This window comes from Leuciscus leuciscus (assembly GCF_965113295.1).
Source record: "Leuciscus leuciscus genome assembly, chromosome: 10".
NCBI classification, from domain to species: domain Eukaryota; kingdom Metazoa; phylum Chordata; class Actinopteri; order Cypriniformes; family Leuciscidae; genus Leuciscus; species Leuciscus leuciscus.
Genome location: NC_138734.1, coordinates 34299377 through 34861951, shown reverse-complemented (window position 1 = coordinate 34861951; position 562575 = coordinate 34299377). Strand labels below are relative to the sequence as shown.

The 562575-nt window shown below is 38.6% G+C and overlaps 25 protein-coding genes and 7 long non-coding RNA genes across 48 annotated transcripts; 18 read left to right on the top strand and 14 right to left on the bottom strand.

Annotated features, from left to right (window-relative positions):
* Positions 1-37241: 37241 nt before the first annotated feature.
* skor1b (SKI family transcriptional corepressor 1b) lies at positions 37242-52634 on the top strand. 2 transcript variants are annotated; one of them, XM_082181474.1, is made up of 9 exons: positions 37242-38310; positions 47076-48822; positions 49430-49517; positions 49615-49725; positions 49806-49880; positions 50123-50197; positions 50757-50798; positions 51309-51383; positions 52004-52634. In XM_082181474.1, the coding sequence occupies exons 2-9, from the start codon at positions 47086-47088 to the stop codon at positions 52099-52101; spliced, it is 2301 nt and encodes a 766-aa protein (XP_082037600.1). In that variant the 5' UTR covers positions 37242-38310; positions 47076-47085; the 3' UTR covers positions 52102-52634. The 2 variants fall into 2 exon arrangements, with proteins under 2 accessions (XP_082037600.1, XP_082037601.1); XM_082181475.1 differs by lacking the exon at positions 37242-38310 and having other exon boundaries at positions 46711-48822.
* A 2670-nt stretch (positions 52635-55304) lies between these two features.
* Positions 55305-74727, top strand: pias1b (protein inhibitor of activated STAT, 1b). Of its 2 annotated transcripts, XM_082181583.1 has the most exons (15): positions 55426-55446; positions 63430-63473; positions 63568-64012; positions 66396-66480; positions 66804-66851; positions 67223-67313; positions 67737-67871; positions 67980-68085; positions 68692-68765; positions 69115-69275; positions 69998-70128; positions 70297-70477; positions 70705-70844; positions 72116-72156; positions 72334-74727. In XM_082181583.1, exons 3-15 carry the CDS (start codon positions 63571-63573, stop codon positions 72649-72651), a joined length of 1953 nt encoding a protein of 650 aa, XP_082037709.1. In that variant the 5' UTR covers positions 55426-55446; positions 63430-63473; positions 63568-63570; the 3' UTR covers positions 72652-74727. The 2 variants fall into 2 exon arrangements, with proteins under 2 accessions (XP_082037708.1, XP_082037709.1); XM_082181582.1 differs by lacking the exon at positions 63430-63473 and having other exon boundaries at positions 55305-55446.
* A 2421-nt stretch (positions 74728-77148) lies between these two features.
* Positions 77149-78686, top strand: LOC309507371. 2 transcript variants are annotated; one of them, XR_014209131.1, is made up of 6 exons: positions 77150-77402; positions 77489-77658; positions 77944-78132; positions 78204-78266; positions 78366-78513; positions 78595-78685. It is a non-coding gene; the product is annotated as an uncharacterized lncRNA (long non-coding RNA). The 2 variants fall into 2 exon arrangements; XR_014209130.1 differs by having other exon boundaries at positions 77149-77658; positions 78595-78686.
* A 24231-nt stretch (positions 78687-102917) lies between these two features.
* Positions 102918-107954, bottom strand: LOC309508270 (uncharacterized protein). The gene is made up of 2 exons (XM_082182803.1): positions 107329-107954; positions 102918-104625 (listed from the first exon to the last, which is right to left on the bottom strand). The coding sequence occupies exons 1-2, from the start codon at positions 107852-107854 to the stop codon at positions 103928-103930; spliced, it is 1224 nt and encodes a 407-aa protein (XP_082038929.1). The 5' UTR covers positions 107855-107954; the 3' UTR covers positions 102918-103927.
* Positions 107955-121811: 13857 nt separating this feature from the next.
* LOC309507344 (uncharacterized protein) lies at positions 121812-128877 on the bottom strand (the record flags this gene model as incomplete). The annotated part of the gene is made up of 3 exons (XM_082181508.1): positions 121812-122056; positions 126081-128621; positions 128859-128877. The coding sequence occupies 2 exons, from the start codon at positions 128875-128877 to the stop codon at positions 127489-127491; spliced, it is 1152 nt and encodes a 383-aa protein (XP_082037634.1). The 3' UTR covers positions 121812-122056; positions 126081-127488.
* A 1413-nt stretch (positions 128878-130290) lies between these two features.
* Positions 130291-138678, bottom strand: LOC309507891. The gene is made up of 4 exons (XR_014209287.1): positions 138501-138678; positions 138076-138267; positions 135149-135625; positions 130291-131008 (listed from the first exon to the last, which is right to left on the bottom strand). It is a non-coding gene; the product is annotated as an uncharacterized lncRNA (long non-coding RNA).
* A 4431-nt stretch (positions 138679-143109) lies between these two features.
* Positions 143110-144604, top strand: rxfp3.3a3 (relaxin family peptide receptor 3.3a3; the record flags this gene model as incomplete). Its single annotated transcript, XM_082181507.1, is given in 7 exon segments — positions 143110-143120; positions 143862-143896; positions 143899-144115; positions 144117-144195; positions 144198-144250; positions 144252-144431; positions 144433-144604. Coding segments are annotated over 7 exon segments (747 nt in total).
* A 2951-nt stretch (positions 144605-147555) lies between these two features.
* On the top strand, positions 147556-157080 carry morf4l1 (mortality factor 4 like 1). The gene is made up of 12 exons (XM_082181596.1): positions 147556-147714; positions 148543-148589; positions 149309-149376; positions 149535-149621; positions 149803-149883; positions 150002-150027; positions 150303-150391; positions 150515-150616; positions 155481-155569; positions 155665-155837; positions 156482-156566; positions 156646-157080. Exons 1-12 carry the CDS (start codon positions 147675-147677, stop codon positions 156728-156730), a joined length of 972 nt encoding a protein of 323 aa, XP_082037722.1. The 5' UTR covers positions 147556-147674; the 3' UTR covers positions 156731-157080.
* A 1559-nt stretch (positions 157081-158639) lies between these two features.
* Positions 158640-174979, top strand: uacaa (uveal autoantigen with coiled-coil domains and ankyrin repeats a). Its single transcript, XM_082181581.1, has 16 exons — positions 158640-158972; positions 160054-160181; positions 163040-163128; positions 164592-164656; positions 165406-165463; positions 166552-166622; positions 166755-166861; positions 167529-167710; positions 168292-168329; positions 168919-168981; positions 169123-169150; positions 169268-169308; positions 169888-171081; positions 171685-171813; positions 173402-173467; positions 173582-174979. Exons 1-16 carry the CDS (start codon positions 158937-158939, stop codon positions 173642-173644), a joined length of 2358 nt encoding a protein of 785 aa, XP_082037707.1. The 5' UTR covers positions 158640-158936; the 3' UTR covers positions 173645-174979.
* A 53639-nt stretch (positions 174980-228618) lies between these two features.
* On the top strand, positions 228619-233725 carry LOC309507583. Its single transcript, XR_014209194.1, has 3 exons — positions 228619-228861; positions 230190-230396; positions 230591-233725. It is a non-coding gene; the product is annotated as an uncharacterized lncRNA (long non-coding RNA).
* On the bottom strand, positions 230233-346659 carry LOC309507584. The gene is made up of 3 exons (XR_014209195.1): positions 345820-346659; positions 323402-323501; positions 230233-230331 (listed from the first exon to the last, which is right to left on the bottom strand). It is a non-coding gene; the product is annotated as an uncharacterized lncRNA (long non-coding RNA).
* On the top strand, positions 248143-272732 carry tle3a (TLE family member 3, transcriptional corepressor a). The gene is made up of 21 exons (XM_082181875.1): positions 248143-248525; positions 248985-249143; positions 249829-249929; positions 251004-251067; positions 252577-252621; positions 257896-257958; positions 258142-258246; positions 262661-262859; positions 263352-263359; positions 265641-265763; positions 265852-265902; positions 266072-266224; positions 266858-266987; positions 267306-267469; positions 268806-268879; positions 269139-269388; positions 269550-269797; positions 269903-270050; positions 270472-270622; positions 270871-270947; positions 271376-272732. Exons 2-21 carry the CDS (start codon positions 249120-249122, stop codon positions 271481-271483), a joined length of 2286 nt encoding a protein of 761 aa, XP_082038001.1. The 5' UTR covers positions 248143-248525; positions 248985-249119; the 3' UTR covers positions 271484-272732.
* Positions 346660-359259: 12600 nt separating the features above from the next.
* On the bottom strand, positions 359260-372357 carry kif23 (kinesin family member 23). Of its 7 annotated transcripts, none has more exons than XM_082181646.1 (24): positions 372246-372357; positions 371698-371764; positions 371490-371618; positions 370970-371075; positions 369304-369440; positions 369086-369198; positions 368831-368998; positions 368104-368148; positions 367059-367171; positions 366846-366967; positions 365983-366085; positions 365811-365890; positions 365609-365728; positions 365359-365518; positions 365042-365203; positions 364788-364954; positions 362706-362879; positions 362019-362201; positions 361497-361796; positions 360769-361002; positions 360601-360689; positions 360409-360508; positions 359865-359935; positions 359260-359764 (listed from the first exon to the last, which is right to left on the bottom strand). In XM_082181646.1, the coding sequence occupies exons 1-24, from the start codon at positions 372257-372259 to the stop codon at positions 359749-359751; spliced, it is 2973 nt and encodes a 990-aa protein (XP_082037772.1). In that variant the 5' UTR covers positions 372260-372357; the 3' UTR covers positions 359260-359748. The 7 variants fall into 7 exon arrangements, with proteins under 7 accessions (XP_082037772.1, XP_082037773.1, XP_082037774.1 ...); XM_082181647.1 differs by having other exon boundaries at positions 360409-360505; XM_082181648.1 differs by having other exon boundaries at positions 372252-372332.
* Positions 359949-360525, top strand: LOC309507460. The gene is made up of 2 exons (XR_014209151.1): positions 359949-360066; positions 360224-360525. It is a non-coding gene; the product is annotated as an uncharacterized lncRNA (long non-coding RNA).
* A 629-nt stretch (positions 372358-372986) lies between the features above and the next one.
* On the bottom strand, positions 372987-378373 carry paqr5a (progestin and adipoQ receptor family member Va). 3 transcript variants are annotated; one of them, XM_082182084.1, is made up of 11 exons: positions 378233-378325; positions 377392-377440; positions 377243-377317; positions 376821-377055; positions 376528-376655; positions 375080-375285; positions 374854-374980; positions 374653-374697; positions 374461-374557; positions 374163-374307; positions 372987-374030 (listed from the first exon to the last, which is right to left on the bottom strand). In XM_082182084.1, the coding sequence occupies exons 4-11, from the start codon at positions 376872-376874 to the stop codon at positions 373783-373785; spliced, it is 1050 nt and encodes a 349-aa protein (XP_082038210.1). In that variant the 5' UTR covers positions 376875-377055; positions 377243-377317; positions 377392-377440; positions 378233-378325; the 3' UTR covers positions 372987-373782. The 3 variants fall into 3 exon arrangements, with proteins under 3 accessions (XP_082038210.1, XP_082038209.1, XP_082038208.1); XM_082182083.1 differs by lacking the exon at positions 377243-377317; XM_082182082.1 differs by lacking the exons at positions 377243-377317; positions 377392-377440 and having other exon boundaries at positions 378233-378373.
* An 852-nt stretch (positions 378374-379225) lies between these two features.
* Positions 379226-384852, top strand: ddb2 (damage-specific DNA binding protein 2). Of its 2 annotated transcripts, none has more exons than XM_082181897.1 (11): positions 379226-379328; positions 379445-379603; positions 379771-379892; positions 380056-380247; positions 381884-382050; positions 382722-382821; positions 382910-383087; positions 383204-383349; positions 383451-383606; positions 384278-384323; positions 384413-384852. In XM_082181897.1, the coding sequence occupies exons 2-11, from the start codon at positions 379459-379461 to the stop codon at positions 384667-384669; spliced, it is 1509 nt and encodes a 502-aa protein (XP_082038023.1). In that variant the 5' UTR covers positions 379226-379328; positions 379445-379458; the 3' UTR covers positions 384670-384852. The 2 variants fall into 2 exon arrangements, with proteins under 2 accessions (XP_082038023.1, XP_082038024.1); XM_082181898.1 differs by lacking the exon at positions 381884-382050 and adding an exon at positions 381087-381232.
* A 135-nt stretch (positions 384853-384987) lies between these two features.
* On the bottom strand, positions 384988-387215 carry LOC309507609 (protein FAM180A). The gene is made up of 3 exons (XM_082181902.1): positions 386979-387215; positions 386501-386580; positions 384988-385399 (listed from the first exon to the last, which is right to left on the bottom strand). Exons 1-3 carry the CDS (start codon positions 387037-387039, stop codon positions 385070-385072), a joined length of 471 nt encoding a protein of 156 aa, XP_082038028.1. The 5' UTR covers positions 387040-387215; the 3' UTR covers positions 384988-385069.
* Positions 387216-387430: 215 nt separating this feature from the next.
* kbtbd4 (kelch repeat and BTB (POZ) domain containing 4) lies at positions 387431-392368 on the top strand. Its single transcript, XM_082181896.1, has 5 exons — positions 387431-387748; positions 387840-388516; positions 388611-388752; positions 388853-388959; positions 390619-392368. The coding sequence occupies exons 2-5, from the start codon at positions 388055-388057 to the stop codon at positions 391477-391479; spliced, it is 1572 nt and encodes a 523-aa protein (XP_082038022.1). The 5' UTR covers positions 387431-387748; positions 387840-388054; the 3' UTR covers positions 391480-392368.
* Positions 392369-392502: 134 nt separating this feature from the next.
* rapsn (receptor-associated protein of the synapse, 43kD) lies at positions 392503-401229 on the top strand. The gene is made up of 8 exons (XM_082181901.1): positions 392503-394559; positions 395392-395730; positions 397352-397510; positions 399785-399883; positions 400407-400529; positions 400648-400701; positions 400817-401016; positions 401096-401229. Exons 1-8 carry the CDS (start codon positions 394335-394337, stop codon positions 401166-401168), a joined length of 1272 nt encoding a protein of 423 aa, XP_082038027.1. The 5' UTR covers positions 392503-394334; the 3' UTR covers positions 401169-401229.
* Positions 401230-403188: 1959 nt separating this feature from the next.
* LOC309507607 (zinc-binding protein A33-like) lies at positions 403189-407114 on the top strand. Of its 2 annotated transcripts, XM_082181899.1 has the most exons (6): positions 403189-403602; positions 403984-404079; positions 404709-404939; positions 405292-405314; positions 405397-405515; positions 406203-407114. In XM_082181899.1, exons 1-6 carry the CDS (start codon positions 403201-403203, stop codon positions 406715-406717), a joined length of 1386 nt encoding a protein of 461 aa, XP_082038025.1. In that variant the 5' UTR covers positions 403189-403200; the 3' UTR covers positions 406718-407114. The 2 variants fall into 2 exon arrangements, with proteins under 2 accessions (XP_082038025.1, XP_082038026.1); XM_082181900.1 differs by lacking the exon at positions 403984-404079.
* Positions 407115-408346: 1232 nt separating this feature from the next.
* On the bottom strand, positions 408347-415055 carry ighmbp2 (immunoglobulin mu DNA binding protein 2). Its single transcript, XM_082181895.1, has 15 exons — positions 414786-415055; positions 414514-414683; positions 414215-414404; positions 413906-414003; positions 413628-413791; positions 413325-413525; positions 412532-412679; positions 412257-412431; positions 411675-411857; positions 411227-411345; positions 410834-410928; positions 410580-410703; positions 409582-410424; positions 409301-409500; positions 408347-408846 (listed from the first exon to the last, which is right to left on the bottom strand). The coding sequence occupies exons 1-15, from the start codon at positions 414860-414862 to the stop codon at positions 408649-408651; spliced, it is 2985 nt and encodes a 994-aa protein (XP_082038021.1). The 5' UTR covers positions 414863-415055; the 3' UTR covers positions 408347-408648.
* Positions 415056-415274: 219 nt separating this feature from the next.
* Positions 415275-419919, top strand: agk (acylglycerol kinase). Its single transcript, XM_082181617.1, has 15 exons — positions 415275-415521; positions 415629-415668; positions 415895-415974; positions 416056-416131; positions 416229-416321; positions 416428-416460; positions 416546-416640; positions 416719-416788; positions 416887-416966; positions 417063-417120; positions 417232-417379; positions 417905-418002; positions 418103-418173; positions 418524-418608; positions 418701-419919. Exons 1-15 carry the CDS (start codon positions 415412-415414, stop codon positions 418830-418832), a joined length of 1269 nt encoding a protein of 422 aa, XP_082037743.1. The 5' UTR covers positions 415275-415411; the 3' UTR covers positions 418833-419919.
* An 89-nt stretch (positions 419920-420008) lies between these two features.
* On the bottom strand, positions 420009-429149 carry dennd11 (DENN domain containing 11). Of its 4 annotated transcripts, XM_082181612.1 has the most exons (11): positions 428589-429149; positions 427659-427758; positions 426895-427053; positions 425566-425722; positions 424270-424408; positions 423372-423503; positions 423038-423188; positions 422871-422939; positions 421930-422121; positions 421775-421825; positions 420009-421558 (listed from the first exon to the last, which is right to left on the bottom strand). In XM_082181612.1, exons 1-10 carry the CDS (start codon positions 428971-428973, stop codon positions 421813-421815), a joined length of 1497 nt encoding a protein of 498 aa, XP_082037738.1. In that variant the 5' UTR covers positions 428974-429149; the 3' UTR covers positions 420009-421558; positions 421775-421812. The 4 variants fall into 4 exon arrangements, with proteins under 4 accessions (XP_082037738.1, XP_082037737.1, XP_082037735.1 ...); XM_082181611.1 differs by having other exon boundaries at positions 420009-421825; XM_082181609.1 differs by lacking the exon at positions 421775-421825.
* Positions 429150-429253: 104 nt separating this feature from the next.
* Positions 429254-434820, top strand: wee2 (WEE2 oocyte meiosis inhibiting kinase). Its single transcript, XM_082181608.1, has 12 exons — positions 429254-429759; positions 430172-430426; positions 430561-430760; positions 430835-430889; positions 431020-431189; positions 432098-432219; positions 432319-432465; positions 432567-432668; positions 433264-433349; positions 433528-433698; positions 434146-434294; positions 434416-434820. The coding sequence occupies exons 2-12, from the start codon at positions 430181-430183 to the stop codon at positions 434549-434551; spliced, it is 1584 nt and encodes a 527-aa protein (XP_082037734.1). The 5' UTR covers positions 429254-429759; positions 430172-430180; the 3' UTR covers positions 434552-434820.
* Positions 434821-435096: 276 nt separating this feature from the next.
* On the top strand, positions 435097-438449 carry bida (BH3 interacting domain death agonist). The gene is made up of 4 exons (XM_082181618.1): positions 435097-435543; positions 436824-437080; positions 437923-438056; positions 438174-438449. The coding sequence occupies exons 2-4, from the start codon at positions 436840-436842 to the stop codon at positions 438360-438362; spliced, it is 564 nt and encodes a 187-aa protein (XP_082037744.1). The 5' UTR covers positions 435097-435543; positions 436824-436839; the 3' UTR covers positions 438363-438449.
* A 517-nt stretch (positions 438450-438966) lies between these two features.
* bcl2l13 (BCL2 like 13) lies at positions 438967-456706 on the bottom strand. Its single transcript, XM_082181613.1, has 7 exons — positions 456564-456706; positions 455612-455794; positions 452320-452421; positions 452067-452223; positions 451687-451759; positions 451432-451560; positions 438967-442172 (listed from the first exon to the last, which is right to left on the bottom strand). Exons 2-7 carry the CDS (start codon positions 455733-455735, stop codon positions 441306-441308), a joined length of 1452 nt encoding a protein of 483 aa, XP_082037739.1. The 5' UTR covers positions 455736-455794; positions 456564-456706; the 3' UTR covers positions 438967-441305.
* Positions 442179-448727, top strand: LOC309507438. The gene is made up of 2 exons (XR_014209146.1): positions 442179-445513; positions 445588-448727. It is a non-coding gene; the product is annotated as an uncharacterized lncRNA (long non-coding RNA).
* Positions 456707-458172: 1466 nt separating the features above from the next.
* On the bottom strand, positions 458173-467495 carry wnt2 (wingless-type MMTV integration site family member 2). Its single transcript, XM_082181595.1, has 5 exons — positions 467127-467495; positions 466667-466887; positions 464135-464412; positions 463717-463981; positions 458173-460201 (listed from the first exon to the last, which is right to left on the bottom strand). Exons 1-5 carry the CDS (start codon positions 467207-467209, stop codon positions 459996-459998), a joined length of 1053 nt encoding a protein of 350 aa, XP_082037721.1. The 5' UTR covers positions 467210-467495; the 3' UTR covers positions 458173-459995.
* Positions 467496-469196: 1701 nt separating this feature from the next.
* Positions 469197-484203, bottom strand: asz1 (ankyrin repeat, SAM and basic leucine zipper domain containing 1). Its single transcript, XM_082182817.1, has 13 exons — positions 484080-484203; positions 483826-483928; positions 483617-483739; positions 480936-481050; positions 476365-476476; positions 475131-475265; positions 474524-474612; positions 474049-474121; positions 473728-473784; positions 473143-473255; positions 471101-471206; positions 470103-470216; positions 469197-469553 (listed from the first exon to the last, which is right to left on the bottom strand). The coding sequence occupies exons 1-13, from the start codon at positions 484170-484172 to the stop codon at positions 469392-469394; spliced, it is 1395 nt and encodes a 464-aa protein (XP_082038943.1). The 5' UTR covers positions 484173-484203; the 3' UTR covers positions 469197-469391.
* A 3445-nt stretch (positions 484204-487648) lies between these two features.
* Positions 487649-512146, top strand: cftr (CF transmembrane conductance regulator). Its single transcript, XM_082181313.1, has 27 exons — positions 487649-487990; positions 489005-489115; positions 490160-490271; positions 490671-490886; positions 490982-491071; positions 492211-492374; positions 492838-492963; positions 493948-494194; positions 494577-494669; positions 495099-495275; positions 495578-495769; positions 498223-498317; positions 498802-498888; positions 500436-501147; positions 501230-501367; positions 501971-502008; positions 502144-502424; positions 502518-502597; positions 503576-503726; positions 505256-505483; positions 505784-505884; positions 506256-506483; positions 507397-507552; positions 507644-507733; positions 509135-509307; positions 509424-509529; positions 510716-512146. The coding sequence occupies exons 1-27, from the start codon at positions 487938-487940 to the stop codon at positions 510926-510928; spliced, it is 4458 nt and encodes a 1485-aa protein (XP_082037439.1). The 5' UTR covers positions 487649-487937; the 3' UTR covers positions 510929-512146.
* On the bottom strand, positions 511546-561425 carry cttnbp2 (cortactin binding protein 2). Its single transcript, XM_082181312.1, has 23 exons — positions 561110-561425; positions 557869-557976; positions 533113-533337; positions 529989-531429; positions 527376-527582; positions 527137-527236; positions 526497-526647; positions 525782-526009; positions 525564-525681; positions 525179-525436; positions 522655-522750; positions 520931-521010; positions 520433-520519; positions 519376-519475; positions 518531-518686; positions 518252-518433; positions 517312-517490; positions 516787-516992; positions 515244-515426; positions 515064-515115; positions 514868-514979; positions 513849-513995; positions 511546-512803 (listed from the first exon to the last, which is right to left on the bottom strand). Exons 1-23 carry the CDS (start codon positions 561188-561190, stop codon positions 512561-512563), a joined length of 4740 nt encoding a protein of 1579 aa, XP_082037438.1. The 5' UTR covers positions 561191-561425; the 3' UTR covers positions 511546-512560.
* LOC309507208 lies at positions 539551-547505 on the bottom strand. Its single transcript, XR_014209085.1, has 3 exons — positions 547466-547505; positions 545805-547245; positions 539551-544569 (listed from the first exon to the last, which is right to left on the bottom strand). It is a non-coding gene; the product is annotated as an uncharacterized lncRNA (long non-coding RNA).
* Positions 561426-562575: the final 1150 nt, after the last annotated feature.

Sequence of the window (562575 nt, the reverse complement as noted above, 5' to 3'; positions counted from 1 at the left end):
AAGTGCGGATGGAATGCGTGATAAAAACGTGCTTTATGTTAATGGCTCATCATCTGACTGACACATCCGTTTTAATGTATCCCGTCTGAATTCGTGTTTTCTGTTTTGATATTTTCGAACATTTAGCTTAATGCATTGTTTTTGGTTCTCCTTCCAGCTGATTACAACTTCGCTTTTGCTTCTCCCTTGGAGCTTGGAAGATGCCTCGCTCATATTTACTGTTTACAGTGTTGACATTAAGAATAATGGATACTAATGGAGTCTCCATGAATTATTGTGAGAGTTAAATGAACTCTCCATTTTATTATATATTATGCAGTATTTAAAGTTTTGGGTCATTAAAAACCAGACGGCCCCCTCCCCCCCCCGCCCCAAGTTTGTCTTTTACCCCCTGCCAGTGTGCAGCGATGCCCTTGTTGCCACAGGCTACATCATATCTGTTCTTCAGAAAAGCATTATTACAATATTCTGAACTAATGCTTTGTTTTTGATTCTGCATTCAGATACTATTGTAGTTTTACTGGAGGAGTCTACGCTAGTCGAAGGAGCTTGAGGTGCTACGACTTGTAGTATGAATAATGTGAAGCTTGTTTCTGTGGTCCAGTCTAGCTTTCACTTTCTTGTATTGTTTTTGGTAACACTTTATTTTACAGTGTCCTTGTTACATAATGTACTTACCATAGTAATAACAGTAAATTATGCATAAGTACATGCAACTAACCCTCAACCAAATCCCAATCCTACCCTAACCCTATAGTAAATACATGTAGTTAATTAATATTACTCAGTACTTCAATATATAATTACACTGTAACAAATGTAACCTTGTTTTTTTTTTGTTTTTTTATGTAGGCTATGCTTATTTCATACTGATCCACCTCTTGAATGTGTATCGCCAAAGTTCTGCTGTTCCAAGGGCACAATCTCTCCCCCTGGAGGTCAACGGCATCTACCAAAGGTCAAGGTTCAGTTTTATTCAGTCAGTCAGTCATATTTATTTATAGAGCACATTTAAAACAGCTGTTGGCCAAAGTGCTGTACAAAGTGTAAACAGGTATCCTAATGAGTAACATAAAAACACACAAATAAACAATACACTACAATTTATACCACTAGGCCCACTTATGACCATAAGCAACAGTAAATAAGTGGGTTTTAAGGAAAGAGTTAAAATCAATGTATGCTGGTGCAGTCTTTATGTAAGATGGCAGATTGTTCCAAAGCTGTGGAGTGGCCACTGAAAAGGCACGATCTCCTTTCAATTTTAAAAGTGTCCTTGTAACAGTCAGCTGTAGACTACTGGTTGTCCTAAGTTTTCTAAACGCATTGTGGTGGGATGAAAGGAGATGCAATCACTTATAAGCAAACAATAGTGTTTTGAACTCAATACAATGTTTAACTGGAAGCCAATGGAGAGAACAATACTGGCAAAATATGTTCGCATTCCTCTTAGAAATGTGTATGTGTGTGTGTCTGCCTTCTATACATCCATATGCATGCATTCTTATAGTTACAGCATGAATTGTGAAATTCAGTGAAATAGCCATCCGCTTTAAATACACTTTTTCAGAGAGCAAGCAGCAAAAAGCAATCTTTTACAAAGGAAAAAAACGTGGAGGAAAGAAAGTGAAATAAATCATTCCTGTTATCCACTTTGATACTCGTTCTCTTTTTTTTCCCCCTCAGATGTGATGTTAGATCTCCAATCTTTCTGCAAATGAGCCCTGGCTCTCTGTAATGGCTTTCTGCTTCTCATGGGAAGTGCGAGTCGTACGTTCGACCCAAAAGCTGCTGATTGAAGAGGAAAATGTAATACAGGTGTAAAGCAGACTTGATGGGGGTCTTATGCAAGGGTTATGAATTTTAACCATTTTCATCTACACACTTGTATGTACATACATATCCAATTGGATATGAATGTGCTGGCTGGACTGTTTGCTGCTCCACAGAGACCGAAGGGTTTCTGCTGGGCTGTCGCTAATTCCAGATGAGAGGATTGCTATTATGCTAAATTAATAGGAATTAAGGAGGATTGAGTTGGTTAAGCAAGCACTTGATTAAGCTTTGCACAGTTCAGCAGCTTCATGAATGAAGTTGACACAGACTGTGACGATACAGGACAAAAGAGCTTGGACAAAGGTGATTGCTTACTTTTTTTTTTTTTTTTTTTTTTTGGCCAAATAGACATTATACAATATTGCTTGTTTGTTTGTTTAATTAGTGATTTTTAATTATTGTTGTTTTTTTTAGATTATAATAGTCATTATTATATCATTTATGCCTTGAAAAATTATTTTGTGATCTAAAAATAGGATTTTTTAAAACTTTGTTTTGGGCTATTTCTGATCAAATTTAAAATGCTATGTACTTCTCATTTGAGAATGATTGGCTAAAAAAAAGAAAAGAAAAAATACGTTTTGTTTCCAGCATTGTTTCCTTTTGAAATCTCAGGCATGTGATGGCATTTGTGGGCATTATTTTTCATAGATCCACCAAATGGAGCCATTTATTGATAATCCCAATATTAAAGACCTGAAAAACGAGTGGTATAGATTTAAATAAGTGTGCAAATGCCCGTTTGTGTATTATGCAGCATGTGTGCCCTCAGTTTCAATGGAAATGATGCATCTGGCTTCACACTGTGAAAGTTACAACCCCCCTGTACGTTTAAAGGGTTAGTTCGCCCAAAAATGAAAATTCTGTCATTAATTACTCACCCTCATGTCGTTCCAAACCTTTAAGACTTTCGTTCATCTTCTGAACACAAATGAAGATCTTTTTGATGAAATCTGAGAGCTTTATGTCCCTCCATTGGCAGCTACACAACTGACACCTTGACACATCAAAAAGTTCATAAAGAAATCGTAAAACTAATCATGTGAATTCATCTGTCTGTCTGATGAATGTTTATATGTGAATACAAGCCTAAATTCAAGCTTTTCGTGTCTCTTCAATCAAACGTGTCTCTTCAGAAAAGTTGGACCAAACCTCTTAATTCATGTGGATTAGTTTTTACAATCTCTTTATGAACTTTTTGATGCGTCAAAGTGTCAGTTGCGTAGCTGCCAACTGAGGGTCAGAAAGCTCTCAAATTTCATCAAAAATATCTTCATTTGTGTTCTTTGAAGATGAACAAAAGTCTTGCGGGTTTGGAACGACATGAGGGCGAGTAATTAATGAAAGAATTTTCATTTTTGGTGAACTATCCCTTTAAATCAATGGTGTGGCTCACTAGTGTACATGAGGACATTAACCAGGATGAAGGCTTGACCTGAAAAGCCAAGTGTTCCTCTATCATGGTCCCTCTTCACGGATAAATTGAGGGGTGCAGTCTCACGGCTGCTAATTTATTACCTATATGTAAATTTAATGATGTGATTGGAAGGGTGCAGACCTGAACCCTGAGGCAATGAGGTAGGCATTTATACAACATCCTTGTTTAGTTATTGTCCAACAAAGGGGGAATTCACTTAACACAACCTGCAGAGATTAGTGGGTAATTGTTGCCATAATCGATAAGTCACCAGAGCGTAAAATAAAAGGTGCACTTGTGTGAGGAAGGGGGTCTGAAATGGTGTGTTTTTGGTGTGTTATGGCAGATATAGATTGCATATATTCATTTCATATTATTGCTCTAGCCATGTGTCCCTTCATGCAAGCCTGCATTTTGAGTTGAAGCCTAAATTTGGCATATGTATAAGAAAGAGAGTCTATGTATATGGTTGTGCATTGTGTGGGTTCAAACAGTGGGGCTAGGTCTGCTTGGATGAGCCTCATTGTTCCTGTGCGGCCTAGTGACAACGCTGGCGGGCAGATAGGGATGAAACCTGAGCAGGGTGACAGTGATAAATAGCCCTTTTAATAACAGCTGCCCCACTTGGCCAGCCACTCACAGCCTGTGTCCTCTGTGTATTTATTTCTGTTTATTTATGCATCTATAGCAAGAAGGAAATCACAACCGTAGGGCTCCAATATGTCTTTTTTTGGGGGTGGGGGGGGGGATTGGAGGGGAGGGGATCTGGTGATTTCACAGATTTGGATTTTTAGAGGGTGTTGTTTTTCAACCCAACCAAATCGTTCTTCTCTTCTCAGGTCTCCAATGACTTTGTGTTTCTGCATCAAGGCCCTTTGCAGATCCATGTTCTTGCATATTCAGCGTGAATATTGCTTGTGCTTTGCTTTGTATTTCTACAGAATGACCAGTAAATTAGTGATGTTTTCTTCATTTTAGATCCAATGGTAGTTTAAGTAATTTATCATATTTTAATTTTTTATCTCCATCCATCCATCTGTTTATCTGTCTGTCTCTTGTTCTATCTATATTTCTGACTGTTGTTCTATGTATGTCTGTCTGTCATAATTGTTATATCTATCTGTCTGTCTGTCTCTTGCTATATTGCTCTATCTGTATCTATATCTATCTGTCATTCTGTCTATCTGTCGTCCATCCATCCATCTGCCCTTACGTCTGTCTATCGTTCTGATATCGATCTATTTTTCTGTCGTAATATTGCTCTATCTATCTGTCTGTCTATTTGTCATTCTATCTATCTATCTATCTATCTATCTATCTATCTATCTATCTATCTATCTATCTATCTATCTATCTATCTATCTATCTTTATATTCTGTCATTATATCTATCTATCTATCTATCTATCTATCTATTTTTCTGTCGTAATATTGCTCTATCTATCTGTCGTTCTATCTATCTATCTATCTATATATCTACCTATCTATCTATCTATTTTTCTGTCGTAATATCGCTCTATCTATCTTGACAACTTTTTAGTGAAAATGTCTCTCTGCTTTTACACCATTTATATCTCTAAAGCTCATAGTACATGCGTGTGGCCTGAAGAAGTTCTCTGTTGTATTTAAACACATGCTGCTTGCTTTTATGTTGATTTTAAACAAGCCATTAGACGGAGGGCAAGTTCTTTTGTCTGCCGAAATATGACCCGGGGCTTGAATGACTGACTAGCGAAAGTCACGGCAGTATATCAGAGATGTCAGAGCGGGTTCCTTTAGGGCACTGTCTCCCCTGCTCTCATTCAAACCAATTCTCCCACCTTAATTGGCTCAATTAGTTAAGTATCCATGTACATTAATATCTATGCATTTTTCATGATCCGTTTTAAAACCATGGCAGCATAGAACAGGGCAACTTTCGGCTATGATTTAGCATTTGGTGAAATGTCAATGTCAAAGCTGGTAACTGATTGGGATAATTAAGTAATTATAGGCAGATGTTGGAACAAATGCCAAAACAGGCTTTGCCCTGCAGAAACTTTTCTCTGCGCTGATTTTGACACCCCTGTTGTGTGGGGATATCCCAGAGGTACCTGTAAAATAGTTACAGTTTCACCCTTGTGATTATTCGGTTGGAGTCTTTGATATTGAACAAAAATGGTCTTTTATGTTATTGTTTGGAGAGGAAATGGGCTGTAAAGAGAGCGCGATCGGAATAGCAAATCACAGCACCTAATAGCCATGGCCAGCGAACCACAGCTCTGGCCTGGAGTTAACGCGGAAACACATAAACAGCTTTTTTCTTCACAAAATTTACGCCAGATGGATTTCTGATAAAGCTGATATGTTAGTAAACACTCTTAAAAAGAAAGGTTCCAAAAGGGCGTTTGCAGCGTTGCCGTAGAACAGGGGTGTCCAATCCTGCTCCTGGAGATCTACATTCCTGCAAAGTTCAGCTCCAACCCTGATCAAACACAACTGAACCAGCTAATGAAGATCTTCAGAAGCACTTGATAATTACAGACAGGTGTGTTGGATCAGGGTTGGATCTGGACTCTGCAGGTGGGTAGATCTCCAGGAACAGGATTGCCATTGAAGAATCTTTTTTGGTTCCCCAAAGAGCCTTTCAGAGAAGAACAGCGATCTTTTTCTAAGGGCATATGTTTACCCGACAATAATGTACTTAAAACCGAAACGTTTTTCCTTTGTGTCTTTCATGAACAGACGTCAACATTGTCAAAACGATCCCCGTTCGCATGGATCCGCGAAAACGACTTAAAACGCTGTATTATGCTGCCAGGCCAGTAGTTGGCGATGTCACTTTGTAAAGAAACACTACATGCCTAGACTGAACACGTAATATGCATGAGCATGACGTCACCGTTTTCACAAATTCGCATTTTTGTAGGTTTCATGGAGACGATAACGGTATCATTTTCAAAAACTTGCGCTTTGAAACCCGTTTTCAAAGGTTTGTGTTTTTCCAGCCCCCAAAACTTACATTTTTTGTTGAAAACGGTGTTGTGTAAACACTCCCTTAATATGAAGAACTTTTTAATAATCTAAAGAACCTTTGGTGCGTTAGAATGTTTCCATGGATGTTAAAGATTCTTCACAGAACTATTAATGCCAAAAAAACTAGTAGTATCACTTCAAAATAAACAGATCAGTAAACAGTGTGCTGTGACTTCACATCAGGTGTATGGAGAGCCCTTGAATGCTTTTGACAGCTGTCATAATTGGAGTGTGGCTGGCAGGCATTGCAAAGTGTAGATCGATAAGCAGCAAATTTTCCATTAAAGAAAGATTATGTGAACATTGCTGTAAATAGCCAGGGGCGGCTCCATCACTGATAGACTTAAATTGGTCAACATTTTGAACGCCGGAGTGACACGCTAGATACTAGTGTTGGGAGTAACAAATAAAAGTAGCAATGATTTTTCATAGCAGTACATGGCTGTTTTAATATCTGATTTAAAAGAATAATCAGACACGCCTAATCAGGTCCTCTTTCTCTCTCTTTGTAATGAAAGTTCAATTCATTCTACTTCGTGTTCCTACTACAAATATGAGTTCAGTTTAAGTCTCTTTTTTTGGTGTTAAATATTTTAATCAAGTTTTAATTAATTTAAAAAATATATAATTTAATGATGGCCCCCTTGTGGAGAACCATTTTAGATGATTCATGTAAATTAACTGATGGAAAAAAATTAGTCCCTGCATGTTCTACCATGATTGTGATTCTGTTGTAGTATACATTTACCTTCAAGTTTGTTATTTTCACCCTAATTGGGGAAAAAAAACATCTCTAAATTTATGAAATTATACATTTTATCCTTTTATTGGATGTATATAAAGCCCATTTAATAACTCCTATGTCATTAGCTTTATATTTCTAGCTTGCAGCATAGTTAAACTGTTTAAAATTATGATTAGCTTGTTCCTCACAAGCTACAACTTCAAAGTAACTTCCTCAACACTGCTAGATTGGGTAATACTGGTCCCTGCCCTATGTATTAGATCTGTGTAGCTATGTATAGTTGTGTGTATAGATTAATGTGCATTTATGTTTACCATGAACTACCTAGGGATAACCATAATGAGACCGTAGTTTCATCTGGCTAGCAGTCCAAAATGCCAGAGTGCTCATCATAAACACATCATTACACACAGATCTACAGGCCACCAAGGAGCACAAATCTACAGTTAATTGGTAGAGAACTGTGAGGGATGATTAAGAAATAAAGAACGCTGGGAGGAAAAAAAAAAAAGACACAAGAAGCAAAAATCAACACTGGCTGCAGGACAATCAATCAAATCTGTCAGCGCCTTTACCACACTGTGTAATTTATTGGAATTGTTCTTAGGAAATGGGAACACTCTGTAATGTGTAGCTAAGATCACTTTGTAACACCTCGCAGCAGTTGACATTGAAACCAATCTTGGGCTGTGTCCTTTGATCTGTGACTCTGCCCTTTGTTGTCGTTGCCTGTTTTAAGCTTTTTTTTAAATGAGTAGGTGAAATATCCCGGGTGGCGGTAAACGTTTTTTAGGTAGCGGTCTCTCCCCAGCCGGTAGAAATTATGCACAAATTATGTATTAGCAAGAAGTGACATGGTGTCATGAGATTTGCCGTTATGATTGAGGTCAAATGCATTATTGTTTTAGACAGAAAAAATTCTGTATTGTGATTTGGGGTCAAATGCAACTTTGGCAGCAGTTGATTAGGCTTGAGGGATACATTTCTGAATCTATCAATCCAGTCTTAGCTGACAGTGCGCTCACTAGATGATTATCATGATGGTGTGTTGCTTAAGTACAGGTCAGGTGTGTGTGAGTGTTGCTGCAGTGTTTAAATACGAGTCAGACCCGTGTGGTGTGTAAAACGGCCCGCTCTCACTCACTCTCTCTCTCTCTCTCACACACACACACACACAGGCTCTAGCAGACCTCTAAATCATGTTTCCTAATTCCCTGAGCCACATCTCAATCATTTTCCCTGCTAATTTGAGAGTCACCCTCATTTCTTTTTAAACGATTCATTTTCAGCACATTTGTACAGTAAATGGCCCCGATGTGTTCTACAATTTAGTCAATTACTGTTTCAGCCACTGGGGCTCCAGGGAGGCCGAGCACACATGGCCTGAAGGTACCATCTCAATAATTGTTTCAGGAAAGTTGGGAATGGATCGGTAACGCTGTGTTCTACTTATTGAAATGTCAATTGGAGCCAGGACTTCACACTTACCATTCTCTATTTATACATTTCTATGTTCCATTAAAATTTATAGATCTCTTTTCCTCTTATGTGTCTGACCTGAAGCAAGGAGAGTGCAACAGATGTTTGGTTTGTGTTTTTCACATTTGCTTTTCAGTTTAAACCTTTTTTTTTTTTTCATTCTGTACTCATATTGGAGGGAAAGGAATGTGCTTTTATATGTATCATAGGCTAAGTGATCATAATGAACATATTATGACAATGTCTTTCTGTTGTTGGATTTTTCATTCGTAGGAATTGCGGTGTGGTGCTACAGTTGAAGTGCTTCAGTGCAAACAGTACTTGACTCTTTGACGGCTCTTCACAAGGTAATTCTTGATGATTCTTGATTCGATTTGCTTACATTTAGTTAATGCATTTGGTATCATTAACCAATGAACAACAATCTTCCACCGCATTTATTAATCTAGATAAATCCTGATTTGTAAGTATACTATTGCTCATTTATGTTTCATTTATACAACTTGAAATGATTAAAATCGAATAGAATATGTAGAAATGAACACTAACCAAGATTAAATGCTGTAAAAGTATCGATTGTGCACGTTACATAGGTATATTATGATTTTTAAATAACGAACCTTATAGGTATTTGATGTTTTTTTTTCTGCTCTGCTCTGTTTCTATTTCGCATTTTCCATCGGTGCACAATTTTTCATTCATATTATAACTCAGGGACTACATGTAATTTTTCAAAGGGCCATAAAATTTGCAGAACTTCTCCTGAGGTCCTCTTTAATTACAAATTAATTAATCCAGAATCAATTAAAAAAATTAGATCCCCTTAAATGAGGTCTTAATGGGTGTTAATGAGGGGGAGAATGTGTAACTGGACCAAACAATGTGACCTGCAGACCCCAATTAACAAGCTAATTTTTTACCATTTATCTTCTGTTTAGACAAATGTCATTAAATTTAGATTTCATAATGGCAGCTTGCATCGCATGTTCCATTGGCGATCAACCTACTCTTGGCTATAAGGTTTGGTAACACTTTATTTTAAGGTGACAGTTACACGTTGCACTTACTATAGTAATAACAGTACATTTTGCATAATTACAAGTAACCAACCCTAACCCAACCGTAACTCTACATGTAGTTAATTAATATTACTCAGTACATATTTGAGTAAGTACAATGTAAAATAAAGTGTAACCTATAAGGTCTTATTGAAATTGATCAAGCTAGTATGCGATACTCCGATCTAATCACAGAATATGCGTATTGAAGAAGCGCCTATATCAAATTACCCTTTTGTTTTCACCTTTTGCACTTTCAGGATGGTGACCTTAATCTAAAATGCATCGTCTTTTGTTCATTCTCTCTTAATGCTGGCCTATTAAACAAGCCTGTTTATTAGATGCTAAGGCTGGTGTGGCATTAAGCAGTCAGTCTATCAGTATGTATTAAGTTGTCACTATGAGGTGATGGAGGGGGACGCAGTGAGCCTGAGCCGGGCCAGTCTGCTGAGATGGACCCAGGCCTATTAACTCCTATTGACAGTGACACACATGTGGCCTCCTCAATGAGTGGTTCCTTATTGATTTTTCTCTCTAGCGCTTTTCACTTCCCCTTTCATGCTGCTGAGGGGAGATCTTTATCTTGACTGATTGGCGATGTGAATTGTCTCGCACATGGCTGATACGTCCCGGAGTTTTCGCACATAGGTCTGTTTATATATTATTACTGTTTTAACTAATACAGTTAGGCCCGATAGACAGTTTTATGTTGTCGCTGAAGCCACGCATCAAGTAAATCACGGAAAACATCAGATAAGGCTCGTCATTGCTTTCCCAAGCCACAATCTTTCCTGCCTCTGTTGCCAAAATGAACTCTGACAGCAGATATCGACTTAATATCAGGCCAGGCCACTGGGAGAAAAAAAATGATTATCCTCTGGTAAAATCAGCTATCGATGGGCAAGCAAATAGCTTCCACCTCACACCTTGAAGAGATTTATTGATATAGGTTATTTGAGACGTCTGACACACAGGGGAGGGAACGGCAGTAGGAACGGGAACACGGTGGCGTATTGGGTTTGTTATTGGCTGTCTGTGGTCATGTAATATGTCACACTCTCTTATTTTTCACTTAGCTGTGTCACTTGCATTTGACTCTGTTGTTCTGTCTGGATATGTGGTTTGCAAGAGCTAGATAAAATTGCTTTTTGGTTTTTTTTTTAATACTTTTTGGTAACTCCAAAAAGGCTGAAACCTTAATTGGCAATCTAAACGGTAAACTAAGTAAAAATGCTTAAAATTACAGTATACATTTCCTTTCTTAAAGTGACCATTGATCATCAGGAGCAAATAAGGAAGTGGACATTTATTTCATTTATTTTTGTTCAACGCTAGATGATTTTTGAATATGCAGAAAAAAAATTATGTAAAGGGATACAGCTTTACTCCTCTGTCATCCTTTAAGTTGTTCCAAACCTGTATGAATTTATTTCTTCTGCTGAACACAAAAGAGTAGTTTTTGGACCCCATTGACTTCCATATAAAACCTTTGGCAAAATTTTTTTGTAACTTCAACTGTTTGGTTACCCATATTCTTTAAAATATCTTATTTTGTGTTCAGCAGAAGAAAGAAATTCATACAGGTTTGGAACAACTTGAGGGAGAGTAAATGATGACAGAATTTTTTTTTTTGGTTGAACTATCCTTTTAATGCAGTAAATTACAGTCCTCCAATGACTGCTATGTTTTTCTTATACTGTATATCTATAGTCATTATATACAGTATATTTATAGTCATGCATGTACATACATTCAGTGATAATGTATGAACCAAAATACCTTTGCATCTGCTCGAATAAAATTGTCACAGCAATGCATAGAGAAGATTGGGGCTTAGATAAGTTCACCACTTTTTATGCAAGAAAAAACAATCACTTAAATGATGTGCTTTGTTATTGTGAATCATTTTTATTTAAATGTATGTGGGTTGTTTTTTTGTTTTTTTTTCCGTATCTTTTACACAGTATTTGCAGATTTGCAAATTTATCCAAGAGAAGCTAGACGCGGCCTGTAAGTGAAATGCTTATCAAATTCTCTCTCTGGTTTCCAAGCATCAGAACAATTCTTATATTGATTTTGAGTTTGAGGGATGAGCACATTTCCTGACATGCACAGATTTAGTTTGGTCAGATCATCCTTCTCTATTATCAACAATGTCCACACCCTAATAACTTTATATGTCATGTCTGGCCCTGCCATCTGAATCTCGGCAATCTCAAACACTTTATTTCGATTAAAATTATTGATTACCCTCCTTACTATGAACAATATAAGAGCAATCTTAAGACGTGAAAGACCAGACCTCTATTAATGAAAAATTAACCTTGAGGGATTTCAGCTTGCTGCTTAATGTCATAGACCTGCAAGTTGCAACCATAGCTCACTATTGCACTGTGGTGTTTTTATGACAGCATAATTGGAGATGAGCAGAAGCACCTGACTAGCCTGCATTCAGGGAAAGTCAATACTGCAAGCCAAACAACTTCTCACTCAATTGAACTCTACAGAAAATCCATACAGCACAGCACTGTCCCTTTATGGCAGTGAGAAATAGCCCTGTTTCATTTAAAGCTGCAATGCCTTGCTTTCCAAGCAGTGATTCACGTGATTTTATTATTGTTTTTTGAAAATAATGGTGGTGACAAGTATTAAAGGAATATTCTGGATTTATTTAATCTTAAATGACAGCATTTGTGGCATAATATACAAAAAAAAAGAAAAGAAATTTGACTCAAACCTTGTTTTCTTTATATAAAAAATACATGGTCTTTTTTGGAAGATTTAAAAGAAGAAATGTTCCTGTTAAACCTGTAATGTTTAATTGTTTTAGTTCTTGTAGGCATTGCTTTGTCATGGCAGCAAATTTTAAAATGGGATATAACTTTACACAGAAAAGGTTAGCAAGCAGTTTTTCATTATAAAGTCATATAATGTGAACATGCATATTGTTCACATGTTGTAGCTGTACTATAGAAACTGAGTATTTTGGCACCATTCACTTCCATTGTAAACCAGATTTTTGCTTTTATGAAAATTGGGACAAATTGAAATTAATTTGTGTGCTTTTAGTTGAGATTAACTTGCAGTGAACCTGGAATATTCCTTATTGTTATACATGTAGTATAATCATTTTAAAGGGATAGTCCACCCAAAAACATTTTTTTTAACTCTCATGTCATTCTAACCCTCTATGACTTTCTTTCTTCTGTGGAACATTACAGAAGATATTTTGAAGAAAGTTATTAACCAAACAGTTTTGGTTTCCATTGACTTTAATTATATGAACAAAAAAATACAATGGAAACTGTTGGATTGCCAACATTCTTCATATCATATCATATCATTCTTTCACGCAGAAGACAGAAATGCATAGTGGTTTGGAATGACTATCCCTTTAATATTACTATAACTGTATATTAATTATATTTTAATGTTATCATATGTGTGTTATAATTCTGTAAGATCATAACCGTTTTCTGTGACTGTGTGAGTTTTCTGTATTTATTCGATCCTCCAGAGAGTGGCATACCTGAGTAGGTCAGACCTTGACATGGAGCTAGATGTACTGTATTTTCTATGACGCTGGCTGAGCTCACCCCTGTTGCCATTTGACTGGGCTATAATTTGTTTTTGTACCCCAGTGCTTGTTGCCTGTGATGTAAAACACAAAGCACTCTGATGGTGCTTGCATGCAGTTATTTGTATCAGAATAGGGCATCTGGGATATGGCCCTATATTGCCTTTTTGGAATATAATTCAACCCACTGGTCTATGGGGCTTTAAACCTGCATTTTTCCCAGCCCGTGTCATTACAAGGCCATAACAAGTGGGGTTTTTTTTCTTCCTTTACTTTGACAAGCACATACACTCACTACTATCTACTAAAAACTACTTTTTGCGCACCACCTGCTCGAGACGAAGATATTTTGAAACCTGACACTTCCATTGTTGGTGATATGGCTGTTTAATCACTTTCTAACTCTGTAATTAAAGCCCAAGAGAAGCTTTGAAAAGGTAAAAGGAAAGAAGCATTTAGACGTAGCCAACGTTATGGCCTTGCTGTAATTGAAACTGTGGATGTTCCTCCGTGCCTATTGTCTTTGGAGTGCTCCTGAAAACTACCTCACACTGAATACTTTATATATAACTGTAGATTCAGAGCCGTGCTGTGACCTGAGCGTGGTGGCCGATTTGATACCCGAGGCCAAATGGTATCATACCCTGATGGTGAGCTGATCTGCCTCTCTCACTCTTTCTCTGAGCCATTCAGAGTGCAGTAAAGGGTCTTTTAGAGTGGACAATGAATAGTGCATGGCCAAGCTTTCATTACAGGCCAGACTAGATTGTAAATAAGATACAGGAAGACCAGGATAGTGGAGCGCCGTCGCAGGGGTCAGACGAGTCTGGGTAGGTAGGAGCTGTCAGTCAAATCTTCCATTCATTCCCCAAGGTTACCAGGTATACACAGCGGCATGGGTCATTTTCTTCGGATTTAATAAGAAGATGGGTCTATTTAACCAGAAAGGTGGGATGAAAGACTTCTTTTTTTTTTAAATTGCATCCGTGTCCTTTGACTCCTAGTTATTATACATTGCTTTGAATAACTCTGTCGATACAGAAAGTAAAGTGCTCACACGTGCCATATGATGGTGGAAAGAAATTGAGAAAATCCATATCCGGCAACAAGATTGCAATACTAACTGCGAAAAAGTGTCAGAAGGCCGTCGTAGAGATGCGGAAGCGTTTAACGGCGCAGTTGCTCAAAGGCTGTATCGGTTTTGCTCAGGAAAAACATCTTGTGCTGACAGAAGTCTAATTACCTTTGTGCTTGCATACATGGAAGAGGGTAATCACTATAAACTGTCAGACACCATAAGGCTCCTTACGCTTCAAAATTAATATCTCTCTCTTCATTTAATTAAGAAATGAAAGTGTTGCTTAACAGGTATTGATTGTGGCTCATAGGAAATGTAACCCATCAGTGCTAAAAGGCCCTTGACTAGAAGTTCAAGAGATAATGCAGAGAGCCCTGTGAGAGGTGGAGGTAAACCTAACCTCACACTGACAGCTTTCATCACTGATGCTCTCCCTGCCTTCTGCTCAATAGAATCAGGTGAATAGATCTGATAGGGGTCTCATACATGACCACTTTAAAGTGATAGTTCACCCAAAAATGAAACTTATGTTATTATTTACTTACCCTCATGCTGTTACCCCGTAGGAATTTTTGTAGAGTATGGCCACTCTTTTCTGTATAATGAAAGTGAATGATGACTGGGGCTGTCAATCTCCAAAATGTGTCATAAAGGAACATAAAGTTGTCCATATGACTTGAAGTTCTCTACAGCTAAATGATAGTTGTGTGAGAAATACACAGAAATGTAAGTTATACATTACCAGTCAAAAGTGGACATTCTTGTTTATAACACCGTTATTAACTAACTTTTTAAACAGTCTTTAAATGTATGCCAGGTATTTATTGAATCTTTTTTCTTCTTCTTTATTCAGTCCTTATACTCACCATTTAAAAAAGAATTAATTTTAGTTTTGTAAAGAATGTATTAATTAATGTATTTATTTATTCATGGTGTTATAGTTCTGTGTGAAAAACAGACTAAAAATGTAAGTTGACATGAACGAGCTCTCCTAGGTGCGTTCAAGTTTATAAAAGAAGTATAAACGTTTTGTGAAAATTATTTTAAATCTGATATTTTCAATGACCCAGTTTACAAAACCAGTCAGAATGATTCATTCACAAATTTGACTGATCTGGTTCTCGAGTTCAACTCACAAGCTCACTGCAACAGCTCACTGGAGGGGATGCTTTTCACTGAATAACCATTTATATTTCATTCTGTTCCTCATACAAACATATCATGTGGTTTCAGGAGACTTTAATGCACACACTGTGAACCCTAATGCTCAAAATAATTAATTAATTAGAGTCAGGTAAACTTAAATGAAACAAAGTAGTTCAATTAAATTAATTTGTATGAGTATGTAGAACTTTTTTTCTTTTTCTTTTTTTTTTTGTTCACAAAACTGACACATTTGATGTAATCTGAATTGTTTCATTGTTTTGAGTTTTATGAACTTGTTTCGTTTAATTCAGACAAACTTAAATTTAACTGAAACTGGGCTGGGATTTCTATTTCCCAGCATACTTTGCCATGACACTCGCAAGGGAGAGTAATGCTAAAATAAGTGTTATAATGTTTTTTTGTGCAAGATTAATGTTAAGTGTGAGATTTAGTAGTGTTTAATGTTTTGCTATGACAAAGAGTTTCTGTCATGTGGGGTTTTTGGGGGTTACCATCATGGTGACGAGTGGAGTATGAGCTTGGTTTCAGAACAGATTTTTAAGTATGCTATATTGCCATATTCATTCAGCAATTGCTTTGCTACGCTAATGCTATCAAAGCATTGTGTTACCAATTAGCAAGTTAGCATTTACTGAATCAGTTAGTGAAAGTTAGCTAAGTTTCCACTACAAAAATATTTGTTGAGATTACATGATCATTTTAAGTTTATTTATATATATATATATATATATATATATATATATATATATATATATATACATGAATTAGCCTACTCAAATATTTCAAGTTGAGTAATTCAAATTTATGAGTATAAAATACAAATCTGCCAGTTCTGCCTACTTAAACTTTGAATTTCTTAACTTAAAAAATGTTGATGTAACTTGTAATTACCTAAAAAAAACAAATAGTTTTGCCACATTATTTGGGTTTACAGTGCAAGTCATGTGCACCATTTTCATGTCATGGTTCTAATTCACTTTTCATTTTACAGAAAAGTAGCCAGTGTAATTTGAATGACGATGCAAATGATGACAGAATTGTCAGTGTTTGAGCTATTCTTTTAATCACAGTTGTCTGAAGAAATGCCATCTTTGAATGCAGGGAGAGTTGGGACTTTACTGATGTGTCAATAATAACGTTTTTTTAAGAGCAATATAGTTTCAGTGAGACATGATGTCCTGTCTGGTGTATTCCTCTCCCCAATGCTTGTTAAATGTTAAATGATCATCATGGATTCTGTAAATGTCTGTGTAGTGTTTCTCCCTCTCTCTCTCCCCCTCTGTGTGTCACTCTTTGTACTCTATCAGATATCTGATCTCAGAGTCTGAATGAGCCAGCATTATAATTTAATCATCAACCCCTCTATTTTAATCGGCGTGTAACCTGATGCACTCTGGGATCTTGTAAGAGTACACTGAGTGAGGCCCGTGTGCTGACAAACTGATGGGCCCATGTTGCCCTCTGAATAGATCAGCGAAGCTTGCCCATAGACCCAAGCTGGCCCACCTAACACCCGAACAGTGCTTATCTGAACATCTCTGAACCGTGAGGCTTACTTACTGCTGGAGCACCTTTATTTACTGCCTTATTTACTGCTTCTCACTCACATTCATTCTCTTAAGCTGTCTGGCTGGAATAAGTCTGCAATGTCATATACTACATTACCAGTAAAAAGCTTGGACACATCTATTCATTTTTGATGATTACTTTTTCAAAATGTTGCTAGAATAATAATAAAGTGATGAAATAAGAAATGAACCCAAACTTGTGTATTATGTAGTCAAATCATACACAAATATCTTATATTGTATTCAATTATTATTCAATTATTATTATTTTAATTTTAGTTTAAGTTTGAGTAATTTTTATATATGTGACAGATTTTTTTTTAATGATTTTTATTTATTTATTTATTTATTTATTTATTTATTTATTTATTTATTTATTTATTTATTTATTTATTTATTTATTTTTGGCTTTAATTTGTTTTTTATTTCCGTTTTAGTTTTTTTTGTTTTTTTGTCGCCGAGAGTTGAAGAATGTTCAACTTTGTGTAAAATGCAACGCTCATCACTGTTACTTTTTACCCAGCCGTCCAATCACAGTGTAGGAGGGGCGGGACAAATACAGCACCGACCAACCACCACATTCTGCTTGTACAAACAATGTCAACAGACGATAACAACAAGAATAATAACAGAACAAAATAATTAAAAACAAGAGCCAAGGCAAATACTTTAACTTGTATCGACATTTTTATATAGAAAACAAAACATAAACAAAATCTCTGGAATGAGATACTAGCAACACTTCCGTGGATATTCTATAGCCTAGGCCTATATAAAAATGTCGATAAAAACACGGAGCGCTCAGCGTGGTCATGTGGAAAGCATCAGTTGTACCGCATGAGAGCCGAGTCAGCTCTACGAGGTTGTAGTGGCCAGTGATGGTCATCGTGATTCGTGCCCCTGGTGACGTGTGGTCCACTGGGGGAGAGAGATACAGCAGAGGGTGGGTGATGAATGACCGTGTTCAGAGGGGGGATTGTAATTGTCCTTCTCTAATTGTTAGGTGAGCACAAAAGGCACATTTTGTAATTGAACTGTTTAACTGTTGGTATTGAGCTGAGAGAGCTATTTTGTCCCTAGAATGACCTCTGCACCTTACTGTCTTTCTCTCTTTCTCTGTCTCTGTCCAATTGTTTCTCCTACTCCTACTCTGCTTGTTGTGCTGTCCATGGTGCTGATATAGTTCACATTTACCTTTTCGGGCCAAGGACCCCTTAGTATACATAGACTGAGCTGGTATCCCTTGTTGTATATTGCATACAATTGAGTGTTGCAGTCTTTTCTATCATTTTTTTTATTATAATTTTTTTTATTTACCCTTTATTTTACCAGGTGATGTCCCATTGAGATATTTAAATCTCTTTTACAAGGGAGCCCTGGGGCTAACAATTACACAAGTTACACAGAATCACAGAAACGGACACAACAAACAAAACAGATTTACTGTACATGTAAAACAAAACAATTAAAAAAGACTTAAAGGAGTCATTGAAAACATGTGCATTGTTCAAATTTGGAACATTTAAGTAATTGTTTAAAATGTTCAAGTGGGATAAAAACAGAAAGCTTCAAAACTTTTTGGAGCAAATTCCAACACCAAGGAGCAGCATAACTAAAAGCAGTCTTACCAAATTCAGTTGTTATACGTGGGATATTTAGAGCCAGAATGTTATCGGAGCGGAGATTATAAATGGAATGATTCCAGGTCAACAGACTGTTAAGATAACTGGGTAAATTACCGTTAATAACTTTGTAAATAAAAATATGCCAGTGGAACCATAAACGCAGACCTAAAGAGCTAAAACCAGTCGCCTCATAAAGACGACAGTGATGAGTGCGTGACTTGGCATTAGTAATGAACCGTAATGCACCATGGTAAACTGTATCAAGTGTGTGCAGCGTGGTAGAGGCAGCATGCATATAAATAATATCCCCATAGTCCAAGACTGGTAAAAAAGTGGCACTGATCAATTTCCTCCTAGCTTGGAGAGTAAAACAGGATTTATTCCTAAAAAAAAAGCCAAGCTTTACTCTCAGCTTTCTCACTAATTTATCAATGTGAACTTTGAAGGTTAGCTTTTCATCAATCCACAGACCAAGATATTTATAAGATGAAACATTTTCAACACACTTCCCATCCAGTGTGGAAATGGCTAAGGCGGTTGATACGGGTACACTGCGAGACTTTGTGAACTGCATCACCTTAGTTTTACCAGCGTTTAATACCAGTCTAAGTTCAATGAAGGTGGCCTGTAATAAATTAAAAGACTGCTGTAGAGATTGATAAGCTTGAGCTATGGTGGGGGCGGAACAATATAGTACTGTGTCGTCTGCATAGAGATGTATTTTGCCATTATCTGCTACAGAGGCAATGGTGTTTATGTAAATGGTAAATAGGACCGGACCAAGGATAGACCCTTGAGGGACACCTCGCCGGACCCCCAGTGGGGCAGAACTATGCCCATCGACAACTACAGTTTGAGTTCTGTTGGCAAGATAGTTTCTGAACCAATCAACTGCCTTAGTGCCCAAGCCAATGTCCCGGAGCCTCTTAAGCAGGATACAGTGATCAACTGTGTCAAAGGCCTTTGACAAGTCGATGAACAGGGCAGCACAGCTCATCTTATTGTCAAGGTCACAGATGATGTCATCAAGCACCTTGACCGCTGCAGTAATGGTGCTATGCTTGGCCCTAAAGCCTGATTGTGCCGGGCTAAGTATGTTATGATTTTGCAAGAAGCCCTTAAGTTGGGTGTTTACTAAAGACTCTAGGACCTTTGCAAGTACAGACAATTTAGAGATTGGGCGGTAATTATCGAGAATGGAGGGGTCCCCCCCTTTCAACAGGGGCAGCACATGTGCTGATTTCCAAACATCTGGTAAGTCATTTGAAGACAGGGACAAATTAAAAATGTATGTAATAGGTTCCACTATGATATGTGCAGATAGTTTCAGTAAAGCAGGGTCTAGGCCATCAGGACCGGTTGATTTCCTAGTGTCAATTTCCTTAAGAGCCTTAAGCACTGCAGATGAGGGAATGAGTTTAAAGTCGAATCCCTCACTGACAAGAGAAACAGGTGAATTGTGTTGGAGAGGTGAGGAGACATATCTCTGTGAGAATGTACATACAGTATCATACTAATTTATTTATACACTTTATTATGCTTACTTTCCAAAACCATAAAAAAGTATATCAATAAGGATTATGGCTTTGTAATATACAATTCATCAAAGGTTGGGGGTCGGTAAGATGGTTTTGAAGAAGTCTCTTATACTCACCAAGGCTGCATCAAAAATACAGTAAAACAGTAATATTGTGAAATATAATTGCAATTCAAAATAACAATTTAAAAAATACTTTTTTTTATTTCTTTTTTTTATGCTGTTTCATGATGTTGGACCTCACCTGTTTAGTCTTAACTATACAATTCAACCCATCTCGTCCTGTCTACCTGTTGACTGGAATCCCACACGAACCGTCATGCGAGATTTGACCAATCAACAGGTAGACAGGACGTCTTCTCCTGTAGAGTGAACTCCAATGAGAGAAAGTTTGTCTCTTGTATCAAGTTCTATCTGGAGATGTCTGCATGAAATATAATATCAAGCCTAAGTATTTCACAAGGTCAGTCCTAAATATTTTTCTACTTTATGGTTATTAATTAAATAGTATTATCAAGCAAGGTACTTCCAAGCCATCTGACAGCTTTTGTGTGCATTTAACTTTTCTTTCTGCCTTTTTTAATCTCTTTTTCTTTGATTTTTGCCTTTAGTAAAAGGAGTTTCCTTTAGTGCAAGGATAAGGCCAGTCTAAATGTGAAACAGCTTAACAAATCCACAGGCATCCATCCATTCACACCTCTCGGTTTGAACATGTCTGTGTTAAGAGCTGTTAGATGTACAGTTGGTCAGTTTGTGTGTGTTAAAAGCTACATGGGCAGATGCAGTCTGCTTTTAATGAGTGGGGAACCAGGGGAATGGCAGTAGTTAACATCGAGAAATGCTGGGATCATTTAGTCCCCTGTGGCTCCTGACAGTGACTTAATAGTTGCACATTTTTGAGTGCAACCAAATTGCCTTTTTGCCTTACTAATGCATTGTGTGACTCTCCATCTATAAAGACTGCTTAAGACCTCTGACACCTCTCTCCTCTGTTCTTTTCTGAAGAATATGATGTTTGCATTATCTGAAGTGGTGTAAAACCAGTAACTGCTAATGGCTCTCACAGTCGTAGTAACAATGTTGACTTTGTATAGTGAACTATAATACTATTGGAAATTATAAATTGGATAGTTAAAGTCTAGTCCCCGCCCTGGCCTTTGATTGGTCAAAACAGCATTCCATCTGTGTTTTATTATTGTTAGTATTAGTAGTTGTAGTAATAGTAGTAGTAATCATAATTATTAATAATATTAAAAATATTATTGTCAATAATCATAATCTAGTATTGTCTAATTGATTAATTAAAAACTTTTAAGGTTTGAGTTATTATTTGGTAGGTTATGATTAGTTACGCCATGTTTAAAAGTAGTAGTAGTAGTAGTAGTAGTAGTAGTATTAATAATAATAATAATTAATAGTATAAAAATCTGAAGTGCTGTCAAATCGAATAATCGTGATTAATCACATCTAACATAAAAGTTTGTAAATGCATATGTTTGTGTACACACACACACACACACACACACACACACACACACACACACACACACACACACATACACACACACACACACACACACACACACACACACACACACACACACACACACATATATATATATTATGTTATATGTTTTATACTAATAATTATTACTACTACTATCATATATATATATATATATATATATATATAATGATATGTACTGTATATGTCTAAATATTTTTTTTGTTTATTTTTTTATATTAGTAACCATTTCATAAAATAAATTCTCAGTATTCATTGCTGAAGGGGTTGCACGCCAGGATTGTACTCATAATATAGTATCACTGTCACATTTAGTGTCACATTTTAGCCCACGATGAAGACGAAGGAGAGAACAGTAACAGTCTTTATTAAACTTTATTAAACTCAGAACAAACACTAATAATCTCAGAAACTAAAATGACACCATACATTAACGAGAACCGTCAAGGAGTAACAGAAACATAGGGATTAAATACACTGAGCAAACAAAGGGAGCTAAATGAAAATCAGGTGAAACTAATCAGTAACTATGGCAACAAACTAGGGCATAATCAGTCATCTAGGAAACTTAATGACTGGGAAAAGGAAAACAGGAACAAAACCAAACAAGAACTCAAAGAAACTAACAAACTCCTGACAATCGCCGCCTTACTGCTTAATTATAAGTGGAGCAAGGTTTGAGTTATTATTTGGTACGGTTAGGATTAGTAACGCCTTGTTCTTACAGCATTACTGCATATCCTCCCATTCTAGCTCACCGAGAGACCTTCCTCATTCTTTTCCCTGCCCTCTGTGGTCCCATCAGTCCTGCAGTCATTAAGACTCCACACTGCATCACCCTGCTTTCCCTCATGGCCACACACCCATTGTCTCTCAGCACAAAACTGCCCATGTTGTAATTACCATTAGCACAAACAAGAGAGCGGCTTCATTGATATGCTGTTGTTGGCTGGGCAAGTGGCGGGCTGGCACACAATAGCCTGGGCGTAGAGGGGGCTGTTTGCACCAGGGACACGGGGCAGAGCTGCCTTCTTTCTGAATGCACCAGTGCTGCCCGAGCCACACGTCATTCACTACACGCACCAACTTTAATTAATTTTCATTCGTCTATCTCCTGATGTTTCAGTGATGCAGACCCCCACATCTCAGTCTGAAAGGAACCATCTACCCATCTATGGCTGTCAAAAGGGCTGGTTCTGGTTCCCCGTTTTAAGAAACCACCCCCTGAGACTGCGTATTGTCTTTAGCGTCAGTGAATGTGTGTTTCAATGCAGGTACATGATCATCACTGCAGTCCATTTTTGAAATAACAGTCTCGTTTTACACTTCAAAATGGCAGCCGTGTTGAGCTGATTAAGACTATTGATTCTACATCTGTTCTACGGACTTCCTGTGGCCACCGCAAATGGCTTTGCATCCCTCCCGTTTCCGTTTATTGATAGTTTGGGACATAATCTTGATTTTATTGGTAATTGATAGAACCATTGAGTAAAAAATTCCACATGGCTTGATTTTGCACTGATTAAGCTGCGTTCCTCTTGGTCACATTTGTGCCTACTTTGATTCCTAGACATCTGTGGATAAGCCAGATCGTGAGACTCACAAAATTGCAGTGGTCTTGAACTTTGCCCGACTCAGATTAAGCCCCAGGAAGTGGAGAAGTGGATCCTCTTGGTGAGTAAGTCTTTTGTCCTTCATGCTGTTTGGGTGTTTGATAGACTGAAATGGCCTGCTGGGTCTTTGTAGGATGAAACAGGGCTTGAACTGTATGTTGTCTCTGAAGTGGTCCGTTGCTCATGTTAGCTTTAATATATGTAGTGCTTTACCAATGCTCATTGTAGTCACTGCGTTGAGTCACACCGCAGGAGGCCATAAAAAGGTGATTAACTAATGGTGGTGGTGCTTTAAGAAGAGAAATCCGGTCGTGGGAGCAGAGGTCTCTTCAAAGCCATTGGACGCCTATTAGAAGATTAAACCAGCTGTCCTTCTTCATGTCTCTGAGCCAGTCTGCCCAGCAGCAGGTAGCCTGACACCCAATAGACAATGGTCAACACCATCATACCTCCCAGTATGAGAAGCTGACGTGCAAGATCACAAAATCATCAGAGCTAAGAGTAAAGGCTGGAATACACTACATGACTTCAAATCGGAACAGATTTGAAAACACTAGGCATCATACACCTGCCGACTTTGTCAATGGTAACTGAAGGCTTTCAAATTTTTATTTATTTGTATATATATTTACACTGTCTGAATCATTCCCTATCCCCCTATATAGTGCACTATATGCCATTCACTAAGAAAATAGTAAATGTGTGAACAAGTGGCAGATTTTAGCCGCAGCTTCAGCGTCTTTTTATAATGGGGGTTAGATTCTAAAGAGCATTTGATTGGACAGAAAATCTGATGAGAAACTGAAGTGCAGAGTGATGTCATCAAAATCATTTATCCATATTGGCGGAAGTGAGAGACTACGTTTTTAATGCTTATATCTTCTAAATGCTAATTCCGTCATTGTTGTGGAGCACACTAGCTTATAGATAACAGTAACATATTCATACTAAAAGCCAAAAAACTTTTTTAATTTCATGGGGACTTTAAGTCCTTTACAAGAGCAGAGAAGGCATGATCTGTTCAATCCCGAAATCAGATATCACAATTAAGCATGCAAATATAACCAGGACGAGGTCTTCTGTGTCATTTCAAGTCACCATCTTGTTTTTTTGTTTTTTTTCAGTATTACAGTATTTATTATAATTGATTTATCCGTGCATCACGTGCAAATACATGGGATCTCGTAATCTTTAATCAAAATAACTTCCTCCCACTTGCAGCGATACTTATTCTCTTCACTGATGACGTGTTTTGATGGGATAACCTGTCACTCACATGAGATTCGCAGCAATACCGAACAACAAAAAATTCCTGCCCTACGTTTTTTGTTGTTTGAGGAGCCTTGAATATACGTGACAATAAGGTAAAAAAAGATTAGCGCAACTTCTGTATCATGTCGACTTTAATCTTTACCTTAAAAAACTCAGTGGGTAGCTTATTCAGAAGGTATTCTGTGGCAACTCAATGTTGCCACTGAATACCTTCCATCCTGAATGAATAAGTGATAGTTGTTGACTTGCCCACATTAACATCTTCTCCCCTGCGGCCCGTAGCCTGTGGCAGAGAGAAAGCACTGTGCCTGCCACAGGGAAAACAGATGAAGTGGCTCCACACTCTGTCACTCATAGTCATAGAGATGGCGTTGAGGCCTGTGCGACTGGCTATTCCCAGTCGCGGTGTGTCTGTGTGTATGTGTGTGTACGTGTGTGTACGTGTGTGTACGTGTGCGCTCTGCCCCCGGCATGTCTCGTTTCAGAGTGCTGTCACTCCCTGCTTCCCAGCATCTATTAACACCGCCATTATCATGCTAATCTACATTGTATGATTACATAAAGTAATTTATGCACACTTTTATTGCAAGGCTACACACAGAGATGCTTCTCTACTGCAGAAACATGTAGAAAAATGCCTCTTTTTGCTGTCCACATCTTTTTATCACTCGGTTTAATTGTGGACAGAGCTAACTTTAATTTTAAAGTGTGTCTTTTATTGTGCTGAGAAATCAGTGAAATCAATAACTCAGTGGTTTTCAAACTGGTGGGAAACAAATATATTTATTATATATTTATTAATTAAAGTGTAAATAACCATCTGTTATGTGCTATATTAAAGTGCACTTCACAAAAAATCTAAATTAAAAAAATCCTAATATTGTGTAAAAAAAAAAGGTACAAGTAATGATTCTAATTTGTTTTGGCTTAAGTATTATGAAAAGTAAAAGTCACAAATTTAATTTGCAACTTGTATTTATAATATCATGCATGTTAAAGTGGGATCATCATATTTAGGGGTCGTTGGCATTTAAAAGTTTACCAGTAAACAGAGTTCTAAACAACAAACAGAAGCATAACAAACTGTAGCTTGAGTGTAAGAAGCCAAAGATTCTCTCTATTTCTCATTTAGTCACAGACACTGATCTAATTAGAAATGCAGAAGGCTGTTAAATTAAAATTGTATCACACTTATTAACATTTTAACTAGCAACCCCACCTTCCTCCGGTGCCAAACAAGGACGCTCTCCCCACCAACACGTGGCAGTCGTACCCCCGTGATGAGAGGCCGTTTGTCAGTCGCCCGACGTCATGTTTTACACAGATTATGCTTTATATTGTTTACGCACTTTATGCAGGTCGCCCCACGCAAATGGCCTCCTCCTCTATCCGGGAGCATAAAGTGCAGCTTTTTCCCCCATTTCTTGGCTCTACGGAAACACTAGTTGTTAATGGAATCCTATTTGTGCTCCTATTGGATGGGCTAATGGTCTCCCTTTGAGGGGAACGCTCCAAATTAAATAGCACAGATTCACATCTGTCAGACAAAACCAGGAGGCTCTTTGTAATCAATGACCCAGACCGGGAGAGGCTCCATGGGGGACTTTTCCTCCATGATGGTATCAAACATGAGGACACACCAGGGACAATGGAATCTCCCTCAGCATGATCTGCCTGCGTTCAGGACTATCTACCGGAGGTAGAGGGGGGCAAATGGGGTTAATGTACATTTATAAAACAGGGGCGTAAAATACTTAAGCCAGGGTCTGATTTATAATACCACAATATGACCGAACTGTAAGAAGAAATCTCTCTCTTTCGGTTTTTTTTTTTCCATTTTTTTTTTTTCATTCTGTGCAAATATTGCCGCCGGTGTTGTGTTAAAGTGTTGAACCCCATTAATTTTATCACCCCCCTCCTTTCTCTCTCTCTCTCTCTCTCTCTCTCTCTCTCTCTCTCTCTCTCTCTCTCTCTCCCTCTCTCTCTCTACATCTTTGAAATTTGTTTGGAGGAGAGGTAGAGCAGAGAGCCAAAGCGTGAGAGAGGGTATAGAGGCCTCCTGCTGCTGTGGAGATTTTCTCCTCGTTGTTAATTTTCCTCGCTCCATATGGCGCCACAGACTCCTCACCTGCGGGCTGTGGCAGGCTGGCAGTGGGAAGCGGGTGGAGAGGACCGGAAAAGAGCGGAGAGGAGAAGACAGGCTGGAGCGGGAAACGCCAACAGACGTCCTCGGGCCCAGCCTGTCATTTATACATCTGTGTGTGTACCGACCGGCCTCCCCTGTGCGCAAACACACTCACACATGGCGAAAACGTACGTTTGAGTACGGCAGATTCTGAAATGTCAGGGGTCAGGAGAGGGGACGGTTTGAGCTATGTTGCCCCTGCACTCTGTTTGTCAGGTGACACAGGCATGTTGCACTGGAGCTGAGGCTCAGTGTGTGTTTGTGTGCCCTGTGGCAGAGGGACGGATACATAGGGAAGATGTGGGAAGCTTTTCTTTGTTACTGGAGAGTAGAGGAATGGATGGGAGGGTTTCATCCTGGCTTGTCATTGATTAGAGAAGGCTCTTTAATTCCCTCTCACCCCATGGTGTGATTCATTTGCATGCTCTGGCAGGAGGTAATGGAGTTTTGTTTTACGATTCGCTCTGAAAATCCTTGAAGACATGAGACATGATCTGATGCATATGCAGCCGCCAGCGAATTGCCTTCTGATTGATTGTTTCTTTCGCGTTCTCTCTTTGCCTTTTCCTCTTCTCCCTCATTTTTTTTTCTTTATGTTTGAAAGTATTTGTCATAGTATGATACAACTTTGAGAGCGATATGCGCGTGCTATCTGCATATACCAATATTGTTTTGATGTTGCATATATGATGTATAAATATGAAGATGTGTTTGGAAAGAGTGACACCTTTATATATGTTGCATGTAAATCATCTGGATGAGCTGAAAACAGGAAGTTCAACACTTGTCTGCAGTTATGTGTGTGTGCGTGCGTGCGTGTTTGTGTGTGTGCGTGCGTGTTTGTGTGTGTGTGTGTGTGTGTGTGTGTGCGTGCGTGCGTGTTTGTGTGTGTGCGTGCGTGTTTGTGTGTGTGTGTGTGTGTGTGTGTGTGCGTGCGTGCGTGCGTGTGTGTGTGTGTGTGTGTGTGTGTGTGTGTGTGTGTGTGTGTAATGTTCACGAAGGCTACAAGAAAACAGAAAATACAGGAATAAGAACCGTACTATTGTGAAATATTATTACAATTTAAAATAATATTTTTTTTAAATATATTTGACTACAGTCTTACTCCAGTCTTCAGTGTCATATGATCCTTCAGAAATCATTCTAACATGCTGATTTGGTGCTCAAGAAACATTTCTTATTATTATCTATGTTGAAAATGCTGTACTTTTTTCAGTATTCTTTGATGAATTTGAAAGGTCACCTGAACCGCATTTATTTGAAATAGAAATATTTTGTAACATTGTAAATGTCACTGATCTATATAATGCATCTTTGCTGATTAAAAGTTTTGAAATAATTTTAAATTAAAAGTATTTGTGTAACATCCTCCCCATGTGACAACTAGCCCCTTTCTCAGATGTACTTGTATTTTGTATTTTGTATTTGTATATTGTAGATATTTTTGTATAATGTTCACTAAAGTTTTAATTGATTGTCTCATGCAACCACTTTGCTATATAGCTTTGCTAGGTTCATTTCTCTCATATCACTCCAGTCTTTTTATTTTCACGGGTGGGGGACTTTCATTTAAAATTTCATATCCATATTTATCCCAATAAGGCCCTTAATTTTTTCATTGAATACAAGTTGCACTTAGTAGCGAGGCCTGATTCTCAGCTAAATGACATTAAAATATAAAAGAATCTACAAAGTACAAACACTCATGCTCTCAGGGACACTTCCATATTATCATCTTATCTGATGAGTTTATTTGTGTGTTTGACTAAAATGTTCATTTAAACTCATGTAATTGTTTTGCCCTGAAAGACGTGTGATATGAAAGACAGTAAATATGGTAATATATACATTAAGTTGTCTATCTTAAGAACTAGACAGCATTTGTTGATACCGGTGTGTGTGTGTGCGTGTGTTTGTGTCTTGGCATTTGACTGTGTGTGTGTGCCAGAAGCTGGGGTTTCGGGTAGGGTCCTCGGAAAGTGGGTGTGATAATAAATGTGTCCTCTGCTGAGAGAGGCCGTGTCTGAGGTCACAGCTAAACCCATGTGCCGCCGGCACCGGGCCGGCCTATAATTCCCATACAGATGAACTGAGTGCTAACCTCTGTCCAGACGGAGCTAACTCGCCTGGATTTCATTTCACCCACAGGACTGTCATTTTGATAACAATGAGGCAGAGTGAAGAGAGACATGGAGGGCTTTCCTCTCCCCCTCTCTCATCTTACATCCTCCTTTACTCTTATCTCCATGGAGACCAAAGCCAAATGCCCTTGCTCAGCACCCAACGTCCTCCTTCAGCTTATTCTCTTCTGAAGTGAATTAGGGGCTCAAAAGCAGCTGTTGATCACAGGTAGTCGCCCTTTTTTCAGAAATCACAAGGTCTGTCATTTAGATGGGTCTTGAGGTTGATTTTGTCTATTTTGGAGGGCTGTTTGTGGATTATTTGAAAGGGACCCAAGACAACATCTGTTGTTTCAACTTCGGGCCTGCCTGACACACATTGTAGAGTTGCTAAACGTAATGTATTTATAACTTTTTACATGCAGCTCACAAAATAATGCAAAGAATCATTTATTAGAACCAATGTGTCGAAATGGGCCAATACGGCTGATGAGAAATGGTGCGATGAGGAGGAAATATGCGCTTTTATGATTACTTTCAAACTCTACTCTGGAACCTTACCCATAAAGATAATAAATATGCAAATTAAACTGTACCATTCATTCCAGAAACATCTCATTTGAATTTTAACATGAAAAAAGCATTGTAATGTGATAAGTAATCAGTCTGCAAAATGTGCTAAATGCAAGTTTGAATTCCCTGTGAGATAAATAAGCGGGCGAAATGTGAGTTTTATTGCCGCTTTTAATGACAGTTCTTATTGACTTGGACAAATGCATAATACACCTAGCAAATGCGCATTAATATTATTTTCCAATTGCTCCGGCATGTGGTTGGCAATTAGAGTTATTTTAGCAATGCAGGATGAATTCATTATCCATGTCGACTGATACTTCATTTTCCAGCAGCAGAATGGATATTGTGTCAGGTAGGGGGTCTCTAGGTATTAACGCAGGGAGGGGGAGGGGGGGCTTATTTGATTTAGAGAATGAATCAATAAATGCATTGTGGATTTGTCAAAGAGGCTCTGTAAAATGAGCAAGTAATTTACTGTGTCCCGTCCCGGAAATAGGGCATTGAAGAGAGCCACAATCGGGGAGAGAGGGCACTCTGTGGTGTCTCAGGCTTGTCCTCTGATAGATTGAGTCAAGACACAAGAAAAGTTTCTAGATCCTACCCTTTATAACTCTGTTGAAAGTTGTTTTCTGTATTCTTACGTAATCGCGCAAAGTTGATTGCTCAGTATTCTTAGATTTCATTGGCGGTTGGTAAAAGGACGGCTCGTCTTCTGCTGGCTTGCTGATTTTCAGCTTTTATGTTTGTTTTATAAGGACAATTTGTTTTTTACTAAGGACAATTTATTAGGAAATGCGCTTATCGCTAATGTCTCCCATTAATGTTTTTAGCAGGAAATGCACCAGGTATTACTAATGTGTCTTCTGACTCCTGTCTGATGTGTAGTCTTTTGTGTGAGATTACAATTATTTTGATTTATTTATTTATTTTATTTTACTTTTATTTTAAGATTTTATTTTATTATTTATTATTTTATTTATATATATAATTTATTATTATTACCAAATTTTTTTTCAAGATTTTGACATGTCCTTAACTTTCTTTCATAGACTTTTTTTTCATACATAGTCCTAGCCTGTTCAAAGTAGAGGGCAGAGTGATTCAGCATGCGCAAACCTTGACTTCATAAAGGTAATATGTTGTTAATTTAACCATATCTATTCTTTGAGGAAAAAACAAATTGGATATAGTCATCTTCTCATTTTTTTGTGTCTTTTAACCCTGAGGAAACATGTCATTGTGTTATTGCTTTTGCACTCTTTCCTCTGTCTGTCTCATTTTGCCTTGATACTCCATTTGAGCATGATCATTGGACATGCAAATGTTGTGAATTTAAGTTGTTCAATCCTAAAAAATAAATAAAAAAACTGCCAGGACTTGTTACTTTTTGTTTGTGTTGAGAAAGAAATATGCGCTCTCATCAATCATTGCCATTCTGAAGTAAATGGATAGAGCTAAAAATCAATTTTTAAAGTAAAATATACAACATACACTTTGGCACGCTCCTAGATATGCTAATTCCCATTTATGGTTTCATGTCAACTTCAAATTAAATGAGCTTTTAATTGAAAATGAGAATTTTTGTGTGGGGCCTCTCTGGAAAAGTGTGGCATGGGAGCGACGCTGTTTTTTTTTGCCCGAGAAGAACGTTGTCGTAAGAGAGAAATCGGGAAAAACAACATTTGCGAATGGTTTGAGCCTATATGTGTGTTTCTTCAACCCTGCAATTCTCCAACAACCTAAGGGCTAGTGAAAGTGCAGTGTGAAATTAACGTTCTTTTCCGTATTCCCCCTCCAAATCAAGGCGCGGGCTATTAACATTTGTGTATTTTCATTATGGAAATGGTGTTAACACATGCCCACAGATTGCCACTAGCGATGCAATAATTTCCTCCCTGTGATCATAATGTGTCCGAATGAGTCGTTTTGATTATGACATGCTAATTACATATTGCCTCTCATCTTTTCTCAGTTTTTTTTCCAGCTCTTCAAATTCACTCCATCCAGGGATCTTTAATAGTGAGCTTTTATGAGTTTGAAGGAAAGGGGAAGAGAGAGAGAGAGAGAGAAAGAGAGAGAGAGAGAGGGGAAAAAAATATATCATCATGCCCCATGTTCCTGTCGGCAGTGCGAGACCCACGCTTCACTGGCTCCCTTTAAACTTCCCAAATTGCATTTCACAATGAAGAAATACCCAAGCCCTTAACTGCCTGTATTAGATTAGACACCATTAGACGTAATAGAACATTTCTACCCCTGTGATATTTTCATAAGAGTTTGATGCGTTTGATTAATCTGGGCACATTTTATTGCATTAATGATTTTTCCTCGCTGTTCCACTGTAAAGACATCATATGTAGGCTAATGCTGTTTTGTGCCCCCGCTCTCCCTCCCCTCTCTCTCTCTCTCTCCTTGTCTCTGTAGCCTGTTCAAGCCTGCGCGTTTATTGCAATGCATTGCTGATGAGGTGAGTCGCCGTCTTATGTGCTTTCACTCCTAAAGTCATTGGTAATGGAGTGGAAAGCTTATATTTTGTTTCCTAATGAAGCACGGTAGAGTTGCAGGCAGAGCGACTCCATCTCGCTCAGTAACACCAGACTCAACTGCCCCCAGCCATCCTGCTCTGAGCTTGAACCGGGCAGGCCAGGCAGAACCGCACAGCCGGCCTAAGGAGAAGGGGAGCTCGGCTGGCAGTACCCAGCATGTTACCCGGAGGCACTTTCAGACAAGACAGAACATGCAGATTGCAGACAAATAGGTAGAATCTTTCATTTGTGGCTTAACGTAAATATTTAACAGCTGATTTTATGAATTGGTCATTACATGCAGCGGTGGTTCTCAGCTGGTTTTGCTTTAGGACTAATATTGATCCTACAGTTTGCAAGTGTTTAATGTAAGCTGAGTCATTCTCTTTTATATTGTGTATTTTTTGCAGTTTTTCTCAAGGATGTCACGCTGCTTGTCCATATTGGCATCTACCTGATTTGGTTGGCTTTTTCCATGTGACGAAACTTTGACAACGAAGGATACGGGAAGTGTTTTCACCTTCCTTTTAAAAGTTAACTCTGTTTTATTACATGGTTAGTTGTATTTTATTATTGTTGTTTTTTCAATTCCAACAGACCTGCGACCCTCTTTCTTGGGTTGTGACCCCTCAGTTGGCTCAAAGCTTAGTTTACAGCTCATAAGTCATCTCCATGAAAAATTATTCTCAGTTATGAGCCAAAAAAAAGCTTTTACTCAGCGACATTTCATGCAGTGCAACACTTACAGAAAAGACAGTCCGTGGCCTGCCCTGAGACGATAATATTATTGCAATACACAATTTTGCTAGGTGAGAGAAAAAAGATACAGCATTTGAACATTATTACTCTCATATGCCCCGAGTGTCTAAGAGAAGAGTTATTCTGAGTTATTCTGAGCCCAGCTTCAAGAGCAAGGTCATTTTTAAAACACAATGTTTCTGACATTAACTAGGTCACCATTCACTCGTGTTTCTCTCTCTCTCTCTCTCTCTCTCTCTCTTACCGACTTTCTCCTAAACTAACTTCATGCCACAGCTGATAATTAAACACACTCAATTATCCCAAATTTAATGGGATTCCGGCACCAGTGTTGTATTTAAAAGGTAATGAATAATATTTTAATTGCATACAGTAACTGTGTGAGCCAAGTGTGGTTTTCCGTCACCACGTGTAATTATTAAGTTAAATCCATCTCTTCTCATGTAGCTCTTGTTGAACATGAAACATTTCTACATGGTGTTACTAAAATCTGCTGTTAGTTTCTGTGAATGCATATGAAAGAGTTGGAAAACAAGTAAACTTATGTGCACACTTTTGCATGCATTTACAGTATGCATTTGCATGCATTTACAATACTTCTATTTTGCATTTGTTTATATATATATATATATATATATATATATATATATATATATATATATATATGTGTGTGTGTGTTTGTGTGTGCGTGCATCTTGCTTCAATGGGAGCAATATCATCTGACCTGTACAAAGAGTCACATGATCAATTTCACTAATTTGCTTATTTGATAATTAGTGACCTAGAAATAGCGCAGAATTTAAATATATCATTGTATATCATAATGATTCCTCATTTGAAATGTTTCAAAACCCTATTAGGCTTTGAATCGCAGATTTTTATTGTGGTCTCATTTGGACCCCACTGCATGTGTGTTTGAGGTTACACGCTGGGGTATCTGGGGCCCCAGTGCAGGTTGTTGCTGCTGGCCCCCTGTTCCGGGGCCCCTAGAATCGTCACCAACCTTTCGCCCCGCAAGCGACGGCCCTGGTTACACGACACACACACAACATAGTGAAGTTGTCCTTTGCTTTATAGAAGTGTGTAATTAATAATTAAGTAGCTGCACTTGTAATGGGTTGACCTCTCTGACCTGTTCATTACTCAGACGGCAAAGGCATCATTCAAAATCAGTCGCTGCGCTGCCGCCCCTCTCTTTCCCCCTTGGCTAGAGAACACCTATTTCAGCATCTATATTCAGCTGACCAGCGGCCTAATATGGGTCTGGACTGAATTAAAACTCTCAGTTCCACTGAGAACGAAAAGCCTCTAAATCCCACTGAACAGCTTCCTGTCATAATCCTGTTCAGCTTTTACTCTCTGGTACGAAGACAGGGGGGAAAAAAGAGACAAAAGAGAAAAATGTAAGCCTGAATGTGTGAGGTGAGAGTCACGCAGAACAGTTACACTCAAAATGATTTCTGCAGCTTCTGTTTACTTAAATGTAAAACATTTTTGAATACGTTTGTTAAGTTCGTAAAAATACGCTTGTATAAAAGATGTAATCAAATTATTAGTGTTATTATATGGTAGCGAGATATTGTGCATCCCTAATACATTCTTATTGGGAATACATAAAAAAAAAAAAAATGTACGTTAAAGTATTACAGAAACTGTACAAGGGATTTTCATTTCTCAGCATATTTTGCATGGGACTGGATGAAGAGAGAAATTATTTTATGTATTTTTGAGAAAGATGTACTTACCCACAGGGGTTTTCCCGCATGTATAAATAGAATACCGTATATAATCATTCTTAAATCAAGATGCAATTACTTTAAAAGCTAAGCGACATAAGATATTAAGTATTGCTTTCCCTTTGAATTAAGTTTATTCTTACACTGTAAAAAAAATATAATAACTGCTGCCTTAAATTTTTAAGTACAATCAACTTAAAATATATTAAACTGACTTATGACTTGTGTGAAAAAATGAGTTGAATCTTGTGACTTCTAAAATAAGTTGCTTAAAAATTGCTTAACTTATTTTGATGAGTTAAAGCAATGTGAAAACATGTTGTCACAACTTATTGATCATATAATTTTCTATGGTGTACCTCATTGGCAGATATTTTAATACTTTTAATATTTTAATTAACAAAACTTAATATGTCAATTTGCTTCTAAAATGAATGCATCTTGATTTAAGAATGTTTAGATTATTGTACTGAAACAAATATTGATTGGTAACACTTAATTTTACATTGTCCTCACGTTACATGCAATTACTGTAGTGGAAACTAAAAATTATGCATAATAACTAACCCTAAATAAAACCCTAATCCTAATCCTATAAGTAGTTAATTATTATTACTCAGTCATTAAATGTATAATTACACTGTAACATGGCCACCTTAAAAATAAAGTGTACCAAATCATTTTTTGCAGTGCAGTATTCAAGCGGTTTAATGTAAATGTGAAGAAAAACAATGTGTAAAACGAATGTCCACAATCGAATTGTGTTCAGCCAAAAACTTTTTTAATATGTTGTAGGTCAGGCGTCGGTCCCTGCGTTTATCCACTCCTCCTTTTGTCTGTCATGACACAGACAACAAATAATGAGGAAACATTACAACTATCTTTCATTTAAACATCTTTACAGTAATTACTTCTTAGCCTCTTTGCTTTAAATCCAATTGAACCGCTGTAGTAATATGTATTTACTAGTCACATTCTGTGGGTGGGATAAGCTGTTATGTGTGTAGCATTTAGTAATGATGAGCATTAGTGTCCTCCAAAAGAGCTTTCATCCCGCTCTCGATTTCTCTCTGCTACATGAAAGGCTGCTGCCATTATGAATACATGCATGTCTGCTGGCCAGATTGCCTGGCTCAGTAGATGGAGCTCACGCAAGACTGCCTAGCCTGCGGTGCTGCAGTTACGAGGGGATGCAGGACTCTGGATAATGATACATTGCTCATCTGAGCAGCCACAGCTTTTCCACCCCCTCTCACCTTAAAAAAAAAAGAAAGAGGAGAAATGTTGCGAGTTAATTTAAATGGCCGAATGCATTATGGCAGGTTACTGGGGCTGAGGCAAAGCAGCCAAGAGGTGTTTGGTGAGCTTCAATTAGATTGCGCATGTGAGGGTTGATAGCTTGCACTTATTGCCCCTGTGTTTCGCATGTGTTGTTGTGATTGTTGCTTTGTTCACAGCATCTCCTGGATTGTTTTGGTATGTAACATGAATGAGATTGATGTCACGGGTGAATTCTCGCTGTATTCGCTACAGCAGAATTGAACGGCTCTCTCTGCCATGGTCGTAATTTGCTTTGAATTGGAAGGCGAGCCGTTTACTCTTGGCGACCTCAGATCAGATGTTTTCTTTTAATTACTAACAGTGTTGGGGAAAGTTACTTTTAAAAGTAACGAGTTACAATATCGCATTACTCCTAAAAAAGTAACTAATTTTAAAAGTTACTTTTTATGGAAAGTAATGTTATGTTACTTTTGTGTTACTTTTTCTCGCATGTGCTAGGCTTTTTTGTTTGTTTTTTAATAACAAAATAGTTATATTTTTGGCCAATGTAAAGGCCCTTTCAAACCAAATATGCAAATGCAAACGAAATGCAAATTCACGCCTGTACAGTAACTAAACGTTTCAGCTGTGCTGCCATTCTGAAGAATAGGACACATAAGAAGAAAGTTCAACACTCTTACTTAAGCAATAAAACAACAAAAAAGTAATGTTTCTAAAGTAATGTAGTGTTTTACTTATTAATATGCTTGAATTTGATCATCAAAGGTCAGCGGCAAAGACATTGCTTAATAAAGTGAGATTAAGTACATAAAGTATATTTTGTATTATTTAACATTTAATTATTGCAGGTTTGCGTAATATTCAGTGAGTTTGCATTTCACTGTTTTTATTCATTTTGAGGAATACTGAACCTGTTTTTGTGCAAGTGAGATGAGTAAATACATGCTCACAACTACAATAACCTCACTCCCAATTTCTCTCTACATTTGGACTGGAGAGCTGTCAGTCAATACATAGGAAAACAAAGTAATTTGCGTTTCTTATTTGAAAAAGTTACTCAGATATTTTGTTGTAAATTTAAAAGTAATGTGTTACTTTACTAATTACTTGAAAATGTAATATGATTACATAACTACTAATAAACAATTACCCCCAACACTGATTACTAAGAATCATGTTCATGGAAGCCTGAATGCATTGCTTCACATACACATGTTTTTGAAAATTGATATTTTGATGTTGATGTTGATATGACTTGCAAGGAACTGGATGTTAATTATTAAATTATTTTTCTATTACAGAAACAGCCTTGTCTAGAATCTTATCTGTTTGGTAACCGTGGTGATTTCAGTTCTTAACTTATATTCAAATTCTATCATTTTCTCACCCTCATGTCATTCTAAACCTGTATAAGTTTATTTATTTCTGCATGACATTGGACTCCTTTGATTTTTTACATTTGTATGGACTTTTTTAACATATCTCCTTTTTGTGTTCCACGGAAGAAACAAAGTCATGTTTGTAACAACATGACAGTTAGTAAATGATGTTCAATTTTGGATGAATATCCCTTTAGGACTTTAAGAACAGTACGTTATACAGTGCATATGCAAAGGTTGATCATGCTTTGGTTTTGAAATGGTTCTTCTTTGGCGGAGGAAATATAATTAAAATAGCGAATTTTTTATTTGATATTAGGTTCCGATGTTCACTAGAGCAGCACTCTTACTCATGTAGTACTGCTTACTTATTGAGGCCTCTTAAACACAGAATAGTCCTGATGGAATCAGTCTGGCTGTCTTCTGTTCTCTACAGTAGCACACTTTACATCCATTGTCTGCAAGTAACAAAGGGGGTTCAGGTGCTGGAAAAAAAAAACATTATGTAGACTGTGATTATAACCCAGAAGGGACATAATGGTTTCTGACTAACTCTAAGCTCTTAATCAAGGGCAAATCTAAATACTGCCATTATTGGTTTCTGTTACCCACCTGTTAAGAGATGAATTTTGCTCTAATGAATGTGGAATGAGAAGAGAGGACTGAAAGTATGGTTTAAAAAAAAGATTGGTGTAAATTTATTTATTACTAGAACTTAGACATCAGGGGAATGTGAGACACCAAAGAAGGTCATTGTGTGCATGTGAAACATCTGCTGTTTGTAGAGTGCTGGCCTTATTTACACAAACTGCTTGCCTTAAGCATGACATTGGCCTGATCATTAGAGGACCAATACCCATCTCTCCAGAGCTATTTATAGTGTAGCCCTCGCATGCATAATTAATCAAATGCTAACAGGATATACCCTAAAATCTCATCCTCTCTTCTTCATCATATCACATTACCCTTTTATCAGGGTCAGTGATAAAAAGATTCGAGATCCATACATGCTACAGTCAGCGTTTTGTGTTTCATGAATAATTAGTATGAACTGTTTGTGTGTTGATTACATAAAATACTGGCTCAGCACATATGGAACACTGTTAGAAAGAAAAATATAAAACATTGTCTGATGTTATGCTTTGGACTCTGCATAAATAGCTGAAACATTCTTTAAAATGTCTTATTTTGTGTTCCTCAGAAGAAAGACAGTCATACAAGTTTGGAATTACATGAAGGTGAGTAGATGAAGACTACTTCAAGTTAGAGAAACTTTGACTTTGAATTTGCCACTGAAATTTGCTTCTCACATTTCCGACCTGTTAGAGATGTCAAGCAGATGGTCACACCTAGATCGCTCAAGCTGTTTGCACTTGATACCTCTGAGAGTATTGAATTCAGCACTTCGGACATTGGCCCCAAAGAGCCCCAAATATACACACATCTTCAATCCCACCTTTCAGCAGGACTTTTACTATTCTAATAGCAGGAGTTAATTCACTGCTACTCCTACAGAGAAAGATGATGAGGATGGAGATCAGATCAAGGCTCTCGGTGAAGATAGCCGATGGCATCACCCCACACAGTTGCTCCTTTCTGCATACATATAACCCCCCTAGAGCCTTTCCATCTGTATGGAAATGTAGCCTCCACAGCTGGAATCCAGCAAAGCACTGTCCTTTTACTAATAGTTATTATCTCTGTGGACTATCCCTCTGATAGACCTTGCAAAACAAGCAAGTCGCATCTTTATGTTAATGCCCTGCTATAGTATACCAGCGCCTCAGGTGGCGTACGGGCCCAGGCGCCGGATTTCATTACTATAATTCCCATTATCACAGGCTGAGGCTCGTTCTGTGATTGGCACTATTGGCTAACACGCTGAGGTGATGGAACTGCCTTTTTGAGGTGATGCTCTTTTTTCGGATGTAATAAGCATTTTCTGCGGCCTGCAAAAATCGGTCGAAATGAGGTCAGGCGGTACTTTCTTTCCTCTTTAACTTCTACACTCCACTCCAGAAAAATAAAGGTTCTTTTTTTTGGCATCTATGGTTCCATGAAGAATCTTTAACATCCATGGAACCTTTCCATTGCATAAAAGGCTCTTCACATTATTAAATTGAAAAACATTTTTCTTTTAAAGTTGACATGAAATGGATCGTCTTTTATTCCCTAGTGTGACGTATTCGAGTGAAACTGCTTCTCAAACAAGAAGAAATGTAGGGCGGGACTTGATTTTGTCCATCATGAATTTATTGGATTGATGATTGCTGTGATGTCGTGTGAGTGACAGGTTGTCCCGCCCACACGCCAGTAAACGCATCATCAGAGAAGAGAAGACATGTTGCTGCAAGAGGGAGGGGAAGTTATTTTGATTAAAGATTAGGAGGGCACATTAATAAATAAATAACCACTGCCAAATTCAATATTCTCAAGAACTGTTCACTAAAAGGTTCTTTGGAGAACCCAAAATGGTTCTTCTATGGCATTGCTGTGAAACCCCTCTTATAAAACCTTTGTAGCTGTTGTGAAACGCTTCTTTTTGTCAGCTTTGTCAGTAAATCCGGGCTGGACTCTGGCAAGAGCGTGCTGTGCGCATGTTTATGATTTGAAGAATGATTGACAGCTGTGGTTGTGTGTGAAAGGGTTCCCCTTTCCTCAGGATGCCCTCACTGTCACACTGCCTTTTAGCACCTTTGTTCCCATCTTCTCTCCTGAGAACAGGTCTCCGCTGTGACAGATGAGGCCCGTTTGTGACAAAAGGGTTCTTGTGCTCTTGGCTGTCGTGAACAGACTCAGACACGCATACGCACGTCGCAGATAACCTCTATAATGCCTCCCACTTCTATACGGGCTATAAATTCAAAAATCAATTCATATTTGGCGAGATAAATGCATGCTACAAACGCGTTTTACAAAATGACACAAGTCTGTTTCAAACACTCAGCCCTCCCACAGCAAGATAAAGCGACGTGCTTTATAGCAAGCAGCAGATAACGTGTTATTGTGTGTATGTGCAGCAGGTGTGTGTGTGTGTGTGTTTGAGAGCTGCGCAAGGAAGGTTTTTATAGAAGATGAGCATCAGGCAAGGAGTGGAGTGATGTCTTGTTTACACATTAGCAGGTTGAAGAAACCGCTGCTTTTACTCTCAAAACTCTCTCTCTCTCTCTCTCCATCACACTCTAGAGATTTCCCTAACATCCCTGTCTGCTGCTGTTTCTTTCAAGCGTGACACTCATACACACATACACACACATGGCCGAAGCTTCACTGGTCTCCTGTATGACCTTGACAGACTGTATGGCTTTTGAAGGGCTGGTGTAAATCTACACTTGGAGAAGCTACTCCACAGCACAATTAGTTATAGAGACATTATTCCCAAAATAATCGAGCCAGTGCTGTGGAACTGAAATTGGCCATGGCCGGCAGTCTGGGAGCTCTGAGCTGCGTTTTACTTTCTTGGGAATAAAACTATTAGTATGTAAATCTGTAAAGTCCCCATTATTATACTGACCCTTTTAGCTACCACTCTCATTCTGCCAATCTACTCTCTCTTCTATTTCACCACTTAGCACCGCTTGTGCCTTTCATGGAGTGCATGTCATATCATAATTCACCCAGCCCCATAATGCATTATGCAATGCACATAAACAGCTGCATTGCTATTCTTCCGGTTTGTAATATATGAGTACGGACAGTCTTATGTAAATCTACGTGCCTTTCTCTTTCAGACACGCACACACAAACACACGCTTTTCTCTCCCAACACCATCTAATGAGGTGATGACCAACCACTTGTTATAATTGCTTCAGACTCCTTTTAATTTTCAAGCTTATTAATCATATGTAGAGTTATTTAAAAATGCATAAATTAATCTTGGATTAAAAAGCCGATCAAAGCCTCAAAACAATTAAAGAGTAAGGTGAGATTTCCCTAGGGCTGGCAGTTTTATTTTAATGGAGTGTTCAGGTGATTATCGCAGTTTGATGTGCAGGCTGTGATTAATGTAGGAACACTTAAATGAGTTTTTCTTTCCTTCAGTCTTGTAAAGGTAAGCATGATCCACATAATGACCCTCCTGATTCATCTCTTAATAACGTTCTCTTTTTCTTGCTGTCATTGTGTAATAATAGAGGCTGGCTTTTTTGAGCTAGTGTAGATTTTCCTTTAAAATGTTTGAAAAGTTTAGTTTTCTGTCCAAAAAGCTTTTAATTTAATAATTTAAGTTAAGTTAATTATTCAACACTAATGTGTTTGTTAATGTTAAGAACGAGACCACTCTATTCCTCATTTACTAATTTGTTTATTTCTGTTTTGATACTGATACTATTGACCAACCCAGTGAACCAAGTATATTACCCTTGCTGGGTTTTATTTTAGTTTTTTTATTTGTCTCTGCAATTTAAAATCTTCTAGTGGAGTCTAAGCACAGTGACCCTGTGTCAAGAGAACCAAGAGTGACAAGTTCATTTTAAAAGCCTTGTTTGTTTTGTACCTAATTTTCTGAGTTGACAAGTAAAATTACCGCAGCTGCCAGTCACAAATGGGCAGCCTCACTACATCATCAGGTGACCCTATCCTGACCCTTATAGACACAATGGATGATAGACACAAAGCAGCATACAATCTTATTTTTTTGTGCATTTATACATTCCATTAACTTTCTTAATTTTCTTTGTAGATTGTAAGAATTTTTCAGCCAGTGACATTCAAGAGGGTCAATCATTTTTTTTAGGCACAACTCAAGGTTTTTGTTATTATTTTGATATATATCTATATATTCACTATAAAACATATGATTGATAAGTTATGACAACATATGTTTTTACATTGCTTTAACTCATCAAAATAAGTTAAGCAATTTTCAACTTTTTTTCATAAGTTTTACAAGATTCAGCTCATTCAAGTCAAGTTAATGTAATTTAAGTTGAAATGACTTAAACATCCAAATTGATTGTAGCTAATTTTATGAATAATTTATTTATTTAGCTATATAGCTATTAGTCCTACATATATGTGCAAATAATGACAGCAGCCTACACTAATGTTTTGTCGATAGCCTTCCAATAGACGGCTATTAGCGTCTGTAGGCTAACCAATCAAAAAAGGCGACTTCAGTTCACGAGCGTATTTAGCAAATTCTGGCAAACCTGTAGGCCTAATATAATTTGTGGTAACTGAAATTATGTTGAAACACATATAGCATACATAGCATAATTGTAAAATGAACATCCACTTTTTAAAAAAATCCAATTTATAACTATATAAATAATTAACCCGAACTGAGTCTCTGACTGCTTGGCTATTCACAGGCACACACAGCCTTTTCATTCGCTCATTTGTAGTGCAGCTGTTGCGCGTTTTCTCGTTTGTATTGTGCGGTCTGTTCTGCACAAGCACAGCCTTCACTTTTCAGTCCACCTGGGTTGACACAGCGTCCTCGTGCACAACTATTAGGCTACCGTCCGTTTTTAACAATGTCCAGTAATTAAAATGTCACCATTTAATTTTCTGGCAACACCGATCCTTTTGGAGCAATCCGCTCTTAATAAAGGATCTAATCGAAATGCTATTTCGAAGTGAAACAAAAAGGCGTTGAAACGCAGCCCAAGTGTTCCGATCGATAAAGGAGAAGAGGATTGATTTGTCCCTAAAATTAAATTTAGTGGGGTCATGGTTTTATGCTGATACCTTGTAGAAATAGTGTTTACTCCCAAGCTCCCTTCTGAGGCGAATTTTATTTAATGGTTATTTTATATGTTTTGGTATGTAACTTTTAAAGAAAGTTTTATTTTGTCCACTTTTATTTCAAAGGCCATTAACTTGTCCAAACGAGCTGTCTAACAGGAATGAATAGGGGTCACTGGAAACTCCCTGCCGCTTTATACAGCAACACAACACGGTTGCTCCGTGTTCTTGTTCTAATCTGTCGATATGCCAGCACGTGCAATCCAATAGTAATTAAGCTTGAAATATTGCGTTTGGCTTTTTCGGGCTTTTTATCTTTTACTTATTTTTCTTATCTTTTTTTTTTTTCTTTTTTTTTTTGCACTAGCCTACTCCGATATTATTTTATTTTTTAATAATAATAAAAAAAAAATCATAAATGTGTAAATTTTCATTTTAAACGGCCTAAATATTTTTAGATTGATACTTAGCCTGAGGGTTATTAATTCTTTGACTTTTATGAATGTATGCGTTATTGATATTCTTGATGCCTATCGTCTTCGACTTTTAGTAATTTAGGCAAATCTTAGTTTAAATAGCTATTTTGGAAGGACACGAATTTGCGTGTTTAATGCTCTATTAATCTAACAATGCTCGCCTATATCTGTCGTTAAAACTGACTGCAACTTTTATAGGCCTATTGAAATGCTAAATAGAGAAACTGTAATATAGTATTTCCCTTCCATTAACCGATTCAATCTGGTTGATGACCTTCAATAACCTATAAGAACTTCTCAGTTATTTTCCATTTGAAATAATAATAAATAATAGGGTATTAATTTAATCATTATTATTAATATACTGTTGTTGATTTATTTAGTTTGATTACTATTAATTTAATTGCAATTAACGTTGTATTTTAAGCAGTTTTTTAAATATTTATCAGTAGGCCTATAACAAGATATAAGTCTGACATATGAAGTGTTCTTTGTCCTAGAATGGGGTCTCTAATTTCTTAAGGATTAACAAAAGGGCTAAATTAAATATCGTGTGAGGTGTCGGATTCCCGTAGCCTACCTGCCCTGAATTTAACCATGATGGGTGAGTAAAAGACATAATGGATGGATAACAATATGGCATTCAGCTTGGTCCCTGAATAATTTAAAAGAAGTGAATAATTACAGTCCAAAATGGTAATTATTGTTGGCGAGAAAGAAAGTCTCTTGCCTGTGAAAGTCAATAGCGCTGGGCTGGGTCGCATTACTCCAAACTCCCTCCCCAGGACCTCCCTCCGCTATCAATATTGCAGAAAGCTAGCGCTTTTTTCACATCACAAGAGTTCTGGAGAGACTATCATGAACAGTTCAACTTAGCGAGTTATATAAACTGGAAATATAGATAAAAGTCACTCTTCACTTTAATCATGGAATAGCTTTAATAGCATTAAAAATAAGATATGTTGGTTTCATTTGATTTATTGTATTGACAGTCATTTGTGCCAAGCATTTCTAAAGTAACTGAGGGACCCCGATTTTAATTTTGTAGTCGCAGTTTAAGAGTTTATTAGGGTTTATCTTATTGTGTTATATTTTTGTTAGTAGTAGGCTATCCTATTAATTATTGCTTCTGCATAAGATAGAATCCACTTGATTTTGCGTTATATCTGAAACATTTAATGCAGACACGGCTTTTAAACTGGCTTTAAAGCGTAACGTTGTAAATTGCGCTTTGTCTTCATAAGAATGATTGCTCCTAAAAGTTAAACTAACCCGTGGGAACTTAAACATATGCGGGCAACAGCACACCCCTAACCCACACCGATCCAAATAGCCCCCGGAGACAATCATTGCTTAACCTATAAGTCCCCCGGCACCATGCAGTTTCAATAACAGTAGTATAGTTTTTTTTTTTTAAAGACACAGAATAGATGAAAAGGCTCGAGGCAATCCCCTTTTTCGTTTTTGTTTATGCACTCTTTTTCATATAATTCCCATAACACGTTCCATTTCATAACAAAGTAGCCTAAATCGTGAATTATGCACAAAATAAATTGTTTCTTTTATCTAGAACTTCCTGCGTGCGTGCGTGCGTGTGTGTGTGTGTAGCCTCTTAAATCCATAATGTCCACATATATGACAATATACGAAATCCTTGTCCTTGTGGTGAATTTATTTATTTTTTGGTCCCCAAGAGGAATACAGCATATATAAATCATACTAAGAGACTTTTGAAAATGTAAAAATGCAAAATATAAAACATGAAAACACATCACGTGTGTGTGTGTGTGTGTGTGTGTGTGTGTGTGTGTGTGTGTGTGTGTGTGTGTGTGTGTGTGTGTGTGTGTGTGTGTGTGTGTGTGTGTGTGTGTGTGTGTGTGTGTGTGTGTGTGTGTGTGTGTGTGTGTGTGTGTGTGTCTGTCCGTCTACATAGTAAAAGACATTAAAACAAATCAGTGAATCCTTTCTGCCTTTTTGTTTTGTAAACAATATAATCCAAGAGACTTCGTCAGCTGACACTTGCTTCGATTTTTTAAATACTCTTTTCTTTCTTTTCTTTTCTTATTTTGTATTTTTATGTAGCCTATTAGGTTTTGTTGCGATTTAAAAATAATCATGCTACAGCAAAAATATCGACCGTTATGCAGATACATGTGAGAAAATATTTTATTTTATAAAAACTACTACTAAAAGACTAGGCTACTACAACAACACATACCCGTTTTCTCAGAACGCATCATAGTGGTATTTCACATTAAACAAACCTTTTCCTAGCCTACATATACAGCATTTAGACGACTACTAGGGTTGACTAATCTAAAGTCTTCCTAAATGCCACGCACGCCCCCGCGCACACTGGCAGACAAGCAATCACTTTCATGTGTTAAAAGATCACGTGGTGAACTTTAAACGTCTCCAGGCCTCAGTGACAGCACTGACTGTCGTCCCCATTGGTCCCGAAGGCAAATAGTTAATGTAAATATGCTGGCGCTAAGTGGGAGTGCCTCGCCATTAGTTTAGCTGTCACTTGAGCGCTGTCGAATGTCTTCAGTGGTTGTGTCGTTGTGGTCCGCACTAGCATGTGGTCACCCACCGCGCGCACCTCTACAGTAGTCGCGGGAGAGCCGAGTACGATGCAAGTCCACGCGCTCTAATAGGCCTGAAAGAAAACCGCTAAACAAGCGCTCGTGGACATTTTATATCAGCTCGGCGGGATTCCAAGGCGTCTGATTACCAGAACGCTCCATAGAGGACAGCGCATTTATCCAAAGGACTCCAAGACGCATTTTCGAATACGCATTTTCATCCACATATAAAAGGCACTTCGCGTTCTTCTGGGAAAAAAAGGTGAGATTTGTCCATGTTTGCAATGTAAATGGTTGTTTCTTTGATTGTTCAGAGGCGGAAATAACCGCGAAGAACTGCGCTGTATGTGTCTTTATCCAATTTTATCCAAAAGCGTAGGCTAGGCTACTTAATAATAGGCTACTGCTTTGTGTGTTGATTGAACACTACAAGTGAACTGCATGCGTAGGATAATAAAACAGGCTATATAAATATGTAAAATCTATTGAAATATATAGGCTAGCCTCTTTACAATATAGACATATATTATCAAATGTATTTGTCAATTTGTAAAATAAAAAAGCGCATTTTTAAATGTACTGAAATTGTAAATGGAAAAAGAGGTTAGAATGCAAACTAGGAGTCAGTCTTAATTATGCGCTAGTTCACTTGGTTTTAACAACAGATCCAAGACGTAAAGCTCATCTTTTAGTATAATTACAATAAAAGTGGCTTAAGCTTCTTACACCTTTGTTCAAAGCTCAATTTCCTTCTTCTGGTGTTGACAGTACAATTTTCAGTTTTCATTTTTCAGTGGATTTTCAAAACGGTCTATTGTATTGCACAGAAAAAGTAAACTTGTATCCTAAACAAACTTAAATAAATAAAAAAATGGCTAAATATGATGAACGTCCAGAATTTCGATGCAATAAAAGGACTTCAAATGTAATACTCTTAAAATGATAATCTCGGTAAGATTTTAAGACAGATAAATTATTTGCAAATGGATTAATTAAACCTGGCGGCCATAGAGGCATAAGTAGCAGTCTTTTGAATTTTCAGCATGAGACAATCTTATTCTTCTCTCCTTCTCATTATTATTATTATTATTATTATTACTATTTGCTTATATTTTTGATCGGTACCGAATTCTGTGAAATAAAGACAATAATAGGCCTACATCGTTGTTGTTGTTGTTTTAGTTTTACCCCCGTTTGTAATACAGTAGCTTTTAATAGTGTCCCTAAAATATTCTTTTTGTACCTCTACGCAGATTTCCAGGAATGGAATCTATCCCAAATCAGCTGCCGGCTGGAAGAGACTCCAGCTGTTCGCCGAACTCCAAACAAGACTTGCAGTCTTACTCTGGTCCAACACTCAAGCCGAACCAAGTCAGTGAGACCTCTCTATACGGAATACCGATCGTTTCACTAGTCATAGACGGTCAAGAGAGACTTTGCCTAGCCCAAATATCCAACACCCTTCTGAAGCACTACAGCTATAACGAAATCCACAACCGGCGCGTGGCCCTGGGCATCACATGTGTGCAGTGCACCCCGGTCCAGCTGGAGATTCTCAGGCGCGCGGGAGCAATGCCCATTTCCTCGAGACGCTGCGGGATGATTACAAAGAGAGAGGCCGAGAGGCTCTGCAAGTCGTTCCTGGGCGCACACAGCCCGCCGAAATTACCAGAAAATTTCGCTTTTGACGTATCGCACGAATGCGCGTGGGGCAGCAGGGGCAATTTCATCCCAGCCAGATACAATAGCTCGAGAGCGAAGTGCATTAAGTGTTCGTTCTGCAACATGTATTTCTCTCCAAACAAGTTCATATTTCACTCTCATCGCACGCCGGAGTCCAAATACACGCAACCCGACGCAGCAAACTTCAACTCGTGGAGAAGACACTTAAAACTGAGCGATAAAAACTCACCAGATGACGTGGCCCATGCCTGGGAAGATGTCAAAGCCATGTTTAACGGTGGCAGCCGCAAGAGGACGCTGCCAATCGGTGGCTCTGAAAGTTCGTCCTCGCTTAGTACACAACGAGCGGGAGGTCAGACCCAGGGGGAACCGTCTGAGGTGCCCCACAAAACTCTCCGGTGTGAGGATGACAGGGGAAACGTGGCCATGCCGAGCAGCATCCGCAGTTACCCTGTTATCCCGGTGCCCAGTAAGAGTTTTGGGATGTTACAGAAAATCCCACCACCGCTCTTTCCACATCCATACGGTTTCCCGGCTTTTGGATTGTGTCAAAAGAAGGATGACGGTGTGGTGATGGGAGAGCCAAACAAGACAAACCTGTCAGGTGTGTTCTGGCCGAGCGCTAAGGACAGTGCATATCCCTCCTTTCCGATGTTTTGGCCTACGACAGGCAGCTTGGCCATGCCAACATACCACCATGCCCAACCTAAACCTCCTTCTGACGTGTTATGCACCAGACATGGTGATCTAGACGCGTCAGAGCAAAGTGACCGAAGCACGAGCACCCCTAAAGACAGTTTACTTGATAATGAACGGTGTTCCAGCACTCAGTCTACCCGGAACGAGGAGGATAAATCTGGGGATGAGAGCAGGTCTATAGAAGGAATGCCAGCCGCCACCAGAAAAATAAGCTACATATCTGCATTCAGGCCGGTTGTTAAAGATGTTGAGAGCATCGCGAAACTTTACGGCAATAGGGGTCCGTATTCTGGTCCTCGATCCGGCTATATGTCACCAGATTTCTTGAGTGAAAGTTCTAGTTATAGGTCGGTGTCTCCGGACGTGGACAGCGTGGACGATCCGGATGTGGATGTGGAGTCACATAAGGCGCACGAGGAAGAGGAGTGTGTGCAGCTGTCTGTGGATGACCGGCGGAGTCCCCACAGTTCGGCCGTAGCGCAGAGTGACGGGGTTAAAGGTCAAGACCAAGAGACTAGCCAGATCCACACTATAAGTGATCTACACTCGACAAATTCAAGTGAAACGCGGCCGTCTGATTTGGAGAGCAACGGCGATAAACACACGACGCGCTTTGAAGTGAGTAGCCTAAATAGTGAACTAAATAGCCTACAGGACCGCGTATAATTCCTGCGGATTTTATTTTTTTATTTAAATTCTCTCATTAATTTAAAAAGCAAGGTGGCCTACTAAACAGGTTGTTTTTATGAATTTATTCATGATTATAGGCTATTCACATTTATAATTATTATTCCCTGTTGTTTTTAAGATAAAACATATAATAAGATAAAGGATCAAATTGGCATTTATAGTAAAAAGGTATTTAAAAAACACTAATCTAATTTTAATAGGCTATTTTTTCCTTTTCTCTTCAGTAAATCTTTTCGATTTATTTCTAATTTTATAAAGTGCATTTTCATTTTAATCTAATTTACATTATTCGGGTAATTGTTGTTAATGTAATAGAATTTGTGAACAAGGTGAATGCATGCAAATTGTCGCGATGCTTTTAAAACGTAATAATGAATTCTGGTAATTTGTTGAGTGGTATGGCTCTTCGTAATCTTAGTTCATTAAAAATGTGATTAGGCTACATCAAAATAGCAATGTTCCACTCGGATTGTACTAATCACATTCAGAAAGAAAATGTGAAAAATTGCCAATAATTATCTGTTCAATTTTACAGGTCTATGCGCGTGAAAGAGACGAGCACGTGCATCAAATGAGCACATCTTATTTTGGTTCAACGACCTCTTATCAACGCGAACAGAGTGGTAGGCCTAATTTCATTCATGTGGATTTTTTTTCTTCATTTTTAAAAAACAAAAGGATAACGTACGGCATTTGTTTTATAAATATATTTACTTATAGTTAAAGACGTGCACGAAGAAGAACCTTCATCTACAGTGGAGGAGACTGAACCCAAAACTCAACAGGATCAAACCAACATCAACGAGGAGCGCTTGAAGGAACCAAATGATGGTGCGTACCGCTTACTGGACCTCCTGATATTCAACACCAGTCTGTTGATTTTCTTCATGCTGTATTTGTCATGTGTTCAGATGAGGAAGCAATGCGCAATGACACTGGCAGCAGGGGCTCCTTGATTGAGAAAAACATAGAGAACATGGCCAAAGGTAACAAAACAAAACAATACATGACTGAACATTACCACTAGTCAACACGTTTAGCAGAACTGATGAGAAAAGCATGACATCATGTGGAAAATTATGGCACAAAATAGAACCTTAATTTGTTGTTTCTGGAAATTATTGTTTCCATGATAGAGCATGATTTTTTTTTTTTTATGGTTATTATTTTGTAATTCAAAGTCATTTTGAAACATTTAATAAGCTGCTTCTTTTATTTATTTTAACAGAGGAATTACAGAAACAACTTGTGGAACAAGTCGAGCTTAGAAAAAAGTTGGAACGGGAATTCCAGAATCTAAAAGGTAGGTTTTATGTTAATTTCCTTTCTTATGTAATCTTTCTTAAACATATACAAGGCTATCAAAAATAAGATCAGATCAAGTTGGTCAAATAAGCTACAATTAGCTACTATATAAGTAATAATAAATTGAAGGTAACACTTTACATTTGTTATCATTAGTTAACTGCATTACTTAACATGAACTAATAATTATTATAATCAAAAGTAGTATCTGTTTATATTATTTAATAGACCTGAGCTAATGAGAACTAACAATGAGCAGTTAATATTTTTATTAACTAATGTTTAACATTAATGAACTAATGATTAATAAACACTATAACAAATGTCTTGCTCATTGTTAGTTATTGCATTAACTAATCTTAACTTATGGAATCTTATTGTAGCCTATACAGTGCTATATAAGAACTGTAACTTTGTGACCAATAAAAATATACTATATATTTGAATATAATTAATTTTTAACCTTTAAAATGCTGATTAGTTGTCCATTTGAAATTAAATAGCTATAATTATATTAAAAAAACCTCACAGTTAACGAATCATTTTGTTATGTGTAGGGAGGCTATCAAGAGATGCATCAAAGAGTCCATCAAAGCTCAGTAAGAAGAGTTCTGCATTACACTGAAAATTCTGACAAAATTCATGACATTGAAAAGATTTTGTGGTCAGTTGGTTGAATGTAATGCTTGGGAATAATTCTTGCTGTTGGATGGCTTTCCATCAGCACAAACTGAGCATCTTTTAAAAATTGAGAATGAATGGTACAGAAAACACTGAAATATTGCAACAGAAACAAAATACTGAAGCTCATGATAAAGTTTAGAATGACAATGATTTAAACGCAGGGGAAAATGCTATTAAATCTTATTACCCCAAAAGATGTCATGACTACAGAATTTTAAAACATACTGCATAAAGTATATTTTTGTGTATTTTTTTAAAGAAATAAAATACATAAAACAGCTTCACATATAAGTATGTACACATATAAATCACAAATAAATCAAATGCAGGGTAAATCAGACAAAAGCACTGTATCATTTTTTTATTTTGTGTATACATAGCGAAATGTATTTTGATATTTAATTTTGGTCACTTTTTCTTCTTAGACAGTTTTCAAGACCAAATGAAAAGAGAGCTTTCCTACAGAGAGGAAATGGTGCAGCAACTCCAGATTGTTCGAGGTAAGCGTTCGACTTCACACGTTGTACTGTATTTAATGAAACAACAAAACACTAAAACTGTTTCAATCAGAACTGATCACTTTCTGTGGTCCTTTTTGGAGTTCACAAGAGTTTGTTCTGTCTTTTATAAGCTAAGCAGGATGTTTATGCAGTTTTTCCTTGCGTAAGGGAGTTGCATAGACAGGGAACTGGTGTTTTTTGTCAGCTTTGGATGCCAGAAAAGGCCATGCATAAAACTGAACCAGTTTAGATGAGAGGGGGAAAATCCACACCTGAGATATCCTTTGTGTCTCCTGCGCAGACACTTTGTGTAGCGAGTTGGACCATGAGAGAAAGACACGATATGCTATTCAGAAGTTAAAAGGTAACGATTCTGGCAAAGGCAAGCAAATATTAGCGTTCAGTAGACTCCTAGGAAGGCACAGTGTGACCATATTCAGAAGTGCGACCTTGATAACTCTTGTTCATTTGTAGACCATTTCTATATGATTTCAGGTTTGAGCCGTACTGAATTGTAGCAATTATTGTCCTAGAACACATGATTTCCTTTCTATACACACACACCAACACATAATGGTATACCGCTTTTATTTTAAACGATTCATTCACTTTTTTCCCAGAAGCTCACGACGCACTACACCATTTCTCGTGTAAGATGCTGACTCCCCGTCACTGCACTGGGACCTGCACCTTCAAGTCTCCTCTTCTACCACCTTGATGGACACCTATTCAAGACATACACGTTCTTTAGAAATACTGCTGTGTCAAATAAAACTTTACTTTTCTTCCTCTGCAAAACACTGTCAACCTTTAGACCTGGAATAAGCAAGTGTGTATTGTAGTATTTTAGCCTATACACTGTAATGAAGTCATTTTCATTTGCAAAGGAGTGTTTTCAGAGTCACTGTATGTACTGTATAATTTATATAAAGTTCTAGAAAATTGCATTATTAAAAAAAAAAGTCATCCCACTTAAACATTATTATCATCAGCTGTAGAAATCACTGGTAATAAGTGGCTATGTGCAATGCATATATTTGTTATGTATCCTGTGATACCTTTTTTTTTTTTTTGTTAGTGATCGGTTAGGACATTTTGTTAAATTAGATGCAACAATAATAATGTTTTTGTATATATTATTTATTCCAAGTCCATGTCGGTTGTTTATTCTCATCTGCATATTTGTATATTATTGATGTAAAGCACTTTAAATTGGCAGCCCTGAAATGTGGATTAAATGATCTTGTTTGAGTTTGTCTTTATTTCATCTATTTCCATAACAATGAGCGACATTTGCATATGTGTGAGTCACAAAGAACAACATGATGATATCAAAATCTTAGTTTGAATATTCCTTGATATTTATCATTATGACAGTTTTGATCATTGCAGAAATCCAAAAGGTTTAGAAACTATATTCTGAAATTCAGGGTTTTGAGGAAAGCAATACAACCACTAATGGCATTATGCTTTTCTTAATTTCTATAATTTACTACATATTTTTGTACATACTGTATTCATAGGGGTGGGGTATTTGGGTATTCATATTTTGTTCATACTGTATTCATTACGATGCTCTTCCTTTTATTCCCTTTCATTTTGGGAAATACTGCTGCAGTTAGTTTTCACAACTTAAATTACATTACAATAACTAATAATATCATTAAAAAAAAAAGTAAGTGTTCGTTTTGCCTTAGAATTTTAAGTTTAATTAACTTTTTTGTGGGTTTTTGAGTAATAGCAACAAAAATCACTACATTTTGAGTGTTGGTGATGTTTACATTTAACATTGCCTACGTTTAGGATATAAATATATGAATCAGTTCTTGCTATCTATCGAAACCATGACCTTGCTGTTGCAAGCTCCATGCTATTGAGCTACAGGAAGACTTTGAGTTACTTACAAAAATTATTATATAATCAATAGTTAATCAGCTTTTCCATTTCTTCATGCCTTTTGTTGGGTTTTATATTTGGTAGGTATCGAAGCAATTGCAATACTCATACATACACTTAAGCTGCGTCCGAAATCGAATACTTCCCTCCTATATAGTATGCAAAAAACAGTAGGCCTACGCGAGCAGAGTAGTATGTACGAATTCATAGTATTCGAAAAACAAAAGTACCCGGATGACCTGTATTTGATTTATTGATTTGTATACATTCACAATTATTAGCTACTTTTAGAGGAGAAGTAGTTTTTAGTTCTCATTATTTTATGCTTTTTGTTAAGCAGTGTTTGTGAGTGTGCATCACTGTGTCACTAAAGGCCAACTGGTGATGAAGGTCAATGAAGCACCACATGTACAGTATAGCTCTTTTAGTTTATGTTTTTTGGTTCAGCTGGTTTGTGAAGGGTCTGAAAACAACCTTGGAGATAAGATGCTGTTTGATTCTTTTCTCTTAGCCCATCAACTTCATAAAACATGTAGGCTAGCCTACTTCAAGATATGCGGCAGCCCCACATATTAGTAATGGTAATAATAAATGTTCTGCCTTCATAATTACTACTATTTTATAGTCAGTTGTAGGCTATTCAATATTAATGGTTTCTAGAACCTTACTATTTTTAACCCATCAGGATGTTGATAGGTCACATAAATTGATTTGAGCAGTTATGCCTATTATGCTAGTGTTCAAGTCAGTTCACATTTCTCAAGCCAACCTGTTTTGTAGACTTCTGCATCTGGAAGTCCATTGAACCCAGCTGTGTTCCCCCCAAAATAACCTATTTCCATCTTAAGTGGTTTATCAGTAATTGTTTTTTGCAATTATCCAGCACAGATGAGCAGAATTATTAGGTACCCATTTCATATGACCTTATTTAAAATAAATAAATACACAATAAAAACAAAGTAAAACAATTTAATAATGATAAAACTTACAAAAGAAACGACGTAAAATAATAAATGCCCTCCCAAATTTTCTGCAATTTACTACAAGAATGAAAGAAAGAAAAAATAAAGAAATCGTCCACTAAAAGAGACGGAGTTGCAAAAAAAGGTGCAGTCTGCCATCTAGTGGACATCTTTTTCATAGCCTATTTGTAATAAGTGCTTAGTTTTGTTCATGTTATACACTGAGACAAATATTGATAACACTTTATTTTACAGTGTACTTGTTTCATATGTTAGCCTACATGTACATGTAAATTATGCTTAATTACAAGCAGCTAACCCTCAACCAAACCCTAAACCTATGTTGTTCATTTTTTATTGCTGAGTATTTAAATATATAAACACTATAGCTGTAACAATTTTGGTGAGCAAATAGTTCCTTTGAGTCGTCGGATCTTTTCATCGAATAACTCAGTTGAGCCTGTTTATAAAAATCGCACAATTGACAATGAAAAGTAATGGGATGAAATGGGATAAGAAGTCAAATTAAATAGCCAATAGCAGAACCGTTACGAATAACGTTCTTGCCTATGTTAGGACTACGTATTGATTTACGACATACGATTTTTTTTATTAAACAAAAGGTGTAAAAGATTTAAGCATGTAAATTATAATTATATTTGGGCTCGGCATTGCAAGGTGAATCATGGCTGCAACAACTGCAACACGACATAGCTATGCAATTACACCACTAAATAAAAACGTGTACAGCATGTAATATAACACGGTGGTGGAATGCCAGAGTGCACGTAATTACAAATGTTAAAACGCGAACACATGAAACAATCTGAATTGTTTACTCTTGTTCATTGAAACAAATTGTTCAAAAGAACCGATTCTTGGGAATGACTCAACAGCTGACAGATTTTCTGGGAAATGTACTGATATATACCGTTTTGTTCCATCAATAAGCACATTTACGAATTGTATTGATTGATAAATCAATCAAGCGAGTGCGTTTCGTTCCAGGAGATCTTGTCGCTGATGTGTGATGCCATTGCCATGTATTCCATTCAAGCAGCGTGAAATCGCGTAATCCTCGCGCTAATTTTTAAACTACAGAGGGATTCCTCAGCATTTGAACAAACACACGTTCTGGTCACGTGCCAAGGCTCAGATCACGCTTGCGCCAGAGAAACAAGATGGCGGAGAGTGCGGAATTGAAGGTAAAGTGTAACCCACGAATTACTGTCAATTAAGCCTTTATAAAATACCTGTTCGGCGATGCTTTCCGTCTGACCTGTTCCTGTGATTGACTTTTGTACGAGGCGTCGTTCCGTATTTGATTTAAAAAGCGCTTTGTGAGCAGTTTTGAGCCCGGTTAAAGGAACAGTGTTATTGTTGTGATGGATCCAGCTAGCTGCCTGCTAACCCGCACAGCTGTCTGCCTGCTGGTGTGAAATTACCTCCCTTCCATCTGAATTGATATATTAATACGGTTAATTGTTCTTTTAACGTTTAAATGAGGTGTAAAATAATCCATGGGCCGTCAGAGGAGTCGGTCGTAAGTGTGAAGCAGCATGTGGGTGGTGCGTAGGCTGCTAACAGGCTGGAGATTCGGTACTTTGACAGTTAGGACTTCTGTTAACCCGCTGCATTTATAAGAACAGAATCACTGCTCAGTCTCTTAACTGTCAACCAAGACTGAATTTGGGGCATCATAGAAACGTTTGAACATTTGTGTTGAGTCTGTGACGTCCAGAAATGCTCTGTCTGTGTGTTTGCAGAACACCAGATTTTGAGACGCAACCATCGACCATGGCCTGTTACTTTTAGTTTCTGTATGTTTTAGTAGGAAGTTCGTGTATGTTTAGCTGGTGCTTACATGAGTGATGTCTTGGGTTTGAGATGTCCTGCATTGAGACAAGACATGAAGACGTTTTAATTGTGCTTTCTGTCATTGTTATTGTTGTTAATTTTGATGTTATTGTTTGCCCCACCTGTGTAGTCTTGTTTTAATCACGATATGGATGGCTAGTGACCTGACCCATAGCTGTTTGTTGTTTTACTGCAGTGTTACTTATGGAGTTCTTATCTGACTGTGACTTGGACAAAATACTGTCAAAAGTATGCTAGTTGTTGGTTATTTTTAAGGTTTTCCGAAACAGATAACATGGGCCCTTGTGTACTGTGTAGTAGAAGTTTCCCTCACAAAAGCTTTATTTGGCAATAGCACATTGTACCTTGATACTCTTGTTGGCAATAAATAAATAAAATGTTTAATTTTGCATGGAGCAAAACAGGAAGATAAGCATTATTGTTATGTTTTATGTTTATTAAAGTAGATTTAAGCTGTATATTTCAGGTGTGTGTCAGTAGAGGAGGCATTTCCTGGGGTTTTACCATTTATGACAAAAATGTATTTGGAGGAAATCTTTCTACATTAGAAAAAGGACAATTTGCTGCTAAAACGCAAATATAAAAGATTTAATGGTAACAGGCAGTATTAGCATTAAATTACTGAAAATAATTAGGCCTAGTTTTGAATTTGAATTCAGTTGATATGAATTATTCTTTATTTTTTTCTTCTTTTTAAAAATAAATAAATATCAATTTGCTATCCTGGACAGTCTTTTAAATTCTAGAATCCTATAACTCTGTTAGTCTTACCAATGTTGTACACATTTAAACCAGAAAGCTTAAAAATAAATAGTTGTCTTCATCGCTGATTGAAATCAAGAATGTTTTATTTGCTTTCAGTTTCAACATTCACAGTCTGAAATAACTCATCAAATGAAATCCAATTTTGAGTTGTTTAAGGATTTAATGATAAAACGTACACTTGTTGTAATACTTCTAATATAATACGTAACTGTGCAATTCTAGCTTTGACACTTGCATTGGAGACCTGCATCATAATGTTTAGGGTATCTGTCAAAACAAAAGGTTCACGATTTACACCACTTCCTGGTGGTTTTAAAACATAAATATAAAATCCTGTTTCTTCTATTGTTTGTGTAATTATTGGGGACGGGGTGGTAGTTTATTATCAAGAATTCTACCTAATTTTAATTTATCAATTATTATAATTAGATTTTTTAATGTTATTGAGCATCAATGCATTTGTGGGTTATGCAGATCGGAAGCTTGCTTTACCAAACGCAGTTACCAAAATGACATCCTTTCAGAGAAGTGCTTCCTTTAGATTATGTCTTTGTCATAAATGAGTCAAGGCTTATGATAATAACCACACTCATTGAAATGAAATAAACTAAATCAGGAACCTCATTGTTGATTCAAGCAGTTGTTTTATTAAATGCACCTTTTTCTGTGAAGAAGTATAGCCTACTATTCAGACTGTTCTCAGTTCTTTGCAAGGAGATCAGACCATAGAACAGAGCCTATAATTGTCTTGCTTTGATGTTTTTGGAAGTAGTGCTGGAATTATCTGACGGCCTAAAGAGATGATCTGTCGTAATTTACTCGCCCTCATGTTGTTCTAAACCTGTATGCAGTTTTTCTTTTTAAAAAGAGAAATTCTGAAGTCTGCAATGGTCGCTCATTTTCCACCCAGTCATAATAAATGTGTGCTGAAGCTTTCAAGCTTAAAGCGTAGGCTAACTCTCGCCAAAATGCAACCTAGGGTATTTCTGTTAATCTACCACAGGCAAACTTTCATTTAAAAGCATAATTAGAATGGAAATGCCAGTTTTAAGTTTGACCGTATTTTCGTTTTCGGTCAAATTGCCTTTTGAATGGGAGTGCTAGGGGCACGACTATGATAGCATCAAAATCGCTATTTTTAAAACACTAAGAAGGCTCGTCCCAACATAAAACTTTGCACGAAGTATCACCAGGGGCTCTATACATGAACTCGAGCATTGAGAACATTGTTTGTGTACACAGTTTACTAAAAAGAAAGATTTTGAACAACTCACTGTAGCTGCTGTTGTTTCCATCCGCCGGGATTTTGTCAGTCAAAAATAGTCGATCTCCGAATGCATAGTAACAGGGAGGAGAGTAAAGATGGAAAGCTCCTAAAGCTTAGTTCCATATACATTAACGGATAATTTGTTGTTTTGTCGTTAGTGAAAATCAATATTGACCTTGTATTTGAAAAAGGATCCTCATATAAGAAACAATACTAAAGTCAGTTCATTCGCATTCAGAGATCGACTATTTTTGACTGACAAAATGCCGGCGGACGGAAACAACAACAGCTACAGTGATTTGTTCAAAATCTTTCTTTTTAGTAAACTCTGTGTACACAAACTGTGATCTCAATGCTCAAGTTCATGTGTAGAGCCCCTGGTGATACTTAATGCTATCATAGTCGTGCCCCTAGCACTCCCAGGCAATTTGACCGAAAACGAAAATACGGTCAAACTTTAGAGTGGCGTTTCCATTCTAATTATGCTTTTAAACTAAAGTTTGCTTCGGGTAGATTATCAAAAAGACCCTAGGTTGCATTTTGGCGAGAGTTACGCTTTAAACAGCTGGAAAGCAACCTGCAGGGTTTCCTGACTCATGTCATGAAATAGCAGGAAACTTAAAAATTGTGATTTCTATTCTTGGAAATGCTAATAAAATCTTCAAAGGGTGATGACATGAGAAATCAAAATTTTGGACATATGAGGGTATTTTTTACCATTGAAACAACATTATTTAGGGTTGAAAGTTTATAAAAAAGCATTTATGTAACCAAGCTTCAAAAACGGTTTGTTTAGATGATGTGGGACCTGTGACGTCACACAGGCAAATGACACATTTGCATATGACTGCCACAAGAGCATGACATCAACAAACAAGGCCATTGGCGTTCAGTCTCTTAACGGGCCTTGTGTCAAAAGCAAATAGAATCCATTATAATCACTGAAGCTGTCTACAGTATACAAATGCCTGGCCTGTTCAATTTCTGATGTACCCCATTGTGCTTTGGTCTGCTGACAACAGGACAAATTGGAGAATAAAAGAACATTTGCTTTGACAAGTCTTGTTTAAACAGCTTGTTTTAGTCTCTGTACGGACTTCGGAAGGATGCCAGCATCATAAAGAAGTGGATGGTTTATTTTTAATGGCGTCCCAGATCGGGTCGGAGGATTAGATGTTTGTTCAGAGCGTTTGATTGCAGATTGTTTTGTAAATGAGGCACAGTGTACTTGAGAGTTTGCAAAGAAAATTTTGTTGAAAGTTTAAGCAGTCAACTTTATTGACAGCACCATCGCAAACCGTAAGTAACTATTTGTTAATGCTTTGCCTGTAAATTATGGTTTTAAAGGGTTAATATTTTCAAAACACTCAGGCTAGTCGCTTGCAACAGTGGGGGGTGGTGATCATTTCATTATTTTCTATGCAGTGACTTTAGTAATCATAACAGTGGTCATTTGCTGGCAAGCCTTAAAGGAGCCTCCCCTTAATAACCAATCATTTCAGAGAGAGGGTTAGAATGAGGGTTGAAAATAATAATTTTTCCACATATATTTGCTTTTTTTGTGTGAAAATAAACAAACACTAACATCATAAATGAACCTCAAGGAACAAAGTAAAATAATAGAAAAAAGCCATGTCATGTGAAGTCAAGTCACCTTTAAATGTGAACTTTATACAATAAAGATTGTACAGCTATACAGTAATAGGAGGGCTTTTTTCATTACCTGTAGTACTTGTCTTGCTGCTTGTTCATCTAGCTTGTGTAGATAACCTTTGTGCAGCATCCAGCGGTTTGCAGAGGTATATTTATTAAATGTGTGTGCGCTTACAGACACAAGAAGCCCATTTCCCATAGGGTATCAGTGTCATTGAGAGATTACTTTATGGGGTCAGTTTGAAAGAAATTAATCAATTTGACCAAAAGTAACAGTGAAGACATTTGTTACAAAATATTTTATTTTTATTTTTTCCAATTAAATACTGTTCTTTTGGACTTTCTATTTATCAAAAAATCCTGAAATAAGTAATTATATATATATATATATATATATATATATATATATATATATATATATATATATATATATATATATATATATATATATAAAATATACATCATACATCAGAAATTTTACAGGCCAGGCACTTGTATACTGTAGACAGCTTCAGTGATTATAATGGGTTCTATTTGCTTTTGACACGAGGCCCGTTAAGAGAATGAACGCCAATGGCCTTGTTTGTTGATGTCATGCTCTAGTGGCAGTCATATATATATATATATATATATAGATGTGTGTGTATATATATAGATATAGATATATAAAAACCTAAGTAGCACAGCTGTTTTCAATGTTATTTTTAATAATAAAAAATATTTCTTGAGCATATTAGAGTGATTCCTGAAGGATCATGTTACACTGGACTGAAGAGCTATTGACAGTTATTGTAAATTATAGCCTAATGTTTCACAGTATTACTGTTTTGACTATTTTTGATCAAATAAATGCAGCCTGGGTGAGGATAAGAGACTTCAAATTTTTTGCAGAGCGCTGCATGCAAACTGTCTATCAAGCCGTCACACAACGGCGATGCTAATCAGTAAATATTGCTTTTATTAAAACTCTGCCATTCTTAAAGTACCGGTACTAGAAAATTAAGAAAGTATGATAAACATCAGAATTTTCGTTAACATTGCTGCCGCTTCTCCAACTGGGTGCATGTACAGAGATAAACAAGCATCGTCTTCTGGTACACTTGGTTCCTGTAGCCGACTCCGCCATCTAGCAGTGTGGTTGTGTCCTTGTAGAACGAGACAGGCAACATTAGCTGATGTTGTCTCTCCGAATGTCTATTATTTAATGCTTTGTTTTCTTTGCAAAACAGATAATCCATATGTGTTGTTAGAACTAAGATTAATTGTGTTTTTTATTATTATTATTATTTAATTTTTTTACAGAGAACTGTTACACCCCTAGTTTTTACACAGCTCAAGATCCACTTAGGCTATTCCTTTGTCGTCACAGGGTTATAGGGCCCTCAGGAGGATGAGCTAATCCTAATAACAGTTTAAACTAGGAGTGTTTGCTCCCTTCACTCTGCTCTCTCTGCTGCCTGTTGACTGAGGATTTCAACTGTTGAACTTGACAAAGAGTATAGGGTTGCACGGTATACCGGTACTACGGTAATATTGCAATACTAAAGCTTCAAAATACTGTCGACACATTGTGTTTTTTAAACGGTAGTATCGTCAATACGATAGTACAGTATGGAATATTGTATGTGCGGCAGGTAGGCTACACTATTTGAAAGTTAATTTGAACACAAATGCCTGGAGAAACATTGACGACAGAGGTTGTTTTTTTTTTTTTTTTGAGTGCTGTTGGTAAATGTAGTGTAGAATTAGCGCCTTATTGAGTGTTTCCTGATGCTTCAGTTCATTTTGCAATGAGATAAAGTTGCACTTTGTTCGCGCTTCCGTTTATCAGGGGATGCTGAATGTCACTTCATGCAGCTTCTTTGCTTAGATTAGTTTTGTTTACACTGATTTCATTTGATTGGTAACAATAGCCAGTTATTCGTTCTCATTAATGAAGTATTCAATGGAAAATCTGGTCTGTTTTCATTTACATCTATGTATTTATGAAAGTTTGTTTCATTTTGTAGATTTGCATGGTAGCAAAATACTACTTTGTATTGTGATACTTGAGTTGGTATAGTATTGTAAGACATTTTTATGGAGTAATGATAACCCTACAAGAGTATACTTTTAGGGATGTTCATTTGATCTTAGAAGTATAAAAGGAAAAACACTTTCTGAAACCATGCTGACTAGCTATATGATTTACCAGAAAGTTCTGGCTCTTCCATGGGTTCTTTTTTTAATCACCAAACTTCTGATCGCTCTAGGTTTACATTGGGGGTCGTTCCTCACAACGATAGGACGAGCAAGAGTCTCATCATCTGGCTATACCGGCAGTGAAGCCGTTTATTTGTGTTGGGCGGTGGGGTGGGTGGAAATTAATAAAGAGTGTTTGTGTAAGTATTTGTGTGAACAGTCCAGTTGGCACTTGGCAGTAAACTGGGGAGGGGACTGTGGTCTCTCCGAGGTGAAGAAATATGAGCTTTCGCTGGTCTGTGGTTCTCTTGTTTTCCCTGGAGCTGTTCTACACTGCTTTTGTTATGAAAACTCACTGGCCCAGGCTTAGGCTTGATTTTTCCCTTCCCCCACTATCTCAGCCTCTTCACCACTCTGCCTGCCCATAGATTTTAATAGAATCCAAATGCCGGCACCACCAACACAGCCCTTTATAGTCTCAGAATATCCAAGAATGACAGGGGAGGTAAAGTCTGCTGTTCTGCACATGAGAAGTGGCTTTGATCCCACAGATGTAGGTGTTAACGTTTGCACATGTGCTCAAACTTCGTACATGGGTCATCACAATTACATGTCTGTATCAGAAACTAAACAACACAATACAAACGTTTCAGCCTAAAAATCTGATATGATCTGCGTTTGGCAAACCGAACTGATTGTATTCTCACTGACAGGCCTTTTGGCCAACATAACAATGTAGCCTATGACTTATGGCTTATAATGAATGCTCGTCCAAGACTGAGCCTGAAGCTAATTTAGTCCTAGCTGGCCTACATGTAAGTGTATGTGTAAGACATAGCCTATAAATCATACCTCTTACCATACAGACTGGATAACCATTTTAAACCACCCTCATTAAAAGTGAGGCACCTAAACACTAGTTAACCTGAGTTAGGTTGACTAATGTTTAAATAGAAAGTAAACAATGACTTGGAACTTCCTACTGTTTGTCAGTAATTGCAACATGAAGAAATGGGTTGGAAAATCTATTAAAAAATACACTAGTGATCAAAAGTTTGGTAAGCTTTTTTTAAAGAAATTAATACTTTTATTCTGCAAGGATGTATTAAATAGAAAAAATGTATAACATTATACACATCTTTTTATCAATTTCAAATATGTGCTGGTCTAAGAAATGTTTGACAGCTGAAAATTCAGCTTTGCCATCACAGGAATAAATTGCATTTTAAAATATATTAAAATAGAAAACTTACTTGTATTTGTAATAATATTTCACACTGTTTTTACTGTATTTTACTGAGACTTTTTTCAAAAACATAAAAAAAATTGTACCAAAGTTTGAATGGTAGTGTGTTTTAATGTATTATTACAATTTCAATTCTTAAGAGCATTGTTTGAATTTTAAAAGTTTAATAGTTTATTTCATTTATTTACTCAACCTTAGGCTGTACAAACGTGTATGCTGTCTTCATTGATCATCATTTTGGGGTGAACTATTCCTTTAACCTAGTTAATTGCTCTCTGAATTATTTGTTTTGGCAAGTGCATAATTTCTCTGCTGTTTCCTCCCTTTTAAAAACAGCAAATGGTGATGAGCCTCCGTGTCTCAGAGCTTCAGGTTCTTCTGGGATATGCAGGCCGCAACAAACATGGAAGGAAGCATGAACTCTTGACCAAAGCATTACATTTGTTGAAAGCCGGCTGCAGCCCTGCCGTGCAGATGAAGATCAAGGAGCTCTACCGCCGCCGCTTCCCCACAAAGATGGTGTCCCCGACAGACCTGTCCCTCCCTGGCATACACTCCACCTCTGGAGGAGCTCACGCAGGCCTGCCCACCAGCCTAACACAGCTGGGATTTGATGGGCACGGTTCACCGTCTCTACTACCTGTCGCACTGCTTGGGCCAAAGCACGAGCTGGGCCTGCCCCACCTGCCCTCCGCCCTTCACCCAGTCCATCCAGACGTCAAGCTACAGAGGCTGCCCTTCTACGATCTACTTGATGAGCTTATCAAACCCACCAGTTTAGGTGAGTATAAGGAATGATCTCTAACAGTCAACTAGTTGATTAAAGTTGAATTGTGCTTCTACAGTAATGAATTTAGAAATGGATCTTGTCAGAGAGTGTTATGCACATTTAAGCCCTTTCCAAGAAGTTTTCTCTAAATTCATCTCTTCTGAAACAATTATTTGTCCTGGTTGCACATAAACAGTTTTGTGCCATTTCTACTGCAGCCGTTTTAAGTTATTTAGCCCAGGGGTTTTAAACTTTCTGGATCCAAGAATAACCCACAAATATGGCGCACCCCTAAAATATAAAAAAGAAAAAAAAAGAAATATTTTTTATGGTTATGCTTTAAGGTTATTTATAGTGTAATTACACAAATAAGTACTGACTAATATTAATTAACTGCATTCTCTTATAGGGTTACTGTTAGACTTAGGGTTTGACTTAGGGTTAGTTACTTGTAATTATGCATAATTTATTGTTATTACTATAGTAAGTACATGTAACGTTACGTGTAACAACGTTACCTTAAATAAAGTGTTATCTTAATTATTATATTTTAAAAACAACAACATAGTTTTGATTTAAATAATTCACTTTATATTTATGTTTGCATCAATATATTGCTAAGAAAAGCATCTGTTCGGAGCTTGTAGACATGATGCTGCCTTAAGACTAACTAGACATTCGGACAACCCACTGACTATTCGATTTTGAAAATCTTTAGATTTGTACATCCCTTATGGGATGTATAGGCCTGTCTTGAAGACTTCTCCTCCCCCATTGATACAAACATAAAGGTGCTCTTCAAGTGATTTATGGCTTATCAGATTGGACAGAGGCCACCTGTGCTATATTTAGTCATCCAGCTTGTGCTAAGAATAAAAGGCCAATATGGAAAGAAAGTGTCATTAAGCCCGAAGGCTGTGTTACTGCCTTTGTCCTTTGATAGTTTAGGTGTTAGGCTATGTTTTTATCTGGTTTTAGTCTTTGAGATGTTTAGATAACTAGCCTTTGTGATCTCACTTCGGGGATCTTTCAAATACAAGCCTGTCATTGTATTCTTTCAATGGAAATTACTGCCAAAGTGGGTCCTCAAAATCAATCTATGGAGCCAGTCAGGCTAAACTCCATCAAAAATTGAATTGAGCAGGTGGCAGCTTGAAATATAGGTCCTTAACCAGTGCTTAACTGCTCAATTTGAAGTGCGGAAGCATGCTACCTTATTTCAAGTTTAATTTTCTTACAAGGACTCTTATAGAGTTCAGTTTGAGTGCAAATTGCTAAATAATAACTGATTTTTGCTATGCAATGCAAAGGACCCTGTAACATTAAATTGCTTCTCAAGCAACTTCCAGGAAACAAGATGGTCCTTCCATATTGAGTTGAAGCCCCTCGGACTGAAAATTTTTTCTTGTGATGAATTTTGAGTTGTTTGAGCTGACTGCAACCAGTGTTGATGGAGCTTTAACACAGCCGAGAACTGAGTACAGATTAATCTGCCAGCATCAGTTAAACTCTCTCCACTTCAATTGGAATAGATTTTCCTCTTTACATGACTGCTCAAGGAAAGCACACCTCTCATTTCAGTCTCTCTCATTGAGTTTAGCCACCTATGTGTGCCTGTAAAGGTGCTGATAGAGCTTCCTCTTATCTCTCTCACTCTCTCTTGCTTCTGAAACCCTTGCTTCATTTAAGGAGATTGGGTTATGTAACCCGGGTTATTTTTGGATCTGTTGTGTAGAGTTTGGCTTTGAACTAAACTGCACCAGTGTTTAAAAGTGGTTCCACTGGAAAGGACCAGCAACCTTGTGTCTGTCACTGAGATGCTGCTTTGCTATCGGTTTGAGATAATTCACTTCACTTACTGTTGGATTTTTCTTGATGCTGTTAACTAAAGTTAAATTTCGGATGCTGTCACGAAATATGCAAATATATATTATAAATAACCAAAAGTATGTGGACCAGCAAAAACCATTACAAGGAAGTTGGTCCTCCCTAACAGTTTCCTTTTGAGTAAACACCCCAGACTTAAGGAAGCATTTCTTTATGGACTGTACGATACAGAAAAGGCCCTCTCCAAACTTTTGCTAACTTGGAAGCACACAATTCTCTAAAATGTGTATTTGATCAAAATCAATGTTAAATGGATAAAATGGACTATTCTTTGTGTTGCCTGAACTGTGCTGTTTTGTAATAGAGAGTCATATTTGAATGGTAAACATGATTAAATTCCTTTATATATTTATTTTTGTTATAAAATAATTTAATTGTACAAATATCAATTTGTATCAATAGTATTATTTTGATTTTATTACTTTTGATATTAAGTGTCTTCTCTCTGTCTTTTTATCGATGGTGATGTGGTGGTTTCTCCATCGTCTCCTCTCTTATTGTTTTACAGCCTCAGACAGCAATCAGAGGTTTCAGGAAACATGTTTTGCGTTTGCACTAACGCCTCAGCAAGTTCAACAGATCAGCAGCTCAATGTAAGTGTGTGTGTGGAGGGGGATATCAAATTACATTGTCAGACAAGATAACATGGTTCAAGTGTTTGAAATGCCCCAACTAATTTTGTGCTTCTAATACATTTTAAATAGTTATTTCAGCCAGAACTGAAAACCAGTTGAATTTAAAACAGCGGTTGTGCCGTTCACCTGGTCTTGTTAGATATCTTCATCTTGTTAGTTACATAGCCGGCGATAGTGCTTATCAGACGTGCCAAGCGAGCGGTCCTGTAGAATGTTTGGTATGCTTTTCTCTCCTACGCTCTATCACACATTCCTTTACTCCCACCCTCTTGTCTCGACAGGGACATTTCTGGGACCAAATGTGACTTCACCGTGCAAGTACAGCTAAGGTATGATAAAACAAGTTTCCAACTAAAGATCTATAAAACTCAACTGGATCTTTTTGACAAACTGAAAACATGCTGCTAAATAATTACTTAGTGTCATTTTTCTTGCAGCTATTGTTTAATGTTTTGTGCTATCACTAAATCTTATGAAAATGTAAATTGTTGTATTTCACATTTAAAATAGCAAATTCTTTGCTGTTTAAAGTGCTGTGCAGTTGCAGATTGTGTATTTTAATGTGATGTCTACTTTTTGATTTTCTCTTTTGAGGCTAACATACCCCCCTCTTCAGAGCTTTCTTTTGTTTGGATTTCTGAGAGAGTCTTGGAAATCTTTCCCACACATTCCTAAAAGAATCTCAACACATATTTTTCAGGTTTTGCTTATCAGAGACAAGTTGTCCTCAGGAAGATCATTTCCCACCCAACCTTTGTGTAAAAGTGAATGGAAAACCCTGTAACCTCCCTGTGAGTCTGACTTTATTTTTGGTCACAAATCAGCAAGAATCGTTCAGAAACAATTGTTTGAAACAATGATTAACACATGTATATTAACAAGTAGATTTAAAGGGATAGTTCACCCAAAAATTCTGTCAGCATTTACTCACCCTCATGTTGTTCTAAACCCATAATATTTATATTAATCTTCAGAACACAAATACAGATATTTTAAATTAAATCTGAGAGATTTCTGTCCATCCATTGAATGTCTGTTAATTCAAAACTGATGCTTAAAAACATTCAAAAGGAGATCATAAAACCAACACAAATACAAAGATTACATATATTTTTTTAAAGATATATTTTTTTACTTCTTTAACAAATTAATGTTTCATATACAAACTTTTGTGCAGGCTGTTTAACTGAATGTCTTTTTGTGGTTGTCCTCAGGGATATCTTCCTCCAACCAAAAATGGAGTGGAGCCAAAGCGACCGAGCAGACCCATCAACATTACCTCCCTGGTTAGGTTGTCTACAACAGTTCCCAACACCATTGTTGTGTCATGGACGTCAGAAATCGGAAGGGTAATGAAAGTGAAATCTGTTTGAAATTGTTTCTTGATTGGTCTGAAATTGAAACACCACTGTCATATTGCTCAGAATGAGTTTCTAAAAGCTGTGTTGTCCATACAGAGCTACTCCATGGCAGTGTACTTGGTCCGACAGCAGTCCTCCTCAGTTTTGCTACAGAGACTACGATCAAAAGGCATTAGAAACCCAGACCACTCAAGAGCACTCAGTAAGTTTACTCTGAACCCAGATGGTTGAATTCGAGTTATGCGCAAAAAACGTACGTATTTTTAAAAACAGGTTGCATCGCTTCCAGTTCAGGTCTTTTGTATGTGCTTCATTAAATATAGAGATGTTTTCCTCAAGATGTCTTCAGAGGAGCTATCAAAGATGTCCATCGCATATGCAGATTGAAATCAAAAAATGTTTTTTCTCAAAATCAAATAAAACGGCAACAATAAAAATAACTAGTTAGGTTTGCTGATTACCTTAAAAGTCCATAGATGTAGTTGTCAGTTCATATTGGTTTAACACTTTTTCAGACAAGTGGATGCAATAATTTCTGTTTGTTCTTGTGACGTTCAAGATAAAGCTTATTAAACCTTTACATTCTGAATATTACACACAAATGCACATTTTTGCCATGTTTTCTTTGGATTGTCTGACATTCACCCACCAATGCTCCCATTTAACATGGGCAACTATTGTTTTAATAAAGTGATGACCAAAATAACGATGAAAATAATAAAAGTGTTATTTAAGCTGCCTGTTCACTGTAAGAGAATATTGCCTGTAAAAAGACTGATTGGTTTTGTGTCCTGTGCCCTCTCTTCAGTCAAAGAAAAGCTTACCGCCGACCCTGACAGTGAGATTGCCACCACCAGCCTGCGAGTCTCCTTACTCTGTCCGGTATGTAATGGACCCTCAACCCTCAATAAAGTTTTTATTCCTCTTAAGGGATTCTGGTGAACCTTGTGGCATTCCTTTGGACACAATTGCATTAACCATTTTGTCAGAATAAGGAAACTCTGCTTCTTTTCACCAAGACCACCAAGCCCTGCTTATGACTCTCTGACTTTCCACATAGTGTTCATTTTCATTTTAATAATTTTGAGTGTTGGAGAATAAACCACTAGCCAGCAGTTTAGGAACTAGATAGAACTGTATAATCATAATTCAATTATAAAGTTTGAAAGCAATATGTGGCCATTTAATGTATTCTAACATAATGTGTGTCCATCTGTGTGTAAATGAACAGCTCGGAAAGATGCGGTTGACGATTCCCTGTCGAGCACTCACCTGCTCGCACCTACAGTGCTTTGATGCTACGCTCTACATCCAAATGAATGAGAAGAAACCCACCTGGGTGTGTCCGGTCTGCGACAAGAAAGCTCCATACGAGCATCTTATTATTGACGGGTCAGTACTGGTCTCTCCTTTCACACCTGTGATTGTGGGCCATCTGAAATCTACAAAAACCCTTTGTGGTGCTGTAATGTACCAGTCATTGCCTAATGTGTATGAGCATCTATACACAACTGTTCAAAAGGCTGTTCAAAAACGGTTAAAGGTTGGTCATATTTTTGGTAATAGTTTTTGAAAGTCTCTGAGGCTTACCAAGGCTGCATTTATTTGGTCAAAAATACAGTAAAAAAAACTGCAATATTGTGAAATGTTATTCCAATTTAAAATAACTTTTCTATTTTTTATATATTTTAAAATGTAATTTATTCCTGCAATTCTTTTTTTCTAGCAGCCATTACTCTAGTCTTCAGTGTCACATGATCCTTCAGAAATCATTCTTATATGCTGATTTGCTGCTCAAGAAACATTTATAATTTATAAAAAAAAACATTTATAAAAGTTTAACTTCTTAATATTTTTTTTAACTAATTAATTTTTTCAGGATTGTTTTGATGAATAGAAAGAAACTCTTTCGCAACATTCTAAATATCTTTACTGCCACTTGATTAATGTGCCATTGCTTTATGAAAGTATTATTTTCTTCTTCAAAAAAAAAAAAATCTTACTTGCCCAAAGTTTTTGAACAGCAGTGTGTGCTGTCATTATTTAAGTCTCTGCAATGTTGTTGTTGTTTTTCTGTATTTTCCGTTTTTTTAAGTTTTTTTGTCGTTGTACAGGTTGTTCATGGAGATTCTGAGCAGTTGTGTGGACTGTGATGAGATTCAGTTTAAAGAAGATGGCAACTGGGCTCCTATGAGATCCAAGAGAGTGGTACAGGAAGTGTCAGCATCGTCAAACGGCATTGATGGTATTACCACAAAGACTGTTATATATTGAGTTTATGAGTTTTGGAGACAATAGACAGTTGTGTCTCAGTCCTGTAGTAAAATGTGTAGATATTTGCAGGGTACCATATTAAACATAACATTTTAGATAGTCTTGGCTTGCTTTTTAAAGATTACTTACCCTCTTGTAGACTCGTGTCGGTCGGTTGTATCGGACCACAGAAACAGTTCGTCCCATAGCAGTAAGAAGGTGGAGGTAATTGACTTGACGCTGGACAGCTCCTCAGATGATGATGAAGATGATAACGACGAGCCTCCACCTAAAAGACCCTGTCCATCTCTATCTCCCACCTCCCCAACTGCCAACAAAGGGTGAGAATTTATATTTCAGCATGTCTATTGATTTATCATTTAAAATCCAACAAATGTTTTCGTGAAATGGCTTAATTTTTTTGAAAAGTGTTATTTATTTCTTATAAATGGATTCATATTTTGTCATATAATGCAAAGATGTTCAGACATTTTGAAATGTGGTTTAAATGTCTGGATCATTTTAAAACCTCTGTATGTTACTTTTATTTATAAATTTTTTGCTGTAGAGTGTTAAATCTACATCATCAGACGTCTCCTCTGGCACGGGCTCCCAGCATGCCGGCAATGGAGACAAACTACATCCCTCCCCCTCCTCCTCTCATCCAGGATTATCGTCACTATTACCACACAGCCAATGACCTGTCAGGTACCACTTCATTCCACTGATATAATATTTTTCATTTTTAATACGAGTGTGCCTACTAGCTCAAACGGCACAGTTCGTCTTGACCTCCTCGTTTGTTCGTGCTCAGTTGAATTGGTTGTCATTTAGCTAGACCTCTGTTCAAAGTTTTGGGGTCGGTAAGATTTAAAAAGAATTGAAAAGTTCAAAAATACAGTAAAAACAGTAATATTGTGAAAGATGACAACTTAAAAACAATTATTTTCTATTTGAATATATTTTAAGATGTAATTTATTTCTGTGATGGCAGAAATCATTCTAATATGCTGATCTTGTGCTCAAGAAACATTTATTATTATCATAAAATTTGTGTGTAAACCGTGATCATTTTTTCAAGTTTATTTGATGAAAAGAAAGTTCAGAAGAGCAGCATGCATTTGAAATCAAAATTTTATTACATTTCAAATAGAGCTGCATGATTCTGGATAAATTGAGAATCAACATTTTTTTGTTTAAAACAGAGATCATGATTCTCCAATGATTCTGAGCAGACAACTAAACAAAATAACGTAATTTTCGAGAGGTTCTTAAAAAAGGTTAATTGCTGCTGTCTCTTAAAAATATTTAATTAATTTGAATTGGTTTTTTTAACTGTTTGAATGAATAATTCAATGACTTGATCTAAAAGACTTCACTTGTTTCATTATTGGATGAATCAGCATTTTTGAATGAATCTCTTGAATGAATGATTCAATGATATACATTTTTGGTGTAGTGATGTAATTGACACAATCTTTATTTGATGCTTCAAGTTATTTTCCAAGGATAATTTACTCTATTTAGATCATCACTACCGTAGTTTACATCCGAACTAAAAACTTTTATCCCAGTACTTCTGTGATAATTTGAATTATTGCAAGATACTGTGTAGTTGAAAAGACTGGTTGTGAAGCCTTTTCATACCTATACATGACAACTGCTCTCTCTAGATCAGCGGCAGCGCCAACGCAAATCTGAATGTTCACTGTGAACAAAGGTTTAATAGACACAGGTGAATCGTTGTCATTTAGGAATGAGATTGCATTGTTTCTGAATCAAGATTGTGATATTTTAATGATTAATCGCGCATCTCTAATTATAAATATAGTTTAGCTAAATTATCTGTATGTACATTAAATCTGGGATTTATTTTTATTTAATCCAGCAAACAAAGTTTTTTAAAATATGTTGTCTTAAAAATAAAAAAATATTTCTAGGTAAATTTATCCCAAGCAACTTTTTTTCTTATTCTACAGATCTGAATTTCTTCTCATTTTTACAAGGGGACAATCACCAGGTAGGTTCACTCTCTGAAACAGCAGCATATCACAGCTAGAGGGCGGCATTGTTTTTAAACAAATATCTGGTGCCAAATTACATGGATTGAGGACCCATAACTGACTGAGAGAGAATTAAAATACAAACTTTATTTATTATTAAACATCAACATAATCTAAAGTTTTTGTTGTTGCAGCATTATAACATGGTCATGGCCGCGGCAGCCGCCGCCTCAGCCTCTGCATCAGCATCAGAAGACCACGAGCTGCTGCTGAACCGCTTCATGCCCTATGGTTCGTCACAGCTCTTCCTGGAGCAGTCGGGGACGTCGGCGAACAGCTCGCTAGTGCCTGCCAACGGCAGCGGGGGGAGCAGCAGTGGAAGCAGCAGCAGTCTGGTGTCCTCCAGCAGTCTGAGAGACAGCCACACACACACCAGCGCCTCCCGCTCGCGCTCCGACGCCGCCGCCTCCGTAATATACGGCTCCATCCCCGATGTCATATCACTGGACTGACCACACTGGGGCGCCCTGCAAACGGACACGCTTTTATCACAAACAGCTGGAGGGCGGAGAAGGAGCTTTGTGCACTCGTGATAGGATTTAGACATGAATGGGATCGAAAGTTTGGAGGAAAAAAAAGAGAACAAAGACTTTTGTAAAGAGAAGAATAAAATTGCTGTGTACAGAGAAGAAAAATCTATTTTCAGTTTTACTTTTGTATATAAACAATAGGACGCTGCCTACCCAGTGAGTGACTTCAGTTGGTATTTTCTCCATGGATACTGAAGATGTTTTTCACTGCTCTGTGTGTTGTTACTTGATTATCTTATTCTGTACCTTTTATACTTTTTTGCTATTTTATTTCACTTCAGATAATTATTTTAGTCACAGTAATAGAATGGCAGTCATCTTCATCATTTTTATTTCTAAGACTCTTTCCCTCAGCCATTGTTTGATCAGTGAGGGAACATCACATTATTTAATGCCATTATCCTGTGCAGGTAATTTATTATTGCTTTAAGTTATGTAGGATGTATGCTGTACAGAAGCATTCCCTTATGCCAATACAGAATCTAGCCACGACATGCTTGAACAGTCGACAGAGGTCACATCTTATTCCAGTTGCACACTCTTTCTCTTTCATCACCACATTAATTATGTAAGAAGCGGAGTTTAAAGACATCAGTGCCCAGATTTGCTGGTTAGTAAACTCTTGTACTTTTATTCACAATCTTATATCCTTTGATTTTTTTCTGAACCAAACCTCAAAAGATGAGGTGAGGTTTGCAAAAACAGCGCTGAGGGTATCAGACACTTTAGTATACCTCATGTAGTGTGTTGCAAAGATGACTGAAAAATAACCAGAAGGATGTTGCAGTAGCCGTAGTGCAGACGAGTAATTATTTCCTTAAGACATGTAATTTCCCATACTAGCAAACCTATCAAATGGCAATTGACAGCTTTCTGTAAAAATGCCTAAACGCACTTGCCATTTCGAGTGACCCATTTTAAAGGTCGAGAACACCATGGATGAAATGTCATTTTCTCGAGATCTGTGTGGTTTGGGCTACTATTAAAATTGGAACCAACCGTTCCAATGCAACCATTATCTAATTCTAGCTTTATAGCTTTTGAAAGTGTGCTTGGAAGGTGACCGAATTGCAACATAATCTGTGCTGTCTATTTTCATCTGTGTAAAACTGAATTTATTTATTTTATCTATATATTATATTTTTACTATTTGTTTGATCATGCATTTATTTCGTAATTATTTCAAGAGCTCTTAACACTTGCTTTGCATCGTACAAGTAGCTAATTACGTGTCCTTGTCTCTTCTTCTCTCATATTTGTACTATGAGACTTCTGAGGCATTAATTCCACAATCGTACTTGCTGTGTCAGATTCAACTTTGGTTGAAATGAAACTGTTTAAAGGATAAAAGCCAGCTGTGTGCACACCCTCTGGCTTAGTTGTGAAGTGACAGTTGTTTTTGATTTGTCATTGATTGTCCTGCATTAAAAAAAAAAGGTTGTGGAACAGCTAATTTTGGACCTGGATGAACGTTAGCACATACTTTTAATCACTCGATGACAGCCGGTGCACAGTCCGCTAACCTTTCTGAATGAGTGATTTTTGTATTCAAAGTGTTGAAAATTAACAATTGGATTGATGAACCCATGCTTGTTTAATTTATATATTTTTACATTGCACTGAGTTACATAATAGCACACAAAATTGAGACGGCCATCATTCTACACAAATCTCCCATTTGACATTGCACTGAAATCATACATTTCATGTGCCCACTGAACCGCTACGTCCTTGAAGTAAACCACTAGACAGTCAGTCTGTTATAGCTGTACCAATAACTGGCAAGTATGAACTCTCTGCCTTAAGTTCTTCTCTTACTGTATGGTACGCTAGAAACCATTATGTACAGGAAACCAATACCAGTTTGTACAAAATATTATATGAATTATTTATTATTTGAATTGGGATACATTGTTTACTTAATGATTACTTGTTTATGTAGAGAGCGGTTTAGCTGTAATAAAACAAATACATTAAATCTTTTTTATTTCTGTCTTATCTGTATTTTGGTCTTTATTTGACCTCTGGGGCCTGTTTCAGAAAGGAGGTTAAGTGAAAACTCTGAGTATGTTAACCCTGAAATGAGGGAAACTCTGAGTTTTCTGTTTCAGAATGGGAGGTATGTTAAACCTGAGAAAGCAGAGTAAGTCAAGCCTGTTTCTGAAAGAGAGGTAACTTATACTCAGAGTCAGTTACCATGGTAACTTACTCTGTGAACCTAACCTGGTCGGGAGCAGGTTTTCTTCGGTAAACCCAGAGTTTCTATTGGTCTCCTCCCCCTTTTTAAAGAGGAAGTGGTGTTTAAACACCTCATTCATTCTTTCAGTACATTTTTATTAATATAAATAAAATATTGCTATTTTTACTGCTGTTTTTTTTTTTATATATAAGATGAAGTCTATATAACTCCTTAACTGGCAAATGAAAATACAGTAGTAGATTACAGTTACATAATGTAGTTCTAAACAAATTCTACAGAATTAAACTGGCATTTACTGAAAATCACTGAACTGTGTTCATCTGCGCACCAGAAGTGGGGGAGTGGGGGGGTATAAGAACACCCGTTTATACTTGGATATAAACTTATATTCTATAGGCTACTCCACATAAATATGTGAAAAAAATCTGAATGTGTAGATTGTGTGATGTGTAGACACATAATATTAACATTACCTCTGTAGGCCTCTCTGTGGCAGCATAAACTCTTTCTCCTCATTGTCATGTGAAGATGAGCATTTGGTTGAGTACACTTTATAACACTATTTATCATAATTTCTGGTGTATTGATAGGCTACTTACAACTGCCTGCAGGTTCTGTTGGGACAGGAGGCTCCAAAAGACAGATATTACCATCAGAATATGTTGGGACCAACAAAAAACACAACCCAAAGTAAAATAAATGGAAATATCAAAAATAGCCTATATAAAAAATGACACATGTAAACCTCTTACATTTTATGAAGGCCATTGGATCTTCGGGAGTGACTGGCTCTGAAGTCCCTCCAGGAATTCCCTCAGCCAAAAATGCTGCTGCACTGCTTGACACTGGATGCTATTTAGTTATTTATGTCAAATGTAAAGTCAGGTAGCCTACACCCATGATATGCTCAAGCCTTACTTGATTGAATTATGTTTTTATATTTCATTTTCAGCTGCTGCCATGTTCTTTTAATACCTGCAGGATTGCCCCTACATGAAAATTAAAATTAGGTTGAATAACATACTGTTCTTCCAGTTTCACCTCTGATATTATAACAGTTGGGTAAGTTACTTGTATTACTAACTACAAATGACATCTTCAACAGTGTAATTAGATTAATGTCTACTTATTACTAATTACTAAATCCCATATCAACCTCAACCACTTGAACAATACAAGGAGAGACAAGAAACTGCACTTTTAATGCTTTCAAATAAACAATATACAATTGCATGAATTATTCTTGAATTGACCAAAGTGTGTAGAGGGAGAAGATTACATAAAAAAATTAGAAATTAAAAAAAATGTATGTTAAATATACAGAATTGTTCTATAGTCTAATGCAATTACATCACATTTTACTTTAAATTACAGAAGAATTAAGAGTAATCCCTTTAATTAAATTGCAGTATTTAGATTACTTGGTAATTAATTACACCCAACACTGTATAACTAATTAAAATGTAAAGGTGAGAAACGTGCAGACCTATTTTTGTCTGGCGCTGTTGCCATGGTGACTCATAATATCTGCGCTCCATTGATAATGGCTTTTTATAGTTGTGGTGCACGCGCTTAACTCAGAGTAGGTCAACTCAGAGTTGATTGAACTAACTCATTTCAGCTGTTCTGTAACCGAAAACTCAGAGTTTCCCATCTCAGGGTAAGTCAACTCAGAGTTCAAGTTTTAACTCAGAGTTGGTTGAACCTCCTTTCTGAAACAGGCCCCTGGTTGCAGAATGCTAAATCCCTATATCACACTCATCAGGTGACTAGATATTGTTTTTTTTTTATTGTTTTTTTTTATTACAGAGCAACAACAACAACACAAAAAGACTTAAACATTTTTGTTTTATAATTTGTTTAACAAAGAGCAGGGGGGTATTCCAGAAAGCTTGGTTAACTTACCATTTGGTAAATCATAACCTCTGGGTTGATTTACCCCAAACCCGCATACCATGAGTATGTCGGTTCCAAAACACCTGAGAAGAGTTAGTTTAATCAACCTCCTACTGGTTACCCAGAGTTAATGCGCGCGCACGGTGAGTACATAAAGACATTTTCAATGGATCGCCGATTTCAGGAGTCACCATGGAAACCCAGGGAGAAAAAAAGCGAGCTACTTAGGTGAAACTGAGTTGGAGGTTTTAATGCTTGCTTATGAAGACTATAAGCCCATTATAAAAAAATAAAAAAATAAAAAGCTATACTGCTGCATCAGCAAAAGAAAGAGAGTTGGCTTGGCAAAAAATAACGGACAGAGTAAATGCACGAGTTTATAAAATTATAAATGGGCTATTTTCCTCTTTCATTGTGACGCAAAAAAATTATTTGGGGCATGTAGTAAAAATAGACAAGAATTTACTTGTTGGCCTCCATACATTTCTTAATATTACAGTAGTAATGCACATAATTGTCTAGTAATATGTTGGCCTCTTGTTTTATCAGGTGTAATCCTTCTGGAGCCAGAAGAAGTGTGAGCTAAGTCAAATTGAAACACAAAAACATTCTCCAACAATGTAATTTAGTATTTAATGTAGCCTAATTTAGTTTTCTATGTAGCCAATAGAAAGAAGGCTGAGGCCCGTAAAACAGGTGGGGGTCCACCTCCACCTTCCCTCACCCCAGCTGAGGAGCTGGCGCTGTCCCTTAATAAAGGGCGACCTGTGGTCGATGGGATTCCAGGGGCAGTTCGTCAGACTCAGCTACCAAGACAAGTGGCTTAGTAAAATGTAGGTGTATCATATTAATACTTATGATTTATTTATGTTTGTCACTGTTTTTGTCAGTGTTTTAATAAAGCACCATTTTAAAAAGGCATTTTGAATGCATTTTACAGTCATTGATTCACTTGTGCAGTATGCATGCTGCTTTGACTGCATATGCTGTGTACTGTAATCTTATTACTAGTACTCTTAGATGTTCCTAATGTCCTTCTTTATTAGTTGTATTTGTTTAAGAATATACATTGAGTATTGAATATGCATGATTATCTTATTGGTTTAATTATCTTGCAGTTGCTGATGGCCACATTGTATTATTGGATCCTCCTGCAACACCACACTCTGTCACAGTTGTAAGTGATTATTGTCTTTAGGTTTCTGTTTGCTAGACCAAGCATCCTTCCTTATTTTCACTGTAGGATGACAATGAAGAGACCACTTCTGCTGTGACAGAAACAGAAAATGTGGGGAGGCCCATTAGAGGTATGATGCATAGAATGAATTCCCCCTTTTTTGCATAAGAGAATAAATAAATTGTCATTGTCATTTTACAGAATATGGCAGGAGATTTTAATACAGATGAGGGTCCATCTACCTCCACACAGAATCTTAGCATTGTAAGAAATGTTCTGCAGTTCTCCTTCCTCATTTAAATATTTGGTCTGTGTTTGTATTACAGACTTTATCAGTCATGTTTAATTATTCTGTCTTTCTAGTTGCCTGCCAAAGAGCTGTATAAGGTCCACCTTCAAAAGCAAATCAGAAAAAGTGACATGGAGATGGACCTTATACAGCTTCAAATGGAGGAGAAAAGGCTTAACCTAAAAAAAGGCCAGACTTGACTTGCTGGAGCACCAGCTTAAGGTGGGAAACAGTGTGTGAACATTAATCTGTCATTTGTTGAATGAAATCTAAAGCAATAAATACAAATGTCTTTTGTTACAGGAAATAAAGAAACCATGAACAACACTTGACTGTTAACTGGTTTTAATTAAAGTGATTTTGGCAAATCATGTCTCGTACCACCCTGCCATCTCTTTGGTCTACTGGGTTCACTGGGGGTTCCTCTTGGCCATCTTCATCAAGAGAAGGGGGGGGGGGGGGGCCCTCTCACCTCTCAGTGTGGCAATGTTGTGAAGAACAACACAAGCAGCTGTGATGTCACATGACCTTTCTGGGTTGACCCTGAGTCCAAGCAGGCACTGAAACCTTGCCTTCAGGATGCCTATGGTCCATGTTCTGCTGTGGGCCAGGTTGAATTGTGCCTGTGGTCCAGGCTCAGGTTCAGGGTAGGGTGTCATCATATAGGGCAGACAGGGGTACCCTCTGTCCCCCAGCAAGTAACCATTGAAGTGTCATATAAAGGTAGTTAAAGTGTATAATTGCATAAAAAAAAACATAAAAAAATAAAATAAAATAAAACATTGTGTAAGGCAAAATTTGTGGCACAATGATGCCTCCCTAAACATTCTGGCATCATGTACAGACCCTGGCCATTTGGCTTCAACATTAGTGATGAGGTGGGTTGCATCACATATTACCTAGTTAGTGGGGACCAGTAATGAGGGTGATTTAATGGTTTAAACACCCAAACATTTAGCACCCAAAAAATCTATTGTCACCTGCACATTGATGCTATGGATTGACTTCCTATTAACATAGTCTCCTTCATTGACTGAAGGAGCTTTAATGGGAATGTGGGTTCCATCAATGCACCCAATTACATTTGGGAACCCTGAAATTGAAAGTTATATAATTAGAAACTTTTAAAATTATTGTGACTGTCACTGTATACAGTATGAATAGATTAAGTATAGTGCTATGTAACTAAAATGGTCTTTCATAGAATATCATAGAATGGACAAACCCGCCACTCTGTGGAATTCCTCTTTAATGACCCTCAGTGGTTTATGGCCAGGGAACTGCACAAAAGTGTGTAGGAACCGTTTGAGTGCAATGCATACTGTACGAACAGCCCTACACACAGTTGCCTTTCCCACATGCTCTGCATCGACTATTGTATAAACTCACCGTCGCAAAAAAAGTTAAATAAATGGAGTTAAATATTTAACTCCATTATCTTCGTTTAATAAATTAACGATTCTTTTGAAAAACGGTAACGCTCCCGCAAATATTCATTTGGATACGAAAACACATTGATACGTGGTTGTATCACCCTCTCACGGCGGAAAAGATTTCGTATCATCTGTGCTTCCACATCCACTGGATCGTCTTCAAAAGGGCACGCCATGCTCAGTAACCTTCTGAAACAAACTAACCCTGGAACATAACCTGCTACCGAGCAGGTTATCTTCAGAGAGTAAGTTCCTATGGTTACATACATACCCAGAAAGTTACCTCCGTTTTTGGAACCGAAAGTTGAGGTTATCCACTAACTTACCCTTAAACTTACCCGGGTATGTCACATAACCTGCTTTCTGGAATACCCCCCAGGTCTAATATAATAATTGATATAATTTATTTCAAGTATTTTTTATCACAAGTGAATGCACAAAATACTCATTAAAGGCAGGGTAGGTTATTTGTTGCAGAAACATTTTTTGTTATGTTGGTTGTAAGTCTCGTAACATCATTATAGGAATCAATAAGTTAAATGGTCTAAATGCATTTATATGAACGTAAACATCCCAGCCAGCACAGCCATGTAGGGCCCAAATGGGTTTGACCTGGGCTATTTAACTGGGACCCAGCCAGTTTTGTCCTCAGTTTCCATATAGTTTGCCCAGATGAAAAGAACACTGCTTAGTGTGCACACTACAGGCTGTTTAATGTAACACTTAATCAGTGTTGGAGGTAATGAGATAATTAAGTGATTGAATAATGATTGTGCATTATTGATGAACACCTGCTGTTAACAAGCATAATCACTGAAGGAAAGAGAAACACAAGAACTACTTCCCGCCACAGCCTTGGATGAAATCAACTGAGGATAAAATACATTAAATCTCTCAAGATCTGATTAAACAACTCCACAAACAGCATTACCAGCTTCACTTATTACTAACCAGACTGACTTTATTTCTGTCAGACATCTACAGAAGTTCTTAATAAGAATTAACAGAGGTTTAGATGTTGATTACTTATTTGAAAGTAATAGTTTGGTTTGATATCACCATTATGGCGATCAGTGTGTGATTTAGTCGGGCTCTTGACTTTTTAACATTAGTTTTTTTTCTGGCAGCTGTATCTGTTTGTTATGGTGAGAACAGCAAGAGAAAATGTAATCAGATGCTGTAAGCTGATTGATGATAAGAATATAATCATCATCATGTAGTAGTGGCTTAAAGGCAGGTTTTTTTCCAAATTTGTTTACACTTTCTTTATATACCGATACATAATTAAAATGTAAGTAGGCCTACTCTGAAAAAGAGTGTATAAAAATCAAGTGTCTGTAGTCCTCTCAGGGCGCAATAAACAGCTACTTATTTCCATTCGGAACGAATGAACAGATTGGCTGGGCTACTGTCACTCTCCCTCGTTACCATGGCTACCACCCCTGCTCAGTGTTGCCAGATTGGGCGGTTTTGAATTTGATTGTGCGGGTAAAAAAAGGGTTTGGGCGGGTGGACAAAATTTGGGCTGGTTTGGGGTCAGTTCGGCGGTTTTCAAACATCTACATTTTAAAGTCTAATTGGTTAAAAAACTAAACTAAAGTGTGCATGTAGTCCATAAAATCAGTCATCATGACATTACTGTAGCCTACGTGTGTACTGTACACACACACCCATCAGCTGGCATTGGTGTTGATGTCACCGACGAGCACGCACTTTTAGCCAATCAGCTATCAGCAGGCAGACGCGATTTAGCGCGATAAGTTGTAGCTGTATATTCAAAGTGATCGCTAATGTCAAAGTGACATAGCCTACTATACAGTAAGTTGTATCTACAGTAAAGAGTGAGATAGTGAGCAACTCTATAAACGTACATGTGGTGGGAGATATCGATAGTGACTATAACTCTGAGAGGAGAGAACAGTTGAATGACTTGAATTGAAATCAAATATGGGACGACTCCTATCCATGGTCATGTGCACACTAGCCTAACCTGACATCTGCAACTTTTAGTTGAAATTAGTTTTGATTGATTCGCTTCCGTCGCAACGATAATTTGTTATTAAAAAATCATTATTTTGTCACTTCGGGGTAGGTACGCAAAATTAATTTTCCGGCAACGCTTTATCTGTAGAGGGGTAAACGGATCCTCCATAGGGAGAGACTAGTTGGCACTTCAGCACTGCGTTATGAATGCTAGGTCAAAGAGATGTGTCTTTAATCTAGCTTTGAACTGACAGTGTGTGTCTGCTTCCCGGACAATGTTAGGAAGACTATTCCAAAGTTTTGGTGCTAAATAGGAAATGCTAATTGAAGAGGGCACTGCTTTTATAGGACTCTGCATCATTTCTACAGCACGGTCAACATCAGTGCTTTCCACAAAAAACAGTTCCACTGATGTATTCGTTTGTCTGAGGACTTCATACAGTTGCTGTGCATCTTGGATGTCATGGCCCTTAGCCACCAACCTATCTGCAGCTCTCTTTAATGCTCCTCCTACACCATCGGGGACCCCTTTTCAATGAAATCATTGATTAAATTAAGTGAATAACTCAACCCTGTCACAAAGTTTACAACCCCGAAACAATGACACATTGACATGACGGGGTTGAGTGTGATGAGTTTGAGTTTTTTTTGCTCAAAATGGCCACTGCTCTTAATGTGGTGTAGAAGAGTGGGCCACATGGCAGCCAATGAAATAAGTATATTTTAGATTTTTATGGATTAAAATATTTTTTTTACAAGTCATAATTTTCCCTCTTAATTGTATGTGATGGGGTTGAGTTGTTAAGCTTGACAGTACCCTCCCTGACTATAATACACCTAAAAAAATGTGTGAAAGTGTGATATCACTCACCTTCTTCTGCACCATGCTGTTGAAGAGAGCTGAATGATGCAACTTCCAGTGAATGATGTCACATATGGGTGGAGTCTAAATTATTATGGGCGGAGAATGGTTGGCGTGACGGGGTTGAGTTCAGACTGAGGGACTTTATGTAGTTTTTTATCAAATATCTTTTCTTTTTCTTTTTTTTTCTTTTTTTTTTTTTAAAAGCAAAGAACACAAATAAATACTTGCATTATTGCCGAAAATTATAGACACTGTGCACATTTTATTAATTATTTTCCAAGTACAAATTCAGCGAAGAACCTCAGGGACATGACAAAATGCTTGCTGTAAGACAGAAATACGATTTTTTTTAATGATAAAAATTATTTAAATGCAATAATTATTTGTATTCATTATAAAGGACATTATAAACAATCTCCAAAAAATGCATTAAGAAATAGAAAAAATATTATAAAAAATGAAATAAAATAAGCTTTATGGACAACAATAATTTTAGGGCTTCGGGTAATTTTGACCCGCAAGGGTAAGTTCCTTTAATGCAAATGGGAAAATATAAATAAAACTGTAATATGCACTTTTCATGATTAGGTAATCACAGCTGCTTTTAATCTTATTCACGAAGTCACCTTTATTTCTATAGCGCTTTTTACAATAGAGATTGTTTCAAAGCAGCTTTACAGCGATAAACAGGAAAATACCAATCAATGATGCAAACTTTTCAAATTCAAAATCTGCCATAAAGCAGCTCTAACAAAATATTATGTGTCATTATTCAGTTCATTCAATAACCGAATAAAGTTAAATTATGAAATGAATTCAGCTATAAGTGTTGTGGCAAATTCATAGTTCTTTTTGGTTCAGGTCTCAAAGAAGTTTCTCAGAGTCGAGGTTCCAGGTCAGAAGAATTAACTTTATTGACAAGCAACAAAGTGAGAAGCCGGCTGGCCATCCGGACATCTGATATTACAATGGTTTACACTTAGGTCTTATACCTTTTTTCTCATCCCTTGGTGTCCCATTACCTCACTTGGTGTCCAATTAGCGTTAACATAGTTATCTTTTTCTCTTTGCTCCTCCTCGTCACTTCACCACGATTAGAAACACTTGCATCAATGTCTAATTTCTAATGGTGGCCTTACTGGCGCATGCGCTTTCTTAAATATGATTTCATATATGGTTTTTTGGGTACTTTTCCACTCTTGTCCTTGTACAACCTTTCACCCAGTTTTTATCCTGTCCTCACACAACCCTTCCCAGTTTTTATCCTCACATACACTTTTGGCCTGTTCAGTGTTTCCCATCATTTTGTCCCCTTTTGACCTGTTTTCTCTGTTTCCCATAATTTTAGGCCTTCCATACTCCTAGGCCTAGTTTTCACTAAAATTACAGCATTTATTTGGGCCCATGTATGAGACAGATGACATTCTCCAATATAAGCAGCTCAACAGAAGACAATAGTGTCATTATTCATTTTGAGTCAGTTTAATGTTGATTAAATTTAGTTCAATGACAGTGTCGATGTCACAAAATTCGTCATTTATGAAACAAACTCTAATCAGCTATTTTGTCAAAAGACCAAGTCATCTCAAGTCGAAGGTTGTATATATGCTGCAGGTTGTAGTATATGCACAGTGTATTTGCTTGATAATTCATATAGTAATATGTAAAACATTATTGTTTAAAGGTATGACTGTATGACTTTCTTTCTTCTGCAGAACACAAAACAAGACATTTTGAAGAATGTTGGTAACCAAACAGTTTTGAGACTTTTTTTTTATTTTTTATAAATGATGGCAGAATTTTCAGTTTTGGGTGACTGATCCAAATATTATAAGTATTATTTCTATGGATATCCTTGTATGTACATTTTGGAGTGCCACCCAAGGCTATAATGTCAAACAGAAGAGTGAACGTGGAAAAATGGAGGCTTTGATATCTGAGCACCGTCCTTCGGATGAGACGTAAAACCGAGGTCCTGACTCTCTGTGGTCATTAAAAATCCCAGGATGTCTTTCGAAAGAGTAGGGGTGTAACCCCGGCATCCTGGCCAAATTTGCCCAGTGGCCTCTGTCCATCATGGCCTCCTAATCATCCTTATATACTGATTGGCTTCATCACTGTCTCCTCTCCACCAGTAAGCTGGTGTGTGGTGGGCGTTCTGGCGCAATATGGCTGCCGTCGCATCATCCAAGTGGATGCTCCACATTGGTGGTGGTTGAGGAGATCCCCCCCTTCTATGTAAAGCGCTTTGAGTGCAGAGAAAAGCGCTATATAAATGTAATGAATTATTATTATTATCTAATTATCTTGCAGCCACAGTTCCCCTGGAGACACACTGAATATGACATCACTGTGGAATGGGATTTACATGACAGATTCCATCAGTGTAAAACCATGCGGTATAAAATATGCTGAGAATGACCAATGAGAGTGTTTCCCAAAACCTGAATTTAGAAGTATTTCAACTGCACTCAGCAGACATCTCTTTAACCCTCATCCTTCCCTCGCACTTTGTAACATATCTTTCCCTTGCGGGTCAAAATTACCCGAAGCCCTAAAATGATTTTTGTCCATAAAGCTTATTTTATTTCATTTTTTATCATATTTTTTCTATTTCTTAATGTGTCACTATTATGTTAAGTTCATAGACTTTCAGTTGTTTTTCATTCATCACATGTGTTTCCCGCCACTAATCTGTCACCATGGACACTGATCACTTCCTCACAGCTGCCTGTCCTTTGTAATCACCACCATCACTGTGTATTTAAGTTCCTGCCTGTTTTCTGTTCAGTGTCTGGTATTGTTTGCCTGCCACTAATTGAATTTAAGCAAACAATTTAAATAAATTATATTTAAAAATGTATAAAATAACCATTATTGTTGTGAATTACTCTTACACAACATGAATGTAATGGATCCAAGTCCAAACTGATCAAATGACATACACTATACTTGATTTGTTGCCATAGAGCATCACAGTCCCGCCCACAGCCCGAGAGCCCGAGCATTTCTCCCATTGACGTTATGGAAAAATCCGTATCTAAAGAGTTTTAGAGCATGTCTGAGGATACCCAGCAAGCAATAGCCGTCATTTCACCGTCTTGGTTAAATATAGACCTGATATAGTCCGGCTATGTGTAACCTACTTCTAGCCAAAATAACATTGAATCTGGTTACATGTAATTTTTTTCCAAAATAACTTGCAAAATGTATGATATTCCATCATGTACGCAAAGTCAACTGTGATTACAAGGTGTTTGGTTTCATTTCTTTGACATGATCTAGGCTATGTGTAGCTGTGCGTAGACACGATCTAGCTCGTATAGTCAGCCCGGCTATTTGTAGCCCACTTATAGTCGAAACTGATTAATTGTCATTTTAATTAATTGTTGGGCAGGCAACGCATGAGATGGTTATATCCCATCATGTTTGCATTGGTAATAATATCTACAAAGGTGCCAGTGTCATTTCATGACATGGTCGATCTGTAGTCACGATTCAGCTCTGATTTGGACGGGCTATGCTGTGCTGGTCTACGTTTAACGGCTTGGCTATAGCCCTGATTTAGACCAGCGATTAGTATAGCCAAAATAGTCTTAAAATTGTTTACATGTTTTTCGCCCACGCAGCTTCATGTTTGCTGTCACACATTCATAAAAAAATCTACGATATTATTTGACTGTCTTTCATTTTAAATTAAATTAAAATGCAATTCAAATAATTTTATATTGTATTTTTAATATTTGATTTGGTCATTTTTATGTTTTGATCTTTTTGTAAGTTGTTAATGTTCTTTTTCTAAATAAAACCTTTATATTTAATTTGTTTGGATGGATTGTCATTTATGAGAACCTGTTTTATTTGAGTGAAAAGAATCCTTTAGCCATCATTTTGTTGTCTATTACATGTATATGTAGTCGTTTAATAGCCGTCTAATTGATGACTAGTCTATTCTTGGGCTATGGTTAGACGTCTATTAGATTTTCACTGACAGCCCAAATTCAGCCTTGTTTTAGCCTAGACCCATATGCACTGTCTATTAGACGTATGTATGTCGTTTAATAGCCGTCTAATTGATGACTAGTCTATTCTTGGGCTATGGTTAGACGTCTATTAGATTTTCACTGACATCCCAGATTTAGCCTTGTTTTAGCCTAGACGTCTGGGCTGTGTTTTGACGGCTATTAGATGTCTTTTAGACGCAAAACTGCTTGCTGGGTAACCAGCTACGGCTGAACTCATAAGCATACAACATATCATTTCGAGTGAAAAAACAAAGAGAAAATCCAGAAAAAGTCAAAGGTACAAGACTGTGTACATATTTTAATTTCCGAGCGAAGGAACTAGCAGTACTCATCCCATAAACCACCGCGCCTCACTGAAGTCGACTGAAGCCACAACCGCGAAAGAGCCTTTTGAGCGACTTCCAAATCTGACGACGGCCACGCGAACTTTTTCCTCCAGTGAATTTTATGCAGTGAAATATATATATATTTCTCACGGGTGCAGATCTGGCGGCCCACGGGCAGGTTGCTGACAAATGCCTCAACAATTTCCCACTTGTGGTCCATGCTCATTTTATTCATGAAGTTATAGTTCATCCTTAATTTTAATAACATTTAATGTATTTTCTTAATATCCACAACAAGTGAAAATTAAAAAGTGATGGTCAGCAAACCAGAAAGTGCACCACACCACCGGTCTGATGCATGGACCGGTGCATGGTCTGCTCTTGGACCACCATCATATTCAGTTTATTAACTTGCCATGAATTAATGTTCAGTAAATGCATGAAGAAATGTTCAGTAAATGCATGAAGAGGTATGCCTAGGCTAAATATTGTTTTGACAGTGGCATCATAAAATGCTTGATATGACTCGATAATGTTAACTAACGTTACCAACCTCCCTGCAAAACTCACCACAACATTGTAAGTCTTGTCCCTCATGCTGGCCCTTACAAAACCCACAAGCTGAACCTCGGACACGCTACACTCAACTACATGACCCGATTTGAAGTGGTTTTCACCCCTTTGAACACTTTTGTTTTCCTCCTTGAAAAAAGCCATCATGGCAGCCAAGGAGATCATGATTGCACTGATAAGTCTACCGTGCAAAAACGCAACACAGTTTTTATTTTTTATTTTTATTTTTAATTAATGATCTTCAGTCTTCACGGACCTTCGCGGGGTTTAACCAGACAGTTACACGACTTCCACCAATCAGATGCATCACTGTGGGATTGTTCAGGTTTGTGGGTAATGAATTACGAACACAATGTAAAGCGATCGGAATGTTGTGGTGTACATTTACATTTAGTCATTTAGCAGACGCTTTTGTCCAAAGCGACTTACAAATTGGGACTAAATTAAGCAAGTCATCGTGAAGAGGCAAAAAACAACGCAAGAAGTGCTCAAAATACGAAGTTCAGGCATTATTCAGAGTAGCATAAGCCCGATAAGCGAGAATTTACAGGAATATATACATATATATATACATTTTTTTTTTTTTTTTTTATGAGGTTAAGTGCTCACGGAAGAGAAGAGTTTTCAGCTCTTTTTTTAATGTTGTCATGGATTCTGCATTCTGGATGCCGGTGGGGAGATCATTCCACCAGCATGGAACTGTGAATGAGAATGTTCTGGAAAGTGATTTTTTGGCTCTCTGTGATGGGACCACGAGACGTCGCTCGTTGACCGATCGAAGGCTTCTGGTAGGGATGTAGACTTGTAGGAGTGAGTGAAAGTAGGACGGAGCTGAGCCTGTGACAGATCTGTAAGCAAGTGTCAGTGCCTTGAACTTGATGCGAGCAGAGAGAGGTAGCCAGTGCAGTGAGATGAACAAAGGAGTGACGTGGGCCCTCTTGGGCTCGTTGAAGACAAGACGAGCTGCAGCGTTCTGAATCATTTGTAGAGGTTTAGTTGCACATGATGAAAGTCCAGCCAGAAGAGCATTGCAGTAGTTAAGCCTAGTAATGACCAGGGCCTGGACGAGAAGTTGTGTTGCATGCTCAGTTAGGAAAGGCCTGATCTTCCTGATGTTGTGCAGTGCAAACCTGCATGATCGAGCTGTCTTTGAAATGTGATCTGTGAAGGTCAGCTGGTCATCAACTGTTACTCCAAGATTTCTGACCGACCTTGATGGGGTGATTGATGATGAGTCTAGCTGGATAGTGAAGTCGTGTTGCAGAGACGGATTGGCAGGGAGGACGAGAAGCTCAGTCTTTGCTAGGTTGAGCTGCAGGTGATGTTCCTTCATCCATGTCGAGATGTCCGCCAGACAGCTTCAGATCCGTGCAGCTACTGTGGGATCATCTGGTTGAAATGAGAGGAAGAGCTGTGTGTCATCAGCATAGCAGTGGTAGGAGAAACCATGCGCCTGTATGATGTGTCCCAGTGATGTGGTGTAGATGGAGAAGAGGAGGGGACCAAGAACTGAACCCTGAGGAACCCCTGTGGTCAGATGATGTGCTCTGGATGCCTCGCCTCTCCATGCGACCCTGAAGGACCTACCTGTGAGATAGGACTCAAACCAGTGGAGGGAGGTTCCTGTGATGCCCAGTGCTGAGAGGCTGGACATAAGGATCTGATAATTCACAGTGTCGAAGGCAGCAGACAGATCCAGAAGAATGAGAACTGAGGATTTGGAAGCAGCTTTTGCGATCCGTAGGGCTTCTGTGACCGACAGTAATGCAGTCTCAGTTGAGTGTCCTTTCTTGAAGCCGGATTGGTTGGCGTCCAGCTGGTTGTTCAGAGACAAGAATGATGTTACTTGGTTGAAAACAGCTCTTTCAAGTGTTTTTGCAATGAATGGTAGGAGAGAGATAGGTCTGTAATTGTCTACAAATGATGTGTTTAGTGTTGGTTTTTTAAGCAGTGGGGTTACCCGAGCCTGCTTGAATGCAGTAGGGAAAGTGCCAGTGTGGAGGGATGAGTTGATGATGTGTGTGAGTGCTGGTAGAAGTGTGGGAGAGATGGCTTGTAAAAGGTGTGAGGGGATGGGGTCTTGAGGGCAGGTGGTAGGATGACTGGACATGATAAGTTTAGATACTTCTTCCTTGGTTAGTGGAGAGAAGGAGGAGAGAATGTTATTGGCTGTGGGAGAGGTTGGTCTGGGTTCCTGTGTGTGTGGAGCTGGAGCTGAGTACTGACTGCTGATAGTTGTTGTTTTGTCGGTGAAGAAGTTAGCAAAATCGTCAGCAGGTTGGTGGTGGTGGGGGTGGACAGAGGAGAGAGTTAAATGTCTTGAAGAGTGATCGTGAGTTAGAGGCGCTTTTGATCTTGTTGTGGAAGTGGGAAAATTTAGCAGCATGAACATCAACAGAAAATGAAGAGAGGAGAGATTGATACATACCCAGGTCAGATGTGTCTTTTGATTTGCGCCATTTCCTCTCCGCTGCCCTGAGTTCGGTCCGATGCTCACGAAGAACCTCAGATAACCAGGGGTTAGAGGGAGTAGCGCGTGCAGGCCTGGAGGAGAGAGGGCAGATTTTGTCTAGAGAAGAGGTTAGAGTGGAGAATAAGGTATCCGTTGTGGTATTCACATCCAGAGATGAGAATTGTGAGGGTGAGGGAAGAGAAGATGACACGGCAGAGGAAAGATTGGCGGGAGAAAGTGAGCGCAGGTTTCGTCTGAAAGTGACTGGTGGGAGGATTGGTGGTGCAGGGGTAGAGAGTTGTAGACTGAAAGTTATGAGGAAATGATCTGAAACATGGAGAGGTGTCACCAAAATGTTGTCTGTGATACAGTTGCGTGTGTAAACCAGGTCCAGTTGGTTGCCTGATTTGTGAGTACCTGTGGTGATGAGCCGTTTGAGATCGAAAGAGGCTAGGAGAGAAATGAAGTCTGTTGCATGTGGCTTTTCAAGATGAATGTTGAAGTCACCAAAGACTACAAGTGGGGTGCCGTCCTCAGGAAAAGAGGACAGCAGCACATCCAGCTCCTCTACGAAGTTACCCAGCTGACCTGGGGGGCGATAAATGACTACAAAATCGATCTTAATGGGAGTTGTAAGTGTAATAGCATGATATTCAAATGAGTTGTTGTTGCATAGAGAAGAGAGCGCTGAGTATTTCCAGTTGTTAGAAATGAGAAACCCTGTACCCCCACCCCTCCCAGACTGGCGAGGGGAGTGAGAGAAAGAGAAATTGCTAGAGAGAGCAGCGGGGGTTGCTGAGTCTTCTGGACGAATCCAGGTCTCAGTCAAGCCCAAGATACTAAGAGTAGAATGAGATGCAAAGGCTGGAATAAAGTCAGCTTTATTGACTGCTGACTGACAATTCCATAGACCCATGGAAAGAGAGAGAGGTGTGTGAGAGGATGAGAGAATGGGACGCAGATTAGCAGTATTGCGCTGCCTTTTGTGAATGATGAAAGGGCGTTTCAGAACAGGTGTACTGTTTGCCTGTTCCTGAGTTTACACTATTAAAGAAAGTGTTACATTTTATCTTCATCTCCGTCTTCCTTGCTACGAGCCCTGACATAATGCATTTTTTGGAGATTGTTTATTTTATTTTTTATTTACCTTTAAATGACTAGATTTGATCAATAAATAATCATTTAAGCACATTCCTCACATTCTTTCAACTTAAATTCAAAATAACTCACAATTTCCTGAGCTAACATGAACTAACAATGATCAGTTGTATTTTTTTAAACTAATGTCAACAAAGAATAATGGTAACAAATGTAGCTTTTGCTCATTGTTAATGTTGGTTAATGCATTAACTGACTTTACCTTATTGTAAAGTGTTGCCTATTGTTCTTTATAATTCTTTATAACACTTGAATCACTTTACTTTATGCAGTTTTTGTGTGTATTGCTTTATTGGATTTAAATATAATTTAGAGTTCTTTTTGTTTTAAGAAAAAAAATATAAAACCTGTTATTGTTTGAAAACGCTTATTTCAATATCGTGATAATACCAAATATATAGGTCAAATTCCTGATTTTTTTTTTTTTTTATTGGGTCACGGCTTAATGTTCATGGGAAAATGTGGGTCCCATGGCCAAACCAGTTGAGAACTGCTGGTACAGTGTAAGGGACAATTTCAGATACAGCCGTAGTGTCTTAGTGACTGTTCAAAGTCTTGTTGAATATTTCCAGTTGTAAATATTGTAAAAAATAAAATAAAAAATCAGCTTGGTCATATGCTGTATATGTAATTTTATTTATATTGCCAATAATTCTAAATTGACAGATTTAACCAATAAAACCAGTAGCAGTTTTAACATTAAGTGACATGGCATCTGACGCACAGAAGCCAATGGCACATGTCACTATGCATTGGCACATCCGGTGGCACATCCGGTCTTCATTGGCATGTGCCAGTGGATAGTGGCATGTGTCACTGACATTATTGGCATGTGCCAGTGGTGGATAGCAGGCGCGTAGCCAGTAATGGGCCAGGGCGGCACTGGCCCGCCCGCATTACTCACTGGCCCGCCCAGGCAAGTTTGATCAAAATAGATTTTTATTTTTATTATTCAAATGTATTTAAGAAAATATATGAATATAAACCTGATTTATTGTTGACTGGTGTGTGTTTAATTTGTTTTCCGAATAAAATGGAACTGTTGAAGCAGGTTGTAGAAAGCCTCCCTCCGGAACGTAATTGGTTGCTATGGTTGCTAGAGGTAGGGATGGCTGACGCGAAACAGTCGTTCCGAAGCTTTGCGAGATCCCGAAGCGCAGATGTTTCGAAACACTGATCCGAAGCGTGATTCAAAACACCCATGTCACGTGACTATGGCCAAACAAAGCCTCAAAGTGTTTCACTAAGTGTTTCATCAGGTGTGGTCCGCCGAATCAGCGTTTGATTGACACGGTCGGCAACAGACCACACAATCGCGCATCTGTATAAAAGTGAAATCAACGCATATTGACCTCGTGGGTTTTTGTGAGAGGAGTTTGATTTTGAGATTTTTGGTGATATAGTGACATAGTGCGATTTGATTAGTTATTGGCTATAGGCTTACATTTAAATTTACACAACACATTGACTGATAGGCTAGAGACAGACCTACATATAGTGACACATTAATAGATACATAGATATAAATATAGACAGCTAGATTAATAGATAGATACATATATAGATTATAGATACATATATAAATACATAGATAGATTATAGATAGATACATATATATGAAGAGTTCAGATGCAAAAGCCTCTAAATGCCATTTGAAATTTTCTTATAGAATCATCATTTTTATCAAGCTTGTATATTTAAATTCAATAATTTCACTTAAATAGCAATGAAGATTACCTATTAATTGTCATTTAAGTGAAATTACTGAACTTAAATACACAAGCTTGATAAAAATTATCATTCTATAAGAAAATTTCAGATGGCATTTAGAGGCTTTTGCATCTGAACTCTTCATATATACATAGATAGATCATATCTAGATACATATCTCTAGACACATATCTAGACACATAGATAGATTCATATATATAGATACATAGATAGATTTGGATAGATAGATAAAATGGAGGCTCCAAGAGATGCCGTACATCTGTGGTGTGGAAGCATTTCCGTTTAGAAATCCTAAATAAAGTGAGATGTGTGTATTGTGATCGGCAGCTAGCCTACTGCAACAATACATCATCCATGATGCGCCATTTGAGGAGAATTTGAAATTTGCGTATTTGCCCAGAACTCATGATCCACTAACTTACTGGAAAGAGAGAGCAGTAATCTTTCCTCATTTGTATGTCCTAGCTAAAAATATCTTTGCATGCCAGCAACAAGTGTCCCTTGTGAGAGGATTTTTTCAAAGGCTGGAGAAATTATCTGTAAAAAAAGAATAGGCTAAGTCCTTCCACAGCAGAGAAATTAATATTTTTTTAATAAAAATCTCTAAAAAAGTGAGACATTGTGGCTTGATTTCTTTTAGTAATATTCATTTTTCAATATTCACAGGACCAAAATAACATTATGCACAGTGAGGAGCCTATAGGTTACAAGCTTCACATATTAGAAAAATACAATAATAAAAAAAACTTTTTTTTTTTAATGGCTCGTCAAGGTTGTTTCAGATCAACACCTGCAAGTGACCACTAGGTGTCACCGTTGAGACGGGTGTCGGATTGATTCGAAGCCTTCGAAACAATATGGCCCATTTGGTTCAACTGTTTCATTGCTTCACGAAGCCTCGATCTGCCCACCACTAGCTAGAGGTTCTGACAGGAAGACTCTCTGGGCGGCGGGCTCTGGTGGCCTTTAGCCAGCTAACTTTGCTAGCTGATTTTTAGCCAAAAAGTTATTTGAAAAAGAACTCTGTGACTCTTTGGACTATGATGAGATCATTTCTGTTTTCAACACTAAACCCAGGCACGTGTGTCTTGTTTTGTAGAATGAAAACAACAAAGGTAGGCCTGTTGTTTAACTAATTTCCTTAATTTTTGCCCGTGAAGTGATTTAAGGCGAGACACGGCAGGCAAAAACATCGGGGGTTTTTTCACTGGTCAATTTTGAGATTTTAGGCTATTTGTCTTCAATGCCTTCTTTCAGACTTATGGTGAAAAAAAGTCCAAAATACACATTTAGGTCTTTATTTTACTACATTTTGTCTATTTGCATCTGTAGATTTCTCCTAAATTCAACAAAAGGCGTTCTAAATCAATATACTGCTCCGCGATCGCTGTCTGCACCTGTCATCATCACAAAGCCCGTTGAAAATGCTGTCGGATCCTAATATGGTCATTTCCTTTAATCAGCAACCAATCGTGAAAGTACAATGGGGCATTTAACTCTAAAAGCGAAATCTCATTGGCTGATGTCAATTTCTGACAACGTGATTCGTTCAGATGCATCATGTGACGTGTTCTGTTCAGTTGAAGGCCATAAATGCTGTGTTATAAATGTTGATGTGTTTTAGGTGGTTTGTATTGTTGTTGCTGATGATTCGATAAGACATTGTGTCTGTAAATAGTTGTTTCTACTAAAAAAGTATGATTTTTTACATTACAAATCTTTAAATGCTGTTTTCTCAAAATGAGTTGTTTGTCATTCTACGGATCAACTGAGGAAGTTTTATGGTAATATCTATTCTTTTAAAATGTTACCTTATTCACCTGTAGTGTCTCGCCTAAAGTTAGTGGTGTGTTGTTGTAAATAAATAAAATAGACAGGTTATTGTCTATGCTGGTGGTTTGTCCAGCCTTTATTGAGCTCTGTTGGTTGAACATGATGATTAGACAGTGTTTTGTTATTGCCTTTGCCGAATATTGCAAAATAAAGGTGTAACTGTTTTTGCAGTTTGTCTATTCTTTTTTCTACTCTCTAAGGCTTAATTATTATTTAAGTCTTTTTTTTTTCTAGGAAACATGATTGATAAAAGGTACTATAAAACAAGAGAAAAGATAACCACATCAAATACATTTGTATATTAATTGCATCAAACTCAAATACATTTGTATATTAATTGCATCAAACTCAAACAATCGATCTTAAAATGTATACTGCGTTTACCGTTATTCAGCATTCCAACACGGCCGTCAGCCCATTGAAGGTACCGCAGCAATAAATGTTTGTCTGCCTCATTTCCCAGACAGAGAATAAAACCTCTTAAATAATCAGCCTAAAAGAAAATATAACAAAGATGAAATTGCGCCATCAAGGCGCAGTCACTAGGGAGGGCTGACGCAAAACAGTCGTTCCGAAGCTTTGCGAGATCCCGAAGCGCAGATGTTTCGAAACACTGATCCGATGCGTGATTCAAAACACCCATGTCACGTGACTATGGCCAAACGAAGCCTCGAAGTGTTTCACGTTTCATCAGGTGTGGTCCGCCGAATCACCGTTTGATTGACAGGGTCGGGAACAGACCACACAATCGCACATCTGTATAAAAGTGAAATCAACGCATATTGACCTCGTGGGTTTTTGTGAGAGGAGTTTGATTTTGAGATAGCGGATTTTTGGTGATATAGTGACATAGTGCGATTTGATTAGTTATAGGCTATTTAGGCTTACATTTAAATTTACACAACACATTGACTGATAGGCTAGAGACAGACAGAGTATGCATATAGTGACACATTAATAGATACATAGATATAAATATATATAGCAAGCTAGATTAATACATAGATACATATATAGATAGATTATAGATACATATATAAATACAGATTATAGATAGATACATATATAGATACATAGATAGATTATATCTAGATACATAGATTCATATAGATAGATATGGATAGATAGATAAAATGGAGGCTCCCCAGAAGAGATGCTGTACATCTGTGGTGTGGGAGCATTTCCGTTTAGAAACCCCAAATAAAGTTAGATGTGGGTACTACCTTGGGCCCGTGTAGGCAGTCTATATAGGACTGATTGTGTTTGCCCATGTCTGACACATATAGTTTTGCCAAGCGAGCCCCATATGTATTTCCCAATTCAGGGCCCATATAGAGATTACCTATGTGGGAACTACCTTGGGCCCATGTAGGCAGCCTATATAGGACTGATTGTGTTTGCCCATGTTTGACACATATGGTTTATCAAAGTGGGTCCCATATGTTTTTCCCATTCATAAACCATATAGAGATTACCTATGTGGGTACCACCTTGGGCCCATGTTGGCAGGCTATATAGGACTGATTGTGTTTGCCCATGTCTGACACATATGGTTTAGCCAAGCGGGCCCCATATGTTTTTCCCCATTCAGGGCCCATATAGAGATTACCTATGTGGGTACCACCTTGGGCCCATGTAGGCAACCTATATGGGCCTGATTGTGTTTGCCCATGTCTGACACATATGGTTTATCAAAGTGGGTCCCATATGTTTTTCCCATTCACAAACCATATAGAGATGACCTATGTGGTTACTACCTTGGGCCCATGTAGGCAGCCTATATGGGACTGATTGTGTTTGCCCATGTCTGACACATATAGTTTGGCCAAGCGCGCCCCATATGTATTTCCCCATTCAGGGCCCATTTAGAGATTACCTATGTGGGTACCACCTCGGGCCCATGTTGGCAGCCTATATAGGACTGATTGTGTTTGCCCATGTCTGACACATATGGTTTAGCCGAGCGGGCCCCATATGTATTTCCCCATCCATGGCCCATATAGAGATTACCTATGTGGGAACTACCTTGGGCCCATGTAGGCAGCCTATATAGGACTGATTGTGTTTGCCCATGTCTGACACATATAGTTTGGCCAAGCAGGCCCCATATGTATTTCCCAATTCAGGGCCCATTTAGAGATTGCCTATGTGGGTACTACCTTGGGCCCATGTAGGCAGCCTATATAGGACTGATTGTGTTTGCCCATGTCTGACACATATAGTTTTGCCAAGTGAGCCCCATATGTATTTCCCAATTCAGGTCCCATATAGAGATTACCTATGTGGGAACTACCTTGGGCCCACGTAGGCAGCCTATATAGGACTGATTGTGTTTGCCCATGTTTGACACATATGGTTTATCAAAGTGGGTCCCATATGTTTTTCCCATTCATAAACCATATAGAGATTACCTATGTGGGTACCACCTTGGGCCCATGTTGGCAGGCTATATAGGACTGATTGTGTTTGCCCATGTCTGACACATATGGTTTAGTCAAGCGGGCCCCATATGTTTTTCCCCATTCAGGGCCCATATAGAGATTACCTATGTGGGTACCACCTTGGGCCCATGTAGGCAGCCTATATGGGCCTGATTGTGTTTGCCCATGTCTGACACATATGGTTTATCAAAGTGGGTCCCATATGTTTTTCCCATTCACAAACCATATAGAGATGACCTATGTGGTTACTACCTTGGGCCCATGTAGGCAGCCTATATGGGACTGATTGTGTTTGCCCATGTCTGACACATATAGTTTGGCCAAGCGCGCCCCATATGTATTTCCCCATTCAAGGCCCATATAGAGATTACCTATGTGGGTACTACCTTGGGCCCATGTAGGCAGCCTATATAGGACTGATTGTGTTTGCCCATGTCTGACACATATAGTTTGGCCAAGCGAGCCCCATATGTATTTCCCAATTCAGGGCCCATATAGAGATTACCTATGTGGGAACTACCTTGGGCCCATGTAAGGCAGCCTAAATAGGACTGATTGTGTTTGCCCATGTTTGACACATATGGTTTAGCCAAGCGGGCCCCATATGTATTTCCCCATTCAGGGCCCATATAGAGATTACCTATGTGGGTACCACCTTGGACCCATGTAGGCAGCCTATATAGGACTGATTGTGTTTGCCCATGTCTGACACATATGGTTTATCAAAGTGGGTCCCATATGTTTTTCCCATTCATAAACCATATAGAGATTACCTATGTGGGTACCACCTTGGGCCCATGTAGGCAGCCTATATAGGATTGATTGTGTTTGCCCATGTTTGACACATATGGTTTATCACAGTGGGTCCCATATGTTTTTCCCATTCATAACCCATATAGAGATTACCTATGTGGGTACCACCTTGGGCCCATGTAGGCAGCCTATATAGGACTGATTGTGTTTGCCCATGTCTGACCCATATGGTTTATCAAAGTGGGCCCCATATATTTTCCCCATTCATAACCCATATAGAGATTACCTATGTGGGTACTACCTTGGGCCCATGTAGGCAGCCTATATAGGACTGATTGTGTTTGCCCATGTTTGACACATATGGTTTATCAAAGTGGGTCCCATATATTTTCCCCATTCATAACCCATATAGAGATTACCTATGTGGGTACTACCTTGGGCCCATGTAGGCAGCCTATATAGGACTGATTGTGTTTGCCCATGTTTGACACATATGGATTATCAAAGTGGGTCCCATATGTTTTTCCCATTCATAACCCATATAGATTTTACCTATGTGGGAACTACCTTGGGCCCATGTAGGCAGCCTATATAGGACTGATTGTGTTTGCCCATGTTTGACACATATGGTTTATCAAAGTGGGTCCCATATGTTTTTCCCATTCATAACCCATATAGATATTACCTATGTGGGTACCACCTCCGGCCCATGTAGGCAGCCTATATAGGACTGATTGTGTTTGCCCATGTCTGACCCATATGGTTTATCAAAGTGGGCCCCATATATTTTCCCCATTCATAACCCATATAGAGATGACCTATGTGGGTACCACCTTGGGCCCATGTAGGCAGCCTATATAGGACTGATTGTGTTTGCCCATGTCTGAAACATATGGTTTATCAAAGTGGGTCCCATATCTTTTCCCCATTCATAGCCCATATAGAGATGACCTATGTGGGTACCACCTTGGGCCCATGTAGGCAGCCTATATAGGACTGATTGTGTTTGCCCATGTCTGAAACATATGGTTTATCAAAGTGGGTCCCATATGTTTTTCCCATTCATAAACCATATAGAGATTACCTATGTGGGTTCCACCTTGGGCCCATGTAGGCAGCCTATATAGGACTGATTGTGTTTGCCCATGTCTGACCCATATGGTTTATCAAAGTGGGCCCCATATATTTTCCCCATTCATAACCCATATAGAGATTACCTATGTGGGTACTACCTTGGGCCCATGTAGGCAGCCTATATAGGACTGATTGTGTTTGCCCATGTTTGACACATATGGTTTATCAAAGTGGGTCCCATATGTTTTTCCCATTCATAACCCATATAGATATTACCTATGTGGGAACTACCTTGGGCCCATGTAGGCAGCCTATATAGGACTGATTGTGTTTGCCCATGTTTGACACATATGGTTTATCAAAGTGGGTCCCATATGTTTTTCCCATTCATAAACCATATAGAGATTACCTATGTGGGTACCACCTTGGGCCCATGTAGGCAGCCTATATAGGACTGATTGCGTTTGCCCATGTCTGACCCATATGGTTTATCAAAGTGGGCCCCATATCTTTTCCCCATTCATAACCCATATAGAGATGACCTATGTGGGTACCACCTTGGGCCCATGTAGGCAGCCTATATAGGACTGATTGTGTTTGCCCATGTCTGACCCATATGGTTTATCAAAGGGGGCCCCATATCTTTTCCCCATTCATAACCCATATAGAGATTACCTATATGGGTACTACCTTGGGCCCATGTAGGCAGCCTATATGGGACTGATTGTGTTTGCCAATGTCTAACCCATTTGATAAACCCAAATGGGTCCCATTTGTGTTGCCCATTTTGAGCCCATGCACTCATTTCCCATTAGTGACCCAACTAGGACCCACATGGGGAGCCCACCTGTTTTTGCCCATGTGGGACCTACTTAGCTGACCCAAGTGGGCCCCAGATAAGATGCCCATTTTGGGACCATACCCACTTGGTACCCACGTAGCCCAAGCATAAACCATGTGGGGCCCACATATACATGTTGGCTGGGAACGAGATGACAATAATCTATTCACCTTTCAACCATCGAACATTAAAAGGAAATTTAAAAGTGTAAAAGCAATAACGAGACATTTCAACAGATCATATAACCCCAAAAGCGCGAGTCTTTGGTTAGATATCACTGTAGTAATATATATATCTGTATTATGTAACTTATGTTGCCTTAATAAAAAAATGTCATTAATTTCAGCATTACGTGATACTATTTCAAAATGATTTCCGTCATTTTGACTAATAATAAATTGCATTTACCTGTGAAAACAAACCTGGAAAGAGACATGAGGATTTGAGGAGAATGACGAGAGATTAAAACAAACCTGGAAAGAGACGTGAGGATTTGAGGAGAATGACGAGAGCAGTGTTGGGCAGTAACGCGTTACTAGTAACGCGTTACTGTAACTCAGTTACTTTTGACAGTAACTAATACTGTAACGCATTACTTTTTAAATAAATTAACTCCGTTACCGCTACCATATGGTGCGTTGTCTGTTACTTTTTAAAATTAATTATGTGCGGCAGTCATGGCGAGTCAAGGCGAACAGCGAGGCGAACGCCGCGAGCGCGCTTGAAAGTGCGCGAGAGAGACCGTTGGAGAGCGCGCTCAAAAGTGCGCGGGAGAGAGAGACCGATGTGTTGGAGAGCGCGCTCGAAAGTGCGCGAGAGAGACCGATGTGTCCGAGAGCGCGCTCGAAAGTGCGCGAGAGAGACCGATGTGTCCGAGAGAGACCGGTGTGTTGGAGAGCGCGCTCGATAGTGCGCGAGAGAGACCGATGTGTCCAAGAGAGACCGGTGTGTTGGAGAGCGCGCTCGATAGTGCGCGAGAGAGACCGAATGTGTTCGAGCATAATATAGTTTGTTTATAAATAAATTACACACTTCAGCATTTGAATAATATCTGTAGCATATTGGTATCATCTGCAACGTTTTAATTAGTTTACATGGTTATGAAACAAAACTCCAAAATAACCTGCAGAGAACGTTCCCAGAACACATTTGACCGGTTGTGAACACGTGCGGCAAACACGACTAGAATTTGGCTTAAATAACCTCTGATGGTGACGTTCTCTAGGTTATAGAAATAAATCCCCCCAAAATTATATTTTATTATTATTGTTTATTTTGGTACATTGTTCAGTATTATATTGAGAGCACATTTTGTTAAACTGCTTACTTTCGTGAGGAAGAAAATACTTAAAGTAGGCTATACAGTATGTCTACCAGTTGTAACGGTGTGTGAGTTTTATCATTTTAATTTGCACTACAAAGAGTGTATGTGTATGTATATATTTTTTTTACTGTTTATTTATTTTTGGTACATTTCTTAAGAAGCATCATTTATTTTTAGACTTATTTCTTGGCCAGTTGTTGACTGTGCAATAAATATAAAAAGTTCTAAACCTTCTATTGTTTTGTTGTTCCTCTATAGTAAAGATAACATTTTAATATTTAAGGTAATAGGTGTCTCTCACAATGTCCCACACCAAATTAACATTAAAATAGTGTGAATTAGTGTACAATATTTTATAATAATAATTTATTCTATTTAGTGTCCATTTAATTCATTTAACTTTTTTTTTTTAAGTAACGCAATAGTTACTTTTCCTGGTAATTAGTTACTTTTGTAATGATGTAACTCAGTTACTAACTCAGTTACTTTTTGTGAGAAGTAACTAGTAACTATAACTAATTACATTTTTAAAGTAACTTGCCCAACACTGGACGAGAGATTCTTCTTGTATTCCAGTGAATTATTAATGGAATATATCGTAAATTAAATTCGGGAGAACAGACCACAAATGTGCAGGATGTGTCATTTTCATACTTTTACAGCGGATTGCAAAGGGAACAAAGAAAATAATCACAAGGAAAAGAAAGCAGCGACTGAAAAGAGCTCTTGCCATAGATATTCTTGTTAAAACGGCATGTTAAAGTACCAAGTATAACGTTATTCTCATGATGTCTGAAAATAAATCATGAAGGAAAATTGACAGCTCATCCAGTCAAACTGACAGATCAGCTTTATTTGTAGTAGGGTAACTTTATGATTTGAAATTATTCGTTTCAGCCATTTTGAATGGAAGTTCCCCAAACCGGAAGTGCCACCCATAATTCAAAACGCAGTAAGGTCAGGAATAAGGTGGATAACAGCTGACATGATTCTGAAACATTCTGAAACAAACTTTGTTGTATTATTTTAATTTAATACTGTGAAGCTGCTTTGATGCAATCTGTATTGTGAAAAGCGCTATACAAATAAACTTGACTTGACTTGACATGACAGGAACGTCCGTTTTTCTGAGGTGAAAGACTTTTTATTTCAGCGTACACATACATCACTGCCTGGTAGTTCCTATTGTGCTGAGTTTTCTAGTAGTTGTGATTCGCCTCTCATAATATAACATGCTCTAAATGCACGCAGAGTGGATTTTTTTTTTTTTTTTGTAATCGCAGCTTTGAACGATTACGTAATCGTGGTATCCATAATCGTAATCGCAATTAGAAATTCGATTAATTGTGCAGCCCTACAGCATTCTTTTAAATAGACTAGAAAACTATGTTGGCATTTGTGGAACTGCACTAGCATGCTTTAAATCATACTTATCTGACCGTTATCAGTTTGTAGCAGTAAATGAAGAGATGTCTCATCGATCACAAGTTCAGTGTGGCGTACCACAAGGCTCAGTACTAGGACTGTTGCTGTTCACTCTGTACATGCTACCCTTAGGAGATATCTGTCACGATATTAGTAGATATCTGTCACGAGTTTTAGGACACCATTAGGTCACTTGATGGAGTTTTTCGGTTCCTTGCCACTGTTGCCTTTGGCTTGCTCAGTTGGGGATATTTTGGGGATATTTAATTTAATTTTATCAATCAATAAATTCCTCTTGAAACAAACTTTGTTGTATTATTTTAATTTAATACTGTGAAGCTGCTTTGATACAATCTGTATTGTGAAAAGCGCTATACAAATAAACCAGAATACCATTTAAACGTAGACTTTATTTATACACGTGTGCAACCCCAAGAATCCCTGGAAGCAACTGAAGGTCAAACTCAAAAGGCAATGAACTTAGAGTCTCTTTGAATACTCGAACTCAGGAAATGTCTTTGAATACTCGAACTCAGGAAATGTCTTAGTCTCCGTAGATAACAGTCTCAGTCTCCGTAGATCCTTGAAACTTAGATGTAGTCACGTAGATGCACTGAACTTGAATGAAGACTCACAGATACATGGAACATAGATGCAGACTCGGTAGACACTAGATCACCGTAGACACTGGAATCATCTCGAGTGAGGAAACATGGAATCATCTCACCGATGACCTTTGGAACCAGTGACAGATAACCAAACTAGACCCAGAACATAACATCAAGTCACATTAATACCCGGCAGTGAGTGCATGTGAGGGAGCTGAATATAAAGGCTGGTGATGAGGTAATGATGAGGAGATGGGGTTCAGCTGCGGTGATGAGGGAAGTGAGTGCAGGTGTGGATCCAGGGGGATGCTGGGAAATGTAGTACGTGACAGGGCCAGGGAAAACGTGACAATATCATTAGGAAACATGGAATTAGCTTTCACTGTTATGCTGACGATACTCAGCTGTATATTTAAACCTTTCTTCAAAACCTAACCAAACTTACCAATTCACAAAATTAATGGAATGCATAGCTGATATAAACAACTGGATGACTAGTAATTTCCTACTTCTAAATTCTGAAAAAACAGAGATTCTAATTATTGGACAAAAAACTCCCACACGTAATAACCTAGAATACTGTCTAACACTTGATGGCTGCTCTGTCAAGTCTTCTTCGTCGTTAGGAACCTGGGTGTGCTCTTTGATACCAATCTTTCATTTGAAAGTCACGTGTCTAGTATCTGTAAAACCGCATTTTTCCATCTTAAAAATATATCTAAATTACACCATATGCTCTCATTGACAAATGCGGAACAATTAGTTAATGCGTTCATGACCTCAAGGCTAAATTATTGTAATGCTCTACTGGGTGGTTGCCCTGTACGCTTAATAAACAAATTACAACTGGTCCAAAACGCAGCAGCGGTGCCTGCTGGAGGTGCACATGAGCCGAGTCCCATACCCTCTCGCTCTGCTCGAACCAGTGGTTGACAGCTGCGTATTTTAGTGTCTTTGTTTATCCCAAGGTTTTCCCGAAGCCTGCCGGATCCAGGCCGTATCCAGATCTGGACCCGATAACAACGCAGTGCTGAAGTGCCAACTAGTCTCTCCTTATGGAGGATCCCTTTGTCATGCTTACAAATGGACAGAAGCAAAGAAACTGCTCTCGCTGTATCGTTGAGATTCCTTTCTTGATGGTCCATACGTTGAATGCTGGTGCTGACAAATGTCTCTAATGATGAAGGATTACTTGCTGCTTCCTTAGCTTGGTCAGATCGTTCTGTCATGCTTACAAATGGACAGAAGCAAAGATGCAAGTAAAACTCAGAATTTATTGAAAGTGATGGAAATAGTCCGATGGTGAGAAGCAACTGGTGACACAGGGACTGGATGGTCAGCGAAGATGTCCGTGAAGTGAAGTGGTGCAGAAGTGATGATCCAGGTGAAGACGTAATCCAAAGCGAACGAGAAACAGGAACGGGAACACGAACAGGAACAGGAACGCCAACAGGAACAGGATCACACACGAGAGACATAAACAAACGATCTGACAAAGAGAGAATGCGGTGAGGTTTTATAGGTGTGTTAATGAGCTGCAGCTGGTGATGATGAATGAGATCAGCTGGATCGCTGATCTGCCGGAATTAAGCGGTAACGCCCACTCACACACACCCACACACACAAAACAAGTTACACGAGACGATAAGGAAACAATGAATTTATGAACCGTGACAGTACCCCCCCTCCTAGGAACGCCTCCTGGCGTCCCTAGACTCCCTTACCTGTTGATTGTAATCATCAATAAGGGAGTGATCCAGAATGTCTCTGGCAGGCACCCAACTTCTCTCCTCCGGACCGTAACCTTCCCAGTCCACCAAGTACTGGACTCCGCGTCCCCTCCGCCTTGTGTCCAGAATACGATTTACCGAATATGATGGTTCCACTTCTACGAGTCGCGGCGGTGGGGGAACCGGGGCTGGCGGATTAATTCGAGAATAAAACACGGGCTTGATTTTGGATACATGAAACACGGGGTGAATTCTCCTGTACACTAGAGGGAGGTTGAGGCGGACTGCCACCGGACTAAAGATCTTGGTGACAGTGAACGGGCCGATAAATTTTGGAGCAAGTTTATTAGAAACGGAGCGGAGAGGAATGTTCTTGGTAGAAAGCCACACTTTTTGACCAGCGACGTATACGGGAGGCCTAGACCGGTGGCGATCGGCTTTGGCCTTGGTGCGCGCTCCCACTTGGAGTAGAGTCTCGCGGGCTCTAGTCCAAGTGCGATGACACCTCTGGACGAAGGCGTGAGCGGAGGAGACCGCGACTTCGGACTCCAGAGTAGGAAAGATTGGTGGCTAACCTACGCTACACTCAAACGGAGATAGGCCCGTAGATGACACTGGTAACGTATTGTGGGCGTACTCCACCATAGACAGTTGTTGGCTCCATGAGGAAGGATTCTTGGAGACCAGACATCGCAACGTTCTCTCCAAATCTTGGTTGGCTCTCTCAGTTTGACCATTGCTCTGGGGATGAAACCCTGAGGACAGACTGACAGTCGCCCCCAATAACTTACAAAACTCTTGCCAGAATTTGGACACAAATTGGGGTCCTCTGTCGGAAACCACGTCTGTCGGGAGGCCATGTAAGCGAAAGACGTGATTAACGACGGTCAACGCTGTCTCCTTGGCTGAGGGTAATTTGGGCAAGGGAATGAAATGGGCTGCCTTCGAGAACCGGTCCACCACGGTCAAAACTACCGTGTTACCCCGGGAGGGTGGGAGGGCAGTGACAAAATCTAGCGAAATGTGAGACCAGGGTCTCGAAGGGACCAGCAGCGGTTGAAGTAGCCCATCAGAGGGTCGATTGGAAGTCTTACCAGTGGCGCAAACTGAGCAAGCCAACACAAAATTGTGAACGTCATGAGCCATACGTGGCCACCAGAATCGCTGCTTAACCAGAAACTTGGTGCGACTAACTCCTGGATGACAAGCCACGTTGGAACAATGCCCCCACTGAATAACGTCAGACCTTAATCCCTCCGGTACAAATAAACGATTCGGTGGGCAACCGACCGGGGGCGTTACCCCTTCTAAGGCCGTCTTGACCTTCGATTCGACCTCCCATACGAGTGTGGAGACAAATAGATTCTTGGGTAAAATGCACTCGGGAGTAAAAATGCGCGATAAAGAATCGGGTTTGATGTTCTTGGAACCCGGGCGGTACGAGAGAGTAAAATCAAAACGTCCGAAAAAAAGTGCCCACCGAGCCTGCCTGGAGTTCAATCTTTTGGTGGTCTTAATGTATTCCAGATTCTTGTGGTCGGTCCAGACGATAAAAGGTACCCCCGACCCTTCTAACCAGTGGCGCCATTCCTCCAACGCTAACTTGACTGCCAACAACTCTCTGTTACCAATGTCATAATTGCGTTCGGCAGGGGACAAACGGTGGGACAAAAACGCGCACGGGTGCATTCTGTCGTCTGTGGGAGAACGCTGGGATATCACTGCACCTACCCCCACCTCTGACGCATCGACCTCCACCACGAACTGACGTGATGGATCAGGGGTAATCAGGATGGGAGCCGAAACAAAGCGGCTCTTGAGTTTGGCAAACGCAGCCTCAGCTGCGTCTGACCACCTGAACATAGTCTTGGGGGAGGTCAAGGCGGTCAGAGGTGAGGCTAGTTGGCTGAAATTACGAATAAACCGTCTGTAGAAATTGGCGAACCCCAGAAACCGCTGTAGGGTGACTTACGGAAATCTGGACTTGGCCATTCTACTACAGCCTTAACCTTCTCAGGATCCATACGTATTCCCTCAGACGACACAATGTAACCTAGGAAAGGAACAGACTGTGCATGAAAATCGCATTTCTCCGCCTTGACAAAAAGCCCATTCTCTAGCAACCTCTGAAGCACTCGCCGGACGTGCTGCACGTGTTCCTGGAGAGATGATGAAAAAATCAATATGTCATCCAGGTAGACATATATGAACTGGTCGACCATATCTCGCAGCACGTCGGTGACGAGTGCTTGGAAGACTGCTGGGGAGTTGGACAGACCGAAAGGCATGACCAAGTATTCAAAGTGCCCCCTGGGGGTGTTAAAAGCAGTCTTTCTCCATGGCCCCCCTCTCTGGAACAGAAAGCGAATATAACTTGCCTTTAGGAGGAGTAGTACCTGGCAGTAAATCTATTGCACAGTCATAGGGACGGTGCGGAGGAAGAGACGCAGCCCAAGACTTACTGAACACCTCCTTCAGGTCCTGGTACTCCGCGGGCACGTTAGATAAATCCACTGCCTCCACCTGAAACACAGAGACAGAAACAGACGAACAAGCAGAGACAAGACAGGACTCATGACATTTAGTGCTCCACTCCAGTACTGCTCGTTGTTGCCAGTCTATCTTGGGGTTATGGGTGATGAGCCGGGGGTGTCCTAGAACAATGGGTGCGAGGGGGGAGTCCAGTATGTAGAATGAAAGGGTCTCAGTGTGGTTGCCTGACGTGACGAGCGTGATGGGTCCGGTGGTGAGTGAGATGTTGGGTAAATCTTGACCGTTGAGTGCGTGAACTTCAATCTTGCGGGTGAGTGGAAGGAGGGGAACTTGAAACTTGTGTGCAAATGAATAATCCATGAAGTTACCCTCGGCCCCGGAATCCACCAGTGCTTGACAGTCGTGCTCGTGAGCTGACCATCTTAGTCTTAATGGGAGGAGCGTAGATGTTGATGAGGTCTTCTCGGCGGAGATCCCACCCGACAGTAGCCTCATACTTACTGCCGGGCTTGCCCCTTTTACTGGACAGATGAAGGCAAAATGTCCCGATGCTCCACAGTACAGGCAGAGCCCTTGGGACCTCCGCCTCTCCTTCTCCTCCTCGGGATCGTAGACGGGACAGCATCCGTTGCTCGACCCGAGATAGTCGTGCGTCTACTCGAAGAGCCAGTTCGATCAGTCCGTTGAGGGACGTGGGCAGATCCATGGCGTAGATCTCCCTCTGGATGCGGTCAGCCAGCCCATGCAGAAACATGTCCCACTGCGCCTCCTCGTTCCATTGACATTCTACCGCCATAGTCCGGAACTCAATCGAATAGTCTGAGACTGATCTCTTTCCCTGCTTGAGCTCCGCTAGTATGCGGGCCGCCTCTCTCCCGGTGCTGGCACGGTCGAAGACCCTTCTCATTTCGGCGGAGAGTGTCTGGAACGAGGTACAGCAGGGATCGCTCTGCAAAAACTAGGCTCACCTGCGTAGGACTCCGGTACTGGAAGGCGGGGCTCTGACTGGGAGGCGTTGTCCGGTGGTGGGGGGGGGACGGGCGGTGTGGGTGGCGCAGCGGGACCTCGCAGAAGTTGAAGTTGCTGGGTGAGCTCGGACACCTGCGTCACCAGCGCTTGGAACACGAACAGGAACGCCAACAGGAACAGGATCACACACGAGAGACATAAACAAACGATCTGACAAAGAGAGGAGAATGCGGTGAGGTTTTATAGGTGTGTTAATGAGCTGCAGCTGGTGATGATGAATGAGATCAGCTGGATCACTGATCTGCCGGAATTAAGCAGTAACGCCCACTCACACACACCCACACACACAAAACAACAGTTACACGAGACGAGAAGGAAACAATGAATTTATGAACCGTGACACCCTTTACCACTCTACAGATAAAACGTTGTCGGGAAAATGCCATCAGCGTTTATCACAGGTTCGCGTTTAAAGTCTGTGTAGAGAGAATGGTGTCGTCATAGCGACCCCTAATTTAATAACAAATGATCGTTGCGACTAAACTAAATGTAGCTGGAAAATAACTTTTTAAAGGGTAACTAAACCCTAAACCAACTTTTTTTAGTTAATGATCTATAAGAATGGGGCTTTATTAGTGCTGTTCATTGATTCGAGTAACTTTTTTGACATTTGGGTATAAAGTGTTTTAATTTTACAATATATGTGACCCTGGATCACAAAACCAGTCACAAGTAGCACGGGTATATTTGTGGCAAAAGCCAACAATACATTTTATGGGTCAAAATTATCGATTTTTCTTTTATGCCAAAAATTGTTAGGATATTAAGTAAAGATCATGTTCCATGAAAATATTGTGTCAATTTTCTACCGTAAATATATAAAACATTTAATTTTGTGAATGGATGCAGCACAATCGCGAACATAAATGGACAACTTTAAAGGCGATTTTCTCAATGTTTCAATATTTTTGCACCCTCAGATTCCAGATGTTCAAATAGTTGTATCTCGGCCAAATATTGTTATATCCTAACAAACCATACATCAATGGAAAGCTTATTTATTCAGCTTTAAGGAGATGCATAAAGCTCAATTTCCAAAAATGTACCCATGTGACTGGTTTTGTGGTCCAGGGTCACATATGGTGTAAAAACGTCTGAGTGCTGCCCTCTTCAGATTGAACGGTGGCTACTGCAGTTGAATTTTCCTATTGGATGTTTGCGGTGGCAGGTGATGTAAGCAGGTTCCAGCTCACCACGCCCCTGGTACGAGCTCACCACACCCTTGGTATGAGCTAGCGTAGATTTATCTGTATTTAGTACAGTGGGCAGGAGGGTACGTAGGTGTAGTGTTGGTAGTCCAACAGCACTGCTGGACTGCATAGCTTTCCAGCTGACTTGGAAATTAGGCGCCAGTGGTTGCATGCACTTGGCCTGGGAGTGTGAAACCTGCATTTTACGCGGGATTGCTTTTCCAACGCGCTTCTCCACACAGCTCACGCTGAAAAGCTACGCAGTGCCAAACGCTGCTACTCCTGTATGGAATCCTCCACCATCGCAGCGGCGTCTTGATTTGAGTGATCATATATATTTTAATCACAATTTATGGTTAGGCTAAAGTTAATCCTCTGCGGTCGACAAACGCGCCGTCGCATTTTGCTGGATTTTTTCACATAGCGGCAAAATATGAATATGCCTATAGAGAGCGCGCGCTATTGACATCAACTCGATAAAACTCATCAGATGCATGTACTTTACATCGTCTTGTGACCCTCTGAGTCACTCTCCATTTTAGAGAGTCTGACAGCAGGTCTCTCAGGTGCACGCCCCCCCGCTCACGGTTCGTCCCCTCTATCTCCGCTGGGGTCTGCCCACTTTTCCAGCATTTTTCAAATATTGCCAGTGGGTGGAGTCAGGCTCTGACCAGGGGTTTAGTTACCCTTTAAAGAACCACTATAAAGCCAAAACAATCTCTGTTACCTTAAATTATACGTTTATCTCTGTAAAGCTGCTTTGAAACAATCTACCTTGTTAAAAGCGCTATATAAATGAAGATGACGTGACTTGACTTCCAAAGCGGCTTTACATTGATAATAGGAAATTAAAGTAACAGAGATTGTTTTGGCTTTATAGCAGCTTTAGAATAAAGTTATTGTCCAGCTAAAGTTAGTTTGATTGATTCACTTGCTCTAATTTAGGGGCCGCTAACACGACACCGTTTTAACAGAAAACTCTTAAGTTCTTTCTGCGCAAACTTCAAAAATGCGAACTAGTGAGAACGCCGATGGCGTGCACATGCGTATTACGGGTTCAGTCTATAGGTATGCACATTTGAATATATGTGCGCAGGCGTGTAGTCCTTCCCTACAAATCAACCCTCAACAAACTACTTGTCTGGCCTTAAAATTTATAATACATAATTTTTATCGCTTCCGTGTAGCCACACGAACCGGAATTATTCCGACAACTCTTTATCTGTAGAGAGGTAAAGGGAGGGGAGGGTTGCCTTCACAGGGGAGATACTAGTAGATACTAGATACTATTTCAGGACTGCACTGTCGCCGCGTCCAGGCGCAGGTCCTTCATCAGATCTAGAAAGTTAGAAAGTAAGCAAATTCTTTGATAAAGTCTGTATGGTGCCCTGGTGGCCTGTATACAGTAGCCAGCACAAATCTCAAACGTGATTTATCATTTATTGCTATATTAATCACCAACACTTCAAAATAATTATATTTGAAACTAGACTTCTTAGTAATTCTAAAAATATGACTATAAATTACAGCAACTCCTCCCCCTTTGCCTTTCAGACGAGGTTCATGTTTATAACAGTAATCTTGCGGGATGGACTCATTTAAAGTTATGTAATCGTTTGGTTTTAGCCAGGTTTCTGTCAAACACAGCACATCTAGATTATAGTCTGTAATCATATCATTAACGATAAGTGCTTTTGAAGTAAGGGATGTAATATTCAGCAACCCAAGCTTTATCATTTGCTCATTTGTATTATATCTGTTTTTTATTTGTTGAACATAAATAAAATGTTTACCCTTAAATGGGTTTGAAAGTTTTTTGTATTTCCTAATTCGGGGAACAGACACAGTCTCTATATGAAGATATCTAGGTGAAAGAGGCTCTATGTGATGGGATTTATCTGACCTTGGTGACGTGAGACAGCTAGCAGATGGTCGGTTTAGCCAGTCTGTCTGCTTCCTGACCTGAGGCCAAATTCATGCTTGAGCTCTAAGACAATGTGTCATGTTACTAGAGAGAAGAGCAGCACCATCCTAGGAGGGATGAATACCATCTCTTTTCAACAGGTCAGGTCTGCCCCAAAAACGTTTCCAATATTCCTATATTATTTTGCGGACACCACTTAGACAACCAGCCATTGAGTGAGGACAATCTACTAAGTATCTCATCACTCCTGCGAACAGGAAGGGGGCCAGAGCAAATTACAGTGCCTGACATCGTACTTGCGAGTTCACACACCTCTTTAATATTAATTTTAGTGATCTCCGACTGGCGGAGTCGAACATCATTAGTGCCGACCAAATGTGCCGCACAAGCCCTGAAAAGTGAAGCCAAAACGTCTCGATCCCCCCCCGGTGACTGGTCCTAGTATAGGTTGTTGTAAAGTTTTTTCTTTCTTCAAAGCAGAGACCAGGAGACAGTTGGGATCGCGTTCAACAGAAGTTATTCTTTATTGAGAACTCCACTGTACACGGTTGCAGTACTTCCAACATTATCTAAAGTATGTAACGGTACATGGTATCTTATAGGCATTTTAGGAGGAGGGACATTTGGGGGTGGAGACCTTCTTTTTACAAAGTATGCAAATACAATATAGGCGTCAGCTCGTTACCAGAATTTCCGCAGCTCTGATCTCATCAGCATAACAGTGATCCAATCAGCCTGACTAGATCGCCCATACATTAACATTATCATAGAGACAAAAGCACAGCTGTACATTGAGCTTACTGGTCAGGAAATGCATAAGGACAAAGGGTGAGGGTGAGAGTCTCAGGAATTGACTCATTTAGAGAAACAAGACTGGCAGGAAATCTCTTGATATAATCATTATAACAGATGCTAAACTTTCTCAGTTTATATTGGAATCTAAATTAAAACCTCAAATGCTAAAATCAGTATTCTTCACCGTGATGTTATGTAAGGAAGCATATCTGAAATAGATTCTTAAATTTGTAACCCTTCAAGGTCATAAGCCCCGCCTCCCCGTGTTATTCAACGGGACGTGAGAACAACTAAACAATTAAATTACACTTCAAATATAATTTTTCCAAAGGTGGTTTCTTTCATTTGCTGTCGTTTTTATCACGCTGATGTAAGTTCAAGTGTCTGTTTCAAAAATAAGTTGGTTTTTAGTTAGTTACGTGATGCGGTGGTGTAATGTCATGATTGACAGCTGTGATTGACAGGTTCTCTGAGCGAAGTAGTCACTGAAGCACCAACGGACATTTTTTTCGGGATCTTCGGAGGACTGAGGAGATTGTATTTACTTTATTTTAACAAGCCTCTTGTCGTACTGCAATCAATTTTTTAAAAAGTGTGCAGAATCCACTCTCCCTGAGTGCATTCCGCGAGAGTGAGGGCAGAGCGTTGATTTTGCGGCTTTACTTCCTGCTCACTACTGCGCAGGTCTGGTCTCGAGATCGCTACTGTGCAGAATCAAGTTCCAATATGTCAGCGCCATATCGGCACACTGGCGGCTTCAGTTCTCATCAATGGAAGAGAGCGAAGGGGCGTCGTCTATCTTTTTTTACAGTCTATGGTGCCGACGTGAATAATAATCTTAGAAAATGTACGATTAGCATTAGCCAGCACTTTTAAATTAGCTTTGATGTCAGGCGCTCTGGCTCCCAGCAAACATGTGACTATGGTGGCTGGTGTCTCTATTTTCACGTTCCGTGTTAATAGAATCGCCAATAACTAGGGCACATTCAACAGGATTTTCAGTGGGTGTTTCACTGAGTGGGGAGAATCTGTTTGAAGTTGTAATCGAAATGGAAGATCTGTGTTTTGTCCCGCGACTACAGCGCCTCATCGTCACCCAATTGCCCTGCTGCACGGGCTCTATTACAGCTGGAACCGAACAATGTACAAGTTCACTAAGCTAGTCACATCCAAAGCAGTATCTAAAGCCCTTGCACTCTTACAATTAACCTTGATTAAAGCTTGGATGCGTGTTTCTAGTTCTGAAATCTTCCTCGTCAGCTTGACTATCTCCCTGCATTTATCACATGTAAATCCTATGCTGACAGAGAAGGATATGCTAAACATATTGCATGAGGTACAAGTAACAATAAGAGGAGAAGATGACATGACTTACCGTGTTTGTTGACTGATCCTACTCACCTAAGTTGTTTGATGGACTCGTAAAAGGCGCGAGCGCGCACGCGAGAAAAGTAATTAAATAAATAAATAAATAAATAAATAAAGAGCGCACAGATGGCTCGCTAACAGGCTAGCGAATTACTAGCGTGTTGTGCTAGCAATGACGATTTATTGAAGCAAGCGATGTCAGGTTAATGTGTGATGTTGAGTAAGTTATATTTAGCAGTATAAACAACAAGAAATGATAGTAAATAATGATTCAAAACAGAAAGATATACGAAGCTTACAGACGCAAACCAACGCAACAGCAGCAGAAGCAACGAGGCAGACAGGAGCAATCGATCTCAGCATGTACTGGTCTGTACAGACAACATTGCGACCATTGCACTATGCTTCCCTCACATGTCGCAACTCGCCCGCCGCCACCTCCAATGGAGTCAGAAGCTTCTGAGGTCGCTTCATCCACTTTAAGCCTCGTCGGCGGCACGATTTAGTAGACCGGAACTTAAAGTGGATGAAGCGACCTCAGAAACTTCTGACTCCATAGGAGGAGGTGGCGGGCGAGTTGCGACATGCGAGGGAAGCGTAGCACAACTGTCGCAATGTTGTCTGTACAGACCAGTACATGCTTGCTGAGCAGCGGCATTTTGCGGCGTCTCAAAATCAAGTCAAGTCAAGTCATCTTCATTTATATAGCGCTTTTAGTTTTGGTGCTAAATAGGAAAAGGATCTACCGCCAGCAGTCGATTTTGATATTCTAGGTATTATTAACTGGCCAGAATTTTGAGATCGCAATAGACAAGAAGGACTATAATGTGTTAAGAGCTCGCTCAAGTACTGCAGAGCTAAACCATTTAGTGCTTTGTAAGTAATCAGCAATATTTTGCAACAACAACTCATTTGAATATCATGCTATTACACTTACAACTCCCATTAAGATCCATATTGTAGTCATTTATCGCCCCCCAGGTCAGCTGGGTAACTTCGTAGAGGAGCTGGATGTGCTGCTGTCCTCTTTTCCTGAGGACGGCACCCCACTTGTAGTCTTTGGTGACTTCAACATTCATCTTGAAAAGCCACATGCAACAGACTTCATCTCTCTCCTAGCCTCTTTCGATCTCAAACGGCTCATCACCACAGGTACTCACAAATCAGGCAACCATCTGGACCTGGTTTACACACGCAACTGTATCACAGACAACATTTTGGTGACACCTCTCCATGTTTCAGATCATTTCCTCATAACTTTCAGTCTACAACTCTCTACCCCTGCACCACCAATCCTCCCACCAGTCACTTTCAGACGAAACCTGCGCTCACTTTCTCCCGCCAATCTTTCCTCTGCCGTGTCATCTTCTCTTCCCTCACCCTCACAATTCTCATCTCTGGATGTGAATACCGCAACGGATACCTTATTCTCCACTCTAACCTCTTCTCTAGACAAAATCTGCCCTCTCTCCTCCAGGCCTGCACGCGCTACTCCCTCTAACCCCTGGTTATCTGAGGTTCTTCGTGAACATCGGACCGAACTCAGGGCAGCAGAGAGGAAATGGCGCAAATCAAAAGACACATCTGACCTGGGTATGTATCAATCTCTCCTCTCTTCATTTTCTGTTGGTGTTCATGCTGCAAAATCTTCCTACTTCCACAACAAGATCAAAAGCGCCTCTAACTCACGATCACTCTTCAAGACATTCAACTCTCTCCTATGTCCACCTCCACCACCACCAACCTCCTCTTTAACTGCTGACGATTTTGCTAACTTCTTCACCAACAAAACAACAACTATCAGCAGTCAGTTCTCAGCTCCACACACACAGGAACCCAGACCAACCTCTCCCACAGCTAATAACCTTCTCTCCTCCTTCTCTCCGCTAACCAAGGAAGAGGTATCTAAACTTATTATGTCCAGTCATCCTACCACCTGCCCTCTAGACCCTATACCCTCACACCTTTTACAAGCCATCTCTCCCACACTTCTACCAGCACTCACACACATCATCAACTCATCCCTCCATACTGGCACTTTCCCTACTGCATTCAAGCAGGCTCGGGTAACCCCACTGCTTAAAAAACCAACACTAAACACATCATTTGTAGACAATTACAGACCTATCTCTCTCCTACCATTCATTGCAAAAACACTTGAAAGAGCTGTTTTCAACCAAGTAACATCATTCTTGTCTCTGAACAACCAGCTGGACGCCAACCAATCCGGCTTCAAGAAAGGACACTCAACTGAGACTGCATTACTGTCGGTCACAGAAGCCCTACGGATCGCAAAAGCTGCTTCCAAATCCTCAGTTCTCATTCTTTTGGATCTGTCTGCTGCCTTCGACACTGTGAATCATCAGATCCTTATGTCCAGCCTCTCAGCACTGGGCATCACAGGAACCTCCCTCCACTGGTTTGAGTCCTATCTCACAGGTAGGTCCTTCAGGGTCGCATGGAGAGGCGAGGCATCCAGAGCACATCATCTGACCACAGGGGTTCCTCAGGGTTCAGTTCTTGGTCCCCTCCTCTTCTCCATCTACACCACATCACTGGGACACATCATACAGGCACATGGTTTCTCCTACCACTGCTATGCTGATGACACACAGCTCTTCCTCTCATTTCAACCAGATGATCCCACAGTAGCTGCACGGATCTCAAGCTGGCTTATGCTACTCTGAATAATGCCTGAACTTCGTATTTTGAGCACTTCTTGCGTTGTTTTTGCCTCTTCTCGATGACTTGCTTAATTTAGTCCCAATTTGTAAGTCGCTTTGGACAAAAGCGTCTGCTAAATGACTAAATGTAAAATGTAAATTTAAAAATTTTAAAATGTATACAATGTTTAATAGGCAGCCAATGCAGTGTTGACAGAACCGGGCTAATATGGTCATACTTCCTGGTTCTGGTAAGAACTCGAGCTGCTGCGTTTTGAACTAGCTGTAGTTTGTTTATTAAGCGTGCAGGGCAACCACCCAGTAGAGCATTACAATAATCTAGTCTTGAGGTCATGAACGCATGAACTAATTGTTCCGCATTTGTCAATGAGAGCATATGGCGTAATTTAGATATATTTTTAAGATGGAAAAATGCGGTTTTACAGATACTAGACACGTGACTTTCAAATGAAAGATTGGTATCAAAGAGCACACCCAGGTTCCTAACCGACGACGAAGACTTAACAGAGCAGCCATCAAGTGTTAGACAGTATTCTAGATTATTATGTGAGGAAGTTTTTTGTCCAATGATTAGAATCTCTGTTTTTTCAGAATTTAGAAGTAGGAAATTACAAGTCATCCAATTTTTTATATCAGCTATGCATTCCGTTAATTTTGTGAATTGGTAAGTTTCGTTAGGTTTTGAAGAAATGTAGAGCTGAGTATCGTCGGCATAACAGTGAAAGCTAATTCCATGTTTCCTAATGATATCTTCTGAGGGTAGCATGTACAGAGTGAACAGGAACGGTCCTAGTACTGAGCCTTGTGGTACGCCATACTGAACTTGTGATCGATGAGACATCTCTTAATTTACTGCTACAAACTGATAACGGTCAGATAAGTATGATTTAAAGCAGTGTTTCTCAAACTTTTTCAGCCCAAGGACCACTTTATCTTCCAATTTTTTTCTGAGGACTACCTAACAGAATCCCACTCTAACACGCCCCCAAAAAACAACAGAATCGGAAGGATAAGCTAAATTTAAGTTTAATATGCAACTGTTTCAAGTCAAAAACTAATTTGTTCAAACACAAATGCAATGATATGATCAGAAATTATATGAATTTTATTTAATTTGAAAAAGTAAATGTGAAATGAGCTGCAGCTTAATATTAACAGATAAACTGCACATGTGAAAAAAAAAAAAACTGCAATTAAACATAATGTAACAGCCTAGGTCCCACTTAATGTCATTCCAAAGAGCCATTAGTTTAAAACTGAGGTGGTGGGTATAGGAAGTCTATGGTTGTAACTATGGTAACAATAAAATGCTGAAAAAAATACGTACCTAGACCAAAAAACTAGTTGAGGATAAATTTGTTAAAATTGGGCAATTCCAGCGTTATGGACGTGACATTTGCAGTCAAAACTTGAAAATATAAATTCTCAGAAAATGAATTTAATACCAATATATTGAGACGTCTGTTTATATATCCATAGGCTACTCCCTTAATAAAGGAGTCAAGACATTAGAAAAATATCAGTCTACACTTATATTTAATATGAGGGAAATACACATGTGACGTGACACAAAAAATCTTTAACTTTTAGGTGGCAAAATATTTTTTAGTAATTCTATGAATTACACTGCGTAAACCAAAAGTAATATACCCACCGGATGAAGAAGGGTCGGCCTCCACAGAACATAAAATCTTCTTTTTATTTTATTTTTCATGTTCGCATTTATGAGGAAAAAAACAATGTTACGGACGTGACAGTTCTCCATTACATGACCGCTCTGAAAGCGACTTTAAAACTTTCACAGAGACCAAACAGAAAGCACAAAGCCTTTCTTTAAAGTGAATTTCGTTTTTTATTAATTGTATCTTAATTTTAATCAATGTTTAATCAACCAATTTCCTGGATTTAATAAATAAGAAGTAAATATAGTAGAAAATAGATAATCATGACACGGAGGCGCCAGCGAGTGAACTGGACTCTCATCTCATAAATGAACCGAAACTCAGCGTAAGCTAGGCTACTTGCCTCACAGACCTGAGAAATATATAGAAAGCTTGAAATGTCTACTTTTAAACAGAACAATTCAAAACGAAAGAAAACAGACTGCTCTCTGCTTATGTAATCCGTATGAAATCTCTGGCGCGTTCACTACTGCGAAGATCGCGAGTCAGCATCGTTCTTCATCTTTGCAGTCGACACAGAAAACACTTGTTTATTAATAAACAATTAAAATGTCTCCTTGCTATAGGCCTATTTGACATATTCATATCATTACTTTTGTCGGTTCTTTGTGACAGCTTTTAGATGCTTTATTGGCAGCGCCACCCACATTTTGAATGCGTCACACCGCATCAGCACCGAAAACATGATTATTTATTAAAAAAATCTAAAATCGTGATACAAACCGAATCGTAGGTTTGGTCTATCTATCGTTACAGCCCTAGTAAGATGAGAAAGCAGGAGTTTATGGTTGTAAAAAAACAATGGCTATCTGAACATCTTTGCCAAGCGCAAACCAGAAGTAATCAATAAATTATCGGGGAGGGTCATGCCTTTTTTCACAATCATTTTGGAGGGTTATAGAAAAATGTATTGCTGGCGAAGGGAGAGTCATGTATTTTTTTACTACACATCTCAAAACTCCTCCGGTAGCCCCTTAAATAAAAAATTAACAGTCCCTTAAATAAGTGACGATTTTATAAACACTTGCCTAGTTTAGGTCATCTTTTCGCGGACCACTAGGGGGCGATGGCGGACCACTAGTGGTCGGCGGACCACACTTTAAGAATTACTGATTTAAAGCATGCTAGTGCAATTCCACTAATGCCAACATGGTTTTCTAGTCTATTTAAAAGAATGTTGTGGTCAATGGTGTCAAATGCAGCACTAAGATCAAGAAACACTAATAGAGAGATACAACCACGATCGGATGATAAGAGCAAATCATTTGTGACTCTAACGAGAGCTGTCTCTGTACTATGGTACGGTCTAAATCCGGACTGGAAATCCTCGCAGATATCATTTCTTTCAAGAAAGGAACACAGTTGTGAGGATACTGCTTTTTCTAATATCTTTGACAGAAAAGGTAGATTCGAGATCGGCCTGTACTAATTCTGTAGGATCAAGTTGCGTTTTTTTAACAAGCGGTTTAATCATAGCCAGCTTAACGTTTTTTGGTACGTATTCTAGAGACAAAGACGAATTAGTCAAGTCAAGTCAAGTATATTTGTATAGCGCTTTTCACAATACAGATTGTATCAAAGCAGCTTCACAGTATTAAATTAAAATAATACAACAAGGTTTGTTTCAAGTGGAATTTATTGATTGATAAAATTAAATTACATATCCCCAAAATATCCCCAACTGAGCAAGCCAAAGGCAACAGTGGCAAGGAACCGAAAAACTCCATCAAGTGACCTAATGGTGTCCTAAAACTCCATCAGGTGACCTAATGGAGAAAAGAAAACCTTGGGAGAACCCAGGCTCAGTCGGGGGCCAGTTCTCCTCTGGCATTTATGAGCTAGAGGCCGGATTGTAGTTTGAACTGTAAGATTAAAAATATTATATGAATGCCTGGCTGAAGAGATGCGACTTTAATCTAGTTTTAAACTGGGAGAGCGAGTCTGAGCAACGAACAGTATCAGGAAGACTATTCCAGAGTTTTGGAGCCAAATGTGAAAATGCTCTCCCTCCTTTGGTGGTTCTGGATATCCTAGGTATGACCAAAAGCCTTGAATTTAGTGATCTTAAAGAGCGCGATGGATTATAGGGCGATAGAAGATCCGTTAAATAGACTGGAGCTAAGCCGTTTAGGGCTTTATAAGTCAGTAGCAATACCTTGTAATTAATACGGAACTTTATAGGTAACCAATGCAGTGATGATAAAATCGGTGTTATATGATCATATTTTCTTGATCTAGTAAGAACTCTAGCGGCGGCATTTTGGATTAACTGTAGCTTGTTTATTGAGGATGCAGGACAACCAGCTAATAAAGCATTACAGTAATCTAGTCTCGAGGTCATGAATGCATGAACTAACTTTTCTGCATCAGAAACTGATAGCATATTACGTAGCTTAGCAATGTTTCTAAGGTGGAAAAAGGCTGTTTTTGTAACATATGAAATATGATTTTCAAAAGACAGGTTGCAATCGAGTATAACACCCAGGTCTTTTACTGTAGAGGATAAAGTAACAGGACATCCTATGATGTTAAAGTTGTATTGTGCGAGGTTTTGTGGGTGGTTTTTTGAACCGATAAGTATTACCTCTGTCTTGTCTGGATTTAATAAAAGAAAATTATGTTGCAGTATTAAGTTCTTCTAAGCATTCCGGGAGGCTGAGATGATGAAACGGATCAGGAAGATTATTGATAAAGCAATCTTTAGTGGCAGAAGTGATAGGTCTAACATATTTGAAACATGGAGTCGGCTTTGCAGCCTTGGCTAAATGTAATTTACATGAGACTAGATAATGATCTGAGATGTCATCGCTCTGCTGCAGAATTTCAACGGCATCAACATTTATTCCATGTGATAATATTAGATCTAGAGTATGATTACGACAATGAGTAGGTCCTGACACGTGTTGTCTAACTCCAATTGAGTTTACAATGTCTTTAAATGCCAAACCCAATGCATCTTTTTCATTATCGATGTGTATATTAAAATCACCAACAATTAGTACTTTATTTGCAGTCAATATTAATTCTGATAGAAAGTCCGCAAATTCTTTGATAAAATCTTTATGGTGCCCTGGTGGCCTGTATACAGTAGCCAGCACAAATCTCAAACATGATTTATCGTTTATACTATGTATTTTTCCATTAAGCACCAACACTTCAAAATAATTATATTTAAAACTTGATTTCTTAGTGGTTTTAAAAATATTACTATAAATTACAGCAACACCACCCCCTTTGTGTTTGAGGTAATCTTGCGGGGTGGACTCATTTAAAGTAATGCAATCGTTTGGTTTTAGCCAGGTTTTTGTCAAACACAGCACATCTAGATTATAGTCTGTAATCATATAATTAACAATGAGTGCTTTTGAAGTAAGGGATCGAATATTCAGCAACCCAAGCTTTAGCATTTTCTCATCTGTATTATAGCTGTTTTTTATTTGTTGAACATCAATTACATTTTTAACTTTAGATGGGTTTAAACGTTTTTTGGATTTCCAAATTCAGGGAACAGACACAGTCTCTATATGATGATAGCTAGGTGAAAGAGGCTCTATGTGATGGGATTTATCTGACCTTGGTGACGCGAGGCCGCTAGCAGACAGTCGGTTAAGCCAGTCTGTCTGCTTCCTGACCTGAGGCCTAGATTGTCATGTTTGAGCTCTAAGACTATGTGCCATATTACTAGACTTCAGTCTTTTGATTTCTGATCTGCTGCAAATCAGCTACAAGAAGTTTCTTTCCATGATGTCAGAGGATCAGAATTATAGCCTAGTAGAAAAGTAGAAAATAACAGATGGCAGAAATATCATGAAACAAAGGTAATAATGACTCACTGTCATCCAGATCACAACTGGAGGGATCTGGCACAGGCGGCAGCTCAGGATCGACAGGATCTGCATGCTGTGTTTTCTTAATCTTGGATGGACCTGGCACACACAGATCTTCACAGACCTGTCCTGGCAGGCACATCATCGTCTCATGATCCACAGGATTTGTGTCCGGCGTTTGCTCCATCTCGGAGGGACCTGGCATAAAAGAAGATGTGTTTTTATCTCAAAATATCTTAAAGAACAGTTTACAGTTGACAGCAAAGCTTGTCTCGTATTTATTGAAAATATCCAACAAGCAGGGACTGATCAATGCACGGGCATGCCGACCCCCACTTGGGGCTGCTAAAGATTTACAAGGGGTTTCCAAGCTCACTCTTGTTTGAGGGTGTTACCAGTTTAACATTTTAATCATCATTAAAAAATGTATTTGAATGCAAGGATTTGAAAAACTCACAGCAAATACTGTCCAGTATTAAGCAAAGTAAGCAACCTTTCTATGCATTGCCTTTCTAGCAATAAAAAAACTGGGCACACAATGTTAACGTTCAGCCTACTTAGCTTAAATTTGATGCGATAATAGAAGCCTACATTTGTTTCAGTTCTAAATTTGTACTGTAATTTCAGTTTTGGGATTATGAATTTGTTTAACTACAATGTTTCACTTGAGTTGATCTGTTACCAGTTCTCAATGAACCGTGTCAGATTACGCAATAGAGAGAATAAACTAAGACTTTTCAAAGTCTGTGATTGTAGCGCCTCTTAGCGGTAAAAGGTATTATTCTGGTTGAGTACCCTGGTTGAGAACTTACAATGAGAACCTTTGGCGTCATAAATGGGAATGTTATATCGTCATTATTAAATTATATTTTAATGGAAATAATTCCATTATTTATAAAAATCATAATTTTTAAATGTTGGGTTGTGATTCTCAATTTAATCCGCCAACATAATTTTATTACACTATTTAGACACGTTTGAATAAGTAACCCAACCCCACCCCTAAAACTACCCATTTGTGTATTATATAACATAAAACACAGGACTATAGCCTAACAGACCAGGGTTTTTCCTGGCTGAAAATGAGGCGGAGGTGGCAAAATCCGATAGCTCGGTACCTCTAGGGGGGTCCGGGGGCATGCCCCCCCGTAAGAAAATTTTGTACATTTTAAAGATAAATGCATTAATCTGGTGCATCTTTTTATGTATAATGACCACTAGAAGGTGAAAAAAAAAACACTTTTTACAAGCATGTATTTATTTATTTTAAGGTATTTTAATAATCAGATAATTTGATTTTATTTACAGTTCATAGGGGGCCATATTAACAACATTGTGGTTGAATAACAATCATTTGCTTTCATTTACACATTTTCACAACCAGAAAAATGTGTCTCTTTCAGGTTTTTCAAACATTGCATTATCGGCTTTTTTTGGGTTATCCTTCTTTTTATATTTTTAGACATTAATTAAAAAAATATGAGAAGCTGACGACGACGATAGAAAAACAAACATAGAAAGACATTTCATAACCTCATAACTTTCATAATCTTATAATTACACAGTGACATATGACTGACATGACAGTCTCATGCACGCACGCACACACACACACACAGAAGGTTTCCCATCAGCGCGACCCACGATTCACCTCATGTGCAAATAATGGAGAATATTAAGAGAAAAAATCGCAGATGGCCAACTTAAAACGCAGCGGGAAGAGTGATAGAAGAGAGGAGGACTGGGTTAAAACCTTAGGCTACACTGTGGATGCTATTCTTTTTCTCCACGATGCTCTGTAAAAGACTGCTCTAACTTTTCGTTTCATTGGACTTTATTTTCGTTTAACTGTTGGAAACTACGGATGCTTTTCGTTTGATTGGACTTTTATTTTCGTTTAACTGCTGGAAACTACTGGAAAAAAGAATGGCCATGTTCTGTCGTGCATTTTTGAGGTAAGATAACCTGCAAGTTTATTTAATTTAATTGGTTTAGATAGGCTATTGCTCCTTTCGTTTGCGAGCGCTGGTTCGAGCAGCCTGAGCCTGCCTCAGTATTTCAAAAAAAGTTGTTTTACTCACTGTGGTTTAATAAATAATCATTTGTTAAATTAACTGTCTGTGATATGCTTGAAGTGTTTTATAGCCTATCTATGGATTGTAGCCAAGTAAAGTAGCCTATTAGCATTGATTTGAGAGGCTAAATTGATCAAACATGTTGTAGGCTATACTCGCTGTCGGTTCGGCTGCTTGGTCGTCATTTAAAAAAAAAATGCTCCAAAACATTTGTCTAAATTAACATGATAAAGAAATGAAAAGAAACATAACTAACAAAACTGACCTATTTTAATGGCTGCAAATAGGGCAGGCTGCCGCTGTGTAATAATAATAATAAAAAAAACGGACTCGAGTCGGACTCGGGCTGATAATTCTGATGAGCTGTCGGACTTGTGCTTGAGCGTCTCGGGCCAGGGCCGGGCTCGTGCTTATTCTGATGCAGTCGAAATGCGCAGAACGATTTGAGAATGGAATGGAACCCGGCCGTGAACCCGCTGCGGAATCGTGTCGGTGGAAAAGAGGTATCTAATCATGTGATTCCGTCTTGAGTTTTTGTCGACAGACGGAGGCGGCCCGAAATTTGACGGAGGCGGCCGCCTCATAATTCTCTATGCAGGAAAAACCCTGCAGACATATACAACTACATGCACAATTTATTCAAAAATAACAAATATTCCAAGTGTTTAGAGTCCAATCGATTGATGTGTGTGAAGAACAGATTCAAAAGAGATCACAGTCTCCATCCACTGTACATCCAATGCACACTTTCAAAAATCGCCGCCCGACCCGGAGAAGTGTATCGTCAGCTTTGATTGTGAAATAGCATTGGCTGTCGTGTGTCTCGACAGCGATTGCGTCATGCTAAAGAGTCGGGTGGGTGTATCTTTGAATGAGATATGACTGTATATGTTCACGGAGCGGGATCATTCAGCGATTAAACCATTAAAATCCACTCTGTTCTTCACATTAAGATATCGTATGGCTTCAGAAGACTTGGAATGCAACATGAGTTGTTTGTAACAATTTTATAGTGTTTTTGGTCAGTTTTTGCAATAAATACCTGTGACTTTACTTTTATTTGCCTGTCGCGTGTTTTATATTGTTGAGAAGTGGGTTAGGTTTATAGGTTTAGGGTAGGAGTGGGGTTACTTGCTTCAAAATATATAAGTATAAATAATTTAATATGCAAATGCAGAGAATTAAATGCATCTTGATCTGATGCATAAGGCAAACAAATGAAATCAAATTTGCGTGGGTGAAAACTGCTGATGTTATCGGATTTTCAGGAGATATTCTCAATTCATTCAGTTAACGGACGCTCTGAGGTAAAGTGTTCAGACTGCAGACTTAGCAACGATTGTATTTAATTGTACAGTACAATCATAACATACAGACATTATCTTAATTCCATGATGTCCTTAAACATAACAATATTGCTGGCCATAAACTGAGAAAGTGCGCGTCCTGTGTGCGATACCTCGAGTTGTTCTAGACGCGACGCGCTGCACTTCGCGTCCGGTGTGCGACCCCCTTAACACTACGTTTTGAGTGGATGGCGAGCGCGAGACGCCGAAATTGATGCCAACAAGATTCTGAATGAAAAAGTTTACTTTTAAAAAGTTGCCAAATGGTTCCACTGACAAGACCAAAGTGATCTGTGTTTTGTCATTGTGAACTGAGCTATCATTGCAGTACGTCCAGTCTGAAACCACTTGACGCGAATGCGAATTCTCTGATGCGATTATTTGCTCCGAGTGTGAATGTTAGTGTGAAATTGAACACTACAGTGTATGCCAATGTTGTTTTCAATAAAAAAAACATTTGCACAAAGCAAGCCGATCCACTTTTCCATGTTGATAAGAGCATTAAAATTAGAAAAAAATAATGGGACAAAAAGAAAATCAAGGGAAATTTAGAATAGATAAAAATGTGCGGTTAACTGCGAGTTAACTATGACATTAATGTGATTAATTGTGATTAAATATTTTAATCGTTTGACAGCACTAAAATATATGGGTTTTTTTTTTTTAAATGGTGTTTAAAAAAAAAATGTTTACTGCATATTTGAGGAGCCAACAGGAGTAGAGAAGGAAAAATAAAGAATAACACCAGAAACATAAGGATGAAATGGCCATGAATCAGGGTGGTAATAACTGGAGACTCACCATCTGTCGGCTCGGACTCGAGCGCATCTGTGCCGGCTGGCGGCTCTGCGCTGGATGTGTCTGGACGAACCTGTGATTCCTGCTCAGCCACAAGGGGAAACACTGTGGTTCGGGATCACGCTTAGGGAGTCTGTCATCTTTGAGTACTGATAAAACGAGCCAATGCACACATTGGCGTGCAACCTTTGCATCCACGCTGCGCCCTGCAGCGCGGGTATAAATACGGAAATGAATGCAAGCACCACTTGTCTTTCTCTTCGGAGTAGATCGGTCTTCATGACGGTGTCTCTGAAGAGTGTTGATTAAATCAACGAGTGAGTGTGTCGGTGCTTCTTCTGGAAGTCTCTCCCGGTGCTGGTGGTTCTACAACGCGAGTGCAGCGGTGGTCGCAAGCCTTCTGAGCTCTCAACTGCCGTCAACAGCCTTCCTGTTTGTGTTTGGGGATCTCTTTTTCCGGTATGGAGATGGATTGGGTCCAACACATCTCCTAAGAAGAGCATGTTTTGGTCGGTGTCGTTAAGAAATGAGAAAGGGTCCCACTGAAACCTTTCAGAGGCTCCTGGGGCGTATGGCAGACGCAGCCGCAATAGAACGGCTTCCTCCATATGAAGACCGCTTCAGCACTGGCTTCATGGCCGAGTCCCAAGGTGGCCTTTATATAGAGCTGGTCCAGTGTTCCATGACCGGGACGAAAACCACACTGTTCCTCCTGAATCCGAGGTTCTACTATCGGCCGTATTCTCCTCTCCAGTACCCTGGCATAGACTTTCCCGGGGAGGCTGAGAAGTGTGATCCCCCTATAGTTGGAGCACACCCTCCGGTCCCCTTTCTTAAAAAGAGGGACCACCACCCCGGTCTGCCAGTCCAAAGGTACTGTCCCCGACCGCCACGCGATGCTGAAGAGGCGTGTCAGCCAAGACAGCCCCACAACATCCAGAGAATTGAGGTACTCGGGGCGGATCTCATCCACCCCCGATGCATTGCCACAGAGGATTTTCTTGACTACCTCAGTGACTTCAGCCCGGGTGATGGACGAGTCCACCTTCGAGCCCTCAGCGTCTGCTTCCTCAATGGAAGACGTGACGGTGGGATTGAGGAGATCCTCGTAGTATTCCTTCCACCGTCCGATGACATCCCCAGTCGAGGTCAACAGCTGCCCACCTCTACTGTAAACAGCGTTGGTAGGGCGCTGCTTCCCCCTCCTGAGGCGCCGGACGGTTTGCCAGAATATCTTCGAGGTCGACCGGTAGTCCTTCTCCATGGCCTCACCGAACTCCTCCCAAGCCCAATTTTTTGCCTCCACAACCACCCGGGCTGCAGTCCGCTTGGCCTGTCGGTACCCGTCAGCTGCCTCAGGAGTCCCACAAGCCAGCCAGGCCCGATAGGACTCCTTCTTCAGCTTTAGGGTTCAGGGATTGCCGCCTCGACAGGCACTGGAGACCTTACGGCCACAGCTCCGAGTGGCCGCGTTGACAATGGAGGTGGAGAACATGGTCCACTCGGACTCAATGTCTCCAGACTCCCTCGGGATCTGGTCGAAGCTCTGCCGGAGGTGGAAGTTGAAGATCTCTCTGACAGGGGATTCAGCCAAACGTTCCCAACAGACCCCCACAGTATGTTTGGTTCTGCCGAGTCTGTCCAGCTTCCTCCCCCGCCATCGGATCCAACTCACCACCAGGTGGTGATCCGTTGACAGCTCCGCCCCTCTCTTCACTCGAGTGTCCAAGACATACGGCCGGAGGTCAGATGAAACAACCACAAAGTCGATCATCGACCTCCGGCCTAGGGTGTCCTGGTGCCATATGCACTGATGGACACCCTTATGCTTGAACATGATGTTCGTTATGGACAAGCTGTAACTAGCACAGAAGTCCAATAACAGAACACCACTCGGGTTCAGATCAGGGGGGCCGTTCCTCCCAATCACGCCCCTCCAGGTGTCACTGTCGCTGCCCACGTGGGCGTTGAAGTCCCCCAGTAGAACGACGGAGTCCCCAGTCGGAGCACTTTCCAGCACCCCTCCCAGAGTCCCCGGGTTTGGCCCAAAGGCGCACACGACAGTGAGAGACCTATCCCCGACCCAAAGGCGCAGGGAAGCGACCCTCTCGTTCACCGGGGTGAACTCCAACACATGGCGGCTGAGCTGGGGGGCTATAAGCAAACCCAAACCAGCCCGCCGCCTCTCACCATGGGCAACTCCAGAGTGGTGAAGAGTCCATCCTCTCTCAGGGAGTGTGGTTCCAGAGCCCAAGCCGTGCGTGGAGGTGATCCCAACTATCTCTAGTCGGAATCTCTGAACCTCACGCACAATCTCAGGCTCCTTCCCCGCCAGAGAGGTGACGTTCCATGTCCCTAGAGCTAGATTCCGTATCCAGGGATCGGGTTGTCGAGGCCCCCGCCTTCGACTGCCGCCCAATCCACTAAGCACCGGCCCCTTACGGTCCCTCCTGCAGCTGGTGGGTCCACGGGAGGGTGGCCCCACGTCGCTCCTTCGGGCTGAGCCCGGCCAGACCCCATGGGGGGAGGCCCGACCACCAGGCGCTCACATACCGAGCCCCAACCCCGGGCCTGGTTCCAGGGTGGGGCCCCGGCTGCGCCATGCCGGGCGACGTCACGGTCGGAGATGGGGTCCGGCCGGGCTCAGCCCGAAGGAGCGACGTGGGGCCGCCCTCCCGTAGACCCACCACCTGCAGGAGGGACTAGCTCTAGGGACATGGAACGTCACCTCTCTGGTGGGGAAGGAGCCTGAGATTGTGCGTGAGGTTCAGAGATTCTGACTAGAGATAGTTGGGATCATCTCCACACACGGCTTGGGCTCTGGAACCACACTCCTTGAGAGAGGATGGACTCTTCACCACTCTGGAGTTGCCCATGGTGAGAGGCGGCGGGCTGGTTTGGGTTTGCTTATAGCCCCCCAGCTCAGCCGCCATGTGTTGGAGTTCACCCCGGTGAACGAGAGGGTCGCTTCCCTGCGCCTTTGGGTCAGGGATAGGTCTCTCACTGTCGTGTGCGCCTATGGGCCAAACGGCAGTGTAGAGTACCCGGCCTTCTTGGGGACTCTGGGAGGGGTGCTGGAAAGTGCTCCAACTGGGGACTCCGTCGTTCTACTGGGGGACTTCAACGCCCACGTGGGCAGCGACAGTGACACCTGGAGGGGCGTGATTGGGAGGAACGGCCCCCTGATCTGAACCCGAGTGGTGTTCCGTATTGGACTTCTGTGCTAGTTACAGCTTGTCCATAACGTCCAACGTCAGTGCACATGGCACCAGGACACCCTAGGCCGGAGGTCGATGATCGACTTTGTGGTTGTTTCATCTGACCTCCAGCCGTATGTCTTGGACACTCGGGTGAAGAGAGGGGCGGAGCTGTCAACTGATCACCACCTGGTGGTGAGTTGGATCCGATGGCGGGGGAGGAAGCTGGACAGACTCGGCAGACCCAAACGTACTGTGAGGGTCTGTTGGGAACGTTTGGCCGAATCCCCTGTCAGAGAGATCTTCAACTTCCACCTCCGGCAGAGCTTCGACCAGATCCCGAGGGAGTCTGGAGATATTGAGTCCGAGTGGACCATGTTCTCCACCTCCATTGCCAACGCGGCCACTCGGAGCTGTGGCTGTAAGGTCTCCAGTGCCTGTCGAGGCGGCAATCCCCGAACCCTAAAACTGAAGAAGGAGTCCTATCGGGCCTGGCTGGCTTGTGGGACTGGCTTGTGGGACAAGCGGACTGCAGCCCGGGTGGTTGTGGAGGCAAAAAATTGGGCTTGGGAGGAGTTCGGTCAGGCCATGGAGAAGGACTACCGGTCGACCTCAAAGAGATTCTGGCAAACCGTCCAGCGCCTCAGGAGGGGGAAGCAGTGCCCTACCAAAGCTGTTTACAGTAGAGGTGGGCAGCTGTTGACCTCGACTGGGGATGTCATCGGACGGTGGAAGGAATACTTCGAGGATCTCCTCAATCCCACCGTCAAGTCTTCCATTGAGGAAGCAGAGGCTGAGGGCTCGGATGTGGACTCGTCCATCACCCGGGCTGAAGTCACTGAGGTAGTCAAGAAACTCCTCTGTGGCAAGGCATCGGGGGTGGATGAGATCCGCCCCGAGTACCTCAATTCTCTGGATGTTGTGGGGCTGTCTTGGCTGACACGCCTCTTCAGCATGCGTGGCGGTCGGGGACAGTACCTTTGGACTGGCAGACCGGAGTGTTGGTCTCTCTTTTTAAGAAGGGGGACCGGAGGGTGTGCTCCAACTATAGGGGGATCACACTTCTCAGGCTCCCCGGGAAAGTCAATGCCAGGGTACTGGAGAGGAGAATACGGCCGATAGTAGAACCTCGGATTCAGGAGGAACAGTGTGGTTTTCGTCCCGGTCATGGAACACTGGACCAGCTCTATATAAAGGCCACCTTGGGACTCGGCCATGAAGCCAGTGCTGAAGCGGTCTTCATATGGAGGAAGCCGTTCTATTGCGGCTGCGTCTGCCATACGCCCCAGGAGCCTCTGAAAGGTTTCAGTGGGACCCTTTCTCATTTCTCATTAGTCTGGGCATCCCTGCTTAGACTGCTGCCCCCGCAACCCGGCCCCGGATAAGCGGAAGAAGATGGATGGATGGATGGATGGATGGATGGATGGATGGATGGATGGATGGTCTTCAGAGACACCGTCATGAAGACCGAACGGCTCCAAAGAGAAAGACAAGTGGTGCGTGCATCCACTTCCGTATTATAACCCGCGCTGCAGGGCGGAGCGTGGATGCAAAGCTCGCACTCCAATGATGACAGGCTCCCTAAGCGTGATCCCGATCAGTCGACTACGTCTCCATTCCCTCCTTCAGGGAACGAGGGTTACATACGTAACCAAGACGTTTTGAGGGTTTGGATGGACTGTTCCACAGCCTTCAATCCTCTCCTGAAGATGTTCCTCCCTTTTGCCTGTTTTTCTGCAAACAACAAATATTGATTAGAAACATCTGTTTTATTAGTACAGAATACAGCTCAATGATTCACTAGTTCATGTTCCAAGAACACTAGAGAAATGGGCTAGTTGCACATGGCCGCCATGTTGGATTTCCGATCTAGCGAGTTTGTGCAGAGAGCCGGAGAAACCAGAGAATGATCTTTAATAGTTGTTTAAAGAAAATGATACATCACTTAAAATAATACTAAGATCTATATTACTATTCCATGAGTAAATGACATTTAAATGCATGCATGTTTAAATCAGGTGAATGAAACACACTTTCATTAACCCTTCAAAGTCGACTGACACTCTAGAGCTGATGCCAATTACTTTCCAGTGTATAGAGTGGTGTGATGCCAATTACTTTCCAGTGTATAGAGTGGTGTGATGCCAATCACTTTCCAGTGTATAGAGTGGCGTGATGCCAATTACTTTACAGTGTACAGAGTGGCGTGATGCCAATTACTTTACAGTGTATAGAGTGGTGTCATGCTAATTACTTTCCAGTGTATACAGTAGCGTGAGGCCAATTACTTGATTGTAAATGTGTATCTTTCTTCTCTGTTATTATGTAATGTGTTTGTTTTATATGTTTGGCGATGCAGTGGCTGTATTCGTGAGCCCAAAACAAATGTCCCATTGGGACAATAAAGTATACCTAACCTAACCTAACCTAACCTAATATTCTGTGTTTTTCCCCAAAAAACGTATGGTGACTACAGTCACAGAAATGTAAATATTTATTTTGTTTCTTTATATTTTTTCACCCAATTTTTTACAGGAGTTCTAAACACTTTGAAGAATCAATATTTGATGTAAAATCCCTTATTCATTATGGTTTACTATTTTTATATAATAAAAAACTAAAATTTTAACTTCAGTTTTTTGTATTTCTTGGTGATATATCACATCAGAACCCATACAAGTGTCTCAAGAAGTGTATTGTCAATGCATCCACCTTATAGCTGAGAGTCTATAGAATCCAGAAATATGACTCTCTTCACTCTGCTCTGAAAATTGACCCTTCCAGAAGCCGAAATATTAACATAGTGCCTGGCGGACTTAAAACCCCTTAGACCTTGAAGGGTTAAATACACTCTGTCCATGACTCATGGTGCATGAACATAAGCATGTCTTTTTTCCCGACCAATTATGCCTACTGTAAATATACAAATATAACTAAAATTAAAAAATAATAATTTTAGCACAGAAATATATAAAATCAAAATAAATTTAAAGATTGATCCAAGCTCACTCTTGTTTGAGGATGTTACCAGTTTGACGATTAACCAGATGCAATTTGCGACGTTTAGTGTTACAGTTTAATATTTTCACCATCATTAAAACTGTATTTGAATGCAAGGATTTGAAAAACTCATTGCAAATACTGTCCAGTATTAAGCAAAGTAAGCAACAGTCTCACATAGCATGCAGCGTAGGTTTTGTTTTTTTTAAAAATTACCGTATTTTCCGGACTATAAGTCACACTTTTTTTCATAGTTTGGCTGGTCCTGCGACTTATAGTCAGGTGCGACTTATATCAAAATGAATTCATACTGACTGACATGAACCAAGAGAAAACATTACCATCTACAGCCGCGAGAGTACAGATGCTGCTCCTGTAGCTTACCCCTGAAAAAATTAACTGAAAACAACTGAAAAACTGTTAACTGAAACATTAACCTAAAGACAACTAAGAAATACTGAACACAAACAAAATGCCCCAAAAGAAAAAAGTCTCCATGTTTTCGGTGCTGATGCGGTGATGACGTAAGGGTGGTGCTGCCAATAAACACCTAAAAGCTGTCACAAAGAACCGGCAAAAGTAATGATTATGAATATGTCAAATATAGCAAGGAGACATTTTAATTGTTTACTAATAAACAAGTGTTTTCTGTGTCAGTGTTGGCTGCAAAGATGTTGAAGATGCTGACTCGCCATCTTCGCAGTGGTGAACGCACCAGTGAGAAATGCACACTTCATACGGATTACATAAGCAGAGAGCAGTCTGTTTTCTTTAATTTTTAAGTGTTCTGTTTAAAAGTAGACATTTCAAGCTTTCTATTTATGTCTCAGGTCTGTGAGGAAAGTAGGCTACCTTATACGCTGAGTTTCGGTTCATTTATGAGACAAGCTCCAGCTCACGCGCCGGCGCCTGCGTGTCGTGATTATCTAATTTCTACTATATTTACTTCTTATTTATTAAATTCAGGCAATTGGTTGATGAAACATTGATTAAAATTAAGATACAATTAATGCAAAACGAGATTAAATTTAAAGACAGGCTTTGTGCTTTCAGTTTGAGGTCTCTGTGAAAGTTTTAAAGCAGTCTTTTAGTGCTGCTTTCAGAGCGCTCACGTCCGTAACGGAGAACTGTCACGTCTGTAACACTGTTTTATGTGTGAAATAAATTTCTAAATAAATGCAACTTATAGTCCAGTGCAACTTATATATGTTTTTTTTTCCTCTTCATGATGCATTTTTTGACTGATGCAACTTATACTCCGGAGGGACTTATAGTCCGGAAAATACGGTATGCAAATGAGAGGTTTTACAACCATTACAACCGAGTGCTGAGGGAAATTCTATGAATGCTTCTCTGAAGGGAACTGACTGCCTTGAGAAACGTTTTGATGGCATTTTCTCTTCATCTTCCCTCCGCGTAACGTGTAGTGTTTATAAGCGCTTTGTTTACAGAGGTTGCCAGGAAAACAGATTTATTTCTGCAGTTGCATAAGCGCCACCTACTGACAGAGAGTGGATTTACATTTCCATTCTAATTGAGCTGATAATAATGGTTTAAAGGCTGGCATATTAGGTTGATCATTTTATAAAACATACTTTAATTGAACATTCGAGCTTAAAGGACAAATCCAGTGAAAAATGAACCTAGGGGTAATTAACACATGGTTACCGAGTCGATCGTTCCCTGAGATGCGTTTTCATGATAATCGAATATAAAGTGTTTTATCTCTAAAAACAGATTAGCTCATAACAATAGTATATGGGGCACAAAGTAAATCGCAAGTTAATACCACTAACAAGGCTCAAAATAGCCTCACACTAACACGGTAGCATAATGAGGGACCCTCATTATGCTACCGTGTTAGTGTGAGACTATTTTGAGCCTTGTTAGTGGTATTAACTAGCGATTTAATTTTACTTACTCTGTGCCCCATATACTATTGTTATGAGCTAATCTGTTTTTAAAGTAGGGGCGGCAGTGGCTCAGTGGTTCATGTAGATTGTCTACAAACCGGAAGGTTGGTGGTTCAATCCCCGGTTCCACCTGACCAAGTGTCGAGGTGTCCTTGAGCAAGACACCTAACCCCAGCTGCTCCCGACGAGCTGGATCGCCTTGCATGGCTGACACCGCCGTCGGTGTATGAATGGGTGAATGTGAGGCAATATTGTAAAGCGCTTTGGTGGCCATTGGGTCTGTGAAAGCGCTATATAAATGCAGTCCATTTACCATAATCTGTTTTTAAAGATAAAACACTTTATATTCGATTATCATGAAAACGCATCTCAGGGAACGATCGACTCGGTAACCATGTGTTAATTACCCCTAGGTTCATTTTTCACTGGATTTGTCCTTTAAGAATTTGTTCAGCTGATTGAAGACAACTTTTTCAATGATCTTGCCTATGAAAGGAAGATTTGAGATGTGCAGTCTCTCTACACTAGCAAAAAGAGTGCGTGTGCTGTTTAAATTGCTGTTTATAATATTTGAGAAGAAAGTCTGTCTTGCTTTGCCTTCAATGTTTCATTGAGGACTGTTGTGTCTTCTAGCCAGGTTTCATTTAGAAGCATAAAATCCAGGTTGTTTGTGGTTATTAAGTCGTTGACTAGAAGTGATTTATTTTTAAGTGAGCGGATGTTTAAAAGTGCTAACTCAACAGTCTTACTTATTGTCCCCACAGCAATCTTAGATTACTTGGGTTTGCTGTACGGCTATTGAAGGCCTAAGACTTTCTATCATGTAATAGAACAGCAATAGAGAAAGATACAGGCACACTGGGTTCCCGCTTGTTCTGTAAACATTTGAGAAAGTTGCTGTTATCATAGCGGGGACCCGACACATATCACTGAGAGCTGGTATCAGTTGTTTTTGGTTCACCTCAAGCAGATGGAGGAGGGTGTGGGCCCTGGCGTTGTGGCAGAGGCCGAAGAGCTCTACCAGGAGGAAGGGGAGGGCGAGCTTGGCGCGCAGGCTTTGGTGGTTGCAGTGCCTGCCGTTTTTTGGTTGATATCTGGCACGCAGGCTTTGGTGGTTGCGGTGCCTGCCGTTTTTTGGATGATATCTGGCACGCAGGCTTTAGTGGTTGCGGTGCCTGCCGTTTTTTGGTTGATATCTGACACGCAGGCTTTGGTGGTTGCGGTGCCTGCCGTTTTTTGGATGATATCTGGCACGCAGGCTTTAGTGGTTGCGGTGCCTGCCGTTTTTTGGTTGATATCTGACACGCAGGCTTTGGTGGTTGCGGTGCCTGCCGTTTTTTGGTTGATATCTGGGGGCTTGCAGCAGAAGAGATGGGTAGCTCGGTTCCAGCATACACCAGTTCTTCTATTTTCTGTGAGAAGCACCGAAGTGGAGATGCTGGAGAGAGGGATAAAGTGTCAAGAAATCATTAAGTAAAAAGGGAAAAACACTTGAAAAGCATTGATTTGTTTGATTTGATACAGACATAGGTTTTATATCATGTAGTGTGTCATGTCATATTGCGGCGAGCAGGACGAGGCCGAGGGCCGTGAGAGAGTGGCACGAGGCCGGTGGCGTGATTGCTGATGAGCGACACCTGCACGACACACCGGTCTCGAGTCTCTCACGGAGGAGCGGAAGCATAAAGGAGTAGCGACGACAGTGAAGAGCGAGACAGGAACAGGCCTGATTTTATGTTATGTTTTGTTTCTGTTTTGTGCGTGGCCAGCAGTCGTCCACGAAGGGCTGCTGGCTTATACTTTCATTTTTTGTATTTGTTTATTTATTTATTAAATATGTTTGAATGTCCGCCGGTTCCGCCTCATTCTTCCCATAACATCTGAACCTCGTTACACATATCATGTATCCTAATCATCCCCATGTACACTATATTGCCAAAAGTATTGGAACACTCCTCCAAATCATTGAATTCCAGTGTTCCAATCCCTTCCATGGCCACAGGTGTATAAATCAAGCACGTAGGCATGCAGACGCTTCAACAAACATTTGTGAGAGAATGGGTCGCTCTCAGGAGCTCAGTGAATTCAAGCGTGGTGCTGTGATAGGTTGACACCTGTGCAATAAGTCCATTCGTGAAATTTCCTTACTACTTAATATTCCACGATGAACTTTTATTGTATTATAACTAAATGGAAGCAACTGGGAACAACAAAAAACTCAGCCATGAAGTGGTAGGCCACGTAAAACCACAGAGTGGGGTAAGCGCATTCTGAGGGTCACATTGTGCAGATTTTGCCAACTTTCTGCAATCAATAGCTACAGACCTCCAAACTTCGTATGGCCTTCAGATTAGCTCAAGAACAGTGCGTAGAGCTTCATGGAATGGGTTTCCATGGCCGAGCCGCTGCATCCAAGCCTTACATCACCAAGTGCAATGTAAAGCGTGGGATGCAGTGGTGTAAAGCACACCACCACTGGACTCCAGAGCAGTGGAGATGTGTTCTCTGAAGAGACGAATCACACTTCTCTGTCTGGCAATCCGATGGACGTGTCTGGGTTTGGCGGTTGCCAGGAGAACTGTACTTGCCTGACTGCATTGTGCCAAGTGTAAAGTTTGGTGGAGAGGGGATTATGTAGGGCTGGGAAAAATATCAATTTGATTTAAAAATCGAGTTGGTAGGTCAAATCGATTCATATTTTCAAAAAATCAATTTTTTAGATTTTTTTTCTCCCCCTCTTCAGTATAGCGTACAATACATACATTTTGCATTCGCCAAATCTTCCTTCAGTGTTTCCGTAGCACGCTCCCTGCGGCGCAGCCCTTCACGACAAAAAGACTAGCATGTTTAATTTTTAACGGTCCTCCACAACGACGACGGCGCGCGAGTGAGTGAGAGTGTGTGTTCGCGAGTGAGTGTGTGTGACTGTGTGAGTGAGAGAGAGAGTGCGTGTATGTGAGTGAGTGAGTGAGTGAGTGTGTGTGTGTGTGTGTGTGTGTGTGTGTGTGTGTGTGTGTGTGTGTGTGTGTGTGTGTGTGTGTGTGTGTGTGTGTGTGTGTGTGTGTGTGTGTGTGTGTGTGTGTGTGTGTGTGTGTGTGTGTGTAAGCTATGTGAGTGAGCTGTGTGAGAGTGTGTGAGACGGCTCGCGATGACTGGTCGGAAAACAACGTGTAGTCTGACATGTTTCTTGTCCACGACATGACAAGATTTTTAGGAGTCAAAATCGTGTAATCTGACACAGTGACTATCGTAACAGACAAAAAAATCTTGTAATCTGAACCAGGCATAAGAGTTACCTGAGGATTTTTTGTTGTTTTATTAGCTCAATCCAAATACAGTATAAATAATTTGGATGTTTAACAATCTTTGTTGCACGCACAGTGAATTTTCAGTTAGAGAAAGGGTTTGCCTTTGCAATTTTGATTATGTTGATGCACTTTAAATACAATAAATATATATATATTTTAAATATATTTACAGTTTGCAGTTATTTTGTTTTAAGGGGGGGGGGGGGGGGGGGGGGGGGGGGTTAGTTTATAACGAGTTTATAAAAAACTAAAATCACAGATTTTTTTAGGGGGAAAAATCGCCCAGCTCTAGGATTATGGTGTGGGGTTGTGGAAGGGGGATTATGATGTGGGGTTGTTTGGTGGAGGGGGGATTATGGTGTGGGGTTGTGGAGGGGGGATTATGGTGTGGGGTCATGGACTGGGGGTTATGGTGTGGGGTTGTTTGGTGGAGGGGGGGTTAGGGGTTTCTGATCTGCTGCAAATCAGCTACAAGAAGTTTCTTTCCGTGATGTCAGAGGATCAGAATTATAGCCTAGTAGAAAAGTAGAAAATAACAGATGGCAGAAATATCATAAAAACAAAGGTAATAATGACTCACTGTCATCCAGATCACAATTGGAGGGATCTGGCACAGGCGGCAGCTCAGGATCGACAGGATCTGCATGCTGTGTTTTCTTAATCTTGGATGGACCTGGCACACACAGATCTTCACAGACCTGTCCTGGCAGGCACATCATCGTCTCATGAGCCACAGGATTTGTGTCCAGCGTTTGCTCCATCTCGAAGGGACCTGGCATAAAAGAAGATGTGTTTTTATCTCAAAATATCCTAAAGAACAGTTGAGTATTGCAATAAGGGAGATATAATCATCACTCATCTTAAAATGGTGTGATTTTCAGCAGTTTTGAAAGGATGACAACAAAGCTTGTCTCGTATTTATTGAAAATGTTCTTAGTTTTTTGTTATGTCACACCATAAGACACATTTACAGTAACTGTACAGTAACAATAACTGGAGACTCACGATCTGTCGGCTCGGACTCGAGCGCATCTGTGCCGGCTGGCGGCTCTACGCTGGATGTCTCTGGATGAACCTGTGATTCCTGCTCAGCCACAAAAGGATACACTTTGGTTTTGCGGGTTTGGATGTGACGTTTCACAGCCTTCAATCCTCTCTTGAAAATGTTCCTCCTTTTTGTCTGTTTTTCTGCAAACATAAAATATTGATTAGAAACATCTGTTTTATTAGCACAGATTACAGCTCAATTATTCACTAGTTCATGTTCAAGAACTCTAGAGAAATGGGCTAGTTGCACATGGCCCCATGTTGGATTTCCGATCTAAGGAGTTTGTGCAGATGCAAAAAATCTGTGAACTTGCCCTTTAAAAATGTTGAAGGACTATTTTGTCTATTTAACTGAACATGACTTTAAAGTCCTGACTTGTATTATCTTAGAGCTATTTCCATATGGACATTTCTTTGTTGTGTCACAATTTGAGTCAGTTATTTCTGGAAGATTAAAGGACATTTTGTGATTTGTTTGTGATACATGCATTTTCTGTAAAGCTGCTTTGAAACGATAGCCTATGTATTGTGAAAAACACTAGATCTATGGTTTTACTAAGGCCGAGGGCCGTGAGAGAGTGGCACGAGGCCGGTGGCGTGATTGCTGATGAGCGACACCTGCACGACACACCGGTCTCGAGGCTCTCACGGAGGAGCGGAAGCATAAAGGAGGAGCGACGACAGTGAAGAGCGAGACAGGAACAGGCCTGATTTTATGTTATGTTTTGTGCGTGGCCAGCAGTCGTCCACGAAGGGCTGCTGGCTTATACTTTCATTTTTTGTATTTGTTTATTTATTTATTAAATATGTTTGAATGTCCGCCGGTTCCCGCCTCATTCTTCCCATAACATCTGAACCTCGTTACACATATCATGTATCCTAATCATCACCATGTACACTATATTGCCAAAAGTATTGGAACACTCCTCCAAATCATTGAATTCCAGTGTTCCAATCCCTTCCATGGCCCCAGGTGTATAAATCAAGCACGTAGGCATGCAGACGCTTCAACAAACATTTGTGAGAGAATGGGTCGTTCTCAGGAGCTCAGTGAATTCAAGCGTGGTGCTGTGATAGGTTGACACCTGTGCAATAAGTCCATTCGTGAAATTTCCTTACTACTTAATATTCCACAATGAACTTTTATTGTATTATATTGTATTATAACAAAATGGAAGCAACTGGGAACAACAGAAACTCAGCCATGAAGTGGTAGGCCACGTAAAACCACAGAGCGGGGTAAGCGCATGCTGAGGGTCACATTGTGCAGATTTTGCCAACTTTCTGCAGTCAATAGCTACAGACCTCCAAACTTCGTATGGCCTTCAGATTAGCTCAAGAACAGTGCGTAGAGCTTCATGGAATGGGTTTCCATGGCCGAGCCGCTGCATCCAAGCCTTACATCACCAAGTGCAATGTAAAGCGTGGGATGCAGTGGTGTAAAGCACACCACCACTGGACTCCAGAGCAGTGGAGACGTGTTCTCTGGAGAGACGAATCACACTTCTCTGTCTGGCAATCCTTGATGGACGAGTCTGGGTTTGGCGGTTGCCAGGAGAACTGTACTTGCCTTACTGCATTGTGCCAAGTGTAAAGTTTGGTGGAGAGGGGATTATGGTGTGGGGTTGTGGAGGGGGGATTATGGTGTGGGGTTGTTTGGTGGAGGGGGGATTATGGTGTGGGGTTGTGGAGGGGGGATTATGGTGTGGGGTTGTTTGGTGGAGAGGGGATTATGGTGTGGGGTCATGGACTGGGGGTTATGGTGTGGGGTTGTTTGGTGGAGGGGGGATTATGGTGTGGGGTTGTTTGGTGGAGGGGGGATTATGGTGTGGGGTTGTTTGGTGGAGAGGGGATTATGGTGTGGGGTCATGGACTGGGGGTTATGGTGTGGGGTTGTTTGGTGGAGGGGGGGTTAGGGGTTTCTGATCTGCTGCAAATCAGCTACAAGAAGTTTCTTTCCGTGATGTCAGAGGCTCATCTTAAAATGGTGTGATTTTCAGCAGTTTTGAAAGGATGACAACAAAGCTTGTCTCATATTTATTGAAAATGTTCTTAGTTTTTTGTTATGTCACACCATAAGACACATTTACAGTAACTGTACAGTAACAATAACTGGAGACTCACGATCTGTCGGCTCGGACTCGAGCGCATCTGTGCCGGCTGGCGGCTCTACGCTGGATGTCTCTGGATGAACCTGTGATTCCTGCTCAGCCACAAAAGGATACACTTTGGTTTTGCGGGTTTGGATGTGACGTTTCACAGCCTTCAATCCTCTCTTGAAAATGTTCCTCCTTTTTGTCTGTTTTTCTGCACACATCAAATATTGATTAGAAACATCTGTTTTATTAGCACAGATTACAGCTCAATTATTCACTAGTTCATGTTCAAGAACTCTAGAGAAATGGGCTAGTTGCACATGGCCCCATGTTGGATTTCCGATCTAAGGAGTTTGTGCAGATGCAAAAATCTGTAAACTTGCCCTTTAAAAATGTTGAAGGACAGCATCATTTTGTCTATTTAACTGAACATGACTTTAAAGTCCTGACTTGTATTATCTTAGAGCTATTTCCATATGGACATTTCTTTGTTGTGTCACAATTTGAGTCAGTTATTTCTGGAAGATTAAAGGATATTTTGTGATTTGTTTGTGATACATGCATTTTCTGTAAAGCTGCTTTGAAACGATAGCCTATGTATTGTGAAAAACACTAGATCTATGGTTTTACTATGGTCAAATTGTATCCATGTTATTTTTGGTTCAAACCATGGTATTATAGTTTCAGTACCTATAGTAACCATAAGTTCTGAAACCATGGTTAAATTTGTAGTTACGGTTTTACTACAACAATCATAGATAAACCATTATTGTTGTAGTAAAACCGTGGTTCATTGTGTAAGTTACCATGGTTTTACTGCAAATACTGTGGTAAACAGATGGTTAAAAAGCGCGCTGGTCGTATGCAGCAGGGACAATATAACAATGATGTTTTCTAGGGCACCATCATCTCAATATTGTAAAAAAACATTCTTCATATAGCCAAGTTTCAAATATAAGTTTCTCCAAATGGTAAAGTCGCTGGATGAGTCGTAAGTAAACATGCACACGCGCGCATCGCCGAAGCTCACTGGCGCTATCTTGTGCACCGAGAGCACATTACAAGCACAGTGCTGTTGATATATGCTTTGCTACATACAAGTCCATTTATGTCGGATTAATTATGTGTCAGTTCTGGTGTGTATTAACTCAGTACCTGTTGTGTGGTCATCCCAAGCGACTCTCCGGTGAGTCGCCTCAGTTGTAACGTTACTGCTACTGCGTTTCGGCTTTATATTAGCGGACACAACAGCGCCTCTCAGCTGAGTGTCCTCGGACAAGCTATCCAGCTCCATTGGGAAGTTTGCAGACGTGTTTTTTAAACCTGTAGACCTGTATTTGTAACACTTTCGTCCGTAAGTCTGATAATCGCTGCTGACCTGAACAATAGCTTGTTTGCAGATGACGTCACTGCGTTACCATGGCACGAAAGTCATATCTGTCGTTTCGACTAGTCACAATTACGTTACAGATATCTTGAATGACAATTCCAACTATCCAAAATGTAATTACGACTAGTCAGAAAGACATTGTTGATATCTACAATGTTAATTCCGGATAGTCAAACTTAGCTTTTAAATGTTAAAAGGGCTTGCCATAAATGGAGAAGATGTTTGATCAGCGGTAACTCTCTCTGGAACCACAACCCAGTCTCTCACTGCGAATTCCACACAAGTTGACACAACACAACATTTTACATTCTAAACTTTCATTCTATATCCTTTTGATTATTGGTAACTTTTATTGTAACTATGCAATGAATATGTCCTTTACCAAAACACCTAATGTGCACTGACGCTTTTTTGATAACGGCATTTGGCAGAAACCAAGTAGCCTACAGTTTATGAAGCTGAAAAGAGAAGAAAAAAATGCTTAAAAAATATGGAAAAAGATAAATCACAATTTTCAATATTCGTATTGGATTTACGAATATTGTGATAAATATGTACAGGAGTAAAAGCTGCAGGATTGTTTACGAGTATACAAATATACGAGTAGCCTATTGTATGAATTTGACAACTTGTTAAATCTTGTGAATTATTAAGACTTTGAGACTATGTTCGTACTGATTGGGCTATGGGTTTGGGCTAAAGGGTTAAGAAACAACAAATGCTTGATAAAATGTTTGATTTAGGGTTAAAAAACAACAACACATACCATTGCGAATGTTTGCCTTTGATTGCAGCTGTCCGTCTCCTCCGTTTACTTGTCCTCAAACAATAATGGGCTGACGGAGTCCAAAAGGCCCTTTTGGTCTTGCAGCTGAAAAAAAAGAGAAAAGAAAATATCATTATATATAGGATTATTTAAAGGAAAAAGTACTGATTTACCTTATAAATATTGGATGTTGTGTTGTGGTTAATATGCATTACAAACATCACTTTAAAACTACCAATAGTGTGGTAAAAGCATGGTAAGATTTGTGATTACTGTCTTTTTACTACACTTATCACAGTAAAATCACAGTATCACATGTTACTGTGGTAAAAGCATGTTAAGTGTTGTTTTTACTGTGCTTCTACTACAAATACAACTTTGGAACTAATTGTACTACTTTAAATCTGATATGAATATGATTAACTGATTGAAGGTCTAGGCCTATAGCACGTCACGTGACAGACAGTGTTTAATCACCCTGTTTTGAATTAGAAAGCAATGAAAGCCTCCGTGGAGATGACAGATAATGCAGTGACTGAACGTGAGCTAATCTGATTAATATCGACAAAAAGAAAATACATCATATCAAACATTATTAGGACCAGGGGCCAATGTTTCGGAAAACACTGAAGCTTCCTCGGGGGCCGCCATTGATTAGCAGACCCCCACCTTCTGTTACATTTACATTTACATTTATTCATTTAGCTGACGCTTTTATACAAAGCGACTTACAATTGCTATATATATATGTCAGAGGTCGCACGCCTCTGGAGCAACTAGGGGTTAAGTGTCTTGCTCAGGGACACATTGGTGTCTCACAGTGGATTCGAACCCGGGTCTCTCACACCAAAGGCATGTGTCTTATCCATTGCGCTACCACCACCCCCTGTTAGCATTCCATTGACTCCCATTCATTTTGGCGTCACTTTGACAGCGAATAACTTTACATCTGAGGCATTTAAAGACTCCATTTGTCCATTATGTGTTTCTAAAGAAACACGAAAATGTATAAAAGGCTCCATTCCCTTACGTCATGGCCCCGTAGAAGCAGTTTTTGTAAAAAATAGGTTTTACACGGTGGATACCGCTCTGGATTTCAGCTGGCGTTTGGAGACGCCATGTGCAAGATCATACTATCCATCACTGTGATGAACATGTACGCCAGCGTCTTCTTCCTCACTGCTATGAGCATCTCTCGATACTACTCCGTTGCTTCAGCCACCAAGAACAGAGTCCGGCCACCAGCATCATGCTCTGTCAAATGGGTTTGCGCGTTTTTGTGGGTCGTTGCTACAGTCGCCACCATGCCAACATCCCCTTTTGGCTGGAGAGAAGCTCTTTTTACTAAAGTTTTCAGCCGGGCACTACTGGCTAGCATTTTATCATTTGCAAAAAAAAATATGATTGCTTTTATTCTTCCCATGCTGATAATTTCCGTGTCCTATTTGATGCTTCTGATTTGTGAGAAAACGAAATCTGAATAGCGCTCATTCAAAACGCAAGATTAATGTTACCAAATCTGTCACAGTTGTGGTTCTTTCATTCTTTCTTTGCTGGATGCCGAACCACGCAATTACATTTTGGGCTGTGCTGGTCAAGCTGAACGTGATTCACTGGGATGAGGCTTATTATATTGTGTCCATATGTATTCCTTGTTACTGTTTGCTTAGCTCATACTAATAGTTCCTTAAATCCTTTTATATATTGTCTTACGAGAAGGGCATTGAGAAAGAAACTGAAAAATTGTCTGTCAAATATTGCCCCTTGGTTATTAAAAAGGTCTCTTCAGAAATCTAGGAGGGCTGTGTGAACCGAGATGCGGCACAAATGCATGGACATTAAAATTGCATATTTTTACTAGTAATATTTTATGCTGAAGCAATGTTTAATTTTTTATGTTTAATTGACACAATTATAGTAAAATAATTATAATAAAACGATGCAATATTAACCTATAATAATATTATTATTATTATAATTATTATTATTAAGTTTAGTTGAGCATAATAATTATTGTTGCATGGGTGATATTTTTTAGAGACCCCACTGAATGTATTGCTATAAAAAACAATATCGATTAAGCTGAAATGTGAATATTGGTTTTAAAAAAAATTCAAATTGATGATTGATATCTGTAATTTAAACAATGTCACCCTTTGCTAAACTGATAAGTTAAAAAATGCATGCATGATTAAATATGACTAAAACAACAACAGTCTGTTTTTACAAATATGAAATTATATCAATTTTAAAACATAAGCAAAGCAACCGTGACCCTGTTGTGATTAAGGTTGGCATAATATGAATAAATTATTATTGATGTAAACAGAACACTTCTGACCACAATTTCCGTACTGATTACAAATTAGGCCTACATGATGAAAATTGTAGTAAGTAATCTAGATTAGGCTACTCATTTTAGGTGATGTATTTGGACTACTTTTTGATTACTTTTGATGTAACTCATATGACTTAGATCTGAATGAGATTATTGTGTACCATATAAATATATGGTACACAATAATCTCATTCAAACCATATATTTATATGGTACACAGATTATTGTGTACCACATAATATAATCTCAATCAATTATATATTCTCTAATCACTGGCATCCGGTAAAGGCTGTACTTGAGTCTAGTTCTGGCTTTATTAACCCTCTGGAGCCGTATGTATTACTGATGATGGATGGATGCAGGGTTTTTGGGCTTCAAAATCTATGGTACCATTCACTCTCATTATAAAGCTTGGAAGAGCCAGGATATTTTAATATAACTCCGAATGTGTTTGGCTGAAATAAGAAAGTAATTTACCTAGGATGGCTTTGTCACGGAACAGTGAACGAGAGACGAGGATACAAATGCAGAGGAGATTTATTAGACACTAACAGACAAAGTACAAAACTCAAGACACAGACAGCCAGTGGGAAGGAAACACCAGGAACAGGTAACTCGGACAAACGAACCAGCACAGGACTACAAACACAGGGAGGCTAAATAGGGGAACAAACAAGGAGGGTAACGAGACAGACAGGTGGGACAAATAAACCAATAATCAGATAACAAGATGGGAGGGGCTAGACAATAGACAGGAGCACATGGCCCAAAATAACAAAACACCCATGTGCAGCACAAGACAGGACAGGCATGTGACAGGCTTAATGGGGAGTAAATGATGGAATAATGTTTGGGCGAACTAATCCTTTAAGCATTACATTCTCAAAAAAAAAAACTGCAGGTGGATTGAGTTGATGAAAAGATGATGATGAATTAAATCATAAAAAATGTCAGAATAAAATGAATAAATTATTTGAAAATAAAAACAACCAACATAAACGACTGAACACAAAAAATAATATTTTATTTGTTCTCCTGCATGTCAATGTGACAATTATCCGACATCAGAGAACTGTGAATAGACGTGTCACGTGTGTTATTAACCCTTAATGCACACATAGAGGTCTCTAGTTGACAGCTATTCTAAAAGTATTTTCTTATATGCATGGGTTTTGATTGCATAGTTGCACATCAACCTATACAGTGGACAATGCATCATCCTATACATTGCCCATACAAGTTTATCTTTCAACAAACCAAGATAACGAGAGCCAGTCAGAAATGCCTCCGGAATATCCATTCATTCCTTTTATCCTAAGAGACTCTAGCAGGTCATTTTTACCTTGTACTGATTTTAGATTGGGATCGAATTCTGATTAATCATCTTTCTACTAAATTGGATATCATGCATCACCTGCTATATTTCAGCTACAATTCATACAAGTACTGTGACTGTTGTTCATGATAATATACTTCATCTGCAGTAACTTTTTTGGCTGTAAATAAATGTATTTGTGTTATTAGAATGTAATTTGCAGTTACATAAAAAAAAAGTAATGTGATTCATTTTATTCATTGGTTTGTTAAATACACACAATATTGTTGTTATTACTGTATTATGTTTAATACATCTCCTCAGTTAAAACCAAAAATGCACTGTCCACTCAAGTTGACATCTGAAAAATGTGTGTAAAAAAAACAAAAACAATAAAAGTTCAAATCTTGTTTTTCATAAAAACACATAAGAAGAAGAAAAATCCTTACTGAGGTTTTCATAATGTATGCACGAAAGGGTTAAATTATGGGAAAATGTACTAAAAATATCAGGGGTTTCCAAGTAAATATTTTAGGTAAAATGGGGTTGTCTGACAAAACGTTTGGGAATCCATGCATTACATGAACAAACAATAATAAAGATGAAAAAAATTTAATAAAACACATTCAGAGTTTTCCAGGTTAGAAATATTAATTTATATAGCTACTGTATATATATATATATATATATATATATATATATATATATATATATATATATATATATGTGTGTGTGTGTGTGTGTGTGTGTGTGTGTGTGTGTATGTATGTATGTTTAGTAACAAAATTATTAATCTCATAGTGTAATTGAGAGAGTAAAAACTCACTCATGGCCGTTTTTTACAGCACCATTTAAACAAAATTGCAATAAAATACCAATAATCTTCTTTATTACAACTGTAAGCCTTTATTTTTTGCATTGCAAATTTCAATATAAGTTATAGAAAATACATATTAACATCTAAAAACAAAACAAACAACAACAACAAAAAAACACATTTTAATTCTGTTTTAATACAGTGAACAAAATGTGATGCAAAAATGCGAGCTGCCAATAAAAAAGAAAAAGAAGAAGAAGAAGAAATTGTGATGCTCTAGTCACCTGACAGGGGCGCCAAAAAAGTGCGTCATAGAAACGCAGCGCGACGCCTTCACCCTGTGTGAATTAAATCGGAGCTGGCAATGCCTGGATTTGATTTTCCAGCTATTTTTATTGTTTAATCTGTGAATGGCGCCTAAACAGGACCCTAAACCTAAATTTCAAGAAGGTAAGATACCCTATAGGATAGCTTTGTATCCTCTAATGGAGTCATCAGTTGTTCGGTGTATCCTCTCATTCAGCCGTGCAAAGGAAGCGGGCGCTGCCACTGCACAATGGCGCGTGTGCACAGCGAGATGTGTATAGAAAAGCAGTTTTTTAGCTGAGCACTTCTAATTGCCTGTTTTAAAATGTGCAGAATTGTTTATAAGCAATCAAGTGCATACATAATTGCACGTTAATGCTTTCCGTTATATGTAACAGCCTCTATACATGCACGCGCCCCGCGTTTCTGTAACAAAACATTAGCAGTTGTCTATGTAACGTTAGCCCATTAGCTTCCAGCAGGCCTTGTTTACAGGAAGCTCCAGTTATAGCGTTGAAGTCCTCCTGGCGGGAATTATTATTTATCGTTATTCTTAACATAATGTTAGGAGTGTTGTTGAATTGTTTCGTTTCGACTTAATTTAATTAATTTAATTAAATGAATTAGGTTCTAAGTACCGGTACATTTTTTTTTAATGAGCTGATTCAGGCTGTAATACTCACTGCTCCGAGCATGGGTTACCATCACTGATCTGGTTACCATACTTGGCCTTCACGTCACGTCAATTATTAAACTGAAATAAAATAACAAAAATTTAAAAAAATGCAATGAACCCATATATACTTTTAAAATGTATCATGTGTGTTGTGACTTGTTCTGAATGCATTTATTAAAATATACATAATTAACATTTGCTCCTGTGCTCATACATGTTTTAATTAAATGCTTCTCCTTTATTTGTTAGCCTACCAGTGGACGCCATTACACGTTAATGTTTCTGATGTATTTCAGGTGAACGAGTGCTGTGCTTTCATGGGCCATTGCTATACGAAGCTAAGGTATCTGTTTGAATCATTCATGCCATAATGCATCCTTCAAAAGCCTGATTGATTTTATTTTTATTTTTTGGTAGCAGTAAGAGGAATGGAATTTCCTTTTTTAGTGTAAATGTTGTGTTTGATGTAGTGGTTTTGTAGATCAGGGTTATGCTTTTGATAGTTGTATACATTCAGTGGACACAGTAGCCATTTATCAATTATTTTAAAATGTCAGGGCTTAAAGCGATAGTTTCCTAAAAGTGAACATTTTGCCATCATTTACTCACCCTGAAGTCGTTCCAAACCTGTATGAGTTTCTTTGTTCTGATGAACACAAAAGATGGCATTTTGAAGGATGTTGGTAACCAGACAGTTGACAGCACCCATTTACTTTTTTCCTACTATGGAAGTCAATGTGTGCCGTCAACTATTTGATTACCAACATTCTTTAAAATATCTTCTTTTGTGTTCAACAGAAGAAACTCATGCAGGTTTGGAACAACTTGAGGGTGAGTAAGTAATGACAAAATATTCATTTTTGGGTGAACTATCCCTTTAAGATGTTTTGTTATCCTGGTGTGTTTTCTCATGAAGAGGCCTTTTTCCCTGGTTGTGTTGTTTGAATGTAATTTTAATGTTACAGATTATTTCAAATGTGTTAGTTATCAAATACCTTTTGAAATGTTTTCCTCTGAAAGATAATTTGGAAGTATAAACATATTTTATCTCTCTCTTCACAGTGTGTGAAAATCAATATCAAGGACAAACAAGTGAAATACTTTATTCATTACAGTGGATGGAATAAGAAGTAAGTTTGAGTATTAAAAAATTCAGTGCTTGTTTGGACATCTTTAACATCCCTATGTTTTTGTAATTTCCACCAATGATCATGTTTTTATTTATTTATTTATTTTTATTACGGTTTGGTCAGTTAATTGTAAAAATGTGTGTTTAATGTGTTTCTAGTTGGGACGAATGGGTTCCTGAAAGCCGTGTGCTCAAATATGTGGACAGTAACCTGCAAAAACAGAAAGAGCTTCAGAAGGCAAACCAGTGAGTAATAAAGTTTGGAAACAAGTGCCTGTTGACATAAACATATCTTTCAAAGAAATTACCTTTACCTAATAAATTAATTAAAGCCAATTTAATGCACATAACACTTCCATATCCGTTTTTTCGTCATTGTTTATACAATCTGCATGAAGGATTTATTGCAGAACATACTGTTTTCCAGAGACCATTATGTTGAGGGAAGGATGAGGGGTGTCGCACCGAGCAAGAAAATCGCTGCTGTGCAGCAAAAAAATGTAGATGTGTGAGTATTACTTTGCTTGAGGCAAAGTGCATTTATGGGCACTTCAACATTTATCTATCAGAACTGCAAACTTATGCTTACTGGTGCATATTTAACCATGGGCTTTCTATTTCACTAGAAAAACAAAGAAGAACAAGCAAAAGAGTAAGTTCCATTTCCCTATGCAAATGCTGATGTATTTTGACCTATCGAATCTGTTTGATTGTGTTAATGTAATTAAAAAGCCATTGAAAGAGTTTCACAGATGGTATACAAATCTGTCATGCTGTTCTCCCATTTGTATTTGTCAGAAGTTTAATAGTTACAGATACAATACTATTTAGGAAATTATTAAATGTGGCTTGGGGCCATTGATTATTTATTGTTACTGTTAAAAAAAAAAAAAAAGATAAAAAACCTCTACCTTGTTAACTTCTCAGCGCCAGGGTCTGGAGAGGGCACTAGCACTGGGGACATGCCTCACCCCCCACGCAAGAAGAGGGCACGTGTTGACCCAACTGTGGAGAGTGTATGTCAGTTCAAAGTCTGTTTAAAACAAATAGGCCAATGTTAAGATTCTCTTTGAACTGGTGTTTTTTACATAAGTAAAGAGTAAGGCTGTTTTTGACACCCAAACTGGTTTTGTGTGCAGGAGGAGACTTTCATTAACAGAGTAGAAGTAAAGGTAAAAATTCCTGAAGAGTTAAAACCGTGGCTGGTAGATGACTGGGACCTGATCACTAGACAGAAGCAGGTAACTTCAAATGTCATCCCATGCTCACCCTAATCCTCCTGCAGTGCTCTTCAATCATTCAGATACATTGCATAATGATTATAGGTGCAGTAAGCAATTTATGAGAAACACTGTTGAAATCAGGCCAAACAAACCCCTGCACGAACGGACACGCAATGCAAGAGTGGATGTTTCTTTATCATAGCTGAAATGAAAAAAAATGATGTGAAGATGGCGAATGAGCGACAAGGAAGAGCAAAAAATGAACATGCAGTACACAATAGGGGTTGAACGACTTCAGATTTTTTGTAAAATCGACATTTCTGAATAAAGTCGAGTCGACATCGACTAGTCGCTGATGACCTCATTAATGAACATATAAGCCTGAACCTCGAGCTGAGACTCGAACACGGGTTGCCTTGTGCACAGCTATGGCATATAACACAGCGCTTCCCACAAGGCTATTGCTCCTACATAACAGCTTAATTGTATCAGTTCTTTTGGGTTGTTATATTTCTCACAGATTTCTGCTCGTTCTAAATCAGATACAGATATAGTAGCACAGTAAAGATTACATTTATATGAACGCATTAGTGAGAGAGCGATTTAATTAATTAATTCTACCTGGCATAGTCTCTCGACTTATAGGGTGTACTCACACTAGCCAGTTTGAACCGTGCCCGAGTGCGTTTGACCACCAAAGCGCGGTTCGTTTGACTAGTGTGAGTGCTCCGAACCGTGCCCGGGCGCGGCTCGATTAGCCGGCCCTGGCCCGCTTGGAAGAGGTGGGCCAGAGCACGGTTCAGTTGGACTCGGGCGCGGTTCGCATGCAGTGTGAGCGCTAACCGTGCTGGACTCCATTGTGTTCAGTGAGAGCGCCGCTCTTCCTGTTTATCCCGAAACCGTCGCACCATAATGAAGTAAGCGTGCTCCGGCACGAATGCTGAAACCCTATGTGAGTGCAGGCCAGAGGGGGAGTGGGGAGGGGGGACAATCGTACTCGGGCCCGGTTCATGGCAACCGTGCCTAGTGTGAGTACACCCATAGTGAAGCTGTAGGTTTTAGTTACTAAGAAATATATGCTAGAACTTATTAGTTTCTAAACTATTTTATTGATGAATCATACCCCTTTTCCACCAAGGCAGAACTGGTGCTGGTTCGGAGCCAGAGCCTAGTTTCAAATCGGTTCTTTGTTTTTCCACCGCCAAAGCACCAGCTCCGAACCAGTAAAACTGGTTCTTAAGTAGCACCAAATCATTGCAGGGTCTAGAACGGAGCCAAGAAAGAACCGCTTGCATCAGAGGCTGGGGGCGGGGTTACCGTGGCCAACAAGACTGAAGAGAAACTTGTGACCGCCATTTTTAAATAGCAGCTAGTCGAGCTAATAGCAGCTCGATTATAATATCCGTCTATGTATAAGTTACGGCGAGCCGCACGAACGCGTTGGATTCGCCGTGTTTGGATGCCTATTTATTTTCGCAAACCCATGAGCATCCATAGTAACGCAACGTCTATTATTGTTGATGCCTTGTTCGAGATGCATCGGAGCAGCGTGGACCGATCAGAGCTGCGGGAGTGTTTGGAGATCATACGACTCCTTGTGCTTTTTGATCGCTTTCGCAGTGCTTTGATTTCATGTGCTGATCGTTCTGCGAGAAGCCGATGCATCTCGAACAAGTCTGGTGTGTTTGTGTTTGGCGCTGCCGCACGCGCGTTGCTGGGCAACATGATACGTATGCAGTGACGTAAGATATAGCTCTGTTGTGGCTCTCTGGCCGGTGGAAACGCAAACCGGTTCGTCAGTCGAACCAACTCCGAACTGGCAATAGCTCTAGCTCTGAACCAGCACCCGGTTCTTGTTGGTGGAAAAGGGGTATCACAGAACAGTGATGACTACATTTCTGTGCTACTGACTGTTTCTATGTGCGCGCGATCTGCACGTGATGTTTAAGCTTCTGTCTGTATAGCCGCGTTTCCACCGCAGGAACTTTCCCCAGGAACTAGGGACTTTGGGCTGGTACTCGATGTGTTTACACCGCAGGAACCAGCGTCTAAATGAAGTTCCGGGTAAATATTTCCCCCTCCGATAGTCCCTGCTCATGAGGTAGTACTTTTTCAAAGTTCAGGAACTTTCAGGGGTGGGACTTGTGCGCTGCACAAGCTGATTGGTTGTGTTCACGCCGCATTTTGGTTGGATGATTCCACGCAGCATTTTATTTATTTTTAACCTCCCTTTTTAAAAAATCTATTGCGGTTCGTGTCGTGGCTTCATGCAGTAAGAGTTGTCTGTCTGCAAATATGGAATTTAATAAAAAAAACTGGTGGACTGGCGACGAGTTTCAGGCTTTATTAAGGGTATTTGTGGAAGAGTAAACTTTCTGCGCGTTCGTCCCAGCCATCTCACGGTCAATGTCCGCAATAGCTGATAACATACAAATTTTATATCTAACGTTAGCATTACGAGCTTACTGAACACGCTTTATCAGTGCTCGTCTCTTTTCTGCCACAGCTTTTATTATTAAGTCATTATGTTTACACATTGTCATCTATTGCAAGGCACTCCAAACCATGTTACAAATTTACTATAACAGGATTGAAATAGCGCTTTTGAGGTTAGTAACAAACAACTATTTACAAGACTGTCACTATTTATGATTGATAGACGGGGTTCGGGCTTTTTTTAAGCGTATTTGCGAAAGAGGAATTTTTTTTGCGCGTTCGTCCCAGGCATCTCACATGATAACACTGATAACATACGTTGTCTAATTTTATACGCATACGAGCTTTCTGAACACGCTTTAGTATCAGTGCTCGTCTATTTTGTTTTGTTAATTACCTCGTTAGTAAACCAATACATAACTGCAGCACAGTTTGAATCTCCTCCATAGCCTACTTATTATAAATGTGGCGCTCAAAACTGATTACTGTCCGTCGCAGACTGGGAGGAGCAGTTACGCGCAGTTTACCTTCCCGGTACTTTAGACCGCGGTGTAAACGCATAAAGCAACCGGTCTGGGGCGAAAAAAGTTCCTGGGAAAAAAGTTCCTGGTACAAATTGTTCCGGGTAATTTCGGTGGAAACGCGGCTTATGTGTCTGCGTTTCAATGCAGCAGCGCATTAGTTTAGAACGGCGATTAACTTACGTGTACAATAAGCTGAATTTTGAGCATCCAGATGGTTTAATCAAGCTTGTGGAGCGCTCATGGACTATGCATTTATTTGTCATTTTTACTGTTGTAAACAAAGTGTAAAAGTGGACTTAAAAGATTTCTTATCTAGTTGCGCCCTCTATTGGCCATGATGAGTGACTAGTTGCCATCATGCTTAAAATGTTATCACAGAGTAGTGGTGCAACGGATCATCATTGATCCGTGATCCGTTCGGATCAATATCTTCGGTTCGGCACTCACGTAATCCGCGGATTGATTTATGAAAAAAAAGTTGTGCGCATGTTCAGTCCACACACAGCGTGGTCATGGCGAGCGTTATGAACCGTAGAGAGCGTGACGCCTCATTTGCACCGCAAAACCTCCAGACGTGCGTAAACGCGTCTTTACATTGACTTCACATTGAAATCACTCGCGCCAGACGCTCTATTCGCGTTTGGTGTGAACGCAGCATGGGTGACGGCGAGAGAGAGAGAGAGAGAAAGAGTGCCTGCGAGTGCGAGCGAACAAGGTAATACGTTGTCAAATATGTTTAAACTTAAATGAACTACATATACAAGTAGTTATGTCTCTTTGTATTAATTTGTCCTGTTATTGACATAGGCCTAATGCGCGTCATTGACAAAATGCGCAACCAGATGTTCGAATAATTCGAATATGTGTTTTTTAGAGGGAATATTCGAACGTCATTTTTTAGCAATTTTGACAGCCCTATATGACAGTGGAAACACATAAAGCATTGGTCCATGTTTAAAGGAAGGAGATGCCTTTTTATGTTGCACTTTAAGTTGTTTTTCATTAATTATGTTAAAAAGAAGATATTATGCCTTGTGCACTTTAAGTTGATTTTATATATTTTAATTTAATAATTTAAAAGTGTTAATAAAATGTTTTATTTTTTTTTGCTGATCCGAAATATGATCCGATCCGTGACTCTGATCCGAGAAACGATCCGAACCGTGAGTTTTTTGATCCGTTGCACCCCTATCACAGAGCATTAAAATCAACTAGTCTGTTCAACCCCTAGTACTCGAGAGTATACAAGCAAGAGTTAGTTGTTAGTCGCCAGCAGCACACCAGCTCCAAACAAACAATGACACTCAAAACTGTCCTGTTGCTATAGCTAACATTACAACAGCAGCATATCTTGGTTCTTTGAAATGTAGCAAAACATATATGGAGCAGAAACACAACCTCTGTGTCCATTTTCAGGCCTTCCCGCTTGGGTCTATATAGCGCTGGAAAGCTTTTCTAATATTAATGTGACTCCTAAAGCTCTTGCCTGATCATCATGACCCTTCTTTTTCCATTGATATTCCTCTGAACTTTTCTCTTTTGTAATGTACTGTATCTCAGCCATTTATTTTTCCACAGTCTTTCTTCAACTCTCTATCTTGCTCACTCTCTCTCCTCCCCCATCATGTGTTGACACGCCCCCTACTGCTGATTGGCTACAAGTGTGTTGTGGTGCTCGATCCGATCCACTTTCAACAGCGTTTCTCAGAAATCGCTTGCTGCACCTTTAAACTACAGAATGCTGTCTTGAGCAGCAACTAAACAAAGAGGAGGAAATATATAGTTAGGTATTTGAAGTTTTACCAACGGCACATTTGCTGGAGTTTGCCTTGATATCTGCTCAAATTGGTTTTAAAATTTTAGTTTTGAAAGATAATATGCACTGAAAATATTTGTGTTTTTTATTTATTTATTTTGTTTAGCTTTTTCACTTGCCTGCAAAAAAGAATGTGGATGCTGTCCTGGAGGACTATGCAAATTACAAGAAATCAAGAGGAAACTGTGATAACAAGTATAACAACTTATCCATTTTGTAGAAATTCATAAACAACAGGCTGTAGAGTTAGATTCTGAAGAGATACTCATACACACTTGATCTTTACTCAGGGAATTTGCCGTGAATGAGGTGGTTGCTGGAATCCGTGAGTACTTCAATGTCATGTTGGGCACTCAGCTCCTCTACAAGTTTGAGAGGCCGCAGTATGCAGAGATCCTAGCAAACCATCCAGATACGTCCATGTCTCAGATTTACGGGGCGCCGCACCTGCTGAGGCTTTTTGGTATGAACTTAGTCACCATGAAATCAAAATTGACAATTCTTATTTTTTTATGGAAAATTGCACTATTTTTTGTGCAAAGAGGGATGTGCCCTCTTAATCTTTAATAAAAAATAACTTCCTCTTGCAACAACATCTCTTCTCTGATGATGTCATGAGGGCGGGACAACCTGTCACTCACATGAGATCACAGCAATAGCGAACCACACCCATCCAATCAATGCCCAGTGGACAAAATCAAGTCCCACCCTACAAATTTTTTTTTCTTGGTCAGGAAGCCGTTTCACTTGGATATACTGTACGTCACAATAGGGATGAAAAGACTATTGCAACTTCCATTTCATGCCAACTTTTAATGCTAATTGTGTTTTGAAACCTAATTGTACCATTTAAAGGCAAATTAAACTGTTGAATATAAGCTTTGAATGCTACAGACTATTAATAATCCATGGCTTGGCCATGCTCAAATTCATCCTCAAAGCTTAATGTAGTCATGGAAATACAGCAAAGAACATGTAATAGAGTTCTGAAAGAGCCATATCACAGAAAATGTTTTAATTACATTATTAGTAATGGCATATTCTTCCCAGTATTTTGGGTTTTTGATATGGCTTTGTTGATTTGGCCTCTTTTGTGTCCTTTGACAGTGAGAATTGGAGCAATGCTGGCCTACACACCTCTGGATGAGAAGAGTCTAGCCCTGCTTCTCAGCTACCTGCAAGATTTTTTAAAGTAAGTATAAAGTGATTTTAATATTTTTACTTTTAGGTAGTAACTGACTGAAATGTAAAACATTTTGTGCTTGCTTTAGGTATTTGGTGAAGAATTCGTCATGTCTGTTCTGTGCAAGTGATTATGAGGTTGCACCTCCGGAATATCATCGCAAAGCTGTCTGAGGGCGAAGCCAGCGAGGATGTTTGGTGCTACGTTCTGATCATCATTTTATTTTTATTATTTAAAATCCATTCATAAGTCTTGTGGAAGATTTTAGTGCTCACAACATCAGTCGATATTGGTTCAGGACTCTAAGGATAATTAATGTCTGGTATTCCAGATAAGGAATTAAATAAAATTTCTTTAAAAAGCTGCTGGTAATGCTCTCATTTTATTGATCCATATTTTTGGTTTATGTAATATTGATAAACTGATCCTGGTCATGTATAGTTGAAATGCTGCATTATTTGTTTTCAATTTTTTTTTTTTTTTTTTTTTGAAAAACATGTCAGTCAATAAATTGTCCTTCACATCTGTGGCTCAGTCTCATTATTCAACTTCAGATAAACTCTTGCCATTCATTTTCATAGAGTTAAATAGCTTTAAAGTGGAATCATATCTTGATGTTAAGAACAGTAAAGATTATGTAGCAATAGCAATTCAATATGTGGCCACATGAAAGCAGATGCTGGGGTCTAATTTGAATATAGTTTGATTAAAATAGCAAAGTTCAAGTCTCTATTTTTACTTTGCTTGCTTCAAGATAATATAGATTTAGGGGATTTGAAGTTGTAACTTGGGTATGTGGTCTTAAATATACTGTGAAGTTTAAAGAGCATGTTCACTGTACAGATGGATTGTATTTGAGCAGACTGCAAAGGTTAAGAATCCACACACCACTGTCTAAAGTGTAGCTCAGCTTCATATAATATTGCAGCAATGACAGTTAAAACACTTGTATAACTGCTTTAAAAAAATATATATTTTGGCACACGGCCATGAATACTCTCTATTTGGGAGGCTGCTGTTACATATTTTAAAGGTGGAATGAATGAGGTCTTTCAAGAGGCTCATGTTTGAAACTGGTTTATCTACTGGATTTGGCGAGTTCCCAGATGTAAGCTAGAGGCATTCAAACGTCATAAAATGGCAGACTTTACCCCTCAAGAAAGAACAAACCTGTTTGATGCCCTTTTTATATATTAGAAGTAGCATCAGCATTATTATTGTTCAGTTTTTTTGTACTATAACAAAGAAATGAGTCTCATTTTGTTTATGTTTAGAGGGCTATTACATGATACCACAAAGAGGATGTGATTCACGACTCACAGGATGTGATTCATAAGACGCTTGATTGGCTCTTTAGTAAAGAAGCTGTAAAACGCTTAGGGTCATAATTAGGGGTCCAAACACCCAATTGTTTATCTTTTTTCTTCATTATTTTTCTGCCCTAAAACTCTTTAGGCTTCAGAGACCATAAATCAAAGACCAACTGCAAATCAAAAACGTACGTAGACACGCTTTCTTCAGACACTAGGTGGCGCTATAAAAGGATCATTTATATTTTCATTTATAACGCTTGAACTGGAAAAAGATTGCCCTTTAATTTGTGAGAGCAATGTCCAAACTTCAAAACTATGGTACAACAGCATTTTAAATAAAATATTGTTGAGAATAGCTAGGCTATTATTCAAAGGCCCTTTGAGCTGTGTTTACTATAAAATGTTGCTTTTTTTGTGTGTCATTTTCTGTTTTGCCAAACTTTGACCCAGATAATTGTCTGATAACATTGCACATATTATGATATGAATAATCTCATAAACATGTAAAATAACAAAATTTGCCAGCTAAATAGGCTATGAACATAAATTCAGTTTCTACAAAAGGTGCAATATCAGTTAATAATAAATAAATAAATAAATATATATATATATATATATATATATATTTTTTTTTTTTTTTTTTTTTTATAAAAAAAAAAAAATTAAATACGCATTCTAACCAACCACTGATGACGCAACTGTGTTTACAAGTTTGCAAACAGGACAAGCCTGCTGACAGTATTGCTCGAAGCTATATCCAAAACAAACACTCATTGTCGAGCTGCTTTTGAAGGCATCTACAGTGTGTGGAATCTGCAGCCCACCAAATCATGTGAATCAGCTTTTCCACGGGTGACTTTCATACGGAGACTCCCTGTCCACGCCGATTGGCTCATTGTTACACATTTTTCCTGACGATTGGTTCGTGGGAGTGCGTCAGGTCTCAATGGAGCCTGAACCTTGTAACCAAGGGGTGGAATAAAGTTTACAGGCAAACTTTGACAAGAGACGCACATTTGGACACCTGGACAAGTGCACTGGGCTTAGTTACTGTTATACTGGAACTATGAAAAGTTTTAAACAACGACTTAAGAAAAACGAGGTAAACATTATTGACTAGATACAAATTTTACTCTTTCGAATAGCTTGTCAAGACTTTGGACCAAGCCCATAACATGTCCTGAAACTGAGTGTGTGTGTGTGTGTGTGTGTGTGTGTGTGTGTGTGTGTGATAGAATGGGACTGTGGGTAGTCAGTCTGCGTGGTTGTAAGTTGCTGAATTGTTTTGCTGAATTGTTATGTTTATGGCTAAAGTGATAAGAACCATGAGTCTGACTCGCGATTGTATCTTTAGAAGATTTTATCGCTGGATTTCACCGGGGTTGACACTATAGGCTACGCCTACTTTGCAAAGGATTGAGACAAGCAACGATTATTTACTTTACTGTATTGTTGCTAATTTAAACTTACTGTAGAACATTTCACAGATATTCTTTGTAATTTCATCCTAGTTGCTTGACCAATTTCTTTATTTTTCTGGTTTCTTTGCTGTGATTGACTGTAAGGCTATTTGAAATAACTTGGGGAAATGCAATTGTAATGCGGTCAACAGACCTGGAACTACTTCATATTGCTGTTATTGAAAAATAATAGTTTAGAACGTCTGCGAGCCCATCATATCCATAATTCAGCATCACCTCGCCATAAATTACATTATAAAAAGGATGGTTCTAGTCCTGGATGCTGATTGGTTCATACACTTTACAGCCTGTTGTATTTAACAATATAGTGGACATGTTCACTATATCACTGTTCAATATAGCAGAGTCATTATTTAATTTTTTTGCATAGCAACTCGAACTCTGTTACTTCAGGAGGAAATATAATACATCGACTTAATGAATTTTGCTTAATAAAATAAGGAGTTAATGGCAATTGCTAGTGCTATACTGAACTATAGTGAAGGTTTCACATTGAAATATGATTTATTTCTCTTAGACATGGAAATAAAGAAAGTTTTAGGATTTTCAAAAAGAAAGTGTTCAGTAGCAGAGCCAAACCAGACAATGATAAAAGTGATGGCGGTTTCAGTGATGGCTCTGTAGAGCTGTAAGAGAGTACGTTGTGAAATTGATGGTATGAATATTGCGTTTTACGATGTCTTATATTTGCCTCTGTCTCAGAGTACAGAATGGGGAAAGTATGATGAGCGTCTCATGAAAGCGGCCGAGAATGGAGATATAGAGAAACTCACAGCAACACTCAAGAAAGGAACCAATCCCACCAAATTAGACTCAGAGGGCCATTCTGCGTAAGTGCCACTTTCAACATGATGCTTCTGTGATGCTAAAAAAAATTGTGTCCAAAATACAAATAGCAGTTTTTTTTATTGACTTGAATTTTACTGAGAATAATTCTCCACCCAAGTATAATCTATATTGTATTCTATGTTTATGCAAAAAACAACAACAACAACTGTCTGACTCGACATTTTTGCAAAGACAACTCATTTTACTGTCCTCTATGGTTCTGTGTGCACTACTGAGCTCATTCCCGCACTATGTTTTAAAGTGGAAGCTGAACCCCTCTATGAAAGGCTCTGGGATCAAGTGGTCTTGCGCTCTTTGATTGGACGTAAATCTCAAAAACAGTTCTCTATCCTCCCTGCTGGGACTCCTGTGTTTACTTCTGTGTGCATTTCATCACACTTGTCTCTTGCCACAAAATAGCTTTTTAATAAAAGTGCAAATGTCCAGCCAGGGGAGGAGGGAAGAAATTTTGACAGGCCAATTTTTTTGTGCCCTCATCTTTCTCTGCAGGGCACAATGCCTTGATTGTTGTTGAATTTATTTCCAGTAGCAGCTTCTGAATGAAAAGTAGAGAGTCTGTAGCACTCTCGCACATTTGTAGTGTTTTTTTGTCTTCTGCATTAGAATTGCCTGGATGATGACTGGCACATTCACACGAAGTTTTTACTGCTAAACAAATTTTGAGGCAATTTCACTCTTAATGCTATTTAAATCTTTCTTCAGCATTGGTTTACTCTGCTTATATTTTACCCTCAAGGATAAGCTACAATGCCCTGTTTGCTTTGTGGAGGGTTTTGTATTTTGTATTACTTCCATGGACCTGCAGCACACTTCTCATTATAAATACTGGTATGTGTAAACATGGAAAAACTAAGCACAAAAATAAATGATGAAACATGAACCTCCGAGATGATTAGTATACTTTCTGATTAAGCAGTTTAGAGGTACACTAGGTACACAAAAAACTCCTTTTTAAAGCTCTGAGTTTTCTCCTATAATGCCTGATGAGTTTGGAGAACACCTGACAAGAGATCAGAGACCATTCCTTTATACAGAATCTCTCCAGATCCTTCAGATTCCCAGATCCATGTTGGTGCTTCTCTTCAGTTCAGCCCACTCATTTTCTATAGGGTTCAGGTCAGGGGACTGTGCTCAGTGACACATTTTTGTGTTGATTCTGATGTTTGTTTTGGATCGTTGTCCTGATGGTAGATCCAACCAATTATAAGATTTCTAGCAGAGGCCGTCAGGTTTTGATTTTTTTTATCTGTTGGTATTTGCTAGAATCCATGATACCATGTATCTGAACAAGATGTCCAGGACCTCCAGCAAAAAAAAAAAATAGGCCCACAACATTAAAGATCCAGTGGTATATTTAACCGTGGACATGGGGTACTTTTTATCCCTGTTTGCACCAAACACATCTGGTGGGTTTGCTGCCAAAAAGCACTTTTTTAGTTTCATCTGACCATAGAACCAGGACCCTTTTGAAGTTCCAGTCGTGTCTGACAACTGAATTTGGCCTTTGTGTTTCCTTATATTTAAACTCCTGTGAAACAAGAAGTCATAGCTAGAAAATGTCATGTTCCTAGTCACCCTGGTGTGCTAAATATGTAAATATTAATGGGAATCTACTTCAGAGATATTTACTCATAAAAAATTCTAGAGGTGTCAATAATTATGGCCAACTTGTTTTGGAGAAAAATATTTATTTCATAATGTGAAATAACCCCCATTATTTAATACCCCCCATAATTTTTTTTTATGAAAGATCAAAAGGATGAACAATGCAGATTTATTTTCACAGCCATCTTTGATCATATTTACCAGGGGTGCCATTAATTCTGACCACGACTGTAAATAAGGCATGAAAGAAGTTCCGAAACAGGAACATGAGAAGCATAGAAGTTGTTCCAGAGAGTAAATGTCTTCATAAAGCTTTCTAACATCAAAGGTGTTTAACTAAATCATAAATGTGTGGCACAGCAGTGCTCTGGTGATAATATGTTTATGGGAGGGTATTAAATATGGTGTGCACTGTGTTATGTAGCCTATCATTTTCCTATGTTTCTTCTTTTATCTCTTCCGGTCAGCTGTTTTTAAAGGGAGTTGTATTAGGTGTGTCGGGCCTCATGACAGGATTTTAGTCATGTTCTGTTGATGTTAAATATTTCCTACTTTCCAATGTTTTTCTGGCAAATAGAATATGTATTTCCTTGCCTTAACCTTGTCAGTAAACATGATGGAATAAAGAGATGTGTCATTTTATATATATATATATATATTTAGCTCCTGTGCATTTAATTGTCATTCCTTTTTCAAATAGATTTTAAAAATATTTTTTTCTCCTCTTATTTTCTGCTACAAAACATGTTCATACCCACTCCTACATCTTTTTTATCTTTCTTTTGTCCTCTAAGCTCTAACTATTTCAACGTACAAGCTTCAACAGTTCTGGTGATCTAATTAACTCAAATGTATCATGTCTGCTTTGTGACTAGGCTCAAGGAGTGGTTGTGCCTATTTTCTGTTGAAACAGGCCTTGGCTGCTATGTTGTTGCATGTTTTTTAAATTTTTTTTTAATGTTTCTTGGCTCTTAATACATAATCAAAATCACTGGTGAATCACTGGTAAAGTCACATATGTTGTAAATGCACATTTTGATCTCCATGGAAGTATGATAGGCTATATATTAACCTGTGCAAATATCTGCATTAAATATACTTTATTCATGTTGTAAAATAAAATTATTGACATTGAAATGAATTAACAATATTATTGATGTTAACAATATAATGCTTATAATGCAATATAATGCTTATGTTTAATACATTTACTTGTATTAAAATTTTTTTTAAGGTTTCATGTTGCTGCTAGCAAAGGCCTCATAAACAGTCTAAATGTTTTCCTGGATAACGGTGTCAACTTGAAGGCTGTAGATGCTGCCGGTAAGACTTTCAGAAGTTATCACATTTCATAAACCATTTAAGTCATTATTCATTCCTCTATCTGAAGACCTGACCGTCCTGCTGTGGATAATCAACCAATACATTTTGTTTAAATGTTGTGCGCTTGTTCGTGAGTTAGCCTAAAGACAAGCTTAATTTAACTCGGAGCTCAAGCCGAGCCTCGGGTTCGAGCCTCCTCCAAGGACAGCAAGCCAAGTTAGTTTACTATTAACCTTTAAGGCTGAACGGGCAGGCGAACTTGTGACTAGTTAGCCTAGTATTCTGCTGTGGTATTGAAATTGGAATCGAGAATTGAGAAATTTCGCTGGTATCTAAATATTTGGCCGAGATACAACTATTTGAAAATCTGGAATCTGAGGGTGCAAAAAAATCGAAACATTGAGAAAATCGCCTTTAAAGTTGTCCATTCATGTTCGCGATTGTGCTGCATTCACTCACAAAAATAAATATTTTATATATGTATGGCAAGGCAAGGCAAGTTTATTTATATAGCACATTTCATACACAATGGCAATTCAAAGTGCTTTACATAGAAGAAATTAAAATAATTAAAAGAAATAAGAATAATTAAAACAGTTTAGAAAAATAAAATAAAATACAGTACTTAAAAAAAAAAAAAGAATATTATTATAGATCTTTCCTTCAAAGGATTCCCTTAAGACTTAAATCTTTCAACCTTCTTTTAACCTTCAATCTTCTTACGACTTCCATCTATCAACTTTCCTTTAACTTTCTTTTCTCCCTCATTTACTCACACGTTCTTTTCACTTTCTTTAGCACTGCGTTCACATTCTTTCTCAGACGAAAACTTTAATATCGTCATTTAAATACTGTTCTACTTTCAAACCCACATTAATACACGTCACTTTCACATTATCACTTTCTTCTACACCTTCTGAGTGGGCATTTACAGTTACGGGCTAAATGCCCTGCTGACATTGGAGAAATTAAAATAATTAAAAGAAATAAGAATAATTAAAACAGTTTAGAAAAATAAAATAAAATACAGTACAGTACAAACAGTCGGACGAACAGCGGCACAGTGCTCATTCAGTAAATGCACAGCTAAACAGAAGTGTTTTGAGTCTGGATTTGAATGTGACCACTGTAGGAGCACATCTGATCTCTTCTGGAAGCTGGTTCCAGCTGCGGCTGGCATAATAGCTAAAAGCAGACTCGCCATGTTTAGAGTGAACCCTTGGTATTTCTAGCTGATATGATCCTAATGATCTGAGTGATCTGTTGGGTTTATATTCAGTGAGCATATCTGCAATGTATTGAGGTCCTAGGCCATTGTCCTAGGCCATTACTTCGTACAGATGACCAGAATCATGATCAGAATCAGTTTGAACTCAAACGTATGGATTTCAAGCAGCTCAAGTGCTGCAAACAACGTTTCTGACTTTTAAACCTCACTGTATGGATGTTGTTCCTCTCTGCAGGGAAAACAGCTTTGCATCTGTCTGCAGCAGGCGGTCATCCCATGTGTGTGCAGAGGCTTCTGCAGGTACTGTCCAACAACAATCACAGGAAGAAAGACTAATGAGAAACCGCATTGGAATGTCACAGTGTTGACGTATAACCAACCCCTTTAGCGATTGCTCTGCCAAAGACCGCTCAATGCTTTCTTTTCTTTTCATACCCTGTTTTATGTTTAAAGCCCTTGCTTATAAAAAAAAAAAAAAAGTACTTTCTCTGGACTTCCTTTTGCTTTTGATCTCCACATGAAACTGTGTGCTTAAGGCAGGGCTGGAGCAATTTACTCCACTTTTTTGTATTATATAGCAACCATTCTTTTGCTCACAAACGCACCGTTAAGAATGCGAGGTGTGTTATCTGGTGTGGAAATGTGAATTTTCTTTCGTATAGCTTTGATGTGAATGCAGCTATAATTAAATGCAAGTGAAAACGGAGGAAATGAATGCAAATGAGTTTCAACTGGCAGTCAATTGCATTAATTAAAGTAGTGCAAAAGCAAAATAATTGAACCATGAACAATTTAAAGCATTAAAAAAATAAACTTTTGATTGAGCCAAGTTCTAAATATATATTTGCATTTATGATAAGCGTGTGTTGAGAGGCATTTGTGCAATTTACATTCTTTTCAATGTCTTTCATTCTTTTTCAGTTTTCTTAGCTTGTTGAGCAGAGGAATATTTAAATGAACTTTAGCTGTAAAATAAATCATTGAAGATTTGAAAACTCAGAATGTATGATATTGCCCATATGCATGTTAAATATTTTCTTTTCCAACAGTGTAAATGTCCTGTTGACAGCGCAGACCTGCAGGGCCGTACAGCTTTGCATGATGCAGGTGTGTGGATTTTTCTTTTTTAAAATTATATTTATATTTATTTTATTAATATTCCATTTAAAGTCTGCGCCGATAGTCTCGTGGGCAAGTGCGCCAACCACATTTAGCGCCATTGCGCTTCGTGCGACCTGAGTTCGAGTCCCGGCTCGTGGACCTTTCCCGATCCCGTCCCCCCTCTCTCTCTCTCCCACCTCACTTCCTGTCTAGCTACTGTCCTATCCAATAAAAGGCAAAAAAAAAAAAAAAATCCATTTAAAATGTTAGTAATTTTCCCCCCTCTAATTTATAATTCTACATTTGCTTTTGTTTCACTGACTAATCGACAACGTTTCATTTAAAGAATGTTGCTAACCAAACAGATCACAGCAGCCACTGACTTCCATAGTATTTTTTTTCCTACTATGGAAGTCAATGGCTACTGTCAACTGTCTGGTTACCAACATTCTTTAAAAAAAATCTTTTTTTGTGTTCAACAGAAGAAAGAAACTCGAGTAAATTATGATAGAATTTAAATTTTTGGGTGAACTATCCCTTTAAGAATGAAACGTTGCTGTCTGTTGCTGGGAGACCTTGCATTTCTGCTATGTTTGGAACTATATTTGTTGCAAAATAGAGCAAAAGCGGTCAAAATTTACAACGTTGTGTCTAAAAATCAGGTTATTGTTTATTGAACTGTTGTAGAAAATGAGTGTCATATGGCACTCTTGCTAGTGTAATATTGATTAACTATTATGTTATAAACACAAAATACAAGAACTCATGCAAGGCAATTCATATCTTGAATTTTGGGGGCATTATCCTTATTTTAGTGACATTTCCGACCTTGCACGACACTATTTTACATCAACACCAGACTAGCTTGCTTGTTGTTAAGTTTAATGGAGGACATACCACAATTTTGGGTGTTGCATGCTCAAATACATTTTGGGTGTGTGTGTCAGATTTATTATCATCATTCTTTTCAGGCAAATCTTTCATTATGAATTCTTCAACTGCTGCATGAGGATGCATCAAGGACCGATATAATGTCTAGCTGTCAGAGTTGATTGGAAAATTATAATGTCATGTGTCATGTTATTGTTTTTCAGCAAATGTAGGCTGTAAAGCCACCATCAAAATGCTCTTTGACAGCGGTGCATCTATTGATGCTACTGACGCAGTAAGTAAAATGGTTTTGAAAGAACAATTAATTTTGCACTCTTTGTACATATAAGAAGCGATGTGAGAAAGTGAGATGTTATATTGATTTTGACACTGTGTTGCAATACATGTAAATATGTACCTTTTTCAGGATGGTAGATCACCTTTGTTGCTTGCTGCTAAGATGAGCCAACCAAGAGCATGCCAGTTGCTTGTGCAATATGGAGCACGCACTGTTCTTCGAGACAAGCAAAGCAAGTAAGGCTTTTTCTTTTGTGCATTAATAATGATCCACAAAGAGTTTGCAAAAATCAAATATGCATGAGCAAAGTATCAGCCAGAAGAGGAAGATTACATTTTAAATTCAAATATATTTATATTCAGTTTCGTTTTGTTCACTAATGTGAATCAACTTTCAAGAAAATCCATCTTCTACAAGGAAGTCACCTTTTTTCTTTCCATGGAAGTGGCACACATTTGCATGTGTACACTGCAGAAAGCAGCAATAGGAACAATGCTGAAGTGCATAGCACACTTATGTTGCATTCATTCTCAGAACTAGTGAAGCTTCACTATATACCTTTATTTGATATTTGTCAGCATTCAATGATATAGAAAGTGCAGCAAACAATTTTAATCAATATTTAACATTTTTAGGGCTGCCAAAACCAATTCAATTAAATGTTGAAAAGCATTACAATTATTTAATAAATAATATAATTATATAGTTCAGTATAACTCATGAACTGCTTTTGATGAGTCTTAGAAAAAGCTCATTCAAGTAAAGATATCTTTTAAGCTTTGCGGAAATAATCATAACGTTTGTTTGACCTTGAGTTGTGCCTTACCAACTGATCAATAATTTTTTCTATCTTCTGTTTTTCTGACTTATTTTATGTTCTTTATATGTGTGTGTTCTGTCTAGGACTGCGCTAATATTAGCTTGTGAGAACTCCTGTAAAGAAGTGGTGGAGATTCTCCTGAAGACTAAGGCAGATGTTTCAGCAGCGGACATTTATGGCCATGATGCTTACCACTATGCCAGACTAAGTCAGAATCAAGACTTGATCACTCTTGTACAACATGCCTTAGAAACAACCACTAAAGGTAAAATAACACCATGTAATTTTGTGACCAGCAGTGCTTTTTTTTTCCAGCAAGGTAGTGCAAAGTGACAGTCTTGTTATGATTACATGTAGAAATTGCTGAACCTGCTCATGCAGGCAGCAGGTCAGTCGAGTTTTAAATTTAGATCCCATATCAACAATCACACTGTCATTACTGGGTAATGTCATGTAATTTAAGAGAAGTGTCTGAAAGATACAGATCCAGCTGTGCTCACATAGACTTCTCAGATTCTAACACTAAAAGCATCAATTTCTAGAGTTGACTGGTCTGTATTCCTTTTCCAAGAACTGTCTTATTTAAAGAGAGAGGCTTATTCCAAGCAAATCAGCCGCTTATTATTAGAAGATCACTTGGGTCCCTGAAAGATGCTTTTCATGTAATATCTGCCATATCACCAGATTAAAATTAAATGCAACAATTAAAATGCAACAATTAGTTAATAAAGTGATTGCCATGTAAATCAAGGCAGATTCATGGCATGTTAAATATTAATAATAATAATATCTTGTCTGAAATGTGCATTATGTGCTATAACGTGCTATAACATTTTTTGTTTTCAGCCAAAGAGACTGCCAATGTTTCACAGAAGATTCAACAGGTAACATTGACTTTTTGCTGACAATTTAACTCCTTGACGCATTTTCATTCGGATTCACAGTAAAGTTCAAGTATTTGTAATCCAAGACAGGAAAGGCAGTAACAGCAGACAAATAAGGTCATGAGTTTGCTGCACTGCACTCAAGTGAACTTCATCTATTTATTGATCTTACTGCCATCTAGAGTCTTAAATGCTAATCGCAGTGCACTTTAATTAGAGCCATCCTAATCTGCAGTCACTTGAGAATGATGATGGTGGGCTATGTCCATCTCTGCAATAATGGAAATCAGTCGGATGAAATTCAATGTTCTTCTGCAGCTGTCGATGGAGATGAATACTGATTCTCATGCTCATGTGAATATTTCAACCATACATGTGGAAATCTATAGTTTCTTACTTCTAACACATCTATTATAGATCCACCCTTTAGGATATGTTTCAATAATTTACTGTATGGAGATGCATTTATTATTAAAGAATTGTTAGAGAAGTTATTTTGGAAACATAGATTTATTTCTATCTAAAGACCATGTCATCAGAGATTTTTGATAAGAATAGAAAGTTTTTTTTCTTTTTTCTGAATGCACAGGCTAAACCCTGGACCAAAACAGGATCAGTAAAGACGGAGAAAGCTTTGTCAGAGCCACTAACAGTGAGTTTCTTTAGAGGATGGCATTTGATTTCATTTGATTGACATTTGAAGTCTGTGCTATCAGGCTGTCATTTTGCTCTCCTGTAGCTGATTGTGGTCAGTTGTGAATGTCATCAATAAAGGGTTGTGTCTGAATTACAGAAGGAACATGGCAGTCACTCCACTGAAGGTAACTTGGAATGTATTTATTTGTAATGGCAGAACATCATGATTGCAATCAGTCATATCACAAAAGCTTTCCAGGTCTGGGTTCTGATATTTTAAACATATTTTCTGTTCCCTAAAGGAAAAGCTGCCAAACAAGGTCATAATCTGGATTCTACACAGGTATCCTGCCTAACCTGACTAACCTGATCTGTGTCTGAAGAGTTTGCTTTATGACAGTGTCATTAAGTATTTTTAGATTTAGTTAACTCCTTATTTTTGAAGTATGTGACCTTGATATCTTGCTCTCAGTTTGTCATTTTATCCGTCATTTAAATTCAATTTTACATTAAGGTCTTCACCACAAAATCAGTCAATCAAACAATCAGTCATTCGATTGAACAGTCAGTCAATCAATCAATCAATCAATCAATCAATACATTTTTAGTGTTTTGGTAAAAGAAAATATGTATTTGACCTTGATATCTTGCTCATAGTCCTTTTATCAGGCAGTTAAATTAAACTTTCCATTAACTTTCCATTATTATATTATATATAATGCAGTCAACCAAGTAATATAATTTGTATAATATGAACACTTTTTTCTGACAGAATATAGAGATTAAAGGGTTATAACTTCACTTGATATCAGACTTAATTTACATCCCATTCTCATCAAACTGAAACATTAAAGCAGTTGATCTAAAATAGACAAACGAAAGAGTATTTCTTATTTCAACATTACCCTTGTCAATTATTCAGGTCAGGCCTGCACAGTCAGCTCCTGTGCCAGTGAGATCTACTCCGATGGAGTTATTGCCCGGTGAGGTGGAGGCTCTTAGGAGAGAACTACGAGATGCACGGAGGAGGCAAGAAGTAGCAGAGGCGGAGGTGCACAGGCTGGATGCGGCACTGGCTCTGCGTTGTCAGGAATACGAAGGTCTGAGGAGGAGCAGCGAACAAGCTCTGCATGCGTCCCATAACCGGTCATGGGAGCTGGAGGAGGCCTTGGGTGAGGTGCAGAGAAGGATGGCCGGCTCAGAATCCCGAGTGAGACAGATGCAAGCTCATCTAGTAGCCGTCAGGGAGCACTTGGTGGAAGAGCTGAGAGTCCAGCTTCAAGAAGTCAAAGGTCAGCGGGAGGCAGCCGTAGCCGAACTGGGGAGAATGCAGAAGGAGCTCAGCCAGAGCAGGAGGGAGGTAGAGCAGCAGAAGCAGAACCAGGGCTCCTTAATGCAGGAACTTAGCCGGCTTTCCCAGGAGCTGCTCAGCAGAGAAGAGCAAATAAACACACTGAAGACAAGGTTAGCAGGAATGGAGACACAGCAGGCTGAGACGTTGTGTAAAGAAGCTCAGACCCCATCAGAATGGTGCCCGACACATGCGAAGTGCACCATGACTGACCTCATCACGGAGACCAGCGAACCGACCGTAGATCTTGAGAACTACATCAGCAAGGATGAGCACACAGTCATAACTAGCTCACTGAACAATTCACTGCAACAGGCTGAAACCAAAGCTGACGAGGCTCTACAGAAGTACAAGTGCGCCCAGGAAGAGAACCAGAGCCTGCTGAGAGAACTTCAAGAGCAAAAGACAGAGCTGGACACAATCCAGGAGGCTCTGAAGTCCAAGTTTGCTCCTGTTGTCTTAGTGGAGGAAAAGGAGAAAGAGGTGGAACGACTCAAACTAGCCCTTGAAGAGATGGAGAAGAGACAAAACCAGGCCAGTGTGAGCATCTCAAACACAAAAGAGGAGGGTGTTCAGAGAGAAGAACACAGGCAGCCATGCGCAAGTGAAGTACAGCATAACCAAGTATCTTCTTCTACAGGGAGTGACAGAGCAGAATGTGAAGTCACTAGAATTGCAGCAGAAAACGTGCAGCCAAGTGAAATAGAAAGAAAAATTAGCACAGTTGAGGACCAGGGGAGGACATCACCAGATCAATTTGTCAAGGTTAATGTTTATTACTTGTATATTTATATATTCATGACAATTTTTTTATTTTTTTTCACAGATCATCAATGCGTTGAGATTGTCCCAAAATCCAGATATCAATGCAGTTTATATTAATAAACATTTAATGTATCATTTTGTCATTTACAAGCATATTATTTAAATGTTTTGGAATGCACCAATACTAAAATTCTAATGAATTCAAATGATTGATAAATGGCAGATATTCAAATTCTATACGTTTTTGTCTAACTAAATGAAGAAATAAAAACAAAAAACTAAAATGTGTCATTTTAAATGCTACAAGTACATTTAGGCATCACAACTTTATAATGTGCACAGTATAAAAAATTATATTCATTTTGAGATTTTGCATAGATAACATTTTATTTAAGTGTAATTCAATTTTGCCATAGATAATATTTTATTTAAGTGTAATTCAATTGTTAATATAAAAAAAAAAATCAACTTTAAGTGAGCATTAGATGGCAGCGAAGGTAATCAAAATATACAAATATGGGAAATGAGCATGAAATATCTCTAATATCAGCAAATAGCCTAAAGAAATTGTAAAAATGTAATTACATGTGTTCTCTATCTCAGTCATCAGTGAAGCATAAGGGACAGAGGTTGTCTCAGGTCAAAATATCAGAACCCGTCGGCTCCTGTGAACCATCACAATCAGACCGCTCCCTCCAGGCTCAGGTCTACAGCCTACAACAGCAGCTAGAGGTTAGTTACTCACAGGTCGCTCTATTCTTTAGGGCTGTTTTTGAGAGTCTGCTTTGTTTAAGCTTTGTTAGACTTGAGAGGTCAGTGCTTTTAGAGCAAATTGGATTTTGATAGGATTCTTTAGTATAGGCAGAGTTGTTGAAAAAGAGAGACACACTGGGATTTCGCCACCACAAAATTACACTGTCAACCTGTTGATTGGGTTTAAGCAGGACAGATAGCAGCAGCTTGTTTATTTGCAGCAATTTTGTAAATATTAACGCATAATATGCTCTGATTATTGTTGACTACATTTATATTAGCATTTTTTCTTAATGGAGAGCTGATGGAGAACCAGCATTAATCAGTTGTGTTTAAATTTGGAGGGAAGGTGGATTGTTTCCATAACTCCCATAATATAAGCTCCTATAATATAGAATACATTTACAGTATGAATGCATTAATATTTTTATCATGCTTTTATGGTCATATTTATATTTTTATATTAAGACACACACAAGCACACACAGCAAATAAATGTCAATAAATACCAACAACTGCTCAATTCAACCCAAGAAAGAAGTTTGGTTGTGGAAAATAAACAAGGCAACCAATTCACTTAACAACACATTTTATTACATAATACATAGAGGGAGAGGGTAGATAAGTGGTTCCTTCTGTCGGCACTCATTCTGGGTTTAATAGTTGGTTTAGTTTAAGTAGGAGAATTTTCCCAAACCATAAAGGAAACACTTAATCTTTCAGTTTATCATAAACGTTCATTTTATTAAATTACCACATTTGGAGATGCGTGGTTTCAGCCCAAAGTATACTTCGGCTGGTCGCGTTTTGCGACGGCCCGTGCACTGTCCACATGACGTAATTTTCGTCATCAGGAGGGTCCGCTAACATTTGTGTTCAGCTCAATTTTCGTGTCCATGCGGACGGTTTGTGTACAACTGCACGTGCGAGTGACTTGAGCACTTGAAAACAAAGTCCACTGGATAGTGTGCATACGCAGAACGCTTCTTTTTTTTGCTCACAACCAAAGTAGTATTCTTTGAAAGGCTTGTGCACTCAACTGTGAGATGGAGCAGAACACAGAAAATGAAGTGTACGTGGGCCTTAAAGCTGTCAAACAAGTGTAGTGGAGTAAAAAGTACAATATATGACTCTGAGATATGGACTAAAAGCATAAAGTTACAATAAAATGGAAATGCTTAAGAAAAGTACAGTTCTTGTGTAAATGTAATTTTGTAACGTTTTACCACTGGAAATAGACCATGTCATAGGCCCCAAAGGAGACTGGATCTTGAGTTGAGTCAAGCCTGTTACTGTTAGAGAGAACTGGTAGTTAATGAAAGATGAAACTGACTTGTCAGGGTACTTCACAGAAGCAATTTTTTCACTCCCACAGAGTAATCGCTCTCACGAGACATGTTAACTTTCATTAAAGTACTCGCCCACAATGCTTTTACTGTAATCCAGCACTTTGACATGTATTGTACATTTCTAAATTAAATTCAAGTTTAAGCATTAATAATTTTTCTTTTGTAACTGATGTGAAAACCAATGCATTATGAACTTGTTCTCTTACTTTTATTGCCAGAACTCGGAAAAGCATTACAGACATGTGCTTTCAATATACCGAACACGGTTGCTCAGTGCAGCACAGGTAACATTTTATTATTTTATGATGTATATTTTCTTATTATCTAATGTGATTTCAAAAGTAAACCCATGAAAATAGCAGTGTTTATGTTCTAGAAGCTGTGGTCTTTTTTTGCAGGGTTTCATGGATGAAGAGGCCAGAGTGGCTCTGCTTCAGATTGCCAAGATGAGAGAGTGCTGAGTGTGTGCTGAGCATTCATTGTGCATATGCATATATGTGTAGACACTACTGTTCAAATGTTTGGGGTTGGTAAGATTTTTGTAATGTTTTTGAAAGAAGTCTCATATGTTAACCATGGCTGCCTTTTTTGATAAATTTTGAAATGTTGTTACAATTTAAAAGAACTGCTTTCTATTTAAACATGTCAACATTTTTCTGTAATGGCACAGCTGAATTATCAGCATCATTAGTCCAGTCTTCAGTGTCATATGATCCTTCAGAAATCATTCTAATATGCTGATTTGAAGAAACATTTCTTATTGTCAATGTTGAAAACAGTTGTGCTGCTTAATGTTTTTGTGGAAACCGTGATACATGTTTTTCATGATTCTTTGATGAATAGAAATAACATTCTAAATGTCTTTACTGTCACTTTTGATCAATTTAAAGGCAGGGTAGGCGATTAGTTCCAGAATTTTTTTTATAATGCTGGTTGAAAGTCTTTTCACATCCTGATAGTGATCACTAAGTTAAGTGGTCTAAATGTATTTATATGTATATATATATTGTCTGTGGAAGGCATAGGACCATAAATGTTCATCCAATCATTGCATTCGGTTGGAATGTAAGGGTCCAATGTCTTATCTGTCTGTCAATGTATGTATTTCCATACCTCGGCGCACCTTGCTCGTACAGACATCACATGTCATCAGCGTGTTTCATGTCATGAGTTAGACAGACGTCAGTCACAGAGCACCGCAACAGAAACAGAAGTGTGACGCTTTACTCCCTGCTGTACGTGTTCATATTTTGGAGGAGGCGTGGCTTTGTAGAGTGCTCTTGAATGGAGGGTGGGATCTTATGCTTTCAAAGCGAGCTCGCTATTGCTAGCCTCTCTGAAAATTGCCTCCCCTACCTTTAATACATTGTTACTGAATAAAAGTGTTCATTTATTTCTGTAAAAAATACATTGCTGACCCTTAACTTTTGAAATGTAAGGGTCATTGCTGACCCTTAACTTTTGTAACTATGAAATATATACATTACACTGTGTCTACAATGGACATGACAAAGGATCCATTGTAAATCCATTGAGGTCCAGCTTTCTGGACCTAATCGGTGGAGCTAGAAGGTCCAAACACACCATAACCCTCACCTTAAACCTAGTATCCCTAAATTGATTGTGTCCGGTGTAGACATGGTGTTAATCACTAGATCTTTAACAGAAAACAAAGAATCAAATTTGGTGTAATTTAGGTTTATTTATGTCCCCCTTTCATTAATCAGTGTCTTGTGCAAATTAACTGTAGCTCTTTGTAACAAAATTAAACAAAATATTAAACATGTTGAAATATATCTACACTGTTTTTTGGGAGGTTTTTTTTAGGGCTTTTTGAGTTTTACTTGTGTAAATTTGTGTATATTTGGTTTTGGTGATTTATTAGGGGTGTAACAATACATAGATATAAATGGATTGATATATTGATCAAATGACTAATGATGCGATGCATCAATGCATCGTGTAAAAAAAAATCCTCTTTATTTCGACTCTCCACATTTTCTCACAATGTCCATCTATGCATTACTTCCACGCATGCATTCTCATTTAACTCACCTGTCAGGGCTCAAAAATAAGGATTATTGCAAAAGGACCTTACAAAATCTCAAATGTTTACAATCACATTTTTAGGGAGTTATCATGCTTTTCACTTTAGAATACTGTTCCAAATAATTAGTAATTAATTCTGAAAGATTTGATATGCTAATACTTGTGTCATTACAAGTGGGTTACCACAATCTTCACTTTAGAATGAATTATACATTATGCCTTGTTCACATTAATTATGAAGCTGTATAGTAGTTCTTAATAGTCCTCTGGGAGGTATGAAAAAATTAGTAGTTATTGTTTAGCTAATAGTGGACTACCACATTCAGCTGAGTGCCATTACTTACTTGTGCGTTAATCAGAGTTTCTTGTTAGTCAATAGTAGTTAGAATGTTAATATTGCGTATTTCATTAAAAGGGATAGTTCACCCAAAAATGAAAATTCTGTCATCACTTACTCACCCTCAAGTTGTTATGAACCTGTATGAGTTTCTTTCTTCTGTTGAACATAAAAGTAGATATTTTGAAGAATGTTGATGTCCAAACAGTTGCTGGCCCCCATTGACTTTCATAGTATTTTTTGTTTTTTTGTACTATGGACATCAATGGGGGCCAGCAACTGTTTGGATACCAACATTTTTCAGAACAAACTCAACAGAACCACGAAACTCATGCAGGTTTAGAACAACTTGAGGGTGAGTCAATTATGACAGAATTTTTATATTTGAGTGAACTATCCCTGTAATGATGGAACAGTCAGACCTTTTACAAAGCCACACCATGCTTAGACTGCCCTCTTGTGTTCTGAACACACGGTTGTCTTTTGATGAAAATGCTAGGGCATTTTGTGTTCTCTGGGGTAAATATTTTGCTGTGAGAATGAATGTAGAGTGGTGAGTAATATTGTTATTTCCGCCGTAAGGGTTGTTTCACTACATTAGTTAAGGCTGCAGGATTGCAAATGACTAAAGAAACGTTATCAGTATGATTGTGGAAAACTGTGCATTTCTTGTCTATTACCACCCACTGCTACTTATACCAACAACGGAAATAAGCGCTGTTAGAATAGCAAAAATATGTGGGAGAGTTGTGGAACTTAATTGAATCAAAGCTAGTTAGTGCATAATTTGTAACTGAAAAGATCTAATGACAAAATCTGATTATGGTTACACTTGAAATAATTCCACAATGTATGAGAATTTATCCCTTCCTTGACCAAGTGACTTTGAAACCAAAATGTGAGACATTCAAACTGATCAATCAGCAGATTACAGCTTCCCCTGCCATACTAAAGGTGTGACAGTTAGCAGACTACTGATGCACACACACCTGGCCCACAGGCCTTGATCACTATCAGCACCTCTTTGCTTTTATTTTAAATGGCCCTTGGAGGGGGTTGGGACAGGAGAGCAAAAGTCTTGTTTATTTTCATCCTTACACCACTACAGAATACAAAAGGTAATTGTGACTCTTTATCTCACAATTCAGATTTTTTACAATCGTAATTGCGAGTTTACATTTTGCAATTCTGACTTTTTTCCACAGAACTGTTATAAACTCGCAATAGGCCTGGTTTCACAGACAGGGCTTAGATTAAACCAGGATTAGGTCTTAGTTTAATTTGGATGTTTGAAGTAGATTTTATAAATGCACCCTAGGAAAAAAATCATTGGTTTGCATTTTGAGACAAAACAATGTAAGTGACATATTTTAAGATATGTCAGTGCAAGTTGCTTTTATTGTTAAACAGTTTAAACATGCATTTTAGTCTGGAACTAGGCTTAAACCTCATCTGTAAAACAGGGAGATTAAGTCAAATTCTGAGGGGGGAAAAAGTTGGCTCACAGTTCTTATATCTTCTGTGTGTGTGTGTGTGTGTGTGTGTGTGTGTGTGTGTGTGTGTGTGTGTGTGTGTGTGTGTGTGTGTGTGTGTGTGTGTGTGTGTGTGTGTGTGTGTGTGTGTGTGTGTGTGTGTGTGTGTGTGTGTGTGTGTGTGTGTGTGTGTAAAAATTCGGACTTTATTACTCACAATTGTGAGTTTATACCTTGCAGTTTGGAATTTATCCCCCAGTTACACTGACAAGGCTTAAGCCTATAGTTTCAGACTAAAATGCATGTTTGAGCTGTTTAACCTGAAAGCAACTTGCACTGCCATATCTTAAAATATGACACTGGCATTGTTTTGTCTCAAGATGCACACCAGTAATGTTATAGATACGTTTATAAAAGCAATTTAAATGCCGTAATCCTGGCTTAATCTAAGCCCTGTCTGTGAAACCGGGTCTATAACTTGTAATTGTGACTGCAAGATTATATCTCAATTCTTAAAAAGATGCAATTACCTTTTAAAAAAATTTATTCAGTGGAGGAAACAAGCTTCCATAGCCATCTCTGATGTCCTGAAAAATCATTTAACCAAGTGCTACTAACTGTTTTGTATTAATAAGGTGAAAGAATGGACATCTGTAAAATGGAAAGATTTTTGTACTTAATGAAATCTATCCCTTGGTCTTGGCGGGGAAAAAAAGATTTTCTCAGTTGTGCATTTTTTCCAAGAAGAGACCTTACAATAAACCCTAATATACAGACTCCACAAATACTCAACATATGGTTTTGATTTTAGCACTCAACAGAAAAAATGAGAGACTTGTTGTTAAACATTGACCTCAACGCAGTCATCCATCAAGACTTTTATTTGTGCTAATACGATTTATTGTCTACACTGAGGTTTGGCTGAGCCTCACGCTTGCACGACCTGCTTTTTTCTTCTATGAACTGACTGTGGTCATTGTGGTTTCATTCAGTTTCTTGGCTTGGCTGTTCATGTTGTAGCTACAGTTTATCAAAGCTCATGACATTGAGAAGAGCTTTTTGGCGCTGCATTAACGTTTTATTCCTCTGAAGATTTTGAACAGGAAAGGAACATAATACCCCATTAACTTTGAAGGAACCCTGCCCCGCCCCGCCACATAAAACCTAAACCCCCCTCCATCCACCTCAATTTGTTCACTTGAGACCTACTTCCCTTCCCAGCTATTATTGTGTCTCATATTTAATAGAGGAGTGAACCACAACATTGGTTTCATGTTTTGTCATTTGTGGTCTGATCTGCCTAAGCCGTTCTCGGTAATTACAGTGAATACTTCTCAATGTGCTTGGAAATTTTTCCTTTAATCAGATTTCCCAAAGTACTAACCAGAACCAGATGCCCACTCGGTTTGTCTCATATTACTGTGCTTAGAGATCACATCGTAGTGATCGCTTTTAACAATCTGCTAACAAATACTGACTGCTGACGGGCACACCTCTTCCCCTGAGGGACTCTGAGGGGGCCTGACCACTGTAAGTAATGCTGATTTTAATGCACTGGTCAGATCCTTTTGGAAAACAAGAAGTGTTCAGAATCCAACTGGTCATAACCAATTTTTTTTTTTTGTTTTTTTTTTTGTGCAATTTCACTATGTTCATCTTTTGGACATTAAAGCATTCTTGGTCTTGCTGTAGTGTACCCTTACATTTTTGTCTTTGTGTAGCTAACTCAACTAATATCCTTTTTCTTCTGGATGTTTGGCATTTCCCCTGCTCCACAGTGCTAAAAACTCATTATCATTGCTGTAAGGCAAAAAAAGTTATTTACATTATTTAAAATGTATATACATAATAGTAATAGTTGATGGTCCTTAAAATTCACAAGTTAATTTAAACAAATGAAATTTAAGCTAGCCTATGCAATGGAAATCATGTACTTATGGGAATCAACATTAAGAAAATTGGAAATGACAAAAAAAAAAGGCTAAAGTAAAACATCTGGACAGTTGACAGTATGGTAATTTGGGGGAATTATATAAATGATTAAAGTCCCCCTGTAGTCAATCATTTTAACCCTTAAAACTCACCTTTGATCACCAAAATTACATATTTAAACGTTTTTTCCGTGGAAAAAAAATCGTCGTGCCTTAAAATAGCTTGAATGTAACTCTACACCCTTGCCTCATTTAGTATACGCGATTCTATGAATATGCAGATTAGCCCCGCCTCCACTCACTCACACCAGCTCAGAGGTCCACTCAAGATGATCACACATTGACGTGATTGGTTACAAGGTAGTTTGTGACGTCAGAAACAGTGATTTCAAACCCCGTTTTCGAGACTGTTTTTGGTTCACTGCAGTTTTAAGGAGAAAAGTATAATGCTCTTACAAGCATAATAAAAACACCACATAGACATATAAACAACATTAAAAGCTTGATTTTCACCACATGGGGACTTTATTTTATATATATATATATATATATATATATATATACAGTATATATATATATATATATATATATACAATTAAGAACTTAGTTCAGCATTTTTAATTTAGGGATGGTTTTAAAACAACCCTTATCAAGTAATGTCCTGGAAAGCAGTATCAGAGAAAACCATTTGCCTCTTTAAACTGTCTGTATTGGGCATAGTGTTTCACAGTGGTATCAGATCTCTCGCTAAGATTCTTCAGTAATGGTGTCAGTATGTCTGTCTCTGATCATGCAAACCGTGTTAAAATTAGTCCTGCTGTGGCCATTCAAGTGCTTCTTAGAGCTTTGTGACATCTGAGTTGAGGGTTGCGTCACTGTTTTTCCCCCTCATTAAGCTACGGTTAACCACCAATGGATCAAGGCCCTGTTCTCATTCTCTCCGCTTCTGTCTCAGCCCAGCACGAATTACACATGCCTGGAGGAGAAGACATCCCACTTTCACACATCTCACAAGGCGCTGACATTCCCTATCTGTTACAGCACCACTGTAATGGGAGAAGAGAGCGCTCTTCACCCCATACCCCCACATTAGTGTGTGAAACACTGGAACGTCGCAACCACAGGGCGTATGGGATGTATTTATAGCATCACTGGGTAATATACTCTGCTGACAGAAATGTTGATGATATATTCCAGTCCTGATTGTGAGAGATGACTTTGTTTTCATCCCATCAGGGTGTTGTCAGGTTTGAGCCCGTACTGCAGGGTGTCTATCTGACTCTCCCCCACAAATCTCTCATTACATAAACCACATAATGATGCAAATCATCTGTCAAATCCTTAGAGATCTTGTTAGAAACTGTCAAGAGCAAGAGATAGTTTTTTTTAATATATATATATAATTTTGGAAAGAACATGTCTGCTAAATGTGGGGAAGTTGATTTAAAACGTACAGTCTTTCTCTTCCAGGAAACATTTAGTATGACATTATCTTGCACTTAAGGACATATTCAGATCTAGAATAAGCTCTTCCCCCTATACTGCCTAGTTTTGATTTTTAAAGCGGTGGTTGATTATGATTTCACTTTTCTAACTTTAGTTAGTATGTCATGTTGCTGTTTGAGCATAAACAACATCTGCAAAGTTACAATGCTCAGAGTTCGAAGTAAAGGGAGATATTTGCTTTTAAAGAAATTCCTTTTAAAGGACTACAACAAACGGCTGGTAGGGACTACACAACATTCCTCTCGGGTTAGTGACATCACCAACCCTAGAATTTACATAAACCCCGCCCCCGGAACAAAATTTATAGATTATCAAGACAGAATATGCTAATCAATGACTAGAAGATAACTACACATTAGCTACATAAATTCATCAACTAGCCATACAGAAATGTCCTGTTGCTTCTACATGTTCTTTAGTCTCTCCATCATTGTCTGACTCCGGTTTGAACATAAAAGGCTAAAAGTTTCTGAAATTTTCAGTGCATGTCTGTGTGATGTAAAAGGACACAAGCTCTTGAAGCTCCACCCTCTGTGCCGGGAGAAGCAGCTCATTTGCATTTAAAGGAACAGACACAAAACGGTGCGTTTTTGTTCACCCTCAAAAAGTGACAATTTTAACATGCTACATAAAATATCTGTGGGGTATTTTGAGCTAAAACACACTGTGGGGACATCAAAGAGTTATTTTACATCTAGTGAAAAGAGCATTATACCACCCCTTTAAGCATATCGTTTACACCACAAAACCCCTTTAGACCTTAAAACAGCTAAATCAATGTCTCTGCAGTTGAATCCCTCAAAAAGAATTACATGTTACAACAGGACATTTCTAGTGTTCTGGGTGAATTTACATAAACCCCGCCCCCTGAACACGATTTATAGATTATCAAGACAGAATATGCTAATCAATGACTAGAAGATAACTACACATAAGCTACATAAATTCATCAGCTAACCATACAGAAATGTCCTGTTGCTTCTTGTGAAAAGGACATTATACCACCCCTTTAAGTATGTTTTTTCAGCAGACACCAAGACATATCATGTAGAGTTAAATTACCATCCTGACTAAAATGAGAGCATCTTATATCCTTTCTATGATGTCAACTAACATGTAATTATTTAATGTAATTGTAATTCTGTCATCTAACATGTAATTATTTAATGTAATTGTAATTATGTCATCTAACATGTAATTCTTAATGAAGAAAATGAGAAAACAAGCAAACATCATGGTCACAGATTTTAAGACCACAGTTTGTATACGTACAGTAAATGAGTGTGTGTGTCAGGTTCATTAGTGTGTTTATGTGTGCTTGACTGATCATTTGTATTGGAAAATGCCTTGGCCGCAAAAAGGGGCTGTGGTCTCCGCCATCCATTACAACTCCAAAGATCAAACCGCTCTTCTCCGGAGGGAGGAATCCGCCAGATATAAACAGGCTGTTAAATGGAAAACTACATCTGTGTTCATTTGTTTCAGCCAGAGATGGCCACATTTGGTAATCCTTACTGAAAATTATTTTCAATCGCTTCAGAGAGTGAAAAAGTCTAGCCTGTCATCTGTTTCCTATGGTGTTGCAGTAGATGAGTGTTGAGATGTGGACAGCCAAAGATTCCCCATATACTCGCTAACTCCCATCTTGCATCAAATCCTCTTTCTTAAAGTATTGTAGACATGTTTTGAGAGGTGTCTGTGTGTTTAATAGAAGCCATGCTCTGTTTGGAAAGTTGGAAACGCTGTTTTTGAGATTGAAAGGGCTGCTGTGGGTCTTGCGGAACATCATTGTCTTCATTCATTGACTTGAACTGTTTTAAAATACTAAATTTGAGGACAGACTAGAAACTACCTGCCCCTTTAAGGGGGTTATGTGATTTGGCTGTCACTCAAGTAGCAATAGATCACGGAGCAATTACGAAATACATGTTAGTCTACGTCTGAGACTCTTTAATGAGATGTCAGAGTTGTTGAGCAGTTATCCTCTATGCTGTGCTTTGGAGATTCATAGGTTGCGTATCTAACACTTCAAGCAAAACCTAACCGAACACTTTTTAGCGCATGCTGGTGTGTAACGTTGAAAGGATGACATTGATAATGGCATAAAAGAACTGGCTGTATGAAGCATCATCAGGATGTTTTAATGAAGACTGAGACTATAAATAAGCCAGCTCACCTCTTTAGGAGAATGAAGAATTGGGCTTTTTGAAGTTCAAAGGGGTGTGTAAAAGCTCTGTATGGGCGGTTCTGAGTGTTTGAAGAGGAAAAATATGCTTGACAGTGCTCTCTCTGTGTCTCTCTTTGTCTTTTGCTCCTCATTAGACTGCATACAGAGTAAAAACAGCCTCTAATGTCACCTTTACAAGCGGCCTCGTCTGCCCCTTTCATCTCGGATCCTCTACAACTTTTCATCACTCTGATCCTCCTGTGATCCTGAAACTTTGATTGAGCCTTTGTGCTACAAATTTGTTGGTGGATTGAAATGCAGATTCCCTGATGAGTGACTTTAGGGGGGAAAAGAAATTTGCTTGAGAAGGTGATTATCCACCTGGAAAATGCAAGGAAGAATTGCCTTAAAAATAGGATGCTTGTGAATTCATGTAGTGTGTGTGTGTGTGTGTGTGTGTGTGTGTGTGTGTGTGTGTGTGTGTGTGTGTGTGTGTGTGTGTGTGTGTGTGTGTGTGTGTGTGTGTGTGTGTGTGTGTGTGTGTGTGTGTGTGTGTTTGCGTGTACATGTGAGGATGAATTTTGCTTCATTCCATAAACTCGAAGAGAAGAGAAGAGAAGAGAAGAGAAGAGAAGAGAAGAGAAGAGAAGAGACGTGTGTGTGTGTGTGTGTGTGTGTGTGTGTGTGTGTGTGTGTGTGTGTGTGTGTGTGTGTGTGTGTGTGTGTGTGTGTGTGTGTGTGTGTGTGTGTGTGTGTGTGTGTGTGTGTGTGTGTGTGTGTGTAATAGTATATATACTATATATAATGTAGTAACTAATGTTAATGAATTGAAACTTAATGTAAAGTGTTAGCAAAATGTAATGGTGGATTTAAGCTGTTCAACTCACCTCAGTAAATTAAACTGTTTAATATTATAGATATATAATGATATACATAATGATATATAACGATATATATATATATATATATATATATAATTTTAGGGCTGTGAAACGATTAATCGCGATTAATCGCATCCAAAACAAAAGTTTGTATTCACATAATATGTGTGCATAATTATTTTGTATATATAAATACACACACATGCATGTATATATTTAAGAAATATTTGCTTAAATATACTGTATATATATATATATATATATATATATATATATATATATATATACATAATTTGTATTATATATAAATATAAATATTTTATATATAAATAACAAATTTTTCTTAAATATATACATGCATGTGTGTGTATTTATACAAAATAATTATGCACAGTACACACACATACTGTATATTTAGTGAACACAAACTTTTATTTTGGATGCGATTAATCGCTTCACAGCCCATATATATTATTATATATTGAACAACAAATTTTTTTTTACAGCTTTTATTCATGAGTGTGTGTGTGTGTGTGTGTGTGTGTGTGTGTGTGTGTGTGTGTGTGTGTGTGTGTGTGTGTGTGTGTGTGTGTGTGTGTGTGTGTGTGTGTTAGTTATTTTGATCTGCTGTACTCCTTTTCACCAGCAGAGAGCAGGCTTGTATTGCAGTGAGACATCAGTGTTGTTCAGTGAGTTTCTATCACCCCAGCAGATGGCAGCCTCAAAACCTACAGCACTGGTGCTGCTGCTTTAAACAAAGACTGATGAATTGTAAGTGCTCTAAAGAAGGGCCTATGTAAATTAGCTACATAGTAAATGAGAGAAAATGAAACAAAAAGTTTTATTTAAAAACGAAATTGTTCAGGCTGATAACATTGAGACGTGAATATACATATGCATAGCATTACCAATACATAATATTACATAAGTGAATGTATAGTTGCCCAAACAGCCTGACCGCTGTTGTTCATGTACCATTGAGCTTTCTGTGCGTGTGTGGATATTTGAGGTGCAGTGAAGAGTGGAGACAGAGTCAGCACTGTGACCCCCCTGTAAACCACAAACCTCAGCACTGTCAGTTTGCACATTGACAGGCTCCACTCCCTGTGGGTTTGGCTGGAGGTGGCCTGGAATTGACCCACAGCCTGTGGCCGCTCAGGGGAGGCAGGGTTAGTACTTTGGCTAAGTGTAATGTGGATAACAGTGTGCGAGTTAGCAGAGTTCCTTTCCCACAGATTTCTACGGAGGTTACAGCTGCGATCTACTGAATATTTTTTAAGCGTAAGAACAAATTAATAAGTATGTGGTTTTGGAGGAAGGGCAAACATCTGCAGGATTCTCTCCAAAAACATTAAAGACCATTAAATTAAATATTTTAACATGTGTGTGTGTGTGTGTGTAATATATATATATATATATATATATATATATATATATATATATATATATATATATATATATATATATACATTTGTATACATATGTATATAATAGGGGGTGTAACCCCCTATTATATATATGCTGGGGTAACACATTACAAGTAACGCAAGTTATGTAAACGGATTACTTTTTTCAAGTAACTAGTAAAGTAACATTACTTTTAAATTTACAAAAATAGTTATTTTTTTAAATAAGTAATGCAAGTTACTTTGTTTTCCCATTTATTGACTGACAGCTCTCCTGTCCCCATGTTGAGAGAAATCGGGAGTGAGGTGCACAGGCGTTGTGTGCGCTGTGTAAAGTTCAGTATTCTTCCAAATGTAAAACAGTAAAATGCAAACTCAGAATGTTACGCAAACCTGCAATATTTTAATATGTGAAGTATATACTTTGTTTAATCTCACTATATTGACCAATGTCTTTGCTGCTGACTTTCGATGATCCACTTTGACTATACTAATTAATAAGCAAAAATGATTGGCTGTATCCGAAATCGCATACTTCCCTACTGTATAGTAGGTGAAAAACAGTATGTGACAAAAGTAGTATGTCCGAATTCACAGTAGCCTACTCATATAAAGAGTACGCAAAAAGTGCCTGGATGACCTACTTCTTCCGGCGAGATTCCGAAGTGTGCATCCGATGGACACTTTACTATCCCATGAGGCAACAGGAGAGGATTTATGAATGGCAGTGAAGCGACACAACTGACGCTGGTAGGTCACATCATAATGATAGCATGGCGAATGTAGTATGTCCAGATTACATATTACACACATTCATACTATATAGAACATACTTTTTTTTAGCGGTCGTGGAGTATTACTAATTCAAGATAAGTACCTACTCAAGAGAGTATGTGATTTCGGACGCAGCCATAGAACTCTGCGCCCTATTCTTCTGTAATCCAGAATGGCAGCACAGCTGAAAGGTTTGTTAGAGCTGCGCCCTCTACTGTACAGGCGTGAATTTGCATTTCCTTCAGCCTGAGGCTTATTCATTTCACTTTGGTTGTATAAGGGCCGTTACATTTTCAAAAAACGTTTTATTATAAAAAAAAAAAGAGCAAGCCCACCACAGATCAGAAAAAAAGTACGTAAAAGTAACGTAACACATTACTTTCCATAAAAAGTAACACAATTAGTTACTTTTTAGGGAGTAATGCAATATTGTAACGCATTACTATTAAAATAAACTAATCCCCAACATATATATGTATATATTCCTTTGAGTTTTACAGATAGTGGATGCGTTTAAAAGCTGTTGCTGGAGAGTTGAAGTAGGGTGAGGATTTATCGAACAGTTTAGCCCTGGACGGGAGGTATGTTAGCAAGAGAGCAGTAATCCGGAATGTGCCCTCCCCTGCGGATCACCAGAGGAGCACGTTGGAAAATCACTGATGTCTTTACAAATATTTACTCTTGCCCCGCAACATCTGCTGAATTTATTGTTGTAAAATCCCCCACCGTTAAGCGCAGGATTGGACTGTCCAGATGTTCCTAATAACGGCTGCTAGCTTAGCTATGCTGGAGAAATAGAGAAACAGAGGTGCCCTTGAGCAAGAACGGACTAGTGTCAGGCTCAACCCAGGCCTGAACCGGCTGGATTAGAGGGAACACAAGCACTGGAAGGGCCCTTTATTAAAACGGGATCTGTTGTGGTCAGGCTTAAGGTGGGCATGAAAGATTACTGGCATGTCTGTGAGATCTTCTGCCTTCTGTGCCACAGAGCTTATGTGTGATCTGAATGAAGCGGCAGGTATTTGGGTAGAAGGCATTAATGATTTATTCGGCGTCTGTTAGCCAAGAACGTTTTGAATAATAATAAGTCCCCCCAAGATGTTTAATCATCTGATACCTTTGGACTGGAACACAGAGTCTGCCTGCTCGCCTGCAAAGTTTGTTTTATCTGTCTCCGGATAGATAGCTCTCTTTGGGCTTCTGCAGATTCTTCGGTGGGCACAAAGCCATTAGTTCTGCTAGGCCACAGAAAGTTTTCGGACATTTGAGTTACACTTAAAAATCTATGAATGTCATTGCACATATAATATATGATGTGTTTGTATATATATATATATATATATATATATATATATATATATATATATATATGTATATGTATATGTATATGTTTATGTTTATAAATATATATATATATATATATATATATACATAACATAAACAAACACACACACACACACACACACACACACAGTGTGTGTGTGTGTGTGTGTGTGTGTGTGTGTGTGTGTGTGTGTGTGTGTGTGTGTATATATTATGTATATGATAGTTATATATAATATTTTATAGTATAGTACTGACGCTTTTGACATTTCGTCTACATCCAACGCACATGGCACCCTTTAGCGTCAATATGACACGCACAGAGATTATGTATATACTGTATATATTGCAGTATATACATGCAAAAAAAACCCGATATATATATATATATATGGGTTTTTTTGTGCTAGGCAATGATTAATCGCGATTAATCACATCCAAAATAAAAGTTTGTTTACATATTAATATATGTGTGTGCACTGTAAAAAAAATATACATCCCCAAGTCAAAAATTTCAAGTGACCGATAACATCAAAATTTTTCAATTAGTCTGACGTATTATTTCTCATTGAGCCAATGCTAACAGACTATTGCAACAAGAATTTCACTTGGGCCAATTGAAAAATTTAGATGTTATCGGTCACTTGAAATTTTTGATTTGGGAGGGTTAGAATTTTTTTACAGTGTGTACTGTATATAATTATTTTGTATATAAATACACATATATTTAAGACATATTTGCATGTATATACTGCAATATATATACATAATTTATATTATATATAAATAAAAATATTTTATATATAAATAACACATTTTTCGTAAATATAAACATGCATATATGTTTGTATTTTTATATACAAAATAATTGTAAACAGTACACACACATATTAATATGTAAACACAAACTTTTATTTTGGATGTGATTAATCGCGATTGATCTGTTGCCCAGCACAATTTTTTTTAAATGGCTCATCTTCATCAGTTAGAATTGTGCTAGAATTGCCCTGCTGTATGTTATCGTCTCTTCTCCTGCTGCTGAGGAGAACTAGGTGTTTCCAGTCATCCTTCATCAACACAGCCCTGTTGTGAGAGCATATGTCAGTGCTTGCGCTCTTGCGTGTACAGGATATTTGGTTCTGTTTACACCCATTAACTCATCTCAGGTTTACACACAAAATAGTTTAGGTTTCTTTATGTGTACAGCATCAATATAATGGCATACATCTGAAATTTTCTTCACATGTGTGCACCCATATGTTTAGGTATTTGCGTATGCATCCTTGTGAGCGCATGTGACAGGCGTTTTTTTCTCGCAACTTGGAACAGGCTTGTCAAAGGGGGTTCTAGCACCCGTTAGTGAGAGGAGGGGGGCGAAGGAGGGATTGGGGGGAGTGTGGAGAGCAGTAAATTATTTGTGCTGGCAGATGTTCACAGACCCAAATATACATGAGTTTGTGGACCTGGCAGCTCTCGTCTCCTGCCAAACTTGCTGCTTTTTCATGATGCATGCGGGAGCAGTTGTTATTCTGGCGGCGTTACAGAGTGCATTAATCTGAACTGTCATCACCTCCAACCGCTTTTGGTGGAAATTATTTCACCCCTTTATTAAGGGAACTCCAGTGAAACATTACCGATGGCGGTAAGGTCAACATTCTTGGCGGTTCTGTCATCAGGCTGCTGTGCGTTGACGCTGGCCTTTCTGTGCAGCGTATACGGCAATGTAAACCTTGGATGAAAACTACAGATCATGAGGAAAGGTGGGACTGCCATTTCCTGGCATTTCGATCAACTTTCGCTCATGTTTGTTTTAAAAAACCCACGCTGTGATTTGATTCCATTTTAAAGGAACGCTCGTGCCAATGGCGTATTGCTGTAAAGTGTCAATGTATGTGGTTTTGGATGTGGTTCAGAATGAGTCAAGCTACTGTTGTGGTGCCTTATTAGAGTGTCTCTCTCTCTCTCAATGTTTAGCCAAACCATTTGAGCTGATGATTTCACAATTCATTTGAAAGCAATCTTTTCCAGGCCGGCCCAGCGTGCAAATCCAGTTCACTGGTCCTTACCACAGAGTGGTTATGGGAATATTCTCCCACTGAGTGGTTGGTCAGTTTGACCATTATTGTTCAGAACACATGCTTCTCATAACAGCTTAGAGAAGCAGATGGAAAAACTCTTTGTATGAAAGAAGCAATCAGCGGTTTATTCAACTATCCCTTTGAAGAGACAGTAAGAAGCCCCTCTCTGCGTGGATCAAATACAGATGCGCCGTGTACATCTATACTTAGTGTCTGTCAATGGTATGTTTTGGCAGCTCTACCGGACGGGCTGTCGTGCTGTGTAAATTGCATAAGTATTCAGCATGCGATGCCCATTGTGACCTTTGGTCTCTCTTCCTGTTGCAAACTAAAGCCATTTAGCCTGTCAGGGCCTCAACCTTTTTGTAAATGTCACTTTGAGGGATGTGTGAAAGCCATAACAATAGCCGTCGTGTAATCAAGTTATCAGCGATGCCCAGAAAAAAAAAATTGCAATTATCATAATAACATATCCAGCCAGTCACTTACTGTCATGCCTGTTCTGACTACGCACGGGGGTGTGCGGGGAGTCTTTTCTAAAGGAGGGCTTTGGCAGTCTGCCACAGAGTGCGCTTTTCCCTCGAGGCCTCTTACTCACCAGTCAGAGAAAATGAGAATTACACATATTAAAGAGGGTAAACGGCAGTAATCACCGCACTGGGAGGAGGCAAGAGGATTCACGGGCCTGCTGAACGTGTAGTGCAGGAAGGGAAGTGTTGCTCGGTTCACACACACACCCTTTTGGAGAAACGAGCAGTGCTTTGCCCCATATGCTCTCAAGAATGTGTTCCATAAACTCCATCCACTTGTAGGCCAGCGAGCTTTACGACTTGTTATTTTAGGTGTTCTCTGTGTCAGCGCGTAGGTTTTGTTTCCAGTCATTGATCTTAGATGAATAGACCACTGGTTAACACAATACATACTGCAGTGTTTTCCATCACTCATTTGCATGTGTGAAAATACTGCCAGTACTTCTGTTGGTTTGTCAGAATGTATTAGATTTAAGTCAGACATATTTATGTAATTTATAGGAAAATATTTCATTGTGATTATTCACGTAATTTTAAGTAGTGAACTCAATTGTTTAACACATCCGATTTTGAGTGTCATTTGTGTGAATGACACTCATAGTAAAACTACACTGTAAAAAAAAAAAAAAGATATATATATATATATATATATATATTTATATATCCGTAAAATAACATAAAAATATGCGTAAAAGTATTGGCAGCTTATTACCCGGACATTATCCAGTAATTTTCATTAACCCTAAAACACAACGCAATGAGGTTCAAAATTCTAAATACAGATTAAACACCTGTAAAAAAAAAAAAAAAAGCACTATATGTGCTGCTGACTGACAGTCCGTCATTTGTACCGTAAATCTCTTATCGGTGATTATTATACTTATTGAGCTTTGATGATTACAAATTTACTACATATAAAGTGCAAATGACTGTAGTTGTTGAACATCCATTCTGGGTTTGTTTTTTAAATCAAATAACAATAAATAGATTACAATAATCCATCAATTTTAAGGTAAAAATTACCCATGTTTGACTTTTCCCCCCAAAATTTCCAATGAGTTTTATTAATCACACGGAACAGAATGAAACTGTTGTAATGTTTAATTGAATAAATTTGACTGCCATATTTCATTTGTATTCTTCCAAATGCTGTGTATCTTATCGGGATATGCCACAAAATATCTCTTTCCAGTGTTGTATTTGATCTCTGTATCTTGTGTGACGGCCTTTCACGGCTCGCATCACGGCAGAGCTGGGGAGAATTCAGTCCAAGCGTGAAATCATCTGGCTTTCACCAAGCCCTTTTAGAGCTGTGATGTTTCCTCCGGTGGAGTCCTGAAAACATTGACCCCAGGCTACTCTGCTTTCCTTGGCAGTGACTGCGGAACCTTTACAAGGAACAGCCTGTTTGTTTGTTTGGTCCATAGAGTTCACTCAGCGTGGGTTGTGTTTGCCAGGTCACTAGAGCCCAGCTGAGTGGCGGAGAGGACCGAGGATTGGCTGGGACTGCTGTGGCGGAGAAAGGGAACAGCTGCATGGCGAATCCCACACTGTAACCCTTTAATTTATTGCTCATCGCCACGTGTGTGTTCCCTATCTGGCTCCATAAGGAAGATACTAGTGGCTAACGGCGGACCACCCTAACCTCGCTGGATCGAAGTCTTCACCACGAGCCTCAGATAAGAGGCCTGGAGCGGATCCAGGTGCATTAGAGCTGGGTTGAGTTTCTGACACGAAACAGCCCTCAGGGGGAACCACAGGCATCCATAAATATTTAGGCACCAAAGAGGTTTATGGAGTTTGTTGTAAAAGGATTTATGATGGGCCGCGAGTCCATCCAACAACTTGGAGAGGGGGCTTTTTCTTTGGCTTAATGCACTGTCGAACCGCACTCTTCACAGGAACATCAGCCATGGCTCAGGAGAGGTCCGATCAAAAACAAACACTTTACAAACCAAGAATGCAAACAAAACCTCACGACCAGCAAGCTTTTCATGAAACAGGTGTGAGCTTATGAAAGGCTCTTTACCTGCTGCATGAACGATGCGTTCCGGTATGCAGAAGAGATCAACAGATGTTTCGGCCCTTATTAGGACAACACAGGAATTGCGTAAATGTAAATGATGGCCTATGCCCATTCTTGGATTTAAGAAGAACTTAGTAGTTAGGGATGAACAAAATTTCAAAACCATATTGGTAACTGGCCAATATTACTTTATTTTTTATTTTTATTAAATCAGTTGAGTTTGGATATTTAATCGTGAATGCATATTTCTCTGTTTATGTCTTCGCCAGAAAAAGACAGTTCTTTGAATTGGTTCCAAGAAACATACAGTGTGTGGGTTTGCCTACATTTGTGTAAGTGTGACAACGGCTCTTAATCTTCAGTTAATTACCTTGATGGAGATGGGGTAAGATTTGTGTTTTATTTTTCAAGTGAAATGTTTCTACTTGCATTTAATTATGTTATATATTCTCAACTGCAAATACAGTATGTTTAGCGCAATGAATTCAGTGAAGCATTTGCATTTCCACATTGCTTCATTCCAGTGAGTCAGGCTGGCTCTGATGCCAATAAAATATATTTCCCTTTAAACTATTTAGTGTCTGTTTGTGCAGGTTCATTGGTTTATGGTGCCAAATGAATAAACACAGAAAGAACTGGAATTGCGTGAATAAAACAGATGTTACTTCTGTGGGGGCGGCCCTTAAAGGTATTCTATGTAAAAAAAAAATCCCAATACAGTCAATACATCATCAATTCTTTCTTCAAAAACCTGTTTTGCCTTGCCCTGATTCACTATGCTAAGCCTATTATAAGAGTTTATATTTCAGACCTGTTGGGACGGTTTTCGGTGGAATTGTGTACATACATTACTCGCCTGTGCGTGTCTCATCATATCAAACCTGTAAATAGAGAAAAGTTGCTCCAGCTACTTTGTTGTATGTATGGTGCTAAATCTCGAAACTCCGGTAAATCACCCGAGAACTGAACAGTCTGCTGGCAGATAAAGAATGCGATAGAGGACGTAATAAAAAACAACATTGGCTTGGCTTTTCGGAGATGTTAAGAACTGAGGGATGTTGTAAAAGTGAAGCGGAGATGGCGTTTTTATTACTCAACAGGTTAGTAAGGTATTTTATTGAACAAATAAATTGTCAAATGTAGTTCTCTGAGATCATTGTAAAGCATTATCTATTGAGAAGGGTCATTTCATACGGTGGTTGTACCGCTGCGCTGGAATTTAATTTCAAGGAGGTACGGTGTCCATTAATGGGTACAGCTACAGTAACGTCTTCAGCTAGTCAGGGGTGCGTTTCCCGTACAACTATATAGCTCGCTGCTTAACTACCATAGTACGATGCATCGTTGGAGCTAGTCAGGACTGTTTCCCGAAACCATATGTCGCAAAGTATCGTTCAACCACGTTGGTTTATTATGACGTCTCGCACGTGGTGGACTAATAACTTATTTTAATTAATCTGTTTGAGATCGAATTAACGCTAGATTTTGTCATATAAGTTACAGACATGGCATCTGAAGACTATTTCTAATTTTTCTCAGTTATTTTGCTTTATTACCAGACTCAAAATTTGGCTCGTTCTTACATAGTAGAGCACATTCGCACATGCGCAGTCTTCAAAAACGGTGCTTTAAATCTCTTGACAAACTAAAAGACGTAAATTACATTTGTATGTATTCTAAATAAATAACACGGGTTGTACTGAATGTCAGCTTGCTTATTTGGCTAAAGATAAGGATTTATTAAATCTACATCTCATGTAAACTAGAAACTATGCTTCTAACGACAGCTCGAGAGCTGTCGTTCCAACCACACAAGTTTGCGATGCTGTTTGCGAACGTTCGTTGGAACGATGGTTTCGGGAAACACCAAATCGTTGAACTATGCTGATAACGACGGAACTTGCGACCATAGTTGACTATAACGATGCTTTCGGGAAACGCACCCCTGCTTGAGACCCTTTCCTTCTAAACTGGTTCTATTAAGTGTAGTAGTGAATGTTTTATGAGCAGTAGGATAATCTATCTTATTTTTGTTGTTGTTATGAGAAAGATCCATATTCATCCGCACGGTCACACAGAGCGAAGCACCAAAAAAAGCAACGTTCTCGTTGGCAGTTTTGTTTTTTGATTTTTTGACCGTTAGAGGGCCAGAAGTTACAAAGTGTACCTTTAATGTTGATTTACTGCATCTGCAATGGCATCTGTTATGGCCGATGTTTAAGATTATGTCGTTTTAGGAAAAGCAGTTTCTACTGAAGGTTTCTCATGTGAAATTCCCCTGATTAAAAGAAAATAGTACAATTATAAAGCAAAAGAAAACAGAAACCTTGTTCTCCATTTTACTGCTACAGGACCATTATGGCTGGAGGCAATATCAGGACTCTCACTTTGTATTTTATGAATTCAGGCTTCAGGCCCATGTTGCTTTATTCCCCATGTGGCCTACCTAAATGTGCACATTGACCATTATCACTCTGTGACTATTGAAAGCGAAAGTCATTTTTAGATGAATCTAACCCTTCAGACAATTGCCACTCCAATATCCGGCAATGTAACTCAGGCTGCCTTCTGTTTTCTTTGTCAGTTATCAGACAGCGGTATAATAAAAGAGAGACTTGGGCTAGTCTTTTATATCAGGAAATATGAATTATTGAGCTGTCTGAAGATCAGGCTTAAGATTACAAGGGAACATATCTCCAGCAGACATCATATAATGAAAGAGATTTATCATTTTAATATGTGCATGCTGCTGCTGTAAACAGGGCCTATGCTTGCAAAGACCCCAGGAAGGTCCTTATTGGTGAGGGGTCCGGAGCGAGCAGCAATATTCCACCTGTTTTCATTAAACCCATGCTCATCATGAACTCTATCATGGAGATGTCAATCACACCCCTTTTTTATTTTTTGTGGAGGTATTCTGATTGAATAAACCTCACAGTGGAAGGCCATTGTATTGACATTTGTACATTTTTTAACTGATAAATTTTTTCTACAAAAAAAAAAGTTGTATAATAATTTTGCACCAATATAGTTGAGTCAAAAATTATATTATGGTCAACATCAATAAATGGTCAATTAAAGTAAAAAAAATTCTATACTTTTATTGTCTAACAAAATTAAGCATTTTGAATACAACAAGTAAATTAAGGCATCACACCATTATAATAAACAGTATGAAATTTGGATATTCTTTTTTAAATTTGGCAGTTTTATTTAATTATTGTACTTTTAAAAATATATATATTTGCTTTAAATGAGCTTTAGATAATAGCAAAATCATGCACAATTAATATATCCAATATTGGCTTGTACAGTAGATATCCAATATTGACCAAATATTACTCTGTTTATTCTAGACCAGCGGGATGCAGCAACATTAGCCATGTTTCCATCCACCTATTTTATATGAATTTTGGGATATCGCATTAAAAAATATTCTGGATGGGAATGCCAAGATGCACATAAATTCAAAAAATACACATTACATTTTTAAAAATCTGATGAATAAAATCCTTGATGCACATCAAAAAAACCATGTGACTTTGCATGATGGGACGGCATAATTGGACTAAACAGTGGACCGATCTCGATGTACAGCATCTGAAATGTTGTTTTGGTCATTCTGAAATACCTTAGCCAAAGTCTGTTGCCAAAGTGGTTCAGTATAATTACCTCCCAGAACGGTCTTACCCGACTGTGTTCCCAAACAGCATAGCATCCGCCTTCAAAAGCAAGATAACATGACCGCGTTTATTGCATTTCGTCTGCACATTCTGAGGCACAAGTAATTTATTATATACAAAAAAAAAAAAGACCCACAGTGGCTTCTCCTCCTGCAGCAACATCAATTTTTCTTAGTCATATTTGGCTCAATTTTATCAGGAAGTTAGAATTTTGTTCTCTTCGACTCACTGGATGGAAACGGTGCTTTATTTGCACATTTTTTATGTGATATTCCAATTTTGCGCTAAAGTTAAATGCACAATTTTGGATGGAAACATAGCTGTTGAGTCAATTCTGCAAGTTTAGGGCAGGACTATCGCTTAATCTAACCAATGGAAGTTGATGGAAGTGTATTTTCCAATTAAATGGAAATAATTGCATTTAGTGACGCTAGGGGTGTAGAAATGACACACTTCATCTTTAAGTCACTCAGAAATCAAGCTCACTGCACAGCTTCACACTCTATTTTTTTCACACAATTCTGGTACTCTTGCTCTCTCTCTCTGCCCATCTGGCCAGCTCACAAACTCCCCTCCCCTCCAGTCATCTGTCCATTTCTCTCCTCAGTTCCTTGGAGGGGGTCAGAGGTTCTCTCTGTCGCAGATTGCCAGAAGATCAAGAATCCTCATTATCCTGTTAACTGTACATTTATCAAACAAGGCAGTGGGGCTGCGGTGCCCCGGCCATCATTAAGGTTTAATAGAAAGGGGGCAGAATGAGCGAAGGAGCAGTAAAAAGCTGTAGCAGGAACTAGCGTTTCCTTTTAATGACTCTGATATCCCTGACAGGATTATTAATCAGGAAACTAAAAGATATTTCTTGACCTTTTGCTCCCAGCTTCCTCACTTTAGAGTCTTTTAGCTTGTGGCATTACATAGCAACTGACAGGTCATGAGGTCCATTGCTAATTGGTTCTATGGGGTTTTGAATAACAATGAGACGAGCCCAATTACTGCAGCTACAGAGAAGCACAGATGAGAGAGAGTGTAGGAGCCCAGTAGACGCTCAGTGCAAGCTCAGATAGTGGAGAATTCGGTGGGGGTGGGGGGTGGATTGATGGGTTTGAAAAAAAGGGGGGAAAGTTACGTTTCATCCCTGCTGTGCCTCTCTCTCTCTCTCTCTCTCTCTCTATTTCTCTGTAAGGGCATTAATGAGATTTTCAAATCAACTGGCATGCGCTCTAATGGAGAGCTGAGCTAAACAGTAGCATTCCTGTAGGACAGCTCTGCCTCATTGACTATTCCATTTGAGAAAGACATCCACATGTTCTCTGGGAATTATTTTAACGTCCCAGTTATCTCGAATCTTTTTGTATGGCATGTTCATTTATTAGTGATATGTTTTGCTTCCTTGTATCTCACACCGAGGATCTAAATTAAGGCTCCTTGATGATTGGCTCTAAGTGATCTTCATTGGCACTTTAATGTATTCTTCAAAGCTGCAGGCTGCTTCAAAGCGGCCAATTTGTTATGTAGATTATTCTCCGCTCTCCTTTACTGCCATGCCTGTTCCCACCTCCTATGTTTTACTTCTTATTTTTGCAAATTCGGATGCCTATTGTCCAGTTTATAACAATATTTAATTTCTTATGTGGTGACTCCCCAAAATGATACACTGAAAAAAAAAGGTTGCTGCCTTGAATTTTTAAGTACAATCAACTTGGATGTTTTTCATTTCAACTTAAAATACGTTAAATTGACTTAAGAAAAGGATTTAAATCTTGTAAAACTTATAAGAAAAGTTGAAAATTGCTTAACTTATTTTGATGATTTAAGCAATGTAAAAACATATGTTGTCTTATTGAACTTATTGATCATATATATTTTTACAGTGTATTTATGAATTAATAATATTTGTAAACTTTTTTGCTAATTATGCTTGATGATACATATATTAAAGATTTAGTGAAAATCCTAAAAAAAATTATTTAAAAAATGGAAACTTTTCTTGAAAATGTTTGATATGAGACCAATGTAATTACATTTCTAGGATGTTTGCACGTCTTTTAATTTAAACTATATTTTTTACAGAGTTATCCTTATGCATCATTTACCCTAAAACCTTCAAACATTAGTGATTTGATACATTTTCTTTGTTTTTTCTTCTTCTCAGAGAACCTACTTTATGAAGGCTTTGGTCTGCAGTCTTTGCCCTTGAACTAATGTGTCCACATCGGGATGCGAGAGCAAGAATTTAATTTGATCCCCGTTTAAATAATCTGTTTCAAATTCATGAATTCACACGGAGCAATCCTCCCCGTTCTGAGTATTCATCATTCTCAATAAGCCCTTGGAGAAGCCGTCATTAGGTTTCGGCCTCACCCGCCTGCACTGAACCGCTCCTCAAGGGCTGCAAATTGGAAATGGGACTTAAATACTGCTTGAAATGGATACTTCATATTCACCTAAGCCCTAAGACTGGGCTGTCAAGCGCAAAGAGGGAGGAAGACGTGCGCTTTCCATGCCCGTTGTACTTACGGCATTGAGTCGAATCCTTTTAATTGCCCGAGCTGAAAGGCTTTACTCTGACCTTTTCAAAGTCATGGAGCAAACAATTCTCTCCAAGGTTAATGCGCCTTCCTTGTTTTTTCTTTGGTGGGCGCTTTTGAGTTATTGACCGAATTGATGCAGTGCTTATGACTTCAACCCTGAGCTTTTGGAGTGAGCTGTATTGAAGAAGCTACTCAGAGGCTGTGCTCGAATCAAGCCGGTGGAGTGCAGTCGCATCGCAGTGAAGAGCCTAATCTAATTTTCATTTTTGAATAACTGTAAGCGCAAATGCAGCACTAGCGATACGTTGAGAGACTGTCTGATAAGAAGTGCTGATTGACCTGCCGCTCATATAACCCACTTGATTGGATCTGCCATTCGCAGACAATCTGTCACTGCTTGTGCATCCGCATATCTGATTCATTTGTGCTTTAAAGCAGTTTAAAGAGTTGAAAGAGGAAGGCCTCTTTGCCGTAAAGTCTATGTAAATACATCTCTCGAATCTCATCTCAACACAAAGACCCGGAGAGCTCTCTAAATCCCTGCAGTTTAAGAACAAACTGGATACCATCCACCAAACTTGACAGTGGGATCTAATTATGCATTAGCAACTTCCAAATCTGCATATCTGCATACAGTTGCGGAGCTGCAGCTGTTGTCTCTGAAGAGTTTATCATTATTTCACATTTATTTTGTTTCCCTAATTACCTAATTAATTCCGTTGTTTTGATTGTCATGTTTACCATTTGCTTTGTGGAGGCATTATCCTGTTCTGTTTGTCTGTTTGAAGAAGGAGACATCTCGCTGAATAATTCATGCCCTGTTCCAGCATCAGCGCAACGTTTAAACGATGAAGGAGTTTGTGCAATTCTGTCTTAGTCTTGGGTGCATGCACACACAATGTGTCTTTATAGATCCATATATTTATGCTGCCTGAGGTGACGGTATAGGTGAAAAGTGGATTTCACAAAGCTCACATGATTCAACTTAGATAAAGCTGTGACAAAGATCTCCTCTGATGTGTCTCTCTAAGGCTTAGAATAACAGACTAACTGGACAGTGGTGTTTTGGGACTGGGTTTAGTCTATGGAACATTCATTTACCTCTGTGTTGAGACTCTTAACCACTTGATTTCACTAATCAGCATCTTGATGACGCTAATTTGGGTCCTTACACTGAATTAGTCGCAGTGCCCTTTAGGCTGAGTAATGGCTTGCTGTCCTTGAAGTGGAATATGGGTTGTAATTGGGCTGCATGTCTCTTGGTTGCTTCTGTTTTTGCTCTTCTCTTGACATTGGCCTCCTAAGAACTTAAATTGAAGACAGGCCAATTGTAGTTGGGTAAGCAAATAGTTTCTGTGCAGTATGTGGTCTGGTTAAGAGGCAGAATACAGGTGCTCCTCCCTGCTAATTCTACCCATCTGAGTGCATGTGAAGAGAGAGAAAGCATCTGTTTATGTTTTTCAGGTTGTTCTTGTCATGCTGTACATTTTGGACCTTGTCTGTTTTTGAGGTCAGTTAAGTAAATATTTCTATGAAATGGTTTAACAGGCTTGCAGAAATATGCTCTGGTCAAGCTTATGCACTTAAACTTTCAATTATAATTTGATTTTGTGCACAATGACAAAACATTTACGGATGGAAATAAAGTGGTAATGTTAGCCACTGCTCAGTGAAGGATTGTGAGTTAGTTTACATGGGGTGTCAGGTTCATTTTGATATTTATTTAACTTTTAATCTTTTGAGGTTTTGATGTTAACATAGCATATTTTGTAATTTTATCAAACAGGATAGAAGTTTAAATGTTTTGCTTCTAAAAAATTTATAAAAAATGTAATTAAAAAACATTTTTTTGTTACTTTATTATGGGATATTTCAAAAGACCAGATTGATGGAAAGTGATATTGAGGACCCAGAAAAAACTCAAGACCAAAAAAAAAAAAAAAAAAAGCAAGCAAGCTCTTCTTTTGTACTTTTTGATAGTTTTCAAAACAGCCATGTTGCCATTATTTGTCTCTTTGTTCAGTTAATTGAGATATTGTGCCATTTTTAAAAATATTTTTTAAATAAAAATTGTGAGTTGAATGTTTTATGCTATATATTAAGACACGTGACATAAAAAAACTGCTTAGCAGAAATGACACTTACTCTCAGGCTTTATAGATCATTTTTGCGTTCATCTTCTGTAATTTTCTCTTTTCTGTTAGTGTGCACAGAGTTACACAGACAGATCACCAGCACATCAGCACAGGGTTCATTGTGTACTTATTAGCAATGTCATCCCTAATTATTTAAGCTCAACTGCAATCTCATCTTTCTTTACTTCCTCCCTGTCCATTATTTCCAGTCTGTCTCTCGCCCCTAGCAAATGTCTCTATGGATTCTGAATTTACATTGACATATGCTTCTGCTATCCACACTCATGATGAGAAGGGATCTGCCCTCCTACATGTGTGTGTGTGTGTGTGCATGTGTTTGTGTGAGTAAATTTGTTTGCGCTCAGAACCCGGGGTGTTTTTTGATGGACGTTATCACATCCAGAACAGAAGCGCCAACAGGTATTGAGTAGTGCAGCGAGCTTTTTAACAAACCCCCTCCTCCTAAAGGTGTAACATTTTCCTGTTTTTGATCTGTTCTTATATGATCATCTTTAATCTTCCCTGCAGGCCTGGCTCACTGCAGTACCGCAGCAGACCCAATGGGGGCGATATTACAACCAGCAGTTCCGTTCCCTGTGGCATCTTACCTGCAGAGTCGGCGGGGGTGGGGGAGGTGGTCTTGGTGCTTGTTCATATCTTCATTAACAAATATCTTCATTACCGCACTGAAAAACAATGGGAGAGAGAAAAAAAACAACAGCCGTGCGATGAAACTATGGCAGCCCCTCGGGGCGTTCTGCTGTTTGTAGTGACACAGAGGACGAGTTATGCTAATTGAGTGTTCTTTGCATAATTAGAAAAAAGAAACTTTATCATTATTATGAGTACAGAATAGCCAGACTGTGGGTAATTTAGAGTTTCCCAGCAGGGTGCTGCACGGTGGAAAATGAGCGAGAAAGAGAGAGAGGATGCCCTCTCAATGTTATTCTTCTGGATATAGAAAAGCATGTTCATCAAGATGCTTAGCCAAAGTGTGCCTTAATGATAATTACTTTCCTCAATGTGCTCTTTTTCGAAGTGATTTAGCGAATTTGTTTTTGAAGAGCATCCGTTTGCGATGGAAATTCACGAGGAAATATTTGGATTGAAGCAATTGGCGTACATTCAGGCACGTTGCCAGCATCTTTTTTAGCAGGACCAGACGTTACTAAACCAATTAGGCGTCTTTGAAATATTAAGAGGCCTAGAAACCTTGCGTTTCATTCTTTGCAGATGGTAAAACTTAGTCATTCGGAGTGCTGTCATGTCTCCTCTCCTCTACTTTCCAACATGGCCGACTGTGTAGTCTACCTTGAGACAGCAGAGAACATCCCCTCCCGCTTCAAAGGTTCTCTCGCCTTTTTCATCTCTGTGTACCAGCCCACGGCCAGAGCAATGGATTAATATTTCAAAACATGTTTCCCTCTCTCTCTCTCTCTCTCTCTCTCTCTCTCTCTCTCTTTCTCATCCTACCTCCTTCCAGCCCCCGCCCTCCCCTTGCTTTCTCATATACACAGTCCTCGTTCCCTGTTCACCACTTACTCTCTCTCTCTTTCTCTCTCGCTCCCTCGCTCGCAGCCTGGCTGCAGACACGTGTGATATTTTCCCATATCTCATGTTTTGCTACTCCGCTGCTCCCAGAGCCCAATCACTGGAGCAGTATGTTTTATGAATTAATAAGAGATGATCCTGGAAGGTCCAGGGAGGCAGCTAAGAGAGAGCCAAGAGCAGAAAGATGGAGGGAGAGAGAGAAAGTGAAAAAAGGAAAGAGAGAGGGTGGAGGCTGCAGTCGAATTTTAATGAGCACCAAGGGGAATATCAGATTTTTTTTTCTTTCTTTTTTTTCTTGTTCTTTCTGTGGATATCCAATGGCACACTGCTCTAAATCACTGTCATGCAAACAAGGTATTTCCCATCATGCCCTTGGTTTTTGGCTGGTAAGTGTGTCACCGTGTGGTACAGCTTGGCTCGCTGGGTGCACCTGCTCCGCTGTCCTAATTGAACAGATGATCTGCCAATTTGTCATGTTTATCTTCAGCGCCTTTCCTCGGCGGCTTGCCCACTCCCCACAGCCCCCTCGCAACACGCTGCAGATGTTAGCAGCATTTTTTATGACAGATCTTGTAGTCATTACTGAATAATTCATGCTTGCATTAATGTCTTCAGATAGCATCTCCAGCACCCCCTCCCTCCTCCTCGCTCTACCTCCATCACTTCCCCTCTCCCTCTCTCTCTCTCTCTCTCTCTCTCTCTCTACCAGCCGCTCGCTTTTCACTCATCCCCACCCCCCGTTTCTCGTCCCCAATCACATGGGAAAACTTTATTATGCCTCCCTCTGACGGCAAAGTATACGGATAAAATACCCCCTATTGATATGAAAATAGGATTTAAATTATTCACTGAGGTTTAAAGGTTAGTTGAAGGTTATTACTTGGGGACAGGCATAAAGGGAGGAGAGAGAGTCTCTCGGTGCATTGTTCACCAGCGAGCAGGCGAGGCGTCGGTGAAAGGCTAATTTGCGGCGCATGCTGCAGTGGCCTCTTGTGAATAAAGCCCAAAGCCTCTCAGGAGATTTTAACATGGGAGAAGTCAATTATTTATAAGGAAATTATGTCTGGCTTTTTCCCCCCAACAAAAAACATTTCTGCCTGTAAATAAGGTGGGGCAGCGTGTGTTTCCGCTCCATCCGATTGCTGTTCTCGAGATTATTATGACATGTCATTTTTCTGCTCAGCCCAGCCAGGCAAGGATAATAAGAGAGCATCTTGGAAAGGGAGGTGTCCTCTGAGATTGCCTTCAACATAAATCAGATGAGTTGTAACGCTTGCAGGTTTTATATGGGTTGGATAATGGGGCTTAGTATACAGTGGACTTAATAAATCATTCCCTTTGTTGGTGTGTGCGCTTTTTCCCCTCTACGGGTTAAAGAGCCAGAGCCGGTTCAGCGGTTGGTCCCTCTGTTCTTACGCCGCACTGTATCTCCATGGCAACCACGCGTGCAGGTACCGTGCGTTAGCGGGGAGTCATGAGGAGCTGTGATGCACACGGACCTCCTCCTCCTCCTCCCTCGCTTTCTCCATCACAGGCACACACAAACACATTCGCACCCTCCTTTTTTAATCTGTTCCTATCCTTCGCTCCTACTGTAGAGTGACCTGAGGAGGTTTGTTTACAGAGCTTTGTTTATGTTCTCTTATAACTCCCTGTCTCTTTGTCTCTGTCTCATTTGCATATTCCCACACAGCACTCCTCCTTCTCCTCCTCGCTGCGAATACTCTCGGCGGCTGTTTGCCTTTACACTCCTGTCATTTCTCCTCTGATTTTATGACCCCGCCACCGTTCACGTGTCATACTCGATTATTATAAGCTTGACTATTCTGGCAATCTTGAAACCCTTGATGCCATCAATGTGCCTCATACCAGTGGTTCTGGTGGTCTGGAACGTATATAAAGTAGTTAATAAAAAATAATAAAAAATGTAGGCCTCAAATAGGCCTTCCTTTTTACTATACTATACTATACTATACTATACTATACTATACTATACTATACTATACTATACTATAAAAAAAGTGTCATTTGTATTTAAATAGGCAAATGCTTAAGAGCCAATGATTGTATTGTTATTGCAGTGATTATTATGTTTAGCATGTTATATGTTTGGCAACTGACACGTCATGTGGTGTTAAATCTTGTGATGTTATTTCCATCAAGAGGTGCATACATTTTTGTCAAGATCTTGTACTGACAATGCAAGAGTTCAGCACTCTGTAAAGTCTCCTCCAGCACATCCCAAAGACTTTCAATGAATTTAAGTTCTGGACTCAGAGGTGTCAATTCATGTGTGAACATGATTCTTCACACTCCATCAATTAGGGTAAGAAATGTTGCCAAATGTTTAACATGATAGAAACATAATAATCACTGCAATAATGATCCAATCATAGACTCTTAAGCATTTAAATCCAAACAGTGACTTTTTTTGGCAGGGCAGTGCATATTTTAGTATATTGTGTGTCTAATGATTAGAGCCCAAATTACACGAATCCATGTGAATAGTCATAGTGGTGCTTTTTTATTTATTTGTGGTCTGATTTGATCAGACTTTATCTGAAAAGTTTAAGAGCTACTTGTTTACGCCATTATAGTGGTTAAATTTCCTTTTTCTTTTATTTCAAGGCCATAAATGCACCCCGTGTTTTTGGGTATATCTGAAGGATAGCAGAAGTGGTGAATGCTCATTTGGAACAAAACAATTCATTGTGGTAAAATGAGCACCTCTTTGGGAATTTCCTCCCATTAGTTTTTAAGATAAGTAAGAGTCATTAGTTGGTAAGATTTACGCTGGCTTTCCTAGGCTCCAGTGTGTGTGTGTGTGTGTGTGTGTGTGTGTGTGTGTGTGTGTGTGTGTGTGTGTGTGTGTGTGTGTGTGTGTGTGTGTGTGTGTGTGTGTGTGTGTGTGTGTGTGTGTGTGTGTGTGTGTGTGTGTGTGTGTGTGTGTGTGTGTGTGTGTGTGTGTGTGTGTGTTAATACTTTAAATGGAAGTGTAGCCACATCAAAGATCCACAAGATGAGAGGAAGAATTAATTGCAACCTTGGGAAAGTGAGACAGAGCTGTATGTGGTAGTTTGTGCCTAGTCCCTTGTCTCCATCCGTCCAGTCCCTTTCTCTTTCATGCTCTCTCTCCTTCTTTCCCCCTCATTCCGTGTTTTGTCAGGAACATTTATCCTGAGCTTTAAGCCGCCTCATAGATGCCTCTGAGTGATGTTAATTACAACCGTTACCACAATTCATGCTGAGTGTCAATTTTCACCCCCATAGATGCTCCCTCTCCGTTTTCTCACCAGTTGAGTATTCATTTGCTCTGAATAATACTGAGCTTATCAAAGTCAATCAGCTGTGAAACTCATTTTCAGATGGAAAATTTGAGGCTATTCTGACTTAATTTGGTAAAGACTGCTTTATTTGCCCGTTCACAGAGCCCAGAAATTTGTTGGTTGGGCCTGCGACAGCAGAACACTTTGTTTTTGATAGTTTCTGAGCAGATCATTAACTGAAAATAAGGAACTCGTGAGAGGCTTGACTGAAGCACTCTAGCAGAAAGGCAGTTCCAGATGGTCGAGCGCTGGTCGAGAAAGCAGATGTGCTTAAATAGGAACACACACACATCACGCTGTTCCGCTTCTTCAAATGGAGCATAGGAAGCTGTCATATATCACTAAAATACATATTCTGGTGCATTCATGCAGGAAAACATGCATTCACACTCATAGGATCCTTCTCTCTGTCTATTAAATCTGGCTCAGTAACTCGGAAGTTAATGCCTTCCTGTATTGGTGCTGCTGTTTTGAAAGTTCCATATTGGTTGCTTCCCCCCACAAACACCATGCTCATTTATATGCAGTTTTTGTCTGTTGAAATGATGAAAATGTCCATCATATAAAATTTTTTTAATTGTCAATTCGTTCTCTGACAGAAATGGCATATCATTTTAATCCGCAAATTTGACTATTTAGTTAATGATGACAAAAGGGTCAATTAAATGTTAAATATTTATAAAAATTGTAAACATTTATTCATTTAAATGTATCAGAAATCCATTAACATAAACAAAAACACTTTTTAATTGTGAGAAACTGATCTCCAGAATTAATATTTTTGAAGGAGCATAATTAATTTGCTACTTTTTCTGATTGTTTGCTTGCTGTTTTCTGATTGGTGGCTTGTTTATAATTTATAAACTCTTTATTCACTTCTTATTTTAGAAACTGTACCACATTAGCATTGTGAATTGTGTGTATATATATATATTATATTACGGTATATATATTTTTTTTATACTTTAACACAATATATTTGAATTAAAAACATTTAATTACAGTCATGATATAACAACATATTTGTCTTGTCTTGTCTTGCCTTTATCCAAACAAACAATTTTGTCAGTATTTCCATTTGACAACATTAACATTGGTTGACCCCTGAACTTTTCTGTTGTCTCGAGGTTTCGACTCGACCTTTCACGCCTGGTAACTGAATGACTAAATAATGACACGACAAATGCGTATTCTGCATGTAAATAACAAATCCATATTAAACACTTACATGCAGTGACACATTCCATGTTGTAAAGGCCTCAATTTGCTATTTTTGGATAGTCGTGATTGATGAGCGATGTAGATTTGACTTATGCGGTCATTGATGCACCTTAGAGAAGTCCACATTCGTCTCTCTCCCTCTGTTGCAGTGGAAGCCAGCGGATCAGATGTGTGCTGTCAGACAAGGCCGGACTTAATGGATGGTGTCAGCAGAGGGGATCAGTGCCATCTCCCTCCCCACTCATCCCTCCAACAAGGCTACAAAAACTGCACTCCATCTCCGGTGAAGCCAAGAGGCACTTCTGCAAGGAGTTTTTCCTGCTGCTCCAAACAGCTTGTCTGATTACAGGCTGATCAATACTTGGCCTCTCTCCCCCTCCTGGCAAGGGAAATGATGCGACAAGAGAAGCTGTGACATTGACTGGGCCCTGGAGGGGGTGCCTGAGTATTGGTCTCAGAGAAAGGGTCCTGCTATTAACTCAGCTGGCCTCCTCTGCTGTGTCATTGTTAAACGCTGGCAAGGAAAAGCAGCTTGTATTAAACGGCTGACAAATGGCATCATAATTGCACTCTTGTTTTTAATCGATGAAATTAGGGACCATTTACACAATGGCGTTTTTGTCAATGGCGTTTTGGGTGGCTAAAAACACAAACTTTTGAAAACAGGATTCAAAGTGCAAGTTTTTCAAAACGAAACCGTTATCGCCTCCTTGTAACCTACAAAAACGTGAATTTGTGAAAACGGTGATGTCATGAGCATGCGTATTATGTGTTCAGTCTATTCACCTTATTCTGCTCTAAACAATGCGCGCTGCCATGACGACGACTCCGGTTGCCTACTTCCGGTTCGTAGCGCTCGACCTGTACTAGCAGCAAGAGAATGAGTTCAGGCTCCACATGTGCTGTTGTGTTGGTTGTTTTAACAATTCAAAGAAGATTTCAAACTTTTTAGAAACTGAGTGCTTCGAGCATAAGATATAAGAAGGAGAGTATGCCCATGTCCGGTTCCGTATCAGATACATTCAATGCCAGAGAGTAAACGTTTAGAGTGGTTAGCTGCGTTCAAACTGAAGCATCCTCCGAAAAAGGTGTATGTCTGTTCGCACCATTTTGTTAACTCCTGGCCATAGCTTCATGTCATCCACCCAACCTGTCAATTTTGAGGGATGTGGCACTCTGATACGGTCGCCTTCGCGATCTTTTGAGATTTCATCGGTGGTCTGTAGCCACCGACTACTTCCCATCTTGACCGAACAATTGTCTACTACTTTAATAACTACAAACGATCACCGTTGCCTTTACGCTAGTACTAGCATTCTATGTAAACAAACACTTCAACCGGAAGTAGAGAACCGTTTAGTCAGTTGAACCTGCTATGAATCATGGGAAATAGAACGGGCGAAGAATAAGGTGAATAGGCGCGTAATGTTTCTTTACAAAGTGACATCTCCAACTGCTGGCCTAGCAGCATAATACAGCGATTTTAGTCGTTTTCGCAGATCCGCGTGAACGGGGATCGTTTTGACAAAGTTGTCGCCTACACGCAAAAAACTTTTTTAGTACATCATTGTAGTGTAAAAGTACCATTAGTTTTATTTAAGGAGTGCCAATGTCAGACTGATTGCTGTGGAAATTAAATCCATCCGTTCACTCCCTCCCTCCTGTTATAAGGTTCTGTCAATACTGTTTTGGCCAGCTATGTTTAGAAAAAATGGCTCTTCTGCTATTATGTCTGCCATTGAAAGTGTTAGATATCTTGCTCTCTGTCAGTGTCTATTTTCCCCTTCTTGTGTCTCCATTAGGGTGCTGTCTCTCTGAAAAACTCTCTAAACCCGTAACCACCATAAACACACATAGGGCACACATTTCTCTCTAATATTCAGATTAGCGGTCAATCAATGAGTGATTACAGGTCATGTAAACACCCTGAACTCTGTTCAATATGTCAGATAAAGGTCATTAATTGTTTAAGCAAAACCCAGTCGGCACCATTGTAAACATCTTTATTATTTTTTCTAGCAACTTATCAATGTGCGCATGTCTGTTAACATTTTGATGTCAACACTAAATGAAAAAACAGTCAATTTCAAAGTTTAAACAAGTCAAGTCAAGCGCTTTATACAATACGCATTGTTTCAAAGGATAGTCGTCAAAGCAGCTTTACAGTGATAAACAGGAAAATAATAGAATCAGTGATGCAAATAGACTTAAATTCAGCAGTAAAACTCTAAAAAAGTGTTTAGTCATTATTAGGTGAAGTCAGTTCAGTGTTGATTCAGTTTGATTCAATAACTGTAAAGTGTATCAATTATGAAACGAGTTCAGTTTAGCTATAAAAGGCAGCTCTGCAGAAGACAATAGTGTTTATATTCACTTTGAGTCAGTTCAGTGTTGATTCAATTCACTTCAATGACAAAACTCGTCAATTATTGAAAGTCGAATCAGCTATAAAGCAGCTGTGCAGAAAACAGTGGTGTCATCATCCAGCTCAATTCAGTTAGAGTTTGGTTGTCATCCAGTAAATTTAAATCAATAATATTACTGAATATTAAGTGTCCTCAACTAAAGCAAGCCAGTGGCAAGGAACTTGAACTCTTCGGGTGACAGAAATGGAGAAAAAACAAAACATTTTGAGCATTTTGCTATAAACACATTGAGTAGATTTACATTTCCTCCCACCAGTCTTGAATATTGGGTTACATCCTTGCTCATACCTCATTGATTTATGATAGTTTACCAGACACTATAGAGTTCAGCCCAGTTTGAAGTTATTTTAGCTGATATTGCAGAGGTGAGATTAGTGATATAGTGTGTCCTGTACCATAGTGCCCCTCACCTGGTCCTCTGTGTGGGTCACACCGCTTATCTCCCCATCAGTGGCTGTCTGGTAGCTTTTACAGCCTCCGTTATTTACGGCTGAGCCAGCATGTCTTTCTCTCTCACTGTCTCTCTGAGGCCCCGCCATACCTATTGAACGCTTTTATAGTCTCCCCACCGTTTCCTTGTTTGAAACAATATAGCCTGGACTGTTGTTATTGATTCTACCGGATTGTGCCCTGGGTAAGTGCTCCTTTGAGCCTTGCTGCTAAATTAAGCCATCGTTCCGACAGCGGATGACAGCACTCCTTAGATCCTGGCGGCCTTCTAATGGCTCTGGTATTACTCATATGTTAATTGATTGGGCGGCGGAGGAGGAAGCCGGCAGCAAGGTGGAAATGACTCTGCTCAGCACAGAAGTCTGATGCAGACCTTTCAGAGAAATAAGTTACCAAGCGGAGTGACAATGAGGTCAATCAACTGCACAGAGAGAGGGAAAATTACTTTGATGATTAAATTGATCAGAATTACTGAAGCACCATAATGGACTACCTGCCTGCATACCGCTACTATTTCAAGACTGGACCTCTGTGACATTTACATCTCAGAACACTGTAGAAAACGATTCTCAGATAAAGTAAAACTGTAAACTCATGATTTACTTGATTATTGTAATTATTTTAAGTTTATTTATTTTTTACAAAGATCTTTCTTGCAGAAACGCAAGTAATGGATCTCATTTTAAAGTCAAGTCACCTTTATTTATACAGCGCTTTATATACAGATTGTTTCAAAGCAGCTTTACAGTGATAACAAAGGAATAGTTCATCCAAAACTTTTTATTCTCTCATCATTTACTCACCCTCATGCCATCCCCAATCTAGATGTTTTCCTTTCTTAAGATGAACCACTATTTTGTCAGTGTTTGGCTGCGTCTGAAATAGCATTCTTTACTATATTATAGGTAAAAAACAGTATGTCACAAAATAAGTATGTCCGAATTCACAATATACTCATAAAAGAGTAGGCAAAAAGTAACAGGATGACCTACTACTTCCGATTATAAAGTGTGTATCTACTATTTTCCTACACCCCATGACACGTCACGCAAATTATAGGATTAACTTGCGTTAAACTGTAAACAATCAGTGACAGGCTAGCTCTATGAACGCAATAACAAGCTTAAAAATAAAAATAAAAATGGGTACGAAGAAGTGACATTATTCTCACCCTTCAACCATCAACCATTAAAAGGAAAATGAAAATTGTAAAATAAATAAATTAATACAACAGACCACGAATAACCACAAAATTTTGATTCTGTCTGCAGCAATATATGGACAGGTTAGATATCATTGTAGTAATATTTGTCTATTTTATGTAACATACATTGCCTTAATAAAAAATGTTCATTAACTTTAGCATTGAGTGATAATATTTCAAAGTACTTTCCGTCATTTTGACAGACAATAAATATAGCAGTATTTCTGCATCACTGAATCATTTTATTTGTAGTGGGTTGGACAAATGCATGTACTACATAGTCATTGTCTCATGAGTGTTTATGTGATGTTTTTAGCAGAATAAGACCATATAAGACCAAATCACAAACAATGATTTAAGATTTTATGCCGATAAAACTTAAGACATACATTTTGAGTTGAATGGACTTACGTTTATTGTTACAATGATGGAAGATTTTAAGTCTTGGCAACTTAATTATTTTAAGTAAAGACCTCAAGTAAACTTAGTGTCAAGTAGACTACAACTAAAAAGCCACACAAACTGTTGCCTTCATTTTTCTGAACACCTTCTTTCACATATGGCCTTATTTGTCATCACCCTGCAGATGGGAGAAATGACACAAGGGGGCAATCGACAGGCTTCAGATCGTAGCTCAATGAGCCAAAACAGCCAGAGGAAATATTTGCAGTTTAGGCGGTTAAATGCAGAAAAAAACATCTGGCCTGTCACTGCATAATCCCAAACATAATCCAATTGGCTGCGCTCAGCTGAGGGGGTTTTCAGGGGGTGCAAAGGGAACTGCTAAAGTCAGATATTACTCTTCTGCTTATCCAGTGCTACTCCTTGTTAGTAATGTTTTTGCGGCCCTATAAGCTGGAAGCCGTGCTAAAAAAATATCACCCAAGTCACCCGCAGTAAACGCCCCATTCATCCTCCGTTGTTCTCCCTGTCTCTCTCTTTTTCTTCCTCCCTCCTCCTCTCTGTCTTAGGCCTCATTTCCTTTCTTGTCCCATGGATGATTAGGAGCAGCCTGCAGCATTTATCACGGGCTGAGAGGAGGAGAATAGGACAGCATGAGGCTGAAAGGCAACCAAATCTGCTGAGGAAAATAAGAGAATATCATCTTAACCCATTTGATCCCCACACCTACAGAAACGTGATGGATTTTAAAGAATATAGAGATTGTAAACCTGTGCTTTGTATAACAGAAGTTACTCTCTTATAGACTTATGTAGAGCAGAATAAAGTAGACGGCATATTTAATATGACAGGAAATAAAATGAAGCTGTGAGGGGCAGAAATATAGTACATTTAAAATCAGGTTTAATGTTCTCATCCTATTTAATCCATACATTTTTTCCCCCTCATATTCTGTTGACATTGACTTTAAGGTTTTTTTCTGTTTGGTGTTCCTGAGACCTCACTGATACTGTATATGTATAAAATAATGTATTATTATTATTATTTACCTTTATTTTACCAGGAAATAATCCCATTGAGATTCAGAATCTCTTTTTCAAGGGAGTCCTGGCCAAGACGGCAGGATAATAGTTCCATTTAAAAAATACATTTACATTTATAATAATAGTCATTTTGATAAATGAACTCTTATTTCCCTTCAAATTGTTTTAATAGTTTCTCTGAAATAAATCAAAACCCAGTACGCAGATATTATTGAAGTTTTATGTCTCTGTTTTACCACAAGGTGTGAATTATTCTAGTGATTTTGTTTCAGTCCTGGCTCAATTTGACCTCTATCTCTATTTCTGTTTTGCATGTGAAAATTATTTGCCTTTATTCATGTCTCTGTCTGAGACCCCAAACATTAGCAATGTAATGTTTTCTTTTTCTTTATTGAGATATGTAATCAGAGTTCATATGTAGTTTGTAATATCATAAGATTTGGAGTATTCATGAATTATGAGCCATGTTATGTATGTTTTTTTTAGATGTTAAGACCCCAAACAGAATTTTTTTGATTCCGTCAAATGAACTATGGTGTCTCCCTCTGAATAAAGTCTATTACCTGACTGTTGCTAATGCTGTTTTCTCTTTCAGCCAGAGGTGACATGTGACATTGTGTTGGTATTTTGTACATGGAGCTAATTTGCTAATGGAAGGGCCTCTTTTTACTAGTCGCTAATGAATATTAATCACTGCTAGTTACGTGTGGCACGGTTAATTTGGCTAGCTGTGCAAGGGCACCATTTTCTGTTTGTGTCTTTAAATGTGTGTCCAACCTGGTCTTCACCAACCACCCCCCACATCTGGCTCGCTGCCAGGCAGAAGCATTATTATGATCATCAGTCAGAGAGAGGGGCAGCTAAATGTCATTATTGCATGCTGCAAGTGCCTCTCGGGAATCTGAGGCTGCCCGTTTAATTTCTCTAACAGCCTGAGAAAATGTTTCTTTGCATCTCTGGTCCGTGGCAAAAAAAAAAACCCCAAAAAACTATCAGCCACCACGCAATTAACGACATAGATCATTTACATAGTCACACAGCTAATTTTCATAATGTTCCCTTTATTATCAGAGGAAGAAATTAACCCAGGAATTTATTTACATATCCACTGCAAACGGTAACAGTGCGCTAATTGGCTGTTAGATGATTAATAGGCTTACAGCAGATGCTAATGAATCATGCACTCACTGTTCTGAAGGTGCTCTTGCAGTGTGTTTGTGTTTTGGCAGCTTAATTAGTCTGATAATTATGTACTTGTTGCGTTTGCTTTCAAGCAAATACAATCAAACATTGAAAAGATTAAAGTGGATTGTATTAGTGAGAGCAAGTGTTAGCTCTAGCACTTAACGACCCCGGCTAGACAATCATAGATTTTTGTTGTTGCTTTAAGTTAGTACTTGAAAAATGATTTATGATTTTGGGCAAGGTAGATTTGTGAACCAAAAATAGACACGCACAAGCTTTTAATGCTTGAATATAAGGGAATATTGACAAATTGTAGCACGCAACTCAGCTTGACTGACAGTTTGAGACTTAATTAGGCAAATGAAACCATCTGGCATATAATTCAATAAAAAACATCTGTTTCCATTTCTAATTCATATGAACTGAATTTATTTGTGCAGAAGAGTTTATTTTTTTTCCATTGACTTGCCAGATTTATGAGGAAAATTGCTCTACTCTTTAGTAAACTCTGAATGTTTACTTTATTTGCCAATGTGTGTTTTTGCCAATGTATTTACACACACATTTTAATTTATCAAAAACAAGATAGTATAATGCAAATGTGTTTCTTGAACGATATGTCATATATAATGATATACTGACCCAAAATTAGCTTAATTTGAAACGGACATCACTGAAAATAATGATCATAAAAGAATAATCAATTCAGTAAGTGAGTCAGATATTGATTCAGTTCAATGAAGGAGTTGTCAGTAACATTTTGATCTATTCATTAATTCATTCAGGATTACACTCTTTTATTCATTAAAAAGAACTGTCTCATTACTGGACTACACTGGTTCTACACTGGTTTTTGATTCGCTCATTTGTTTCTGAATTTAACTCCACTATTCATTTCAACAGAACTATGTTTCTTGCCATTTTTTTCTTGTTACACTGTTTTATTTACCATATTCATTACAGACTTCTGACTCCCATTCACAACTCAGGTAATGATTTATTTTGCAGTGGCACTGAAAAATATTTATATTATATTATATTACTCAGGACATAAATGTATAACTACATAACAAGGACACATTCAATATTTTAACCCAAATTATGTAGTAACACTCCTGATCCACACATTATAAGTGTGATTATACTCCTAATGCTTGGATGAACTTTCGCATTTTGTCTCTGTGACGATACACAACTGCATTCTGCATATTAACAGGTCTTTGAAACAAGCAGATCAAGAGAAACCCCCAGTGAAATCGTCTGGGACGGCAGAGGTGCACTGCCCTGTAATTAAAAGATTCCAGTAAGTTCATTGACTCTGTACAATATCCTATAATAAACCCCCCAAATCGGCTCTGGCTGGAGAAGCATTGCTTATAGTGCAGCAGATTAGTAAAAAAATCGTTCACTTTGGTATAGAAGCATGAAATTTGGCACAGATACTCTCTAAGGGCCACTATTTTGGAAAAAGGCGTTGGCCACTCAAAAATTCAATATGGCGGCCATTTTTCAAAATGGCCGCCATTGCTATTCAATGCTTATTATATCAATTATTCAAACAGTGATCCAAGCATAACATTTTATACAAATACTCTCTAAAGGACATGTTAATAGAAAAAAATGCTTGTCCCTCAAAAATTCAAGATGGCCGCCATTTTTAAAGATGGCCACCGTTCCTGTCGAATATTAATTATTTCAAGTGTTCAAATGGTGATGCAAGCATAAAATTAGGCAGAAATACTCTTCAAGGAACACTCTTTTGGAAAAAGGTATGTGCCACTCAAAAATTCAGGATGGACACCATTTTCAAGATGGCCACCATTTCTGTCAAATAGTCATAATGTCTGCTTTGTCTGCCTCCTCTCCTTTGACCTGTCCAGCTTAGTTAAACTTGCCAGGGATATAAAATCCCCACCGGCATAGGTCTCAGGTTCATTGGAGTACACAAGCCTCTCCACCACGGCAAGGTGTAGTCCACAGAGAGGAAGTGCCACTGTTAGAAAAAGGATACGCTGCTGGTACAGGTTGCACATACAGTGGGGAGAACAAGTATTTGATACACTGCTGATTTTGAAGGTTTTCCTACTTACAAAGCATGTAGAGGTCTGTAATTTTTATCATAGGTACACTGAAACTGTGAGAGACGGAATCTAAATCCAGAAAATCACATTGTATGATTTTTAAATAATTAATTTGCATTTTATTGCATGACATAAGTATTTGATCACCTACCAACCAGTAAGAATTCCGGCTCTCACAGACCTGTTAGTTTTTCTTTAAGAAGCCCTCCTGTTCTCCACTCATTACCTGTATTAACTGCACCTGTTTGAACTTGTTACCTGTATAAAAGACACCTGTCCACACACTCAATCAAACAGACTCCAACCTCTCCACAATGGCCAAGACCAGAGAGCTGTGTAATGGGCTACAGGACAATAGGCAAGCAGCTTGGTGAGAAGGCAACAACTGTTGGCACAATTATTAGAAAATGGAAGAAGTTCAAGATGACGGTCAATCTCCCTCGGTCTGGGGCACCATGCAAGATCTCACCTCGTGGGGCATCAATGATCATGAGGAAGGTGAGGGATCAGCCCAGAACTACACGGCAGGTCAATGACCTGAAGAGAGCTGGGACCACAGTCTCTAAGAAAACCATTAGTAACACACTACGCCATCATGGATTAAAATCCTACAGCGCACACAAGGTCCCCCTGCTCAAGCCAGTGCATGTCCAGGCCCATCTGAAGTTTGCCAATGACCATCTGGATGATCCAGAGGAGGAATGGGAGAAGGTCATGTGGTCTGATGAGACAAAAATAGAGCTTTTTGGTCTAAACTCCACTTGCCGTGTTTGGAGGAAGAAGGAGGATGAGTACAACCCCAAGAACACCATCCCAACCGTGAAGCATGGAGGTGGAAACATCATTCTTTGGGGATACTTTTCTGCAAAGGGGACAGGACGACTGCACCGTATTGAGGGGAGGATGGATGGGGCCATGTATCGCGAGATCTTGGCCAACAACCTCCTTCCCTCAGTAAGAGCATTGAAGATAGGTTGTGGCTGGGTCTTCCAGCATGACAACGACCTGAAACACACAGCCAAGGCAACTAAGGAGTGCCTCTGTAAGAAGCATCTCAAGGTCCTGGAGTGGCCTAGCCAGTCTCCAGACCTGAACCCAATAAAAAATCTTTGGAGGGAGCTGAAAGTCTGTATTGCCCAGCGACAGCCCCGAAACCTGAAGGATCTGGAGAAGGTCTGGAGGAGTGTGCCAAAATCCCTGCTGCAGCGTGTGCAAACCTGGTCAAGAACTACAGGAAACGAATGATCTCTGTAATTGCAAACAAAGGTTTCTGTACCAAATATTAAGTTCTGCTTTTCTGATGTATCAAATACTTATGTCTTGCAATAAAATGCAAATTAATTACTTAAATCATACAATGTGATTTTCTGGATTTTTGTTTTAGATTCCGTCACTCACAGTTGAAGAATACATATGATAAAAATTACAGACTTCTACATGCTTTGTAAGTGGGAAAACCTGCAAAATCAGCAGTGTATCAAATACTTGTTCTCCCCACTGTATCTGCGAGACGGAAGGCGGAAGGACCATCAGAATTGAGACTGGTTTCAACAATATAGGTGACCAGTTCAGAAAGAGCCATAGGAAAGATGGCTGGTTGAATCGTTTCACTCTGTGACTCTTTCTCAAGCCTTCTGAGGTTTCTCTCTGTTGTAAAGATGAATGAGACGCAAATTATGGTATTTCAGCTCCTGTGCAATGGCATCAGCACCACTTAGTTGAGACAATAATTTAGCATCATTCAGTGTTTGTGCACATTCATGTAGTCTGTCATTCAGTTGCAGTGTCATTACCTGACGTAGGTCAGATTCAGGAGATATGTTATCACAAAGAAAGCAAACCTGATCATCTAGACTTTTCTGCATCATGGTTCTGCGATGCTTTGTTTGGCCTTCATCTATCTCACTACATTGAGCATCGGATTGTTGCTTCTGGGCACGAAGTAACTTTGTGTTGTTGAACCGAAGTCGACAATTGTAGTGATACTTCGCTTGGTTCCTTCTCAAAGCTTCTATACCACCACCTTCATCCAGTCGTTCCAGGTCCAGGGTCATTGGCATTTTGTTCATCTTGTGTAAGAGTGGAATGTTGGTGGCAATCATTTTATAGCCATCATGTTGAGAAACATGATGGGTAGGTGGTGATTGGAGGGGTTCCTTTGTGTCTGTCTGACAAAGACAACATTTCTTCCAATCAGTTGGCCTCTTGGCTGACATGGGATTTTCATTTGCCATTTTGGGGGTTTGTTGTCTGATTAAGGCCGAGGGGTTATCCTTTCACCACCTCAATCATAGACATAGTACACATTCAGGTATGGGATACAACTAGGTACGGGTCACCTACACCTAGCCCGATCATTCATCCAGTGCCATTTAAGTCCCGTGTGATCTGTACACCTTCCAGGTAAGCATACATGAACAAGTCATGTATTGCCCCGCTTACCCTTGGCTCGGCTCTCCCGCGCTGGCACAACCTGTCAATTCAGGTGCGGCTATCTAACTACTATTACTAGCTAATTGATGAGGGGCTGGTAGACAGCATTTGGGACACTAAACTTAGCTATACTATTACTACTAGTCAAGAACTACAGTGTAAGTAAAACTAGATCAGCTGACACTGAACCCCATGCTGAGTTCCACAGCAGTTAAGTCACCAGTGTGCCCTGGTTGTGTAATGACGTTCACTATATTAAACAAAACCTTCCTTAACACATTAAATTGAGCTCTGACAGAAATGGTGGCCATCTTGAAAATGGTCACCATCTTGAATTTGAGCGGCACACACCTTTTTCCATGATAATGTTCCTTGAAGAATATTTGTACCAAATTTCATGATAGCAGCACCATTTGAAAAAAAGATGTAAGGATTCAAGAGAAATGGCGGCCATCTTGAAAACTGGTAGCCATCTTGAATTTTTGAGGGACAAGCACCGTTTTCCAAAAAAACATTCTGAAGAGAGTATTTTCACAAAATGTTATGCCTACATCACTGTTTTAACAATTGACATAATGAGCATTTTACAGAAATAGCGGCCATCTTGAAAAAATGGCCGCCATGTTGAATTTTTCGGTGGCCAACGCCTTTTTCCCAAAAAGTGACCCTTAGAGAGTATCTGTGCCAAATTTCATGCTTCTATACCAATTTGAACGATTCTCTTGAAATATGCCATTAATCTGCTGCACTATTATGAATATTTGATGCAAATCCTCCTTTTTGTCTTGGACACAGCTTGAAGCGGGAATCGCATTGATCTGCTGTTATAATCACAGATTAAAAAGAGCTCTCCCCAAACCATTCCCTGATTAAAGGCCTGTTTACATGCCATGCTCACACACCACTGCTGCTTTTTCATAGGCCTTGAACAGGCCCCCATAGGCTAAACTGTGCAGCAAAAACCGACTGAAACTAATGGGCCCCTCAGTGGCTGCTGAGAGCAGGGTGTCTTTTAGATTTGTGTTTCAACTCGTTAGTTTCTAGATTTGGCCGGAGTCTACAAAATGTCCCTTATGAAATATTAAATTCAGCAAATCCTCTAGGAACTCAGCTAAAAGAGGAGTTATATCACTTTGTCTTTATGGATCATTTCTTCGCAGTGTGCTCTGACCGCATCATCACCAGAAAATGGACATTCGAAGCCTTTACGGAAAATAAGAAACAAGGCACTTATATGTGCACTTTTTCTTAACCTACTTTTCAGCCAACATTAAGATTTTCCCTGTAATCCAATTCATGGTGTTTTTTGTTTTTTTGTTTTTTACTGCATTAGATGGTTTTGCCCCAAAGAAAAACTAGGGAAATGATATGTTCCCTTCTCTCATTCCCTGGCTTTTAAACAATGCACAGTTCTCTTGTATTACCTCCACTTTTTATTACAGATACATTTTGCCACACATATTGGTTTAAAACGGAACATTGTTGAAACAAAAAAGAAAATGTTAAGTGATCAAATAGCTTCACTTATACTTTACCTTTCTGTTGAGAAGCCTGGAATAAGCATTGACAGATTCTTTCTGACAAAAGCTGTTACATTCAGGATTGGCTCTTGGGTCATTCTAAATATTAGATTTTTGAAGATGCTATTCACTGACATTTTTTTTATACCTTGACCTTGGTGTGAGTGTTCTGTTATTGATGATACTTCTCATGGTGCTTTTACATCCTTTTTATGGAATTTCTCAGTTGAGGAGATCACTATAATTCTCTGCGACACATTTTTCTTCAGTGCACATGCAATTCATTTGATATCGAAGCTAAAAAGAGAGTGATGTAGATTTATCTGGCTTCTCGATTCAGAGTGTCACTGTCTCCAGTAAGATGGATGGCAGCAGGTTGAGGGGCCCTTAGCAGTGTTCAACGTGTCTGCCATCAGATTACAGGCTTCTGGGAGCCCGGTGCCCCCCGTGTTCACGTCAAGAAGGGGCTTGAAGCATAGCAATTATGGAGAAATCACAAAACGTATGGTGCGACTCTTACCTTCACTTGTCATCCTGACCGTGTCTCATTTGCACAGCCTCTCGTCTCAAGTGGCAATGAAAAATTGCTATAATATAAAAGATTACATAATAAGCTATTTGCATCTCACCGAGTGCGTGAGGCTCCCTTAAGCGTAGCATAGTGCAGTCGAGCTCTTGTTCAAGGGAGCTGCTTCACGTCTAGAGCAGAGACAGAATGAGGCTGTGGGTCAAAAGATCAGCAATCAAATCAGTGTAGTGTTGGGTTGTGGAGAGTCCTTGAGTGACAGCTGTCAGAGGGTGCATCCAGAATCACGCATTATAAACTCTCTGGCTTCCTGGATGAGCTCTTGTGGTGACGCATGCGATAGTGACCTCAAAATAAGGGCAAGTTGATGAGAGGGTTTGGGACAAGTGAATTAGCATAGCTCGGGATGCGTGTCTGAGGCAGCTCTGTGGAGATTCGTGAACACTTGAGTTGGCCGCTCACACACTGTCCTTCTAACCTTCACTTTGTGGCTATACGATCAGTGCACGTTTAACGCTTGCCTGAGTTTTAAGCCACGCTGAAAGTGCCCGAGAATTAAAGCGCCGCTTTCGTTAGTGCTTGAGCATGTTCTGCCTTTGGGGACGGTCCAGCTTTGTAAGATCGGATTTCCCAGCTTGTCAACATTGATCATGCACTGTTGTGTTTGAGAAAACACAGTTTTCACCCATTCTGTTTTAAAGGGCTTGTGGGAGCAGTGCTCTCTTTGAACCAGGAGTCTCAGAAAGAGCAGGTCACAATTCGGCCTTCTGATGAATGGTTCTTAGATTTAATAAACAATGCTGAAAGAATGAGCAAAGATCTATTGTAGCTTCTTCTTTTTTTCCCTTTTTTTTAGATTATTGTGGCTTATAGTTGGTTTATAAAAACTTTTGTGTCTGAATAGGCCTTTACACTGAAAATAGGGGGGTTTTGTTGGGTGTTGTTCGGTCCCATTCATCCTCTACCCAGAATCCATTGAGGCATGAATAAATTGAATACGTCACATTTAGTAACTTCTTGTCTTGTGATGAGCTTGTTACTGTTACTCAAAATGATCAGTTTGTTGATTATTACCCTAGTCATCATTTATTAGGTGTGTAGCAAGTCAAAGATATTTGTTTATTGGTTCATGCGTGTTAATGTGATGTTGTCATTTATTAGTAGAAAACAATAAGCAATTTGTATAACATACATCATATTGAACATTAAAGGATGCAAATAAGTGGAATAAGAAGAGCATATAGAGTTTTTTAAAGTGATGCAGCTTATAGGCAAACTAAACAGGCAATTGATACATTAATGGCAAATTTTAAGTCATGGAAACTTGACATTTAAAGTTCAGTGAATACAATTTCTTCAAATGAGGTGAATTTAAAAACTTTTCCCTTATCCTTCACCTAGCTTAGAATTCTTAATTTAAACATAAAATATTAACCTGTTGGAAGTGCCGGCTGATGATGAACAGGTGTGGGTAGCAAAATTCTGCCCTTATCATAACAGTGTCTGTCAGTTAGCTCTCAAACGCAGCTGGTTCTTCCCAACTTGTTTACAGTACTGGAAGGAAACATCCATATGCTGTCAATCAAACTGATGGTGATGTCATTATATCTGCTGTGAGGAAGTCAGTGCTGTATGAAGTGGGCCTGACCTTGTGGACAACAGCGGCCTTGAGAAAGATGGGAAGCTTGTTAAATAGATAATAATCAGGAACAGAACCAGCAATGCCAGATGCAGACTCCAGTTTCTGTATGTTGACAAATGGCTTCTGTGTCTGTGCTGAGAACGCCCCTATGACACAGAAAAAAAGGGGGAAAAAACATATTTTTGTGATTGAACAGGAAATGTGCTCAAAGTCTCTTTCATTGGACAAATAAAAAACAATTTTCAGCTTCAAATGCCACTGTAAAAATTTGTCAGCCAAGTTTTCAGTGAGAAAAAAAAAAAGTAGTATTTAGCAGCATGGTGGCCCTTATGGGAAAACACATTCTCATATCATGTGAACAATAACAAAAATGCGGCAAAATAAAATTCTGTCAGTATTTACTCACCTTTGTCGTTTCAAACCTTTATGACTTTCTTTCTTCTGTGGAGCATAACAGATTTTTATTTTTTATTTTTTATGTCTCATTTTTATCTTTTGGTCCATACAGTGAAAGTCAAAAATCACCAAAACTGTTTAAAAATATCCTCTTTTGTTTTCTGCAGAAGAGAAAATGCATACAGGTTTGAAACGACATGAAGGTGAGTAAATTATGACATATGACATATATACCCAGATTTTTGGGTAAACTGTCCCTTTAAGTGTGTGAATATTTTTGGTGGGCCACTGTATCTTGGTCATTTGGGATGAAACAAAATAGCCACATATACCCTAATAGTTTCTAATTGCATGATATGGATAATGCGTTATGGGTCAGCTTTAACACCTGAACTGAGCTCTGGTGGGATCACAGTCATCCTGTTACATTATGACTGATTTCAGCACGGGTGGAGGTACCAATCAACGGAGAGAGAGAGAGAGAGAGAGAGAGAGAGAGAGAGAGAGAGAGAGAGAGTCAGGTACCCCCGTGCACTTTGACTCTGTTGAATACTGATTGTCTCTCTGTCTTTCCGCCTCTGCCACTGAGCCATGGAATTGCTCTCTTCTCATTCTCCAACACTTGTGCCTTCCCTCGCTGATGGACAGCCGATTCATAAGACGTTCCCACTGAAGAGTAACATTTCTCATTTTGTATCTGATTCCTCCCTAACAAGGCGATTGCGCCGTTGCATTCGAATGCGGAGATAATGAAAAATGTTATGAATATTTCAACGGCGTGACAAAAGAGAAGTTTGTTCGATGGCTCTGTCCTCTGATCAATCCCCACCGGACCAAACAGGCTTAATATGAGAGAACAAGCGATCCAACTTATCTGTGATGTGAATGTATAATGTTAGGTTTTTTAATAACTGCAGAGTGGCCTCGGGGCCTGTCTGCAAAATGGCTGGTTCGCTTTGGTATTTGTGCATTTCATTTCTGTTGAATCATTAATGTTTCTCTAGGCTAACAGCTCCTCTGGCAGCAACAGTGGGATCGAAGAGAGGCTGAACTAAATGCCTGCATTGAGCGGTACTCCATCTAAGGCATCAAGCCTTTTTATTTATTGGATAAATGCATGTGTTCTATTCTCATGTGTTTTCCTTCTGCTACTGCTATATACCTCAGTGGTGACAGAACATACAGTACCTATTGTGACCTTTGACCTCAACCTTGTACACATGTTCTGTCATGCAAGTAGGTGCAAACATGCATCCAGATGAATATGCATTTTAATGGATATCATGTGAATAATCATTTCTGTCATGGCCAACAAGATCTGTGCGCTCTATGTTCAAAAATAGAGGCATTCACTTTAATGGAATTAATTATAAATGGATAATTGGATCAGTGTGCCTGGCAGAGACTTTCAAGGATACTGAGAAAGCATCTTAATAGCCATCTTTCTCTTTCCATTGAGTTACGCTTTTAAAAGACAAGGTGCTGGTCTAGAGGTTAACATAATTAAGGTCCAATTCTCTCTTTCACATCTTTCAATGATAGTAATTAATCTTGCACATCATCAGAATGAATTGCCAAAGTGGTGTGTAAGAATGCTGAATTACTGCTTTTTCATGTCGCCTTCAGATTCAAAAGTCTTGAGTGCTGTATTGAGCATTGCCATTTAAGATAATGGGTGCTGTAGCTTTAAAAGGGATAGTTTATCCAAAGATGAAAATTCTGTCATTCACTCACCCTCATGTTGTTCTGAACTTGTTTGACTCTCTTTTTCTTTCTTTCTGAGTAGCACAAAAGAAGATATAAATGTCTCATTGTTTTATGTTCACACAATGAAAGTCATTAGGGTCCAATGTTGTTTTGGACCCCATTGACTTTCATTGTATGGACAAACATTTTTCATAAAATCTTCTTCTCTGAGTTCTTTCAAAAGAAAGTAAGTAAGGGAGCAAAATGATGACAAAATTGTAATTTTTGGGTGAACTATCCCTTTAAGGAATTTAATCCAAGGGCCATTTGTTTGAAAATTGCGGTGAATTCATGATTATGCATTGTTGGTTGTCGAGCACTGCAGGGAGAGCAGTTTATGTGCAAACTATAGAACATTTGAATGTAAACGGTGGTGTGCTTTACCCATCTAAAGCCCTGATTTACATTGCATCCTAAGCAGCCTTTGTGAGCCCAGTGAGGTGTGAAGAGATGTAATGAAACAGAGCTTCTGTTTATGAGGGGAACATTCATATTCATTAGCAGTCAGTCATTAGCATACGATGCCTGTGACGAAGCCTGATGCATGTTTTATGAGCACGGTTAATGGTACATTGACAGCGCAATAAAAACGAGGGAAAGTGTGTGTGTGTGAGAGAGAGAGAGAGACGCTTCCCCAGGAAAGCCACAGGGCGCTGGGCGGGTTATTGATTCTCCCCTGTGTCCTATTGATCTCTGATGTTTTCATCTCACAAAGGCCCTGCTAAGCTGCCGTGTATCTGAGAGACACACTGACAGCGCAGCCCATTGACTCTGGCTATCAATAGCCGGGGAGCTGGATATCATTAAATCCTCATCATTGTGTTTTTATCTTCCACATACCACTGACTGCCTCTGGTGACCTCCAAATGAAGCTGAATGTTGCACGAGATCGACACTGCCTGGCACAGAAGGCAGTCCGGTGCATGGCACTTGCACCTCTATTAAAGCAGACTCTTCTCACATGGTAATCGTGGCGGTGTGTTTTTGTAATCAGTTTTTACAACTTTGCACATGAGCATGAGTTAGAATTGCATTCACTACAAGTGAATTAGTAAAGGCCCCGATATTATTCAAGCGAAATCAAAGAACTAACTGGTGTTTCGTCATTTCAAACCAAAACCAAGTTCGCTTTGTGTTCATTTCGGGAGTTCGAAACAGCTTTCTGGAAAAGTTCGCTCTGGCTGTTAAACACCTTCGAACTACGATTGGTCCGTGCCGATTACATAATAGGTAGGTATGCTCTGTGGCTCCGCCTTCAATCACATGGAAATCTTCTCCGGTTCATCTCTTCTGTTCAGTCCCTCGAGGTTGGACGTCCTCAAGTACAAACATGAACACACTGGAGAGCCCCTTTATAGTAGAAAATGTAGTTGTAATTCTTTTTTTTATTTTATTTTTTTTATGTTTATTCCTGTAAAACTTGCTTTTACACAATATGTTGGTATATAAATAAATGTGACACGACTTTACTGGAGTCTCGAATTGCAGAGCTCGTGGAAACATCGACTTCACCATGATCAGATGCTTTCTTAACTACAGTTTTCTCATCTCTCACATTTGTGTTTATATTGTTATTGAAAGGAAAGCGCACAGGACACATTTACATATGTTCATCTAAACGCTGCTCTCAGCAGTGTGTGGGCCTTGTCAGGATGTTTTCTAACAGTATACCGTTTCTCACTTATTTCGAACTTCTTTTTGAACACTTCTTCATAGTGCTCCAGTAGCTCCAATAGCAGAGCATGTAGTCACTATGGATAAAATTGTCTGCCAAATGCAAAAATATAATGTAATTAGTAATTACGTATTTTGTATTAATATGCAATACTTATATTTATATATTTTTCATTAAATGTTGTTTTTTTAACTATGAACAATAATATATTTTTAATATTTAACAATAAACAATATTTATAAATGCTGAAAAAATTGCTGTTTGTTGTTAGTTAATGATACTTAAAGCATTAACATACATTCATCTTTTAGCTTATATATGAAGGTAGTGACGTTTTCTTTCTTGTAAATATTTGTAGGACAAGCGACATTCTCGTTCTCTTAAAGATAAGTAAATAAATAAATCGAGTGCTTCTTCACAATAGGGAATATGACATGGAAATCGTTTGCTCTTGCTAGCAGCATAATTGTCAAAAATCTTACCACAATTTATAAGTCTAGACTGCATGAGTAACTAATAACGAGTTATTAAAATGCAGAATATTCTATAATTTGAAGTAGATAGGCACATTCCTATTGCATAATGCATGCGGGGAAAGATCAAAGGGAAGTCATGTGTGAGACATGGTGAGATTGTCTCCTGTTGCTAAGAGCCCCCGTGTAATGGTTTCTGTTGCTGTTAATGGAGGTTTTGCTCTCCTGCACTCCGCTGGCTGTATACCTGGGGGGTCGGGAGGAGGAAGACTAGCACCTGATGAGGCCTTCTTTCTCTCCGGAGAGCTCGAAGAGACTAGTCATCATGGAGCAATTCTTACAGGGACAAGACACGTTGCCCCTCTATCACGCCTCGTGGGGAAGGAGGGGTGACAGCGGGGGGCAAGGACGGATGTCGCAGGGATCAATCGAGCTGGAGGGGGTGGGAGGAAGAGCTCGGATGGTAAGGACGGGTGTGGGGGGTTGTTCTAATGCCATGCTCCATTAGAGACTGGAGACACTCGTGACTCACGAGCAGACAGCCTGATAAACAGCCTGGGTTCTGATAATAGTCTGTCTGATCAATAGCCTGTCCTCCCTCTCGGGGGGTATGGGAGCGGGGCAGGACTGGCTGGTGACCCTGGGGTCAGAGGTCGTGGGTGCTTAAGGAGTGAAGGTGAGAGGGAGGAGTCAGTCATAAACATCTCTCCAGGCCTGTTTCTCATCACACAGCAGCTCTGGTCTCATGTTTTCTTAATATCTCTTCCATCTCCTTCTCTCTCTCCACGCAATCATCTGTCCTTGTTATTATTGCCTCACCCGCCCTTTCAGCTTATTGATCATGTGATGAAGAGTCTTCTAGAGGAAGAGGAAGAGTCATCGTGGCTCCACTGATCTAATGGTTTTCATTTTGCCGCTGCGGATCTATGGCGCAGGTTATTGATGGATATTCTCAGCACCTCAGTCACTCCATCCATTTAGTTTATTTCCAGTGCAGTTGTTGGTCTGTTGTGTTCTATCGCAAACCCACACCAGCCTTATATGGCTGACACTGGCCTAAAACCTATATATTATTATTTTCTGGAATTATCTGTGGTATTGGGTGTATGAAGGAGAGACAAATGTATCATATCAGCTAGGGCTCAACTGTAAGTAGTTCTTTTATAAGGGCTATTAGTTATTTAACATTTTCACAAGCCCCATCACAAAAGAATGATACTTTTTTTTTCAATTATTATTTTTAGATTTGTTAGAAATATGTGTATATATACAGTGCTATTTTTTGGGGGATAAAATATCAAAAGGATTAACAATGCAGATTTATTTTTTACAGCCATCTTTGATCATATTTACCAAGGGGGCAAATCATTCTGACCATTTCATATTTTTGTTCAAATTTGTAAATATTTTAGTTCTATTTTTATTCCTTACACAAAAAGAAAATACTATAATGGAATACCATAAACACATGCACAAAACAATGGCACAGAATGCAAAACAATACTTATTGATTTGTTCTTTATATTCATTACTCTTATATTCTTACTGATACTAGCCTAAAACGCTCTCAAACTGGCCCCTTTGTTGAGCCTATACTTTGAGTGTTTTCCTGTGCAAAACATCTTTATATGTGAAATGTATTGATTTGTTTACAAAAGTCATTAAGGTCATGATGCATTTCTCTAGCAATGATCTTAAAGAATGTTATGAGATATTCCATGTGATAATATGTGGGCAGGAGTTTCAAAACAAACCAATTCATTTAATATGGCATTGTTTTTTTTTTAAATGTAAGTTCTGAACTTTCTGAACTGCTGGTAAACTCCAACAGAGTCTATAATTGGATATTTCTACGTAGGTTTTATAAAGGTCAGTCCTTTGGAGGTTTTCACTATTTAATCAGGCATGTTCAAACAGTGTGTACAGTCAAACCGGCAAGCAATTTAAAAACTGAAGATGCACTTTATCTGCCTCGCTGAGTCTGTGGAAAATTATTTGCCTTGTTTAATAGAGTTAATGATGTTTTAGCATGCATATTCAAAGAGGATGTCATATGTGGCACAGCCATGCTCACCCCACCGCTTGTTTTACATAGGCCGGATGGAAAAATGTGAGTCAAAGAGGCCTGCACTTTTATCAAGTCGTGTTGCGGTGTGTAAAAGTCATGAGTTTAGCAGAACTAACGAGGTTAAAAGAACAAGTTCCCTTTCTTGAGGGCAGAGTGTGGGAGGAAGTTAAATCTCCAGAGCGCGAGTTTGCAGCCTTGCACTATAACTCAGAACAGGAGGTGGAAAAAGCGCTAGCTCGCACAAGTACACAAGCTCATGTTGTCGCTGAATGAGTTGCGACCGCAAGACTGTTTTTAAAGTTCCCCTTTTTTTCCCCCTTCTATCGCAATGCGCCGCTGTTATCTCTGAGTGACAGTTGTGGCTTGAACGGTGGCGATATATCCTGACTGAGAAAGTGAGACACCATATCTTGAGAGAGAGAGAGAGAGAGAGAGAGAGAGAGAGAGAAAACAAACCCACAGACCATAAACCACATGCGAGCAGCCTCTGTACTGCAACGCGCCTCGACTTCAAACGCTAACAAGTTGGAATAACATTTTGCTTGGGGAGGCTTCTGCTGGCGGTGGTGGCAAGCTGATTTGAAAGAAGCCAGATTTATTACATGGCTTGTAGACCTCAGATGCAAGCTAAACCGCATTGCATAAATAGCGGGGGTGGGGGGTGTCGACTGGTGGAGCTCCTGATTGCATTTACATTTACATTTATTCATTTAGCAGACAGAAGATTGCTCGACGAAGACCCCTCAGTTCTTCACTTCGATTTTCCTGCATCTTTTTTTGTTTGCTCTATATTAGGCCAGTCCTCCTGGGAGACGGTGCATGCTTTCACTCCGAGCTGCGTGCAAAACATAACGGTGTGCTTTACTGGCACTTCCGGGCGCGTCTGACTCTTTCTGAATATGCTGACAGCGAGGTAAATCATGCCGAAGGGGGGACTGGATGTGTCAACTCGCTGTGGCTGGGGCACAGCTAGTTCTGTGACAGCATGGGGCAGAGTGCTAGGCTCCACACTAAATTCCACTTACACTAACTGGCAGGGCTGTCTGTTGTCATGGCAACAGCCAAAAAATGTTCACAACTGACCTCCCAGCATTTCTTGCCAGAGTGTACCGTTTACCACGCTTCACAGATTTCTATCTCTTTATCTCCTTTTATCTATGACTGTCTGTTCCTTAAGCTCACTCTCATTTCTCTCTCTCTCTCCACACCTCTTCTACTCGCGCGGTTTCTCTGATGTGATAACAGGAAGTCGGAGCCAATGGGATCCAATCGTCTCCGTGCACACAACAACACACATTGCAATCGTGCCATTGCACGTAAGAGCTTGCTCTCATCTGCACCCACATAAAAAACCAAAGCAGCTAAACAGACAGCAGGGCCTAATGCGATAACTACTCGCACATGTCTGAACAAAGTTGCGGCTTTGCTGGTGGGACATCGACACATGCGCCATCTGAGATGCCGAAGCGAGTGTGAAAAATGTAAGCGAGAACACGCTAGTTTAACCAAACCACACTAAAGGAAGTGGCATGGAAAGTATGGTTGAGGGCTTTGGGTTGACACGTAGATGATGTTTGTTTTGTTACAGAATAAGGTCAAGATCTGAGTGTGCTTTCAGTTCCTCTTTAATACGATTCTGATCTATTCATGCTTTTCCATCACACAACTAAAGAGAGAAATCACACCACAGAGAAGAGTCTAGCTTTACTTTCACCTCATGCTTTGAATGTAAGGTTAAGGCACAGATTTTCAAGAACACTTCAGTTATTTGGAGATATGTCCTTTCAGTGGATTGTGTATGTTGCAGTATGCACAATGTGACATTCTTGAGCTTTCGCCAAGTATCTCCGTATGAAAACTTGAAAACTTGCATGTCACTGCATAGGTCAAATACGTTATAGAAGCCCAAACAGCCTTATTTAGATGCTTTTCTAAGGATGAAGAAGTAGGTAGTGGCTGGAAAAAGACAGCGGAGGCAGCTCAGACCACCCACCTTGTGACGGAAGTATAAATCGGGCAAAGTGTGGTCTGGGTGAAATGAAGCCTCTAACCAGATAAGTCTGTGCTTTCATCAACCACATTAGAGGAACCTACATCTGCAGAACATTTCCGCCCTCATACATCTCAACAAAATACCCCGTTTAGACATCACAGAGTTGGAAATTAATGATTTTATTGACGGTGATAGGAAAAATGGGCACATTTCGTTTAATGCCAAAGTGAATGTGCTAATCTTTAAGGGTGTATTTAAGTTTCAAGTCAATTAAGCATTTTCCCCCCCATTAATTTCACCAGAAAATCTGAAATTTAAAAGAATTGGCAGTTTTTATTTGACATTTCAAGGTCATGAAAAAAGGTGCTTCTTATAGAAAGTGAATCATATTTTCAAATGTAAATTGATTACATGGTAAAGTTTTGGTTATTGTGTTTATGAAATAACATTACAGTTAACGTAATAGTAACAAACTGGTAAATTAACATAAAACATTATGGTAATTTTCTTAAAAATGTGTATATTTGTTTATTTAGCAAGTTAGAAGCACAGGGCAAGGAAAGGATAAAAAGGCATCTTCATGTCAAAAGTAAAAAATAAAAAATAAATTGAAGTCAGTTTTACACATATGATAGACCGAAATAGTGAATATTTTGTACAAAAATGCATGTGACAACCTTTTGAAACCACTAATGACTGTTTTCAAACAGTTTTCCTGAAAACTGTCTGTCACTGGTTGGATAAACAGTGAAACTCAGTTCTACCAGAAAGACTCGGGAGGCAAAATGACGTAACAAAGCATTAATTTATTAACAGACCAGCAAGAGCAAGCATGAGGTTCTTTGGCGTAGGCCCCATCCGTAGCTCACAATCAGAGGGTAACGGAATCTGCATTTTCTGCCTGAAGACGAAGGCAGGGGCGCAGCCGACCCCCTGGGAGGTATGGGCAGGGACCATCCTGGTGGTGGTGGTGGGGAGGATGGAGGTGAATGTTGGCGTCAGCATCTGCAAACTCAGACATGTGTAAGTACTGATCTTTTATACTACAAGTATTAGAACATGATTGGTTAGATGTGAAGGTAATAAGTGACGTAACAATTGAGTCTTCCTGTTAGAACTTATGCTATAGCTTTAATTTTTATCATGACAACTCTCGGAAGATTGGTATGGTAATAGAGATTGGCATGGTAATGGCAATGTTAATGTGTTTGGTCTAGGCGGAATAGATCTGCTACGCTGCTGCTGCTGCAGAGCAAGTATGGGACTTGCTACTACCAATACATTCACAGACATTGCTGTGAGTAAGTAAGACACGCTGCTGCTGCTGCACATGTAATATACATGAATTAACCCCTGTACCAGATCTATACAGGTGGAGCTGGGGAAGGTGGAGGGTTTCTGAAAGCGTGCTGCAGACTGCTAACAGCAACACTACCGGTATTTGTTTGAATGTTGAGCCGCAGCTCACTGTCCCCTGATCCAACAACAACCAAAGCTGTGCTATGTAGATAATGACGTGATTGTAATCGCTACCAAATGAGTTAGATCTATTAGCCTGCGCCATCTAGAGTTTCATGACAGAACTATGTAATAATGTCGGTTTCGTTGGGACACTAATAGCATCAAAGAGCTGCTATGTATACACTTTTTAAGGGAATCTGCCTATACGCATTACTTATAGATATTTTGGTGTATTAATACAGGAGAGAACTTTTAAAAGGATTGTTTTCATTGTACTTTCCTTTCTTGCGTTCTCCTTTTTGTGAGGACAAACACTAGCTGCCAGGTTTTTCTAAAACTCTCTTGTCATGGGCAATCAATACACGGCCATGATTGTAGTGGTTAAGAGCTCCTCTGTTGACATGCTGAGACATCTCCTATTCTTATTCTTGAGTGGTCACACCACAGTGTTCACTGTATTGGATGAATGGCCAAAGTTCAACCCAAAGTGGGTTGAAGACGGCATAGAGATGAATTATGGGAGCTTGATGTCTGTGTGGTTTTTATCCTTTTCGTATTTCATTGATTTACAGCAGCGAGGCAGGCTCATTGTCCCAGCCACTAAAAATAACAGAGAAGGAAAACAACAACAGTGACACGGCAGCGGTATTGATTTTAATGGCTGGCCGCAGCCTTCCAGCCGCCCCAGGGTGCTTTTTATCGAGAGCAGTAAAATAACAAAGGAGATGGGCTGGAAGTTTTCCATGTATACCAATCAGAGTTTATAAATTGCTCCATTACCTTCATTTCCCTTGGTTACTCTGGGAACATTAGCAATTATTTTCTCGCGGGCTTCGCCCATGAAACTAATAATCTGGTGATTTAGTGCCTTGTGGCATAGTGCACCCTCTCCTGCCTGCCTTAATCCATTCATCTTGCCACCTATCAGTTTGACTTTAGCGGGGACAAATTGCTTTTCTGAGTACATCTGGGGGAAAAATGGGTCAATAGGTGTCTTCATGATCAGTCTAAAGGTAATTTCTCCTATAAAATAGGCTGGGACTGGACAGAGGGTGGAAATTGTTTCCTGTATACATCATGTCCAAGCAGAGAGGCTTATACATTGGCTGTTTGTCTGTGTGATTATCTGAGAGTATACTAGCGTGCAGGGCAGCAGCTTATTTTAGTTCTGTTAGTACAGTAGATGGATAGCAGGCTGTGGGAGCGGAGAGGGCAGCTGCGGTGTTGTGGCTTCAGCATGCTGTCCCATTAGCACACCCCTGGGGAGGGACAGACCTGGAGGACAAGGAGACAAGCCTGGATTAGCTCATAAATCACAGCCCGGGGGACCTACGAAAGGCTGTGACATCATCATTTAGAGACAGACGACTGCTCCACACAGCCCAGCTGACTGCACGCTCCTCCTGGTGTTTGATTTGGATGCAACGTAGGCTGTGCTCCAAAACCAGCATTGTGCAAAATTTACAAATGGCTCACTTTCACCTTCGTTCGTCAGTTATTATCTTTCTATCCATCGTTCTATAGTGTTGTATCTCTGTTCATAAGGCCTATAAATCTTAAAGTCACCACTTGTGTGCTTTTCTAGTTAACATTAGTCATATGAATTTTGATTCAATTTAATTCTACTTTAATTAATTTGAATTCCAATTTTGCGTCCTGCTGCTCGCTACTTCAATTTACATACAAGAAATGAATTGGAATTTAATTCAATTCTTAAACTCTAATGCTATACATTCTATAAAGTAGTCTTTGTGTAGATGGTAAATATTCTTTTGGAAACTTTGAGGTGGACGTTTGTGTCCGACGTTTTGTGTTTTTCTTCGACTAGGGGAGTTCGCTTTTAAAGTTTGTGTGTGGGATGTGTTTGTTTTTATGGAGGCCTCAAATTTGTCCAGTTCTCAGTCTGTAATAAGGCTTGTGGGTCTCCCTCCTTCACACAAACTCACACACATGGATCTGTGGTAAAAGAGTGATCCAGCGTTGGCTGACGGCCCTGACCTCAGCTCTTCCCAGGCTGGGTGGGATGGCGAGCGCTGCCAGGCCACAGTTTTACCAAAATGGGCTGAGAGCTCAGACACCACAATGTGGGTATGTGTGTGTGTTCATAGCGCAAGGGGATGTGGCTGTTTCACCAGTGACCCTGTTATACCAATGCCACATACCAGCGTGGCCCACCCAGGAGCTCCTGAACACCAGTAACCTAATTACCCACCCAGCACCTGGCTTCACCATTGCAGCAGCTTGGTACGTGGCTGTGCATCAAAGGTAGAGGGCTTGAGCAAATGTGGTGCTTTCTGTCCACAGTAATTCATGTCACCTCCGAGGCCTCTGTGCTTACCGTAACAGCAGTGCAGTGCTGTGGGATGAAGGCTCTGTGTATAATAGGAGTCGACACCCCGCTCTTACACCCATTGGCTGGGGGGTGATGGAGTGGAAGAGTGCTTCTCTCCTAGGTACCGCAGACCTAGATCTCTCATCGAGCCGTCTCAAGGCGCTGGGGGCAGAAACTGTGTGTCACCCAGGCGAGAGTCACCACTCTCTCTCTCCTTCCTCTCCCCACGGGGTGCTGCCCTTTGTCCCTGTCATATTCAGTTGTTAAAATCTCTCAGACTAAACTGTACATTTGCACAGGATACAAGGCTGAGATAAGATTCCTTGAGGGTCCGACTTATCTGGAGGTATCAAAGGGGAAAAAGCAGGAGTCAAGCCAAGTTATCTTCCCCCTCTGTCCCACCAGTGTCCACAAGCCTGCTGTTTTGTCTGACTGTAAATGTTAGTCAACTCATAAACAGTTTTTAAATGGAACTGTTACATTGTTATATGTTTATGATGCGTACACTGCTGTTTTATAGTTTGTAGTCAGTAAGATGTTTTTAAACTTTTTAGTAAGAAGTCTCTTATGCTTACCAAGTCTGTTTTTATTTGATAAAAAATACATAAAACTGTAATATTATTACAATTTAAACAAACTGTTTTCTTTTGAATACATTTAAAAAATGTATTTATTCCTGTTATGGCAAAGTAAAATTTTAACAGCTGCATTTGATTGATGGTGATAACATTTGTGCTGCTTAATATTTTTGTGGAAACTGTGAATACAAATTTTTTCAGGATTCTTTGATGGATAGTAAGTTTAAAAACGACTGAATTCATTTGTATAGCATAAATGTAATGTATCCTTGCTAAATAAAAGTATTAATTTCTTTCTTTAAAAAATAAATAAATCTAACTTACCCCAAACTTTTTAACAGTGATGTGTGTATATGGTATATACATGGAAAAAAGTGGGAAAAAAGAAAGGAAGGAGGAAAAAAGAGCTTGATATTAATATTAACAGCTGTCACAAGTTTACTGCACTGCACATTTCCACATGTAGGATTGTCTGCGCAGTGTTTTCTGCATGTTTGCAATGAGTGCAGGTGAGGGACATGAACGTCTCTCTGCCTCTGGGTTTTAGAGGAAATGCTTCAATACTTTTTACAGCTTGCTACCATATGAAATATCAAAACAGAGTCTGAGCAGGAAGGAAAATAAGACATCACAGTGTAAGAAGCAACTGCGCTCATCTGAATACGTCCTGTGATCTGGATGCCCATGGAACCATTATAATAGTCTATGTGTTACAGCTGAATCAATCACATAGCCATAGACATTGCATACAACTGCAGGGGCCCAGGCACCACTCAGTACTACCGCAGTCCCAAATACAGGGTAGTCTGCTCCACGCTAAACCCCATGTTAAGCGGCTTCCCGACCTCAGCGCTAGGGGTCAGAAGCGGGAAAAAAACATCACACAAGAGCCACAATTACAGGCCTCAGACATGAAAAGTGTCTCTTTTTATTCCCTGACAGGGCTCCCGTTGTTAATGGCTGGGTCTGCATGCTGTGTAAACAAACTGGCAAGCCGAGGCCAGGCCGCGTCTGTGTTGGCTGCCAGCAGCAGCGGCAGTGGTTTCAGTGGTGGGGGCCGATTACAGGATCCAGCATGGGCTGTGGCTGAGATGGCACACAGTTCAGTCCACTTTGGGCTTCCGTCACATTGTAAAGTGCTCTCTATCTCTCTCCGTTTCCTCCTGACCCTCAGTCTCTCACTTCTCTCCCTTCCGATTTCTTTCTGTCTGTGTTTATCAGTTGATGTTGCTAAGGGAAGCATCATTAGCTTCGTTTACATGCACCCAAATAATCTGTTTATGATCAGACCGATGATGGCCCAATCCGCTCATCATATAAACACCGCAAACGATCCAATTGAAAGGGGTGTAGACCTTAAATAATCTGATCAACAAGGGAAAAAAAGGGGGGAAAAAGCATGTAAACAAAAAATTATTCAAAAATACCTTCCACACATGTGCAGTGCTGTGATGCGTATGTTTACTTACATTTTACATCATACGAACATTCGTGTTTATTTACTTACTGTCTTATGAACTCGTCAGTGAATGAGACTGAATATATTATATTTCTACTTAATTTGCTAAAAAAACATAAATGTCAGTTTTCTTTTTAGATATGTCATCAAGGCATCTTTGATGATAAGTAATCACATATGTAATCACATAGCAATAACCAAATACTGTAACATCATGGAGGCAACTTTTGGCAAGGCAAGCACCACTCAGAATTTCTTAAGAAAAATTGTTTTGCTTGATGTCTCCTTTTCTTCTGCTCTCACTGCTGCCATCGACCGCTATATAGTATTTTGGAGGAGCCTTTGGGCTTTACACAGATTCAAATCAACTATCTTCTGGTTTAGGAACTGTGTGTGTTGTACATCTGTTATGCACTCCCTAAAGGAATGACTGTCGTTATGCTGATAAAGTCCATGGAGGAATTACTGTTACCCATCATCATCTTTTAAAAAATGATACTAATGTACAATATTTTTTTGTGCTGAGAATATTAAACCCCAGAGTTGGGATTTATCCTGCTTATCTTTAAAGTAGTATAAATAGGTGGAATTTGAGTTCTATATCCATAATTCCTTTATATGTATGAAGATCCTTTTCATCTTTTTGGAAAATTGAGAACGGAAATATATATAAGCGCAAGTCAAATTACATTTTACATTTAAGCTATCATTAAGCCTAAAAAGGAAGTAAAAACAAAAAGTTGGGGGCCTTAAAGTACATATAGATAAGATTACAAGTGTCCAAAATCCAAGATGTCTTTTGGTGCTCCTTGTAAAGTTAGCCAAAAGTTAGCTCTTGTATTTACCAAGGCTGTATTCAAAAATACATTGGAACAGTAATATTTTCTAAATTTGAAATAAGTCGTCATCAATTATTCCTTAATGAGTGTTTATATTTGCTGATGTTCTATCAGATCTTAATAACAACATGCAAGCGGCCCATTTATGGCTATACCTCCTTTTTGTAATCTATCTTACATGTAAAGAATATGTGCTTTTAAGGCCCCTCAACTTTTTGTTTAAAGCTACACTGTGTAGGATTTTCTCCCATCTAGCGAATGAATATTACTTTCTAGCCCCTCCCATTCCGAGGGCCTTTTACTAAGGTGGCCGTATTATTTCAAATCTGCCGGCAGTCGCGAGTAATCTCCCTCTCGCATTCATCACAGTGCCACTGAGTGTAAAAGTGCGAAAGGCGAAGCTTGAATTTCCAGGTATGTCCCTCTTTGGCTAATGTATTTTCAAGATGGAGGCGCAACATGGCTGCCGCCATTCGAGCGACTCGCTCGTATGTATTCTAAATGGCAGATTCTACGCTTACGAGAATACTTGATTAGTTGGTAGAAGTAATTCCACATTAATGAGCACATATCATTTTGAAAGAACAAAGTGTTTTTTGCTAAGAATCAACAAATTACACAGTGTAGCTTTAATATTTTTTTTGAGCGACTTAAAGATAACACCATTGGAAAATGTTTGATAGTTTAGAGTAGACAAAAATGAAAATGAAAACACGGGACATATTGAAAGGAGAAGATTACAGCAAATACAGCCCTTCCATTAGACATGCACACACAAACATCCGTAGGCTTACACACACCATTCCCCCAGCGGCCTCTGAAATAGAGAGAGAAGTGCAGCTGGTGCACCTGCCTGTGTTTGTCTCCTCTCCCCTCCTAAGCTCTGCTAATGAGGGGGATTTTAATTACTGATAGCGTGTCCCAATCCCTCCGCTAACTGTACTCGGCTTCATTAACCGCCATCAACAGGAGAGTGCTGAACATAAACACAGCTCATTAATGCTGCCTATCCTCCCGCTCAACTCGCCTCATTTTTCTCTTTCTCTCTCTCACACACATCCTCCCTCCCTCTCTTTCCTCTCGTTCTCCTTAGTGGCATTCCTGTGGGATGGGAGGAGGTCACAGTCCAGGTCAGCCCTCTCTGAGATTAAGATGCAGAGTGCTGAGAAAGTGATGTTTTTTGTTTGTGCAAGGACTATTTCAGAGAGTTCTCGGGGCAGGTCAATATCCCAGAGGTCACATGACTGTACAATCTCCACAGGAGAGATTCACCTTGATATAGAAACACTGGATGTTGTTGTTGCTGAATTATCTTATGAAATGTCACAGAGCAGTTTGAGGAGCAAGTGAGCAGAGAGCACCCAGCGAGTCCCCGTGGCACGTCAGATAATATGGATTAATCTGCCTTTCACACTCCAGATACAGCAACAGCATGAGCAGACCCGGTCCCACTCCCTCTCTCTCCTCGCTCTGGACTGTTCATTGGACCTGAAAATGTATTTTCGCATCTCGGCCATAGAGAGAGTGATGGAAAGAGGGAGGGAGAGTGCTTGGGCAGACCTCTCGGATTCAAGAAGCACACAAGAACTGTGTTTTACTTTCTCCATCTTCCTCTTTATCTGTGTACACACTCACACACAATGCCTTTACACTTTATCAGTCTGACAGACACCCCACACTGAGTGGGAAGCTGCTAAGCAGCACATTGTCTTTTTGTATTCTCACCCAGAAATGCAGTTTTACAACTGTGTGACAATGACAATAACAACAACATACTAATGACTTGTTCATGACATACATATAAAAAATGACACACACAGTGGCCCGGTTTCACAGACTTAGATCATGCTAGGAGTAAGCCTTAGTTCAATTAGGACATTTAAGCAGCTTTTATAGCCTTAGAAAAACACATTACATGTGTGCATCTTAAGACAAAACAATGGCACTGACATATTTAAAGATATGTCAGTGCAAGTTGCTTTCAGTTAAAACAGAGCAAACATACATTTTAGTCAGGGACTAGCTTAAGTCTTGTCTGTGAAACTGGAGGAGTGTGTCAATCAAAACATGTTTTGCCCCATTCAAGTGTTGGTTACTGTTTTTACATTTACTGTATGAAGCATAACCATTAATAAGATTGGAAAAAAGTAAAAACATTTGACTTGCATAAAATTAGGATACTCGTAACAGTGGAATAATGCTTGGAAAATCTTGTATTGATTATCTCGACATCTTTCATGGTCCATTTTGAAGGCAAACTGGTTTGAGATCAGCAAAGAAATCTCAGCGATAAGCCTTATGGGAAATGACACCTTGCGTGATATCAGTGCTCCAGTAAAACCAGTCTTGGCTCTGGGATGAATGATTAATGTGGCTACAAAGACGGAACGTTTATGACATCATTTTACCCTCTGGAACATGAAATGTGTCAGATGTAAATTGCAATCATTTGCCGTTCTAATTACTCTCTAACCAATCTCTTTCTCCATCTCACTTGCAGAGTGATACATTGCACCAGCATTCACACGGCGGCACATTCATTAGGCAAAAGTGGCGGCAATATCACAGGCCTGGAATGTCGGCCCACGTATTTGGATCTGCATGAAAATATTTTGGACCATGCTTCGATTCCTGCCCGCCACACGTCATCAAAGCCTTTAATGTTGGCTGGCTTAGGAGTGCACAATGTAGCAGGTACACTGTGCTCTTTGTTTACCATCTTCTCTTACCAATCTGGTGCACAGATGGCTAACAATTACTTCTCTGTGTGCTCATTGCTGCTGGGAAACTACCAGCATGCTCTGAGATTGGTGTAATCTTTTATTATTTATGATTGTCTTAGATTTCTGGATCAGTATTTGAGCACAATCTGTTGAATAGCTGAGAGGCGCGACTGAACGGGGGAGGCGGAGGAGTAAAATTGAGTGTAAACAGAGCCGAGAGAAGTGGAGGAGCTACCGTAATGAAGCTGTGATATTGGGGCCGTTTAAACGCGAGACACACTCCTGAATTCAGCTGGATTTAATCCCATTACCACACGCTAAATATACAATTTGTTTTAAGCTTGCCGTTGGTTGTGTGTATGTTAATAAGCGGCATGCTGGAGGCGCTTTCAGGGAGACTTTTGGAGGGCACAGGCTAATAATTAGATTTCAAAAAGGAAGTCAATTTAAATCCTCATTTGAAGGAAAAATAAGAGGCTTAGTTTCACACTGTAGAACCACATTAATTTGCATGGCTTCTGTTCGCTCTTATTGAGATCCTCGTGCCATATGATATCAGAAATCTTAAATTAGCAAACGTAATGACCTCATTCCAGCGATATCAGCGCTGTGAGGATTCTGTCGTTATCACATGGCTGTTTTTGTTTGTTAAATGGCCGAATGGCAAGGGGAGCTATTGCGTGAACGTATAGGTCTCAGACCAGTGATCAATGTCATTTCCAGCTGATTGTTTTGCAGACCCACTGGTGAGATCGGAAGTGCTCCTCTTCACGGATCTTCTCGTCCCAGTGAGCGATCGCTTGCAGAAAGGCCATGGTTCCAGCTAGACGCTCACTCTTAACACCAGGCCTCATCTCCTGTCAGAAATCCCACTCTATCCATCGATCTGTTGTTCCACGTAAAAGACATCTCTCTCTCCCCCTGCCTCTTTTCTCGCTCTCTGGCTTCTCTATTATTCTTTGACTCTAGTCGTCCTTCTCATTTTTCTCCTCCTCTCTCACCGTATCACTCTATTACATTCCCTCTCTATCTTTCTCTCTCGTTTTCAACTTAATAATGGAATGGAGTCCCCCTCTGAGGCGGCACAGCACCGTAGATGGAGGAGTAATTTTTTTAGGGAGCATGTGTCAGTCAGCAGCTATAGGAGTGCTTGTGCACAGGCAATTTTGCCTGGAGGAGCAGGGCTTTATTGCTTTTGTGGCAGGAAATAAGAAAAGAGACTCTCCATGGTGTGGAAGTCATGAAATTACAGTATCTTGGAAGAAAATGAATAGGGGCCGTGTGAAGTATAAGCCCCAGCCTTTGTTCTGTGAAAGCAGCACTGGCTGCCTGAGCCTGTCCGAACGTTACCGTCAAACTGAGTATGGTCACCCTGATGGAGCTCAGGTGTGGGACAGGAACAAAAGCCAAATGTAGATTTTTCACCAAAAAAAATATTTATCAAAAGATTTGCAATGCCCTTTAGCTTCAACAATACAGTGACACTATAGCACAGCCTCTTGTATATTATTGCTTAATTAGAATATATGTGAAATCTAAGGTTGGGAAATGTGATGGACCATGCTGTCTTCCATCACTGTTTTTATTGTATTCTTACAGTTCATTTTATAACATTTACTTGATGGTTTATATTTCTGTTTTTAGCTGAGTGGGCGTGGCCTTAAATAAGGCGTGAACCTGTAAGGAACACTCATTTTAGCTAATGTATAGAAATGTTTGTACAAATGTTTGTTTTGGTTTTATCCATCCTTTTCATTGTATTTACTGATGTTGTTTTTAACTCTTGTACTTAATAATCTTATGTATTTATGTATTAATCATATGGTGAGGCAAGAGATAACTTGGTAATTGTAGATGTGTATATAAGATGGCTGTCACCAAAGCAAGAGACTAGCAGATGGATTGTGGTTTTAGAGTAAATTTAGACAAGGTTATTGTAGCACTGCTTGACCACAGTAAAACTCTGGCCTCAAGTGCTGAAGAGGGCAGTTGGTACTTTTTTAGTACCTAGCAGTTCTAGTTTTTATTAATAACTTTTGTACTATTTAAACTCTTAACCATATTTATTTGCATTTTGCACAACTGCTTTTAATAAACATCTTTCTGAATGCCAACATTGCAACATCTTGTGACCGCTTGGGTCCCTATCATAGGAACTGAGAACTGGTTCTGAATATAATTTAAAAAAAGAAAACCAGAGCCAAATGATTTTGGGTGTTCGGTCTAGTTCACAGTTTTTGCATGTGTCATCGGATCGCTGTGCTAAAATACTCTGAAAGTGTTCCCTGCATTGCTAGTCAGTGAGAAAAATACAATTAGACCTGTGAAGTCCTCAAATGAATCAAGAACAGACAGTGCGACCAGTAAAGTCTGATTATTCAGTGTATCCAAAGGGATAGTTCACTTAAATTTTTTTTAATTCTGTCAGCGGCGCAAGTTGTTCCAAACATGAATTAATTTCTTTCTACTGTTGAACAAAATTTTTTTTTTTTTAAGAATATGGGTTGCCAAACAGTTGATGGACCCCATTGACTTCCATAGTATGGAAAAAAGAATACTATGGAAACCAATGGGGTCCATTAACTGTTTGGTTACCGACATTCTTCTAAATATCTTCTTTTGTGTTCAGCAGAAGAAAGGAAGTTATACAGGTTCGGAACAACTTGAAGGATGAGGGTGAGTATAAAGGATGACAGAAATGTAATTTTTTGGTGAATTATCCCCCTTTAAGTCCGACTCCTCATTGTAATCGTTTTACAAGTGAAAGACTCTTATGACCTGTTTGGAGAGTTTATTAAGTAATCTGATTCATTCTGCTCTTGAGACCCCTAAATCAGAAGAGTTACTGACTGGCTGTTGACAATGTGTAGTTGAAGAGACAAATAAAGAGTTTTGTCTGTATTTTATACCAAACAATTTTTATTGAAATATTTTACCATAAGTTTTCATTGTTATTTTACATTTACTATTGAAGTGATCAAAAATTGCATTTTTGTTTTGTAATAATTTCTTCCTCAGATTTGAAAGAACTGTTGATGGAATCGTTAAGAAACCAGAATCATTAAATTCCTCAGAGTTCCCATCTCAAGAACTGTCAAAGAGTTCTTCTGTTCCTCCCACGAGTGTGGTTTGGCAGATTCTCTAAACAGAGGTCCTCTGGCCTCTGGAGCACGGGGTACAATTTTTATTATTGTCATATCTGCGTTCGGTGCTTGCAATACATCTCTATAATCACACAACACCACTGTTGGCCAGACAACTGATAACTTAATCTGCCTCCTAATCCTTCTCAAAGCATTCACTTGCGCTGAAAGCCTTTTTTTTTTTTTTATATATTACTTTAATGCATTACTTTGCATAATCGGTTTTGATGCGTGGTTATCTGCCTGCATTTGTTAACTTGTTGAGTCCAGGGTCAGGTTGACTGGACAACCATCCTTTCATTCCATTATAAGTCAATTAGAAGAATGAACTGCCAGACTGCTTATCTTGAAAAAGCAAATGTATTTAGTAAAATATGAGTCATGGTTTATCATACGAACGTATACGTTGTTGGGTTTCTTTGGATTGCACTTTTCATACTTGTTTCCATGGCAACTATGTGCTGCACCTTTACAAAGAGATTATGTTTTGACTAAAGCATTCTTAATTCCAGCTTTGAAAATGAATATAATTTGTTTTTTATTAAGCCTTTCTGAACAGATTTTGATTGAACAGTTGCATGCCAGTGTGTGTGCGTGGCGGAAAGCAAGCATAGCGGCGTTCATTGCATATGACATTCTGGAAGTGAGTAACAAGCACGTAGGAGATAACAACTTGGCATGTAGACAGCGCTCGAAACCTGCGGTGAGTCTCCTGGCATGGAAAAGCATCGAGCGACAGAGCAGTTATGAGAGCAGACAGCACGCTAAAGCTGTTTGTTGCAAGGGGGAGGAAGCAAGCATCTTCTTGCAGCATTAGAGAGAATTTCTGGAGCCCCCTAAAGTCTAGAGTCCATCAGGCTGCCATGCACGTGAAAATAACAGCCCTACTGTTTCATGCTTACATATTGAGGGTCCCTGCTACGCTTTCTGGCACATTGATGGCATGATGACCCAGGCCACCACCTGCAGCGCTCCCCGAGGGTGGCGTTCTCAGCTGCAGACAGACGACTCCCCCTTCTATCTGCTCAGACAAGTCTCCCTGTGATTGACCCACAATCCACTGGGCTTTCAGTTCCCATGGCAACAGATCTCCATGCAGTCTTGAAGTGATCTACAAAATAATGCACATCAACGTTCCTGTAATATGCTTCGCCGTCTCTCTCCCCAGCAGCTCAGCGCTCGCAGATGAGCGCGCACACGCTGGAAATCTGTCAGACAATTAGTTTTGCTTAGATTCATCACAGAACTGTCAGGCACAAAGCTTACATCAATCACACTCCATTGATTTTATCTAACTGCTGCCGCAAGAAACGAGACCTTCGCAGATGTACAACAGATAGTGTTGATTTGTGTGAAAATACAAGAGAGGCAGAATCTAATTAGAATCGGATTAATCTTTTAGGGGGGTGGGCATAAACTGACAATGATGTTGTGAACAGAGAGGGGGAGGCGTGTGAAAAACAGAACAGATTCTCCTATTTTCAAGATGCTAATGGCATCGTCTTGCAAGGTGTGGTGGGTTTACACCTTGATTATGGCCCATTGTGTTCTTCATCCTTTGGGGACAATTTGCGCTAGACCCAAAGAAAAATAGCGAGAATCTGCGGTAGGGGTTGTTTGGGGGAACAGTGGCGAGTGAGAGGACCTTGTTGATCAGTGTGGAATAATAATGACACAATACTCCATTAAAATCTCCCTCCCAGTGACTAATCCCTCTCCACTTTAATGAGAGCGACCGAATCCAACAGAGACACGGAGCGGTTTGTGCTCTGGGAGTTCAAAGGAAAGGCTCTGGGAACTTTAGCGGCTCATTGTGAAATTGATGTAAATGCCGAAGTGAGTGTCGCTTGCAATTATCTAACGGCTCTGCTCTGGCCTAGTCTGAGTGAGATGTGACTCGAAGAGAAAAGACGAGAGCGCGGATAACAGAGGGCCCTTTTGCCGCTGCAGCCACGGGTTTGACGCTAACAAGAGAGTGGAGGGGGTCGCGCCATGTTTACAACAACACTGAAATCCCTTCGTAGGAGAGAAAAAAAATGTATTCACAAGTGTCATCGTCTCGCTGGTTTGCGGTTAACCTGAAGCTACGTGATGCTCTATATTAATGGATTGCTAATCAACAATGGCACAAGAGAGGCTTTCAGTAGCTTTTTGTAGCTAAGAATGCCTGACAGGAGGTCAGACTTCAAGGGTTTGATATCACACAGTCTGCCAGCCTGAGCGGAATAAATGATGGCCGTTACCATTATGGAGGAGGAGAGGCTTTGTAAATGGGAGCATACAAGCCTCTTGACAGATGAGTCAGTCGCTGCGCACAATAGTCATTAATGCGGCTGTGTTCTCAAAACGGGACTCATTGTAGCATTTTATTGTCAGAGGCTGAATAGCATTAACCCTTGCTCTGAGGATATGAATATACTCTCAACAGATCCTCCAAATGAGGAAAAAATGACCATCTGACTGGTAGCGAAATATTAACAGGCCGGAGGGAGTGTGTGCGAGAGGCGTTTCTTTGGCCGTTAGGCCCCTTCTAAAGCAGTGTAGACAGGGCTATTGATTTTTACGACAACACAGTGAGAAGGTCATTGTGGTTGAGAGGTTTTGGGGGATCTTTACTGTTCATTCTGCCAGCGTTTTACCCTTGGCGGTTCCAGCAAATTGCTCAGGCAGCTGTACCTTTCAGACACTCGCATGTAATGAGATCTTCGCTTGAAGTGATGTCAAAATGAGTAGGATTGCGTTTATTAGCAACAGCCAGAGAAAACGATACAAAAAATAAACGACTAACAGGTGTAACAATATACTCATCACATGACTTGGTTCGATACGCAGTACTAATCTCATGGTACGCTACTCTCACGATGCTTTGAACAAAGACAAATCAGAGTTACATTTATTTTTATTTTTTTATGATTACTTCTAACACATATTGTAAACAAAAGAACAGTTCATTAAAAATGCTAAATTTAATGAACTTGAATAGGCTTGGACTTTGTCATTCTCCCTCATGCACAGGGCAGTGGTGACACCAGAATAGAATATTAATGATTCTGCTTAGCCAAAAATACAAAATTACAATATATTGTTACACCCCTAATGACTAATCATCATAAAGTCACATTCAGCCAAAGTATAAAATAATTAGACTATCAGACGATCTAATTTGTGTATAGTGCAGTGCAGAGACAATGCATTTCCGTTAGCTTGCAGCACGTAGTGCTAATGCCTGTACTTGAGGCTTTAAGATATCAATGAGTGGCTGTTGATGTCAGAGAATTAGAATTTCAGAGTAGTAATTGGCTCTGTTTCCCCGCTGCTGGCTGCATTCAGCCTGGACCGGAGCCTCTGCCAACGGCTCCATCCCTTTTTGTTTGGCGACACTGTTCATGTCTGCATTTGTCCCTTTTGATAAGGCCTTTCATCCTGTTTGCATTGATTACAGCCTGACGAGTCACCCTGATACACTGTGGGCCATTCAATTCCCTTCACCACACACTGGGCCCATTGTGGGCTTGGAATGCGTGTGTGTGTGATTGCACTCTCTGTTCTCCTGGCTTTTAGGTACCAAAGCGCAAGCATGTCAGTGCCCTGGAGACAGCGCTACGGCACAATACTCACTCATCACAGAAATAAGCCCCCCATTTTATGCTCCATGAGCGGGAACCTTCCAATTGAATATGGTGGAGAGTGTGGCGCATTACTCATTTATGGGCTGAGAGTTTACATTTCACCCTGGCTTCTTATGTGCGTCACATTAATGACCACATACTGAACAAATCTGCATAAGGCACCAATCGGATGGTGATGAATGCTGGTGCAGATTCAACTATTTATCTGTGCCTCGTTTTCAGCGTGCATGAAACCATTAAAGGCTCACAAGATGTATAGTCTTCTTATGTACTGGCATTATACTGAATGTTTAACAACAGCTGAGCCAGAACAGGAAAGAGCCATCTACAATGGCAAGAGGGAGAAACACAAGACGAGCTGAATAACTGGAATATGTGCACATAGTTACTCAAATGTCTGAGCGTGGCTGGATGTTTTCGGTCATGTGTTTAGGTTTTGTATATGTGTGTGTGTGTACGTGTGGGAACTGGGCAGCGGCTCAGGTTGAGAGCGGGGCAGGCGATCCTTGTTCTGCAAAGAATTAAAAGCACCTCTGCAAATAGTGGCATGTGTAAATCCTGGGGGTGGGAGTTTCACAGTGGCTGGGGTTTCCGTGTAAATAAACAGTGAGGAGGTCTGTGTGGGTGGAGGGGCCCTGGCCTTCTCCCTGGGGTTAGGCCTAGTCTTTTGTTGCTCTAAATCCAAGCACTTTCTATTGAGGAGGATGGGGGGTTGCCTGGGAGAGATTAGTCTGCCAGTTCTGACACCCACACACACACATACATTCTCTTTCAGCCAAAAGAACAGCCCTGATAAGCACCTCCTGATTTTTTCCTTTTTTTTTATCAAAAGGATGGACAGAATCAAGAGTATCAGTCACAAGCCAACAACAGAACATGACGTGTGTCTCTATGCATGACACCCTCGATTCAAAACCAAAACCACAGTCCATAAATACTAAAGACTTCACATCACTGAGCTGTAAGTAGTCCCAGACCTGGAATAAACATTAAGCAAATTCATGGTGCATTGCATTTTTTTTTTTTTTTACAAGACCACCCTGGTGTTTATATGTTGTATATTATCCATATTGATATGCATATTATAAAATAGAAAAGTATTAAATACGCAAATCCAAGAACAAGTAAACAACAATAGAAAAGTATGTGATATGCAAATCCAAGAACAAGTAAACAACAATAAAAATATAATAATAAATAAAATATGAATAGCGGGGAAAAAATAGGACAAGATAGATCATTTTTATATATATAAAAAAGAGACTTCTCTAAAAAAATAAGATAAACATAAATAACAAAATTAACATACAATATTAAATGCCCTAATCACAAAGCATTAATTGCTCTCTAAATACTGACTAACTTGTTTGTAAACAAATATCATCATGTTCAGACACAATTTTACATTTTCTTAATTTATTTCTTTTTTCAAGAAATAAAATCAACTTATACTGCTATAACGATGCTATTTTATATGTGAGTAACATGTGGTTATGAGCGAAGGGATTTTTTTATGTTATTAAGTGTTTGCATGCTCCTTTGCTCCTTTGTTTTATGTAAGGCTCTCATTACCACGTGGTAGTAACAGATTGTTTGAACTGGAAAGAAAAGCCATTCGAAGCTAATTAAGCAGCCATTCCAGGCACTATTCACGGGCAGAAGAGCGAGAAGCACAGGCATTTGTCAGCGCTTGACCCCGCGTGGTATTGATTGACAACAAACCTTCTTGAATGACAGCCTTAACCTTTACTGTCCAATTGCAGTCGAGAGAATATGAATGCTACTCTGTGATTGGCTGAGAAGCTGTAAAGCCGCAAAGGGATCCCACGTGGGTGCAACAGAAGAAACTGCACGGGATTGGGCGCTTCTTCCTCTGAGTTCAGACATGGCTGTTGTTCACGGAGATCAAACCTGAACAATCATCGTATTCCCAACGCTAGCTATCTGTCCATCTCTTGACGATATGTCATATTCGTATAGATGTACACGTTGTGTACATTATGTTATGAAAGGGACATTAGCTTGAGAAATCTGAAAATAATGTTTTGTAAACACCGATTGAACTTGCGTTATTTAAATAGGAAAATGAAATAGATTAGAAGTTATGCGTATTATAACTACTTTAAATTGTGATTCATTTATTTTTAACCGTGAGATGTACACACAAACGTTAATAATGTGTGTGTAATCTCATCGTCGTCATTTCATATACTGTTTTCCTCTAAAAAACTTTAAGGCAGATTTCTAACCTACTAAACATTTAATGTTTTAACCGACATAAATAATACATAATAGTGTTTGTAATACACAATGTTGTTGTTTTCCTGCTCAGAACGTCGTCTGGGTCTATACTGTGACTGTGTTAGTAGATCTCCAAACAAAGACATTGACTGTGACATCGGTCCACTTTGTTCAAAAATACCTAGAAATGTTCAGCGGCTGCATTACGAGCTACCTGTTCTGATCTAAAATGGCGAGTATGATGTCATGCATCAGGATGCAGTCCCCACGTGGGGACGCGGCCCTGCAATTGGCAGGCAGGGCGAAACTCTCGGTTCTCTCATCTCATTGGCTAGCAAGAGGTGCTCTCGCAGTGGCTCAGCCCTCGTGTCAGTAGACTGTCTGTGTGTGGCACAGGGTTGCATTGCTGGACGAAGGGGAAATGCTCGAGCGGCGAAGAAGTACAACGTTACACTTTTAAACGTCCCAAACCTCTTCAAATTCGGAAGTATCTTTTTGGCAGTGTTTTCTGGGGATTACACGAACCTTTTTTTCGCGCCGTGGAGTTTGGCGTCTCTTTATTTCTTTGCCTCGGAGAAGCTGATTCTCATCGAGTCGCTTCTTGTGATAGAGCGAGCGCACGAGAGATGTTCGCCACCGTTCGCGTCAACCAGGAACCATATTTTTTTCTCAGATATTGAAGCCGTGATTAACATTTCAGAAGTGGAACAGTGGAAGTGATTCGGCAGTTCGGGCGCACAAAGACAGGTACAGTGGGCTAGCAGGTTAGCTAACGACAATAGCTCGTTATCCAACCAACCAAGACTTGAAACGCTTCTCACACTCACACACTGACTGAGCTCATCACTTATCACTTTGTCGACTCATTTACGGGCTTCTTATTCGGTTTCTTTCAAGCAATGTGAAGTGCTAGATGAGGTCCTGTCAAAATATCAGTTGCCAAACAAAGAAAAACACCAAATTTCTTCTCAATGTTCCTGTTTTTTTAATAGCAGAGAATGTGTCGTTTCGCTCGAGCGTGTAGTTTTTTCCCCTGACACAATGAACGGAGTTGTTTTCAAAGTGCAGGTGAAAATACGTAGCAGCTATCTCATAGAATTCGTCTCAACCGCAAGTTTAAATGTCCAACACTCATTTTTACCCTCTGTTTGAATGTAACGGTCTCCTCCTCGTCTGTTTGTTTATTTTTCATTGTTTGGGTTCCAGCAACCGAGATCTGAGAGGATTTTTGCCCCCAGCGTCCAGTTGGCTTCGTGTCCGGCTGATTTTTACAGTACAGTGGCGTGCCAGTGGACACCCCCCACCCAATAGACCTCCAAAAAATAAAGGATACATTTCAAAATGTATCCACAGGGCCGGCATCCGGTAAGTGCATCTTGAACTGATATGGAACATAATTGCTACATCTGCATCAGTTTAGCTGGAGAGCAAGGGCAGAGCCGCCCGTCCATGACGAACGACATCCTGATGTGCATGATGTGCACCTTCATTTGATTTGCTAAGCCCTGGTGCCTGTGATAATGCTTTGAAGTGAAAGAGGAGGGTGGTTGGAAGCACAATCAAGTGGGGTAAAAACCTCTGAAGCCTCTTGTCAATAAAAGAGTTGATGTTGAATGGTAAAGAAATCATCTTTGTTCTCTCGTAGGTAAATTTTTATGTTTTTTCACAAGCACCTGGTTTAGAAAGAGAGAGAGAAAGAGAGGCTGAAAACAACAGCTTTTTACAGGCGTAGTTTGGCACGCTCAGACCTATCCAAGCGAGGCGACCCCATTTCTCCCGTCGGTGTTTATGTGAGGCACTAAAACGGCAGACCCAGAACTGTAAAGATCCCCCCCCCGCCTCCTTTGTCAGAGCGCTACTGGTGCTCCAGCTATCTCCCAGATGTCACTGTAGCGTGGATGTCACCCCCAGCCCTCATTCAGGCTGAAATATTAGAGCTGCTCTCCCAGGGCCCAGAATGCATTAGAGGCTCGCTCTGCAGTCGGTGGAAAACAAATTTGGTTCTCTGAGGATGTAATTGAGTTTGATTGATGTGATGGCTGTCTTTCAGGCGCCCCACCAGCCTGGTCAGCCAGGCTTCAAATTCACTGTGGCGGAGTCCTGTGACAGGATCAAAGACGAATTTCAGTTCCTGCAAGCCCAGTATCACAGGTAATAATTTAGAGTTATATGGCCGTAAATTAGCTTGTACAATTACCGCTTGGCCTAATTGTGTTTCACAGGCGAAAGAGGAAAAATAAATGTAATTTGTGTTTTTTAAAAAAAAGTGTGCTTAATGGTAAAAAAAAAAGTGAAGTAAAAGTGCATGATGTATCGGCACCATATTGGTTATTAGCTAATGTTATGGACATTTAATTGTAGATGTTTTTTCTGCCTGTTTTTAGATTTTTGATTACTGCAGCTGTCATCTAATATTAATCTAAAGTGATAGTGCTCGATTACAACAAAGATTTAACCTATAAAAGCACAATTTGTTTTAGTATAATAATGGGTAACACTTTACAATAAGGTCTCATTTGTTAACATTAGTTAATGTATTAACTAACATGAAATACAATTGTTACAGTATGTATTCATCTTTGTTAATGTTAGTTAATAAAAATACAGTTGTTCATTGTTCATGTAAGTTCACAGTGCATTAACTAATGTTAACAAATACAACTTTTGATTTCCATAATGTGTTAGATGTTAAAATTAACATGAATTAATATTAATAAATGCAGTAGAAGTAGCTATTTTTCATTCTTAGTTCATGTTAACTAAAGTAGTTAACAAATGAAACCTTATTGTATAGTGTTACCCAGTAAGGACATATTTTTTTGTGTGAATTTTGTTTATTATTATGTCTGACTTCACTTTAGCATTACAAAACTTGAACGTGTGCTGATTTGAGAGTGACAAAATTATTTTATCTATTTGTGATTTTATTATTACTCTTATTGCTTTAAAAAAACAGTTAGGTTTTTATTATCAGCTATAATGTGAAAATTATTATTATACTAGTTCATTAATGAAAATATTATTATTTTCATTAAGCAGAATTTTAATATCGCTGCGTCCCTAATTTAAAGTGTTAAAATTGATTTTATTACTTTTAAAATGAAGCCTTGTAAAATGTGAATTTATTTGTTTAGCTTCATGTTTGCACTGTGGATTATTTTTGTGGGTGTAAGCAGTGAAAACACATGTTTGTTCAGTAGCTGATTTGTTTTGTTTTCATCCCAGTCTTAAAGTGGAGTACGACAAACTGGCCAATGAGAAGACAGAGATGCAGCGCCATTATGTCATGGTAAGATTAGCCAATATGTAAGCTGCCATTACTAGTAGCTGGGGCGAAGGCAGATGCCTTGTTGCGTGTCTCTCTGTATGTGTGTGTTTTAGAATGTGTTTGTGAAACCCCCTCTGGTGCTTTTAGTTCAGCCTCCTGCTTTATTAAAGGGCCCTGACTGACTGCTCTTAGCCTCGGGCCCTTTCATACACCAACCCTTAACCGTAGGGGTCAATGACCACAGCATTGTCCCCTCTTCTCTCTCCCCCTTTTCTCTCCCCCTTCTCTCTACCTCCCTCTGTGTGTGGATCTGATTATTCTCCAAGGAGACGCTGCTCTCAGACAAATGCATGGCTGTAAATTGGGTGAGGGGTGATGGAGGAGTGCCAGAGGCGTCTGTGGGAAAATACTAGATCGCAACAGAAATCCAAAGTCTCTGCAGCGTTCCGTCTTTGATTACAAGATTTTCTGCACAAACAAACGGCTACATAAATTCAGTGTTAATCTTAATCACGGGCTTAATCATTTACACAACACCAAAGCCCTAAATTCAATCGTAGACATTCAGGAGATCAAAACAGCCTCATGTTAGGATTTATGATAGGGAGAGGAAAAACAAAGCTTTTCGTGGTGTAGCTAAACAAGGTTAAACTGTGGAAGTGTATTCTCTTATCTTGTGTAAACATGCGAGCAATGACTTTAACCAATACCCAGGGACGCTAGTTAAACATTCCATTCACAGGAAAAAGCATGTCAGTCAGAAAGAGGAGGAGGAGAGGTTAGGTAAACACCATGTAGAATCCCCATGCTGACTGTTTGAGCTGATAGTGTCAAAATCTAGACTTGCAGAGGGATCAGGGTGTTTTTAAATCTTTCTTTTTATCATTATTATTATTAGTTTTATTTATTAACTAGGTTTTGCTAGAACAAGGTGAAGCATTTAAAAAAAAAATATATATATATATATATATATATATTTTTTTTTTTAATATGGTTTAAACTTTTGATTATATGAACAGGTTTCACGGAGTCACAATTGTAAAATTGTCACTTTCAGTCATGAAATTGATAAAATATTAGTGTAAATGTTATAAAATGTGTTAATAAATAGTGTTATTTCCTATTGTTTTTTTCTGCTTGAATATAATTTTTGGCTACAGATTGCTCTTTGTGAGAAATTATTATACAACCTTTTGACCAATAAAATACAATTTTTCCCATAAATGTATGGGAAATGTAGTATTTTATTGGTCAGAACGTATGGGAACTCTGACCTCAAAACCAAGTGGGATTTCCATTGTAAACTTTTATCGTTATAATTTAGAGAAAAAGAAACTGTGCAGAAATGAGAGGCTGTTTTGGGACATGATGTTGAAGTGCGCAGCAAAAGCCTGTTCTCCTCTTTTCCCCTCATGTTTCACTAGAATCTGACTTTCTTTTCTCTACTCTCTGATGTGAGGTGAAAATGTTTGATGTTCCTCGGATTGAATAAAAAAAAAACTGAGTATTTTTCATTTCTCTTTCTTTCAGTACTATGAGATGTCCTATGGGCTGAACATTGAAATGCACAAACAGGTATGTAGCCCTTTGATCCGTGTTCACACAATCTTTGAGTCACAGAGGATCCATGCGCTGTGTGTGTAGACGTCAGTCAATGCAGTCACATCGGTGTGTTAGGAGACAAGTGAAGTGCACTCCTTAGAGATGATGAGAGAGAGACTGTAGACTGTGTTCTTTTGAGCAGCCGTTAGTATAAGCTAGAAGTCAGGACATTACAAGCGCACACACAGAGTCACACACACACACGTCTCTTTTCCTGCTTGTGCTGAGTAGAGTGTGGTCAGACAGCTTTGATAAGATTAAAGTCAGGACTTTGGCAGGAGGGGCCATGTGATTTAATGACTAAAGGGAGCAGAGTGTGGAGTCCCTATTATGTCAGCACATTTAAGACACCCTTTATAAATTAATGCTAAGGGAAAAACAGACTGCCATGAATTCATCCCCTCCAATCAATTCTTACCCTGCAAGTTCTCTAGGGCTGCAACTAACATATAATTGGGTAATTGGACATTTATATCTTTGATTTGATCATATATTCCATATCTTTTTCAATAAGCGCCTGAAGCCAGCATCATGGCCACATTAAACTATATGACCTATTATGACCTTCTTTGAAGCATTGGGCCAATTGTGTTGTGACCTTTTTCCCCTCCTCTGCCATTTAAAAAAAAAAGAAGTCCTGACAGAATAGTTTTTTTTCCTACTGCAAATTGACATCACTAACAAATGTTATCTGTGCACAGGATGAGAACTGACTAAGTGACTCTTTTCATATTGATATCAACTATTGTTTTTATAAATCAGTTGTTTATTTCCTATTTTTTGTCCACCTTACTACTTTCAAAGTTGTACTTCAAATTTAGGTGACTCTTCCACCGTATTTGCAAAGACTAATCTGATATGTCTTGGCATTATTGTGATGCATCGTACATGTCCTGTCCCCTAGATAATAATGAGATTGTGCTGTGCACCAGATGTAGTTAGGCCACCTAAGAGACAACCCAGCTTCCTCAGCCTGCTCCCCTTCTCCACCTTATGAAGGTTAATGGCATCAGGGAGGAGCTTGTGGATGGCGATCCATCAATGTCCACAGTGTGAATCTCTGCACTCCTCTGTCTGTCAGGGCCCTTGCCCCTGCGATGCCTCCTGTTAACCACTTATCTCCCAACTGGTAGCTAAGGGACAGAAGAATGAGAGAATAAGAGTAGAAGGTGGGAGGCCTGGCCTTGTGTAAACGGGTTAATCGACTGATCCATTTTAGCACCTTGACTTTTATCAGGAACCGCCACAGAGCCCATGGATGCACTATTGAATTATTCATCCAACGCTGAGTCTAACCTGCTAAAGAGGAGGGAGGTAATGCTGTTCATAAGCAAACAGACAGATCCCACCCTTTTATCCAGGTCTGTTGATCTGGGTTAAACTGAACCCAGGAGCGGATACCAGACGGGGGGTGGTTAACCAACCGAGGTAGTGTAGATTGCCAGATCCACACCGCATTATTCTCAGCACTGAGGATTTAATTCTGACCGCTAGGCAATCCGTTTCCTCATCCATTCGTTCGTCTCTAGGCACTTTGTATTTTAAACAGTCTCGGCATAATGCGGATTTCAGGATGCACGCTAGTGTCTGATACCTGCAGACAGCCATAGTGAGGGAGGAAATGCAGCTGTAATGGCAGCTGCTCCATGTCAATGAGCCGCTGTGATGACAGAGGTGCACTCACAGCGTAGCTTATTTTGTGAGTTTTTCTCACCTGGTGTGAGACTCAGAAGGAATCTCCTCCCCTCTCCTCGCTGTCAAACCCAGATTGTGGCAGTCAGGCCCGGCTTGACATGAGGATGCTGATAAATGATTTATAAGGGGTGCCCTAGGAAGTGTTTGCTAACTGCTGGATTGTCCTTCTCTATGTGAGCCAAAGCAAACTGACTGGCTCAGTGAGATGAGTACACAAAGCCTCTGATAAAGAGGTGGGAGGATTGGGAAACACAGGCCTGCTCCGTCATACTGTTTATGGTGGTTAGGTCATGAAACCAGGTGAACCTGTACAATGACTCTCCAAACATATGCATGATAGAGCAGGGCTATTTGCAGAGGCTGAGTATGTCAGAGACAAGCACAAAAAACAAAACAATTGAAAACACAAGCTATCCACCCGTGCAGACCTACAGCCCAGCTCCACTAATGTCGATCAATGCAGGTACATTTTAATGCCAGTTCTCAACAGTGCTGCAAGTTAACAACCCTGTTAAGCTTGTGCTCTCACCTCTGCCACACACATATATAGATCTTGTTATACCTTTACTACTGAGCATGAGGCTGTCAGAGAGCATTACCACCCTCTCACCCTGGCAGAATACAGGGGCCCCATCAACCTGGCTAGGTCAAGTATTGTTTGTGATGGAGACGCATGCCTGGAAGGGCCAGTTGTTTTCCTCTATATTCAATGCTCATCAGCGTCTCACTCCATTCCGCTGGCGCTGATGGCAACAGACAAATAGCTTTCAGCACGCCATTGACAGCCTGGCCCTGGAGTGCTCTTGAAATGGTGCTAGACAGGTCCGAGTACCTGTAATTGTGTACCAGAGCGTGAAGCTCGCCACTTAAGAGGCAGGCTTTCATCTGCTTAAAGTGACATCCTATTTTTATCCGCAGTTGTAGCTAAAAGCTCTGCTTGTCCAGCTCAATGCACAGCACTGCTTTCATCATAGATTCATATATTACGCACAGCATATGCCGACTTTTTACGTACATCACCGCCGTTGGACATGTTTTCCCCCGACAGCGGGATTGTTTTTGCAAGATAAAGCATGAAGCTTTAGAGTGAGTGTCAGATAAGGCAACCCTTGACCTCACTCGGCCAGCTGTCAACGTCGCGTTAAGCCCTTAAGGAATGTGTTCGATGCTCTCCAGGCCTCTCAGCAAATCCTGTCAAATGTTAGGCTGCTATTGACGCGGTTTATCTTGGCAAATAAGGATTATACACTGAGCTGGCTTTTCAACCAGCATTTTGTTGATGCGTTCTTCTAGTAATTTTTTTCCAGAGGATAGTATGATGTCTAAAAGCTGAACTTGTACCCTGCTTGTCACACAAAGTTTGACTATAGCTTTTGAGAATGTGTAAAGCTGGTTTAGGGATGCACAAAATATAATGTTTTTAATGTATTTTTTTGTATTTTTTAAATGTCTTTTTTAAATTATTATTTTTTTTTAAATATATTTTTATATTTCATACATATTGTCATTCTAACCTGTTTCAGATGTACAATTTTATACTTTGCAAGCACTTAAACAAAAAGTACTTATATTTACTAACAGCAATATGGGCAAAATTATATTACGCATTTCTAAATGTCAGATTTTTTTAATATTTTGATGTAGCATCATGCTTTTGAAATGGACTTATGTACATAATCTCAGATTGTGCTGAGCGTTTCATTTTTATATGGTCGGCTATAGTATTTTCTTTAATAGCGTGAATGTTTTATTCAATATTTCCACTATAGCTTGTCCCGACATACAAGAGAGGGAGCAAAACTTTCTTGGGTGTTACAGAGTATCTTGTACAAAAATATTGTGTCTGGATTCTGCAACCGCTTGGCATTTTCGGCAATATGTTATAAATAATTTCCTGGTCGGCGCAGCGCTGCGTGTTTGCCATTGAAATGAAAAATAGAGCTGAAATTCCTGTGATGTGTTTGTACTCCGTTCTGGCCCTGGGTTGAACTGAGCCTCATCAATTCTATAGATGATGTATCTGTAGCCGAGTTATTTTTCAGAGGCTTTCCTTCCCCTGTCCTTTGGTCTCAGTCAAAGCCAGTGCCAGACCTGTGATGTGAGCTCCTTTCATCAGTGGAAGAGGCTGTGATGTCGGCCGTGCTGTGTTCCTGCTGGCGTCTGATGATGGAAAGGAAGAGGGATGGAGTACATCCTACTGTAGCTGCGTTTAGCCTTGGGACGAGAGCCCTGGCTTTGCCCCCACCCCTCCTTTTACTGTCATGTGTTCTCACAACGACCCCACATCATCCTCCGCTATTGCTCGCCTTTTTATCCACCATTCGTGTGCGGTACTCAGCCGATCGACAGGCCGAAAATTCAATTTAATGACCTGCCTGTGTGCACGTAATATGATTTTACAGGCTGTTACGGTCAAGCTGAGGTACCATTTGCATAATGATCGGCGCGCGATAGGAGACGGGGCCTGCTCGGCTACAGTTGCCATGGCAACGGTCAGGCGGGTGGAGAGAGAATGAAGGTCGGGTCCCTGCGGTGGGCTAGATGAAGGGGGGACTTGGGGGTGGGTTGCTGAGAAAATGAAAAAGGTGGGGTCTGGAGAAGGCAAAATAGGTCTCAGCTCCTGACAGGTCTGGACGTAATCCACCTTTGTTCATTAGACACATTATTTTGATGTGAACAATTTCTGTTCTGTTGTAAAGGCTCATCGGAATGCAAATTTTAAAAGTGTGAGTATTCCTACAGACATTTGGGCCAAAGGTATGAATAACGTGTTCAGCTTTAAATGAATATGGTGTAATTAAATGTGTGCTTTTATTATTTTTTTTACTACTAGGTTGTAGTAATTAAAAAAAAAAATTATTATAAAAGCACTGATGCAACAAAGATGCTAAAATCTTTTGTCTCTGACTGCTGCTTAGACCGTGTGTAAAAAAATTGGATAGTGGAAATTCATAAATTTGGGATTTATAAAACAGCTTTTTTGTGGTCAGCCCTTAAGTCTTTTATCACATTCGTCTGCTTCCAACATGCCCTCAGGGACTGTCTGCATTATTTAACATCTGCTAAACAACAGGAGTTGGCAGTCATTTTGTTTTGGAGACATGTAAAATGAACAGAATCAACTTCTGCAAGCTTTTCTTTTTAGTGCAATTACAAATCAGTGGTGATAATGGTAGAGATGAAAATGTGAAGTTCATTGTGCAAAGGAAAGTCTTGTGTGCTAGTAGAATGTACCTGCAGGCTGATGGCAGCTGAAGTGCAGTGCTACTCTTAACACAGCTCCAGTGTATCTGGCTCGTTCTTCGTGTGGTTTGGAGTATACACTCAACGCAGCTGTGCTCTCTCTCTCTCTCTCTCCCCTGGGCTCTCATAATGTTTTAAATATTTCACATGTCAATATCACGCAGTTTGGAGTGTGCCGAGTCAAGCGGTTCTGATTGCCGTGGTAATTGGCTTAATCGTTGGGAAACGCTAAAAAAGGCTTAGTGGTGCACTTTAACAGAAGTAAATTAACCCTTTTTTTACTTTTTCCTCTTTCTTTTCCTCTTCCAGACTGAGATTGCCAAAAGGCTCAATGCTATTCTAGCCCAGATTATGCCTTTTCTGTCACAAGAGGTGAGTTTTATTTGAATTATAGCTTCATTTTAGTTTTAGATGTAGTGTTTTGAGCTTTATAAAAATTTGAAACCATATCTTTTCTCCTAAGTTTGTGTACTGTTTATTATTATTTAAGAACTTTTAGATTTTTGTAATTTGCTTTGACTCTGAATTTAACCAGATTTTGTCTCCCTCTTGCAGCACCAACAGCAAGTAGCACAAGCTGTTGAACGTGCAAAGCAAGTGACAATGACTGAACTAAATGCTATCATCGGGGTACGTGGACTTCCCAATCTGCCTCTCACCGTGTGTATACCTCTTTAATTACTTTATTTGACCTTAAGAACGGGGTAAACCTGCACTGTTGTAGATGCAAAATAACCCTATTAACTGATTTAACGATTAATTTTGGAATTAGTAGCTTATTTTAATCATGTGCAGGTTTGCCCCTACAATGAATGCCTTTTTAATGTTTTAAAGATTGAACTGTGTGCTTAATCTGATTAAAATGTGTTTGTGGATTGAGTGAGGAAGTGGATGCGTTTATAGGTATATTAGGGTCAGAGTTGGCGTTAACTGTAAACTTTCTGTCATAAACCGAATTTACAATATTTTACCATCTGATTAAAAAAAGAGAATGATAGAAAATATTCAACTCAGTCCATTAAAGGGATGGATAATGATTATTTGCAGCACAATCTCTGATTAGGTCTCACTTTTCTTTACCTATTGGCTCATAGCTGCATTATTGTTTCTCTAATGTACAGCCGGACACTGTTGACCAAGCTTTATTTAGTCTACTCTATATGTGGCAGGAGTGTTCTTAGTCTCCTCTGTCCCCTGAGTTTGCATCTAGAAGCTGTTCAGAGCTCTCTTTCAGCATTAGAGGCTGGATACCTTTAATTAGATCAGGTTTTACAAGAGAGGCTCATTCCTCTCTGCTGACCTGGATTGTGCTGGGAATTAAAGACAAATAGGATCTTGCACACATATCCCTGAGCTACCACAGCAGTTCTTTTCCTAGAATTGCCCACAACTCCCTTCTAAACGTCACTTATTGATCAGGGGCAAGTGACCCAGATCCATATCAACATGTAGGGAAAAACAAATCTGACCCCTGTAAATCCAGAATTAAGGCTTGCTCTGATCTGAGCCTGCTTTGATTCGCCGCCTTTAGATTTGCTCTACAGGTGAAGAATCTGATAATCATGGGGTGAATGTTTGAGGGTGGATTTGTGTTGTCTGATATTGGAATTCAATTAGATCCTGAGCATTGACACTTACTCAGAGATAATTCCAGGAATCAAGTCTGAACGGGGTAGTCATGTGGTCGCTCTTAAATGCCACGTTATCTCCAGGAAGGATAACCGTCTGATAGCTTTGATGTTATATTACAGCAGACCAACTTTAATGACTCTTAATCTTTTAGAACTCATCAAAAAGTTGAAAAGCAGGAAACATACTTGCTTGTCGGAGAGTTTTTTCTTTGAGTAGGGGGGTATTTGTAATTCACACAGTAGTAGGCAGTATGTGTGCACTCACGCAGGTGCCATAGTCCTCATAAATAGTATAAGGCAAAGGTGAGATGTGAGCTACACGTACACACACACACACACTCTCTCAGAGCAAAAACCACCAGCATCTCTTATTGATGAACCTCAGGGCTGGTAATAGGATGCATCTAGGGCAGAAGCTTTTTTTTTTCTGCTGTGCTTTGACTTTGATCAGAGCTCTTAAGATGGCCTCCTCTGGCAGCTCAGCATTTCTGCCCTCACCAACAGTGTGTGTGTTTATCTACAATAGCCCTATTTATTTTTAAAAAGCATAAGTATTTATATACACATTTTATATTGTTCTCAGTTCTTTCTCCCTAAGCTTAACTTCCTCTCTGTTTTGTTTGGACTGGTCTGGTTGTCAGGAGTTTATTGGCTGTGGTTGAGTTTGAAGCTTGTAGTGGTAGGCTTGGCAATATATTAAATATTCACAATTTGCTGGGTGTATAAAACTAAGCTGCTTAGTTTTATGTTGATTTTAACATGCTTCTTATTTATTCATTAGGTTCTCAAAAGAGCATGTCATTAGACTTGTGACTTTTCAATAGCGTCTTTGATTGACACTTGACTTTAGTATATATTGCATTAGAAGTGGTACGTTTGATTTATTTCCGGGAATCAGTTCAAATAGTCACATTCAATTAAATGATTTAGTGCTCCAATTCAACTATTTGTGAAATGTTTTAGTGAAATAATTTTCTTTTCTAGAAAATAATCTAGATTCTGAATTATTTTCAACAGTACTACTGTTGCATTGGTGCAAATACATAAATGAATTGGCTATATTTTTTCTTTCTGTTTATTTAGTGGAAAACATACTTTTAGTTATTTTAACTAGGCGTATTTTTACTGTATTTTTACTGTATTTTACTTTTACAGTTTAATTGGCTGCTTGGTCAATGTTAATTCCTCTAATTAAAAGAAGAAACAGCCTTTTCAAAACTAAAATAGACACGTAATATAGATATATCTATTGAATGTTGTCCAAAGGCAAAAAAATTTAATAAAGATATGATTGTTTTAGCTATATTGCCCAGCGCGATGCAGTGGGCAGTCATCTGCTGTGGATGTATGGATAGATCTCTATTAAGACTGCCCCCATCTGTGCTGTGGGCCCAATTAAGTGTGTTTGTGGCCGAGAGGGTGAATCATGGGGCTTTATGTTTTTGAATCCCCTCAGGTCTGCATGTTGCATGGTTACAGCACTAAACTCAGGATGGGGTTGTTTAACATACACACCTGAGAATAGAAAAAGGCGCTTGTCTGATTTAGCCACTTATCTTTTATATGTCCATTGTTAATTGTTCACACTGGCCCTAGATTCATTGTTTTGCTGTAACAGGGAGAGATTAGCACCAGTTGAGACGGTCTTTATGCAGGAATATTAAATTACTGGAGACATTTTATTTCTTTATTTTCTTGTCTTCATAGCCGGGTCTCTAATGAGGGTTCTCTTATTGTCCATGCATATTACACATCAGTGGCTCATTAGCTGGAATGAGCAGGGAGGGTTCTCCCCCATGAATCAACGGCTTCTTTAATTTCCCATGTGGTCAGTCATCATCTCTGAAGCCACACTCAACCCCCACCCTTTTCACTAGCGGTTCACCTCACTTCCTGACACATCCACATGAACAACCTAGCACCTACACTGTTTCTCTCTTACAATCACTCACTTCCACTCTTGTCTCACTATCTCTCTTCTTTTCTCTTGCCCTTTCACTCTCTCTTCAAGAACATGCACCCACCACCCACGCTCAGTGCCACGGTACACACACACCTCACACACACACTTCCTTATCACATCTCCTCCCAGATCCACACTCTGAGGCACAGCTCATAATTGGCTTGGCAGCTCTGTTGTGTTGGGGAGGGTAAGGTTGCAGGTTCAAATCCCAAGCGGAGCTCTTCTATATACCATTCGCTCTTCTGCCAATCTCAAAGGCCCGAGTCTCAATATACAGCCAGCTGTGCAAATAATCCGCAAAGCTGTTAGCAATTATACTCACCGCGAATAAGGGCCTGTGATGGACATCTTAATAATGATTTACCCACTGGAAAAGGGCAAGCTTTTGGAGCATTCCAGACTTATAAATAAGCCTTTAGTATTGATATTTACTTATGGCATGGCATTAATGACCTGCTGATAATTCTGAAAGGTTGTACCACCATGATCGCCGTACATAGCCAATAACATCTACCCTTTCTAAGTCAAGCCAAAAAAATAAAAATAAAGGATTCTTGAAGAATGACCGTATATGGTCATTGATTGAATGGTGAGGTCTGTACAGAGTTGGGCGGTATGTGCACTAACAGCCATTTAAATAATTCATTCTTCCTGTGGATGCTAATAAATTGTGGAGGCTGGGTTTTTTGTTGTTGTTTTTTTTCTTTATTGGTGGCTCTGCTAAGTATTATTTAACCTTGCTTTAAACTGCTCGCTTCCCATGCTGAGTGGTTTTTAACTCTCGTCAGTTTCCTCCAAGCTTTTCAAATATTGATGGAGGTATTGGAGGCTTGAACGTGTGCCAGAACAGGACCCCTCGTTCTTGGCCGCTGTTGCCGCAGCCGCTCGACGCACACACACACACAAAAGCGGGGCCCAGCTGCTGTTGGAGTGGTGTTTAAAGTTTGGTTTTCTTGAGTGACTCATACTTTGTGCAATAACCAGACCCAAATGTGAGGGAAGTAAATATAGCCGTCCAGCGTTTTGATGGGGCTAAGGAGCAGGTGGTGTTAAGCCAATGAGCTGACATCGTTCCAACGCCTGCTGTCTTTAAACTATCTTAAATAGGGCTTGACGACTATTTTGGAGAGTATGAGTGAGTGTGAGAGTTTTATTATTTAATGAGTGAATTGACATGCTTTTTTGTATAATATTCCACAGATTTTGATACTTTTTTGAGCTGGGAACCTGAAACGTAAAGTCACTAGGCGCACGACACTGCAATTTTTTATATTTTCAGGTTAAGATCTAATCAACATAAAGACAGGGTTGTTTGCAGGATCCTCAAATATGACTTGCAAGCATATGAGGATGTAAACATTCCAGGGCCCCCGCCTGTGCTTCTGAATTGGCCTCACAGAAGCAGTGTGTTTTGATTGTGGCATAGATTTCGCTACTTTTTTCCCTCTGGCCCACTCTGTTGTCTGTCTCTCCGCAGCAGCAGCAACTCCAGGCCCAGCACCTCTCTCATGCTGCTCACGGCCCTGTGGCTTTACCTCCCCACCCTTCTGGCCTTCAGCCACCAGGAATCCCACCAGTCACCGGCTCTGGCTCTGGCCTGCTGGCTCTGGGAGCCTTGGGAAGTCAGCCACACTTGCCGGTGAAGGATGAAAAAAACCACCATGACCTGGAGCACCGAGGTAAGGAGCAGACTCCCACACTGCTCTCATTTAAAGCCAAGAGAGTGGAACATTAGTTGCTCAGCCATACAGAACTCTTGTGTGAATCAAACGCTTGTTTCGTAACACCCTCCTCTTCAATAATTATTACAGCTCTTATAGTGCTGCTGACATTATTGACCTCCTTAGGTTTTCTTTATAAGAGAACACTACTCTCATGGCTTACCATTTAAGGATGTAGCCTATTTTCAGAGAAGAACCGAGAGTGTATAAAGCGATTGAACATACACATGACACTCTCTGTGGCTTGAATGATTGGCCAAGGTTAATAAAGGACACATGCTAATGGTTTGCTAGCTGTATTGTGTACATAACAGACATATTCTGCCTGCTGATGAAATCCTCTCTTAACTCTGATTTTCAGTCGGTCAGGGTAATTGACTTTTGTTTATCTCTGTTTTGTTTTGCCGTTCTGCCTGTCTTTCAACGTCAACCGGGGTCTGCTGACTACAGAGAGCACGGTGAGTCTCAGGTTTCCTGTTGCCTCAGTTGTCCTCTTCGATTTCTCTGTCTTAATAGCTTTCTTCCAAAACCTAGTGAGCTGCCTTCATAGGCAGCAACTCTGCACAGGAGATTCAAGACTTTGTTTTATTTCAGTAGATTTTGGAAGTTAGCATGTTGCTAAACATTGGATAAAATAATCTATTGGTAGTTTTTATCTGTGTTTTTCTCTATTGAATATATATATATATATATATATATATATATATAAATAAAATACTTAACTTTAAACATTATGAAATAAATTTCTCACTTTGTCTGCCGTTATGATTTTATTTACAAAGTGTCGAAAAGCAGCATAATTAAGTTGCATAGTGTTTTGAACAGCCTTCATGTCAGGAGCACTCCTTAAATGATACCTTAATGTTGCCTCCATAGGCGGCTCACTAGGTTTTGAAACGGAGCAAATATGTCTTAGTTGTACTGGGTGAATACCACCTCTTGGCCCATTTCATGCCTAAGAAAATTTCCATTAATGTAAATGTCAAGTAAGATCCTTCATCCTGAAGCACACGCAACTCGTGCACGAAATGGTAATCTGCGTTCATTAAAATGACTAATAGAGAAACAAGCTTTTTATGAAATAAGCACTCACATCTCTCCGCAGATGGGAAATGACTCGTATTACAGCGCGCAGATTAGCGCGGCTCTATAATTTCATCACAATTAAAGACGACGTCAACTCCCTCCCTCCTTTGTGGGATTTATTTTATCCCTCTCCCCTCTTACCCACCCCTCTGCTATCTCCACTTGTTTACCGCCCCTCTCCGCTCTCTTTTGCTAGCGTGATAAATATGTATGAGCACAGGCGCGGGAATTGTTTTCCTCCCTCTCATCTCTGTGCCCTTGTAAAAGGCATTTATTCGACGGGGTTTAAATCTCTCTGATGGCTGATTGTGGCCGTGAGATTGGGTTTCTGCTGGCCCGGCGAGGCCTGAATGGGTGCAGTCATGTCTGAAGGAAGGGGAGCTCCTCTGGCGGTTAGCAGTCCAGGCGCTGTTGTGAGTTCGCTGCTGCCGTTGTCTAAGGTCATCTGATAGCACGCTGGTGACTCTCCTTAATGAGTCACGCTAAGCATCTCTTTAGAAGGTCAGACATCATGCAAAGAGAGCGAGAGAAACAGAGACTATTGGGCGTTCGGCCCAGTCTGCTACTTCATCTTCTCAACTGAATCCTTTTACGCTTCCAGTGATCTGGCCACATTTTCCCTTGTGAATCTTGTTGCCTCACACTGAGTGAAGGCTCTTGGGACAGGATGAGTAAAGCTCTAGGAGAAGGGATTGTTTTGAGAAAGTGCCCAGAGAGCACTCAAAGTCCTGTTGCATATGGAGCATGCTTGCTAAAGACTATGAAGTAATGAAATATTTTTACAGCGCATTATTGTGAGTATGGGCGGTAGCCTCAAGCAGAGTCATCCACCATTTCCTAAGGATGTAAGTTCCCCTTTCCATTTTTCTGCCCTGTAGTCACCGCAGGCCCACAGTGTGCTGAGGGAAGGGTACTAGGTGATCAATGGCTATTACATGCTCCCACACACACAGCCAGAGTTGGACTTCTCGCAGATAATGGGCAGTTGTTCGACAATAACGTGCTGCTCAGGTCTTCCTGAAGCTGTTTGTTGTGTCTTTTAGAAGATGGAGGGATTGAGGTGGGGGAATGAAGGGAGGGCAGTAGGGGAAAGTAAAAACAAGCCCCTCTTTGCTCTGGTTAACTGTCTACTCTGTAGTGCAGCCAGCACATTTTTCTTTGTTTAGTCTACTGTGGGTTGTTAGATACAGCTTGGTGTGTCTCACTATATTATGTTAGGCCTGTTTTGGGCATTCGAGTTGGATAGCTGGAATGAATAAATCGCTTTTGGCTTTTTAAGTGTGCGGTTTTGGAGTGATAAGAGCTACTCTGTCCTTTTTTTCTCCTTGCTGTTGATTTCCGAGCTGGGATCTCCTTAAGATCCGACAGCTGTGAAGTACCTGTCATTGTAGTAGTTTTTGGCTCCAAACTCAAATAATTTATTTGTCACATTACATAAAACCAGAAATAAACTTGAATCAATTGGATAAAAACTAGTGTGTGCTGAAAGGGGTTGATGGGTCCTATAGGCTATTTTCAAAGCAATTTAGAGGTCTTGTGACAGTGGAAAACAGTGGAAACCACCTGCAGATCTGCATGTAGAGAGAAATGAGTTGAATCAAAGTCTGCAGTCTGATGGCACACTTTCATATTTCCCCTCTGTCTCCTCCTCAGAACAACTCCATTTCTCCATCAGACAGCCTGCGCACAACCAGCGAGAAACACCGTGGCTCTTCTGATTACAGCTTGGACTCCAAGAAACGCAAAGTGGAGGACAAGGACAGCATGAGCCGATATGTGAGTGATGTTACCTGAACCTCCAATAAAAGATTCTTGTGTAACAAAATGCTAGGGATACTAACTAGTTGACACATTGTGTTTTCAGGACAGTGACGGGGACAAAAGTGATGATCTGGTGGTTGATGTTTCCAACGAGGTGAGAAACATATTTTATGTTGGGACTGACAAGTTATTAGAAATTGAATGCAAATTTTAAAATTGAATTTGTGCTTTTATTTTCATTAATTCAAATGATATGTCATCAATTATTCCTTGCATATATGGTCTTATATTTAACTCCTCCTTGTTATATATTTGCACTCTAGGACCCTGCCACACCCAGAGGCAGCCCTGCCCACTCCCCTCCTGAGAACGGCATAGATAAGCCCCGCCCAGCAAAGAAGGATACGCCCAACAGCCCCGCCTCTGTGGCCTCTTCTGGCAGCACCCCCTCCTCTAAAAACAAGGAGCACGGCCATGTACGGATCTTTCTCTCACACTGTCACACACGCACATCTGGCTACATTTAATACAGAATGCTGCATTTATGTGTATCAGCTCTATCCGGATTTTTATACTGTAATAATTGGTAGCACTGCAAGATTTGATAGAATATGGGTCTGTGCCACTGAAGCAGAATTATAGGATATGTTTGATGGGAGGGGGCAGCTAGGGAAGCCTGAACGCCCTGTGATCTTCCACTCTCTCTAATGGCTCAGGAGTGAATGTCTGTTTCCCAGTCTCAGCTTTAAATACATCTGTAAATGTCAGGGATAATGCATTCCCATAGCTGGATCAGTCGTGTCTTCCCTGCTAATAACTCAATGCGTTTAACCATTCTGGGCCTCTGCATCAAAAAAAAAAGATTAGAGGGAGAAGCGAGGGAAGGATAAAACGAGCCTCATCTCCATTGTAGCAGTAATGGGTTTGGGGATAAATAGCAGGGTTTATAGTTTCGTAGGAGTAGTGAGTTTGTCAGAATTGGATTGGATTAGGTTCTGGCGGCACTTAAATCTTCTGCCTGGATGCTGCCTCGTTTGGGGGATTTTAACTCTGTTTTCTCTATCTCTCTCTTTCTGCCTTCTCCTCCCTCTCTTCTCTCACATCTGCAGAATGACAAATCCTCCACGCCCGGTCTCAAGTCCAACACCCCTACGCCTCGTAACGATGCCCCCACCCCGGGTACCAGCACCACCCCTGGGCTGCGGCCCATCCTGGGCAAGGCTCCGATGGAAGTTCTAAGTGAGTTCATAATCAATGTTCACAGAGGTGTCGTTTCACTCTGTACTGTCGCCTCCCGCATCGTACAACACAAACACAGCCAATATTGTAACCAAAAGAGAGTTCTTTGCATATGGAAATAATCCAAAGCTTCAGCAAATTTTTAGGCTTGCCTTTTTAACAGAGCTTAAAGCAGTTTTCGTAAAAACTAGTCTTTGAAGCAGCTCAGTGTAGGCAGGTATTTGATTGAGATTTATCTCCCTGTTCCCGAGTTCAGCTCCTTTCCCCGCGGTTGACTGATACTGATTTATGATTGGCTGTGTGTCTCTGTGCTTGCAGCCGCCCCTGCTCTGCGCACCCCCCTCTCTTACCCAACTCCCTTTGCCATGATGAGCCACCATGAGATGAATGGTTCTCTGACCAGCCCTGGAGTCTATGCCGGCCTTCACATCTCTCCTCAGATGAGTGCGGCCGCTGCTGCTGCCTACGGACGCTCGCCCATGGTGAGTGTGTGTGTGTGTGTGTGTATGTATGTGAATAAGCGCCTTCAAAAGTAGGGGTACAGGGAAAAAAATATTAACAGATGCATCATGATCTGTTGAAATTTTAAGTTAATAATCTTGTAGGAAGTAGGTTCTTTTTCATGTACAACCACAGATAACAATATTCATGCTCTTTAAAAACAATAGAATTTAAGGTTTCTCTAATGCGGAATTGCAATATGTGTACAAATGAAAGCTGAACAAGAGTTAACATAACATGTTTAATTGGTGGGTCTGAGCAGGCAAAGGTTTTGTATGTGAAATATTTACACACAATTTGGCAATAAGCCACCTGAACTCCCCAAAGATTTGTGCCGCTACGCTTCTGCACATTTTTTTTGATGTATTGAGAATTATTTTGCAATCATATATGTGACTCCCTGAAACAAAATCAAATCAAATCCTGAGGTGCCTGAAGATTCCCACCCATACTCAAAAGTTGGTCTGTCCCCCCACCTTACCTTTCTCTTCCAATTTCTGCCTCTCATTTCTTTTTATTTTCTTGCTCGATTTCAATCTCTGTCTCTCTCACCCAAAGCCCACAACCTGAGAGTGGAGGGAGTGCATGAGGTGATGTAGTGTGTGTGACTGGGTGTGAAATGAGCGTTACATTGACTGGGCTCTCAGGCTACCTGACTGCCTGCCGTCTGATTGCTTCATCCTTTCGGTTAAATGAAGGTGCAGGGCACAAATCATTCCTCTGTGGTTGCATGGTTGTTTTTGCAGTATACATTGATCTAGTCAAGTTAAAGGAATATTACACAGCACAAAAATCTAAACAGTCATCATTTACTCAACCTTATGTTGTTCCAAACCAATAAAATGCCAAGGAGAAATTTTGAAGAATTGTATTGGATTTTTTTTCTCTTTTTAAACAATGAATGGGGGCTAAGGGTTTCAAGCCTAAAAATTCCTAAAAAATCAAAAAACATTTGACTTAAGTCAGAAGTAACACTCTGTACTTGATTGGTTTAGTTCATAAAGCATTTCATTCAGACTGGTCCTGTGAACTGAATCAACTGATTAATTGAAAAATAATGATTTATTTACATATTTTGGACATTTTTCACACACAGCTATTGAATGGCTCCAAAAGACATGAACCATAGGGCACAAGTAATATGTTCCACTTTTTTAATAAATGCAGACCTTAAAGGTTTCAAACTGCACAAGAGTGAGTAAATAAAAAGTGAATCTATGCACAGGTCTACTGTAAAAGGCTTTGCTTGTGGTGTTTGTAATGTGTTTTAATACAGATCTTTGTTGAAATGCAGCATGTTCTGTTTTGTTTCTGTAGGCGGGTTTCGAGCACCCTCATATGAGAGCTCCCGGCCTCCCTGCCAGCCTCACCTCAATCTCTGGTGGAAAACCGTAAGTGTCCGTCAAAGATTAAATTATCATAAATAACTAACTTGTAGCCGCGCTAGACCGTTTTCTTTCCCCACACTATTTATGTAATGGTTCCGTGAGAGTGCTTAAGAGCACAACCTTTTCCACCTCTTAATACCTCATTTCAAACTACTTACTCATATTGCTGTAATTTATTTAATTAACCCACTTCAATCAGTGCGCTGTTGACTGCTAGATTACTAACGAGGCCTCTCTCTCCTTGTCTGTCTGTCTCTCTCAGAGCCTACTCTTTCCACGTCAGCGCTGACGGACAAATGCAGCCTGTGCCCTTCCCTCCAGATGCTCTCATTGGTCCAGGGATCCCACGCCATGCCCGTCAGATTAACACACTCAGTCATGGGGAGGTTGTGTGTGCCGTGACTATCAGCAACCCGACTCGCCACGTCTACACTGGTGGCAAGGGCTGTGTTAAGATCTGGGACATCAGTCAGCCTGGAAGCAAGAGTCCAGTGTCTCAACTTGACTGCCTGGTAAGGGCCAAAATCATACTTACTAGAACTATTGCTCCTCTTATTGTTTATATTATATTAATAAATCTTTACATACTTATAGTACCTTTTTAGTTGCTTCTAAAAAGTAACATCTCATAACATTGAAGTCTTTGTGGGAATATTTTATTGTCCCTCTACAGAACAGGGACAACTACATTCGGTCCTGTAAGCTGTTGCCTGATGGCCGCACACTTATCGTCGGAGGGGAGGCCAGCACTTTGACCATTTGGGATCTTGCCTCCCAGACACCCCGCATCAAAGCCGAGCTGACCTCCTCCGCACCGGCCTGCTACGCACTGGCCATCAGTCCAGACGCCAAGGTGTGCTTCTCCTGCTGCAGCGATGGAAACATAGCTGTCTGGGACCTCCACAACCAGACCCTCGTCAGGTGGGCCTATTTCAGGATTTTCTTTCTTGTGAATTACATTTTCTTATGTCTTTAAGATTAAAAGCAAGGCCTTTCTCTAAACCCTTTACTTTTCGTGATTTGCAGGCAATTTCAAGGCCACACAGATGGTGCCAGCTGCATTGACATCTCTCATGATGGCACCAAACTCTGGACAGGTGGCCTTGATAACACAGTCCGCTCCTGGGACCTGAGAGAGGGCCGGCAACTCCAACAGCATGATTTCACGTCTCAGGTTAGGCCACAGCACAATCGTGGAGCTTTGAAGTCACGATGAAACGGTGACATCTTTTCTACTGTATTGTGACATACATCCGAGTTTATCAATACTGAAAAAGAAAAAATGTAGAGTGGTGTTCTATGCATCAGTTGTTGATTTAGATTTTGAAGTATGGGCATTGCACTCAAAAATGTAAGCAGATGGATTTGAGTATGCAGGGGTGGGTATGACTAAATTATCTGAAAAGTCCTGCGTACATCACTGGAGTCTGTTTCACCAGAAGATTGAGTTATGAAATATTCATCATCATTATTATTATTATTTATTTTTTTAAATGAAACTTACGTGGATCAATAGTTCACAATATGACCTAAAACATGCATAAAAAAATAAATAAAATGGCGCTCAACTTGTGTCTGTTCCCCCCCAAACGCAGATCTTCTCTCTGGGCTACTGTCCGACGGGTGAGTGGCTGGCTGTTGGCATGGAAAGTAGCAATGTGGAGGTTCTCCACCACACCAAGCCTGACAAGTACCAGCTGCATCTTCACGAGAGCTGCGTTCTCTCTCTCAAGTTTGCCTACTGTGGTAAGAGACTTATTCAAGCTTCACAAATTGAGTGCAAGACACTCTACATATCTTCACTAGAGCTTTTGCTTGAAGTTATCTTAAAGTTATACAGCGGCACTTCTACACAGCACAATGACAGAACCTAGACTGTCCATTGTTTTTTAGTTTTTTTTTTTTTGCTTTACATTTTTTAGCTTTCTGTGCATATCTCCATTTTGCCTGTACTCTGAACAGAGCTCTAATTACGTTTGATTTCCCTTGACAAGGTAAATGGTTTGTGAGCACTGGGAAGGACAATCTGTTGAATGCATGGAGGACTCCCTACGGCGCCAGCATATTCCAGGTACAGAGATCAATACAGACTGTCTGCAGGAAATGTGTGGGTTGCCTGAATCAGTAGAAAGGGCACGGTGACCGCTGGCTGACAGGCCAGGCCTTGATCAGCGGAAATGGGCTGGAGTATGTCATTAACGCTGGGTCCTGACCACTTAGTGCGGATGTGGGTCCGCGTGTGTAGCTTGCATCTACCAGCTTAAGAGTAAATAATGATAACCCTTCAAGTGTTTATGACTGAAGGGGCTCGGCACGAACGCTAATGCATCATTTGGTGGGGGGAGAGAAGTGCTTTATATATACAGTTGTCAGCATTTTCTTTGAGTAATAGAGGATGTCTGAAGAGTTTTATGCAGGCCCTTTGTGGCACATTTAAAGTTAGTATTTACATATTTTTATTTCACCAGATTTATTGTGGCTTTTTTTCCCTTCTCGCAGTCAAAGGAATCATCCTCGGTCCTGAGCTGTGACATATCAGCCGATGACAAATACATTGTTACAGGCTCTGGAGACAAGAAGGCCACGGTGTATGAAGTGATCTACTAGACTGAGAGGTAACAGACTGGAGCACTCAGGCCTCTGGAGGAGGAAGGGGACACACACAACTTCTCACTCCAGTGACTCTCCTAGTCAAACAGACAGGAACAGCCCTTGTCTGTCTGACTGTCTGTCTCACACTCACTGACTTTTTACTGACTGACCGCAGAGGTGAACGAGTGTATGCTGGGGTGACCCTGGACTGAGCTGCCTGGACTAAGACATGAATGTGCAGCCCTACAGACCCCAAACACTCGGCCCGGTTCATATGGCACTAGAGAACACTCGATGTTTCCTTACTTGCTGTTTTTTTGTTTTTTTGCTTCAAATATTTCTTTGTTGGATTTTGTTTCCTTTTTGTTTTTTCCCTCACTATGCAGTGAGAATGTTCCATAATGCATTGTGAAGCAGCGCTTCGTTCTGAAACTTCATCTGTGTGGAGGGTATGTGAAAAGTGTACATAATGGAGTATTAAAATGCCTTTTATAGATTTATATTTTGGTGTCCTGTTACACTTGTGATGGTTCTCTTTCTCTCTCTCTCTCTCTCATTCTCTCCTTGATGCTTCGTTTCCCCTTCGAGGTTTGGAAATTAGATTAAGACGTTTTTTTCTATGAGGATATTCTATTCCGTTTTCCCCTCCCTTTGAGAAGTTCATTTTCCAAGCTGACCTTTTATGGAAATCTAATTTACTTTTTTCTTCCCTCCTGAAAAACAATTTTGAGCTAAATCACATTACAGAGGCGTTTTTGTAAAATGTCCTGTGGATTTTTTTTTTTTTTTTTGAGTGGCTTAAACCCGATGCAAGGCACCTGAGACTGCAGTTGAGACTCCGCGGGGAGGGGCGTTTCAGTTCTCAAACAAACTCCCTGTCTGCTCTGCCTTCCTGTGAGAAAAGAGAGCCTGCCTCGTACAAGCAGACAGTTCCTCAATGGTGCACTCAGCCCTGGATTTTGATATTTACCGATTAGTAGAGGACTACTTTCAAACCTGTGACTTCATTGTGCTGTTGTATGACCAGCACATGACATCATCTCTTGTAGTGGAAGACTTGGAATTTGGATCAATTGGTTATTTTTTCCCCCTTTCTTGAGTCTCAAGTGACACTGTGTTTTGTGTGCATAGTGCTCCATATACAGGAAACACAAGAGTAAAATGTCTGCCGATAAGCCAAATGGACTGTAACACCCTGGCCTAACGCACAGACATTTACTTACTGTCCAGCTTGTTTATAGCATCACACTGTTAGTATGCCCCCTCCCGAAAATAAAGAGAAAAGAGCTGCAAGAAGTGGACACGTCTCAAAATACACACCAAAGTATGTAGCAAACTGTGTTGTCACTGAAGATATGTACAGTTGTTGATAATTCAATAAACTGTTTTTTTTGTAAAAAAAAAAAAAAAGAGAGAAATATTTAAGAATGTCTCAGTGTTGTAAACTAGACTCTTACCGTTGGCCTGTTCGGTGGGTATTGTAATGGTGCATCAATGGAGAGTTGAACTTCAAGGCACTTAAGGGGAAGAATGACGCAAACCCTGCTCTTCGGCCTCTCTGAATGTTCTGTTGGTAGTGGAGCACTCTTATTAGGAGGTCAGCTGAGATGAATGCCCTCTCCAGCCCTTATTTTCTGTCTGTTCCTCTGTATAGCGAGGGGCTCTCTTTGAGAGCTCCATCCCCTCGCCTCTTTAGTGATGTTTTTGTAAGACTATAAAAGCAGAGACGGATGGTTTTGGCTCTGAAACGCTCTCTGTCTCTGCTTTCCTCTGCTTGGTTCCCTTTCTGTAATGCCCCCCCACATAGACACAAGTGTGCATTTCCTGAGTGCATCTATATAGCAACCCCTCTGCTCTTCTGGAACTTTCCTCCTCTCAATCAAGAGGTTGAGGGGCCGTACAGGGATGAAAGCTTTTACTCCCTCCGAGTGCCTGACACTGGACGAGTGGATGGGCTGTCAGTCGTTTCCGTCCCTTTTCATGTTTTCAACAGATCTGCTGGAGATGGAGACGGCTTTTCATTTACATCTTGTATTTCTTATTGACAATGAAATCAGGTAAGCCTTCAGAGAGCTGTGATCTTGGTTTCAAGAGAGGCTTGATCTTTGTAGCAGCAGCTTTCATCTGATTGGTGCATGGGAAAGAACATCCGTTTTCAATACTTTTGCTCTGTTTAGGTTCAAACTCTGTTCCAAAACCTAGTGAGCTGCCTCTGTAGGTAAAGTGTGTTCCAGAAATGGCTCTTCCTATGATGCAAAACTGAATTTTCAGCAGCCATTACTCCAGTCTTCAGTATCACATGATCTTTCAGAACTTGCTTGGTGCTACATTTATTATTATTATTAGCAATGTTGAAAACAGTTGTTTAATATTATTGTGGAAACCGTGCTAAAAAAAATCAGGATTCTTTCATAAATAGAAAGTTTGAAAGAACAGCATTTGATTTTTGTTTTTTTTGTTACATTTTTTTTAATTAATAGTCTTTTCTGTCACTTTTGATAAATTGAATGAATTTTTGCTGTATAAAAGTATTTTATATACTGTATATGTATATTGCTAAATGTACATAGTAAATTGATATAGTATATTTATATCTTTCAAAAAATATATATTTTATCAGTAGTGGATGTAGAATGTTCCTAATCAGTCACTTGAAGTTCTGGTTAGCATTCTGGTTAGGATGCTGCCTATGTAGGTAGCGAGGCACCTCACTAGGTTTTTGAAGCTTCTTTGATCATGCAATGAAGTACACACACACACCTTTACTAGTAACATGATTGCCAATGCCAATCTGGATTTTCCCTGTCTGTTTTGTGGTTATAATGCTATGGTGCAGCATTTACGGATATGGATCAACAGCAATGTGCTTCTGCTGGTGTGAAGTTACATTCCCTTTTAGCCAGTGGAGATGGACAATGTTTCGACTGGCAAGGTCCTGGCACGGGGCTGAAAGACTGTAATAATGGCCTAATCACCTGAGCATTGCCAGGCTTTGGCTTTATCTGGCGTGGATGCGAAAGCCCCCTCGGTGCTGTGTGATTACAGCGTTTGATCTGGGTAATAATGTCTTTACTGTGGCCCTGTCTGAGCCCTGCGGGCACTGCTCTGCACTAATCCACACAGTGCATTCTAGTGGAATCGCGTTACACAAAGACCACCAGAGTTCTCTGCAGAGGAGTGGGAAAACTGGTGGGGGTTGGGGGGGTGGACGACTGTGGTTGCCATGGAGACAGATCCCTTTTCTCTGCTTTTCAATCTCCCCTCCTCCTTTTCTCTCCCCTCTGCCACCTCCTCGCTCTTTTTCCCTCTATTCCTCTCCTCTCTGGCTGCCTCTCTCTCCCAGGACAGATAAGCATGAGGACAGGTTTCTGTGTTTACTTGACACAGTAGGGCCCTCCAATCCCCGAGCAGGGCTGACCCTGATAACACCGCCTGTTACAGCAGAAAACCACTGACAGTTGATAAGCTGCAGTGCAGGCATCTCCCTTCCCCTTTCTCCCTACCCGGGATAACCACAGCTACGCACGCTGTGTTCATTTGGATTAGTGTGGATTCAATTGGATTATTCCTCCTGTGTTCAGAATGTTGATGTCCGAAAGCACAACACTATTGCTTCCTTTTTTGGAAGGCTGGAAGGATGAGCTAAATGTCATAGTCAAGAATCTGCGGTGAAGTCATCGGCAAACTTTTCATCGTCTGGATTGTGTGGTCACTGACACTATCAGTTGAGAACAAAACTTGAACTGAATTGAACTGGATGATGAAACTATCGACACTGCTTTATAGCTGAATCGAATTTGTTTTATAATTGATGAATCATGCAACATCAACACTGTTGTTGACCTGAATTGAATCAGGATGGATCTGATTCGAATAATGATTTGAATAAAGACACTATTGTCTTCTGTAGATCTACTTTTAGCTAAATTGAACTCGTTTCATAATTGATGATCTCTACACAGTTATTGGACTCTAAACTGACTTGAACAGAATGACACTTATCTTTTTAGAGAAGATTTAGGGGCCATTCACACAATTTCCATTCCAATCGGTTACTTTTCCATTGTTTTCCTATGTAAACACGTGCTAGATGGACGTTTATAGCGGTTGCACTCGCATCTTGCGTCTTTTGCAGCGTATCGCGCTTTGATACTGCGTTCTAAAAACACGCCGCTCAAATTAAAATCAGTCCGACTTCTAAAAAACACATCTCTAGACCTTGCGTTTTTTTCCCATTCCGTCTCACGTTTTTCAAAGCAAAAACACATTCTGTGTGAATGAATCCTTAAAGCAGAATTTGACTGAGAATTTGAGGAAGTTTGCATCATTGATTCTTTTATTACCATGAAGCTGCTTTGAAACAATCTCTGCACTATACAGATGAGTTGACTTTAATAAGCGGCATTTTGCAGACACCTAGAAGTTCTTGTGAATAGCCTGCATTCCTGGGTGTTTATCTCTTAACTGCTGGCCTGTGATCGTAGTCATATGATGGTCCTTTCCGTCCTCTTGACATGGGGCTAATATGCCTTGATCAAAATCACACAGTGTGGCTGTAAAAGATGAGGTATTTTGAGGCCGGGCTGTCAGGCTCAGGCTTTGTATTCCTTCCAAGTAAGCATTGAATTCCAGGCAGTAATTAGATGTTGTCTGTAATGAGATTTGTGTGATACGTTTGCTGTGAGAAGGTACCGGCACTCACTCACTTTGATGTCGAGATTAAGACGCGCACAAGAGTGCTTTTATGGCGCATATTAAGCCTACGCGGTAATTACATTCTCACACAAATGTTGAGGTTTTAGGCCCAGCTGGGGGTTAAAAAAAGAACATGCTTAATTATTGAAGCGAGAAACAGATTATTTTGTGAAACAAATGCTCTGTTTTTATTATAAAACCCTTGCTTCCAGGTGTACAGTACATGCAGACTGATTTGATTTGTGAAATAATTGCTTACATTTACAGATGTGTACTAATTAAAAGTTATTTGATAAAGTATAGGCTGTCTTTGCCATTCCATGAATCATAGCGAGACTACCGTTTCTTGGTCTTTACACATTTTGAAGATGCTCTAAAATTATTAAATTATTTAATTACCCTTTTGTTTTTGTAATATGACAATTTTCTGCCTTATTTGTTCAATAGTGGATTTTTAATGGTAATTTATTGTCAGACATTTTAAAATGGCCCTGCTAGCAACCATACAACATTGTTTTCAAATTGAAAAAACGATTCCAGATTGTTTATTTAAGCTTATTCCATTTTTAGCACAAAGTTCATGGACTCTGAACTACCAACAATATGGAAATACTTAGCCGAACAGAATGTGTTCAATTCAGGTCATAATTATCTCTAATGGGATTCTAAGAGAGGTCAATCCAAGCTGCAGACTGGCTATTTTCAAATGATTATAGATATTCTAGTGTTTATTTTTTTTATTTTAAATCCATTTTACCTTCTTTGTGGTTTAACATCTGGTGAAGTTGTAATTGCCATGAAGCTCAGATTGGCAGTCTCAAAACCACTTGTATTTAACAGACAAATTTCAGCCACCATTCTCTGTTCGTCTTTTATATGAGGGCACATATTCTTCAACAAGTACATAGTATGTTTTCTAGCTTCTTCCTTTTGCATCTGAACATTGTTACATGAGAAGATCTGGTCAGATTTGATTATTCTGTATGAATTATGTGGTTTATGCTGAGTTATGCAAAAATGCAGTGGTAAAATAGTACAGTTTGCCTTCCCCCAAGGTAGCCATAGTCAGTGAACCATCCAAACATGCAACACATACAGATTCAAGGGCAAATGCACTGATACATGCACATTAAATAAGTTAAAGGAATGCAAGCTTAAAGGCAAATGGTCTTTTACTTTTATTTATCCTATATTTTTCCTAAGCAGGAGCTGGTCCTTGTTTTTGCATGTGAACACCATGAACCTAAGACACCATTTACCCTTTTTTTCTGTGACCATTTGCATAAAAAATGATGCTTGTCCAGCACAGAGTCAGTAGGAGAGTGAGACAGATGACCTGTAACATCAATGCAAAATTATGCGTGTTTGTTTGTCAGTCCAATCCATGTGTGCTCCAGTCCAGTTTTTGTTTGACACATAAATACAGAGCCCTGCACTTCACATGCAGAATAAAGTAGGTAAATTATGCTCACAAATTAGTACAATGTGACCAAAAACAGGGGGAAATAGTGGGAGTTTTCATGTGCTGAGTTCTGTACAAAAAAACCTTTTAAGTTACATTCAAGCATCGTTTCCCTCCTAGTCAGTTGCACTCTGCAGTGACGAAAGCATGGGCTAAAACGTCTGCTCTCTGGTCTGTTTTTAAGACTTTGCACATTTTGTTCACCTTTTATCACATGCATAAGTAATTAAAGATACATTTTTGATTGACCTTTTTTGGCCTAAATTGCTTCTTTTTTTTTTCAGTGTGCGGGCAACTTTGGCTACTTGGTTGACAACTTCTATTGTTCTACGCACCTGAGAACTCTTCTTTTTTGAGCGCATACAATTCCTTTTGATGCTTTTGGAGAAGTGAATCTAAGCCATTTGTTTATTAATTTATGTATTTAATTAATCAATAATTTAGGGTGTCAACATCGGTAGATCGTTCTTCTTAAGAGTCCCTGTAGCCCAACCGATAATTATGGATTTTTACATTACCTCCTGATTATATGTAACTGCCAGTTTCTGGTTAGCATGTATTTATGCTATAGCAATTGCCAGGACAATGAAATCAGGTAGATTTGGGCTTGTATAATTGTGTGTGGGTGTTTTAAGTGTTGGTTTTCGGGCGGTTTTCTCAGTGAGCTCATTTTTTTATTTATTTTTTTTGTTATACAAAAATCTATTTTAGAGCAGCTGGAATTTATTTAGTCAAAATACTGGAATATTTATTTAGATTTGTGCAGTATTTATTTAAATGCCAATTTTCCTTTGCTAATGGTATCTGTGTCCTGTGGCTTTTATACTGTATTTATTCTTCTAATAGAGCAATACTGCATTTAGATATTCCCTTTCAGTAGCTTGGCAATTAAACTGCAGTGTCAACAACTTAATACAACTGCTTTTGTTTTGTGTCCTGCCAGGATTGCAATTACAGCCCCTTGTAATGGACAGGCTTTGCTTATGGATCAGTAAAATGACTCAATAGACTTTAATGCTCAAATCCAAGTTGGAGTTGATTAATGTCTATTCCTTTTGCTATTGGGCCATTTTAATGTTTCATGGTTTAATGAATGAACTATTTGACCCTTTATGGGTTCTTAGCATTAGCCATCTCAGGTCACTTGCACAACCTAATTTTGACTCATCCCCATCAACCATGATGCATCTTTTAATTGGCTTAGACACGGATTTGATGGCTTGTACTGGTACACGGTTTAATACTTTAGCCCGTGCAAGCCCACTTGGTTTCTAAAACAAAATATGAGGTATAGTGGAATTAAATATGTTGATATTTAAAAATGTAATGTAAGTGATTAGTATTAGATACAGAATAGTTAATGTCTACAACATCTGTTTGGTCAGTATGCTTGTAATGGACATTTATTTTATGGAGACAAATGTTCACACTTTCAAATTATTTAATTGGTAATTTTATGGATTATTTTATTAGTTAAGGCCAACAGGCATAATGGTATTTATTGAAACATGAAATAAATATGAAATATAATACAATGGAATTTCTTTTTTAATGTTTCTTTGTTAACGTAGAGGGTATATTTCAAAAGAAATCAATATTTTTTTTCTCTAAAGTGTATTTATAATTGAGTATCCTTCGCTTAAGTGGATCTTTTCAGTTAGTCTCTGATGAGAGTCTGGCAAGGCCAAATGCCTCAACGCTAGTTGCTTCCTGATATATTGTTAAACAGAACAATACAGAGATATTGTTATTCATTCACATGGCGTAGACAAAATTTGCCTATCAAATACGAGTAAAGATGAGACTGACACTCAGACTTTCTAAACCTCTAATGGAATGCTAATGGAATGTCATGTATTAATTTATTTTTTAAAGTGAATAATTCTTACCATTGTTGATTTCCCTTTCCATTTTAGGGTCACTTTAACTGACATCCGCGGGACTGCAGTTCACGCTGGGTGGAAAACGCATCTACCGCTGCGGTGATGTATTTGTGGCTGTGGTAAAACCTCTCCAGGTGCCCTGTTTGATTCATTGGCGCATCTGTCATCCCCTGCCTCTCCTGCTAAACCAGACAAAAGCAGAGCCTCGCTAGATTGAAAAGGCAGAGGAGCAATCTTTTAAATGGATCTCTTTTCGAAAATATATTATGACATAATCATGTTTTCTTCTCAAAGCCCAAGGGAAGGCTGCCTGTCAGACTCTGGCCTTCTCTTCACTCGCCTTCCCCTGAACAAAAAGCACCAAAAAAAAGAAAGAAAGCGAAAGGGAGGGAAAAAACGTGGTTGTGTGCTAATAGAACCCAGAGGCACTCTGAAACCTTAGACATTCTGCTTTTCTGCTCTGAGTCGGGAGATTAAAGCTGGGGAAACGTTACAGGAGGCTGGATAATTGCCCCTGTGTCTCCAGCAGACAAAAGCCAACGCTTCGACAATTCCCCGCGGTAAGTCGTCAAGAGAGGCTCAAGGATCCTTCAAGGCTGCAGCAAATTGTATAGTCCTGTCTAACAAACTACCAATCTCTGGATATTATGAGGCACCCATACAATCCCGGGCGTAATGACAGCTTGCACTCCCATAATGGAGTGGAGGCACCGAATGTTTTTTCCTTTTTCCTTTTTTGTGAGCACACTTGAAATGGAAAAAAGCTACACTGGCTACTGTTTTTTTTGTGTGTGTGTGTTCCTGTTTGTATTTGGATTTGCACATGTCTCTCTTTGTCTTTCTCTGTTTTAAATATTCACTATCGCTAGCTGCCATCGCCAACAGGTGATTGCAACCTTTTCCCCAAAGGACCACTTGATCCTTTGCCTGAGAAAAATCTGCACGCAGCTAATGAGTTGGCTAGGATTGGCGTGGCTATAAATTAACAAGGGTTTTTGGTGTGATTTTCCCCTCCACCTCAACCCCTCCCGCTCTCACGTTTTTCGATTTGCTCCCTCTCTCTACCTGCTTCACGCCTCATTGCCGGCAGCAGCGGTGTTGTCTGGCTCCGAGCAGCCCTTTTTTGTCGGTTCGGTTCATGTTTAGAATTAGCCATTTGACAAGAACAAAAGAAATTAATTGGTGGTTTAAGCCCTAATGAGACGGCTTTGAAATTAACAGGGCTCATCAATGGAAACAAACAAAATCCTTCAGGGCCGTTGTTGAGGGAGCATTACTCTGACAGAGCTTTTGACACAATGATGAATAGCAGGTCAGGAGAGACCATCTGTGCTTATTTAAACTCCTGCAGGAGAGGGGAGGGTTGCGGCCTGGCTGGAAGAGATGGCGATAAAAAGAGGGAGGAAAGGGAGTGGGGGCCGCAAATAAGCCGAGAAAAGCTTCAAATTCACCAGCTTTATTCATCGCCCTTCAGCATGACACCACTGCCCAACTAGGGCTACAATGGAAATAAAAAGCACTCACATTTGCATGTGAAAGGTTCAGGGACTCTGACTATGCATCCAGAAAGCCAAAGAGCTCTGATTTCAAGGGATATTTAACCTCCATTCAGACTGTAACAAAGGCTTGGCTGTCGGGCTGAGAGCCCCGGCTCGGGCTGATTGGGGAGGGGGGAGGATGGTGTGGGGGGTTCAGGATCACAGACCTCATTTGTTCTCCCTCTTTACTCTGCCCTGTCTCTGTATCCGCCAAGAAGCCATAACCGCTCCCTCCCGTTCGTCTCCACGGGCACAGGGCCCTCCGCGTTTTGTAAAGGCGTCATTTTGCGACTTTATTGTGTAATTAACACATTAATAATCAGTCAGCCGCACAAGGGGGTTGTTCTTCTGCAATACAAGCGGGTGTTTTGCCGCGTGATGTCAGGGTGGTTGCGGAAACGGTGCCGCCTGTTATCTCCAGGCACAGCTCAGACTCAATGGCCTGGCCCCTGATCCCCGAGACTGTCCTCCCAGCATGCCTCAGCTCTCCCCTGCCAGCTTGTTTGTGGATCACAGGGGAGTGGTGATAAATAAACAGCCTGTGTGGTGAGGGGGGAGGGCAGGATGAGTGCTGCGGTGTCTGTGTGATGTTTAGCTCTTCCTCTGTTAGATAAGGAAATGTTTGATGAGGTAAGGAGGAACGAGAACGATTTAGGTCATCTAATCTGATTCTCAGAGAATTGGTTGAGCCTCAGTGGGGAGCAGTAATTACATAGTAGGATTAGCGGGTCCGCTTCCCCCCCCCTCCTTCCAAAAAGCGCTCATGCCCTGTAGGGGTGGCCTTTGGGGGAGGGGGGGTGGCTCAAGGGGACGTTCAACATGTCAGTCAGAGTGCACTCTGGGTAAAGCTGGGGAATGAAGATCTAATAATATAAATAGGTAAATCCTTTGCTTGCTAAGACAGGGATTGCTCCGTAGCCTAACAAGGATTAGCCCAAAATATAACATCTGATGCTTTTTTGGGTCGGTCAAGTAGTAGGTATTAATCAAGTGCAAACTGATAGCTGCTTAGTCTCTAATTTATCTGGTTAGGAGGAATTAACTAATAAAGATACAGAGGACAGTCTGATTTAGTTACTTGAATTGTACAACCAGGGATTTCGAATTGTATTCATCTGTATTTGTCTGTCTGGTTTACCACTGTTTTCAATGTTTTCAATGTTTAAAATTAAAAGGTTAATAATATAACTATAAGCCTGTTTCTGCCTCTCAGTAAAATAATAAAACGGGTAACTGAAAGTTAAAAGAGTAAGAAATAGTCATAGTGAGATGAAAAGTTGAAATTATTATGAATAGTCTTTATTTTTGTATATATATATGTATGTATGTATGTATGTATATATATATATATATATATATACACACACACACACACACACACACACACACACACACACACACACACACACACACACACACACACACACACACACACACACACACACACACACACACACATATATACACATACACACATATTATATATATATATATATATATACATATATAATATATATATACATATATAATATATACAGTATATATGTATGTAAATGTGTATGTGTATACATATGTATGTATGTGTATATATATATATAATGTGTGTATATATATATATAATGTGTATATATATCTATGTATGTAAGTGTGTGTATATATATCTATGTATGTAAATGTGTATGTATATAATGTATATATGTATATGTGTATATATGTATGTGTGTATATGTATACATGTATGTATGTGTGTGTGTATGTGTATATATATATATATATATATATGTAAATATGTGTATATGTATATATATATATATATACATATACATAAATATATATATATACACACACACACACACACACACACACACACACACACACATATATAATACATATACATATATAATATATATAGATACATATATATATATATATATATAATATATATATGTAAATGTGTATATAATGTATATATGTAAATGTGTATGTGTGTGTATACATATGTATGTATGTATGTATGTGGATATATATATATATATATATAATGTGTGTATATATGTATATATAATATATATATACATATATAATATATATATATATATATATAATATATATATGTAAATGTGTATATAATGTATATATGTAAATGTGTATGTGTGTGTATACATATGTATGTATGTGGATATATATATATATATATATATGTGTGTGTATATATGTATATATGTGTATCTATGTATCTAAATGTGTATGTATATATGTATGTGTGTGTGTATATGTATATATGTATGTGTGTGTATATGTATATATGTATGTGTGTGTATATGTATATATGTATGTATGTATGTGTATATACACACAAACACACACACACCCATACATATACATACACACACATACATTCCCCAATATATACACATATACATATACACACACACATACATATACACACACACATATACATATACATACACACACATACATTCAGTTCTGATACCAAATGCTTCAACTAATGTTAACGATCTGAACCTTATTGTAAAGTCAAATGTAACTGTAAAGTTAACTATGGCTGTCAATACTATGACAATATATAAAAAATAAATTAAAAATATATATTCTTGGATGGCTAATGTATATCCATGAATGTGTGCATGTATTATACAGTATAATGTATGTACATGTATCTACATAAATTACATGTAACATTGTAAGGCCCCATCTTTATGCTCGCCATTGGTTCTGTAGCCTCACGGGACCATTTGACAGAGTGCTTTAGCATACAGAGACATACACGGGCCCTGCCCTTCTGCTTACCTTCTGTCTGCACCAGAAACAGTCTTCAATGTGCCTTTTGCATAATTCCCAACTGTCAGTCCATTGCATCCAGGGTCAACTGGGAGTTAACTTGTCCCCAAGGAACATTATTTGCTGATGGATACACACAACACATACTGAAAATTTCACTGCGTTCCACCCTCCTCTATTTCAAGCTTTTGAGTGAGTGCGCATGTGTGAGCTTGAATATTGAGTGGCTACTTTAAATCATGCAGAGAATGCGAGCATGCGTGTGACATGACTGTGTTTTTAAATTGCACACATAAACGAGTGCGGCCCTACGAGAACAGCAGCCTCGATTGCGAAAATGCCTGCCACGCATGGCTGCCGTTTGGAAAGGGTAATCCACTCATTGCAGTTTGCATTCAGTGCTGTGAACCGTGGGGCGCCCGCCCGGATGCCCGTGCATAAATTACTGCCACGGAACATAAAGTGCTGGGAGGATTTTCCTTAACGATCGCCCTGGACCGCTTTAAACGCTTCTGCTTGAGCAGTCGATACTGCGCAGCCCATTCAATTATGCAGACGGCAGTCCCTCATTAACAGAATCCCGACCTTGACATGCCTGCCCTATTTCTCTCCCCTGCCAGTCCGTGCTGTCTCCCCCGCTGCACGCGCACACGCACACCCAACCGCTCTGTTTGCCTCTTCGCTGACCTGGAAATCCATGAATATCGATTAGTTGTTTGCAGTGTAATTGAAAATGTCAGTTATGAGGCCTGCACAGATAAAGATCAACACCGGCAGTGGGGGCTAGCTGTACTACTACCTGCTGCTCGTGTTTATGTGTGTGCTAGAGCGGGAGATGAGGCAGCGGTTGCTTGCTAAAGTGCTCTAAATAATGCATTTCATTGACTTGGTGTAAGTGCACAAATGGAGATGTATGTATTCGGTTTGTTTTCATTCTAATAGAGACGTATGTATGAAAAAAAATTCATTGAAACTCTCTGGAAACCCCCCCCCCCCATATTTCATAACCTTTCTGTCATTTCATAACCTTTCTCTCTTGCTACTGGGTTTGATGAATTGACAGCATGTCACTTGATTTGAATTCAAAATCAGTTTTTGAAAGGTCAAAGGTTAGTTAGCATTCAGTTCACAAAGGGCTCGCATGGGGGTTTAAGATTATGTTGGGCATGTAGATGCCTTGTGTTTTGTTCTTCATGCCATCCAGGAGCAGGTGGCTAGCGTGCTTCCCATAATGTTTACGCATTCGGTCAGAAGTGGAGAGTAGGTGGTCTTTTGTGGCTGTTCAATGCATTTGACCACATGAGCGTTTACACTACTGAAGCAATCCGGTTGAATGCTTTTTCGACATCTTGAATCTTTGAAAGTGGTCCAAAGTGGACAATCACAAAACGTTTTAGACCCCATTTGCACCTGTATTTAGCGTCGTCTACTTGTGATCGGATTGACGAAAACGCATCTTAATAACAGGGTTTAAACAGTTTATGTTTGTTAGCTTTGAGGCTAATCTATACGCTAAAATACTCTGAGAAGTTGCTAAAATTAGCATTAAACATATGTTTAAACTTGTTTTATTATCTTTTAGTTACTTTTTTTTTGTTTTACATTTTTTTTAAATGTCGTCTTAGTTCTTCTTAATTTTTATTTCAGTTTTAGTTATTTTATTTAGTTTTTTTTTGTTAATTTAAATGAGAAATGTTGCTTTGGCAACTAGCTAAAATAAAAAAATAAATTTTATTTCGGTAGGCATTTAGTTTAAGCGAAGAAAATGTTTGTTTTTTTAGATAACTATAATAACTGCCATTAAAAATGACATGCTGATGCAGACACGATGACAGAGTTGAATTTTGTCCAATCAAATTCTTAATAGAAAGTGAATGCCCCACCTGCCTCTGCAATAACAAGTAACAAAAAATGGTTTGTGTGTGTGTTTTTATATATAAAACCTTTCCAAAATGCCCTGCCTAAGCTTCCTGTTTAGGAAAGCGTTGAAACTGGAAAGTAAACTACTCATTTGAGTAGGTTTAAGTTGTAGTTTTAAATGCTCAGCATTACTTTTAACATAAAGATTTCAACTTTAGTCCGTCCCTCTTTCAGGCACACCCAGGCTTCCCAGGATGCCACTGCCTGCCTGCTGGTTCTCTAATCGATTGCTAATGGCTTCAGTTCCATCACTGCGGAGCAGCTTGGAATCTGGCCCTGGGACTGAATGGAGCGGAAACACCATTTTCAGCTCTATGAGCCGTTATACTGCATTGAGAAGCTCATTCTGCATGCTCCATAGCCCTGCTGATGGCGAGTGCATGGCTGCTAGATGGCTTTTGAATCTGACTCGCTCTCTAATGCTCTCTTTTTCATTCTGTCGATTTCTTTACAAGTCGTAATGCTGAGGGCGCGGATCGCTTCGACATACAGCAAAATAATCTCTGCTGATCTCCGTCAAAGCATCCGATGATTGCAAATGTCCTTATTGTTTTCTCTGTTGTGTTTTCAATAATGTTATCAATATTCATAACTGCATTGAGTGCTTTTTAAGAACATCCTTGATGTATTCTATGACTTTAGATGGCGCGATTGTTGGGTCTGTCATACAGTGTCAGTGTTTACACACATCAGTTGGCTCAGTGTAAGGTCATGCTGACATTAGAGCTGCAGGCTCTATAGGATGTTATTCAGCAGAGTGTGTCAGTAACCCAGGCTTGTGTTAATCTGGGATTTCTGCAATCCGGGCTCGCTGTTAATGAGCACCTTTGGATTATGGCCTCAGGCGCTCCTGTGGACCATTAACAGGCCTCAAACCACAACACCACATGCTGATGATCTTCTCTGCTCTGCATGCATTTGAAGTTTTGTGGTTTGACAGCCTTGGGCAACTTCTGATAGTGTTCACTTATTTTAAGAATGTTTTGGCCTGTCAAGAACCAGAACATTTTACAAAGACAAGGGCAATGCATGTTTGTTTTTTATCATCTTGTATTTTCATAATGCATATTTATTTATTATCTTGTATGTTCATATTTGTTGTCTGCTTTATCAGGAAAAAAAAAATTAAATATATATATATAAAATTTTTTTTATAGTCCTTCATCTTCCACTGTTATGCTTTTTTATTCTTCCAAATGATATTTACATATTTTATTAATGTTTAATACAAATAATTGTAATATTGCATTTAATTATTAAATAAAGAAAAAAAAGTACCTTTTACCTAATGCACGATATAGTGTTATTGTGAATAAATAATCGGTGTGCAAAAAAATTCGGTGTTATTAACGTTAACCAATAACCAAATATTATTTAGGCCTAGTTTTAGGAAATTCAACACCAACTTTTCACCATAATCTATTCCTGATGAATAAAAGTTTTCTCATTGAATTAGACATCTGAAATATTTCTAACAGAAACCAGATATTCAAAGTAAAATGGTTATGGGGACATGGTTTTTATGTATTTTCATGTATTTATGCCCATCTCTGCCCCCGTCTGCTATTAAACTATGTAACATTTCCTGATCACGTTAAACGTGCCTTTAGACTTTCCCTCCGAGCCGCAGGGTGGCCGCAGGCTTGCTTTTCCCTCTTAAAACACCCGTTTGTACTTACAGTACCTTGTGGGGGAAAACACATTAACATCCCAGACTTCCTCTTGGGAGGCAGCCAGGGGATGCTGAGTGTTCAGAAAAGAGAGAGTCATGCTGGAAGAGAGAGCAGGGTGTGTGTGGCACAGTGACGTTTCAGAAGACATACAAACGTCTTCTTTGAACTGTTCGCATTCTCTTCCAGAGAGCACCTGAATAATGGATTTGTGCTTATGAATATTGTTTGCAGGACTTGGGATGGGATTGTGATCAAATGCATATTTGCTGTGCTTATGGCTGTAGATATTGCATCTTTCTGCTGCCTTGCATTTATTTGCTTTTATCTGATGGTTTTTGTGTATCTTCTGATCCCATGATTTGCATTAATTTTATGTTTGTTTATCTATTCAGTGCCTAGATGTTTACTTGAATGTATGAACCATGTAGAGTGTATGAACTCATAATACATATTTCTCCACATTGGAAATCGAATCGATGAGTCATTAGGCCTATACTAAAATCTTGTTGATTTTCATTCTCTGCATTTATTTATGCTTTTTACTTTTTTAAACCTTTAGAAATCATTTTGTATTGTTTTTTTTATTATTATTACTTTTTAAACCTATACCACAAACCAGATTATACTTTTTAATTTGATCTAGTTTTAATTTATATTTTATTTTCAGTTTATTTGTTCAAATCAGCTTCGTTGTTGATAGTTTTCACTGTCAATTGTTAGATTTATTTCAGTTTTGTTATTTTTTTAAAATTTTTTTTGAATAAAAAAAAAAGTTAATGGGCTAACTATGGGCAATCGGTATCAGCCGATAAAAGCTTAAATTGGCCGATTGTTTGAAAACAGCAGATGATCAGGGCCAATTATATGCTATTCTGTTAATCAAAAGAGTGCGGAAAAAACGTGTCAGACTGCAACTCATACGGAAGAAAATGTTTTTTGTGTGAAAATTAGGACTGTTGAAGATATCGCGACAATGAGGCATTAACAGTTAAAAATAGCGACGTTAAAGCAGGCTGTATTTGACCCTACGAAGCACCCGTAGTTCAAGACAGGGTTGCCAGGTCCGCAGTGTTCCATATTTTGCGTGTCTTCCATCTAATAATTACTAACAGCTTTACATTACTTCTGATAAGAAAGTCTCAGCTTTCAAATTCTGACCTTTTTTTGTTGTTTTCATGTAATTCATACTAAAAAGGCAAAATAAATGGCTTTAATTTAATGGCTCTTATTAAATGTGACGAGACAGATCGCTGTATTGCGCATCAGTTCAAGCGGCAGTCTTTTTTTACACTCAAATACAAGATAAAGAAAAAGAAAAAACCTGCATGAACATCAAAAGGTATGTTGAAAGATAAAGTAGGCCTACAACTTGAAATGTATCGTCTCGTGTAATCGCTCAGTCAGTGTTTAATATCGGAAAGACGTCAATAAAACAGCTTGTGAACAATGTTACTTAACCTTGCATTTACCTCAGTAAAGTTAGTGTTTACAGTTCGTTTGTTAGCTTAACGTTAGCTATAAAAAACACTAGAGAGTCAGAGGGGAGCTTATTTACTGTTAATTATACTTGTATGTTTGAATAAATTTGTCTTGAAGAGGTGTTTTAAAAACGTATTGTACACCTGAATTATGCGCATGTACAAACATTTCCGTTTTTACTTGAGTGTAATTATTATATCTGAAAATAAATAACAGTTGGATATAATAGTTTGGGCTCTGAACCTTTAATATTTTAGTAATGTATCAAATGATAAATCAAACTATAGGTAGGCCTAGGTCTATCAGTATCAGCAGATATTCTAAATAATCGACTAGATCTGGTTTTGGTGAGAAATAAAGTATCCGTGCATTTTGTAACTAGTATTATGTTTAAAAATGTTTCATGACGTTTAAATTATCAGTACAATCTAGTTCAACTGCTATCAAGTGGCATGTTTGTGTTTACTGCAGGCAGATTTTAAGGGTTTAAATTTTTGTAATACACAATGTATCAAATGGTCTTAATACATTTGTGGCATTTTTGATGTATTAGGGTTTGTTTAGGTTGGAATTTTTTTTTCAATTTAGTTTAGTATGTTTCTATCTTTATTTCAGTTAATGAAACGTTTTTTTTATTTGTTTTAAGAGAGGATGCAGTCATTACAGTCCCAGGTCAGTTCTCATGCATGACTAAAAGAAAAAGCAACATGGGTGAGTCGATGATGATGGTATTTTGAGTTCAAAAGCAAATTAAGTTTGACCGCATGACACGGTTTAAAAAAAAAAAAAAAATAGTTTCACATTGAGGTGGCATGATGCTTATGTTTGAAATGCATGTCTTTTTTACAATTTCATCTTCAAAGTGCCGTGTATACGACTGCTCAGCTCACCTACAGCTGTGAAGCTAGTAAAGCATGAGAAGCATAGAGGAGGAGTCCTGGACCACAGATCGAAAATAAGAGGGAAGAAAGGCAAAAAGAGCATCATGTTATATGAGCAATTCTGGGAATAGCCACATAAGAAAGCATACATTAATATATTGCACTGCTGTGTGTACCAGGGAGAGAGTGAGCTCATCCTCTTAGAGCGCTGGTTACATGGGCCTGTGTGCTCGACGAGAGATCTGCATGGGGCTCAGAACCAGGAGCTTTGTTGAAATGCAAAGCTAAGCAGTCAACACTGCTCTACATTTCTGAAGCATTCCCAACAGACTTTGCGGTCTTTGAAGCATTTCTAGGCCAGGGATACAGCCTTGTTTATTCAGTGCATCTGGAAAAAAAAGGAAAACAGCACAAGGGGGAGAGAGAGAGAAGAAAAACGCAGGCTATTTTTTGTTCCCTCGATACAGTGAAGTGTAACTCTCTTTGACGTCTCAACAGAAGGCCTTGTACTACAGCACTTACTGCCAGATGCCTTGATAGAAACACCCTTGTCAAACAGGAAAAGAAATAAATGCTTCATTGAACTAAAGCTTGGTTTGAGGGGGTGCCCGCCTGCCCGGGTGTTAGTTCCCACCTTGTGTGTTTTCCCCGCCACGTTGCGTGTGTGTGTGTGTGTGTGTGAGAGTTTCTTTAAACAGGAGAGGAATAATTGTACTGCATCTTTAATTTTTTTATTAATAGATTGTAGTTCTTAGAATTCAGTTAGACCTTTTTTACTTTTTTTTTTTTTTTCATGCCACTTTTTCAAAAGCAGATGTTTGTGTTTGTTCTTTCAGGCACATCCTCTGCAGCGCCAAGTAGAGTATGAGAGGATTTACATTCGGGCTTCTTAATCTGTGTAAGCGAACCTGTTTCAGGATGTAATTCACATGGTATGTCTTTTGATTCGGATTAGTTTGGGCAATCCTCTTACCCGCTGGCTCAGTATAACTTATCACTGACAGGGCTGTCTCGTGGAACACAGCAAATCCACATATCCATCCCGCCCAGACTTCCAGCCCCTAATTCTAATCTGTCTAAATCTGATCGGAGACTTTAACTTCCAAATACCTCTTGAAAGCCACAGCTCGCTGGGTAGTTCATGTGAGGGCTTTATTTTGATGAGAAATCGTGGTCGAGGACCGCCGTGTTCTTTTTGTGTGCGAGCTCAAGGGGAACTTTTGTCATTTTAAGGATATTAATCACGGCTTTAATCTGCCTTGATGTTGCAAGGTATTGTCAAACCTTCTGCTGTTTTTGTGTGTGTGGTTTTAACTGTTTTCAATGAATAATTATGACCGCGTTCCACGTGCCATCGCCCCTGACCGGTTACGAGCGTGAAGACATGCATTAGTCTCTTTCACACTGGCACGGTTGGCAATGACACCTAAATTGCAGTCTTAAGGCCAGCAACCCACTCTTATCCGTGTTACTTCCGTGTGCCTCCTTCATCTTTGTTGGTAATACATCTTGTTGAGATAGATTTAAAATCAGGGCATGGCTTAAAAAGCTTGAGGCCAATGTTCTGTCACTGGCCATTTCTCTACTTTCTTTTTTTTCCTCTGTGCTTTGACTTAGAAATACCATGAAATATTTAAATCCTTGAGTCATATTCTTTATCCTTTAAGGTTCTTTATAATTCAATAAACAGGATTAAAGGCAGAGCAGGCATGCTCCACTTTTCTGTGTCAGCCGCCAGGCCACAAACAGGCTCTTATTAAACGTTGTAAGATTACGCCTTAATCTCGCAGAACACATGTTGGGAGGAATAAAACCAATTTTATTTCAGAAACGGGAGTCCGTGGCTCTCTCCGTAATCTCATCGTCGTGCCGTCAAAAGGAAAAGACGCTGTTATGTGTCAAAGGCAATGTGAGGGTGTCGAAGGAGGGTGGAAGACAAAAGATGTGACATGTCGGGGTGATTCTTGTTCTCGCTCTCTCCCTCTCTCTCCCCCTCTGCCTCCCACATGTGCACACACAAACACACACTCACACACACACCTGTTTTCCAGTCGGGCCTCCTCCCTCTCCCCTCGCATGAGCCTGCTTACTTTAATTTGCTTCCCAATCATGCAGGATTTGGTGCTGTGGTCCCTGCGCCCAGTGCGAGGCTGGTGTGAAGATGACGATAAGCTAAAGCCGTAAATCCCTGCCTCAGCTGTCTTATCAGGAGCTGCTGGGGCGAGAGGCATGCTTTAATGGAGGCGGCTCTCTGTCTGGGATTTAACTCCAATCGCATTAAGACTCGCCTTCACGACTGTGCCTGATTTCTTTTTCACCTCCTTTTTCGTCATCATCATCATCTCTTTCTTTTTCCCCCTTTTTTTTCCCTTTTTTTTTTTTCAAGTTGCGGCATGGATGTAGGGAAATTCAACTCATAAGCTCCCGCAGTTAATTCTCCACATAGTCATTTGTCTTCCTGGCATTTTTCTGGCTGCTGTTCGGCAATGATTGTAAAGAGGCGATTTAATAGCAAATTACTTTGCTTGCTTTTGTGCTGATATTGTTCCTTAATGGACTGAAAGGGAATTTGGAACAGCCATTACGACGAGATTGTTAAAACTGACACTGTAAAAGATATTGGACTTGTCATAATGCTTTTAAGACATTGTTAAAGCACATTTTAACGTCTGTACTCCTGATCCTCTGCATCTACGGATTAAACATGCCTTTCGTCTAAATGTTTAGTATACCTTAGGCTATGTTAACACTGTCAGGGTTTGGGATTGACATACAGGTGTGAGTCTCAATGTTCTGTTCATACAGCAGCTTACTGTAGCGTCTCAATGCTGTCTGTATGAAAGTACAACCGAAGTCTAGCCGTAACCTGTAACCACAGCAAAAGACAAGACAAGTTTTTCATAATGCACAATTGTTTCATAGCAGCTTTAGAAAAAATCATGATGTTATGTATGTATGTAACTTCTGTTGCTGTTTACGGTCAGGGACTATTTTTTCCAGCGGAAGGAAGGCTAAGGCTTTTAGTGATTTTACTTCATGAAAGTTGCATAGATACATATTTTTCAGCTGTAATACTTTTATTGTGTGGTAACCGTTTTATAAAAGCACACCCTTCAGCCGTGACTGCCTTATTGCTTAATATAGTGAGCTGTGCGAGATTTGCGATTATATTGCATGAGACACTGAAGTAATATCAAACTGCATCTAAAACCTTCAAATGACACACTGCTCATATATCTGGGGCTTTGCAAGTTAACAAAATCACTCATGAAAATGTGGCCATTGTGAACGTGTCCTTAGATGCGCATGTTTTTGACTTCAACTGCTAGTTCTCCATTAGCGAAGCATCTAGAGCAAAGCTGCGCTAGGTTCCAATTCTGAAACGCTGTGGTATCAGTCTTGTCTCATCAGGGAATTAGCTTGTAGTAGGCCTAGCTTACGTTACCCTTGACCTGACATAGTGGGCTTACCGTGTGCTGAAGGCTTAGCACAGCTCTAGCATCCTTGGCCTGACACTAATAAGGTCCCGTAGCTCAGTCACACAACAACAACCTGGCCCATGTGGCGCTCCAATGCCCGAGGTTGCACATAGCTGGCGGAAGTCTGGCCGAAATGACAGGGAGGGCTCTAGGGAGAGCGAAACTGCTTTTGGTGTTATCTCCCGTCACACACGCTGTGACTGTCTCTGTGTTGATTCAGGTGCACCGCACTCCGCCGCTCAGCTCTAAACTCCTGGGCCAACTCGAACTCTCCGCTGCCTCTCAGGCAAATGCCAAAACAAATCTTATCATAATTAGCAGTAATCCAGCTCATTACCGTCTGCCTAATTATCCTATTAATAGCACTTCCTGGGAGAGCTTGTTTGCCACGCAGGCAAATGTTTGTTCCCAAATTAGCAGACAAGAAGACAGCTCCATTGTTCAAACACAGGGCTTTGACAATGCAGAGCAGGCTAGATTAGTGACACAGGGAGGGAGGAGCTCTCTGAGGTACATGAGCTCTGTGCTTGCTCAAAGCCTAGTGTGATGCTGAGTGTGTGGTATCACGAGCATCAGCTCTGATTTAATGTAAACATCAAATCAAAACTTTGACCTCATGTACTTTCTTAATGCATGGATCTAGTCTAAGACGTATCGTCTTACTCTCCAGCTCTTCCTCTTAAACCACCTGACTACATTTTGGTATGTAACACCCACTTTACACAATCCAGTCATGCATAAATGGTCTTACATTTATCTTGTTGATTTTCATCATTTACTCAGTCATGTCGTTCCAAACCTGTATGACTTACTTTCTTCTGAACAATACAAAATAAGTTATTTTGAAGAATGTTTATAGTGTTTTGTCAGTACAGTGAAAGTCAATGGGGTCCAAAACAACTGGTAACATTTTACAATAAGGTTAACTTTAGTTATCATGAACCAACAATGAACAGTACTCCTACAGCATTTACTAGTCTTAGCTAATGTAAATTTCAACATTTACGAATACAATAATTGTACTTTTATTAACTAATGTTAACAAAGATTCTAAAATACTGCGAAAAATTATATAGGCAATTGACAGTTTATTTTTGCTAATTCATTAGCTAATGTTAACAAATGAGACCTTATTGTAAAGTGTTACCACAGCATTGAACCTCATTGATTTGTTATATAGTTGTATTAACAAAACAAAAAACTGAGAAATTTGAGAAATATCTTCTTTTTTGTTCCACAGAAGAAAATAATGTAAACAGGTTTGGAATGACGTGAGGGTAAGCAAATTATGACTTCATGAGTATATTTTTGGTTGAACTGTCTCTTTACCAATACAAAGTGTGTAATTAGAAAGAGAGCGTCATTCTTGTACTCTGACTGTACCACTTGTGGTGGTGAGTCAGACGCATCGGGACATGGGATTTGTGATGTCTTTTTTTGCAATGACTAAATGATCATGAAAAGTGTTAATAAAAATTGTTTTTTCCCCTTGCAAGTTGAAGTAAAGGTCAGGCTGTGCCAGGTCTAGAGGAGTTAGGCCAGGTGGTCTTCATCTTAGTAGCTGATGCATGTACAGAGAAGACTGATCTTACTCAAGGAGTGTTGCACAATTAGCTTCAGGTAAGCCTCAATGCACATTGTCGGCAGTGTTCTGTTTTCATTTCAGCTCTTCTTGGTTACCTGTTTCTGGCATAACGCTGGACCTGAGCCAGAGAAAAATCCCTTTAAGTCAGTCCGTTTGGCAGCCATCTTGGAAACACCTATTTTTTAGCTATTTTCTATTAAGGTAATAATAGGCATGCTCGTATTATCTCCAGAACTGTTTATCAAAATGACACTTTTCATAATTCACATCAACAGATAAAATCTAATAACAAGGTATTGGTTCAGTCTATAACCAGCTATCATACATTTAGCTTATTTTTGCTTCTTTAGCCACACAAAATACATTATATCCCATTGTTATTGTTCACTAAAACCATTTAAAAAAAAGTACAAAAATGTAAGTACTAAAATGACTAAAACTGAAATAAAAATGCATTAAAGCTATATAGAAATATTAAAACAACTAAGAAAAAATTACCAAAGCGCATAACAAAAATGCTAAAACCAATGTGCCGGGACTTCAGATTATTTTGCTGTTATAGGGAAACAACTAGAAGAAGAAAAAAACTGTGAATGGTAAAATAATATGTTTATGGTTACGATAATAAAATAATATGATGAGGAACAATATGCAATATCAAGCAGCATAACTGACAGATTTTGTACAGCTAAAATAACTGGAAGCGGATGAGACTGGAAGTCTTGACACTGTCAAGTTACAATAGCCGCTCTTATGTGGGAAAAAAATCCATCGATTTGATTCTCAGATTTGATTATGATTATAATATTATGTAATATTATTAAATCATATTTTTAGTCATCTATGGTTAAGTTATTTTTTGAGTATTAGAGTATATTGAAGTTGAATATGCTGGCAAAAATACAGATAATAGTATTTGTAAGCTGAAATGTTCATGCACTGTACTGCAGCTCATAGGGTAAAGATTGTTTTGATTCTTTAATAAGAGAATTGTTCCTTGTATTAGCTGTTTCCCTCAGAATATAAAATGTGTGTGAATTTTAGAGCCTGAAACCAATTACTTGACCAACTCTTTCCGTTCTCCAGAGTTTTTTTAATGAGTTTACCGAAAACCACTCTCTGTAAACTAACACGCATATTGCAGACCACGAACATGCTCCACCAGCTCTATATATAATAAATGACTCTCTTTCCTCACACACCCTACCCTCCCCACACACACACACACACACACACACACACACTCAAACCCTGTCACGGTATGAATAAGCAGTTCTTGGCCTGTGGAGCCAGCAGTGCTGTCAAGCCATTGATGTACAACACTCTGGCCTTTGTTCCCCTGTACACAAACACGGTTGCCACATTAATATTTCACAGGAAATGTACTCTCTGCTCCTGATTTAAAGCCCTTTCTTGTTAACAGCGCTGTTTGCCTCATTCGGCCGCTCTGACGTATGAGCTTACAGGCCCACATTTGTCCCTGACTGCGCACTGTCGTTTAGGATCATACCATATTTATTTTTCATGGCAAAGTGTTTTGGGTAAGAGCTTTAAGAATGAAGTCTCTTTATGGTTATGTCCCGCAAGTACCCTAATTTGTTTGTAATTAGAAATCATTAAGCTCATCTGCGGTTTGCTTGTAAGATTCATTATTTGTATGCGTTTCGTTGTTTGTTTAATGCATGCGAGTGCGAGCACTTGTAAATGGCCTGTTGTCGGCCATGTGTTTGTGTTGCGATAAAGTCAGTGTAGTGTGATCATTTGTTATAAAGGGAACGGAAGCAGAAGCACTGTCGAGCCCAATAAAAAAAAACAAAAAAAAACAAGGGATCAATAGATTCTCTCCGCAAGAGTGAAACATAACAGACGCAACTAAAGCCTTTTATGAGAGAAACAATACATTATTCATGGCAAACTCTCTTTTGTTCTGCTTTGTTGTGTCTTATACAGATGGGATTACAGAAGGCTAGATCTTGGAAACATATGAAAGATTAATACGTGAACGGGGACATGGTTTGCTTACGAAAGGACTAAATAATTATTCTTTCACAGTGAGTGGTGGAAGAGCTCCAGAGATTGGGAACTGGGAGCACACTTTGACTGCAGAATGAGACGGGGAAGTCAAAGCAGCCCCAACCGAGAGTGACCTTGATCTGGCAGACACCGCTGAGTCTATATCTGGAACTTAAGACTTTTTTAGTTATCTGTAGATGTGAAAAGTAATCACAGATTGATGGTCGTCTTAAAGAAACCACGTTAAGTGAATTTTTATTGGATGTTTCAGTGGTGTGTTAATGTTTCACAGGCCTGGGGTGCAACCGGAGCGGACTGTAACATAAGATGATCATTGACGGGGTTCACATGAGGACTGTTATCTCTGAGTTTGTCCACACAGGCCAACCATTTCCACTCAGTCTAGCCTTTTATAATCATACCACAATATTCTGTGCACCGTAGCCCTGCTCTATGAATAAATAACAACGAGAGATGTGAAGCGTCCATTTAAAAAGCTTACTGCGGTTCGCTCTTGCTGGTCACCGGGCGTTTGTAAACAGATTGATATCCCATCGACTTCATTAAGGGGCTCTGCTGGAGCGTAATTGGCGTGTCCCGAGGAGCAAGGTTAACAAATCCTTCCGCTGTCCTTGTCTATCATCAGACTGGCACATTAATTGATATGAATGCGCAGGCACAGATCCATATGCCGCAGAGACGCGCTGATGAGGCGTAGAGTGAACAAAAAAAAAACACAGGCGAACTGGGATAAATACAGTCGTTAAGGAATCCCGGCGTAAATGAAAATGAATTGATTTATTTTAATTGATTGAATAAAACACAACACGTCCGTAATCTTTGCCGAGACGTTCGAAGGAGGACTAAACATTTGTCAGTCTTTATCTATTTTCAATTAGCTGGCTATAATGATTAATTGAGTGCTCAGAGTTATAGATGAGTTAATTAGTGTAGAGAGCTCATCTCATTAGAGCAGAGTGGCATACTCACCACATGCTGCAAATGCTGCTCAGGGTGGCACTGCTCTTTCTATCTGCACGTGTCCACCATTCTCGAGACCCGCTCATTACTGACATACTGCCGCTAGTCATTATCAACATCATCATCATCGTCACCACAAAGGGCACAGAGTGCAATGGCTTAAGTTGAGCTTGTGTTTTTCTAAATTCTTGGAGATAAATATAGATGATGCTCCATACAGCCATGATAACATTATTCTCTCATGCACTCTTCCTGTACGTTCCAGCTCATAACTACCTGCTTGACCTTGACACACATGTTGCTTCTAATGGGGTTTCATGTGCTTGTTCAAGGTTTAGTTTCCAATTTATTCTACTTTTCGTTCATTTTCACTTGGGCAGTGTTCGTTTTAGTTTTTGATTGATTGATTTTTTTTTTTTTTTTTCTTAGGGCTGACAAAATTAATGTGCTAACTGGGATCATTCAAATATTTAAATATTTAGCAGTGTTACATTTCTCACCAAAGTCTAGTGTTAATGCTATATAGTGGAATTTCCATGGTTAAAATACACTACCGTTCTCAAGTTAGGGCAAAATATAATATAACCATTTTCTATTTTAATATATTTAAAAATGTAATTTATGCATGTGATGGCAAAGCTGAATTTTCAGAAGTCATTACTCCAGTCTTCAGTGTCACATAATCCTTCAGAAATCATTATAATTTGCTGATTTGGTGCTCAGGAAAATGTTTTTATTATCAATTCTTTAATTAATTAAAAAAAAATATATTCCAAATTGAAATCTTTTGTAACCGTATAAATGTCTTTACTGTCAGCTCTGATCATGTTGAATGTATTTCAAATAAAAAAAGTATTACTGACCCCAAACTTTTGAACGGTAGTGTAGGTGAGATAGCTCAAATTAATTTGAGGCCATAATTAAGTTATTTTTGTGTCATGTGTCAATGTTGTGTCATTTTAGTGTTTGTGTTTTTATTTAGTTTCAGTTCAGTTCCACTAATTATAATATCCGGTTTCTACACTCCCTTTCTCGGGTCCTTTTATTCCCAGTGCTGTGAATGCCTATGTCCGAGCGAATGCAGTAGTTCTGGAAGCATATGCCCTTTAAATCTGAGAACGGTTTTGCAATTTCTCTTAAAATTATTAAATGGAACCCACACAATGCTCTCAGCTGCCCCAAACCACAAATAACAACACCAATGCAATTGTGAGGGTTTCATATTTCTCAGGACTGAGTTGGCATTTAACGGCTGGCCGTGTGCCATTAGCTTTTCTTCTCGTTCTGTACCTCATTCACCTACTTGTTCACTTGAGTGATTAGATATTTGTAAGCAAGTGCATCGCCTCATTTTAACTGTAATTAAGCTCGATGAGAATGATCCGGCTGAGATGACAGGGAGTGTGAATCGCTGCTCTTTGTCTCCTTCTCCCCGCCTGTCTCGACTCACCTTCGTGTAATTCCCTCCAACTACATCGGGCGCGCCGACCACTTCTTAACTCTTTGCTAAGTGTTAATTAAGCACACAAGAGCTCAATAATTGAGATAACATGGCAATTGGATGGCGGATTCCTTTTATTTTTTAATTATCAAACCCTCAGGGTGTTACTCCATCTTAATGAAATATGGACAATTTGACAAATCAGTCTTTCCTAACGGCGTTAATGCCTGCTGCATATTCATGGCTTTTTAGAAGTCTAATCAAAGTCGTTGTTGGGCCTCCCGCGTGAGCACTGCATGGATGTGTGAGCGCACGCGTGTGTGTGTGTGTTTACGTCTCTCGCCTATGAATGATTCATGCTGTTTAGCTCGCAGTTGCTTGGGTGCATCTGGCTCGGGGAGGTGTGAGTCTGGCCAAATGGAGGGGCCACATGGCAGCTCCAGATGTTCAGCTTTTGTATATGCACAGCTCATCAAAAACAACAACCCGTGCCACCCCTGGGTCTATGCCATCTGGGGGAGAACCTAACTACTGCTTCCCGCCAGCCTGCCAGTGCATTGTGGGGGAAGGTTTGCTGCAGCACTTCTGGAGGAACAGCACTAGCACTGTCAGACGAATCTCCAAACTCTACTTTTTCATCTTCTCAAAATCGTGGGTCACGGTGCACAACTGATTGGTATCCATAGATACGCATATCCATGTAAAATCCCAAAGCACTCAGGGAGGATATTTCATGGCCTGCCTCTCTTATCTTCCCTTTGATACATTTTTTATCCACCTCGATTGAAGATTCAGCTCTTTCATTTCCTGTGATATGTGTCCTGGCTTTTCCCTCTCAGCAGTGAGGAACAGATAAAGCCCCCAATAACCAATTCAAAACTACAGAGCTCCTCAGCTGCCCTTCTTCCCACCTTAACCCTGATAATGAATTCATTAGACTTTGCAATAGCATCTGCTCGGAGACCAAATGCAGCAAACCCTAATAAATGCTTTATGGATTGATGTGGCTTTCGTAGTTCGACATTTGGTAATGTGAATGGCTGGCAATAAAACTCGATGCATGCTAGTTGATCCACTGAATGCGTGATGACACGATAGGGTTGGTGTTCAAGAGGTGGATGGAACAGACATGAGGTCGAGGATGTTGTGAGCTGGTGACTGGTGTTTATGATTCTGTTTCTACAGAAGTTTTATGTCATTATCTATATGTCTAATTGTAACAGATCTAATTTGTATTGGCCTTGCAGCTTGGTGGCACCCATTTATTATCTAATTACAAATCAGAAATTTTAGGAGAAAGCAGATAGCGGTATGTTCGCTTCTCGAAAGCGGGGTAAAGGTGGATTGCATTAGTCTGGCTTTAAACTCTTTGGTTACTGACATTCTTCAAAATATCATCTTTTGTGTTCGGCAGAAGAATGAAACTCATACAGGTTTGGAACAACTTGAGGGAGAGTAAATGATGACAGAATTTTCATTTTTGGTTGAACTATCCTTTTAATAGCATTAGCTGTTTTTTTAACATTCATTGTTAAATTGGTTTTAAATCTGTTGCAGTAATGAATAATTAAAATATAGTTTTTTATTGGTTGGACTAATAAAAATAAAGCTAAAGCTTTTATTTAATTGTCAGTTGACATTCTTTTAAGGTTGTTGTGAACTAATTTGGCAGTCTTTTCCAATGGTGACACCTCTGTTTATCACATGGCTTACTGAAACTAGATGGCCTTCTTTTTCAACATCAGTTTTCTGCCCTCTGGCTCTCTTCCTGTGATGTGTGTCTATTTGATGTGACCCAAGCTCATTTCTTTGACCTCCCTGTTGATTCTCTTGTACAAGTCATTGATTGGTTCCTCTTCTTTGCAGTCCATACTGATCTGCTGACAAATTGCAAGTTCACACTCTGAACGATTGTGGTTACAATGTCAGGTGTATTGGCAATACTGTAACAGGTATTCATTATGTCCAGTCGTCTAGTTATATAGATGAACAGAACAGATGCAGAATTTGCAGTTTAATACTAACTGCATTATGAAGGGCTGCTACTTTAAATGCAACACATGTATTTAAAACACCTATTAGGTGAAGTTGAAAATATGCTTAAATTTCCAAATTTTTTATGTTGTATTTAAATAGTACTAAAAGATTCTACAATGTCAAATTGTGAAAAATTTACTACTAATAATAACGATGCTTGGTACATTTGTTAATAAAAAATTGCTAGAAATTATATTGGTACATTTCCACAGTAGCAATTCCCAATTTTACTAATTGAAGATGTCAGCATGGCAATGGCACAGAAAGTGGAAAACGTGACCATATGACCTATACAGTATGTGAGATACTGAAAATTATGTGAGAATTCTTATTTATATACTTTTCATGTATATAGTAGAGTATGCTGTTGTAAAATAATGCATAGAATGTTGGAAACACCAAAGACATTGGGCATTTGGTGTGTATAAATACACTGTGATCTGAATCCACAATCCACCTATTAATAAGAATGATAACACTGGACTGTTACCATCACCAATAGTCTTTCTTTGCTTTGTTCAGTATATGTTTGTCACAATAACATATTCCATCAACAATACCTTTCATACTTTTCTTTTTTTCTTTTCTTTTTTTGCATCCAGGCTCATAGCCTCCTGACAAAGAGAGAGGATTATAGGGGAGTTCTATGAGTGAGTCATCACTTTAAACTACAGATGGAATTTACAGTTCAAAAGAGATTATGAATATTAAAGGGGGATTTTTAATGATTGGGTTTTGTTCTAGCAGGCCGCACAGTAAAAGAGCACGCACAAACTCAAAGGATTAGATAAACACAAAGCTTTAAGGTCTTTGCCTGGGAGAGAACTGTATTTATTAAATCGCCTCTTTGTAATTTCCTTTAAATAATGTATTATTGCTGAGTCTAACCGCTCATCACTGAAACATAGTAAAAGCACTGGGGAGATGTGTTCAGGGTTTTGATTGGCATGGGGAAGCACAGATTCTGCTGATCTTTGGTTAGCGAGTGTGCATCAGTGTGTGTGTGTGTGTGTGTATTTGTGCATATATTATCATGTTTGCGTTGTAAGGACTGGTGCGTTGAATTTTACATTATCCAAATGCTTTTGATGATAATCCCCTACTTGTTTTGTGAATAATTCACTTTATATTAAAGAGAAGGGCTTTGAAATTCAAACACACTTTTATAAAGCACTCTAGGGTGGAATAAATGGATGTCAAAATGCAGCCTGCCTTTGGTTTAAGTGCTGGCAGAATAGAGGTACATATTTAAGGCAGTTAATAATCAAGACATTTGAGATATCTATCCAGATGAGAGCACAACAGAAAAGCATATAGCATATAATTAAACAAAACTGTCTTTTTTTAATCCTTGTCACGAGAATCAGATGCACTTGTACCCTGTAGCAGTGATAAGAGGATCGGTATGAGTTCATATATCGTCTCTGCTGTAATCATGTTTCTTACTGAGTCTCACTGGTGGTAATTAATGTGCATTGCCTGCTGAGTAAGACAGTAATAATAGTGGAGACCCATTATTGTAGCACACCCCCATACTTCACATATGTTTGGAAGCAAATTACTGACCCGGTCGATACCCAGTGGGCACAGGCGTAGATCAATACCTGCTCTCCCAGGGAACAATCTTCAGCTTTAATGACAATACATTGATTTTTAAATAACTGCTCATGTTTCAGAAACGCTAATCACTCCGCTTTCTCAGGGGACTGAGAGTCTGTCTTTTCCATTTCTCTTTTTTCATCTCTGCTTCTTTCTCCCTCTTTCTTTTATATGTGAGAAAGAATTTGTAAGTGTCCTGAATTCAATTTTTTGATAGTTTAGTTTTTAATAGATTTTAGTTGTAACTTTTGCAGTTGGATTGTTTCCCTACCTGTAAGCTATGTATATTTTGATCATGGTAAATGTAGTACTGACAAACGATTGTATAACATACTCTTATACTGCTCAAAATTATATTTAGTCATCGGTGCATACTTATGAACTAATGCTTGTGAACTTATGAGGACATCAGTGTGCATGCAAAACAGTCCCTGAGTACTGATAGTTACCATGTTGAAATTAAATGAAATTGATGATAATCTTGTTAATAATGCATCATAAAAAATAATTACAGCAGGAATACAATGCAATTGGTAATACAATTATAAATAATATATATATATATGTTCTGTAAATACTATGCACCTGTTTGCATAGCAGCTTGAAAGACAGGTAACACTTCAGAGCGAAAGTTGATAGAGTTTGTTTATTTAATTGTTTTTTTTCTAAATTGGAAAATAAAGATGAAATTGAAATAAACAATGTGATTATGATAATGTATTTTATTTACAACAATTGTCAACATTACAATAGGTGTTATTTTACTTTGAGCTGTTTTGAATGCGCAGTAAAAAGCATGGACATTGCCAAGGACACATTCCAGATGTTTGGTAACCCAACTCAAAGTTCGTGGTGTGTATTTGTCACAAGCATAAACTCTATGCTAACATAACACCCTGACCCAGGTCACAGCAGTAGCACTGAGGCCAGCTGGCACAACTTTACAGGTGAAGATGTTGTGTTACCGTCTTGACTGACTGAACTGAGTGACTGCACAACATGAATAAATGATTAGAGAGTAGAGGTGAGCCGGGCGACAGCAGGCTAGGCTGGATGGGGGTATGACAGACACAATCTCACGTCTTTATTTTATTTTTTTCTCTAAGGAGACTGACTCACCAGCAAACAAGCCCCGCTGTCGGAAAAAGCCAGACAGCAGTGTTAATTAGAGGAGCAGGAAGATAGAAGCGTCAGGGGCAGGTAAAAAACACACACACACACACACACACACACACACACACACACACACACACAGAGATGGGATGTCTTGGAGGAATGTGATAGGCAGGTAGTCGTGCCATTTTCTTTCAGACGGGATAAATAATTCTAAGCTGTTACCTATTAGTGAAGTGGGTGTTTTGTTTTGTTTGTAGTATTTGATTTTGCTGATTTTTTTTGGGACAGACTATTATGACAAACAGATTATTATTTGCAATGCACTGTTAAAAATAAAGGTTTCAAAAAAGGGGTTTTGCCACAGAAGGGTTACGGTACTTACAATGAAAGTCAATGAAACCACTTTTTAGAGGATTTCATAAATATATAAATAACTTTACACAGGAAAAAGTAAGTAGTTTTTTTTCCCTCACATGTTACATTTTTTTCATGATACCAAATGCATTACCTAATGTTATCAAATGTAACCTTATTGTAAAATGTCACTTGGTTATGTAAGGCATTTAAAAATGGCAGACAGGCATTTTGAGCCATGTGTCTGGGCCGCAGACAAAACTTTCCCTGACAGGTATCACAATGCAGCCGAACACTGATGTGGGCAGACGGCACCAAAGCCCAGCAAAGCCTCTGCTATTTCTGATGCCACAGATTCACTGACAAATGCACCCACAGACTGAATAACAAATCCCCCTCTCACAGCCTGGTCTAGACAGAGAGAGAGAGAGGTGCGAGAGAATGAGGGGTAGTGTTAAGTGTCTTATTAAAGGAGGATGATTACGGCGGTGGCTGTGGAGCCGGACCTGCCACATGGCAGTCATCATTAGAATGATCACAAGAACCTCTTGTCGTGGATGGAATCGTATTTTAATCCACAACACATTATTACCGCAGCGAAGGGCAGGTCAGCTCTCAGACACATTTAAGTAGTGACTAAACTCTCCAGAGAGCTTACAATATTCCTCCACCCAACCTCAAACCAACCTCCACGGTGAAAAAAACTGGTCATATTTTACATTAAAGCGGCTTTTTTTCAGTTTTATACAGCCGCAGTAATGAAGAGTCTAATGTAATGCAGCTGCCGAACCCTCCGTGGGGACGATGAATAATGCAAACCTACTTGTTCTTCAGTTCGGCTGATCTCTGGAGGTTTTTCTCTCTGTATTGTCCATTATGACAGCCTATTATCTGGCCTTCAGACTGCTATCTCTCAGACGTTGTGCCCGGTCCATTTGTTACCCCTCTTGCCCCTGGTAACCTTCAACCAACTGAGGAGAATGATTGAGACAGTATTGTTATATAAACATAAGAGCCACAGGCGAAGAGAAATGGGGAGGTGTCACATATAAACCTTCCATCTCACGATGCATTTGTGCATTGAATTGCTCTCTTCTCTTCCTCTCTTGCTCTCTCTCAATGCACTTTTTCATTAAGAGCCATTTAGGCTTTACTTCTTGCTTGGTCATGCAAAGACTGAACATCAACTTATGCTCTCAGTGGTGATTAAAGATTCTTAAGAGGTAAAATCCATTTAAAAATTAGTGGATGGATGGACATAAAATAAGATGCAGTGTTGCTATAAATATATGGAGGATAATGATGATGTTGTGTTATACTAAATGTTTATCTGACCCATCAAACCACTGTCACACTGTGTTTACATGCACTTTAAAAGTTTGATTGCAGTTGGACTAAAAGCAGGGCTGTCTGATCCTTCTCCTGGAAGGACACTGTCCTGCAGAGTTTAGCTCCAACCTCAATTAAACACACCTTAAACCATCAAGGTCTGACTAGGCATACTAGAAACGTCCAGGCAGGTGTGTTGAGGCAAGTTGGAGCTAAATTCTGCAGGATAGTGTCCCTCCAAGAGCAGGTTTGGACACCCCTGGAGTAAATCATTCGGTTGTCTTTTTAAAGTGTCATGTTAATGCTTTAGTATACATAAGGCAATTGTAGCTTGGATTTTTCCAGCATGTTTACATGTTAAGCAAACTACAGTTGCAGTTACTAAATTGCTATGAAATACAGAGGTGACCCGTGATGTGTAAAATCGGCATGAAATGAAAATTCGCCTCATCTATTTTCTAATTTCGTAGCTCACAACTGTCTCCATCCAATCAACAACCGATGGATAGAACCAAGTCCCGCCCTACATTTTTCTTTTTCCGAGAATTCGTTACACTTTTGTGTACAGAAGAAAATATATTTTGCTACTTCTGTTAGATATGTTATGATATGTTTTGTGTTATGTATATATACGAGGCTGTAGCTTAACTTTTTTAAACCCCTCTGTATCAGGATAATAACTGCATGGTTATTGTAGATATACTTACGGTACATAAATAAATAAAAAAAACATGCATAATAATTTACTAATACATTTGTTAATTCGCCTAAAGTCAAATTTATCATTTTCTCATGTTGTTTCAAACCTGTATGATTTTCTTTCTTACATGTAACTCAAAAGGAGAAGTTTTGATGAATGTTTATGCTGCTGCTTTTCTATACAGTGAAAGTGGATGGGGACCATGGTCTCTCAAGCTGCAAAAATGACTAAAAGCACCATAAAAAAAATCATAAAAGTAGCATAAATGGATCTTATGACACTATATACTGTATATCATATAGCCATATGATTGGTTTGTATGACAAACAGCTAAATACATTTTTTTTGTCATTGTTTACTTAAAATCTGCTACATTTATGAATTAGAGCATATTAGATGCTCTGCTATAAATATCATTAATGTGGATCAAAGAAGTACATTCATGTAGATTTTGAAAGAAATGAAGGTGAGTAAATTGACAAAATTGTCTTTTTTTATTTTATTTTTTATTTTTTATTGAACCGTCCCTTTAAGATAAAATTGTCATCTTATATCAATACCTGCACTGACACTGTGCGTCAAAAGCTATATATCTGAGGTGAAGTGTGTCTTGAGATGTACATCTGAAATGTATACTGACGGAGACGGATCACTGCTTTGATCGGTCATTGGCTTCACAGTGGGTGTGTGTTAGTGTGTGTGTGTGCATGTCTGTTGAGCTTGATTGTGTCATTAGGTGAGCAGAACAGTTCCCCCTTGGGTGACACCTCAGCCATCTTGGATCAATGCCGGTAGCGGTTCTTAAATCAATGTAGCTTTAGCATTGCAGGGATTTATCTATAGACTCAACCTGAGACCAGAGAGAGAGAGCAAGAGCCTTATCTACTGACCTCAGTAATTACCCTGTCCTGCAGCTCTAATTCAAATGTGTTCTGACTGAGATAATTGCTTATTGGAAAGCCCAGTTGAATCTCACAATAATCACCAGCAACCCCCGCAGCCTTTGCCATGTATGTGTGTGTGTGTGTGTGTGTGTGTGTACATGTGTGTCTGTCCGGGCGCATTGAGTTAATGCATGTGTGTACAGCCTGCTGACACCACTGTGCTTCCCAGGTCTTTCTCTTCTGGTTAGTGTCCCACTGTTTTACGTGACAGAGAGAATTGAAAGTGCAGTTTGGGTTGTGCGCGCCACCCAGCTAGTAACCCTGCTGCGATCCCGCAGGGCTAAGGCCGGCTAATCAGAGCGCTGATAATATCAAGGCAGAAATGGAGAAAGAGAATAAGGAGGGGGAGGTGAAGGGATGGATATATTTATCTAGTTAATGAGAGGCCAAACATGGCCATGCTCCATAGGGAGAGGGTAGGGCTGAGGAGCCATGAGGGGATGATGGTCTGCACGCCGACACGGTCCCTGCGCCACTCATTATATCAGCATCATCCTGGCCACCCTGTACTCACACACACACACACAAACACCCGCATCCTCTGATTAATTCATGAGAATGGGGAAGAGTGTGTCTACTGAGAGACATGGCTACTGGCTTCAAAACAGACGCGGACTCCCCCCACCCCCCGCTTCATCTATTTGGCAATGAGACGGGGCGAAAATTATCAGCGATACAGATGTGTTGTGAAACATTAATGGCTACTGCGGCATTTCCCCTACAGTATTAAGGAAGCCCAGCCAAATCCACGCATGTATGTGTGAGTGTTCACTTTTATTTTAATGTGGCGCTTTCCATTGTTATCTAGATGAGGCGGCGTGAACACGACAGGCGGTCTAACGCGCTCGTTGGTGCGTTGCCCATGCGTGTGCGCCTTTATCGAGACTCCGCAGATGCACTCTCTAAAGCCGCCCGAGGGAGGGGCTCGCTGGCACAGCCAAACAGGAAATGGGCCTGGATATGGATTGCTCCAATTGAATTAAAAACATTAGCTCTAGAACGATGGGGGTTCCTCGGGAAAATGTGGGGAATTAATTTGATTGCAGGAGCATGGAGAACTGGCTCTAATGGAGCATCGGGAGGGAGAGACAGACGGGAAGCAGGAAAGAGACAAAGGAAGCAGCGGCGAGAGAGAGCGAGGGATAGACAGACAGACAGGCTGGGGAGGGGAAGGGAAGGGGTAGCGTGCAGAGTAGCCAGATAGTTTCAAATTAACTGTCATCATGGGCAGCTCCATATATGATTACCCATGAGAGCTTGGAGTGTGGAGCTCATTTCCAGAGAGAGGTCAGATGAGAGGGAGTGAGAGTGTGTGTGTTTGTGTGGTAGGCTGACTCTGCTTATCCCATGCCCCATCATGCACTTCATTCCCTGAGTCTCATTATCCCCGATCTCCGGGCGCTGGGGGTCGGTCACGCACTCCTAATGATCACACACAACCGAGCAACCAATGATTTTTCAATTAAGACAAATCGTTTAATTGCAAACAATTAATCTATTAATTTACTGGAATGGCATGCACACTCTCTCTGTCTCGTCTCATCTCCTGTCTGGTTTGTTTACACAGGCAGTGCCCCCCTCCCCCTCCCTCTAACATGTGTGTGTGTTGTAGCTTAACAGGATGCTCGGGAGCGCAGGAGGTCAAGTAATGGCAGCCTGTCTCTGGTTTCACCTCCACATGTTAGTTCTGTTCTCAGCGCTGAGAGGGGGTGTGAAACAGACCCCGAGGCTGGTGAAAATAGATCAAGCTTGCATCCCCCACCTCTTTCTTTCTCTCTCTGTGAGTGTGTGTGTGTGTGCGCACTGGGGGCCATCAGTGCCACATGGTTACAGTCCACCAGGCATGGTCAGCCATGCGTAAAGAGAGGGGGAAACTGACAGCTCCCAACAAAAGCAGCATGACAACTGAATGCTTTGTTTGCCAGTGATTGTAATGACTTATTATAATTGGTCTGCTTATCTTATATAATACACAATTGTGCATGATTGGAATGATTCCAGTTTTTTCTTGTCACATTCCTCCCCTCACCCTCTTTTTTTTTGTGTGCGTGGCGTGAAGTAGGATGACAGTGTGTAATTGATGTGACAAGCCAGAAACGCTTTTGCCATCCTCTTTTTGAAAGCAGCAGGATGTGTTTGGTGCTGTTTTGTAAAATTATTAGGTTGGAATGCATTCTGCCTCATTATCGTGGAGGTGGAAAATGTAACTATAAATGAATCATTAAATTATTCTACTGACATGAAGCAAGTGATTCTAATTGGCAAGGCTTTAAATGTTATCTGTCTTTCTTTTTTTCCCTCAAGAGCTGATGAATGCCTGCTTGGTTTGACTTTGGTGGGGAGCAAGGCGAGCTTTACAGTTAAAAGAGGCTAAACGGATGACAAGCGTTTGGTTGTACGGTAAGCCCGCATTATGATGCTTAGACATGAATGAGGATGTGAAGCTGCACCAGATCGACTCACTGCACAAGCTCCATGTGGTGATAAGATGCTCAGGCTTGGTTTCGCCACTGCTGTCTGTCACACACAGGGGCTTTTGGAGGTGACATCGCTAACATCAATCATCCGACACCTATATAAAACGATTTTGGATGGTTTACACATCTTAAAAGACACTGGCTAAAGAAAGGTTCTAGATTTAGATAAGTAGTAGTGAGTGATTACAGTATTGTTTGGTTCAAAAGTTTGGAGTCAGTAAGACTGATCAAAAGTGACAAAGACATTTACATTGTTTAAAAATATTTCTATTTCAAAAAAAAATTCAACAAATGCTGTTCTTTTGAGCATTATATTAATCAAAGAATCCTGGTAAAATATTAAGCAGCTAAATTGTTTCTAATATCACTGTTTATATTATTTGTGTGTGTATATATATATATATATATATATATATATGTATGTATGTATGTGTGTGTGTATGTATATGTGTGTGTGTATATGTATGTATATATATATATATATATATATAAATGTATATATATAAATAAAATTAAAAAATATATGTATGTATATGTATGTGTATATATATATATATATATATATATATATATATATATATATGTGTATACATATATGTGTATATATATATATATATATATATATATATATACATTATAAATTATTATAAAAAAAAAAATCTTTGTTTTTATTATCTTCTGATGGGCCTACTTGCAACTTACCCCACAATCCCCCGCATCTTGGTTACAAAAGCTTTTCCTTTTGAAATTAATAATAGAAATATACAGTACATACAAGTCAGGCACAAGGACAGCTTAATTTAAAACCTATTTATGATATGCACAATGCAGGACAAAGGATCTGCAATCAACCAATCTTATCCAACATCAATGCACTGTAATGACTCTCAAACAATGGTAGAAACAGTTAGGGGTTCGTTTCAAGTCTACACACACTCACACACACGAGCACTCTCTAATGGACGCCAATTGCAGTAGATCTGGATCTCTCCGCGCATCTATTGCTGGGTTTGGTCTTTGATCAGCAGTGTGGCACAAACTGAAAATCCTGCACAGCGAATGACCAACAACAGACCCATTTAGGATGACATATTGGTCTAGGCTGTCCAAGTCTTGGCTCACAGAGATGAATTGTGGTGGGTAGATATTTTTATGTGTCTTCCGCTGTACTACACTATTCAAGTATGTTTTCTGTATTTATAGGTTGTGAGCAATACTGTTCTCAGTGGTGGTTTGTGGATTTGGTGTGCGGTGGCTCTCTGTGTCATTTGAGTGATTTGCAGTGAGATTTGTAGTGATAGCCATCAGATCAGTTCAGCCTCCCCCTGCAGATTATGGGCTGCTATAACTGCTGATTATGATGGCAGGTTGCTGTTGGGGAGAGATAAGAGATTACACACAAGGCACAAAACTTGGTGTGTGTGTGGTTGAATACTCGAAGTTTTATTGGATGGTACCAATGATTCACGTCTGGCATCTTACTTGTAATCAAACCTGCAGGGTCTGACTAAAGACCAACTACACAATAAATCACAGAGCAACCTCTGAGGACTTGTATTCTGTTTTTATTATTATATAATATCTCAGCCATAAGTTATAATCAGACTAGTGCCTGAAAAGAGTCTTTCTATTAATAAAAGAATCCACAAAACTCTCTTATTTGTAATAATAAGAAATGTTTATTGAGCAGCAAATCAGCATTTTATAATGTTTTCTGAAGGATCATGTGACACTGAAGACTTGAGTAATGATGCTGAAAATTCAGCTTTGCCATCAAAGGAATAAATTAAAAAATATATATGAAAGAGAAAAGTTTTTTTATATATATATATTATTTCACAATACCGTTTTACAGCTTTTTTTATCAAATAAATGCAGTTTCGGTGAGCCTAAGAGACTTATTTCAAAAACATTAAATATATATAAAAATATGATAACAATGTTGACATTATTATTATTACTATTGTTATTAACTCTGTCTGGAGTCAAGGTCACAATTTGGAGGAAAACCTTTGAATCAACTTTACTGGAGTTGAATTGCTCAAGAGTGCAAATTAAAATTTAAAACCTACAAAAGACAGATAGCAGCTATCTAAAGTTCATTGTAAAATATACTAAAATGTTAGCTTAGAACTGCTTTAGTTTGTTGTTCCTAGCATGATATTTTATCATTTTACACATCAAATGTCACAGCAATGGGCTCCATGAATCCACATGTAAATTTCAAACTGATAGTTGCGGTGTAGACTAGCAACTAGCTCCAAATGTTTTTCACTTAAAAAATTATTTCAAATATTGCAAAGGTGAAATGGTAATTAGATCCTAAAACCTCTGAGCAAGTATGTTGTATAAATTGCCATATTATTACTACTTTGTTTTGTTTTTGTTTTCTATTTCTTTTGTACATGTAAACGGCATTAATAATTATAATAATAATAAAGATTTGCAGTATATAGCAATTACTTCTTTTTAGGAGGAAAGTTCACCCAAAAAAATTTCTGTCATCCTGTATGACTAAAAGAAGATATGCTGAACATTTTTTCTAATCTCTTTGTCAGTACAATGAAAGTTAATGTGGTTCACCAGAAGAAAGAATGTCATACAGGTTTGGAACTAAATGAAGTAAGTGATGTTTTAAAACTTCATATTTGGCCAAACTATCTATAAATATAATGCCAGCATGTGCCATTTAACCATCTTAGTGTTGTCCTATGGCCATCATAAAGATAATATGAATTGCATAATATATTGAATTAGTTTTTTAGTTAGATATTGTATTAATCGAACTAGTAGCATAGGTTAAGGATTGTGAACAATGACCTGGGCCCATGTCTGATGATCAGTGGTCCCTTGAGCCCCGTATCTCTCATAGATACAGGTGCATCATTAGAGTAGAAACAACAGAGCAATGGAGGACAGTGTCACCTTTCCTGCAAACCATATTATTTTACCTCAGGCGGAAAGTTGCCCAGCAGACAGACTACCTGCCAGGCCCCCTGGGGAGCCCACTCTCCTTGTCTCCATTCTCTCTTTCTTCCCTGACTACTCGCGTCTCCCCTGAGAGTGCTTTCTTGCCTAACCTCCTGAGTGAGACTCACATTAGCTGACATTTCCAGCAGCTCCGAGCCGAGGCTGCTCCCTGCCGAAGAAGAGCAGATTTATCACACCCAAATGTGCGCCACCTGTCTGCCTCCCTCCCCCATGCCACCTCGCCACTGCCACCAGTCACCATTATGGCACGTCGCTCAACGGGAAGCGGTAATACCCTCTCAGTCTCTCTTATCATAAACAGCCAATGTGTCATTTTTATTAAGGCTGAGACATGAGACTGTGGCTTACAGATCATACTGCCTTGGCAGATTTCATGCTTGACATATGCGAATACGCCACAAAGTCAAAATGAAACCTGACATATCAGAAGGTATCATTTTAAATCTATTACTTGAACAGATTCGGGACTAAAGAGCTTTGCCGCGTGTGATATCATGTCCTGAAGGTGGCTGTGTATAATAAAAAAGCAAAGCGCAATATTAAACACTCACATCTGGCTTGCATTAATAAAAGCAGGTTGGTATAAGTAATTGAATTTGCTTTGACGTCAAGCACCTTGACAGTGAATCCCTTAGGTGTGAAAACCATGATTCTTGAGGTTTTCTTCTATTACACCTGCATGAAACTCGGCTCAAAGTTTCTGCTATAAAGCGCTATATAAATAAAGGTGACTTTAAAATCATATTTGAGAAATAAGTAAGGGTGACGCCTTCGACGCTCTGCCTTCGTCCAGTTGAGGTTAGGAGCGTGTGCAGAACGTGTGCACACAGGGAGACAGATGGCCTGGCACTCAAACAGAAAGGTCACGGAGGCAACCGTGTCCATGCTGGCTGTGCACATTCATTAGGAGGGCAAGAGAGCTGCGGGAACCTCCAGAGCACAAATTAATCAGCTCTGCATGGGATATATGGGCCCTTTAATCCATCACACTCTGCATTCCACTGATATATTAAGGTTATTAATAAAGACAAATTTGGATTGCATTTCAAACCATGATATATGCACCCGTGAGTAATGTGCCACAATTGGGAGCTATTTTTAAATGAATGAAAACTGAGATATGTGGGAAAAGATGTAATATTCGCATTACTTTTGGAGTAAGTGCTAACCACAGTGGACGTTAACACATTCTGAAGCACTGGAAAGATTTGTGTTAGGGGCTGACAGTTGATTTAAAATTGTAATTGTTCATGTGTTATAATAATATGTTATTAATGTTGTATAATTATAATGATATTATTCACACATAGGTTCATTTTAATTTATAAAAATTATATTGTTCATTGCCAAGTTTGTTCATATATTATTTCATTATAAATTTGTTATTGCATTGACTAATGATAAGTTTAGAACCTTATTGTGAAGTGTTGTTGCTTTCAGTATATTGTTGTTTTATTTCCATATCTTTGAACATAAGCCTATCACTGGCTTACAGTCCAAAACAGTCCACTATTCAACTTGTCAATCTGTCAGAGGATACATTTATAGGCCTTTTTATTACTATTATTGGTCTATGAACACGTCTTTGGCTGTTGCATTACATCTTGTTGCTTTTTTGCCGCTTCACTCCATAAACGATACGTATTTAAGACACTGTCAACTTAAAATCATTTTTCGAGATTCTGTTTCATTCCGTTGCACTCCATCCAGCTGGTTTTGAATGAGAAAACACATCCAGCTGACAATTGACAGTCCTAATTTGTATATAATTTGCATATTACACATCACTACACATTATTAATTGTCTGGTTGTACATCATTTTTTTTATCTTATGAATGTGAAATTTCATTAAAAAAAGACCATCTCAAAACAAAACTAGGCTGTAAGCCTGGAAGAGCAAAAAAAAAAAAGAAGTGGTATCAAGAATTCATATTAAAAAATACGAGGGATGGTAATATCATAGCTTATTCTCACTTTTTTCTCATCTCTCTCTATATCCTTTGTGAGTGTGTCTGCAGGCTGTGGCAGGTGAGAATTGGGGGTGAGGGTTCTAAGAATTCATTATAGACAAATGATTACAAATCTCTCTCCAATGAGCTTTTTTAATCAGAGGTGGCAGCGGAGGGTGTTAATTCATTCTGTGGGAGGGAAAGAAGGAAGAGGAGATTGGAAGGGTAGACTCTTTTCTCATGGGCTCCTCGTCTATAATTTAACCACCGCGTGCAGGAAGAGAGAAATCGCACTCATCTCTCCCGCAGCCCGCTGCACTTAAGTCCACCGCGTAGAGGAGAGCGTTTATAGGCTGATTATGTTTTTGGATCAGAGGGAGAAACTAATTAGATTTGCTGTAGACTTTTCAAGGCCTGATTTGATCTCAGGTTGGAAGATCACCAGTGACTGAAGTGCATTTGTTAATCAGGATTTTGTTGATTTGTTGTGTAAGAAACTCAATCTCGTCACGCATCCTGTCGCAAAGCCCTTACGCCAAGTCCACATCTTATTTGTTGTTGCAAATGTAAGATGTTAATGACACTCAAGCTGTTTACTTAAGCCGAAAATAAGCCCAAAAGACACTTTCTCCCCCTTTTCCGTCCCCGCGTTCCCTTTATTTCTCGGCTAAAATCTGGGCTTTGGAGCTCAGTGCTGGAATGAGCAGCTCCCAGATGCCATCCCTGCTTAATAGTGTCTCTGAGCTCCCCTCACCACCCAGGTTGGCACCCACTACAAAGAGTGAGGTTGGCAGTAGCTGTGAGAGACTGGAGGAGATTACCACACATGCTGCTTAGACTCAGTCCATACTGCATTCATTGAGGATTAGACCTCATCACAACCTACAGCCCTGGTTTGTGGCCTGCAGCGGCACTCTGTAAAAGCCGGCTGCCTACCTGGTGCCATCCGTCTGCCTGGTCCATTTATCTGGCTTTATCTGATACGCATGGCCCACTGTTTAGGCCCCAGGGGTGGAAGACACATTAGCAGATAAAGAGACGAAGGGTATTGCTTTCATATACGGCTATGGGAGGGGCCGGCCTGGTTAGTGGAAATGGATTCCGAGTGCATGTATACATTTGTTTTTCTTTTTCACATTGCATGATATATAAATGAGAGCGACTTTATGGTCAATCTCTTCCATTAGAGAGATAAGTTGTTCAAACTTTTCCATCTGCAGCGAGCAGGTCTTATTGCAATTATGATCAGGGGTGCACATAACTGGTGCGCAGCAGAAAACGTGTGAAGCGCTTTTGAGTGCCAACATTTTTGGGGACAGGGACACGTTTACTTACTGGAGTAGGATTTTTCTCCATCTCTGGTTAGATAGCAATCATGATGATGAGTGTGTTCATTAATTATTTGGGGTGCAACGGATCGCAATTGAACCGTGATCCGTACGGACCAGGGCCCCACGGTTCGGCACGCATGTGATTCGCGGATTAACTGCTAAATTTAACCATCATAGAGTGAAAGTTTATCATTTGGACGTGTTTTTTCTTGTCAATTTACACATCCAAATGATTTTAAACGAGGAAGAAGAGGTGAAAATCTGGACTCTGCACACACAGAGAGTGAGAGAGAGAGAAGCGTTTTCAGACAGCGCTCGAACGCTCAATTGATTCCTGCGTTTTCTTGCACTTGAATGGACACATACACACAAAATTATGTCAAAACACCCGTTTCAGCAAGTATTCTCTCGGTTATGTCATTAATAAGTGAACACTGAACAGTTGAGTAAGAAACTGGATGTGTGTCAGTACATGTGTCTGTCTTAAAGTGACAGCAGCCTAATATTGATGCTGTTGTCTATGTCATTAATGTTAACAAAATAAAAAAAAAATACAGCTTTTACAAAGATGAACCTATATTTAATTTCTACAGTGAACAAAGTGTTATTATACATTTAGGCAGCTTGTAGAATAAGTGTGCCACGTAAAGTGTGAGTACCAAGCATCATCTCCAGGTGCTCTCTTGAGAACCAGACCAAAAAATGTATGTGCACCCCAGATTATGATCATGCATAGCTGTTTACCTCTTTAGTTAAAGAGATCACCCAAAAAATTACAATTACAAAAACCTGCATGACTTTCTTTTTTCTGTTGAATGTAAAATTATGTTTCGGATGCCGCTGACTTTCACTGTAAGAAAAAAAAAATCTATAGAAAAACATTCTTCTGTTAAGTTTATGGACATTACCTTCAAACATAAAAAAAAAAAAACAGTGAAAATCCAGTGTGGATTTCATATTCACATGGTGCTTTGGGCCAAAAAACTTAAACATCCTTTAAAAATGCATAAAGTTTTGGATCAGGCAAGTAAAAGAATTTTCACCCTAATTCACTTTCTGTGTCATTTTATGGCGAGTATATTTTAAAACTCCACAGGAGAGTGTATTCTAGCTAAACTTTCAGTGCATTATTGTAATGTACCCCTCCTCTCTGTAAATAGCTTGCTTTAGACAGATTATTACGAGTGTTTAATGCCACGTGAATGTAGAGTTTAAAAAAGCAGAGAAAATCGAGCCAGATGAAATGGTCCGTCGCGTGAATTGGCAGCCGTCCACGTTGTAAGTGTAAATATAAACAGCATTAAACTAGGGTTGCAAATATTGAGTCCCTTGATACTAATGAGAGTGCTTTGCAGAGAGTGGGCCAGGATTACTGAGAGGCCATTCACTGGTCCGCTCTCTAAATGCTATGCATTGTAATGGGAATCTTGTTTTCATGCTGGATGCAGTCCCCTTCAGCTGCCTTCTATTCTGACAGATGCAAGCAGATTTTTTCCTGAAACTGGATCTCTGTCCTGCACTGTCACAGTGCGTTCTTTTTCCTTTCATTTAGGAGTAAGGTCAGCCTCCTGTGGATAGAGGTCCTGCACTCACACACACACTCCGGCCTGTTATTTCTATCTGTTGTGGTCTGTTCTAATGACCCTGCCCACTCAATCTCGTGTTCGGGAGGGCAGCACGACCGTAAATGTGTTGATGTGAAATCATCATAGCGTGTCAGCATGTGGGCTGCGGTTCTGTCAGAGCACACGGCATCTAAAAGAGCTAGACTTCACTACACACTAATTAATGGGCTGAACTTTCCAGTGAGATTGCGCAATTTTCCCGGCAATGGCTATATTTGCATCTGCTGTGTGGGCTAAGGAGGGTATTTATAGGTAAAAAATATTAGCCGAGGTGTCATGCAACTGATTTTGATATCCAGTTACGTAAGTGTTAAGAGAAGGTCAGAGAACTTTGAACTCCATTAGTATAAATGTGGCGCATAATGATGTGCATGCTGATTTTATTTTCTGATTGTGAGTTGCACGTTTAGAGAGGTTTAATTGGAGGGGAACGACAATGAATGATGATCACTCACCTTGAAGTAAAATATTATTAGCAATGTCCATCCCATTCCAATTTCGTCATTACTGCTTTTTTGTTGCGTAGAATAGAGTGCATTAGTTTCCGTCCACTTTGGATTTTTTAGTGTCCATGTTGTTGTTCTTTTTTCAGTGGCATAGTTTTTCAATTCATTTTCTCAATTTTTTTTTTTTTTGTGTATCTTTTTATAAGATATGAACCAAGCCAACCAGCTATTAGGTGAATTATAACATTACAAACTTTGATTTAATTCAACACTGTAAAGAATTATATGATCAATAAGTCATGACAACATATGTTTTGAATAATGTAACTCATCAAAATAAGTTTCATGTAAAGTTTCAAATACAAATTTCCAATTTTTTTTATAAGTTATACAAGATTCAACTCATGTTTTTAAGTCAATTTAATGTGATTTAAGTTGAAATGACTTAAACATCCAAGTAAATTGTACTTGAACTATTTGCAAATCGGACAAAAAGACACGTACAAGACTGTGTACTTAACGGCTTTAGTGAGGGAAAGAACTACAATCCCATGAAGCGTTGTAAATTATATAACCAAATTAAAAACTATGGTGAAATATAAAACTGTTCATTTAAGCTAAAGTTGTTGATTTATATCTATAAACAGTACATTTTAAGTTTATTGCAAAATATGCATATATTTACAAATATTAAAGCATTAGACACCGACTTAATTACATCATTCACAGTGCTTGATGGGAATGAATATTCCCTACAGAGCTCTTTTGGTGCGATTTGCTTGCCCATTACTCTCTGACTGGTGAATATTTCTGTACAACATATTGGTTAATGTAATTTTTCACCCCACATTCCTCTGTTAAATATGATTATTTAAAAAAATAAGTTGAAATAATGTGAACAGATGGCTACAGCATAAGCATACACCATCAATTAACAACCTCCGAGCTCACAATAGGTTTGTCTTTAAAGTTTCCCTATGGAGAAAATGAATGTTTTTACTGACTGTTTCACTCTATAAATACTCATACAGATTTGAGGGCGAGTAAAAAAAATAGCGATCGTATATCCAAAAATGAACAATCTGTTCATGTGTCATTTGCCTTATCAGTGTCATGATTCACCACATTCACTTTCTGAAGTTGACATGGTCAGGATGATCAAAGCGAATACTATAGTAAACTATACAGCACCGTTTGTTGGCCCATCTGGAGACAGTCCTAAGCACTATCTGCTCATCTCTGCTCATCTCTGCCATCGCATGAGTATAATCGACTCTTGCTGAGCTGTAGAGGGTGGCATGAGGACGAAGGGGCTGGGCTTGAGGGTGCTGAAAACCAAGCTCTCAGGGTACATGGGGAGTCCTTGTCTTTCACAGCAGGGCACTGTTGTCACCTCTTCTCCTCTCCCTCTCTCTGTGTGTGATAGCAGAGGGCTCTGAGCAGCTGAAGTCAGTGCTGGCCATCAGCGAGGGATTGTGTGTCTGCTCTGCCTGCCTGTGTGAACTGTAAAAGAAGCCTGCATTGGCAGGAACATGCCTGCACCCTTTATATATAGGTAGTTGACGCAAAAACGATTGCATAGACCTGTTTTGTCAACAGATTTTAGATTAAATATAAATTATTGCAATGCATAAGTAAAAGTGTATACTATAGGTGCTGCTTGTAGAGCATTATTAATCGTGATTAATGTTAAATTCTTCACTACAGTTCAAAATGTTAAGTTTCTTTTTTTATAAAGATTCAGTCTTGCTATTACACATTTTAAAATAATTGTAAAATATATTAATAAATTTTAAAATATATTAAATTAGAAAACAGTTTATTTTATTTTGTAATAATATTTCACAATATTACTGTATTTTTTATCAAATAAATGCAGATTTGGTGAGCATAAGAGTGTATATAATGCATTTAAAAAAAAAGTTTATAATTAAGTATAAATTAATTAATAAAATGCTTAGCAGATTTCATTAATTATGAAATAATTATGAAATTTAAAAAAACATACTGGAAAATAAAACAGTTATAAAAGGAATCAAAAGAGATATAAAGATGATACAGTTATAAAATGACTTAAAAGAGTAAAATGATGATACATACTGATAAACTTCTCATCTGGCAGTGTATCATATTTCTCACAGCTGCTTGTTTTACTGTGAGATTTTCCAATGTTGATTGTACTGTGTCTATGGTGTTCTTTCGGCGCGCCTAAGAACAATAGCATATAAAGTAGTATTAGCCTAGATAAACAAATAAAAACCAAACTGGTTCATGAGACATAGTGCATTAACTAATGTTAACAATCCTTAATGTAAAGTGTTTTTAAAAGTATAATTAAAAAAACTATTTTTCTTAAAAGTACATATATTCTACTTCGACTCTCAATTAATATAATGTGACTTAATAATTAGAGCAAAAACCTAAATATTTGTAGTGGCAGGTCACATGTCGGACATGTCAACGCTGTTTCTAGCTTGCAGTTCTAAATGTTTGCTTTACTGTTTCAGCTTCACAATGACTCCGTTCCACTTTGGCATGCGACCGCATATAAAAAGGCAACACTCGATATTACAAACTTCCTGGAAATGCCAACATGCGAATATGTAAGTAGCTTCAGAGCTAAGCGTTTTTTCGCCCCCCCTCCCTTGTGGTCCTGAGCAGTGTTTGTGTATTTTAAGTGCCTCTGAGAGTATAAAACTAGCAGCCGTTCTAGCAGGCCAGGGCAGACTGCGGGTGTCTGGTATCATGTTGAATTAAAGCACTGTCAACACATTGAGAATGGCAGGGTCACATTTCGTCTCGCTCCCAGCCTGCAGTTATGTGGGCAGATGAACACAGTTGCCTACTGCACATTAGACACACACAATTAGAACCCTGTGATCTGCAGTGGGATTGCACTATTCTTTTTACTTGTTGTTTGCTTTTGTGCAGTTTTGTACGGTTCTGTTCAATACACGACAACCAGAGATGATTTTCGATCCAAATTCCCCTTGTCACCGACTGTCAAGCTTTGTTTACTGAATATTCCCTGTAAAGACATAAAGTAGGATTGAATGCCATTTCTTATTGATGACATCAAATGAGAAAGGATGACATCTTTTGTCCCGCTGCATTACCGTCAGTATGAATTATTAAGGATCTGGAGGGGTGGTTGGCGGCTGTTGCACTGCGGTGCCGCGTTTTAGTATTGATGTATTACGACACCATGTCATGTCTATAAAGGGGTGTTTCTGCTTCAAGGGCGAGAAGTGCGGCCCTCCCCTTTCTCTCTCTCTCTCTCTCTCTCTCTCACTGTTTTCATATCTCTCTCACTCCGGCTCCATTCCTCTTTATCACTGTACTGCAGGGTTCTGCTTAGAGGAGCAACTATGGAAGCTTGTTTAATTAAAAGCAATCACAACTTTTTATCTCACAATTCTAGCCATTCTTCTTTTTTCTCTGAATTCTGAGTTTACATTTAGCAGTTATGTTTGTTTGTTTGTGTTTGTGTGTGTGTGTGTGTGTGTGTGTGTGTGTGTGTGTGTGTGTGTGTGTGTGTGTGTTAGTGTGTGTGTGTGTCCACCATGGTATCAAAAAAGGAATCGCAAATTTCAAAGTTTAATCGCAAAGTTTACATCTCGCAATTATGACTTTTTTCTCAGAATTATAAGTTTACATTTCGCAATTCGCGAAATTTCACTGTTCTGTTTTGTGTGTGTGTGTCTGCCATGGAATACAAAAAAATGGAAAGTAATCAACTTTTTATCTCACAATTGCGAGTTTATATCGCACAACTAGAAGCTATAAACTCATAAACTAGAGTTTACATCTTGTAATTCAGTTTTTTGCTGTTGTTTTCACCTCGGAATTAAAAAAAATGTCCCCTTTGTTTCAATCTCAGTTACAATTTATAAACTCTGAGTTAATGTCTTGCAATTCTGACTCTTTTTTTTTGCTTCATTTTTTTCTCAAATGTGCGAGAAAAAGTCTGTGATATATATAATAATAAATGACACAACAACAAAGGAGTTATGGCCCCGATATACAATTTACGAAGAGAAATCGTAAAACGATGTAACATCATTTCAAACAAAATCAGGTCTTTTGGACAACACTTCTTTTGGAGTTCTTTTTGGGAGTTTGAAACTTTCTGGAAAAGTTCGCTTCGGCTGGTAAACACCTTTGTACTACCATTGGTCCGTGGCTATTATGTACTAAGTAGGTGTGTGCTGAGGCTCCGCCTTCTTTCACATAGAAATCTTCTCCGCTTCATTTCTCCTGTTCAAGTCCGTTGACTGAGAGCTGCTTTATAGTAGAAAATGAAGTTGTACTTCTAATGAAACGAGACACTGACACTGTTTTTCATGTTAAATATAGTAAAGCTTCTTGATTTTAAGCAATCTATTGTATGAAGTGCAATAGCCAATAAACAACCGTGTCGTGAATTTACCTGAGTGCCGAATTGCAGAGCTTGTGAAAACAAGACATAAGACATTTGAAAAACAAACATTGCCATTCAGATGCTTTTCTTATGCTTTATTAATATGCTTGCTGTTTACTCAGTTTTGTTGTGTTTATTTTGTTATTGTGAGGAAAGCATGCAGCACATATTTACATATTCATCTAAATGTCACTCTCGGCTGTGTGGGTGGCGTCAGATGTTCGCTAACAGTATATTGCTGCTCACGTATTTCGAACTTCGTTTTACCCCTAAACGAAGAACGAAAAAGAACTTTGCCGTGAGTATATGGGGCCTTTAGTGAAAATCACTTCCAGAGCCCTTCTCCTGTGTGGGAAGATAAATGTCAACCTTCAGCTTATTAGGCCTGACAGCTCAACCACTGTCCCCGGTCACTCATACATTATAGACAAAAAAAAATCTCTCACTGGAGAGAGAACCGCTGGCCTTAAAGCATGCATGCATGTTTATCTGAGCCAACCAGGTACAATCAAGCTGAATTAAATGTGGCTTGATTTAGTTCTCATGTTCTGATTTGTTTGTTGTCTGCACAATCTGCAGTTTTCCGGTGAGCTGTATTTGTGCACACGCTGTTTTTTTTCCCCCTGGAGATTGTTGCTTGAAGGTGACATCTGTCTGCAGCTCTGTCAGTGCACTATAAATATGCCTGTGCAGTAGGTGTGTGTGAAAGTGTACACGTTTGTCTACGTGTGTGACAGAGAGCACAGTTGATCAGATGGTATGGGCTGAGTTCAACGGCATACCTGCTACCCGTTCTGTCACCTCCATAGAGCTCTTCATTATTGTGGCAGCTCCCTTCTGTACGCAGGTCCAGACATGGCTGAGCCCCAGGCAAAACACAATCTACACATAAACACACAGGCACACACAGGGGAAGAAACAAACTTTGGCCTGTGTAAGCAAATAAAGTGACTGTATTTGGTTGGCTGGCTGGATGTGGAACAAATAGCACACTTCAATTGTAGTGAAAATCATATATTATCTGGCACCTTATTCGGGGTGTCTATTTACACTAAGTGCAAATAGCCCGCCTTGTTGGCCGAGGCTATTTACACTAACTCCGCCCACTGACGTCTGGTTGGGCCAGACAAAATTAAGGAAGTCATTATTAAGGCGCGTGGCAGAAAGTTTTGACGCGATTCGACCCTAGTTCGAATCTGTCTTTTGCCGAACTTGCTCTACTCCCTTTTCCCATCACATATCAGATCAGAAAGGCATTTATTTTAAATAAAAATGTGAAAAATATTTGAAACTGGAAAAAGTGTCTAACGTGTGTTTAATAATAAAGTGTTTAAAGTTAGGGGCATGTGTAGGGAGGACTTTATTGTCATGGCGTCATCCATTTAATCATTTTGATAAACATAATCATTTACACTCTGTGTTATTATTATACCGTTTAATGTACAAACAACACTGAGGTGCAAATAGTATCTGCCACTCTTTTTGTGTAAATAGCATCTAACTGCTATACTCAGCCTATTGCAAAGAAAATACAATACAGAATATATCGCTATTTTCTCTTAAAAATAGTATATCGCTAAGAAAATGCTGCTATTTTCACTTAGTATGAATAGAATCTATTTCTATTTAAACTTGGTGTAAATAGCAGCTATTGCTATTTGCACTATTTGCACTTAGTGGACAAAATCTTTAGCCTTTGTTGATTTGTCTGCTTACTATGTGATATTGTATCTTCAACTTTTTTTTACTTTAAATTGCAGCCGAGAAAGGAGTTTTTGTGGCTTTTAGTTGATGTTATTGGCTAGCTTACTCCTAAATGTTGACAAAATAAACTTTTAGCTGATTTTTAAAAAAGAAATTAGTACTTTTATTCCGATAGAATGCTTTAAATTGATCGAAAGTGATCGTAAAGACATTTATGTAGAAAAAAAGATATTTCAAAGAAATACTGTTCTTTTGAACTTTCTAATCATTAAAGAATCCTGAAAAAAATGATCAGTGTCCACAGCAAAATTAATCAGCACAGCCATTTTCAACAGTGATAACAATAGTAAATGTGAGCACCAAATCAGCATATTATAATGATTTCATGTGGGATCATGTGACACTAAATACTATATAAAAATTCAGCTTTACCATCTCAGGAATAAATATAATAAAATATAAAACCCTGCCTTGATAAACATAAACATATAAATCTTCTTTCAAAAACTTCACTGTACTTACCAAAAACCGAATCAAACTGACCACAAATTTTTTAAACTGTTGTGCCATAGAATTTCCATAGAAATGTTCTTGTTTGTTTTTTTATACAAAATGGTCATAAAGGACACACAATACTGATTGTTTCACAGCAACATTCTTACATCTTCACTATATTATGAATTTCATCATCACAATGAATTTTATCATCATGAATACATTCCTTAGACTGCATCGTTTGGCTTCCCTGTGAAGGACGTCTTTACTGGCCCTGTGAGGAATGTGATACAGAACCACAATGGCTGTTTTGTCTGTCAGAAAGAACTGTTTGGGGTTAAGATGTGGTCTGTTAGGTCTTGTTGACTGTGTAATGTTTGAATTATCTGAAATGAGGCTGTTCCAGTATGTTCAGCATATGTATTTGTACGTGTGTGGCAGAGTAAAAACACAGAGACAAATTACATGTTTCCATTAAGTAAGTCAAGAGCGTGAGTGAAATGAATGCACTGAGGTTCTCTGCTAAAGATGGCCTCACTTTCAGTCTACAGCATGTTTGTCAGCAGGTTGCTATACTTATGACCCTCACAATGTGTGTCAGTGTGGCTTTTGCCCGAACTCGACTTTATACGGAAGAAAAAAAGGGTTTTCTTCATGTAAACATTTTCATTGGAAAGATTTCTCCAACCACCTAAGGCCTGCTGTGGTTTTTGGCATAAGAGCTGGGCTCTTGGCATTTTTAGGATATGAGAGGTTTGTCTTGGCTAACTCGACTGGCCTTATGTCTACAAATGTACTCTCTGTCTCATTGAGAGAAAGATTAATGTTGATGTTTCGGCCTAGCGTTGGGGGGGGGGGGAGGTAAATTTACCATACGTCTCCAGGGAGGACACATGTTTATTCTGCCATCTCTGCATAAACAAAAGTGGCACATGCGTCACAGGTGTCAAGCACTCACGGAGATCACTGCAGGCTTGACTCTGTTTGATGGGCAGGGCTATTAAACCAGCACTGTGCAATTTCCATCCAGGTTTCTTTTTTTATTTACACTTCAACCGATTTTTATGTCATGTTTATGGTGGGGGTTTTTTTTTACGCGTAATAGCTCTAATTCAGAAGAACCATGTAAAAACTGTGTAAAGTGTTTCTGTTCGTTTATGAATAACCGTTTATAGTCTACTTACTTCTTGGTCGGTCTTATGAAAATATTGTGTCAGAATGTTGCAAGAAGAGGGGCACATAGCATGATTTAATGGATTAATTCAACCCTGGGTCTGCCTTTTATCAGCTTTATTTATTTTTTAAAGTACACTGGTGAGGGTGCCCGCTTTTTTCCTTTGGGGTCATGAGCCCTGCTCAGGGTTTGAGGAAATGAAAACAATCCCATAGTCGCTGTTTTAAAAACTGAACATCCTGAGTTTCTAAAGCCCCTTATAAAGAGAATAAATGTCATCACTCCAGATATTTTTGATTCCTTTAGTCATTGAAGGGAGAGAATGAGGTAATTTGAGGGCTTTTGGGTTTTGCACTCACAGGCAAATAAAAATCTGAAATTGCGTGACCATCAAAGACCCTTCTCCTCCTTCTCTCCCAGTTCCCCTGCTGCCACGTGGATGTGGGCATGACATGTATCACTAGCAGTCTGTAAATTGAGGAACAATTTCCCATCTAATCCCTGCCTTCATATTCTTCATCATTTTCAACCTTGACACGTCATGCTCGCTGAGAACCATTGAGCAGTCAAGCATTTTTTCTGCATTGAGCAGTCAAACACTTTTCCCGCTCTCTCAGAGTCCTTTGATACTTCAGTGGCAGTGCAATATCTTTTATGTTTGTAAATTAGATTCAGAAGGTCACCGTGCCTCGTGTCTCTGTCAGTGAGACTGTATGGAAAACGACGAACCTTTCTTTAATCTCTTTTATCTGGAATCATTCATGTCATGTTGGCTTCTCTAAACTGATGCTTAGATATGGATGAAGGCCTTTGGCACTTTGGCATATACAAAGATGTCTCTAATGGCTCTCAGTCTGTGGTGAAAGAGAACTGCTGTCACACTGGATTTATATGCAAGTCTTTAAGTATTTTTATAACAGTAAATGCAACTGAGAAAATATTATGTTTTTCTGCACACTGTATTTATATTTTCAGTGTGTGCATTTGCTTTGAATTGTAGGTGTCACAGAACGAGCGCTTTATATCAATGCAAAATTGTACAGGTCTGAAAATACAGTATATCATACATGTAAATAAATTGCCAATGTAATTAATTCATCTAAAGACTAGCAAGACGTGTTTTTTCCCCAATTATTTTCCCAAGTCCACTGTTCTCTGTACTTTTTATATACTATTTTGTTTCATTATATGTTATACAAAATATATAATAAAAATTCTATTTTCTATGCATGTGTTATAATGATGTGTATAACATGATATATAAGATATTATAATGTTTCACACTGCAAAGATTTGGACCTGTGGAAGTCATGTCTGTCAGTGCAGTGTTGTAATGCTGGTGTGTATGCAGGTATAATATTTATGTTTTCGCTCATCTGTGTCACGTAGACTCACTGATTGGATGCTGTGCTTCAGACACTTGGAGGACCTGTTTTGTTTACAGATGAAGATTTGTTTACTATGGTACGTTCAGTTTGCTCTTGAAAGCTAAAATATTGCAAATATTAGGGAAAACAACTTAAAAGTGAGCAAAGAAAAGATAGAATGTCAACTCATGCCATATTTGAATAAGTAGGCTATATAAAATATTATCCATCACAGCATAAGCATCATGCCAATTCAAAATTGAACCCTCAGATTTTAAATTCAGCTTGCAAAATGCACACAAATAAATTAAGTTTCATGATTTTATAGATAAAAAAGGGTATGTGTGTCTGAAATGCTATGGCAAAATGTCACACACAAAAAATGCATAATGATCCAACGTCAAAGAAACACTTTCACTGTTTATAACGGCAGATTGTTTTAACTAACAGTTGCCAGCAGTTGTCTCGCTGTGAGCCCAAAGGAGAATAACATGACCATCATGCTCACTGTCAGCTCTGGAAGATGACCAACAAACTAAACAACTGAGAGAGAGAGAGAGAGAGAGAGAGAGAGAGAGAGAGACCTGGTTAACCGTACACTATGGGGACAAAATGTCCCCACAAAGATTTAACCCCACACTATGGGGACAAAATGTCCCCACAAAGATGGCAATATCAGAAATCCTTGTCCTTATGGGGACAGTTTTTGGCCCCGATGAGGAAACCAGCTTATATAAGCTAACTTATGTTTTTTGAAAATGTAAAAATGCAGCAAGTTTTCTGTGATGGGTAAGTTTAGGGGTAGAGTTAGTGTAAGGGAAGATAATATACAGTTTGTACAGAATAAAAATCATTATGTCTATGGAAAGTCCCCATAAAACATGAAAACACAACGTGTGTGTGTGTGTGAGAGAGAACGAGAACGAGGGCACATGAAAAATAGAGTAGGCAATGTCATTGGATAGATGACCAAATATGGCCTGACCATGTGATTAGACCCCAGGGTCGTTGGCTAAGTCACTTCAAGTTTTATGTCTGGCCTTTTAATTATTCATCAAGGTATTGCTTGGGATGTAACCTCATTTAGAGCAGGCTCCAGGGCCAGGCCATGTGGTGTTAACACTGCACTGTGATCAGATTAACCACAGAGATGACTGCCAAGGGGAAGCGATACTGCGCGGCCTGGCGCAGGTCTGGAGACTTCAATTGGCTCGCATTAGCAGGGCTTCAAGTGTGCTTTGGATGTCTATTTGATGTTGAGGGACTGCGGTTAAGGCTGCAGGGGCTTGGGGCCATTTTAACTGCGCTTCACTATTTGCTCCTGTCATCGGATCGAGCTAAGCACAGGTATTTGGAAGAGAGAAAGCAGGAGATAGATTTTTAAGGGCGTGCAGTATAGATGTGGAGAGTGAGGGTAGCAGACGAAGGCTTTAATGAGCTTAAAGAAAGAATGGAGCACGATGTACCCGCCTGGGACAGATTGGCTGCACTCCCACATTCTCTGACCTCTGAGGTGGTGGCAGTAGATAATAGGTGAGCTGTCACTGAAACTGATCCAAGATCAGCAGAGAACTATAATTTCCTCCCTCATCAACCAAGTCAATAAAAACAATGGAGACCTCTGAAGTGGCACACAGCTACATGCTAATTTGTGGCAAATGATTTTACAGTGGAAGGATAAATGGGAGATTTCTTGGATAAATCCTCACAATGTCGTTATGTTGCTCTGCCTCGCTGCCAAGTTCACCTTCTGGGAGTGAATTCACCGGTGGGCTAGCATCAACTCAGACTAATTAAAGCTGACTGACACTAGCGTGATGCTAGCAGAAGGTGCCCTGGCAAGAAGCAGCACCTCCCCGCTAGTATTTGTCCAACACGAACTGTTGAGTTGATGCCCCTGCGTGTGAACTCCTACAAGGTGTTGGATGTTGCTCTTTTGCGGTGATCTACGATCGCTCTCTTCTGCCCCCGTCTGATGCCTTAATCACTGACCTGATAAGATCAACCTGTGAGGGATAGTTGATCCAAAGATTCAAATTCAATCATTATTCACTCATCCTCATGTCACTCCAAAAATATATGTTTTTATTTTATTTTAAGCACAAAATTTCGGAGAATTTCTGAAGTCTTAATGCAGCTGATTTGTCGTTAAGCCCCCCCCCCCCCCCCCCCCCCCCAAAAAAAAACGTAAAAAAGCATAAAACGTAGTAGTGCATATGACTACACTACAAGTTTGGGGTTGTTACAAATTATTTTTATTTTTTTTAAGTCTCTTACACTCACCAAGGACTTACAAAAATCTAGTAAAAATAATATTATTAAATATTACAATTTAATAATACAATATATTTTAATATTTAAAAAAATTATAATTTTTAAAAGCTGGATCATTACTCCAGTCTTCAGTGTCACATGATCTTTCAGAATTCATTCTAATATGCTGATTTGCTGCTCAAGAATCTTATTATTATCGATGTTGAAAACAGCTGCTGATCAATATTTTTGTGGAAACCGTGATTTAAAAAAAAATCAGGATTCAGGAACAGCGTTTATTTGAAATGGATATCTTTGGCAACATAATGAATGTCTTTTAATATAATTTTTGATCAATTGAAAAATAAATGCATCGTACTGACCACAAACTTTTGAGTGAAAGTATATGAGGGTAAGTAAATAATAACTTTCAATGATTATTGATGTAAATAATTATTTTCAAAGGAGAATGCTTCTTTAAGAGGGTTCTTTTTTTCTCTCAGGAACTTTTTCTGTTTCTGTTATCAATAACGCTATAGTGGGATATTGTGCTCTGTGATCAGTGTGAGATGAAAACACATTCAAACTCAAAGCACGTAGACAGGATGTTTACCTTCCACTTCTTTGTCCAGCTTATCTTACCACTTCTTGTTCTTTATCCTTATCTTTGTGTGTGTGTCTGTGTGTGTGTCTTTGTGTTTGTGCATTCCTGCTTTAACAAAATCGTTGTCTTTACCGCCTTCAGATGGAAAGTGCACAGACCCAGTGCACAAGTGGATTTCTAAAAATGTAGTGCATCTTCCTATAATAACAGCTTTAGAATATAAAACAAATGCTATTTTTGTCTATGTTGACATATCCTCCCCTCTGTCCATCCCTTGGTATTTTCCCAATGACGCATAAACGTTCCCTGTTCGCCCATCAACCCCTATCATGCACATCCAGGTAATGCTAATGAGTGACGCTGCCATGGAAATGTGTGACGAATGGCGCTTTCACGCTGCCTTAGATCTGGCCCTCGGCCGTGCCATTTCCTGTTCCCTGAGCCACTCGCCACTCAAAGCCTGACACTGATATCCACCATCTGCTCCACAACGACGGGACAAATCGCACACAGAGCCCTTCAATTTCCCCCCGCTGCCATTAAAGACAACTGATTCAATAGAGACCGAGAGTGCAGGCATGTGGGACTAATCTGTGAGGCAGCGCTGGAAAAACAACTCCTGCCCTGTAATTGACAAATGTCAGCCCACAGCACTTCTGCGCATTCATTAAAAGAAGGAAACCTTGTAATCCAGAATTTCATCGTGTCCAATGAATGCATTGTGTCTGCTGACAGGGAAGTTTATTTGCACCCAATTTACTGAAAGAATGATGCAAATCAGAAAGTGCTCTTGCTGCACTATGGAACTGTTTTATGTACTTGATTATAGTGCTCTTCTCTCACTTGATGGATTACTGCTTCCATAAAATGTTCACCCCCCCCCCCCCCCCAAATACATCTAATATAATTGCAAACATTTTTATAAAATACTGTCTGATTTCTGTGCAAGCTGTCAGTATATTTTGTAAAATTGTATTATTTTATTTTTTGCAATAATATTTTAAAATAAAAAAATGTAATGCAATTGGCTGATGCTTTTATCTGAAGCGACTTCACAGAATATCCGTTTCTCATTCATTATGCTGGAACTAATATTAGAACTTTATTCTGACTAAATTAGTCTTTTATTACACACCTCGCTGTCAAATGTTAACCTAAACAGACAATTACCATGTTATGGAAAGCTCTCACGCAGCATGGGGGGTAATGACTGTCAACAGACTCTCCAGCATGTACATATAATGGGAAAAGCAGAAGCCCCTTTGAGCTCAGGAAGAGGTTCCGTATTACACCCAGAAGTGCCTTACAGATGTCCCGGAGAAGTGTAAGCAGATCCAGGGAGCACATCCTGAAAGAGCCCTTACAGGAAACCCGGCCAGATGGAACATCCTGTGTCATAAATAGTGAGTGAACTGTGAGCACAATAAAGCTCCTCATACACCACATCAGATGACTAGTGTTTTTTAAATTCATGACAACAATGATTAGGGCGTGGATTGTGAAAATAGCTACATCCTGCTCATGACTTAACGTCTTCCTACGAAACACTAAAGGATTTATTATGGCAAACGCATCAATTATGGAAAAAATAATGGGGGCATGTATACAAGTGGAAAAAATAATTGTATGTGTATGATATCTTAAGATATCAGAAATGTACTCTTCTACAGTCAAATGGTCATAACTAGGCCCTGAATTCTGCACCAGTGGAATTCATAAGAAAACTGCAGAATTAGAACATGCTTTCATTAATTTGATAGTGCTTACATTATCAAATATTGGTTGATATTACAGAATTTTTTATTTATTGAATACAGTGTTATTATGCATACTCAAAATGAACCTATTCATGACCCCAAATGTATTAATATTGAATTACTAATTATGTTAATGCTCGGTTCTCTGTGTTACATCATCACAGTAGAGAAAAGCAAGTTACACTAACGTTCAAAGGTTTTGGGGTCAGTACGATTTATTTTTTTATTAATACTCACAGTTTCCACAAAAATATTAAGCAGCGCAACTGTTTTCAACATTGATAATAATAAGAAATGTTTCTTGAGCAGCATATCAGAAGACTGGAGTGATGGCTGTTGAGAATTCGGCTTTGCTGTCACAGGAAATTATATTTTAAAGTATGTAAAAATAGAAAACTATTATTTTAAATTATAACTGTACTTTAGATCAAATAAATGTAGCCTTGGAGAGCATACTGGACTTCTTTCAAAAACATTTTAAAACTTTTGAGCGATAGTGTAGATGTACACTATCATACATTGTGGCCCTCAGGTAAATTTTTAAGTGGTAAGAGACATATTAGAGTAGTTTGACCCCATGAATGTGTAAATGAAAAAGTAGACATCCGAATTGTATTGTAATTTAAATTTGTGCCTGGATATCTAAATGTGTGTTTAATTGCTTACAGAGAGCATTTGGTGTTCTGCAGCAGCAGAGTTTGGCATAGCAGTGCGGTGCTCAGTGGTTGCTTCAAACATTGGCCTCTTTTCCAAAGGAGAACTAATTTAGTGCAGGCAGGCTTCACAGCCAGCAGTGCTTCACTTCTAACAAGAGCAGGGTGCCTGCAGTGCTCTGATACAACCATGTGCTTAGCTAAAACATGAAGCTCTTTTATACTGCAGCAGACAGTCAGAGATGTATTAAAAATGCATTAAAGCAAATTACGTCATTATAACACCATACCTAACTTTATATGTACAGAAATATGTCAGTACTGTGGAATACATGATATGCAGTGAATTACCTGACGCAAAACTGTATTATACAAACCTACTAATTATTATGCAGTGATGTCATTAGATGCGCTAAGCTGTGGTGTTTAAATAGGAGACTTGAGTTTGTGTCCAGTCTGTGCCATGCCTTGATTCCAAAACCCTCTGAACCTCCCTGGTTTAACATGGTTAATTAAGTAGCTTCAGGTTTTGCTATCTATCCGCATCCCTGCGCAGGCTTTGTATGTCTTTGTATGGGCATATTTTATCTCCTCCACTGCACCGCTGTAATATTCCCTTTATTGAGTGCATATCGCTTTTGTTCAGAAATATGAAGGTAAGTCAGGCCTTTGTCTGAGAGAACCGATGATGAATAACTCCCAAGGCCCATTTGGGGCCTGGCTTGTGTTAACGGCTTGTACGCCTAGATTTTCAGGGCGGCGCTGCTCTTTTCAATTGACGCTCGCCGCAATAAAGGAGCGAACATTATAATAACCCAGCTGAAAGAGACGTCGGGTTAGCCGAGCGACAGCACTGGCAGCTATGCACGGGCAGAGTGCCGTGATCCGCCAGGATTATCCGCGGTGGTGGTGTGGCAGGCGCTAAGGGAGCGGGGCTTTTATTATGGAGTGTTTTATTGCTGACGGGGGTAAGACTGGCAGGGGAGGAGATGCAATAAAAGGCAGCTGTAAAATATTGCGCCCTGAGCTTCCAGTTGTCTTGTCGCTTGGTGGAAGAATTACAGTGCAGTTGTGGGGGTGATTGAAGGAGGGTATGTGTATCTTGTCTATGAGTTTAATGTGCATATACAAACAAGTGGGGTTATACATGTGTGTGTGTGTGTACTGGGTGTCAGGCAGAAAGCTGAAGTAGGTGTTAATATTGGAGTTAGGCCTCTGGAATATAATAATAACAATCCTGAAATATCTTTACCTGTGGCGTTGCGAGATATATGGCAATGACCTAAACCTAATTTCACTTTCTACTCAGACACACACAATATTGTATGTGTGAAAGATACTGAGCTCTGCTGAAAAATAGCTACATCTTTAGCTTGTATATTAGCGCTTTAGTAAGGTGGCACGTTTGTAGCTGACTGACCCGCTTGGACCACCTAGAAAGCAGCTGCTATATTCCAAAACACACTTTAAGCTGGGTTTTCCAGAAGGGCGAACTGACTGGCATTTTAACACGCTGTCACCTCTGTTTTAGGACTTAAAAAAGGTCTGGCTATAATTAAGTGACCCAAATATCTCGCATCAATCTGCAGTGCAGGGGCGTTAGTGGAGCCATGCGTGAAATGTAAGAGAGTAATAAATCAGTCTTATGCTTGTTATTACATTGAGTTTAAAGCACTGTGACTGAGTAAATCAAAATAATAGACACACTTGCTTGCTGGTTAGTTCAAGCTCATCACTGGCAGTCACACTAGTGTGCGTGTGTGTGTGCGTGTGTGTGTGTGTGTGTGTGTTTGTTTAACCTACATTAAACCTACTCAAGGATAGTAAAACCTGTTTAGTGTAAGGGGATAGAATATACAGTTTGTAGACTATAAAAACCATTACGCCTATGGAGAGTCCCCACAAAGATACCACAGCCTATTGTGTGTGTGTGTAAGTGCATGCAACTTAGAACTTTTGTAGCTTGTAAATATTAATTAAGTAAAGTGATTGGGCAAGATTAGGAACAGTCGGGTTCTGGAAGTGAAAATGCCAATCGAATTTTCTTCACAGCGGAATTGATTTTTAACGATAAACCATTCAAGACAGACCTACTGTGAGCTCAGAGGTTGTTAATCTATGGTATATGCTTTTGTTGAAGCCATCTGCCCACATTATCTCAACCTATTTTTTAAGTAATAATTTTCAACAGCGGAATTCCAGGTGTAAAACTACATTACCCATGATTCTGCAAAGAAATCTCCACCAATCAGAGAATCGAAACAAACAAATCATGCCATAAGAACCACCCACTCCCATGAAGCGCCGCATATTATGTAATTGAGTCAGTCTCCCTAGACTCTCATTTAACTATTTGTGTGTGTATGTGTGTATATATATAAAAAATAGTTTATATAGAGTTTATATTAGAGTGATATATATGTATATATAGGCCTAACTCCTTTTCGATTCAAGTTTGTAAGGTTGTGATTCACCTTGTAGCTGGTTGTTTTTGTTCATTGCATATAACTTCTGCACACTGCCATATAGTGACATACGTAACTACCAGTCCATCTTTGCTGGCCACAAACACTTTTTCAACACCTTACACTAACTGACAAATGCATAATACAGTATTTCTTCTGTCATGAGAGCATAGAAATGAATAAGTAAATTATGGCTGGGATTCTGTCTGTGTGTGGCATGGTGTGTGATAGAGAGTTAGCGAGAGAGGGCATGTTTGCCGCTCTCTTTCTCTCTTTCTGTGTCTCTTATTACTGCTGTTTTGGCAGCTGACTGTGGGTAATGGACGCCGAGCTGTCAGGGAAATTTGTAGCTGTCTGCTTTACAGGGGCTCTCCATTCCAATCAGCAGCTGTCAGCCTGGGCCCGGGTGGATATTAATGACGGCCACTAACTGCCTCGCAAATTCTCCACACTATTTGGGAGCTGGCATGAAATAGGGTTGTGCTTTCTCAGTGCGCTGCGGTAGACTAATGGAGAGGGCTCAGATATCTCACTGCACCAGAGACACAAGCTCTAAAAACTCCAGCCAGCCACAGTCTCGCTCTTGCTGAAGGATTAGCACTGCCACTGAAGGCTAAGGTGCCTCTTTAGCGGGTATTTACAGGTGAGTCCTGTTGCCCCCCATAACTCTGCCCTCATTAATTGTCATGTACGACACAGTATGTAATAGCTATAATTGGGTAATGATCATAAATAAAGCTCGGCTGACTGGGACGTAGGAGGTTGAACTAATAGAAATGTTCAGGCGAGGCAATAAATGTGCGTCTGACGAAGAGAGCATGTGTGGGCTGACTGGAGAACATGCAGCACATTTGCTTTTAAAGGGACTTTTGGGAGCAGCTGACCAATAAATCCTTCAGGCCAGGAGGGTAAGGGTGGGCAAAGGCCGCAGCTCATGTAGTCGGCCGCAGTGTGTGTGTGTGTGGGGAAAAAATGGCTGGGAGAGGGATCAAGCATGTGATAGGACACCTGAGAATCTACTGATGATGGCCAGATATCCCCTGTCTGTTCCAGTCACTTCCTGTTTGGAACTGGCTTGTCAGAATTATAAGGAACTACTGAGTTAAGCCATGTAATTTCAGTCATTGAAATGTGAAGGGGAAACCCTACATTATCTCTGGAGACCAAGGAAAATTATAGCTCATATCAAAATGTAAACCTGTTTTATCTTGCCATAGCATCTCTGTTTTGATTTCATGCATCCTCGTGTTTTCATAAGAGTTTTCAGTTTTTCTTTTATTGATCTGCTGCTGCGTGTGTTGTTCAGCTTTGTTCTGCTTTATCTTTCATCTCTAGTCTGTCAGTCTTCACTCATCCGATGCCTTGCAGTGTAATTAAGACTAATGCCAGTGGCCATGACACATTCCTGACCTGTGACAGCCACTTATTATACACTTACAAGGTGTAACAAACCGTTGTCTTAAGATTTATGTCTCGGTCTCACTCTGGGGGAAATGCCAGATGTCTTTCACTTTCAGACTAAGAGCGAGCCAAATGTGTAAAATGTAAGCTTTATTTGCAGGTAAACATGGCTGTTAGTTTATGTTTAGGCAATATCACACAAACAAGAGTTGTATGGGGTTGTATGAAACACAGCTATGATTTGGCCATAGGTAGTGAATCAGCACTACAACACACTTGCTTTTATAAAAAATGTTCTATAAAAACGTTCATATAGAGTACCTTTAAAAGAAAATTTGGCCAGTTAATTTGTATAATTTTTCTCCACCAAAGAAAAGTTACAAAATTGGCACTCTGGTTGTCTGGGCTTGTGAGTTCCAGACACATTGTCAGTTTGTGTGTCATTGCATGGAATTTTTAGTAATCATTCAACTGATTCGTTATAAAACACTGATTCTTTCAGGAAACAAAACAAGTGTCTGGCTGCATCTGAAATTGCATACTCTCAAAGTAGGTACTTATTTTGAGCAAGTAATTACTTTGCGATCATGTTATTATTGTGAATGTGTCTGGTATGAATGTAATCCAGATATACTACATTCGTCATGTCATTGTTATGTGACTATGTTATGGTGTCAGTTGTGTCGTTTCTCTGCCATTCACATTTGTGTTGCCATTTACTCTTGTGGCCTCATAGAATATTAAAGTGTCCATCAGATGCACACTTCAGAATCTCGCCAGAAGTAGTAGATTATCTGGGTACTTTTCACCTATATGCTGTGAATTCAGGGAAGTATTGTAGGAAAGTAAGCATATTCTGATGCAGCCACCATCTTTATTAGTGAGTCATTGACTCACTGATTCAAAAACACATTCGCTTCGTCCAAAATCGAATACTTTCCTTCTTTATATATATATATGAATCTATATATGCTAAAACTGTACACCAAAAGAAGAGTATGTCCGAATACACAGTATTCGAAAAACAGTAGGCATTCGACAGTGCGCATTCGATGGACAATTTACTATCCCATGAGGCCACGGGAGAGGATTTATGAATGGAAGTGAAGCGATGCAACTGACGCTGGTAGGTCACATGACAGTAACATCATGGCTGTTGTAGTACATCCGAATTACATTCACACTCCCATATTCATACTACATAGCGTACTTTTTTTAACGGCTACAAAATAAATTCAAATTCAAATGTAGTACCTACTCAGACAGTACGCCATTTCAGATGCAGCGACTATCTTTATGTGAGTCATTACACACATGACATCGGTAAACTGTGCTTAAGCTTTGTTTGAAACTGTTTTTGATGGTGGAGCAAAAAAAAGACAAAGTAACTGGATATATTGTGTCTAAAATGTATATTACTCAATTATAAATTATTGATAACTGAAGCTCTTAAAAAGAAACACTAGAATAGAAAACAACATTACTCTTGCTTGTGTGATATTGCTTAAATAGCAGATAGACATGAGTAATCAGGTTAAGCTTTAAACAGGAAAAACAATAAGTTATTAAGGCTTGTAATATGATACGAAACAGCCCTAAGCAAATGAATCAGATTATATCTATAGATCTGCTTCCCAAAACATCTAAGCAGTGCAAGGGCAGATAAACATGCATGACGCATGTCGATTTTTGCATGCACGTAATAGGAGATTTAAAAGAACTTTTTCTTGGCACAGATCTAGTGATGGGGAGAAAGATATAAAATGGTGTTAATGAGAGCTACTGAAATGTGGTAAAGCAGGTGAGGTGAATTGCTTGTTTTAACACAAGGTTTAAATGAAGGGTAGAGAGGTGAAACCATTCAGCCTGGAGGCTTCCTACACCCTTTCTCTACAACACTAGTGTACACACACCCAACCCTGTCAGACAAGCACTTCATGTAACTGCACATTCGCACGCACACACACACACACACAAAGATACACAGAATGTGGGCCAGGACGGATCTCTCATCATAGACTTGTTGGTTGTTTTGGCAACAGCCAGAAAAGAAACGCAAAGACAACACACTTGATAACAGACAACAGCTCACAAAGGGACTTGTCATGATGATAAATCTAAGCATTGTGATTTGGCCTCTGCTTCCGACAGCCTCTTGTGTTTGTGTGTGTGTATCTGTCTGTCTGTCTGTCTGAAGCGGCTCATTAAGAACTAGCCCACATATGAGACACTGTGGAGATTAATTCCATCACACCTGGAGATGGGCAGCACTGAGTTACGAGTTCGTCTGATTATTCAGGCGGTCACAAAAGAGTACGGACTGCCCTTGCCTCAGGTTGGCTTCCGTCAAGAGTGCACTGGAGCATGTCCGAGCCCGTTCCTGACTACTATAATTAGCCAACTTTAACTGCTTATTGTGAAGCATGCATTCGTTTATAAAAGATCTGTGTGAAAGGGGAGTTATGAGCCAAAGGGTTGTTTTAAAGGTATTTATTACTCACCTGAGGCATCAGGTGTGTGTGAGAGCTTGAAGCCTCAGTACTGAGGTTGAACCAAAGGTCTACTGAGGAATTGCATGTAGAATATTGAATTTCTGTTTTATGAAGTATTTGGCTCTGTCACAATGATGTACGGGTCAGTTACTTTTTTTTTGTCTATATATATTGTATAAATATATATGTATGTGTGTATACACACACACATTATGCACACAATGATGAACGCCTCGGTGTAAAATAGATTTTTGCATAGATTTTTTACTTTTCTAAAATATTTGTTATTTTTGGGGAGCATAAAGCTATAAATTACTGGTTGATAAACAACACTACAATAAGGTTCAACTTAACATTAAATAACAAGATTAGTAGTATATACAGTACTGTGCAAAAGTCTTAGGCATGTTAATATCTCCCCCCCCCCCCCCCCCCCCCCCTTTTCTTCAAGCATCTTGGAGATGTTCCCGCAGTTCTTCTGGATTTAGTCTGTCTCAGCTTTTTCTGTTTCTTCATGTAATCACAGACGGACTCGATGATGGTGAGATCAGATCATCCTGGCTGTTGTCAGATTCCTTGTGCATACACAAATCTCACTGGATTATTACAATTAATGGCACAAATAATGTTTGGAAATGTAAACTGATATTTCCTACTGACACTCTACAGCAAAAGATATAAATAAAACCATTTGGGGGGGGGGGATATTAACATGCCTAAGACTTTTGCACAGTCTTATATATATATATATGTGTGTATATGTATATTATATATATAGGAAAAATAATAAGTCAATGCTTTTGTGTTTTCTCACAATACGTTTTGCGTTCCCTTAAAAAACAAACGCAAAGTTTCTCGGGAGACTCAAAACATTTGCGAGAGAATGCAAAGTATTGACATATAATTTTTCCTCCATCTAATTATTTGTTTTTCCTTCACTCAATTTTTTTCTTCCACCCCCATGTCCCTTTTGGGGCTTCATAACATTGTATAAAAAAAAAAAAAAAATGTATCTGTTAATATTATTTATTGTGTCTGAGTATACTTGATCTAACATGTTTTTATTAGCTAATGCAACAAATAATGTTAACAATGGGACCTTATAATAAAGTGTTACCCTGTCCAGATATCATAGGATGAGAAAAGCCTAATTTAAATGGTAGTTTGGCATAATCTTTTAGTTATTTTATATATATCTTAATTCTGATTGACCCTTAATCTCTAGAGCTATTAGATGCAGACATATTAAAAAGACATCAATAGATTTTATGAGGGAGGGAAAAAATGGGTCAGAGGCCCTTGGGTGTATAACAATCCTGTAATACAGAGGAATAATAGGACCGGAGGGACAGAGAACAGAGCTAATAGGCGGGTGTTGATCTGTTGGCCCAGAGAAACCTGCATTTAGTGACGTGTGAGCTACGTGACTGAACAGAACACTGAGACCCAGCTGTACCACGGCATCATTAGTGAGGTATGTTATCTTAGATTTCATCAGATCGCATCGTCTATCTCTCCATAACTGTGTGCCGCTCACGCCTGTTTTCCCAGTACACATTGAGTGAGCAGGCCTGTAAATCACTTTCTAAAGGCTTTCATTTGTTCAGGTGTTTAAATGTTGTTGTTTGCTTCAGACTAAGCCAGTGGCTGTCACAATGAAGTTAGTATACATAGCTTGACTTGATGATTATGTCCTTCAGCCATGGAAAAGATATATTGCATTTTTTATGGTGGAAGTGTGGCTGTGTTTGTCAGGTGAAAAGGTTGTTCCTCCACCAGACATGTTTTCGTAATGCTGTGGGATTTTTCATGCCTCAGTGGCAGACCAGTGATTTAATCTAATCCTCATTCCAAAGCGAAGTCGTTTTATTGTTCGGAAACTATGCAGAACCATTCTGGGTTCCTGTTAGTTCAGTGAAATTAATGCTCTGTGTCATCCTGCTTTACGCTTTTAAGTTTGCAAGTTACATCCGAAGTGGTTTGGTTTATTCTAGGCCACAAACACTAATTCTTATTTGGAATAAATAAATGTGTCACTTCCTCTTCTTTGATAGCCGTTTATCATCCATCTGTGGTGAGGATGATGATGCGCACAAACACAAATACACCCATGACACTGTTATTTCACACAAACACATTTCACAGGAATCATATTTTATTGGAGGAGATATTTTAACACTTGTGTTTAGCCAACAGATTCCATTTCATGAATACTTTTGCCAAATCGTATATCGTCTTGCACAGGTAACGTGCAAAAAAACAGTGCAATTTTTCCCACAAACGCCTCTTTATTTCACAGTGGGTCTTTTAATAAACCACCGTGTACAATGATAATACTGTTTTAATTATTCCGAATAATTTGCATGAACGAAGATGCTGTTGATTACCACAGAAAATAATTTATACTAATTTGCACTAACATAGAAACGCAGACCTTGTTGTCCCATAGACTTCTATTTATAAGTGCGTATAAAGAAGTATAAATTCTGTCCAAATATTTTGTTGTTTGCTTTTTATAAAATGGGTTACAAGTTATTTAGAAAATGTATATTCCGTAAATCTTTTCATTTATCAATATAAACACTATTTAACCTGGAATATTTTGTTTAAATGTGCACCTTAGCTATGTTCATCTATTGTGTCCTGGTGGAATATTTCTTTAAGAATAATTGTAATTTGATCTTGACATCTTAAAACATTTCAGAACAAGAGGCATTTGATACGTCTACTCAAAGATCAAACGTTATAGCATTTAAATTTTCATTGAAACGTGAACGTTGGCTCTTTAGTTTCTCACACCACAACACTTAGGAATCAGATGGCACTGTAATTATTGCATCTTGATGAGAGTCTTTTCCAATTAAACATATCAAACTTTGAAATCAGCAAGCATGAGAGAACAGGACAGTAGGCGTTGAAGAATGTGTTGGAGATCAGATTAAAAAAACTATTGTTTGACATTAGAGAATAAGTTGTGGAGAGTCATGTTGGCTCATGGTCAGTGTAAATCCAACCTTGTTTTTCCTTCTTAGTGAAGTTCCATTGCTTTGAAGAGGTAGAGAAGCATATTATTCATAGGTTTACCAAGCCACACCATCTGCCAGCCCACATCCTGCATATTATACCTCTCCTTGGAGCAAATCAGTTTGCTTACCCCACTACAGTCTCCTCACACTTAAATAAGTCCTTTGGACATTATTGTACTGTCATAATTCATTGTAATAATTTGTTGAGTTGGCTCATGCGAAAGCGTAGCTTAATTTGTTATTCAGATGCTTCACCACCTGTTTGCGAGCCTGTGATTCTTGGTGCACTGCCATGCAAGAAAGGCATTTTAGAACACAAAGGGACCTTTCGTCTGTCACACAGAGCTAGTTATTAGCGTCTCAGGATGGGAACAGACTGAGAGAGGTCTGAGAAGAGGCCAAAGCTAACCATTTTACCAGGCTGGAAAATATTGTAAACATCAGACACCCGCAGCCAAAAAAACATGGTGGTCTATTACTGTATGTGGGCAAGTAATTGATCCAAAATAGTGTCTATCCACGGACAAAACAAGGGGAGGTATGGTAGGAATCAAATTTTTAAAGATATTTAAGGAACAAAAAGATCTTTTCATTAAAAATCTTCCAATACAAGTTACAATATTGTATTTATTTATGTACCATTCAAAGGTTTGTGGTTAGTAAAGGTCCTTGCACCCCGAGTCTGAAATTCGCATCCGAAATTTTCGCACGTTAAAAAAGAAATACGACCTCACGTTATGTCAATCACGCTTGCACACTGTCTCCGAAACTTTCGTCCGTCATAAAAAAAAATTCGGATCAGGTTCGATTTTCTGCATTTTTCGCATCCGAAGCAAGCATTTTGAATGGTGTTTTGACAATTCAGAGCCACCGAATCATGACTACGAAAAAATGCATTCGAAAATGTTGGACTCAGTGTGCAAGGACCTTGAGAAAGAAATTAGATTTTTTTTTTTTTGCACAAAAAGCAAAGATGCATTATATTGATAAGATGTGACAGTAAAGACATTTACATTGGTACAAGAAATATACTATATATATATATATATATATATATATATATATATACATACACCCACCTAAAGGATTATTAGGAACACCATACTAATACTGTGTTTGACCCCCTTTCGCCTTCAGAACTGCCTTAATTCTACGTGGCATTGATTCAACAAGGTGCTGAAAGCATTCTTTAGAAATGTTGGCCCATATTGATAGGATAGCATCTTGCAGTTGATGGAGATTTGTGGGATGCACATCCAGGGCACGAAGCTCCCGTTCCACCACATCCCAAAGATGCTCTATTGGGTTGAGATCTGGTGACTGTGGGGGCCATTTTAGTACAGTGAACTCATTGTCATGTTCAAGAAACCAATTTGAAATGATTCGAGCTTTGTGACATGGTGCGTTATCCTGCTGGAAGTAGCCATCAGAGGATGGGTACATGGTGGTCAAAAAGGGATGGACATGGTCAGAAACAATGCTCAGGTAGGCCGTGGCATTTAAACGATGCCCAATTGGCATGGGCCTAAAGTGTGCCAATAAAACATCCCCCACACCATTACACCACCACCACCAGCCTGCACAGTGGTAACAAGGCATGATGGATCCATGTTCTCATTCTGTTTACGCCAAATTCTGACTCTACCATCTGAATGTCTCAACAGAAATCGAGACTCATCAGACCAGGCAACATTTTTCCAGTCTTCAACTGTCCAATTTTGGTGAGCTTGTGCAAATTGTAGCCTCTTTTTCCTATTTGTAGTGGAGATGAGTGGTACCCGGTGCTGTTGTAGCCCATCCGCCTCAAGGTTGTGCGTGTTGTGGCTTCACAAATGCTTTGCTGCATACCTCGGTTGTAACGAGTGGTTATTTCAGTCAAAGTTGCTCTTCTATCAGCTTGAATCAGTCGGCCCATTCTCCTCTGACCTCTAGCATCAACAAGGCCTTTTCGCCCACAGCACTGCCGCATACTGGATGTTTTTCCCTTTTCACACCATTCTTTGTAAACCCTAGAAATGGTTGTGCGTGAAAATCCCAGTAACTGAGCAGATTGTGAAATACTCAGACCGGCCCGTCTGGCACCAACAACCATGCCACGCTCAAAATTGCTTAAATCACCTTTCTTTCCCATTCTGACATTCAGTTTGGAGTTCAGGAGATTGTCTTGACCAGGACCACACCCCTAAATGCATTGAAGCAACTGCCATGTGATTGGTTGATTAGATAATTGCATTAACGAGAAATTGAACAGGTGTTCCTAGTAATCCTTTAGGTGTGTGTGTATGTGTATATATATATATATATATATATATATATATATAAATTGTGAAATGTATTATTATGTTTTTATTAAATCAAACTTTTCAACTCAAATTATTATAATAATAATATTTGTAAAGGAAAAATAAAAAAATAAAAGAAGCTAAACAGAAGCATTATGAACTCAGACTAGTAATGTCTGTAATTCTCAGGATCAGAAATCCTCCTGCCCACACAAGCCTTGTTGGTCTCAAACATTGGGTCTCGGTTTGAGACAAGCCTTTATGTCTGAGGAAGTGGAGCTGATCTATCCGTCCCATCAAAACAAAACACTCAGAGAAAAGAAGCCCTTAAGCATCCGAGCCAGGTATGGCATGGAATTCAAGTTCAACCGCAATGCCACCCACTCGCTTTACCAGCGCAAAGACTACAGATCAAATGAATTCGGAAATGCGCAGTTTTGTGGCTGAGCTATTAGTGGCTTTCGGAGCTGGCAGTTGTGGAGATAGATGGATTAGCTGACTTTAATAGCTGGCACAGCAGCATTAGAGCCGAGCTGAAGCAGGAGAAGAGGAACAATACGCCACATTAGAGAGGCAGCCAGCAAACACCAAGCTAGTTCTAATTAGCATTCATTAACTGTAGGGGAAAGAGCGATTATAGTCTTTAAGAAGTGCATTAGCTAATGTTGCTTTTTCACATGTCAGCAGATCTGAATGGGGACTGTGTTGCTACATCAAAAGGTATTTGTGTTACGCTCTCGAGATCGGTTGGGGGGTGTTAGTTCGGTTATCTCAAACAGTGCTCAGCCTTTGTTTGTTTGGTTTTAAAGCTTCGGATGCAACTCAAGCTTAACTGGAGTTTAGGCCTGACCCTCAACTTAAACGTTACGCCTGCTTATCCATATCAAATGACCCAAACTAAATACACATGCAGGGAAAATGAAAGCGCAAGTCTTTTCAGTACCTGTAATATTCCACACTTCACACAGCCGGGCCGAATATTTGCTCAAATTAGCCAGTCTGACTTAAGCATATCAGCGCATATTGTTCGCAGTTTGCCCCATGGCAAGAAAAGATATTTTCTTTTGCCATCATGTTGACAGTTTCCCAGAGCCTTGAGGAAATTGCTCTGGGTGTATGTGTTGCTGAGTGAGGCCTATTCCCAGACGGTCAATATTTGTCTGTTTGTTTGCCAGCGAGGCCCATAGATTAAATGGGACAGGTTAGCAAGCCTCATCTAAACAGTGAGACACTGTCATTTGAGAAGTTAATCTTTTCCCCTTATTCGCATTCTCTAATGAGACGCAAGTCAAACATTAGTCAGGCGCTTGTTGTTATTAGCGCATTCACCTGCACAATCACTTCTATGTTAGATTATGATTCATGCGGAAAGCTTTCGGTGCGTTTAGGGTCACATGACAGCTACTGTTGATTCTACCAAACCAACTGTTTGCACAGCTCTCAGGGCATAAAAGTGTCTGTGATTACCGAGGAGACGTGTTGATACGGTCGTAGGTGGGGTGGGCGTGGAGCTTATGATTCACTTACCTTTGTAAAGACAGACAAAGAGTTGACCTTGGGCCTGTTGTTTGTGTCCTTTGACAAATTGACCTTCCCTTGCAACCCTGAGAAGACACAGCCCTCATTAATCCCACAGCGCGCTTATAATAGGCTGTAAATATGTGCGATGTAGATGGAACGACGGGAATCTTTGACCGATCTTTGTTGGATCACCGGCTCCTTCAGCAAGAGCCAGGAGCAAAAGAAGGAGAAGAATGCTTTGCTAAATTCCTGTCATCTCTTTATCCCATGCTTTGTTGCCTCTGTTGTGAACGGTCAAGGTTCACCAAGAGCACACACTAGGCCCCCTCACACACACACACACACACACACACACACACACACTCATAGACGGTGCACTCCCCTCCCCCACCTTCCGCTCACCCTGTTTGCTCAGCTAATATTGACTCTCCTGGCTAACACTGCCTCTATTGAGCTGAGCCATTCACAATAATGTTTGACCAGCATTAGAACATCATTGAGATAACAGGGGAGGCGAAGACCAGGCCTCGCTAAGGTTGCTCGGCTAATGAAAACCAGAATGGGAGTAAATGACAGGGGAACTGGGAAAAACCACCTCAAGATGAACGCGGCTTCCAAACCATACCGTATTTGCAGTGTGACGTACATGTACCATTTCAAAAATGAGGAAGAACAAACAGCTTTACAGCACCTTTTCCATCCCATTCCAAGAACTTTGCAGTCGTGTATTAACATTTCAGTATTTCCACTCATTCGTGGTCTCAGTATACTTCTATTGCTCTCTTGGACATATTTCTCATAAGTCGCTTTAAGGATAGTCAGTTCACTTGGCAGCCAGCTTGGTAATGTCTATATAGGCAGTTGATTTTCAATGTAGGGTAAGAAAAATTTGTTATTTTAGTATTTTTAAATATACTAGCCTATTATAGAATGTATTGTTTTATTTTTATTTTTTTATTTTTTTCATTATTTTTTGTACAGGTTGTAGTAATTTAGAAATAAGTCATGGGCTTCTGTCATTTGTATAAAACATTTTTTATATATATATATATTTCTAATTAACTTTAATTACTATTATTATTATTATTTTAACTTCAACTTATATATTTCAACTAGTTGCCAAGACAGCATTGTTAATTTTGTTCAGTAGTTTTTCATTTGATGTTTTTTATCCAATATTTATATTTTATTTCAGCTTTATTTCAATTAACAACATTGATTTAAAAAAAAAAATTTTTTAAATGTATTATTATGTTAGTTTCCGTTAACAAAATCAACCCTGGGATAAATTGAATAAAGAGAGGCTAAAATCTCCAAAACTGTATGTGTCAAAATTATATTTCTGTAACATCAAAACATCAAATCATGCTAAATATTTTTCAGGTGGGTTCAGTTAATGCTTTAAAAATTAAAAATAAAAGCTCTCTTATAGCATACTACTCTTACTATTTCTGTCATATGGCAATGTGCTGAATTCAGCCTCCCATTCATTTTTATACAAGTGGTCCATCTCCTCCCACTGTTTGTACCCAGCAGAGCGTAAATGAGGAGAGATGGAGGAGACCCGGTGAGAGCGGAGGAGAGTGCTGCCATCTCATGGTCGTATGCGGTCCTGCTCCTGACTTCTGCTGGGCCACACTTCATGCCTTGTGTGAATGGCTTCAGGTTATATTTCCACTCAGCCATGTAAGCTAAATGAAGCATATATAATGCAAATAAGAGACCAAGTGAGAGAGAGGGAAAGAAGGGAGGTGTGGAGGAGAATGATAGCAGAACAGCCCTCTATAGTGTTGCTGGTTGAGAAGAGGGAGAGGACAGCATCTTTTTGTGTGAAAATCTGCCATTTTTTGGGGAAAAAAACAGAAAACGATTTTATTAGGCCATATTAATAAGACCATAGAAGGTTTAACTATAATCTACAGTCAATTCGGTAACGCTTTATATGTATTCTATATATAATATATTCTTACAGCATTTATTAACCTTTGTTAATGTAAGTTAATAAATTCAGAATTCTAGTGTTAGTCAGAATTCATATTCATGCAAGTTCACAATGCATTAACCAATGATAACAGATGCAACTTTGATCTTATTAGTAAATGTTGAGATTAACATTAGATTAATAAATTCTGTATAAGCATTGTTCATTGTTAGATCATGTAGTTAACTAATCCTAACAAATGAAACCTTAACGTAAAGTGTTACCGTAAATTCGGATGTCGTTATATGCAGGGAGTTTTATATGTAAATAGACAGCATGAAAACGAAATAATCTAAAATGGCTGTGTGTCAGCGCAGGTGATTGCTATTTAATTTGACTTGGCAAGGCTGCCTCTGTGATATTTAAAATTAATTATTCTAAATGTCTGTCAGCAGCGATGGCAGACCAGATGCGTTCACATGACAGGTAGGATCTTGCATAACAATGCAGATTTGTCTTATGTCAACAACCAGATCTAAGAACTATTATATAAATATATAGATGTAGATATATATATATTGCATGGAGCACATGACATGCTAATATATATATATATATATATATATATATATATATATATATATACATACACACACATATACACACACACACACACATATACACACACACACACACACACACACACACATACATGTAGTATATAGTATAAGAAAGAGATGGAAATGTTTTGAAGCCTTCACTGAGCCCATATTCTCAAACTGATTTTATATTTAATATATTTTTTGCAGTATACATAGCGAATTGCTCATGCTAGCTATTTGGAATGTGTCCAGTGGACAAAAAAAATCTGGCTGTGGCCTTATATTGGCTTTGACAGAGACGAGAGATAACAGAGAGACATTGGCTGTTCTTTATTAGATTCTCCTCTGCCCCTCAGCAAACAGAAGTAGCTCTGGCCAAACAAGCTCAATCAAAAGGTGGCTTCACTGGACGATGTTAGCTCAGCAAATCCAGCTCCACACACACGGCTTCAAAGAATGGGCCCATCTCCACCTAACCTTTGATGTATTGTGTATTGATCACGAGGAGAGCCGGGAGAGAGTGATGCGATGGATGCCCTAAGAGGGATTAGTGGAGGCCTGGCCAGGCTCAAATACAAATGTTCCTAAAGAGCAGCTTGGTCTCTGGGGCTTGGCCGGCTGCCCTGTCCCCAGAACAACGCTGTAGGAGTGGATGCTTTAAAAATGTCGGATTAAAAAAATTCACTTTTAATTAAAACAGACGTGCTTTGGTGGATAAGAACTAAGTCGGTTGCTCTGAAGTGACTTCAAAATCACTCAAAACACAAATGACTCCATATATCACACTTTCTTGCCAGTCCACTCCAGAGGGTATTATACTTTTGTAATGTAAAGGCCCAATGATGTAGTGTCATGCAGTCATGCACTCATCTCACGTCTTTATACCTGTCTCTTGTCAGGGAAGTTAAGTTGGAATGACATTGCGAGTTTTGCTTCTTCTTTTTTTCTTTTTCACCACAGACAGTCGGAACGGGCCGTCTTGGAACAGTGTGTTCGCACCTGTAGCTGACAGCCAGTGTGACGGGTCTCTTCAAAGTCCGTGTTTACAGAACGGCTCCTCATGACTACATGAAAGAATGGAAGAGATGAAAATCCTCTTTGAAAGACAAGAGCTGGGTATCTAAGCAGCAGCCTACAACATTTCATTGAAATAATATTTTTATTGATGAACGCTTACGGGGTAAAGGCACAGTGCATGTCGCAGCCTGCCACCATTTGATATCATTTCAATGAAATCACACAGACTTTCAACAGGCAAAAAAGCAAGGCATGCAAGAAAGCGTGTGTATTTTACGCATGACACTGAATGCCTAATTTTAAGTAATTAAATACTACGTGGTAGTGCATACAACTAGTGCATAGAGGAAGTGGATACAACTTTTGTAGTATGCAAATACTAATTGTAGGGTGGGCATGGTTGAAATCCACTGAATAACACACTTGCTCTCTAATAACATGTACGAATTGGTTTGTTTTAATGGATCGTTTAAAAAACAGTATTCACTGATTTAAATGTCGTCACTTTACATCTGAAATACACTTAAAGTCATGATGTAACAGAAGTAGCAACATTATTTTTTTTCAAAATACATTTTAATTAAATTAATTTCACGAAAAGATCAATAACATAATTTTTTTGAAAATATATATGTAGATTTCCATTTCATGCTAACTTTAAATATTTGGTAACACTTTATAATAAGTATACAGTAAAAAAAGTGCTTACAAATGATTAACAAACTATTATAGTTTATTCATAGTTTATATATTGTAGACTCTACATTGTTAATATATTACTAGGCAATATGCAAATAGTGAGTTCTTCATTTATTGACACTGTAAATAACACAATTATTATTGTTTAATTAGCTCATGGTAAAGGAATAGTTGGTTATTAGGAGTAAATAGAAAAAAAAATTACCATATATTTTAATTTTTTGTATTTTGAGTAGCAGCTGTCACTTTAAGATCCTGCTTGTTTGGGACAGATAAATGAAATTTGTATGTGTTTTTTTTATTGTAGATAGCTTGCCTACGTCTCTAGCTCAACACTACACATCAGTAACTGGATGAAAGCAGCAAGCCATGTAACCGTGCAGCGCTGTGAAGGACTCACTGTGGTCACAGCAAAAGTGAGTCAACGGAAATCAGTTCTGGCAGACTGTCACCGCTGCGAGGTCACAGCCTGTTAGTTTGGGCAGCGCATGCAGACGTCAAGACAGCTGCAGAGAGTTAGAGCACTGTCAGAAACAAAGACCCCGAGGGGGAAATAATCAACTCTTCATTCATACTCGTATTGTGATACACATGAAAGGATATTTATTCTGTGGAAACTACTTGTTTTTTATGCTGGAGGACATCCATGTTATTTATTATGAGTGTTTTGGCATTTGCACTAGATCTGTTAATTGTAACATTCCTCTAGTTGGACAAATATCCTTCATAGTAAGAGGATCATTGTCTCATTTTACATTTCAAAATGTAATGAAAGTTTCTAAACAGATGTCTGGAAGGCGTCCATTAACTCCATTAAAAAATATTTATCAGTATCTGTGAGGGAGAGTTCGCCCAAAAATGAAAATTCTGTTATCCTTTATTCAGCCCCAGAGGTGGACAATACCAAAGTTCATTTACTTGAGAACTGTACTTAAGGACACTTTTTGAGTGTCTGTACTTTACTTGAGTATTATTTTTTCTGGAAACATTTTACTTTTAACTTCACTACATTTGAAAGACAAATATCGTACTTTTTACTCCACTACATTTCTGTCAAGGTCCTTGAGTAGAAAGTAGTAACGTCAGTCAGGGGATGATTTTGGTTGCAGGGGTTGCATTTTGGTTGGAAATAAAAGTCGAGTTGACGTCAGAACCCGATGTCAGGTTGATGTCAACATCCAACGTCGGTTTGACGTTGCATTTTGGTTGGAAATGAAAGTCGGTTGATGTCAGAACCCCAAAAAGTTTAAATAGGGCACTATTTGAGGGAACAGCCATTTGAGTGTCCGAAACCATTGTGGACGTTATTGAGTGCACTTATTCAATCTCACATTCAATCCCACTACTGGAACTGTGTTCTAGAAATGAATTGGATATTGATATGAGGGTAGGCAGGCATAGATTCAGAGGCATAAGGTACTGTAAGTATTACATACAACAATAATAAAACAATGCATAGACATTTACTTTTTACTTTTGATTCTTAGTACTTTTAAAAACGAGTACTTCTGTACTTTTACTTATGTAAAAATCAGTCTTTACAACTTTTACTTGTAACAGAGTAATATTTGACCAGTAGTTATCTGTACTTTCACTCAAGTAAGGAAGTTCTGTACTTTGTCCACCTCTGAGCCTCATGTCATGAGTTATTTAAAGCAGAAAATCTTTTTCAACATGAATTTGAGCCTGTTCCTTAAGCTATATACATTCCAAATACTCGGAATATGATTCATATGGACCTATTTTATGGTGTTTTTGTTGGAGCTTGACAGCGCCTGGTCCTCATCCAAAGTCATTGTGACGACGAAAAGAGCAGCGTTAACATTCTGCTCAACTGACAGGAGTTTGAGTAAATCAGGGCTTTAACCATAACAGACTCTGAGGGAGACAAGTACTACTCAACTTTTTTATGAAATTTTACCGTTTTGAAAATATGCTATCTTTTTACAGTATTCATTAAATTCATAACTTAAAGGGATAGTTCACCCAAAAATGAAAATTATGTAATTAATTACTCACCCTCATGTCGTTATAATTACTCGTCATGTCAGATAAAGTGATCGTGTCTCTTTTGTACAACATTTTTTTTTTTTAAATAACTAAACAGTGAAGCCAAAATTAACAATTCATATTGATTAGTTTTACAGTCCCTTTATGATCTTTTTGAAGCGTCAAAGTGTCAATTGCGTTGCTGTCAATGGTGGGACAAAAAGCACTCAGATTTCATCAAAATGATGAAATTTGTATTCTGAAGATGAACAAAAGTCCTACGGGTTTGGAACGACATGAGGGTGAGTAGGCCTATTACATTTTGGGTGAACTATCCCTTTAAGGTGATAAGACAAAAAACGTTAGACATACCAATGTCTAGTGAAATTGAATGTGTGCAAATTTTAAAGTTTAAAGTAGTTTTAGTTTAGTTTTAGTAGATTTAGCAGTTTAAATCGATAAGTTAGAAATAGCTCTTCTTTTACCATTACTTTTTCTTTATTCCCTTAAATCCCCCAAGGGATTACGGCCTTGGAGTTAAATGATGACAATTTGAATTTTGGGTGAACTATCCCTGAAATAATCAGTAAAAAGAGTGGATAACACTTTAGTTTAGGGTCCAATTCTTACAATTAACTAGTTGCTTGCTATCATGCATATTACTAGGATATTGGCTGTTTATTAGTACTTATAAAGCACATATTAATGCCTTATTCTGCACGACCATATTCTACATCCTTAAACTTTAATTAATAAGCAGTAACTAGGAGTCTATTGAGGCAAAACCATAGTTAAAAGTTAGTTAAAGTGTGAATTGGACCCTAATCTAAAGTGTGACCACAGAGTGTTTACCAAGGAGGTAAACTGTTAAAATTACTCCCTTTTTTTACACGAGAAACAAGAAATACAGAGCATTTAAGATAGTCACAGGCAGTTCAGGCGATACACAACACATTTTTTAGTCAGTGTTATGAACACGCCTCAGGACAAGGCAAAATAGACTGACCTAGTGTGTTAAAATGCAGCTCATATCTCAATTTACGCTGCGTATTGGTATGCGTGCTGATGAGCAGGAGCCAAAGAAGAGTGAAGCACCACAGTAAAGCAAGATGAGACCCCGGGGTTGGCACGAGACACGCTGAATGACAATTGCACCCGACTGTCAACACTCATCTGCATTTGAACCTCCCTTTGGACTGACACACTGGCTCGCAGGCAGCCACGATCCTGACATATCAAGATGTAGAGCTGGAACCCTGCTCTGGGCCTTCATTAGCAAAGCGCCGGGCTCATGCAGTATTTACAGAGTCGTCCACTAATTGAGTTTTAATGTCAGTGACTGCTCCCCAGGACACGTCTAGATAGGTATATGGGCCTTTAAAGGGCAGGCTCATCTGCGGTTCAATCGCCACCAACCACAACATGCCCTTCTAAACCTCATCGCCCCTGAGGGGATCCTGCCATCATGATATGCAAGAGGAAAAACTCCCCTCTCATCTAATTCAGCTAAAAGGCTGGAAGAAAGCCTCCTCAGCTGACCACCATAACCAGCCTTTGTCCTGGCGGTTAAATGATTAATAGAGTCAGCATGGCAGCCTTGTTTACAGCAGATGAAGGAAGGTTTCCACTGCATAATGCCAAACACTAAGTGTTGACAATCCTCTCCCTGAGTGTCTACATAATACATAACATCAGCCAAACATGGGAAAACAGAAACAGCCTGTGCGCCGGAGCCGACTCCGCTGACATGACCTGACAGGCCGTGAAGCTCAAGCACACCTGGTTTACACGTCAGATCAAACGCAGATCAAGTCTACGGACAGACCATGATGAAAATCTTCCATTTTAACTGCATCTGTGGTGTCGGTTGATGTGGGAGAGGAATGATTAACGGCGAATTGAATATTTCGATCGTATTAATGAGAAAATGAACCTAGAGTGCTCAGGTTGATTACATATACGCATGAAATAAACATGGAGAAATTTGCATCGGTAATGGTTTGGTGTGGTGGGGAAACGCAGTGAGAAGCTCATTAGATGGTCTGCCTCACTCCAAATTATTTGTGTCCGTTTCTCTTGCGGCAAGCGATAGACTAACAGAGGACCAAAAAAAAAAAAAAAGACTCTGCAGGAATTAATCATCCAAATAGCAGATAAACCATGCAATCATATATTTTGAAAAGCCAAGCTGACTAATTAGTGTGAATTCAAGCAGGCAGTTCTCCAGTATTTTCTCTCTAATTCTTTATTGTGTATTCTGCAGGTGAAGCACTTAAATAGAGAATTACTTTTACTTTGTTAAAAGAACTTCCTGCCTTAGAAATGTGCCAAATGACTACTGATGCATTCTGGTAAGTGGTTCTCCCCTAGCTTAGAGAATTTAATAGCAAAATGACTTTCATTTTCTTTTTTTAAAGTCAACATAAAAGCATTTTTTATTTTCTACTGTAATTCATTTGTGCAGATTGTTGCATATAACTGTTTTGTCTTTGTAATCTTTAATCAAAATATAATAACTTGTCTCTCTTCTTCTGAAATGATATTTCTTTTCCGCCAAAGTCACTTGGCTAAAAAGTTAAGTTTCTGGATTGTTTTACTCTATTCTGGTATGTAAAGGCCACTTTTAACCATAAAATGAAGAGAAACAACAATACAAAAAAAAAACCATTACAATACAGAAGTAAACTTGCAGGATTTCATGTTCAGTATAAATAAATTAGTTATTAATAAAATAATTTTTTTTTTTTTTAACAGTGGAAACCCTTTCAATTCCATGCATTAGCATACAAGCTACGAAGTTCTACGAAAGCAAGGTTAAATAATAAAAACACTTTAGTTTGGGGACCAATTGTCACTATTGGCTGTGTATTAGTACATCATAGTAAATCAATAAGTTCACCATAACTACGAAGGCTTTTTTACAGTGCTAACAGTGCTTTTCACTCCAGATCTGCTGGCATAAGTGAGTAATATTATACTTATTTATTTGAAATTGCTATATTTTCCAGTGAGGAGCTCTCTGAGTGGTAGTCTTCCAGGGTTGATCATGTGTCTCTCTCTTTTTCTTTCTCACACTTCATCGGATCATAATCCTAATGCAGTAATCTAAAGCCCTATCATAGCATAACATTCTCGCTAGCTCCAGAGCCATTGCCAGCCGAGCCAAATGATTATATTGTAGTGTGGCTCATCAAGCTGCGTATGGTCAAAAAGCAGAGCACTTGATGGCTTGCACAAGTGAGTTTAATGTCTGCTCGTTGCTTGGAGCCCTTGACCCTCTCTTGGAGGCGCTCCATGTTAGTCACTCTCTAGTGCCTCCAAATTGAAATGGAGTCAGAGGAGCAGATGAGATATCCACCATCAGGCTTTGGCTGTGGAGCTAATAGAGAGATAGATACAGGGCCCATGAGCTATTCTCCTTACACAACTCAGATTGAGATGTCACAGAGGACAATTATTGTTCATGAGCAGATCGTTTAAAGTGCCCCATTATGCTTTTTTGGATATTACCATTAATGTAATGTGTTGTATATCTGTTTGTGAATGTAAAAAGACTGTAAAAGTTTTGAAGATCACAGTGCACGATAAATGGAGTTATTGTCTCACAAAGGAAAATCCAGTCTTACTTCCTCCACAAACTGTAGGTTTGTAACAAATTTGCATAATGCCCATCTATGGTCTTCATTGGCTGCCCATGAAAAGCATCTACTTTGACTCGCCCTCAAATTCTGTAGTTGTAGCTGAGGAAGAGTTTGTCGACATGTCAAGAAGATCATTTTCTGCTCTGCGAAAGCAAAGCCACTTCGCATGCACATCCAAAGGATGAGGACTCATGCTGAAATAAAACCATCGCCATCATTACAGTTTGAATCATGTTTAACTCTTTCCTCTGTAGTATTTATTTTTTTGTTTCCAGCCACTGGCAGCATTTTTGATAATATTAAAGTCCGCGTGAACCGGAAGTTGCAAACGACTTTTCTTCAGTGCTGTGACGTATTTCCCAGTGAAAAGGAATATTGAACAGAGGGCAGGGTTTTACTCTAGCGCTCCTCCTCTCCATCTCTCGCTCATTACAGACTAACGATTTGAGGGGAGTGGTTAAGCGTTTCCCAACCTAAGTCCTCAAACCTACGTCATCAGGGAAGGTCCTCCAATGCAGAGGGGAGGGGCATTTTCAGATTTTGATTAAAGATTACGAAGCCCCAAAAATTTTTTTGGTGTTTTAACTTGCACGGATTAATTGTTCACCACAAGACTAGTAATATGCGCTAACAAAGTAAATACGGTCCATTTTGATTTCAGTTGGACTTTAACAAAACTTTCATGGCCACCAGTATATTTTGTTGTATGAATATCTGAACATGCAATATGTTAACATCTCAAAAGAAAATGAAAACAAAACAAAGTTTTATTTAGCTTCGTGTATTCTTTTTTATCAACACTTGAATGTGGGTGTTTCACAAAAAAGCAACATTTTGAACAAAAAGCTGAGAAAAACTACAATGTGCACAAGCAATGCTTTTATCGCTTGTTCTGCTCCTTGCCTGTGTTATAGTCTGGAGATTCAGTACCCTTTTAGATGATGCGTAATAGCGCCCCCTACCATATAACATTAGCTATGATTTCCATCACCCTGTTTTTATGCGCATTTTGAAGTATTGCATCAGAAACGAGTGATGGAAACTCCAAATTTCGGAAAAACTCCCTCAATCACTTGAGGTGGTTTTTGAATTGTTCGAAAAAGAGTTCATGCGAATAATGGGAGATGGAAACGCATTTTACAAATAAATTCTGACGTAGAGAACATTAAACCTACGTGTTTAATGGGCTGTTTCCACTGATGGTAGTTTGAATGGAAACCCAGCTAGAGAAAACACGGAAAGCCAGAAAATTACGTTAAGAGTTAAATGTTGAGGAAGCCTCTGGAGCTGAAATCCAAATATGGTAGTGGGCATTTCGTTTTCAAAACGCGCTGCAAGCGATAGACCAATCACAACAGACTGGCCCATCTGACGAATCAGAGCAGAGTAAGCTCTCTGAAAGGAAGGGTTTAGAGAGACTGAATCATTGATCTAACCATTTCAGACACTGTGACAAAAGAGGTGATGCTGCAATGTATATTATGAGAATTTTTTTTACCTTGGATGTATGTAAACCTATGTTAAGAGACCTGTAGAACAATATTAGGAACCTTTAAAATAGCATAATATGGGCCCTTTAATATTTTGAGAACCAGACTATGGTTTTATTCTAAGCTGAAAGAGAAATCCCAGACAGAAAGACAAGGTGGACTCAGTTACAATTTTTTTTTTTTTTTTTGAGCAGAAAAACCTTTGTCCACAAACCTCATTTCAGCTTGCTGTGGGAATGAGAGGTAGAATACGAAATTCTTTCGAAATTAAATTGGCAGTTTTGGCCTTGTAAGCAATCTTTTTCATCAAAAGGTAAATCCAGGAAGGAAGTTGAAATATTGGGAAAATATTTTGGAGGAAGTTTGCCTCATTTGAAATGGAATGTCTGGGCTCCAAACTCTTCAGACATGGTCCACTTCAGGTACTTGAGCAGAATTGCTACCGCTTCGACCTCCTTGACCTGTAAACATAGGCACACTTTTTTTGTCCTGATACAAAATTGCTTCCACTCAAAGCAGCAAACACTCAAATCACCTGCTAACATCTTAATTCTAACCAACCGTAACCCACCAAAAAATACAATTACAAACATGCAGAATGACTGTGCAGTCTTACATTTTGCATCAAGCTTCCTTGCCAAGCTTGATGCAAGGAAAACCCTGAATAAGCCAATAAGTTAATGACCCTTTTTAATAACCATTTACCACCTATTTAATATATATATATATATATATATATATATATATATATATATATATATTGTACATAGATACAAATACAGTCCTGGTGTATGAAGTAAAGTCAAGTCAAGTTTATTTGTATAGCGCTTTTCACAATACAGATTGTATCAAAGCAGCTTCACAGTATTAAATTAAAATAATACAACAAAGTTTGTTTCAAGTAAACTGTTGAACTCTCAGGAAAAACAACTGATGGTCTTGGCTCATTCATACCATCATAAAGATGTGTAGAAATGTTTGTGTTCGTACCATATGTGGGAGATGTGTGAACAGTTTCAGATTATTTTACGGTAATCATTCTTATTTAGATCCAATATCTTTGTGAGACTGAGTTTGTATTAAATATTTAATTGAAAACAGAAGCATGGCACCATACAAACACAAAGAGCTCAACAACTCCAATATTCCAACAACAAAAATAGCACAGCCTTAATGTTTTTCTTTGTTGGTGCTAAAATGGGAGAAAGTGGTCAAATCAAGTGCTAAGCTTGACAGCTAAGCTTTCTGAACCGGTTTTAATGTCACTTGTCGTAATGTACAAACAACAGCAGCGCATATTTCAGTAAGACGCATGACATTGGCACATTTACTTCTGGCCTCTGTGAATTGAGGCTTTTAACGCATTTCATTGATGCCAAATCAGATTTGATGCGTTAAGTAAATACAATTTCATAATCTAGTGCATAATCATAATTCTTTTAGACTGGATTTCAGAAACGTTTATTTACATGCCATGGATGTTGTGCTCACTAAGGCAGAGCCAACTAAAATATATTTTGTGAACAGAATAACAAGCTAACAGCACAGCACAGATATTCAATTAAATATTTGTCCATTGACATTCTGATAGATTTATCATTCATTTATTCGTATATTCTTAATGTGACAATCACTATAACAAGATAATACAAAGCCCTTGTGTGTTAAGCATGGGTTCCTGTAGGGTCAAAGAAAATGTCTTGGCTTTTTAAATAGGTTTAAAACAGGTTTAAAATGTGAACATAAAAAAAAAGCTCTTAAAAACACTAGACATCCTGTCTAACAGTCACTACTCAAACATGCATGACTGTAAAATGTATTTTGATAAAAACATTGCATTCTGATATTTTCCTTGATTTTTCACTTTTCTTCACAACTCTCATACTTCATCTTAAAGTATCCATTGTCTACATGAAAATAAATAGCCTTACTGTAGGAATTAAAACTTCTGTCCTCAATAGTTTAAACACTGCTGCCATCTACTGATTTCTTATAGAATCATAACTACTCTTCATGGCTGAGAGAACTGCATAACAAAAAAAAGAAAAAAGGAATAGTGTAAAATTAACCACTATGAATCAAATAAGTATATCATATGCAGTTTATTACTGTAGTGTCTGCAGCAATATCATACAAATGAAACTACACGGAAAGAGCAGGAGCATTCCAAGATGCTGCCTAGTGAAGTCATGAGAATGACTTACTAAAGGACTTATAGAAACACCAACAAATGTTTGTCCCAACTGTCAAATTTCAAGAGTATACATTAACATATATAAAATACAAGCAAATAGCTAATGTGCTTAAGAGACAGTTAGAAAAATCAAAACATTTGTAACACTTTTTTTGTTTTGTTTTAAAAACCACCCAGACTTTACACTAAATGTGAATTTTACATGGCAACACACCCAGGTAGAAAATGCAATACAAAAACAGCTTTGGTGAAATTGTGTAGCCTTCTATAAAAAAGATTTTTACATAAAAAGCATTAAAAAGAGTTTAAATATAATAAAGTGAATTTGCTATTGCACACAGTGAGGAGAGGCTTCGGCTGTGATGGCAATGCGAGAGCAGTCTCAAGGCTTTCTGCGTCTATGAAACAAAAGGGGGTTAAGTCCTCAGTTTATAAAGTTACTTTTTACCTGTGAAAAAAAATAAATAAATAATGAAATGATACACAAATAGAGCTTACTTTGTATATCCGTGATGCTGGTATCCAGGTCCCAAGTTTGAGCCAGCTCTCATCTCCAAAGCCACAGAGCACTAGAGTAAAGTCAATGGATAGGATTTATTTGTCATTTAAAATAGAAACATATGCATGCACACACGCATTCAAAAAAGGATGCAGTACATTGTTTAAAAGAATAGCATTTATTTAAAATGTTAAATGTTTTGTAACAATGTCTTTACTGTCACTTTTGATCATTCTATTCAAAGAATCATGGGAAAGAAAAAAAACATTTCCACAAAAATATGAAGCACAACGGTTAACAATATTGATAAGAAATGTTTCTTGTGCATCAGAACAGCATATTATAATGATTTCTGAAGGATCATGTGACACGGAAGATTAATGAAGAGTAATGATGCTGAAAATTCAGCTGTGTCATCACAGGAATCATTTTTATTTATTTTTCCCTCAAGGTTTTAAATACCAAAAAGTAATCATTGACCTTTAATGTGGGCATTTAAGTGTTAGTGTGTGCATTTGGCTAGGTGACAAAACATTTCTTTACCCTCGTCTCCACATCAGTCCAGTCTCCCTCCATAGGCTCACCATCCGGGCCAGACTCGCCTCTTGCGTCTCGCCTCTCAGATGATCGCCTCTTACGGCTACTATTTAAAAAAAACAATATAGAGAATTTACACAGAGACCTACAAGTTATGCACACGTGACCACCAAAGCATTCAAACTTGGCAACAATCACCTGGCCACAACAGGGCTTTCCTGCTTGAGCGTTTCGATGTCTGTGAATTGAACAGCCTGTCCTCCACCTCTAGTTCTGAACACTTCACCCTGATAAAGAGCAAAGGATTTTAATTTCAGCAGACACACAACACCAGACTGAGCAAGACTGCCAGAAAAAGGAAGCTACCTTGATTAGCTTGGTCTGAATCTCCCCATCCGAGGCCACCTCCTGGTGTGTCAAAACGTACTTGTCACACTTGGACAGAGCTTTCTCATTAGGAGTGCTTACTTTGATGGCATTGGGGATGTTTGGCTGGAGAACTGTATCCAGGTCCACATTACTACTGGGTGTATGATCAACCCACCTCTCCCCACCTGCGGAGTGCGAGCGTCTGTGTAGAGGCCGGACCGCCGGCCCAGTCTATTCAATTAAAACAAACACAGTAAGACAAACAGAAAACAGACCACAAGCATGCTGAAGCGTTAGTGTGTTAGTGAATTTCTAAGCGCAAACTAGACGTACCAAGCTGTTAGGAAGGGGAAAAAAGCTGGAGATTAGAGTGGGACGCTTTATCTTCAAAGAAATTTTTTTTAAATAATAATCTGCTTTTCAGTCTGCAGATATTAAATCTTAAAAAGTTGACAATTTCAGCTTCAACAAATTATGAGCATAATCTGTCTAAAGTGTATGAAGAGCAACTAAACAGTATTGTGAGTAACGGATGACATTGAGAAGATGAAAACTCAAATTTATTCATCTAAAAGTGCAAAACAAAGCCATTACATGGTTAAAATAAGCAGCACATAATACCTTATAATTTTACATTCAGTTCTTCTGGATAATATTTGGAGCAGCTTAAAAACAGATCAAAAGGTCTACATTAAGCTACAATGTCAGCAAGATACTCCACTGACCCAGTGAACCGTTTCCTCTAGGTCTACATCTTGGGGCTGGACAGGCACCTCTCTGGCCCAACACTTGCCTCTTCTCCTGCTAAGACTGTCGGGAAGGCCCTGAGCTCTCTTCCTACTGCCTGGAGGCGACTGGCTACCCTGCCTGCGAGACTGCGGGACTCCCTGCTCCCACTCAGAGATGCAGGAAGCCACTGACACTGGGGAAGGTCTGGGGAAGTGAAGATCTGGCCTGACCGTCTGAGAGAAGTTATATATAGGCTCCAAGGAGGAGAGGGATGACTGCGAACCATTGTAGGGAGACTGAAAGTGACATGATTAGTTCCACATGCAACAAACACCAGTACATTAAAAAATAACATTTACAGCATTAAAAACGGGTGGGAAATCTGTGAAGGCACACAGGGTAATTATACACACATACTGCAAAGCCATGCATGGACCAATAAAGATGAGGTTTGTGGATTAGGTTAGGCATAATTTTCAGGGTCAGGCAGTCTAGAAACGCAAGTCAGTTAAACGTACAGGAACGGGTGACGGGGAGGCGGATCTCTTGGGGGGAACTTTGTCCTTTTCTCTGGAGGGCCGCTGTGGTTGCCGGTTCTCCGTCTTCCCCTCTGTCACAATGGCTTTGAGTTGTTTGAGTTTCTCATCCTTCACCCACAGCTTATTCTGCATCTCCAGCTGCTTGGCATTAACCCGCCTCTCCTGCAGAGAACAAACCATCCATGTATTACACCAACAAATTAAAAGAAAGATAAGCTAGTCTTTACCAAAACAAACTAATTTCAAATATGTGACCCTGGATCACAAAACCAGTCACAAGTAGCACGGGTATATTTGTGGCAATAGCCAACGATACATTTTATGGGGCAAAATTATTGCTATTTCTTTTAAGCCAAAAATCATTAGGATGTTAAGTTCTAACTTTTATGCATTTACTACCGTAAATGCATAAAACAGAACATAAATGGACAACTTTAAAGGCGATTTTCTCAATTTTTCTATTTTTTTGCACCCTCAGATTCCAGATTTTCAAATAGTTGTATCTCGGCCAAATATTGTCATATACTAACAAACCATACATCAATGGAAAGCTTATTTATTCAGCAAAAATCTATGAATGTATACATTTCAATCTAAAAAAAATTGACCCATGTGACTGGTTTTGTGGTCCAGGGTCACATATATGGTTTATGGAAAGATACTCACACATTCCTTTTCCCACTTGAGCTTGGCGTCAGTGACGATGCCCTGCATACGTGATTCCATGCGTCTCTTTTCAGACATTTCCCTTTGAAGCCTCTGTTCTCTGCTCTCCAATTCGTGCTGTAGAGATCGCTTGTCCTCCTCATAGATGTTGGTAGTTTTCTGCAGGATGTCAATCTGCACACAGAATAGCAATGCAGATGCATTAAAGCTGCCATATTCAACACTTAGGTCAAGGTTTGTTGCAACATATAGTACTTATTTCAACCATAATTTTCATAGCCTAGTTTGTGTTGTGGAATGTCAGTTAAATCTACTGTGTACACCACAGTTCAAAAGTTTGGTTTTATAAGATAGTTATTTTTGGCAAGACTCTTATGCTCACCAAAACTGCACTTATTTGATTAAAAAAAATACAATAAATATGAATGTAATATGAATATTTGTAATACTTTGTGGTTGAAAAGACTGAATCAGTTTCATACCTAGGGCTGGGTATCGTTTAAATTTCAATACCGGTTCCTGAACGATACTTTGATACCAATTTTATTAAATCCATTTTAACAAGATTACATAACCTCAGAAAAACTTTGGTTTTATTTTTTCAGTTTCACTAATGCTCCTTAGCCAGTGCACAAAGGAACAAATTATTGTTTTTATTAAGAGCTCATGCTCACCAAAGCTGAATTTGTTTGATCAAAATTACAGTAAAACTTGTAACATTGTGAAATAGTATTACAATTTAAAATCTTATTTGAATATATTTAAAAATGTAATTTATTCCTGTGATGTCAAAGCTGAATTTTCAAAATCATTACTTCAGTGTCACATGATCCTTCAGAAATATGAAAACAGTTTGCTGCTTAATATTTTGGAAACTATGATAAATGTTTTCATGATTCTTTGATGAAGAAATTTCAAAAGAACAGCATTTATTTGAAACCGAAATCTTTTGTAACATTACACATGTTTTAAGGTCATTTTTGATCACTTTAATGCATCCTTGCTGAAAAAAAATTCTGACTAACCAACACATTTTTAAACGGCAGTGTACATTTAGTTGGTCATTATTGCAATATAAACACTGTCAGAGTGATCCACAAGGTATGTCTTCATTTACCAGTCGAAGACGGAGCAACTTTCTGCTCTTATGTTTACTCCGTGCTCTGTCAAGGCCTTCGTCATATCTGTCATGGTACCGGTCTTTGCAGCAATTATTTTACCGCAGATACTGCATTGCGCGCTGTTGGCATCGAGCCTGGAGAAATGTAGCCACACTTTTGATCGACTTTTCCACATCTTTAGGGTAGTGTGTGTGTGTGTGTTTGTGCGTGTGTGTTTGTGCGTGTGTGTGTGTGTGTGTGTGTGCGTGCGTGCCTCATGAGTATGTGCGCGGAGAGTTTGTGTGTGTACTCGCGTCTCATTGGGTATGTGCGTGAGTTTGTGTGTGCTCGCGTCTCATATGAGTATGTGCGTGGAGAGTTCCGTGCGTCTCGTGTGTATGTGCGTTGTTGTGCATTTCATATGTATGTGTTTGAGCACTGACGTTGACGAGTTAACCCCTTAGGTATCGAAATTTGGTACCGAACAACAAATCATTTTTCAATACTCGATAGTATCGAGGCAATTCGGTCAGTACCTAAAAAGTATCGAACTCGGTACCCAGCCCTATTCATACCTATACATTGCCTCTGACCTAGAGAGAGCAGTTGTTGAGTAAACACAGATTTGAATGTTTTGGTGTGATTGATTTACCTGTGTCTATTAAACCTTTGACATTGTCATTTAGGAATGAGATCATTTGGATGTTTGAATTGAGATCTTTTAACGATAAATTGTGCAGCACCATGTCCTTGTTATACAAGTATAAAGTTCTTAGAAACAAGGTTCCCACACCTTGGTTAACTTCAAATTCAAGAACCTTTCAAGGACTTTCCAGGTCCATTGTATCTATGCATATTTTATTTTATTTTATTTTTTTATTCAGATTCACAAGCTTAAGGACCCGTGGGAACCCTGTTAAAACAACCCTTTAGAAAAATATTGCACTTAATTTTTATCCTGACTCAATGATGGTGCAAATACCTTGTACTCCAGCATCTTAGATTTCTTTTCTAGACGATCAATCTCGTTCTTCTGGTTCTGTATCATTTTATCCTTTTCCCCAAGCTTGCCACGCTGCTCATGGATGAAGTTCTCCTTGGAGAGAATGTTGCTGTCCTGCTCTTGAAGCACAGACTTCAGCATGTCAGCTGAAACAAAATAAGGGCCAGAAATAAAAATAAAAAAAAAGGTTTCACATGAAGGACAATATAAACCGCTCTGAATGATGATTTTACCTGTTTTATTGTACTCTTCTATCATCATCTGTCGAACCCTGTGTCTCTTCTCCAGGGCCTCGATGAGTCTGGGTAGAGTGACATCATCATTAGGGCCAGAAACCTCACAGGGAGGAAGTGGAGGAAAGGACTGAAGAAGCTGGTTCAATACTGTTGGAAACTCTGTAAAAGCACACATCACATATTGTAACATTAACAGTAATATTTAACAGAGACATTAGCCTGCATGTTAAAGAAACAGCACATTTGAGATGATGTTAACGCATGTTACATTCTCAAATAATGTGCAAGTTCACACACACACACAAAAAAAGTACCTCCATCTACAGGACCACCACGGTCCTCCAGTCTGCGAGTCAGCTCATCTTTGAAGGCTTGGTTCCTCTGTCGGCGACCAGCAGTATAGCCACAGATGGGCCGGTCAACAGGCCGGGCCACTTCCACTTCCTGAGTCATCTCAGCAAAGCGCATCACCAGCTGCACACAGATGAGAAACCCAAATATCAAAGTACAAGTAGTATAAATCAACACGAACAATCCATCATTTGACCTGTTCATTTTGCTTACCAATGTCTCCTCATAATCATCAGCTTTTGGATTTACACACACGACCATCCTCACTTTGCCTTCACCATCAAAGTAGTTTTTGAATAGATGGGTCACTTTAGAGTCTCTGTATGGAACCATCTGAGGACAGAAGTCAAGAGTGCCTTGATGTTGCTGAATTTAGAAGTGTTTAATCAAAGGTCAGTTGAAATCTTCCACATACCTTGTTTGTGCCACACATCTGGTTCTCCCTCAGTACCTCAATACACGTGCGCAGAGTCATTAAAGATTGATTTATGTTGCCTGTGAGAGGTAAAAAAAAAACAACATATGGTCTTCATTTGCACCTCTGAAATCCTAAAGTCAATCTTTAGTTCTTAGTGCCATTGGCGGACCTGCTTCACGGAGACGACTGCCCTCTGCTCGAGTTCTGCTAGTGCGTTCACTGCCAGCCAGATCCACCAGACACAACTGGCTCACGTTCACCTGATTCTTATCCTAAAAAAGGGAAGATCATAAATTAAAATCAAGTATTAGGTCAGTGGTACCACTATCACAATTCAGAGCCCAACTTTGGCATCTCCACATGTAGGGCCAAAATGTCACATTTGAAGGGTTAGTTCACCTAAAAATGAAAAGTCTCAATTACTCATTCTCATGTCACTCAAAACTCATACGATTTATTTCCTTGAAGATATTTTTAACAAACCGAGACATTCCCATCCAAACCAAAGCTTTGACGCTTCAAAAAGTTAGACATGTCTACCGCAAAGAGACAATCGCTTTATATTTGGAAAAGATTTAATTTAGGCGACTATCCTTTTAACATCCATTGCTTAATCCATTTAAAAGCTTTATCTGACTTGTCTCAGCTTTGACGATGTGAAATTACCCACAAATCAGGTTCTCAGAGGGTTGTGTCAAAATACTTATTACAGTGTTTAAAATGAAGGTGAAACTGCTGAACATTAGTTGATCACTAGGGGGTGTTAAAATACCTAGACATCACATTCATTAAGCCTGCATAAAGATCAGGAACACCACAATTGTTTAGCTGTGCAAAAAAAAAAAATTATAATAATTTAAATTTACATGCTTTATTTATAATGGGGTAAAAAGAAAAGTTTCACTTGGCATTTGTCTGAACAACATTAGGTACCTAGCAGTTAACAGAGTTATTATAAAAAAGTGTAACTAGTGATCGTTTATTGCAAAAAGGATTATATATAAAAAGAAAAAGCATTAGAATTAAACCGACCTGAAGCACATTGTCTCCATCTGCATCCAGAGGTGCTTGTGCCAATTTAACAATGAACACACTATGAGAGCGGCTGGACTCACGGTTCAATTCCGTGTTTGCAATCCTGCGCTTCTTCTGACCTGTTTAGAAAACAGAAGTGCTCATACAATAGCTCTGCGTGCGAACCACAAACAAACCATTTGAAAAAAGCTAACATCTAAATCAATGTACCTCTCCAAAAGACTTCAAAAGCTTCCTCTGTTGACTTGACCTCGACCTCGGTGCACCCAGCCACATACATGTTATGATTTTGATCTTCACGCAGTATTTTGGATTGGGGCGGTCTGAAATGTGGTAAAAAATACATTTAAAAAAATGGTAAAAAAGCATGAGATCACTTCTGTAACCACAGAGTAGAACAAACAAATTATACAGACATTATGCAATGAAGCAGTTTCTGCATGGGTGTCTACTGGCAAGGAAAACAGACTGCCAAGACAAAAGCTTTTACACTGGCACAAAAAAAAAAATCGGATTTTTTTACTCACATCTGATAGGTCGGAATTTGTTGCACACATGTAAACAAATCCAAACTATTTTCGCATCCGATCTGAGCATTTTCCAAATGTGGTTTTACATCAGATACACATCTGATATCTGGACATCCGACCTGCGTCTAAAAACGTATATTCGATTTCAAGCCACCACAAGGCGAGGCCGACACGTTTGCCCACAAAGATAGCTTCTTAATGTCATATCAAGCAGATGTGCCTGGTTTTTGCAGGTTTTTTATTTTTTATTTCAATTCTTATTTCAGAATTCTTATTTCAAATTTACCCTTATTTTCCTATATATCCACTCGGCCAGATTTTGCGCTGCAAAACATTCATGACAGCGGTTTTCTTGTATATGCTGGCAAATAATCATGGCCACCCGAAATGAATTATATTTTACAAAAAATGTATAGCATGGCCATTCAAAACCAGAGGGTCTACCATGTGCATAGTAAAGTGATCACCAACAATCATTTTGGGCGGGAATTAATGTAAACACAGATATCGGATAAGTAAATGTAAACAGGCAGCCCCCCCCCCCCAAAAAATGGATATGGTCAAAAGATCAGATCTGAGCATTAGGACGTGTAGTATAAACGCAGCCACAGAGAGACTAAAAGCAATTGAAAGCAAAGACAGGACATGCAGCACAGCTACACAAAGGAAAGAAAATCCTTAAAGGCAGCAAGTCCATCTATAAATGGATTTCACTGGCCACGTACATGAACTCAGTGTTGTTTCTCAGAGGTGTGCCTGCACCATTCCACCTAATGAAAAAACAAAATACATTTATCTATAAACTAAGCTCACTGATATTAATAAGTATTTAAAAAATTTTTTTTTTTTTTTATTAAACTAAACTGAAACTATCTTGGGTAAAATGAGATTTAAAAAAAGCCTAATAAAAAAAAACTCTTACTGACAAATATACAGTGAAATAGTAATATTGCTTGCTACAATTAAAACATTTATTTTAAAATAAATTCAGCAGCTATTCTTCAGTCTTTAGTGTCACGACACTTCAGACATCATTCTAATATGATGATTTCGTGCTCAAGAAACATTTCTTTTTAATCTTCAAAACCGTTGTGGAGCTTAATATGTTTGTGAAAAAAAAGAAAAAAATCTGGATAATTTGATAAATATAAAATACAAAAGAAAAGCATTTATTTGAAATGGCAATCTTTTATAAAATTATAACTGCCTCTACTGTCATTTTTGATCATTAATGCATCCATGCTGAATAAATGTATTAATTTACTATATTAAATATACCGGTATTAAAAAAACTGATTCCAAACTTTTGAACAGTACTGCATAAAATAAGTGTTTTATAATAAGTGTTTTATAAAGCATACAGAGGACATACAGCACACAAAGACAGTGAATAAGAAATGATAAAATCACTCATTTCAATTTACCACTAAATATCAAACTTAGCTAGCTTACTTGGGCTTTATTGGGTCAAACGGAGTCTCCTCCAGGAGATCATAGATGTAGTTGTTGTAAATCTCGATGTAAGACACAAAGACACTATAGCTGCTGTCCTCATCCACCCCATCTGCTCTACAAGCATCCTCCGGGCTGATCATGTCAGCAAACTCAGGGTCAATTCGCCTACAAAACAAGAACAGCAGATAAATGTACTGCGTTTCGTTTCAATTAGATTAGGTTCTTTTTTAACTGATTTCAAATGGAAATAACCTTGTATTTGGGGTCTTCGGTACAGTTGACTGACTGTCTCGCTTCTGTCGGTCCAAGAGTGCATCTACCTGATTCTGCACCTCCATGCCATTTTTATCATCAGGCTTGAAAACCTAATGAGGGAAAGATCAAGATAGCTCAAAGATGGAAACTTTACTTATGCTCTTTTATTCTGTTATGCAAGAATAAAAGAAAAGTAAATTGATGAATTGACTCACATATCTCTTGGCCTGGTAGGGGCCAATGCTGTTGAAGATCATGTCAAGGGAACGTGGAAGTAGCCCACCTTGACCCGGTGAGCCAGTCATTGTATGAGTTTTCCCACTGCCGGTGACACCGTAGGTGAACAACAGGCCTAGTTTAAAAGGAAGAAAACTGCTGTCAGTCTTACCACAGATAGGGCTGTGACGGTATGGGATTTTTTCTTACCGCGGTGAAGCAGCAACAAATCTCGCGGTTTGGCGGTTAATCTTGATCGTTTTACCTTTGTGAGTACGGTCTATAGAAAAAAACGAACCGGATCGGTGCTTGCAACGCGGAGCTGTTACAGTTAATGCCCAGAGCTCCCATTCAGCTAAAACGGCAGTTATGGGGGCATAAACCTAAAGAGTGTCTTTGTGCCTCTTAACAGACACAAAATGCAATTAAAATGTCTGTCCAACATGAACAGGGCCCTTACATGACAACAAGATGCGTTTAGCAACTTAGTCATTGTTTAAACTCACCTAAATAGTGTTTTAGACGGCTAGCTGTAGTCTCACGATGAAGTCCCGTAGGAACTCAGTTGTAACATCAAAATGTAATTTATTAATATGTATTCATGTCAAAATGACATACAAACATCTTTTCCTATTCTATTTTGCCAGGAAACGCTTCCAACAGGCTTGCGTGTCGCGCGAAAAACAGGCGTCGGTTCTATTTCTAGCATGCACGCGTTTTCCGCGCAGCTCGTGCCGCAACTCACGCAGGCAGAGTGCAAGCTCTAACCTGTTAACATGGGAGACGAAATAAAAACGGACACGCCACGCAGCCAGTGTGTCGCCGACCTAAGGTAGGTGTGCTGCACTGAAGTCCAGCAAACGCCACAGGATGGTTAATTTTTCTAAGATGTTGTCTTAAGTTAGTGGTATTTCCTCGCGAGACGGATACTTTTGTGCGACAAATACGGCATATTGCCTTGTCCAAATTCACCGGCTTCCCCTTAATTGTCACCTGCCTCAAAGGCGACACAGTATTTGGCTTAGAAGCTAGATTCGTGGCTATTTTTTTAATAATGTCATTCGGCTAGCGCCGTCAACTGTTATTGCCAATAGGCTACCACATAAGAGAGATCGCTACTTGCAATTAAAATCTAACTCCAACTGTTTACGTTATGCTTGTCTTTTATGTCTGTGTTTGTTTGTATTTAATTGAACATTATCTGTAAACATCACAAGTACTGAAACCTAGCAGTTAATTACTCAGACACACACAAAAAATAAATCCCCCATATGTTTAACAGACTGTCCCTCCCTTGCGCAGGAAGCGTTTTTTCTTCTCCAGAAGCCCTTGAACATGGGGCCCTTGAATTATAGTTCATATCACACACCATATGCACTCCTGTAACTTTCAGCAAAAAAAAAAAAAAAAAAAAAAAAAGAGTGCGGTGATGACCTCACACCGCGGTAGGCATCTCATTAACGCGATATTGCGGTGATGCGGTTATCGTCACACCCCTAACCACAGACCAAGCTTAAGCCTAGTTCCAGACTAAAAGGCATGTTTATGAAAGCTACTTAAATGCCCTAATTAAACTAATGCCTAATCCGGCTTAATCTAAGCCCTGTCTGTGAAACCAAGCCAGTGTTTTTAAATAACTAAATGTGTCCAGAAGAGCATATTTACCATTTTTGCAGTGAATAAGGTCTTCCACCAGAGGTTTAGCAACATCTTCAAATAATTCCTTCTGTGTCGTTTTAATTCCAAACACTTTTTTGAAGGAATATTGTGTCTGAAACAGAAACGATTAGTTAACTTCAGTAGTCCAACAAAGCCTGACTAGTGCCATAAGCTTCAAAAGGAATATTTTTCTGTTCCATGCAACACAAAATTATACAACAAAACCTTGCAAATGAGAGAAAGCAGTTCATTGAAAAGATGGACTCAAAAAGACTTGAAGAAGCACACAAGTTGTACAGACCACATTTATGGTGCTTTTACAGTCATTTTACAAGCTTGAAAACCTAGTACTCACTCATTTTTATTATATAGAAAAGTGTAACCATTACATGCATCAAAAAATCACTTCGTGTTGCACAGAAGAAAAGTCATACAGTATTAGAGAGCTGGAGTGGAGTAAGGGTGAACTAATCCTAATTCACAAAAAGTTCCTAATTTTTTTTTTATAATTCTTGAGGGCACTCACCTCTTTGTATTCACCATTCCTATTGGCTTTGAGCCCATCAGGGGCATGTAACTGAATGGTGGTGTTGCTTATAACCTCAATACAGCATTCCTCGTCATCTGCACCCAGTGGACGCACGCGACAATACACCTGCCAACACACACATCGCAGATTAATACGTTTATCGTGATTTATATTAACTTAATGTGAGCAACAAGTTACAACATACTCCAACAGGGTCCTTCTGGTTGTTGGAAGTCTTTTTTGGAGGAGGGCGGCGGGGCGTCTTGCCCTTCCTGTAACAAAAGCAAAAATTCAGACGTCATTCCGTCAGCAAATAACTTCAGTTCAAGCAAAACGAGTCTGGCTTTGGTTGAAAGGGTCCTAACTGGCTATAAGCGATCTTTTTGGAGTTACAATAGGAATATTGAACCAGCAAACGTAATTACTGATTTTAACGTGAAACACTAAGTTGGTTAGCGAACACGTTGGTAATAATGTGGTCAACAAATAGTCAACCTACTAAAATAAATAGAAAACATGAGAAATTACGCGGGATTATGAACTGATCCAAAGTACAAACAGTGGTAATAACGCTAAATAAACTCAACGAGCCGTGAGCGAGTTAACGTACACTAGTTAACTAATGTCTGCATAGACCCACCTAACGTCTTTCATGTGAGACCATAAACTCGGTTATTTGTGAATAAACAGAACTTTAATAATTCGTTATCAGTTTAATATAACTAAAGTACAAAATATGTATAAAACACTTACGCTTGCCTAATCATATTGAGGTGTTTTAGTTCAATTCCGCGACGCAAAACCAGCTGTCCTTGTCCGTATACAACATTCGAAGTTCAAACGTTCCCCCTCCTGCGTCAGAAACTGATTTTTCAAATGTGACCAATGAGCGAGCTCAGACGCGCCTCAGAAGAGCGGATGTCCCGCCTCAAGCCCCACCCCTCTCCTATTGACAATATCCGGTTTTATCCAGAATCTAACAAACAAGGGAGAAAATGTGGAATTAATTTTGACTATAATTAAGTCAAAAGTTATTAGAAAGGTTGTTCTATTGATGAATTTGTATTAGTGTATTGTTTGAATGTTTAATTGTGATGGTAAACATCAAATGTGGAAACTTATTTTAGCTTTGTATTTATAATAGTATGCAATGCCAATGTAACCTGTCACTAGAAGTAAAGTTTGCATACTGTCTATGGAAGTTTGTCCTTTTCTTTAAGGACCGCATTGGAAACAAGTTTTTAACTTTAGTGTGCTATCCTTGACAAATGAGTGTATTTCACACACACAAAAAAAATTGTCTTAATAAAATAAAATCAAACACGAGTAGCTTTTCTGCAAAAAAACAACTAATATCTGCACATTGAACAAATAATAAATAATATTAATATGATATATAGGAAAAACTAAAAATATACAAAAAAAATATGTTATAGATTTGTTTGTTAAGTGTTTAACATCAGGGCTATTTACATGGCAAACACAAGGTCAATATCCCAATCCATAAAATATTTATTATTATATAAAACATTTCAAGACATAAGATAAACATTGATATAATATAGAAAATGTTAAATACATTTGGGTGATACATTCTGAAATATTCCATTTAAACATGTTTCTGCGTATCATAAAAATTACAGTCCAGCAAAATATGTTTTACAATCAAAGTACCTCGACACCAGAGACATAAAAGGAGGAACTTCACCTAACAATAGAAACTCATTGCAAGTCTTGAGTAACCCAGTGGGCACCTAGTGAAGATGACTTGATCATGATTTGAAGTTATGGAAGACACTTCTTTTTATTTCAGTTTATTTTTTATATTCATCCCATTCCTTCTGCCACTTGTTAGTGATGTACAAGCTAATTAAAGGTATGAAGTCAGAAGTCAGGTGGTAAATAGTTTATCAGTTTTATTTAGTAAAAATACAAAACTTTACATAAGATTTATTTATAAGTAATATATATTTTTACAGTGTTCAAAAAGGCTGATTATAAAAATGCACATGTATATAAATGATGATAATAAGTCTGATTAATGTGCTTCAAAAACATGTCAATATTCTTTGAAATTGTGCAAATGTTAAAGAATTGAAGAAAAAAATGACTACAAAAACATTGATCAAAATACAACCTAATCATAAATTATACAGTATTATACTCTTCCAGATTAAATAAAATCTTCTCAGGCTGTTCATAAAATTGCTTCTTTTGAACAGTCAAACAGTTTATAAATATATTTTACACAGTTTTAGGGAAACTAACATGGCTGCCCGGAGTAACCTTATCAAATGTCACATTTCAAACTAACTAGTTTCACACCTCTGGTAGAGAAAAGTGCCAGACTAAAAACATATATTATACAAAGCCCGCTGACCACACTAAAGATTGCAGCTCCCGCAGTGTTTGAAAGGGTGACTGGTGGCAAATGAGCATGAAGCCACTGCTTCCGTGCAGCCATGTCCAGTTCATTAGCAGTCATCTGGAAATACGTGCCAATAATAGCGAACACGTGGAAGAGCTGATGACTGTGACCTGTGAAGGATGCATAAAAAAAACAAAGTTTATAATTAGTAGAGTTTACTGTTGTTCGCCACTATAATTATACCATCTGAATTTGTGATGAATCGATTAGTTTAAAGGAAATCTAAGGCTCTGTTATTGTACCTATGTAGTCAAAACTACCAGGAGCCAACCGTTCAGGCAGGTGTGTAGCAAAAAGAAAGCCAGTGAAGAGAGCCAATGACGTGTGCTGATAGTGAACCGTACTGGCCTCATTAACAGTGCAACCCTCACCAGCACACACAAAGATCTACAAAAGGAGGCCAAAAGTCCAAACAAAGGTACTTTACATAATTCATTTTGTTCAATTTCTCAATCAATACAAATACAGCCAAAACAAAAAGTTAAGTTGTTCATAAAAAATAAATAAAAACACAAAATAGAAATGACCCAAAACACTTACTCTATAAAAGAGAGGGATGTTGTCAAAGAGATATGGATAAAGAAAGGCGATTATCCTTAGACGTTTACAGAGCTTCTGATCTTTTCCCTCAGAGTACCTAAAAGAGAATAATAATAGTTAATTTACTGATATTATATATATTTTTTTTTTACAATCAAATATGCCAAGGTAAGAATGCAAAAGAGGAATTACCTTTTAATGCTGTGATAATTATACTGAAGAAATGGTAAACCAAGTCTTAAAACAAAAGAAATAAAATGTTTAGTCTTGACATTTTAGCACAATATATACTTTCAGGAAAATGTATATTTGCAAAATGTAAATTCACAAAGCAGGTTTGAAATATTTCCGGTTTTACTGGAATTATAGTTTTTTTTTTATTCCTTATCCTACCTTGAGTAGCAGGCCAGTGCAGTAGAGATCACAGAGTTGACAACAGCTATAGGAACATAATATTCATGAAATGTGCTATCAACCCATTTATCTGGAAATGAGTAAGAAGAGTAGGCGATGGCAGAACCTGTTGATGATCAAATAAAAGGAAAGATAATTAAGACAAAAATATTAAAGAAACAGAAACTGCATTTTACTCAATAGGTCTGTTGTATTTTCTACATACCAAGGCTGTAGAAGCTGAGTGCTCCATAATCAAAGAAGAAGCAGATGTGCCTGGCCCGTTCTGACATGGTACTGAAGGTATGAGCACAGCTGGAAGCGAGTGGGTACACACAACATGACAGCAGGAACACCAGCAAGGGCCAGGTGAACGGGTCCTGCCAGTCATCCTGCACCAGCACTACTGTCAGCAGTTTCCATAAGAAAAACCTTGCATAACAAAAACATCCATTACTTGACAATCTAAACTCGCAAGCATGCATCAAAGACGTGGTGTAGCAGTAGTCTGAATGCTCTTGCAACAAAAAGGCTAAACGCCATCCAAAATTACAGAAACATATACATACATATTCATATAATATATTTATATATATAAACATACATATATATATATATATATATATATATATATATCACTGTTTGGATTCAAATAGGCAAATGGGTAGAATAATGATTGGATCATTATTGCAGTGATTATTAATTTATTATGTTTCTAGCATGTTTTACATTTGGCAACAGTTCTTCTAACACTAACTGGTTGCGTTGTTTTTCATTTCTGAATCAACCATGTAGGAAGACACATCATGGCCAGATCTTAACCAAAAATTGATGCACCTTTTGATTGATATAAATGTTGTGATGTCATTTCCATCAAGAGCAACATACATTTTTGATCAAGATCTTGTATTGACAATGCAAGAGTCAAGCGAGCACTCTGTAAAGTCTACTCCAGCACATCCCAAATACGTTCAATGAATTGACATAACATAACACTGCCATAATGATCCAGTCATTGACTCTTAACCATTTGCAAATGCTTGCTTATTTCTTAAGCATATGCATTATTCATTATATATATATATATGTATGTATATGTGTGTGTGTGTGTGTGTGTGTGTGTATGTATGTATATGTGTGTGTGTGTGTGTGTGTGTGTGTGTGTGTGTGTGTGTGTGTGTGTGTGTGTGTGTGTGTGTGTGTGTGTGTGTGTGTGTGTGTGTGTGTGTGTGTGTGTGTGTGTGTGCGTGTGTGTGTGTGCGTGTATGTGTATGTGTATATATATATATATATATATATGAAGAGTTCAGATGCAAAAGCCTCTAAATGCCATCTGAAATTTTCTCATAGAATGATCATTTTTATCAAGCTCGTATACTTAAATTCAATAATTTCACTTAAATGGCAATGAAGATTACCTATTAATTGTCATTTAAGTGAAATTACTGAACTTAAATACACAAGCTTGATAAAAATGATCATTCTATGAGAAAATTTCAGATGGCATTTAGAGGCTTTTGCATCTGAACTCTTCATATATATATATATATATATATTAGTTTAAATGAAAAATTAATGTGGCAACAATTAAGTTGATCTTAGAGGAAAATTCTCAATTTTAACATTAGCAAATGTAAACATATACAAAACGATGAATGCTGAAACTGAATTTACCATGTAGGCAGAAAATGAGTCCAAATATTGAGAGTTTCATTTGTTAGTTGGAAAAGACTAAGCACACACTCTTTGGCAGAGCTGCATGGGTGGCGATACCCTGAAATGATGCCATCCTCATGGAAGACCTATAACGAAACATATATTTATTAACAAAATTTATCAAGTTAACGTATCTGCTTTAATAGTTTATGACTGACATGATAAATCGCAACTCAACCAGTGTACAACAAATTCAACAGTGCTAAACAATGATATTTCTTGCAAAGTAACATCAGCACTGAAAAACTTACTTTTGGAACTTGGTTGATGGTGAACACTTGAGGTAGCTTGATGAGATTGAGCATATTAGACTAGAGGAAGGCTCCAGCAATTACAAAATGGAGAGACCAGCTGCCATCTACAGAGCTTCTTCTTGATTCCCTGTGATTGCTTTAGAAGTCTTCTCTTTAGTGTTCCCTTCGATTATAGTATCTCACAGTCCAGTACCCATCTCAGGATGTTTCTACAAAACCTCCCTAAGTGCACCTATGGGAGTCAATAGTTTCAAGATGACGTTTTGAATCTGTAAGTCTTTCATACATAAAGCTGTTTTCTGGAAAAGCGCATCAAAACAACACATCACATATTAAAATGTAAAAATGTGTTGCTGTCTAACCAATCACTTGTTTTAGGATAGAGACAAACTAAATGTATACGATAGCCTTTTACAAACCTGTTATGAGCAGCAGAGCAATAGAGAGGTTTATCAAACTCTAGTCATAAACTTTGTGGCTGCAAATTTACCTTCCTGAATAAACACAAATTTAATCATTAAACCCCTATTATTCTCATATTTATACTGCTACCTGAAAATCACCATACCTCAAGTACGAAGTTAGTAGATCATTAACTTAAAGACTGGAGAGGGGAGCTGGAGAAGAAAAAAAAAAATCACATGTCTTTGCCCTTTGAATATACAAATGTAGGCCTAGGTATTAAAATCTTCAATTGATTAAATATTGTTTAACATAGGCATTAGAGGGATGTGTAAAATCCTAAAAAATAACATATATGACTGGTGTATCAGAGCTCATATTTTGGGAATATATAGCATAGAATACACAAATACAAGGGTCCTAAATCTTTATTGTAATAACAATCACTAAAATACTTAATTGGAAAGATAACAAGTAAAATCTAACTCATCTGCATTTTGCAGTATCATTAATAAATGGTAAACAACGAGGTACATTTTTTGAATTTGGCAACAATAGACTTGACACAAAAAAAGTCAAAGCACACAGGCTCACCTGAGAGGAAAAATAATCCAAAATCCAGCTAAACATATAATAATTACAAGGTGGAAGTAGATCTTGTTTTTAACATTCTGATTTCAAATATTGATTCTGATTGTTGATTTGATAAGTGTATACATCAAAAATGTGAGGACACTAGTTTAATCCATAACATCACATCAAATCTGATTTAAGTGAAGCTCATCGCTCATTATCAACAACACGTGGCGCGAGTTCACACTGAAAATGCCAGGCAAAATTCTTCTTGAATTAATTATTTGCCCTACAAAGCTGTTGCAAAATATAAAGACTGCAAAGGAATTAAATACTTCATTGCATATTATAAAGAAAATACCTCACGTTTTATTTCTGAAAAGCTTAGCTTTCATCAATAAACGCAGATCAAGTCTGTTCTTTGTCACACTTACCGTCAGATGTAGATGTGTTTTCGACGTTCAGTGTGAGAAATGAATAAACAACACACCGTGACTGTTTGATATTTTTCCCCTTCTGAAAACGAGTGGGAGGACAACATGCCTTTCTTTGTTTTCGTTGTCAGCTGTAAGTCCATGGGCTTCTGTGATTGGCCAACACACACGCCCTGAACACGCCGTATCCAAGACGCTAAAATCAAATCTCCCACTGCAAGCACAACGCGACGCCCACAAACGTGGTCTAGATCTGAGATTTTTTTTTATTTTATTTTTTTTTATGTAAAATTACATTTATTTATTTATTTTTGTTTGTTAATGTAATTTATTTATTTTTCATGTCCCAAAAATCGCAAACATCATATCAAAATTAATGGAAATGTATTTATATTTTTGTATTAACTTGTTTCTACATTATAATTATATAGTATTATATCAAGTTTATATATTATTTGGTTTGAACAGAGACTGCGATCAGTTTAAAGGGAAAGTTCACCCAAAAAGGAAAATTCTGTCATCATTTACTCACCCTCAAGTTGTTCCAAACCTGTATGAGTTCTTTTGTAGAACAAAAAAGAAGATCTTTTAAAGAATGTTGGTAATCAAACAGTTGTCGGACTCGGCACCCATTGACTTCCATATTCTTTTTTCCTACAATGGAAGTCAATTGGTGCCGTCAACTGTTTGATTACCAACATTCTTTAAAATATCAATTAAGAGTTTTCGGGCAATATATTTGTTCCCTAAATAGCAAAGGTGCAAATGTTTTAATGATTTTTTCTAGTGCTGTAAATTTGAATATCTTTAAAAAGAGATAATTGAATAGAAATATTCATAAAAATTAATGTACATTATTTACTCAGGCCTATGAATACTTTCCTTCTTATACTGTCTATGATACTTTCCATAGACAGTATGATACTTTCCCACATTTGGCGCCATCTAGTGGATAAATGATGTATCGCGCTCAACGATTACAAAACATTCGGGTTTATACGTCACTGAATGTAGTCAAAATGCGTGTCTGTGCACGTGTAGCGGTGTTGATCTGCGTGGGCTTGCCAGTGTAATGCAGAAAGCTTTACATTTGCAGGTAAGAAAGAAAGTGCATTATTCTTGTTGTTCGGGTCGTATCTACGATTTAACTTTATGTGTAACGCATAATTGACATGCAATGTCTTTGTTGACCCTTTTCACAATCACAATTAGAAAGTAGACTTGAAATGGCGCGAGGAAGGGCTCAGACAGACTCAAGTTCTCAACAGACGAAGAACGTCAATTCAAAGAAAAGACCGAATGAAGAACCTCCTCAAACACTCTCCAAAAAGCTAAAAGCCAAACAGAAAGGCAAGACGGCACCAAAAGCGGGTGAGGAAAGCTACGAGTTATGTCTTGCAATGGCATAGTTTGTTTTAAATATACAAAAAGTGAAATTTAATGGCTTTAGGGCAAACATAAACCAATTTTTTTCAAAACTAACCAGTCACTAATCTAGATTTGCTGGTGAGCTAAACTGGATTTGTGTAATGTTACAGACACCTACATACAAGCAAGTGTGAAATGGACTGGAGGTCAAAAGAAAGTGGGTCAAACAAGTATCCTTCACTACATTTACAAAAGCACCTTGGGACAGAGCATCCATTCTCAACTGCGCCAGGTGATGACAAGCATATAATGCATATATATACAGTATATGGTGATATGTATAATATGTATTATTATGGTGTGGCCTATACACTCTGCACTTTATAGAAAACTAGTGCAAGAACTCAACAACAACAATATTACAGTACTATGTACTACTCTCCCTTGTGTTATAGTGTCTGCAAGAGCCTTTCATACGCTCTCTTGGAGCCTACCAACTTCACCGCACAGCCAGCCCCTTTGACCGGAGGGTCACTTGTCTGGAATGGCATCCCACCCATCCCACCACTGTTGCAGTGGGCTCCAAAGGTGGAGACATCATCCTGTGGGATTACGATGTGCTGAATAAGAGAACTTTCATACAGGGGGTGAGATGAAGCTGGATTGTGAAGTGAAGAATATACTGTTCAAAGTGAAGACAAAAAGTACTTTCTAGAGTTATAGCACCATTTGTTTGCAGATGCAACTTGGTTTGATATTTATCTAATCCAATGACATTCGTACATTAAGCGTCACTTAAAGGGATAGTTCAACCAAAAATGAAAATTCTGTTATTAATTACTCACCCTCATGTCGTTCCAAACCCGCAAGATTTTCGTTCATCTTCGGAACACAAATGAAGATCTTTTTGATGAATCTGTGAGCTTTTCTTCCTCCATTGACAGCTACGCAACTGACACTTTGAAACTTCAAAAAGTTTATAAAGAGATCGTAAAACTAATCCGTATGAATTGAGCGGTTTAGTCAAAATTTTCTGAAGAGGCTCGATTTCTTAATGAACAGATTTAATTTGGGCTTTTATTCACATATAAACATTGATCAGCGAACATAAACAAAAGCTCAACTGAACCCGCTTGACTCGTGAGAACAAACCTCTTGCTGAAGCTCAAATGTGCTGCGTAACACGAGAATGAACCTCATTGGTTCTCGTACGTAAAGCAACATTTTTGGGTGAACTAACCCTTTAAGTGTCCAAATACTTTTGGGGTCCCAGTGAAATCAAATCACATTGTAGTGTACATATTAATGGTTAAATCAATTAAAGATGTAAACATTAATGTGTAAATAGCTAAACAGTGTACTATAAACTATTGAAAGTCTTGATTAAGAATATAGTAAAAGTAAAGTTCAGCATTTTCAGATTTGAACAGATTACAAATGCAGTTTTGGTGACTGCTGAGATTTTCTCCTCTGTTCTTTATCCTAGATGGGTCCTGGAGATGCTATATCAGGCATGAAGTTTAACCAATTCAATACCAATCAGCTGTTCACCTCATCTATTTGGGGTGCGACCACCCTTCGGGATATCAGTGGAACGATTATACAAGTCTATGCCAAAACAGATTCATGGGAGTAAGATCCTTTATTAGCACTTGTGGCTGTTCTCCCATTTGCTTTCAAAGAAACATAGACCACACAGAGATTTACAGTACTTGAAATTTGCACTTTTCTTGATTTGAGGCTTGAGCTGATGCTTTGTCCTGTTGATGGACACTTCTGTGCATTCAGTTGAATTATAGTATGACAAGTGTGCGACATTAGTTATCGGTATTTCATTCAGTTGACTCTTGAACATGCTTGTGCTTGAAGTTTCACACAGTTACAGTGAATATATCAAATTCAGTTCCATAGCTAAAGTGGGAATTTAATGTATTTGTGTATTTTTTGGTCGTCTGATTGGTATGAAGTTGGATAAACCCTGTGATAGATCAGAGGATGAAATTTTTCAGTTAGTTATGATATAATGAGATATAATGATATATGATATACTGTAAATGGCAGTATACTATGTTCATCGTCTCCATGTCTTGATCATTTATTAAGTTCCTTTAGGCCATTAAGAGTAATCCATTTAGTCAATAACATTGTCATTTATAAATTTGTAAATATTATCAACCCATAGTCCTCCCTGAGCATTGAGTCCTCCCTCGTCATGGCCATATTTGGTTTTGGCAGTTGTATCTAGATCTTACAAGCTTGTGTTTGTCTATTGTATCCATGCAGAAGGGAGCTGGTGACTTTATTGGGGGGATGAAGTTCTGCCCCACAGATGTGTCCAAAATCTTTGTCGCTTCTGGTGATGGCACAATCAGCGTGCAGAGTTTTGAGGGCTCCCAAAGTCAGATATTGTCTCGAACCCCAGACTGTGGCCATGACCACCATGATCTTTGGTGAGGACAGTGCTTGTTTGAATTGTTCAGCAGTGTTGGGAAATCAAAAATATTTTTAGGTGATGTTTATATCTATTTCATATTCATGTTTAATATTCCATATTGCTGTAAGAACAACCGCCCTTAAACATGCAGTATAGATCGGTTGTTGATTTGTCTGCAATTTCTTTAAAAAGTGAAAGAATAGACTGATATACAGTAACTGTGTAAAGTCGTCATGAAATCAAAATTGACCCTATTTACTTTGTTAGCGCAAATTACTTGTCTTGTGGTGAACAACTAATCCATGCGAGTTTATACACTGAGGAAAAATGTGTTTATTGTGGTAATCTTCAATCAAAATCAGAAAATTTGAATGGCGTTCCTTTTCTGATGACGTCAGTTTTAAGGTTTGGGTTGAATATCCTTAACAACTCTCCTCTAACCGTCAGTCTTCTATGAGCGAGGGAGGGAGAGGAGGTGTGCTAAAGTAAAACCCCGCCCTCTATTCAATATTCAGTTTCACTTGGAAACACGTCACAACACTGAAGTAAAGTCGGTTGCAACTTCCGGTTCACAGGGACTTTAAAGACCATGCATTGCACTGTCATATATTATTAGGTATAAATTGGATATTACATGAAGATGTACATGCGTATATGGTTTTAATGCCACAAATGTCAATATCCCAGTTACTGGTTCTGCTGTGTGGACGTGTCTGTTAGCCGTCAGATGCTTGCGACCGGAGACAATACTGGAAGACTTCTCCTGCTTGGCCTGGATGGACAAGAAGTAAGTGATGGAAATATCTAAATCAATTCTCATTTCCAAAATCAAGAATTAAGCTGTCTGATATACATATTTTTGTAAACGTATTAAGATTTTCAAAGAGAAGCTGCACAAAGCCAAAGTGACCCATGCAGAATTTAACCCTCGTTGTGACTGGCTGATGGCAACGTCCTCTGTTGATGCCACGGTCAAGCTGTGGGACCTCCGAAATATTAAAGACAAAAGCAGTTATATCGCTGAAATGCCTCATGAGAAGCCTGTCAATTCTGGTAAGAGACCAAATCAGAATAGCAAGGAGGGGAACAAGTAATAAATAAAAGCCTCTCAACTGTACAATAGGTTTAAATGCAAAAAAAAAAAATTTAATGTTCTTCTTTTTTTTCAGTGTACTTTAATCCGACAGACAGCACCAAGCTCCTTACTACAGACCAGAGGAACCAGATCAGGGTATATTGCTCATATGACTGGTCTAAACCTGATCAAATAATCATTCATCCTCATCGGCAGTTCCAGCACTTAACGCCCATCAAGGTCTAAACTTCCTTAAGTTTAAACTGCATGTTTTAACTGTTTTAATAGTTTATGTTGTAATCAAGTTTATAGTTTCAATTTGGTCTTTTTTTCTCTCTCAGGCAACCTGGCATCCCATGTATGACCTCATCGTTGCTGGCCGTTACCCAGATGATCAAGTATTAGTCAATGACAAGAGAACTATTGACATTTATGATGCCAGCAGTGGTGATCTTGTGCACCAGCTGAGAGACCCCAATGCTGCTGGTATCATATCTGTAAGCATGTTTTGGTTTATCCTTTTAAATATTTTACAATATTTAACATCATAATGTTAATTAGGACTTTTGATAATATATACACAATCGGTCAACCATTTAGGGTCAGTACGATTTTTTTTTATTTTTTAGAAATTCATACTTTTATTCAGCGAGGACACATTAAATTGATCAAAAGTGACCGTAAAGACATTTGTAATATCCCACAAGATTTCTATTTAAAAAAAATGATGTTCTTTTGAACTTTCTATTCATAAAGTAATCCTGAAAAAAAAATCACCATCTCAAAAAAAATATTAAGCAACAGAACTGTTTTCAACATTCATGACAAAATGTTTCTTGAGCTCCAAATCAGCATGAGAATGATTTCTAAAGGATCATGTGACACTGAAGACTGGAAAAATGATGCGGAAAGTTCAGCTTCACAGTAATAAATTACATTTTAAAATATATTGAAATAGAAAATGGTTATTTAAAGTAAAAAAAATCTTTTAACTTTTACTGTATTTTTCACCAAATAAAGGCAGCCTTCTTTGAAAAATTTAAAAACTAAAATCTTACTGAACCTACATGTATGAACGGTAGTGTATATAGCTTTATATACACACAATTGTTTACTGATAACATTGCAGGCGCAAATATCTTAATATCTCACGTTTATTTTATTTCAGCTCAACAAGTTCAGTTCAACTGGGGATGTGCTTGCTTCTGGAATGGGTACAATATAATTTATTTTCTTATAATCATAGTAGTCGAGAGTGCTACATGACTTGATTAATTTGAAAAGTTGTACACTTTAATTACAGGCTATAACATTTTAATCTGGAACCGAGAGGACACACTGAACCATGTTAATTGGAAACGGACAGTGGAGGACAGTGGAGGCAGAGCTGGAACCTCCAGATCTCAGCGCAGAGCCCAGCAGCGCACGAATAGAGACGGAAGAGCAGCTGCTAATGATGCCAAGCTCAAGAAAAAGCTGTCATCGTTGTCTTCAACAGAGACCAAGTCAAAGACCAAGAGCAAGACCGAATGCAAGACATCAAAAGTGAAGAAAAAGTGAGTAAGAATATACTGAGCTTTAAGACTAGATACAGTACTCAGTGTCTCAGGTCTCATTTGTTCTGCTCATTTCAATGAGTAATTCCTGGAACAACAAAAATTTAAATAAGGACTTGTTAACTTTTTGTATGTCCTAAAATAATGTATATTCTGTTCAAAATAAACTTTTGTACTTTCCATAAAACACTTGGTTATGTGTCTTTGTGAGTGTAATAAAATATGTTTTGTATTTGAAGAACCAGAAAAAGTAAGCCATGGTTGGAGGTGAAGAAAATCAAAGCAATTCAAACTGACAACAAAGATTTTTGAATTCATTACAAACTGTACTTTGATGAGTCATATAAGCCAGGTACAAATGTTCAGGATGTTACATTAATAATAACTGGTGTGTTTATTGTTAGTTAAGAAGATTTGCGTAGCTGAATGAAAGTAGCATTTGCAAGGCGGCCAAGAATATCAGTCCAGGCCTGCTGCTCTGACTCCAGCCTCTGGTTTCGGGCCTGGTAGGCTGAATAGATCATCCCGAGGATGAGGGTCTCAAACCGGGCCTGAGTGAAAGAGTTGTCTTGCTCTTCCTGCATAGCCAGCGACTTCTTCATTGCAGAAACAGTCTTTGGAATACTGTCGTTTATCAGAGATAAGAAAGCTCGTCCTTGTCGCATAGATGCCATTTCTTGATCCCGCATGACAACATTATTGTCGACATCAATCTCCAGTCCTCTCCATAAGAACTAGGATTTAAAAAAAGGGTGAATGTAAAATATACATATTAGTGCTGTCAAATCGCATCTAACATAAAAGTTTGTGTTTATATTATATGTGTGTGTGTGTGTATATATATGTATGTATATATATATATATATATATATATATATACGTATACACATACACACACAGGATATATAACGTGTCTGTGTGTGTGTGTGTGTGTGTGTGTGTGTGTGTGTGTGTGTGTGTGTGTGTGTGTGTGTGTGTGTGTGTGTGTGTGTGTGTGTGTGTGTGTGTGTGTGTGTGCGTGCGCTCAAATATGTATGCATATATATACATAGTGAGTTCATCATCTGAATGGAGCCCCAACAAAGACATGCTGATGGGGGGGGGAATTTGTGATGCAAGGGAAACATCTCAATGCCTCTGTTTGTTCAATTTGTTCATTTAAATGAGAAACCTGAAATATAGTGGTCCCCTACACTAGTACACTAGTTTTTTCTCTTCTTTTTATTTATTTATTTATTTATTTTACAACAACAACAAAAAAAACTAACATTTTACAAGCAAGTGCAATGTTTCTTGGAGCTTGGAGGAACAAATGCAAAGTTTATTTGGGGAATGCAAAAGCATTGAAATATCAGTTATATTGAAATATTTTTTTTCCATCACCATGTCCCCTTAGGGGCACCAAAGAATTGTTTCTTCAGTATTTGTTAATACTTGTGGTTCAATCAAGAATTTAGATTAAAATCATAATATTTATTATTTTACAGTTTGCTATAGTGTGAGAACTTTTTAAATATCTTTTTTTAGAATTTTTAATTCCATGTAGTCTTCCAATACAGTGTCATAAAAACTGCATATTTGTAGACCAATTAGAAATGTTTAAAATATTTTTAGATGAACTTATATAATTCTGCTTCTGTGAACTAATAAAGACTATTCAACTTTATATTAACAAATGGTCATGAACACGTCAGAGTGTATTTAAGAGGAATTTTATTGTCATTCCAGTGACATATAAATCAATGTTTTAACTACAATATTGAATTCGACTAATTCACGGTGAAATGAATTGTTACTTTGAGTGCTTTGTGGAATGTATGGCTATATTTTCTTACCTCAAACATCAGGTTAGCATCACTTACAGATCTGATAAAACCCTGAGATGCCAGTCCTCCGTGCAGAACCGCAGAAACATCTGCATGACAGCACACACACTCACGACTTACATGGAAATCATTATGGCTTGAACTGTACGAAAACAAGTCTGGGCTGAATTATTATTGATCAGTGGTAAGCGAGCAATGGCATGGCAAAGTTAAGTATAATATAAAACGAAAGATTTCAACAGTGCTCGCGTAATTTAAAGAAGGAAAATATTCGAATCTGACGTCATGATTGGCATAAATCATGTCTAGCATGCCACAGAATGCCAGTGCCACATTCCCAACAGCACTGTCTGGAACAGCTAATGCAATCCAGTAGCCTACTAGTACAATATCATAAGAAAAACCAAATGTATATGTGAAAAAAATAAAACGGTCTAGTAAAAATATTTACTGCACATGTCGTCTCGTCAAGTTCAAAAGTCTTTACCTGAGTTATTCCAGGGCTCCCTGAAGCCAATGAGAAACAGGACAACACACACCAACAACATTGCCACAGAAATATGATTGCACTTGATTCACGCAGCTTTCAGTCGTCATCCGTCTTGCACCACACACACACACACACACACAAAAACAGGATTCCTGATTTAGTCTAGTGCGTCGCATTTTTCCACCTGCGGAAAAAGACAATTTGAGCCAAACTGGAAGAGAGAAAGAATGTGACAACAAGAGATATAGTGACTTAAATCTATTTCCTTTTATTGCAATTTGTAAATACTATATAGATGTCGTTATATAATTAATCTGAATTAAAAGCTAAGTTACTTGAGTATACTTTTTTAAATAAATACATTGTTTGTTTTTCGCATTGCAGTGCAATGACAGTCCTCCAACACACTGGGGCAGCAGAGAGTCACGTAAACGCGCGGTGACGTCAATACGAAGAAATATGCTGTTTACTTCCTAGGGCTGACTTTTACAAGCAGTCTTCTGGTATGGCAAATATTTAACATGCTAACATTTATAAATAATATTGTCTGAATGCGCATGTGCTGTCTGCAGAGTTACATCTGACACAAAAAAAATTCTGCTGCGTTTGATTGTGGACTCATTAGTATGGTAGAGAAGTTAAATAGACCCTAATCTAGATGGTTTATGTTAGCATTAGCTACATAGCTGGCCAGTTTACCATAGATGGACATAATTTGGCTGACAAATTGCTCAGTCAAAACTAACGCTTATGTGAACACTAAGCCGGTAAGTTTCATGTTTTGAACCGGTGGAAACGTTTAAATGCAAAATCACATATGAACGTTTTTTTAACCTGTATGAAATTTTGTTTGTGTAGATTGCAAGCAGCAGATTCCTTCATAAAGAATGCTACATATGGCTTTACATCAATCTGTCAGTTATTTTAGAGCCCAGTGAGCATTAAATCCCAAGGCAAATCCCAGCCTGCTAGTTAACAATTAAAGCTACACGAATGCCACCATCTGAGAGACAGCTGACTCAGTAAGTCATTTATCAAGTATTCAGGTGAAGCTGCTTCAGATTTAAGGTGCCATGGAGTCTGGTGAGGATGGAGGCTACAGCGTTGGAGGTCCATCGGGGGATGAAAACTACTTCCAGGGCTACACATTTACCGATCGCTCCCATTCCAGCCGTGTTGTGAAGAGCATCATGGACTTGTGTCTGGAGGATGGTCTGTTTGCAGATGTCATCGTCACTGTGGACAGCAAAGAGTTCCAGCTTCACCGCCTGGTGCTCTCGGCACAAAGCAGCTTCTTCAGGTCCATGTTCACCTCTAACCTTAGAGAAGCGTATGATCGTAACATTGAGCTGAAGGACGTCAGTGCACCTGTCTTCCAGTCGCTGGTGGACTACATCTACCATGGAACAATAAAACTAAGGGTTGAAGACCTGCAGGACACCTATGAAATGGCTGATATGTACCAGCTTACTGCCCTCTTTGAGGAGTGCTCTCGCTTCCTATCACGAACTGTGGTTGTTAAGAATTGCCTGCAGGTGAAACCTTCATTTTTGATTTATAGCATACACAAAATGCTTTGATAAAGGTTAGCTGAATCAGTAAGAAACTGTTGACCACTCTTTCTTTTAGATTATGTGGTTGGCGGACAGACACAGTGACCAGGAGTTGTATACGGCTGCCAAGCACTGTGCAAAGATTCACCTGGTTCAGCTGCACCAGACAGAGGAGTTCCTGAACATGCCTTTGTGCCTTCTCATAGACATCATTAAAGGTGAATGAATAGCGCAAACAGCAAATTGGATTCACTTCATATGAGAGATTGTGATTAGAAAGAGTCAGAGATCATGTTAATTTGTGTCTGTAATTTGCAGATGGGGTGCCAAGCTCACAAAATCCAACTGCAGCTATTGATACTTGGATAAATCACAACAAAGTCGAACGAGAGGAGTATTCTGATATGCTTCTAGACAGCCTAAAGGTTAGTGATGATTAGGAGTTGGGAAGAAAAATAGACATTTCACAGTATTATTTTTATCACAGTTTATACAGTATTTTATCTCACAATGCTGTATTGATATTCTGTATTCTTCAGATGAAAATATATTAGTAGTTATATTAGTATATATTAGTATTAGTATATGTAGTTAAGATTGCTACTTGCCTTACAAAAAAAGTACACTGGCCCTAAGACAAATTATAAATTCAATTTAAATTGATTATTTTATATTTGCACTACATCATTTTAAATGGAAATGATTTGCATGTGTACTAAATATGCAACAACATTTTATTTTATTTTAAAATAAATTCAAGTTCAAGTGTGAAGCACATTTTAAAAACAACAAATGCTCCAAATAAAACCCCTATGCATCTCAAACAACATCATAGGCTGTGGAGAAAAAAAAAATGTCTTCAACCTAGATTTCAATATGGCCAGTGTGGAGGAAGACCTAACAAAAAACAGAAGTGCATTCCACAACCTGGGGGCCGCAACTACAAACGCCCTTGGTTTTCAAGCAGGAATGAGGAACAGAAAGAAGTTACTGATTTAAAAAAATAAAGAGACCTAGGTACAAAAGGAGATCAGCTATGTACTGTGGGGCTAAACCGTACAGCAGGACATTAAATTTAACTCTATAGCTAACTGGTAGCCAGTGTAGGGAAGCTGCTGCATTTTGGACTAATTGCAGTTGTGAAAAACTGAGACAAATAAATTGTCACATATAAATACAAATACACACATATAAATTGCATTGCAGTAATCCAACTGGGATGTGATAAATGTGTGAAATACTATTTCCAAGTCCTTCTGAGAGAGGGAGCGTTTTGATTTGGCAATGGATTTGAGATGAAAAAAGCTTCCTTTAATAATGGCATTTATCTGCTTATCAAATAAGTCAGAATCAAAGATGACACCCAGTTCTTCACTTTATCATGCAAGGTTAAAGAACAGAGTACTACCTGATTTTCAAGGTCAGTGAAACACAATAAAGGACCAAAGGCAATGGCCTCAGATTTATCCTCATTAAACTTCAGAAAATCTTCAGACATCAATAATTTTAACTTCCTCAAGACAACAGATGAGATTACTGATGGAACAATAATAATTTTACCTGACAGGAAGGTAAAGTTGTGTATCATCAGCATAACAATAAGCTACACTGAACAAAAATATAGAGCCTAGAGGAAGCATATACAGAGGAAAAAAGCAGAGGACCCCAAACGGACCCTTGTAGGATGCCACGCGTAATTAGATTAGGAGATGGTTATCAGTACTAATAGAAAAAGTTCTGTCTTTAAGATATGAGAGAAACCAATTTAATTCAACCCCCTGGATTTTTTATTTGTTTTTATTTAAAAAAAATTCTTTGCAAAGAAAATGTGCAATTATACCTGGAAATTATGTAATTATTATAATTATAAAGGAAACTTTCTAAGCACTTTTGCTGAAAATTTATGGAATTCTTTTGACGTTTTAGAAGTCATTCTTGCAATGCCCAGAAAACCTCATCTATGTTAACCAGCTAGATTGTTCTGACCAGTTTAAAATGTTGACACGCAGAATTCATAATCAATTGTTGTTTATTATTACTATTGTATTGTTCGCATGCTCATTGTTGGCTTTGTTGCAATTTAGGAGATTGGTGAAAAAGTGCACATATACCTAATTGGGAAAGAAGACACACGCACACACTCATTGGCAGTGTCTCTTCATTGTGACGAGGATGATGCCATCAGTGTGAGCGGCCAGAACAGCCTGTGTCACCAGATCACGGCCGCCTGCAAGCATGGGGCCGATCTATATGTTGTCGGGGGTTCCATACCACGTCGCATGTGGAAATGCAACATGCACACTATGGACTGGGAGCGCTGCGCCCCTCTGCCCCGGGACCGTGTCCACCACACGTTAGTGTCTGTGTCTACAGAGGATGCCATATACTCGTTGGGAGGCAAGACCCTTCAGGACACTCTCTCCAACGCTGTCATTTGCTATACAGTACAGGACAACATATGGAAAGAGACCACTCAACTAGACACAGCCGTGTCGGGTGCAGCCGGAGTCAATTTGGGAGGCACCATTTACCTTTTGGGTGGGGAGGAAAATGACATGGACTTCTTTACCAAACCATCTCGCCTTATCCAGTGCTTTGACACAGCCACACAGAGGTGTCAAACCAAGCCGTACATGCTGCCTTTTGCCGGATGCATGCATGCCACCGCCCATAAGGACCTTATATTTGTGGTGGCAGAGGGCGACTCTCTGGTGTGCTATAACCCACTGCTGGACAGCTTCACTCGGCTGCGCTTCCCTGAAGTGTGGAGCTGCGTGCCATCTCTATGGAAAGTGGCCAGCTGCAATGGCTGCATTTATGTTTTTAGGGATAAATGCAAGAAAGGTGACGCAAACACGTTGAAATTGAACCCTGCCACGTCGGTGGTCTCAGTAATTAAGGGAATCAAAATCCTCCTTACAAACTGGCAGTTTGTTTTGGCCTGAGATGTTCTACGTAATGCATAGGACCATGATAAAAATGTACTATGGTGATTTAATAGACCGCAGTCGTGTACAAGTTGTTACAGTGGTACAAGCTTTATAATGTCATGTGAAGTGTTACACTGTAGGACACCGTAAAGTGTTAATGGAGGCCAAATGTAATGTGTAATGTTTGTCAGTATCTGCAGTGTCATTTGCAGTTGACCATTGTAGTTTGTCAAGCTTTAGTTTAGTATTTCATTTGGATTTCAAAAGGAATTTATATTTGAATTTCTTTTTAAACCATTAACATTCCACAAACGTTTCTAACACCACAAGACCTCATTTGTACACATCATTTACTGAATTAACAGAATACATATGCAGTGTATACAGCTGTGAATTGCATATCATTACTACCTTAAATAAGTGATAGTGTGCAATATATGGTGTCTTTCAAATGTCTGCCAAGATACGCTGAATGTAAGGAAATGTTCTCAGATTAACCATTCAAAACATCCTCAAGGATGTTGACAAAAGTATTTATTACCACTGTCAAGGGGCATTTAAAAAATGTTCATAATGAAAGTTTGCCACTTATCTCTCTTTTACTGATAATTTCTCAATTGTCACCTCAGATTCCCCTTTCTCTGTGGTTTATGACTGTACAGGAACTTTATATTAGGTTTCCACTTTGCAAATGTATGCTACAACTGTTTATATTTTACTTTATGCAGTATATGAAGATGCAGTCCATTTTACATCTGCCAGAGACAAAGCATATTCTTGTTGACCTTTTGGAGCTGTTTCAAAATATTGTTACTAAAAATGACTGAATTAACTTTTGAAAATCTGTGTTGTTTGACTCCGTACTTTTGGTCAACTTTCCTCTTGAATTAAAAGGCCAAAATAAGTTACCCGTTTCGTTTCATATTTTCCCCCTTTGCCTAACAGTTATGATAATCCCACCCTTCATGTTCTTCCAAACTTTTTCTTCTGCAGAACACAAAAGTAGATATTTTGAAGAATAGTCTGAATTAGGCTATATTCAGACTACCGGCAAAAATCTACATTTTTGCACATCCAGATGGGTTTTTGAAACTCTGGACAGCAACAAAACACATGGAATCCTTTTTTTCCACCCCATTTGGTGGTGATTCAATCATCCCATTCAGATTTTTACATTCATGTCTGGACGCTCTGGCTGCTCAAATTGGATTTCAAATTGTCTTGCGATATCATCAAACGATAACAGATTTGCCTGAAGTATTCAAATGGTATGTCCAAAGATTTTGGCCGTGGCTACAGCACGGAACATCACATTACATACCAGTTTCCTCTGTTCCTGAGTTTTTCTTGTGCAACAGAGGAGTTCTGCACCACGACTTGCTTATTTGGAGAGCAAGATGATGCACCTCCATTTTGAGAAGCTGCTCACTGCAGAGCAAATGGGTGGAGCTTACTTCTAGCTCCTCCTCGCTATAGCTCCAGCGAGGAGGAGCAAATGTAATTTGGGCCTAATGGGTGGAGCTAGAATATCCAACCACACCCTAACCCTACCCACAACTCTATCCCTCCACCCCCTTAGAGTTGGTCGTCATTTGACTCTGCAGTGAGTACCACTTGTCCATTTTTCTTGCATCTCGTCACATATGTGTGTTAAAACAGACTTGAAGTAAATATTTGTGTCGCTGGGCTTTCTAACTTGCATTTCAGTTAATTATAAATTCTACACAATACAGTCCCCAAAACGTGCTAAAGCAGTGTGTTAGCATTTCAGGAATTGTGTAAGACATAACTTACAACCATCAGACGTTTTCTTTAGTAACATAAGCCATCTTGTGAATGGCAAGGTAGTAAATACTCCCTATTTGTATCCGTGAAGCTGGGTGTAAAGGGGGAAGGAAGGGCCGAAGAAAGCCAGGTTCAGTTGAGAACCCGACAATTCGATCCTATTGATGTTTCAAGAAGCAGCGGTACTGTAACTCAAGACAAATACCATGTCAGACTTTGTGAACTATTCTAAGCATCAGTTGCTGACACCAAGGCTGGGGGGCTGGGAGGTGGCACAGCAAGCGGCTTAACAAGGCCCACCCACAGGAACTGCCACTCTATGAGGAGCGTTTGACTCCCTCTGCTTCACCGTTGTGAAATATCTGTCTGTTTTTAGACTTCACATGATGTCCAAACCTCTGCTGTAGCTCGGGACTAAATGTTTCCGTAAGTTGTTTTTTTCTTAAGGGTCATTCATAGATGTGGTGTTTAAGCCTCTTAACGGTGTGAGGATGTAGAGGTGAACAGCACTACTCTTGGTATGAAGATCGGCGGATAAGCGTCTTTTGTGACCTTGGATCTTTTCAGAGGCTGAAGCTGGATTCCACCAGGGACACATGGTCCAGAGTGACAAGGCCATCTGCTGTAGCGCCAGCACTGCAGTGGGAGGGAGGAGAAAGATGAAGGGGTGGTTTGTAGGGGGTGAGGGTACAGAGAATTCCTCCTCCTCGGGTGTGGAAGGACTAGATATTCTGGGAGATCATTGCCAGCACCTTGGATTGAGACTTATTTCTTTAGTGTCACATTTTTTCCTTCAACTTTCTTTCCCAGCTTTCCAAAGGGACTGAGGTTGGTTTCTTTAATGTAAAAAAAATCATGATTTTGTGATTCATATGACGTGTTTTCAAAGTGATGAGCAATGAGGATCTGTACTCTGAATACCTTGCAAGCCGTAGATCCAGTTTCTTCAACATCTCTTTGCACCCAAAGCTGAGAGTTGTGGATCAGCGAAGCAAGTGGGTGCAGATTTCTGGGGTGGAATTGACGGGTGAAAGACAAAAAAATTGCACCCTTGCACTTCCCCAGACGGCCGAAGAGCCAAACGGATGGTTATTTTTATGAGGGACTTTGAGGCAGAAATGGGTCAGGACCAAACCAAACAGCAGATTGAGAAGGGACTGAAGCTCTACCAGTCGAATGACACGGAAAAGGCTTTATATGTCTGGATGAAAGTGTTAAGGAAGACATCTGATCCTGGGGGGAAGTTTAGAGTTTTAGGGTGTCTGATCACAGCACATTCAGAAATGGGGAAATACAAAGAGATGCTACAGGTAAGAGCCGCTTATACAACCGTCCTGCTCTCGTGCCTTGATATTCAGTTTGTCAAAAAAGTTAATTCCATCTACTGACATGTAGAGTAAACTGTTCAATGGATCATTTAAATTGAGGGATCTTTCATTTAAATTGACCTGTATGACTTTATTTCTTCCTTTCCATGCAATGAAAGTCAAATGGGATCGAAACAACATTGGACCCCATTGACTTTCATTGTATGGTCAAAAAGCACTTTTTTTGTGTTCTGCAGAAGAAATAATGTTATACATGTTTGGAACAGCATGAGGGTGAGTAAATGAACTATCCCTTTAAACATTGATATCTGGTAAATAATTGATAAATACACACACTGAGACATGATTAGCACCAATTTGCTTGCAACCTTATTGAGACAGATTTCAGACTGATATATATACCAATGCGAAACATGCATATAATATATAACTTCCATAGTTACATGGAAGGTAAGGAGAGCCACATGCAATTTGATCCTCAGCACAGAGCATCTTGTTGACATAAACCTCCTTGCAGAGGGACCTGCTTTCCCAAGTTCAGCACAGACTTCATTTGCACTATGATGTGTTTAAACAACTGTAGTTCTCACATAATAATAATAAAGCATGCTTGATATCTGTTGTGGTATGTAGACCATCTTAACAGTAGTACATTGTCTTGTCTAGCGTCATATCTGGTTGCAACAGGATACATTTTTCCCTATGGGGAAACACCTGAACGGGCTTTTATTTTCAATGCCAATTGTAAAATAATTGTATTAATGAACTATCTTCTGGTGTTTTCTGTCCCCATGTACATGCAACCATCGAACAGTACTCCCTAGCTCAGATAAACACAGCCAGAGAGATGGAGGACCCTGACTACCTGACGGAGGGCTACCTGAACCTGGCACGCAGCAACGAGAAGCTTTGTGAATTCCAGAAGACAGTCTCATATTGTGAGACCTGCTTAAACATGCAGGGCACCACTGTTAGCCTACAGCTCAATGGGCAAGTGTGTTTGAGCATGGGCAATGCCTACCTGGGCATTAGCGTTTTCCAAAAGGCCTTAGTGAGCTACGAGAAGGCCCTGCGATACGCTCACAACAACGATGACAAGATGCTGGAGTGCAGGGTCTGCTGCAGTTTGGGCAACTTCTACATCCAGCTTAAGGTATCAATACATTATCACTCTTTTTTTTATTCTGACACACCTACTCATTTTATTATTACTATTTTAAACATTTTATATAATAGTAAAGTCATCAAATGGGTGGATGGAAATTATGGAGTCACCCAAATTAAATTATATATATAGATTCTTTATATATAGCCTATCTATAAAATGTCAACTCTTTTCTAGATCCAGTACATACATTATTTTAACTTAATGAGGTGCATTCTGGGATGCTTTTAAACAATATTGAAGGAGTTTCCAAAAATTCTGGTCACTTGTTGGCTACTTTTCCTTCACTATCCGCTTATCAATTAAAACTAAATCTATTTAAATAAATAGTAACACTTTATTTTAAGGTGACATACTTACACGTCCTTAGAATAGAATAACTGTAAATTATGCATAATTGCAAGTAATTTACCCTAAACCAAACCCTAACCGTAACTCTATAGTATTTAATTGTATTAATGTAGTTAATTAATATTAGTCAGTACTTATTTGAATAAGTACAATGTAACTACTAATTCATTCATAGGATTGTCTACAATCTAGCCTTTAGATCAGGTTTTTAAGATCATGTCCAAATGTTTGACTAGTAGTGTATACTACTGTTCAAAAGTTTGTTTTTTAATGTTTTTGAAAAAGGTTTCTTATGCTCAACAAGGCTGCAATTATTTGACCAAAAATACAGTAGAACAGTAATACTGTGAAATATTATAATTTAACAATTTATTTTTGATGCAAAGCTGAATTTTCAGCATCATTACTCAAGTATTCAGTGTCACATGATCCTTCAGAAATTATTCTAATATGCATTTCCTTTTATAATCAATGTTGAAAACAGCTGTGCTGCTTAATATAAATAGAAAGTTCAAAAGAACCACATTTATTCAAAATAGAAATCTTTTGTAACAATGTAAAGGTCTTTAATGCATTCTTGCTGAATATTTAAAATTAAAAGATATTTCTGACCACAAAGTTTTGAACAGTAGTGTATGTATTAACTGATGAAAACCCTAAGTATGATCATTGTCTACCAGCATCACTGCATACTGTATTTGTTTCAGGCCTACAGTTATTTGAGTTATATTTCACTCACTGACAGAGTACGAAGTTTTTACATCACTAACAAACTGCCTTCATGTTATGTACAATGTATCCAATTGCAAGTCAGACAAAGCAGGTTTGGCTAGATATAGGCATTTGTACTCACCTTGACACTAGAGATTTGAAGAGAGTAAATCCCCTGGATTGCCAGGAAGGCCTGCTGTAATATGTATGTGATGAAGAGGCATGCAGAGAATGTAAGCGCTACTAGGAGCAATAACAAGACGGCTCCTTTTAGCTGTGGCAGAGTTCTATCTCCCGCACAGGAGAAATGATCAGCTTTGAGTGGTTGGTTGCTTTCTGCATTCTCATTTACATTTTCATTAACATCTCTCTGATAATCACATTTATTTAAATGTATTCATGTATTGACTTAATATGTAATTCTAAGTGTATCAGTATTGGTTGGTGTTTTGAATCAACATTCTTAAAGATACAAGTTCCTAATGATTATGTACAGCTTGTTTTATGCTAATAAGTGTCCCTATCTGCATATTTTGTGCTGTTGCAGGATTATGAGAAAGCACTCTTCTTTCCTTGCAAAGCAGCTGAACTGGTGAATGACTATGGTAAAGGATGGAGTCTAAAGTACCGTGCCATGAGCCAGTACCATATGTCGGTGGCCTACAGGAAGCTGATGCGCTTACCAGATGCAATGGAATGCTGTGAGGTACAAACATTTAATATGATTTTATGACACGTCAACCCTTTTTTAAATGTAGGTGTATGACTTTTTATCCACATACACTGTAAAAAATAATTGTAATTTTAACTGTAAAAGACTGTAAAAAATGTGACAGTAAAAACCAGTTAATTGGTTAACAGTAAGTTCCCCTTCTATATGTGGGTAAAAACTATAATAGATTTAATATTTTGTCATTTTACAGTAAAATACTGTTAAATGTACCATTTTTGGAAGTAAAAAGAACAAATCATTTTAAAATTTAAAGTGAAAAGGCATAAATTGACATTCCCAGAATTACGTGTGACACTTCCCATTTGAAGGTTTTATATTTTAATAATCATGTTCCTTCTTTTCTTTTTTATTATCAGTTATGTAGTTTTATGTTATATCTTATGTTATTTAACCCTCTGGTGCTCTTTGTGTGGTGGTCAAAAATGACCGAAAAGTTATAATTTAAATGAAATGAATGTAGCCTACTATATTTTAGTATTTATATTTATATTTTTGTATTTTTAGGGGATTTTATGATACTAAATTATATTTATACAGTAGTTATAATCAATTTATTCACTTTTTGAGCATAGACCTGAAAATGAAATTTCCAAATTAATCTGTCATAAATCCTAAATGCTTTGGAGCACAGACTTTGGTCTCTTTTTAAAAACGACACGTGGCAGATTATTGCTGAAGTGGAAAAAGTACAAAAAGAAATATAAAAAAATAAATATATGAAATATATAGTTTCCAAAACACGTTTTACTCTGCTAGAAAATCAAAGCCATAAATCTAAAAAAGTTGTGCTTCAAATTTGAGCTTGATATCTAAAAAAAAAAAGAGCTTTCAGTAAGATTTTGTTTGGGCGCAGTACCAAAAGTTTCCACTAGATGAAATTAGTTTCACATTAATTTAATTTTCAGTGAAAAATGACTTCAGAGCACCAGAGGGTTAATGAATGTTTATTGCATTATTTTATTGTCATGTGTGTTATCATGATACTGTTTTGTATTTGTGTCCGTGACACTGCTTGCACCTCATATTATGGTAGTATTTTCCTCAGCTTGTGGAAAAGTTACTTGTACAGGTTTCTCTGTAAATATCTTTACATTTTTACTGTATTATCTACAGAATTATTCTAGCAACCACAGCTGCCAGTTTTATTCTGTAAAAACGACATTTGGCCACTTTGCTCTTCAAATATAGGCCTACATTTAGCATGTAATGTATAAACTATGTTGTAGTGTGCATCATAAACTTACAAATATGGCAGCTTGGGTCAATGGTCACCTGGACGAATGTTAAGGCAGCATCTTAATCCCCCAGGATGCCGCATGTTGATCATATTTATCAGTCCCCTTGGCGTAACCCTGGCCTCTGAATTTCTGCAGCTCGGGCCACGACACAACTGACAGGTGCAGCTATTTGTAGGGCTAGTTGTGCCAGCCCTCTTTACTATGGCTGATAAAAATACGCCAGTCGAGAGTCCATCCTGCTGAGGTGCCGTCTGAGAGGAGTGTTAATGAAGAGCAGAGCTTACACTTAGCCCCTCGCTAATGACGAGGAGAGAAATATCACAGGCAGTCATTGCTTTGGACTGTGAGCGTCACAATGTGTGCCGTCTGCAGCAGTGATTTACACACGTCGAACAGTGCAGGGGATTAATGCAGGCTATGTGCCAGCTGTCACGCAACTGAACTTTTCGATTTGGGGTCTGTTAGTAGGCTACATGCGCTACAGGTCAAAAAGTTTGGAATAATTACGTTTTTTGAATGTTTTTGAAATAATGTTCACCAAGGTTGCATTTATTTGAGCAAAAATAAAGTAAAAACTGTTTAGATTATTGTGAAATATTATTACATTTTAAAATAACTGCATGCACGTTTTATAGATGAGGCCCAACGTGATTACATAATTTCTAGGTAATACGTGAAGTTAAAGAACATCTGGTGGTGGGACATTTGAGCCACCTGGGGAATGTCTGAGGGAGGATATATTGTCTGTCGTAAATGGAAGTGACAGTAAGATTAACTTTATGCTTACTTAAACTGTATACTGAATGTGCAATACGTGCAACGTGGAGCTGTTCTTATTTTAGGTTTTTAGAAAATGTAAAGGAAATATAGGCCTACTTGGCAAAAGCATGCAAAAGCAAACTAATGTTGTAAAAGGAAAATATAAACCTACATGTTACAGTTTGTGAAACTGGAGAACAACATGCATACATGATTCCTTAATATTGACATAAAAACGTATGTCTCTCAGGAATCAATGAAGATTGCATTGCAGCATGGAGATCGACCTCTTCAGGCACTGTGTCTGCTTAACTTTGCTGATATTCATCGCTGTCAGAAAGATGTTGATGTAAGTTTAATGCAAACCCCAATATCTTTTTTTTCTAGTTTACTCAAGCTTTCTTTCCAGTATATTGCTGGCATTTCAGTTTTTTTATCCTTAAAATCACATTGGATATCATTGCTATAGGGATCCTACTGAAAATTACTAGTGCATTTGGCACATAATTTTTATACAAACAATTTTTTCACTGTCCCACTTACACATTATTAGAGTATTGTGCTTTACGGTTATGATGACTAAAATCATAATTGTCATTTATTTCCTTTTATATTATAATCACGATTAGTAAATATTGATAAATGGAATTTACATTAATATACAACATTCTTGCAACTTGCTACAATGTTCAACGCTGCAAAAAATGTAAAATATGCATTCTGTAATCAAAACTCTTCACAATTACCTAATTACGGCAGCCATAATCACGAATGTTTTTCGATTATTCCTGCATAATGCTGCATTCCTATAGTAGAATACTCAACCAAGCCTGTAACAGTTGCTTTTCTTTATGCACTCACCTTCAATACAGAAAGCATTCCCTCGCTATGAGTCCTCCATGTGCATAATGTCAGAGATTGGCAACCGCCTTGGACAAGCATCCATCTACGTCGGAGTGGGAAAGTGCTGGATTCTGCAGAAGGAATACGATAAGGTCATGAAACTGATTTGATTGTGTTGTTGTCATGATAGATGTCCATTACTGAACATTTGCGATCGGCACATCTGGAATATCTCAAACTATTGTCTTTATAATTGTATGACTTTCACAGGCTCTGGACTCAATGCAAAGAGCACATGATCTGGCCGAGGCGATTGGAAACAAGGTGATGCATCTATTTTAGATGACATGCCATTAAACCCATTCAGAAGATAAATACATGCTCTGTATTAGCATTAGCATAGCATTTGGCCATCTATCTCTGTGTTATTCTGTTCCAGCTGTGCATCCTGAAGGTGCACAGCCTGTGTGAAGGCATCTACCGCAGTAAGGAGCAGCAGGATGAGCTGAGAGAGCAGGTCGTGAAGTTCCTGCAGTGTGTAGAAGAGCTGGAGCTCTACTGTGGCATGTGTGGGGAGTCTATCGGAGAGAGGAACCAGCAGCTGCAGGCCTTGCCCTGCTCTCACATTTTCCACCTCAAGTAGGTATTGTATATTGCACTATGTAGCCACCAGCTATGAGGAACTACGCAACTCACTATGTTCTGTTCACACATGCAGGTGTCTGCAGACAAATGGCACGAAGGGCTGCCCAAAATGTCATCGTTCATCAATGAAGCTGGGTTTTGTATGAATTGCACTCCTGTCTTGGACAAAACGGCTGAATCCCATCACAATGACTCGTCTGGGAGCAAAAGTTCCAGGGCCTTCTTCCAGGGAACATTCTAGCTGGACAAAAGGAGGTTTTCCAGAGTTTCCATCCTGCCTTCATGGCTACTGGGAATAATGTGGAACTGAAAGGACATGGATTAATAGTTCAGCGCAGAGACGTCATGAATGACAGCAGATATTTCTTTGAACTGACCTTATAATGCTGCATTGGTGTAAGACAGAAACATTAAAAACAGCCTTTGAGTGGACCATGCAGCATTGCTGTCCTCTTAGTGAGGATATTCATCAAAGAGGTGAGAGCTTTACATATCACGCGGTTTCATAGTGGACATTATTGCTATATTATCTCAGCTGAGCAGAACAAAAACGTCTACCAAATTTCAAGCCCTAATCATTTTTTTCAGATTGTGTAAATAATTCATGAATGCTATGATCAATGTCATTTGAAAAAGATAAAGGTGTTCTCTTTCAGCAGTAAGACATGCTGTTCTGTTTGAGTTTGTTTGAGGTTTGCTTTGAGCTTGTAGTAAACTCAAATGTCTCTAACTGCCTCCTGAAACTGTAAAATTCTAAAGTAACAGGGGCGTGTGTTCAACTTATTAACTTGACCAATTATGCATTTTGTTAACTATTTATATGACAATTATTTATGTCTTTTAATAAGAAACTTACACAGTACACACAACATTACTTTACTGTTTCTGATAATAGTTGGATGAATTTTACTTTGAATCAACAAAATGTGAAAAGTAGTCTATATTAAATTCTTTATTTCTTTATTCAGTGCATTTATATGATGTGCGGTTAGAAGTAGTTTTCTAACATCACCTTATGTATCATCTCCATTATTTTCTACAACCTTCAGAGATTCACAAAAGAGAATGCTCTCTGTATTGAATCAACAAAACCTGTATAGCACTAAAGTATTTGAGTATGATTAATCAGAATGGCCCAAAATTAGTTTTTATCTTTATTTCTTTCTGGGCACTTTAATTGAATGAATAAATAAGCAAATTGTTATATAATCAATTTAGAATGACTATGCCCAAACATTACATGCGGTAAATATACTGATAGACTTTCATATGAACAATCTATTTGATCATCTGACAAATGTTCATATTCTTTTGTTAATCATTAACTGTCAATTCTTTAACTTTTCATAACTGCTAAATTGATTTCTCATCATTTTTACATTGTGAGGATTTCAGGTAGAAATCTGAGGTCATGTGCATGTTTCTTTTGACTACTATTTTTAAAAGTGGATCTTCTTTCTTTGCCCCTGTAATATTTCCATAACTAAATAATAAAATACAAATAAAACACATCCCAAGACATATTTTATAAAAATCGCCCCAAGTATAAGCTCTTGCAACATTTAATCATGGTTGTGATTAGACATATTCTTACAAGTACATACTAAAACAACATGACATGGTGATTTATAATTGTTGAATTGATTAATATATGGGAGCAATATTTAAAAATGCTGCTTATTTATTTCTCTTTTACCTTACTTTCATTTTTATAGTAACTTTTTCCTTTCCTATAAGCTAATTTCCCTGCATGCTGTGTAAAGCCGTTTCACATCCTGGTTACATACAGGTTATAACTACCTCTCCACATTTTCCCCTCACAATACTTGCATGTTTATGCAGTAGAATCTTCTGAAAATGAGAACTGGACACATTGTTTAATTAAGATAAGTCCTGTATATACATTCAATGGACTTTTTCTGGTAAATCTTCAATAAAAAACATTTTTTGCAGCTTCCTTTCTGATGAAGTATGTCTTTTTAATCAGACCACAGCATGACTCATCATGTCCTCGGGGTTGCACATCAACATTTGTGACATGTTTAAGAAGAGACACTATTTAAAAAAAGTTTAATAATCAGGTCGAACCAGTCTGTCCCAGTTGCAGTGCTCACTACTTTCACATTTTCTAAAGAGAAAACACATCTCAAAGACTTTGGATTTGCAAATTCACCACCGATGGCTGAAGGCTGTCAATTCACTGTGGAGGATCTACAGTGTCCCTTGTGCTGTGAGGTCTTCGATGTCCCCGTCACACTGAGTTGCAAACATAGCTTCTGCAAAACCTGCGTTCATACACACTGGGACTGTAGAGGAACACGGCAATGTCCTCTGTGCCGCTGTACAGAGCGCTCATCCAGGCCTTCAATCAATCTGGCTCTAAAGATAGCCTCGGATGTCTTCAAAAAGAAGCCGGAGCAGTTCAGGGTTAAATCGGTGGAGTTTTGCTCAAAACATAATGAGGAACTGAAGCTTTTTTGTCGGAAAGATGCAGAATTTATCTGTGATGTTTGTACGTCATCAAGAGGTCACAGAAATCATGATTACTGCCCTATAGCCGAGGCAACATCGGAAATAATGGTAAGGAAACGTACGTTAACCTTTATGAAGAATGGACTTTATGAACCTTATGTCTTTTGTAGCTAGATATTAGCATTTGTAGATATATAAACTAGAGTGTGGGCTATACAGGCCATTTCTGCCACATAAGAAAAAAAATCATGCTTTTGAAAATCATAATTATGACATAAAATGTCATTCATGAGATGAAAAGTCGAAATTATAACAGTCATAATTTTAACTTATCTCAATTTCTACTTTTTAATCTCATAATTTTGATTATCTCGTAATTACGACTTAGTATGTCAATTGTTGTGGCAGAAATGGGCTTAAAGCATGTCAAAGGTCTCAAGTTAAATGGGATTGGTTTATAAACGCTCTTTCCATACACTCACCCCACAGAAAGTGCTCAGAACTAGGTACAATCCTTTGAAAAAACATCTAACCACTTTTCAAAAGTTAAAGGGGAGCTTGGAGGAACTGGAAGCATACATACAGGTGAACTATGTACAAACTTACAGCCCCTTACCATTAAAGGGATAGTTCACTTTGAAATAAAATTTTGGTATGTTTTAGCTTACCTCAAGGGCTTCCAAGATGTAGGTGTCTTTTTTTCCGCAGTAGTTTCAATTTTGATATTTTTAGGTCAAACCGTTCTTGTCTGTCAGTCATATAATGCAGGTCTATGGTCACTGTCTCAAAGAGCATGCACAGAGTCCAAATTAAAACAATTCCCCATCGTCCAAATTAAACAATTTCCCATCGTAAGTACACATTGATGGCCTAAGACACGAAACGAGCGGTTTGTGTGAGAAAACGAACAGTATTTATATCGTTTTTACCTCTTGTACACAGCCACGTCCAAGTGATCTGAGAGCGCGGGCGGGTATAGATATATACACTAGATGTCGCCTTGGCTACTGCAGTTCATTGGAACGAAACCATAGCCAAGGCAACATCTAGACCTAAAAATATCAAAATTGAAACTACTGCGGAAAAAAAGACACCTACATCTTGGATGCCCTTGAGGTAAGCTGAAACATACCAAAATTTAATTTCAAAGTGAACTGTCCCTTTAACTTCCTTATGAATCATCTAGTCTAATTTACTGTTATTCTAATTTACAGAAACAAGCAGCTGAAACTGCTGCAGAAGTAAAACAAGAGTATGACAAGTTGTATACAATCCTGAGGGAGGAGGAGGCAGCTCGACTCATGGTGCTTCAAAATGAGAGCGACAGCAAGACCGAGGTGGTGAGAGAGAAACTGGAGGAGGTCAATAAGAGCATTGAAGAGCTCTCTGACATCATCAACTACATAGAACCCATCATAATAGCAGATGATCTGACATTTTTAAAGGTCAATATGCTTTTAAACCATTATTTCTACTTAAAGGTGCTGTGAGCGATGTTATAGATTAGATATTCCTGAACTTCCTCCTTACCGAATTAATACATCCTTGTCTTTTTACAACCCTGCCGCATTGGTGTAACCACGTATATGGTATCATCACCTGTCATTCAGCTTATTGGTCTCATTATGTTCCTCTGTCTTTGTATTTCTTTAATAATTTTCAGCGTAGTACTCCATAAAAATCACTCACAAAACCTTTAAGTTAGGTTCCTTATTTGGCCTTATCTGATGCAAAAAATAAAGTCTGGTTCAAAGGATAAAAATTATGCTAATACCTTTAAATTTTCTCTACCTACAGGAATGTAAGGAGGCAATAAGACGGTACTGTTAGCAATTGCTTTAAATTGAATCAGTCTGTTTTCTCTTTTCACATTGAAATCAACAAATAATGCATTCATTCTAGGACTAAACACACTGTACCTGAACCAGAATATCCAACAAGGGCACTTATAGATGTGTCTCTGTACCTGGGATCATTAAAGCATAAGGTCTGGAAAAAACTGGAAAATGATGTCAGCTACTGTAAGTACACATCAAATGTCTTCCGAGCACTTTAGAGTCAGCATGAAACGGAAGTTGTGATAGTCTTTTCTTCCCTATTGAAATCACTTCTCGAACAAGAAAAAATGTAGGACGAGACCTGATTTTGTCCATCGGGAATCGATTGGATCATTGTCGTTGTGAGTGACAGGTTGTCCCGCCCTCACGCCAGTAAACACGTCATTGCAAGAGAAAGGGGAGGCTATTTTGATTAAAGATTACGAGGGCCCATGAGTTAAAAAAGAAAAAAAGCTTTTATAATAAATACTGCAATATTCCAATATGTCAATTTCGATTTATATGGAGACTTTAAAGGGAGTGTTCTTCCCAAACTGCAATTCTGATATCGTTTATTAATCCTAGGGTTATTTCAATGACTTTTTTTCTTAGGTGGAATGCAAAATGAGGCATTTAGGCATCACTTAATTTCAAGCCTTCTGAAACTAATGTCTTTGGGTCATAGCTCTCAAATTGTATTTGCACCTCAAGACATATATATATTGCGCAATGTTGGAATGTTTAAAAACCATGAATGCACAACAGGTTTAATAAATTGTGTCCTCCAAATGCTCAAATGAATTGGTAAGGACTACACTGCTCAAGTACAGTAGGCCTAATATGCAAAATCATGAAAAGACAATTATCGTTTTTCTTCTTGCCATCTCACAGGCTCTGTCCATTTTGATCCAAACACGGCACATCCTAACTTGATCATCAGAGATGAACTCACCACCATCAGTTATGGGGAAAAGCAGCAGCTTCCAGATAACCCTGAGCGCTGCACGGGCAGCATGGCAGTACTTGCTGCTAGCGGCTTCGATTCAGGAAAGCAGCGCTGGTATGTAGAGGTGGCACACAGCAAAGAGTGGTACGTTGGAGTGGCACGAGTGTCCATAAAGAGGAAGACTGCAGTTTTCCTCAACCCAGCAGAGGGTTTCTGGGTAATTGCAAATAATGAGGAATCCTATTGGGCTCAGACCTCTCCCCGCACTCGACTGACTCTGAAAAAGAAACCACAGGTAATCACAGTTGAACTGGACTATGACAGAGGAAAGGTTTCTTTTTCTAACACAGCAGATGGTGCCAGTATTTACACATTTAAAGAGAAGTTTACTGAGAGAATCTTTCCTTATTTTGCCACTGGGATAAATGAGGGGAACACGCTTAGAATATGTGCACTTTAATGTGTCAGTAATGCGGTACAAATATGTAAATATGTATCATACAACAACTATTAACCAACATAAATGTTAAGGTCACATTTTACCCAAAATCAGAGGGAAAAAAATGAAGCTTATTTTAGGATCATCTGTGCATTGTGCCATTTTTATGAGACCATCTTTTTCTCTTTTTTTTACCATTACTTTCAAGGGTCATTATCATTTAATTTCCATTACTGTAATACAGCAATTTTTACAATCACCTTAAATCAGAGTTTATTGTAATAAGAAGCTTTCCTGTTGTAGCCAGTATTTGAGTTTGTGACAGTTTATACAATTAACATGTTGTATGTTGGATCTCATTCAGATTTATTTTGATTCTATGTTAATGCAGTTATACAATAAACATTCCTGAACATTAGCTACGCATGTGCTATTCATTACTGAACCACTTTTTGTGACATGATTACGACGTGAAATGATGATTTAAAAGTGCAGCAGCACAGTATGCTTCATATTCCTTTAAGGATATTTCTATTTTGTAACTATTTACTTGAGCTAAATGGTTATTTCTGATTCAGAACATTGCAGAGCTATTTTTAGGGCAAGCATTTCAAGCGCAGAGTATCATCTACCTGAGTCATCTGCAAGTCACACAGGACGGACAGCCAAAGAAGACTACTACTACTGTACTTACAGTATTACAAATATGCTTCAAACCATGCTCTTAAATTAACATGAAAAATCTTTAGATAACATATTAAAATGCATTTTACACCACTTTGAACTGTACAAGGCCTCCTAATCAAAGGAAGGTCAACCCATTACAGAGAAAAGGAATATGGTAAAGCAAACAATTCTGCTTATAATCTACATAACATATAAAGATCTTCAACCACAGTCTTATTTTACCATGGAGCACTAAAAAAGACTAATTTCCACCTACTATCATCAGATGTTTATGTATGAGTGATTCTGTTTAGTAAAATCTCCAATTCATATTGCAGTTCTTCATCAGAAACTTTTTGTTTGCTATTTATCAGTTCATTCAGTTTTGTCCCATCCATAGGCCAACATCCGTAATGAAAAAGACAAACTAAATAAAATATGATCCTATTGTTTCAGTTTCTGAACAAGACGTTCATTCATCCAATGCAATGGTATCAAACACAAACAAGTGCAAACCAGACCAAATTTGTGGCAAACCAAGTGGCTTGAGGGACCTTAAAAAGCATTATGTAGTGCCACATCATTTCTTGTCATAGGACTTGTGTTTATTAGAAATACTGCCCTTTGTAATGCTCCTTCTGTGTTCAGCATGCAAATCCTCCACTAACTGCATCCATGGAGCTCACAATGCCACCTCAGTCTCTTATGTCCTCTTGTGGACAGATATACTGTACACACAGAGACACCAGGCTGTAGTAGTAGTAGTAGACTAAAATATATTAAATGGAGTATTAAATGGACCAAATCCAAAGCTTTGCTTAGCCTGTGCTCTTCAGAGCTTAATGGGAACACTGAGAGATTACATCTGACATCAATAATCAATGCATCAATCACTGAGAGAGAAAGTGGAGCAACTACCTAAGCTCCCAACAACAATTCTGCAAGACATAAATCTTGTAAAGGGATTTCAGGGAAGCATTAGGATTGGTATTTCAAGCTCAATTGTCATTCATAAACCCACTTTTCATTGTCAGTGCCAGTTGGGAGAATTAAATATGGCTGGTCTTTATGTTTTATCTTTATATTTGCATTCCATTAAGCCATGCCAGAGTGGATCTACAATAAATAGCAGCTGTTCTCAGCCTTATTTGGGAACTTACCAGAATCAGCTTACGGTTAAAGATCAAACTTAAAAGCATAGAAATCTTTCTATACATATTTTTCAAGAAAATAACCAACACATTTAAATTAAACAGCATTAGATTGATCAAGTGTCTCCTAGAATGTCAGTTCTCTTTGTCTTTGACTTTAGTTTTCCTTTGAGATGACATATCTTTCAGTTTAGAGTCTAATTTTCTCTGCAGATATGCTTTTTTATTCGGATCCATTGATTTGTCCTTCTGTCCACTTCCTGCGTAGAGCACCCCTTCTTTACTTATCCTCATTCTAGCCTGAGCTTTTGCTTTGTCTCCACATCCGTGAACCTAAAAAAGACAATACATTATTTAGAACACATCTTTAATATGAATGTTTTAAAATGATCATATAATAAATGTTTTATTATTTCATTTTAATGACTATTTTCAACCCTCTCTCTGGCGTTTTTTATTGTATGACATGGTTACAAATTTTATACTGCGCCAAACTTAGTTCGAAAGAACTTTGAACTTGAAACTTAAAGTCTCTGATCCCAACACCCTGGAACATTATTAAAAAGAACTTCAGGTGTTTATTTATAATAGCATCTAACCAGCTTTCACTGTATTACATCATCTTGACTGTATACAGCCATTTCTGGTTACTGAATACAATGAATTCAATAAATGGTTGATTTAGACTAGGAACAAAGTTTCAAGTTCTGAAAGTGGAAAGAAATAAAGGAATATTTAGTTCTTCATGATATGACCTCTTTAATATAAAATATAAAGCAAGGTGTACCTCAGGTATATGGTGACTAAGACAGTATTGTCTGTTACAGTGGAGGCAGAGCTGCCCTAGTGTGAGGACGCTGGCTTTGCACTTCACAAAAGCACACACGCTGTCCGCTTTAACCACAGAATCGATAAGAGAGTCAAAATCATCATCAGCTGTGGCAGCTGCAGCTATATCCATGGCTCCTGCTTTTATCTTAGTGCTTCCTATGACAGAAAGATCATGATGTGTAACACAGATAATAAAAGTATTGAAAGACTTCAGATACTGGGATACAGATCACAAACCTTTGGAAGACGCTTTGGGTTTCTTAACAGACTGATTTTTACTCGCATTGAAATCTGGTCTCATGCTCTGCTGTTTTTTCTCCTCTCGTTTCTCCTGCTCTCGGCGCATTCGCTCCAAATGTAGGCTTTTCAAATCAATAGCTGCCTGTGAAGAGGCTTTTTGAGATTCTTCTTGTATCTTTGCTGCTGTACATCCGGTCATGTCTGGTTGTTCAGGCTCCTTCACAGGCTTCTCTGGGCCTGATGGAGGCCGGGACACAGTTATGCGACGGTTTTTCCCTTCTCCCTGGCTTTCATGCCTCAATCCCATTTCTTCAGAGAGCTCATGGACCAGTAGACGCTCGTGGGAATTTAGCGTGGAAGGAAACTGTAGTTCTGTCTTGTTTGGGTCTGTCAAAAAGTTCAGAAGCTGATCCTTTATCTCCTTTCTCTTGTTTAGTGTTTGATTGACGTCTTTGGGTTTAGAATGGAGTGAATTGGTGTTTTTATGTTGATCTGGCTGAACACTGGACTGACTCGCTTCACTGCTTTTATTGTTTGCACTTTTCTTGTATTCCTGCTCTGATTTCTTGCCTTGGTTCTTGGGCTTCTGTTTTACGGATATAGCGTCTTTGGCGTTGGTCTGTTTGTCCTTTTCATCACGGATGTAATTCTGTGGCACACAGTCTTCCAGGTACTCAAAGGCAGTATGTAATTCTCCTTGTTCAGACATATAGTCCACTAAGGATTTGAGGAAATCATGGTTTCGAACAGTCTGAGTATCACACACTACCGCGAGCTGGCGTCTGGCACGTGTCACAGCAACATTGATCCTTCTGTCTTCAGCCAGAAATCCAACCTCACCTTTGGGGTAAATGAAAGACAATTAATATCTCAACCTTTCCTTATAATCACATCTTTGGAGAAGCAGGTGCATTTTATGTCATACACATTTGAAATGTCAGGAGGGTAAATAAATGAATAAATGTAGATGTAGTCATCATTTAGATCTGGCGTACCCTTCCTGTTGGATCTGACCAATGACAACACCACTGCCTCCTTCTCTCTGCCCTGAAAACCATCAACAGACTTGATCTCCAGCTCTGTATATTTATGGGACAGTTTCTGTCTCAAAAGATCCACCTGAAATAGATAAAATCCTGTTGTTTTAATGCGTGAATGAATGATATTCATAATGAAACAGCAGTGTAATCGTAATCCTAATCCATTGCTTTTTTTTTTTTACACACAAGTGCTTTAAAAAGCATCTCACCTGGAGATTATAGGGCGCAATAACTGCAATGTCTTTGACATGAACTCCAGCCTCAGTAAGAGCTTTGATATGAAGTGCCACAATGTCTACTTCTCCTGTGAAGAGAATAAAGAGAAAAGCTTATTCATATACAGTATTTTATTATTAAATATATATATAATGTATGAATTAGCAGAGCAATAGCACAGCTACATAAAATAATGGGAGACATATCAGGGCAAATTATTGGTGCGCCCAGGACAGCAAGTCTTTGTGATGTATCGACAGCTATGGTATCCAGGGTAATGTCGGCATACCACCACAGAGGACGAACCGAGGTTTCATTATCCAACCCCTTATATTAAATATATTAAGTGATATAAAGAGGAGGTTGTATTTGGAGCTGATATCAACCTTGATTGCCTTTAGACTGCTCATCTGTGTCCTCCATCTCATTCAGGCCACAGCCTGCAGTGTCAATGAGCAGAAGGGGAATTCTGGTTTCCTCAACATCAGCAACACCAGCCAGGTCTCTGTTCAAGATACAATCAGTTATCTTCCTCCGTATTACCTCAACACAAGTTAGCTAGCAAACTTAAAATAAACATTAAAAAAAATTTAAACACTGTCTAAAACACAGCAGTATTTTTTTTTTACTTTCCTTAGGGGAACAACAAGGTAGAATTTCCCTGATTTAAAATTCATGATAAAAGGGAAGTTAAAAACTCTAGGGACAAGCCCAAATAGTGAAATTGATAATCAAAGATACCCAATAAAACATTTTATAAAGCTATCATAACCTACCTTTAAAATACAGTATTTTTAAAGTTTTCTCCAGAAACTTCTAACATATTTTACACACCTAAGCAAGTGTTTCTCCACTGAAGGGTGGGCAAACAGCTTTCCCTGATACATCTGCTCTGAAGCCCACTGCATGATGGCACTGTTCATACGGTACTGAGTGGTCAGCATTCGAACCACAGAGTCTCCATATTTCTTTATTAGCCTCTCCATTAGGCTGACAGACAGGCCTTTAGATGCAGCACTGTGAGAGTTAAAGATAAATAACATTTATAATATGGACAACATTTTATCATTATGAGAGTACATTTTCAACTAAATGTAATTCATACTTAAGGGCCTGGCTTCACAGATTAAACTGTTTCACTGATTTCACCTTAGATTAAGGCAGGAGCAAGCTACTTAAATTAGGACATTTAAGTATGGCATTGACATTTTTTAAGATATACCAGTGCAAGTTGCTTTCAGTTAAGACAGCTCAAACATGCATTTTAGTTACATAAAGTTAATCAGAAACATTGACCAAAAATATTAAGTATTTAAAAAGATATATCCTGAAATGAAAACGTTAGAGCTCATCAAGAATGGATACCATAAACCAAATAATTCACAAACTTAAGATACATTTCCTTTTCCTCCACACCTCTGTGATTTGATCGTGGGTGGCAGCTGTTTGTAATCCCCAGCCAGTATGCATTTGCGTGCTTTGAGCAGAGCAATCCAACAGCTGCTCTCTAGAGCCTGAGCACACTCATCTATCACCACCAGGTCAAAATGATCTTTAGGAAGATGTTTGAGAGGACCTTCGTCAGAGGCTCCTATATTACACAAATCAATCATATTTGAGTTTAAATTAGGCATAAACAAACAAACATTTCCTGAAATAAAAATCATGACCACTAGGGAAGGTTTACTTGCCAGTGTTAGTTGCTAGAATAACATCGGCTCTTTTCAGGATCTGAGTGATAGCCGTTTCCTCCCTGGTCCTCAGCTCTCGCCGCAGTTCCCCGATTTCCCGTTTCAGATTGCTCCGTTGGCCTTTGTCCCGAGCCTTCTTCATTTCATTCTGTCAATGCATTAGATTTGTTTTTTATTATGACTGTATTACAATACCAGATGGCCCCAAATCACATTTGAACACTCAAGCCGCATTTTTTTAAGTTTGCTGTTTTGAATATACAACATAAAACCAAGTAGCATTTGCAAACAAATAATGCTAGTCTTAATTTTGAACAGTATATTTATTATTTTATAATTTAACCATGAAATCAAAATGGATGGACAATTCTTATTTTTATGGAATATTGCAGTTATTTGCACACATTATTATGTGCCCTTGTAATCTTTAATCAAAATATCTTCCCCTCCCTCTTGCAGCAATATCTCTGATGATGCGTTTACTAGAGCAAGGGCAGGACAACCTGTCAATCACATGAAATCACAGCAACAGCCAAACCACAATGATCCTACAATCCAGTCAATTCCTGATGGACCTGCCTTACTTTTTTTTTGCTCAAGAAGCCATTTCACTCATACGTCACAATAGGGAAGAAAAGACTATCACAACTTCCTTCTCATGCCGACTTTAAATAAACATTTTTGTGAAATGTTTTGCTTGAAAAAAGTGCTTTTAAGGTTTGAAACACGTTTTGGGGCCAATTAACCAGTTAAATGGGCAATTCAAAACAATTATGAGAAATCAAATTCTTACAAAAGCTTTGTCCATGTCCTTGCGAATATCAGAAATGATGTTGGTGTTGTCACTGTGCGCAAGGACCGCATCCAGCGAGTGCTTCTGAATCGACTCGAGCAGACGGGCTGGGTGACCCAATCTTAAAACCTTGACCTTGCTCTTCACAAGACGCTCCACCAAGTTGTCAACAGCCACATTGGAAGGTGCACAGCAAAGGATCTGTTAACATTTACAAAGAGTTTCATCACAATACTACATATATACTACGTCGAATAATTTATACCTTATCTATCCAAATTTAGAGTTTGATATCTTGCTCACCTTTTGTTCTTGTTTTACTGCCTGCAGGATCACTTCAACCACTGTAGTGGTCTTGCCAGTCCCTGGTGGTCCATGTATGATTGCAACATCTTTCTGAGACATTGCAAAGGACACAGCCTCTTTCTGAGAATTATCTAACCCAGTGTTGCTAAATTCCAAAACATCTGCAATTAAAGAAACATAAACAGACTTAAGGCCCCATTGGACTAGGCAGGGTGATTTTCCTGCATAATGCTGTATTTTAGATCCATTTCAGGTGTCACTCCATGTATGCTTACGTTGATGTGATAATATCCCTGGTTCTGAGTAACCAAAGAGGACACTGATCAGGTAAGATGCAGGACCATTGCTGTATCCATTTAAAGACTTTAAGGCCCTGCAAGAAGGAAATGCATCAACAATTTCATGTGGAAAAACATAACACGAATAAACTAATGCAGAGCATATTTCATCAACACAGCTGATTTTGTGTACTACTCTAACAGCTCTGAAAATCCCAAAAAATTGATTTTGAGGAAAAAAGTATTAGTAATAGTAGGCCTAAGTATTTAATGATACTAGCTGTATGAACTGATAATTGCACATACTTTGACAGTCGTCTATAGGTCACATTATTTGCCAGCTTCATTAGATTGTAGAGTCCATCTCTGTCCAAGTTTAAACTGTCCTGTGTATCATCAAAAGCCACCGTCAGGGATGCCTGGGTAACACGTGTTACCACACCTGAGCCCAATTCAGATGGCTGACCCTCTGACTGATACAAACCTATAATGTCACCTATAAACAGAATACAAAAGAGAGCAAGTAGCATTAGGTTTCATTAGCAGTATTGTATGAAATCATGTACTCCAATGGATTTTAAATTTTTTTGCACAGAATGTCTCACCAGGTCCAAAGGTATTGCTGGGAAGAACTGAGGGTCCTATACTTTTCCTAGGTTCAAAAACTATTAGACGTCTGCCATACATGCCAGTATGTTGGCTTCCGATCTGAAGTTTCATCAGAAACACTCCTTTGTGCTGTAGATTCTTGGGAGATAAATTCTCCTGCCATGCTCTGACAACACAAACAATATTTAATAGTTCACTAATACAGTTGGGCAATACAAAGGAATTGCTAGATAAATACACGTGTAGAAAAGTGAGACGTGTTATTTACCGTGTTTCTTCTAATTCAGCCTCTCTCTCTTCTTGCAGGAGCTCGAGGGTCTTGGAAACGAAGTTTTCAACCTCCATAGTTGTCAAGTCACCTCGAAGGGTAAGTTAACTAAAAGGATAAGCTTGAAATTCTTACTCTGGTTATTTGCAATTTATCTATTAAACATTCAATGGTTTATAATCTCAAAAAAACAACTTTGCTAAGTGACACAAGTGTGCGTATCATATGAGGCTGTCATGTCTGTTTGTATATTACAGCGCATGCACTGGAATGGGTCCGTCTCTAAATTCAATCCCACTCTGCACAGAAGATCCAGGCAGTATAATTCCGTCACGAACAGTAATCGTATCTAACTATTAAAGCCTAGAGCGATTACAGAATTATATCATGTATATAAATGACCTTTTATCACAGATAAAAAATTATGAAGTGTTCACATTTTACGACAAAATTGATGCGGAACTGATATTTCCCTTGAGGAGGAATATTGTTGTTGCACCGGTCATGCTTTGGGAGAAGAGAACGATGGAATGTCAACGGTGAAGATCTACATTCAGTCCTACTCGTTTTGCCGTGCAATAGTGTACCTTCAGTGGGATATCTAGAAAGCCAGTATATAGAGAATAATGGCTCGGGTGGTGAAAGTGTTTCGGACTGTAAGAAATCACTGGAAAAAGTCCACATTTGCTGTGTGTGTGCTGTCATATGGAGGACACTGGTTGTATGGAAAGCACTGGTTTGTATAACGTTAATAAGATTATATAACTGTCCGTTTCTGTCTTTTATCTATCTATAAACCCCTTTTCTCATTCGATGTATATCAATTCTAATATTTTTTCACAGTGAAAGTGTGCTGCGAAGAGAAGCATGTATAGAGGCCAGGGTAAGGAATATTTAATTTGAAAATAACTCGCACTCTTTTTTTCCCCCCAGTTCCGAGAATGTTATGGTTTTAGCTTTTGTTAACTATAATAATTTTGATACCCAGAACCTCAAGGTTCCCTACATTGAAATAATATGGTTTTAGCTTTTGTCAACTATAATAACTTTGATACCCAGATTCGTTAGGTTCCCTACATTTAAATATATTGTATCTGATGGTTTCACAGGAATTTGGTCAGCAGTCAATTGGACCTCAGGAGCATCTGAAGAAAGCCACAGTCATTCTGAATCCTGCTGCCTGTAAAGGGTACGATTATACTGATTTATGTAATAAATCAGTTCTGTTTATCCACATTTCAGTTTCATCATAGTTACATTTTCTCTGCAGAAAAGCCAATAATTTGTTTGAGAAGAATGCAGCTCCCATTTTACACTTGGCTGGTATGGAGGTTAAAATTGTGAAGGTATCATGATGTTCCCAGGTCCTTTTTTTTTACACCTTTTTTGTATGCATTTTTGAACTTATTGATTGTTTGCAATCTGTTTTCTGTCATGTAACAGACTGATTATGAAGGCCAGGCGAAAAAGCTCATGGAGTTGATGGAGCAAACAGATATGCTGATCATTGCTGGTGGTGATGGGACATTACAGGAGGTACAAAAGTATCTTCATAAAGTGGTTTCTGACAACTTGAGCATATTTAATAATGTTTTCATGCATTGTATTTGACCCATGTTTTCATGCATTGTATTTCACACAGGTGATAACTGGCCTTCTGCGCAGAGCAGATGAGGTAGGTACTAGTAATACATTTGTTTTAAGACTAAGTTATATTAAACATCCCCATGTTTTCTGAATTTGAACTGCTGTAACCACAGGAGAACTTCAGTAAAATACCAATCGGTTTCATTCCTCTGGGTTCCAGTAACTCTCTAAGTCAGAGTTTGCATCTAGTTTCAGACAACAAAGTACAGTAAGTTTCATGACTTCACTTTTCAAAGAAAATTCTTTTGTTGTGATCAAATTGTAATAAAATGTTTCTGTTTTTTAGGCACATTACCTCAGCAACCCTGTCAATACTGAAAGGAGAAACGGTTCCACTGGATGTTCTGCAAATAAAAGTGAATTTGACAGGCATTTTGAAAGAGAACCTAAGATTTGACAGCATCGACTATTTTCATTCCTTCACACAGAGTTGATTGTGTAATTCTGTTCTTAGGGTGAGAAGGAGCAGCCAGTGTTTGCTTTGTTATGCTTACGTTGGGGTGCATTTAGAGACGTCGCTTCTTCTATCAGCAAGTATGCTTCTGCTTAATTTTTTATTCGCAGCATAAATAAATACAAAATGTGCATTTGTATTTCTAACATGATTTAATTTGATTCTTTCTTGTCAAGATATTGGTACCTTGGCCCCTTGAAAACAAGAGCCGCACATTGGTTTAGTAGCCTTAAGGTGAGTGCGGTGCTTCATTGACAGTGATCATATTTCAGTTACATGTACATCATATACGAGGCCTACATATTAGTGAGTATTGGATTAATCAGATTATCTTCTCTCCTACAGGAGTGGCCACAGAGTCACCAAGCGTCCCTCTCCTATCTGGCTCCTGTACCTCGTCCACCTGACCTGCCCACTGAAATACCACACAGGCCCAACCTCCTTTACCGCATCTACCGCAGACTCCAGAACTACTGGAACCCTCCTATAGAAGGTATTTTATAATATATTTCTATTCTATAAACCCTTTCTATTTTACAAATATATTTCTTTATATAAAACATAGCATATTATGAATTAGGACTGGGCATTGACACAAATTTCACGATTTCGTTCGATTCGGATGCTTGCGATTCAATTCTGATTTTAATTCAGTTCGATTAGATATCGGTTAATTTTGATATATATCAGAGACAGTACATGACTATTTTTCTGAAGGAAAAACAAATCTCTTTCAACTAATGCTGTAAACTAGGGAACCCTGTCAGTTGGTACATAACTATAAAATTGAAGGTAAAATTAATATAAACATTTAAATAACACATAAGGCAGTTTTTTTTTTTATCAAAATGAGAATCGATTAAAATCGAAATTTTCAACCCAGCCCTGATATGAATAATGTTACTCTGATATTGTCTCAAAGCAGGTTCAGACTTATTGCTAAGCAATCCAGGGCAATTCTTGTGTAACTGTTTATATCTAGTATTTAATTCTTGTTTAAATCCGTTTGTGTTGGTAGAGCCACCGGTAGAACCCGAGCCAGAGCGATGGGAGAGCAAAGACATTTCCACATTGGAGCTCTCAGTTAGCACACACAATAAGAACCCTGTGAAGAGAGTGAGTACTGACATAACACTCGTTATTGGAATATTTTGTATATCTAAATGTAAAATAGCCTTGAGGTTTTGTTCTGATTGGTATTGTCTACTGTCTTCAGCGTGTGGACGATTCTATGCTGATAACTCTGGACCCAGACTCCCTCACAGTTGGTCAGTTCATCACTGAGGGGTTAGTGTAAATCATTTTATATTGTAATAACTTATATTATTTATAATTATAACATCATTATATATTATAATAATACATTATTATAAATCATTTATAATAAATACTGCAATATTCCATGACTTAAGAAAAAAAAAAGAATAAAAAAAATCCATTTAATTATTATTTTTCAATAAAATATAAATAATAAACTAAGCTTTTTGTGAGATATCAATTTTATAGTTTGTGTTGTATTTTGAATAATTATGTTTACGATTTAAATTCTTCTTCTTAAGTATTTTCTAGTCTTTTATAAGGTCTCATAAAAAGAATAGATTTGTGGACATGAATGAATATTGATTTATGTTATGCAGGACTAAGAAAGCAGTAAACCCAATGGAGTCCATAGAAAATACTTTGCAGGTAGAAGCCAGTGCTGCTCGTCTCAATCTCCCAGAGGTCAGTGTGTTTTGGAAGTTTTTGGAACTGATTTCTTCATTGATCTGTGAGACAGCCGTTCTCATCTATTGCTTTTCTTCTCCTGTCCACAGGAGGGCGCCGGATTTTATGGCATTGACAATGAGGAATATGAGGCAATGTCTGTGGAAGTGAGACTGTTGCCACGGAAACTGAGGTTCTTTTGCAATGCTGAGCGCAGGGAGCAGCTTGCACAGGCTCAGTGATGACAGTGCCGTGATAATGTTGGTTACGTAACGAATTGTGTAGAGGACTGCAGATGTTTTGAGACGTTTTCCTAAAACTACAAGAGGGAAACTGGAAAACCAGTGGAGTCAAATGAACTTTTGAGTTGTCATTAAGTCATCACACTCTAACAAGAACATGTTGTGTTCTATGGACCTTAAAGAGTTGATTCACCAAAGAAAATTAAAAACTTGTCATTAATTACTCACCCTCGTGTCGTTCCAAACCCGTAAGACTTTCGTTCATCTTCAGAACACAAATACCACTTCGATGTTTAAAAAAGTTCATAAAGAGATTGTAAAACTAATCCATGAATTGAGCGGTTTAGTTCGAGACTCGATCGCTTTATATGAACAGAATTTAGGCTTTTATTCACATATAAACATTCATCATCTTACACATCAGTTGTAAATGCAAGGTTCATTCCAGTGAGGTTAATTGTCATGTGTTACGCAGCACGTTTGAGCTTCAGCAAGAGGTTTGTTCTCGCACGTCAAGCAGGTTCAGTTGAGCTTCTGTTTATGTTCGCTGATCAATGTTTATATGTGAATAAAAGCCTAAATTAAATCTGTTCATTATATAAAGTGGTCGTGTCTCTACAGAAAATTTACTTAACTGTTCGATTCATACGGATTAGTTTTACGACCTCTTTATGAACTTTTTGAAGCATCAGTTGTGTAGCTGTCTATGGAGGAACAGAAATCTATCAGATTTCATTTAAAAATCTTCATTTGTGTTTCGAGGATGGACAAAAGTCTTACGAGTTTGGAATGACATGAGGGTGAGTAATTGACAAGTTTTTCATTTTTAGGTAAACTAGATCTTTAATGGAAAGGCGGTTTTATGTGTTAAAGTAAGTTTATGTCTCAAAAATGGTGTCATTTTTATGTTTTTTAACAGCATGGATGAGGTTGTCATACTGTTATTAACTTATTATAGTCCAGACTGGTTTATTTTGAGAGAATGTTTTTGGGAGTGCAAACATAGCTCTAGAATTTTCTTGATACAAGATACTGTAAATGTCTAACCAGATATGAACCAAGAAATAAAGACATTATCAATCTCTTATTTATAAAGGCTCTTCCATGCATTTATCATTTCAGTTGATACGTGTTTTGTCTTAAAACTACCCTCAAATACTGTGCAGACAAAACATGTGATAGAAAAGAAAGAACCGTTTATTTCAAAATGGCAGTGAATAAGAATCACTGGCTTTAAAACAACAGACACATGCTGTTAGTTTGTATAACTGTATAGGTAGTGTGTAAGACAGAGGCATTACACTTAGTGCTTTGTGATACCAGTAGAGTAAAACTCAACATTCATTTAGCTTGTTATTATGACAAAGACTTGTGTTACACTTAGATAACGCACACAAAAGTATCTCACATACACAATACCAGACAATTCCACCTGTACAATTATGTTACATGGCTGCTTAATATACATTCTCCATTAATTTACAATCAGACACTAAATAACCAACCAACAGATTTATAATACAGAAGTTCTCAATTTCTCTGATAGATAAGAAATGTAAAAACTAAATTCACATTTAAGCAAATCTAGGTTTATAAGCATCAGTATTATTTATTGTTCATTTAAATATTTTATTTAACATAATTTAAAGAACTTTTGTCCATCCAACTGTTACAAACCTGAGTGCCTGCACTCGTTCCTAAGAAATCAATTGTCACAATGCGTTATTTTGTAAGCCGGTTAACATTTAGATGGATAGTGATTTTAATCTGAATAGGTCAAGTAAATGCTTTTCCATTTATGTTTTCTTTTGAATTTCACCTATATTAATGCAGCTCTACAAATAATTTGATTAATTAAGGATCCAGATTGGATTTTCACAGGATGAACATATAAACACACACAAATCCACAAATGAATCAGCCTCGTGAGGCCAGTCTGCTGCTGTTATTCTGAAATGATCGACCCAAACACATTTAAATAAGAAACCCCAAATATATACAAATTCAAAAGTCTTTCACAAGTGATAATCATGAGCATTCACTGATGACAAAGACATGAATAGTATCACATTCATTTCTTCAGAGCAAATTAAGTGACTCAAAAAGCTGAATGTAACATTTCTGTGTCATTTGTGCAACAGCCGGTGCATTAAATGTACAATTTACATTCAATACCAAGGGTGATAGTGATTAAAGGCCTATATTCAGCATGAACAAACACATTTTATGCTCCATTTCATCAATATGTAATAACAGCATTGAAATGACATTTGGGGAGTGAAATAAGAATGACTGAGAATCTTCTACAGTGTCATTCATTCCCATTAACATACATGAATAAGTTCTGTGCCAAACTACAGTAGCAAAACTGATTGTGTATCTTTGTTCATGCACAATAGATAACAAATAACACAACAAACACACTGACAGATGCCAGTTTTTTTCCCAAAACGAAATGACTGGTTCACATGTATATGATTAAGTAAAAAAAAAATGTGGCAGAGATTGTGAAAATCTTCATCACAGTAGTGTGTAATATGCAACAACCATAAAACCTTTAGAAATACAGATATGACATTCAAAGCAAACTTTACCAAACTGTTGTTACCAGCAAAAAAACAGGAGGATCCAGGAAGTGAGAGTTGCTTTTCCGATTCTCTGGTGTCCAAGTGAAGCAGATTTGTATCCACTGGGGACGTCACATCAGTTGCCCCAGACAGCACTGGCTAGAAGAACAAAGTCACAACTGAAGATCACAGATTGAAAAGCGGTAGAGAGAGGCACAGAGATCATGTTTTGGAAACAAGCTTAGGCAGAGTCGAGAAGAAATCCAAGATGGCTGGAAGGATACGAAGCACACAGAAAGACAGACAGATAAGCAGAAAGACGTCACTGGATTGACTGGCCGCAAAGTGCACAAAAAGCCTGCAGTCAGATTGCACCTTGTTGGTGTTGGCAGTATCAGTGTGGTCCAGAGGTGTCAGGAATGGCTCCTGAGATTGCCAAGCCAGAGAAAGAGAGAGAAGAAAGCAGGTAATCAGTAGGCAGTGGGTTGTAGCCCTAATAGAAAATGGGCTCCAGAGACAGAGTGTCTTACGGGCAGCAGGGGTTGTCGATAACCAGCATGACGTCGATGCCGTAGATTTCCAGCAGGTCGACGAGAAAGCCGCGGTCGGCCTGAGGATCCAGCCCCATGGCTCTCACGTGCTCAGCAGTCAGGGTAGGATCAGCGCTCGCAGCCAACTCAGACAGGGTCTGGAAGATTCTGTTGTTCAGTTCCATGAAGAACCTGGATCACAAAAAGTGGTAAATTCCATACAGATTAATTACAGCAACATAAATGTCATTTTTCCATTGGTTTTCACAAGAAAAAGGTCAAAATAAAAGTACAGTGTGCTTCCACAGCTTTAGATTTATATTATATTAGACACTCGAATATATATATATAAAGAAATAGTTGCTTGATGTATAAATTTGGCTTTTTACATACTAAATATTTACAATTTACATGTGCAAATTTATATGACATTTAAACAAATATACTAGCATCCAAAAAATCTGGGGTCAATATAAAAAAAAATTCAGCAAGGATGCATTCAATTTATCGAAATTAACAGTTAAGACATTTATAATGTTACAAAAGATTTCTATTTAATTTCTCTTCTTTTGGACTTTCATGGTTTCCTCCAAAATATTAAGCAACACAACTGTTTGTTTTAGAAATGTATCCTGAGCACCAAATCAGCATTAGAATGATTTCTGAAATGATGCAAAAAAATTCAGCTTTGCAATCACAGGAATAATTTATATATATTATTAAAGAAAAATGTATTTAATCAAACTATTCAAAGTATAAAAATAAAGTATTGGATTTTTTCATTTTCCAAACAATACTGTATATACATATGGTTTCATTAAGCTTAAAGCTCCAACTATTTTCAAAGAAAGTGTATTGAGTTGTTCCATTTCCAAACACTCTTTCCGTCTCACTAAAAACTGCTGATGTGATAAACCGAGGTGTGTAATTCCATCACGTACAAAATGAAGAGTTCTTCCTCATTAGATGTGCAGTCTCCATCCACCTCCTGAGAGTACAGCAGCATCTGCCTGCAACGACAGCAACATCATCATATGCCTGTGGAGTTATGTTTTCATGTGGTTTTTTCCACCTCATATGCCTTTCAGATTTTAAAAGGCTGGTGTACCTCTGCTCACAGAGCTTGCGATACTTCTCTCGGTCCGCACTGTTGAGTCTAAGCAGAGGCTGGAGGCTCTCTCTGTGCGTCTTTACATTCTGATTGTCAATGTAGACATCATACAGCTCCTTCTTTTCCTCAAAGATCTTCTCGGTAGTACCTGAGAACCCAAATAAAAATAGAAATAAATCAGAAAAGTTTTTTTGAGGATCAACCAAGAACTACACCCATTCTGAACTTAAATATTATTTAACATCTACTGTTTACAATGGTTAAACCACTTTGTGTCTGTGGAATTTAGAATTTTGCCAACTTCAGTCCTTCTCTTGACTGAGAGACTTACAGGCCACATAAGACAGCTCAGCCTCAAGAGCAGTGATGTCAGCAACGTTGATGTAAAAGAAGGGGCGGAACTCCGGAACAGTCAAGCCCATCCCAGGAATGGACACATTAGCAAGGCAGCAGCAACAGTATACTAATGGATGCAAAACAACACATAGCAAAATAATCATGAGTTAAGTGTGAAAACACAGATTTATATAATAAAAGTTAAAGATTAAAATAAATACACAAATCATTAGCTATGTTTCCATTCGTGCTTTATATATAACTTGCACTTTTTTTTATGTGATATCCCAAAATTCGCTTTAAAACAGATGGATGGAAACATAGCTAATGACAATGCCAAGACATTGGCAAGTGCACATCGATAATCTGTAACATTGGATTCTCAAGTTATTTTAGGGGTGTGTTCACACTTGTAGTTCGGTTTGCTTGGTTCATTTGGTCCAGAACAACAACAACAACAAAAAACATTTAGTACTGTTCAGCCAAGCATTCACATTGGCATTTTAACACCAAACCTAAAGATTCCAAACCTAAAGGCATAGAGATATGTTCACAACCTGATTGATTGACTTTTATTATATATTCCGCTTCAGAACTAACCGAACATCCAAAACGATGCTGTGTGCTGGGCTAAATGCGCTCGTTGTATGTGCGTAGCCTACACATGATGGTATTTTGACCAGCTGAGAACTCATGAAGAGCTTGTGTAAAGGAGTCAAAACAGCGGCCAGAATCCCTCCGTCACACACACAAACAAAGATCTGCTGCGCGCCAGCGTTCGTTTTAATCTAACCAAACATGCCAAGTGTGAACATACCCTTAATTTGTTATGGAAAATAAGTAGAAATGTTAGCCATGTGTCAATGTGCATGTTAATGGGTTTCCTCTCTCACCTCGATAGCAGACCACACCGACAGGGGGAGGAGAGAAAATGAGGATGCGTTTCCTGAGCAAAGCAAACTTCCACAGCACCATGATCTGCTCTCCAAAGAAGCGGATGAACTGGGACATGCAGCCAGCCGGGTGTGTAATCTAATCCAAGGTGTACAGAGAAAGTGCCAAAATGTGTTGCTTCAGATTTCTTATTAAATGACTCCACATATACAGACACACCACACATATTTAAAAGGTCCTTTAAGTTTATGAAACAAAGTATGACAGCTTTTAGATCATAGAGAAAATTATGAATAATAAAATAATTATTCATAGCCATAGACCTTAGTCAGGGTAGCAGCATTTATTTTTTGACAGGAATGAAACCGAGTCTGTGTAGAATCACAGTGTGTTCAACGGATCGTACAGTTGTTTAACAACATACCAATCGTCCAGCCGACAAAACTTCCTTCCTTAAATCAGTAGACAAAAACACCATAAAACAGTTCTGAAAGTTGTGAGTTATGAAAATCACGTGATCTAGGACCTTTATTCAGTGCACGCCACTGTAAAGACTGCCCCTAACAGCCTCGTTTTCATCTGTTAAATTCAATATGGCGTCTACCCTGACTAAGGTCTATTCAGCCAATAATTATGGCAATTTAGCTTATTAATAGAAGAGGTTATTCAATCTAGTATCATCTTTAAAATCCTCTGACAGGCTTGTCAGCGCATATAGCAAAGTTCAATGAGCAATTTCAGTTTTCATATTTTGAGAACTTATTTTTTTAATATATATATAATTGTATGTACTTTTTGTGTACTTCATGCTTGATATCATTACATTTTATTATTTACCTGCAATTTGATTGAACTATGACAACCATAAACATTTAGAATGTGCATATTCCAAGACTGAACAAGGCCTTATTCAATAAACAATATAACCAAATCTAGTTCTGAGCTGAAGTATACATCAGCATATTTATCTCCTCATATGGAATTCTTCTTTAACAATAGAGGATCTTGTGGTTTTTACACAGGCAAATTTGTCTCACAATAGTTCTTTTTTTTACTCCACGAAACTGAACTCTCCCATGCTTATGCTGCTGTCAGGATGTGCAGAAGTAATACACTCTGATTAATCAGTAACATGAAATTTCCTGAGTGGCCTGGCCTAGATTTCTTTAGAAACTAAAAAATAACTCATCTAATTATCTAAAGCTACTATCATAAAAAAATATTTAATGAAGAGATCTTTAAAAAAAGCTGATGCTTTGATTAGTGGCAGACAATATTGGGTTACATCTCCAAACCTTCATCTCTGGGTGCATGCAGCGGTTGACTATGGGTCCAAGAGCGCTGGTCGGGCAGGCTGTGACCAAACCGTTCCCTCCTGGGGGCAACACTGCCTTTTTATCCTCATAGAAAGCTTCCAGTGGAGAGTACTGGCCTGGACACTGCAACTGGTGCCTGTAAGAATGCATTTGCAGAATTAAAGCTAGTATAGGCAATGTGTTTTAGAAACACTTTTTGTTATACTGGTTGAAACTCTCTTCACATCCTGATAATAATCAATCATTTATTCATTCATAATAATCAATCATTTATTCAGTCATAAACCAATTCAGTCGTATCTGACTCTTGGTGATTCTATGGGACATCTCTTGCCATACGCGATTTAATAAGTCATTAAATAAGTAATTTAATCAAATTAAGTTTATGGTTCTCTGAAGTCAGTTAATGGTCACATGACATGCAGGTAAACAAATACAATATTTGTATATTTTTTAGTAAGTGTTTTATTTAGATTGTTTTGATCTGAAAATGATTCATTTTAATTTTACATTTTTATGATTTAATTACTAAATAGCTTTTCATTAAACTCAGAAACCCCTGCAGTTCCATCAAGAACCATAATGTAATATTTAATACACTTCATGTTGTTGATAAAAAAGAATGGAATACATTTTCCTTCTCTTTGTATTTTTATATTAAAATGGTACAAGATTATCCTACTCAAATCAATGTGATAAAGTTAGGTCAAAAGTAATCTAAAAGTAATCCAGGTAGTCAGATTACATTATCTTAAATATGTTATGTAATGGATTATGTTACTAAATACAATTTTAGTCATGTAATTTGGAATCAGTAACCAACTATAATTTGTAAGTAACCTACTCAGCACTGCACTCACACCTACTGAAAATTTTAGAGTCTCCAATTCACCTATACTGCATGTTTTTGGATTGTGGGGGAAACTGGAGTGCCCAGAGGAAGCCCACGCAGACTCAGGGAGAACATGCAAACTTCAAACAAAAAGGCCTTCTAGCTCAGTCGGGACTCAAACCGGGGACCTAGGCGACAGAGCTACCCACTGAGCCACTGTGCCGCCCTCAGCAATTAATAATATATATCTTATATGGAAGACTCAGGACCAAAAAATCTGAAAACAATGACAGGATGTCCTACCTGCCTGTCAACCAATGTATTTGCATACCTTCACGCAGATTTCACGTCATCATCATCACATGCAACTCAGAGCTTATGTTTAATGCATAACAACATCTTAAAATAGTAATGATGCGTGCAAAAGAGTAAGAGGAGGAAACATAAGGTAAAACGTGATGCAAGAATACACTCACCGGACTTGGTTCTCCAGGAAGTGCATGTAACGGTATAGCAGTGTGTAAGAAGGAGACAAAATCCCTACAGATTTCATCCGAGCTCCTCGTTCCAGCTCACTTTCCACAGGCATGTTGGCAAAGCACGCTAGTCCAAAGTAACAGCCTTTACGGAAATATCTACAAAAAGAGACAAGCACATTTAATCTGGATTAATCTGCATACATGGCTATGTGCACAAAATTAACCTGCTTGAATGCAAGTGTGAAAATACTACTGATCAAACAGTTTGCCCCTCGATTACAAATGACCTTGATGAATGTGACAAACACATTACAAAGCAAAACAATTGGTCAAATCTTACGTAACAGGATGTGGATGAGAGAGAACAACAACACACAAGAACACCACAAAATTCACTTTTTTATGGCCAATATTTGGATTCAAAACATTTATTCCATTTCTAGGTTGTTGGTTAAAATGTAACATGAATAACAAATAGATACCATAAAGGATTTTATAATGTGAGGTCCAGGGCAAATGTAACACTAGATATGAAACAGAAATTGCATGACTAAATTTAATCTGAATTTCATGTATTCCTACTTAAACTTTGTTAAAACTGTGCAGAACATTATTGTAGTGTGTCTTACTAATTTTACCACAGTTAAATCAAATGTTTATTATAGGAAGGTAGTTATGTGTTATGTATGAAAAGTTTAAAAATGTTACAATTGCCTTCAGCCCCTTATAAATACAATGAGATTTAAGAAAGAGATTCCTACATGAAGTCACTTGAGATCCGATGAGAGCCGCTGGCCATTGACTTGAACTCTACTCCCTCCAGATTCACATCTTGAGGTAGGCACCATTCTATCATGTTCCCTGTAAAAGACACAATGTGGGCCTATGTAAATTTGTGAAGCTGTTGGACTAGGTTTTTGTCAAATAGTGTTTGCAGAAGAACACAAAAACTCTCCAAATGCCTTTCTCCGCTAAACTTCCTAGAAGCAAAAGAGGAAGCTGGGTAAGAACAGTACAGTAGTCTGCCGGATGACTTCTACAACTCTCACTTCATATTCTATTTATTTCCTTACTAGTGATAACACAAATCCTCCCATATGGGAAAAATGAGGATGCCTCTGTCACAAACACACATTTTTGCACAGGGTGTTATTGCACACATCTATGATAAACAAGTTTTCAGTTTCTGAATTAAAAGAAACATTTTGATATGTTTTGTGTAGCTTACAGTAAAACATAAGTGGTGTAATGGTTTGGAGACTGCAATAAATAAATAAAAACCTCATAAAAAGTCTGAAGAAAAAAGGAGTGTAGGCATAAGTAGTTCAGCATAATCTTTCATTGTTAGATTATTATAACAAACAGCAGAGACAAAAAAAAAAAAGAAGAATTAATAAAAATATATTGTTTATATTAGCCTAAAACTTTCTGAGTAACTAACATACAGGAAGCCGATTTTGTCATAAAATAAGTTTTATTTTATTATTATTTTGCAGAAAAGTTATTGTTATTAAATCAAAATAGAAATTAGTTTTTTATATATATATATATTTTTTTTTTTTTTTTTTATTATCCTCTTCATCATCATTCTCATCATCTCTGACATTCTTATTTGTGACTGCCACACACACTTTTTTTTTTTTATCTCAGTCAGTCATTTTACAGTACCGGTATTTGTTGATTAACCTCACCCGATCTGGTGTCGAAAGTCACAACAAACACAGCAACAATCTGATCTTTTTCTTCCCATCCAGACCCAGTGATCCTCCGATCCCTGACCGACAGCCCATGAAAGGCGCAGTCTCCGTCTTCATCAGTGGCAGAAGCATCTCCTCCCGGGCCGCTGTGTTTATAAGGAGAATGTGCACTTTCACCTGGAACAGCTGTTACACTATTCGGTCTCGCTGGGCTTCTGTTTACGGAGATATCTACCCCTACACTGCCCTCGGTCGGGTAACACGATAGACCGGATTGTATTGAATCTCCCGTCTCCGGTGATGGAACTGATGGGGCAAGTTCGGCCGGGGGAACCTCCTCCCAGTCCAGCAGCGGGGCGCGATCCGACTGCTCTACCATAGCGTTTTTCGATATTGACTATCGAAGAAATAAACAAAGTCGTCGCACTTGGTACAGAGCGGTCAGTCGGAGCGACCAACGCCACGCAAGAAACGGAACATAGCGCTAGTTGCGATACAAATCCCTAAATGTAGTAATACAGACAGGGTAACAGACGCTACCCAGGCGTACACTGTTTTGATGATGTCACACACTTCCGCTCACGTGGTGCAAAAGGGTTCTCGTTATCAACCTCCACCCACCCGAAAAATAAATACACCATATGATGGTGTCTGTGTGCGCAGTCCCCTAAAATAAATACGTTGACGACTTTTAACGACCATAATTAGCTTTCCTTAACAGTCAGGAATCATGTTTTGGAAACCACACATTTAACTTTTTAAAATGTTTTCTATTTAAATAAATCATGTTTTCTGAAAGTGTCGATATTTGTGTAGCCTATAGTGCTTTAAGCATAATGAAGGCACGGACATTTAAATAAATAAATACTTGTGATTAGGCTACTTTCCGTGATTCATTTCACACACAAACGTAACGTCGTTGCTTTCCTATTTGGATCATAACAAATCTTTTCGGAGAACAGATAAAAAAGATTCGAGTCATTAAGTGTATTCATGTGTGAAGTGGCGATCGGTTCAAGTCAAACACACCTACTGAGTAAATCTAAACGCTTGATACTAGTTAGCAGAGTTAATTAATGGTCGAGTCACTCCGCCCATAGTTAAAGGACCTCGTTAACTTTGACGCGCCAAGTTCAAGCGTGGTCGCCCGTGAGCTCATTTCAGGGTAAGTTGGGACTGCATTTATGTTCAAAACTGCATAATAACACCATGGAAGCGATATATTGTGAAAGAAGAATCTGTAAATATTCAGCTCTACTCAAAATAAATCATCTTTAGAGGCCTAGCGAGACTGCTCTCATATAACATCAAATAACATAACTGATTATGTCTGCCAGTCATCTGTTTACCTCAAATACATATTGTGTAAACAAAACTTCAGCAGATCTCAATTGCTATAATTAATTTTAATAAACCCATATACACCATATAAGTTGTTTTATTGGCCATCTGTCACCCCAACCTGTTATTGGTATTGCATTGACCAACCCAGATTGGCTGACCACTAATTTACAGTATGGTAGTTGTCATTTTAAACCCCTTTAGAATAATTATTTTTCTTTTTTTTCTGATTGTAGTGGTCTGAAATGGCCTCTGTGAATGCAGCACAGCAGCACCTGAACTTCTCCAGCAGTGGGGAGGAGGACAGCAGTGACAATAGCTTTGATGAATGGGCACACAGAAGTGTTTTGGTCAGAAGCCCCTGTCGGACGCCCCGGATACAGCGCCACCGCACCAGGAGCATCACTGTTTCCCCTTCCATCCCTACTTCTCCCATACCGTATGCTGCCTGGAAAAAACTCCGGCTTTGTGACTCGCCCAGTACACCAAAGGTAATCTTCCAGCTCTACAGTTTCATGTGAACTTTGATGCAATGGCAGTCTACTTTATACTTTTGAATGAGCAATACATACAGTTGATCCTATAAAGATTTATATTTACATCATCCAACTTCCTCCACTTACAGAGTTTGCTTTCTAAATCAACCCTCCCTTGCTCTAGCAGCAAGCCGTGTCGCAGTCAAAGATTCCTTCGTCCGCCTAGTGCTTATGACTATGTGCCCTCAGTGAACGTTAACCCTTTCACACCAGACACGGTGCGCAGGAACAGTGAACACCACAAGAGGAAGAGCCAAAGGAGTGATGATTATGAGGATGATGCACAAAGGTAACACAGCACTTGCATATAAGCAATGCCCATTGTGGAACTGGATTTACATTGAAGTACCTTTATTTCAACAGATCTATGGACATTCAGAACTCATCAGAGGATGAAAGTTTCTTCCTCCCCTCAAAGGTATGGTTTCAAAGACCATAGTAGTTCATCCTTGTCTTTAATGTAGTAGGTTTATAATACTTCATAATCCCGCCGGAAGCTTTGGTAAATCTGTGTTCTCTCACATGGTCTCCCATCTGTTGGCCTTCAGAGGCCAGCAGTGTCATCCCGCATGCTGTCACGTTATGAGAGTGAGTTTCTAGAGCTGGGCTGCATCGGCGGGGGCGAGTTTGGTTCCGTGTATCGATGTGTGAAGAGGCTGGATGGTTGCATGTACGCCATCAAGCGCTCGCGCAGGCCAATTGCAGGCTCCGCCAATGAGTGAGTCAGCACTGCCACAGTGCTTAATAATCTTCTTTTTCCAAATGGACCCTTTTAATGTTTCCGGGGTTCTCAGAAGCAGAAGTCATCATAGTTGTGTGAACCTGTAATGGTGACCGGGAGACGACAGCAAATATCATTTGTGTATTCCCATTTGCTCCAATAGCCAATCAAAAAAGCCATGGTGGTGTTTTTCCATGACTTTGCAAAACAGGGGGGAAAAAAATCTTAAAAATAAAGTTTTTTTTTTTTGGCATCAGTGGTTCCATGAAGAACTTCCATTGCTTGAAAGGTTCTTTAAAGTGGAGAAAGGTTCTTCACATTGAAAAAAATAAAATAAAATTGTACAAGAACTGTTCACTGAGAGGTTCTTTGGGGAACCAAAAATGGCTCTTCTATGGCATCGCTTTGAATAGCTCCTTTTGGAAAACTTTAAGAGTGTAGAGAAATGGCTAACAGCAGAAGAAGAGAATGTCAAATTTGCCGTCATTCCCTCAGCCGTCATATTAGAAACATCTTTGCAGCAGTGTTAATTTATTTTTTGTCATTTACAGCCAAGGTAATCTAACACCAAGTAGAGCATTGTAAATGTTGTATATATTAATAATATATTTTTTTTATTAAATTTTCTTATGAAAAAATGTACTAGATTTGCGATGTTGAGAATTGTGGAAACGTGTCATCGTATAGTCTGTGAAAAGGGTCCATTTTAAAACCTCCTATTTGTATCTGTGAGCTTAAATGTCCTAATTGAACTAAGGCCTAATCCTGGTTTAATCTAAGCCCTGTGTGAAGTTAGGTTAAGATTTTTGTGATTCCTTGATGAATTTTAGACCTTATTAATGTGATTCCTTGATGAATTTTAGACCTTATTAATGTAAAACAAGTTCCTTTTTTTTTTTTTTCAGACAGTTGGCCTTAAAGGAAGTGTATGCTCATGCGGTGTTGGGCCATCACCCTCATGTTGTCCGATACTACTCTGCATGGGCTGAAGAAGACCACATGATTATACAAAATGAGTACTGTGATGGTAGGACAGAAGATCACAATACAACATACTGTAGATGGTTATGTGATCGTGTATTGGTATGTATTTTTGAGAACTAACTCTGTTTTTTTGGTCTTGTAGGTGGTAGCCTTCACGATGCTATAACTGAAAAGGAGGAGCAAGGGGAGTATTTCAGAGTTCCTGAGCTAAGGGATCTGCTCCTACAGGTCTCCATGGGGCTCAAATACATCCACAGCTCAGGCCTAGTGCACCTCGACATTAAACCCAGTGAGCTCTGTCTCTCTTTTGTTGTTTTTCACATGCCTCTTCCACTTAATGAGAAATTTGACATTTTGACTGGCACATACTTAAATTTCCATCCTTTTCAGGTAATATTTTCATCTGCCGTCGACCCAGCTCGAGTGCTGGTGGAGAGGAAGACAGTGAAGAAGAGGATGAAAGCCCCTCTTCTGGGGTTGTGTATAAAATTGGTATCTTCTTACCTCTCCATGTTTTCAACCCTTAAATGCATAAGTGTTTTTTATTATTAATATTAATATTAATATTAATATTATTATTATTAATATTAATAATAATAATATTATTATACATTCAGGTATTTAGTGATCCGGAAGGTTTATCTAACATGGATGGATCTTTAAATTGCCCCACAATAGGATAAAATAAGTGTCCTGAAATAATTACTGATCACCAACATAATTTTTTTTTCACCGAAACCTAAATTAAATTTAACTTAAATTTGGGCAACTGCGCTCGTTATGCTGTTCAGGGTGATACATTAAACTAGTCATAGTAAAGTTCTTCAGCAACAAGCTGCCTCGTGATTATTTCAGCCGAATTTTTTTTGCATATTGCTGTTCTAGCATTAATTTTGATTATGGTAAAGTCTGTCCAGCTGTCCATACAGCATACATGTTTACCTGTTGAGGCTTATCCCTGTTGTGCCCACAAAATAATCGCGCACACATAGTTAAAACAAGCCATCAGAGAAGAGCTAATTAAATGTCACTGTTTTGCCATTTATATATCATTAATAGCTGATATCATGGGTCCCTTGTTCTTTAGGTGACTTGGGTCATGTAACATCAATCATAAGCCCTCAGGTAGAGGAAGGGGATAGCCGTTTCCTGGCCTATGAGGTCCTGCGAGAGGTACAATATCTGTTTGAGCTTTCTCAGGATTTGTTTGCTGCAGAGGTTAAACTGCACTGCACTGATCTTAAATACAATGACTGCCAAAACAAGATAATTGTGGATGTGACCAACTGTTGCTGTGTTTTGTTTTTTTTGTTTTTTTTTGCTGGCTGCATTTTGCTTTTTTTGTTTACAGGACTACACGCATCTTCCTAAAGCAGATATTTTTGCGCTGGGCCTGACAGTGTTATTAGCTGCTGGAGCTCCACCACTTCCTCAGAATGGAGACAACTGGCATAGCCTCAGACAGGGTGAGCTGCCCAGGCTGCCCCAGGAGTTACCAGCACCCTTTAAAGACCTTTTAAAGGTACTGTTTGAGTAAGCACATCTGAGTGGTTCATTGCATTCCCTGTAAAACTACTTGACCTCAGAGACTTAAAAAAACTTCAAAACCACCAGCATATTCATGATAATTCTTCAGAATGGTAGAGGACTGAACTGAAACTAAAAGTGTCAGCATTCAGGGGAGACTAATTCCATTGAAATGACAGTGGTGTGTATTTCTCATATTCATTTAGTCTTGGGTGGTTTAAAAAAAGCATGTACTTATTCCACCAGCAGAGGGCATAGAACCAACTATCATAAAATGCTGGTCAATGTAGTTTCGGTTCAGTGACTTCAGTCCTCTGCAATTCTGAAGAATTTTCATAAATGAGCTTGTGGTTTTGAAGTTTTGTTTACCATGGATTCATACATTCAGTCTCTGAGGTCCAAATTGAAAACCTAATATGGACAATACATTTGTATTTGATAGACTATGTTAGATCCTGATCCTACTACAAGGCCATCTGCATCTGCGTTGTGTCGGCATGATGCACTGCGCAAGGAGAGAGCTGGCAAACTGGCTGCACAGCTTCGCAAGGAGCTAAATGTGGAGAAGTTCAGAACGGCTATGCTGGAAAGGTGAGTCATCTGGCATTTATACTATACTTTCATAAGGTAGCACCTTGTGTGTATTGTTTACTTCCTTGAAATAATCACTTATGCTGAGGTATTTATTGCAACGCCATTTATTTCTACTTAGAGAACTCAAGGAAGCCCGACTGGCTGCTATCTCACCCCAGCAGTTATCCCAACCAGGGTCTCTTCCGAGAGCTGGGAGGAAGCTTGTGGGGAAAAATGAAGCCCGGTCTATGAGCTTTGGTTTCCCCGGATACTAGCACTGAATCATGTACTGTCTCAACATGCTTACAAACTATTCCTGGAATGCAACAGTCTGACACTTTTGCATTACTCAGCATGTCATGGTAAAAACGACACATTAGATCCTGTTTTTGTCTTGAACTTGACTCATGTCAAAAACAAACACTGCCACTGCTGTTTTATGTGGTGCATGAATCAGCACATATTTAAGGTTTGCTGTTGAATGCCAAATTTATCTTGTCAAATAACCAGTTCATTTTAATTGTAAATAAAGTTTTTAAATGTTTTTTCTGAGTGATGCTGATTGATGTACCTTCAACTCTATCTGCTATGTTTGATTCAGCAACATCACACTTCACAAGAAAAAGACGGCAAAACAATTAAATGTCCACCAGGTATGCTTTTTAGACTCGGGTGATCCTCCTAGAAGAGATGTCCTAGTACAGTGGTTCTCAAACAGGGGGGCCCAGTATGTCTTAAATGTGTTATATTAGCATATTTAAAAGATGTACAGGTTAAATCTGACACATTTTTGAGTTTAAAGGGGAGGGTTTTAAATATTGTCTGTCTCGTTTTGCCAACTCTTCCTTATCTGGCAAGTGCAGAAGGGGAAATTCGTTTCCAAAAACCCCTTTCTCCTATAGTGCAGGTCATTTGAAAAGTCTGACTTTCAAGAGACTTTAAAGTCTGCTTATCTTTGCCTTCTCGGCGATAGTTTTTATTTTTTTAAGTCACATCTTATTTTAATTCTTTAACTTTTAACAAACCGACGAGAATAATCTCTAACAACATATTTTCAGAAACGCTACACACACAGTCGTCTAGACTTCAGTGGGAAATTCCGGTATCCTTTGGCCACGCCCGCCCTCGTGCGTGACGCGTCACTGAACATGAAGAACAACAAGACGAACGGCGGGGATTGAAGATTCTCATTTCTCACAGCACTTCTGAGTTTGTTTGTTTTTCTGAGATAATGCTTCACCGTCTGTTATTTTGACTGAAAGTTTACGTAAGTAACTGTTTCTTCTTTCAATCAAAAGAAAATACGCTCGACAAGTGTAGATAACGTTGCACGATTTTGAACATTTGCGTCAAAGAATAAATATTTAATATAGTATAAAGTTACACTCCGGTACTTTTGCTACGAGGTCGTAGCCTTATCATGGTTTGTGTCGATAATGTCACGACACTTTATATAAATATAAACATCCATTCAGATGTCTACTCTAGTTTATCTAACCAAAGTTTCCTAGATAACGTTAAGTTAGACCAATATTTCACGCTTCCCTCGCTTTGACTAAACTTTCCTTTTAGTGCAGAACTGCACGTGATATTAATGTTCAGAAATGTGCTGCATCTGGCTGGTATTTTTTATTTTGAACTGCATTAATCATAGAGCTTTTGTGTGGTCCTTTTTAGAGATGAATTTCGACTTCAGTCTGTGTTTGTTTTGATCTGAAAATCATTAATCTGAAACTGATCTTCGGCGGAAAAATGGGGGGATCAGCCAAACGCACTGTTTACAATTACATTTGTATTCTAAACTTCACTAAGACTTAGAAAATTAGCCCAAAAGTATCAATAATAGACCGAATAATGTTAGCTAGCCGCTAACAGTTAATTAACTCTTCATATTTTCAGCTGCTTGCTAGTTAACGTAATCTAGTTTGAGTTTGGATATTTCATCATCTTATTACAAGCCAACCGTCGTCACAACCATGAACTACATGTTTGCGTTTATTTAGATTTTATACATCATGTTTTTAATTTACAGTTATATAATATATGAATGATAAATGATCACAGGTGTTCATGTAGCTTAAAGGGTGGAGCATGGCATTAGCAACGCCACGGTCATGGGTTCGATTCCCAGGGAATGCATGAACTGATAAAATGTATACCTTGAGTGCAATAGCTTTGGGTAAGAGTCTGTCAAATGCTTAAAGAAGTACTGTCATAACAGAGAACATCATGAAGTTTTACAAAGTCTTTATTTTTATTTTGTTTTACAAATGTGAATGTCAGGTTTAGTTCACTTCTGGGTACAAATTTGTCCCTAGACCATATATATGGTAAAATATTAAATGCATTTAAATGATATATTTACCAGGCTGTAGGCTATATAGTCTTGAAAATCATTACCGTGTCTTTTGTTTTTGTCATGATATCTGGTGAAATATTAAATAAATGTAAATTGTGTGTCTATCAGGGTGTATATATACTTGAAAATTGTTTTGTTTTTGTCAAGATAATGAAACTAACTGCTTTTATGTTTCCTTTTAATTGCAGAGCACAGGTTTGTGTAATGGACCGCAACAGAAACATTGACAATTTTCCGCACTGTTCCCTGCTGCTCCTTTCCTTTTTTGAGCAAAAAGGCTGCCAAAATAGTGTGCTTCAAAGAGAACCTGATGACTTTGATCTTCCTTATGATCACAATTATAATGAAAGTGATGGCGATTTACAAACCGATGGACATAGTTCCTCAGTCGCCTACAAAGATCTTTTACATGAACTTCAGAATGAAGTTCAGCCTCAACTGCCAGGTATTTTTACTGTTATCTTATTATCTTCTCTTATCTTATTTGTACTGTTTTCTGATCACCTTAATACCAGTAAACCAATGATTATTTTAATGTTATGGCTGGTAACTATGGAAGCTTGTTTCCAACAAGAAAAAAAAAAAAGGTAATTGCGACTTACAATTCTGACTTTTTTTTTTTCTCTTTATAACTCACAATTCGGACTTTATATCTCTCAGTTCGGACTTTTTTTCTCACAATATTGAGTTTATATTTCTCAATAAAGATTTATTTTCTCTCGGAATTGTGAGATATCACACAATTCTGATTTTATAACTCGCAATTGCGAGTTTATATCACAATTCTGAGGGGAAATGTTTTTGAGATTCTGACTTTTTGCAGTTGGAAGTTTAAATCGTACAATTCTGAGAAAAAAAGTCAGAATTGCGAGATGTCAACTCAGGATTGTAAGGAAAAAGTTAGAAAGTTGGTAGGCACAAGTTTCAATAGATAGCTGATAAATAGACAATCCAATGAAAATATAACACACAAATGTTTTTCTCAAATCATGATATTGTTAATATGTAATATTATGATGTGGGACCTCCATTAGAGAAAAGCACTTCAATTAATAGTGCTAAATCTTTGCCGTAATCTGGCATTATCTGTTTAAATTTCAGTTATATGATATCAGAAATTGTCAAATATACAAATTGGAAATGAGTGGTGGCCTCACCAAAATGCAAAATTGACTGATACTGAGTAGATTTTTGGATTTTTTCCCAAATTTTTCGTTATATTAAAACTACTGTATTTTTGCTGTTGTCCATGTCAGTTAACATGGCTCTTATGTATCTCCATCTCAGTTGATGCTGAACAGGCTCAGGCAGCAAGGGAAATGGCTGCAGAGCTGATCAGAATTGCAGACTTGCTTGAGCAGAGAGTCCTGTACCAAGCCGCTGAAAGTTTGACCAAGAAACTGGACACTTGTGACCCTCAGGTAAGACAAATGATTCTGAGCAGTTTATTTATTCTAATAAATTTACACTAATGGTTCCTCCTTAAACCTGGCATCATTTAACACCCATATCTCACAATATTCCTTTAACATTTGCAGTTATGGTCCAGACATCTATCTGATGGAGTGCAGGGCTTACTTCACCAGGTGGCCGGAGCCAAAGAGTTTAAGAAGGAACTTGTCGAGATGGCCTTGACTTTTGTGCTCATGAAGACTGTGTGTGAGCGTGTGCCCCGGTTTTTGTCAAAACTTTATGGCACTGTGGTACAGTATTTCGGATCTCGCTGATCCCTGATGAGATCTGTGTACCAGTTATACATTTGTAAGGGATATGTGAATATGTTTTTGTATAAATAAAATATACATTTGAAAGTTTTTGCCTCCTGTAAAGAGAAAGTTGGGTCATGGTTCAGTCAAGGTCTAGACTGAAACCTTTTTTTTTTTTTTTTACCATTGTTACAACTTTTTTTTTTCTTTTTTTTTTTATATTACTGTTTTAATACTTTGGGAAACAAGTCATGTTATTTTTGCATTTTGGTCATGTTAAGTTTTATGATTAGGCATTAGGCTGTTTCTTTAACTGCCATGGAAAAATAATATCCTGATTAACCAGAAAATTGTATAATAAACCAAATTAGAGAAAAATGCATTACCGGTATTCATCTCCCCTCTGCTAACTTTGTTTAAAAGTGCATTCAGAAATTGTCGCTCAGCCTGTACAGGATATCACATGATCTCCCATTATTTTCATGTACAACAAGCCTGAGTCATATTAGTACAAAATAGAGGAAGAAACTTAGTTTCTGCTTACATCTTTTTTTGTTATTTTAATTTAGGTGCAGTGTTTCATTATAATCAAAGTCATGCTTAAATTAGGACACAAAACACCAGGTTCACCCTTGACTGAAGTTTTATTTCACAGCTTTTGTCCATCTATGATACAAAAAACCTCACTTGCAAAAAAAATTGCACTTTTTTTTTCTCTGACGTGAGGTTGCCAACCACTAACACAACAGGTGGATCCTGCCTGTAGATGTGACTTCTGCTTATGTTTTTTATTGTTTTGACAAAGGTCTCTTGGATAGGCACACAACAGGGAAACAGGGGTGACAAGGCTGTGCTGTGCAGGCCTTTTGAGCTTTTAAGGATCAAACAACAGCACAAGATACAGGCAAGGCGTAAATCAGAGCCTGAAGACAGACAATACTTTGTGTGAGGAGACAAAGAAAAACAGTAAAGGACTGATTTGTGTGGCTCAGAAGGCATTTAAGAGACATTCTGGTCCCCCAAACCTGAAGTCAGCTCTTGATTTGAGCAACAATTAAATTTAGAGTGGGCAATGTTTTTCATAATCACTTTTTGTTTTATAAGTTTAAACTCCTTTCACATCCTGATAGCAATCAATAATAGAAGTGGTCTAAATATTTTAAAATATACATATATCTTTTGTGGAAGTCTCAGGACCCAAAAAAATTGTCATCCAATCATTGCATTCAGTCCGAATTCAATAATAGGATGTCGTACCTGCCTGTCAACGTTGCATACCTTCGCGCAGACATCACACGTCGTCAGCGCATTTCATGAAGCTATGCAGAGTTGTAGACAGTCACGAAGTGCTGCAAACAAACAGCAGCCGCCTTTTACAGTTTCTCCTGAACCAAAACAAGCTAATGCTGCATTCACGCCATAACTACTGTAATTAAGAGATGGCAACCCATTGCGTTCTACTCTGAGAACTAATGAGAACACCGTCTAATGAATTTATGTGATTTTATGGCAACAATATCAACGCTGAAATGAACCTGCAGCAGTCAGGTGGTACAACTAGAGCTCTATTAGTTGTTTACGTTCATTACTATTGTAATGTTATGTGTTTTGAGACATGAGGTAATTTAATACAGTCTCTCGTGACACTTTGCAGACTCTGCTCTTACAGTGCGTGTTCATGTGCTTTGGAGGAGGTGTGGCTTTGGAGACGCTCTGAAGGGAAGATGGGATCTTATGATTTCAAAGCTAGCTTGCTATTGCTAGCCTCTCCGAAATCGCCTACCCTACCTTTAATGTTATCTAACACAGCAAATCACTTTTTACTCTACAATTACAAAATCCATTTGGATGTTTCTGGAACAGGTTGGTTTAAGATTAAACCACCTGTTTAATGTTTCATCATACATAATATTTCAATACTTCACAAAAAGATTTTATTGAAATAGTTCCTGACCCAGAATTAGGGACATTTAATAACAAAATGCATGCTTGGAAACATCATATTATAAAGCTTAACATGACTTTCCAAACATGACCTTCCGATTCCTGTTTCTGAGATAAATTCAGTCAACTGCCCTGTTGCCATGGCACTATTGACTGTGCTGGTGTAGTATTTTCACATGAGCCCTAAACAAACATGTTTTTGTTCCTTAAGGAACAATTGTTCACATTATAGAAAATTGTTGTACATTTATTGATGACAATCCCTTAAATAAAATGTAACGGACAAAGTGAAGGGGTTTCCCATTTCAGGCTGTGACCTAGGCTTCTAATTTTAGATTTAAAAGGGGAAATTCAAACAAAAGCATTCATACAAGCATAATCAGGCCCGATTTATTCTAATATTACACTAAAGATGGTTGATATGAATGTCCAAATGATGTGTAAAGGAATCAAGGATCCGTGAAGACTTTGCTTTTGATTATTGTGAGTAATCTTGTATCACACAATCCATCTAAAAGCATTGCCCATAAAAAGTTTTGTGTTTTAATATTTCATGTCTAATAAGGTAAATTTATAATCATGCACTCGCACAAGCTAGTGCTTTAAAATCAAACTTAAGTTCATTAAATCATAGAATATATATATATATATATATATTAGAATAAACATGCTTAACTAACAAAAAAAACTTCCTATGGATCTGAAGCCTTGATTTTTCTTTCGTTAATATTAAGGAACCAGGTAAAAACCTAGGTCACAGCCTGGTGAACGGATCACTCCCATGTTCACGAGTACAGCACAAAAGAAACCTGAATTTACACCTGCAAGTTCCTGTCCAGTCATAAAGATGGTTTAAAGAACTAAGCCAACAAATAAAAGCAAGGAGAACAGAAAACAAAATGGTATGACACATATCAGAGGAGTACTTTTCCCATAAAGTATAGCTTGTGGCGGCACGTTGACCCACAGGGCTCCATTAGGGCAAGAGATACAGTGAGGTCATGGACATTCACAGACTTTCTACTTCTTCCTGTAGGCCAGCGCTCCAAAGGCCAATACTGCAGCAATGGCCACCAGGGCAGCACCGCTGTATAGCAGCACAGGGAGGTCAGAGGACTCGGGTTGTGGCTCTGTCTTTGTCTGCACCTCAGGAGGGTCTGGGACAGAGAAGTCGTAGGCCTTCAGCTCAACCTCTGGAAGTATCACTTGCTCCAGGGTTGCTTCTGGTTCTAGATCCGGTGGGGATGATGACTGTGGCTCCACAGGAGCTGGAACAGGCTGAGATTGAAGCTCAGGCTCAGGCTCAGGCACGGGCAACGAGGCGGTAGAAGCAGCATGGGTGTCTTGGTGCTCTTGCTCTATTGAGGCTGGAGGTGGAGGGATCTCCATCACGATCGGTTCCACAATTGGCTCCGGTGCGGGTGGAGCCAGCTCTGCATCTGACGCTTCTTCTCTGACTGCGGCGAGTTCGCTCTCGCTGCCCAGCACGCTAAGTACGCTACTCTGCAGCTCCCCTTCCTCCACCGTCTCCCCACCTTCTTCAAGCAGTTCAGCATCTTCACGCTCCACATGGACAATGTCAGAGTTTGAGGAATTGTTCTCGCTTTGCTCTTCGGCTAACGCCACTCCCTCGGCGCTGTCCAGACTCTTGACGTCTTCTGGGTCCATCATGCCGACCTGCGCCCAAGACTCGTGTCCTGTCAAAGACACAGGAAGACTCTCTGTCTGCCAGGAAGCCGGCCCACTACTATCTCCAGGAGTCAGTAGTGAAGCAGGAGGGCTTAGCTGATCCGAGGCCTGTTCACCTGACAGGATGTAGATGTCGTTACTGTCCTCAGCTATGATCACACCCGGGTCCTCCGCTTCATCCAGGCTGAACACAGTGCCCTTAATGTAAAGAGAGGAAATATCAATCAGTTAGATCATTAGTCGTTTTTTTATTCCAAACATCAGAAAACCTCTATACTGATATAGTGTTTATAGAAAATGTTGTATACATATACAGTACCATGGTCTGTCTGAATATCAATACTAATTGGCTGGACGGTGTGCAATAAAATAGTTTAATGCACAGGTAGTTGCCGTTTAATCACCGTTCTATATTAATGAGCTCCTTTTATTGAAGCACGCACACACACACATATACGCATCACTCGAAGACAGAGATCGGAAATGGCGCTGTGCACAGAAGATTTAGGAGCACAGAAACTTGTTGCCAGCGGTGCCCTAAAACTTAACATAGCTTCGCTACTAAATCGCTACATTATATTTTTTAGCAACGAGGGGGTAATGTTGCCGGTTTTGAATTTTCTGAAACCCACAGCTTCACTATTAGTAGAGAGACACTGCACAGTCGCAAGTAATTCACACGCATCTCTCTCTCTCGATAATTAATTTAAATAAATGTAATCTTACTGCAGTACTTTATCTCTATGTATGATTTCAGAGCGGGAAGAATGCTAGATCTAAAAAGCCATAACTGACAAAAATCGGTCACACGTATTTGTCATAAGTGTATTTGTGACTGTAACTAAACTGAATTTTATTAGGTTTAGTGACAACATGTTGCACTGTTTACATGGTACAATTTCTGGTAAGCTACGTTTATTTATTATTGCTTGACACAAATTTCATGATTTCAATTTTATTTTATTTTATTTAATATTGACTCATTTGGATAAATATTAGGTACACAAGATAGGCGTTAATTTTTCTCAAGAAAAAAAACTCAGCTAATGCTGTAAACATACAGAGAGCCCTATCAGCTGGTAGTATTATTTAAGGTTAAAAATAACTCAAATTAAATATAATGCGTTTTTTATTATAATAACAACTTTATTTAATGATATAAGAAAAAAATTATATCTGTAATATAGTACACATATTTTGCAAAATACTCTCTTATAGCTCTTTTTTCATCACGCGAAGAAGAACAGCAGCATCCCGAGGATGGACGAACATGAGAGAGATGGCATTGGAGACTATGTATGTAATACAGAGATTATGTATTTATTTATGTTAATATCTGTGCAATTAATGTGTATTTAGCCTGCCTCTGCCATCCAGCCCCCTGATTTTTCAGCAAGATAAGCTTCTAAGCAAACACGTTATGACTAAGTCATAACAATTTACAGTCTTTTACAAACTGTGGTTAAAGCAATGTACGCATTTCCTGACGTCATTACCCAAGCCACAGTAAGATTGAAAAACAAATGCATATTGTTTGGTTTTTAACTGCATTTCCTTAAGTCTAATCATGTCTGCAAACCATTCTCATGTAGATTAGTGTGGCTCATCCACACAAATTATAACTTCACAAACAAATGAGGTACACAGATGACTTAAAATCAATTTTAAAAAAAGGAAACGTTCTCATCCAATTAACATCAAATCACATGTTAGACATCTTACTTGTTTTATTAGGGGTTCAAGCACAAAGTGCTGAAACCCTATTGTAATTGTTAGTAATTTTATTATTTTATGCTTTCCGCCATAAATCTGATCAGGCAGCTCAAACTGTAACTGTACGTTCACACCGCCGCCGACTTGAGCTTCCAAAATTACCGGAAGTCATTCATTTTCAATGGAAGCTGGCTTCTCTCAGCTGCAAGGAGCGTCAAATCCATCGGCGTCGCGTTTTGGGCGCTTTGAGCGTCAACCAGAAAGTTGAAAGTATCTCAACTTTATGGTAATGAGCTTTGACGCGGTTCAGCGGCAAGCAGCGGCAAACGCCAGCAACCAATCAGAATATAGACGTCCTTCGCGCTGGCTGATTCCGGAGAAACATACAATGTAAACTTTCGTTCCTACCAAAACATTAGTTCCGAGAAACTGATAATCGTTGTTGCTGGGTTTCCTATCATTTATAATATGACGTTATTTTCATATAGGGACCAGTTACAAAAGAGAGAGCAAATTTTCCCGACCAAATCGGTTATAAAAATGCTGTCATTATAAAAGGTTCCTAGTATCAATGTATTGCTTGTTTGTTTTTTTTCTGTTTACATTTCATGGTGTGACACAGACTTCAGAGCAGCCAAAGCGTCAACAAGCTTCCCCGTACTTTTTTGACAAGCGTCCTTGACAGGGCGGCCAGAGCTTCTTTGCAGCTCAAGTCGGCGGCGGTGTGAACGTACAGTAAGGCCTAGAGACTTGAGACTTGGTCAAATGGTAGTAGTATTGCTACTCAGATACGCAGACTTAGCCAAATCGGCCCATAGGTGGCGCTACAGCGATCAAAAGCATGAAACTGCTCAGAACTCCTAGACCGTATGGTGTAGCCTCAAGTGTCTTATATCATTAGAATCCACAAAACGTATATATCCGATTTTATTTCCGCAATGATAGATTTTACGCCATTTCGAATTTTGTCAAAAAACTACTTTTGCGAACAGGTCCTAGTTTTTTCGCCCGATCGTAACCAAACCAGTGCAGAAATGTTCTCTGGAGTCTGAATATCAATAATTATTTTTAAAAAGTTGAAATTTCGATTCACGGTCGCTAAGGGGCACAAAATAAACGTTGTGGGAGGAGCCTATTTTACTAAAATGGCTATAACTCAAAGTAAATGAGATATCTTCACCAAACTCGGTACACATATGTAGGAGTTCAATTTGAGGTCACAGTAATTGCGACGACTGAACACTAGGTGGTGCTATAACATGAAAAAAACATAAAACGGGCTATGACCACCTGACCGTTAGTCCGATTGACTTGAAAATAGGTATGCAGTGTCTTGGTCCAAGGTGCCATGTATGTCTATGAGGACATTGGCGTATCTCGACAAACATGGCCGCCGTCGTGGCCGGCATGTTCGACTCATGGCCCTAGAGGTCTGTAAGAATTTTGAAAAATCGGCCACTAGTTGGCGCTAAAACGTTTTACGGCTCTGTAATCACGTGGTGTTTCACACATCCATACAATATGCATATCATTTGATAGATCTCCTCATACTGAACAACTTTGTCTCAAGAACCAATGCTGTCAATCAAATTGTTCCTTAAATATTCGTGATTATGTTAAAACCTACTTTTGCGAACTAGTCCTAGGTTTTTCGCCTGATCGGAACCAAACCAATCTAGGACAATTCTCTGGACTCTTGCATTTGAACTTTTGCATTTTTCGTATGGCTATAACAGGGTAATTTAGAAAATGGGCGTGGCAAAGTACACTCAAAAGCCTATAAATCCTAAACGAAAACTCAGAACTTCACAAAAATTGGTGAGCATGTGACATAACATTCTAAACAAGCATGTAACAATTTTCAAGCAAAGCAAAGAACTTTTTTCAATTCAAATGTCAGTAAGATACATTTTTAATAAATTTTTCAGCAAGGATGCATTAAATTGATCAAAAGTGACCGTAAAGGAATTTCTAATGTTTTAAAGATTTCTATTTAAAATAAATTCTGTTCTTTTTAAATTTATATTCATCAAAGGATCCTGAAAATCTATCGTTTCCACAAAAATATTAAGCAGCAACTGTTTTCAACATTAATAATAATACGATTTTTTTCTTAACAAATCTGAATACTGTATGTTGGAATGATTTCTGAAGGATCATGTGACACTGAAGACTGGAGTAATCAACTTGCCATCACAGAAATAAATATTTATATACTGTATATTTGATAAATACAGCCTTGGTGAGCATAAGAGACCTCAGTCAAAAACATTTTTTTTTAAATTACATAAACACAAAAACGTTTGCATGGTAGTCTAGCTTGTTAAAATACATAGCATACGTTTTAGCACAGTGAGTGGAATTTACCATGACATGGAGCATTTGGCTGTATTCACTGCACTGTTTGTTCTTTCTATTTACAGTCATGTCATCCACACAATGACATCACCTAACGGCTGTGATGTCTGTCTGCATATGCCGTTGGTTTCTGTGCGTCTACGACAACTAGGTCAAGCATGCAAAATGAATCAATTTGAATTTGAACTCATTGTCTGTAAATACATCATTTGCATTAAGCAAACTGGAGATATTGCCCCTCACTTGATTCATCAAAGGACACTCTTCTGCTTGCTGTGTCTTTTTGGGCCTTTTCAGTAATCAACCACTGTGCATGTGCATCTAGTTTCACATGTAATCCTGCCTCACACAGATGCTTTCAAAAACACATTAGATCCCAGCATCTGGCTTAATATCTGATGGCCAACAGAGATAGGACCATAAGGACACAACCAGTGGAATGTTACAGCGCAATACATATGTCGAATTTTTCATATAGATAACCATCATGTGCAAGTGGTGGTCTCCACAACCCTATAAAGTCATATGTTTAAGTCAGTTTCCAAAGAAACCAGCTGACCTTTATGTACTTTAATAACCATACATGCAGACAGGTGATCAATTTTCTCTAGTCAGCATGGTAAACAACAAACAACAGGATATGTCAGTAAAGAAAAAAGGTTTAGGGTTGCTAAGAGTTTTTGGGAAGTATTTTATGCTCACCAAGGCCTCATCAACTTGATAAAAAATACAGCAAAAAGTCGTATTACAGCTAGTAGTATTATTATAACAATTTATATATTTGAACATATTTTAAAATGTAATTTATTCCTGTGATGCAAAGCTGAATTTTCAGCATCATTACTCCTGTCTTCAGTGTCACATGATCCATCAGAAATCATTTTAATGTGCTGTTTTGATGCACAAGAAAAAATGTATATGATCAATGTTGAAAACAGGTAATCTGCCTAATATTTTTGCAGAAACCATGATACATTTTTTCAGGATTCTTTGATTTATTTGAATTAGTATTTATTTGAAATTGTATGTCTTTACTGCTACTTTTGCTCAATGTAATGTAACAAAAACCACATGCACAAAGTCTGATTTGACAATAGCTTTTTGAAATGGTGAAGACAGACAAGTTTTCTGCAAGATAAGGCTTGCTGTCCTATCCAGAGTGTCTTAAAATGAAGTTATGTTGTTGTAAGGCGTTTCTTCTTAGGTGAGCCATAGGTGCCTATGCAACACCACCCAAGATACATGTACCCACCCTCGCCTACAGACAAAACTCACGCATGCCTGCCAAACTCAAATGCTTTCACGTTCATATGAGGGCGCAATATTGAAAATGGGGTGATATGCAGATCATAAAGCCGATCTAGTGCTTAGCCATTTAGTAATTTAGTACTAAAATGCTACTAAAGTATGATAACTAATGTGCCTACTAAACATGCACTACCGTTTTAAAAGTTTGTGGTCAGTAAATTTTTTTAATGTTTTTGAATAAAGTCTCTCATGCTCTCCAAGGTTGCATTCATTTGATCAGGTATACAGTCCGACGGTAATATTGAATTATTACTACAATTTTAAATAACTAATTTCTATTTTAATATATTTTAAAACATAATTTATTCCTGTAATGCCAAAGCTGAATATTCAGCATCATTACTCCAGTCTTCAGTGTCACATGATCCTTCAGAAATCATTCTAATGTGCTGATTTGCTGCTCAAGAAAAATGTCTTATTATTATCAATGTTAAAAACAAGATGTGCTGAGTAATATTTTTGTGGAAACTGTGAAACATTCCTCATAGACTTCACCCATAGTGGGCTACATTTCTCCTCAAAACATCTGAACACATCCTAAATGTACATAAGTGAATATTACATATTGTTCAAGTAAATTCAAACCGGATTCCTAAGGTGAAAGATTTGTCTCCCAGAGTATGTCAAGCATACAGGTCACTATCTCGACTAGCAGAGGGAGTAGTTTTGAGGCAGTCAAACTGGGACAGCCCTGCTCAAGCAGATTTCATATGAGGATTTATCAGATTTATTTCTGTTCTTCATCTAGAGCGTGTGGGGGTGGTGTATAGCCACAGTTTGTGTGATGAGAGCAGCACATCGCCTGTAAAATGCAGTTACGTAAGAGGTCGGACTGAGCGATGCGCAGGGTGATGCGACCTGACGTGGATCAAGCTCTGCTCTCAGCACTTACTGATATACGGACAGGGCGCTCTGGCAGCGGTTTGTCTGTACCACACAACTGGAGTCAAATTACATCACATCATGCCATCTCAAGAATCTTTAATGGGCAATGTGACACAGACACACTGAAGGTCACCTCTGTGTTGCGTACATTACAGACAGAGAGACAAGAAGAGGATCATGGGGTGGGGTTACTCACAAGTAAAAATTTCACACATGTCCCTCATATCGGGTATCTGTTACTCCTTTGGTGGGGTGTATTGAACAGTTTCCCTTGACCTAGAGTTTATCATGATCAGACCAGACGGCATGATTCGGCGGAACACGTCATTGACTAATGCACTGTTTTAGTTTTCAAAATGGCTTCTTGCTGCTTTGCCCTGGGTTTTGCAGAACAGACACACACACATTGGGTATTCATGATTTATGGGACTTTCCATAGACATGATTTTTATACTGTACAAACTGCATATGCTATCCTGTAACCCTAACCCTCACAGAAAATGTTCTGCATTTTTATCCTTCCAAAAACATCACCTAGTATGATTTATAAACTGTTTTCCTCATAAGGTCCAAAAATGTCCCCACAAAGACAAAGATTTTGGATTTTGCCATCTTTGTGTGAACATTTTGTCCCCATAACGTAGGGTTTACCTGAACCACAAACACGCAGAGAGAGATCCTTTCTCATTCCCGTCACTGGCTTTAAATCTCATTCATAAAAGAATTTTCTGCATAAATCATCCAACAAAACAATTTGTACATGAATAGTCGTAGTGAATTGATGCTATAATTTACAAAAGAGCAAACAATATACTCAGAAATGTATTCTCGTGTGTCACGATTAAGGCCTATTTTGTGGTTTTGTAATACTATAATTATTGTGCTTCTGCAAATGTGCAAAAAAAAAAAAAAATCAAATTCATCCAAAAGAAGAATTGAGCAAACAAAGTTAATCCAGCAGCAGTCGTTTCTACACTAAAACAAGTTAAATGTTAAATTCAAAAAATTACTGACTGACCTATTTAATGGAGATAACTAAATACAGAATTAAACCTGAGTGTCCTTGCTAAGATAAAGTGCTTGCAAAGTGATGGAGAGCAAGATGGTAGACAAAAAGACCTAAATCGCAAAAAATTGTTTCGTAAATGGACCATGTGTATAATTATTTGGTATTAATATACCAAAGTATAATCTCATCTGGTCCAGAGCTCAAGAAGAAAGCAGCTGTCCTACCTGCCTGTGTTCAACTCCTAAGTGCGCAGAACTCCAGCAGTGATCACAAGGGAATAAAGTGAATGAGTGCCGGAGAAAACGTATACACGGGATAAAAGGTTGCTGTCAGAGTAATGGGGCTGGAAGTGCAGAGAAGGAGGTCTGGTTTGTTTGCACACGGATTCTCCTCCTACTTGTCCGACTCCTCCCTCCTGCATTCAAACTCTCACAGATGCTTATTCAATATCATCTATGCCAAAGCTCTCACTCCATCACTGGAATGTGGTCCTGTACCGAGCTGAAGTAAAACAATGGTGTCCCCTCCTCCCTGCGTAAGTGTCAGCGGTGCTCTAATTAAATTATTCCTTCTGACTGAGTTCTTCAGCTCGCACACAGAACACATCAACTGCGTCTTTCATAAGGACGGCCCTCCTATGAGATATAATGTGACCCAAATCGGATGTCATAAACAAACAAGACCTTCATATACCTTTACAACATCATCTAAAAGAGGTGAAGAACTGTTCTAATAAAAACATTTGCATGAGGGAAAGATAGCCTTCAGAAATGAACAATCTTCAGTTTGAACTAACAAATTACATACATTTTGATAAGCTGAATGGGAATGAGTGTGCACATTATGCAAAACATTAAGTTAAAGAGAAATTCTTTGTTATGGCCTTATATATGAATTAGCGAAGAACTGTGGCTTAAACAAATATGCTCTTAATCACACAGTCCATAAAGGTGAGAGGAAGGTGAAAGTGTAGAAGAAACACTAAAAGTTATCTTGCTCATCACACAGCAGCATAACACATTTAACCAACACTAAGCTCTTTGTATCCAAAGGGTTCTGCATACTTTGAGCAAAATTTTTAACAAAAAAAAAACAACAACACAAAATGGCTAGCATTAGGCTAGCATTATCCAACAGCAGCTGAAGGGGGTCATATGTAAAAAAAGAAAAAACGCACAGCTCTGGCTCCCTCTCCTGACAGAAATCTTGAAAAACACAGTGTAAAAGCATTACAGTTCTGTGAAGAAACCCGTTTTGCCTTTGGAAACTGACCTTAAACTCTTACAGGCAGTGTTTCTCAGCCCAGGGGCCAGAACTAGAGGTCTACAAAGGTAGTCTTGGATCTAAAAAAGAAAAAAACCAAGGTCCGACCCGAGCAGGTTTGGGTCCAAAACTTTGACGAGTGCTTTGAACATGGGTCGGGTCTGATATCAGTACCCTTAGGTTTAATACAAATAAAATGGGCATCCTTTTAAATCCACACGTTCTGTCATATTTCTTATTTGTCGTCTCTGATTTTGGTCTTAGGAGGCCTCAGCAAACTTCTAATGGGGCTGCAGCATGACTTAACATTTTAAATTAATTTTAATAACTATTAATAGTACTTTTATTTAAAAAATAAAATAAAATAAAATAATCGAATTAAATGCTAAATCACAATTGATTTTCCCTTTTGTGTTTCCCAGTTTCTGTTTATAAAAAAAGATTAAAAACAAACAACTTTGTCATATTTATATCAGAAATACTAGAGGAAATCTAGTATTGGATCTGGATCTTATCTCCAGATGTGTGCTGGGCATTTTAGTCAAAAGGTTGAGAACGTTGAGAATTTTGTAAGTTGCTAACGAGTTGCAGAGATGTTCAATTGTCATTGTGCATTGTGTCAATTGTGTCATTGTCCGAGTTTATTTGGAGAATAACACACTACTGCACCATAAATCTTTTTTTTTTTTTTTACAATTGCTTAATTCTTTTTCATGGATTATAGTATGTATTTGGAATTTACATTGCACTATGATCGCAGTTATCTCAATATTATCAAATATTCAGTAATAATTATGTAATTATCGCAACAGGCCTAGCATTACTGATGAAAAAAAACTTTTGATATGGTTAAGAATCAACTGTTTAAATGATCTAGATCAAACAAGACCGTAGATTAACGATTAAATGTAAGCCACTCACCCATCCGCCCTGCATAATGATGAAGTCTGCTTGTGATTCCTCAAGATAACGCAAACCATAATGTAGCAGAGAATCCAGCGGCTGCCCTTCAGTCTGCAAGTTCTGTAACAATACTAAGGGTACCAACACCTAAACAGAGAGACACAATAATAGAATGAGAAAATGAAAGACAGAGACATTAACACATTAGTGAAAACAGCCCAATGGCCATGAGGGCGCTTTGTGTGCACCTATGTGGTGAGTGTTTTAAATGACCTTGCTCCATCCTCCTTGAGCGTGAGAGGACACCTCCTCCACCGCTGCTCTGAAGTGCTCAAAGCTCAAATCCCTGCACAAGAGACACATTCATATAATCACCGTTCAGAACATTTCTCTGCATTTATTTGAATTTGCTAGTTGTTCCGAAAAACATCAAGATAATATATGTTGAAAGCTTTCAGTCAATATTTAAGTCAAATGTCAAGAATAGTCATTTAAACTCCCTTTACAAGCCAACTTATTATAACAGTGTGCGCAGGCTGTTCACACAATACATTTTTCTGGCATAGACCTCTGCCAAGAACTTTTCAGTTGCAAGAGCTTTTTACCAACTACTAAAAATTGTCCAGGAATTCTCCCTGGACTTTTAAAAGGACCTGCGCAGAAGCGTGTGAGTGGCGGAGGACAGGTGCATGTCCAGGTCCCGGGAGATGCGGTCCCCCAGCACTGCCAGACTGTCCTCTATGGAGCTCTCTGGATTGGCTGGACTGAACACAGGGGATGTGTGCTGATCAAAACCAGTCCTGGAAAAAGCTGAGCAGAACAAAAGAGGCAGATGACTTTAAACCATGATCCAGATTTCAGATTTATTTTATCATGAAATTACAGTTATAACAAAAAACATCTTACAGGCCGCAATTTCCTCTTCCAGCTGCTTCATTTCATTCTCAATCTGTTTCTTCAGGCTGCTATTCCGCTCTCTTTGCACTTCCTGTGTAGAATGGCTCTCTCCTGCACAGAATCATAACACACGTTTATTTATTACAAAAAAGTTTTTCCCCCCAAAATTCAAAGTGCAGACCTTTCAAATATATAATTGTTATGAATAATTATTATTCCTCTTATTTTATTTTGATCTAATCATTTACCTGGTCATGTGAGGTGTACATTTATTTTCTTCATTTAAATCGTTTTTTTTTTTTTTTTTTTTTTTATAGAGGTGTTTGCTAACATGTTTAGGAAATATTACATTTTCATCAGCTATATATCTTGCTAATATTAAGTACTTAATTTTTTTAAGCAATCTTGATTATTTGAATCTTGACACAAACAAGCATAAAACAAGCCTGGAAATTCCAGGTATTCAAATATTTAGGCAAGTAATTTTCTGCATGACTGATGAAGCTAAAAAAAGGTGAAGTGGAAAGAAAATAACAGTGAAACTGAGCCAAAGATACTGGACTATAACACAGATCTTCACTCCTTTTCTTCAAATACTAACATAACTTCTAAACATTTCAAAAGCTGTGCTTTCTTTCACTGGAAATCATATCGACTTTTGCAAAACATAGGAGCGACACAAAGTGAATTTTGCATGAAACATTAGCATCTCATATCTAACAGACAGAAAGAACAGAAACTAACAAAGCTTTTGACATACTACTGCATTCAGAACTTATAATGTAATGTCCAGTATGTTCAGCATATGATTTGCTCCAAATAATATATGTAAACAGGCTGTTTTTATGATCATTTCCCTATCAAATTCTCATGTGTCCAGGCATATTAGTTTAAGTTCCTTTTAAATTAATTCCCATTGTGATCAACATTGATTCTAATTACTTTTACATTTTACTACATTTCAATACTGTATTAAAAATACAACTGGCTTTTCTATGCTGCCATAAAGTGTTGTGCAGCTGTTCATTCACACATCGGTGAATTATTTAGTGTTTTCTACAGCCCAGGCTTACAGGGACCAGTAGATTCAACATTCAACTCCCTCAACCACAAACACCAGTGACTGACTACAAAAAGAGAAAGTGTTAGAGGCAGAAAGAAACAGTCAGATAGACTTAAAGAGAGTGTGTATAAAGACTGTGAAGTGGACAATAAAGCCTTAAACAACATTGCAAAAGTTGATGGGAGCTCACATTGATTTTTCCCAGGCTGGGCAGGTCTTTAGTCAGATTTGAGAGGGCTGCGCTTCACTCTGAACCAGTGGCATGTGAACAAGCCAACGCTGATTGCACATGACAGTCTGTCAGAGTGCAGAGCAGGTCGAGTGGAAAGAGGGATCAGAAGCTACTTTCAAAGCTGACTGATTGAAAACCAGAGCAGGACACAGGACATTCCTTATTGAACCGCTGTGCCCAAGGCTCCAAAATCTCCAAAAGACAGCTTACGCCCATACCATCCTCTGTGTCAACCAGATTAACTGTCAGTGACATACTGCATGTGCGCTTTGCATCTCCTTCTGAAGTCCACAAGTACTAAATAAAAGGACGTTTGCTACAAGAAGTCAATATTCACGAGAAACAGTCCTATAATGATTCCAAGCAAAATTCCAGGGACCGCTTTAAACTAGAATTGGCCAAATGACATCAAAAGACTAAACAACACCAGTGGGACCAAATTTGCCAACCATATATGGACTGCCACATAATTAAGAAGTATAGACAACACGTGCACTCTGAAGGATTTGTTAATGCATTACTTGCAATACCTGCAGGCATTTTTCAATCAAATTACACTAGTTACAGCACTCTGTATACAGTGCTTTGAGTTACAGCCCATGTTCAAGGGCAAAATGGAGATTCCTGGAAGAGGAATGTGACCTCAGTAACTGTGGACAACCCTACTAGTGACTGAAACTGTAATGGCGGATTTAGAAACCAAGATCCTTAGCAAAACAGCTCTATGGCTAGCACGAACAGTCCTAGGGCAGGTAGTTTCAGCCTCTTAAGAGAAAACACAACTGCACAAAGACCTTTTGGAAGTTCTAAGGTACATCCCAATTTGCATTCTTATACTACAAAATAGTGCAAAATAGTAAAATTCCAACAATAAGTGGACTTCAAGTACCTGGATGATACTTATTTAACTGAAAAAGTGATATTTTGGACACTATCATAAATACAAATTTCCTAGTCAGAAATTGGACACGAACAACCTCTCCAGCCGTAATTACGACTGGGAAACCTATTTGTGTTTTTTGATACCGAAATTTTCCGAGTTCGGCGGGCCATATACTTTAAACATTGTAAAGAAGAGAACTTTTGCTGTAGTGACTGTAAAGTTTCATTAATTTTTCCCCACATCTACATCTTTCTCTTGCCTTTACAGTCATGTATATTTGCATATATAAATAACCATTTGATGCATATTTTATGTACTTTAAACATCGAGAAAAAAATATATATTTGACCGAAATTATAGAATCTAGATGGCACAATTAATGTATGCAATAGGAGGGTTTGTTTATATGGTTGATTGGCACTTTATTCAAATTCCATTGGATATTGACTAAATATCTTCAATACATTTTGGCTTTAACAAGACTTCCCCAAGAAGTGATCCTTGTATCCACCATGACTCCTATATTCTTGAAGGCAGTTGACCGCAACAAACTCAATTACAACTTCAGAATTGGGGAGTAGGAAATTTCGTTGCACTGGCATACTTTAAGAGATGTCAGCACAAGTTGCTTTCAGTTGAAACCGCTCAAACATGATTTTAGTCCAGGACTAGGCTTCGGCCTGGGCAGCGTTTCCCAAAAGCATTGTAAGCCTAAGATGATCGTAGAGACCATTGGTGGCAATTGTTCTACGATCAACTTAGGCTTACGATGCTCTTGGGAAATGCAGCCCTGGTCTGTGAAAGCGGAGGTATTTGTTCAAACCACTGAATTTTGTTAAATAAATCTTTCCTATGGTTTATTGGACTTTTGCATCAGTCCCATTATTTCTATAGGAATTTGTATTGCATAAACCAAATGACTTTTTCCCATGCATGTATAGAGAAAAAGTGATTTCTTGCCTGACTATGCATACACTACAATATATGCTTCCCGTTTCCTTGTATTACGGACACAAGCAGACTACTGAAAGTTGCGTCATTGTTTTGAGACGAAATTAAACTCCTTACGATTCTTGCCAGGCAGGCTATTTGTACATAGTGATTTGTGGATGTGATCTCTTACCCTCCACTGTCTCTGAGGTTCTTGATCTTGGTGGTGGGAGCAGGCTGAGGTAGCTAAGAATGACATACTTGGTCTCATAGTGAAATCCCTCAGGCACAGTGGTGGAGGAGCCAGAGGCAGCCATTTAAGAGAAACGTCAGGCTCTCAGTGACATGCACGACCAAATAACAGTTTTCAAAAGTCCTAGAACAAAAACACAAACAAAAAACACTTTATAAGGCATTTATAAGAGTACGATTTGGGATTGTCTGAACTTCTGGCATCCGTTAGACAAAGAAAAAAGCTATATTCTTTTCTGTTAAGTATGTGAACATAAACTATGTTATTATGACCTCAAGAGAATGACTTTAACCTGTAATGCACAAAGGAGATATCAGCAGAATGTTACTGACTGAAAAACTAATTCTTGCTATACATTGAAAGTGACTGAGGTTGTCATTGTTCAACATAAATAATTACATAATTTGTATGTAGTGGTGGACAAATTAATGACAACTAAACAGACTATTGTGGGAGCTGCCAGTCTGAAACAAAAATACAGGTGTAACTAATACGGTTACGTACGATTTCACAAAGCCTTGACTGCATGAAATGAATTCTTTCCATGCATGCAACACTAATACACACAACTACAAAGTTGCTCAAGTTTCTCACACAGACCACTTCAAAACTGAACAGTTGTTATAATACTGCAACGTACATTTTTGCTAGCACATGTCCCGAGAATGAGTAATATTTTTGCACTAAAGAAGTCCACCGAATTTATTAGAACATCGTGTACAATGTAACGCACGCGGACACCCACCGAACCTCTAGTGCACGCCACACCTACTCGCATGCCAGAGTTTCGGCTAGCCGCTAAAGTTTAAACATAACTCTTAGTGTCACTCATAACATAACATGCTATCCGTTTAATGTGAACATGCTGCGACTTAGCTTCAATATGTCATACCTCTGCGCCAGTGATAATTTTGTTCATTCAGAGGGGGGTGACTGACCGGGTTCTCTCACTGTTACTATTTTACTGCTTCGACTGTGTGATAGCTAACTGTTCAGACATGCGCGTGCGTGGTATCTATATTGCGCGTGTGCGAGAGGATGAAGCCACGCTCGTTGCTCCGCCTTGGTTGTATTCCTGCTACTATGACGCTGGACGCACGGACGTGAAAACGAAAAGGTCAAGGAGAGGGGAACAGAAAACAGTTTCTTATTCAGCACCTGTTCCATTTTTAGCTAAACTTATTTTCATTTTAAGTTCATTTCCATTCACAGTTCTCGGCGCGCAGAAATGAATCTTATGAGTCGAATCATGCAGCGCGAGTAGTTTTGCAAGATTCACGAACGAATGATTCATCAACTCACATTGGAGCGTATGATATTACTTGATATGATATAACATCTCAAATTCATTATTTCGTCACTTCCAATCAGTAACTGTTGTGTTTTTGTTAGGCCTAACTTACATGACAACGTCAACATACACAATTATGAGTTTTATTGTAATCAGTGCTATTTCATAAAAATAGTTAAGTGCTATTTTTTTTATATATATAATTTTTATCTACTATAAAGTACCAATATTGAATTTTAGTTGCATTGTCTGTGAAAAATCATAAAAAGTCAGTTTATTTGAATAGCTACACTTTTTGCAAGAATTTTATTAACTGTGTCTGTTCTGTTGCAGGTTTTTTGGTCTTTATAGTTTGAGAGTTTTCTCTCTGCCTTGAGCTCAGATACAAATATGATGCATAGATATGAAATATATGTGCCCCAGATGCAACCATAATGCAATCCAATAAGTCAGGTGTTTGCATGGCCTGCTGAATTTGCTTTTGCTGCCCTCAAATGGTGCAAAGCCTGCACATGTATTTTTTTTCCTTTATCCAAAGTAAAGTGGAAAACTTTCACGTCCTTGAAAATGTATCGCCATAAAATGTATCAAGTTCACAAATACAGAGCATTCCATATCAATCATAATAGAACATCAAATTTTCTCTAAACTGTTACTATAATATAGGAAATATAAATGCAGTGTTGGGGTAACGCATTACAAGTAATGTGAGTTATGTAATCAGATTACTTTTTTCAAGTAACTAGTAAAGTACTTTTACATTTACAACAAAAAATATTATTGTTATAGTTCTAGAATAAATGTGGGTAGGCCTATACATTTACTCATCTCACTTGCACAAAAACAGATTCAGTATTCCTCAAAATGGATAAAAACTGAAATGCAAACTCAACTAAGAATATTACGGCTACCTGCAATATTTAAATATGTTAAATTACACAAATATACTTTATGCATTTAATCTGACTTTATTAACCAATGTCTTTGCTGTTGACCTTAGATTATCCAATTCAACCATACCATTAAGCAAAAATGATTTCATTTAAACAACACATTTGTGTGTGTGTGTGTGTGTGTGTGCGTGCGTGCGTGCGTGCGTGCGTGCGTGCGTGTCTGTGTGTGTGCGTGTGCGTGTGCGTGTGCGTGTGCGTGTGTGTGTGTGTGTGTGTGTGTGTGTGTGTGTGTGTGTGTTTTGCTGAAGAAGAGTGTTGAACTTTCTTCTCTTGTGTCCTATTCTTCTCTGCAGTCCAGAAAAGCAGCACAGCTGAAAGGTTTGTTTGATATGCGCCCTCTACTGTACAGGCGTGAATTTGGATTTCTTTCACTTATTCATTTCACTTTTGATGTGAAAGGACCGTTACATTTGCCAAAAAACAACATTAAAAACATAACAACATAAAAAAAAACAAGAAAGCAAGCCCAGGCCAGGTGAGAAATGTAACATGGAAATGTAATGCAAAATTGTAAAGCATACCTTTAAAAGTATTTTTTTTTTTCCAAAACATTTTATATATAGGCTGGCACATATACTACATAATCAAACTCCCCTTAAAGTGCAATAATATACATTGTGATAATTATAGATTTTAATGCTCTTTTAGGAAATTATTTATTAACATTCTTTGAGGTTTCAATCAACTGATTCAATATAGTTATAAAGTTTGAGAATAAAGCATAAATATGTACAAAAAGACAACTTACAAAAAGTTATATTTTTATAAAATGCTTTTTATGTTATTGCTTTTAGGTTAGGGAGAGACCATCTATTTAAGATGCCATGCGGGTGTAAGCACTGAGGCTTTTGGAGGTCTTTTTTTGGTCAGACACAGTTTTCTGTCATTCATCTTTCACAATAATAATGTATTATATAATATCATCTGGGTCTTATTTAGAGCCACTAAATAAATGAATTATTGGGGGGAAAGCTTGCTAGCCTTTATACAGACTGAATATCCTTCAGACACAAAAATGTGTTTTCCAAAGTGGTTTACTCCATCTAGTCATTAATTGCTTATACACACTTAACAATGTCAGAAAACAAATATAGTTAATGGTTTTTACTGCAAAACAGGACAACAAACTTTTGACAAGATTTGTGACGTAACATAGATGTAAGTTTTATTTTAAATTACATAGAGTTTGTATTTACATTTCAAAATATGAAATACATTAAAGATAAACATTTTTATGCTACAAAGCAGTAATAAATATTTGTATTATGGTGGGGGGAGGGGGAAACAAAACATGTAAAGATGATAAAACAACTTAAGACTTCAAAATCAGTTGTGATACAACAAATCTGCTGTTTTTTAAAGGTACACTAAGTAACTTTTTTGGTTTAAAATTAACAAAATTTAAACGATTCAGTAAATCCTCAATCCTTCTTCCAAAACGTGTTTTTGTCTCACCCTGATTCATTACCCTGAATCAACATTGGCTTGGTTTTTCGTAGATGGCAAGAACTGAGGGGTTTTAAATGTTGTAAAAGCGAGATGGCGTTTTTATTACTCAACAGGTTAGAAAGGTATTTTATTGAACAGATAAATTGGCATACCTGTATGTAGTTCTCTGAGTTCATTGTAAAGCATTATCTATTGTGAAGGGTCAGTTCATACGGTTGTTGTAGCGCTGCGCTGGATTCATTTTCAAGGAAGTACGGTGTCCATTAATGGGTACAGCTACAGTAACGTCTTCAGCTAGTCAGCTTGAGATCCTTTCCATCTAAACTGGTTCTCTTAAGTGTAGTAGTGAATGTTTTATGAGCAGTAGGATAATCTCTCTCTTTTTTTAGTTATGAGAAAGAACCATATTCATCTGCAGTCGCACAGAGCCAAAGCACAACCAAAACAACGTTCTTCCACAAAATGCAAAAGTTACATAGTGTACCTTTAAGTTGCTGGTCATTTGTGTATGCCATGCTGCAATGTCTGGTCTACTTTTATCTAACGCGCCAGAGAAAAGCACTGTACAAGGTCAAAGGTTTGAGGTGGGATCTTTAGTTTGGAAGGTAACTGAAGTGCAGGAGTGGTGTGGTCATGACTGGGTTTTGCAGGTATGCACATCTACCTCCTCTTCGCAGTCCCTGCAGTGAACAGCACAACACCAGTGGAACTTGCACTCACACTTGGTGGTGCGGCTCACGCGTGATGTGTCATAGCCCCGCCCACAACACATGACCTCACAGCTGTCAGCCCCGCGGGACGTACGGTTGCATACTCGCCCACCTGTGCCCACAGATCCTGCAACAAGACAAAGATAAAATGAGACATCATAGGATTTGAAAATGAAACGGCCACATTAAAACTGTTCAAGGTATAAGTCCTCACTCAAATAACCATGTTTCCAACATACTGTATATGCAGTACCGGTCAAAAGTTTTGAAACATTACAATTTTTTTAATGTTTTTGAAAGAAGTCTCTTATGCTCATCAAGTCTGCATTTATTTGATCAAAAATACAGAAAAGAGTAATATTGTGAAATATTATTACAATTTAAAATAATGGTTTTCTATTTTAATTAACTTTAAAATATAATTTATTTCTGTGATGCAAAGCTGAATTTTCAGCATCATTACTCCATTCTTCAGTGTCACATGATCCTTCAGAAATCATTCTAATGGGCTGATTTGATACTCAGTTATTATCAATGTTGGAAATAGAACCTGTGATACTTTTTTCAGGATTCTTTGATGAATAAAAAGTAAAAAATAACAGCATTTATTCAAAATAGAAATATTTTCTAAAAATATAAAAACGAAATGACTGACCCCAAACTTTTGAACGGTAGTGTATATTGTTACAAAAGATTTCTATTTTAAATAAATGTAAATTTTTATTCATCAAAGAATACTGAAAAAAAGTATCACAGGTTATAAATAAATATGAAACAGCACAACAGCACAATATATATATATATATATATATATATATATATATATATATATATATATATATGTATACAGTTTAAAAACATATAACAAAATAAACAATTACAACAACAACAATAATAATAATAATCTTATTCTTTTATATATTTTAAATATAAAAATGCTTTTCTACAAATACAAATTGATCATTCTTTTGTGATAAGGCCAGTGAAAATATTAGAAGGGCAGGTAAAATTGTTACTACTGGCCTAAAATAGCCAAACCTACCAATTAAAAGAAGTCATCCATCCACATACTTTCAGCCATTAATATTGATACATTGTACTGCTAGAATCTATTAATGTAGTGAATATTTGAACAAATTCCTGAAGCAAGCAGACCTCGACTGAATAGTCATGTGTAGTGCCTGGCAGATGTCTGATAGTGTCCAGACAGCGCTGTCTTGAAGAGGCTGGGTTTGTCGGCACCATGTAAAAGGATGACCGCTTGGTCCTTGGTCAGATGAGGGACTGATGATAGAAGCTATCAAGCATTGCTCTGGGTCTTCATCACGTACTCATTTCAACGGCTCTAATCTCAACAACCCCGCCCTCTATGAGGCTGACGCGTCGCTGATTGTTGCTGATACAGAAATTGCTAAAGACCTTGTATAAACCCTTGCTTTAATGCTCCCTCTGAGTGACAATCTACAGCCTTTGTTTATAAAGATCCCTTCAATGCCAATCAACCCTCAGAACTATACAAATAACAATTTTTCTTGTGGTTTAACCAATTTAGAGTTGGTTTAGAGCAAGGTTTTAAGATGAGAACAATCCTACAGTGAAGGCCTAGAACTGCAAATCTATTCAGTAGCACCAGCATTGGTATGTCACCGCTGCTCTATTGAACTCAATTGCAAGTAGGCAGGCATGTGTCTGGGCATGACACAGCCACTCCCCCCCCCCCACCCCCCCACAGCAGTTCATCTGGCTGGTATGCTGGGCGGATATCGTTTACATCATGGCCAGCCTTTACCTGAGCGTGGATCTGCTTATTGAATTAAGATGAGGGGGTGCCAAGAGATGAGTTTAACATGTGTGACCATGGTGAGAGCTAGTAATTGATTTCACACTTATGCAGTAGAGGTATAGTCTATGTCTCCTAAAACTGACATCAAACAGACTGCCCCGCCGAGAGTTTCTCACAAACCACCGTGCTAGAGAGGTCAGCACTAAAATATGGTCGTCATGATTTTTTTAAATGGACCTTCAAAGCTAATGAGAAAAAAATGGACAAGATTAAAAAAAAAAAAAAAACATTACATTAATATCTTAATATCCGAATATTCTGACATCATCATGTCATTTTAAAACCTGTATGATTTTATTTTGAAAAATATCTCGGGCTGCATCCGAAACTCACATACTCGTTCCCTACTTTATATAGTAGGCGAAAAAAAAGTAGGTGAAAAGAACCCGGATGACCTTCTACTTCCTGCAAGTTTTTGAAGTGAGCATCTGATGGATACTTTACTATTCCAATAAGCCAAGGGAGAGGATTTGTAAATGACTGTGAAGCGACACAAATGACGCCGAAAGTCACATGACAACATGATGGATGTAGCATGTCTGGATAATATTCATACTACATACATTCATACTATATAGAGCATACTTTTTTAATGGTCACAAAGTAATTACTCATTCATCTATTTAGCAGACAGTCTCAGCGTGCGATTTCGGACTCAGTCTCAGTGTTTTTTTTTCCTTGTTCATACATTAAAAGTGAGTGAGGTCCAATGTTATTTTGGACCCCATTGACTTCCATTGAATTGTCAAAAAAAATGTCTGGTGTTTTTTTGTTTTTTTTTTGTCTGCAGAGGAAAGAGGTACAATAAAAAAAAAGTCACACAAGTTTGGAACGACATTTTTGGATAAACTAGCCTTTTAACTGTTTTTCCAGTTTTATGATCATGCAAAATTGATATGCTTATAAATGGGCAGTTATACTGACATACAATAAATAATAAATACCTAAAGTGGGTTCAACCTTCATCTCAGGGCACTTAAAAGAGACATGACCTACCTCTCTAAATATTCCTGCCAGTTTTAGACAGAAAATATAGAGGTGCCGCCGTGGAAGGCAGTGATTTATAGCATTTGCGCGTAGGGATTAAATTTCAGCTCCCGTTCTGCCCACAAAACTGTGGTAATGTGTCTAAACACAGCGTCACCTGATAGCAGGGATCATCTGCAGTCTGACAGGCACCCCCTCCCTTACTGCTTCCCACATAGGTACACCTGGTGTTATTCAGTATGTACACACACACACACACACACACACACTAAAAAGTAAAAAGAGATAAACCTCTGCCTTAGGGAGGGAATCTTTACCGGCATTCAGGTTACAGGATTGGGTTATGACTATTGTGTATGTAATAACCAGCTAAATAGCTCCCGTCCTCTGATTACAACGGTGTTTGGGGGCAAAGACTAATGCCTTGCTGATTTTGAGCAGAGAGTGTGGGAGTCTTGCAGGGTGGAGACACAAACAATGGGTTATGAAACATGTTGGAACACTACAGATTTGATATATCAACTTAATTCACCTCTTGAGGAAATAATTAAAAGGATAGGTCACCAAAAATGAAAATTCTATTATTATTGACTCATTTAAATTACTTTCTTTCTGATGCAGCACAAAAGACAGTTATTTGAAAAGAAAAAGAAAAAAGTGTCCATACAATGAAAGTCAATGCGGTTCAGTGTTGATTTGGACCCAACTGACTTTCACCGTTAAGACATAAATAAAAAAAAAATTGAAAAGTGAATCATTCTTTTTTGGGGAAACCATCTGTTTGGGTTATGGTTTTCCCCCAGCACACTTACCAGATTCGTGGTCCCATATACAGTAGTCAGGTGAGTCTTCAAAGTAGACAAGGTCATTTTTGGTAGGCCTCTTAAACATCCTGTAAGCACTGGTGAAGCCTGTTCCATACTGGTTCATCACCACCTGAATGGCATTGTTGTACTTTTTGCGGAGATAGTCACCAGTCTGCCTGAAGTCTGCCATGGCTAACCAGCAGGTTCGTACATTGCATGAGCCACTGACACCATGACACTTACACTCCAGGTTCATAAAGCGCTTCACTGCCTGTAAATAAAAAAGAAGACAGTGTCAGTAGTAAGCCTCAGACTGCTCCATCTCTGAGATTGCATGACAATATGGTCACGGATTATGATTTGTCAAGATTTCATTTCTCAATATGTGTCTCAACAGCTGTTTGCAAGAACACGGCCTTGTTACCTTCCTCCCTGCACGGTTGTTGTGCAAGTTCATGAGCGCTCGTGCATCTCTCTCCTTCCTCTCCTTGGCGTCAATGAAGACCTGAGTGAACTTGATAGCATGGTCAACATGATCGCTGCAGCCACCCCAGTCGAAAGATCCCTTGGCATCACGAGATGAGCCTTTTTTTCCGGGGTCGCAGGAGCAGTTTTCTAGTTCACCCTGACTGCACGCCCTGGCCAAGGTGTAGACCATTCCTGCTGAGGAGATGGCATAGACAAAGGCGGCCTCACGACTGCCTAAAAAAAGAACACACACACAGGAGGGGAATAGCGTTTAGTGAGCATAACATTTTTTGCATAAATTAGAGAGGAGCAGGTAATTATTTAAAATTAAAATGTTTTTGTGTGTAGTATATACACACACAAAATTATATATATATATATATATATATATATATATATATAAATATATATATTAAATATATCATTAATATTTATTATAAAATGATAAAAATATATATTAAAAAAATTTTTTATAATTAAAATATAAGAGTTTATAAGACATTACATTTGTGAAAGTATATCTATGTATCTATATACAGTATATACACACACACAGACATAAAAAATACATTATACATATTTAATTTGATATAAAATTCATTTAAATTACTTTACTTTTACTTACAAGTTAATTTCTTAACTTTTGCATAGGCTATTTTTTATTAATATATACACAGACGTATAATTATTTTAAATTTATGTTATATATTTCATTTTATTTTGCATTTTATATTATACAAGTATTATACATATTATAATAATTAAGGTAATAAAAATCATAATGAATTAATACTCATAATTCATACGTTTCTGTTTACAGGTCAAGTCGATTCCTAAAATAAATGCTGACTTTATAAACTGAAAACCTACTAATCTCATAATCCATTATAGAAATCTAAGGTTTACTTTAGAAAGATATATATCTTAGAGAAAAAGTGTATGTCTGAGTTTGAGCATATGTGTGACGGAGATCACGGTGGGAAGCATTAAGAGAGGGAAGAAAGAACAACATTAACAAGCGACCGCCTGAACAAAAGTTATAAGCTGCAGCTTTTCACATGTATACCAAAGATGTTTCCGTTCGGCAGCTTTGTCAGACTGAAAGAGAATGCCTGCCATGCAATTGTTTTAAATTAGTGAGCTGACATTGACAATAAGTAGATTCTCACAGTGTCACAGAGAAGTCTTTCTGGGAGGTCTGAATACCTTAAAGCAAGAAGATTAAAGTCAGAGGTTTAACCTAACTTTAATGTGCAGAGCAGCTTAGAGGCCTGGGACACAGAGTTACTTTGAGGATGTTCCCATTAATATGATTTTACGCGGGATGAGAAAATAGAGCAAGAGACACTTACAGTTGCAAACCTAAAGTCACAAAACTGGCAATTACACCTAGTTAAAGCATCAAGCTGCTGAGCAGTTCTGAATGAACTCACCAGACAATAATCCAGCCTTTGTTCCCCAAACTCACATAAATCTTGAACACAATGAAAAGTAAAGGATACACTTGCATGCTAAGTGAGACTTTTGTGAGTTATCGATTCAAATTACATCTAGACATCTTGAGATGATCACAGAACAGTATTGTGTTGTGTATGGGTCAATTACATGACTTTTTCAGATCTGGATTTAGTTATTTAAATATATAGCCCTAAAATGCAATGCATACAGATGAGACAATGACAAGAATATATATTTTCTATTATAAACATGTATTTACACTTAAAATTAAAAAAATTCTGGATTGTTTCAACACATGTTTGGGGTCAAATATGGACAAGCCCAACCATTGGGTTAAAAAAATGAATTACAAAATTTAAATCAATATTTGGGTTTGAAACATTGGTTGAAACAGCCCAGCATTTTTTTGTGTAAATAATTGTGATATGTCTTATGGGACTTAAAGTCACAGCCCATGTGTCAGATTTAACAGTCTGGAAACGGGCAAAAAAAAAATATATATAAAAAAAAAAAAAATAATAATAAATAAATAAATAAATACAAAGAAAAGAAAATATCTTATTATTTCTTTAAAAAATGATTTGCAGACAAAGTCAGTGTGGTATAACCAACTTAAATAAAATGTTACGGTCAACAACATTTTGTTTTCAAGAGTCAATAAATCGACACAGTTTTGTAGAAAATGGAATAACAGTTTTTTTAGTTTTTTTTATGTAAACTAAAATTTGCCACATGTTTTAAACTAGTTTTTTCTCTCCTTTAATAATGACCTCATACATCCTTTGATCCTTGTGTCTCATAAGCCCATATAGGCTACTATCTTTTTATACTATCTAAAAAATCTAAAAAATCAAACACACTGTGCTGCACACACAGATGAGCAAAGTAGGGTCAAAAGCACACCCAGTTCATCAAGTTTTACTTTCTGTAATAGGATCTGATATCAGATAAGGAATTTCACTGAGTGCAGAGAACACACTGTATGTACAACCCTTATACACTTGAAACAATACACTTATGCCTTACTCACTTCGATGCAGAAGCCTCCCAAAAAGATTGTGCTCGCGCGCCATGGTATTGCAATTCCATCGGTGGTTCCTGAACTGGTGCTGACATTCTCCAATCCAGTTTTTAATTCCAGCTCCTATAGCCTGCATCACCTTGGGATGCTGGCGGCACAACTGGCGTTGTTTGTTAATTAACCCCGGGATGTTGTCGCACATCACTTGCGATCCAAGAGTGCCCATGTACCTGCATAAAAGATGAAAGCACAGGGAATGAGCGATGGGAATCTCTTAAACACAGTCTTCAAGTTTCAACACACAACTGCGTACTCGGCACATTCATTTCACAAAATAAAATTTCGCGTAGTTTAATTTTTATAATTTTTTTTTTTTTTTTTTACCACATCGTTCTCTAAAACTATTTACATTTCTTAACGAGAAAGCATTACTAAAACATATTTAAAATAAAACAAAAACTGTACCCACCACCACGATGCGTCGACCCTTGATGTGAACCAGCAAATTGCCACGGACAGATAAAAACATATTCCACTTGGCAAAAAGTTCATATTATAAAAATTGTATTGATACACTCATTCGTTCAGGCACTTGCATGCGGTTTAACAACAAAACAAATGAAACATCGAATGCTGAGGCGGTCGGAGCAAATTGGTCATTTACTCTCCCAGATCAAAAATCAAGTGGAGTGACGCGACACAAGTGAGCTGAGCGTCAAAGCATCGTGAAGTGTGATGTGTGATGTGTGGCGCTGCACACACAGCCTGATGCTCGTCCTGAGGCTGAAGTGGCTGAAGATAGCTGATGATCTCCTATCAGGTTTAAATTGCTTACACAAGGGGTGGGCGCAGTCCTGCCTCAGGAATGAAGTGAAGAAATTAGATGTCTGAAAGTATCTGTTCAGGCTAGCTTGACACCAGCCACAAGTTTTGGCTTATTTCCAAAGCAGCGAAAGTGTAGAATGTGGTCCAACGTGAAATGCCTATCCATACCCTCCTAAATCCTATAAATAATGCATTATTATTATTATTATAAGGCCTGTTAGGCAATCTCTTTATTTGTATTATTATTAAATTGATCACTCAGTCCATTTATGCATTAGGCCAATTAAATTTATTGTCCTATTGAGAATCAGATTTTTTTTTAACCTTGAAAAATATCTTTCTCAGAGAATAAGGCTTAACTAACTGAAAGCACACTCATCCTCTCAACAAACATGTTCCGCTCTTGATGATGTGCATTGAAATTGGATTATCACATTCTTTTGAACTTTTCACGAACTGTTCAATTGTCGCACAGAGTTTCCTCTATCTTTGATCACTAGTTATGTGAAAGAATTAATTTGTCCTTCTTCCTTGTATTGTAAGGTCCTTTCTACTGATGGGAACCAAGATTATTAGGAAAACCGGATTCTTCTTGTGATCCCCGTGAAAAGGGCGCGGTCGCGAGAGCGTGGAGAAGACTTGTCATCGGTAATATGATGGAATTTAAATTGGCCTAATTTCATCCTTTTCAAGTCAATAAGGAAAGACCATTCTGAATCCTCTCAGTGGTTTTTAAATATCATTATCCCTAAAAAAAAAAAAAAAAAATTATTATATAGAGAGAGATTATCTGATGAATCTGGCCACTCTGATTTATTTGTATTAAACGCCTTGAAAATTGGATAACCAGTGCGTAACTTATTCAATGACTTAAATCTTAAATCTTTTGGTAAGTGTCTGGACGCAATCGGTTGAGTTATCCATTATTGAGTTATTAGTCTAAAACACACCGATTCTTTTTCAGCAGGTGTAAAACTATAATAATCCGACAAACAATACATTTTTAAGTTTTGTCGAGGTATCATCCGATCAAACAGTCCGTAATGGTTACCTTCTTAAAAGAACTATATTTTTGTCCGCTAGCGTAGGCCTATACATTTAGCGCACTCTGATGAACTTATAATAGTTTAAAAATGTTTTCATAAACTCTGTAGAAAAGTAAGCAAGGCTCATACCCAACAACACATACTTGACATTGTTACAGCTTGGAGAAAGAGTTCATCTATCACCTTCTTCTAGGGAGAGTCAGATGTCAAGTAGTTATTTTACATGCATATTATTTATATACAATGCATGCAACCAAAAGAAATTGAAGAAATTGCATAAAACAGCTGCCATTCTTTGCTGCTCATGGACATGTCTTAAGTAACACTCAGATTTTTCAGGCTTTCAGGAAACTGCATGCATATGCCATATTACATTTCACTGTCAAACAATGAACATGTAGCAAGTATTTGTTCAATATTACTGAAGATTGATCCAAGCAATCAGCTCTCATCGTGTGTTAGGGGGTCCTGCACCCCGGTTGGACACACTAAGCACCCGAATAATGACATTTCAGCACCACAGACAGCGACTGGCAATGACTTTTCTTTTTGGGCCACCCAGCAAAATTAAAACAGGATTTCCAAAACACGTTAGCCTCCAGCTCTGCTGAAATAGAAGCTGACAATATGATACAAAGCAATGAGAACGATAACACGGTGGGTTGGGAAATATTTTAATATGCTGAAGTGAACTGTCTGTAAAACCAAAAAAACATTTAGCAGATTTACTTGAACAACAGTCTAGAAAAGCACCACAAAAAAGGGAATCGTAACATACCCCTAACGTAAACACAGAACATATGATGATTAATAAAATATTGGGGTAACAACTTAAAATGCATGCATCACTGAAATACATAACCTCAAAAACAGTTCAAATTTCTGTATCGTGACAACACAAATAGCAGCCCTGCTCCAAACATTCCAAGTCCAAGCACGGCAGCAAACCTCTTGCGGGCCTTTCCTCGCTGACCAATATTAGAGTTCGGTTGAAGAGGCTGAAAGGTATGTTCTGCGTGGTCCGTCTGAGGGAAAATTAAGTGTTAAAAGAGAACAAATCATTCTGGAATTATTTTAACAAGTTATGTCAATAGTATTGCTTATAGTTAAACAAAACTAATTTACCAATTGCCTCAAGATTTCAGTGAAAAACCCTCCCAAAACCCAGTATTTCACAACATCAGTATCCATATGGTATAGTGGAATCTGAGAAACTGTTGTATTTAAGCATTTCTATTTGGATATGCTGGCACAATCAAAAATGCTGACTGCTTTGAGAACAACAGGGGCAACAAGCAGCTGCAAACAGCTCTCACTGAACTAATTCCACAGTGGAGATTGATGAGAGTTGTGGAAATTCCCTGGAAAGTGCTAGCGGATTACATCCCTAGTTGATTCTCAATTAATCAACCGATTACCCTTCATCCTCATGAAAGAGACTATGGCAACATCTGAGTGGGATGCAATGGCTGCCCCTGTTGGTCTCGAGAGTATTTTTACTAGACAAAACCATTGTAAATAGAAGCATCAGAGAAGATGAAAGAAGAGGACAAAGGAATGTGGACATGACTGACCTTGCTGAGCAGGGTCTTAAGACAGAATATCTCTTTCTGAAGGTCTCCAGTCTGAGTTACTAGCTCGGTGCAAAGGGCTTGAGCCTCTTTCTTGGGATCACATGTGAGAACAACCTATCAAACAAAGGCGTCACAAACAAGCAGGCACTGAACGTGAGATACATTAGCTGTACATTAGTACATTAGATACATTAGTTGAAAACGCTGAAAATGACACTTCATTTCAAATACACTTCATTTGTTCTCATCTATTCAAGGCTGTAAATATGGATCATTTCAGGCGCTTAGGGTAGTCACTCTCAAAAGTGCCATGCACATTTAAACACATTTAGCATATGGCCCATCAGAGATTTTGTGAAGTGAAGTGACTTTGAACAGCAACAATTTTGTGGTTAATATTAAGGTTGCATGATGGTTGTAGGTAAAAATGTTTGTCTAAAACACGGTCCAATTTAGTCACACCTTTTCATACATTATTTGGTTTAAATTAAAAATGAACCATCCCTCATGTTTTTTAAACAAATTTTTTTTTTTTTCACAATGGAACACACACACACAAGCTTATCTTTTGTGGAGTCTGACCAAGTCTATATTTTTAAAGTGTTTTTTTTTTTTAACAACAATGTACCATCAATTAAATTCTTATCATTTCAGATCCACCCAATATCTGCTAACACTTTATTTTGATGGTCCCCGAACTGACATTTTACTGACTATAAGTAACTTTGCAACTACATGTCAACTTAATTTACTAACCCAAACCCTAACACCTAACCTCACAGTCTACCAATACTCTGAGAGTTAGTTGACATATAGTTACTAACTATAAGTAACTTTGCAACTAACTCTCAGTGTATTGGTAGACTAGTAAAATGTCTAAAGTGGACCATTGAAATAGTGTTACCTAAGCAATGTGTTCCAGACTGCCACAATTCAAAAGTCTGGCTACACAAGACAGTCGTGTTTTACAAAGGACGCAGATACAGTACACAACGAACCTCAGAGGGGCTACGTGGGAACCTGCTGATGACATCCTGTAAGGTTTCTGTCAAGTAACAGCACTGCTGTTTCAGGCTGATCAGAAAGCTTAGAAAATCTTCACTCCTGAGGAAAAGACGACATTTCACAAATTACACCTTTTGTTCAAGAACTTATAAAGTAGTTAAATAAACATTCCACTTCCTCTATGCTTAGCCTTTACATAATGGAGTGCTGAATGGATGATGTATTTTTGTAGAGCGAAAGCTGAGAAGAAAAAAAAGTTAGCATTTTAGCACTTCGGGTTCCATCGTCCTAAAGTCAATGGGTTTTTTTTAATGGGTTTTTGGTTAAATGCTTGAAATAAGGTCTATGGTTAACAAGCTCACAATATTTTCACGTTTTATTCAAAAACATAAAATACATCAGTAATTCCCCTTATTTTTTTACTACGGTTGCTAACAAGTGGCTAAATAGGACTACAGAGGTTGTCGGGAACATTAAACATCATCAGCCGAACAGGTAAACTCATCTACTCACTAGTTGGCTTTTACAGCCACACTGCGTTTATAATCGCACACTTGCAAACCTTTCAAACTTTCAGGGAAAATGAAGACTGAAAGAGTTGTTGGAAGCTTAGTGATGGTGACGTGGAAGTCACGTGACCATGGTGTAGTTCCTGTAATCCTCCAGCAATTGTATTGAGGATTCAAATTTCATAAGTTATTTTCATTTGTGAAGATTATGAACAAAACATGTTAAAATCATTGATTTTTGTTTGTCACAGAGCAATTACAAAAGCTTATCGGCTTTTTAATCAAGGGAACCAGGGTGATGCTAACTTCCTACAAAATGATGTCATTACTGCAGTGCACTGTACCCCTGTACACTTATCCAAGATTATCACCGTGATAAATTTTTTAGGAAAAATTGAAAGTTTATTTTTCTTTTCAATGACAAACATTGAAAGCTGAAGAAAATATCTCTTAAATGACCAATGGTATCACTTCGTTTGTTGACAGCATTCTTGGCGCACTTCTGCCATCACTTACAATTTCAAACTCCTGTAATGGCTCACACATACCGCACGATGTTGATAGTGTTATCTTAACAGAGCATTTCCCCAAGCAGCCGTTTTCTTCTCCTAACACTCTGTCAGAGCCCGTGGTAAACACTGTCAGACGCTGTGGAGTTACTATCTTCTCCAGGACGGAGAGATGGGCTCGGAGGGTCACTTTGTTAGTTTTTCTATGACTGAATGAGTGATAGGCTCTTGTGGGACGACTAAGTGCTGGGTTAATGTCACCGTCCCAACAGGCACCATGAGCAGATCCATCAAATTGTATCAGGGCATGCATGCTGGCTATTAATTGCATTTTAAATAATTCAACCACTCAAAATAAACGATTACAGTTTAATCTATTAATAATATTTGTAAATCTTCTTTGCCCTAAAAATAACATCAGTATCAAAGCTACACGTTACAGCTATCTGCCGGAAACAACTTATGAACTCTTGTGAAAGCGGCAGTGCTTATGTTTACATACATCCCATTAGGCAGGAAATAAACTGTGGCGATGAATTTCACTGTAACCCTATATCCTTTTAATGTGTGTTTACGGAGGACCTATCAGAAGAGGATTTAACCGCATAATTTACTGTGTGTCCGTCTGCCCTCTCTGTACCTCACCGACATTGAATAAAGAAATTACAGATTGATTAGGTTCATTAAGCCTGGACTTTAAAGTCAAACATGGCCGCCATGCCGCCTACTCACCGTCATCCATCAGAGCCCGGAGCGTGCAGAAACGGCACTAGTTCATTTCTCACCTTACAAATCATTACTAGAGCTTAAACCATTAAGACAGGCTTACATGGAAGCCTTGTCAAGACACTGTTTTCCTGCTGCGAGTTTCGCAGCTCATAGCTACACTGCAGACACTGGGAAACTGTTCATAGGACTCCATAACTGATGATGAATGAATAAATATGGTTTGAATTTGATGTGGATACATAAACATACAATAAAGTTTAGTTTAGCTTTAGGCTTGATGAGCTTTACCTGCTGTCTATGTTATTAAGAGGCGTCAGGGTGTCCAGATCTACTTTATCAAGGTGCATCTGCTCCATGGCGCTGAGAATCTTCTTTTGATCCTCAGGATCAGTTACGCCAATCTACAAAGAGAAAGAAAGCTGATTTATCAATGTAAACAACATTTTATGGGATGGATGTGCGCGTGTGTGAGAGAACAAAATAAAAATACACATTTATTTTTGTTTAAATATAACTGTAATTGATATTTCTTATATCTTGTCTGTCTTGCATAACTATACTAGTTATGTATAGTTAGACAGTGACTGTCATTTAATTCTTGAGCAGAACAAAATAAGCAAAATTTAATTTACAGTCAGTAGACAGTGACTGTCATTTAATTCTTGAGCAGAACAAAATAAGCAAAGCTGCTTATGTGACATAACCAAAGCAAAAATCCAATCTTACTTACAACCAAACAGTATTCTTTTACTGCCTTACAAGCTCTTTATCTCCATTCAGAATAGTTCTATCCACTAACTTTGTATGTGTTTGTTTTGCACAAAATATATTTTGTTCTTCTTGCTATCTTTTAAAAATGCTTAATCTACATACCTTTTCCAAATCCCCCTTCTCCATGATCAACAAGTCGCTCCAAGTGACATCATGATCCTGCCAGTGTAAAAAATAAACAGAGGTGTAAGAGACATAGGAGAACTGAAACTTAAAATTAACATTTGTTAGACAATATTAATTATCTTTGAATTTCAATGTCGATTACCTTTATTTTATTTTACAATGCAGGTCTATAGTGCGACCATAGTTTAGCAGTATAATAAAAAAAATAAAAAAATAAGCTTCACAGATTAAATTTTATATAGATTCTATTGTAAACATTTGTTTAAGTGTAACAATAAAATAAATTGACTGGCTCACCACCATGATGTCTGAGAGATAATCCAGACTCAGACCATGTAGCAGCAGTTCAATATCACTCAGCTTAGAAGAACTGTAAGATTAAGCCCAAAGAATGAACTCTCATTAACAATATCAATATCTGAGCCCAACTGGTTTTATATTGATTTGCAAGGGTATTAAATGTGTAGTGAGGACCAGAATATGCTACACATCTGTATATTTAAACGCTCAAAAAGGTTACATTTATCGGACCAAAAATAGAGTAGAACTGTAAAATGTTATCACAATGTAAAATAACAGTTTTCTATTTTAATAAATGTTCTTCCTGTGATGGCAAAGCTGATTTTCAGCATCATTACTCCAGTCTTCAGTGGCATCAAAATATGGCTTCAAATATGCTGATTTGCTGCTCAAGAAACTATATGAGCAAAGTATTTATTTTCAGTCACCACCAGAGGGTGTTAAAAGCCAAGTCACAGACACACAGGCTCACCTCTCTTTATTTTTAAACGGTGCCTCAGCTTTGGACTGTGCAATCGCATTTGCATTAGAGAGCTCTGGAGAATCAAGGATCCTGGAGATCTGAAGAAGCACAACTTTAATATTCCTCATTCTCAAAAGCAAGAGCCATGTTTTTTTTTAAAGTTTATTTTTCATGCAGTGTGTAATATAGCTGTTTGTGAATGTAAAAGGTTTGTAAAGTTTTAAATATCAAAGTGCACAACAAATTACAACAACAACATGGCGGATATGTTACATACAGTATACATTCATACTATGACACTTTTTTTAGGGGATGTGAAGTAATGACTTATTCAAAACAAGTACCCATTTAAGACCGTATGCGATTTCAGATACAGCCTCTATCTTTGAATAAACTGTTTTCAGACTCTTTGAGAAACGAGGTGATGTGCAATGTATATTATGAGAAAATTAAAGTGTTTTTTTCCCTTTTTCTTGAATGCATGTAAACATACTGTAAAAGAACTCCAAAACAAAATTAAGAAATAGAATAATAGGGGCACTTTAACTGTAGTCTAAAAATGACGTGTCTATGATTTCTGACATTAGAGTTCACAGCAGGGCAGAAGGTGACCTACCTCAGGGTAATTGAACACTTTGGCCATTTCAGATGCTGTCTTCCCTGTTTTGGTTTTGATGGACTTATCCGCTCCTAGTTGAAGCAGTTTCAACACGACGCCTTCGTGTCCATACTGCACTGCTATTATGAGGGCCTGCTCATAGCAGAACATTACAGTGGATACCAGAGGAGAACAAAATATTAGATGCTCCGTTATATTAATCTTCTCTTAAGAACCTGACTATGATAGCTATTGCTAAGCATTGCTAAGCTACGTAATATGCTATCAGTTAACAATAATATGCTATACAGTTAACAAGTATAATATGCTATCAGTTAACAATAACATTGCTAAGCTACGTAATATGCTATCAGTTTCTGATGCAGAAAAGTTAGTTCATGCATTCATGACCTCGAGACTAGATTACTGTAATGCTTTATTAGCTGGTTGTCCTGCATCCTCAATAAACAAGCTACAGTTAGTCCAAAATTCCACCGCTAGAGTTCTTACGAGATCAAGAAAATATGATCATATAACACCGATTTTATCATCACTGCATTGGTTACCTATAAAGTTCCGTATTAATTACAAGGTATTGCTACTGACTTATAAAGCCCTAAACGGCTTAGCTCCAGTCTATTTAACGGATCTTCTATCACCCTATAATCCATCGCGCTCTTTAAGATCACTAAATTCAAGGCTTTTGGTCATACCTAGGATATCCAGAACCACCAAAGGAGGGAGAGCATTTTCACATTTGGCTCCAAAACTCTGGAATAGTCTTCCTGATACTGTCCGTTGCTCAGACTCGCTCTCCCAGTTTAAAACTAGATTAAAGTCGCATCTCTTCAGCCAGGCATTCATATAATCCTACAGATCAAACTACAATCCGTCCTCTAGCTCATAAATGCCAGAGGAGAACTGGCCCCCGACTGAGCCTGGGTTCTCCCAAGGTTTTTTTTTCTCCATTAGGTCACCTGATGGAGTTTTAGGACACCATTAGGTCACTTGATGGAGTTTTTCGGTTCCTTGCCACTGCTGCCTTTGGCTTGCTCAGTTGGGGATATTTTGGGGATATTTAATCTAATTTTATCAATCAATAAATTCCTCTTGAAACAAACTTTGTTGTATTATTTTAATTTAATACTGTGAAGCTGCTTTGATACAATCTGTAAAATATAGAGACAGTTAAATGTACTCTACATCTATTAACATGACTTATGATTATCACAGCCATTATTGGTGGTCTTACCGTATGTCCGTTATCGTTCTGAAAGTTCAGCTCTGCTCCATGTGACACCAGCAAATTAATCAGCTTGCAATAGCCATCTCTGGCAGCCAGCATCAGACACGTCATACTGGACCTGAACAAAGGCCAAAAACAAGACTCAAGAGAACTGGCAGATGTTACTGTGATCATGCTGCTGGGTACGAATCACACATACAGGGGATATGTTCTCTGCCACATTTAGATTTAACACGAGTCATTTATTGCAATAAACCGAAGTGGAATTGTTAGAAGCAAAGTGTAATAGTGATAAACTAAGCCTAGTGACTTTTTGCTATAGTCAACATCTTAAAGTAAACTGCAGAGTGTTCTGGCAGTTTCATGAAAACAATATCTGAAATAACACCAAATGAAACCCTTGAGAATGACAGAAGACACAGAAATTCAAGCTTGTCACCCTTTACTTCTCACTGTAAATATATTTGTGAAGAGATGTTTCGTGCCCCTTCAGATTTTTTAACCAATTGGATTTTAAAAGCAACTAGGGCTGTCAATAATGATTATTTTGGTAATCGAGTAAACAGTCGATTATTTTGACGATTAATTGGTTAATTTTTTGTGGTAATAAAAATAGACCTTTAGAAAAAGTTCCGGTTCATAGATTCATACACTCCGAGGAATGCACCACTTCCAATATTTTTCCGGCTACTCGACAGGTAAATTGCAATCTAGGATTTTTTTTTAAATCCAGTACTAGAGTTTAATCAAGGAATCGTGACAGCCCTAAAAGCAACTTCCACAAATTTTTCATAATTAATTTGCACAATTAATTGTAGTCAGAGTTATTTTAGTATCATTGAGATACTATTATAGTTATTAATATTCAGAATTTTCCATTTTCTTTTTAATAAATTTTTTTTTTTTTTATAGTTATTGATTTTTATTTCAATTTTAGTTTTAGGTATTTTAGTAAATCATGTTTTCAATCAATCATCTTATTTATTTAATTTCAATGAATGTGCATTTTAATTCAAGTAAAAAAAAAAAATGGTTTTAGTTTGTTAACTAGTAACCCTGACTGATAAAAAAAAAAAAACAACAACACTGAATCAGAACAAAGCCAATCTATACAACAAAAGTGCATGTGTTGTGTGCTCGTCATTTTAATGTTTTTTTTTTTTTATATCCATTTAGTTTTATTAATTTTTATTACAATTTTGGTGATTTTAGTACATAAATGCATTTAGTTTAATTTAATTTCAGATAATGTGTATTTTATTTCAAGTAAAACTTTATGGTTTTAGTTTTAGTTAAATATAAAAACACTGATTTTAGATTTGGTTCATTACAAAAATAACTATATACTAATATTAGGTTGCAATTTTAAATGGAGGCCTCCTTGCATGCTAAACAAAAATGTACATCTAGGCTAACACATCTGACAGTTCTTATAAAGAACTACTAAAATATTAGTCATGTCTGATCTTGCTTAGAGCGCCAAGTGAGTGTGGACAACCACTGAAGCCCCCCTCATAAAAACAGGTGCATGACGCCCCTGTTTGTAAATCACCCCTTAAACGTATAAAGAGTCAAACTGTGCCAAAGTAAACAAAGACAAAAACATTTTACACCTAGCTTAGGACAATCCATTACCTGCAAAAAGCACAAAAGAGGAACTTTCTAGTCGTCTGTGCTTAGAGCTTGCGTCACTGTTGTAAATATACACTTTTATCTAAAGATCACAGTGTCAAACATCACACCTTAAGTCTATGGGAAAATCCTGAGGCTATTAATCAACATGGGTGGCATTTCCCAGAGAAGGTGATGGTGGCAAACTGAACTCTATAGTGTGGGGCACAGGTGAGCAAGGGCACCATCATTCTTCATCTTGACATTATCTCCTCGCTATCTACGCATTTACCCTTTAGTGACTGTATTTGTGATAAATGTGTACAGTCTTAAAAGTATTTTCCCAGGCTGTCCTTCTACCAAAACCAAGGGAGCAATAAAACTCAATAAAACGATTCTAATTGCTGTAAACAAGGTTTATACTATGGGTATTGGGTAAGATCATAATTTTCAAGTATTTACATAACTGGGAGTTAGTAAGAAGCAGTTATAAATTCTTCTCATATACTAAACTAAAATGAGAATAATTAGGAACAGCATATGCTTGTCAGCATTGATGTTTAAAAGCCTCACTGGGCACATCATCAAATAAACTACATGAATGAAAGGAAGAGGCACCAGCAGAAGCCTTGAAAAATTAGCCAGCAAAAAATGCTTTCTGTAAGGCCACATGGGCCCAGTGACTTTTAGATTGCATTCTCTTCAAATTTAAAGCCTGAAACATCCTGTACTCTATGGAAGCACATGAATGCAAATGCTACACAATAGCTACACAAGCTTAATATTATGTTTATGTATTTCAAAAAGTCTGCAATTCACAACTTGAAGCAAGTATGCATGAGGTTATATGCAAGTGGTATAAATTACTTTCTTCTGTGAAACAAAAGATAGTATTTTGATAAATGTCTAGTGTTTTTTCAATGAAAGTCAAAGGATTCCAATGTTTTGGACCCCATCGACTTTCTTGTATGGACAAAAACAGTTGAAACTTTCTTCAAAATCTCTTTTGTGTTCTGCAGAAGGAATAAAGTCATACAGGTTTGGAACAACATGCAGTTAAGGTTAAGCAAATGACAATTTTCATTTTTGAGTAAACTATCTTTCAGCAAGTTTATAGAAAGGTACTGGAATGATGACATGGTTATGGAGTTTATGAAAAGCAGCATTCACTGTGAATCGAGCCGCTGAAAACAGTTCTGCGCTTCACTCTGAAACACGCAGCGCAACAGAATATATAATTATTGAATTATAATCGCAGCCTTGAGCAATATTGCGATTTCAGTTTTATTCTGATTAATCATGCAGCCCCCTTTATTTATTTAAATTACACTATAAACAAACAAACCCCCTGCAGTTCACTACAAACCCCCATTTGAGAAACCCTGGCATACACATTTGCAGGTATGTACAGCATATATTTTTGAGAGCTGTTTGGTGCAGTTAGATGACCCCATTATCAACTCAATAAGTGCTTACACCATACAGTACTCTATTTATATTATGTAATCAGAGACATAATACATGCAAATTAAAACGACTCACCCCAATACCATAATCACAATGTTACACGAGGTGATGCATTTAAACATCTATTATATGCCTGTGATTTCACATGTGAAAAAGAGAATTGTAGCCAAATGTAAAATTTTTGTCTCAGCAATTTCAAATAATGAAATCTCAACTAATCTGAAACAGGCCCCCTTCCCAAATGATGTCTGGCTTAGTCTAAGCATGCTGTATTTGTTAACAAAAAGATTCAGGGAAATGCAGCTGCTGCATATTGTAAGTTATGTGTGGAGCACTGAGAGGGCAGAGGAAGAGGATGAATCTTTGACAGGCCCAACGTCTCCCTGTACCTTGTTAACGAACTTTAAATATTTTGTCTGGATGGGGAAACAATCACTTTCTCACCAGTCAAGTGAGCAACATGCTTGTTGACACTCCAGATCATGTGAGCGGTTTGGGTGACAGATGATAAGCAGCTGGAGGCTGCCCTGAAAAATGCACTATTGAGTACACATCACCTCCCAAACAGAGTTGTTAGGAAGACTTGTTTAAAACACTGTCTGGCCAGTGTTAATGTTTTGTAGCTGGTGGGAGCATTTTTTTCACATACTCTCAATCAACAGGGCTAGACAGCGACTATTTGTTGTTAATTTTGGATGCATGTGGATGAGATAGTCTTTTTAAATTGAATAATTAAATCATTGGTTCTCAAACTTTTTGATTCCAAGGCTCCCCGGATTGACCACGACAACATTTTCTCATTTGTAATTTAGTGAATAAATATTTTAAGTAATATCGTTAGTCAATTGCTACCCCAAAAAAAAAAAATCATTGGAGATCTCGGCATCACAACAGCTTATATGTATTACTTTTAAAACTAGGTATATATCCAGATTCTTCAAGACTGTGGGAATTTAATTTATTCTTATTTTAATGCTTGTTTTACCTTGATGCAATAGAGAAATGAACAAAACTGATAATCATAGAGGCAATTAATGTGAGAGATCACTGTAGTCAACATGAATATTTTTCTTAAATGCCAAAGAATAAACTACAGAAGCAAGATACTGTCAGAAAACAAATAAAATAAAAGACTGTAAAATTTAAATTTTAAAGTGTTTTTTTTTTACTCTGAGACTGAAAATGGGCTTCCATAATATACAAACTATAAAGGTTTACATCATAAATGAGATTTAAAGGAACCATTTTACTCCATGTCAGTGGCATGCACTTCGGGCTTGAACCCCTGCCCCTTTAATCGCTAATAGTAAAGTGTCCTATGGTTGTATTGCGGTGCCCCCTGGAACGCGATTTCGCCCCTGTGGAGGGTCTGTGCACGCCACTGTCCGTTAGCCATGTAACGTCCATGTCAATTAGCAAAAATAAATGAGTAACATTTGACTAGTAATTCATCAGCATGCTATGCAGGAGCAGTCACACCTGCAAAATACCTTTCCTACCTGTTGCAGACATTCGGGTCAGCGTTGCGACTGAGCAGCAGAGCCACACACCTGGAGATCATCTCTTCTGAGGCAGACGTTGCTGTGCAAGCAGCCATTAGAACCGTATAGTGGTCTGTGTATGGAAGTTAGGGAAAAACACACACATACCATTTCATAATTAATAATTCTCACAAATATTCTCCAATGGTAATTGTTCATACCACAGGATGGACATGCTTGTACATACGTCATGTGAGTCTCACATGGCCTAATGTTGTTGGACAAAGACACTGTTAGTACTTCGGTCACGTATCCGACCGGGAGCAGTTCTAATGTTGTGTTGTTGCAGAAAGGAGACCCATCCATGTTAGGGTTTTGTGTGTTGTGATGATAGCTGCGTTTAGACTGCAGGAGCAGGTCTGCTTGGGAGTAGGATGCAGACATAGTTTAGTTGCGTCTGCGGTGGAGCACGAAAATAAATAAAGCTCCAGTGTTGGGCCAACGCAATGACGCCAGCACCACGCTCTGTATACCACCGTTATCAATCACTTGTACATTCTTCCCCTTCTGTGCGGAACACAGACCAGGAAGTGGCAGCTGCATTCACATTTAATTATTTCCTGTCTAAGCCTGCAGCTTCAGTTGCTCGAGACCCCCTCTGGAACTCCCCCTCCATCTCTTCCCAGTGGACACAGCGGAAGTGTCTACATCGCTTCAGTCGCTCATGTGCCGACATTTCACCTTGACCAACACATGCATTCAATTTTGGAAAAAAAATTAACAAAGACAATGTGTAAACGAAAAAAAACACCAGCAGATTAATTACACGTTACAATAGTTCGGCATGTGCGTCACAAACATTAAGTAATAGCAGATGAAGGACACTAAGGCAAACTAATTGGTTTCCATCCTCGCTAGCACGTGGGTTGAAATCAAAAGAATGTAACCAACATCAATGTTAAGCGTATTAATGAAAACCAAACTATTCCCCCCGAAGGATTAAGTCTAGCCATGCTCTTTTGATTTGATATCATTGGGTTCCTTCCCGGTGGCTGATGCAAAACCCCATCCTCTCCAATAAAAACCCACAAGAGTCAAAGGAAGGCCATGTGGTGCAATGGCAGATTGACAGCACCTGCTCTCACCTTATCAAACTAAACCTTTGACCTTAAATCCTTAAAGGTTCACCAAGTATAGTACACCTTTATGCACCTGATAAGTTACTGATGGCATTGTAGAAATGCTCTATTCGCAGATAGCTTTGATTTACTCTAATAAAAAGAAACTGGCCTATAACAGAAAAAAGGCCTGTCCCAATAGATGCACTTGTGGGTTTTTTCCACTTCAAAGCGTCTGAAAAATACTAAAGGCTTAGTGCCCTTAACACACACTAGATCTAATACTGTTTCGAAGCATATCCCATCATTCATCATGTTCACAAACTAATGTGCCCCAAAATCATGATTGGGGAAAACTTTCTGGTCCAAGTTAATTTAATTAGATAATATAATTAGATTACATATAATTTGGTGGTAAAATGTAAAGTGTTGCACTTTTATTGGTGCAGAGATGAGTACAGATATTTGTATTTTGTAAAATGTTGCCAACTGCTTTTAATCAGAATTAATTAAGTCAGTGGGGTCCATCAACTGGATGTAGGGTCTGGTTCCTAACACTCTTCAAAATATCATCTTTTGTGTTCAATAGAAGAAAGAAACTCGTTTGGAACAATATGAGGGTGAGTAAATTATGACAAAACTTTCATTTTTGGGTGAACTATCCCTTTAAGTAGAAGCACCGCAATTAAATTATGTTGTGTTAAATACTAATGAACAGACGTTTAGAGAAAAAAAAAATTATACCTGGATTTTTACAACATTTTGACACTTGGACCAAACACTGGAAATGTATCATGGAAGTAGACAAGTGCCAAGTGTGTCTCCCCTTATCTAATGTGAGTTTATGTTAGTAATATAATTTTGTGTAAAAAAAAAACAAAGTGTAAAAGTTTCTAATGAGGATAAAATCACCCAGGTGCCCATTTAAAGGGATCGTTCACCCAAAAATGAAAATTCTGTCATAATTTACTCACCCTCAAGTTGTTCTAAACCTGTTTGCATTTCTTTCTTCTACTGAATACAAAAGAAGACATTTTGAAGAATATTGGTAACCACACAGTTGATGGGCACCATTGACTTCCATAGGGGTCAATCAACTGTTTGGTATGAAAGCTTGTTTCCGCCACAGAATAAAACAAATTTAAAAGATAATTGCGACTTATCTCACTTTTTTTTTTCTCACAATTGCGAGTTATAAAGTCAGAATTGCGAGATGTAAATGAGCAATTGTGAGAAGGAAAAAAAAGTCAGAATTGTGAGATAAAAAGTCACAATTATCCTTTAAATTGTTTTATTCTGTGGCGGAAACAAGCTTCCATAGTTTGGTTACCAATTTTCTTCTAAGTATCTTCTTTTGTGTTGAGCAAAAGAAAGAAATCCATACAGGTTTGGAACACCTTGAGGGCGAGTATTGATGATGACGTAACTTTAGGGTGAACTACCATGAAAAGTTCCAGTACACGCGGCAAATCTTAATATCTCGTTTAATCTTGCATATAAAGTTCTGATACACGCATTCATGATTTTATGAGTGCCTTTTGAGAAACCTTGTATTGGATTATGGAGAAACTCTCCATTTACCTCTGCTGAAGTTTGCACTTGCGCCATGATCCAGCAGCAGTTCAGTGAGCTCATAGTGGGCCGCATGGACAGCGCACATGAGAGGAGTCCAACCAAAACCAAGCCTCGTCTCCACGTCCAGGCCTGTTAAAAGACGATGAGATGGGCATATATTTATATGTTTTGTAGCTTGTCTCGCCGTAATAAAAACTATAAATACAAGAACACACCCCCGTCCAAGAGCTCGCGCACCAGGCCGACATTTCCTGCAGTAATGGCTCTTTTCAAGGTGGATACTTTATCTTCTCCATTCAAATGTACTTCCTCTGAGAACTGCCAGCCAGATAAAAAGGTTTTTAATCATGCAAATAATTTGTGTAACTTACATTACTATCTTAAACTAAATGGGCGAATGCAAGCCAAAATATAAAATGGTACAGTGTTGGAGGTGTTAAAAAAATCTATTTATTACGTTTAACGTTACCTCAGCGCATGGTTTTATGTTTTTATTAGAATATCCAATATCCCACTCGTCGCTACTCCCATCACTTTCATCACCAGCAGGAAAGGCTGACATGATTATAGTGTACTATTCAGTTCCTGTTCACCCGATTGTGTTCTCATTAATGTCCTGCGTAATGACGTATGCGGCAGCCACGCCCAGATTTGTATATTAATGATACGACCAATAGAGAAGCGCGTTCTTCTAATGCAAATTCTTCTAAAATATCTATTTTATTTTTTACTATGTAATCTATTGCTGCTTCTCATTTATATACATTTTGCTAGAGCATATGTGCACTTTGTTAATTAGCCTATTCCAAAGTAGTTAGATAGATTATAGATAGTAAATAGTTGCATAGGCCTATTTGATAATCTACTCTAATCTCATTGGCTAATTTTATTCAAATATATTAGGTTTTTTTAGTTCGGGTTTTTTTTTTATTCGCTTTTTTCAAAACTTTTAGTACAAAAATCTAAACTGATCACATAACACAGATAATTGCCAAACCTGGTCCCATGCTTCCATTAGCCTCAGTCCACATACTGTAATCATTGGTTTACTGTAATATGTACAGATTACACATAAACACAAGATTACTGTAATATGTAATGAGAACATTTAGTTTAATAACAGAAACAAAACAGTATCATCTTATTTCAAGTTAGTACTTTTAACAATCAGTTCATTCAACAACAAACAATGCATGAGACGTGTCAAATCACCCTTGTTACTGAATTAATAACAGTAATTCAGGCTACACATGCCACATTAGAAAATACACTTACATTGCCTAACTTATGTAATTGAATCCATAATGTTTGTAATAGTATCTATTCAGTGTGTTATCAAAAGGTGTGATGAAGTATGACACAACCATGAGGTTCACAATTTATATTGTATACCGTTGACCTTTACAGATGAAGGGTGAGTTACAGTAATGTGGCAGTCTCTACCATGGTAATCGGTTAGGTTTACAGTATGACATGGCATACATGTAATGTAAAATGCTGTATTTGGCACCGTCTGTCTCCACTGATGCATCTCTGATCAATCTGATGGTACAGTCATTGACTGTTTCTTCTCCCTTGTACTCTATCCTGCTCTATAGTCACAAATGACAAATTAGAACAGGTTATTATCTATAAATCACTAATGTAAAAATAATTCATTACATTTAGTTATCGGAAATTGCAAACAAGTTCTAAATGTCTAGAATCAATATCTTTAGAAATTTATAGGTGTACCAAATGATTCATTGCTTGATTAACCATTATGTTCAGTTGGTTTAAACAGTAGACAAAATGTATTAAACTGAACGAGAAGATGAAGATGAAAAACAAAAGTTTGATAAGAGCTTTACGAGCTTATTTTGTGGTTTTGATTATCTGTTGTTGTCATGTTGTGGGTTTTGTTTCTTGTTCCTTGTTTGTCTTTGTCTAGTATTGAATGTTTCTTGTTCTTGTTTTGCGTTTCCAGCCTTTGTTTTATGATTGATCATGTGTTTTTGAATTAAAGTTGCATTTTGGTTCTCTACATCTTGCCTCCAGTTGATATTGTTACAGAATACTAGACCTAAATATGGACCCAGCAATCCGCCTTTTCCGCCTCAGCCAAGGTAACCGTCCAGTCGCAGGTTATGTGGAGGAGTTTTGTGGACTTTGTCAAGGGGTGGATTTCAATGATGAGGTCTTAAAAGACATGTTTTGCCATGGACTTGATTAATCCATTTATTATCTCGCCGGCCAATACCCTAACTGCACTCTGGTGCAGTACATGGACTTTGCACTTCTTTTGAGCGGTTCTTCATTTACTGTGGGTTTTGCGGACGAGGAGTCCCGCAAAACTACAGTACCATCCAAGTCTGAGCTTATTCACGTCATGCCTGCCGAGCCTGAGCTTGTTCACGTCATGCCTGCCCAGCCAAAGACTGTTCACGTCAGTCCTGGCAAGCCTGAGCTTCACGTCGGGCCTACCGAGCCAGGGACTCTTCACGCCATGGCCGCTCGAAGGGTCATCTCTGCCCACGTTCGCCGTTGCCATGTCCTGGTACCATTCCCTTGCACGGGCCTGGCCCTCCATCCCTTCCCCCAAGACCACCTCCGCTCCATCACCCTCCTGAACTATTGTGTTTTGATGGGTGTCGGGACCCATGTCGGTATGTCACGTTGTGGGTTTTGTTTCTTGTTTCTTGTTGTTGTCTGTCATGTGATCCCGTTTCAGTCTTGTGATTCTGCCATGTGTCTTGTCATTGGTTAATCGTCTGATCCTTGTTCAGAGGTGTTCCTTGTCTTGTAATTAGTCTGTGTATTTAAGCCCTCATGTTTGCCCTGTGTCTTTGTCTAGTATTGAATGTTTCTTGTCCATGTTCTTGTTTTGAGTTACCAGTTTACAGCCTTTGTTTTGTTTGATCATATGATTTTTGAATTAAAGTTGCATTTGGGTTCTCTACATCATGCCTCCAGTGGATATCGTTACAGTTGTGATATTAGTAGTTTTGATAACATGCACCTTACTTGTGAAAATAGTAAGCAAATAAAGACTATATTAAAAACCGTATATTATGAGACCTGTGATGTACTGGCCATCTGTCCAGGGTGTTTCCCCTGCTGGATGGATGAGTTATATAAAAAATATTTAAAAAAGACAGATTTTTCAAAAAAAATTGACTTCATTTGCAGAAGACAATAAATAAAATGGCTAAGAATGTCAATTTATTATATTAGTCTGCTCTTATGACTTGCATGCTGTGGCTTATCTGAAACTTCATCATTTTAGAGAAAATTGCCAGCTGAGTAGGAACATTGAATAGACTTCATGTGATATTTCTCATTGCAACATAATAAACTGATCTTGGAGTATAGGCTACTTATCAAAATGAGTTACATAATTTACTTGGTTCCACAAAGGCAGCTGTCAGTGGCCTCAAGATGTCACTATGCTGAAGATTCATCTAGTCTTTTTACAGAATCATGAATCAAAATGTTTGGGACAATTTAAGTGAAAAGTTAAAATGAAAGAAAAAAGAAAAAGATAAGCTAGGCCTATATTTGATAAGTCCCATTTTTGCTGTAATGGCAGCACTCAGTCTGCTTGAACTCCTCAAATTTGCGTAAACCCGATGATCATATAATCCATAATAATTTGAGAATTATCCAAAGTGCATCTTGTGCTTGACCTTTTGTACAATGGATTAGTGACCTAAACAAGTGCCGCATCTTAAATATTTCTCTCTCATTTGACACGTGTTTTATTTTATTTTTTGTTTGTTTGTTTTGCAATATTAGGATTCTTATTCTATTTGAATTGTCATAAGTCATTCATTTCTTTCAACTAGCCTAGTTTAAAAATACATTAATGTAGGCTACATTTACTTTTCCATTTCAAACATTATGAAATCAGGAAAGGTGCGAAATGAAAGCAATAGACTTTCATGTGTTAAAATGTGTTAACGTTCTTTCTCGAACACCACAAAAATTCTCTGATGATGACACGCCACTAGCTCTTGTAAAGCAACACGTGAGCATCTCTGTAAAAGACTGACAGTTTGAGGATGACATGCCCAAAGGATCTGTGGCGTTTGGGGTTGAGACAGCGCACTTTCCTCACTGAATCACAGAGCTGCTGTCAGCATGGGCTCTTTATAAGCGTTTTACTTTTCATTAACGATTTTGACATACGAGAAATTTTCCTCTTTGTCTAAATACTGGAAGCGAATCTCGACAATATCAGCGCTCAACTGTGCGCGCGGTGGAGGACAGCGCTTGCGAGCTTCATTCAACGGAGAGGCGTTCAGCTGACACCCGATGTAAGCGGTGTCATCCCCGGGAAACTTTTAGGATGCAGCGATCACCTGTGGAGGATGCCAGCTGCCTCTCAAGATACTTATTTTGGTAAGACTTTCAAACTAACTTTAGCCTACATTTTGAAGTTTTGTGTGTTCACGTTTGGGCTAACAAACCTTGAAACAAAATTGTGCTTTAGGACACGTGTGTATGTTTGCGTTTAAATAGACATTTTTCTAGTTTATTAACATTTCGTCTCTACTGGATAGCTACTCAAACTGCACCTGATGACTGATAGCCTACATTCATTCAAACATTAAAGCCAACACTGTAAAAAATTATATGATCAATAAGTTATGACAACACATGTTTTACATTGCTTTTAAGTTATACAAGATTCAACTATTTTCTGAGTCAATTTAATGTAATTTAAGTTGAAATTACTTTAAAAAAATCAAGTTGATTGTACTTAAAAATGTAAAGGCAGCAACTTTTCTTTTTTCTTTTTTACAGTGAAATTTAATTACAAACTAAGTTTTTTATTGTTTCACATAGGCTATAGATACAAGTGTGTGTGTGTGTGTGTGTGTGTGTGTGTGTGTGTGTGTGTATTTGTGTATTCACTTTTCAGAGTTTTTGGAAAAACTTTTTTACAACCTCAAATGTTACAATAGGCTACAATTTATTCAGAGTGCGATAAGTACAGTAGACGCTTACAAACAGAAGGGCTCGCCTGAGGATGTCACCATAGCAACATCACGCCGCTCGAGCATTTTTTTATTTCAATATTTGATGACATGTTACAATAGTTTATTATTTAGATTTTGATATCAGTGATTGCAAAATCACAACGTTTTGTTTGAAATGTTTAAAGGTCCTAAAAGTAAAATGTTGTTTGCTCTATGATATTACGTTAAAGATTCCACTCAAAGTTAATGGAACAATTCGAACACTGGTCACGTGACTTGAACGTGTTATTTTTTTTATAGAACTGTGCATAATCATAGACTAGAAAATAACTATACTTCCCTGTACATCTCTCCTTAGAAAATAACTTGAGTTCACTTCAATTAAAATATTCACAATGTTACAGTTTTCAACATCTGTTTTGGCTGTTTACAGGTGGACAAACCCTATAATGAGAAAGGGTTTTAAGGAGAAACTGAGGCCATCTGATGTTTATCAAGCACCCAGTCAAGATGCAGCAGACATTCTTGCAGAGCGTTTGGAAAAGTTAGTATTTGCCGGCTTACCTTTAACTTTGTGATTTAAAATGTTTTTTACAGCTAATTACAGTTCATACGCATGTTTCTTGCTCTGTAATTTCTAATTAGCCTACACCCAATTTTTAACGTGCATTAGAATTTAATTTATAATTTTTTTTTAAAAACATTTTATTAAATATTAAACACAAATCCCCTATTATATCATATAAATTGATATTTCCCCCGTATATTGTTATTGTTGGTTTAACTTAAAAACGTAAGTTACCTGATTGCCTTAAAATTTGGAGTTAAGAGCTAAACATTTAAGTTAATACAATGAAGGAGATGGTTTAAGAAATATAAACTCAAAATATTATATTATCTGAACCACATTAATTATCTGAATTTATTTGACAAAAGTTGTGATAACAAATCATGAAAATGTTTTTTGACAGTGTGAGAATATTTTCCTAAGCCTCTCAGGAAACAGAACTGAAAGAACTTTCACTCATCTTTTTGTGAAGTGAGCAAATTTACATCATGAAGTGACCCCTCTATTGTGACTTGTCCTCACCTCACCTCCTGTTACTTACCAGAGCCAAATATCCCACCTTTTAGGGGTCTGTGTGCTGTTTTTGACAAAAGACAGGAGAAAAGAAGAATAAAATGTAGGCAATCCCTGTAAATGTCACCCTGCCTATTCCAGTAAAGTTCCTCTCATGCCAAATAAACCACAATACATTCATGCCAGTGCCCTGGTCTAATGGGCATCAAATGTGACCTTTTAAATGGCCAGGCTCCTGGAGAGTGATAGATGATGAGCATTTTTGTTATTGCTCTAAGGTGAAGCACTGCTGGGAATTTGAACTTTTTATTCAATTAACATGTTGGAGCAGTCTCCCCTGTTTCCCCAAGCTTGTCAAGGTCTCTTTGCTCTGTTTAATAAGTTTGCTAAATCACCTTGGTTATACAGGGGTGCACCAAACAATGTTGACAAACCCGTTTAATTGTGGGTGGGTGGGTTGGATGCTGTTTAACTGTTCCATTCAGTTTTCTCTCTCTCCCTAAACAGAGAATGGGACAGAGAAGTTGCATCTGGCAAGAAAAAACCCAGTCTCCTGCGAGCCTTGGCACGATGCTTCATAGGACCTTTTCTGTTATTTGGCTTCCTCCTATATATAGGCGTAAGTGTTCAAATAGTTTGTGTCTGTTTCCTTTTTTTTTTGTTCTGGGATTGGTGTTGATCTTCTCTTAATTCAGCAGTTTGACGCTTTAATGAAGAAATCTACAGCAAGGTCCAAACGTACATGTATATTTGCTAATTGTTTGCACATGGGTGGATATTGCTGGCTCACTGGTATGAAGTTATGTGATTCCTAGTTATGTACTCAGGTAACAGTGCAGTGTGACTGTCCCAGTGAAGAAGCCTACAGCATCTAAACTATTTTTCACTTGTCACTTTATTATTTTGTCGTTATTATACTTTGGACATCAATTTAGATTTTTCTCTAAATAGGAATTATAAATGTGTCAAACTGAAGGTGCTTTGTCTTTTTCTGGTAATTTCTGTTACTATTCTCTAGGAGGCTACAAAAACAGTGCAGCCACAGCTTTTAGGGCGGATCATTGCGTCATTTGACCCGGCCCATGAACCGGAGCGAGCAAATGGTTACTTTCTTGCCTTTGGACTTGGCTTGCTATTCACTGCCCGCTTCCTCCTGCTCCAGCCTGCCCTGTTTGGGCTGCAACGCCTGGGCATGCAAATCAGGATTGCACTCTTTAGCATAATCTTTAAAAAGGTTTGTTATCTATGTCTACAATCATCTTTCTCTGATACAAGTATCTTTCCCAACATCGTATAAGTGTATGAATTTCTCTGAATCTTGACCCTTAGACCTTGAAACTTTCTAGCCGAGTCTTGGACAAGATCAGCACTGGTCAGCTGGTCAGTCTGATGTCAGCTAACCTGGGCAAATTTGATCAGGCGAGTATTAAAAAGAGCAAATCGCTTCACTTTTTCTTCATGTTTGCTGGATGATAGGTCACTGTTTGATTTGGAAGTCTAAAAATATTGATTTTAGAGGGATATTTTTCTTTTATAGAACATTGAATTGAATGAAAATCCATACAATGCACAATATATATAATAGTCGTAGAAAAACTGAAAAGATACTGGTACTTTTTTTGCCAGGACATTTTTCTGTTAAAGGTACAAAAGTTATTCAGCCAAGAGCAGTGAGTGAATTTCTCTTTGTCTTTTGGTCATGACCCCAGTTATTGCAAGCCGTTGCGATATGCATATTGCGATATATACATTTGCGATATTTCGATCATTTCGATATATTGTGCAGCCCTATACTCAATTTCTTTAGAGTATATATATTTAATGCATCCTTGCTGAATAAAACAATTTCTTTAAAAAAAAAAAATCATATTGACTCCAAACTTTTGAAAAGTAGTGTAGATATATCCAATTTGTAAAAAAAAGTTTAAAAAAAAATAAAAATAAAAGGTTTGCATCTCGCACAGAGGCCAAAAAATAATTCTCCAGAGAAGACTCCAAACTAATTTGAAATAAATACACTGGCTGAGCATTAAATTTGGCATAAAGCTTCAGAGTGGAGCGTAGCTGAACTCTGGAACGTCCTAGGAAGGTAGAGCCAATGTGCTGAATATTGATACACTCTGCAAGTGGTCTGAAGCAATTAGCACCTGTGTTTAATATGGGTTCTTCGAGTGTCCTTTCTTTGGAATGTATGAGATGTTTTTGTAGCCACTGCAAATGTGCCGAAGTGAACAAACTTTTCTAAATGGTTTCAAAAGTGTTCTTAGATATGGTTCAGCATGCCTGATATAGCAGGACTTGCGTGGCACAACTATGCAAGAAAACAATGGCATTTAGCTAACACATAAGGTGAATGAATGACCACAGAACAGGAGAATGAACAAGAAGAGTCTAAATTTAATATCTGACTCTTTAAAAGTTTTTTTTAAATCCTAGGTGTCAGCTTTTGAAATAAATTTAAATACAGTTTTAGATTTTTAATTAATGACTAAACTTTAATCCCCAATCTTGTATTCACTGTACCATGATGCATTTCTTTTTTCTTTTTTTTGGTACAGAGCCTGGGTATGGCCCATTTTGTATGGATATCACCATTGCAATGCATCCTGTGTACAGGGCTTATCTGGGAACTCATCGATGTCAATAGCTTCTGTGCACTTGCTGCTATCTCGTTACTGGGTGTCTTGCAAGCCTTTCTCTCACATAAAATGGGTCCTTACAAGTAAGTCTCAAATGTACTTTTAGCCTTCATCCAAACCAAAAAGCAAATCTTGTCCAATGATGCTCCCATTGACAGACTAAAACTGGCACATATTTGTTTAAGAGTTTCTCTCCAAGTATCCTTTATGCTCCCACAAAAACATTCCATTTGTGATTCATGCTGGTTAAAGGCTTTGAAGAGTTTGGACAGGTAGTTCAGTTCAGCTCCTGTAATCAGAAGGCTGGTTAGCCTTGTGCCTTGGAGATATGTAAACAATGCTGGTCAGAACTGCTACTGAGACAGTATCACACACACACACACAAACTCACAATCAAGCCAACTCCAAGGAACATTGTAGACATTAACACAATGCTTAGTCAGATGTATTAAACACCCACACTGGAGTGTTTATTACAGTATGTACAGCATGTTCTGTGAGCACAGAAATCATTCCAACTTTCTGTGTTTTTCTGTTTTCCATCAGAGCACAAAAAGTGCTACTGACCAACAAACGGTTGGCTTTGACCTCAGAGATCATGGAGAACCTGCATTCGGTGAAGGCCTATGGCTGGGAGGAGATAATGGAGACCCTCATCAAGAACATCAGACAGTAAGACCAAAACAGTTTGTGGATGTTCTCCACTTTTTGTTAAAAACAAGTCAAGAGAATGTTGATTTTATTCAGTGTATAGCCTCACATGCCCAGACCTGACATGAAAAGCGACCAATTTTTTATTTCTTTTTACATGCCATTTTACACGCCATATTAACATTAAGATTCAGTGTTCAAGATACATTTCTTATTATTATCAATTTTGAAACAGTTGTGCTGCTTAATATTTTTGTGGAATATCTTTGATGGATAGAAAGTCCCAAAAACATTGCTTATTTGAAATAAAAAATTTTTGTAACAATGTAATAGTTTTTATAGTTTTTGCATTCTTGCTGAATTAAAGTATTAATTTTTTTAATGTGTGCATATCAAATAGTCCAGTTTGTTTACAGTTTTGCTATACAGATTTGATGCCCTTGACCTGGAAAACTTTGGAGAATTCAGTGATTATTTCATGTTCAAAGGCACTTGTTGTATCAACCCAGTACTTTGTAAACACAAATTTGTTTCCAGGTGGATTGATAGACAATTTGAACTTTCCAGACTGAGAAGAGCTTCCCATTTTTGTGACCAATATATGCAACAGTCTGAAACTGAGACTAAACGAGTGATTTAATTAAAGTGAACAGTTTGAAAGTTTAATCATTTAATTACATTTCTGTCCTACACATTATTTAATTCCTATTCCTTTAATATTAAGTGAGGTTCTTTCATAAGAGATTATGGATCAGCAGAGTGGGCCTGGATCAGAGAAACTTGAAGCCACAGTCTCCCACTGTTTCTCTGTAGTATTACATTTAATGCAGCACACGGTGTGCCTTTGTGTTTTTGTTATCAGCTCAGTCTCGGAGAATCAATGTGCCATTGTTTTTTTTAGTTTTTTTTAGATATTTGATCTCTCATGACACAGTCTCCAAATATCCTACCCATCTGGCATTCGCCTTCAGATTGTCATTTTTTTCTTCCCGTAAAACTTTATAGGGATGAGGTGAAGTTGACCAGGAAGATTGGCTCCCTGCGCTACTTCTACAGCTCTGCATACTTTTTCTCAGCCATCTTTGTGATTGTGGCCGCTGTGGTGCCCCATGCCCTCAGTCGCGGTATCAACCTGCGTCGCATATTCACCACTCTCTCCTACTGTATGGTGCTGCGTATGACTGTCACTCGTCAACTGCCCGGCTCCATCCAGATGTGGTACGACACCATGCGGCTTATTTGGAAGATTGAAGTGAGTCCACAGACTCTACAAGTGACACAAGTGTAGCCCAGCCTGGGTGTCACGAACGGTAGTTTAGCACACACGATGAAGAACATGAGATACAAATGTCTTTAATGAATAATCAACACAATGAATAAAATGCCATTTTAGTAATATTAATGATAATGCTAAATGATATAATATGAGTATGAAGGAAAACATCTCTGGTTTGGTGTTGATAAAAGGGAAACACTCCTCTATACTACTCTATATATGTCTGAAGAGCACTATTTTTGGCATCAGTATATTATTGTGTATAACTGTACTGAACTTTGAGATAATGTTGCTGTTACCATGATCTTCTCTTTATCCAAAGCTCTACCTATAACATTAACTAATCTACTTCATCTAGGAATTTCTTAGTAAGGAAGAATACAAGTTAATGGAGTACGATCTCAGCATCACAGAGCTGGAACTGAAAGATGTGACTGCTTCATGGGATGAGGTACAGTTATGCATTCACATTCTTTTGGATTAAGCACACCTCTTCTTCTAAAATCAAAATTTTGTACCATCAGACCTTTCCTTTCAATCAGATTGAGATTGAAAAACAATTCCTTTTCACTTTTGAGAAGCAGGTTTAGTGAACGAATTGCTGCCCTTTGTTGACTGATTTTCGTGTATTTGATTAGAATTGCATGTTCTGTTTAGTAGCTTCAAGGCTAGTAACCCATAAAGCCTAACAGAGGTCACAGATAAACTTTGAATTACTCGAACCACATTAGGTGATGTTCTAAATCAATACAAATCACTTTGTGGTTCCTTTTCAACACTCAGAGAGAACAGAACAAGAGGAAGAATCAATCACTGTTTGAATGCATTCAATGTGTATGTGTTAGTGCAGTGTAAATACCCTTTATCTGCGTTTCTTCAGGGTCCTGGTGAACTTCTAGAAAGGATTAAACAGGAGAACAAAGCCAATGGCCATCACAATGGAGATGCAGGCCTCTTCTTCACCAACCTATATGTGACTCCTGTACTGAAGGACATCAGCTTGAACCTGAAGAAAGGAGAGATGTTGGCTGTTACCGGTTCTATGGGATCTGGGAAGGTAGGTGTGGTGCCATTTTTATTCAGTTGTAATCTGCCATAAATTCATAATAACCCTAAAACACAACACACTGCAATATATATATATATATATAGGACAAGAGACTAAGCAATTCTAACAAATTATTCACAATTACAGTGAATAAATGAAAGCCCACTACAGTGTGTGAAACCTTTAATAAGCTCAAATATAAGCTACAATATAAAAGGATGAGTAAAGCTAGCTGTTTAAGAGAAAACAAACATTTGCTAAAAGGAAACAGTAAGTTTGTCATTGTTCAGACATAATGTCTATATTTATAGAGCTCATTGTTGATGACCATCCTCGGGGAGCTGGTTCCCTCCTCTGGGAAGATCCGACACAGCGGCCGAATCTCCTACTCCTCCCAAACAGCCTGGATCATGCCTGGAACCATCCGAGACAACATCCTTTTTGGCCTGACCTATGATGAGTATCGTTACAAGAGTGTGGTCAAAGCATGCCAGCTCGAGGAGGTACTGACACATTGATGCTCTTCAGTCCACTCTTTGTGTCTGTCATTTCCTTAGTCTTACTCCATCTCCAGTTCCCGTCCCTCTCTCTCATTTATATTTCAATCCCTCTGTCTACAGTATATTGCCTGACGTCACTCATCTCTTTGCTCAACCTAACAAGTCCTCCTTTTTGTCCTGTCTCAAGTTCCTGCTTTGCTTCTGTTTCTGTCTTTCCCTTCTCTCTCTCCCTCTACATGGAATGCTCACCTGGCAATGGAACTGAGAACCTTTGTTAGATGTAGAACTGTGTCATATTATCCCACTCATGGTTTTCTCCCTTCACTCTCAACCTCTTGATACCAAAGAAGCCAATCGTGTGCAACTATCAGCAGCCAAAGCGTTGAGTGACAGGGCCCTTGTTTAACTGAGTCGTACATGAAAGAACGGTCAGAAAGGAGATCTGATGAGAATACATTCATGTCCAAGCATTAGGCCGCAGTGTGAGATTTATTCGTGCTAGTGGATGATGTATTACATACTAATATATATATATATATTAGTGATAATCGTATTGCAAGGCTTTTTCTTACACTGGAAAAAATAAATAAAAATCTTAAAACAAACAAAGAGAAATATGATTCACAAGATATTTAAAATTGTTTTTAGAGAATATATTGAAAAAAAATGTTTTTCCACCAAATTGGTCAAAACAAAAAGCATTAGGCTTGCAAAACTGAGTGAGGTTTAAACTGAAAACAAGTACAAATACTTGCAATTTGGACAAAGAAAAATAGAATTTATTCAGAGTAAAGTATATATATATATATATATATATATATATATATAAAAGACAAATACGTTGCAATTTATATATATATATATATATATATATACATATTGACACAGTATTCACAGTATATATACATTATATATATATATATATATATATATATATATATATATATATATATATATATATATATATTGACACAGTATTCACAGTATATATACATTATATATATATATATATATGTATATATATATATACATATATATACATATATATGTATATAAAATACTTTGCAATTTGGACTAGGAAAAATAAAACTTATTCAAAGTAATAAAACTTATTCAGGGTAAAAAATATATAAAAAAATAAAAATATATATGTATGTATTCTTGAATGGTCTACGGATGTTCAATCACGGTTAAATGGTGTAGTGTGTTTTTGAATGGTGAACCTGGGATGTTTATAGTCTGTCAGTCCCCATGTTTCCCATAGGGAGAAAAATTAACATGTTTCCTCACAAACAAAGCATGTTTTACAGTAAATGGTGATTAAGCACAATTTATGACTGTTTGTTGCGAAACATCCAGACTCTAACAAAAGGAGATCTTAAAGAGCAGTGTGAGGTGGCTATTGTCATCACAATGGTTGGTAAGGCCATAACAACAGAGTGTGAGAAGTTAGCCACTTGTGTGCTAACTAGCAAGAAGCTGCAAAGTATTGTAATTTTTTATTGTACATAATGAGTCTTTATTCAGTGTATGCTGACAAAATCAAGATGCAGACACTTACGCTTTCGTTACTTAATCTTCTAAGTCAAGCACTAGAAACAAGCTCTCAATGCAAATTGCAAGACTAGCAGGATCTAATAAATGGATTTGTGGAGTCTTTAAAATGTAAAGTGGAAACACGCCCATGTTTAGTGGGCTTGTGTTATCCACGCATTTTCTTTGTAGCACCGATTCACTTGCTTTTCAGTCCTCATTCATGTTGTGTCTGAGCAGTAAACCCCAGCATTTCCATCTTTAAGACATCAGTGCTTCAGTGTTCCCCACTGATTTGTTTGTGTAGTATTTAAGAGTCTTTCTCACTGCATCACGTAATTTAATTATTATTTTTAATGCTCCTAAAATGGACAGAGTTGATGACAAGGTAAGAACCTCCTACATGAGAATCATTCATCTCAAGTTGCATGTGGTCTCTTAAAAAAAAAATCTTAATCCAGTTTAACATTGTCAGGCTGGTCTGCTGGGATTAGAATGGGTTTTGGGAACTTGTCAGCTAGCCAGACTGGCCAACTGACAAAATTAGCTGAAGATTACCTGAAACCGTCTGAGGCTGGTTAAATTTTTTTTAGCATGACTCATGACCCAGACAGCAACATAGTGTCGGCCCAGATCTGGGCCACATCTGGTACGCATGGAGTCCACATGTACCAGATGTGGCCCGGACCTGGGCCGACACTATGTTGCTGTCTGGGGAGTTTTCCCATTCAATATGTCACGAATGTTTTAAAGCACCAAACATCAAACATGCACAGTTTACTAACTATTCCTGCTGTGAGTGTTTGTTGTGTGTGTGTCTGTACTTCAGAGTCAAATAAAATAGCATGTGGTTTTCCATAAATTTCTCACTATGTCTTACTTTCTCTTGCTCTGTGTGATGGCGTCATCTGTTTTATTGTCAGGATCTGGCTGCTCTTCCTGAGAAGGATAAGACACCTATGGCTGAGGGGGGTTTAAACTTGAGTGGGGGTCAGAAGGCTCGTGTAGCTCTGGCCAGGTATGTCACACATTTCCTCACCTACACTTGAACATCTCTCAACTCCTCAGATGTACACCAGCACCTGTAGTTTACTACACAAAAGAGTCCTCACTTTCCCTATGGCTGCTCTTTCCCACAGAAGTTTAGGGAAGAATTGTATTCATATACGTATGGCATTTTAATAACTGCCACAACATCTCTCTTAGATTTACATGGCCATAAACGTAATATTAAATCTTACAACTGAAAACAATCTTACAGCCATAAAATGAGAGTTTGACAACCTTTTATTGTTTGTTTATATGGAAGCTTGTGTAACTTTTTTTGTCTTTTGCAAAGTATGTTTTATTAGCAAGTCTTATTATAGGGTGAGTTTACTGTATTAAAATATTCCTTAAAATAAATGTTATGAAATACACTTTATTAGTATTTAAATGATGAAATTCTCACTAGTTAAAAATATCTACTTTAAAATGTTAAAGTATAATTTTTACCTGCACAGGGCTGTTTACAGAGATGCTGATGTTTACCTGCTTGACGCACCATTTACTCACCTGGATATTGCAACAGAAAAAGAAATATTTGACAAGTATGTATATTAAATTCTCTTTGGCATGGTAGGAATTATGCTCTTCAGGATTCTGCTTGGATTCATTTGACTTATTAATTTCTTGAATAAAATAATTTCGTCATGTAGCATTTTGACTTTCATTAAAGCTGCAGTCCGTAACTTTTGGCGCTTGTGCGGAAGAACATTGTGTTACGAACTGCTCCGAGACAAGAAGGTTGAGGATCCAAATGCAGTTTATTTAAAGTGTTATTCAGAATTGCAGTCAAAATCCAGCCAAAGGTCATACACAGGCAGGCAATCCAATAAACAGACAAATCCAGAGGGTGAGGCAAAAACAGGAAAACCAGGACACGGGCAGAGATCAAGAACCAGGAATAACAACAACAAAGGAAATGCTCAGAAATGCAGTGGAATAACGTACAAGACTTTGCAGGGAATAATGAGGTGAACCAGGCTTATATAGGGTGAACTAAACAATATAATGAGACACAGGTGAATGTGATAATCAGGGATGATGAGTCTGGGCAGTGAATTATGGGAAATGTAGTTGTGAGTGAATCATGACAGCTGGTGACGTTACACATTGTAGCCGGAGCTACTTCTCTCTGACTATGACGAGTCACGGAGTTACTCCGCAGTGGTACGACCCGAACTAGTCGACAATAGTCTGAATATAAACACTTATTATAGGTGTACCATAGTGACTCAGGATAAGACAAAAACACAATTTGTAAAATGGATTCATGATGTAGTCGCTTATTATATACATTTTGTACATTTTGAACACACAAAAAAGGTACGGACTGCAGCTTTAATTCGGAGATTGCTTTTTGCCTGTTTTCTGACGTGGCAGACTTGGGATCAGAATTTCTGTCCGTCCAAAAGAAATAAAAACGAATTTGTTAACAAGTGCATAAAACAAAACTATCGTTTTAGAATTTCCATCTTTAATAGAGTTCAACAGTTGGGTTCGGCAAGTAAAATCCCATTCATTTTCTCCATATGGAATTGATTTTAATCCATTATAATTTGATAAATTACAATTAACCGTTAAAAGACAGATCTACTGTGAATCTCTACCAATCAAAGAACTGAAACGAGTGCTGCATATGACAAAGAGTACATCTTTATATTTATCCGTCATATGCCTATGCCATTTGCAATTCTTGGGATTGCGGTTCCTTTCCCTCATTAAAGTCAATAAGTACACAGTCTTGTACCTTTGCTTTTTGTCTGATTTTCAAATACTTTCTTGGTTCAAATCAAAGTTTGTAATGTGATTCATCACATAGCTGGTTGGTTTGTTTCATGGCTTATAACTCTTTCATGAAAACTTTTTAAAAATCCGTATGGAAAAGTCAATGGGAAAAATACCTCTGGAACCAAGTCCGTGAAAAAAGTGAGCACTGTTGCTCTCCTTACACAAAAAGTAAATGAATTGTGATCTCTTACCAATAGAAGGGACACAATCGAAATGAGATGACAACGTATACTATACTGGAGTTCATTTGAGTATAATTGTGAGTAAAATTGATGTATAATCTCATTTTTATGTCTTTACCCAGATGTCTTTGTAAGCTGATGGCCTCCAAGACACGCATCTTGGTAACAAATAAGATTGAGCATTTTAAGCGGGCCGATAAGGTCCTGCTGCTCCACAATGGTGAAAGTTTTTTCTACGGCACCTTCAGTCACCTTCAGTCAGAGCGTCCTGATTTTAGCTCTTTGCTTCTGGGTTTGGAGGCCTATGACAATATCAGCGCCGAGCGCCGCTGCTCTATCCTCACAGAGACTCTCCACCGCGTCTCGGTGGATGAGAGCGCGGGCATGCGACCTGAACGCCCCTCTTATCGCCAGGTGGGCCCCTCCATGCCCAAGTACATCGATGAGAGAAAAGGTTCAGTGATCGTCAACCCTCTTGGAGCAGCTCGTAAGGCATCTTTCATTCAGGGACCGGAGGAAGAGGTCCGGAGGACATTACCTGACCGGAAGTTCTCCCTGGTACCCGAGAACGAGCTAGTAGATGAATCTTTCTTGGGAAGCGACGTGTATCATAACCACGGTGTGCATATGGCTGGTCAGAGGAGGCAGTCGGTGTTAGCTTTCATGACCAACGCACAAGGCCAGGGCCGTCGTGACCACCTCCAGTCTTCTTTCCGCAGACGGCTGTCCGTCGTGCCTCAGAGCGAACTGGCTTCTGAGCTGGACATCTACACTCGGCGCCTGTCGAACAGCACGTATGACATTACCGGGGTCCTGGACGAAGAGAATATTGAGGTGAGGAAAATTCTTGCACTGACTGCAAAATATTCATTTTCACACTAGGCTTTAACATGGTCTTATTCGCTTCTCTTTGCAGGCATGTTTAGCTGATGAAATAGATGAAATAGAGGAGGAATTTGAAACGACAAAGTGGAACACATATGTCAGATATGTGTCAAATAATAAAAGCCTTCTTTATGTTCTGATCTTCATCCTCAGTGTTGCTACAGTTGAGGTAATCTTTATGGATTGTCTACTGTATGTGTACTGACGTGTTCTGCATTACATATGAATATTGTTGACGTGTTTCCTAATCATATACATTAAGGTACATTTCAGGTCATTAAGGATTTTTTAAATAGATTAATACTTAATATTAATACTTAAGATTTTTATTTCAAACAAATGCTGTTCTTCTGAACTTTCTATTCATCTAAGTGTCCTGTAAAAAGTGGATCACGGTTTACACTAAAATATTAAGCAGCACAACCGTTTTTACCATTGATAATAATGTTTTGAGCACCGAATCAGCATATTAGAATGATTTCTGAAGGATCATGTGACACTAAAGACTCCAGTAATGATGCTGAAAATTCAGCTTTGCCATCACAGGAATAAAGTAATTTATTAAAAAATATATTAAAATAGAAAAGTCATTTTAAATTGTAATAATATTTTTAAAATATTTCTGTTACTACTGTATGTTTGATTACAAATGCAGCATTGGTGAGCATAAGAAATCTCTTTAAAAAAAAGAGAAAATAAATCTTACCCCAAACTTTTGAACTGACGTGTACATCTAGATTGGCTAATCTTAAAGATTTCTTATGTGTTTTAGGTTGCAGGATCTGTAGCAGGGATTCTTCTGATGACTGAGTAAGTGTTTTTCATTTCCTCAATCTCAGTTAACTGTTCTTCCAGACAAAACTAATCTTTTTAGTTGTCAAGCATTCTTCAGTGTTTAATTTTAATCAATCCACAAAATACTGCATTTTAACTATTTTGTTGCAGTGAACTTTGGATAGAAGAGAATAAACGATTTGAGCCAAATATGACAAAGTTCTCCAACATGTCTTCACCTGGAAAAAACTCTGCAGTCATTGTGACCCCCACAAGCAGCTATTACATTCTCTACATCTACGTGGCCACATCGGAGAGCGTCCTCGCAATGGGATTTTTCCGGGGTCTTCCATTTGTGCACACTATGATCACAATCTCCAAGAAACTGCACCAGAAGATGCTACGTGCTGTTCTCAGTGCACCCATGTCTGTGCTCAATACTATGAAGACAGGTCAGTGTTATGTAAGGCTGAAATCTTATTTCCAAAGGCCCAGTTTCTGACTTAATACTTTACCGTTTGTATCCTAATATAATTTTTTTGCAGGACGAATCATGAATAGGTTCACCAAGGACATGGCCACAATAGATGACATGCTTCCTCTCCTCATGTTTGACTTTGTCCAGGTTTGTGAATTCTTTAGTCAAAAGCATTTAATTGATGGGTAGATGAGTTTCTGTTTAGTGTAGGGTTGCTCAGTCTTGCTTTTGGAGATCTACCATTCTGTAGCAGAGTTCAGTTTCAACCAGGGTTGCCAGGTCTGCAAATCAAAACCCACCCAATTGCTAATCATAACTAGTCCAATCGCGTTCCGGAGGGGGTCCTCTGGGTAAAATCGCATTTGGGGTCAGAGTTCAGAGGTCAGAGTTTAGCTTCAACTGCAAAAACTTCCAACGACAACAGTGTAAAAGTAGCCTAATTCTGCGGGTAAACCCCAGCCTTGGCCACACTGGTTTCAACTCTGACGAATTCACACACTCTATCAGTACTTTATAGTATACTAGAACACTATGTCCCAAACAATAACATGCTCCAAAATAGTATGTCAAATGGACTAGAATGTTTTCCTACAGGCTTTCTAACACACATTTATGCTTTTTGGGCCAATATTGCCAACACTGTCTTGCAGTGTGGAAGAGGTTTGAAACTTCTGTATAGACAAATGTGATGTGTTTAACTTTCTTTTTCAAATATACAAATATTTCACCAAAACGTTCACCAAGGCTGCATATTTGATCAAAAATACAGTAAAAAGTACAGTGTTATTGTGGAATATTATTACATTTTTCCATTTTAATATATTCTAAAAAGTCATTTATTCCTGTGATGGCAAAGCTACATTTTCAGCATCATTACTCCAGTCTTCAGTGTCACATGATTCTTCAGAAAACATTCTAATATTTATATTTGGTGCACAAGAAACTTTTCTTATTACTATCAATGTTGAAAACAGTTGTGCTGTGTAATATATTTATGACAACTGAGAAATGTCCTTACTTTCACTTTTGATCAATTTAGTGCATCCTTGCTGAATAAAAGTATTCCTTTCTTTTAAAAATACAGAACATAGAGTCTATGCTTTTTTTTTGCTTTTCTTCCAACAGTTGACTTTGGTGGTGGTTGGATGTATTCTTGTGGTGTCCATCGTGCGGCCGTACATATTCCTTGCGGCCACTCCCCTTGCCATTATTTTCATTGTGTTGAGGAAGTACTTTCTCCGTACGGGTCAGCAGCTTAAACAGCTGGAGACAGAAGGTAAGGCCAGATAGTCTGTGCATTCTTTGCATGCAGTTGTTAGATACGTCTTTGCAGTTGGCAAAGGGATTCCTGACGCACTCTGCATGCTGGCGTGTGGCTTGTTGCCAGGGACGAGAGGGCCAGTTTGACAGGGCCCTGATGGGAGGTCAGTGCTAGGTCCGAAAACAGGGGAGGAGCAGAGGATGGATGAGTTAACCAGAAAGGGAGAGGATATCTCAGAGGAAGTGACATGGGCGGGAGGTCAGAGCTTGGTCTCTCAACCAATCATCTATGGTCTATTGCCTATCTGAATAAGGCAAACCATTTCTGTTGGTCTCTCTGTAGCTCAATTGTCGACACTCTTCCCACTGTCAGTCTGTCCAGGGCCTGAGAGAAAGCAACTAGGGCTTTCCGTACTTTGTAATACTGGGCTGGCAAAACCCGACCAGGGATTTCCTCTGCTGCTATCCTGATATCATTCACTTATAGTCCACAAGTGATGAGCAACAAGCTTCATGGCGGGGATCCCAGAAAACTGCGCAACTCTTTTGTTTTTCAGACAAAAGGAGCTAAAGGCATTTTGCCTATAGAAAGGGAAAGGAATGCTGCCAGGAAAGCCGACATGAATGAGAAAAATGTGAATATTTAGTAAAATCGTGGGTAGCTGAACTTGTGGATTAGTTCATTTTGTTCATGAGTTCACCTAGAGGCCAAAGGACAGAGGGCGAGACTTTTATTTCTTCCTTCCTCTTCCTGATGCCTTCTGCTATTGGAAAGGTGTGGCATACAGTAGAGTAGATGATGTCCAAATACAGTTAGCACTTGAGATTGACAGTTAAAGGAGTAGTTGACAAAAAAACAATCTAAAATTCTGATCCGTTCTAAACCATTAAGTATTTAAAATTGAATTGAGAACGCTTTTTAAATGAATTTGAATTGAGGTAGCAAACAGGATGCAGAATATCAATAATAAAAAAAAAATGAAAGGAGCATTAAAATGAATCAAAATTCAGTAACCCATGTAATGCAATGGATTTAATTAGAAACATACTTGCAGTAGTAACATTATACTGAAATTTTTTACTAGAAACAAACAAAAAACGAGGTGGAACGGGGTGGAAAAACACATAATTTTCATTCAATTCAATTACATACGGTTAAAAAATTTGGGCCGGCAAGATTTTGGCAATGTTTTTAAAAGAAGTCTCTTATGTTTACCAAGGTTTCGTTTATTTAAAAAAAAAACTTTAAAAAAAAACAGCACATTGTGAAATAATATTACAATTGAAAACTTTTTTATTTGAATACTTTTTAATATATTTTAAAATCAGAAATCATTGCTATCATTCTAAGACTCTTTTGTCAATCTCCAAAATTACAAAAAGTCCTCATAAAAATGGCCCATACACCAAAATTAGGTTTGATTTGAGCGTTACAGTGGAGGACTAGATTTGCACACATCGTATGCGACGCATCGTATTGCTTCAGAAGACTTGGAATTAAATGAATATACATAGTTGACATGTTTTATTCTTCTCTCATCACAGCTCGGAGCCCCATTTTCTCCCACCTCATCATCTCGCTGAAGGGTTTGTGGACAATCAGGGCCTTTGAGCGACAGGCTTACTTTGAGAACCTGTTCCACAAGACCCTCAACACCCACACAGCCACCTGGTTCCTCTACCTGTCGACCCTACGATGGTTTCTCTTCCGCTCCGACATCATCTTCGTGTTCTTTTTCACTCTGGTCGCCTGGATTGCGGTAGGAACCAACCGTAAGAGCGCTCTTCCGTCTGTATCTAGGCAAGATATGTGAGATTGAACCAAGCAAGCAGTAGAACATGTTGAGTGATGCGGATGCCACTGTTTATTTGATGGTTCTCGGTGGGTCCAAAAAGCCAATGAACGCTTGATTTAGTGGGTTTTACAGACAATTGGTTGTATAAAGAGATAATTGTGAACAGTGCTTGGAAAATGCCTTTGAAGTGTAGAAGTGAGGTCATTGTGAGCACCCCTGCACTTGATGTTTATACTTGCTTGTTGGTGCATGTTAATGCATGTGTGTTACTCCACAGAGGATAAACCGGGTGAGATTGGTATCATCATATGCCTGGCAATGCTCATTCTAGGCACCTTCCAGTGGTGTGTCGCCACCAGCATTGCGGTAGATGGAATGGTACGTGCCTTTTAGTTTTCCTCCCTGAAAACAGCATGTTTTTCAGTTGTTCTACACTGCAGAAATTGTCCTGTTCTGTAATGCTGTTGAAAATAATGCCTGATTGAGTTTAAGCAACACTGACAGGCTTATCAAGGTGCAGGACATTTTGTTTTCCTTCAGGAGAATACTTACAATCATACTGATACACATATACAGAAGTGGCTCTTTATTTTTGCCACATGGTGTAACTGTTTGCACACCCATACTGCCTTCCCAAGCACACGCAAACACAGAGGCTAAGCATCATTTAAAGGCTAAACAAACCACATGCAGCTTGGACCTCGGTGGACCTGATTACATCATAGCTCTTCTAATCCTTCTTCCTCCAGATGCGTTCTGTTGACCGGGTGTTTAAGTTCATCGACCTACCGTCTGAGACACCCAAACCAGACAAAAGCAAAGGCTCGGATCTGATTATCGAAAACGCCAATGCACAGGCTGACTCAAGCTGGCCTAACCGTGGTCAGATCGATGTGCGGAATTTAACAGTCAAATACACAGAAGCGGGTCACGCTGTCCTTAAGAACCTCTCCTTCACTGCGGAGGGTGGACAGAGGGTACGTACAAGCAAATCCTAGATTTAAAATCCTCTTTACACGATTTAAACGTTACAAAAAGAAATGCTAACAAGCTAAGTTTTCTTCAAACGGGGCATTTTGGAACAGTGTTGTAGCAAGACATTACAATGGAATAAAGCTTGAATTTTGCAGTAGGGTCTAAAAGTCAAAGACTACTAGTGAAAATGCTTTTTTTTTTGTATTTAGTCTAATTGAATGCATTTTTTCATTACAAATTATATTCTCTGCATGACATCTGAGCTTTTGTATAAAGGAGTTCAGAAATTCAGTGGCACAAATTAGCAAATTTGATTATTGGCCTATAAATAATCTAGAATTTTTAGCCATAAAATTGCTTAGTTTTATGTTTTTCAAAATCTATACTATATCTATATGTGAAATGTGGTAATAACAACAATGCTGGAGCTGAGAAAAATGGAAATTGTTTTTCGTGTATCCTTTTCTTCAAATCTGAGCACCGTTGAGCCAAGTCACAGGATTTGATTTTGGTCATAATTCTGTATTGAAAAAGTTACTGCATTTTGCCTTTGTAGAGCAATGTCAGTGATGAGCAACATATAGCAGATTAGATAAAGACTAAAATTCACTTTTTGCATAAGAGTCTCATATGTCTTCAGCCTTATATTTGTCAGATTCTTTTGTGCTGACAATTTCTGTGAGTTTTGTGATGTATATTGTAAGCAATCCATGTTGGAAAGGCATTAGCTCAAGCATCCATTATAATAGAATGTGTTACATGTATTTCTCAAGATGCACTTCTGTATTTCCATAGCATTGTAATATCGGGTAGACAAAAACTACCCGCTGCAACAGTGTAAAAGTAGCCCAATTGAAAACGGGAAAACTGTGGATTTGGCAACACTGGTCAGATTGATCATGTGCTCTTTTTCAGGTGGGCATTTTGGGCCGAACAGGTTCTGGGAAGAGTTCTCTGTTCAATGCTCTTCTGAAGCTGGTTTACACAGATGGAGATATCTCCATTGACGGGGTCAACTGGAACAAAATTCCTCTTCAGAAGTGGAGGAAATCCTTTGGCGTGGTGCCTCAGGTAACAGCGGTTCTGGGAACAGCTTTCATCCTCTCTCTTGATAACTTTTAAAGTTGTATTTTTGTAAATGTCTCCTCCTACACCACCACAGAAAGTCTTCATCTTCACGGGACCATTCCGCATGAACCTAGACCCTTATGGCTGCCATAGTGATGAGGAGCTGTGGCGGGTCACAGAGGAGGTGGGTGTCTTTGCTGCAGGGGTCCAGGGGAAATGATCAATGACTGTGAGGTCAAGTGGTTTGATGACCCTTTTTTTTCTAGAGTTATTCAAAGAAACTGGAAAAGCATTGTCTTTCATGCCTTTACTATGGCAACGCTTTACTTGCCATTGAGCATTTAACTCTTTCCCCACCATTTACGGAATTTTCTGGCTTTCACTGTTATGCGTTATGGGACGCTATTAGGCATCTTCTGAAAGAGTACCGAATCTTCTGATCACAACACATGCGTAGAAGATGCAGAAAAAAGCAATATCATATGCAATCATATGCATATGTAAAATATTGCGATAATCTACATTAAACAACAATAATCTGTTAACATTAGTTAATGCACAGTGAACTAACATGAATGAACAACGAACAATTGTATTTTGATTAACTAATATCAACAAAGATTAATAGATGCTGTAAAAATATATTGTTCATAGTTAGTTCATGTTAATGAATGCATAACTAATGTTAATAAATGAGACCTTATTGTAAAGTGTTACCCACAATAAAATTAAATAATTAAACATAAAATAAAAATGATTACAATAAACTCAAAATGCAAATAAAAAACCTTTCTTAACTAACTATACACTTTAATTATCTAACAAATTTATTTTATAAAAGAATCACTATCAAGGTTTCCCAAGAAGTGATTAGAAAAATTTCAATTTTATTGTCTTTTACTAAAATAAATTTCAACATTTCAGTCAACTGATCTTCATCAGCCACAAAAAAACATTTCCTAATGCTTGACGAAGGTCTGCCTGAAACATTGCATTAAATATATTGCATGTTTTGCAAGCTGTGGTGGTGTGTGGGATTATTTTTCTTCTCTGATTAGTTGTTATCTTACGCACCTATCAATTTTTTTGGGTGTTTGAGGTTTCCTATTTATTGTTTATAAAATAAGTGACCTTTTCAAAAGCAAAGCATGAGGTCATTTGGTTTGTCCATCGAGAAAAAGCTCAGGACTTTTTTTGTGAACCAGCGATTACATGCTTAACCTCCAAATGTTCTCATTTCAGGCCCAGAAATGACACACCTTTTCTTTATTTAGTTTTAACATAGGTTTTGGATTTGGCAAATCCATTGGACAAATGGATATTTTTTTATTTTTATGACAACAGTATTTTAATTCAATGACATTTTAATTTTTTGTCATAAAAAATCAGTGTACTTTATTATAGACATTGGGTCTATAATAGGGTGAATGCTAGTAGTAATATCTTAGTGAACATTAAGTATGAGCATTATTTAAGATTAGCATAGTATTCCTTAATGAACTGCAAGTATGTCCTTTTCCTTTCTTGTAAATGCAATTTGCTGGAAGGCTTCAGTGAGCAGTTATTTCTGTGTTTGTGTGTGAAGGTCGGTCTCAAGACACTGATTGAACAGTTTCCAGACAAACTGGACTTCCAGCTGGAATACGGAGGTTATGTACTGAGTAACGGCCACAAACAGCTCATATGCCTGGCCCGCTCCATCCTCAGCAAAGCCCGGATCCTCCTCCTGGATGAGCCTAGTGCCCATCTCGATCCAATGTGAGTCCTAACAACACCACACTACCTGTTCCACGGATAACACCACTGGCTCAATACAAAGTACAATGCATTCATGTCATGATGAATAATGGTAGCTGTGCTGTCTTTGGTTTCAGAACAGTAAAGGTGTTGAAGAAGACATTGCGACAGTCCTTTTCTACATGCACTATATTACTGTCTGAGCACAAAGTGGAACCGCTGCTCGAGTGCCAGTCTTTCTTGGTAAAGCTTTTGCACTACCTCATTCTATACCACCGAATTAAATGTCATATTTCCTTTTTTAACCATTATTCACATTTTTACTGGTGACAAAAAGATAAAACCTAAAGGTAGCGTTGGCAATTTCGGAGCGGCTAGCAATATCAAGTTAGCTTTGAAATCACAAGATCCCACCCTCCCTTCTGAGCGCTCTCTAAAGCCATGCCTCCTTCAAAACACATCATGAACACATGGTAGATTCTGCAAAGCGTTACGAGACGAGAGACGGCATTAAATTACCTCATGTCTCAAAGCACATAACATTACAAAAATAATGAACTTAAACAATCTACAAAGCTCCAGTTGTACCACCTGACTGCTGCAGATTCATTTCAGCGTTGATAGTGTGGACATAGAAAAGCTTAAATCCAAGTCTGAGGACTCTTTTTGGTCATTTTTTGGTCCTGAGACTTTCACAGATGATGTACATTTTAATATTTAGACCACTTCTATTATTGATTGCTATCAGGATGTGAAGAGAGTTTCGACCAGTATACACAAAGTGTTTATTAAACAAATTGCCTACCCTACCTTTAAAACAATTGTAGGCATATTTTGCTTCACTAGCAATACCAAACAATAGCAAAAATAATGAGCGCTTATTACATTTACAGTAATTTCTGTCAGGTGGTAGGGACAATTTATCTGTGGTATCTGTGCGAACATACACTACCGCTCAAAAGTTTAAATAAATGAATACTTTTATTCAGCAAAGATGAATTTAACTGATCAAAAGCCAGTCAAACATTTATGTTACAAAATATTTTTTATTTCAAATAAATGCAGTTCCTTTGAATATTCTGTTCATCAAAGAATCCTGAATATATAGGCTATAACACTTTCTAAAAAATATTAAGCAGCACAACTGTTTTCAACATTGATAATAATAGAAATCTTTCTTGAGTAGCAAATCAGCATATTAGATAGATTGATTTCTGAAGGACCATGTGACACTGAAGGAACTCAGGAATATATTACATTTAAAAATATATTATAATAGAAAATGGTTCTTTTATATTGTAATAATATTTCATAATATTGCTGTTTTTACTGTAGATTTGATCAAATAAATGCAGCCTTGGTGAGCATAAGAGACTTGGTTAAAAAAAAAAATCGATTTTTAAAAGTTTGTCCTCGATCTCTGTTGCAGATGATGGACAAGGGTCAGGTGAAGGCCTACGATTCCATTCAGAAGCTGCTGAATGAGACCAGTCATCTAAAGCAGGCCATAAGTCCAGCCGAGCGCCTCAAAATCTTCCCTCGACGGAACTCTAGCATGCGCACGCCTCAATCCAAACTGAGCTCTGTTACGCAGACACTACAGGAGGAGGCAGAGGACAATATCCAAGACACTCGCCTCTGAGCATCACAAACAACTGGACATTCGGATGCTTCCCCATCATGCTTTCTAAAGGTCTCCAAATGGTACATTATATTGGATGACCTACCTTCAGAACACATCTGACATTTATTATGAAAAAGATTTGTATTCTTCCTTAATGTCACAGGAGGTACTCAATATCCTCTCACAAGGCCAGGAATAATGGAACACTGTAAGAAATATAATGCAACTTTTGTGATTCATCTCTGTTCTTTCTTTGATCATATCAAATGTATTCTTTTCTTATTTCTCTCTGAACGTTTAATTTATTAAATTATAGTGAGACCACATGTGCAGCAAAATGGGATCATATGAATCATGTAAATGGCAAAACAATTACTCTGTTTTCTCATTTCTAAGGCCTGTCATGGAACTAGGAAAGGCACAAGCAAAAACAGTGATTATTTTAACTTGTAAATATATATCTAGGACTTTTCTGTGAAACAAATATATTTTTCAAGACTACATTTCTCTTTTTTCTGTGTGACACCAACTTGTGTTGTAGTGGGAGGTTTCAGGGGAGAGGCTGAATGATTTGGTTTTAAACATACACAATGTTAGCATTAGGTGTGTGGAGAAAGAAAACCCAAGAGCCGATGTCTAGGATAGTGCATTTTTAATTGTTGTGCTTTGAGGAAACAGGACAATTTCTCTGAACCTCATCCGACAACTATAATACAGTTAAACATCAGAGGTCGACTATAATCTCTTCTGTACATATGAACAATACTGACTTTAAAAGAATACTTGTTTATCCTAAATGTTCAATACAGAAGACAAATGAAAGTTAATGCGTGCCGCTTCCAATTTCATAGTTGGGTTTCACACAAGGGGAGGGGTCAAAGTTCAAGCCAGTCACTGAGCACGCATGAGAGTAATTGAAAATACTAATTATGGCTTAAAGAACAAAAACAAAATATCCCGTGTTCGCAATGGCGGTACTTATTGCCACATTCAGTTTGTTTGGAAACGAGTGAAAAAATATGAACCAAAATTTAATATTACAAACAATATATACAGTTTTCATATTCCCTTCAAAAGTCCTCCAATGTACAAGCGTTCACACACACACACACACACACACACACACACACACACACACACACACACACACACACACACACACACACACACACACACACACACACACACACACACACACACACACACACACACACACACACACACACACACACACACTAATCTATACAACATTTAAGTTCCCAGTTATTATTTACACATATTTGGTAAAACCCTGATTTCGACAGTTTTAAAAACTCACCTTTCACTTATTTAATGATAAAACACGATTGATTGAAAATACTAAAGAGCAAAAAGACTACCGGCTCTTACTTTGATCCAAAACATTTGACATAAAAGGCAAATTGTAAAGTGTTCAAGCAGTCTTTCTCCTGTTAGTTTATCTTTCTTTTTTTCCTCAAAGTTCTTTACTTAATTGAATATATTAAAACTATGGTCCCAAAAGTACACAATGTAATATATTGTAACAAGTATGGACAACATGTACAAATACTTAAATGCTGCCAGTAACCTAACTTCACAAAATAGAGGGCAATAACAGAATGAGGGCAAAGGGAGGGCAGTGGGAGGTGTCTATCCATGGTTACTGTAGTTTTCATTACAGTTGGGGTCCAGGAACCAGATGTGGCTTTGTGAGAAGTTGTTTGTGTTGTTGTGGGGCAGGATCTGCCTTGCTCTGCTGCTCGTGGAAGCTCTGCTAGGATTGCTGATGCTGTTGCTGCTGGTGTTCACCTGCTGAGCTCCTCTGCTGCTGGGAACGGGCAGATGCGACCTGGGCCTCGTCACTCGCCGAGGAGAAGCGTGACCACCGTCAGTCTTTTCAGAGACAAAGAAATACACAAAAAAACAACATATTTGTACAAAAATAAAAGAAAGAATGTCCTTCGAATGTGCTTTGTTCCAAAAACTAGCAAGCAACCTACAGAGGTAACATTTTAAGGCAAATCCAAGATGGCAAATGAGGTGTTAACTGGTTCATTCTCGTGTTACGCAGCACTTTTGAGCTTCCGCAAGAACAAATGAGGTTCATTCTTGTGTGTTATGCAACACATTTGAGCTTCCGCAAGAGCCAATGAGGTTTGTTCTCGCGCGTCAAGCAAGTACGGTTGCGCTTCTGTTTGATCAATGTTTATATGTGAATAAAAGCCTAAATTCAATCTGTTCATCATATAAAGCGATCAAGTCTTTTCAGAAAATTTGTACTAAACCGCTCCATTCATAAGGATTAGTTTTACAATCCCTTTATAAACTTTTTGAAGCGTCAAAGTGGTAGTTGCGTAGCTGTCAATGGAGGGACAGAAACCTATCTTTTTTTTTTTTTTTAAGAAGAACAAAAATAATGAATAAAACCTGTTCGACGGGTTTGGAACGACATGAGGGTGAGTAAATGACGACAAAATTTTCATTTTTGGGTGAACTACCCCTTTAAAGAGTTAGAGGCCATAAACCGAACCAACCTGCTATGAGGTGAATCACAATATTAAAAGTATTTGAAACTCGGACAAAAAGAAAAAGGTAAAAGACTGCACTTAACAGCTTAAATGAGGGGGGGCGAATAACTTAACCCCATTAAAAACAACAGATAAATATAGAACACATGACACAGCGTTCTAAAATCACGGTGCTCTAGTTAAAATAAGTTCAACTTCTAAAAAACGTGAAACGTTCCTTTACCCGGAGTTAAAAGCGGGGTTTAAAATAAGCACAGTGTGAAATGTCCTTATCTGTGCACTATGTAGAGTGTCCAAACTGGTCATTTATAAGGGTCCATGACAGTTAGGACAATGCCTTGGAAGAACGCTACCTGTGGGTCTCTCAGTAGGCTTTGGAACAGAGCCATGGTGTTTTATCAAAGGCTTGCCTTCTGTGGTGGAGGATAGGTCATATCCACGGCACTCTCTGTTGTAACAGGGAGTGTTTGGGGCTGCGTGACCTCACCATCACTCATCTGAGGAGTGGGCGGACTCGAGTCTGGAAGCATGATGAAGTCCTCTTTAAAGAGAGCAATCTGTACCAGGTAAAAGAGGAAATGAAAACAGCTCGTTAATTCCTACAAACTGCAAGGCCATGTGCTTTACTGTGCCAGACTGTTGTAGCTTGAACAGAAAGTCTCTGAGAAAAGAGTTTTTTGTAGTAAACAGACTAAAACTTAAGACTAGAAGATTAAACCACTGCTTTGTAATGTGCATGTAAAATTAACAAAAAAATACCAATAGTAACAAACGATATTTTTACATTTTCTGAAGGTATATGAGTGGTGCTTGTACGTGCAAAATTGACTTCCATAGTAGGAAAAAAATACAAAAAGTCAATGGGTGCCATCAACTGTCTGGTTACCAACATTCTTCAAAATACCTTCTTTTGTGTTCAACAGAAGAAAGAAACTCATACAGGTTTGGAACAACATAAAAGGTGAGAAAATGTAAATTTTCGTTTTTGGGTGAACAATCCCATTAATGCAAGTCGGTAGAAGTTTTTCTCCCCCCACTTTATTATCAAAACGTAAATGGATTATATACATGTACTATTATTAATGCAAGTACTTTTAAAAAAAAAACGTTCTATTCATCGAAGAATCCTGAAAAAAGTAGATCAGTTTCCACAAAAATATTAAGCAGCACAACTGTTAACAATGATAATAAGAAATGTTTCTTAAGCACCAAATCAGCATATTAGAATGATTTCTGAAGGATCATGTGAGACTGAAGACTGCTGAAGAGTAATGATGCTGAAAATGTAACTTTCCCATCACAGGAATAATAGATTTACTTTTGATCAAATAAATTCTGCGTTGGTGAACAAAAATAACATCATCTTTTTTTTAAATGTTAAAAAACGTACATAGCCCAAACTTTTGAACAGTGCATATATGTCTATTACCTTGCTTATGTCTGGCTCAGATTTGCTAGAGCACATGGTCTGGAGTTCTCTGATGAGATCCGTCTCATCATCAGAGTAGAGAGAAAGACCCACAGCAACTCCATCACTGAGTCTGCAGGAACATCCACACAGAATCATTGAGTAACACTGCCATCTGCTGGTAGCACAAACACATGCACACACATAGGAAACCAACCTTGCATGATTGACATTTGTCAGTGGGTGAGTGCTTGAATTGGCCAGAGATCCTATATTACAAGAAATAAAAGAATAAGGATTATTTAGACAATTCTTTTGAAACAAAAAGTTAAAAGCAGTTTGCTTCAGTAGCTGAGGTGCATTTACTGCAAAATCAAAGCCATCGGTTACACCTCACCTTCTCTTAAGGAACAGCTAGAGTTCCTCCCAGAGGCGGGGCTTCCTTTCTTCCGCGGACTGGTGTTGGCTCGTCTCCAAGCGCCATTATCGCGTCCTTTTCGGCCCCCTTTCCTGTAGGCGGAGCCAATGGTGGAAAGAGGGAAACATCCTCCCTGGAACTCTGGTAAAAGCCTGTCAATCTCTAACCACACAAACAGAAAAAGAGTCAAATATGTTTTACGTGAGCACAAATAACTACTGCACTGAAAGATTTAAAGGGGCTATTTGTAGAATTCAAAAACCCTTGTTGTTAGCGACACCGGTGGCCATTAAGTGAATTGGAGGCAGCAACTTATTGCTTGTGTTCGCACTCTAACAGGCCAATATACTCGGCGAAGTTCTTTTTTTATTCTTCACATATAAGTAAAAAGATATACTGTTAACGAACATCCCGAAGTCGTCCACGCTGCTGAGAGCGACATTTAGATGAATATTTAAATATGTGCTGGCTGCTTTCCTCTCTGTAACAAAATAAACATCTAAAATGACAGCGGTGAGAAAACAGCAGTTAAGAAAGCATCTGATCATAGCGATATGGATATGTTTGCCCCAGCTCTGCAATTCACTGGCATCATGTCAACAGATGAGGTAATTAAAATTACACAGTTATGATAGTTTGATTATAAAGTATATTTGAGACTATAGACTATATAGATCTGGCTATGTCAGACTATAGTTTGAATGAATCCCTTTTCTTTGCATGACACATTGACATTAATGGCTCTTTCGGCATTATCCTGAACATTGTATAAGCATTCGTTTCATGTGTCATATAACAGAAGAGAGGCTCTCGGGAGTGTGCTTAAACTTAACATCCTTTTTATTTTCCCAGGAAAAATATTTACATTTCTTCACATGAAAATCAGTCTGGCTTTCAAAGACAACCTAATTTTTTTAAGTTTCATTACACGCTGTTCAAATCGATTAATGCATTAAAATTCTTACAAATAGCCCCTTTAATGGCTGATGGTCAGTGTTAATAAAGCTACTTTGAATGTAGTCTTGCATAGCCAAACCTTCAGACTGACGGCAGAAGGTCTGGACTCCATAGCAGCTACATGTAAAGCAACCAATCACAGTTTGTTTTGTTCACCTTCATGTTTGGGGGCATGAAAATATAACGTCGATGATGTCCCTACGATAACAGAATGGCGTGCAAAACTCTATGCTGTGAACTTCACATACTTTTGAAAATCCAGTGTTTAGTTAATCCTGATAAGTGCTCACTGTCACAGATATAAGCTTTCTTTGTAGAATTCAACCAATCAAATGATGACTTCTAAACTCCTGAAGTGTTTCCAATTTTGTGTGCCATATGCATCAGCCAACGGTCTGTGGGAGTGACGTCTGAGACTACTTTGAATGTGGCTGGGGAAAGTATCTCAGTACTGAAATAGCTGCATTATTGTAAAATGAACTGAGCTACTGTCAAGCTACTGGTAAATTTAGTTACATTTGTCGCATGTTTTAGTTGAGTCTGTTCCCCAACACTGGTGCTGTACCTGGTCTGGGCAGTGGGCAGCCTTGCAGCACAGCCTTATTCAGAAGGATATTGAGAGCTGCTTTGACAACCGCTCTCTGACCTGGGCTCAGACCTTTGTTGTTGGGAGACCGTCGTTGGGCGGGAGAGCGCTTGGCTGTTACTCTAGATATAACAGCGTCCTCGACCCGTGGAACAATCACTGCATTCCAAAGCCTCACTAACCACCTAAACACAAAGACACATGGACCAATTTTAACATGAAAACACTGCCTGTCATAGGAAATACAAAAAATTAAAAAAATCCATGAATAGTTGTTTAATTTCAAATGACAGTGTTGTGATTATTTTTTATTTTTTTAAAATTTAAATACACATTTTCTGAAGTATCGATACATGGTACCAGCTATGCTTTATTTACTTGTTTTGAAATGTTCATTTTTTTATTTAACAGGGCAGCTGTTTTACAATTGTCTTAGAAATATTATTATTATTATATATATATTAATATTAATTCCAGTACTGTGACAATACTAGATTGACATACTTTGGAATGGCCTGGGTCTGTTCTGGATTCACAGGGCAGGAGAGGAAGATGTAGGGTCCCAACAAGGCCTCTGATGTCCCCAGACGCGACAGACAGGCGTTGAGCTGGTGCCACACTGAGCACACCCAAGAAAGAGCTTTGTGTACGGGATCATCAGATGTCCAGCACTGGCCCTGAGTCTGCAGAAACACAGAAAATCTAAGTTAAAGGGATAGCTCACACAATTTTTTTTTTTATTGTAAATGTTTTTTTCTGATGCAAGACTTTTATTTTGAAAGATGTGCGTGAAGGCTGACAACTCTTCTGTCAGACACAGTAAAAAAAAAAGAAAGAAAAAAAAGAGTGCCTGAAAAACACACGTGATTCATTATCTATTCAGTGTGTGCTATATATCACTTCACAATATATATAGAGCAAATTAAATCACCAGCATGCAACGTCATAGTTACGTTTAGTGAGTCATGAAATTACTAAAACGTCCGAATAAATTATGTCACTGGTATGTCGTGTGTTAGCTGAGAAGAATTTGCATGCAGGTATTCATCAGGATCAAAGCGTTATGTTTTATTAATAGTTCAGGTAAGTATTGTGTATTTACCACTATTATTTATTTTTAAACTAATTATTTTCACTTATTTTATTATTTTATTTATTATTTTATTAGTAGTGTCTCATACCAACTTACTAACTATATACTAGTTTGGGGCTGCTATTTAATAGCTTTAAAGAGGGATGGTACTTGTCTGTATGTCAACCATTTTTGAGAAATAAATTAGCTTAGATTAGCTTAGTGCGTAGCGTCATGACCATGGGGAACTGTGAGTCCCATGCCAAAACCAGTTGAGAACCACTGTACTAAACGATCTTGACTAAATTTAGAGCTGAATTGCTATTTTGGAGGTCTTCCCTCCAGCTCATTAGATAATGAAGCAGGGCTGACCTTGTGGAGGAGTTTTCTGCGGAGATGACGTCCCAGCATGCCATTGAGGGGCTCTGTGTCCCAGCGCAGCTGAACCCAGCGGAAGTGCTGCTGTAATCGTAGCTCAGCACCCTGCAGGCGAGGCTTAGCCAGGGTGCCAATCAAAAAACTCCCTTCACGGAAATAGTAGAGCCCATTGTGACCTGCCCATCAACACGAGGAGAAAAGAGTTTAACCAAAACGCTATTTCAGGTACACTGACTGTTCCTGCTCTGCTACAGCTGTATGAATGCATCTAACCATGATTAAGGGAGAGGGAATAGACAGATCCTCGGTTCTCTAGTGCTTCGCACAGGTCTCCCAGGATGTGGCTGAGAGAGTGGGCTCTCTCCAGACCCTCAAGAACCGCCACAACACAACGCCCAGCGCTGCCTTCATGCAAAGACACCAGGAACCCTGATACACAACACAACTCGATCAATACCAAACATACCACTATATTCATTCAAAGATGCAATTATGTAAGGAATATTATAGGTTCAATAGAAGTTAAACTCCTCAAACAACATCATTTGTAGTATAATGCAGATTACCACAAAAAATACTGTGCAAAAATCAAGGTTATGGAGAAGTACTTCAAATGTAAGTGAATGGGTCCCATTTTTGGAGGATTTAACAGCAGAAATTTGAAGCTCATTATTTCAAAAAAAGCAGTAACAATTCTTATGTTAAAAGTTATTTACTATTTGAGCTGTAAAGTTGGTTGTTTTAGAGCCATGGCAATAAATATGTAAAATTTGATATAACTTTACACAGTTTAAAATGTGAACAAAATGTCTGTTAGCATGGTTGTGAAAAATCACTCACTAACATTTACTAAGTATTTTAAACATTTACAAATGTACCACATTCACTTCCACTGCAAGTGCCTCACCGTAACCTAGATTTATGTTGTAAAAAAATGTTTTACAAGGTACAGGCCAAAATCATCAGTTATTTCTGAGCATTTCAGATTAAACACATGATAAACTTTATGGAAATTCAAGATTTGATCTTGTTTCTAGGGTCTGATTTCTTCTTCCTCTGCTCATTTGCCTACATCATCACTTGAGATATGCGACTCCTCGACACAGCGCTGCTCTTACCACAGTTGATGAAGATCTCCAGCAGGTGCTCTTTTGATAGACTCTCATCTATCTCCACCCTGATGACATCACAGCCAATCCCCTGGGCCTCCTGTCTGTGCTGCAAACACACACAACAGGTGCATCATAAACATCATGACTGGTACAGATGGATGTTCACATCACAAGAGACATACTGAGATTCAGAGATTAAGCTCATGTTTAACTTTTACTTGACGTTTATTCATTTGTGAAACTCTAAGTCAACATGAAAATGGAGCCTATTTACTTTACTACTATTATCACCTTCCGGCCCATCCTAAATTTTTTCTTGGTGAATAACATTTTACTCAAATATATGTTACATTATGGAAATAAGATTGTACTCCTTTTACCATTTATTTTACAGCACCGTTCAAAAGTTTGGGGTCAGTAAGATGTTTTATTGTTTTTGAAAGAATTATCTTATGCTCACCAACCAAAACGCATTTATTTGATCAAAAACACAGTGAAAACAGTAATATTGTGAAATAATATTGCAATTTAAAATAACTGTTTTTAATATTTTAACATTTTAAAATGTAATTTATTCCTGTAATGGCAAAGCTGCATTTTCAGCATCATTACTCCAGTCTTCAGTGTCACATCATGATCCTTCAGAAATCATTCTAATGTGCTGATTTGCTGCTCAAGAAACATATCTTATTATCATCAATGTTAAAAACATTTATGCAGTTTCATAGTTTTGTGGAAACCATGATCATTTTTTGAGAATTATTTGAATTATTATTTTTTGAGAATTATTATAATAGAAATAGAAATTTCTATTATAAATGGCTTTAAATTCACTTTTTATGAATTTAATGTGGTGTATGTTTTTGAATACATTTCATGAATTTATCATACATTTTCATGAATTTAGCACTTTTTATGTATATCCTTATAAGATTTAGCCCTCATATAATCAGTGCTTAATGTTCAAAACATTTAAATGAACAAAATGCATTTACTTATTCATTTTTAAACCCTTTGGATGAAATGTAAAATATGAATATTTAAGACAACTGATAATAATTACCTTGATATAATGAGAGATCTGGTTGGCGATGTACTCCTGAAAGCTGCCCTCCAGCCCATGGAAGATGACATTATGATATTGTTCCACCTGACCACAAACAAAAACACAACTGAGTTTATCAACATGTACAATTCCACATGTATTATTCATCTAGACCACGTTCATTTTAACATCCATGCCAAATATTTTATTTATGCATGCCTTTATGCAGGCTTGATTACTCAAGTGTGTCTTTGAGGGTGTTTTGTTGTCTTAAGTTACTGCTTGTTGCACTGTATCTGCATGTATCTTCTATTACATCAGTTTAAAACACAAATAGCATCTGTTGCCCCAAGGTGCCGAACTGGTGGTGGAGGCTCAAAGCATTTTGTTTTGGTCCCAAGGTATTATAAGGACTTTGTTCCCTCTCAGCACTCTTAATCCAAACTTTAAAGATCATCCAGCGTAACCCAGACATGCTAAAAAACTCTCTTTGACGTGAAGAGTGAGTCAGCGTACCAGGCGGACGTAGTTCTGCAGCAGCTGTAGAGGGATCAGGGAGTCGTACGTCATCTCATCCAGAGTGCACTCTGACAGGCCTGACAGAAAGCAAAATTATAGCAGCCATGAGACATAAATCAAACCTACACAGTATATCAAAGACCACAACACACAGAGGACATGGGAGACCAGGAGATCTGTGTGAAATTGATTTGAGCGAGGACTTCATGCAGTTGTTTTGACGTGCTGTTGCATGAGAAGGAATATTCTGGAGCCCAGCTAATCATCATGGTCATGTGATGACAGGGAGCACAGATTGGCTATTCATTTAAGTGTGGAAACACAAGAGATCTGTGTGCTGGTTCTTTCTATCATAGGCATAGTGTAACTTTCTGCTTTACCAAGAGAATCTCTTATACAATTTGATCATTTTACAAAATGTGGCAACACTTTACCCTGGAAATCCAGAGTTCTCGCGAGAGCACAAGTTGAATTTGCTCAGCGAGTTTACTGTGGCGTCGAGTAATGATGCTCATTAAATATGCCCTTGTATCCGAGCTGCACTAATCACATCGGGTTATCTGATATAGGCGGGCCAGAGGCGAGCTAAACAGATGACGACAGCGTGTGACGTCGAAGTCATTAGTAAACATTGCAAGATGGCTATGGATGAACACCAGTTGTTTGAAACGGCTTTGGCCGCTACAATGAACGAGTTAGACTTTTTATTTAGAAGAGGAAAAGAAGACGCCGCTCGAATTGTTCCTTTGTAAGAAGTGCGTTTTTGCTGTTTTGCCGACCGGATACGGTAAGAGTCTAATCTACGAGTTAGCTCCGCTGGTAGCTAAGCGTATGGGGCTTGTTGTGATTGGTCGTAGTGTTATCCAATTGCGTGCAGTGAGATTTTCAAATGCATGCTTGGTGCCGCCCCTCGAGCTGGCCGATTTTCATTAGTCGATGCCAGACCATTAACTTTTCAGATTTAGGTCTGGATTTCCAGGCTAGCAACACTTCACAATGAGGTTCAATTTGTAAACATTAGTCACTGCATACATATGAACCATGAACATATACAAATAACTATGAACAATACTTTTAATCTAATTTAATGTTCATTTCTACATAAAGAAATGCATTTTTAACATTACTTACAAGTTATACCATGTAGAATGCAATGCCATGTAATACTGTTCAAACGTTTAGGGTCAGTAAGATTAAAAAAATAAAAAAATAAAAATAACCGGATCAAAAGTGACAGTAAAGACATTTACATTGTTGCAAAAGAACATCTATTTCAGATAACTGCTGTTCTTTTGAACTTTCTATTCATTAACAGTTCTCACTGAAAAGTCAGCTATACCAACCCAGGAATAACATTTTAAAATATATTAAAATAGAAAATAGTTATTTAAGAAAAATAAATAAATAAATTGTGTTGTTTTTACTGTATTTTTTAATCCTTAAATTTTTTAATGAATTTCAAATAAATGCAGTCTTTGCAAGCTGAAGAGACTACTTTATCTTACTGACCCCCTAATATGCTAATTTAGTGCTCAAGAAACATTTCTTATTATTATTAGTGTTGAAAACAGCTGTGCTGCTTAAAGTTTCTGTGAAAACCGTAATACATTTTTAGGAGTCTTTAATATGGGTGACAAAATTAATATGGACTGCTTATGTATGAGAGGTGTAAAATAGGCCTTAGTTTAAAAGAGACTAAATGAAACGACTGCAAAGCTCACCTTTAAGATGTATGGTAATACGTTGACTCAGGCGTTTCCGAATGAGGTCCCAAGGAGACTGGGCCAGTTCCTGTCCTGGCAGCCAGACAGCATCACCTGAACAAGCAAAATCATTTAGGAAAGAGGGATTAATTTGCTAGATGTATGTGTCCACTTATGGTGAAAGACACGGATGTGTAATCTTTACAGACATGGGAGCAGTTTTCATCTACTGTTTTGAGCCATGATAAATGAGCTTTTATCCTCCTCTCTCTTTCTTGTCTGTCAGTCTCCTCATGTTTTCTGTCTGGAATAGTAGAGAGTCATCAAGTTGCTCTCTGTAGGCCAAATCGCTTCATTTTGACATCTGCTCTTGGTGTTTGGAAACATCTTGTCTTAAGGGGGGAGTTGAGTGTAAACAAAAAAAAGAAGTGGTGAGAGAAAGAGTGCAGGGAGAAGGCCATAGGGGTGTGAAAGAGATAGGTGAGAACTTGGAGAAGGCTAGTTTATTTTCAGCAGCCCTGCATGACAACCCCCGGGTCGAGCCAAGCGGAGTTAGACCCCTGTCCCACGTCCTTCCCTACTTGGCCCAGTGTGGTGTTGGACAACACCCAAGACAAGAGTCACATTAAATTCATGCTCACTAGAATGCTCAAAATAACTACTAAAGAGCCTACACAAGTAAATAATAGCACAGTTGTGCGGATGTGTGTGTGGTATTAAGTTCTATATTCAGAAGTTTTGTGGCAGATATATTACTAGTGGCAGATATATTAACACATATTGGGCACTTTGGCCGTCTCTTTTTTCTTGCTTCTATGACAACAAGAGTTTAAAATCGCTGAGGTGGGGAAATTAAAACTTGAACAGTAACCAAGGGCAATTCAGGAAGCGCAGCAGCTGTTCAGAAGGCTGGGGTCATCCGAGAATAGCCATCGCAAACATCTCTCGACGCTACAGGTTGCATTTCAAAGCAATCATGAAACGATCATGGCTGCTTCTGCACTGTGCATTCAAACATGTCAGTGAAGGGGTATTTTTCACCAAAAAAATGTCAGGTCATATTTCACATCAAAATAAAAAATAAAAACAAATACGAGGGGTGAATATCACCAAGAAATGTTCAGGTCACATTTCACATTAAAAAAAAAAACAAGAAAAAAAAAAAACAAGAAAAAAAGACCATAAAGCAAAAGAGTTTGCAAAAGACCCAACAAATAAAAAAAAAGGAAATAAAATAATAGAAATAAAATGTCTGTCTAGACACAGTATATATATATATATATATATATATATATATATATATATATATATATATATATATATATGTATATGTATATATATGTATATATATATATATATATATATATATATATATATATATTTAATGTAGGAGGATATATAAATTATATACTCTACCGTTCCAAAAAAAAAAGAAAAAAAAAGATATTAATACTTCTACTCAGCAAGGATGGATTAAATTGATCAAAAGTGACTTAAAAGTGAATGTAAAGACATTTACATTGTTACAAAAGATTTCTATTTTTATACATTAAAAAATTTACTGACTGGGTAACTTTTGAAGGGTAGTATATTTGTATTTTCTTTTGGTTTTGAGGAGAAATAATTATGATCTGGAAATTACACAACACAACACCTCATAATAATAATTTTTTACATTTATATAGTGCTTTTCTGGGTACTCAAAGCGATTAACATATGGTAGGGGGGAATCTCCTCAACCACCACCAATGTGCAGCATCCACCTGGATGATGTGACGGCAGCCATACTGCGCCAGAACGCCCACCACACACCAGCTTATTGGTGGAGAGGAGACAGATGAAGCCAATCAGTATATGGGGATGATTAGGAGGCCATGATGGACAGAGGCCAAGGGGCAAGTTTTGCCAGGATGCCAGGGTTATACCCCTACTCTTTTTTGAAGGAAGGACATCCAGGGATTTTTAATGACCACAGAGAGTCAGGACCTCGGATTAACGTCTCATCTGAAGGACGGTGCTCTTTGACAGTATAGTGTCCTCATCACTATACTGGGGCGTTAGGACCCACACAGACCACAGGGTGAGCGCCCCCTGCTGGCCTCACTAACACCTCTTCCAGCAGCAGCCTAGTTTTCTCAGGAGGTCTCCCATCCAGGTACTAACCAGGCTAAACCCTGCTTAGCTTCAGTGGGCAACCAGTCTTGGGCTACAGGGTGATATGGCTGCTGGCTATGTTGTATGTTGCTCATGTTCTAGAGCAGGGGTGCCCAATCCTGTTCCTGGAGATCTACCTTCCTACCAAGTTCCAACTACGACCCTGATCAAACACAAGTGCTAATTAACCAGCTAATTAAGATCTTCAGAAAAACTTGATAATTACAGACAGGCGTGTTAGAACAGAGTTGGATCTGAACTCTTCAAGTAGGTACTGTAGATCTCCAGGAACAGGATAGGGCACCCTTGTTATTAAGATAATCCAGTTAAATTAATCAAAATTTCTTGGCAAGTTGCTAGTTATACTGTAAGATGTATATGTGATTACCTATAATCACTGAGGCCATGCTGTTAGTAGAGAGGCCCAAAGTGTCTGATCTATCCAGAACTTCCTGCAGTTCCCACCTCCCACAAATGAGCTGGAGGTGATTGGTCAGCAGGTCACTCAAGCTTCCTGTTAACTCTTCCCAGCTGGTATTGCAGCGAATTGTAACTTTGCCAACAGTGCATCCATCCTCCAGGAGATCCACAGGGCAAAGGCGCTCCAGTGAGCACATGAGCACCTGTACAACCACTGTGTACAAGTCTAAAGCAGGGCAAAAAGCAAATGTTAAGGGTTAAGGCTGTGGTCACTTAAGCCAACTATCACATAGTGGCCTAACCTGCCAAACTATCACATTTGTACAAAGCTCTATCGCTTGAATTATACTCACCCAGGTTCTCTAGTAGATCTTTGCAGTCATCTGTGGCAACATCATGTATGGTGCGATTGCATTTGTCCCTCTTCTCCATGTCCTGTTGACTGTGGTTACACAAAACTTCCAGGCATTTCTGTAAAGCAGGAAACATGTAAGCATGTGTTATCAGCCACTTCTAACTTTTCTTTTCTGATGTAAAACAGTGTACTTGGCATCAAACTCAAACATGTCACCTTGTAGCCCCTGGATGCAGCAATATGGGCAGCAGTCCAGCCATCCTGGTTACTGTGGTTGAGGATGTGACTGGCCTTGGTTATGCCAGGGTGTTGGAGCTCCTGATTGGAGTCTGAAGGAGATGCAGGGAGACCCAGGTCTGGTTCAGGTGATGGGTGGTGTAGCAGGAGCTTCAGAGGGCCCACGTGACCTGAACTGACAGCGGCGTGCAGAGCTGTGCAGTTGTCCTGAAAACAACAAGCACTTAAGCGCAAGTGCAAAGATAAAAAATAAAAAAAATAAAAAAGAGTGCAAAAAAAATTTTGTGAAGAAAAAAAAGTCCACAAACATACTTATCTACAGATATACACATACTTACAACAAAACAGATCTAAAAAAAAAAATACAAACACACACAATATAAACCAACCAGCAAATATAAAAACAGAAAACAACCTTAATTTAGACCTAAAGAATTTCCCAGGATATTTTGGGGATTTTTCAGCCCAGTAAATAAGAGCAAACTGAGAAACCATCCAGGGCATAATTAAGTGTTTCTAAAATAGGGACCGTAATTACATTCTGTACAACACATAGACTGCAAAATACCCACGCTCAACTGTTAAGGTAACCATGGAGATGAACAGAGGGCCAGTATTTCCTAACGTGTTTAGGAACTCAGAATGTAATTGACATTTGAGAGACACTGGTGTCAGTGCGGAACTGAAAACTCACAGTCGTGACATGTGAACGGTCTGCTCCTGCATCTAACAAGACTTTCACACACTCCACATGTCCCTGTTCACAGGCCAGGTACAGAGGGGTCCTTCCCTGCAAACACTCCTTCTCCAAATCAGCTCCACATTTTACAAGAGCTTTCACACACCTACCAATGAAAGAGCAGCTGAGATTGGTATCATTGCATAGAGAAACACATTTTTCAAGATATTGTAGACCCTGGTTACACCCAGCACTACCATCCAATTTTGTTGATTTGATCACAATCGGGCAGCGCTTAATACACATGCAAAAGGGGTCCAAAATGTTGATTACTCAAACCACTTGCTGCAGTAGTCATGTGACCACATCACATTTCATTTAAAATGCTAATCCGTTTTGATGCATCCTGGACAACAGTGACAGTACCACCTACTCACCAGTCAATCATTCACTGCATCAAAGCAAAGGATTTAAAACAAGCCTGTTACATGTCGCCAAAAATAACCAAAAATTGTAGTCTGTCTTGTGATCAGATCGCCTGATATGGATTTTAATAACAGTGCCATTAAAAGTGCAAAAGTGTCACTGTTCTTAAAAACACAATAAACGAGTTAAAACACCACAACAGCAAGGGAAAGGAGAACAGAGGACCCACCCATGGTGACCATTTACAGCAGAGGCATGTAACGGCGTAAATCCTGTTTCATTGGCAGCTTCAGCAGATGCCCCTGAAGTCAGCAGCAGATTTAAGCAGTCTATAGAAGAGACATAAACACATTATTTACATATTAACATATACATTTGCACTGTGTATATGTACACTAGACAAAAGCACAATGCTAACAAAATTCAAACATTTTTATGCATACAAATGCCAATCTCCCCAGCACGTACCTGTGTGTCCATTAAGAGCAGCAGAGATCAAGGCAGAGGTTAATTCATGTTGACGATGATGAACATCCAATAGTGGATCTTGGTTAAGCAGCATAGACAATAAAGTGACATTTCCCTGGGAAGCAGCTTGGAGGAGAAGGGTTTGCCCGTCATCCAGGGGGACGGGGTCACCACAGGTTAGCGAGGGGACTATGGAGGGACACCAGCCTGGGAGGGTTCAAGCAACAGCAGTAACTAGTGAGGCAGGGTGCTTGTGTTGTGTCAAAATGTGTTCCCTGAACCAAAACATTACCCAGAAGATCGACTCCATTTGTCATACAGAAATAATTTAAGGCCACTGCCACTGGCGCAGTGAGTATCTAGCAGTATCCAAATTACCCTCCAGAAAGATGAACATACAAAATTTGTGTTAAATATTAGAGGCCAAATTTGATTAAAACAAAGGATAAATGTTTATGTGACGTACACATTTTGGCACAACATTGGAAATGTATTATTCTAGAGAGTGTATCTGCAACCCACACACTGTATCCTACAAATCAGATCAGTTTTCAAATGCTAAAGTCAATTTCATCTGTTAGGTCAGGGTAAAAACAAAATCAAATAAAAGACAACTCAACTAGATAAATCAAATCAGGCAGCAGGCGGTTTATGGTACATTAATGAAAGTCACGCATCGTAAATTGTGTCAGACAAACTGAAACATTCTAAACATGGTGCTGATTGTGAGAGACATGTCAATTAGACAATGTTAGAAATATGGAAACTACAGCAGAGAAACAGATGACATTTGAAAGCACAGAGCACAATGCACAGGAATACTACTGGCAAATTGGCACCTGTATGTGAAAACAGAATTCCAATAACTCATCTTGCAGTGTGGATGTAACTAGTCTAGTATCTGAGTGCTAATGCATGTTTGTAAATAGCTTTGTCTCTAGGGATTCTCTATGTTTATCTTGGTTAGTGGAGGGAGTTTTGAGAGATAGATAGAGATAGAGATAAGCTGTTTCATTAAGGTCCAGTGGAAAGCATAAGATTATTGTCTCTTTTCTGGGTTAAAATGGGCGGCAAAGAGAGCAGAGGAGCCTCAGAGAACTGCCATGGCTGAGTGGCTGCAGAAAGAGGGAGAAAAGGGCTAATTTTTAGCATTTAGCGATGACAGCTAGCTACCGACATCTTTCAGAGCTACCCTGTGGATTAGTCTCTAGTGACATTGAGGAAAAAAGACTCTGCTGGAATACTTGCTCTGCCTTCAATGGTGTTATAATTGTCTTTCTTTGGTGTTCTCAGAGAGCTATGGAGAGGCCTGCAGAGACAGGGTGGTATTTCAAAATATGAGAGAACTCTAAAGCTTCTGACACTGCTTCCAAGGGGAAAATCTAACTGCAATTGGAGCTGTCTCATATATTTGGCTTACAGACTAGTGCATGACTCTACCTAACTGACATCTCTGTCAAAGATCTTTTGGAACTACCCTGCTGAAAAGACCAGCATATGTTGCATCTTTGATGTTGATCCCCAGTGTAGGATGTTGTTGTACTGGTGTTTCCACCAGGCTTTTTAATTAGCTTTACCAGCAAGACTTTACAAGAAATACCATACTGGTTGACCAGCAACCAGCTAGCTAGACTAACACCAAATCAGCACTAACCAGCCCAATCAGCAAGGACATTCCTGCTAATCTAAGCTGGTCTTTTAGGAGGGTAGCATTTTAGCACAGGGTGTCCAATCATGCTCTTGGCGGGCTACTGTCCTGCAGAGTTTAGTTCCAACCGTATTCAAAAACACCTGAATTAGCTAGGTCTTAAAGATCACTACAAACTTTCAGACAGGTGTGTTTGAAAGGACACTTTGTAGGACATTGGCACTACAGGAGCAGAATTGGACACCTCTGCTCTAAGAAAAGAATTTACACTTCTCAAACAAAGACATCAACGGTATATCTCAGATGTAGAAGTAATTGCTATTGTGCAGAACCAATGCATAAAGACCTATTTATGAATATTTAAGTGCAAGTCACAACAAATACAATTATATTGGGTTAGTTGTCTAGAAACGTCAATGAAACCATTGAATGAAACATTTAAAAATGCAGGGAACAACACCACATTCACAAGTTACTTTACAGTAGGTCAAACAAAGAAACAGATGGCAGCATAGACACAGTGGAATGGTAAGTTTAAGACATTGTGGGAAATGGTTAGTGGTGAAATACAGGAGAGGCAGAACCATGCTGTAGGTCAATGGGAGGAAAGGGGAAAGAGCAGCCTCTGGCATCAGCTTCAGAATGGGTTACAGGAAAGACCCCTAGAGACCTGCATCGTCAAGAGAGGGTCAACCTGACCTATTTGTATCTATAAGTGCTTTGGTCAAGACACTGTCCAGACATAGATAGGTTCCCTAAAGAATCGTAAAAATGTTCTTATCTTGGTTATGTTGAAGTACTGTGTTTCAACCGGCAAGTAACCCTAGTAGATTATGAATACTCCTCTCTTGGTTCTGTGTCCTCCTCTGCTAGGACTTACTGAGTAATATATCAAGAACGGAAAAGGAGGGGAGTAGAAAGGAGAAGCAGTGAAAGTAAGGGTGACGAACAGAGCACCCTTTTACCTGATGCTGCTGCCAGGGTGCTGCCCGGGTGCTGGGGGCTATGGGACGGAAGACTAGATGGGTTTATGGAGGGACTAATGACAATGGTAGCAGTGGAGGAGGTGGTGACAGGGGGACACTCCACACATGCTGCTGTCGGCTGCTGCCCCCATGGCCAGCCAGTACAGGAAGCACCCACCTGTGACGCAGTCAAGGCTGGGACTGTACCGGCCAAATCTAGGGAGGGCTTTGGAGGAAGCTGAGGGGTGGCAGTTGATTTGGCAAGGCCCACCCCCAGTCCTGTTCCTGGGGACCTGCTGGCTTCACCTACTATTTTGATTGGTGGGTGTGGAGGGGATGGTGTCTGGGACAGTCCTGGTTTTTTTGGTGGGATGGGGGGTGGGTTACCCCTGTCGATGCGGGCCACAGTTGGTGATTTAAGGCCTATCTGGGGGTGGCCTAAACGCCCTGTGAAGGGTCCTCCCTCAGATGTGGAGTGTGGCAAACCAGGCCGAAGGGCTGCAGGGGGTCCCCCTGCTGGAGGGCTTGTGAAGCGGGAGAGAACCTGTGTGACTGTGTGGCGAGCCTGCTGTTTGGCAGCAAAGTTGTCTCGATTTGTGGGGGACAGATCACGGGAAGGAGGGCTCTGGTTTGCGGTTCCATTTTGGTCCTGCTCTGAGGCAGAGGGTTGGAATTTGTATCGGGCCGCCTGGACGCGGGGACTGACCCCAGTCGGCAAGGTAGCAGACACACCAGGTGAATGTGAGCCATGTGGATGCGTTTGGCCCTCTCCTCCATTTTCTGCCTGAGAGCTCCCGTGGTGTAGCCCCCGTCCAGCACTGGAAGTCTTAGGTAGGTTCATGCTAGCATAGGTAGAACTTGTAGGCTTGACTGGGATAGAGAGTGGCACCTTTTTAGCTGCTTCATTTTCATCCGTCTGAGAGGAAGCAGTCTTGTAGACTGTTGCCTCAGTGCCCACAGCCACGGATGCCATAGTCTTGGGTTTAACTGGGGCAGATGCTGGAGTGACAGAAGGCAGTGGTGGGGCATCTTTGCATCGCTCAGTCCTTAGCTGCTCCACCTGCTGGCGGAGATTTTCGCTTTCAGCCCGCAGCTCCACAGCCCGCGTCTCCTCGCGGCTAAGCCTGGCACGTAGCTGCTCTCGCTCTGTGTCAAACTCAGCCAGCTGTTTCTCCATCTCTGCTTCCATCTGTTGGCTACGACGTCGCTCAGACGCCAGTTCTTCCTCTAATCTACCCACAGAACGACTGTCCTGCTCAGTGCGGGACGAGAGCTCCTCAAAGCGCTGGTTCTCTTCAACCACACGAGCAGCTAGCTGCTTGCATTCATGCACCAGTGACATCACCACGTGTTTGTTTTTCTCTCGCTCATCCTTCAGCTGAGCCGACAGCTTCCTGTGTTCCTGCTCCAGGCTCTGCAGCTGCAGTTTCTCCATTTCAAGCTAGACAGCAGCAGCAGGGCAAATGTGAGACTCGCAGAGAGCAGATAACACACACATAAAGCAAGACAGTAATTATTAAACAATTAAAGATACATCAATCTTTCGGACAAAACTTTGTAAACATGCCTTGTAAATTACTTTAAAATCAAGTACGATTAAACTTAAAGAAATATCCTCAAATCAGAAGTTACTCTTAAGTTAACCTTACATAATTATCTGTTTATGTCTAAGCTCCACTAACTAAGCTTTTTCATAAACAAATCAGCTGAAGTGTTTTTTTTTAACATGTTTTCTGAGCCAGACAATTAGAAAAATGATATTATAAACACCAAATCTATTTTGGAGACTGTGTCTTTGTAAAGTATGTTCAGGGATCAGTACTCGTGTTAAGGTACTGACTGAGCTGATCACATCACTCATGTGTGATAGCAGTTTGACCTTTAAGGTATCAGTTGCTTTTAATATGATAATCAAGAGGGAATTGAATTTGTATTGGGGGGGCTACTAACATCAACTGCTGAGCAATAACCTATAATACATGCAAGAAAAAAGGTGAACTTATTGACACTACAAGTTAGAGGTAGAAGTTCAAGCTTTATTTGCAGGTTTAAGCTGCTTAGCCTATGAATAAATGAACACTTCCCCAGAAATTAACTAAATACGAAATACTAAAACACTTAAGCAGTGGCCAGACAGAATCAGACAGTAATCACTGTGATAAACAACTATGTTTATGCTATTCATAAACATCTATACTATATATATGAGCTGTTGCATTAACTACAGTACCGATGCAATAAGAGAACTGTCACCATAACAACCAAGCACAAGTGTTTATTATTGGAAAAAAGAGCTGAGTTCACTCAGTGTCGGTGTAACATGTAAATATGCATGCTATGTACCTATATATAAACTGTATCTTATAATACACAAGTCCTATCCTACAATATAACTGAAGCCACTGAGATGGTGAACACAGCTGATATCTGGTCTGCAGAAGTGGTGTGCAGTGAAGGGTCAGGGGTCACTTGGAAGAAGCATGCGTGTGTGCGTGTGTGTGTGTGTGTGTGTGTGTGTGTGTGTGTGTGTGTGTGTGTGTGTGTGTTTAAAGTTCAAAGCCTGCATTGATATCACGTAGCTAGTATTCTTCGTAGCACTATCTCAAATAGTGAGATATAGATTTACGGATGTGTTTGGCAGAGTGTTTTAGAGCTTAGCATCAATTTCTCTCCCTCTCTGACACCTCCTCTTCTTCTTCTTCTTCTTCTTCTTAAATATACCATTAGTGCTTGCCTTGTCTGGCGCTCTTTTTCTTACTCTGCTTTTCTGACATGCACTATGCTTTCATGGAGGTTAGGAAAAGTGGATTTTTTTTTTCCTGTCATGAATTTTTCGTGCCAGAACAATATCAGCATAGATGGTGTAGACAAATTACTACACCCCCCCTAAAAAGACACACACAGGTGCACACATTGCATACTAGAATATATTCCAAGAATAACTAGGAACACCTCAGCAAACCTCTGACAGCAAGCTTAATCAAGTCAACGTAATCCTACCGAAAAGGATGACTTATTTCAGATAGAATATGTAAATAATCTTAGAATAATTCACACAAAATCCTCTCTGTAGTCTTGCCCTGTTAAACATACAGAATACACAAAATTATCACACAGATCTTACCCTTTTCTGTCTGCTCTCAGCAGCTGATAGCTGGGCAGACATCCTCTCCTGCATCTTACGGCAGTGGGCCATTACAGCTTCCAGCACGGTGATGGGGCTCGCGCTAACAGGCCTACAGTCCTTTGGTCCCGTCCCTGACTCAAAGTCCCTCTGCATGGCGAGGAATGGGTCCGTCAGACTGAACTGTCCATATCGCTCCTGCAGGAACACTTCTTTCCTTCGAGCCTATGAAGAACATTTTTGAAATTTTAAAGGATTGTTTTTTCAATAGCTTTGCATTTTCACAACTGTCTGTATCTAATATTACTCAAAATTACCCTTGTTTGGACACACACACATAAATATTAAGTTACGGTAGATATTCTGACTATGGTGTGTATAAGACCCAAAATTCTGATACAGGAACGCAGTATGCAAGCTGTCCTTTTCATATTTCCAGAAACAGGAACTAGGCTTTTTTTTGTATTTACATAGTGGTTACATAAAAAAGGAATCAGGCTAAATTCTAATCAATATCTGAATAATCTTGAGCATGTAAAGACAATAAAAGAACAGAAAACTTCCAGAGATCAAGAGGTAAATACAACTCCTAGCATCATTATGATGCCAATGTGGTACATGTGGGATGCTGACAAATCATTGTCAAATAACACAGAGCAATTATTACACATTATGTTACCGCAGTGATGCATGTACAGTAAGTGGTGGGTGACTGCCAAGAGACAAACCGCCAACATTGGTCGTGATCTTATGAGTATATGCTTTGGGAATTGTTTGAGTGTGGGAACTTAGTGCACAAACAATTGTGTACAACTAACTAAGGAGAACTTTAATAACAAAAGAAGCATTTAAGCATTTAAGTTCTTCTACTTTCCAATGCAAAGACACACAAACCTCATAATACATCCTGACATGTTGCACTCAAACATACATGCTCACAAAGAGCAGGTTAGCACTTTTTCAGGCGTCATCATTAAGCCTGACGTTTACTTACGCCGTGTCAAGACCAGCTGGTCATCTCAGCAGGGTCAATTAAGGGTCAACCCTGTCACCCCATGGCAAACAACCAAATACAAATGTGATGTTTTCCTTGACAAATCAACACAGACGACTGACTGTATTTCACTGCAAGGGGATGCAACACAAATTCAGGAGTGAAGCAACCAGGTTAACTGTAACTACTTGGGTCAAGATGCTAACCGTTTTTATCTGCACTGGGACGAAAAATGCACCTTCATCAATGCAAGAATTCAGTAAAAAATAAAATAAAAAATCTGTAAAAATATTATTTTAACGATAAAAGACCTGATAAACCTGTAAAGTTGGTAACGGTTCCCTTACAATATACATTAAAAAAAAATGGGAAATCTATTGTTGTTTTACATTAAAATACTGTGAAAGGTTAAAGGTACAGTTTTTGGAAGTGAAAAAGAATAAGTCATCTTGTCATGTTTGACACTTGACATACATTGATTTTTCATTTAAATAATTGTTTAGTTTTTTTGTTATTGGTTATGCATATTAGTTTTTTTCTTATATTGTTAAGATTGATGAGATGGTGTCATTTAATGAGTCAGAAATATATTATTTGTAGCTTTTTACAATTAGCTAAGCGCTTTACCTGCTTAGCATTCCGTGTAAACATTCTATATTCTTATACAAATTACCCAAAAGTTAATGAAAAACACACAAACCATATATTGTCGTAATAATATATTTATTAGCTTCGTGTTTCATCTGTACAAATGTTTCTTAGTGTTTGTTTCTATGTCTATGTACAATACAGAACATGGAAGTTTAAATCGGTTATTCGTTACAGGATGAGGAGGACGTTTTATGATTAGTAATATGAGTGATGTACAGTATCATGTGCAGCGAATGTGTCGGTGCATCAGTGTCACGAACAGTGTCTGAAGCCACTAATGCACTGCAGATCGCATAATTCAGTGGAAAATGAATAGAAATGATGATTCGGTTTAAAAATATATAAAGTAAACATGTGAAAACTGCAATATTTCTCCAAATGTGCACACTTTTGGACTAAATACCCTATTGTGTAATTCAGCTAAGCCCTATGAATGCAAATAAACCAGAGCAGACGTGATTGAGTATAGATGTGTCTTGTTATTCTATTGGAAAAATCAATAACTACTGATTACTTCATTTGTAATCATGAAATTACTGTCACTGTAACCATTTTTATCATAAACACTGAACAATAGTCAAATATATAAGTCCTAAATCCCTCTAATGATACACAGTTTGCCAGGATTGAATAAGAATGTCATGTATAGCGTGCAGTTGATGTAAATAACAGTAATCTGGGGCCGCTTGCAATCTTTGCGTGATAAATGTTTAATTAAATGTTACATTATTAATACATTTAATTAATATTTATAATGTTTACTATTTTAGTGTTGTGCATTACCATGAATGGTGTTTTGTATGTGTGTGTGTATGACACTGTGAAACTTCTATATTTATAAACATTTGTGGAAAAGCTACATCTAATGACCTTTGATTCATCACGTGGCTTTTTCTGTAGCACTTGTGTTTTTATGGTGGTTGTCACTATATTATAAAAGGTACAAAACAGATTTTAGTACTTTAGTATATTAACATTATATATTAAAGGGATACTTCACCTCTGGAAAGATGAATGTGTATTTAAAATAGGTCATTTATGTGGAAGAAATGTGAAACTTTTTAATTTGGAGCTTTCTAGACTGAGAAAAGCCAGAAAATGTATTTTTGGCTTATGTGGATGAAAGACAACAACTCCCAGAATGCACTTGCTTCGCTGCCCTAGGAGGCCACTCCCAAGCCACGCCTACCGGTTAGAGAGCGCAGTTGAAAACAACAAGGCTAGGCTACTAGTGAGACTCTGACGAGTTTTCCCGGGATTTCGAGATCGCCCAAAATGTCCGAGATTCGGCTTTTGCGTTCTACAGTCGTCATTCATTATGTTTACTGTGGCGAGCAGGACGAGGCTGAGTGGCGCGGGAGAACGGCGCGAGGCCGGTGGCGTGACTACTGATGAGCGAGACGCACCGGTCTCGTATCTCTCACGGAGGAGCGGGAATTTTCTTAGCAATGTTAAAACGCACATCAACCGATCACTTGTTTAGCGTTCATGTAAACACTAAATTCAGATTCACCAATTGGAATGAATTCAGTTAGATTGAAACAAAAGGTGTGCATGTAAATAATGAATGGCGACTGCAGAAAGCAAAAGCCGAATCCCGGACATTTTGGACAATCTCGACGGCCGGACATGTCCGGGAAAAAGAGGATGGTAACCCCTACTACTCATCTTTCTCCTACTACTCAGCTTTCTCCACAGAACAAGAGCCTGCTAGCTTAGCTTCCAAAGAAAGACGGCTGATACTATGTGTACATTCTGTGAGTGACATCCCACCTCCTATGGGCGGGTTGAAAACATGCGGTACAGCTCCTCCTACTGGCTGTAGTCTTTAGCCTCTGGCCAAAAAATCCTCCGATGACGCAAAATTACGACTTTTGCATCATCGGAGGATTTTTTCCAGACAAAAAATACATAAATCTCTCATCTCAGGGGGATATGAGGGTAGAAAGCACGGTAATTCGAAAATACTACAGGTTTTCTACTAATAGAAAGTAGAGCCCGACCGATTTATCGGCAGGCCGATATTATCGGCCGATATTAGGCATTTTCAAAACTATCGGTATCGGCATTTATAACGGCCGATAAATGAATATTTCAAAAATAAAATAAAAACGGACGAAACACCCTTCAACCATGTTATGAGTGTTGGCGTTGTATAGTTTGTCCACCAGAGTGCACTCTACACCGTCCCTGTTGGCAACACTCGTGTAACGCGCCACAAATCCTGCAACCTGCTGATCCACCCAGAGTCGGGCAGAGAGAACCGCGAGTGAGATCATCGGTGAAGTGTGTTCATGGTGAGTTGGTCACGACTCACGAGACATACATTGCTTGAATAACAATTAAAAGAACATCCCTATCAGTTCTCTTAACTCAAATAAGGATGACAAAATTCGTGACTATCATGTCCAGTTTTGCTGGTTAAATAAGCCGAGTGTGAAGCGGAACAACGTGACGTAGGCTATATTCACATAAAATGTTAACACTGCAGTTCACAAAAGTTCATAATGTGCATGTGCTTTAATGCTTTGTCGGTTAAACATTTAATTTTAAATGCTGATTCGCTGTTCTAACGTGTGCGTTTCTCAGCGCGTACATGTGAAGCTCACATGCACTAAAAGCCTGTCTACCAGCGCCTGGATACTGGACTAAGTTATCTTTCGAGTCTTATTGTGCTAATACTGTCAAATACACACAAGATTTACATAAACAAAGTCGGTTGTCTAAAGTGAAGGCAAAATTGAGAGAAAATCTGCTTGTCAAATGCGTGTACATTAGACGTGTCGTGCTCAGCTCTTAAAGAGACAGTAGCAATTGTAAACACACTGCCGCTTGTCCTTAAAGGGATAGTTCACCCAAAAATAAAAATGATCTAATTATTTACGCACTCTAATGTTGTTCCAACTGTATTAATTTCCTTCTAATATTTTTCTAATATTAATATTTTGAAGAATGTGGGTAACCAAACAGTAGCTGGTCCCCATTGACTTCCAAAGGAGAAAAATATACTATGGAAGTCACTGGGGTTTATCAACTGTTTGGTTACCCACATTCATCCAAATAACTTTTATTTTCAACAGAAGAAAAAAACAACTTGAGAGAGTAAATTATGACAATTTGAATTTGTTGACAATTTGAATGTGAAATTGTTGTTTTTGTTCAAAGGACTAAACGTTTAGTCTTAAAAAAAAATCTTAAGTTTGTATTTTTATACATTTTATTTATCAGAACTTTAATATATTTTGATGTTCCTCTGTTCTGTTGTGACAATAAAAGAAACAAGTTTCTTTTTAAAATGCATTATCATATTATTTTAGTTAAAACTCATAAATAACTACAAATAACTAATGTTAGGGAAATCTGTTAATGTTTTGTTGCGCGTTTCTGGAAAAAAATGAAAATAAAAAATATCGGCCGATATATCGGAATATCGGATTTTAAAACCAACAAATATTTGTATCGGTATCGGCCTTCAAAATCCTTTATCGGTCGGGCTCTAATAGAAAGCTTAATGCTAAATCCTGAAGTATCCCTTCAATGCTCTTTTTTACTTTAAATTTAAGTTAAATTTGTAAAACAAAAAATGTATGGCAACCACAGCTGCCATTTTTTATCGTACATTTTTTTATAGTGTAAGACACAGATTCAGTTAAATGACTCCAAGAACATTATAAGGGATTCTGTGTCACAAAACATGCTCAGTGTCAGGCAACCCACTGGGCTGATCTACACTGCCCATCTGTCCAAGATAAGTAATACTATAAAATGAACAAGCAGATCAAATGAGAGCGATAATCTACAAGTTTACTCTCTACAGGGTGTCCCTATTTAGCACAGTCTGTGTACTGAAAGCAGGAGGAACCATGCAAAGAGCACAAAGCATCCTGGAGGCTAATGCCCAGTTACTGCTTCACCAAAGAAGGAAATAATCAACACACAGATGTACAAACACACACACATACGCGATCCCCTGAGATGGATGACTCTCATTGCAATTGTCAGGATCGGTTTACTTCTGCTGTGTATCATGGCTTTCAAGGGCACAAAAGTTCTCTAAGTGAGTTGCTTTCAGTCCACTTAACATGAAGAGACAGACCAGTGCTGGACCAGGCTTATTTCATTATGAGTGCAGTCTGCCATATAAGTGGAAAACAAAAGGAAGTGTGCGAGAAGTATTAGAGCCAGCTTCAAATCAAAGGAATGTGCATGGATGGATGAAGTTTCAAAAAGACTGAGCATTACACCATGGTCTACAACAGAATATTGATCAAGTGGAAAGGAAGGATTTATCATCTTCCCAATCCTTATGGTGGTCATTCCTATTATGCAGTGCACTTCTTTAAATCTTTAACCTTGCATTTTAACTGCTTATGTTGTAATTTAAGGCAGTATTTTTTTTTTATATAATATACGTACATAAACGGTATCCCACAAATATGCTCTGGTCAACCTCAGGCACTTTTTATTCATTGACAATACTTATGATAATACTTACGATACCTTACTGATATTTATGCTGTTGTTCTCAGTGGTGTCACCTTGAGGATGATCATATCATTAAGGAGCTGACGTTTGTTTTAAAGGGATATGACAAAAGACTAATGAATGGAAAGTCATATTGACACAGGAAATTTATAATATACTGTATATTGAAACTATTGTTAAAAATATGAAAATTCAAGAAAACGTTTAATTTATTAGCAAGACCCTCAGAATGAGGAGAAACATTATAGAGAGACAGTTTTGACCAAGATTTGACCAGTTTTTCATTTTAGAAGATACTTGACCTAGGAAGCACAGCAAACAGCTGACAGAGAAACAGCAAATTAAAACATACTCCTGTTATTTTGATCAACAACTGTAAAGGACCTAGTAGAACATCGCAAAGTCTTGAGGAAAAAAGAGAGCAGGGGAGCATGAGGAGGGGGTTGAGGGAGAGATTGAGAGCAAGAGAGAGAGAAAGATCTAAAGAGATGGGAATCTGGAGGCGGGAGAAACGTCTGTGTGTCATGGCAGACAGAGAATGGAGGGCTTTGAGATTCTCAGCCATCTGGCACTTTCCTCTAGGCTTTCACAAATCTCTTCTATAATCACAGAGGCTGTGCCGTCCCTCCTCCTCCTTATGTACTACTTTATCTGTCCATCACGGACAAGAGCAACACACAACACATTCTGTGGTATCAAGGGTAAAGATGATCAGAGATCAACATTCTCGTTCAAAGCAAAAGGCGGAGGAAACTAGCCACAAATCAACAGAGTAATGTCTGACTGTAGGGCTTGATATTATTATTGTTTGTGAAACATCAGAACAAAGCTGCGCTGTACAAAACACTTCTGTTAATTCTAACACAAATTATTTAGCTAGTTATAATAAGGCCATGACTTAGTTGTCACTTTCCATTATACTGTAGAAAGAGATTGAAGTCTTTTAGTACATCAGGCATTAATTTCAATTTTGCTGAAACAGTTTATTATAACAGACACTGGTTAAACTCCTCACTTCAGGCCAAAACTTAACTTACCAAAATTACAAGAAGATTATTCAAGGGCTATATCATACATTTCCGTAATCCACTTGTAATTGAAGTCAAAATTTAGCTTTGCAAGAATTTTTTCCCTCTTGCCACTTTAATTTAAAGGGACATTTACTCACCCTCATGTTGTTTCAAACCTGATAGCTTTTCTTTCTTCTGCAGAACACAATTTATTTGAAGAACGTTGGTAACCAAACATCATTGGAGCCAGTTCACTTACATTTTTATTAAATAAAATGAAAGACATTTCTCAAAATACTGTACCTTATTTTATATTCCACAGAAGAAAGAAATTCATACAGGATGTTTGGAATAACGTGAAAGTAAGTAAATGATGACAGAATTGTCATTTTTGGATTATCTATCCCTTTAAAGCAACACTAAGGAACTTTTCCTCTTCGGTCGCCCTACAGGTTGGAAGCGGAATTGTCCATTATCACTGTCGTAACTAATTTCGCCGCCCGCAGTCTACTGTCGCACGCACCCTCGCTGTTTATCTAGCACCGGCTTTGGAATGAACGATGTCCATAGACAAGGTAGAGTATGTTGCATGATTTCATGAAAGTATGATGTATTGCGACATCAGAAACGAAAATAATGACTATTGTAACGCTTGACGTAAAGCAAGTCAAATTTGTAGTTCTCTTATGTCTCATTTGAACTACAGAAACGCGACCCGTTTGGCAAACTTGCATAGTGTGGTTATAGCAGATATAGGGCTGCAAAGCGAATCCAGAAGTGCCTTTCACCCTGTCACGACTTGATGAACCACTGATATGATTTTGGAAACATTATTTTAAGGTAAAAAAAGTTACTTAGTGTTGCTTTAATATGTATATTTGGGCAGGCATGTGCTAATATGCATCAATATCATAGCAATTTGCAAGTAACCCATTTTTTTTTTTTTGGCATCCAAATGGTGGACTGCAGAGGAAGCAGGAAACAACTTATTGCCCATTAAATGCCAAGCCAAGGTTATTTATACAGCTATGTGTCCTGATCTGACTCGGTTTTTAGGGGATGAATAAGACAAGAAACCCTGTTGAAACTTCACATACTCTCTCTGCCAGATTTTGAGCTTAAATTGTGTACACAGGACTCCTAGTGGAGTTCAGGCAGGTCTCTGGTATTATTAGCATTAACCTTTACAGGCACGCGCTGGCTGAGTGAGGGGTCCAGGGCACCCTGCCAAAGGGGAAGAGGCACTGAAAATGAGCAGAGAGAGAGGGGAGGACAATGACGGTTTGAGGGGAGTGACAGGGGATGACTGAAACTGGGAACCAAGGTGAGGATTAAGGAAGAGCCAATATACTATTTCCCAACAAGTATGATTATCTAAAAAGTATAATTATCCAAAGCACTAACACATTTTTGAAGCTTTTTTTTTTTTGTGGCAATTTCTGTTAAAAGGTGAAGTATCGAGTCACTTCCTCTTAATGTCATCGAACTGGACCAAGCCAAGGCCAATGCAAGTGATAAGTTTCTATGGGAGCCACAAACCCCAAAAATTTGCAATGGATTTCCAGCATTACACTCAGACATATTACACTGACTAGAAGAGGTTAGCTCATGTGTAAGGCTTTTCTGTGAGAGAAAGCTCTTTTTCTGTGTCTCTTCTGTTTGAATGTGAGTGCATGTCCAAAGACTCTCACAAGGGGGCCTTTCAATTAGATCAACACAGAGCTGGCTTTGTGGGCCAAGGACTTCCGCAGCTCTCCTAACCCAAATGTGAGATCAAAAGTCATCAGGCTAGTGGAGGGGAAAAGAGGAACGGAGAGGAAATTTAGTCTTGTGACAGTCACATCACAGTTAAATACTATATTAAAAGTAGAAGAGACTCGGAGTCAAATATTTTCACAGCAGTTTTCTTGGACAGATTGAATGGCTCAATGTTGACGATCAGGCAGAATAGCATATGGTATAGAGCCTGTGTATTGTTTGGTTTTGGTAGAAAATTAGGGCACTAGGGGTTTCTATTCAGGGGGTAAAGGGAGAGGACAGGGTCCACAGGGAGAGAGAGAATCTGGGCAACCGAGGGGTCCCTACAGACCAACCCACCCCCCATCTGAAAACCTCCAATACCAACCACCATCTGTCATACCCTCTCATTCAAGTACTAGCCCTATCCCATAAGTACAACCCTTAGTGCCTAAGGTCGAAAATGAATACGCAACACCAAAATGTAATTTCAATTAAAGTATTTAAAATAATACTTTTATTCAGCAAGTTTGCATTAAATTGTTCAAAAGTGATGCTAAAGAGTAAGACATTCTTAATGTTAAAAAAAAGATGTCTATTTCAAATAAATGCTTTTCTTTTGAATCATCTATTGATCAAAGAATCCTGAAAAATGCACCACGGTTTCCACAAAAATATGAAGTATTAATAAATATTAAGCAGCACAACTCCAAAATTTCAATCTCCAAATTCATATAGAATATATATACACTAAGGTATAGATACAGTATTTTTTATTAATATTTAATATATAATAGATTTTATTTAAATGTAAAATATAATTATTTAATTAAAGCTGCAGTCCGTAACTTTTTTGGGTTAAAAATTATTCAAAATAAATTTGAGCAAGTACATAACCAGCCAGTGTTCAAAACGATCTGCTTGCCTTAGCTCGATTCAAAAAGGTAAGCTTGTAATAATGTTTTTAATTCCAGTAGTACTGGTGGATTTCCACAGGAAATTTGAGCATGTCTTTGCGTCATTACGTCACATCTGTACACATAAAGAAGGAGTCTCGGCTAGTAGGCTGTTGCGTGTGAGGATGTTGGATGTGGAGATTTATAGCCTTTTCTCACAGCACTTGATATAATTAAACTTATCAATTTGATGGCGGATCCAGAAAGGTTCAAACGACAATCACCAGTAACAACTGGAGATTCACTTGTTGTAAAACGCAAAAGACTTCGGACTTCGGAGTGGCTACAGAAAAAAAGACTGGGCCCATGCGAAAACAAGGATAAATATCGGAAAGGCATTAAATGTAGTCACGCAATGTTGATGTTGTTAACATTAACAATTTGAGTATAATTTGCACGGTTTGACCTGATGTGATAACTGATCAATATATTTAATCAGCATGATTTCATGCAATGCTTTTTTCCCCTTAGTTGGTCAGAACAAAAGTGGATGTTACTTACTTATTCAGATGAAAATTATTATGTTGTTCATACTTCCAAAAAGTAGAATCTGTGATTCCGAATGAGATATCCACACCGGCGCGGTGACTGACAGCCGCACGTTCTCCTCAAAACATTGGATTCATCCTCGCTGTGCCGTGCCGAGGCACAACCCACGTAAAGTTGATAATTGATAAAGTTGTTGATAGTTGATAAAGTTGACCTTCAAATCTCAACTTAAAACTCATCTATTCACCATGCTCAGTAAATAATTATTTTCCTCTCCATTTCTGTCTTCCACTTTTTCATTTTTATGTACGTTTACTTTATCGAAATTGTTTTCTTTGATTCTATAACTTCTCATGTTAATTATTTGTAGTATTGGTTGTGTCCATCTGCTTTTCTGCTTGTTTGATTGTTATAATAAGCAGATTGCCTGTCTCTTTGTCTGTCAACTGTTTGTATTATTTTGTGAAGCGACCTTGGGTTCTTGAAAGGCGCCATCAAAAATAAATTATTATTAATTCCGCGAATAACTGCAATTGCAGATTTTGAAAAGAGATGCCAACAAAGAGGAAAAACTATGGACTGCAGCTTAAAAAATTTACTGTATTAACTGTATTTATGGCGACTTAATTCAAATGCACGTTGCTATTGCAGGTGTTGTAAAAAAAAAAAAAAAAAAAAAAAGATAGCTTGTACCAGCACATGTGGCTGGTTTCTGCTGTCTCTTCAGGGGTTATACTGATCAGCTTACCTCGGAGGACGTGATAGAAACATTATTCTCATGACATCTGTTCAGGCAAAATAGAGTAAATTACATTGTGCCATTTGTCAAATATCTATTAAAAGTAGCAATCCAATAAATGAGACGCAGCTGAGTGAAGCCGAACTGACAGAGTTAAGAGACAAAATCAATAACAAACAATTCCGGCAATGAAGAAATCCTGTACATTTAATTACAAGCTGTCTATAAACACTATTCAGCAGGGAATGTCAAAACGAAGGAAAAACAGTGAAACAAACTTGATCTCAATTGAGAGGAAGGAAAGTCGGCATGAAAGTAAGACACTGATGCCATATAGAGACATTACTACATACTGCCCATGAAGTAAAGAAGAGCTGTCATACTCCCACGTTCATACTCACTTGGAAATATTATAAGGAAACATGGAATTAGTTTCCATTGTTATGCTGATGACACTCAAATATATATTTCATCAAGGCCGGATGAAAACGCTAAATTTTCCAAATTGACAGAGTGCGTTAAAGATATAAAAGATTGGATGACGCGTATTTTTCTTTTATTAAATCCTGACAAGACAGAGGTAATACTTATCGGTTCAAAAAACCGCCCACAAAACCTCGCACAATACAACTTTAACATCATAGGATGTCCTGTTACTTTATCCTCTACAGTAAAAGACCTGGGTGTTATACTCGATTGCAACCTGTCTTTTGAAAATCATATTTCATATGTTACAAAAACAGCCTTTTTCCACCTTAGAAACATTGCTAAGCTACGTAATATGCTATCAGTTTCTGATGCAGAAAAGTTAGTTCATGCATTCATGACCTCGAGACTGGATTACTGTAATGCCTTATTAGCTGGTTGTCCTGCATCCTCAATAAACAAGCTACAGTTAGTCCAAAATGCCGCCGCTAGAGTTCTTACGAGATCAAGAAAATATGATCATATAACACCGATTTTATCATCACTGCATTGGTTACCTATAAAGTTCCGTATTAATTACAAGGTATTGCTACTGACTTATAAAGCCCTAAACGGCTTAGCTCCAGTCTATTTAACGGATCTTCTATCACCCTATAATCCATCGCGCTCTTTAAGATCACTAAATTCAAGGCTTTTGGTCATACCTAGGATATCCAGAACCACCAAAGGAGGGAGAGCATTTTCACATTTGGCTCCAAAACTCTGGAATAGTCTTCCTGATACTGTCCGTTGCTCAGACTCGCTCTCCCAGTTTAAAACTAGATTAAAGTCGCATCTCTTCAGCCAGGCATTCATATAATCCCACAGTTCAAACTACAATCCGGCCTCTAGCTCATAAATGCCAGAGGAGAACTGGCCCCCGACTGAGCCTGGGTTCTCCCAAGGTTTTTTTTCTCCATTAGGTCACCTGATGGAGTTTTAGGACACCATTAGGTCACTTGATGGAGTTTTTCGGTTCCTTGCCACTGTTGCCTTTGGCTTGCTCAGTTGGGGATATTTTGGGGATATTTAATTTAATTTTATCAATCAATAAATTCCTCTTGAAACAAACTTTGTTGTATTATTTAAATTTAATACTGTGAAGCTGCTTTGATACAATCTGTATTGTGAAAAGCGCTATACAAATATACTTGACTTGACTTGACTTGACTTCTGGGTCAGATTCATATTATGCTCACAGCGATGCTTTATTCTGATGTGAAACACTCACACACACAGAAATCGGCTTCCCTTTGGGATTTACTTATGGAAAGCCAGTCATGCTTTTGCTGCATATATCCCAAATGCGGCATGACATCTTCTATATGGGTGAGCAGGAGAGACGGGGATAGATTCAGCCATATTTAAAGATAAGGATAAAGGTATTTGATCTGGATTAAACACTTCATACTAATACATACTCTCAAGCACACGTAATGTTCCCGTATGTTACATAAATGTGTACCACTTGGGGCAATTTTCCATATTGTGAACAATGTGAAGCAATGAATCACGACTAACCCTGATTTTCTCTTCCTGTCAAAGTCGAAGCAACATGGCTCAAACATCCGAGTTCAGCCCCACAAGGAGCTCTTACATAAACAGGTCACAGCAGTGGCTCACTGGCATTTACAGAAGAGAAAAGATTATTTGGATTCTTTGAAGAGAAGCAGCTCAGAAGCAGTTGCCACAAATGAGTGAATCATCAAGTCACAAGAGAAAGGCAAAGCTCGGTACCCCTAGCGTGCTATAGTGACAAGTGCCTGTTAAGCATACATTGAGGTTTTCACACAAACAAAACCATATATTAACTTCCTCACAGGATGCACTTAGGAAGATTAAACCACAAGCCACAGTCACACACCACACATAAAGCAAAACACCTGCTGATTGGCTGCGAAAGCCAATTCCATTATTTACAGAGGAATTTACAGTGTACTCATGAGAAACAGCACATGGTATAGCAGTATAGAATTCTCCTTTGCAATTAGAGACACAGGCTCTAAAATGCGAAGACAAAACTGGAGTGTGTGTGTGTGTGTGTTGACCCAGAGAGAGCAGTTATCATGTATAGGTATGAAATGGCTTCACAAACAGTGGTCTTTTCAACCACACACAGTATCATTATTTTTGTGTTACAAATATTCAAATGATCACAGAAGTACTGGGATAAAAGTTTATAGTTCAGATATAAACAATGATGTCTACATATACGGTAGCGATCAAAATAGAGTAAATCACCTTTTGAAAGTAACTTGGTGCTTCAAATAACGATTATATCAATTACATCGTTACGCCACTAGGTGGTGACAAGTGACTGTTTACAATGTATGTCATTGAATCATTCAAGATATTCGTTCAAACAAGCTGAAACAAGTAAAGTATGTATGAGTGAGTCATTGAATCATTCATTCAAATTTTTTTTTTTAATAATTCATTACAATTGATTTAATTTTTTTAAGTAAACTGCAACAATTGACATTTTGTCAGAACCTCTACTAAATTACGTTACTTTGTTTACTTGTCTGTTCAGAATCGTGGAAGAATTGTGATCTCTATTTGAAACAAAAAAATTGTGATTCTCAATTTATTCAGAATCGTGCAGCTCTAATATATGAAGAGTTCAGATGCAAAAGTCTCTAGTGCCATCTGAAATTTTCTTCTAGAATTATCATTTTTATCAAGCTCGTATATTTAAGTTCAGTAATTTCACTTAAATGACAATTAATAGGTCATTTTCATTGGCATTTAAGTGAAATTACTGAACTGGAAATGATCATTCTAGAAGAAAATTTCAGATGCCACTTAGAGGCTTTTGCATCTGAACTCTTCATATATACATATACAGTGTGTGTGTGTGTGTGTGTGTGTGTGTATATATACACACACAATTACGTCTACTATGAAGGAACCCAATTTCTCCACACCAGATATCCCCCCCCACATATGCTGAGTATTTATAGCAACGTCATTATATAAGGAAGCCATACATCCTTTAATTATTTAACACAGCTGAATGCATGAGGGTTTGGTGGGGGGTTGGTTGGGGGATGGTGTTTTTTTTTCCTCACCGAGTCATTGAAACAGTATATTCAGTATATTTCCGCCTCTAGATCGACAGGCACTGCTGGAACGCTAAAACTGGTCATGCCTCTCTAATGATGTTTGTGGCCTATTTTAATTACCCTCTCGAATGAACTACATCTCTGTGAGGAGCTCCGCAGACCAATCTAAGAAAAGCCAATAAACATGTGAAACCCATAGCCTGCACACAACCTTACAGATTGACATGCAACTTTCCTAACAAATAAAATACAATAAAAACGTTCTCGTCTGTAATAAGTATGTTTTCATATAACCATTCACTATGTAAATATAAAAACATAGCCATATCTATGCTATTTTCAGTTGAAAAGAAGCAAGAATTCTCAAGAGTCAGACCATGTATGCGTCACATAAGGACGTCTTCTATCTGTACTGCACTTTATTACAGGCATGTAGGCAGCTCCATTTTGAGTGACACTATTTGTTTTCCTCAAGCAGCTAAAACAAGCTCAAAATGGATGACAAATTTTTTCATAAATATGTCAGCTTATTTCAAACAGCCAGTGAATAAAGGATTGCACCATACAGTATACTGCAAACTTGTTTCTATACTAGAACAGATTCTTACACCAGTCCAGGAAACTATTAACTGACTTGATGAAATCTTCAGGAAAAAAAGATGTCCATGAGCCTGAGGAGTTTCATCCTACATTATATATGTCTTCTTAGCCTTCAGGGTAGCTTAGTAGTACAAACGTATTTATTTTAAGGGTGTACTTAGTATAGTCTGAGAGGAAGTGCGAGTCTGTGCCACATTTTGGCTTGATAGTAAATTCTCAGACACAAACAGTTCAGAAATTCAAGAATGAAGAGAAAGTCTCTTAAAGCCCTGTGAAATCGAAATTTTAGTTCTGTGGCATTTAGTTCATGTCTGTTAGCTCTGAAGCCATATATTTAAGTCCGGGACACACTAAGCTGACATCAAAGAACCAGCGGCGGTGAGAGTTGATTGTGTTGTCACCTCTCGTCGGCTGCGTCTCAGCCAAAAACCTGCGCTTGAACACACGAAAAGGACTAAAGTCGACTGTCAACCAGCACGTGTGTTCTGCGCCTGCATATAAGTAAATATGTCTATTTCTGTCTTGACTTCTTTGCTTGCTTTCATCACTTTCGCTTTTATTCTTGTGAACTAACTCGTTCGCTAAGCTGAACAGCGAATCAGATTTCTCTCTCACCATTGGCCCGACACAGATTCAACTTGCTGAAGCAGCCACAAAACAAACAAACAGACAGCGCCAATGGTGCAGAACACACCAAAACTAAGCCGACCGACGTATAAAAACTGCCTTACGTCGCCCGACCATCGGCTTGGTGTGTCCCGTCCTTTAGTTTACTCCTAACTCCAGTAGCAAACACAATTGTCTTTCACACAGAACACAATGAAGTGGAATTAAAAACAATTAAAGATCTAGAGATGTGTTTTTCTCAAAAGCTGAACTTCTGTTAAAGGCTAACTCTCGCCAAAATTGAACCTAGGCTCTTTTTGTTAATATACCCGAGTCAAACTTTCGTGTAAAAGCATAATTAGAATGGAAACGCCACTTTTAAGATTGACCGTATCTTCATTTTAGGTCAAAATGTCTTTTGAATGGGAGTGCATTGGGCACTTCTATGATAGCATCAAAATCACTATTTTTAAAACACTAAGGCGGCTCGACACAACATAAAACTGTGCTCGAAGTATCACCAAGGGCCCTACACATGAACTTGAGCATTGACTACACTGTTTGTGAACACAGAGTTTACTAAAAAGAAAGGTTTTGTACGACTCACTTTATCAGATAGTGTTTCCGGTAGCTAGAATTTTGTCAGTCAAAAGAAGTCGATCTCTGAATGCAACGTAATGAACTGACACTATATGAGGAAATGTCAAGAACTTGTAATTTCAATGAAAAGCATGATAACTTAGATAAAAAATATCCGTGAATTTATATGGAAACAAGCTTTAGGAGCTTTCCATCTTTACTCTCCTCATGTTACGTTGCATTCGGAGATCGACTACTTTTGACTGACAAAATTTCAGCCAGCGGAAACACTAACTGATAAAGTGAGTCGTACAAAACCTTCCTTTTTTTAGTAAACTTTGTGTACACAAACAATGTAGTCAATGCTCAAGTTCATGTGTAGAGCCACTGGTGATACTTCGAGCAAAGTTTCATGTTGTGTCGAGCCTTCTTAGTGTTTTAAAAATAGCAATTTTGATGCTATCATAGAAGTGCCCCATGCACTCCCATTCGGGTAGATTAATAAAAAGAGCCTAGGTTCAATTTTGGCGAGAGTTACCCTTTAACTTGATGGTCACGTCTGGTGTAGGCACATTGTTATGGGAAAATGGACTAAAGACTCATCCTGCACTACACAGACTTTTGTCCAATCAAATACCCCCTAGAATGAGAATGTGACTGTCTCCCAATAATACCACCAGCAAATGACTAGCAAGTTGCAAATCATGTGAAATGGTTGACGATATGACGCCATTGACGGCGTCAAAACGGAAATAAAGAAACGGTCCGTGTCTTTGAATTAAATTACTAATTTCTCCTGGTTTGAAAGTTGTTGGAAACAGTCGGGATAATGTAAGTACACAAAAAAAATATATATAAAGCAAAAAAATGTAATATTGGACCTTTAAAGCGCCCCTGCTGTAGTCAATTATATCTTTGAACACCAAAATGACACATTTAAATGCTTTTTCCCTGTGAAAAAAATTCTTAATGCCTTAAAATAGCTTGAATGTAAAAACCCTTGCTTCATTTAGTACACGTGAATCCAGGAATATGCAAATTAGCCCCGCCTCCAATCACTCACACCAGCTCAGAGATCCCCTCGGTCAACTTTACTGTAGTAAACGCTGCGCAATGGTATCACTCTTTACAATGACGGACACATAACTGTAATTAATATGATTAGCCTTTTGCTTGACAACATTATCAAACAGCTAATAATGTGTTGTTAATGTTACATGAACCATGTTCCCATTCGCCATCTCAGAGTCAGACAGCTGCCTTCTAAAAATGTGTATCCTTAGTAACACTTTGAAAAACTTAGAACGTCAGTGGAGAAAGGGATATAGTTCATCATAAGATCGTAATATACATCATAATTCACCCGCTATATAGCAAAAAAAATCTCAGACAGGATGATTAGGGGCTCTCAGACAACAGCGCAAGATCCAACACAATGGCCAAAGATGGAATGGGATGTATTTAAAGGGTTTTAAGGGCAAGCAAGGACAATTAGACACTTACCTTTTTGCTCTCCAAGGACTATGAACAGCAATTTGTATGCTAGCAGGATCTTGTCTCAGCCTAATTTCAGAACAGCGTCATATCTCCTCAGACAGTGGGAAGGACAGAACAGCCCCAGAAGGACTACACATTGACAAAGGCCTGCTTGTGCTACATATCCCTGAAGTCTGTCACAATGTCTCTAACCCATCATGATTCCAATATAGAATAACAAACAGAAACTGTACTGACCACGAAGAGACACAGGTGTAACTATCGGTAAGCAGGGTACGCGGTTGCTTACGGGCCTGGACCAATCAGGGGCCCGCGTGACTGGAAGATATTGACTGACAGCCAGGGCCCCCTATCACATTTGACTACTTTTAGTCTGATTTTACTTTATCGCAAATTTATTTGAATGAATAATGACAAAAACATATTTTACTGATCATTAAATACATGTTTGAAACGAAAATGATCGATTTTGGTGTAATTTGTTTCGAATTGGGACTGGGGAGTCCCCGGGTCCCAATTCGAATCCCAGATTTGGCAAGTGAACGTGTATTGCTTGCAAAACAGTAAAAACTTTGAACTTGAGACAGACAATATCGATATGGAGTCGTCGTCAAATTGTAACCACTGATTACCAATCTACTTATTTGAACCGGGCTGATCTGATCGCACCTTTTTAAGTTATTCACTTTACAAATAACACTAATCTGCTACACACACATACCACCATTCGAAAGTTTGGGGTCGATTGGAAATGCTTTCGAGAGAAGTCTCTTATGCTCAGACTGCTCATCAAGTCAATATTTGATCAAAAATAGAGTAAAACTGTAATATTGTGAAATGTAATTACAATTCAAAGAAACCGTTTTCGATTTTAATATATTTTAAAATGTAATTTGCTCCTGATGGCAAAGCTGAATTCAATGTCACATGATCTTTCATAAATCATTCTTATATGCTCAAGAAACTTGTTCTGGATTATTTGATGAATAGAAAGTTCAGAAGAACAGAATTTATTTGAAATATATATTTTTTGTAACAATGTTTAAGTCTTAGCGGTCACGTTTGATTAATGTAATGCACCCTTGCTGAATTTTTTTTATTTTTATTTTTTTATTACTTAACCCAAACTTTTAAATGGTAGTTTAACAATAGATTATTTAATTTTCTGCAAACAAACACAAGACTGCAAGAGATGGTACAAATTTTGTTCGGTATGTGGTATTGTCAGCTGCCGAAACATTAAAAATACAAAAATAACTGGTGGTGAAAATTAGGCATAGCAGGACATTATGTTTTTGTACAAAACAAATGACATATTAAACAGACTGTATTCTCATGTCTCACTGTTTTCATTTGTGTCAAATGAAAAGTGCTTTCTACTCAAAGTAAATCTGTTTATCTGCCATCACAAATAAAATATGTATTAATTTTCCCTCCAGACTGAGGGCATTTCTGTACCATCTGATCAACAATTTAATTAATATAAATTTTGCAACATTATACTGTTCAATACCCTAATCTAGAAAATATGGCGCATTATGGTGCATCAGGACAATTCCATTCACTTAGGACACAATGTGATAGATTAATAATAGATTATATTATTAATGATATTGGGGCATCTGTGTGCTGTTAGGCTGTGAGGGTTAAGACAACATTTCCACATCATAACCCTAATCTCTCTCAAAGAGAGTGTGGTGGAGCGGCGGCTGTCACATCAACAGGGCTGGTCTTCATCTGGCCTCCAGCCAGAAATAACAGCAAGTTAACATGGAGCCCATGACCTGAGCGCTCACTCAAACAGATAATCACCCAAACGGGACGCTTCCTGCCACCGTGCCATCATATTTAACAACATCACGTTCAAAATGACACAGCAAAGTATGTGATGCAGGCCTCCATTAACCTCGGCCAAACCGGTTTCAAAATCAATTTTGTTATTTAATGAATTATTTTTGTATTATTTTTGCCTGTTGGACTCCAAAACCACTCTATTGATTCCCACCTACTACATTTGATGACTCAGTTGACTTTATGAAATGGTGCCTGCCCCCCCCTCCCCCCTCCCCCCTCCTTCACTTCTGCACACAACTGCACAAAAAAGCTTGAAGGATACTAGTTCAGCGCTCTTTTCTGGTCAATTCTGCTTAAATTGTTCAGGCAAAAAGAAAGCCATTAGGGTAAAAGCAAACAAAATGGCTGACTTGATGCTTGTGGTGCTTGATTTATTCTGCTTATTCCAGTACTTTGCAATGATTCTTTATCTTTTGTGTTTACAAATGATTGAGAATGCTCTTATAAATAAACGGGAGGGTGCTGGAAAATACCTCAGATGGGGGTATATAAATTAAAGTGATTTTCAACTGTTTGGATAGTGTTCTCATAACATGCGCTTCTTGTCCATCCATCCAGCCACCCACACGCAAAAACACTCGGCTGACTGTCGCCTGCCTCGCTGAATGGCAGAGTGAGGATCAGCTAAGCTGATCTTACAGACACGTGCATGTGGAATTATGGTTCTGCTTCTTGCATTTGACAGATAGAATGTAAAATGTGATGGAAAGGGGGGGGGGGGGGGGGGGGGTGGAGAGAGAGAGAGAGAGAGAGAGAGAGAGATACTCTGAAAGAACACAAACAGCTCCAAGCTGTTCTCTTTGATTTTCATGCTGCATTCAGAGATACCAATATTTAGAGCAACAGACAGTCCTATTATAATATAATATAATATATAAAATAATATTATAAGGTCATCCGAAGTACGCTTCCAGAATGCTGTGTCTTAGACAAAGTGAATACTAAAAAATTAGCTCTTTCTCACATCTTCTTGCGCTTGAACGGACATATTCACAAAAAAATATGTAAAAAAATGCCTGCCTTGACGAGAATCCTAGTAAACACAGTTGGTTATGATTTGAGTGAACATAAACAGCCGAGAAAGGCAACGCATGTGTGTAATTATCAGTATATTGCATTAGGTCTTAAAGTGACAGTAGCCTAATATTTCTGCTACTATCTGTGTTTCTAATGTTAAAAAAAACTAAAAAGGACAAAGAAAAAAAATCACTCACTGCTTCTGAGTGATTAACTTTTGAAACTTTAATAAGGATTAATTTATTCATTTAATTTATACAGTGGAGACTATTCAGTGTTATTTTACATTTGATTACTTTATTAAATGTCTCTACCTAAAAAAAAAAAACTGTTACTTGTCTTTAATGATGTTTTAAATTGATATTAGTTAGGCCAGTAGTTTTAGCTGTGGTATTGAAAGTCGAATAGAGAATTGTGAATTTTCACTAGTATCTAGAATTTTGGGGTCATAACTGGCTGTTTTTGCAAAAACAGTTTAAAGGCCGGTAAAAAATATTTATGGCCAGTAAATTTACTTCAGTCACTGGCCATTGGCAGGTGTGGCAAAAAGTTATTTTTAGGCCCTTGAAGTAACATTTTTAATTAAATACTAAAATATTATAAAATATGATTTAAATATGATTGAATTTAAGCCGTGTACTGCAGCTCCCTGTAAAGTTACCGGGCAGTGGTGATTTGGGAATTGGCGAGTGTTCATTTTGGCCCCTGTACACAGACAACAGTGTGTCTGTGTTCTATTTTTATCCGTGTCACACAGGAAAATAACTCTTACCCATCTACCACAAAAAGAATACATCAAAATGTACAACGCTCCCTGTAATAGCCACTTGAACGTGAACTGGGGCAGCGGCTTCAGTAAATATGCATTCACTTCTCATCAGAGGCTAAACATGTTCACTGTCACAAATAATCACTCATATACATGAACCTGTATCCAGTTTCATTCAGCGATGATGACCTGACATTAGCTCACGTGGCAGCGCTAGAGAGTGTTCAGAACGGCTTCATCTAATCATTGCGGCATAGGCAGAAAAGCAGCCAATCACATTAATAGTGCTGAAACAACCAGATAGCCTACACAACTCCAATCCACTTTGTCTATATTCCAGGTCAGTTTTTTGCCAAAGCTCTTATAAGTTTTGGTAAAACAACACCTGGTTACACAAAGAAAGTAAGCTAAAAATGAAAAGGGAGAGCAGCTGTGAACTACTTGGCTCTAAAGGTACACACAGGCTCTGCTTCAAAACCTAAAGAGCTGCTTACTGTACATACTGTAAGCAGCATTTTAAGGCATTCAGAGGCGAGCTACCAATGTGAAGACTGTCCCATAAGATACCGGAAGAAGCGAGATAAATGTAACAAAATATACCTATAATTCATTCATTACCAAAAACAATAAATATAAAACGTTTTTTTGTCAAATATTTGTGTGCTACGCATTTTATTGTGATTAGAGTATTGTGGAGTTAACTTAGCAACATGCTAACACCAAACTTCCTTGATATTGTTTGTGAATCAGTCAAATATCATGTGCATTTCACATGAGGAACACTGTTTATGACCCAAGGAGTTTCTGACTATGTAGAGCCTTTAAAATCAGTCCCTGATGAGATTTTATTTCAAGAAGGTATTAAGACGTGGATACATTAGTGAAATATTGGTAAAATTTGTAAGCAAAAAAAGTAGACTATTGTCAATTGTGTTGCGAAGTTGCTTCAAACCAAACAGCTTCCTGTTGGTCCTCTGTCCTTTTTTTCAGCAGGGAAATTAAAAATTACAATGGCAAACTTATGAAGATTAACTAATAAACTACATTGTGACAGAGGTTACTTTGTAGTCCTGCCATGTACACAGACCTGATTCATCCATTACTCAACTTCATGAATGGAAATAAGCACACTTAAGATGTAATGGCTTGCGAGCATCTATATTCCACATCCAGATGTCCATACGGGACTAGACACGGTTTCAAAATGATCTATCTGCACCAAAGACCATCCATTTTTCTTGGGATGAACTCAAAACCTGAGGTGTAGTGATGTGACTGGAAATAATGGGCTGGCTCTGAATGCAAGTCTGAGGGTTTGTAGGCATGTGACTTCACAGTTAATCTGCTTATGTCTCGCCATTGTTTCTGATGAAAAGCGATACACTGCACAGAGCTTTTTCAGCTCGCTAATTAATCGAACAGCTGACAGCTTCTTAATAATGCACAGGATTGCTGCTTTCATCTATCATGTATCAAATGCAGTATTTACAATATGGCCTAGAAAATAAACAAAATGTCATTATTTGGCTTTTTTTTAAATTGGTTATGTCTAAAAGTCGGCATAGTGGTTGGCCCTATCACCATCTCCCTAAGGAAACAAACAAGACCATTGTGCTTGAGCTGGTTGCTGCGGAAAGAGAACGAGGGATGAGGGTGGGAGAGAAAGAGATAGTATATCCGCAGGGGGGGAAACCAGCTGGGAAAAACTTGAAGCCAAGGGAACAGAATTACAAAGAGAGCGGCCTCTAAAATGCATGGAAACCACCCCACAGTGAAGCGGAAGAGGGGGAATGACACAAGCGAACATCACAGACTTGCACAAACTAAGCAAAAATAGACAGGAAGGGAAATTGAGATGGAAACTGGAGACAGAAAATTCGCCCATCATTCTGTCAATACACTGGCCTAGAAACTCGCACAGACACACAGAACTAGAACACCTGAAAATATAATGACTCTCCTGACCTCAATTTTGAAAGTATATCCTTTTTTAATCTTAATCAGATTTACTTGGCATCTTACCTCGCTGTGAACGTCTGACCTTGATGCAAAGATAATAGGGACAAATGCTGGACCATGACCTTACAATCCCCTTGACTCCGCTTCTTTACCATGCCCTAAATACTTTCTATCTCCATAAGATTTGTTTTAATAAAATGTGGCCGGATTGTCAAAAACATATAGCACCTCTTTAAGTACACTACCGTTAAAGAGTTTGGGGTTAGTAAGATTTGTTAAATGTTTGAAAGAAATCTATTATGCTCACCAATGCTACATTTATGTAATCAAAAATACAGTAAAAGCAGTAATATAGTGAAATATATAACAATTTAAAGTGACTGTTTACTTTTTTTTTTTTTATTCCTGTGATGGCAAAGCTGAAATTTCAGCAGCCATTCCACCAGTCTTCAGTGTCACATGATCCTTCAGAAATTGAATTCTAAAATGCAGATTTGGTGTTTAAGAAACCTTTCTTGTTATTATCAAACTTGTAAACAGTTGTGCTGCTTAATATTTTTGTGGAAACTGTGATACATTTTTGTCCGGATCCTTTGATGAATGGAAAGAATTTATTTGAAATCAAAATCTTTTGTAACAATCAATTTGGTTAAAATTGCTAAATTTAATGCATCCTTGCTGAATAAATATATTCATATATTTTCTTTTCTTTTTTAAATCTGTCTGCCCACAAACTTTGAAATGATAGTGTATTGGTGAGATCACAGCTAAAATCACAGCTTAAAACTATGATGAATATAAACAAAGATGCAAACCAAATATTCAGTGCTGAAGGGAACCAAATCTTAGAATTGGACATTGCGAAACCCATATTGATCTATGGTGGCTACAGCCCAAAATATAAACATCCAGTTGAGCAGAAACAAACTAAAAGGGCATAAGATCCATACAATCTCATAAAAAAACATCTAGACAGAGGAAATGGACTACATATGCAAGCCCAAGCAATAAATATATGGTTTATTGATTTTTCATTAAGTCATCAGCAACTTTTTTTTCTAATACTTATGGGCTTTCAACCTTTAAAGCATATTGAGAGACAAAGATTTGGATAATGATAAGGCATGGGCCCTGCATTACCTATGTGCCTAACTGCTCTTACTGTACATGCCATGAGCACATGCAGCACACACTGTGACAGCCTTCAGTAATGAGAATGTTGTTATTTGATACAGTTATTCTCTACAAAAGTAGGACGTACAGGTGCAGAGATTTCATACTCACCCTAAGAGCTTCAATGACCAAGTCTCTGGCCTCAAGTTCTCCCTCCATGATGCTCAGAAGGGTCAGGAGCTCTGGTTTGCTCAGGTTGTCGATGTTCAGCTCGCATTTCTGAAAGACAGAGCAAGAAGACGAGCCTTGTAACAGGAAAATAACACTGCATATCTCAGATGGTCTATTAGATCCTTGGCAGAGAAGGTGTTGAGTGGGCACCAATCTCACTGCCCACAACATTAAGGTTTTTTTTACTGAAATATTAACCAACTAATTTTTTTTAAACAGTCTAGTCTGAGTTCCCTGGGGCAGTAATTAGGGATGCAATGATCTGGACAACTTTGGCCGACACCAATAAAATAAATTAATAAAAATCATTGTTATTAAAATATGTATTTTGTCCCTAAATCTGTGAAATTATGTACATGTTTTACACAAACAAGAGTATTGTTGTTCTACACACTTGTGTGATATTGCTTAAATAAACTATTGGGTTTTATTACATTGTTTATTACATTTTTTTTTCATGCTTGTGTCTGATATGCTGATGGTTTTAATTTGGCAATGATCGGCAGATAAATATCAGTTTACAATACATTGGTGCAAAAGATAAAATGGTGCAAGTTGGTGCAAAAGATTTTTGGTGAAAAGATAAATGATACATCTTCATCTCGAAAACAAGTAGGCCTACTGCATTTAATGAAACCTACTTTTCCTTACCGCCTTAATCGCTTAAAGTCTAATAAGCTATTAATAAAACAATTCATGATTCATGAATTATACAGCTTTATAAAACCATCCTTTAAATTATAATGCCCTGTACAGACAGAGATGTTATTATTGTATGTTATGGTTTTAGTTCTACATTTTTATTGTCAGAATAACTAAACAGCAGTGATACCATCTTTTGAAGGCAATATTTTAGACTACAATATAATTAAATAAGGGATATGCAATAAAAAAAAGAAAAGAAAATGGGATAACATCACAAAGCAAAAAAAAAGGCTTTTGTTTAACAACAAAAAAAACACCCCACAAAAGTATCACTTGTTCATGTGACTATATAATTGCATTCGATTTTTCACATTTATAGGACCTGTAACTAGGACTAATATAGCTCTAGTGACCTTTCCACAAATTATGTGCTTAATTAGGTCTACCTTGTTAAAGACCAACTTCTAATGTTCCATTCCATATGTATTCCAATCCTTTGTGTACGTAAGGACTCTCAGGAGTCAGTCTCTTTGAGAAGGACTAACTAGCACATGTGACTTATCTCTGAGTAATGAAAAATAAGAGAGTAGTGAATGGTTAATCAAAATGTGTCCAGCCTTTCAGGTATGATCCTAACTGTAACACTGATCTTAGTGTAGTAGATTTTAACAAATGATTCACTTCTGAAACTGAATGTTTCTAGCACCTTAAAGATGTTAGTCACAATTATCTTTGTTTTCCATTGTTTGTTCTTGAAGAAATTAATGAGAAATTGGATAAGACTTGCAACCCCAGCTAATCGTGAGAATCCACAAATAAAGCAATACTTTAGTATGCTGAGGTCGAAGAAAAAAAAGTCAATACTGGTCAGTGGGAGATGCTCTTGAGCACACAATCCCTGCTTGAATGCAATGTAGAGCCATTAAGGCAATTTTTTCTAAAGCAATAATGGCTATGAATGGGGTCAGACCTCTTAAGTAAACTTGATTAACAAAGCTCCCCCCAAATAAACCATTCATGGGCCTTACATACCTTTGTAAGGGTATATAGCCCTTGAGAAAGGTGTCTGGGTAGATGCACAAGACAGAGATTTATTATTTAACGCCAGTGGCCAATGGGCAGCGCTGAAGTCTGCGCACCTGTTCAACCCAACTCTAAATGTAAAGGGGCCTCGGGCAGTTAAAGCAGCTCAGATCGGTGGGTGACACAGTACTCTGAACTATGCCAGCTGAGTCACTAAAATTCAGACCGATTTAGAAACATCTCCAGTGAACACCCCCCACCCCATCCCCAACCCGCCTCCGCTTCATTACATCTCTCTTTTCACTACATTTTTGTGCCACTTGACTCTATGCATTGCTAAAACAATAAACTATATGGCTGGCTATAGCACTCTAAAGTGGTGTTTTTTTTCTATCATGTAAATCAATTTATAAAGATGGATGGTAAGATGATGACAAATCTTAATACTGAAACTAAAGACCACCCTTTACCGTAAGACACTGCATGCAGATCAATACATTTGAGAGCAAGAAGAACCTCAGGCAACTGTACTGGGGGGGATCTACAGCATCTCTCAAGGGGTAATATTGATTTTTCTTTTATCTATACAGTGTATGTTGACTTGTCATCAGAATGTGTGAAACTCAATTAAATTAAAGTAGCATTATAATCACAATGCATCAAATTAACCATGGTTTTATTATAGTAAAAGTGTAGTAGTAACCACGTTTTTTTGGCAGACTGGTTACTATTTGTATAACCACAGTTTTACTACAAATGCCATGGTTAAACTATGGTTAGTGTAGCAAAACCATGGTTAATTTGTGGTTACCTTGGTCTAACTATAGCAACCAATGTTTTTTGGTCAATGTTCATTCGTAAGGGAATGTATTATTTATGTAGATAGATAGATAGATAGATAGATAGATAGATACCTGTGTGTGTGTGTGTGTGTGTGTGTGTGTGTGTGTGTGTGTGTGTGTGTGTGTGTGTGTGTGTGTGTATCATTATTATTATTATTATTATTAGGTAAAGAATGCAATCTATATTATTAATGATTCTAAATATTAGATTGTGCAATAAACCATACTAAAAAGCAGTTGATAATCGATTTCAATTATCATGGTATCTCGAAACGTGACAAAACAAATAGCACATTAACTGTTAAAAAAATGTTCAATAATAGTAAGGTAACCATCTTCTAGGCTTACCATGGTAATATCAAATCGCGCGCAGCTGCACATTAAAGAAACAATAAGGAATAATGATCGTACTTTAAACAATATTATGCTCTGCCCCAGATCAAGGATATATAAATGTGAAAGCACAACAAAGTACCCCGCAAAAAAACATTTTAAATAAAAAAATTAAATCTCTTCCACACAGGCTACACACGGACCACCGTTCCACATCCACTGATATTTGTGATTCACAGCACAGGACGATTCCTATTCTATTAGCACCATTCATCGCCTGTTATAATTAGCATTCATTGCGGCAGACAGATGTCATTTTATACGTAAATGTATCTCACCGCTTCGACGCTTCCATGGCCAGTGGTTACCAGTGTTTGTAGCGGAGGTGGCTGCTCCCCTTTCGCTCCGTCCGACGCCATCTTCTCACTGTAGAGGACTGTTCAAGCTTAGGCACCACACACCACATCAAATAACGCATTCGGCACTGATTTAACTATTACACTGCTGCAAAAGAATCGCAGAGAGCCAATAATTCATCTTCCAGCTGTAAATTTGCGTTGAGTAGGGCTGTGGATGACCGGTGAGGACTAGATTTTGACGGGGCGCAGGTTGTGCAGCTCAGTCCAGATGTAAACCTGAAAAGAGGTGTGAACCTACAGCTTTTGAGGGAGTGACATGAACGCGATCCTATTTTTGCACTGCTTGGGTTAACCTCTCTGTCGCCAGTTGATTTTGTGGGCTATATGAAGATGTGGTAAAGAGATTATAATGATGAATGGAACTTAACGTTATGACTGAGATGCCTTTGAGTCACGAACATGCATAGATGTCGGTCAAAATGTAGGCTCAATAAATGACATGTTTTGATACCCCCTAGAAATACGTAACACATTTCAAGGGATAAATAATACACTGAACAGCTAGGCCTTTTCGTATAAAACGTTAAAAAGGTATGAAAAGAAAAATGATGGTTAATCCCCAAATAGTGTTATTAGCCTAGAGTGTTTTTGTGGAGCATGTGAACACAAATGTAAAGCAGACTGCACTTCATTACATAACTTTATGAATGCTGCCCACACAGATGATGAGAGAAAATATTAGCAAACTACTCAAAATGACACAGGGATTGGTAATGAAATGAATAATGCCTCTCTAAGGATGCACGTATGTCTTTCGCTCATTATTTGGAGGCAGAAGGTCAAAACATCAGTCAACAATAGTCATTTCAAGATTAGAAAGTCATGACAGGAAAGAAAATCCAAATTGACGCAAGATATAAAGAATAAAGTTAGTGCAATGATGCTCTGCTAAATATAACTTTAAAAGGTAAACATTCAGCTTTATCATTAAATAAATAAAAAAAATACATATTTAAAAAAGGGTATGGGATCAATTAACCTGTTCCTGAAGATTCAGCAAGCATGTCTATCTCTCTCTCTCTCTCTCTCTCTCTCTCTCTCTCTCACACACACACACACACACACACACACACACACACACACACACACACACACACACACACACACACACACACACACACACACACACACACACACACACACGTTTCCATGTTTTATGGTTGCTTTCTGTAGACATAATGGTTTGTATATACTGTACTGTAACACCCACCCCTAAACCAGGCACTGCCTGAAAAGACCTTTATTGCTGGATGAAGGATCATCACATTCAATTCAACCTTACCAAGACTACTTGTGGTTTCGGCCAACCCAACATTTCATCAAATCTTCTCCATTCAGCTATAGGCTCATCAACCATTACTCCTTCCAGGACAGCAAATTGATGA

Excerpts from the sequence above, each read along its gene's own strand:
- skor1b (XM_082181474.1), top strand. The coding sequence starts at position 47,086 with ATGGAATCTATCCCAAATCAGCTGCCGGCTGGAAGAGACTCCAGCTGT. Across the intron at positions 48,823-49,429 it reads AACACACGACGCGCTTTGAA|GTCTATGCGCGTGAAAGAGA; the intron begins GTGAGTAGCCTA and ends TCAATTTTACAG. Across the intron at positions 51,384-52,003 it reads GCAACTCCAGATTGTTCGAG|AAGCTCACGACGCACTACAC; the intron begins GTAAGCGTTCGA and ends CTTTTTTCCCAG.
- pias1b (XM_082181582.1), top strand. The coding sequence starts at position 55,423 with ATGGCGGAGAGTGCGGAATTGAAG. Across the intron at positions 67,872-67,979 it reads GGACGTCAGAAATCGGAAGG|AGCTACTCCATGGCAGTGTA; the intron begins GTAATGAAAGTG and ends TTGTCCATACAG. Across the intron at positions 70,478-70,704 it reads TCCCCAACTGCCAACAAAGG|AGTGTTAAATCTACATCATC; the intron begins GTGAGAATTTAT and ends TTTTTGCTGTAG.
- LOC309508270 (XM_082182803.1), bottom strand. The coding sequence starts at position 107,854 with ATGAGGCTACTGTCGGGTGGGATCTCCGCCGAGAAGACCTCATCAACA. Across the intron at positions 104,626-107,328 it reads GGACCTGAAGGAGGTGTTCA|ATCGTTTGTTTATGTCTCTC; the intron begins GTAAGTCTTGGG and ends TCTCTTTGTCAG.
- morf4l1 (XM_082181596.1), top strand. The coding sequence starts at position 147,675 with ATGGCGCCTAAACAGGACCCTAAACCTAAATTTCAAGAAG. Across the intron at positions 149,622-149,802 it reads GAGCTTCAGAAGGCAAACCA|AGACCATTATGTTGAGGGAA; the intron begins GTGAGTAATAAA and ends ACTGTTTTCCAG. Across the intron at positions 150,617-155,480 it reads TGATCACTAGACAGAAGCAG|CTTTTTCACTTGCCTGCAAA; the intron begins GTAACTTCAAAT and ends TATTTTGTTTAG.
- uacaa (XM_082181581.1), top strand. The coding sequence starts at position 158,937 with ATGAAAAGTTTTAAACAACGACTTAAGAAAAACGAG. Across the intron at positions 164,657-165,405 it reads GTGTGCAGAGGCTTCTGCAG|TGTAAATGTCCTGTTGACAG; the intron begins GTACTGTCCAAC and ends CTTTTCCAACAG. Across the intron at positions 165,464-166,551 it reads TACAGCTTTGCATGATGCAG|CAAATGTAGGCTGTAAAGCC; the intron begins GTGTGTGGATTT and ends ATTGTTTTTCAG.
- tle3a (XM_082181875.1), top strand. The coding sequence starts at position 249,120 with ATGTATCCACAGGGCCGGCATCCG. Across the intron at positions 266,225-266,857 it reads AAAACAAGGAGCACGGCCAT|AATGACAAATCCTCCACGCC; the intron begins GTACGGATCTTT and ends TCACATCTGCAG. Across the intron at positions 269,389-269,549 it reads TGTCTCAACTTGACTGCCTG|AACAGGGACAACTACATTCG; the intron begins GTAAGGGCCAAA and ends GTCCCTCTACAG.
- kif23 (XM_082181646.1), bottom strand. Across the intron at positions 361,797-362,018 it reads CCTCCCCGTCACCCGTTCCT|TCTCCCTACAATGGTTCGCA; the intron begins GTACGTTTAACT and ends TGTCACTTTCAG. Across the intron at positions 359,936-360,408 it reads GGACTGATGTGGAGACGAGG|TGCTCTGTGGCTTTGGAGAT; the intron begins GTAAAGAAATGT and ends ACTTTACTCTAG.
- paqr5a (XM_082182082.1), bottom strand. The coding sequence starts at position 376,874 with ATGCTCAATCTCATCAAGCTACCTCAAGTGTTCACCATCAACCAAGTT. Across the intron at positions 376,656-376,820 it reads CCATCAACCAAGTTCCAAAA|GTCTTCCATGAGGATGGCAT; the intron begins GTAAGTTTTTCA and ends GTTTCGTTATAG. Across the intron at positions 374,698-374,853 it reads GCACTGGCCTGCTACTCAAG|ACTTGGTTTACCATTTCTTC; the intron begins GTAGGATAAGGA and ends TTTTGTTTTAAG.
- ddb2 (XM_082181897.1), top strand. The coding sequence starts at position 379,459 with ATGGCGCGAGGAAGGGCTCAGACAGACTCAAGTTCTCAACAGACGAAG. Across the intron at positions 383,088-383,203 it reads TGAGAAGCCTGTCAATTCTG|TGTACTTTAATCCGACAGAC; the intron begins GTAAGAGACCAA and ends CTTTTTTTTCAG. Across the intron at positions 384,324-384,412 it reads TGTGCTTGCTTCTGGAATGG|GCTATAACATTTTAATCTGG; the intron begins GTACAATATAAT and ends CTTTAATTACAG.
- LOC309507609 (XM_082181902.1), bottom strand. The coding sequence starts at position 387,039 with ATGTTGTTGGTGTGTGTTGTCCTGTTTCTCATTGGCTTCAGGGAGCCC. Across the intron at positions 386,581-386,978 it reads GGAGCCCTGGAATAACTCAG|ATGTTTCTGCGGTTCTGCAC; the intron begins GTAAAGACTTTT and ends GCTGTCATGCAG. Across the intron at positions 385,400-386,500 it reads ATGCTAACCTGATGTTTGAG|TTCTTATGGAGAGGACTGGA; the intron begins GTAAGAAAATAT and ends TTTAAATCCTAG.
- kbtbd4 (XM_082181896.1), top strand. The coding sequence starts at position 388,055 with ATGGAGTCTGGTGAGGATGGAGGCTACAGCGTTGGAGGTCCATCGGGG. Across the intron at positions 388,517-388,610 it reads TTGTTAAGAATTGCCTGCAG|ATTATGTGGTTGGCGGACAG; the intron begins GTGAAACCTTCA and ends TCTTTCTTTTAG. Across the intron at positions 388,753-388,852 it reads TCTCATAGACATCATTAAAG|ATGGGGTGCCAAGCTCACAA; the intron begins GTGAATGAATAG and ends TGTAATTTGCAG.
- rapsn (XM_082181901.1), top strand. The coding sequence starts at position 394,335 with ATGGTTATTTTTATGAGGGACTTTGAGGCAGAAATGGGTCAGGACCAA. Across the intron at positions 394,560-395,391 it reads AATACAAAGAGATGCTACAG|TACTCCCTAGCTCAGATAAA; the intron begins GTAAGAGCCGCT and ends ACCATCGAACAG. Across the intron at positions 399,884-400,406 it reads GCTGTCAGAAAGATGTTGAT|AAAGCATTCCCTCGCTATGA; the intron begins GTAAGTTTAATG and ends CCTTCAATACAG.
- LOC309507607 (XM_082181899.1), top strand. The coding sequence starts at position 403,201 with ATGGCTGAAGGCTGTCAATTCACTGTGGAGGATCTACAGTGTCCCTTG. Across the intron at positions 404,080-404,708 it reads AACTGGAAGCATACATACAG|AAACAAGCAGCTGAAACTGC; the intron begins GTGAACTATGTA and ends TCTAATTTACAG. Across the intron at positions 404,940-405,291 it reads ATGATCTGACATTTTTAAAG|GAATGTAAGGAGGCAATAAG; the intron begins GTCAATATGCTT and ends CTCTACCTACAG.
- ighmbp2 (XM_082181895.1), bottom strand. The coding sequence starts at position 414,862 with ATGGAGGTTGAAAACTTCGTTTCCAAGACCCTCGAGCTCCTGCAAGAA. Across the intron at positions 414,405-414,513 it reads CAGCAATACCTTTGGACCTG|GTGACATTATAGGTTTGTAT; the intron begins GTGAGACATTCT and ends TTCTGTTTATAG. Across the intron at positions 409,501-409,581 it reads ACCCAAAGCGTCTTCCAAAG|GAAGCACTAAGATAAAAGCA; the intron begins GTTTGTGATCTG and ends TTTCTGTCATAG.
- agk (XM_082181617.1), top strand. The coding sequence starts at position 415,412 with ATGGCTCGGGTGGTGAAAGTGTTTCGGACTGTAAGAAATCACTGGAAA. Across the intron at positions 416,461-416,545 it reads TTCTGCGCAGAGCAGATGAG|GAGAACTTCAGTAAAATACC; the intron begins GTAGGTACTAGT and ends CTGTAACCACAG. Across the intron at positions 416,967-417,062 it reads GTCGCTTCTTCTATCAGCAA|ATATTGGTACCTTGGCCCCT; the intron begins GTATGCTTCTGC and ends TTTCTTGTCAAG.
- dennd11 (XM_082181609.1), bottom strand. The coding sequence starts at position 428,973 with ATGGTAGAGCAGTCGGATCGCGCCCCGCTGCTGGACTGGGAGGAGGTT. Across the intron at positions 423,504-424,269 it reads CGGTGTGGTCTGCTATCGAG|TATACTGTTGCTGCTGCCTT; the intron begins GTGAGAGAGGAA and ends TGCATCCATTAG. Across the intron at positions 421,559-421,929 it reads ATCGACAACCCCTGCTGCCC|CCAGTGCTGTCTGGGGCAAC; the intron begins GTAAGACACTCT and ends TTGTTCTTCTAG.
- wee2 (XM_082181608.1), top strand. The coding sequence starts at position 430,181 with ATGGCCTCTGTGAATGCAGCACAGCAGCACCTGAACTTCTCCAGCAGT. Across the intron at positions 430,427-430,560 it reads ACTCGCCCAGTACACCAAAG|AGTTTGCTTTCTAAATCAAC; the intron begins GTAATCTTCCAG and ends CTCCACTTACAG. Across the intron at positions 433,699-434,145 it reads CCTTTAAAGACCTTTTAAAG|ACTATGTTAGATCCTGATCC; the intron begins GTACTGTTTGAG and ends TGTATTTGATAG.
- bida (XM_082181618.1), top strand. The coding sequence starts at position 436,840 with ATGGACCGCAACAGAAACATTGACAATTTTCCGCACTGTTCCCTGCTG. Across the intron at positions 437,081-437,922 it reads AGTTCAGCCTCAACTGCCAG|TTGATGCTGAACAGGCTCAG; the intron begins GTATTTTTACTG and ends TCTCCATCTCAG. Across the intron at positions 438,057-438,173 it reads TGGACACTTGTGACCCTCAG|TTATGGTCCAGACATCTATC; the intron begins GTAAGACAAATG and ends TAACATTTGCAG.
- bcl2l13 (XM_082181613.1), bottom strand. The coding sequence starts at position 455,735 with ATGGCTGCCTCTGGCTCCTCCACCACTGTGCCTGAGGGATTTCACTAT. Across the intron at positions 452,224-452,319 it reads GGAAGAGGAAATTGCGGCCT|CTTTTTCCAGGACTGGTTTT; the intron begins GTAAGATGTTTT and ends TGTTCTGCTCAG. Across the intron at positions 451,760-452,066 it reads ACTCACACGCTTCTGCGCAG|GGATTTGAGCTTTGAGCACT; the intron begins GTCCTTTTAAAA and ends TCTCTTGTGCAG.
- wnt2 (XM_082181595.1), bottom strand. The coding sequence starts at position 467,209 with ATGAACTTTTTGCCAAGTGGAATATGTTTTTATCTGTCCGTGGCAATT. Across the intron at positions 464,413-466,666 it reads TGGGAGGCTTCTGCATCGAA|GCAGTCGTGAGGCCGCCTTT; the intron begins GTGAGTAAGGCA and ends TTCTTTTTTTAG. Across the intron at positions 463,982-464,134 it reads ACAACCGTGCAGGGAGGAAG|GCAGTGAAGCGCTTTATGAA; the intron begins GTAACAAGGCCG and ends TTTTATTTACAG.
- asz1 (XM_082182817.1), bottom strand. The coding sequence starts at position 484,172 with ATGTCAGCCTTTCCTGCTGGTGATGAAAGTGATGGGAGTAGCGACGAG. Across the intron at positions 476,477-480,935 it reads GACCCGAATGTCTGCAACAG|GTCCAGTATGACGTGTCTGA; the intron begins GTAGGAAAGGTA and ends GCCTTTGTTCAG. Across the intron at positions 471,207-473,142 it reads CTTAATAACATAGACAGCAG|GAGTGAAGATTTTCTAAGCT; the intron begins GTAAAGCTCATC and ends TCTTTTCCTCAG.
- cftr (XM_082181313.1), top strand. The coding sequence starts at position 487,938 with ATGCAGCGATCACCTGTGGAGGATGCCAGCTGCCTCTCAAGATACTTA. Across the intron at positions 494,670-495,098 it reads TGACTGCTTCATGGGATGAG|GGTCCTGGTGAACTTCTAGA; the intron begins GTACAGTTATGC and ends GCGTTTCTTCAG. Across the intron at positions 495,770-498,222 it reads AAGCATGCCAGCTCGAGGAG|GATCTGGCTGCTCTTCCTGA; the intron begins GTACTGACACAT and ends TTTTATTGTCAG.
- cttnbp2 (XM_082181312.1), bottom strand. The coding sequence starts at position 561,190 with ATGGCGTCGGACGGAGCGAAAGGGGAGCAGCCACCTCCGCTACAAACA. Across the intron at positions 557,977-561,109 it reads GCCATGGAAGCGTCGAAGCG|AAATGCGAGCTGAACATCGA; the intron begins GTGAGATACATT and ends TCTGTCTTTCAG. Across the intron at positions 512,804-513,848 it reads CCTATCCTCCACCACAGAAG|ACTGACGGTGGTCACGCTTC; the intron begins GCAAGCCTTTGA and ends GTCTCTGAAAAG.